The sequence below is a fragment of the Drosophila subpulchrella genome, chromosome 3L, assembly GCF_014743375.2.
Source record: "Drosophila subpulchrella strain 33 F10 #4 breed RU33 chromosome 3L, RU_Dsub_v1.1 Primary Assembly, whole genome shotgun sequence".
In the NCBI taxonomy this organism is placed as follows: Eukaryota; Metazoa; Arthropoda; class Insecta; order Diptera; family Drosophilidae; genus Drosophila; species Drosophila subpulchrella.
In genome coordinates, this window is record NC_050612.1 from 12,350,694 (window position 1) to 12,901,080 (window position 550,387).

Sequence of the window (550,387 nt, forward strand, 5' to 3'; positions counted from 1 at the left end):
CAGCAACCCAAAACCTAGGCAAAAAGGTTATCAATATCCCAAGATCTTTTGTAAAAGTTGGCAAATTTCACTCGTAATGCAATCGCACGCAATGTGTCCACCTCTCCAAATTGCAAATACCTAAGAAAAATTTGAGTGCTTGGCCAAAGGGAAAGCCAAATGCTGAGATGATTTCGAATCTTTAATTATACCGACGAGTGTGTGGGGAGCATAAATCATATTGACACTTGGTCTTAATTAAAGGCAACCTACAAAAGCCAAGTTCTAGTTGGGGTTTAAGTTTTATTTTTTCTGCATTTTTGTAGAAAAATCATAAATCAATGCGGGGCGCAAGCAAACTAATAAAATTCAATTTGTAATCAGAAACCTCTGCAACGCCCTGCGAAACGAGCTGGCAGACGGGTCTTCACTTCAATCAGCAACAGTTAGAACCCACAGAACTGAGAGAGCCATAGAACCATAGAGGGGTCTGCGTCTCGCTTTTGACTTCCAAGAATGCAGCTGTTCTACGGCCGAGACTCCTCCATCTCCATCACCATCGCCAAGACCCATAAAAATGAACATGCCAGGCTGTCAGAAAGCCAATGCCGCTGCTCCTCAGACGGCTACTCACCAAATCCGAATCCGAATCGGAAAACAACTATAAACACGATGAGAACAACGCGAACGGGCTGAGTGTTGGCTCTTTGGAGTGACGTTTTGGGCCTGGCTGTGGCAGACAGAAGAACAAAGTCGGCGCCGAAGTGCCCATGGGCCTAGAGACGGTCGAAACCGGAGCGTGAGAGCTATGCTTATGTATGATCTCGTCTCGTGATTTTTGGCTTGGATCCCGAAAAGCACTTGTGGCTGCCAGAAGTGATCGTTCTGGGTCAGTCGCAGTCGAAGGGGGCCAAAAGTAGGGCCAAAAGTAGGTGAATGCCAAACTGAAATTGATATATTTAGACAATAAAATTTGGCTCGGACTTTAAGGGTTCCTGGAATTTTAAAATATTCTAACTTCAGTAAAGGTCCCCTCAAATAAGCGTATTGATAAATCCAGATGATTGTGAAATTTATAAAAAATTTAGGTAAACCTTAGTTAGTAAAAGTAGAACAGATTTGGTATAAATAAGTTAATAAGTATAGTAGGTAATTATATTTCTAGGATTCACATCTGCGAGTTATTGTAATCAGTAGTTAGCATTATAGATCTTAAATATATATATTCATATATTTATAGATTTTAATAGAGCTTTTTATAGGTTATGTAGGACTGCAGAATAAATATTGTATCGTTTATAAAGATTAAAGATGTGTAACATAACACATGACATAGTGACTATTTCTATGATTATAAAACTGAACCGATCTTGACCGATATTTGAGCTTTGTAGACCCGGTTCCGCTTCCAACTTGTTGGATTGATTCCCATCCGAATCCGAATCCGGAGCTTGTCAGTCGGCCATCTCTAGCCGCTGGCTTTTGGGGCCCATGACGGGCTTCATTCCATTTCATTTCGGCCGGTTCCATTTGGCTGTTTGGCCCGCTTTGTTTGCGCCGTTAACCTTGGGGGCACAGCAGCCGACCGCGACCGTCAAGAAGAGCAAAACGTAAAAAAGCAGGCGCAAAAAATTGGCTAAGAAATGAAATACCTGGCGTAAAGAAGAGGATTTGCATGCCACCTGAGTGGGTGGCTGAGGGGAGGTGATGGTGGAGTGCCACAATGATTGACACGACTCAAGTTGAGTTTTCTTTTTCAATTTGCCAAAGCGAACCGCAGTGCTATTTTGTGGGTCAGGGTCAGGATGGCAAATGTCAAAGCGACCGCAGATGCACACATGGCCCAAACATTTCCCCACCTTTCGACCATATATAATTGCTTACGCACGCGACCATCGAACGCGTTGGATTGCCATTGCCGTGTCCACAGCCACAGCCACATCCACATCCATATCCACTTTCTTTACAATTTATTTTGGTTTATGTGTTTATCGCTTCTCGCTAATCTCGCAATGCGGCAGCCACCGGCAATCAGCGACGGTGACAGTTGGGGCAACTCCCACAAAAAGCCAAGCCCAAGGAGCAAAAAAGCAACATAAAAAGCTAAAAACTCAGAGCTATATGGCCACAAAAGTCGCCTTGCGTTCCGTCGCATGATTTATGGCGCGTAATTTGCGTGCGCATGCGCAAATTGCGCCAAAACCTTTTGCTTTTGCTTTTGCAGCACAAGCGTTGCTTTCCTCGATTCCAGCAGCTTCCTGCTGACAAATGAGCCGCCTCCCAATAAGTTTAACCCACTAAAAATCGGTTCTTGCGGATGCGAAAGAAAGTTCTGTCCAGAACTCTAAAATATATGACTTTTTGGGTCTTAAAGAAGCTGAAAATTCTGCGGAAAACGGGGTTGCATATTGGAATTTTGACCTAGTTGGATAAACCACAGTACAACTGTTTTAAACAAAGAAAAACATTACCTGTCTGTTAATGCTTAACACAAATGTGCTTTGTAAATAAAATAGTTTTGCTATGATGGATAGAATTTTTTACAAATGTTCAAGAAAAGAGAAAATCTTTAAAGCAACCCTAAAGGGCCTTACTTTATTTTTAAATGTGCAAAGAATTCTCTTAGAGAAAAAAATAACATTAAGAAGCAAGACAAAGTGGTTTTAAAAATATTATATAACCCTTCATATCTAGACGCATTTTGTAGATTAAGTATATGAACCATTTGATAAATTCTTTAGAAATTATAAATAAAAACACTTGATCTTTCTCAATGATAGAAATAATTAGGATAATGTACTTATTTTATTAAATTACCGATATTCCCAATGTTATAAAAGCCCTGAATGAACTCCGAATTTTATGAATTTTCTTAGACTATCCTGTAAAATGTTTAAAATCTCCATTAAATTTTACACATTTGTGTGTCAATGGGTTAATGGAGCCGCAGTGAGAGAGATGAAAAGTGTGTCACTTGCATTCTTTCGGGCTTGTCTTGAATTACTCGACTTGCAACCACCAGCCATCGATAACCGAAATCGAGGGACTGGGAATGGGGATTGGGGTCTGGGGATTCCGGAATCGGGTGGACGGGAATCGACCGACTGATTTATAATTTCATTGAACTATTACCAGAGCGACAGTGTTCGGGGGACAGCGCTCGCCAAATTGATTAACAATCAAAATAAATCAATACACAGCCTCGGAGCGAGAAACGTCAAAAATCGCAACGAGCAAATTGCAATTGCAACACTTTCGCTGCAGATTTTGTTTTTCACACTTGATTTACATTTTAAATTGAAAAGGCTAACCAAAACCGAAACCCAAAACCGAGCCGAAAAACGATCGCTGAAAACTGAAAACTGAAACCCAAGGCGAGGAGTATAAAAAAAGGAAAAATAAAGAAAAAATAAGAAATACGAAATTTCCAGCCGGCGGGCATGAAAAGTGCAAGACGAATTGGGCGACATTGTCAGGCGGGCAGAGTTGAGATTGTTGCCTGGATTTGGGGCATGTGCAGCACTAACGCCCGTCTGAAATCCAAAATCCGAAATCCCAAATCCCGTCCCAGACGAAGAGGTAGACCCCCAAAGCCCCGAGGTCTGGACTGTGAGGACCCGAGACCACCTGATACCACCATGATAAAGAGATCAATGGCAGAGACGACCACTTCGCACAGGTGAAATGTCAATTTGGCACACAGCACACGGCACACAACCCCGAACCACGTAACTCAAGTCTTAATCGTCCACGCCATAATGCTGTTAAGCCGTCTAATTGAAGTTTCACTTTTCCCTGACTGCCTGACCTCTGTGCAGATACATTAATTATCTGTAATGAACGTTTACACTTATTTATTGGCATTAAATCATCGTTTAACGCGCTTTAAGCATGCACTCTTCGCCGGTCCAGAGGTCCGTTCATCCGTTTTTCCTCGAACGGCCTTCGGATGCGTCTGCCCGTCTGCGATCCAGAGATATATATACTTTTTACATATATATAGAGAGAGATATATATAATGCCATCTCCGGCTGGATATGCATGCCAAGTGGCTGCAAATTACAGACCAGGACGCTTCCGTTTTCTTTGTGCCGGCTGGGTTTCTAAGCGGAATGGAACTGAGAGACCCGTTGATAAAGCCGAACCGGAGTTCGTTGGCATTTTGTGCCACATAACAAACGCCAGGCACTTAGTAATGAGTTATGAGCCACCCGGCAGCCAGTCAGCCATTCAGCCTGTCTGTTAGTCAGCTAGTGAACACTGGATCAACGCCGATTGAGTGGGCATTAACCTGCTTGGGAATCGATGGGTTGTGCTGAGTGCAGGGCTGGGCTCAATTATTGGGAACTTCTAAGGAATTAGATTACACATCCTTAAGTAAAAGGGAAGCGTAACATTACAGCTCGTTTTGGAGTGATTTGGTTGGTTTTCTGGAACCAAGAAGGTGATAGGTGATAGCAAATAAAAAGGTTCAGGGTGAAGATATATACTTAAGTCAAATAAATTTATTTAATTTGTTCTAAAATCTTTTTGGATGACCTTTTTTTGTAAAAAAAATTATTTGGTTTAAAATATGATATTACTTGAATGGAAAGAAATATATTTTTTTCCTTATGCTTTTTAAACTCCACTTAAGGAAACATGAAACATGGTAAAAATCAAAATCTTATAAACTTGTTGTGATGTTATAAATTGTATAATATACATTTTATAATGCATTTTAACTGAAACTTGTTCGAAATGTAAGCGTTACCACTTCCCTTGATATAATTGGCAAGTATGAAGCTTATATGCTATAATGCTATGCGATGCTTTACATCTAGGCACTTTAGTTACGCCATTTGGTATGGTAAAACATGGCTAGTTTTCTGCGTGACTTAATTGATTTATCATCATTGGCCACTATGATACCATTACTTGGATTCACTTTTTCCTGATCTTTTAGGGGTAATAAGGAAGCAATCCAATCAAGTATTTTTCCGTATAGCCCATCGTATCCGGGGCCACTGTGCAGAGTTTTCGAGAGCTTATCGGGCTAATCAGCCAACTCCCCGAATTGTCGATGTCATCTTGAGCGGGCCTCGTTATGAGGTTGGCCATGTTTTATGTATGTGCCTGGTGTAAATCAAATATTTAATGGTTAATTAATTGAGGCAGGTGGAAATCGGCGAATTCTATTATGATGTTGATCGAAGATCGGCCCCTGCGATGTGGGAGTGGGGCCATGGCCGTGTCAAATGGCCAAATGAAATGCAGTTTCTGAGCACATTTGTTTCTCTTGGCCACGTTACTTGGCACTGGCTAATTGCAGACTCTGTGGCATCGGCATCGGCACCGGCATCCCATAAAAGCTTAGCGCTCCGATGCATAAATGTGTTTGTGCGGCAGTGCCGAGGAAAAACAGTGGTAAAAAGTCAAATGGTGCATGTTGAACACCCACAAAGCATAAATAAAAACAGCAATGGCTCGAACCGCGAAAAACCAAGCCACCAAAATCAGAGACCCTCTCGCCTCCCCCGAATAAAAAAACCGAAAAAAAAGACTTGACTTCGTGGCGAAGGTGAAAGTGTTTTTGTTGGCCCGTTGCAATTATATTGTAAATGATTTTATTATTTATTTGCTGAATTAATTTTGGCCAGGCTGTGGTGGCAAGTGTCTGCTGCCTGCGATGCGATGTGAAATATTCCATATAAATATTTATGTTTTAATTAAAAAGGCCACAAGGAAATTGAAATTGCATAAATCTCGCATTTAATTTGTAACGCGGCTAGAGGAAACCGCTTGCTTTTCATTTGGATTTTATAGGGTGCAATTTATGATTGCCATTAAGGTAAATTAAGTTGTATGTTGTTGTTTGATTTTTAATGGGGAATTATTTAAGCAAATTTGGCTAACTTAATTTGCGGATTTCCCTCTTGATGATGGTTAATGCGGATTTATTCGATTTTATATTTATTCGAGCCAGTTTATTTATGGTGCGATTCTACGGGGAATTAGTGAGGCAGTTTGCCAGTTAGATTTACTTACTCCTAAATCAAGTCCAAATTGGTTTCGCTAGATGTCTGGTACCCCTTTTAATGGGTATGAATGAAGTGCAGTTCTGGCTTCTGGGGTACTCCAGATTAATGGCACTGCCATATCATTACTTAGCCGCACTTGGCAGGCCATTTCTCAGAGGCCAGTTCATATTTCAGGCCGTATTTATGACTGAACACACATTCTGTGACACTGGCGACCTTCAGCCTGTCAGCCTCCGCAGGAGACATCCTCATCCTTCGCAGCATCTGCCGGCGATTTGCAATGATTTTTGGTGCAGCAACTGGTTTTTTGCACAATTTTCGAACATTTTCCCCCCAATTTTACGTGTTCATTATCATATGGTGCTGCTGCTGGGAGCAGATGTAGCTTGTACAACGTAGTTTTTGGACACAAACGAAAGTGAACTTTTTAAAGCCTGGCCAAAAGTATTTTTTGTATTATTTCTTTTTTTTTGATTTTTTGATTTTCTCGCTGGATGCTGGCGAAACGTGTTGGACTTGGTCTTGGGTCCCGGCGTTTTGTTGGTTATTTATCGTCGCTTTTTTGTGATTTAACATATGTACGTGCTGCTGTCGCGCAAAAACAAAGCGCATACGCACCCAAAACATGATTATATATTAATTTCATTAATAATAAATAATTTCACTTTTCATTTCACTCACTCACTGGCCGAAAAGAATGCGAAACTTTCGTTGCGGGTGAGGTGAGGCTGCTGTTGGCTTTTGGCCATCTTCCCATCCAGCTGCCACTGGATGTCAGGGAGGCCAAATGTGGCTTTAAAGCCAACACACAGCGCCGACGAAATCGATGGCCAAATTAATTGCTTCGACTGGGCCGCGCATGCGTATACGTAATTTTTGATTATTAACTGTTAATTACATGCAATTTTTCTTCATCTGCGCGGATTATTCAAGTTTGCCGCCCCATGGTGTGGGTTTATCTGCGATCGGGGCAGCATGTTAATTGCTCCAGAAAATTGAGTTATTTTCAGTTATTTTGATTGCTGCCGCTGACCTTTTTTATTTGTCGGTCCCGGTCGCCAATCTACGGCCCACACCCACGAAAATGTCAGCTAGTTCTGGGCCTGGGATCGGATCTGGCCAAGATCTGCCACTGGCAGCGGGCATGAGTCGTGCCCGCCGATGTTTATCGCCAGTCGCATTCATATATTGCTGCGAATTCTTGCCAAATAAAATTAAAATTGTAGATTTATATCGATCTCAGTCGTTCTGGGCAAATACTTGAAAGAGCTGGCAGGCACTGCGATACCCTCGGTGGATAAAGGAGAACTTTGCTCTTTTCGAAGACTTTAGTGGCTTCAGAACTTTGATTTTAGTTAATTGATTTGTTTAGACTTTAATTGGGCCTAGTTAACTTAGATCTTTTAGAATGATTAGTAACATTTTATTTTTAGACCTCGTCATATGTTATAAAATGTTAGTTGGTTTTAAGTAATGTGAAGAACACCGTTCCTTTACTGTACAGTAAAATAGAAAAACTTAAAGACACCCAAACCTTGTATTTTATTTTATTTTGCTTTATTTGCATAAATTAAGGGCATTTAAATATCGTTTAGCTCCCTTGTCGCCAGCTTCTGTTGTTACCAATTCGGCCGTCATTGTCAATGGGTTTCCCATTTATTTGGAGCCTGAGAAAATTAATCATTAAAATTGCCATCGGGGGCGGTGAACTATGTAAATTTTTGATTTTTGTGCACGCCGGAATCGAGCCTTAATTTTCATGGGAGTTTTCCATTTGGCACCTCGGCTGCCTGCGATGAAATAACACAAGAAGAGGCAGCACCTGCGTTGCGGAGGCTTCAATAAAAATGTAATTACGCCCTCTAATGCGGTAGTGCGAGGCCTCATCAGCCGTTGGTGTCTATCAAAATGGGCAACTTGCAATCTGCAGACGGCAACTTGCAATCCGCAACCTGCAACCTGCAACTTGCCACTTGCGATCTGCAACCAATGCCCCTGACACTGTGTGGCAGCCATTAGCGATACCTGGCCAAGATCTGGGTGGATGAGGAATGGAGATGGAGCTGGAGCTGGAGATGGGGAAGGGGCAGCACTCCTGACTTGGCCTCCGCGATGGCCAGTTGATTGATTACACATTCGCCGCGTGGGCCGCGTTAATGCTGATGTTGCCACGTCGCCAAGCGGGGGGCAATTGCCATGCTGCAGATCATAATGATCCGAGAGATATACAGTATGTATATGAATGCAACTCCAGGTGATGTCATCGGAAAAACAAGCGCGCATTAAACGATTATAAAATAAATTGCCTTGCCTATTTGGACCTTGAGAGACCCCAAGATCGATGGACGATGATGATTTTCCGCGGCTGCCACAAACGAGTTCAACGGAAAGTTGGGCTGCCAAATACTTTCCTTTTCGGTTGCCACATTCTCGTAATTCTCGTCACCAGTAGCCTGGATTACCTCAGTCGCGAAAATTTCGCTTTCTACGCCAAAACTTTGACAGCGTGCGGCTGAAATGTTGCACGTTTGACCAAATTTGGTCACAGCGTTTTGTGGCTAAGACTTTTTATTTTGTTGGGATTTGTTTTTTTCTTGAGCCTGGTCCACCGCTGTGGCCGTGACGCTGACGATGGGGCGACCTCCTCCTGGCCAAAAGGCGCTGGATGGAGCACGCTCTGGTAGCTTCTTGTCGCCGTATGTCATGCGCTTTATCTTGATGACGCTGGGAGTCATGAGCCCCAACCTGGTCTTGAGTCTTGAGTCCTCAGGCTTCAGTCTTCAGTCTTCAGTCTTGGCCCGAGCCTGATTTCGCTGTTTAACATAGTTAGCTGGGCCGTGGGCCACCTCTGGCACTTAGAGAAAAAGATGGCATTAGGATCTCGATGCCATCTGCAGTACACCCTTGAAAATCCAATGGAAATAAATCTCTATCTATATCTCTACATTCATAAGAATATTATTACTAGGACTCACTGAACGAAATTTTAAGTATACTAAAATCAGATCTCAAGCATTCTTAAAATAACTTTTTTTCGAAATAATAAATTCTTCCGAATACTTTTTAGCAAATTTCAAAATCACTTTTAATTCTCCAAATAAAATAGCTACTATAAAATTTATTTTAATTTATTACAACTACATAAGATATTGAGGAGCTCTGTAAAAATGAATATAAATATTATAAATAGTATAAACATAAATTATTATATATAATATTGGTTATTAAATGAGCATTTGGTAAACAATAAAATAATAATCTAAGGACAGGTCCCACTGTGGATAATAAGGTACCACGTTTCTTGTATTTTTTTAGAGTTTTCAATATGTAATATTAATGCTTTTAATATTTCTCCCAGTGCCCTGCTAATCCAACTGAAACTGCGAGGGATTTTCACCGCAATTCGGTAGCCGGCAAGTAGCTGGCCGCAGTACGTAGGTTGCGGCAGGTCAGTGCTCCCTGGCCATGTGATTAAAACGCTAAAACGCAGACAATCATAAATATCAAATGCGCCATATTTTAGGGTCTCTGCGGTCTCAGAGGTGGCTTTGTTATTGTGGCTGTTGTTGCCATATCCCACCGATAAAGAGGGGGGCAGTAGGGACCAGAACGGTTTCACTTTTGTTTGAGCGACACCTGGCTGCGAGCGGATCGGCCCATGACTCACAGAGTTATAGTTATCCAAGTTATACCAAGTGGAGACGGAGTCGGAGACCCCAGCCCAGAGTCTCAAAAAGTGCATCATAAATTATTTCGCCTCGGCCCAACTTTTATTTTTCTTCTAAGCATTTTCATTTGCCAAAGTAGTCACACGGTCAGCTTGGTTAAAGGGGGATCTGCAGATCAGGGGATCTGGGGAGCGGACCACATTTGTCGCCAGCCCAAGCGAAATCGAAATTGAAATTGAAATCCTGGTTCAGCCCCGGCCAACGATTCGGCGATCCAAACGGATCGGCAGCCGCACTTTGGTCACGAATGTCGGTCAAACGTGTTTGGTTTGCTATTTTACAACTTTAAATATGCCAACAATGGCCAAAAGCCACTAAGGCCCAGTGTCTCCTCCCCTGAAATGAAAAAAAAACCACATCCTACCTGGGCCACATGCATGCCTAATTTGTGTGCATATTTCTCGGGGGATTATCACTGTCACACTCCCGCCACCAAGTCTCGAATCAGCCACGATCTCTGGCTCTTTTCAGGGGTCCAATTGCGATCCGATGCGGTTGTAGCTTTGGCATAAGGAAATTCTAGTTGTTGGGTTTTAACCGGGCACCTTATAAGCAGTAGAATGACTGGAATTCTAAGGGTTTTTTGGAGATACCCAAAGGAGAAAGTGGTAAACTCTATAGAGTATAGGTAAAGTCAATAGGATTCTAAAAAAAGATTTATAATTATAGATATTGTAGAGAGAGTCCATTCATCATCATCAGGAATTGTTTAATCGTATATCAAAAAGATTAAAAATATAGGTAATCTGAGGTCCGATTTGTAAATCTATAAGGTATATAGTTTATTCCCAACAGAGATTTTGGCTGTTGCAGTAAAGTCAACAAGTTATTTCTTTTTTTGTTGTCTTTTTCATATTAAATTACAAGAGGGACAGCCAAAACGTCGTTTGTCGGCAATTTCCCTTTCACCAATTTAAGCGCTTCCTCTCATTAATATTTTGCAATGTTTTCTTGGCAGTTGGCTTATTAAAATCAAGTTATATTTTCACAGACTGTTGGCTGTTACACTTGTAAGCAATTAGCCGAGTTTTTCATGGGAAAAGAGAAAATTGCGCCACACTTGGGCAGGAAAATTGATAAGCAATTAGGTTATAAGCATCTTAAAAAGGGAAAAATCGCTTGAGAATTCCTTTAATGGAGTGATCTTTTGGAAGACTCAATGTTTATTAGTCTCGCCTATCGCGATTTCATCTCTGGCAATAGGCACTTCCTTCTCGTCCCATTACCCATACGCCGTGTTGCGCCATCAGGAAAGTGTGGCGGCAGAAATCAGTGAAGTATTTAGCCCACAAACAAATTTCTCACATAATTCACAAAACGCCGTAATACGGAAGCCGTTCCTAGTTGCAAATTTCACCCGGCTGATAAGTCGCCAGGCAAATTTGCAGCACTCAAATTTGAATTTCATGTCCCTTTTATCGGTGCGACTATCTAACGCTTAGCGGTTCAGTTCAGTTCGGCTTGGGTTGGTTTTTCTGTTTTTCTGTCTCTCTGGGTTTCTATTTTTTTTGGTGATTTTTGGCTTTGGTTTTGGCATGTCTGTTGGCCCGGCTAGAAGTGGCTATTGTTGGTAGGGGATTTGTGTTTTTTTGGCAAATTTGCCTGGCCATAATAACGGTTCGTGCTGGGGGGTTTTCGCCTTATTGGGCGGTCGCGGTTTAACGGATTGATGTGCCTCTGTGTGAACAGCCGAGTTTTCCCACCTCCCCCTGGTATTTTTGTTGTATTTTTGCTTGCTATTTTGGCCACCGCAAAGTTATAAAATATAGAAAATTATGCGCATCGGCTACTGTGGCTGCCATCAAAAGCGGCGCCGAAAGTCGGAGTCGTAGTCTCGGATCGGTTTGGGCTGTTGCCTGGCACTTAACACCTTTTTGACACACAGCCAGCGACGTCAAATGCAAATGAAGATAAATCGCTGCCTCTGATCTTTTTAGCACCTTTTTGCATACATATCCCCCCGATCCCAGCGAAAATGAAAACCCAAAGCCTCCCAGAGCTCCGGTGACAGCGCCACGAACATGCAACATTTTGTCGCCAGTTGTACAACTCCTGAATGCCGCCGAATGCCGAATGCCAAATGCTGCCGATGTTGCACGGTGTTGGCCACTGCCTACGACTTTTTGGCTCTGGCGATTATGATGGCAACCCAGCCCGAGTTGCGATTCAGCGGCTGTAATACCCTCTAAGGGGATTATGAGATTTTAACACCTACCTCGCTGCTATCAATCATCAAAGATGTACTCTGGTGTCTGGAAAAAGTGGTGAGCATTTTCCAAGGAGATAAGATTATGTTTATTAATTGATTTCACTTTTGTTTCAAAGCTGTGCTTTTGGACATAAAATTTATTATAAAGATTTTTACTTTCAATTAATGCAACTTGGAAAAGATTCAGATTTTAAAATTACAATTTTATCAAGAGAAGAAAAGTTATTAGTATTGAACATATACGTATTAATATCATCGAATTCTTGAATGGTGCCTTAAAAGATGGATACAGCTTAAGGTACTGTATACAACTAGCGTACAACTTTTATACGAAGACGTGTTTAGAAATACTTCATAAAAAGCACTCGATTATTTTTTAAACAAGGAAATATCATTAAAACTAAAGTATTTAAATATTATGTTATTGATTTCCCTTAACAAACATTATTTCTTATAACTTTTTGTGATCTATATTTATATTGCATAGTTGCAGTTAATTAGTACTATAAGTTTCCTTGTTAGTTTTAGGTCTGTAAAAAACAAAAACATCATAAATGTTAAATAAAATAAATAAATACTCGTTTTTATGTTCGAAACTTTTAAAACAAATTAGTAAATATTTACATTACAATTTCAAACAATGGAAAATAGGTACCCAGCGTATCTAATCTTCGGCTTGTCAACATAACCTTATGTTTTCGGGGTTGCCAATAAGGTCAAGGGGGGAGTTGTGGGTGGAGGAGGTGTTGGTTAGGAAAAAAACAAAGTTTTTTACTGCAACACAGATACTCACATGTGCACAATTGGCAATCAGAAAACTATCAGACTGCCCCACTGTTGTTTTTGTGGCTCTTTTTTTTTGGTTGCCAGAGTGGGGCTGTTGTCATTGTTGTTTTGGTGGAGCTGCCTCGCGGACTTCAGACGGATGAGGAAGTTTTTTGGACTGGGCTGCATTTGTGGCATGCTACCAACTACCAACTATCGGCTGGCGACTATCGGCAGCTTGTCGCGTTTTTCTCTTATTTAAATTACGAAATGCTTTGTCAACAATTTGTCCACTGATTTATTGGCTTTTGTGGCGCTGCAAGCTACTTGCAACATGGGCAACATGGCAACAGTGGGCACAATAGCCGCGGCTAATCGGAATTGCCAGTTATCAGCTGGCTGAGTGACAGGTGCATAAATTGCATTTAAAATCGAAAGTTGGGCAGACGCCCAGAATGAAAGTGAGCGACGTGCATCCATTAAATGTGTGCCACTCATGTGGCACCACCACCACCACCACCGCCACAACCTGAGCCACCAGCAAAATCGCGGTGGTGCATTGACTCGCTGCTCTGTACTGTGCACTCTGCACCACGGCAGTCGCAGACTCAGTCTCAGTCGCATTCGCAGCTGTCCATCAGAGAACTTTCGATTTCGATTGCGTAGTGCGTCAACTCGAAGACTTTCCATTGTGGCGTTTGTTGAACCGATCTCGGGTACATTGAGAAAAAGACTCAATAAATTGGTCATTATTGGGGTATTAACCAAAGTACTTCTGAAACATTCTTAAATTTTTGTATTGAACATAAATTTTTACTTGCTCTCGATTAGACATTTTGGAATCTTCATCATGTATCTATGATTTATTAAAAAAAAAAACTAAAAAACTTCAGATTCTTATATTAAATCCTTATATTTTTTAGGTTAAAATTAAAGATATTGCTTATTTTTCTAGGTCTAATGATCCCCATCATTTTAAGCAAAATTTATTTTTTGACCTATTTTTTTTTTTTGTAAGGGTACATCATTTTTTTGCGAAAAATGGCAAAAATTAAAAGTTTTTAGATAATAATGCCAATAGATTGGAAATTAAGCGACGAACACAACGAGGTATGACATTCGAGGTATGAGCACTATGGCAGTCAAAACAGTGATTTTTTAGGGCTTAAAAAACGGATTCAGATTTTAGTCAAAGCTCTCTTATTTTTTGGCAGTTTTTTATTCAGACACGGGGATAAAGATATATAAAAAGGGGTGCTTATATATAGAAAGAAAGGGTTGGGATTTCCTGAAATAGAATGATTGTTTAGCAAATAGATAGACGACTTTATTTTTCTCTCTGTGCTAGCTAAGATCACAGACGTGAGGAGGGTCAGGAACTGGGACTGGGACTCGGACAACAACTGCCACAGATCGCACAAGAAACACATATTTCGTAGCCTTTTCGTTCGGGTTTGAAGTCTCTGTGAGTGACACACAATTGCGTTTTTTGCGCATAGTTCCGTATTTGGTCAAAGATAATGATGTGAAATGCAGCAACAACAGGCCACGGCATATCCCCAAAACAACGGCGACGAAGGCGAAACGACAGCGACAACGAGGCAATCACCCACTCAAAAATCGTTGAGGAAAAATTGCCAGGCCGACGCGAATCGTCCATGTAAATGAGTGAAAATGTTTCAACTTAATTCTGTTTATGTGCGTTCACGAGCGGCAGGGTTTTCCGTTGCCAGGTTGCGAGAGAAACTCCATTCGGGCCTTAACTTTTCTACGAAAAAGTATAGTTAAGACTTTGTTAAAGCCTAACAATAAATTTTTGTTATTTTAATAGTGTTCACCTTGAACGTGTAAAGATAAAAAGTGCATTATTTATGTAGGTGTTTTATTTAGAAAGTATAGGTAACCAAAATAGATAATAATTATTTCAATAAGATGGATCATGTGTTTATCCATACTATAACTCATTGTTAATACTATGTTTAATTATGGGGAATTCTTTCATTACATACCCCACTTTACAAAATGAAATTACCAACCGAAACAGAATGAAAATGAAGATAAACAGGAAACAGACCGAATAGATTCCTGCGCATGCTCCCGGATTGCCATGACAGAATTCAAGTTTCCCAGTTGTCAGTGGAGAGAAAACAGAAAAACAAACTAATCGGACGGAACTATTTGAGGGGAATCTCATAGAAAAATCCACTGACCATGTCGAACGCGGAAATCGATCCACCGAGCAAAATGGACTTGGAGGGTGACCCCGAGGGTCTGCCCGGGGAACTGGAGGTGGCGGATGCCATGGCCGCGGCTCCCTTATCAGCCAGGCGCAACAAGCCCTACTTCAAGAAGTTCAAGGAACCTGATTCCGATGAGGAAGTGGGGGATCCGCGCAACCTCTTCAATATCCAGGAGTCCTGGCGAACGCTCATGTCCCTTTCCAGTTGCCAAAAGGTCATGGTGTCGTAAGTTAAGATAATGGTAAAAGAATAACTCACCTTCTATATACGCCTCATCCCATCTATACAGCGATAAAGTACAGAAGATCTTGAAGATCGAGGTGGGCATCAATGTGACTCAGGAGTTCCCATGGAAGCAGGTGCAGTTCAAGGATCTGCGAGACGTACTTTTCGACGAACTGGAGAATTCAGCCGAGCTGATGAAGAAGTTCAAGAACTTTAATCCGGACCACTACGTTCTCATGGGTTTCTGTCCTCTGCTGACCGAACAGGACGATGATCCACCCGAGGGCGACCCTTTCATCTTTTACTCGAGCATCAAGGAGTCCAAAATGGCTTTGAGTATTATCCAGAATATGGAGCACTTTGACCGTTGGCGGATGCAGCGGCGCCTCAGGAAGAAGCCACGTCGCTGGGTGAGCCAAGGGACCGATGAGGAGATGACCATCATGGTGGAGCGCTTCAAGGACGAGCCCATCGACGTGGAGATCCAGAGCGTATACCCCATTCAGATGCCGCGGCACGTGGCCTTCGACTACCGGATGACCCGAGATGTACGGGATGGAGTGATCGAACTTTTGCCCAACGAGAATATCAAATGGGACAATGTGACCAAGAAGCGGGTCAATGTGTCGGTCCAATCGGCTCCCCCCAAAATCGACAGGGAACAGCAAACCAATCCCACTTTTCCCTCGAACGCCTGGTCGCAGTATCTCTATGAGATCGATGATGAAGGTGTGTGTTTGGTTTCATTTTTCTTAAGATATTATAATCTTGACTTTATTTAAAGACCTGGAGCTGGACGAAACGGATGTGGACGAGGAGGAGGAGAAGAAGAAGGCCCAAGCCAAGCCGGGAACTTATGTGGAGCCTGTGAAGCCACCGCCCGAAATGTCCGCCCAGATCGAAATGCTGCTCAATACCCTGGATTTCAATCAGATCGATAGTTATCGGTGGGTTATCGTCATTATATTTGGAAAGCATTTATCATACTTTAGAGCCCCTATCTATATTTTTCCACAGCGACGACTATACTTTGATATCCTCGCGACAGGTTGTTCAGTATACGAACCCCTACCTGCAGGAGTTCCTTTGTTTTGCGAATATCTCGAAGAGCAACAAGCGCTTTGTGGCTGGTTACGACTGGTATCCAAAGTTATCGGGACTTATTGCGGTGTCCTATGCCTTCAGTACTCCAGCTACCATAAACGAGGCCAGCAATCGCGTGGACTACGTACAGAGAGCTGTTCTAGAGCCCAATCCCGTACTCCTGTGGAGCTTTTCGGATAACCTGAACTACAAGTTGGAGTTTGAGGCTCCCATTGAGAATACAGCCCTGACCTTTTGCCCTTTCAATGGGGACATCCTGCTGGGTGGGAGCAAGAATGGTCAGGTGGTGTTATGGGATCTACAGGGAAGATGCGAGAAGCTGGACGAGGAGGAGTACTTGACGGCCGCCCAGGCCAAGTACCGGGTGATGATTGGCGAGTTCCTTAACTGGACCATTGACATCGAGGACAATGTCATAGCTCCGGCCACCATTTCCTCGTTGGACTGCTCACCGAAAGGTGCCATCACGGGATTCTATTGGCTGGGTCGTTCGATATATCTAAGTCAGTTCGGAAAGGTTTATAATGACACGGATAACCGGAACCACCACAAGTTCTTTGTCACCTGCGCCTTCGATGGCACCATTAGCTTCTGGGATCTCGATGGTAAGGGAGCGAAGGGTGGGAAGGAAAAGATGCGCAACCGTATGCTACCCAAGCAATTGACCCAAAGCGAGTCCGTCTACAAGTCGCTGGCCATTAAGCCCACCTATAACCTTTATTTCCCGGAACCGCTCACGGGAATTATAGCAGATACCTCGTGTTTTTCGTGTCTAACGCCAGTTGCCCGGTTGATTCACGCCAATCCTTCGAATTATCCTATTAAGACGATTGCGAAGGATCCGCCCACTATGCGCCAGAGCATGATAGTGTCCACATTTTATGGTCATGTCAGCCGGATCGATTGGCAGGGCACCTATACGGAAGGAGAACCCACGGAGCTGATCAATAGTTCGACTCCCTTTGCCATGGTCCACGATGGGCCTGTGGTGATGGTGAAAAAGAATCCCTTCTACCCAGAGTTATTTGCCTCCATTGGGCGCACTATTTTGGCCATTTGGAAAGAGGACTATAACTATTCACCCATCTTCTGGAGGCAGAGGGCCTGCGACCTCACAGCCGTTGCCTGGAGTGAAACCCGTCCGGCTGTTTTGTATCTAACCAGGATCGATGGTATTCTAGAGGCATGGGATATACTGGGTAACTTAACTTTAGTGAAGACAATCTCAATGTTTTTAATGTGTTTCTAAACAAAGCTCGCGATGATGACGCCTGTCTGACTGAGATCCTCGGCGGTGGTATTATAACTGGGATTACAGAACACAGACCCTCACTTCCCTATAAGATCTTGGGCATTGGCGACTATAATAGTAGCATTCGGATGGTTAAACTGCCCCACTCCTTCGATGTGCCACTGCCCAATGAACTCCAGCAACTGATGAATTACGTCCTGAAGGAGGAGCGCCGTAAGGTGGGCATCCAGGCGTGGGAACAGAAGTACTACGAGCTCAATAAGGACATCATAGAGGCGAAGAGGGAGGCGGAGGCAGAGACCCGCAAGGAAATGGAGAGGCTGGAAAGGGAGGAGCAGTTGGCCACCAGGAAAAAGGGACACAAGTCCGCTGAGGAAGGTGGTGGAGGAGGCGAGGAGCATAAGTGAGTAAGGATATTATGTCTAGGTACAGGTATTATTACCCATTTGTATCACCCAGAAAAAAGCCCTATAGCGGCCTTAACTACAACGAGAAAATGGCCGTGATGTGGGACGAGCTGAATCTGAACCGGATGATGACCATCCTGATGTCGCGCAAACAGATGGATCCCGAGAAGTTGGCCCGAGAAACGGCGCTGGAGAAGGAGCGGCATGCCTATGAGGCGGCCAAGAAGAAGTCCCACTCGGATGTCCTGGCCAGGGTGGAAAATGATATTGCTTCCATCCGGGCGAGGATCCTTCCAGCGGAGATCCCTGACATGCAGCGCAGCGAGATGATCACGGAACGGGTGAAACGAGAGGTGGAGAATGCCGACTCCTATGAGCAGGTGTGCGAAGATTCCTTCGAGATTCTAAGCAAGTTCAACGAGTTCAAGTCGATCGATTATATTGAGTTCCTTGAGCGGGGTCGCCAGAGGCGACGGTTATTGGATCAGTCTCTGGGTGGGAATACAGATCGACTTTTGTGGTACGAGGAGAGGGTGCGACTGGGGGAACTGGGCGAGTGCCAGTTCGGCTATGAATCCGTTAGTGGAACTCAGGCGGAGGAGTCGAGTCAATCCGATTATACGGCCACCAAGTTTATGTTGCCCGGATCGGCCAGCGATATTGTTGTGGATCCTATAGTGGAACAGTCTGAAGGCTAATCGTTTCGATTCTTCCTTGCAGTTGGTGAATTTCAGCGAATTAAATATTTCTCAAATATCAAACTGTTTTATCTAGAGCTTTATCCAATGAAGTATCACCTTTTACGATGAGTTTGAAAAAGTATTATAAAGTGTAGCTTATTATAATCGTATCTTAAAGCACTTGATCTCCCAGTTTTTATTAAATGAAAACAATTTAAATTCCTTTAGGATATTAAATATACTTTTCATAACAATGAAATGTATATGCTGGCATACCACTTTTAATGATTCAAAAATGCATTATAAGCAGAAAGAAAGTTAAAGCTCCATAAAAATAAAATCCAGCATAAGACGATGATAAAATAAATTTGAATGTGTTGGCTTTGGCTGCTTTTTAATGCCTTTTTTATGCTTTATTTAGATTAACAATAGCGAATTTCAGATGGTGTTTTCGTTTTCCCCCTATTTTTACTACACTGTTGGCCGTTTAAAGTGACCCACCCACCGTGCTAAACGGTTGACTGCCCCTGGCTGTTTGCCAAATAAAATTCGGCTCTCAATTAGGGGCCCGTTGAACCTTGAAGAGCCGCTTCCGCTCGACGGCCAGCTGGCTGGCGGGTTCAAGTTTATGACATTTCTAGGCATTTGTGTGCACAAATGAAGTCATCCCGTCGAAAAGGCGTGTCCGGGGTTTAATGAACCTGCCCCCATAATGGTGAAAAGCCCGCGATCTCCGCAAGTCGCGAGTCGATCTAGGGGAATTCCCACGGCCATACGCTGGTCACTCCACTCCAAAGTACTCCAAGTAAACTCCAGGTAAACTCCATTCAGCCATTCAGCTGGGGTAAATGCAAACCGACAGCGGCAGTCCATCATTTTCGCAAGCAGATAATGATATACATTTCGGAAGCAATGCATCTGAACTTTACCATAATTTCGAGTGCATTATTATTGGCCCGCTCTGGGCAGTTGAATGCAAAATCGGAGCTGGATTTTCGTTGCATCATCATCGTCATCATCGTCGTCGTCACCGGTAGTTGTCGACCACCTGTTGTCCTTAAAGCGATAAGTATTAAGTGATTTCGGGACAGCCGCACTCGAGTTTTCTTCTTATTTATTAATACAAATTTCGTGCGCTTGCGTGCGTCTGCAACTGAGGCAAATGCATTTACATAACAATTGGCCTTTGAATTCAAATTGGCAGCGCGCTTTGGCCCGTCCAACGAATCGGGCTATCCCGGCGAGACTGCATTAAAATCTCTTTGCCGCCATTTAAAATAATTTACGATCTTATGCAAATCGCCGCTTTCGTTGCACTAGCCCCCAAAGTTGCCACCGTGACTCGACATAATGCTCGACGGCCAGAAATTAAACGCACACATCGATTATTCACGCCCATTGTGCGGCGGTGAACAATAACTCAAAAGTGGAGTCCCGCCACAGGTGTCGCACCCATATGCCAAGTTTACACTGGCTGGATATGGGTTAAGCTCTTGTTGGATCCTTCAAGGATTACAAAAACTATTTGCTATGGGAAATAAATACATGGTGTTGCTAGTAATACTTAGTAGCTTAATATGTTTTTATGCGCTTAACTGATTTTCATTCCATGAGTAGGAATAAGACTCATTTAACAATTTTATTCCATTATATATCTTGCCTCCAATTCCAATAAAAACTCATAAATAATTTAGAGGGACTGAAAGAAATAATTTATATGGCCTTAAGAGTCGCCACAGAAAGTGTAGATGAGTCGTGTAAACACAGCATTAAATATTTTATGGTTAGGTGGCAACAGGTTCATGGCACGGTGGATTTTCAAAGCTGCTGCACACGCCTTTGACCCACTGATGAAATTTGTGTGAGCACGTGACCAATACTTGTATGCATCATCCTAGTCCGTTTCGGAGTACTTGCCGAACCCCTCGAGACGTTTGACCAACTGCTTGCAGGACTCCCGCTCGCCAGAGCCACCCGACTTGGCCAACTCGCTTACCAAGTCCAGGATGCTGGCCATGAAGTTGTCGAACTCCTCTTCGTACTCGAAGATGGCCTGCTCGAGTTCCCCGGAAGTTCCATCTGGCGGGGATTCCACAAAGCCACAAAAGTTGAGGCACACCTGGCCCAGGGTAAATAGGGATTTCACAAAGCTGTTGGCAGAGGGTAGCAGACCAAATCGCAGGCACTCATCCACGGTGATCTCAAGCGTATTAAGCACCTCATCGATATTCCTGGCCTTGTCCACGGTTAGGGTCAATGATTGCCATCGGGGCTCTGCGATGTCCATAATAATATGGTGCTCCAGATTCAGCATACACATGAGCATCCGCTGGCGGAGATTTCCAGATCGTTTGGTCACCTTGAGGCCCATGCCCTCGGAAGGAGTTTGCCACAGGACAGTCAGGTGGCGTTTCACATAGTGCAGGAAAAGAAGGACCCGCTGCAAGATTTGCATTTGCTCCAGGATCTCCGGGTAGAGGACAAAGCTTAGAGGCCATTTGGCTTCGTAGCGAAGAGCCAATGATTCGTAGCCATAGAGATTGAGGACTGCCGGTGTCTCCTCCTCGCTGGAGCTCTCCCTTTCCCGACTTTCACCCATAGACTTTCCCAACCTATGCCGCCTGCCCAATTGAGTGCCCACATCGCAATCCTTGAGTTGACAGCGCAGCATATCCTTGAAAAAATCATTGGACTTTTGCAGGGTCTCCGTCAGCAGGGTCTGCAGTTTCTCGGGCACCAACCGGTCCACATTGCACTGCAGTTGCTCCTGGCATTTCTCCAACAGAGTCTCCACGAATCCCTCCTCCTGCAGCAGGAAATAGCACCTCAAGTTGCGAATATGTAAGGCCAGATTGTGTTCCTTTGCTAAAACATCGAAAAGTTTTCTCGCCGGCAAATCGTAGCTATTCTTGATGATCATCTCATGTCCTGCCTCTCCAGGATTATAGGCGAGTGGCAGCTGCAGCAGCTTCATGGTCACATTGCACTGGCGCAGGATATTCAGGTACTTCCCGGCCAGAAACACCTCATCCGCCTGGGGAAGCAGAAAGGCGGGCAAACGATCTGGGAGAAGACGATACCGCTGGGCCCAGTAGGCGTGACAACATTTCTCCGGCGCCAAAAGCGTACTACTCATTGCATTCGAACGTTCCGTGTCCTCCACAAAGAACTCACGCTGTGTATCGTATAAAACACCCTTTTGCATCCACAACTGAACGATTTTCATGTAGACATGAGTTACAGCGGACATGATCTTGGTCACCCTCTCCTTAAGATCCGGTTCAGAAGTCTTCTGATCCCGGTAGAACTGATCCAACAGTGTTAGCAACTGAGCGCTGGTCAACTTACCCCGGGAGCTGCTGGCCATAGAGGAAAGAACCTTCAAGATAGACAACCATGGACGCACTTGACGCACCAGATCCTTGAGATTCAACTTCTTTTCCTGCAAGTCAGTCTCCAACTTGGATTGGAGATCGTAGTAGTCCTGCATTTGGTCGCCCAAAGCGGTGGCCAAGGCCAATCGTGTTCTTCCACAATTCGGCGACATGTTGGTCTCCTCTATAAAGCTCTGCACACTAATATAGTAACCTATCAGGGGCAATACTTCGTTGGCCAAGGCCTTGAAGGCCGCATTGAAGACATCATCCAAACGGAAACGAACCTTGGCTATATCCACGGCACTCATTTCAGAGATCTGATCGAGCTGGATATCGGGCTTAACATGGGAAGTGGGTACCCCCGAAAAGGCGTAGATGAGATCCCTCATCAGCAGTTGTTCCTGACGAGGCAGCGGCATCTTGGATAGGTCTTCATTGGGAAGATAGTAGCCCCCAACGCTCTCGAAGATCCATGACTCCAGCTGTGGCACATCATTCGACGAATTCGGGCTGTTTCCGCTGCCTGAAGGCTGGCTCTGAGCATCACCACGTTCGTGAATTTTTCGCATCTGTCGCTCCAACTCATCCCTACTCAGGTGAAAGCGAACCTTGTCCGCAAAATCATTACCCACATTGGGAGGATCCATGGTGAAGTGCGAATTAGAAAATATATCAAGAACAGAACTCTGATTTCAAAGCTCAAAATTCTGTTGGGATTGTAAACAACAATGAATGTCAACTAAATGAGACGTTTTTCAAAGGTATCTAAACCGATAGTTATGTATTTGAAAAGATATATGACAAGGGTTTTGAACAGCAATTTAAGAAAAGGTTTTAAGTATTCCACAGAACTAAACCTTATTGTTATGGCAATAGTTCGTGGTGTGGAGCATCACATTCCTGCAGGTTCCGATTGCCAGCTATTTTAATTTTTTAACTTTAATCATAGCAAACCGTGCCAGGCGGTTGCTATCTCCGATTTCAAACTCAATCGATAAATGAGCATCGCAATTTATTAAGCGATATCACCTGGGTTTGGTTTTTGGATCCCCATAGACCATCGTACCCAGCGGTGCACCATCGGTTCTGCTTTCGCGGAGGCACAGGTTCATTTGAAAAACATACTTCAAAGATCGTAAGTTTTGCTGGGTGATCGGACGCCCAGCTGTCTATCAAAAAGAGCAGGAGAATCAGCTGACGAACGTGCTGAGAATTTTCCATAAATTTCTCCGCGATGGGAACTCCGAACTTTCTATTCAAAATGTAAACACACAATGAAAAAAAACCTTAGGTATTTGATAGATGTGTTCCTAAAAAATCGTGATATTAATTTTTTTTGTATATAATATCTAACAGAATTTTGTATAATGGTTACTGGCAATATATTTCATCTTTATTGCTCTTATAATATTTTACAGAAAGTTAACAATTTTCCCTCTGTACTTCAGATACTCAAAAATATCGCACAGGCGACGAGATAGGCATGAGAACACTTTATTTATGGGCTTTTGTCGCGTGAGTGCCACTTGTGTTCTTGTTGCTACTGTTGCAGCTTGTAGGTTGTTGTAATCGTTGTTGTATCTCTTGGCTTTGCCCCCTTTTTTTGTTGGCTGGGCTCGTTTTCTCGCTGTTCTCATTCTAAACAATGCAAATGCAGCGTCAGCGGCTCTGCCAACCACATTAGCATAAATAAATAAATAACCGTACTAGCAACGAGCGAATAAATAACAAAATAACAACACGACCAGCAACATTAATCTGCGGTCCAAAAGCTTTCCGATGGACGTTCCCTGTTCCATGGGCTTTTGTCTTCCCCGCCCTCAGTAGCAGACACCCAAAACACTTGTTTGCCTTCGTCGCCTAGCGGCACTTGCACTTCGACGAGGTTCGGTGCAAGGGAATTGCCTAGAAACGCCCACACACGAACTGGCCAAGAACAGTGGTTCTAGAAGGTGGGAAACAGGTATAAAAAATGGCTTACTAGTTCTTATGTTACCCCATTTAGCGACATACATTATCAGGATAACTCATCCCACAAGGATAACTCATCTCAGGTTATCAAATCTAGAAGTGCAGTTTTGGGTTGCCATTCTGAAAGCCCTTGGATTTACGGAAAAATCGAACATGAAATCGAACATAAAAGTTCAACCCTCCTTTAAAAACAATATTTAAATGCAGAATATTAGATATGCCACGTTTAAATCGGCATTCAACAACTCAAGTTATCGAGTTTAGAAGTGTAGTTTTGGGTTCCCATTCTGAAAGCCCTTGGGTTTACGGAAAAATCAAACATGAAAATGTGTTAAAAATTTGACCCTCCTTTAAAAACAATATGTTAATGCAAAATATAAGAGAATTCAACCACAAACTTATAGAGGCATCCCACTCTTATATCGGTATGCAAAAACTCAAGTTATGGAGTTTGGAAGTGCAGTTTTGGAAGTACTGAAAATCAAACATGAAAATGTTTACCGTCGTTTAAAATAACAGGGAAAATTAGCAGAAGATTGGAAGTTCTGGAGGTGATCCAATGGAGAAGAACAATGAGAAGAAGCGTGCCAAGAGGGAAGTTGGTACCAGAGTAAAAAAAATTTTTTTGTTACGTTGCAATATGTTTTTATCAAAACCACCAGAAACATTCCAGCTGTAAGTTCTCGGTACTGGGTCTTTGAAAACTTTGGTGACCCTACAAAGAATTAGCTTTTGTGACTAGAGAAATTGTTTTTCGACCTGAGTACTGGGCATATAAGAAACGTTCTGTCTGCCTTGCCTGAGTTCATAATGAAACCATTATTGTGAGTGGATATTTTGATATATCTTTGCTATTTAGTACCTCCACCCACTGTGCCTAGGCCGAGCATTACAACAGCAACACCTTCGCCTTCACCGTACAATGGGCCTCCCCTGCGTGTTCGTGCTCACATGTCGCTTGACTCTGGGTTGTGCAGCCGCTTCTGCCGGCAATCAAATTGAGTGCAAAGCTCGGTTAAAAGCCGAGTATTCGGACAGCGGGCGAGGTGTGATGTGAGTGCGATACAAATGCAGAAACGGTTTCGATTTTTTTTTTCAATTTTTTCCGCCTTCTGTTTTTGTTTCGTTTCGCTGGGGCCCCCAACTTATTGCATTATTTATGCGCGAGTAGTACGTTTTTCTGGGTTTCTCAGTAAGCCACACGCACGCGGGCCGCTCCACAAAATTGTATAAACAAAACGCGAAAAGCCACAAAAAGAAGAAGAAAGGAATAGAAAAGTGAGTATCACCGGTGACAATCGCAAGTGCAGGGCTCTCTCCGTCTCATGTCTCAAGTCCCCAACGGGTCTCTCTCTCCTGCTCACACTCACCCAGTGTTTCGCCCAGCCGGGGAAACAAACTCGGCGGCATTCTCAGTCAAACAACAAACCCAACTGAAGTAACAACGAGTCCGTAGTCCGCAGTCCGTAACGCGTACCGCCCCCCAAAACAAAAGTGAAATTCTATAAGATCCCGGGTCTTTGGCCCTACCACCCAGGAATATCACCGCGATTAACCAGAAATCAACCAAATTCAAGCGAATAATACGCCGAAAGTAATGGTATTTAGTTCCGAGGAAAGTCGGTCTTGAGTGCAGTGCTTAATGTTCCAGCTGCGAAGGGAGGTGAGCGAGCGGTTCGGAGTCTGGGTGCAGCGCCTCCTCGTCGTCGTCCTGCACCTGTGGCACCGCTCCAGCATGTCCTTCGCCCGCCGCCGCCAGGAGGCGTTCAAGTGGATTAAGCGCCGCCTGGCCAGGAGGCAAAGTCACGTGAGTGCACCGGAAGAAATTGGGGATAGCCAATTAAAAAAGAATACAACAAATCATAATCTAACTACATATGTTATTCCGTTGTTATTATAAGGCTACTCTAGATATTTTCAGCTTTGTAACATCTATAAACAGCTGTTTTAAGACTGCAAATATGTTAGTTAGGGTTCCTTTTTGGGAGATAGTAGCATACCCTATATTAAATCCTCTTCGAAGTTTTTTAAAATGTAAGTTTTAAACATAATACGAGAGTTTTCCAGTTCCAATGATGACAAATTGTTTACATGAGCCTTAAAAATGAGATCACTGATTATTTATATCACTGTGTATCATAACGAAGTCATTTTAAAAATGTGATAAATACAGGGTATTCACTACATTTAGAATAGTCAACCATTTAAAAGACCACATTTCACTATATAACAAAAAATCCTAAACTAAATTGGTTTTTGCTTTGTTATTATGAGACTATTTAAGTTATTTTCGGATTTGTAACACTTGTAAACAGCTGTTTTAAAGCTGCCAACAACTTTATAGTGAGGGTTTCTATTAGGGTAAGCTTAACAGCCTGACAATATAAAATAGATACAAATATGCAAAAATTATTAATTAAAATTATTTTACTTTGTGCAAAATTTCGTAAGCAAAAAAATAGACAGCAATTTAAGGAACTCCCTTAATCTACAGAAAAGCATCTCACGTCATTAATATTAATGGCAAATAGTTACTAAAATGACATTCCAGATTTTTTCCATTACTTTAATGTTTAGCACTTTTTTAGAGTCAATAAAGTCAGCACTCTATTACTTTTTGTACAAGTATATAAGGTTGTTTTCTTAGTTCAGTTTTTATATTACCATAATAATAATTAAAATACAGCTCGATATATATGTATGTGCATACCATTTGCTTGGTGTGTAGAGACTTTCCAATTAGGCTAATATTTTTCCCCTGTGCAGCTCATCCTGCGTTAGATCCCAAGTGGGTCATCACTCCACCTCACAACCCTTAGATTTTAGCTGGAATTCAATTAAAACTTATTCAGCCTGGCTGCAAATTCAATTAAATACCATCATTTCGGGCTTTCGGTGCAGTTTTTAGCTAATTCTGGTTTTCCTGTGAATCGGGGCACAGCCGGCTGAAGAAGGGTTAGAAAAGTTTCGCACTCGCGTGACTGGCTATAATTTCTCCATCACAGTTTGTAGCTTGGAGTGGTCTGAGGTGAAGGTGCCCACTGTCTGAGGCTTTGTTCCGTTTCCGCTTTCTGCCGGTTTTGCCGGGTGGGTGTGTCCATCGACCTGCCGGAGACATAGGCTTGGTTCTACACAAAACCATGCTTCAACCCCTGGCCCCCAAAAGCTCCCCAAAAAAAACACCCCAACTTCTCCATCCTGGCAAACAGTTGGCGTTGAGCGATTATGGCTGTCAGCCTGAAAGGCACTTCCAGCCTGTTATCAATTCAAACAAACGCCAAAATGCCACAAATGTGAAAACCAACCGACCGTCGAGGAGCCGTTAAGAGGCCCCCAAATTGTGCAAATCAAATTGAATGCCGTTTTATGAAAGTTGACTTTGCCGGTGATTTTTGGCAATTATTTGTAGTTGGCATTTGTGCGATTTCGAAATTTTTGTGTTTGTAACAATGCGGATCTCAAACAGAGCACGTAGGGGTTAAGTTGAACGCCCCAGGCATATTAAAAAGTTTTCTAATATTTGGGCGGCCACTGATATGAGCCAATGGACTGCAAAATAGGTGTTTTATTTTAATGGCATTAGGCGGGGCGATTGATTTTACAAAATAGATGGGCTTACTGATAATGTTTCTACTATAAAGGGCTGCACTTCAATTGCCTGAATGCACGAAGTTAATTTCTATTATTTTATATAATTTAATATTATTTGCAAAGGGCAGATGAACTCATATACCTAGTCATAAAACCGGAATCAAATCACGAACTAGTGATTCACAATTAAGATTGGAGATTAATTGACTTAAGTTGATTGCGGAAATATTGATACTCTTACTCACAACCCAATTCGCGATGAAACTTTATTCTAATGATCGTTCGCATTACAAATGAAAATATGGCAGACCCGCCGGGAAGAGCACTTAATACTTATATTTATGGCCCTCGGTGCGGCCTGCAAATATATTGTTTATCCCGCCGCCAAATGTTTATTCTCACCACTCGAAGTTTCAGCGACTGCCCAGATTTTAGGAAACTGAAGCGGAGTAAACACTCATCGCGTGTTCCGATTAACGAAATCGCATGGGGATCTCGGGCCCTGGAACCAAAGGAACCCTGGAACCCCAGCTCGTTAGCATTACCAGCTTGTGTTTTCAGGAAAACCTGCGACTGGCATCGTAAACAAATGCCTGTCAAAAGGCATGAGCTAAAGACCGACAAAGTAGCAAACAAAATATATATGGACAGCCCCTATATACATGCCTCTATTTTGTATATGAGAACTTGCCAAGTTCAAGGCAGGAGTTAAAGATGTCTATATGATGCTTTGTATTCACAATTATGACAGAGGGATGGGCCCATAACAGGGGTGGGGGCTATAGAGCGGGGCAAACAATAACATTGTGCTTAAAACAGACCCCAGTACCAAGCCTGAAATACTGACTAAATGGAAGTGAACGAAACTTTGGATTTGGCAAGACGAACTTTAAGATACTCTTTAGAATGGAAATTTTTATTATGGAACTAGCTATCTGACGTAACCTGAGATCTTTTCGTTTGTAAATATAATAAACGGATTTATGAAGGATATGTTTATCAAGCCTTAATAAATGATAATTTCTTAATGGAATGAAGCTTTATAACATTTCCGGTTAAGAGTTAAGATTGTAAAATATATATATATTATTTGAACCCATATAATACAATTCCTTCTTAAAGCCTGTTATAATTGGACATTGTTCTCCTAGCTGACTTAAATTTTGTATATTTTTTGGGTTGTCGAAAATTTTAACAATGAAATGGAACAACATGGTTCTTTGAAATATATGTAAAAATATTCATTCCCTGATTGTATTCTAATGCAACCGGTGACCAAGCGCCTGTCAAAGCTGAGATATCCTAGGCTGTATCACCATAAATCACCGATAATTGTGGGTGTGTTGTGTTTATTGTTGCTGCTGCCATTGATGTTCCCCGAGCGTTTTTCTGCCGGCCATTCAATCAGGCGATTCAGTTGAGTCAGCTGAGCTGGGCTCGAACAGAGCACAAATAGCGAAAAGCCCAGTCCAAATTCAAATAGGCGTTCGCACGCATGGAAAATCATTGAAGCCTGCAGTGGAAAACGACTGAGTATCTGTGAGATACACCCTCGATTCGACGGGGCTTTTCCATAGCTTTTCGCGCTCCGCTCATTTCAATTTAGTTGGTGCAAAGCGGCCGCCGCAAACGCTTTGAACTCGTTTCCCGGACAGACGGACAACTCTTATGGGTCTTGAGGTTTTTCCTCAATATTGATCTCCTCGACCGATTCGAAAAAAAAATCCGAGAAAAATAATAACGCCCAGCGAACCGAAATTTGTGCGCGTTTTGATTTTTTGGCGCGTTTTTCATTTGTTTTGATTTCGCGTCTGTGAACCTTTCTGGCTTTTTGCCTGGCTTTAACGGCGGCTCCTTCCTTTAGGCCACACAACTATGTATTGATAAATTGCCAGCCGACGATTTCCGTCGTGACCCGCGCGTTATGCAAAATGCTCAAAATGTAAATAAATATTAAAATAATACACAAGATCACGAGAAGGGGGAGCCGAGAGTCTGCCACACTGCCTTCCTTTTGTATGCGCCCAGCCTTTTGCCTTTGTTGGTTTCGGATCGGTTATTTCACTTCTTTTTTTTTCAATTTTTGCGCTTGTGCTGTGAAAAATGAAGTGAATCTGTCTGCTGGCCGGCCGATCGCCAAGTGAATCGCCATTGCAACAATAATAATAAGGAATAATAATAATAATGCAAGCCGACAAATTTCGGAGTGCCTTTTCTTTATTTATGAAAACAATAAACGCAACACAACAAACTACGCATTAAGCCGGGGCTACGAAAAATCGCAGTCCTGGTCCGAACCCGAATCTGGATTGGATGGGAAGTGCCGGCGGTTTCCTGGCACGCATATAATTTGCATGTGGATATCGATCTTTATGACCGGAGACGCTTCGACGATGGCTTATGCAATCTGGAAAATATTCATGAAGCAATATGCCCGCCTGCGCTACGATCCGCAGCCCCTCAGTCCGAAGTTGATCTGGCACTCGTACGCGGCCATTCAGACGACGACGGTGGGTCACCCTCTAGCCCCTGCACCTCTATTCGGGGTCACCACGTGCACTCTTTGGCTCTGTGGCCCGTTTCCCTGCCCTTTATTGATTTAAATTGAGTCATTTTTCGCGGTTTTGGCCATCGGCCATCGGGGCATACAAAGTAATTGTAGATTAATGTGGGCTAGCTTTAGCTTTAAGTGAGCGCTCAAGACGAGAGCTCATATTTTTGGGTTTTTGGGGGCGTGAAAGTTGATTTGTGATTAAACGGCCGCCAGTTCGTTAAGGGAAGTTGGCGAAAGTTTTAACATTTCATGGAGTTTTGGGAACTTTTTGCGAGCAACAGGTTTTTTCGGGATGTGTGAGAGGCTGGGAAAAATTTGAGCAAGGCATTTTGATTTGATTATTTATACCCATACAAAATAGGGTTATTACATTACTTTAATATAAAATGAGGAATAGGTTTTCCCAGAACTCGCATATATTAAAAAACCTATCTGTTTTAAATGTACTTCCCAACAAGAACTGGTATAGATCTCTTTTTATCTATTGCTGCTTATCTATTTACTGCCACATAAATCCTTTTCCTAACACCCGATCAACTTCATTTCTTGACCAGCCAAAGGAACAACTTTACGAGTTTTTTCCTAGGCTTAGGATTGGCAATTTCCGACACTGAACTAGTTCGATCACACCTCGATTGGCGTTATTCAATCAGCGACCAGGGCAATCTACTTACGGCGGTGTTTTCCTTGACATTCGAGTGCGGCGACAGTTGCATTTCCCGCCCATTAACGAAATACGATAGTGCAAATGCAAAGGAAATAGCCGAGATTTGGCCGGATCTGAAAAGCAGGAGCCAAAATAAGCTAGACAAAGTAAAAAGTGGTTGCGGCGGCATTGATGGGTCCCAAGCCACGGCTCCTTGGGACCCAAGACCACCGAACTAGCTAAACGGACTGTCTGCCCCCATTGATAATAACAATCGGGAAAAGTAAGAGATGCAATAATTCAACGTAAAGTGTTAAAATGTCGATATTAATTGCAGACTGGCAGCAGCAGCAGTAGCCGCACTTGTGGTAGGACTACAATTCGAGTAGTGGCCAATAGTCCCATCCCCAAGCCCCGCTGCCCCCTGTTGCATTTAAATAAATTGCGATTATGCCGCAAATGTGGCAGCCAGTGCGCCGATCTATGCACTGGGGAAAATTAGAGACAGATTTTATGCTGCATTCTAATAATAATTTGAAAACAGTTTAATTTTAATATTAGTTATAAAAATATATCCCATTAATTGTTCGTGGGTAAGAAAAGGATTCATAAATACACGTTTAATAAAATATTAAAATCTTGTAATAATTGAGGATAAGAAGCCTATGCTTCAAAACTATGAGAGGTTTTTACTTTTCGGAAGCTCAGAACCAAGAAGTATTTGAAATATCAGTTAAACTCGAATGTAAGATGATAATATCTTAATACAAATATCTCCAACTGCTATAATATATTGTGGGTGAGAATACAATAGAATGATGACAATAAATTTTGTAAATATAAAAACTTTTTAAACATTAAAAATAAGATCAAGAAGATACTATAACAAATACAATAATTTATTAATAATTAATAATTTTCGAATGCTTGGGACGGAAAAAAGATATGAAACATCAGCATGTCTGATGACTATTTCCTATTAAGAAAATCCCAAATCAGTATCAAATTTTTTCCAGTGTGCTCTGGGTGCAGGTCCTGGTCTTGCACTTGGTTTTCGGTGGATTCGGTGGTGCAACTGCGACTGGCCGTGCGCTAATAATATTTATCAGTGGCTCATTTGTTGGCCGGACAGAAGGACAGGTGGACAGGTGGTCGGGGAGCAGTGCATTCAATGGCCAATAAACCAAAAAAGCAAATAAAAAATGCAACTAGCAGGCAGCGGTGGCTAATTGCGCCGCCTGTTTGGTGGTTTTGCCGCTGTTAACTTGGCTCGCCGGCCAATTCCGAATAGCTGGATGGGATGGTATGGGATCGAATCGTATCGAATGGGATAGATGGGGGCTGTGCATCCGCTGCTCGTCAGTTTAAGTTTTGGCTTTCGGTTGCCTTTTTCCACATTGTTCGCTGCAGCGCGTTCGAAGCCATGCATATTTATTTATCGCAGCCAGAGTTTTGCATTTTAACTAGAAATCATGCAAAAACGCCGCGACATGCGATGCCAACAAAAAATCGGCGACGACGAACGGCTTTCAAATCGAATCTCCAAAGCTGTTAAATGCGGTTGAGAGCGATTTTCCCTATGTTTTCCTCAGACAGAGACGGCAACAGAGACATGGAAATCTGTTTAATATTTTCCCGCGCACTCACGCACGACGTGGGAATTTTTTCATCCCGCGACTTGGGGTTCGTCTTCGTCTTTGACTGTGAAATGCAACTCAAAACTGAAAACTGAAAACTGAAAACCAAAAACTCAAAACTGCAACGCATTTGCCATGTCTGATGTCTGATGTCTGCGAGGAGGCCGAAACATTGAACCTTTCATAAACCTCCCACAATTGGCAGGGGCTGTTATTCAACGCACGAGATGCAAATTTGATATAGGAAATGTGTTTTGTAATCGAATGAGCCGATCTGACCTATAAGTGGAAGGAAGTGCAATGGCTTAGTTGGTCTTGGGTCGGCTTTAAATGCGGGACTGTTGAGTAACAATTTGGCTAATATTTTAAAGTTATGACAGCTCAGTTGGTGGAAATTAAACAATGCATTTAAAGCAGCGGTCTACAGCCTCTCGTTAAAAGGGAAAAAGCTCTGATCGATCTCTGCCGAAACACGTAAAGTATGCTTTCACACACAAATGAAAAACAAAATGTTATTGTATTGTGTGCCGACCACTGATCTTAAGGCATTGTATTGAACCTTTTTTGGAACCTTTTTTTTAGCTTCAATTTTGTATAAAAAAATATGCTTTCGCCAAAAAATTTATTAAAACTGAAAAGACTTTCCTTTTAAAAAAAATTGCCAATTTAATTGCTCAAGATTGGCTTAACATTTAATGAAGTGTTTTATACGGTCGCCAAAATTAACTTTATATCATGTTTAATGTACATGGTAATTTATGAGTCATATATTCCATTAAAAAAGCTTAAAAATAACCAATAATAAGGAATCCCGTCATCGACAACCAAACCCTGCCATCAAATACGATTATTACTTTTACATTTGCCACTTTTCAGTCAGACTCCCATGCAAATGAATTTTCCTATTGGCCACCCCCGCTGTTTACCTGTTTACCTGCTTTCCTGTCCAGTTTTCAGTTTCTCTTTCTTTAACCTTAGTCCGGGGTTAGGACAGCCCATTAACGACACGCATTCGCAGTCATTTTCAATTTCTTGGGGCTGTCACTTTAATTTGGGAGCAGTGGCAGTTGCAGCCCACGCATTTTCACACAGATACACACGCACACTCTCTCTTTGCCTCCGAAACTTGCAATTTTCACCACCCACACACTCTTTTTAAATGCCTACATAAAACATAAATTCGGTTATCAGCTGTTAACACAAAAATAAATAAAATTATAAACATAGTATGTTTACAAATTGTAAGATCGCCATTCTTCTTTCTTTGATTTCATCAATAAAATTAAATCTAAAAATATTATTTTTTAAATTAAATTATTTTTTTTAAATTGAAGCTTACAATTTATCAATTTAAATAATGGCATACCAATTTTTTCTGGGATTTCTATACTACTACAAGCTAATCCCAAGTGAGGCGCCCCGTTACAATCTCCAACGAGCATTCAGTCAGCTAACAAATTAGTTACTGACGCAATATTTCTGTGTATCTCTGCGCTATCAAAATCACACGCAATAAATTTAATTTGTTTTGTGGGCAGAGGCAGTGCGTCCAAATGGCAATGGCAATGACAGTTCCAGCTTTTCGGCTCTTAGGCACCGGCTCCTCCGCAGGTGTTTAGATTGCCGGAGTAGGTTGTTCAATTAATAAAAAAGAAACGCAGAAAACGCAGTCATAATGTTTTGATTAACACAAATGTGACAAGAGATGCATAAAAATTAATTTCCAATCTTGTCTTGAGTCCACTAAATCATAGGGGAGTGGATTGTGGATGCCCGATTCCCGATTTGGGTCACAGCGGCGTTAGGTGAAACCGTAGATGCGTGAGAGAGTGCTGGTTCGGATCGGAGATCGTCGAGTTTTAGATACACGGCATGGCCCCAAGGTTGTGCTGTCGGTGCAGTGAGGCGACCTTCCTTTAATGGCTTGTCCAGCCAACTAGTGCAACATTTTCGATTTCCTTTTGACGCGCGGCCATAATTTGAACAGCGGGCTAGCAGCTCAGCCACCGACTACCACAGCGACCCACTGCCCAAGACTCACGCACCGTCGACAAAACCCACCGAAACCCACTGAAAACCCACCGACAAAACGCCCCCGGCCGGGCCGAACCCATTCCAAACCGAAACCACAGCCAAAGCCAAACCAAACCGAAAACCAGACCAGCCGGGGCAATTAATTGATGAGCAGTGCCCAGCACTTGGTCAAGAGTTGGCATGACAGCAAATTGCATTTGCCTCTGATTCTGCCTTTTCTCAGATCGTGCGTGCCACTGCCATGGCCACTGGGCAGTGATCTTTAAGCGGTGGTCAACCGCCGGAATGCAGCGCCAGAATCATGCACTGAAAAACAGGGGAAAGAACATTTTTTGAAAATTTATTAGACAATTTTTACCCAATTTTGAAACAGTTAGACCATTTACAATGATTAAATTTCATAAATGGTTATCACTACTATCAATATATAATTTATTTCTAATTTTTAAGTAGGTCATCTGACTAGATGGTCAAAATCAAAGGAAGGGCCATCCACATTTGAAAATATTTTAAGTCCCAATACTAATTATTAATTTATATTCAAGAGGACTCTTATTATTTTGTGTGCATATTTTTAAAAAACATTTGATTACTGAGTACCTTTAAATTTTTAGAAAGATGAAATCAGTAGGTATTGGACCCTGAACATTTATTTAGCACATTTGTGCTTACTTATTTACTTAAAAAAAATAATTTTGTTTTAATTTTTTCTTATTCTTTATTAGATGTAAATGTTTTTGAACTTAAAAATATTTTTAAGGCCCTCACCTTGACAATGTTTTCTCTCAGTGCCTGGCCCAAAAAGAAAATATTGATGATATATTTATTGGTATTTATTGGCGTCGCTTCGGCCGCACTTCAAAAAGCCCGGCCTGAACAAATTGTGGAAATTTATAAGCTTCGACAACAGAAATCTGTGTCTCTGTGGGACCGTACTACCAATAAATGGTGGGTTGGGGGCCCGAGTTCGAGTTCGGGTCTGCGAACCATTCATTGAGCATGCGCAGGCGCCGAGGGCGACATCTGGCGGCCATCGCTGGCGCTCCAGACCCCGCCTCGAAGGACCAAAAGCTGCCGGCCAGGCAGGACTTGCAGAGCTAGCCACATTCCTTGGCCAAGTTAGTTGCTAAAATCGTTTGGGCGTGGAAAGGCGAGTGAGTGGATAATGGGAAAATAAATGGAAAAGCGCCGGCATCGCACAATGTCACATTGTTGGCCGCAGACCAAAAGTATTTCGGTTCGGCAACCGAAAAACCTAACATGCCAGGCTTTTGTTATGTGTGTTATGGTCAAAGTTTGGCTATTTGCTAGGCCGCATCACCATCCCCATCCCATCCGCATCCCCAAACCCAAAACCACATCCACTTTCACTGGAAATTTGTGTGTGCTCGTATCTGAAAGAAAGTGAATTCTACTGTGCTACACTTGACCTATGACAACGACAACTGAGGCAGCGGCAAAAACAACAACCCCACTAACTACTAAAACTAACTGGAAACGAACGTTTGACGTTTCATTTGATTGTCATGCAACGGGGCCCCTCGCACTCCCTTTCCCTAGTCTTGTCTCTCGGATCAATGCTGTCCCCAATTGATTTCTGTTTAACTTTTAACATGCAACAAGGCGGACGGGGCCGCTTACCCCCCTCCCATATTGTATAGTAAGGTATGGTATGGGAAAGTGGATCGAAACTTGGAATTCGCAGCCTGATTTCTATAACTTTGACATCTACGGCTCTAACTATAGTATCTACTCCCATGATACTTCGGTACCTTAAATAACTTTTTTCATCAGAACTGTATTTATCAAGGCTTTCGGTATTAATTGGATTAATCAAAGGAATACCCTTATACTTGCTCACAGTGTCAAATTCAGACCAAGGAAATTATCGATTGAAATAGTTCCTCGTAGTATTCTGCAGAATTCTGTACATTCTTACGCCCATTTCGTATTTTTAATGTAGTTTTGATATAAACATTTATAAATTTTCACTGATCTGAAATTATTTTTAATGCCATCCTAGAGTAAATTCTTAAGTTAATGATTAGAAACAAAGTTTTAGAAGTTCTCAAAAAAATTAATTTCTGGGTTTAAGGCTCAACATAGGCTTGACTTAATTTTGATACCTTGGTATATAACATTTTTATTTAAAAAACCACTATTAGAAATTTCTAAAAATGAGCAGTGGATATACTGATATGCCCCACTGTTAACCCATGTTGCCGGTGGCAACCGAACTAACTAAGTTTAATGCGGCTCTTTGCATTGGCCATTGCTATTGCCTTTGCCTCTGCATGTGCATGTGCCGAGCCAAAGAACTTTGGCCCATTTGAAATGCGGCAATTGTGTATCTGGCGGATACACAAGCGCACTCTGAACTCCACACGTGTCTGAGGTCTTTTTCTCTGTGTTTTCCTCTGCATTTCCAGGCTGACACGAACATCGAGGCAGGGCGAGCAGAAGCAGCTGTTTCTGGTTCAGGAGCAGGAGCGGAATTAGCCGAGATCTTGGTGCCGAGTGACACGCAAATCGATGTTCCAGGCGGAGGGAATCCAGGAGGGCAGATCCAGAGCCTAGAGACCACTGACAGGGACATGAAAGAGGCCAGAGCAGCGCCCATAGCCCGCGACGATGAGGATCAGGAGGCGGAGGATCCGGAGGAGGAGGAGGAGCCCCCAGAGGTGGAGCAGCTGTCCGCGAATGCTAATTACGTGTGCTGTCGATACCCGGGAACAGCCTCCACCTCCACCTCTGCAGCAGCCACTTTGAACCGCAGCAAGTCGCGGGTTCAAAAGTACCTCAAGAAATGCAAGCAGCGGCTAACGGGTCAGCCAAAGATTCCAGCTAGCAGTGCCACCACCACGACCACGATAACCCTGATCAGGAATGAGCCAGCACCCACGACAATCGAGGAGAGGGAATCCGAGGAGGAGCAGGGGGAACTGGAGGAGCAGGAGCAGGAGCAGGAGGAGGAGGAGGACCTGGCGGAGGGCAGCACCGGGTCCTATACGGATGCCCTGCCCATCGAATGCAGTTTGAGTGCCAGCATTGCCGAGGAACAACAGCAGGCGGTCGACGAGCTGGAGCCGCAAAAGGAGGAAGTCCAAGTCGCACTGGAGATAAAGGTAAGTTACACTGGGAAAAAAGTAAACATTATAATTCAAGGTATTTAGAAAATATTATAAGGAAATAAAGGAGTAATTTCATGTTGTTCTTAATTAATCAGAGATAGTTATCAGTTGTCATTTGAAGATCATTTTTAAAAGCAATTCTAAATAAAGGTTTTAATATACTTTTTTTAAATTTCATACTCAAAATAGTACAATATAATATATATTTTCATATGTTATATATTGTTTCATGATGAGGTAGATTACCAAATGGAACCAGTCTGGTTATTTAATTAAAGTTAAGGAATCAACAATTCCAATGACTCTCGAAAAAGTTTTTGAAGTGTATTTTGCAAGGTCATTTGATCCTAACTTAAAACCAAATATTCTTAATCTTAGACTTCTAACTTTTAACTTTAAGTTATAGATATTTATTCAGTGTTTGGGCAATCGTAGCAACTTTATTTTTTTTTTTGTAGTGTAATAGTTTATTTAATGGATATTTTTAGGGTCATTTGAGAAGATCTCTTGTTTTTGTTCTTTTGATGTTACATTTTATTGCAAGATTTTCTTTCTGTGTTGTCCTCAGTTGACGGAACCTTCCTCAACACCTCCTCCGCAGAGCAGCCCCGGAGGAATCCCGATGCCAGCGCGACTTCCCGCCGACGTGGACGCCACGCTGGCCCGGCTGATTGACAGCCATCTGTCGCACATTTATCCCGTCTACTGGGCACGCACGCGTGCGATTTTAATCCAGCAGGCACGTGAGCGACTCGTGTGCGGATTCGACGGCAGCTTGGCCCGCTTCGAGCAGCGATTCCTATGCAAATTTGCGCAAATTGCCACGGCTCTCCGCACTGCCCATCAAATTGGCGAGGTATGTTGCACTGTATGTCCTATAAAGAACCCAGCGAAGAAATCCGAGCGAAAGATATATCATTTACAAGGCAGTTACTCGCAGCAGGCGAAATTAGCCGCAATTTGTTCGACTCTCCTCGAATGAAGTTCTTTAATCGCAGCTAAATAGTTTGCTTTGGTCTGTCCGCCAGGGAGAAATTGTTGGGTAACTGCGTCGAGAAATCGCTGCGGAAATTGGGGAATCATCGGGAGGCGATCATCAGGCGATAAGTGCTCTGCGGAGCAAATAGATGAGAAAAACGCAGGGTGGAGCTGTTCGTGGCTTACCAATTCGCTAAAGGGTATTGCTAATGGGGCTCTCAATAAATACTTTAATTAGAACAATCATTGCTGTTTGGACAAAGTTGTTCCCCCCTGGGAACTTACTTACCATTGTAAGGAAAAAGAAAGATTTACCATCTTAACTAATGAATTGTTTACTTTGAGTGGTATTAAATAACATTCATAAGTTACGCAGACTTGCACTTAATATATTGTAATTAATTACAACGATAATCCAACATAACAACACAATATTGAACTTCATTGTGGTCACATTCCTCGCCAAAGTAATTAATCTTTCAAGATTATATCACCTACAGCTCGCCAGAGGTTTTTCCTTATCAACAAGTCAAAGTCAGCAGAGAATCCTCTTTCGCAATGTTTCATTTCCTCTTGTTAAGCAGACAGCATCTGGCTAGCAGAAAAAATATTTACAAAATAATAATTAAAAATTATTGCGTATTTATTCTGACTTTTAGTTTTTTTTAAATTATACGTACAAATACATACATGTTTTAATAAACAGCCTTATGTTTTATTATTAATAAAACTAAGAAGTTGAAAGTTGGTTAGATGAATTATCTGTGTCTTTATCAATTTTATATATTATTTGTGCTAATTGTATATCATTTTTTTCAAAACATCAAAGCTCCTTATAAAAATCTTTTTAAATTTTTTCCACTGAATAATTTTTAAATATTACTATTTGAGGACTCGGAAACTTATTGCTGACAAGAAATAATAATTCTCATAGTTTTTTTACAAAGTATTGTAATTATTTTGTTAGCTCATGAGAACAATACATTTATTCAATTTCCCCCAACGAGTGTAACATTACAGCTGCTGCTTGTGCAGCCCTGGCGTCTAACAGCCGCTGTTAAAATTGGTATAAACTAACAGCGCACTAGCAGCTGGTAAGCTTGTGGCATGTCGAAGCTCTGTTAAGAAGTCTGTTATCTATCGCTCTCCGCTCTCTGAGAGTCTGTTAAGTTTGATTAAAATGATTAAGCTTAAGTTTAATTAAACTTATGTTTTGGTTGGATTCTAAAGATTCTAAAATTAGAAGTTCTTTAATGAAAGGTCAAAAGTAGCCCCTTTTTATTAGTTTATAGGGAATTTGAATTTGTAATTGGAAATGTGTTTTGATGAAACTCCAGAGAGCGCGACGCGCAGCTGCTTAGCTTGTGGCAGCATAAGCTATGTTAACGGGTCTGTTAACGGCTCTGTTAGCGGCTCTGTTAACGGGTCTGTGCCTCGGACTTCTGGAGTCAGTTGAATATTCGAATTTTTGAACTCGCGGCGCGCAGTCTTGTGAGCGGCAAAAAGCGACTGACTACCCCTCAGATAAAAAGCGACTCGAAGACGAATATATAGAGTAGCTGAGAAAAGTGACCGAGTGCAATCAAGTGCCACTGGCGTATAAATTCGTAGTTTCGGAGTCTCGTATTTTTGGAGTCTTGGGGTCCAACGCAGAGTGTGCCGAAAGAAATGTGCAAAGTATCGCCGAATTAGCATGCAAATAAATCGAAATCGCCACAGAGTGATGCCCGAATAGTGCCTGCAAATACGTTATAAAAGTGCCTTAATGTGTGATCTTTTTACAATCTGCAAGAAATAATCGTTAAAGTGCGAATCAGCTTCGTATATACGTTGAAAATACTCCCAACCCATACCAAGTGCCACATATATCTCTTCGCCTAGAAGTTAACGCCTTATAGCCGTCACATCAGCGTAAATCAGTGGATTTCCTCGCCAAATAGTTTGAGGTAATTTCTGGTCTCACATTTTATTAGCTATTCAGGCGGGCCTGAAGTTCATTATCATTTATGGCCAATAATTGTCGAGTGTTTTTTTGTGCTGCAGTGTTTTGTAGTGTGTTATGTGTAGTGTGTAGTGTTTGTTTCCGACCCTGACCTCAGGGTTCATTAAAAATCAATTGTTTTCCACTCGAATTCGCACTGGCAATTTGCATACTTATTACACACGGTCAAAGACAAAAGTCATGAAAAATAAAAGACAGCCACGGAAGCGTCCTTCGGGTCAGCCTACGCTTTTCATACTTGTTAGAATCGTTTCGTGGCTTAAGTCGCAGTGAGGTCTTTGTATTATATTTTTTACATTTTTTTTAACCATTTCAATGACAAAGTGGTGGCAAGTGTGGGTTGCCCGTGCTCTGTGCCCCTTCTAAATCGAATTGTCAGAGGTTCTGGGTCCACTTATCAGTTCCCCAGCTCCGTTGGCAGTGTAATTTATAATCATTTTCGTAACGCATACGCACTGTGGAGCATGTGGTGCCTCTGTCCGTGGGAGGCAGCTAAAAAAAAATTACTAAAAAAGGCTGTAAAGTGCTCGGCGTGACCCACTTAAGCCCGGCCACATAAACTTATTTGAATCAATCAGCTAGGCGCACATTTGCCGCTGATTTGGAGTCGTAAACTTGCGGGCATCTGGTTGACCTGTGGCCACTCGATTCGCAGTTGCAGTTGCAGCTGCCTCGGCCTCTCTGCATGTTAATTGCTATTTAATTTGTGTGCTGTGCCGCCTGGAAAACTCAATGGAAGTTGCGTCGAGTTGCTGGCACTGTTTATTCCCGATTTTATATTCCCCAGGCAGCCGGGCACGTTCTGTAATTTAAATCGCCTTTGTGCGCAGACGCAGCAGCGTTCTCATCTGAAGAGTCGCACTGCCGAGCAGCAAGTACTTTATAGGGTTTTGTTTTGTTCGGTTTGGTTTCATTCTGATTTTCCCCCAGTTCCCGATCCGCAAGCGGAAATTGTGTATTAAGTGTTCCCGAGCAAAGGGAGCAATGGGGTAAAGCCGTACAGTCTGCTAAACAGATTCCAGCTAAACTCGAAATATCCAGTCTGCAGACACAAAAAACATATGCATGTAGGTTCTTAAATTGATATTATTACAAACAAATGGTTTACTCTGGAAAATATGATTTTTAGGATATGCAAAAATAAATGGATATTATAAAGGCTTAAGTATGAAAGATTTAAATAAGTTTACTCCTTTAAATATTATAATAATTAATAAATATTTAATTTTATTTGATCTTATGATTTGAATTTTGAAACGACATTCCTTAGCTTTAAAAAAATCGTCCATTCTTAAAAAAGGTGCATACAGATATTATCAGTTCCAAGATCAAAGCTCATTTGCAACCAGGAATATTAAGTATAGTAGTACCTATATCAGGATATAATTATTAATTGGGCGTTTGTAAGACATTTTACAATTTAGTTTTAATAATTATGAAAAATTAAGTTTTTTATACAGAATTTTTTGTTTATCTAAGATTTTTCTTATAAAACAGAAACTCTATAAAAGTTTTTATTATATCAACAATTATAGTAAATTCCCGCACGTTTTATTTTTTGAGTAAAGTTATTTATTTATTAAGCATTCTCAGTGCTAACGATTTTCTAGTAGCCATTCTCAGTTCTTTTCCTGCATTCACTTAATCCAGCTGCCTTCATTAAATCAGAACATTTCTTGCCGTGTAATTGAGAATCTCGGAACACGGCATATCACTTAGCCGAACAGCAATTACGATTAGGAGAGCAGCGCCAAGAGTAAAAAGTCGGGGTAGAAAGAGCCTATGAAGTGAGTGGCTGTGCTTCCGAGTTGCATTTGAAACGGGCCATCAATCCAGCGGCAGATCTGTGCAATAATTTGCAGAAAAGTGCTTTGAACTGTGTTGAACACAACATGATCGGCATTTGTTAGCGATAATGAATTGAACATTTCTGAAAACATGTTTGTACATAATTTGTATGCAGGCTCTGGGGGCCGCCACTCATGGACTTCAACTTTGGAGTCCGTAGTCCATGGTGTACCATGGAGTTCCATGGTCCGTAGTCCGAAGACCGAAGACCATGGCGTCTGCCATGTGTCTGGGTGTCTGAATGTCTGAATGGCTGGATATAGTATTTGTGTTGGTCTAACTAAGAGCATCTGGCCAAGGCATTTGCGGTTTGTTTTTGCCCGCCCAGCGAAAGACAAACGGGGAATTAGACGACCGCGGAGTGGAGTTACGGGGGAAATGTGCAAAGTGTAAAGTGCATATTTATGGCTTGCATAAAATAACTTGTAAAATTCACTCACTCCGCCTGTTTGTCTCTCTGTATTTGCCTTCATGTGAGTGCATTCGCCATTCGAACACGTGTTGTTCGAACCGACTGTCTATATATATATGTATAAACATATAGGCACACGATCGCCGAGGAAGTCGCTGTTCAGGATATGGATGATATGTGACTGGACTCGCCAATGAGCAAACATTCGAAATAAAATGCCCGCTATGGGTTCATTAATATGCAGCAAAATGTGCACAGTTTTCCCATTATTTTGACAGAAATATGTGGCATGGCGTAAAGATAACGCTTGATGGGTCAATGAGCCCAAGACCCGGGAGTTAGAGAACCGATTCTGGGTAGAGCTCTATTATAAAGATAAGTTTATTATGGGCACAGTATTATTAAATGACCAGATAAGTCAGAAGAAACAAATAATGGAACATCCATGGGGTAAATTTGTAATAAGTTAGATAATTATTTTTAGGAAGAGCCCCATTTGACTTTGATACTCATAGCTATACTCATAAAAGTACTGATTTCCGTAAGTGCTATTTGAAATTCTCAAAGGGAATGCAAATACGTTGCTGTGTTTACAGGATTGTTTTAATAAATTTAGTTGGTGAAAGTAATGTTCTTTCTAAGAATTAAGGGTAATCGATATAGTGATATTTTGTTTCACTTTAGGAGTCTTTAAAGCTGTTGTATGTTTATTTTACAACCCCTTAATTACTTAGTTATTGTGAGCCCTGCCCAGAAACTTAACTTTATAAAGCTGTCATAAGATCCCCTCTGGGTGGTACTTACAAACAAAGATAGTTTTTCGCCATAGATACCAAGGTGTATATGAATTCCACGGTATGTCTGGCCATCCATATTCCCCCTGCTCAGGCGAAAAAAATGCAAGCAATCTGCAGTGTAATGTTAACAATTATTTAGCCGGACAACTCCGCAGCTACACATTTGCCACTTCATTATAAAATACTTAGTCATAAATGCTGTCGCCCCGAACAAAACAAAGCCAGATGCCTTGCCCCTGCAATTTCCCCCCACTGGCAAACCAGCAGATTGAGTTACAAGACGCGTGTTCATTGCGATCCACAGGTCTTCAGATGGGGTTTGGACTCCTCTAGATGAACACAAACAAAAATGTTTAAAATTTGTACTTTTATTAGTACTTATTAAAGTTTGAATTAATTTGGGAAATTATATTTTATTTCTTTTTCGCGTTCCTAAGAGCTTTATAAATAATATTTGAAAAATCAGAAAGACTTCTTAGTTTATAGTACATACTTATACTGATATATTTTTGTAATATTTTTAAAACACTTGTGGGGTGAATGATACGCATATCTGTTTTATTAAGAACCTTGAATCAAAAAATTTGTTCTGTGCATCGCCAGGCTTTTGTATCTGGGCGCAGCTGGCAATAGATACGAATGCATCCAGAAGATAGCCTTGAATAATTCAAGCGCGTGTGACTCGCTTAGTAATTAACCCAGCACAAAAGCCGCAGGCCAGCGATGAGTCGCGGTTTGGCTTGGCTTGTCTTGGTTTTGCTGGGGATTGGGATCTGAGCAGGGATAGGGATTGGGATTGGAACCATATAGGGGCGGGGAATGGGGCTGGGGATGGGTATGGGGCAGGCACGTCAAGTGGCAGACACCGAATCCGAATCCGCGGCGCTCACAGAAACACTCATGCATATATGGATACTTTTGTTCCTTTATTTTTTGTGTATCGCTGTCTTCTGTCTGCTGTTTGCTTATTTGTTTGCTTTTAGCTTTGTCTTTTGTGTCATCATCGCCATCGTGATTATCCTCATTATGAGCATGTCTCTATTGCTGTGTGCGTGGAGGTGAACGCTTCCTGCAATGCCAACAGGTAGACCAAGACAAAGGCGTCCCATCCAGTACCCAATCCCAGTCCCAGTCCCAGTCCCAATCCCAGTCCCATTCCCACTACCATCCCCATACCCATTCCCACTCCCAATCCCCCGTAGTCGGTGGGAATCGGCTGCTTCAAATGCCAGAAACGCTCCGGGCAAAGCAAATAGTTACCTATAAATTGTGCAGCGAACAAACGAAGCCGTCAAATCATCCCATGAATGACTGACAAGCCCTAGCGACAATTGTGCGGACTTGGCCACAAAATGCTCCAACTGCAATGGCCATACGGCCAAAGAGCCAAAGAGCCACGACCACGACAACGACACGCTCTAATAAATGGTTCAATAATAAATTACCTCCCGGTTCAGGTTCACCTCCAGGATTTGTTTCGGCATCACGTTATTTGGGCATTTGTCAAGTTCAAGCGTAACTCTCTGTTTACACTAGTCAGCTGGTTTCTGGTAACTCAACAATCTTCACAATGAATCATTATAAGATAGCCATCCGGGAGTTTTTATATCTCAGAAAGTTATATCAACTTCATATAAGGAGGTTCCTGGATGTTAACATAATATGCAAAATACTATCTGTTTCAACCCAATTCTTTCTCAAGAAGACCAATTGATAATTTTTGACTATTATAAAGACATTGCTGAAATAGTATTTTTAGCTTTAAACTTTTCTAACAGAACAAACAAGTAAACAAAAATGTCCATTTATATATTAAAATTAACTACACGAATTTTAAACGGTACAAGTTTTTTTGTAAGCCCTGTACAGCCATTTTAGAAAGCTTTATTTTTTCTAGTTATCTGCCTAACCCTTTGCCCATACTTTAAACTCCTTTTTCCGATATGCCACATATGGCTACAAAAATTGCTGCGGAAATACTCCAACTTTATTACTATTTTTTATGGCTCCCTTGTTCCGAGCAGGAGCTGGGATAATCCCCTCGTTGGTTACATAGTGTTAGCGACACCTTGCCTGAGGGCCTCCGTTGTGAGTAGGATGTCAGATCGCGCCACCTTCGTGATTTGTGGCTTTAGGGCACATGTGCAACAACGGCAACAGCAACTGCAACAAGCAACAAGCAACCAGCAACTAGCAACAGCGACAGCAGCAACATCAACTCGGTGGTCCCCCAAACTCCTGGTCAAAAGTCCGCTTGTCCATTTGTCCATTTGTCCATCGTCTGGCTTTTGGCCGCCGGATTAGCATTGAAATTGACTTCGTGCTGTGCTCATTAAAATTTTACGTGCATAAAGTTTATTTCGATTTGCCTCGCCGTGTTGTTGTCGCTGCAGTTGTCCTTAGTTCGTTGAGTTTTTCTTTTGCGCGGCTTCCAAGGAATTACGCTTCGTGGTCGCAACTTAGAATATTTCCCAGAATTTTCCCCTGAAAAACAATCAGCGGGAAAAGCAAATATTTGTGCTACTCGTTTCCCGTACTTCCTTATTGGCCAATACAATCTGTTCGAGAGCAGAATATCGAGGCCCTTCGATAGCGATTCCTATCGTTCACTACGCTTCGGTTATTGGTGTTTTAATGCGTTTTCGGGCCGGCTGGGTTGCATTAACAAGTTTACGGCCGTTTTGGAATTGATGTGGCTAACAACTTTTTCAATTACCCAGTCCAAGTCCAAGTCCCAGTCGAAGTCGAAGTCCCAGTCCGAGCTGGAAAAACGGTTGAGCAAACACAGACAGCAGATCAGATCGTCATCATTGTTGTGGAGCTGAGCTGGGGCCTTAACTTCTTCCCCGGTCGTTTGGTTATTATGCCATAAAAACTCGTTTTCAGCTGATTTAGCCGAAGTTCATGATCAGCTGTGAACTGAAAGTGGTTGATTGGAGCAGCGAGCCCCAGAAGAACCTCTGCCTGCTCGTACCGGTTTTTGCTGTTACTTGTTACTCGTGCCCCGCCAATTGCACTCGTAATTGAGAGAGTCTTGTGCTGATGTAACAGCACAACTTGGCGGACCAGCAACTTGCAACAGTTTTGTGCCTGCCTCAACAGTTTGCCTCTGAAGTTGCCACCAAATCGAAACGGGCTTTGTTATCTCAAGCCCTCCGTATGGAACCATAACTGCGACAGCAGCCTGTGCATCCGATCCCATTCGATCCCCATCCATTGGAGATTCAGATTCGGATTCAGATTTCCATTCCCGATGCCATTTCAACACCCCATCGAGGGCCAATGTAAGCAGCAACTTCCTGCATCCACAGACGAAATAATTCGCTGCCCCGATCGTTGCACCGAAATGCAAACAACAATTTGCAGAATACACTCAGTGGGGCAATGTGGGGCTTCCAAGAACACTGCTGCCGTGGCATTCCGACCGTGCAGCTACCATGACAGCCTAGACCTGATCTATTTTCGTCTCACTCCCGGTGCCACATCTCCCGGCATTGCGAAAAATCTGCCCCACACAAGCGGTGCATATATGGAGCACTGGAAAGAAAAGTCAATCTTCCATAACTACAGAGATCTCCAGGGAACTCGAGGTAGAACGGTATATGATAAACTAAGTTCTATACTAACGTATTACAAAATCCGAAAAGAATTTAGAACAATTAAATATATTTGAAGTAAATATACTATTACATTATTTATTCATTCTGAGGTTTACAGCTTATCTTTTTATCATCAACAATTTGGTATGTGATCATCGTTTGTACAAATATATGATATCACTTATAAATATCTTGTTCTATCCTTAAACTTGCAATTCATAACTTTGATGTTATCATAAAACTTAGTTTGATATTATCTTTGAAATATGTACCCATTCACTTATTTGATATTCTCATAAGATTCAGTTTAATCTGAAGTAATAGAACATTTTTCTCCGTGTATTTTATATATTTAAAAGTATATAGCGGTTCTCCTCCGCCCCCGCGTCACACATGCACACACTATGGGGGAGCACAAACAATTTGTAGGTGTGGCCGGAGTGATCCGAATCAAATGTGGCATCTACAGGGACGTGGTCATGGATGTGTTCATGGATATGGATGTGATGTTGTTGTTGTTGCTGGGATGGTGGTGCATTGTGGATCCCACTGCAAATGTCGGTGGTGCCAATGACGTTCTGTTGATGGCCATTCCGCGCCAGATCAAGCGGAAATGTGACGTTGACGGCAATAAATATAAAGTGAATCGCTTTGTTGATGCAAGAGTTCAAAGCTTGCAGAAAAATTTTGAAAGAAAAAAAATGCTTGGTGGGAGGGAGTGCAAAATAACACGCCTATTAATAGACAATCGAGAATATTGGGCATGGTAATTGATGCACGGGAAACATGTGGAGCAGGAAATCAATTGGAGCAGCCAAATAGGAAGTGGCAAAAATAGCCAGCTATTCTATTCAAAAAAGTAAAAGACCAGTGAATTTTATGGTCCCAATTTTAGGGCAGCAAAGCGATAAACTTCTATAGTAAACAATTAGAGCTATAGAGATTATTTCTGGTTGGGGGAATCTTTTGTTTCATGATTGTATCCAAAGAATTCAGTTAAATAATAAAGCACCTTGGCACATTAAATTATAAAAAGCGAAACAAAGTGTTATTATAAATTAATATTTTATTAACAACAATTGACAACTTTACTGCCCATATTAATGGCTCTACATCAACTTTTCAAAACGATCGTATAAATAATTCGAAAACTAATAAGCACTCAAATTAAATTTTTAACAGCTTTACCAGATGATTTATGGCCTATTTATTTCCTCGCTGAATGTTTATTTATCAACTCAGATAACCGCAAAGAAAGTTTATTTATCGCCATAAACATATCAAATTGCTCAGGGGCTTTACATAATCTTCTGCAAAGTTCCTCCCGTCAAAGCCATTTTTCGCTCACTAATGAAATACCGCCTCTTTGCTCAACCCACAGCGGCAAATTAAAAATTAAATAACAAAATGCCGAATATCAATTGTTGGCCATCACACACAATTTGGCCAAAAGTAACGGAATCGCCAGCAAAAAATCATAGACACCCAAAATTAAATGGGAAATAAAAAAGGCCGAGGCCGCCGCTTACACATCATAATTATCCATGGCTGGCGGCGCTTTTGACCAGGTGTGGCCCTTTTTGGCCAACAAATTAATTAAGGCTCGAGCTGAGAAATTAGGAGAAATATGTGAAGCCAAAAATTGGCAATACCCCGAAATCTGAGCCCCAGCAGCGCACATTTTTACCCCACAATTTGTTGAGAAAACAAGCCAAGTGCATGTGAACGTGTCGATGAGTGTGTCGCTCGCTTTATTTTATTTTACTTCGTTTTATATTATTTTATTTTTGTGCAACGCCCTGTGCATGCGTAATTTCGCTGGCATCGAAGGTGGTCCCTGGTTCTTCGGATATCCAGAGATACAACAAACCCCCGGCGGAGTCCAAAATCCAAATCCGTGTACGACTGCACCCGCATTGAATAATTGCCATAGGCTGGGCGCCACACGCCGGGACATGGCCATTCATACTTGGTTTCTTTGGCCACACACCATCCATCCACATATACTATATATGAACATTGTACACATATCCAGATACAGATATGTTTATATCTGCATATATGCTAATGCCGGGCATGTCGGCTTGATTACTCATATATACGGTCTGTCGATCCGCTGACTTTGCCGCCTGTTGATGGGTTTTTGTTTCATTTCGCTTCGTTTTGCGGCTGCCGGTCGGTAATTTAGTTTTCAACATCAAAGGCGTGGGAATGGCCAAAAAATACGAAAAAAACTAAACACACACAAACAATGATGGAATGATATATGCTCGAATCCGGGGCCAGGATTCAGACAAATCCTCGACAAAATCTGCCCGCAGATTTATGGCCAGGCACTCGAAAGCCGAAAGCCGCCAATGGAACGGAAATTTGTCGCCCCGCAACAAATTGAAAACAACCCAAGACCCAGAACAAAAAGATACTTTCGCATCTTTGTGGTGAAATACCCTTGGTTTCATCTTTTTGTGTCTATAGTTCTGAGAAGGAACAGGGCCGCTAAATTTCTGAAATGTTTTTATAGAAAAGACTTTGATTATAGCCCAAATACTTGTTGGTATATTTAGAAGTATTTATAACCAGCCATTCCTAAGACTTTAGATTTTAAACGGTCACTTAAAGTGTTATACAAAATGATTCAACATTTAAAAAGACAACATACATTACTTTGTATAAAAGTTGATGGATGTGGTGATTTAAGAATTTAGAATTACGACAGACTTACGTTACTCCTTCAAAGTTGTTCTTTGCATAAGAATTTCAATGGTTCAACTTGTCTTTGGACATAAAATCAAACATTATATGACAGTGCCGCCGCGAAGAGAGGGTTGGTTCAATGTTCAGTGTTCAGTGTAGGCGACACCATCAAAAACAAAACCAAAACCAACTAAAAAACTAAAACTACAATACAACAACATAGATGACAATGACAGCGGCGTCCGAGCGACGCGCGCATTTGGGTCAATGACGACGAAACTGAAACGCTTCCAATGATTTAGAACCCCCTCGGATGGTATTGGATTGGTTTGGATCCGATCGGAACAGATCGGATCAGCGATGGAGATGGAGAAGGCACCGGCACCGCCAATGGAACATGGAACTTGGAACTTAGCATGGAGCCGGGGCTGCGAGCAACCATGCAGAAAATGTTACGAAAATCATTATTTTAGCATGTGGCGACAGGGGCTTATACAACAATACCTCCCTGAATCACACAGGAAAAAACAACATAACATTAAATCAAATAAAAAATATTTAAATATTATAACTCCCTTCCTAAAGTCTTCTGAAAAATCTTTATAAAATCTGAATCACTTATTTGACAAAACCTATATTGAATAATTATACTAAATCCGTAACGCTTTATGATCTTACTTATTTTTCTAAAATATAAACATTTTTGAAACAAAAGCCATAAAGATTTTAAGCATTTACCTTGTATCTTGAACACAGAAGTTCGAAATCATCAAATCATATATATGTATAGGCAAATGGTACTATAGATTATATTTAAGTAACTTTTTGAAATATTAGTTGTTCCTAACATAGCTGGATACCTTTAAGATGACAATTTAAGGACCTAAGGTGAGGTTAAGGGCTTATAGATATAAAATATTTACATTTTTTTTAGTGCAGGTCCGAAATATCAGACAGAGTCAAGCGGCAAGAGGGGGGAAAGAGATGGCTTTAGAGCGGAGGAAGTGGTTGCGTTGTTGTCGTTGTGTGGTTCGGTTGATCGGCGATGATCATTTTGTTCAATCGATTGTAAACGATGCGTTGCGATCGTTGCTGCGGCTTTGATCAAATGACAAAATTGATCATTTTCTGTTTGAATGGATTGCGATCGGCGGCCGTCTTCAGCCCCTGGAACCCCTTGAAGCCCCTGGAAGGCCGCCGAAAAACCCGTAACCCCCCATTGAATGCCTCCTCTAGAGCGACAACAATTGATTTATGTTCGCGTCTCTCTCTTTTTCCCCCTCTGTTGCTCTCTCTTTCTCTCCTGGCTGGGTGGCATGTGCAATAAAATAAAAACAACAACAGCGATCGCTTTGTTACCAATAAAATATCCAAGTTTTTGTGTTGAGTCAAAAGGCGCTATAAATCAAGCCAGTGCGCACCTTTTTTTCCCTGTCTGATTTTCCAAAAGAGCGAAACGAAAACAAAGCGAAAATCAAATGCTTCAAAAATCTGAGCAACTGGCAAATTAGCAACAATGTGAAGAAACATTTTCGCATTGCAACAATTAATAGCTGACCAAAGGATCGGGCCTTAACTCGGATCTCTAGGAGCTCTCTCTTTGGCTTGATTTTTTATTTTTGGGATTTTGCAGTCACGGGACTCAAATTCGATTTCACATTCCCGTAGGGGTGAAATCTGCGTTGGGCTTTCTGCTTTTCAGTCTTTTCAGTTTGGCACAAACGCTGAGGGTAATAACCAAAAATTAGCAAAAATTGCCAAAAGTTTGACTTGCATGATTTATCTATAATTTTCCATCGCCATCGCCAGGCGGTGCCGTTTTCCGTTTTTTTTCTGGACTTTTTGGGTATACACACGAAAAAAATATATAAAAATATGTATGTCAATCTAAGAACTTATACCATCTAGGAGATAAATGCAAAAAAGTATGTAAAATGGTATAACGTTTCAGAATTGCAAAACTGATTATATTAAACTTGACATTTAAATACCAAACTTAACAAATTCTGAGCTTCAGGTTTGGTAAAATATAATATGATTTGTCAATTTACTATAATTAATTTATTTGTCTAGTGCTTTTTGAGAAGTTTATATTTTAAATAGGTAATATACCAAAAAATAAATGCAATTTTCTTTAAAATCAATGCTTAGACGCACAGAATTTCTATGAGTTCAAGCCAATGTTTAAAAGGTTAAACTAGACATCCACCCAATCTTTTTCCTGTGCACTTGGGGTACTGGGGCGGCCAAAAAGTTGCCACACTCGCCATCTCCGATATGGCCAACTGGCGGACAAACATGGGGGAGACCTCGAACATTCAGGCCTCCAAATATCCAAATATCCCGGCTCTCTGACGTCTGACGTCGGACAGTCTGGGCCATTTTTAATGCGCTTTCCAGGCATAGTGAGCCTAGGTTTTTCGGTTTTGGTTTTGGTTTTAGTCGAGGCTTTGGTTACTTTATCGTTTTCGGTTTTGGCATCGGTTTCGGTTTCCTTTCCGCAGCTTAACACTTGCGGGTGTTGTGGCCTGCACAATTTCTGGCCGAACATGTAATCGCTGTAATAATAAAAATTTGCAAATGATTTCGTTACTCAATCTGCAATCGGGCACTTATACTTACACCCATTCCGCTTATCGTCTTGCAGTCCTGGTTATGGCATCCCGGCTGGCCTTTGGCAACATCCAATGGAGCGCTGGTCTTGCAGCTGAGCGACGCTGAGATCGCGCACGCACTTCGCCCGGCGGAGCTGTATCTCTGCATCAAATTGGGTAAGTGGGTCGACCGGGATCGGGGGGATCTGGTCTGGTCGGGTCTGGCATGGCCCTTCCTATGACTATGATTATGGCAGGGAGGCACACGAGCACAGCACTACCCCTTAATCAAAATAATCGATCACTTACGGCCGTCTAGGGCAGGCTGGATCAATTTAAATGGGTCTAGAATGGAATGGTGGGGATACAAGGCTTTCTAGGTATTTATCTTGATACAGATTACCAAGTCTTGCCAAGACTTATTTAAGTTCATTGCACAATATACACAGATACTTTAATACATTCGATTCTAATGATTTAATTAAATATTATCAATTTTGATTTAGTTACGTTAGTTGGTATTGCTTTTGTAAGAACATCTTAAGTATTTTATAGTACCTGAGTTTTCCCCCCTAAATAAACTGGCTAAAAACGTATGCGTAATAAATCCCAATATTTGAATGCGTATAACTTTTTATTGGCATTACAAACCTAATATGTTTATGGGTAATAACTTTTTTATGGGTGACCTCAGTCGTAAAATGAAAATGCAAGCCAATTGACCTTTCGTTTTATTGATTAAGATACCCCCATTGGAATTTAATCAAATATGAAATGAGTAGGAATTTATTGCTATTGCGAAGGTTAGTTTAATTAGTATTTCTGCAATAACTATTTGTGTTTAGATTATTGATAGTTAAAGCATCCTCACTGATCCCTCCTTTCCTTTTAGAATCTTCTGCAGAAGGCGACGCGGACTGCACACCGCGCCTCTATGCTGTTTGGCGCTCGTCCCGCAAGGAGGAGAGCGTCCAGAGCCACTGCATCGACCACGAGAATCCCGGCCAGTTGCCCCTGAGCGTGCTCCAGCTGGAAATGTCCACGGCAGCGGCGGCACTGATGGCTTCGGATTGCGGCGAGTTGCCGCAACTGCTGCAGAATCTGCTGGTTAGTGTGGAGCGTAGCATCGAGCGCGTTTCGCTGAACGAGCTGCAGATGCCGATGCATCATCATCATGGATCCGGGGAGGATGCCCTCGATGAGGCCAACAATAATAACCACAGCCTGGTGGGATTGGGATCACCCAAATGCGCATTGCGACGCAGCGATTTGATTACCAAAAACAAACTGTTCAACAGCCGCTACATGCTGAGGCGTCTGACCAACCGGCAGGACAGCATGAACTCCACCTCCTCTGGGAACAGCAATGTGAGCGACAGGAGCAGCAGCTCCAGTTCCAGCTCCAACTCGAGTGCCGGCGAGGAGCTGCTGACCAGCAACTCGGAGGCGGCCAAGAAGAGGAGCCAAGGCGGTGGCAACGAGGCGAGTGGTGCCTCCACCTCGCCGGCCCTGCCCCTCTTTTGCCTGGGCAACTCATTTCCGCACATCGACAGCGATGAGGAGCCCAGCGATAGCATCGGACCGGGGAAACACCACAGTCTGGGTAAGCCACGCAGCGTATACGTAATATCGCATTACGCATGCGCACCGATAGCCGCAGGATGCAGAAATTGCTCCTGATATCGGTCGGTATTTTGTTGCGCTATTAATACACAGAGAAAATTGGGATAGTGGAAATCAAGTAAAGGATTTTTATGGAAGTTAATTATATAATAATTTGGAAGTCTTGGGAAATTCAGAAGATATTTGTTGGTTTGCTATGAGTGTCTTAGAAAATGCGTAGAAATCCCTAAAACGTTGTTCAGTAATCAACCATATTCCTATTTAAACCAATCAATTCGGTTGTTTTTTCTATATATCAACTAGAAAGAGTTATTCGCCTTTCGTAAAATATTCATCTACATTTTTCCAAGTGTACCTTGCAACAGTTGCAACAGAGCGACCAGTTCGTGGCTTGCTTATCGCAATTTCTGGGCGTGATTTGTCTTATTTGTTTTAGCTCCGTGGCCTGCATCGTATGCAAATCTGTGAGCCCCAACTATTCAATTAAACGCCCCGCAGCCAAAAGTCGGTTAAACCCAAACTGGAGTCAAATTTGCGTTCATTTCGAACGGCGCTTTGAAGTCGATGTTTTTCTGGGGGGTGGGGTTTTTAATGGAACGCTTTGATAGTGCTCAGCTTTGGCGCTAATTTGATATATTTGCTGTTCATAAACGCTGGCCAACATTTAAATCAATTAATCGCCATAGATTGCCCGGAGATAAACGCAGTTTATTTGCCCTGAATTCTAGCGAAAGTATGAGAGAGTGAAATTTTGACTTATTTCTTTGCTATCTGGATGATATTTCGTTTTGATCTAAGGCATTCCATCCGGCTTAGATTCGTCTTTGGAATGTTTTCAAGAGGATGTCATGTCATTTTCGCTTATGCCACATGATTAATTAACAGTTTACCGAAAACGTAATGCCATGACAACACAATCCATTAAATGCCAAAAGCATACTCAATTAAGTTGGCAATGCTCGAAAATTGCCGGTTCTATCTGTACCCATTTATTTGTGAGAAATCTTAAAAGCCGTTCTTTATTGGCGGCTGAAAATGCCCCTTCGAAATGCTCCATTGAGAGGAGGAGGTCCGCAGGCAGCAGTGGTTTTGGCCATTAGCCATTAACATCGACAACCCACGGCATCCGGCGAGACGTGGTTAGCCGCAAAATATCGTTGTCTCTGTGGCAGCCACAACGGTGCAAATGCCTTTTAATTTGTCAAAGCCTAAAATATGAAAATTAAATGAGAAACCAAAGCAATGCCGGTGTAAGGCCACAGTGGTTCGAAATGGCAACCAGAAGTGAGGGAAACTATTTTGATTTAATTTTTTATATATATAGGAGCTCTTTTAATGACTCAATTAATAGTGTCTATATAGTAGGTACACCATTTGATTATACTACATTCTTTGGTTTTACATTGGCTGTCGGTGACCTAAAACACCGAGTCATAAAACTTAAAGTTTTATGAGCCTTGCTAATACTTGACTAACTGACTGGATTTTTTTAAAGAAATCTTAGCAATCAAGAGAAAAATGGGTCTTACCTTAACCACATTTGATTTAAAGTGTTTACTTTAAAATTTAAGATGCCATGACTATTTACGAAGCTTTAACACTTATAGCTCATCGAAAATTAAACCAATCAATATTTTGATGTATTTCAGATTTTGAATTTTTACCTTTAAAAAAGTCCTATGACTTACGTTTTAATCAAAAAGTACGCAAAAAATCTGTCTTATTATATTTCTTTGTATGTTTTGTGTCTGTATTTAAGTTTAACAAATTATTTTGAATATATACCCTAAATATTCCCCAAAAACGGAGATGAACCGTTGGTAAACCATAGTAAGAGAACCCCTTTTGGAGTCACTTTTCCGCAACATCTTGCCACTGTTTCCTGGAATGCGTTCAACTGCGATCTGGGCTGGGTGTGGGTGCAATTTGCAAGCGGGCATAAATCAGCTGGCAAGTGCGGGGGCTATTGTGGTCGGGCTATTGAATTACAATGCAGCGGGTCGCATTCGTTTTTGGCTCTCTGCCATTGGAGCCACTGGAACCATTGGAAAAGCGGCAACAGGTGGCCGGAGTTCACTGCGACGAGTGCAGAATTTCCCGAGACGCTGAAATGTGTCGCATTTATCATTGGGAAATATTTGTCGCATGCGAAAGTCCCCGGGGCAGGCGAACAATTTATGACGAACTAGTTTTTGGGGCACCGTAGCCAAGGCGGCGACTACCACGCCCCTTCCCAGAGATAGAGAGCTGGTGTGGGCCGTTCGGCAGCTCGAAATTAATCAAATGACATTATTATGCAAACGGTACAGATCCTGGACCAGTTTTCAAGGTTCCGTCCAGCGTTTAAAATACAATTAACCCATATTTGTAGCCCCCCTCTATGTGCACTTTATTTTCGTGTGAGTTTTCGCAAGTATTTTCTGGTAACTAATTCAACACTTGGAAAAATGTCAATAGCTTAAATTTATGAAGGCATTATTTTGATATATTAATTTAAATGTAGTGGGTTGTTTAAAAAATCTGTAGATATTTAATGCACAAACTTATCTAATTTTCAAAAGATTAAAAAAGGTTTAATAAAGATTTAAAAACGCAACCCTATTGGGTTTTTATCATAAAAATGGTCAGGATTAGGATAACATATTTTCCTTATTTAAAACATCAATTAAACCTCTTATAACCGAACATAAAATAACTCAATATATCTTAAATGTTTAGATTAGTTGATTATTTTGTAGTTTAACTACTTCTTATTTAATATTTTCTAATATCACCTCGATTTTTTCTCTCTGCAGAGACCTGCGAGACGGAACTACTGCCGCCCAGCTCGATTGGCGAGCTGCCTGAGAAACTGCTGACCAGCGGCGTCTATTTACCAGGTGAGCATCCATCAGTGGTGGACATAGGTGACAAACTTTCCATTTTTGCCGCGCCCCAGGCCCGATCTCATCTAATTCTAGACTTTCACTGAACCGAAATCCGAAAAAATTTGCTTATAAATTGGAATCGCTTTTGTCGCTTTGCCCCGCCAGGCAATTTGCCGCTGGCAATTTTCCTGGTGTTTGGCGAAAAGCGGTTGGGGAAATGCATAAAGTTGGCGCTTTTCAATTAATGTGCACACGCTTTTTCGCACATTATCGAAGGCGAAGTGGCCACCCAGGGCGCACCAATTGAGACCGCGTCGCAGTGCGATTTCCCACATCTCGAGATCTTTTATAACCCATCTGCTAACCATGATCTCCTTCTCCAACTCCTTTTCCAGGCACACGCACCCTCCAAGGCGACCCACTTGTGAGCGTGGACGCGGCCTGTGTGGCGTCCGCCGGCCTCAATTGCTACGAGCTGGCCACGCTGCTCCTCTACTACAGCACAATTCCCGAGCGAAGGTGAGTGGGGGATCTGCTGGGCTGCACTGAGAACAAATACGACAGAAATCGGTCAGGAATTGGGTGTTTTTCCAAAGCAAAATAGGTCAAATTGGTGGTATACTACATTTACGCATGTGGTAATCCCTTTGAAGCTAAGATATCCGAAAACAGTTTTGATAAGAACAGACTAAGTAAAATTTAAAGACAACCTCATATAGGTTACTGTTGGATACTGTTCCTAACTGAACTGATAAGGTCTTTCATTTTGTCGGTACTCCTAAATATCCCAAACCAATAGAATGGTATATATTTGTGATATCATAAATTACGGACATAACTAAAATTTTAAAAGGGTCACACATATGTATATACATTACAGACTTATCATATAAGAAACTATAGGAAAAAATATACGTACTTTGATGCTATGTAGTACAGAACTTTTTCCCCGTGTGCATATCTCAATTTCCATATCTGAATCAGAATTAGAATCAGCCTCATCGGTTTAGTGTCAAAGTAACGCATGGGAATGGGCTCAACGAGCAGCTGTAGGCAATCGCAGAGCCAGAACCAAAACCAGTACGAGTACTATTACCCCCAGTTCCCCCAGAATCCCCAGAATCAGCATCTGCAGCCGAATCAGGCATTTCAATTTGTCTGGCAATAAGTTCATAGACTCGCAGACCCGGGAGACCCGTCGGCCCATCCATATTTACGAGCCGATATGCAAATGCGCCAGCCAGTCAGCCATTCAGCCAAATGGCGCTGGGAACGATGCGGAGCTGCATTTAAGCCTTTAAGTCGGGGCCCCCAATACCACTTCCCCGCCCCCGACTGTTTCGCTTCGTTTCGTTTTGGCCCGAATGCACGTCAGTCAATTTGCCACTTTGGCTAAAAGGAAACATGCAGCAGCAGCAGAATAGAACAGAAGAAACAACGGCAACATCGAACAGCACTTGCATTGTGAGCCGGGAACTTTGCCTTAGAAAATAGAACAAAAGTCTGGGCTAAAAGTCGATAAACACTGTCCAGCAGGGTTGGCTATCTGCCCTAGATCTTCGGGTGAATGGGGGTTTTATTGAGTAAACAAATAAGTTGGGGGAATTCGGCAAGCTCGAGTGAGTGTTTGTACAATAGGGTCAAGTGTAAGGGGGGTTATCACAGGATATTAGTCTAGATTTAATGTGATAGAGAGACAATATAATAATAATAAGGAAATTCCCATTTAAGAGTTTTTATCAAGATCCCATACTGATCCAAAACAGAATTATCAGATGAGAACTTTATGAACTGTGTGAGGAAAGACCATTCATAAAAGTCTAAAAATAAATTGTAGCCACACCGTGCTTTAAAAGGGTATTAACGAGCTCCCCACTTAGCGGTCCATCCCAAAGGTCATGGGAAAAGGTCTGTAAAACCCCAATAAACTCCGCCAAACAGGCCATTTGCCCTGCTGCTTAGTGTAAATTAGAATTCCACTCAGGCTGGCTGCCAATGTTTGTGGGGCTGGCTTTTGCGGGCACGTCTTTCGAGGGACTGTGTGCGGCTTCCCTTTGAGGAGGGAGTGAGAGGGAGCGATAACTGCAGGCATATGAATGATTTTTTTCCAGACAGATTCGTGACACTTTAAAATTTATGATGTGAACTTTTATTTTTCCGCAATGGTTGTTGCTGTTCTCCGCAAAAGGTACCAGGTTCCAGGTTCCAAGTTCCAACTGCCACACGATTCCTGGAAATATCAGAGATCTGTGAAATCTAAATCGACAGAGGGGAACACTCGTATCTCGTATCTGGCGGCCACTTAGAGTTCTAAGCGATGGCAGTGCGATTCCCGTTCCAGTTTTGGCCAGAGAGTCGGTTGGAAATCCAGCTGCATGCTGATGTTAATTGCTTCAATGCCAATTGGTAAAAACGCGGCCAGATCGTGTAGAAAAGTCTTTGACAAACATTGGCAGTGCCAGCAGCTGAAAACTGGCACATCTGCTGTAGCCGCCTCATCATCATCATCATTATCAGCATCCCATCTACTCGACTCATCCGAATCCGAATCCATCCAGTCCAGTGCTTTTCTTTTTTTTTTTTCTTCTTTTCTTTTTTGACCTGACTCATGACGAGCTGGATCTGCCAGACCATTGACATTATTTGCGTTTGTTTGCCGACATGTGTAAGGTATTCATTAGCTGCCCGTCCAATTCGGAATGTCAGCCAGATGGATGGCAAATATTAGATGTTGGCTGGCTCTTCGCTCAGTTTTCACCACTGCGTCAGTGTCAACATGGCCACTTGGCTTATCCGCAGCTTACATCATTTGTCTGGGCCAGAGGTCTGACCTCGGACTCCAACTCCAACTCCGACTCCCTGACTCCCTGACTCCCTGACTATCTGACTCCGAAAAAAGCCACAGCTCAAAGCCCATCTACGATGCCAATCCACAACTCCCTCCATCGTGTGTGTGACAGCTTGCAATTAAATTTGTTTTTATGGACACTGTTTGGCGGGCTGCACTTCTCGGAATCTTCGGCTGCGAAAGGTACCCACTTCGGGTATAAATATGCATGCCCGCGCATAATACGGATATAAAAGAAAAGCTCGGGTTACACACGCTCGACCTAGGATTGTGCTCATATTTTAATGCGTCTTGCCCTACAAAATCGACGGAGAGAGCATGCGCGACTGTCCCCGAAACCGAAATGCATTTGAAATCATCCAAGGTTTTTAATTATAATTGCCCGTGCTTGGGTTTAAACGGGGTTAAAGTCTCTCAGGTGAACCACTAAATGGGCTCGCGAAAATGTGTCGAAAATTAGGTATGGGTGTTTTATTTTGAGTTGATAATGTCAAACCCTAAAATAAAACACTATAGTGCAAGTTTTTTTGTGAAATATACCTTTTACAATCCATCAAGTTATTACTTTTATTAGTAGGTATACTGAAATAAAATCATATATAAGGTGTTGTATATATATTGGAATATATTTTATGCCGAAATATTTCTATTTTAGATATTACTTTCTGATTAAATTGAACTTTTGGGAATACTTAAAGTAGACGAAACTTTAATAACTCCAGAATTATATCTTTGTTGTCCAAGGTATAGATGATATAAACGTTTCAAGACAAGAATGTAGTTATCATAATATCCAACCAGTTTAGGTTAGGGTACTTTCCACCTCGACGTGACAAAATTCCAAAGATCAGCTGGCGGCTGCCTTTTCCGAGCGTGTATATAGGCTACCGCGGAATTGAAATGCCAGGCGTTCTTTATAGCCTGTGCGCACTGTGCGGCATCATTAGGCCGCGGTCTTGGACCCAAAGACTCCGCAGAAACACGCCACATCAGCGGATCTCGGCCCCGTGAGCATTGCGTGCATTTTGCAACTGCAACGCGAAGAGCAACTGCATCTGGAAAACAACCTGGGGGTGGACTTGTGGCTCAGACTGCCAATTGAGAAGCATGTGAGAATCGAGAACTTAAGAACCGAGAACCCGGCCTGGCATGCGTTTACAGTTAGCCTCACTTGGCCGCCCAAGAATTTCCAAGCGGCTGCGCAAACTTTGGCCAAAGTGTTAGGACACGGCACTTGGCTTCTGTTAATGCCCACCAGCTGCCATTAGCAGCAATTTTCAATTTTATTTACGCTGATTAAAAGTGGCTACCAACTTGTCATAGTTACGTGATTTCTCCCCGCTGAGTTACCGAAAGGTAAAGTGCTTCATCTGGTTGAGAGCCGAGTCCAAGTGCAGAGGCCGCTTATTGCCAATTAAAGTGAACTTGTTTTGGGCGTAGCCAAGTCGGTGTGTTCTGCTCCCCAAACGGACACCACCACCCAATCCGCCCAAGCACTATGTGTTTTTTATCTTTTTATTTCTCGGAGCTGGGCGGCCCACATGCGAACCAGTTCACATGGAAGCCTGGGAATCTGCGGAAGAAAAGAGCGATTATTTCGCTGGCAGAATCAGGCGGGATATGCTCGGCGAGATTATAATGATTTATTGGAAAATTATAGCCTGAGGCTACATGAAACTTAACAATTCTAATAAGGTGTTCTGTTTTAGGGGGAAATTATAAATGAAGAGAACTTGGGAAGTGCAAAGAAAAGTCTGTTTAAAAGATAATTACATGATTAGATGCTGAATTGAGTGATTAAACCAAGTAATTAAAGCTTGATAGTATTCCCAATGAAATATAAATGACTTCCTGAGTTGAATGTTTGCTTTTGTGTAATTCTTTAAGAAAAACTACGTTTGTAACATTACACATTTTCTAAAAATATGTACCCATCTTAAAATTATTTGTTTTAAAATATAAAAAAAATATTGACGTTTCTTTTACTATTAATTTTTTTATTTAATTTGAAGCGACCTAAAATACACCTAAATTGCATTTCAAGATATAGATTTTTTTGACACAAACGAGATATTATTTTCCTTAAATAGTATTGAACTAGTTCCCCGATCGATGGGGTTTGCCCACCTCTGATCGACAGCCAGCAAACACTTTTGATGTTATTTATGCGACTTGACCGTGCACCTTCTCGGCCACTTTGGACCACAACTCATGGCTCGTTTTCCATTGCTCTTGCAGCTCCTGCCCCTTCTCCACCCTGGCAACACCCGGAACGACGGCCACAATCAATGGCCATAAAAGCACCGAGCAGCAGCAGCAGAAACACCAGAAACAACAACCCGCCCAACAGACATTTACCATTTTAATTGCCATCGAGAAGTCTCAACATTTATGCGTAATCGACTTAATTTGCCAAAGTCTCCGGCTCTTGGCCAAGCAAATTGGCAATTGTGAAATTTTGGCCGTTTGTTCCGATTCGAGTCTGCTGCAATTGTGCAACGAGCAGCAGCAACAGAAGCAGCGGCAGCAGAACAATAACAGTGATCACCCGGTGAGTTTTGAGTTTAAAGTTTAGACAGTCTGACCTTTCAGGTTGCACAAAGGAAGCACACAGAAAAAATTAAGAAAACCCTTTTAAAATTGGATAAATTATATTAAAAATTGTATTTGGGGGATACGATCCAAGGCCAAAGAAAATTAAGTTTTGTGGGTTAACTTGGATTTTAAACCCGTATGTTATGAATCATTCCTAATTAGTTCAAATATTTCAACATTTTTTTTCAATACTTTATAGTTACCCATAAAAAAAAATATAAATGAAATTAACATACAAAATAACTTACTTTACTAGTTCATATGATTTTAAAATTTGATAAACATGTACTTTAGATCATTTTCCAAAATACTTGTCTTTCAATGCAGTTGCTGATGATTTGTAAACTTTAAAATTTATGATAAAAGTATCTTAAAACGTAAAAAAAAAATCGGTTGATAATTTTTGGTCCATGATTAAAAAACAGTAATACAATACAGTACAATACCACAGGTTTCTTAATGCCCGTATAGAATAAATTACTCAGATGGTACTTATTTTAAAATCCAAATATTAATAGCAAATAGTAAACATTTTTCTCTGTGCCTCTGTCAGAGGGTGGGATCGAAAGGCCAGGCAGCGGGCTAACGCCCCGGCCCGATCTCCCGCGACTCTGATCCCCAGCCAATTAACCCGCCCCGACATGACCGGCCGGGCTTTAAAAGCAGAACTTGTCCACTAATGACAACGAATCCGCTGTTTCTCTCTGCTCTGACTCTGACCCCAAAAAAAAAAAAACAGGAGCCGCCGTCGTCGTCGCCATCGCCATCGTCATCACCATCGCCATCGCCATCGCCAGTGGATTTGGTTAAATTCATTAGCGTGGACCAAGTCACGACAAGTGTTGCGCCATCGCAGCTGCCCGCTGGACTGCTGCCCTCCGTGCCCGCCCTGGCCGCGCTGGCCGGGATTGGCCAGCGGCATCACGATGCCACCAAGTGGCGGGAGTTTTTCGCCCAACTGGAGGCCTTCCAGCGCCAGTGCTCGACGGCCGGCGGTCGCCTGGTGAGTGCCCTCAGCGAAATACGCGCCGCCGATCTCCAGGGATTGCCCACGCGCCGCCAGCTTTATGGCCAGCATCGCGCCCTCAGTCGTGCGCTGATGGACTCCCAGCTCCACAGTCTCCGCAAGATGGGTGCTGGCCAATTGGCCAGGCTTCAGGACTTGGCCAGGGCCATCACCTCTGCCCCCACCCCGCCAGCATCGCCGCGGATGACGTCATCGGCCCAATCGGGGGCATTCCTCAACGTGGATGCCGCCTGCAAGCTGCGCAAGGTGACGCTCCTCTTCAACGAGGTGGACCGGGCGGCCCAGCGATTGGAACAGCTGACGGAGCAGCGCAGGGAGCGACTCAGGCAACTGACCAGGCAGCGGGCCCTCGAGGATGAGATCAGTGAGGTAAGTCTTCTATTATAAAATGAAATACTATATATAATTGGGAAACTGGGAACTGGGGTGGGTAAATTTTATAGGAAATGTCATATTATGATTGAGAAAATTGGATAGAATCTTGGGGAAAATGAGAAGGGGATGTGTCTTACATAGATTTAATAATACAATTCAGGATATGGTAAGGATTTCCTTAATTGCTTTAAAATATATGTACATCAGAGCTCTCCCAAGTGGAGGATTTTTACATCTTTATGAGGACAAAATCTTAAAATAACAGTAATTCTTTAAAAATAATTTAAACTCCTCTGAAAACATTTCAAGTCGAGGGCCTATAACCAACAGAAATGAACTAAGTGATTAGTATAAAATAGAGTTCTCCAAACTGAAAGATTTGTATAAACACTTTTTGTGACGAAGGTAAACCAAAATCTCAGTAGTCGGTTAAAAATAAGTCTCATCTCCCCCGAAAACATTTCAAGATCCGATCAGTCGAGTCCCGATAAGCAATCCCTTCGCAACAGAAACAAACTTAGTGATTGGTATAAAATTCGGTTAAACAGAAATGGCTCGCGAAAAAGAAGGCAACGGTTCGGAAAAGTCCGCGGCTCCAAGGGCCAATAGAAAGACGAAGGTTACGCAGTCGAAGCGCGCTGGTCTCCAGTTCCCCGTGGGTCGCATCCACCGTTACCTTAAGAAACGGAACACATCCCACATGCGGATCGGAGCCACTGCATCCGTGGTCACCGCCGCCGTTTTGGAGTACCTGAACGCCGAGATCCTGGAGTTGGCCGGCTACGTCGCGGCGGACTGCAAAGTGAAATGCATCACGCCGCGCCACTTGCAGATCGCCATTCGCAGAGATATGGAGTTGGACATCCTGGTCAGTGGCACCATTGCCGGCGGCGGAGTCGTCCCCTACATACACAAAGCCCTGATCGGAAATAAGGATGAAAAGGTGAAGGATCCACAGGGAACGAGCGGAAACACCCAGTCGCAGACCTACTAAAAAGGGACAGCAAATGATTATTAAAATATTGGAAACAAAAACGCGCAAGTCTATAACATTCAAGAACACTGAAGTATGAAACTAAAACTAAACCAAAGAATTAACACAAGAAACATTATCTCTGTCGAACAAATATGGAGTCTTCAGCTTGTCTCCAAGTTAATTTATGTTTTAAATTGTTTGTTTAATTTTGTTAAATGTTAAAAAATATAAAGAACATAAGGAAAAAACCCAAATATTTTTTGTTAAATTATACTTACAGTGGTCGGCATAAGTATTTTGACAAAATAAAAGTTAAGTATACTCATAACTTGAATATACTTCTTGTAAACTATAGGCATCAATGGAAAGGTAATTTCAATGCCGTTTGAATGATACAATACATTTCTTTACCCATTCAGTACTTATTGAAAAGGACGAATTTGTGTAAATCAACTTTGAAATTTTTTTTTAAAACTTTTTTCCTCGACTTGAAAACTTAAATTTTTTGATGCAAAAAGTTTCTTCAAACAAAAAAAATAGTAACTGCAAAAAGAATTTTTCAAAAATCATTTTTCTTATATTTTTTATGAATTTTTGAAAATGCTTAAAAACAGGCATTTGAGCCATATTTTTGTCTTTTTCATACAAATTTTTTCCGACATTGTCACCTTCAAAAAATCATAAAAAATATAAGAAAAATGATTTTTGAAAAATTCTTTTTGCAGTTAATATTTTTTTTGTTTGAAGAAACTTTTTGCATCAAAAAATTTAAGTTTTCAAGTCGAGGAAAAAAGTTTTAAAAAAAAATTTCAAAGTTGATTTACACAAATTCGTCCTTTTCAATAAGTACTGAATGGGTAAAGAAATGTATTGTATCATTCAAACGGCATTGAAATTACCTTTCCATTGATGCCTATAGTTTACAAGAAGTATATTCAAGTTATGAGTATACTTAACTTTTATTTTGTCAAAATACATATGCCGACCAGTGTATATATGTATATATATATATTAGAAGAAAATTCGGGATTCGTGCCTTGGACATTTTAAATTGTAACATAAGTGAAAGTAAAAATTTAGGACGGCTTATACTAGGCCACTAAAAAAAAAACAATACAGTAGACAAAAATGGAATACTCCTAAAAAGTTACAAAAATGCTTAATTTATTCAAAGAGTTCTAAACACTTAAAACCCACAAAAGCTAGGATCTTATAAAATATTTATCTGCTAGATACAGTTCCATCTGTTGATGGCTCTATTCCCTAGGTTCGCCGAACGATTTACAATATCCATAAAATTGGTTTCTCCCGGCAACTTTGTAGCCTCGCAGCTATAATGAGCTGCGGCCTCAGATTTGTTTTCTTTTTTTTTTTGCTGACAGGAAATGCGGCAGGCGCAGCGAAATGCAGCGAATGTGACTGCAAATGCCGAATGCTGAATGCCAAATGTATCTGCAAGATACGCGGCGCACTGACATTGTTAATTGAATATGCATTGCGCTTAATGCGGGCTTTATTAATTTATTACGCGCATCCGCTTAGTGTCCGCTCCTCGGAGCGCTTTCGCATTAGTTTCAGGATCGGTCGGCAGATTGGGATTGAGAGATGAAGCTGCCAGTCAGCGGCCAAATGGAGTCGTTAGATAAGCGTAGGTAACCCATCCAGGTGGATGGCAGTGGAGGAGCATCTGCCATCGGCCACTTCCTGGCCTTTTAATTGACTTGTTAATGAGTTTTTGGCCTGGGTTTGGGTTCGAGGAAAGGGATCTCCCATATACTCGCATGTTTCATATTGCATGCCCTGGGCTACCGTGCGCGCCATGCGCATAATTGCACGCGCACGCACCCACAACTCGTCTTCGTATCTTCCACTGGGAATCTCGCTTAATCAGCGACTGTGACAGTTGGAGTTACGCCCATTGGGGCGACTCCTTTTGGCCCGGCTAATGCAATTCCGCTGATTAATCGCAATCATTTGTTGCGGGATTAGCTGCAGTTTACATATTCGTCATACTTTCGCGCCACTATTAAGTTTTGCCATTATTATTATGATTGTTGATGCTGCGGCAAGATGCTGCCTTTGCTTTTGCTTTTCCATTTGCTACTGCTGCAGTTGCAGTTGCTGGTTAACAAAAGTATGTCAAATTGCAAATGCACAACACGCAGCTAATACACAGAGAAAAAAGGGTTTCTATTTAATTATAATAATAATTCAAGTGCAGTTCTGAATAACTATTGTGAGGATAAACCTTTCGATCCAGGAAATTTCATCGGAGTGTTTTTTTAATATTTATTTTTTATAAATATTTAGGTATTGGCTTTAAAGATAAAATGGGTGTTGAACATTTTTTAAAGGATTTAAAAACCATCGAAACCCATTTTTCTTCGAAAGAACAAAAGCTTAAAATATTATAGTATCCATATATATATAAAACTACTTAAAACCAAATTCCGGAACTATTAATATTTACTTGAAATAAAATTAAAATTTATTAAAACTCCGAAGGATGATAAATGAATACCCTATTTTCCTCTCTGTACCACACACCATATAAGGCCCCACGGCCGATTGAATTCCCCATATCCAAAGATGTATAGATAGCCGTGCGGAATCCTCAATTTCATTTAATAATTTGCGGAAATTGGCATTTAAAAATTTGCCGAGCCTTGTTAACGTTTCGTATGCGGCGTCTTGGCCTTTTTCACACGCTCCCGCGCACTCCGCTCCGTTTTGAGTTTTGAGAAATGTGCGGCCATTTATCTGACTCGATTTTTGAGCAAAAATTGAATTTTAATTGCCAACGAAAAGTTAATGAGAAAAGTGAAAGCAAGGTTAAAGAAATTAAACGCAAACTTTATTTTTCCCTCCCAGTCTCTGGTACGCTGTTTGTTTTTGTGTGTGATTTTTCAATCGATTTGTCGACGGTTTGGGGCGCCCATTGATTCGCATTCGCATTCGATTGGATTCGTTGACTCTGCTCATTTCATTTCAATTCATACAATTTGATTTCATTCATTTCCATTCCAAAAGTAGTTCACCGATAAGCCGAAGCCGTCTGTCCATTCAGCTGTCTTTGTGCCCGCTCGAGAGTCCGTCCGTCCGTCGGAGTTGTCCCGCTTGTCATATCGCGATCGGCGCAAAAATCATACTAAGAGATACTTACGAGTATTTAACACCAACACGCTTTCAATTAAAAAGGCGTTGACAGCTACCAATTTTGTGCAGATCGTTGTTGTTTTTAGCGTTTGTCTGTAGTTTTCACATGCTCTTATAAAGAGGTTCACACGGTTTTCTTGCTTATTTCAATATATTTTTGTAGGTAAATATTTTGAAACCTATTTTATGCTATATATATTTAATATATTCCTTACTTGCAGGCTTAAAAAAATTCTTTAAGAACTAATTATTTTGATTTGTTGATATTTTAACTATAATAAAAAAGTATTTTCAATTAATTACCCAACATGTTAGATGTAGATATGTAGGTAAAAATCTTTCTGCGCCTATGTTATTAAGTATTTATGTTTTTATAAGTATTTTAGGAAAGTGTAAACTGTAAAGGCTTATGTTTCTTTCACCTCCTTTTCATGGTTATACAAATCAATCTAAAATTGATTGATTTTTGTAATTTAAGCTCGAGTTTATTTGTGAGAAGGTTGGTTGTAAAATAATTTAGATGCGTGGGAAAGGTGTTAGATCTGCACTCCCAGCCCTTCGCAAGTATTAGCATACTTCTTAATGGTTTCTCCATATCTATCTAAAATATCTCCAAGATCTACAGATAGTGTATCCACCGCTGGCCGTGTCAATGAATTGCGCATTCATCGTGTTTCTTTTTAATTAAATATATTTAATCTGCGATGCCAAAACAAGCCGAACACACGAAACTGGACCACAAAAAGCGTCTCCAGCCGGCCGGCAAACTAATGTTGCTGTCGTCCATTAGGCGCGAGCATTCAAACAAGGTGCGAAAAAAGATGCCGCCGTGCTTGATGTTGCTGCCGTACCTGCAACTGTTGCTGCCGCAGTTGCAACAGTTGCTGCTGCTGCTGTGGTGTCGCCATTTTGCTGGCCAAGAGGATGACGACGACGACATTATGATGCGATATGCGATATTGTATCTAAATTGTTGATCGGCTGCATTAGCTGGGAGCTCGGTGGCTTTGGTAGCTTGGTCTCTTGGTCTCTGGGAGATCGGGGTCCCCGAGATGAAGGTGGATTGCTCCACAAATATGGCCATGATGGGTGTTTGCCGCGCTGACCGGAGAAAGAGGTAAATGCAGCTGCGGCGACAGATAAATAAACATTGCTGACGGTGAAATTGGATTTGCTTAGCGCGCTTTCTTTGAGACGATTGCTCTTTTTTATTTATTTCTGTATTTTTGTTTTTGCACAAATTAATTTGCGCAATGTCGGCGTCTTTGTGCAATGAAAACTATGTTTAATTGTTTCGCGCCTTGAATTGCAATGGCCATAAGGAGCACTTGGGATTTCGATGTGGATTTGGCTTCTGCGGAGGCTGCCCAGAGGAGCATCTGTGTCGCGGAAGCCAGCTTATTTATGGCCCCTGACATTTGACCGGCTGTCTTTTGGGCCAGGAATGCGGTGGCAGTACCCCCATCTCCTTTCTCCCCCCTTTTTTTTTTGTTTTTTTACCTCTAGCTTGCATAACCGCACTGCCAGCTGCTTTTGGCCAAGAACTGGCTGCATAGAATTCGGTCAGGCGAGAGCCATGAAAAATGAAGGCTTATTTACTGTCGACATGCCCAGGCGAACCCCCTGGAAACCCCGGCAACCTCGAACCACGGGACCCCATCCACAGGGGCATTAATAATAACCGCATGTATTAGCCCTCGCGGGCATAATACGTTTTTCGACCCAATAGAGATGGACAACAGTTTATTTCGTAATTAACTCAAGTTATTCTGAATTTCTCCGCTCATCCACCTGTTTGTTGGTTTTACAGACCCCATTACATAAAACCATCATTAATTTCCCCCACCGGTTAACGGTTAACGAAAAATAATAAAACGGGTTGCAATACTGGAAAATAAGATTACCCTTAATTGCAATTAGTCGGCGGAAAATTAGTTTTTGATTTCGGGTTTTATTCATTTTCCACTCGACGCATTTATCTGTCTTTCAATTGCTTAGCCAACTGTCGATTAGCCGTTGACATTTGGATAAATGCTAGCCAGCAACCGAGAATTGAAAAAAAGCTCATAGGCACTTTGCCAGATTGACAAATCCTAAGTGGACCATACACAAAAACTTGACAAACAAGAAGCTCAAGGGGCTTTAAAGGATTTGAAGTCGAGATCAAATGGTGATTAAAGTTATGGCCTCTTTAAAAAAAACTTTATGCTAATTCATTTAAAATTGAATTTAATTCTTCCTTTCAAGAATTGATAATTTAAGAACATTATTGCCTGTTCCGATAAAAACGTTATTACATTAAACATATTTTCAGATTTCTACATCCAATACTCAGAAAAAACTGTTCCCAATACCGTTCTCTTAATTTCGAAAGTCAGCCAAGATCTATTTAATCACAAATTCTCAGTATTGAGACTCCTTTCATCTCTATTTCAAAAAGAAAAACAAACTTGAGAGCAATTTCCTCTTGAATTTAAGAACGATTCTTCTCAAATAACTAAGACGACGAATTTAAAAATTAGTAACAGATCCCTGATTTTTTGGGCCTTTATTTTTAATAAATAATTGAGATTACCGATTATAAGACGGTGCTCCCTGGCTGTCTTGAATCCTAAAACCTCCTCGTGCGTGATGATATGTAGCACCCGTGTCCGCTGTCATCTCTACCGAAAAGCTACCAAGACACGAGTGCTCCAGCGAAATGAACACATGCTTGCCGCAAGTGCCGCCAATCCCAACCGGTTGAGATTGTTGCATGCAAATGTTCCACGCAAACAAACAATGCAGATGTAGCTGCGGCTCCTCCACATGCACATATATATATAAAGTCGTTCCTCCTCCATGACTCCTTGGTTCCATGTTGGCTGTGTCATCAAAACGGACGTTAATCATACGCTTAGCAAGCCGGCCATCGCCGATGGCCATCGTCGCTTTGGTCAGAATGTCCAGGTTATTGAATTAACACGGGTTGGGGTCCTGGTCTTAGAGTCCCGGTATCGGTCTCGGTCTCAAAACCAGCATTATATATATGTATATAAATTGCTCTTGGCGGGCAGACAAAGTGTAATTGTTGTCATGTCAAAACGTAACTGTCACATTGGGTTTGACATGTTTTTTAACACTAATTTTACACGCATTTTTAGAAATCGTCAACTTCATCAACAGCTGTCATCATTTTTTGAGCGTCGTCACGTCCGCTCCCCAATGCAGTTGAAATGGAGTTATAGTTAAGAGTTGGGGCTGGAGTTTGAATTGGAGTTGGACAGTGTCGCCGTCGCCTGATCGGCGATAAGCTGCCACGCCCCCAGGCCCCGGCCCGCCCCTCTTTTCGAAAGATATGTGTATGATGCACTTGCTGTGCCAAAGCAGGCGGCAAAGCTGCTTTTCCCCCAGCACAGCAGCAACACCAAGGTGCCCAAGTCGGTTGCATGCAATATTGTCACCACATTAACGTCTTGGCCTTTTGTGGCCACTATTTATGACTTTGTGCGTGTCGCACAATCTGGAGACCTGGGCCATGGGACTCGGACGGGAGATTGCCGCTGGGTTGGCTTTGGCTTTGGCTTTGGCTTTAACATTGGCTGGTTTGGAAAGTGAAAAATAAGTAAAATAGTAATCGCCTTTTGCCGTAAAATAGTCAAACGAAATTGCTTTATTACTTTCGGGAATGAGTGCAGCCATGCGTGCCAAGAGTTTTCCATACATAAACCCCTTACTGGCCCAGTGGGGTATCGAAAGTAGGTATGTGGGCCCAAAGGGATCTTAGGCTTGGTTGGCAGGGCAATAAAATTCCAAATAAATCACGTTTAGTGGTTGGAAAATGTGGTAGAGAGAGAAATTACGATCAGTTTGGTTTGTTTCTTAACGTATATCCTGTAAAAGTTACTATAAACTTAGACATTGACAACATTATAAAAAACAAAAATGACCACCATTACAAATTTAGAGCCTCCTTTGTTAATGATCTTACATCAGAACCAGTTTATAAATATTATTATTTTAAAATGGAAAAAGTAGTTATTATTTTTAATAACTTTTTTTGTTTATCTTATTTATGAATTGTTAGAATTTCTCTTGGTGTATAGCTAGGTGCCAAGAAAAATTGAAGATCCAATTGGTTTTTCCCTCTCCATTAATAGTCGGCTTTCATGTTTAATGTCTCACTTGGCGCACTCGCATTCCGAAGGCCATTCCTCTGATCTCCTAGCCAGTTATCGCTGCCATAAGTTCTAACGTGCTGCCATAAATTCAAATGCAAAACAGCCAGACAAGAGCTGAAATACTTAAAAGCCCGCGATAAGCCGGCTGCGATATGCTTGAGGAACCAAAGAGACACATCACCATCAACAACAGCCGAACATAGAGAACAAATTAGCCAACAAGAAATGAGACAGCCAAATGGCAAAAGCATATCATTTAAGAGGTACTTCAAATAAATTACCCAATACCAGAAATAGAAGCAGAATCCACAGAAACCCAGTCGGAACTCCTTAACTCCGGCAAAAAGCTGAGGAAACTAAATGTAATCCAAGACAAACCGAATTCCGAATATTCTTTCAAATGAAATGAACACCCACTGTTAGTATAAGGTAAACAAAAAATGACTATATCACACTATTATCAGGGATTATAGGTTTTATATTGGAAATGTTTTGGGAACTTCACACTTGCTTAGTTTCAAAAAATTGTTTTTATGATGAACTATCTCAGAAGTGTATATATTACAAAATAAATAACTGAACTTAACAGTCAACATATGATATAGATTATACTAAATATCTATTGAAAAGCGGAAACCATGACCAAGGGAGAACTTCCACAGGAAACTATTAGTTCAGATGATAGACATAGACTCAACTTGCGACTTTAAAACGAATCGACAACATGTGCTGGCTATGACAAAGACTAATGATCCAAAGAGTACTCCAAATCCCCCAAGAAAATCGAATTACCCTATTGAAGGGTAAGCCAAATGCCAATAGTTGTTGTTTTTGGTTGTCTATGATAGGCTGCTGCAACAACAACTGCAAGAACAACTGCAACATTGGCGACAACTTTGTAAAGTGTCAAAATAAATTCGATATTGTGGCTTAAAAAATGTTTATGGCCATGAGATAAATGCGCGACATTTGTGTAAATTACACGACAGCAGCGGGAGTAAGGAGCAGGGAGCTGGGGTCTGGGAGCTGGGATCAGGAGGCAGGAGGAGGGAGTGGCCACCACTGGAAGCCACGCATGCTCACAACTAGCCGCCGTTGTTGTTGTAGGTGTTGCATGTGTTTTATGGCGCATGCGATCAACTTGTTAAACTGTCACGTTAAATTTGCGTTTTATGTCAGGCGGCAGCAGCAACAGCTCCTAAGATCATCCCGTCGAGAACAGAGTGCAGTCAACTCGAATGCAGTGGCTTATCAGCGGAGAGTTCCACATCCGCCATAGATGGACGCGTTCTTATCGCCGCAGAAGCCACTTCTGCCACCGAAGACGAAGTCGCAGGCGGATGGTTGACATTTGCCTATTTACTTAGATGCACTGGAAAAAAATAGTCCGAAAGAACTTTTAGATCATAAAATATTACAGCTTGGGACCGATTTCTCAATGTCATGTCAAGGTTCAGAAAGAGTTTACATGAGGATAAATTGTTTGGAAAAACTTAAAAGATCGTTTGGGATCGTATATTTTATAAAAATGTATTATCTCCATCGCTTGAACTCTATGTTAGTATCTCCATATTATTGATTAAAACTCAGCTGGTCGTTTGTTACTTAAAGATAAGGTTTCATTTTGTACAAAATTCTGATAGGCTCAATTATATATGCCAGAGTCTTAATCTAAGAATTAAAATGATTTTCTCAAAAATAAAATAGAACTCCATTTAGATAAAAAGTTATAACAAAAATGAAAAAGCTATATCTGAAATCTCGGATCCTAAGCTTCTTTCTGTGTGCATATCAGATAGTCTCACTTATATTATTCAGAATTTTAATCTAAAGATCAAATTGATTATTTCAAAAATAATACGAAACACCATTTTAAAGAAAATATATAACCCAAATCAATAAAACATATCTTAAGTTATGTTTATAATATAACCTTTGTATATATTATAATCTTCGATCCTTTGCTTCTTTCTGTGTAAGCAAATGCAAGAAACCACTCCGCCGATATTGGCGACATCGTCATCGGTTCGTCGTGGGTGCCGGGGCTCCCTGTCTAACCCATTTTTTGTTCTTCGCCTTTTTTTGTTTACGCTGCTAATTGTTTTGATTTTATTGAATTTCATTGAGTGCCGCCTGCCAGCGACGAGGACGGAAAACCGAAATGAAATTGAAAATGGCTCATTATGTGCCGAACCGAGTACTTGGGTATATACGTGTGTTTATATAGAAGATCGTGGGCCTGGGTGACGCGACGCGGAGCAGTTGCCTCGGCTTTTCCACATCCAGTCGCGATTCTGAGCTGCCTGTGGCATGTTGCTGCAGTTTCTGTCGCGTTTGGCGGACTTCGTTACCAATAATCGCGCCATGATTCCCTGGCCAAAATCGGAAGACCCAAGCGCCGGCAAATTGGCAGCCGAAATGGCCAACTATGTGAGTCAGCCGCCGACTTATCGGGCAGTCGGTACGCGAATTGATACAGCGATCGAGTCAGCTATTAATAGTTCACAGTTCAGTGATCAGCCCACGTCTTATCGCCATCGGTTAGCAGTGAAAATGCACTTGGGGCCGGGTTTTACTAAATCAATTAATTAATTTATGGCCAGCCTGTGCGGGGCAATCGTTGAGAAGCAATCTGCCGATCGGCCCCACAGAGCCAAATAGGCAAAACTTCCCCCGCCCATCGATCGCTTTCAATGTAAACAATTTCAGCAAGCCGGCTCAGTCGATCTTCGGAATACAGGGTGTCATCGGCTCTGCATAGTATGTGTGATCCATTATGATAGAGCATCATCTGTGACCCATTCAAATCGATCATAAAGAGTGCTTTTGACCCAATCCAATTGTTTTGACATACTTTAATGACATCATCGATCTGTGCACAATGTTCTGTTTTATGTGATTGGAAATAGTTGAGCCACTATATTGAGAAATTCAAGGTCCGATTTCAGTGTACGGCTTAATTATTTTTCGTGTGTGTTTTCACTGCTAATAAACACACTACTGTGGTAATTAAATATTTAAAGAGTGTATTTATAGTCTTTTGTTTGTTCTGTTGGCTTTGCAATGGAAAAACTGTGATTCACTAAAGTTCTTCCTGTTGTTGTTGAGATTAAACCTTTTTACCTTCGTGTGAGTCAACGATTTCTTCTTGTTTAAACTAGGTGTTCTCTAATTCAATATATGTATGTACCAGGTACATTGTACCTATTATATTATTTACAAAACCAATTCTTGTTTATTCAAATAAGTATTTAATAACTAATAGTTACGGGATTGCATACAAATTGTATCTTTAATATTAAATTTTATTAATACTTAAGGCACCACCATAAAAATTTTTTTTTGCCAGTTTCTGGCATTTCTTAAAAAGCTACCATCAATTCTTTAAAGTATCTCTTGAGACACTCATAAAAACCGTTGGTGTGTGGACCACTCAGGCCAATTATCAATCCGCCATGCTCAATCTAATGGGCCAAAGCGCTCTGCTCCAAAATTAGATTAATTAAAGAACGAAGTCAATTAAGAAATCAAGCCGATTGCCTCACCCTGTACATGGCTTAGATGTATATATACGAATAAACAACGCCGCTAAAACCCGTGCCTGCCATATCTGATGAGCATAAAGAGTCAGCGTCTCTGACAGCCGATTGTGCTGCGACTGTGAAACTGGAGCAGCTGTTTAGAGCCCCTGCCCCAAATCCCCCCATAAGACAGCCTCCCCAACTCCCACTTCCCAGCCCCTAGAGATGTTATTTTCATTCATTGGGTGCGATGCAGACGTGGACATGCCCCAAAAGAGCTTCGAGATAGTGGATCGCGCAAGCTAGAGATTGCCACTCGGAGAAAAAGTAGATCATTTTTCACTTTATATAAACAAATACATATTTTGTAGTTGTTTTCTAGATAAAGATATCATCAAAAAAGAACGATTTTAATATTTTATGTCAGGAGTTTAAGATTAACATAACAAAAATGAGATAGATCATAACCATAAGAATAAAGATAGGAATGGGTTCCTATCATAATTCGTATGTTAATGATGAACCCATATCAATCCTAATTCTTATGTTAATGATGTATTTCTTCAGAGAGCGCTATTTACATTCTTATTATACATATCAAAAAATATCCCAAAAATATCTTTCGGATTGGAATTTTACTCAAAACTATGAGCAGACATTTCTTTCGGTGCACAACTAGAGCTGAGACAGAACCCAAAAACGGAAAGTGAATGCGCCGGTGCACGCGTCTCGACCTGGGAATTGGGAATTTGGAGTTGGAGTCGGTGGATGGGCTCTTTCTGGGATGGGATGGTTTGGGAGCTGGTTAGCTCGGTTCCGTAGCAGCAGCATCATCATCATCATCGGCGGCGTCGTCGATTGTATCATTTCAATTGGACGCAGCAGGTGATTAAAAATTGGTTAGAGCCACAAAATTATCAATGTGAGATCGTTGATTGCCCGTGGCTGTTGTTTTTTCCTCTTTTTTTTGGATGCCATGTCTACCTGTGTGGTTGGCTTATATTGTGGTTTCCAATACCTTTGGGAGGCTCAGTTGCCTCCAAAACACCCATAGTTGAGTCGTTTTATTTGATTTGTGTTCGATTGGATTTTAATTTGTAAAGTGGAGGCTAATTAGAGCGTCGATCATTTCTATGAGTTTCACTTTTCAGCGCTGTGAATGGGGAATTGGAAATTGGGAGGAGACGATGATGATGATGAAGTGGAACATGGCAATGGGGAACCTTGGCCTGGCGCGTGGGCTTGTTTACAGAGAGTTGAAGGTTTCCCACTGATTTTTGTTTTCGTGTCCCATATTTTAAGGTCACCTCTTGGCTGGGCAGCGATGGAGCGGAGAATCTGCAAAAGTTTTCCCAGTTGCAATGGGACAACGAATCACAGCTGAGGACCCAGGAGCAGGAGTTTGAGAAGTACTACTTTATAGCGATGGTGAGTAGGGAAATATAATATGTTCCAATAACTTCCGCTTAAACTTTTCATTTTCTTGTAATACCCTAGAAACATTTGGCCAAAGGACGGGATCTGCATGCCGCTGCATTGAAAGTCTCTGTCCTAAGTGAAAGCGCCAACAACCTGAAGTCTGCCCTGGATCAATTTGGCCAGAAACTAGAGGTTGCCCACGAGCGTTTCGAGGCTGCCGGCCGTCTGCTGCACTTGCTCACCCAACATCAGCGGGAATCCGCTGCCAGGGAGGAGCTGCAGCGCCTGGCGGAGCAACTGGGCGCCACCTCGTTGCTGGAGAAGCACGGCTGGCCGGCGATGAGGAAGAGCCACTCGCTGCCGGTGGCCAGTAGCACTCCTGCTCCAACCGCCGGAAAGAGGGTGAGCTATCGCTGCAGTTCGGCCAGCGGCAGCTCCTTCGAGGGCGGTCCTTCGAGCAGCAGCTGCAGTTGCTGGCGGGAAAGTCGCAACCTGGAGGACATGGACCAGATGGAGGAGGAGGAGGAGCAGGATCACGACTGTGACGGTGGCGACGGAGAGGAGCAGCAGTCCAAGATTGCCGACTCGGGAGTGGGCGTCTGCGATAATTGCGAGCGCAATCCCAAGCTGGCCAGAATCTGCTCCTGCCAAAGCCTCAACGAAAAGAGGTTGGTAACTGGCAATCTTAAATCGTGTACAATAGCTAATCCCAATCCCTTCCAGTCACGACGAGCTGCTCGAGGACGAGTGCTTCGATCGACCCTCGAAGAGGTACATGGACATGCACTCGCCCATGGAGGCGAATGCCCATCTGCAGTGCCATGGCTCCAGTCTGGAGCTGCCCAAGCTGGAGGAGCTCAGCTGCCTGGATCCCAAGATACAAAAGTGAGTATTATAGCCAGTATTGAAAAGCAACCCCCTTATTAATGATATTAAAACCCCCCAGAACGCTTCTATTGATCATGCGCGAGATGATTGGTACCGAACGCGACTATGTGCGCTCCCTGTACTACGTGATCGAGAACTACATAGACGAACTGCTGCGCGAGGATATCCCACAGCCTCTGAGGGGCCAGCGGAATGTGATCTTCGGCAACATCGAGAAGATCTTCGAGTTCCACAACTCGCACTTTCTGGGCGAACTGGAGCGCTACGAGCGGAATCCCCTCAAAGTGGGAGCTGCCTTCCTGGAAATGGAGTCCAAATTCTACCTATATGCGCTCTACAATAAGAACAAGCCCAAGAGCGATACTTTGCTCAGCGAATATGGGAGCTCTTTCTTCAAGCCGAAGCAAATGCAACTGCAGGATAAATTGGATCTGGCCTCATATCTTCTGAAACCAGTTCAGAGGATGGGAAAGTACGCCCTGCTCCTGCAGCAGTTGGTCAAGGCCTGCAAGGGAGTCGAGGGAGCAGCTCTTCAAGAAATCGCCGCGGATGTGGAGGAACTGCAGCGCGCGGAGGAGATGGTCAAGTTTCAGCTGCGCCATGGAAATGACCTGCTGGCCATGGACTCCCTGCGCGACTGCGATGTAAATGTCAAGGAGCAGGGACGACTCCTGCGCCAAAACGAGTTCCTCGTCTGGCAGGGACGCGGTGGCAAGAAGACACTGCGACAGGTGTTCCTCTTCGAAGAACTGGTGCTCTTCAGCAAGGCCCGTCGTTTTCCAGATCACAAGGTAGGATCAAGATAGGAAAATGCTGGGTTTTCTTTATATGTTTAGGGGAATGTTTGGTATAAGGTTATAAGTATTAGAAACGTTCATTCAAGATAGCAGATTCAAACCATAGAATGGGGGATGTAATTTCATTTTATTTATATTACTTACTTACTTTTTGTAAGCCGAAACACTATATTTTAAGTATCATAGCATTTAATAAAATAAAAGTTGATATATTTATTATTTTTATGCGTCAAAAGGCAGCATTTGAAAGACTTAAGGTACCACGTAAAATTTTTCCAAAAATTAAGAACTACTCATAAACTTCCTTATATGTAACCCAACAGAACCTGGACATCTACATCTACAAGAACAGCATAAAAACTTCAGATATTGGCCTCACAGCGCACACGGGCGATTCGGCCACTAAGTTCGAGATTTGGTTCCGGAAAAGAAAACCTGATGATACCTGGATGCTGCAGTGCATGTCGGAGGATATTAAAAATGCCTGGACCGAGGAGATCTCCAAGCTGCTCTGGAAGCAGGCGAAACGAAACCGAGGTTTGTGGGGCTAAATCAGAAATTTGAGTGTAATATTTGACAAGCGATAACAAATACCTTTCCCTTTGCAGAAGTTCGTCTGGCGGAGATGTCCTCTATGGGTATTGGCAGTAAACCCTGTCTGGATATTCGACCGAGCAACAACCAGATCAGCGATCGCTCGATTCCACTGGCACAGCTGAACAAGAGTAAGTTTGGTTAAACAACTTCCAGTTCCTGGTCAAAAACTCCATCGTAATCCCATCTATAGCTCCCAAGCTGCGTCACTCAGAGCCGGGAAAGGGCAGCATGCGGCGGCCCAACTCGCTGATCTCGGAGAGCTCCTTGTCCAGCGGCACCAGCACCACCAGTGGCTCCTCCATCAGCGGAGGCTCCTCGTCGGGTCACCACGATGGCGGTGGCAGGCACAGCCTGCACTTTGGCAAGTTGCCCGGTCCACATAGCACCAGTTCCACCAACTGCAGTGCCACCCTGGAGCTGATCAACGAAACACAGGCCCTGAAGTTGGGCAAATCCCAGAGCGGAGGAGGAATCAAGGGGACGGAAAACGCTGCCGAGGGAGGCAGCACTTCCGGAAACGGAAACGTCAGCGGAAGCGGAAACGGACTCGGGAGCAGCAAACGACACCACAAACGATCGACAACCATTGTCAGCCAGCTGTCCATGGGTATAGAGCTTGAACTGTGCTACTTCTTCTAGACGCACCCCGTAGCTAGTAGTTGATCCCTGTACATAATCTCGCAGAACCCCCCAGTATTACTGTATATAATCCCCACCAAGTCCAACACCAAATCCTAACCCGTAATCCGTGCCTGTCGAGTGCTGCATGTTTGTTGTTCTATGTTCTATGTTGTTGTTGCCGCCTTAGTGTCCTGTTCTCATCCGAAATATAATATGTCCAATATGTGTAAATATCGCCCATTCAGAGAGCGGCATTGTCTCCGACATGTGCGTAACCCCGGATCAGGAACAGTCGGCGGCGGAGAGCAGCCGGAGCAGTTGGTCCACATCGACGACTACGGCATCCGGAGCTTCGACGACCAGCGCCTCCACGGTGATCCTGCGGCGATACCGATCCTACGCCCATGCGGCGGAGTCCGCCAGTCCGGACAGCGGCAAATAGGAGCTCCTGGAGCATCGAATCTAGATATATATATAGGAATCCCCATTTATAGCTTTAGCAGAACGGTTTCATCGGATCCATATTCTATCATTACGTTCGATCCCTAATTTTAATTCATTATTTTTGTTATTTATTATTTATTACATTTTTAGTTCTCGTTAATTTGTCATAGTCGCTGCTTTTGGTTTGGCCTCGTTTGTTTTTCGGAAACTCAATTGAAATTATTGAATTCAGCGTGTCAATGTCGAAGCATATTTCACATATAGTTCTTAGTCCACCCAATCGAAAGATCCGCACCACACACACACAGAGATCGATGGGAGCCATGAGCACCACCCGGAAAGGGGCGTGGCCGATGCCCAACATATCTGAATCGAAGTTCATTACGTACAGTTAGTTGATATGTAACCTAAGTGCCTACATCTAGAATAATCGTAAACGAACATAAAAAAATATATCTATACATTATATTAAATCGAGAAATAGGTATAAGCGAAAATTTAAAATCAATAAATGTTGCTTCAATGTAAAACTATCGTTCTCACCTAAATTCAAATAACCCGCCAAAAGAGAGTCGATGTGTTCTATTTATAGCCACCTTACGATTCCCAAGTGCTTTTTCGTCGATGTGTTCGTATAAATAGTGAAATCTCGCTGACTTACAATCTCTGAATGATATGATGAAAACTTTACTACCCGAACCTTCGTGTGGGCCTTTGCCGATTCGGTAAAGGGACGTAATTCTGATTCAGCTTAAAACTGTTTTTGCTTTTTTCGGTTACAGTTTAATGGATCGTATAAAAATAACTTTTCGCTTAGGACTAACTAACTTTGGAGAACTCCATTAACCGCCGTGCAGAGTGGATATAAAGAGCACATTGTCATTCGGCTGCAGCTCGTAGTCCAGTTCACCCTGGAAATGTATTTATATAGAAAAATATTCTTTAGATTTCCTGATTTTAACTAACCAGGAGTTCCCAGTCTGTGTCATTTATAAGAACCAAAATTCCAGGTCGTCTGCAAAGAACAATTGTGATCAAGTAATTGAAAACGGTAATGATTTTAAACTTACACGGTGTCTCCTTGAAGAAAGAGTTCTGGTCGTTCTGTTAAAATATTGGCATGCATCCATTTCAGCAGGTTGGCAATGGTCCCTTAAAAAAAAATATAATTGAATTAAATCTTATTAAAATAACCCAGAACTATTTGAGAACTTACATTTTTGATTACCATCTAAGGCCAGTTGACGTCGTTTGATGTTACCAAAAAGTAGCTCCGCTCCAGCGCTATTTAATAAGCTCATATAGGCTAAAATTAAAATACAAGTAGGTATTTCCTTACCTAAATTCCAATATTATTTTTAATTCCGGCGTGCCCATCATATGTTTTGATACAAATAAAAGTATGACCGCTCCTGAACCACCCGAAAAACACTGCTTCCCAAATAATACCAAATCGAAAATCCGAAAACTCCAAGCAGTCCGGCAACTACAAACTCAGAACTTCCAAAGAAGTACAAAGGATTTTCGGGGAATTTACCTGTAACATTTAAAACAGGAAGATAACGGCCCGTTAAAAAATAATTAATAAACGTAGTTCTTAATTTTGTTAAGTGTTTCAAAAAGAATTTAAACTTTTATAATCAACTTAAAACAACATACTTAAACTTACTTCCCACTTTATTAAAAGTAAGTAATGATGGAAAGTTCCAATGAAAATCCTCTTACCTTCGGTGCGGGCATCGAATTCGTGCTCGATATGATCTCCATTGATGCCGAGGACCGACAAACTTTCAAGGAAGATGCCCAGCAAATCGAAAATGAGTTCATCCGGGCGATTTCCCGCAGAGATCATTTCTTCGCCTCGGCCTTCCGTGGACTGTACTTGACGGGCAGTAATCTGGATAATGTCAAGATCAATCTGCCCGATGAGTTCGATATGCTGACCACTATCCAGTTTCCATGTAAAGTAGAGCCTGTGCGGCTGATCGGCCAACCCAACTATGTGTTATTGCGGGTCAAAGGGGATGATGTTCCTTATCACTTGGTAAATCATCAAGGAGAAGATTACTATATAAGCCGACGGAAGATCCAGGCCTGGTTCCGAGACAACGTCAGCGAAGTAATTCCGGAAATAAAGTTTATACACTGCAAAGGTGGGCGTACCTACGAGCTGAAACACATAAGTGGTGGGCATGTAGCCCACACCATTAAGGCTGTATGCTTATCCAATCCCAGTCGGAAGATCTGCTTCGACTTTGTGCCAGCTTTTAAATTTTTGGCATCGGAGTGGCTCCGTGCTTTTCCCCAACACCCGAATGAGGATCGCAGCTGGTACGCCGTGCCCTGTAAAATCCGAACTCCCAATGTTCCGGATGATCCACTTTCTTTCACCGTCTGTGCTCCTCACTGGGAGCGAATGGTCTTGAACAAGAAGCAGAACCTCAAGGACGGGTTGCGGCTAATGAAAGCTTTACGGGATGCCAATGATATGCCCATGATCTTTAGTTACACAATCAAAAGTCTCTTCTTGAACGCGACCGCAAAAAGAATGATAAGATATAATCAATCGCCAGGACAAATTCTAATTCGAGTAAGTGCTCTAGACTACTAAAGTTTAACTTTTATATTTATGCTTTTAAATCAGGCGGTTCTCCTTATGGCAAAGTTCCTTCGGAGGGGATTTCTTCCGTTTTACTTGGTGCCGGATGCTAGCGTTTTGGAACACATTGACAAGGAACAAAGAAGGGATTATGTTCGAAAACTCTACCGAATCGTAAGGCGACTCATCAAGTGTCGGGATAGGAAATGCATGAGTCCAGATGATATGCAGTTCATTTTTGGAATGCAGTACTGATAACGAAGTTTGTAATATTTCCATATCCAGTTTGTATGCTAAGAAACCAGAAGATATTTCAAATGTAGTTCTAAAGTTATCATCGAATACTTTCAATTCTAGCTCTCAGAAGCCATATATATTTAACTTTTTCTATGTACAAGAGTTTTCCTTATAAGGGTTTAAGTGTCAGTAAATCTTCTTTATTGCTGTTCCTTTGCTTTTGACTGCTTTTCAGGGAGTGAGCTCAGATCCAGTTTGAAATCAATGGGTTTGTCGTATCCCATGATTTTAACATAGTGCTCAGGATCGTCGAAAAGGGCGGGATCCACAAAGAGCGGTCGTTTGTTGACCAGAAAAGAGGTGAACATGCCCGGAACCTCTGGAACAACCACATCGTTGGGTCGGAATTTCGTCTGGAGAAGAAATGCCATATTAGCTGGAGATGTAAGCCATTACCACCCTTGTACCCACCTTGATCTTTTGCAGAAGTAGGGATATTGTGGTGGCTGTGTACTCCTCCGTTTGGGGATTATAGTGCAGTTCCGTCACGTATTTCTTGGTGATGAAGTGCAGCAGCAGTGGGGTGACAAAGGTGAAGAACCCACCGATGGTGCACAGGAATACGGCCATTCCAGTTCCTCCGATTTTCATTCCCTGTTCGAGGAGAATGGGCTGGGCGGCCAAGCCGGCTAGGCTGGTGCTGAGCGAAAAGAACTTAACCACCTTCATTCGGGGAGCCAGGGTTCCATAGTAAATCCGCTGCAGTGCCTCCTCGGAATCGGTTTTCGTGGACTTCACCGAAAGGCACCTGTATTGCTCGAGTTTTTGTGGTTGCAATTGCAGGGGTTTTGCGAAACTGAAGCCGGCAATGCATCTGCTGTTCTGTGGGAGGGAAATCTGACGGGTGGCATTTCCCAGGGCCAAGGCAAATTGCCTCCCTCTTGGCAGCGCCGCTCGTAAACTTAGCATGGTGTATTTTTCTAGTTTTAATTGAAATAAACAGATGTTTTTTTGAACGTTGAATAACACGAGCTGCTGTGGGTAATGTACTAAAAAATCCCTAGCACGAGTGAGAACTCTTTCAAAATATACTAGCTTGAGTTAAATACCAAAGAGGGTAGGTCGGTCACATTGTTCTCGTAACGGAAATTTGAATGCGAAAATAGCTAAAAGTCTTTCTGGTTCTATTAAGTACCACATTTTTGTACTAAAAGGTTTCAGAATGTCCTCTATCACGGAAAATGTCACAAATTAATAGCAAGTTCTCTTTTTGTTTATTGATTTACTTTCATTTATCTTTTGGGAGTCTCTTGATACAACAGCAGGCTAATCTTAGTGCATCGTTTGCATAAACCACTGTGAAACAAAAGTACATGGTAAATAAAAAATAATAGAAATTAGTAAATAGGTATTTAAATGTTGATGTAGTTGGATAAAGTAGGTAGAAGTTGAGTTAAATGATCTGCCATACCTTTCTTTCTAAAAATCCCTTTAACACACCAAGATTTGGATAAAAGTAGACCCTAAAAGTATGTCAGTTAGTTTCAGAACTGAAGAGGTTTTCGTAATACCACTTATAATGGTATCTGACCCATTTTAAAGCTTTTTTGCCTAAGTTCATTTTTCACCAATGATATTCCAACAATAGAGCTAATAATTTGGCAAAGGTCGAGTGCGTACTGGAGATTGTAATTGATTAACAATGAGCGGGGGCGGGGGCGGGGCCACGCCCGTTTGCGGTGTTATCCGAAAACCAAAAACACACAGAAAACTGGCATGTGGAATCGAATTAATATGCTCGAATTAATGGCAACTGATGCGGGGGCATGGCAGCTGGGGCTCTAGTTACCACTGCTACATGCAATTTGTCGCTGTTGGCGGTGACCGGCGCCTGACCACATTTTTAATTTATGTTGCTTTAATTGTTTAAATGGAATGGCACACACGCCGAGGTTATGGTTACACACAGAGCACTCCGCCATGGTTGTATTTTATTTTTTAGCCCCATCAATTGTTGGACTAGTGTGCCAAGTGCACGCCCGACTGAGCTGCACTTTCAGAGCCATGTCCAGTTGGCCAGACCATCCCATCCCATCCCCTCTGAAACCCATTCCCATCGCCCACTTCCCAAGGACTCCCCTTTGGAGTCCGGCAGTTGAGTGACAGGCGGGCGGAGATCTTGAAATTGCTTTAATGCAGCGGCCTCCGGTTTCATTGGGCTGCATTCAGGCGTCACTAATCAACAATTTTCAAAGTGACCAAAAATCACATTTGATTTTGAATTGCCCCAGTCATGTGGCTCCGTATCTCCCTCTCTATCCATCATCCCTGAATCCAGCAATCCTTTTGTTATCCGTGCCTTTTGTTGTCATTTCATTATTGTTATTTCATGCATCATATTCATTCCACGACTATGGTTGCACCGAAAAAAATCAAGCCACTGGGTGAAGCCAAGAATTTGGATAGAGAGAGAATTTTGGTATGGAACAATATTCATATTCGACAGTTATATACAAATATCTAGAGGTATCATGTCCTTTTCAAATAATTTTAATTGATAATTTTCTTTCTATGTTAATTTGGCTAAGTGCACTTGCTGCTTTGCAATTGTTTGGCAAAAATTTCACATGCAGCGGACAAAATAATTCATGGCAAAAAAGCAGCGCTGATATATGAACGAGTGGCAGGGCAGGAAAAATAGCAGGAAGACCATATTGCTCATTCAAATTCGCTGTGATATCAATTTATTTTTATGCTTTGGTGGCGACCTTTTTTACGCCCCCATTCCCCGGGGTCCGCCCACTCTGGCCACCCCACCCATCGGGTCTATCTGGTCCATAAATATGCCTCCTTACCATCGAGGCCCTACTGCCTGATCGATGTGATTTTCGATTGCAGCTGGCAATTTGCTTAATTTGTTTAATTTACCTTTTTGGTCACCCCGCGCGGCGTCCTTTTTGTTTTAATGGCCTTATTTATTTATCAAATTATGCAACATAATTAATAATTATCGTGAACCGCTTACAAACCGCTCGAAAAAGTCACTCGAACACCCCGCTTTTTAAATTTTGCACTCATTTCTGCAAAGTTCGAAGCTCATTTTGGCAAAGTTCGACGCCCAACCGCGTATTAAGTTGGAGTTGCGGGTTTGAAAAGGATTCAAACCTGGTTTGTATGAGGATTTTATTTAGGTTTGATTCACCTCGCCGACCCGATAAGATCCACATTCCATTTTTACTCAAAATTAAACTCTATACCCCTGTATAAGTTGGAAATACTCCCTCGCCGTATTTGAGTGATATACAGAAACCTGTATAAGTTGGATATAGTCCTTCACCGTAATTGAGTAGTATATCCTACCCCTTTATAAGTTTGAAACTGACTTATACAAAAATTAAGTAGTTCATTTTTGATAACAAAAATCCTAAACAAAGCCTTTTATATTAAAAACCAAAGCCAAAACAAATTTAAGTATTTTAAAAATTATCTTTAAATTGTTTTTTCTAACTTTACAAGGATGTGCGACCATTTTCTTCACCTTGACCTAGAGGGCGTATTAAAACCAGTGCAATATACTGATAACAAGTTAATATAGGTACCTCTAGTAATATAATAATATATCTACAGCACTAAACTTAATGTTTCAAGCCCGAGACATAAAACCTGGACTCATTTTTGCAGCTAAAATGCAATTAGGACACGCTTGCTTTACAATTAACATGCTAACGAGACCAGAAGAAAAAGCCGGAAAATCGTCTGAGAAAAATGGAGGGAGAAGTAAGGTCAGGGAAAATGGGACGAATGTAGGGGGATGCGAGGGTCGTGCCCTGTAATTGTAGAATTTGTAGTATCAGTGGTCTGGTTAGATGTGCAATAAATCATTTCAAATTCACTTTAACACGCGCATGCAGCGAACTCGAGTTTTTCCAGGGGGCGGGGGTCCTGGGAGGAAAATGCACACCATTTCCATGGCAATTTCAGGGGGGCTGGAGTGGGGGCGGCGAGGGCGTGGCTTAATGTTAAACTAAATGTTGGAATAATTACAAGCTTAAACTATGCGCATATTCAGAGTGAAAAGTTCAGGGAATTTATACATATCGGTGAATAAAAGAGTGGGGAAAACTCAATGGCTCGCACAGGTGTTCCCCCCGGGAAACCCACTCCCCCTCACCAGGCCATCTAATGCCAAGTACCCCCAATTCACCCATGGAACCCGTTCGGGGTTCTCGTAATTCATGTTCACGCTCACCCGGAGCCATTATTATGTTTCGTTCCGTTGTTCTCCGCAAATTGGTAGTTCATTTCGAGCACATTTTGTGCCTGGCTGGTTATTAAATTGGTTTATAATTTATACGCTCGTGAACTCGTAATTTTGCGCATTTAATAAAGACAAATGTGAAGCAAGTGGGTCAATTTAGCCAGAGGGCCTGCGATCTCTGAGTTATGAGTGGTGCAGCAGGAGGAGTGCATCCGATCGGGAGAGTTCTTATCCCCAGTCCCATCCCAAGGACCCTCTGGCATTTCCCTGACAACGACAAAGGAAAAGTTGCGCCATCTGCGCTGAAATAATTACTGACAAAGCCTTAAATATTAAATTACACACTTATTTATTTTGGCCAGCTCCGTTCGGTTCGGTTGAGCTGGCCCGAAGGACATCGAAGCATCGCCATCGCCATCGCAGTGTCCTGTTCTCACGTACAATGTCCTTGTCCGTGGCTGCAACTGTGTGCGAGAGCACGCAATGTCTTCGCCGGCTATTCAAATAGACGTTCTCCTCCCCCAACTCCCGTACTCCCAATCAGCCACTCAGGAACTGAGGAACTCCGGACTTTGGACGCAGGACGAAGGACGCAGGACTACAGACCACGGACCACCGACTTCGGACTGCGCCACTCTGGTGTTTACTTTGTGGTTATTTTGAGGCTACAAGTTGCAACTTTTACATTTACGAGAACGAGAGCAAACAGCAATAGCAACAGCAGCTATTGCCAGCCGGGAGACGTCTGGAAAGTCCCTATACCAATTGCATTGGGACACTGACAAAAAACAGCCTTAAAAAACTAAGAGACCGGTTCCGACATCTTAAAATGTTTATTAGTCCATCATCCAAAAAAGTCATAGCAAATGAAAACAATTAAAACAATTTGTAATACATTTTAATTCCTCTTGATAAAATTCTACTAATGTTTTTATAAGAAATTGTATACATTTTCCAAACTTGATATATTTCTTTGTATTTCTCATATCTAAATTACAGACTTACAAATTTGTAATAATATATATTAGATTATAATACAATTGTTTAAAATTTTCAATAAACTCTGTTGAATTTTTAAAAGAAAGAGGTAATATTAAAGTTTGTTTAAAACGTTAAAGTTTCTTTAATTTTATATGATCATTTATTTGTTTAGATAGAGCTAGATATTCTAGCCTTGAACTTCCCGATACCCAAACCATCTTTCTTTAACTCTGTTCTTTTTGTAATATACAAATTTGATTGACATTACAGACCATGTAAATTTTTCTCGGTTTATCGAACACCCCCTCAATCTTCGACAGTCCACCCACTCAAATGCTTACCTTAATCTAATGAAAATTAAATGGCTGACAAGGAGCATCGATTGGTAAGAGGCGCAGCTGCCTTAAAGTGTCCTTTCATTAGCCCAGTTCCGCCTGCTGCACGGCACCGCCCCCAAAAACCCCCGAAACCACCCAGGCCTCCCCAAAAGTGCAACTTAAATTTCAATAAAGCCCAGAAGAGGGGAAACTTGCTGCAGAGTCGAGCCGAAAACTGCCATGTCCGAGTGAACGGGCATGTCTGTGCTTCCGGTTCAGCACGCAGCGGGCTTCAAGCTGTCTGCCAGCGTTTAAATCAAAATTAAACCCCGAAAATAAGCTGCAGTGTGAAGTTGGGTAGTTGGGTAGTTGGGTAGCTGGGAAGTTTGGAAGTTGGGGGTGCCAAACAGCTGCCACTGGGACTGGAACCAAACTGGACTGCAGCAATCAAGGCTCTAAAGTCATTCGCCCTTCTGGTTGCCATCGCCACACACTTACCCACTGCATTTTCAAGGATCCTGCCATATTCTCTCAAGTAGTTCTCAAAGAAATTACTCAAAGTTCTATTGTACACGCTTATCAATGGGAATTTTTGCAGAGCGCTTCACCTGTAATTGCAACATTTATCGTATATCTTTTTACTTTATGTCCAGCAGTTAGAGTTTATTAAAAGTTAGCAAAAAAAAGTTACTGACTCAATACTGAAGATAAACACATGTTTTATGTTCCATTTAATCTATTTTACTCAAATATAAATGCAATGAGAAACTGTTGATGATGTCCTTTGTGCTGCGTATACGTAATAAATAATTTTTTGGTTTAAATAAGGTTCCCAACCATATAAGCTTGTGAAAATTTTAAATAAATGTTCTTGTATCTTTCAAAGAAATGCAAATAATTTTAATTAATATCGGTTAAAATTTATTTCCTTTTAGACAAGACAATATAAATAAATTTAAAAGTATATTGGCTTCGTCTTCAAAAGAATTCATTCAAATTAAAACAGAACTCCCAAAACTGTGAATAATTTGCTGGCTGCCAATAAATAATATTTTTGATGATGCCTTATGACCCCATAGACCTCACCATTGTGCTGGCCCACGCTGCGTATACGTAACGTCTAGCTGGCGATGCAGAAAAGTGTGTGTGCATCCGAGGCGATTTAATAAAAATAGATGAGTAAACTGGCATTAGACAGGACCCCCCCACACTCACACTCTCCGTTGGCGTTGAGCCCGTCGCCTCACTTCGAGCGTTACAAATTCAACTTTAAGCGTTTTGACGCTAAGTAGTTGATGGCACCACCAAACACCCAACCAACCCATCCTAACCCTTTGCCTTTCCCTTAAAAATAGCACTGGCAACCACGATTGAGTGCACTCCCACAATATTTCCCCAGCATATATCAAAAGTTATAGTTAAAGAGTTGCCCCTATATCGTAGGTTCCCCCAGTGCACTTCCTTCCGGCACTTTGACTGGCTGTCCTGCTGGTTGATTTTTGTCTGCCTTTCGGGATCGACTCGGCTTCGGATCCTGGCAACTGGATACTGGATACTGTATACTGGATACTGGGTACTGGTTACTGGTTACTGGATCCTGTCCCCAGCCATGCCACACGCATCCTTGAAGCCGAAAATTGAAGTGTTTGCGGGAAGCCCAAGTGCCCAAAATGTGCATGAAAACAGCTTACGGCAGCATGAAAATTTCCGACAAGATGTCAGCAGGAGAAGAAGTCTACTTTTTTGGACAGCAAAACTAGCAGAGGCCAAAAGACGATGATGACGACGATGAGGTTGCCGTTACGCACTTCGTTTGGCCTTTATAAGGCATCATATTGTATGTATACTTCTCATTTCATATTAAAAACAGTGCGGCGAACAAAAGTGCAGCGTCAGAAAAGCTAAAGTGTGCACAAAGGATTGCAGTTTCTGATTTATAATATAGTGTAAAAGAATATAAATGGCTGGATTTTAAATATGATAGTGCAATATGGCAACTTCTGTAATTTATAAAAGCTTGTTTATAGGCTAATAAAAGCTGGCCATTAAATGGGTCTAAAAACAATACATCAATTTTAATTTTATGTTCAAGTGCAGAATGCTTTTATAAATTTTGCTTTTAATTCCAAAATACATTGTTCTATAGTGCAAAATAAAATTGTCAAACACATATTTTCACTGATTTAGAAAGAAATAATTAGTAAAAATAAATAACTCCTAAAATCAAAATTAAATTGAAATCACTAAGTTTTACACAAACCCAAACAAAAATCACTTTAAAATCACTAAATCATATCCAGAAATGTTTTAATTTGTCTTTAAATCTTTTATTCATTAAATTCTTCCTTAAAAATTTGCTTTATAGCTAAAACAGCTTTGATAACACCAGTTTACAAAAAAAAATTGATGAAATACGCACTTCAGGAAACCTTTGTTTTCCGGTAAGATACATCTCCCTGATTAAGAAAAGGGCATTTAAAATTTTTTCTATGGTACCAATTTTTTTTAAAGTGTAAAAAACGTTTTTCGCACTTTTTTATTTTTTAACTCGAGTTGTGATAAACCGAATTCGGTCATTAAAGACTCATTTTACAGGTAATGGAATGCCCTTTAACTTTCTTGTACACATCGTTGAGTTCCATTCATTAGTTTAGAAGCTACACTTCGTCAAAGTTGAAAAAGTTGGAAAAAATGCAAAAACGCTGGCATAAATTGCTTCTTTAAAAATACACGCCTAAAAACCGAAATTAGTTTTATGTTGTTTTCTTAAAGGCTGAACTTTAACGGAGAATATAAGCCATTGATCACGACAATCCGTTGGTAAATCGATTTTTTACAGATTTTTAAACGTATATACCCAAGTTCAGTGTTCGGGAGCAGCGGCCGTTAAACATTATTTTAAATTTTCAGTGTTGGGGAACGTAAGATTTTGGTGCAAGTTGTAGTGCATAACGTCAGTTTCCTTGCTAATTTCTTGCTAAAAATATATGAAAATGATTTCCTTGTAACTGCAATCGCATCCTTTTTAGCTTGCCCAGCACTAATAGCAAAGAAACTGACGTTATGCATAACTACTTGCACCAAAATCTTACGTTCCCCAACACTGAAAATTTAAAATAATGTTTAACGGCCGCTGCTCCCGAACACTGAACTTGGGTATATACGTTTAAAAATCTGTAAAAAATCGATTTACCAACGGATTGTCGTGATCAATGGCTTATATTCTCCGTTAAAGTTCAGCCTTTAAGAAAACAACATAAAACTAATTTCGGTTTTTAGGCGTGTATTTTTAAAGAAGCAATTTATGCCAGCGTTTTTGCATTTTTTCCAACTTTTTCAACTTTGACGAAGTGTAGCTTCTAAACTAATGAATGGAACTCAACGATGTGTACAAGAAAGTTAAAGGGCATTCCATTACCTGTAAAATGAGTCTTTAATGACCGAATTCGGTTTATCACAACTCGAGTTAAAAAATAAAAAAGTGCGAAAAACGTTTTTTACACTTTAAAAAAAATTGGTACCATAGAAAAAATTTTAAATGCCCTTTTCTTAATCAGGGAGATGTATCTTACCGGAAAACAAAGGTTTCCTGAAGTGCGTATTTCATCAATTTTTTTTTGTAAACTGGTGTAATTTATGACTGCAGATAAATAGGCGGTATAATGTGGGTATGGAACCAAGACTGCAATATGTTTTAGTTTTCTGTTAAATAGAAGAATGCAAAATGTGTTAGGGGACTCAAAGTTATAAAATCCTGCAGACTTCATCCCCCACTTAATAAAGCTAATTACCTTGGATTTAGATGTTTGAAATTCGGTCATTGTGTGACAGCAAAACCTCCGGAAACTTTAAGGCGGTGAGGAGGTGCCGAAACCGAACTCCTGGCGTGCATATTCATAGCCCAGAGAACTTTATTCATTAGCGAATAAGATCAGGACACAAGTTGCGCGACTCGTAAACGAAATAAGTTTTCCCTTTTCTGCTCGAGTTCTTGTTATGGAATTTAAGCAAGTTGTCATAAAAATGTCGCCCCCATTGACACGCCCCTTTCCCCCCTCCCCCCTCCCCCCTCGATTTGGATTGCGGGGGCGGAAGAATGCAAAAGGAGGTGTCAATCCGCACTGCAAAGTTCCCCGAAATCCAAATCCGCACTGTGGTTTGCAGTTGCAGGCAACTTTTGCTCTTTCCTGTTCCGAGGAAAAGCCTCGGGGGGCGGTGTGGAAATGGGGGGCGTGGCAGGCAGCAGATGTTGCTGAATTGCGTGCAAATTGTTGCTGCATGCAGCAACAGCAACACAGTTGTTGTTAGCCACAACTTTCCGGGTTTTGCACGATTGACACCTTTTGGGATCCTGCGACAGCTTTAACGGAGCCTGCAGTTCAATTTGTATGCTGTCCAGAGGTTGAAAGCCTACTCTTCATCTTGCAACCTCATCATCGAGTTTTCCACCAAGTTTTTCCCAGCAATTTAAGACAGATAGTGCTAACAACACAACGGAAAATGGAAAACGGAGAGGGAAAACGAATGCGGAAAACTAAACGTGCCCAATGCGAGATTCTGCGCGAATTCGCATAAAAACTTTCGCCCTAAACTTGTGCAAGTTCTTTTAATTTTAATTAAACGGATGAGCAGCAATTAGCGAAATAAATCTGACAATTTTGCAAATGAGCCAGCATGGCGCCGTCGCCGAAAATTGCAGATTAAATTGAGGCTGGAGCTTTAGCAAAAAAAATATGTTTTTCTCACTGGGGATATTTTAGAAATCGAATAACCATACAACAAGCTATTTTAGGGGTCCCCAGAACACACTTAAACTCAAGTCAACAGCCACGGACAAGAGTTTTTCCCGCTACCAGCTGGCTTTTCCAGCCGCGCATAGTTTTGGCCTCGGTTTTCGGTTTTGGCCCGGCTTTTTGGCTTGCTGGCTGTTGCGGCTTTGCCCGCCTCCTTTTTTCCATCGCACTTTATATTCATTTTGGCTTTTAATTGAGGGCGCTTACTTGCATTTTCGTTGTCACTTTGCGACTTCACTTCCTCATCAGGCCCTTTTTCGGGCATAATGGCCTGCACTCCGCATTGTTTTTTGCGTTTTTGCATTTAATTGCAAAAGTTTTTTAATTAAATCACTGCCTAGAACATCTGTGTCAAGTTGAGGCTTTTCGGGGCTCGTATGAACGAGATGACATTATGTATCTGTATCGAGGGGTTTAATGAAATTGGGAGGGTTCGAAGGTCCGGCGAATCCCCTTTTAATCACGTGTGCTTCGAATTGTGGCTTACAAGCTCAACCTAATTTATCATCAATATTTTATTCGTGATCTCTGTATAGCTTATTTTTTGTACAAAACCGAAATCTTAATTGTGTCCAATTAAATATATTTTTTATAAAGTTGATATCAATAACTTCACTCAACCATCGCTTCCAGGACTTTTCGTTTTCAAGCTATATAAAAACATAAAATTTTTTTTTTACAAACTTCATAAATTTTTGCATGATTTATAAATTTATTAACATCATAAAAATATAAATAAGAAATTTGATTCGCTTGTAGTCATGTTCTCTCATGAAATTGACTCACTTATTGAAAATTGGTATAAATGGGTGTGAATATATAAAAAATAGGATCAATTAAAATACCTGTAAAATAACATTTTAAATAAGGAAATGAATAGAGCATAATTAATACAAATATATTTATTACAAGAAAACCTTCATTCTCTGAAAATGAAATGTAGTGTAATAAAAGTGAAGAGAACAAAATATTTTAAAAATTATCAAGGAAGTATTTAAAAATAAACCAGTAAAGTAATCACCCGTGTTTCTTCTATACCCTGAAGCAAAAATAATGCCTTTAAAATCCCGACTTAAACTGACGACATAGAAATTAAAATGGGTTGCTTTAACAACATGTCCATTACTTATAAAAATATTCTAGTCGTACATGAAAGATAAAGTTTTATTTTGATCATAAATACTACTCAAACTACAACTTCACCACAGAAATGAAATCATCACCTTCGAGCAAGGTAATACATTTTTTTCTCTAATTATAATATGTGGGTATATAAAATGAGGGAATCCGTTTTCTAACCAAAACCCCCTCTACTTATATACTGCTTGGGGTTTCACCCACTTACTTACCCACCTCTAAGTGTTCTATAAAACATATCTACAAAATCTAATGGTGTTTCTTAAAATCATAGTATCAGAGTAGATAATAGAACAGTCTTCTTCCCATTCTCAAGCATTGCCAAGAAAAATCCCCCCATCTAGTGTACATACATTCGTACTTGTATGGGGTCTAAAAGGCCACACGCCTTATCAGCGTCAATAAGTGCCGCACAAATCCGAGATCTGAACTCAGTCAGACGACGGACCCGAAGGTGGAATGACTTGGATCGCTTTGCTCGTCGTTTGCCTCGCGGCAATTGCTGTCCAGGGGGAAGTACCCATAGTGACGAGGGCCGAATGGAACGCCCGACCTCCGAGTGGGCCCATGGACAGCATGGAGCCTCCCTTGCCCCGAGCTGTGATCGCCCATACAGCCGGCGGGGGTTGTGCGGATGATGTCGCCTGTTCCCAGCAAATGCGCAATCTGCAAAACTTCCAGATGTCCAGGCAGAAGTTCTCCGATATAGGGTATCACTACCTGATCGGTGGTAATGGCAAGGTGTACGAGGGCAGGAGTCCAAGCCAAAGGGGAGCTTTCGCTGGACCCAACAATGATGGATCGTTGGGCATTGCTTTCATTGGTAACTTTGAGGAACAGGCGCCCAGTCAGGAGGCCTTGAATGCCGCCAGGGAGCTCCTCGAACACGCTGTGAAACAGGCTCAGCTGGTGGAGAACTTCAAGCTATTGGGACATCGCCAAGTCAGTGCCACCCGGAGTCCCGGAGAAGCACTCTACACCCTCATTCAACAATGGCCCAACTGGTCTGAACAAAAATAACATATACAATGCATTCCGTAAGGTTTCGACACGTAAAGACCATTCCTTACACATTTATTTGTAAATATAATTATGTATAATTTGTTTTTTTGCTTAAATACGAATACTAAAATTTTAATTTTGTTGATCTGTTTCCGATGTACTTCGTCGACTTCGCACATTTTGTCAGCTGCCGCCTTTTTGCCGGCCCAATTAAGGGGCCTGCTCCCCGGGAGCAGTGCACTGGGCCACAATAGAGATTTGAGACATCACATAGCATCATTCACCGAACCGGAACTTCCGCAAGAAACTAAGCTAACTATACAGAACCCTAGATGAAGCACGGAACGCAGATGGAACGAACGTGAACGTAATCGTAATGGTATGCAGAGAAGAATGCGCCAAACGAGAGGTAAACAAGAGTCGGCAACGTGGCAACAGATGCTGTTACAGATTACAGATTTAGAAAATATAAAACAAGGAACTATACAAAATTCGTAAAGTACTTAGGTAAATTGCACTAATATAAACTCCCGTTTGAGCTGCCGCTCGCACTGTCTGTACTGCCGCCCAGTCCGCCGTTTCCGCTCATGTTGCCGTTGCCAATTCCGATGCCAATACCCATGCCGCTTCCATTGCCGCCCTGCTGGCCAAAGTCCAGCTGAAGCAGCCAGTCCCGCTTGGCCAGACCTTCGGGCGTCTCGCCGCGCTGCGTGCACAGCGGCTGAAAGCAGGTGGTCAGTCCGACGCTAGGCGTGAACTCCGCCCGCTCGCGCAGCTCCTCCTCGGTGGCCAGCATGATGCAATCGTCGTCGATCTCATCACTATCGACGCTGTAGGCCGCCGCCAGTTGCTGCTGCTCTGCCCTTTGCTGCACAATGCTGTCGCTGGTGCGCCGAAAGGAGTCGTCCGTCTTGCGCAGGAAATTGTACAGCGCCACACAGCCGAGCACCACTTCGCGGATGTGCTTGTCACTGATGCGCAGCGGCTGCGCCAGAATGGGGAACATGTTGCAGAGTATCCGCATCGTTTGGTCCGCATGGGCGTTGACCTGCTCCAGGGCCTCCAGCACAGCCCGATCCTTGGGTAGGTTGCGTGTGGTCACCAGATACGAGGTGGCTGGCAGTACTGAGTCGCCAGCGAAGTAATAGCCTTGTCGGTCCATCTCCGCCGACTGTTGTTCCTCCAAAGCATGCATCTTGTGCTTGATCAGCTCGACGGCAGTGGTCTGGTTATAGATGTCGTTGGGCCGGCTGCTGGCCGCCCGTTCCACCTTTGCGTACTGGAAATTGTTGTCGGCATCGACGATGCCCGTGAAGATGACGGTCGCCCGCTTGCGATCGTCGCCAGCGGCGGAACCGCTGCTCGCCGCCCCGGAATTCGAACCGGAACCCGAGCCGGAGCCCTGGAGCTGGATGCTGCGCATGAACAGGTTGCCCACACAGTGGGGCAGGTTGTGCTTGCGCTCCATCTCCTCGGCGGCGATGCGCCACTGATCGTCAGTCTTTGGTAGTGTCACGTATTGGTCCTTGAGGTGCTCGTAGAAGCCCAGACAGATATTGGCAATCATTTCGTTTATCACAAATTTCGAGGCACGGAAGCAGTAGTTTCGACAAGAATGTACTTCACCTAAATAGGGGTTATAAGTATATTTGTGGGCTATATATTATAGGGCGTGTAATACTCACCCGTTGCCAAATACTTGAGCGTTATGGCCAGCCGCTCCTCGGCGCTGAAGGACTTCTTCTTGCGCTGCGGCGCATACTGGCTTATGATGGGCTCCAGCTTTTGCACCAGATACCGAAACTGGCTCTCTGTTATGGCTAGGAAGTAATTCAAGTGGTAGCACTCATCCTTCCGCGACTGCAGCTCACTTAGTAGGTTCTCCTTGCTGAGGAACTCGGCCTGGTTCTTGCGCAGCCACTCCTTGGTCCACTCGAGTCGTCTCCGTGTGTTGAGTATGCCGGCCAGGTCGAGAGCGCTGATCTTGGAGGTCTGGGGTCTGGACAGAACCGATGTTCTAGCGGCTCCACCAACTCCCCCCGACGGACCAGCTCCGCCCGTTGCCGGGGCTTCCATCGATGTTACTCCAACGCCAGGGGCGTTGCCTTCGTTGCTATTATCCTGCGTGACCCCAATCGGGGGCTGGGCCACGCCCACCGCTACCGTGCCGGCCAGTTGATGGCCTGTGGCGGCCGTCACTCCGCCAGATCCTCCAGCAGTTGTTCCCAATCCACCGGAGCCACTACGATTGCCACCATCGCGTTCACGCAGCACGCCAATAACCTTTAACTTGATTTTGTCCATGGAGCAGCCTGCGAAGAAAAACGGATCGCCAGATTGTACTATAATCCCAGGTCGACCTAGAATCTATAGCTATATGGCCATATAGCCGCACCCCACTTTTCGGCCCCCGATTTTCGCCCACTCGTCGTGTGTTTTGTGCAACAAATCGATTTTACTCACCCTCCCAACCACCCGTTCCTTGCGATGGTGTGTATAACCAGTTTCGGATGTTCGGGGGAATACGTTTTTACCACCGCCTGGGTTGTATAATTAGAAATATCCGTCGGACCAATGCGTATCTGCCTCTGCTGCTCTTCCTTAGCTGGTTTTTAGGGCGTTTATCGGTTCCGGACTGGCACGTACACCTCATATGTGCGTCGAAGAGTACCCAAGAAAAATCCGATGCCAATACGAAAATGCAGCCATCAGCAGCAGCGACGACAACAACAACAACAACAACGGCAGCAGCAGCCGAACGTCGACAAGTTTCGGGGGGCCAGGAATCTGGTGGAGCCCAGCCAAGGAGTTTTCCGGCCAGTGGCGCTTTTCCGAATCCGTTTTTCCTCGGCCCAGCTCACCTGCGATGCGGTCATTTAACGCCTTTAATCCTAATTCGCCAAAAACCACATTTTCCCCAAGTCTTTCTTTTTCCAATTTTTTCCCCCAGTGTGCCCGCGTAGTTTTATACCATTTTAGTCGTTCAAATATACCAAAAATACCATTTTTATTAGATCGTCGACACGTAAGTCGGCAAAACGTAAGTCAGTAAAAAAGGGAGATAGCCTCAGCGTAAGTGTCAGTGAAAGAGGGAGATGGAAGATGCGAACGTAAGTGTCGGCAAAACGTAAGGCAACGTAAGTGTCAGTAAAAAAGCGAGATGCAAGATGGAGAATGGAAACCAGCCAACAAACAAAAACTTCTCTCCTGAAGGTGTGACCAGGTCGCGCGAGGAATGCCATGGAATTCGCAGAATTCGCACTTGATCAAAAACCACGTTTTGCCCAATTCTTTCTTTTTCCAATTTTTCCTTTTTGGCCTCGCGTAGTTCTGTGCCCGCGTAGTTCTATACAATTTTAGTCGTTCAAATATACCAAAAATACCATTTTTATTAGATGTACCATACGTAGCGGAGACACGATCCCGTTATTTTGGGGTGACCGCTTGAAATATTCATATTCAAATTTGTAGGGGAGTTATGGTATGGTGAAAATCGACTCGTTTTTTGAATCTCACTTTCCCAAAAATAAATATTTTGTTACGTTGTCACGTTTTTCTGCAAAAATAAAAAGTTTTCAGGTCCTAATGCCCATAGATTGGTAATTAAGCTACGAACTCAACGAGGTATGACATTCCTCGATCTGACCTTTATGAGCATTGTGGCACCCAAAACAGTGATTTTCTACGGCGAAAAAAAACAGATTCAAATTTCAGCCAAAACTACACATTTTTTTGAGGTTTTTCAATCATAGTAAAGCCAAATCGAGGCGCACCGACTGTTTTGAGCAGCTTACAACCCATGTTAACTAACCCCGTCATTTAAGATCAAATTTATTTTTTGACCAAATTTTTCATTTTTCATCATCACGTTTTTTAGCGAAAAATGGCAAAAATAAAAAGTTTTCATTTTTTAATGCAAATTGATTGGAAATTAAGCGACGAGCTCAACGAGGTATGACATTCCTTGAAAACAGTGATTTTCTACGAAGAAAAAAACGGATTCCGGTTTCAGCCAAAACTACACTTTTTTTTAAGGGTCTTCAATCATAGTAAAGACAAATCGAGAAGCACAGCTAAAATACCATCTGTTTTGAGCAGCTTACAGCCCATGCTGACGATCCCCGTCAATTTTTCGTAAGGGCTTACATTCTAAACCCCAAACGATCCCTTGATTCCGCAAATGTTAAAATTCCAAACGGCAAATTTTATTAAGCATTTTATTTGGTTATTCATACGCGTGTGGGTTTACAATACAATAATATTACTTTTTTTTAAATATTTCTTGTATGTTTTTAACACAAATATTATTTTTATTCATATTCCATTACAGTGGTGATGCTAAAACGTTTAAATCCTTTCAATAAGTAAGTTCTTGACGAATACTCGTTCACGTAAGATGTGCTTTACGAAAATTAGCAATACACTTCATGGCTGTTTGTGGTATTTCTATGTGAATTAATTTCATATCTGTTAGTATATGTTTTAAATTTGATCTATGCATTTCTTTTCAGGTTGTATATTTATGTATATTTCACTGTTAAAAATGCAAGCGAAAAAATTTGCTTGGTTCTTGTAAAAAATGAGACTTTAAAAGCATTTCACTTGCCAGGCATCGGCTATTTCATTACGTCCCCTTTCCACATGCGTTTGTATAATTGCTTAAATTAAACTACAATAATAAGCGATTCATTTAATAATAAGTATCCTTCGTACATGTACATATATAATAACTACATCAAATTAAAAGCAAAGGATTATTTCATTACAACGCTCTAGCACAAAAGATTTCGGTTTCTGTTTTAGTATTAATAAATTTTTAAACATTAAAGCCAATAAGAAAATGCGTTGAACGGCCTATGCTTGCCATATTCATATTCGTATTCATGTTTGCGATTTTATAGTTTTTATAAATATATAAAATATATATATTTGCCTTTTAAAACTCGTGTATGCACTTCAATATCTTTAAAAATGTGTGTGTGTGTGTAGATGGAGAATGTCAAATTTGCTAATTAATAAATCCCTCTGGCTGTTCGATTTGAAATCGGTGATGTTCAGAGCCGGTGAAGATGCGTTCTCCGGCCACAGGTTAATCCATTAGTGCCGCGCCTAGAAGAGCGCCTTGTCTGGAAAAATAACAAGAGAAAAGTCTTATTGAGAAAAGTCATGTTAAGATTTAAGTGGGGCGGCGAGTATTACTTTTCTCTGTCAAAGTTGAGCTCTGCTTCTAAGTCGAAGACCAAGTAAAGACACAAAACAAAAGTAAAACGAAAAGCCGCGCAGCCTTGCCGTGTGATGCTTACCTAGCCGAATATTCTATGTCACCGTTCAAGCCCCATTTTCATATAGGATTACGTGTGATTTCTTTTATATCTCTCTCTGTCTCTCCCTCTCTCTCTCTCTCTCTCTCTCAATCCCCTGTGGCGTTTACTGGCCTTGGTGCGGCTTCTTCGCAGGATCGTGTCCTTCGTCCTCGACCACCGTGGACTCATCGTGGGACCAAAAACTGGCCGACATTTGCGACGAAGACATGCCACCCACACCAGGGAACGAATCCTCCATTAGAGTGCTGGAGGCACAGCTCGTAACGCTCCCGGACATCTGGGAGTTACCAGCACTGGTCTGGTAGGTAGCCGTTGTGCCAGCCGAACTGGTCGTTTGTTCCATGCAGAGGTTCAGGGAATCCACCGAGACGTCCTTTGACATTCCGGACTCATCCATCGGGAGCTCCTGAATGCCACCGCCCACGGTCGTTGTTGTGGTAATCACCCTGGTCTCCGTGTGCTCATGTCCATCGGCATCCGTGCTGGTGGTGGTGGTGGTTGTGGTCGTGGTCAGACCATCACCAAGTGTTACTCCTCCGCTGCTGACGAACTTGCTCATCAGATCCAATTGCTCATCACCAAAGGACTCTATGCTCTCCTGTCGCGAGTGCCGCTTGTCGATCTCCAGGGAGTCAATGTCAGATCTCGTGGTGGCATCCTTGGAAATATCAAAGCTCTCTATGCTGCTAGTCATCATATCGTGGCTCTTGCTAATCTCCATGCTATCGATGCTGTCCTTCTCCGAATCCTGGCTGTCGATCTTCGACTTGGGCTCCAACTCCGTGGTGCTCACGTCGGTTACTTTCACTTGGGCGGATCCCTCATCGCGCTCCAACTTGTGCTTGAGCAGGGCTTCGATGTTCTCCGCCTGACTGGAGGGCACCACTTCGGTGCGGGTTACGGTTCGCGTGACCTTGGTTACCACCACATTACCCGTGGCTCCTTTGTCACTGCCATTCGATTTGTTGGACTCGTCAGAGCGTGAAAGCAGCGCGGCTTCTTCCCTGGCCTTGATCTCTATCAGGTGGGCTTCAATGCAGGCATTCTCGAGACCCTCGAAATCCTTGAGACTGGAGACCGATACATCGTCACCCGGGGCAGCTCCACTGGCACTGTGACGAACCACATACCGGCGGGTGAAACTTCCATTGCTCGAGTCCGTGGAGCCTTGGTGAGTGCGATTACGATTCTCTAGGGAAATGGCCTGCTCCAGAGATTCGAACTCCTGCAGACTACTCATCGAGACATCGTCGTGCTCGCCACGGGAATGATAACGACGAGCTGCCACATCGTACTCCGGCGTGCTGGAGAAGGAGTCCTTGAAACTGCTGATGCGACTGCTGCCCACCTCGAACTCGCCGTCTTCCTCCTTAATGTCCTCCAGTACGGCTCCGGCTAGATCGTAAGGGTACCGCAGCTGGTTGTCTGTCAACTGCATCTCAACCCAGCGCTTGTTGGCTGCTGCAGTTTCGCTGGAGTCACTCTCCTCTTGCTGCTCGCTACTGCTGCTGGCTGCCGTCGGTGGACTTTCCTCAAACTCGAAGTTCAAATCGTCCTTGTAGAGTTGTGAACCTAGCTTGGGATCTGCTGGCGCTGACTTAATGATGATCTTTTCAACATCTTCATCGTGCTTCTGCTCGTACTTCGTTGGCTTAATTTTGATGCTCTGACCTCCAAGGTCCACCTCGTTGGCCTCCTTCGCCACTTCCTCAATGATCACAAACTCATCCGAAATATCGGGTTGTTCAACCATTTCGAAGGAGTCTGGCGAGTCGGGAGCCTTGAGATCATCGTATTCGGCTCCAACCTCAGCCCGCTTTAGCTCTTCGAGCTTTTGGCGATACTGTTCCTGTACTCTTCTTTGAAAGTCCTGCTCCTTCTCCTCGGCCTTGGCCTTCTGGTACACCGAGGTATCGCTGGCCTTGTGCAACTCCTCCTCGGTGCGCACCTTGTAGAGAATCTTTTCGGGGAACTCGTCGGTCTCCTCCTCCAAGATGGGTGACTTGATATCCTCAGTGACCATTATGTCCGGTATGTTTGAGTAGTCTTGCATGTTCTGTGAAGGTCGACGCTCTTCGATCATAGCTGCCTCTGCCTCCAGCTCCTCTGTGGCACTATCCTCCACGATTACCTCGGCCACCAGCTGGGAAGGGGTAAACGGACGCTTCTCCAGTTCGCCACTGTGATCCATTTCGGCTGCAGCCTGCTTCTTCTTTTTGCTCTTTCGTTCTTTGGGAGAACGGAACTGGCGAGCGTATTCCGACTCGTAGGGATCCGTGTCGGACTCGCTTTCTGATTCCTTGCCTTCTCCCAGTAGGGCCACCTCCTTGTCTAAGTTCTTCAACGCATCTCCCGAGATGCTCTCATTTCTCTTATGACCACGACGTTTTGATTCTCCTCCTGGTGGTGTACTGGCATTAGAATCCTGCGGCGAATGCTCCTTGCTGTCCATTTCCAGCATAAATGTGGCATCTTCGGGTACTGAGGCAGATGGAATCGACTCATCATGGCCATACTGGAAACCTTCGATGCCGGTCAGCGAGGAAGATCCCGCCGATCCAATAATATCATCAAAGTTCTCTACAACAGTATCAATGTTGGATGTGCTGGACATGCTAACCGAAAGAATGCTGCCTTCGTCTAAGCTGGAGGCTAATTTGGACTCGTCGATGGACCGACGTGGGTCTCCGTGATACAATAGGATGTCCTCGCCCTTTTCGCTTTCCCGCGGGCTATCTGCCTTGCTATCTTCTAGAGGATAGGCTAAGCCCCACGTGCGTTCGGCCTCTTTGGGCTTAGGATATTCCTCGATTTGCACAACCTCAACAGGCAGTGGCTCTTCCTCCTCAGCCTTGGGCTTGAAAATCATTTCCTGGGAGCGTTTCATCAGACTCTGCTGCTCGCTGGTTGGATAAGCAGTTCCAGGCAGTTCGATGCTCTCATCACTGTCCTCGTCATCATCCCGAAGATCATGAAGCCGTGACATCTCATCAGCTTCAAATGCCTCTGCTTCAGCGGAGGAGGCAACCAGTGTTTCCGACAGTTCGGAAACATCAATGCTGGCAAAGTTGGCCGAAGTCTCTGAATGAGAGTCTAAACTACTACTGCCAAGGGTACTGACTGCACTAATATATTCGGTTCCCTCTGTGCGACCAGTGGTGCTGAATTCCCGGGCAGTTTGATACTCACTTGATGTACCAGTACCTGTGCCAGTGGCTGTCATTAGGTTTTCCATATCTGAGGACAGAGGTCGACTCTGGGTCTTGTCGAAGCTCTTGTGGAAGCTCTCGCTGGAGCTTGAGGTATCTACGTCCGGAATAGACCAACGGTTGATGGAATCCGGCGATGACTCGGTCTTAAGACGATGTACCACCACATCGATTGGTTTCATGGATTGATCCGAAGAGAGCTCCTCAAATGTGCTGGTGGTGATTGACTTGTCGGTAGCAACTTCATCTGCTACCACACTGGCAATGGCCAATTTTTCGGAGAAGTAATCTTCCATAGAGCTGAAGTCTTCTGCGGTTTCAGTGGAAACGAAGCCCAGAGAGGCCTGCTCCTCCTTTGCCATGTGTTCTTCCATGGAGCTTAACTCTTCAGCTGTACCGGTGGAAATGAAACCTAGGGAACCGTGATCATCGCGTCTCTCCCCTCTGCCAAAAACATCCTGGGAATAGTGGGCCATTGCTGCTTGCTTATTGAGGGTCTCCTTGATTGTGGTATCGAACAGACCTTCGGGAGGCTGTGTACTATCTAATGTTGATGTTTGCATGCTTCCCTCGGGTATGCCAATAAATGATGATATATCCTCGGTCTCAGTAGTGGTTGTAAATCCTTGCGGCATGGTACTGAATCCAAAATCTGATGTTGTCTTCTCGAATGAATCTTCGGTGTCCATCGAGCTCTTGTACTCACTCCTCTGCGATTCCCCAAATTCCTGCTCTTCGGCAAAAACTTCACCTACAAGAGACTTGTCCATTGTACTCTTTGTGTCTGTTTCTTGGGGCTGCTGTGGCGAATGAACTACTTTTGGCTTTCCCGCTGTTGGAATTTCCTTCTCTGATGTTTCCCACTCACTCTTTTCCAAAGGCAATTCAAACCGATCGGTGGAAGCCGTCTTTTCGGAGATTGTATTTACTATTTCCGGAATCTCCTTGCTGGACTCATCGGGATCTTCGCTGCTAGAAGGTGCAATTTCAATAATGGCACGACCGCTGGATCCGGTGGACGTGGTTAAGCTTTCCTCAGTGGTCACCTTGGAAAGTTTCGGTTCACCTGTCTTGTCCTTATCGGCATTCTCAAATTCGAGTATATCATTTCTAGTTTCCGAACCTTGTCTGGTTATCTTGCTGTCCACTGCAGCAGCATCGTCTGGTTTCATTGTGACATACTCCTTGAAAACATCGTTTGCCTCATCAGAATCAACGGATACCTCCTTCATTAAAGAAATGTCCTTGGCGTCAATACCAATTTCGCTCTGGGCTTCTTCTTCTTGCGGTGTCACACTTGCGGATCTTGTCGAGGTCTTGATGATAACGTTACGGCTAGATTCCCCAATATAGAAGCTAGTGGTCTTTTCGGCGCCTTCCGACTTTTCAGTGTCGGCATCATCGACGGAAATCTCACTTGTTGGCTCAAAGCTTTCGGTGTGATCCTCTGAAGCAGTCGTCGTGGTTGTGACTATGTCACGAAGTTGGGATCGGATGGAGAGCTCTGTGGAGGGCTCGTCCGTCTTGGAAATATCCTCGGTAAATTCAAAGCTCCTCAGGCTAATGCTATCGGACTGCTCAGCTAAGGCAGCTAGGTTTTCAAAGGGTTCCGTGTGCTTGATGGGAGCACGTGGCTTCGGAACCGGTGCGGCGGCATCAAAACTAAGATCAATCGGTATTTCGGGTTTCGGCACTGGGCCAGGAATGGTAGTGCTATCGGTGCCTTCAGAGACTGGGGAGCTTGCTTTGAGTACTCGTGGTTTTGGTGTGGGTGTATCATGGCTGGTGGTAGTGAATGCATTGGATTCTACCGTCGGCTCAGTTTCGGTTTTGGTTTCCGATTCTTTCGACGGTGGTACGGGAGTGGTTTCGGTTTCACTTGAGTTTGGTAAATCGCCGCCTGTTTCTACAAAACAATAGGTGTGAAAACGAAAGCAATTTTAAAAGTGTTGTGAAAGTCGAGAACAAAAGATGAGGAAGAGTAAACACGATTACAGGATAGAAAAGGGAAAAAGAACAGGTGAGAGAAGGGTTAATGCATTCGAGTACATGGTTAGCATAGGAAACATAAGTATATAGAGATAGATAGATAGGTAGGTAGTATAGGATGGCATGCATATTTCATATGAGTTAATATGAGTACAAACTGAATTAGAAAATTTAAATGCAATTAGAGCTCAACTTGAACAAACAAAAAGTTAGTATTGGCCACCGTTTTCGATCTGCCATAGCACTAAGACAACATAAATCAAACAGAATACTGCACATACATCTAGAGTGAGTCTTTACGCTCTGTCAACGGCATTAAACTAGGCAACGAAATATGAAATCATAGTTAAGTTTTAGGCGCTTCGGTTTTGCTCGTGGTACCTGCGATGAGATCTTGAACATCGTTATCGGGGGTTATTTGGTTCTGGGCCATATCGGCCATGGTATTGGTTGTTGGGGACACGCTGTCATCCCAGCTAAGTTTTGAAAAGTCTCCCTGAAGAGCACTAATCTCGTCCTCGGGCACCGACATCTCAAAGGCCTCATCGAACTTAGCGCTCACATCGTCCATGTCCGTGGATAGTTTCTCGATCCTCCGATCGATGCGTCTCGCTCGCGTCTCACTCTCTTCTTCAGCCTGTTCTCGACTACTCTCTAAGGGTTCGGGTACAGGTTCTGCTAGGGATTCGAGTACTGGTACTGGATCTGGATGGTACATGACACATGGCAAGGGCGGGATGGGAGCAAAAAGCAAACGATACAGGAGTGTGGTTATAGCCAACGGACTAAGCAAGTATGGACTATGGAGTCTAATTCGCCTCGAGCAACTATCCTAACTTCTAGGCTAGCGTAGGACTACCTCAAAGCTTGACTCTATATGGTATGTTACCTTTTGCCGCTGATGTGCTTGTGGCAGCAGCCTGGGCAATGGCTTGGGGCAGCTGCACCTGGGACTGCTGCTGTTGGAACTGAGTGGTAATTGTCGTTGTCATGGTGGTGGTCGTGTTCTGGGCATGCAAGGGTAAATGTATGTGCTCGTCGGTGAAGCTCATGTTGTCGTCAAACGACTTGCCCGACATGGACTCAATGGTGGGCGATTTGATAACATCGACGCCGCCGATATCGTCGCATGTAATGGCATAGTTCTCACTTTCTGAGTTGTAATCCAGCTTAGCGATCTCGTGGCCATTGGCCTGATGGCCGTGACTCTCAATGATCTCGACACTCTCTTCAATCACGCGATCCACCAGAATATTGGCTTCCTCGCGAATACGTGCCACAAGATCTTCGCCATCGCCATCACCATCATCATCACCACCACCAACTTTAACATCACCTGGAAGACAATTGCACAGTTCATTGGTAGATAGAAATTGGACAGATTGAAAATGAGAGAAAGAAAGAGAGAGAAAGTAAGGCGAGCTTTGAAATCATGTTCATATAGCATGAGAAGCGATAAGTTTTGTGCAAGTTAAGGTGTGATAGCTGATGGCGGTGAGATTGATTGGTGATGTGGACGAAATCTGACGCACTGAGTCAAAAGTTTATATCAAACGAATGGCCATTAAAATTATTTTGTCAATGAGCTTTAATTGCATTTGGGAAACAAATACGGTCTACTGATTAATTTGGCATACTAATGAAGCATTATGCAACACAACAAATATGAAAAGCTAAAGTTCAATATTTTTAACTGAAACTTACCAATTTCTTGTGAGATCTTTGCTGTATCCAGAATGGACAGGTCTACTTTCTTTTCCTGAAGGGTTTCTGCAATAAACAAAACCAATATTAGAAAAGATTTAATTGTGTGCGAACAAACATAAAAGTGACCTAGGACTACATTATATTACTCTACAAACGAAATGATAATGAATGATTTACAGACAATCGAAACAAGAACAAACGAAACGAAGACCAAATAACATTTTTGTTAGCATCAAGTACGATTAGGATTAACAATATAGAGTGAATGTTAGTACAACGACGCCTAGGTGACGTTTAGAAATCTGTTAGTATGGCACGGGCACAGAGGTTAGGCGTATGGGGGCGATGCGAGTAGATTTTAGGCTTTTTGCTGCTTTGATTGTGGTAAGAACTTTAACGAAAATGCTTGGTAATTGTTGGCTTTACTTACAAAATGCTTGAATGTGTGTGTTGGGTTTTTCGTATCTATGAACACTTATTAACTATTGTTGAGATTTATTTTGGCAACAGCTTGGGATCGAATCGAGTCGGATTGGATGAGGACACGGGAAGCAGGCTAGTTGCCTCCCCTGGCGGCTGACTCGTCGGACTCAACATACTCTACGTCGGTATTGGCATCTCGGATCATGCCTTTTGTATGCAGCTTCTCGGCCTCGCTGTTGAAACTGCGACCACTCTTCTCGTGCACCACCGTGTAGCTCTCGTTCAGCATATCATTCAGCTCTTTACTATTGCTATTCGCAACTGGCACGGCCGGTGGTTCCAAAGCGTCCTCCGCTTCCGATGGCAACTGAACGTCCTCAACATCGGTGAGCTGTTGGTTTACTATATCATCTTTAAGCAGACGAAAGTGAAGCGGTTGTGACTTTGTCTTGCCGCTGGTTTTGTCACCCGTCGATGGTGGTAGAGCATCAGAGACATCTGAGATATCGGATACATCATCCGTGGATACGTCCTCGGAATCAGAGAACTTGTCCGCATTCGAGCCCTTAGCCTGTTGTTTCAGCTGCTCCACGCGCTTCACTCCTGGAGGTAAGCCACATTCGCTAAGGTCCATGTCCTCGACATCTGTTACTCCCTCCTCTTTGCCCTTCACGGCTTCAAGTAGTTTATTCTTGCCTTTGCTCAGAGTGCGGGTCTTTAGCTTCTTGCGGCGATTTGTTCCGGCCACGAAAATCTCCTCAACATCTGTTACGGACTCAGCGTTGCTCTGAACCTCAAGGCGCTTGTTCTGCTGCTGCTTTAAAAGTTCATTTGACACTATAACTTCGTTTTCGATAAGACTTGGTCCTCCCATCGCAGCGTCCTCGGCAACTGAATGTTGAAGGCTCCACTCATCGGCGCACGAATAGTCTTCGGAATCAGTATGGATCATGTCCTTCAGGTGGTTATAAATGCCAAATTCGTAGTTACTGTCCATGGGCATGACATTGGTAATAGTGTCCCCGTTTTTGTCCTCCTTAAGCACCACTACCTCGCGATGTGGCACTGGTAGGGCCCCCAAACAGATTGATCGCACTTCAGGCTCGGCGCTAGTGGACAGCGATGTGTCGTCACAGAACATGTCTTCTACATCAGTAAGGCATGTACCATCATCACCGGACGCAAGGATAATGGCACGTGGTATAGGCTGCTCGTCCTCCTCCTCATTGTCAAAGCTATCTTCTTCGGCTGCTGAGTCGTCGATGCCTTCAACGTCTGTTAGAACCTCTTCGTGTTTTAAAGCAAGCTGAAGAAAATTCTTCTGTCCTTGCATGGACATACTGGACTTGGAGTTTCGTCTCGGCTGACCACTGGCACTAACAAAGGCCACATCAATTTGTGGAAAACTGGTATCACCTTCACTCCGACTCCATGCTGCGGCCCCTTCCGACTCTGAATCGGATCCCGAACAGGCAATTTGGCAAACCTCTTCATGACCACTCTCGGATACCTCCAACACCTCATCTTCGGACATTCCACGCACCCCTATGCCGGTGCAATCGGACATGGCCGAGGCTAGATCGCTTATGTCACTGATCACAGACACATCTTCGTACTGATCGGAGTCGTCCTGGTTCTTCTCGCCATCGGCTATATTAACTCGTCCCTGATCGCCCATGGCATGATCCAGATCAACGCAAACGGATTTCTCGCAGCCATAGCCCACTTCGGAATCCGTGTCGTAGTCCTCGCAATCAGTAAGATAGTCTGTCATACCATTTAGGTTTTGTGCTTGCACGAAATCTCCGGCTTTTATTTCACAGCTCTCCTTAGCATCATTATCAACTGCTTCTTGGTTTTGAAGTCCCTGTTGGAGAAACTCCCTCAGCGACAGCTTTAGTTCTGGGTAGGCTGTGCTCTTCTCATCATCGTCCGATTCTGTGTCGTAGTCCTCCACATCAGTTACATCATTGTCGCCCGTATTCGCTTTAGGATGGGCTTTGGGCTTCAGGGATGCATTATAGGAGTTTCGACGGGAGCTTGGCTTAAGTACCTCAACCTGACTGTCAAAATCTTCGACATCAGTAACGCCCCCGGCGCCATTGCGCCCATAGTCCATGTCATTGCTATCTGTGTCATGGGATGACGATGAGGAGGATAAATCGGAGTGGGTGGACCGCTTGTCGGCAGTTACGGATATAGTTGGTAGTTTCTTGGACATTGTGTTGGGTTTAGTTTGGTGGGTTTGTAGTAGTGTGTATAATGGTTTTAGTTTGACGGCTTTAGTTATTTATGTTTGCTATTTGTGGAGAATAAGTTAAAAATGGGTTAAGTAAAAGCATTTCATATATAAGCATATCAATAAGAAAAGTTGCATTTGTAATCTAAGCCCTAGATATGATGGGTATCGTAGCTAAGCTTATCTTAAGTATCAATGTGCATTAGACCTAACGAATATCTTAAATATTATTACCATATTTACCTCTTGAAGTGCTGCTCTTCTCCATCTCTACCTCCGCCTCCCGTTGACTCTCTCCAAAAGCCACTTGCATCGGCAGAGAAGGATCAAGGGCAGCAGCACCACCGGGTGTAACAACGCTACTGTGGTGGTGGTGCTGATGATGGTGGTGGTGCTGTTGCTGGCGGCGCAGGGTCTCCTCTATGAGGGCAAGGGGGCTGCGGGTCGGCTTGGGTGAACCGGGACTGGCGGCCAACAGACGCTCCGGATCGCCGGAGCCGAACATGGGCAAGGCAACGGAGTCGGAGAGACTGGAGTCGGTGGTGTCGATGAAGCTGACATCGAACTCGTTGATGCAACGCTGCTGATCGCTGCTAGTGGTGGAGGGCGGACGCACGGACATAATGGTGTGGTGTTCTACATCAAACTCGGGCTGTCGGTAGACCACCTCGAGCGGCCTGTCGGGGCCAAAGGTTTTAGTGAATACCTCGCTGGTTAGCACCTTGCGACTGTTGCTGCCGCTACCGGAGGATGATGAGGTAGAACTTTTTGTACTATCGCTTGATTTAATGGAACGTATGGTTATCACCTCACAGTCGTCATCAACGAGCACTGTGCTAACAGCGCCGGTGGTTGCAGTTGGTTCCCGATGCACCCGTACGGTCGATGTTGATGTCGCGGCGACAGCACCTGCTGCCCGCCGAATGTTTGTCAGGTCCTTGTCCGTTTTGCGGCTAACTGTGCTAACGGATCGCACACTTCGCCGCGTACTGTTCGAGGAGCCACTGGCACTGGTGGTGCCGCTACCGGAGTTCGAACTGGACTCGTTCATTGTGTCCTTCATCTTCTTTTGCAGCTTCGGCTCCATGGAGCTCTGCACGGTTCTGGTTGTTTTGGTGGTGGTGGCCGAAGTGCCCCCACCTTCACTTGTCTTGCTTATCGATCGTTTTACTGTTTTCTTATTGTCTACCTGAGGTCTCTTGTCGGTGTCATCACTCTTGCTTAGCTTTGCTACAGTCCTTGCACTGGAAGACACGCTAATCGGAACTTTGGTGCGCTGTATAGTGGCTGTGTTTTTCTTCTGAATCTTGCTTTCGGTCTCTATGGAAGTTCTGTAGGCAAGTGTCTTGGCTGAATTAGCTGATTGTGTCGTCATGCTTTTGGTTGCTTGGCTCTTGGAGCCTATCACGTTTGTTTGCTTGTTTTCTTTGGATGTTTGTCGTTTGTATAGGCGGTCGGTGCTTTTCTTCAGGGACTCCTTGCTATCACTCTGTGAGCCTCTCTTAATCTGGGAACGTGGTTGTGTTGGTTTCTTCTCGGCAATCGTGTTCTTTTGCCTTGTTATCTGGGATGTGGACTTGGTCAAGGCACTTGTTATAGAAGGTGTTCGTTGAGTCGTTTTGGTTTTGGCCGGAGCCGGCGATTTGGGTGGCGCTGGGGACTTTGGCGGTGCTGGCGAGACACTCTGCCCAACGTCCCCATCGCCACTTAGTCCGTATCGCATGCTGTGGGCCAGGGTGGGCTGCATGTATCTGTGGGTGGCAGACGGTGTAGGGGTTTTCCTTTTCTCAACGTGCTCTTGGCTGCCGATTCTCTCAGTCTTCTTTGAACTCTTCTCTGTAAGCTCTTTGGTAGATCGAGGGGCAGTAGTTTTACTTTGTTTCAAAGTTTTCTTGTCTGACTTTGTGGTTTTTGGTTGGGGGCTGTATGATCGAATTGAAGTATTGTAGGGTATTTGTGTGACGTCAGTCTTCACCCTAGGTCTGGGAGTAGTAGAGCGGCTGCCTTCACCTTGCGGATGACTCTCGTAGAAAATGGAACTCGACGCAGGGCTTGCAGACCGCTCGAAATGTATTTCGCTTATAACGCGACTCGTAGCGGAGGCTGAACTTGTGGTAGTCGAAGTTGAGCTTGTTACTGAACGTCTTGACTCAGTTTTGTTTGATAGTTTCGTTTTGTCAGTAGCTATTGCTTTCCTAATTGGTGTTTGCTTAACAGTGGGTGTCTTTCCTTTAGCTGGCAAAACAGGTGTTGTTTTAACATCTTTCTTAGGTTTTTCTTTAACCCCGACTGATCGTTTGCTAATGGTGGTTTTAATCGTCGATTTTATGCTGGCATCCCTTTCTATTTTCCCAGAATCTAACTTAGTTACTTTTTTCGGTTGAGCTTTGACAACTTGTTTCTTAGCGGGAGTTACCGAATTCTGTGCATCGTCCAAATTTACAAAGTATGCAACCGGGCGAACTTCTTTTGCATCCGTTTTATTTGTATTAGTGGAACACGGTTTATCTTCCCTACAAATATCAACGTTTAACTTTGCACTCTTAAGTGTTTCTTCGACAATTGTTTCAACCGATCTTTCTTCATCTACAACCTGATCCATAAAATTGCACAAGTTTTTAGAATGTTGAATACTCTTAAGTGTTTCGTCCACAATTTTTTGTACCTCAGCATCACCAGCTCTAATGGTATCCTCCACAATCTGTTGAACTGACCTATTTTCTTCGCGATAAGGAGTGCAGTCTGATATAGTATCAGTAGTCTCATGAATCTCGTGTTTCTTTGGAATAGAAATCATCGGATCCTGTGGGAAAAGCTTGGTAGGGGGTGCCTTCGGCTTTACGTCACCTTTAAAAGGGATTTCTGAAGCTATGGTCAAAGGAATAGTGCTAGCGGTAGGACTTGATTCACCAACAGGTTTTTCTTGAGTCCTAGGAATATTAAACTCTTTATCGCTTTCATCGTCAAACTCAATTGGGGACTTGGGCTTGTATTCTAGATTAGTTGGGACCCTTTCGTCTTTTTGCTCAAGAGACTTAAGCATAACATCATGGTGAAGTGGTGATTTATCTGCCCCACTGATTAACGGAGCTGTCAAAGGAGTTGGCTGGGTAGCAGGCTTGTTTTGGGGCTTAGAAATTCTAAACTCTTCGTCACTTTCATCGTCCGAATACTCTTTTGGAATGGGCTTTACTTTCGCAATGGGGGACTTGGGTTTGTCGTCCAGTGAAGTTGGGATCTTATCGTCTTTCAAGATTGCAAAAGGATCTAAAGGTTTGCTAATCGTGCTATATACCGTTTCAACAATAGTACCTGCAGATTTTATGCCGGATTGAAATGTGGTTAAAGTTTCTTCGACCTTAAAAGTGGTAACGTCAGCTTGAAGAAGGTTTTTATCTGAAGCACTAGTGAAAGGAGTTACCGAAGAAGTTGGTTCGCTAACAGGTTTGCTTTGAGCCTTCGGAATTTTAATCTCTTCACCACTTTCATCGTCAGAAGAATCTTTTGCACTAGGCTTTACTGACTCAGACGGTGACTTGGGCTTGTCTTCTAGATTAATTGGGACCTTTTCGTCTTTTTGCTCATGAGACGTTGGCTTGTCATCAGGTTGAAGAGGTGATTTATCTGCTCCACTGATTAACGGAGCTATGGAAGGAGTTGGCTGGGTAATAGCCTTGTCTTGGGGCCTAGGAATTCCAAACACTTCGTCACTTTCATCGTCCGAATACCCTTTTGGAATGGTCTTAACTGAATCAATGGGGGACTTGGGCTTGTCATCTAATGAAGTTGGGATCTTATCATCTTTCAATATTGCAAAAGGATCGAAAGGTTTGCTGATCTTGCTGTCTACCGATTCAACAATAGTGCTAGCGGATATAATGCTGGATTGTATTGTTCTTAAAGTTTCTTCGGCCTTGAAAGTGGTCACTTCCTTGGGCTTTGGGTCATCTTTAAGAAGGGCTTTGTCTGAAGCGCTAGTGAAAGGAGTTACCGAAGGAGTTAGTTCACTAAGAGGTTTGTCTTGGGGCCTAGGAACTGTGAACTTCTCATCACTTTCATCGTCAGAATACTCTTTTCTACTAGGCTTTACTGATGCAATCGGTGACTTAACCTTGTCTTTTAGATTAAATGGGACCTTTTCGTCTTTTTGCTCAAGAGAATTTGGTTTGTCATCGGGTTGAAGCGGTGACTTATCTGCCCCACTGATTAACGGAGCTATCGAAGGAGTTGGCTGGGTAATTGCCTTGTCTTGGGGCCTAGGAATTCCGAACTCTTCGTCACTTTCATGGTCTGAAAACTCTTTTGGAATGGTCTTAACTGTCTCAATGGGGGACTTGGGCTTGTCATCTAATGATGTTGAGATCTTATCATCTTTCAATATTGCAAAAGGATCTAAAGATTTGCTGATCTTGCTGTCTACCGATTCAACAATAGTGCTGGCGGACTTAATGCTGGATTGAATTGCGCTTAAAGTTTCCTCGGCCTTGAAAGTGGTATCTTCCTTGGCCTTGAGGTCATCTTTAAGAAGGATTTTATCTGAAGCGCTAGTGAAAGCAGTTACCGAAGGAGTTGGTTCACTAACAGGTTTGTCTTGGGGAATAGGAATTGTGAACTCTTCATCACTTTCATCGTCAGAATACTCTTTTGGACTAAGCTTTACTGATTGAATCGGTGATTTGGGCTTGTCTTCTAGATTAGTTGGGACCTGTTTGTCTCTTTGCTCAAGAGACTTTGGCTTGTCATCAGGTTGAAGAGGTGATTTATCTGTCCCACTAATTAACGGTGCTATCGAAGGAGTTGGCTCGGTAATAGCCTTGTCTTGGGGCCTAAGAATTCCGAACACTTCGTCACTTTCATCGTCCGAATACTCTTTTGGAATGGTCTTAACTGTCTCAATGGGGGACTTGGGCTTGTCACCTAATGAAGTTGGGATCTTATCATCTTTCAATATTGCAAAAGGATCAAAAGGTTTGCTGATCTTGCTGTCTACCGATTCAACAATAGTGCTTGCGGACTTAATGCTGGATTGAATTGTTCTTAAAGTTTCTTCGGCCTTGAAAGTGGAAACTTCCTTGGGCTTTAGGTCATCTTTAAGAAGGATTTCGTCTGAAGCGCTAGTGAAAGGAGTTACCGAAGGAGTTGGATCACTAACAGGTTTGTCTTGGGGCCTAGGAATTGTGAACTCTTCATCACTTTCGTCGTCAGAATACTCTTTTGGACTAGGCTTTACTGATTCAATCGGTGATTTGGGCTTGTCTTCTAGATTAGTTGGGACCTGTTTGTCTTTTTGCTCAACAGACTTTGGCTTGTCATCAGGTTGAAGAGGTGATTTATCTGCCCCACTGATTAACGGTGCTATCGAAGGAGTTGGCTGGGTAATAGCCTTGTCTTGGGGCCAAGGAATTCCGAGCTCTTCGTCACTTTTATCGTCCGAATACGCTTTTGGAATGGTCTTAAGTGTCTCAATGGGGGACTTGGGCTTGTCATCTAATAAAGTTGGGATCTTATCATCTTTCAATATTGCAAAAGGATCAAAAGGTTTGCTGATCTTGCTGTCTATCGGTTCAACAGAAGTGCTTGCGGACTTAATGCTGGATTGAATTGTGCTTAAAGTTTCTTCGACCTTGAAAGTGGTATCCTTCTTGGCCTTGAGGTCATCTTTAAGAAGGATTTTATCTGAAGCGGTAGTAAAAGGAGTTACCGAAGGAGTTGGTTCACTAACAGATTTGTCTTGGGGCCTAGGAACTGTGAACTCTTCATCACTTTCGTCGTCAGAATACTCTTTTGGACTAGGCTTTACTGATTCAATCGGTGATTTGCGCTTGTCTTCTAGATTAAATGGGACCTTTTCGTCTTTTTGGTCAAGAGACTTTTGTTTGTCATCGGGTTGAAGCGGCTGGGTAACGGGCTTGCCTTGGGGCCTAGAAATTCCGAACTCTTCGTCACTTTCATCGTCCGAATACTCTTTTGGAATGGTCTTAACTGTCTCAATGGGGGACTTGGGCTTGTCATCTAATGAAGTTGGGATCTTATCATTTTTCAATATTGCAAAGGGATCAAAAGGTTTGCTGATCTTGCTATCTACCGATTGAACAATAGTGCTTGCGGACTTAATGCTGGATTGAATTGTGCTTAAAGTTTCTTCGGCCTTGAAAGTGGTATCTTCCTTGGCCTTGAGGTCATCTTTAAGAAGGATTTTATCTGAAGCGCTAGTAAACGGAGTTACCGAAGGAGTTGGTTCACTTACAGGTTTGTTTTGGGGCCTAGGAACTGTGAACTCTTTATCACTTTCGTCGTCAGAATACACTTTTGGACTAGGCTTTACTGATTCAATCGGGGATTTGGGCTTGCCTTCTAGATTAGTTGGGACCTGTTTGTCTTTTTGCTCAACAGACTTTGGCTTGTCATCAGGTTGAAGAGGTGATTTATCTGCCCCACTGATTAACGGTGCTATCGAAGGAGTTGGCTGGGTAATAGCCTTGTCTTGGGGCCTAGGAATTCCGAACTCTTCGTCACTTTCATCGTCCGAATACTCTTTTGTAATGGTCTTAACTGTCTCAATGGGGGACTTGGGCTTGTCATCTATTGAAGTTGGGATCTTATCATCTTTCAATATTGCAAAAGGATCTAAAGGTTTGCTGATCTTGCTGTCTACCGATTCAAAAATAGTGCTTGCGGACTTAATGCTGGATTGAATTGTGCTTAAAGTTTCTTCGGCCTTGAAAGTGGTAACTTCCTTGGGCTTGAGGTCATCTTTAAGAACGATTTTATCTGAACCGCTAGTGAAAGGAGTTACCGAAGCAGTTGGTTCACTAACAGGTTTTTCTTGGGGCCTAGGAATTGTGAACTCTTCATCACTTTCGTCGTCAGAATACTCTTTTGGACTAGGCTTTACTGATTCAATCGGTGATGTGGGCTTGTCTTCTAGATTAGTTGGGACCTGTTTGTCTTTTTGCTCAACAGACTTTGGCTTGTCATCAGGTTGAAGAGGTGATTTATCTGCCCCACTGATTAACGGTGCTATCGAAGGAGTTGGCTGGGTAATAGCCTTGTCTTGGGGCCTAGGAATTCCGAACTCTTCGTCACTTTCATCGTCCGAATACTCTTTTGTAATGGTCTTAACTGTCTCAATGGGGGACTTGGGCTTGTCATCTATTGAAGTTGGGATCTTATCATCTTTCAATATTGCAAAAGGATCTAAAGGTTTGCTGATCTTGCTGTCTACCGATTCAAAAATAGTGCTTGCGGACTTAATGCTGGATTGAATTGTGCTTAAAGTTTCTTCGGCCTTGAAAGTGGTAACTTCCTTGGGCTTGAGGTCATCTTTAAGAACGATTTTATCTGAACCGCTAGTGAAAGGAGTTACCGAAGCAGTTGGTTCACTAACAGGTTTTTCTTGGGGCCTAGGAATTGTGAACTCTTCATCACTTTTGTCGTCAGAATACTCTTTTGGACTAGGCTTTACTGATTCAATCGGTGATTTGGGCTTGTCTTCTAGATTAGTTGGGACCAGTTTGTCTTTTTGCTCAACAGACTTTGGCTTGTCATCAGGTTGAAGAGGTGATTTATCTGCCCCACTGATTAACGGTGCTATCGAAGGAGTTGGCTGGGTAATAGCCTTGTCTTGGGGCCTAGGAATTCCGAACTCTTCGTCACTTTCATCGTCCGAATACTCTTTTGTAATGGTCTTAACTGTCTCAATGGGGGACTTGGGCTTGTCATCTATTGAAGTTGGGATCTTATCATCTTTCAATATTGCAAAAGGATCTAAAGGTTTGCTGATCTTGCTGTCTACCGATTCAAAAATAGTGCTTGCGGACTTAATGCTGGATTGAATTGTGCTTAAAGTTTCTTCGGCCTTGAAAGTGGTAACTTCCTTGGGCTTGAGGTCATCTTTAAGAACGATTTTATCTGAACCGCTAGTGAAAGGAGTTACCGAAGCAGTTGGTTCACTAACAGGTTTTTCTTGGGGCCTTGGAATTGTGAACTCTTCATCACTTTCGTCGTCAGAATACTCTTTTGGACTAGGCTTTACTGATTCAATCGGTGATGTGGGCTTGTCTTCTAGATTAGTTGGGACCTGTTTGTCTTTTTGCTCAACAGACTTTGGCTTGTCATCAGGTTGAAGAGGTGATTTATCTGCCCCACTGATTAACGGTGCTATCGAAGGAGTTGGCTGGGTAATAGCCTTGTCTTGGGGCCTAGGAATTCCGAACTCTTCGTCACTTTCATCGTCCGAATACTCTTTTGTAATGGTCTTAACTGTCTCAATGGGGGACTTGGGCTTGTCATCTAATGAAGTTGGGATCTTATCATCTTTCAACATTGCAAAAGGATCAAAAGGTTTGCTGATCTTGCTATCTACCGATTCAACAATAGTGCTTGCGGTCTTAATGCTGGATTGAATTGTGCTTAAAGTTTCTTCGGCCTTGAAAGTGGTATCTTCCTTGGCCTTGAGGTCATCTTTAAGAAGGATTTTATCTGAAGCGCTAGTAAAAGGAGTTACCGAAGGAGTTGGTTCACTAACAGGTTTGTCTTGGGGCCTAGGAACTGTGAACTCTTCATCACTTTCGTCGTCAGAATACTCTTTTGGACTAGGCTTTACTGATTCAATCGGTGATTTGGGCTTGTCTTCTAGATTAGTTGGGACCTGTTTGTCTCTTTGCTCAACAGACTTTGGCTTGTCATCAGGTTGAAGAGGTGATTTATCTGCCCCACTGATTAACGGTGCTATCGAAGGAGTTGGCTGGGTTATAGCCTTGTCTTGGGGCCTAGGAATTCCGAACTCTTCGTCACTTTCATCGTCCGAATACTCTTTTGTAATGGTCTTAACTGTCTCAATGGGGGACTTGGGCTTGTCATCTAATGAAGTTGGGATCTTATCATCTTTCAATATTGCAAAAGGATCAAAAGGTTTGCTGATCTTGCTATCTACCGATTCAACAATAGTGCTTGCGGACTTAATGCTGGATTGAATTGTGCTTAAAGTTTCTTCGGCCTTGAAAGTGGTAACTTCCTTGGGCTTGAGGTCATCTTTAAGAACGATTTTATCTGAACCGCTAGTGAAAGGAGTTACCGAAGCAGTTGGTTTAGTAACAGGTTTTTCTTGGGGCCTAGGAATTGTGAACTCTTCCTCAATTTCGTCGTCAGAATACTCTTTTGGACTAGGCTTTACTGATTCAATCGGTGATTTGGGCTTGTCTTCTAGATTAGTTGGGACCAGTTTTTCTTTTTGCTCAACAGACTTTGGCTTGTCATCAGGTTGAAGAGGTGATTTATCTGCCCCACTGATTAACGGTGCTATCGAAGGAGTTGGCTGGGTAATAGCCTTGTCTTGGGGCCTAGGAATTCCGAACTCTTCGTCACTTTCATCGTCCGAATACTCTTTTGTAATGGTCTTAACTGTCTCAATGGGGGACTTGGGCTTGTCATCTAATGAAGTTGGGATCTTATCATCTTTCAATATTGCAAAAGGATCTAAAGGTTTGCTGATCTTGCTGTCTACCGATTCAAAAATAGTGCTTGCGGACTTAATGCTGGATTGAATTGTGCTTAAAGTTTCTGCGGCCTTGAAAGTGGTATCTTCCTTGGCCTTGAGGTCATCTTTAAGAAGGATTTTATCTGAAGCGCTAGTAAAAGGAGTTACCGAAGGAGTTGGTTCACTAACAGGTTTGTCTTGGGGCCTAGGAACTGTGAACTCTTCATCACTTTCGTCGTCAGAATACTCTTTTGGACTAGGCTTTACTGATTCAATCGGTGATTTGGGCTTGTCTTCTAGATTAGTTGGGACCGGTTTGTCTCTTTGCTCAACAGACTTTGGCTTGTCATCAGGTTGAAGAGGTGATTTATCTGCCCCACTGATTAACGGTGCTATCGAAGGAGTTGGCTGGGTAATAGCCTTGTCTTGGGGCCTAGGAATTCCGAACTCTTCGTCACTTTCATCGTCCGAATACTCTTTTGGAATGGTCTTAACAGCCTCAATGGGGGACTTGGGCTTTTCATCTAATGAAGTTGGGATCTTATCATCTTTCAATATTGCAAAAGGATCTAAAGGTTTGCTGATCTTGCTGTCTACCGATTCAACAATAGTGCTTGCGGACTTAATGCTGGATTGAATTGTGCTTAAAGTTTCTTCGGCCTTGAAAGTGGTAACTTCCTTGGGCTTGAGGTCATCTTTAAGAACGATTTTATCTGAACCGCTAGTGAAAGGAGTTACCGAAGCAGTTGGTTCACTAACAGGTTTTTCTTCTGGCCTAGGAATTGTGAACTCTTCATCACTTTCATCGTCAGAATACTCTTTTGGACTAGGCTTTTCTGATTCAATCGCTGATTTGGGCTTGTCTTCTAGACGAGTTGGGACCTGTTTGTCTTTTTGCTCAACAGACTTTGGCTTGTCATCAGGTTGAAGAGGTGATTTATCTGCCCCACTGATTAACGGTGCTATCGAAGGAGTTGGCTGGGTAATAGCCTTGTCTTGGGGCCTAGGAATTCCGAACTCTTCGTCACTTTCATCGTCCGAATACTCTTTTGTAATGGTCTTAACTGTCTCAATGGGGGACTTGGGCTTGTCATCTAATGAAGTTGGGATCTTATCATCTTTCAATATTGCAAAAGGATCAAAAGGTTTGCTGATCTTGCTATCTACCGATTCAACAATAGTGCTTGCGGACTTAATGCTGGATTGAATTGTGCTTAAAGTTTCTTCGGCCTTGAAAGTGGTAACTTCCTTGGGCTTGAGGTCATCTTTAAGAACGATTTTATCTGAACCGCTAGTGAAAGGAGTTACCGAAGCAGTTGGTTTAGTAACAGGTTTTTCTTGGGGCCTAGGAATTGTGAACTCTTCATCACTTTCGTCGTCAGAATACTCTTTTGGACTAGGCTTTACTGATTCAATCGGTGATTTGGGCTTGTCTTCTAGATTAAATGGGAACTTTTCGTCTTTTTTCTCAAGAGACTTTGGTTTGTCATCGGGTTGAAGCGGTAATTGATCTGCCTTGCTGATTAAAGGAGCTATTGAAGGAGTTGGCTGGGTAACGAGCTTGCCTTGTGGCCTAGGAATTCCGAACTCTTCGTCACTTTCATCGTCCGAATACTCTTTTGTAATGGTCTTAACTGTCTCAATGGGGGACTTGGGCTTGTCATCTAATGAAGTTGGGATCTTATCATCTTTCAATATTGCAAAAGGATCTAAAGGTTTGCTGATCTTGCTGTCTACCGATTCAAAAATAGTGCTTGCGGACTTAATGCTGGATTGAATTGTGCTTAAAGTTTCTTCGGCCTTGAAAGTGGTATCTTCCTTGGCCTTGAGGTCATATTTAAGAAGGATTTTATCTGAAGCGCTAGTAAAAGGAGTTACCGAAGGAGTTGGTTCACTAACAGGTTTGTCTTGGGGCCTAGGAACTGTGAACTCTTCATCACTTTCGTCGTCAGAATACTCTTTTGGACTAGGCTTTACTGATTCAATCGGTGATTTGGGCTTGTCTTCTAGATTAGTTGGGACCGGTTTGTCTCTTTGCTCAACAGACTTTGGCTTGTCATCAGGTTGAAGAGGTGATTTATCTGCCCCACTGATTAACGGTGCTATCGAAGGAGTTGGCTGGGTAATAGCCTTGTCTTGGGGCCTAGGAATTCCGAACTCTTCGTCACTTTCATCGTCCGAATACTCTTTTGTAATGGTCTTAACTGTCTCAATGGGGGACTTGGGCTTGTCATCTATTGAAGTTGGGATCTTATCATATTTCAATATTGCAAAAGGATCTAAAGGTTTGCTGATCTTGCTGTCTACCGATTCAAAAATAGTGCTTGCGGACTTAATGCTGGATTGAATTGTGCTTAAAGTTTCTTCGGCCTTGAAAGTGGTAACTTCCTTGGGCTTGAGGTCATCTTTAAGAACGATTTTATCTGAACCGCTAGTGAAAGGAGTTACCGAAGCAGTTGGTTCACTAACAGGTTTTTCTTGGGGCCTAGGAATTGTGAACTCTTCATCACTTTCGTCGTCAGAATACTCTTTTGGACTAGGCTTTACTGATTCAATCGGTGATTTGGGCTTGTCTTCTAGACGAGTTGGGACCTGTTTGTCTTTTTGCTCAACAGACTTTGGCTTGTCATCAGGTTGAAGAGGTGATTTATCTGCCCCACTGATTAACGGTGCTATCGAAGGAGTTGGCTGGGTAATAGCCTTGTCTTGGGGCCTAGGAATTCCGAACTCTTCGTCACTTTCATCGTCCGAATACTCTTTTGTAATGGTCTTAACTGTCTCAATGGGGGACTTGGGCTTGTCATCTAATGAAGTTGGGATCTTATCATCTTTCAATATTGCAAAAGGATCAAAAGGTTTGCTGGTCTTGCTATCTACCGATTCAACAATAGTGCTTGCGGTCTTAATGCTGGATTGAATTGTGCTTAAAGTTTCTTCGGTCTTGAAAGTGGTATCTTCCTTGGCCTTGAGGTCATCTTTAAGAAGGATTTTATCTGAAGCGCTAGTAAAAAGAGTTACCGAAGGAGTTGGTTCACTAACAGGTTTGTCTTGGGGCCTAGTAACTCTGAACTCTTCATCACTTTCGTCGTCAGAATACTCTTTTGGACTAGGCTTTAATGATTCAATCGGTGATTTGGGCCTGTCTTCTAGATTAGTTGGGACCAGTTTGTCTTTTTGCTCAACAGTTTTTGGCTTGTCATCAGGTTGAAGAGGTGATTTATCTGCCCCACTGATTAACGGTGCTATCGAAGGAGTTGGCTGGGTAATAGCCTTGTCTTGGGGCCTAGGAATTCCGAACTCTTCGTCACTTTCATCGTCCGAATACTCTTTTGTAATGGTCTTAACTGTCTCAATGGGGGACTTGGGCTTGTCATCTAATGAAGTTGGGATCTTATCATCTTTCAATATTGCAAAAGGATCAAAAGGTTTGCTGATCTTGCTATCTACCGATTCAACAATAGTGCTTGCGGACTTAATGCTGGATTGAATTGTGCTTAAAGTTTCTTCGGCCTTGAAAGTGGTAACTTCCTTGGGCTTGAGGTCATCTTTAAGAACGATTTTATCTGAACCGCTAGTGAAAGGAGTTACCGAAGCAGTTGGTTCACTAACAGGTTTTTCTTGGGGCCTAGGAATTGTGAACTCTTCATCACTTTCGTCGTCAGAATACTCTTTTGGACTAGGCTTTACTGATTCAATCGGTGATTTGGGCTTGTCTTCTAGATTAGTTGGGACCAGTTTGTCTTTTTGCTCAACAGACTTTGGCTTGTCATCAGGTTGAAGAGGTGATTTATCTGCCCCACTGATTAACGGTGCTATCGAAGGAGTTGGCTGGGTAATAGCCTTGTCTTGGGGCCTAGGAATTCCGAACTCTTCGTCACTTTCATCGTCCGAATACTCTTTTGTAATGGTCTTAACTGTCTCAATGGGGGACTTGGGCTTGTCATCTAATGAAGTTGGGATCTTATCATCTTTCAATATTGCAAAAGGATCTAAAGGTTTGCTGATCTTGCTGTCTACCGATTCAAAAATAGTGCTTGCGGACTTAATGCTGGATTGAATTGTGCTTAAAGTTTCTTCGGCCTTGAAAGTGGTATTATCCTTGGCCTTGAGGTCATCTTTAAGAAGGATTTTATCTGAATCGCTAGTAAAAGGAGTTACCGAAGGAGTTGGTTCACTAACAGGTTTGTCTTGGGGCCTAGGAACTGTGAACTCTTCATCACTTTCGTCGTCAGAATACTCTTTTGGACTAGGCTTTACTGATTCAATCGGTGATTTGGGCTTGTCTTCTAGATTAGTTGGGACCGGTTTGTCTCTTTGCTCAACAGACTTTGGCTTGTCATCAGGTTGAAGAGGTGATTTATCTGCCCTACTGATTAACGGTGCTATCGAAGGAGTTGGCTGGGTAATAGCCTTGTCTTGGGGCCTAGGAATTCCGAACTCTTCGTCACTTTCATCGTCCGAATACTCTTTTGTAATGGTCTTAACTGTCTCAATGGGGGACTTGGGCTTGTCATCTAATGAAGTTGGGATCTTTTCATCTTTCAATATTGCAAAAGGATCAAAAGGTTTGCTGATCTTGCTATCTACCGATTCAACAATAGTGCTTGCGGACTTAATGCTGGATTGAATTGTGCTTAAAGTTTCTTCGGCCTTGAAAGTGGTAACTTCCTTGGGCTTGAGGTCATCTTTAAGAACGATTTTATCTGAACCGCTAGTGAAAGGAGTTACCGAAGCAGTTGGTTCACTAACAGGTTTTTTTTGGGGCCTAGGAATTGTCAACTCTTCATCACTTTCGTCGTCAGAATACTCTTTTGGACTAGGCTTTACTGATTCAATCGGTGATTTGGGCTTGTCTTCTATATTAAATGGGAACTTTTCGTCTTTTTTCTCAAGAGACTTTGGTTTGTCATCGGGTTGAAGCGGTAATTGATCTGCCTCGCTGATTAAAGGAGCTATTGAAGGAGTTGGCTGGGTAACGAGCTTGCCTTGTGGCCTAGGAATTCCGAACTCTTCGTCACTTTCATCGTCCGAATACTCTTTTGTAATGGTCTTAACTGTCTCAATGGGGGACTTGGGCTTGTCATCTATTGAAGTTGGGATCTTATCATCTTTCAATATTGCAAAAGGATCTAAAGGTTTGCTGATCTTGCTGTCTACCGATTCAAAAATAGTGCTTGCGGACTTAATGCTGGATTGAATTGTGCTTAAAGTTTCTTCGGCCTTGAAAGTGGTAACTTCCTTGGGCTTGAGGTCATCTTTAAGAACGATTTTATCTGAACCGCTAGTGAAAGGAGTTACCGAAGCAGTTGGTTCACTAACAGGTTTTTCTTGGGGCCTAGGAATTGTGAACTCTTCATCACTTTCGTCGTCAGAATACTCTTTTGGACTAGGCTTTACTGATTCAATCGGTGATTTCGGCTTGTCTTCTAGACGAGTTGGGACCTGTTTGTCTTTTTGCTCAACAGACTTTGGCTTGTCATCAGGTTGAAGAGGTGATTTATCTGCCCCACTGATTAACGCTGCTATCGAAGGAGTTGGCTGGGTAATAGCCTTGTCTTGGGGCCTAGGAATTCCGAACTCTTCGTCACTTTCATCTTCCGAATACTCTTTTGTAATGGTCTTAACTGTCTCAATGGGGGACTTGGGCTTGTCATCTAATGAAGTTGGGATCTTATTATCTTTCAATATTGCAAAAGGATCAAAAGGTTTGCTGGTCTTGCTATCTACCGATTCAACAATAGTGCTTGCGGTCTTAATGCTGGATTGAATTGTGCTTAAAGTTTCTTCGGCCTTGAAAGTGGTATCTTCCTTGGCCTTGAGGTCATCTTTAAGAAGGATTTTATCTGAAGCGCTAGTAAAAAGAGTTACCGAAGGAATTGGTTCACTAACAGGTTTGTCTTGGGGCCTAGGAACTCTGAACTCTTCATCACTTTCGTCGTCAGAATACTCTTTTGGACTAGGCTTTAATGATTCAATCGGTGATTTGGGCTTGTCTTCTAGATTAGTTGGGATCAGTTTGTCTTTTTGCTCAACAGACTTTGGCTTGTCATCAGGTTGAAGAGGTGATTTATCTGCCCCACTGATTAACGGTGCTATCGAAGGAGTTGGCTGGGTAATAGCCTTGTCTTGGGGCCTAGGAATTCCGAACTCTTCGTCACTTTCATCGTCCGAATACTCTTTTGTAATGGTCTTAACTGTCTCAATGGGGGTCTTGGGCTTGTCATCTAATGAAGTTGGGATCTTATCATCTTTCAATATTGCAAAAGGATCAAAAGGTTTGCTGATCTTGCTATCTACCGATTCAACAATAGTGCTTGCGGACTTAATGCTGGATTGAATTGTGCTTAAAGTTTCTTCGGCCTTGAAAGTGGTAACTTCCTTGGGCTTGAGGTCATCTTTAAGAACGATTTTATCTGAACCGCTAGTGAAAGGAGTTACCGAAGCAGTTGGTTCACTAACAGGTTTTTCTTGGGGCCTAGGAATTGTGAACTCTTCATCACTTTCGTCGTCAGAATACTCTTTTGGACTAGGCTTTACTGATTCAATCGGTGATTTGGCCTTGTCTTCTAGATTAGTTGGGACCAGTTTGTCTTTTTGCTCAACAGACTTTGGCTTGTCATCAGGTTGAAGAGGTGATTTATCTGCCCCACTGATTAACGGTGCTATCGATGGAGTTGGCTGAGTAATAGCCTTGTCTTGGGGCCTAGGAATTCCGAACTCTTCGTCACTTTCATCGTCCGAATACTCTTTTGTAATGGTCTTAACTGTCTCAATGGGGGACTTGGGCTTGTCATCTAATGAAGTTGGGATCTTATCATCTTTCAATATTGCAAAAGGATCTAAAGGTTTGCTGATCTTGCTGTCTACCGATTCAAAAATAGTGCTTGCGGACTTAATGCTGGATTGAATTGTGCTTAAAGTTTCTTCGGCCTTGAAAGTGGTATCTTCCTTGGCCTTGAGGTCATCTTTAAGAAGGATTTTATCTGAAGCGCTAGTAAAAGGAGTTACCGAAGGAGTTGGTTCACTAACAGGTTTGTCTTGGGGCCTAGGAACTGTGAACTCTTCATCACTTTCGTCGTCAGAATACTCTTTTGGACTAGGCTTTACTGATTCAATCGGTGATTTGGGCTTGTCTTCTAGATTAGTTGGGACCGGTTTGTCTCTTTGCTCAACAGACTTTGGCTTGTCATCAGGTTGAAGAGGTGATTTATCTGCCCCACTGATTAACGGTGCTATCGAAGGAGTTGGCTGGGTAATAGCCTTGTCTTGGGGCCTAGGAATTCCGAACTCTTCGTCACTTTCATCGTCCGAATACTCTTTTGGAATGGTCTTAACAGCCTCAATGGGGGACTTGGGCTTTTCATCTAATGAAGTTGGGATCTTATCATCTTTCAATATTGCAAAAGGATCTAAAAATTTGCTGATCTTGCTGTCTACCGATTCAACAATAGTGCTTGCGGACTTAATGCTGGATTGAATTGTGCTTAAAGTTTCTTCGGCCTTGAAAGTGGTAACTTCCTTGGGCTTGAGGTCATCTTTAAGAACGATTTTATCTGAACCGCTAGTGAAAGGAGTTACCGAAGCAGTTGGTTCACTAACAGGTTTTTCTTGGGGCCTAGGAATTGTGAACTCTTCATCACTTTCGTCGTCAGAATACTCTTTTGGACTAGGCTTTACTGATTCAATCGGTGATTTCGGCTTGTCTTCTAGACGAGTTGGGACCTGTTTGTCTTTTTGCTCAACAGACTTTGGCTTGTCATCAGGTTGAAGAGGTGATTTATCTGCCCCACTGATTAACGCTGCTATCGAAGGAGTTGGCTGGGTAATAGCCTTGTCTTGGGGCCTAGGAATTCCGAACTCTTCGTCACTTTCATCGTCCGAATACTCTTTTGTAATGGTCTTAACTGTCTCAATGGGGGACTTGGGCTTGTCATCTAATGAAGTTGGGATCTTATCATCTTTCAATATTGCAAAAGGATCAAAAGGTTTGCTGGTCTTGCTATCTACCGATTCAACAATAGTGCTTGCGGTCTTAATGCTGGATTGAATTATGCTTAAAGTTTCTTCGGCCTTGAAAGTGGTATCTTCCTTGGCCTTGAGGTCATCTTTAAGAAGGATTTTATCTGAAGCGCTAGTAAACGGAGTTACCGAAGGAGTTGGTTCACTAACAGGTTTGTCTTGGGGCCTAGGAACTCTGAACTCTTCATCACTTTCGTCGTCAGAATACTCTTTTGGACTAGGCTTTACTAATTCAATCGGTGATTTGGGCTTGTCTTCTAGATTAGTTGGGACCAGTTTGTCTTTTTGCTCAACAGACTTTGGCTTGTCATCAGGTTGAAGAGGTGATTTATCTGCCCCACTGATTAACGGTGCTATCGAAGGAGTTGGCTGGGTAATAGCCTTGTCTTGGGGCCTAGGAATTCCGAACTCTTCGTCACTTTCATCGTCCGAATACTCTTTTGTAATGGTCTTAACTGTCTCAATGGGGGACTTGGGCTTGTCATCTAATGAAGTTGGGATCTTATCATCTTTCAATATTGCAAAAGGATCAAAAGATTTGCTGATCTTGCTATCTACCGATTCAACAATAGTGCTTGCGGACTTAATGCTGGATTGAATTGTGCTTAAAGTTTCTTCGGCCTTGAAAGTGGTAACTTCCTTGGGCTTGAGGTCATCTTTAAGAACGATTTTATCTGAACCGCTAGTGAAAGGAGTTACCGAAGCAGTTGGTTCACTAACAGGTTTTTCTTGGGGCCTAGGAATTGTGAACTCTTCATCACTTTCGTCGTCAGAATACTCTTTTGGACTAGGCTTTACTGATTCAATCGGTGATTTGGCCTTGTCTTCTAGATTAGTTGGGACCAGTTTGTCTTTTTGCTCAACAGACTTTGGCTTGTCATCAGGTTGAAGAGGTGATTTATCTGCCCCACTGATTAACGGTGCTATCGAAGGAGTTGGCTGGGTAATAGCCTTGTCTTGGGGCCTAGGAATTCCGAACTCTTCGTCACTTTCATCGTCCGAATACTCTTTTGTAATGGTCTTAACTGTCTCAATGGGGGACTTGGGCTTGTCATCTAATGAAGTTGGGATCTTATCATCTTTCAATATTGCAGAAGGATCTAAAGGTTTGCTGATCTTGCTGTCTACCGATTCAAAAATAGTGCTTGCGGACTTAATGCTGGATTGAATTGTGCTTAAAGTTTCTTCGGCCTTGAAAGTGGTATCTTCCTTGGCCTTGAGGTCATCTTTAAGAAGGATTTTATCTGAAGCGCTAGTAAAAGGAGTTACCGAAGGAGTTGGTTCACTAACAGGTTTGTCTTGGGGCCTAGGAACTTTGAACTCTTCGTCACTTTCATCGTCCGAATACTCTTTTGGAATGGTCTTAACAGCCTCAATGGGGGACTTGGGCTTTTCATCTAATGAAGTTGGGATCTTATCATCTTTCAATATTGCAAAAGGATCTAAAGGTTTGCTGATCTTGCTGTCTACCGATTCAACAATAGTGCTTGCGGACTTAATGCTGGATTGAATTGTGCTTAAAGTTTCTTCGGCCTTGAAAGTGGTAACTTCCTTGGGCTTGAGGTCATCTTTAAGAACGATTTTATCTGAACCGCTAGTGAAAGGAGTTACCGAAGCAGTTGGTTCACTAACAGGTTTTTCTTGGGGCCTAGGAATTGTGAACTCTTCATCACTTTCGTCGTCAGAATACTCTTTTGGACTAGGCTTTACTGATTCAATCGGTGATTTCGGCTTGTCTTCTAGACGAGTTGGGACCTGTTTGTCTTTTTGCTCAACAGACTTTGGCTTGTCATCAGGTTGAAGAGGTGATTTATCTGCCCCACTGATTAACGCTGCTATCGAAGGAGTTGGCTGGGTAATAGCCTTGTCTTGGGGCCTAGGAATTCCGAACTCTTCGTCACTTTCATCGTCCGAATACTCTTTTGTAATGGTCTTAACTGTCTCAATGGGGGACTTGGGCTTGTCATCTAATGAAGTTGGGATCTTATCATCTTTCAATATTGCAAAAGGATCAAAAGGTTTGCTGGTCTTGCTATCTACCGATTCAACAATAGTGCTTGCGGTCTTAATGCTGGATTGAATTATGCTTAAAGTTTCTTCGGCCTTGAAAGTGGTATCTTCCTTGGCCTTGAGGTCATCTTTAAGAAGGATTTTATCTGAAGCGCTAGTAAACGGAGTTACCGAAGGAGTTGGTTCACTAACAGGTTTGTCTTGGGGCCTAGGAACTCTGAACTCTTCATCACTTTCGTCGTCAGAATACTCTTTTGGACTAGGCTTTACTGATTCAATCGGTGATTTGGGCTTGTCTTCTAGATTAGTTGGGACCAGTTTGTCTTTTTGCTCAACAGACTTTGGCTTGTCATCAGGTTGAAGAGGTGATTTATCTGCCCCACTGATTAACGGTGCTATCGAAGGAGTTGGCTGGGTAATAGCCTTGTCTTGGGGCCTAGGAATTCCGAACTCTTCGTCACTTTCATCGTCCGAATACTCTTTTGTAATGGTCTTAACTGTCTCAATGGGGGACTTGGGCTTGTCATCTAATGAAGTTGGGATCTTATCATCTTTCAATATTGCAAAAGGATCAAAAGGTTTGCTGATCTTGCTATCTACCGATTCAACAATAGTGCTTGCGGACTTAATGCTGGATTGAATTGTGCTTAAAGTTTCTTCGGCCTTGAAAGTGGTAACTTCCTTGGGCTTGAGGTCATCTTTAAGAACGATTTTATCTGAACCGCTAGTGAAAGGAGTTACCGAAGCAGTTGGTTCACTAACAGGTTTTTCTTGGGGCCTAGGAACTGTGAACTCTTCATCACTTTCGTCGTCAGAATACTCTTTTGGACTAGGCTTTACTGATTCAATCGGTGATTTGGGCTTGTCTTCTAGATTAGTTGGGACCGGTTTGTCTCTTTGCTCAACAGACTTTGGCTTGTCATCAGGTTGAAGAGGTGATTTATCTGCCCCACTGATTAACGGTGCTATCGAAGGAGTTGGCTGGGTAATAGCCTTGTCTTGGGGCCTAGGAATTCCGAACTCTTCGTCACTTTCATCGTCCGAATACTCTTTTGGAATGGTCTTAACAGCCTCAATGGGGGACTTGGGCTTTTCATCTAATGAAGTTGGGATCTTATCATCTTTTAATATTGCAAAAGGATCTAAAGGTTTGCTGATCTTGCTGTCTACCGATTCAACAATAGTGCTTGCGGACTTAATGCTGGATTTAATTGTGCTTAAAGTTTCTTCGGCCTTGAAAGTGGTAACTTCCTTGGGCTTGAGGTCATCTTTAAGAACGATTTTATCTGAACCGCTAGTGAAAGGAGTTACCGAAGCAGTTGGTTCACTAACAGGTTTTTCTTGGGGCCTAGGAATTGTGAACTCTTCATCACTTTCGTCGTCAGAATACTCTTTTGGACTAGGCTTTACTGATTCAAACGGTGATTTGGGCTTGTCTTCTAGATTAGTTGGGACCTGTTTGTCTTTTTGCTCAACAGACTTTGGCTTGTCATCAGGTTGAAGAGGTGATTTATCTGCCCCACTGATTAACGGTGCTATCGAAGGAGTTGGCTGGGTAATAGCCTTGTCTTGGGGCCTAGGAATTCCGAACTCTTCGTCACTTTCATCGTCCGAATACTCTTTTGTAATGGTCTTAACTGTCTCAATGGGGGACTTGGGCTTGTCATCTAATGAAGTTGGGATCTTATCATCTTTCAATATTGCAAAAGGATCAAAAGGTTTGCTGATCTTGCTATCTACCGATTCAACAATAGTGCTTGCGGACTTAATGCTGGATTGAATTGTGCTTAAAGTCTCTTCGGCCTTGAAAGTGGTATCTTCCTTGGCCTTGAGGTCATCTTTAAGAAGGATTTTATCTGAAGCGCTAGTAAAAGGATTTACCGAAGGAGTTGGTTCACTAACAGGTTTGTCTTGGGGCCTAGGAACTGTGAACTCTTCATCACTTTCGTCGTCAGAATACTCTTTTGGACTAGGCTTTACTGATTCAATCGGTGATTTGGGCTTGTCTTCTAGATTAGTTGGGACCTGTTTGTCTCTTTGCTCAACAGACTTTGGCTTGTCATCAGGTTGAAGAGGTGATTTATCTGCCCCACTGATTAACGGTGCTATCGAAGGAGTTGGCTGGGTTATAGCCTTGTCTTGGGGCCTAGGAATTCCAAACTCTTCGTCACTTTCATCGTCCGAATACTCTTTTGGAATGGTCTTAACAGCCTCAATGGGGGACTTGGGCTTGTCATCTAATGAAGTTGGGATCTTATCATCTTTCAATATTGCAAAAGGATCTAAAGGTTTGCTGATCTTGCTGTCTACCGATTCAACAATAGTGCTTGCGGACTTAATGCTGGATTGAATTGTGCTTAAAGTTTCTTCGGCCTTGAAAGTGGTAACTTCCCTGGGCTTGAGGTCATTTTTAAGAACGATTTTATCTGAACCGCTAGTGAAAGGAGTTACCGAAGCAGTTGGTTCACTAACAGGTTTTTCTTGCGGCCTAGGAATTGTGAACTCTTCATCACTTTCGTCGTCAGAATACTCTTTTGGACTAGGCTTTACTGATTCAATCGGTGATTTGGGCTTGTCTACTAGATTAGTTGGGACCTGTTTGTCTTTTTGCTCAACAGACTTTGGCTTGTCATCAGGTTGGAGAGGTGATTTATCTGCCCCACTGATTAACGGTGCTATCGAAGGAGTTGGCTGGGTAATAGCCTTGTCTTGGTGCCTAGGTATTTCGAACTCTTCGTCACTTTCATCGTCCGAATACTCTTTTGTAATGGTCTTAACTGTCTCAATGGGGGACTTGGGCTTGTCATCTATTGAAGTTGGGATCTTATCATCTTTCAATATTGCAAAAGGATCTAAAGGTTTGCTGATCTTGCTGTCTACCGATTCAAAAATAGTGCTTGCGGACTTAATGCTGGATTGAATTGTGCTTAAAGTTTCTTCGGCCTTGAAAGTGGTATCTTCCTTGGCCTTGAGGTCATCTTTAAGAAGGATTTTATCTGAAGCGCTAGTAAAAGGAGTTACCGAAGGAGTTGGTTCACTAACAGGTTTGTCTTGGGGCCTAGGAACTGTGAACTCTTCATCACTTTCGTCGTCAGAATACTCTTTTGGACTAGGCTTTACTGATTCAAACGGTGATTTGGGCTTGTCTTCTAGATTAGTTGGGACCTGTTTGTCTTTTTGCTCAACAGACTTAGGCTTGTCATCAGGTTGAAGAGGTGATTTATCTGCCCCACTAATTAACGGTGCTATCGAAGGAGTTGGCTGGGAAATAGCCTTGTCTTGGGGCCTAGGAATTTCGAACTCTTCGTCACTTTCATCGTCCGAACACTCTTTTGGAATGGTCTTAACAGCCTCAATGGGGGACTTGGGCTTGTCATCTAATGAAGTTGGGATCTTATCATCTTTCAATATTGCAAAAGGATCTAAAGGTTTGCTGATCTTGCTATCTACCGATTCAACAATAATGCTTGCGGACTTAATGCTGGATTGAATTGTGCTTAAAGTTTCTTGGGCCTTGAAAGTGGTAACTTCCTTGCGCTTTAGGTCATCTTTAAGAAGAATTTTATCTGAAGCGCTAGTAAAAGGAGTTACCGAAGGAGTTGGTTCACTAACAGGTTTTTCTTGGGGCCTAAGAATAGCGAATTCTTCATCACTTTCTTCGTCAGAATACTCTTTTGGACTAGGCTTTACTGATTCAATCGGTGATTTGGGCTTGTCTTCTAGATTAGTTGGGACCTGTTTGTCTTTTTGCTCAACAGACTTTGGCTTGTCATCAGGTTGAAGAGGTGATTTATCTGCCCCACTGATTAACGGTGCTATCGAAGGAGTTGGCTGTGTAATAGCCTTGTCTTGGGGCCTAGGAATTTCGAGCTCTTCGTAACTTTCCTCGTTCGAATACTCTGTTGGAATGGTCTTAACTGTCTCAATGGGCTTGTCATCTAATGAAGTTGGGATCTTATCATCTTTCAATATTGCAAAAGGCTCTAAAGGTTTGCTGATCTTGCTATCTACCGATTCAACAATAATGCTTGCGGACTTAATGCTGGATTGAATTGTGCTTAAAGTTTCTTCGGCCTTGAAAGTGGTATATTCCTTGGCCTTGAGGTCATCTTTAAGAAGGATTTTATCTGAAGTGCTAGTGAAAGGAGTTACCGAAGGAGTTGGTTCACTTACAGGTTTGTCTTGGGGCCTAGGAACTGTGAACTCTTCATCACTTTCGTCGTGAGAATACTCTTTTGGACTAGGCTTTACTGATTCAATCGGAGATTTGGGCTTGTCTTCTAGATTAGTTGGGACCTGTTTGTCTTTTTGCGCAACAGACTTTGGCTTGTCATCAGGTTGAAGAGGTGATTTATCTGCTCCACTGATTAACGGTGCTATCGATGGAGTTGGCTGGGTAATAGCCTTGTCTTGGGGCCTAGGAATTTCGAACTCTTCGTCACTTTCATCGTCCGAACACTCTTTTGGAATGGTCTTAACAGCCTCAATGGGGGACTTGGGCTTGTCATCTAATGAAGTTGGGATCTTATCATCTTTCAATATTGCAAAAGGATCAAAAGGTTTGCTGATCTTGCTGTCTACCGATTCAACAATAGTGCTTGCGGACTTAATGCTGGATTGAATTGTGCTTAAAGCTTCTTCGGCCTTGAAAGTGGTAACTTCCTTGCGCTTTAGGTCATCTTTAAGAAGAATTTTATCTGAACCGCTAGTGAAAGGAGTTACTGAAGCAGTTGGTTCACTAACAGGTTTTTCTTGGGGCCTAGGAATTGTGAACTCTTCATCACTTTTGTCGTCAGAATACTCTTTTGGACTAGGCTTTACTGATTCAATCGGTGATTTGGGCTTGTCTTCTAGATTAGTTGGGACCTGTTTGTCTTTTTGCTCAACAGACTTAGGCTTGTCATCAGGTTGAAGAGGTGATTTATCTGCCCCACTAATTAACGGTGCTATCGAAGGAGTTGGCTGGGTAATAGCCTTGTCTTGGGGCCTAGGAATTCCGAACTCTTCGTCACTTTCATCGTCCGAATACTCTTTTGTAATGGTCTTAACTGTCTCAATGGGGGACTTGGGCTTGTCATCTAATGAAGTTGGGATCTTATCATCTTTCAATATTGCAAAAGGATCAAAAGGTTTGCTGATCTTGCTATCTACCGATTGAACAATAGTGCTTGCGGACTTAATGCTGGATTGAATTGTGCTTAAAGTTTCTTCGGCCTTGAAAGTGGTATCTTCCTTGGCCTTGAGGTCATCTTTAAGAAGGATTTTATCTGAAGCGCTAGTAAAAGGAGTTACCGAAGGAGTTGGTTCACTTACAGGTTTGTTTTGGGGCCTAGGAACTGTGAACTCTTTATCACTTTCGTCGTCAGAATACACTTTTGGACTAGGCTTTACTGATTCAATCGGGGATTTGGGCTTGTCTTCTAGATTAGTTGGGACCTGTTTGTCTTTTTGCTCAACAGACTTTGGCTTGTCATCAGGTTGAAGAGGTGATTTATCTGCCCCACTGATTAACGGTGCTATCGAAGGAGTTGGCTGGGTAATAGCCTTGTCTTGGGGCCTAGGAATTCCGAACTCTTCGTCACTTTCATCGTCCGAATACTCTTTTGTAATGGTCTTAACTGTCTCAATGGGGGACTTGGGCTTGTCATCTAATGAAGTTGGGATCTTACCATCTTTCAATATTGCAAAAGGATCAAAAGGTTTGCTGATCTTGCTATCTACCGATTCAACAATAGTGCTTGCGGACTTAATGCTGGATTGAATTGTGCTTAAAGTTTCTTCGGCCTTGAAAGTGGTATCTTCCTTGGCCTTGAGGTCATCTTTAAGAACGATTTTATCTGAAGCGCTAGTGAAAGGAGTTACCGAAGGAGTTGATTCACTAACAGGTTTGTCTTGGGGCCTAAGAATAGCGAATTCTTCATCACTTTCGTCGTCAGAATACTCTTCTGGACTAGGCTTTACTGATTCAATCGGTGATTTGGGCTTGTCTTCTAGATTAGTTGCGACCTGTTTGTCCTTTAGCTCAAGAGTCTTGGGCTTGTCATCAGGTTGAAGAGGTGATTTATCTGCCCCACTGATTAACGGTGCTATCGAAGGAGTTGGCTGGGTAATAGCCTTGTCTTGGGGCCTAGGAATTCCGAACTCTTCGTCACTTTCATCGTCCGAATACTCTTTTGTAATGGTCTTAACTGTCTCAATGGGGGACTTGGGCTTGTCATCTAATGAAGTTGGGATCTTATCATTTTTCAATATTGCAAAAGGATCAAAAGGTTTGCTGATCTTGCTATCTACCGATTCAACAATAGTGCTTGCGGACTTAATGCTGGATTGAATTGTGCTTAAAGTTTCTTCGGCCTTGAAAGTGGTATCTTCCTTGGCCTTGAGGACATCTTTAAGAACGATTTTATCTGAAGCGCTAGTGAAAGGAGTTACCGAAGGAGTTGATTCACTAACAAGATTGTCTTGGGGCCTAAGAATAGCGAATTCTTCATCACTTTCGTCGTCAGAATACTCTTTTGGACTAGGCTTTACTGATTCAATCGGTGATTTGGGCTTGTCTTCTAGATTAGTTGCGACCTGTTTGTCCTTTAGCTCAAGAGTCTTGGGCTTGTCATCAGGTTGAAGAGGTGATTTATCTGCCCCACTGATTAACGGTGCTATCGAAGGAGTTGGCTGGGTAATAGCCTTGTCTTGGGGCCTAGGAATTCCGAACTCTTCGTCACTTTCATCGTCCGAATACTCTTTTGTAATGGTCTTAACTGTCTCTATGGGGGACTTGGGCTTGTCATCTAATGAAGTTGGGATCTTATCATTTTTCAATATTGCAAAAGGATCAAAAGGTTTGCTGATCTTGCTATCTACCGATTGAACAATAGTGCTTGCGGACTTAATGCTGGATTGAATTGTGCTTAAAGTTTCTTCGGCCTTGAAAGTGGTATCTTCCTTGGCCTTGAGGTCATCTTTAAGAAGGATTTTATCTGAAGCGCTAGTAAAAGGAGTTACCGAAGGAGTTGGTTCACTTACAGGTTTGTTTTGGGGCGTAGGAACTGTGAACTCTTTATCACTTTCGTCGTCAGAATACACTTTTGGACTAGGCTTTACTGATTCAATCGGGGATTTGGGCTTGTCTTCTAGATTAGTTGGGACCTGTTTGTCTTTTTGCTCAACAGACTTTGGCTTGTCATCAGGTTGAAGAGGTGATTTATCTGCCCCACTGATTAACGGTGCTATCGAAGGAGTTGGCTGGGTAATAGCCTTGTCTTGGGGCCTAGGAATTCCGAACTCTTCGTCACTTTTATCGTCCGAATACTCTTTTGGAATGGTCTTAACTGTCTCAATGGGGGACTTGGGCTTGTCATCTAATGAAGTTGGGATCTTATCATTTTTCAATATTGCAAAAGGATCAAAAGGTTTGCTGATCTTGCTATCTACCGATTGAACAATAGTGCTTGCGGACTTAATGCTGGATTGAATTGTGCTTAAAGTTTCTTCGGCCTTGAAAGTGGTATCTTCCTTGGCCTTGAGGTCATCTTTAAGAAGGATTTTATCTGAAGCGCTAGTAAAAGGAGTTACCGAAGGAGTTGGTTCACTTACAGGTTTGTTTTGGGGCGTAGGAACTGTGAACTCTTTATCACTTTCGTCGTCAGAATACACTTTTGGACTAGGCTTTACTGATTCAATCGGGGATTTGGGCTTGTCTTCTAGATTAGTTGCGACCTGTTTGTCCTTTAGCTCAAGAGTCTTGGGCTTGTCATCAGGTTGAAGAGGTGATTTATCTGCCCCACTGATTAACGGTGCTATCGAAGGAGTTGGCTGGGTAATAGCCTTGTCTTGGGGCCTAGGAATTCCGAACTCTTCGTCACTTTCATCGTCCGAATACTCTTTTGTAATGGTCTTAACTGTCTCTATGGGGGACTTGGGCTTGTCATCTAATGAAGTTGGGATCTTATCATTTTTCAATATTGCAAAAGGATCAAAAGGTTTGCTGATCTTGCTATCTACCGATTGAACAATAGTGCTTGCGGACTTAATGCTGGATTGAATTGTGCTTAAAGTTTCTTCGGCCTTGAAAGTGGTATCTTCCTTGGCCTTGAAGTCATCTTTAAGAAGGATTTTATCTGAAGCGCTAGTGAAAGGAGTTACCGAAGGAGTTGATTCACTAACAGGTTTGTCTTGGGGCCTAGGAATAGCGAATTCTTCATCACTTTCGTCGTCAGAATACTCTTTTGGACTAGGCTTTACTGATTCAATCGGTGATTTGGGCTTGTCTTCTAGATTAGTTGGGACCTGTTTGTCTTTTAGCTCAAGAGACTTGGGCTTTTCATCAGGTTGAAGAGGTGATTTATCTGCCCCACTGATTAACGGTGCTATCGAAGGAGTTGGCTGGGTAATAGCCTTGTCTTGGGGCCTAGGAATTCCGAACTCTTCGTCACTTTTATCGTCCGAATACTCTTTTGGAATGGTCTTAACTGTCTCAATGGGGGACTTGGGCTTGTCATCTAATGAAGTTGGGATCTTATCATCTTTCAATATTGCAAAAGGATCAAAAGGTTTGCTGATCTTGCTGTCTACCGATTCAACAATAGTGCTTGTGGACTTAATGCTGGATTGAATTGTGCTTAAAGTTTCTTCGGCCTTGTAAGTGGTAACTTCCTTGGGCTTTAGGTCATCTTTAAGAAGGATTTTATCTGAAGCGCTAGTGAAAGGAGTTACCGAAGGAGTTGGTTTACTAACAGGTTTGTCTTGGTGCCCAGGAATTGTGAACTCTTCATCACTTTCGTCGTCAGAATACTCTTTTGGACTAGGCTTTACTGATTCAATCGGTGATTTGGGCTTGTCTTCTAGATTAGTTGGGACCTGTTTGTCTCTTTGCTCAACACACTTTAGCTTGTCATCATGTTGAAGAGGTGATTTATCTGCCCCACTGATTAACGGTGCTATCGACGGAGTTGGCTGGGTAATAGCCTTGTCTTGGGGCCTAGGAATTCCGAACTCTTCGTCACTTTCATCGTCCGAATACTCTTTTGTAATGGTCTTAACTGTCTCAATGGGGGACTTGGGCTTGTCATCTAATGAAGTTGGGATCTTATCATCTTTCAATTTTGCAAAAGGATCAAAAGGTTTGCTGATCTTGCTGTCTACCGATTCAACAATAGTGCTTGCGGACTTAATGCTGGATTGAATTGTGCTTAAAGTTTCTTCGGCCTTGAAAGTGGTAACTTCCTTGGCCTTGAGGTCATCTTTAAGAACGATTTTATCTGAACCGCTAGTGAAAGGAGTTACCGAAGGAGTTGGTTCACTAACAGGTTTGTCTTGGGGCCTAGGAATTGTGAACTCTTCATCACTTTCGTCGTCAGAATACTCATTTGGACTAGGCTTTACTGATTCAATCGGTGATTTGAGCTTGTCTTCTAGATTAGTTGGGACCTGTTTGTCTTTTTGCTCAACAGACTTTGGCTTGTCATCAGGTTGAAGAGGTGATTTATCTGCCCCACTGATTAACGGGGCTATCGAAGGAGTTGGCTGGGTAATAGCCTTGTCTTGGGGCCTAGGAATTCCGAACTCTTCGTCACTTTCATCGTCCGAATACTCTTTTGGAATGGACTTAACTGTCTTAAAGGGGGACTTGGGCTTGTCATCTAATGAAGTTGGGATCTTATCATCTTTCAATTTTGCAAAAGGATGGAAAGGTTTGCTGATCTTGCTGTCTACCGATTCAACAATAGTGCTTGCGGACTTAATGCTGGATTGAATTGTGGTGAAAGTTTCCTCGGCCTTGAAACTGGTAACTTCCTTGGCCTTGAGGTCATCTTTAAGAACGATTTTATCTGAACCGCTAGTGAAAGGAGTTACCGAAGGAGATGGTACACTAACAGGTTTGTCTTGGGGCCTAGGAATTGTGACCTCTTCATCACTTTCATCGTCAGAATACTCTTTTGGACTAGGCTTTACTGATTGAATCGGTGATTTGGGCTTGTCTTCTAGATTAGTTGGGACCTGTTTGTCTTTTTGCTCAACAGACTTTGGCTTGTCATCAGGTTGAAGAGGTGATTTATCTGCCCCACTGATTAACGGTGCTATCGAAGGAGTTGGCTGGGTAATAGCCTTGTCTTGGGGCCTAGGAATTCCGAGCTCTTCGTCACTTTCATCGTCCGAATACTCTTTTGGAATGGTCTTAACTGTCTCAACGGGGGACTTGGGCTTGTCATCTAATGAAGTTGGTATCTTATCATCTTTCAATTTTGCAAAAGGATCGAAAGGTTTGCTGATCTTGCTGTCTACCGATTCAACAATAGTGCTTGCGGACTTAATGCTGGATTGAATTGTGCTTAAAGTTTCCTCGGCCTTGAAACTGGTAACTTCCTTGGCCTTGAGGTCATCTTTAAGAACGATTTTATCTGAACCGCTAGTGAAAGGAGTTACCGAAGGAGATGGTTCACTAACAGGATTGTCTTGGGGCCTAGAAATTGTGAACTCTTCATCACTTTCGTCGTCAGAATACTCTTTTGGACTAGGCTTTACTGATTGAATCGGTGATTTGGGCTTGTCTTCTAGATTAGTTGGGACCTGTTTGTCTTTTTGCTCAACAGACTTTGGCTTGTCATCAGGTTGAAGAGGTGATTTATCTGCCCCACTGATTAACGGTGCTATCGAAGGAGTTGGCTGGGTAATAGCCTTGTCTTGGGGCCTAGGAATTCCGAGCTCTTCGTCACTTTCATCGTCCGAATACTCTTTTGGAATGGTCTTAACTGTCTCAAAGGGGGACTTGGGCTTGTCATCTAATGAAGTTGGGATCTTATCATCTTTCAGTATTGCAAAAGGATCAACAGGTTTGCTGATCTTGCTGTCTACCGATTCAAAAATAGTGCTTGCGGACTTAATGCTGGATTGAATTGTGCTTAAAGTTTCTTCGGCCTTGAAAGTGGTAACTTCCTTGGGCTTAAGGACATCTTTAAGAAGGATTTTATCTGAAGCGCTAGTAAAAGGAGTTACCGAAGGAGTTGGTTCACTAACAGGTTTGTCTTGGTGCCTAGGAATTGTGAACTCTTCATCACTTTCGTCGTCAGAATACTCTTTTGGACTAGGCTTTACTGATTCAATCGGTGATTTGGGCTTGTCTTCTAGATTAGTTGGGACCTGTTTGTCTCTTTGCTCAACAGACTTTGGCTTGTCATCAGGTTGAAGAGGTGATTTATCTGCCCCACTGATTAACGGTGCTATCGAAGGAGTTGGCTGGGTAATAGCCTTGTCTTGGGGCCTAGGAATTCCGAGCTCTTCGTCACTTTCATCGTCCGAATACTCTTTTGGAATGGTCTTAACTGTCTCAACGGGGGACTTGGGTTTGTCATCTAATGAAGTTGGGATCTTATCATCTTTCAATTTTGCAAAAGGATCGAAAGGTTTGCTGATCTTGCTGTCTACCGGGTCAACAATAGTGCTTGCGGACTTAATGCTGGATTGAATTGTGCTTAAAGTTTCCTCGGCCTTGAAAGTGGTAACTTCCTTGGCCTTGAGGTCATCTTTAAGAACGATCTTATCTGAACCGCTAGTGAAAGGAGTTACCGAAGGAGATGATTCACTAACAGGTTTGTCTTGGGGCCTAGAAATTGTGAACTCTTCATCACTTTCGTCTTCAGAACACTCTTTTGGACTAGGCTTTACTGATTGAATCGGTGATTTTAGCTTGTCTTCTAGATTAGTTGGGACCTGTTTGTCTTTTTGCTCAACAGACTTTGGCTTGTCATCAGGTTGAAGAGGTGATTTATCTGCCCCACTGATTAACGGTGCTATCGAAGGAGTTGGCTGGGTAATAGCCTTGTCTTGGGGCCTAGGAATTCCGAACTCTTCGTCACTTTCATCGTCCGAATACTCTTTTAGAATGGTCTTAACTGTCTCAATGGGGGACTTGGGCTTGTCATCTAATGAAGTTGGGATCTTATCATCTTTCAATATTGCAAAAGGATCAAAAGGTTTGCTGATCTTGCTGTCTACCGATTCAACAATAGTGCTTGCGGACTTGATGCTGGATTGAATTGTGCTTAAAGTTTCTTCGGCCTTGAAAGTGGTAACTTCCTTGGCCTTGAGGTCATCTTTAAGAACGATTTTATCTGAACCGCTAGTGAAAGGAGTTACCGAAGGAGTTGGTTCACTAACAGGTTTGTCTTGGGACCTAGGAATTGTGACCTCATCATCACTTTCATCGTCAGAATACTCTTCTGGACTCGGCTTTACTGATTGAATCGGTGATTTGGGCTTGTCTTCTAGATTAGTTGGGACCTTTTCGTCTTTTTTCTCAAGAGACTTTGGTTTGTCATCGGGTTGAAGAGGTGATTTATCTGCCACACTGATTAACGGTGCTATCGAAGGAATTGGCTGGGTAATAGCCTTGTCTTGGGGCCTAGGAATTCCGAACTCTTCTTTCTTTTCATCGTGCGAATACTCTTTTGGAATTGTCTTAACCGTCTCAATGGGGGACTTGGGCTTGTCATCTAATGAAGTTGGGATCTTATCATCTTTCAAGATTGCAAAAGGATCTAAAGGTTTGCTGCTCTTGCTTTCTACCGATTCAACAATAGTGCTTGCGGACTTAATGCTGGATTGAATTGTGGTTAAAGTTTCCTCGGCCTTGAAAGTGGTAACTTCCTTGGGCTTTAGGTCATCTTCAAAAAGTATTTTATCTAAAGCGCTAGTGGAAGGAGTTACCGAAGGAATTGGATCGCTAACAGGTTTGTCTTGGAGCCTAGGAATTATGAACTTATCATCACTTTCATCGTCAGAATACTCTTTTGGACTAGGCTTTACTGATTCAATCGGTGATTTGAGCTTGTCATCTAGATTAGTTGGGACCTTTTCGTCTTTTTGCTCAAGAGACTTTGGTTTATCATCATGTTGAAGAGGTGATTTTTCCGCATCACTGATAAAAGGGGTTCCCATAGCTATTGGCTGTGTAACATTCTTGATTTGATGTTTAGAAATAACAAGCTCTTCCCCACTTTCATTCTTGGCATATTCCTTTGGATTAGTTATTACGAAAACATTTGACTTGCAGTCAAATATATCGTTTGCTGTCGGAAACTTGGTTATCTTTTTATTATGAGTAGTTTCGACTATCCTAGATGAGTCTATAATAGATACGTGCTCAATTTTCGACAAATGTTGTAGTTTGTTTTTTGTTCTTAGATTGTCTAGCTCTTCGTCACTATCACTTTCAATTGGTTGGTTATCTAAATAGGTTTTCACATCAGATGGAAACTTATTCTGCGTGTTGTCAGTCATTGTGGCCAGTTCAGAGTTCTTGGAGGCCAAGTACTGGTGTGTCTGAAGCTCGTCTGATTTTTCGTGTGTTGGAAACTTGACACTAACATCCATATCAAGGTTTTGATTACCTTTTTGTGCTATTAGTTGTTCACTCTGGTAAACGAGTTTATCCATTTTCTCTTCATGCTCTTTAGCTACGTGGGCAAACTCCTTTGTATCCTGGACGTCAGATTTGGAAATGGAATGTAATCGTTCAAGGGTGTGAGCAATTTTTGGAAATTCTACGAGTTTAGTATCCTTAATTGATTCTAATGGAAATTCTTGTTTATCACATTCTGTTAAAAACCTTATTTGACTTTCTGCGATCTCCGTTAGTCCTTCATGTAAAATACTCTTGGCCTCGAACTCTTTAATACTTTCCGTTATATCGAATACTACGGACTCATGCTCTAGGAACTTGGCCGTAGTCGACTTGACATTTTTAATTGTTGGTAAAATTTCTGCGTCTCCTTGCCTTTCAAAGACCTTTGCCATATCTGAAATTGTGCGCTTTGAGCACTTCTTTTCACACACGTCTTCGAGGTTTTCAGTACTGGTGCTCGTCTTTTCCGTGGAAAAAACGGGCGTTTGCACTTTTTGCTCTGGTATGTGCTTAGAGCCCAAACCATCTAAAATCAAATCGGCTTCGCTTAAAATCTGTTGGTCTATGGACGAAACATCAGCTTTACGGTCTTGGGTCGAGCGTTTTCGAGGACTAAAAGGCTTTGCCTCTAGACTCGCAGTGGGGTACCTACGTTCAATGTCCTGCACGACTTCCCTAACCTTTGGTAAAACTTCTCTGACATCCGTATCTTCTAAGTCTAAGTGCTCCTCAATAGCTTCAGTTAAAATCTTTGCAGGTACCTGTTCTACTTCCCTATTTAAATCTATTACCTGTTCTGTTAAAGTCTTTTCCGTTTCACATAAGTCTTCAGCTACCACAAAGGACTTGCGCTTCTCACAAACTTTTTCACAAACTTCTTCATCAATATCTTTAAGACCAATAGCCATGGCCTCTATAGGTGAAATCTTTACCACCTCAGCGGGTGGCTCACACCTGGTCAACTTTTCCAGGGCCAAATCAGCTGGCGTAAGTATTTGCCTTTCTAGCTCTACTACATCTGGTTCTTTATCATCTTCATGAGGCTGCCGTTTCTGCACTGTAAACGGAATAGCCGACACCACTGTGCCGCAGATCTTATCCTCAATGCTCTGCACCACCTCTCGCACCACTGGCACATTATCACCTATGTATTTGGGAGTGACAGCGGTTTGCTTGCCAATTGAATCCACTGATTCTGTGCTGCCACTGCTTTCCAAACGCATTATCTTGCGTCTGACATCACCACAGCCCATAATGTGCTCTAAGTACTCCCTATCACTGGCAGTTATCTCTGCTTCTGCATCTACTTCTACTGCGGGCTGATCCTTCAGCTCCTTCTTCAGCTGATCTTTTTCTGGAATAGTCAAGTCTACTTTGGTGCGATCTATTTGTGCTGTCAGGGTCGTCGTTGTTGTCATCTTCGGGGTTTGACTACTTGTACTCATTTCTGTAAATGAGGTAGTGTCTTGTGAGTACAATTTTGGAATATCGGGGAGAGCTACCACACTATGAAGCAGCTTATCAGGTTCATCTGTTCTTGTAAAGGTTTCGGTTTTTACATTATGAACACTGAAGTGCTCTGTTTGAGGCATTCCGGGGATGGCAAAAGAGGGTTTGGTTAGAAGTAGAGTGGAGTAGAAAACATGGCAATATAAACACAGTTAACACCAATTTAAAATCATACCATAGGCTCTTTATGGTGGGTTAGTCTATGTACACAGTGCAATTGAGCTGCCAACATACATACATACGTACTTACAGGTCGGTACATACATATGCATATATTCTTTCTACAAGCTTTACGCCAAAAACCCAGCAGCAGGCACAAACATGCACTTAATGCTTATTTTGTAGTATTTAGTTGAAAAGCGAAATCAAAATATCTGTTTCGCATTTAACAGATGCCAGATGGAGCTTAGCTAAACCGATAGGGATAGGTAAAGCTGAGCTTCATTCAGATACATAGGTACAGATGCTGCATATGAGGTCGTGGATTATTGGGCCCGATTCTGCTTGCTTGGATGCTGCACAAAACTTTATGCTTCGAGTAAAATTCATGAGCTGAGCTGATTACGTTTGCATATTTTTGTTTCGCAAATACTTAAGCAATGTTTATGTTGATATTAAAATCAAAAGTCAAAATAAGCTAGTATTGCAAGTTTAAGAACAAACCACGACATCATATGTCACATACTCGTACGACATTTAAAGTGATCTATAAGCAACCAATTACTTTAAAAAGCACGCTGGGCTGGTGGGTCTGGGTGCAAACAAATCATTTGTTGATTATACAGTGAGGCTAATATAATTGTGGCTGTTGGTTGTAAATTCGCAAATAATGACAAATAGTACGAATACGATTTTGATATGCTATATACTATATAGAGATGCTACAGTGAGATCTGGATGTGGATCGACTTAACATTCAGTTATAGTACACTATTATTCTAATATATATAGTAAGAATATGCTTTTTCGTTAAGGATTGATAAAGTTACGAAAAGCAACAGAACACATAATTATTTGCGAAAAACAAATCAAACATAAACATTGCAAACTGAAGGCCATGGTTGTTCATTGGAGTGTTCTTCGATGAATCATTGAATTTCATATGGAGATCGAAAGACGGCTGGTGGTCGCCCAGCTCCTTGCTGATCCCAATATGGGTGAGGTTTCAAATTGGTTTTGTTCAATTTCGGAAATCCAAAAGTATGCCAAAAGTGTTTATCTTAATGAAAAAAATCTTAGTAATTGCTAAACGAATGTTAATATAAGTAGTATTGTAGATTATATGCGTTGGCTTATCCATAGATAACATCTATAGGCCGATTGAGTACGAGTATAGTAAACAAGGTAATTACATAGGTTAAACACAAATCGAATTATTTAAATTGTAGCTTGCAGTAGTTCAATGAAAAACATAAACTCAATTGCTTAAATATTTGTTTAAAATTGCAAACGTAATTGGTAGACCATGAGTTGAGAGGACAACAATGAGAGAGACCTATCAGAAAACGATACCCATCATAGATGTATAAACATAGGTCCTAAAACTGTGGCAACTTTTCAAATTGATTGTTTTTATACATGAGAACTTACCATTAAAATACAATAGACTTAAAGTTACTTTAGTGTTTGGTTAAGTTTATTTTAAATAGTTTATTCCGTTGCGCATTGATTGAACCAAAATCACAAATCAACACCAAGGTGCTTCTGAAAAGTTACTCCTCCTGCTCGTGAATAATTTCTTTGTAACACAAAATAACACAGATAAACTAGTAGTCGCTACTTTGGCCAAAGAGACGTGGCTCTGTCTAAATTCCGAGTCGCGCGTACTTGGGAAATTCAAATTCGTGACTAAATCTGCCCGAAAAATGCGGCTATTGCTGTACTGCAAGAATGCCAGAAGCAAATTAAATTAGGTATATGCCACCGCTCGGCTTTCGCTAGCTTTTTGCCCCCTGGCCCTATGACATAACTGCGCAGGGGTCGGGTTTTTCACCACCCTGCGGTGGATTGAACAGCCGTAAATTATATAAAGAGCCCCCGGGAAATGCTATTAACTGTGCATATCTTCCGAGGGCTAACGGACTAATAGGCTTTCTCCGGTCATCAAGAAAGAATATGCGAGCGGAGAGCGTTTCGAGAACAAGTTAAAGTTAGTAACGAAAAATCGATTGGAGGTTCGATCTATCGATTGGCTGGCCCACTGACATTGACACCTCCGAATGTTATGCATACACTGCGCAGAACGGCGCCAGACAGACAATTAGCCATGTTTCTACGACCTTTCGTCAGTGTTAACGTAATTAGATTATCTGGAAACTTAGCGACATTCGCTTCGGTACAAGTGAATATATGCGTGATTTCGTGGTCGTATTCATTCAATGCGCTTCAGTTTGGCGTTTGTTATCTGAGGATTGGGAAATCCCCTGTTACTTTCGATTTATGGCACGTTTGCTGCCGCACTTACAGACTTTTTTGATTAAGATACACACAGTAGCAGTTTGCCGTTCGTTTTTATAAATACATTTAGCTAACTAATAGTTCTTAGATCGCAATCGTTTAATGGTTGAATGGTACTTTGCATACAAAAAGCCTTTAGACTTAAATAAAGACGAAATGTAGAGGAACATAGAATAGTGGGAGTAACGGAATGGGTTAAAACTGAAAGATAGTTCAAGAAACACTACGGATTGTGGCAAAAAACAACTGAAAATATTCAAGTTAAATGAAGGGGTGTACAAAAATAAGGTTACAGATTTATATTCTTTTACCGAAAAAGGCAAAAATAGGAAAATATATAAAGTAAGTTTACATAACAATTACAAATTGCATAGAAATTGAGCATAGAGGCAGCCACCCATTTCAGGATTCGCACTTACCAATTTTGGTAATGGCAGAGACGCGTTCAAGGGTCGACTCTGTGGTTGTGTGCAGAGTGGTTACCGTGTCAGCCAGGTAATCTGTGTTTAAATGGCTTGTATATTCAACAGATTTATGATGCATTTTTAGTATAACAACTTACCACGTTCTAAGCTGATCAGTTCTGGCTCCTCGTTCTGCTTATCGGTCTTTGTGTCACTTGGGGTAGGTGGTGGAGTCTGGGAGTGCGGGATTTCGCTCTCTGAAGAAGTGTGAAATTAAAGGTAATGTAAGGTAAGACAAGGTGGTCATAGGTTTTGGATAACTCACCCATTTTCTTGAGCTCGTCGGATATTTCAATCACTCCCACGCTCATCTTCTTGGTAATAGTTTCACCAACCGATTTGCAGAACTCGGCATCGGTCAGTGACTTTCTTGGCTCCACGGATATTGGAGCAGTTAGCCCCTCCTCTTTGATAGACTCTCTCAGTGGAACGGTGGCCCGCTTGCCGAAGGTGTCACTATCATATTCAGTCGCCAGATGCTGTGGCTCCTGGGTCGCCACACTGGTAGTCACCTTTGAAGTGTGGAATGGTGATGCAATATCCCCTACTGGAGCCGCTGACTCAATGCCATCGATCAGTTTATCTGTGGTCTTGGCCTCACTGCTGATGAGCTTTGACGGCAGTAGTGTCTGCTGTTCCATGATCAGGAAATCCTCTGTAAGCTGACGTTCAGTAAGTGTCTTCTGCTGCTTGGGCTGCTCCACAATTTGCTCGGCGGCCTTCGTCACCTCCTCGACTAGCGTTTTGGCGGGCTCGGAAAACAGTTGCGTTTGCTGCTCCATGCTTAAGAAATCAACGGTAAGCTGTCGCTCATTCAGAGGTTTCTTTTCTGTCGCCTTAACAGGCTCAGGTTGGATCAAAGGCTTTGGAGTTTCCTCGATAATGGACTTTCTGGGCTCCACCACTGGTATCTTACTGGCTGGCGGTGAAGCTTTCACTGTAATGATTGATTCCGGTTCCGATGCACTCGTGGATGTCAGACTGGATTCAATGGGTTTCTCAGGGGCTTGTGGCATGCTCGGCAATTGGGTTTGCTGTTCCATGCTAAGGAAATCGTGGGTTAGCTTGCGAGCTTCGGCGGTGGTGATCTGCTCCTCGATCTTGTGGAATGTTTCAACAACCTCGGCCACCTTTTCAGCCACCTTATCCTCTTTGGGTTGAACTTGCACTAGCGGTTTGTCTTCGACCTTGACTAAGTCCTCCACTTTGCTCGAAACTTCCGAGGTCTTCTCAGACTTTACCACCTTCTCCTCGATCTTGTGGAATGTGTCAAGCAGCTCGGTTACCTTTTCGGTGACAGTCTCGGCCTTAGCGATAATCTCAGACTGTTCGATGGGTTTCTCTTTGAGCTTTTCGTCCCCCAGACCTGCGCTCATAATGGTAGCCGTAGAGGCCACAATATCATCAAGGATCTTTGACTCCCGGTCGACCTGCTTCTCCACTGACTTTCTTGGCTCCACCTTGGGAATCTTGCTGGCAGCTGGAGTTGCCTTGGGTTCGGCAGCTAGTTTCTCGCCCTGCAAGAAGTCTTGAGTGATCTTTCGTGCATCCACTTCGCCAACCTTCTGAGCTTCGGCAGTAATTGTCTTTACTGGAATCTTTGAGATTGGTTTCTCTGACTTAGCCTCGATAACTGAATCAATCTCGGATTCAACTGTAGCACGTGGCGCTGCTGTGGGCTTCATTGAGTCATCGCTGGGCTTACGAGTGAACTTCGGAATCTGGGTTTTGGGCTCACCGCCATGGAAGTCGTATTTAACCTTTTTGGCTTCGAACTCCGCAATCGTTTCCTCAATACTTGAGCTCTCGATGACTTGGACATGCTTCACTTGCTCCTGAGTCACGGTCTTGGCCTCCTCCAGGTTTTTAATGGTCTCGCTGACCTTTGATGATTCGACACTGGACTGAGTTGGCAGGATAGCACTAGCCTCTGCAGGTTTGGTACTTTCAAAGGAGCTAATAATGTTCTCAACCTTCTTGCTAGCAATTTCGGTCACCTCGCTTATGACTTGCTGGACCTCTTTGACGGTTTCCTGTGGTACTGAGGCCAGAGGGCTGGTCTTCTCCTTGACCTCCTCCACGAACTTCTCGTGAACTGTTGCTGTGGTGGAAGTTACTGGAAGTTGGCTGCGTTTCTCGAACTCCAGGAAGTCCTCGGTGATGTCACGGGCTTCTTGACGGGTAATCGTCGTCACCCGACTGAAGGTCACGCAATCCTTCTCCTTCTTCTCGGCGGCACTGATGTCCTGCACAATTTTGTCAGTCTGGTCTGGGGATGATGGCTGGTCTTCCTCCTCTGAGCTGCGCCCGGATGTCTTAAACTTGTGCGTCAGTTCCTTGTCGAACTCGCTCTTGCTCACTTCGGTTGAGTCCATCTTGCCCATCTTCATCTTGATGACTTGTTCGGGTACAGTGCTTGTCTTGATGATTACGTTATCAGCAGGCAATTGCATCAGTATCTCGGATTCGTGGTGTGCCTTCTTGTCCTCGATAAGACTTTTCCGCTTGATTTCGGTTATTTCGCGTGTGATCTCTCTCTTCTGGGTTGAGGCAGGAATGGATCGCTCCACTGACAGACGCTTGACAATCTTCTCACGCCGTTCGGCAACCGTTCGCTTGGCAGCTTCCTCATCGGACTCGGATTCCTCGACTTCCTTCTCCTCGGCAGAGTACTTGACTTCCTCGCGTTCGTTGATTTGCTGGATTCGCTTGCCTGAGGGGAGAGCTTAAAAGGGTTATTCAATGGGAAGATGTTCCAAATGAGTTAGCCATTTATGGTTACAAAGATCCAAAACCTAGTTAGATCTGCATAACTGACTGGCAAGATTGTATTGTGAGGGGTTCCGCACTAATACTTACTTTCTCTGCGAACCAGCTCCTCCACGGACTCCGAGTTCTTCATGATGTCCGTTTCATCGAACTCGCGCGAATGGGATAGTCGTCCACTCTTGCACTTCTTCATAATGTCGTCCCGTCCAATGTTTTTGAGAGCGGTTTCCAACAAAAGGATATCGTAGTTGGGTTTGTCCTTATAAAGGCGGATCATGCTCTGTGCCTGCCTGGCAATGCTATCGGTGTTTTGGTTAATGATCTCATCAATTTCCTCTGCATTGATGCCAATCTCTGGGGCCAGCTGAATCCAATCCTTACCCAAAAGGTTGGACAGATCAACTATGCGAATGTCGCCAATGTAATGGTCATTTTGATGCTTGCTCAAACTGAACATCGAGGTCCTGTAGGCAGAGGTGACTCGGTCCGAGAAGGCGGTAGTGGAGTCGGGTATAACGGCCTCCGGAAGTACGATGTTTAGGATGCAGATGGGCTGTTGTGGAGGCTCACCCTTGGCTACCTTCGGTTCTTTCATGAACAAGGTGCGACCAACAATGTCAGCATGCTGATCCTTAACCCGAACTGTGAAGGGCAGTCGGTTCTCGCGGAAGGCCTTGAACTGCAACTGCAGCTGGTCGCCCGATTTGGTCACGGGCACCAAGTTTCCGGCCATCTCGATGTACTGAGGCTTACCCTCGAGCACCTCAACATCACGGCTCTTGGCCACTTCTGTGTAGAGCTCATGTTTCTCCAGGGTCTTATCCTCACGATCGTCGGTCATGCAGAAGACTCGAAGTCTTGCCTCAAAGGGTTCGATCTTCTTGGCGAACACCACAAACTTGGCAATGAACGGTACATGAATAACTTCCCTGGGTTCAGAAAACAATGCAATTTAATAAGGAGCTTTAAAAAAAAAGGATAGAAAACCACTCACTTGTACAGCTCGGTGGCCATTTTGGTGGCATCCGATATATTGCGGCAATCCATCAGCCAGAATCGAGCTGACACAGTGGTCGTAAAGGAGACACAGTCGTTGACAAATGTCAGGGGCGTGGAACCGGTGACATCCTCCCATTGAGCTCGGGACGGTCCGCCTAGCGATGGATTAGTCAGATGGGAGACGGAAAACAGAAACGTTCAATTGCGGGTCTCATGTCTCGGACAATGGGGTTTACGCATAGACTACATATATGTATGTAAAAACTCTTGAAAATCTCTACTGTTGTCTCATTAGCAGATAAGTATTGAATTCAATTCCAAAATTGTTGAACTAATTTCACAAACGAAACCATAAACTCAACACAAAAACTTGTTCAGAGAGAATTACGATTGTGTGTGTTAATTACAAAGCAATTAGATGGAATAGGAGTAGTATTGAAAAGTATTATTGTATACAGTTTATGGTATAGTATTAAAATCGTATTTAGCGATAAGTATTAGAAATATTTAGTATCTTGTTGTTATCTATGGCATGGCATGAATGTGAGGATGTAGATGGGGTCTGTTGAATGTTCAAAGTGGTGTGTATTGTGGGTTGTGTGTGTGGGTTGATGAGGCACTTTGATTTCAAGCATATATTTGGTTATTTTGGTAGGGCTGTAGCATTTACAGAGGTACAAGTACTAGGGTACTTGTCACGCTTACTTTGAAGCCGTTTCGAAACAACATGCTTAATATTTTGGAAAAACAAATTTTTGGTTTATCTTGAATGGAAAATAAGTGAGCGTGTCACGTGTTTCTTGTTGTAAATGTGTTCAAATCAACAAAAGTCCCAACAGAACAGAACCAAGAAACAAAGAAACAAATAATACGAACCTAAACATAATTGAACAGGAATGTATTAAAGAATCGTCAACTTGTTGAGAAATTTATATGTTTATATTTGTATGGTACATTATCAAACACTGTTTGTAATATGATATTATTGAGCTTGCCACAGCATTCGCTTGACTTTAGTTTTCCTCAATTTTTGACATTTATTCGGTTTCAGAAAAGTTCTCTTTGGTGCCACAAACAGTCGAAATTCTAAATTGATCATTCATATTTTGTTTACTTTTTTGGAAAAACAATATATATAGATAATTGTTCTGCTTTGTTTTAAATGAAATAATAGCAATCAACTCAAAGATTTAACGCTCAATAAACAACAGATAAACAAACTACAATCAGGTGCACGGCATTCCAACCGAAAATGTTAATTAAAAATTAAACTTAAAGCTTTAGAGCCTTAACAAGTATGATACGTAAGTATGGAATAAGAATAAGATTCGAATCGGTAACTGAACAACTAATCAAATCAATGTAATCTGGCACAATCTTGGCCTTGCTTTTATTACGGTTTCAATGGCCCAAAGAGCAACTTTAGTTGGCGTTTAGTTTAGCTTACAAAACCTACAAACTCTTTAATGAAATTGTGCAGTTTAGTTATATATTTGGCAATAAACCGCGTGCAGTCAGAAAGTCGCTTAGGTAATTCATATTGTTGTATGTTAGAGGGAGAGAGGTTAGACAGAGAGAAAGAGAAGGCGGCAAAGACGTTTGCATGACAAGCTTAAGGTTCGTAAAAGTAAATTGGAAAGTTTGCTTACTTCAAAAACTAAGCTGCTTTGAGCTGGAAGCGGAATCTTGGCTTAGAGAACATTGCCAATTGAGTGGGGTCTTGAGCAGGCCCCACCAAACAGAAAGTTAACCCTGAGCATCTGGTTAGTTAACCCAAAGACGCAGCGCAACCCGAATTAAAGCAAAGAATTAAACGAAACTTAGAAAATTAAAGGGGCAACTTAGGAACAAACAACTCAAGAAAACTGATTAATAACCAAGGATTTAAGGCATAGAAGTTGAAAAATAAATTGTTTGAAATATTTGCAATAGTTTCTTAACAAGAGAATTTATCATAAGTAAAATATGCAGAATTTTCAAATTTTTTTTGTCAAATTTTCTTCTTGGATTTGCTTGCTGCCTCATTTTGCAACACAATAATATTGTTATTCTTAATATTTTTTTTTTGGTTTTTGTTTGGCATAGAACGAAACAACTAAATATGAACAAATAACGATTTTATTTTGTAAACAGTTTCAATTTGAAACTTCATACATGTTTGTGAATTTCTGAATTTTTGTATTATTTATTTTAGTATTTGTGACGTTTGAGTCAGTTTTAGTTACCTTTTAGAGACCTTTTCCGAAACACACCTTCAATGGATTGAGAAAACAGAACGGAATGCGTGCACACGTATGCAATGACGCATTAGTACGAAATTATAGAACAATTAAATAGGTTTTCAATCAAGAATTGAATTGAAGTTTGTTTTGTTTGGGTTTGTTTTTGCTCAACACGAAATCGAAATCGAAATCATCGAAAATTATCAGAACGAACTCAAGCGGTAAGGAACTGAAATCGAACAAAGGGTAACGGAACGAACACCGTTTGGCACAATGAAGAGACACACTGAACATGACACTGATCTGGGTTGGGATCGAGCTGAAGTACGAGATATAGGTGTGGAGTATCTGTATCTGTGGCTGTATCTTTTTCTGTATCTGTGTAGTGGTGAGGGTGTCTGGGATGTATGAACGTATCGGAGGTGATGGTGACGAATGCTCTACAACTGTCTAGATTCCAAAAGAGTTACGATAGGATACGATACGATACGATGCGGGCTACTGCCGGAACAACGCGTTCGAATCACTTATGTTTACGCATCTACTACACAGACACAAGCACTATGTTTCAGTTCGGATCGGATGGGACCTACAATCGAATTTTTCTCAATTCAATCTCAATCTCATTATCATTACAATTTCAATTTATAGTAAGGGAGTTCTCCCCAGAGTTTTTTCTTTAGATTTGGGCAATTTCCACTGTACAGGTTTGGATAAATTATATATGGCATGTATGGTATATATATAGTACTACGTTTTAGCACATGAGATACTTGTATTCTAAATGTTATAGACAACCAAAACGAACAAAGGAAGCACGAACCAAACTCAACTCAACGAAAGCATATATAGTTACACTTAAGAAATCATATATAGGAATGAAGTAAATGAAGGCCTGAGACAGATTTATATAGAGATAGATAGAGAGAGAGAGGATGAGGAAGTATGGGTATCAAGGAGGATCAGTAATACTCAAAAACATCAACTAACGTAATGGAAATGTAAGTGGATATACTTCGTAATAGTCATAATGGTAATTGGTAATTGGTAATTGGTAATAATAACTGCTTGGATCACATCGTACAAACAACACAAAAGACCGGCTCTTAGCTGGCGGATCGGTAATGGATCGGCTTGGACTTACCTGTTATGGAGCATAGCAGTCGCAGGGTGGGCGTGTTGCCCGAGTACTGATTGATCATCCCCTGGCTGTGAGCCTTGGGGGCGGGCATGCTGAGGGTGATGGCCTTGTGGAATTTACGGCGCCGCGGCTCGACCGTAACAATCGGCGATACGGCCACGCCGCGACCCAAAAGCTTGGCGGTGAGATCGGGATCGACCGGCTGGGCCTAGAACGAGTGTAACGGATTTCGATTGGCACTATAGACAAAAATCGATTTTTACCGGCCACGCTTATACGCAATACACACAGTCATGAGATGAACGAAAGAAACGGAAACTTAACTAAAATTTATAAAACAAAAGTTTATGTACGAAATATGCGCTTCTTGTCTGTCATAAGGAAACGAGAAAAACAAATAAAATGAAATGAGTCTTTTGGGCTAAATGGTGAACATTATCGATTCGATTACACTTAGTTTTTCAGTTTTAGTGCTTTTGTACAATGCTTATAAGTCGGATGTTTATGCATATCGTTTTCATGGTTGTTGTATTGAGCAATTGCAGTTAAGTTGTTTCAGTTAAATTACAGCATAAGTTAACTACAAACGATAACAATGTTCGAGCCCATTTATGTCCCAATAAATTTAGTTATCAAAAAAACTCTGTCTACAACTGAAGAGCTAGTAAGGTAACGCAAAATTTTATATAGAATGTACAGAACTCAGATAAGGAAAGTAAAATTATTGAAAATGTAGAAATTTACAGATATCAGTTAAATGCAAATAAAACGTGGGAAAATTTTTTACTCATGAGTGGGGCCATTATAAAATCGTTTTTTGCTTACGGCATGGCTAAAATGTTACAACTTCGTTAGGCACTCCAAACCGGACCCAATTGTAACTCTCTAAGTATTTTCACCTCTTCTCTTTTCTTTTTTGAAAAAGCAATTGAATGAAAAGTAATCAAATGAAAAGTAATTAAAACAGTTTCATTGGCATAAAGTTTTTGTCGAACTAAATTTATTGGGTAGTACTGCATTTCAGAGAACTTGTAAGTATAATCTTATGCATAAGTAGATAATAATCATAAATAATGTATGAATAGTTAAGAGTAGTTAGCATATAGGTAAATGTATCATAATATTCGATATAAGTATTTCATATGTCTTTTCAAGTTGGACAATTTGTTTTGCTCTCGCTGTTTATAAGCTTGCCGAAAATCTGCGATCTGACAGACTTGGCTTGATCCATGATCAAATTCAATCGGTTCATATAATTGTATTATTGTATGTCACTGTTTTGCATAGCATTCGTGATTAGGTTAGCATGAGGATACCGATTCCACAATGGCTCCATAAGCAAAGTGCCGTAAAGTTATTAAGTGTGTCTCAATATAATCAAACAAAGTGCACATATTTCATACGAGTAATAACATTTGGAAAAGTCAGCTCCGAAGATCGTTTACAATGGTTTTAGTTAGGTATATTAGTTCCATTCGGACTACTGTAAACGAACTTCAGGCAGTTGGATCTACCATATTTCACTACACAGGATTTAGGGGCGGGTTAACATAGACGGTTATTAGTTACTGGTTATAGGAGTACTGGTTATAAATGCTCATTTTCATTTTGGAAAACATCTTTTGCATTCTTTTTTGATATTCTTTGGGGAAGTTGTAGATTAAATGCTCGAGTATATATGCCGACCGATAACGTATTTGTTTTGGATTTCTTTTTTTCGTATTCTCAGTTTAAGATTAGATATAATTGCCCTGGTTGATTTACCAGATGAGCGAGAAGCGCTTCTTCTTGGGCACATGATTAACGCTTATTTTGCGCAACTTCTCAGGCGCAACGCCCTTGCGCGGTTTAAAGAGGTTTACCTGTAAGCCGACTTTGATCTTCTTGGTGAGGGCTCCCTGTGGGAAGACGGCCTGCACCTGTGGCACCACGGTGCTGGACACCATACCGCCCTCCGGTCCAATGGCGTGGACCTCCTGGCGGATGCGCGACACGACGGCGAAGTACTGGGGGAAGTCGTAGGTGACGAAGCGGCAGACATGGTTGCCAGCCTGCTCCTCCAGTTGGGCAATCTCTGCGGCGAAGAGTTCCAGTTATAGACCAGGGAGGGCTACGATAATACTACATTCTCACTCACCCTCTGGCTCGAAGCACTGCTGCAGGACATCGTGTATGATCTCCTCGGAGTTGTCGATGGTGTGCTCCCGCCATGTTTCCCCGTTGTCCGAGCGCAAGATTATGATCTCGCGCTCCTTGCCGCGCAGCGAGGCAAAGTGCGGCACCTCCATTATCACCGGTCCAATGAACTTGGTGGAGCAAGGACCCAGTTCCAGGACACGACTGGCCAGGGCCTCACCCTCCATCAACTGGGGCGGATGCATGGTGCGCTGCGGCTTCACATAGCGACAGGTGACCCTGGTCGGCTGACAGGTGGACCTCGAGGGGATGATCATGCGGACGCCACTGTGCCGACAGCCTCGCATGGCTCCTCCACGGGCATCGACCAGGAAGGACACCAGGAAGCTCTTCCAGCTCAGCTTGCGGCTGCAAAGGAACCGGAAATTAGTTTAAAAATCAAAATGGACAATGATATGATCAAGATATTATATTCTACAAATTGATATGCCTCTCTATGATAAGCAACATATCAATCCAATAACATTTTCTAAGATAAAATAGCTAAAATTGAACTAAGTTAAGATAGTTTCATCTTTACTTAAATAAATCATAATAAATTTAAGACAAGATTAAACTAAGTACGACAATTTAAAACTGGGTTCAGTAAGTCAAATTTAATTAGGTACTTTAAAAGGATTACTCCCTAAATCTAAGAATGACTTGAATACATAATCATTTTATCAAAAAAAAAAAAAACCAATATTAATTCATTAGGATCCCAGCCCATAAACTCACCCCACATGCGGCGGCTCATCATGACCAGATCCATTGGCAATGTACACCCCATCCACAGTGGCCTTGGGCGAGCTGCCGTACACCTGGGTCTTGTGGGGACTGATCACCTCCTCGCCGATGGTGGGCGGAACTCCAGAGGCATACTCGGTGCTCTGGGTCATCCGGTTGGAGTCCATGCGCTCGTCTCGGGTCACATCGATCGGTAGCGAGTCGTCGCCTAGGGATTTCATTTCGTCAACGGTCAAATAGCGGTATGGTTGATCTGATAGCATATTGTCTTCGCCTAGAGTTTTGATTCGATTTCGATGCGATTCGAGGGCATTCCGCAGCATTTGCATTTTGTTTAAGCACAAGACAGTCCAATTGGCCATATAGCGTTGTAGTTGTTGTTGATATTATTATTGTTGTTTGGTGTTGTTGGTTGTTAAAGTGTTGGAATTGTTGTTGATTGGTTGGTTTTTGTTGAGTTGCAGATGAGAGCGCAGTGCATTGAAAATAGAAGAATGCAAATGAGTTTGATTTTAGTTACAAAATTTCGTAAGTTGTACATGCTTCATTTTATAATCGTTATAATAAATATATATATATAGGGGTGATATAAAGCTAGCATGACCATTAAATAGGAGCATATTACATGGATACGTTAACAGTGGTGGTATAGATACAGACACAGAAGAGTACATTTTTCATGCCGCGGTTTCAAGCAAATTCGGTTTTAATTTTCTTTTGCCTGAATCTGACAGCCCAGTCAAAAGAGTCTAGGTTGTATCCTATCAAGTCAGATTTTTGTCTATAATTATTTTGAAGTTTGGGTTTTGATGTTGATGAGTAATAAAAGTACATTAGTACTAGTGGTATTTTTGTAGATCAAGTCAAACCTTCAAAATAAAGATATTTTTTTGAGTTTTAAAATTTATAAATTTGTATCTTCAGTCAAAATTTGGTTCTTTAGATTAGAGAAAGATATATATTCCCTGATACTTTCTTTTCCTTTCTATTTGGTCATATAATTTTTGAGAATATATTAGATAAAATATATATTTATAGAAAAGCAAGGAGTGAGTTGAAAGGTTTTACTCCATTGCCCAATTACAACGTCAAGAAATAGTTTACATTTATACATCGTAGCCCCATATAAAGTGCCATGAGTACGCCAAACTTTGGTGGCCAATTCAGCAAGCCAATCACGATCCAATCACAGCCAATTAGTGCACTTTATAACGGCCAGCACTTAAGATAGGAATACGAATACGAGTATACGGTTACGGATACGGATAGGGTTTTCCAAGTGGCCCTGGGCACTTACTGGAGACACACAGTTTGTCGCCCTGGTAGTACGGCAGATAGACCGGGCCAAAGCCGTACTCGTAGCCAGCGTCCAGTTGCCAGTTAGTGTCGCCTGACACACACATGAAAGAGCGGGGATTCACTTAAGACTATCGTAAACTATGTAAACTATGTAAACTATGTAAACTATGGGTAGTGCTCAGTGTCTGTGTGCTGGCTGACTAGCTGGGCGGTGATCTTGTGATCTTGTGGCTTATGGTTAGGGTTTAAGTGGACTATTGGGGAATACGTACCGCCCTCTTCCTCGGAGTCGGACATGAAGGACTCGTGCATGGCCTCGGGAGCCACCACGCGGTACTTCTCCTCGGCCTGGGCAGGAGCAGCGGCTGCCTCGTCCTCCTTGGTGATGGTCTTCAACGAGTCCAGGACACTTATGTAGCCCAACTTGCGGGCAATGTGCAGGGGCGTCTGTCCGTTGACCGTCTGGGCATTGGCATTGGCCTTGTGCTCCAGGAGGAGGTTGACAATATGGCAATGGCCCTGCTGGGCGGTCTGATGCAGTGGAGTGTATCCAATCGAGGTGGCCGCATCCACATTGGCGCCATTCTGCAGCAGGAAACGCACCATGTTGGCCTGTCCAAAGTGAGAGGCGACATGCAGGGGTGTGTAACCCGCCTTGGTGGCCATGTCGATGTTGGCTCCATTCTTCTCCAGAATCTCGGCCACATTCACATTATCCTCCTGGGCACACAGGTGCATGGGTGTCAGGCCATTCTTGGCCGGGTGATTGACGGCGGCCTTGTGCTCGATCAGCAGATTGGAGATCTCGGCATGACCCTCCTGGCTGCTCAAGTGCAGCGGGGTGAATCCGGCCTTGCTCTCGGCATTGGCCAAGGCCCCGTACTCCAGCAGGGTAGTGGCTATATCCATCTGATTCTTCCGCGCCGCAATGTGGAGCGGGGTGTGTCCATTCTTGGCCGTGGCATGTGGACTGGCTCCCTTCTCCAGGAGCAGCAGGGCAACCGCCTGGTTGTTATAGTGGCATGCCACATGCAATGGAGTGACTCCATTCTTGCCCTGCGCATCCACATCCGCCTCCTTTTGGAGCAGCAGCTGGGCCACCTTGATGTGTCCATACTTGGCCGTCAAATGAAGTGGCGTGAATCCCTTCTTGGTGGCGGAGTCCAAGGCGGCGCCGTTCTCAATCAGCACAGCGGCCACCTAAAGAAAGTTACAAAGAAGTTACATAAATAAGATTACCAGGTAATCTCACAGCAATACGTGCCAAAAATCAAATTACCAAAATTTCTCACAAAAAATCATAATACCAAAATACTTAATAAAAAAAGAGTTGCAACATTTATTCGAAAACAAAACGCCAAAAAGAGACAACAACACAAGAGTCAAATAAACAACTCATAATAATAATACCGATACAAGTACAAAACCAAGAGGCTGGATAAAAACTTAAAATCAAATGAAAAACTCCCGATGGCGTATCCAAAAAAGCTGCATCAGGTAAACGGTGTCGATGTGGTCGGCGATCTTTTTCGCGATCAGGTCTTTTACCTCATCCTGGCCCTCCTTGGCGGCGATGTGCAGTGCCGTGTACATGTCCTTGGTGGTGGCGTCCACCTGGGCGCCGTGCTGGAGGAGGAGCATCACTATGTCCACGTTTCCAAGCCGCGAGGCGATATGCAGTGGCGTCTGCTGTTCCCGGGCACGGGCGTCCACCTGGGCGCCATTGCGCAGCAGGATGCGAATGATGTCGGTCTGGAATGGGTCAGGTGGAATAGCAAAGAGCGTTATATATGTATCTACAGATGTGGCAATTCTTAACTTTTATAGGTGTATTTTAGTTACAGATTGACTACTAATATACGTAGTCAAGTCTTCTTTGAAAATACTAAATTAGCAACGTAACAAATTGGATAGTAGTGATTTTTAGGATTTCGTTATATAAGAATGTAGGAATGGATTTTAATGGAAATGGATTTTAATTTCCTTATTAAAAAGATGATAATTCTATATCGATATATGGGGCTCATAACTTGTATAGTTCTAAAAAAATATAATAGCAAATAAAGAAATATTAAAAAATGAGAAATAGTTGTCACTCTCCTGTGTTAAGAATGTTACTAATCAAGCTTTATCATCAAAAAATCGATTAATGTACTAAATGGGATAACAAGAATGTAAATCATTAAACCATAAACCAATTAAAGGAGCCCTATTTAAGCCTCGACAATAATAACTTCCCTAGTTTTATTAGATTACTCAGATCAAGTATCGTCAGAATAGATATGTTTTAAAGTTTTTTAATAGTTTTTTAATATTTATCCCAAAATAATTAATTTTTATAACCATTTTTTTTCTAAACTCCAAACCTTCCCCTAACTCACCTGGTTAGCCCTGGCGGCCAAGTGCAGTGGAGTCTCGCCGCGCACAGTGGGCACATCGGGACTGGCATCGTGCTGCAGCAGATAGATGACGATGTTCATGCAGCCCATGAAGGCGGCCACATGGAGCGGAGTGAGTCCGCTCTCCGTGGTGGCACTGATGCTGGCCCCATGTCGCAGGAGCAGCTCCACCACCTTCAAGCGATTCTTCTTGCAGGCAATGTGCAACGGGGTGAACCCATTCAAGGCCCTTGCATTGGCATCTGCATTTCGGTCTAGTAGAAGCTTAGCTACCCTCACATGACCACAGTGGGCGGCCACATGGAGGGCGGTCAGATAGTCGACGGTCACCTCGTCGACGGGAGCACGATGGTACAACAGGATGCGGGCGGCATCCACGTGCTCACCCTGGGCGGCCATATGGAGGGGTGCCAAGCCGTTCTTGGTCTTGGCAGAGATGGGAGCTCCCCTTTCGAGCAGCATGTCCACCACTTGCTCGTGTCCCGAGCGAGCGGCACAATGGAGCGGAGTGAGTCCGTCCCGGGTCTTGGCCTCGATGTTGCCACCCTTCTCCAAGAGCAGCGATACCATGTTGGTCTTGCCCCACTTGGCGGCCACGTGGAGCGGACTGATGTTATGCTTGGCCGAGTAGTTGACATCGGCGCCCTTCTGGATGAGCAAGTTGGCGATGTTCTGGTTGCCATAGTGCGAGGCAATGTGGAGAGGTGTGAAGCCCGACTTCGAGGTCACGTCCGGATTGTGGTCATTCTGGAAGAAGGGGATTAGATTCAAGTCAGTCGTTGTTTTTTAAGTAAAGGTGGGGAAAGTGGTAGGAAGTGCAATCTTTAATTGGAACTTACATCTAGCAGCAGGGTTGCTGCCTTGACATCGTCTTTTTTGGCGGCAATGTGCAGCGCTGGAAGCCTGACCTTGCCCCGGGTGTCGCTCTCGAGGAGCACGGCGACCACCTTGTCGTGACCCTGCTGCATGGCCACCGCCAGCGGGGTGAAGCCATCCTCGGTGGCCAAACTCTGGTTGGCCCCGTTGGACAAAAGGAGACGCACCACCGCATCGTGGTTCTCCTGGGCGGCCATGTAGAGGGGAGTGAATCCATTCTGAGATTGCACATTCACGGAGGCGTTGTGCTCCAGCAGCAGCTTCACCACCTCCTCCTGCCCAGCCAGCGAGGCGATGTGGAGGGCGGTGTTGCCCTTCTTGGTGGCACTGTCCACAATCGCACCCCGACGAAGCAGTTCCGAGACGACGTGGATGTGGCCATCCTTGGAAGCCAGGTGCAGGGCATTTAAGCCATTCTGAGGGGAATTCATTGAGTCAGTAATCTACATTAGGGTTTAAATAGTATGCTAACTCACCGCATTGCTGGTGTTGATGTCAATGTTGTTCTTCAAATGCTCGAGCACTCGCTCCAAGTTTCCAGCGCGAGCGGCACGCAGGAAGGAAGTGTTTCCATCGCCCTAAAAAGTGCAGAAAAGAACTTTCAGTTAGTTGAGTGTCTTTAAAAACTTTTAGTTAATTACGTTATCAGTGGTTTATTCAAGTTCGTCACATTTTTTTTTACAAATGTAGCTTAACAGGAAGTTAAAAATTATTTCTCCAATTATTTTGTTGTTTTTTCTCAATGTCATGTTACCGTTTGCCGATTTCTGAGTTGAGTTTGGTCCGATTTCTCAATGTCATGTTAACTTTAGTCGTTGATTAAAATTATTCTTTCGGATACATTTATCTGACTGAAAACTCTTAACAAGAGGTCATGTTCCAGTTTAAATTTTATGATAGACAAAACGAAAATTTCAAAGAAAAGTTCGCCAGCTCTTCCCTTTCAGATTTGGCAGACCGAATTAAACACTGAATTCTTTAAAGATTTGTGATTCGCAAATTAACATCACATTGATACAAAACGAATCTTTCTTTCCGAGCAACTTAACTTCATGTTAACTTTTTCTGACAAATAACCTATAGCCTTTTATTGATATTGAGTAATCGGCCCCTAGTTTATCTGATAAACTGTAATTAGTAATTACCCTATAAATAGTCGGTTTTAAAAATGCAAAAGGCAAACTTCAAGGCTGTAAATAATTGGCTTTGGGCCGAATTTGCGTTTATTTTTGCACAGGTATCAAATGAGGCAAAGGTCAACAAAAAGTAATTGCCAGGCTTATCAACAGAAGTGCAATATATCTTTGCCATGTTGCCCCGGAAACTTAACATCTACTTTTCAGTTAGTTGCGTGTCGGTTGCGTATTCATCACCTGCCGAGTGGGTGGCAATAAAAGGGGGACTCGGAGTTTTATAGAACGTTGCTAGGTTGCGCAACTCGAAGTTTGGTGTCCCGTCAGGCAGTACAATAGTTACATATTGCTATTATGCACCTGCTCGTTTCCTCAAGTTCAATCCACGATGCGGCGGTCAAGGCGAGGGGTCACCACTCGCTTTTCCGGCTCTAGGCGCAGGTGTACGGGTAATTCGGTCTAATGGCCAACGCCCACCCACCGAAGCGAAAAACCAACCACCCACCCACCAACTCAGCGGAGCCCAGCTGTCGATGGTGGTTTTGTTTATATTTTTCTCCCCCAATTCTCTCCAGGATTTTCGATATCGAAAATGACGTCATGTCGCCGCGTTTTCAAACTGCAACTGGAAGTCGGCAAATCGGAAATTTTGCGCACTGGAAGTGAGCGAAAAGTCGCTGGAGAGTGACCGCAGCTCAGACACCCGGTAGACCCGCTTCCTGGGCGTTAAGTCCCCTTCATATCCGCCCAATCCAATGCACTGCCCACGCATTCAACCACCCACCCACCAATCCACCCACCGCCCTTTGGCAAACAAGGAAGTGTGTGAAGGATATACTAAACACAAGCGGCCCAAAAGGAAAACTCATTTCACATGCCCTGGGCATACATATGAATTCTAAAGAACTTGTTTGCCCCGTCTACTTCCTGAACTCTGTTTGCTTGGCTGCACAGGGAAAATATGTAGTATCACTAGAAATGGTTATTTTCTCGTTTACCATATGAATGGTATAATTACAAAGGGAGATGAATGAGATATAAGAAGTACACTTTAAGCGATTGTAAGTCATACAAATTATAATATGTTCATTTCAAGGATATCTGGAAGACTACTTAAAAATGTAAGAAAAAATTTTTGAAAAAGCTAGGTTTTTTGAAAATCTATTATATTATAGTATATTATATTATGGGAAAAAGTGTGATGTTGAAAATAAATAAATAAAAAAACCCAATTATGTGATTATTCCTGCTTATATCTTTATACTAAATTCAATATCAAAATATTTAAACTCATTTCTTAACCAATGGAAAATAATATTGTTTTAGCATTTCATTCTTTTACTTGACGTATGTAATTCTAGTTTCATTTTGATATTCTTGATAATCTTTTCTCTGCCTGTAGTGCTAGGTGCCTCCCAGACGTGCTCCCAAAGTTCAAAGGTTCTTGGGCTCGGCCTCGCTCCCCGTTTTCGTCATTGTATAACTAACGAGGGGCAAATTGGGTGCTCGACTAAAGGAGTTTCGCCTTGAAGTGGATTTGCTTTGAACTTGTGTGGCCAACTTGGTACTTGGCAACCAGCTTAACGCCCAATCGAAGTCCGAGTGGCTGTCCTTAGCAGGAGCAACAAACAATCGCTTAATGCAGCAGCGAGAGCTGGGATGAAAAAGTGAGTCATGTAATATGGATTTTTCCCCATCTTGGCACCAGTGTCGCATGTCATCATTAGGTTTAACCTAAATCTCGATTACCTTACACTGACTGCCAACAATACACGCACGCACCACACCCAGTTCCGATTAAAGAGGACAGTGGTGCGGTAATGGTGGTGCCAGTGGTTTCTGGGAGCCACCACCTGGCTCCAGTTGCCGTTGGTTAGTACAGCAATTATTTTTAGACCATTGTTCAGGCTTAAATGAGAATCGCCTGCAACACCCATTAACTAAAAGGGGTATTTGAGTGGAGTGAAAAATCAATAAACTTCGTTGACAATGAAAAAAGGGTTACTACCCTAAAAATCATAGTTCTATCTGTTCAAACTCCCTTGTGAAAACCCCTTTTCACCAGATTTTTCCCAATTTCGTTGCACTTTTTCAGCCAGACAACGAAAAATCGATAATCCGCAAAATGGACGCCAACATGGCTGCCCCCCAGAATCTCCACTGTGGCCCCGAAAAGTACACCCCACATTGTGAAAATCAAGATGAAAATTTCATTTTACCTGAGCTCCATTTTCGGTGACCATTTTTCAACGATTGCCAATGGGAAAATGTCCGTCTCGAGTTTATTTCTTCGATTAATTGGGTGTAGAGAAATTGTGTAAGCGGTGTATGTCGTCACTGCAGATTAGTCATATTTTTCACGGGGGCCTGGGACTTTTCTTCGCCGTTAGGTAAAGCGGAAAATTCACACTACACGGAGATTTTCGCTCGAGACCTTTTGCCGTTCTTTTATACGCTGAATTTTTAATGCACTCCTATCGATTTTTCCTTAGACTTTATGTAAGCAATATGTACACGAGTGCATGTGGGTGTGTGTGCGAGAGGGTGTGTTCGTACAGGCGACCGATTCGGTTGTGTGCGTGTCAGTGTCGGTGTATGGGTGTGAATGTCTTTGGGTGTATGTGTGTGTCTGATTGGATTCCTGGCTGCTCTCACACAGTCCCTTCTGAATTCACGGTTTTCGAGGAGCAGTTTTCGTTTTTGCTGCCGTTTTCTTCGATGTTCAACTCCAGACTGGATGCGACAAGTCCTGGCCCGAGTGGTTGAAACTTCAACTGGCAGGACTTCGAAGGACCTGCGCACTCGCCCGTTCCAATTGGAACGTCCACCCCCAAAGTTTCGGGGGTAGTTCGCCGCCTGGAACCGGGACTTCGAATGGAAGTGCCAGCGGAAGCCAGAAAAAGAGGCAGGGCCCTGAACCGACCCATCACACACGTGCCCTTTGTTATTGTTGACGTTTTTATAGACGCCAGCACGTGCTTTAAAGGGAAAAATAAACCGTTTAGGGGTCTATCGATAAGTTGAATATATGGCTTTAAATTATTTAAAGATACCATTTCAGAGATTCAGTGGGGTGGTTTTGCATAGGTATATATATTTCAAACTTGATTGCATTGTTTTAAAGAAATTCGAGAATCTTGGTGCATGACAAACCAAGATGTATTGCTTTTGCTTGCAAAAAAACGTAGTCATGAAAATATTATCCTTTCGGAAAATCTATGTAATTGCTTTTTTAAGGGAGTGTTTTTTCTTGCAATACAAAACCCTTATAAAGTTGCTACAATTTCAGAAGCTTTAAAGTAAGATATTTTAAAAACCACACCACCCTATTTTTCAGACTTCAAAACCTGTTTCGAAGAAGGTTAGTCCTAACGTCATTACATAAAACGCAATAAATAACGTGTTAATGTTAAATGTTTTTAAACCACAAATTATAGCCTTTATAAAGACAACAATAATTTTGAACTAGATTATATTTTAAAAATTGTATCCCATTTATCCCTTTAATCTCTATTATCTTTTCGGAACACCCTCAGAAGACCCTCTTATTTGCTTTGCAACCCAATAAGAATCCCATCATTTATACCCCCGCTCATAAAGCAAACATTTTCCCCAGTTGCAACTATCCCATGCAGTAACTATAACAATAACTATCCTAACAAGACCCACATTAATCTTCCCGTCAGTGCTCGCACCATGAATCCGAGGCATTAAATTCCACCGACAGTTTCAGTTAGCACATTAGACTAATTAGCTAAGTACACAGAAAAAATTCATTTAGAAGACATGGAAATGGCCCAGTGGTCCTACCCCTAGATAATCTCCTGGCCCGAAACTCTGTTGACCGAGAGTAAATAAGGGCCGGGCCCAGTGCACACAATCCACAGTTGGTTGACGGCTGATGGATGACTGTTGGGTTTCCTTCCAGCTGGGGATTAACTTCTGCGCAGACGCACCGCTCCACTGGATGTTGTTTACTTCCCGTTTCGAACTGGGGTTCGGTATTCGCGCTGTTCGAAAATCACACTCACACCCCGGAACCCACCCCCTTTGGCACCACATTCAAAGGTCGAAAATCCCAATCGGATGCGTGTGCATTCCCGGTCACGTTGTGCCAAGTAAGGCAAAGCCAGTGCCATTAATTCGGGTTCTTAGGATCGGGAAACCCACCCCTCTGAGAAGGAAGTGGAAGCCAAATCCACCCCTTCGAGCGGTTGCATAAAATTGCATTTCAAATTGCATCGTGACCGGGACAAATTGTGCAGTAAATAAAGGAATGGGTGTGTGTGTGAATCACGTTGCAGGTAATTAAATGGGCTAAAAGGGGTGGCAAACCGGCCTGCAAGGTGGCAGCCACATTTTGAATTTAATTAAAGAGAAGCCCTTTATCCCTTGCCCAAACATTGGCCCTGTTTATTTTGTTTTTGACCAGTCGAAAAGGGTCTTTCCGTTCGCACTTTAAAGCCAAAAGCCCATCGAGTTGGCCTTTATTTTGGTGGCAGGGTGGGCCCAAGAACCAAATGGCCTATTCGCATGCTACCAGGCACTTCAGCAATGTTTATACTCTCTCAATGCCTTCGGCTATTGTCATTTGTGTATGGCTCAATTAATAATTCAAAGGGTTCTTCTGTTTTCGTTCACATGCAATTGATAGGTTTTTAATTACATTTTCTTTCCTTGGGCTGCTTAGAGAAGCAATGAGCCCAAGGGAAAAGTCGTACGAGTTTGACAATTCAGTTTAGTTTGCTGTATTTCCAGTAGAACATGTGTCACAGGAATCTTAGATGAAACTAAAACGTTACTTGTTTTAACATTTCTATTGAATTCGTTGCTTAACTTTAAATTCATCGCGGATTATCTTATATCATATAATAATTGCCCGTACATAAAATATTTCTGAGAAAACTTCAGTAAACAAGGCATTCTTTACCCATATTTTTTAAAAATCCATTCTTTGTCACTTCTTATTAATGTTTTCTAAGGAAACCACCCAGAAAAGTATCCATAATTCAGTGTTGGGCAAAAGTTATTTAAGCCTCCCTGTGTTTAAGTTAATATTTGTGTTAGCATCGCTGTCGCGGTGGCCTGTCGCCAGCAATATGATATTTCAATGACCCTCCCCGGAGCCCCTTAAAAAACAGCGTGGCAGGAATGCTTTGGGGCAATGCCTTAAGTAAATTACCAGCTAGATGAGCTGATTGCCCATAATTCTGACGACCCCAAAAAACGCAACGCAAATTGAGCACGGCAAAATCGCCATATCGTGGGTAATTCCTGGGAAATGGGAGCAGAAAATGGAAACATTTTCACCGTGTTCAGTTCACTGCACCCGAGGGGACGCAAAGTATGGCACACGCACAAAATTATGAAAAATGTAAAAAATTCACCGCACGATTCGCTGGCCAATTTGGTTGTATTTATAGGGCAAACCAAAACAGATGCCTGGGGTTTTTTTGTTTTGCTTTTCGGGAACGCATTACATAAATTCAAGTCCAAGGTGTCGCGAAACTTACGCCCAAACTCTGCAGCGATGGGAAGCGTTTCTTCAGCGTCTCCATTTGCCCAGATTACCCCCGGTTATTCAAACTTGTCGGGGCCAATAAATTGAAATATATACGCGTATATATCTAAATATTGTCTAGAGGGCCTCGCGCGCCAGCCGCACCGAGCGATTTGAGTCGTTTTCTGAATTATTTTCGAATGCGCCTCGTCGAACTAGAGAACCAGAGCCCCCAGAACAGATGGCAATATAATAGACCCGAGAACAGAGACCTCAACCGCACATCATCGTACTATGCCAATGTAAAGAGTGCCGCAAAGAGAACGTTTAGCTAAAACATTTAGCCAAGTTGGCTATTTATAAAGCCCAAACAAACCGAGAAGAAGATTGCGAAAAAGAGCTTTCTGCTCAGGACTTCCCTCGCCATAGGAGCCCCAAGATTTGATGCCCGGCGCCAGCAGGAGTTGTTAATGCCCCCGCAAGGACAACGGAAGCGCACTGCCGATGACTCACTTGGCATTGGACACAGTCGGTCCAAGGATTACAATTGCGTCATCGCTGGGATGGATTGTGATGAGATGAGATGAGATGGGCTTTACTTTCGCTCCAAGATGTGACCGCGATGATGCCCCGAAAAGTTGTGATTCATGGTTACTTTCAAGGATGATTGATGTCAGCTTAGATGCGATAGTTACTTTCTGGGGGAAGATTGGAGATATTATCAATGCGCAATTGATTAAGAGGTGACCTCAGGAAAGGAATTTATTATTCATTTCCAAATTTTACGATATTTCTCCTTTTACTACTTTATGATTGGGTCTTATAGCATCATAAGTAAATATTAACTCATAAAACTATTCGGCTTCCATAAAGTGTCCTAACTCTCATAGAATGTAAAAATGGTTTGGGCTGATTTGGTCCTTTAGTTAAGGGAAGCCATCATTTATATCATTTTGGTTATGACCTCCAAATGTACTGTATCATATGAACTTTAAGAAGACGATAGAGAATATAGTACAAGGCTTATAAAACATACAAGCTAATTGACATTTTATGACCTCTAGGACCCTTTTAACACAAAGTGGATAAAAAAGGATATAGTGAAAATATGAAAACTTATAAAAGTCACTCTAACTTTAACGACGTCAACCCTTTCCCACTCCCCTAGGCAAGTGGGTGTGACCTCTAATTTCGTCCCCTTGGAGTTCTGATCACGTGACGACTATCTATATTAAGGGGGATTAACCCATTCCCAACTGCCCGATCCAATGATGTAATCCCCGACAGAACTACTCACAGCACTCTGGTGTCCTGTGGGGCAGTGCTCGTGCTTGTTGGGATGGTGATGGTGGTGCTGCTGCTGCTTGTGGTGGGCACCACCGTTGGCTCCTTCGTGATGAAAGATCTGTTCGTGCTGATGCTGGAAGTACTCGTAGTGGCCCACATGCTCCGGGTGGTGCTCCGTCGGCGGTGAGTGGATCCTCGAGGGCGGGCTGTGGTGCGGAGCCTTGGAGGCGTGGCCGGTGGTGGGGTGGTGCGACTGCTTCTGCGAGTGACCACCTGCTCCTCCATGATGACCACCTCCACTGGTGGTGTGGTGACCATGTCCATGGCCATGGTGGTGATTGTGGGTGGGCGGCGAGGGCATGTTGTGACCGCTGTGGGGCAGATGCGACGAGTGCTGCACACCCACCTGGTGTCCGTGATGGTGGGGCACATGACCTTGGGACGCCTCCATCAGCGTGGGCTGGATGTGGGTCACAAACTGGGCCATCCTGCCGCAACCTTTAACTACTGTTCCCTGTTTCTTGTTGTTTGTTTGCCTGGTTTGGGCTTAGGTAACACCTATTTAATTTTTCACTTCCTCTACGAGGTGGCACTTTTATATGTATCCCAGATGTGGGAGTGGGTAGCACAAGAAACACACACACACTATGGCTGGCTTGCGAACGCGATGAGGACGACGGAGGATCTGGGGCTCGGAGCGTGGACAACCTTCTCGCAGGAGCAATGTCAAATGACTGACTAGGAGCAGCTACGGCTATCCCAGTTGGGCCTTAGATGCCACAGGACTCTCCACCCGCCGTCGCACCACCACCCGAGCCACTTCGGCTCCCGGTCGGGTGTGTGTTCGTCGTCGTCCTGTCGGAGGAGCTTTAACCGGACCCAGTTTTATGCGCCTGGCTGATAAGAGATGCCCCGCTCCAGCGGCTGATTGCGATTTTGGTTGGCTGAGGATGCTGATTTAATGATGCCTTCGTGCCTGGCCACGTAGTGCTCTGTTTTTAATATATCTCACCGTCAACTGTGTCACGGACTCCCAATTCGTTTCGCTGGAGATTTTTTCGGCTTGGAGGCGGGGCGGCACTCTGCGTGTATCACTCTGTTATTTTTAACACAGCCAGAGGAACACGGTTCATCTATTTGTGTCAAGCGCAAAAGTATGCTCCAATTTCCAAGGGCCTACAGGTGGCAGGCGAGGCTTTCGACTAGGACTTATCCTGTGACTTTTAAGGCCAGGCTGGAAGAGTAAATTAAAAATATATTCTTAGCCGCGACATAAGAAGAGTCTTAAGAAAGAATGCTTTTTATTTGTATTACAGGTTTTAATATAGCTAATAATCTTGGCAAATTTTTTACCGATCATAGAACACTTAATTTAAAAAATGTGATCTTTTAAAATGCTTTCAAAAATATTAATCTACACAATAATAATGTTCAAGATATAACATTTATTCATGTTTAAGATAAATAAAAATAAACACAAGATGTAATGATTACTGTAATAGGTATTTTCTAGGTCGTATATATATATGGATTTAAGCTAACTTATATATTTGTAAGCCCAATATACCCAATTATTCACTTTATACCTATTGCCAAAAAAGAATACGTTACGTTTTGAACGAAAAGCTTTTCCTTACGTAGTTTTCTAAAGATACGTAGACCTCACGTTACGTTTTGTTAAGCTTTATCAGTAGGGTATTTTTGAGAGTACATTGATTTATTAAAAAAGGGGGTGTGTCTCCTGTCATTCTTAATATTGATAATAAAAAAACGGTAGCTTGTATAGGTTAATATAAAAAAACATATTTACAATTTATAATGTTGTATCCTTGGGCATTTTAAACGGGCTTTAAATAATATTAAGTTCTTTAAAAATATGTCCCCAAAGAAAATCTTGAATGTGTCACATCAACAATGATATCTTATCTATTTTGGAACGAAAACCGTATTTGATTTTTAATTTAGATACTTATTAAAAATGCTTTAAGCTTAATCAAAGTAAACACTTATTAAAAACTTTCCATCGACAGCGCATTCGAATGTCGAGGGCATCTTCCCTTATCTCAACCGCCTGCATATTGTATATTGTAGGTACATATGTTTATGTTTGTGGTTCGTTCGTCATCGCGGTTCTGTAGCTTTCGCGACTGCCAGCGCAGCGCAACACAGAGTCCAATGTCCAAGCGGCGCTGCTCTATCGCCCATGTACATATGTACATATCATCGCTATACCGGCGCATCGGCAACTAGTTTGGATCATTTCGCTGCGAGCCACCGACGAGTTAAGGCGATCTACAAAATCCATCATAAAACCACAATAACCGACGAGTTAAGGCGACCTAGTTAAAACTTAGAAAAATACGAAAATAAACCCGTAACCCAATGGCGTTCCTCAACAAGGTGAGCAAATCTTTTAGTTTATACCGCGGAGAAAGTGAAAAACACATCAGAAATGCATATATTATTTACGGAGGTTCAAAGTTCTCTCAGATTCATGACGACAGCAACTGTTGATCGTCTGCGATTTGGGTTCATACAAACAAACATATAATCGAGTGGGTTCCGTTTCGTAAACACATTTGTTGTTGCCTATCTGCGAGCAATCATCTGTACTTTGCCCCCCTCGAAAAATTATTATTAGCGGCGTCTAATGGCGGCTTGTTTTTCCATTCGATTTAATTTAGAATGCAAACTTTATTGGCAGGCCTGATAGGAGATTTATAACATTTCTCTTTGTTTGCGATGTTATAATAAAGGGTGGGTTTAGGATCACAGAGAACCGGAACCCCACATAAAAATATAAAAAGGTTATGATGTTGATCCGTACATCATGTATGGATTTAATCTGACGGTCGGTTATATCATGTTCAACTTGTTTGTTTGTTGCTAGAATTTATTACTAGTACTGCTTGATCCACATACATGTTTTAATTTTATTCAGACTAGACAAAGTGTAAAAAACAATATACCAAGCGTAATATTAAAAACAATTTAACGTTGATATATAAAATAGGATCTAGGAATTGTTTGAATATTTTTAAAAATGTATTCTTATTCTTATTATGGTTTTAATTTCATTTAAAATCAACATAGCTCCATTTTATTACTTTTTATAATTTACGAAAAGTATAGAACAAATCCTTGAATGATCCTAACACCGAAATCGACCTAACTGACTTCCTTTTCTCTAACAAATCTAGCTTGCTGCGCCTGCTCTGCGCCAGTTGGTGTCTCAAAGTCGCGCCTACGCCGCCGTGTCCCACGTTTCCCCCAATGGCACCTCCTTCGCACTCACCGAGGATCAGCTGCAGCTGCAGGAACTGGCCCGCAAGTTCACCCGCGAGGAGATCATCCCAGTGGCCGCCCAGTACGACAAGAGCGGCGAGTACCCGTGGCCCATCATCAAGAAGGCCTGGGAGCTGGGCCTGATGAACAACCACATTCCCGCTGACATTGGTGGTCTGGATCTCGATGTGTTCACCACCTGCCTGTCGGCCGAGGAGCTGGCCTACGGTTGCACCGGCATCATGACCGCTTTGGAGGCCAGTGGTCTGGGCGTAAGTTACTCGTTTGGCATCCGTTCACAAGAAGGTGTTCTAAATCCATTCACTATCCTCAGCAAACTCCTGTGATCCTGTCCGGTAACAAGGAACAGAAGAAGAAGTACCTGGGTCGTCTCCTCGAGGAGCCGCTGGTCGCCGCCTACGGAGTCACAGAGCCCGGAGCAGGATCCGATGTTTCCGGCATCAAGACGCGCGCCGAGAAGAAGGGCGATGAGTACATCCTTAACGGCCAGAAGATGTGGATCACCAACGGCGGTGTGGCCAACTGGTACTTTGTGCTAGCCCGCACCAATCCTGATCCCAAATGCCCGCCCAGCAAGGCATTCACCGGGTTCATTGTGGAGCGCGATTCTCCCGGCCTGACGCCCGGTCGCAAGGAGTTGAACATGGGACAGCGCGCCTCCGACACTCGTGGCATCACCTTCGAGGATGTGCGTGTGCCCAAGGAGAATGTGCTGATTGGCGAGGGAGCCGGCTTCAAGATCGCCATGGGCACCTTTGACAAGACGCGTCCTCCAGTGGCCGCAGGAGCTGTGGGTTTGGCACAGCGTTGTCTGGATGAGGCTCTTAAGTACGCGCTGGAACGCAAGACTTTTGGCGTACCCATCGCTCACCATCAGGCTGTGCAGTTCATGCTGGCCGATATGGCCATTGGTGTGGAAACATCTCGTCTGGCGTGGCGTCTGTCCGCCTGGGAAATCGACCAGGGACGTCGCAACAGCTACTACGCCTCTATTGCCAAGTGCCATGCCGCCGATGTGGCCAACAAGATCGCCTCCGATGCCGTCCAGATCTTTGGAGGCAACGGCTTTAACAGCGAGTATCCCGTGGAGAAGCTGATGCGTGATGCCAAGATCTACCAGATCTACGAAGGCACTTCCCAGATCCAGCGTCTCATCATCTCGCGAAACATGTACGAGGTTGCCAAGGGCAACGCCTAAGCCGGTGCTAACCAGGATTCCTCATCATCATTCACCTCAGTCGCCGTCATGCTCATTGTCGACACATTCACAAAGCCGATTAATAAAGTATAATAAGTAATAGTTACAAGAAATATAAATAAGTGTCTATCATTAATCTATTTAAGGACCAGTGTTATCTACTTGGTCAGTTGGAATGCATTACAAACACAAGAAGTTTCGAAAAGGCCTGAAGAATTAAGTAAACAACAGTCAAGTTTACTATCAAATTCTTCTTAACTTCTCGACTTTCAATGCTTTTTGCCTCACTTACCCCCAGAAGTCTATAGTTTAGATCATTTCGCCAGCTATCATCCGCCGATAAGATAAGCCCAGTGGGGGCTGAGTGCTTGTCCTACTTAGACTTAACTTTTTGGCGTACTGTTATCAAGAATGCGATTAGGGGTACACTCAGATTTGCTATATAATTGTCAAACAATAAAATAATACTCTGGGACAAACAACACAATGAAAATGATTTTACATGATGAGACTTCACAATTCCGCATCGTTTCCATCAGCCAACAGCTTAAGGAGACCTTTGTACCGCCTGCTACTTTTCCGTCTGTTCGATGCGGTCAGCATCTTGGCCTTGTCTCCGAACTGCAGCTGCCAAATGGACTGAAGTGTCTCCAAAACACCGGGCATGGAGAACACCTTTTCATCAATCGTTAAGTCCAAGCGCCTGGGCACCTGCTGTTGTTGCTCAAGTTTGTGGAGACGAGTGTCATCCAGAAGATTTGTGCAATTGGTGGCCAACAGGGAGTGCAGTTGGGGTAGTTCATCTAGTATGTATCCCAGGGCAGCTCCACTAAGTCGGACATTGTCGCTGATATCCAGCCAGTGGAGTTGCTTGGCCTTGGCCAGATGCTGACTAATCTGGTACAGGTGCGCATCGTTCAAACCACAGCCAGCGAGCTCCACTCGGATAAATCGTTCGCAGGTGCCACCCTCTAGCAGAGAAACTAGTCGCTCTCCCAAAGAAAAAGCACTGGCCTTGTCCAAGGGCCAGCGCACATAGCTGAGATTCAATTGCTCCAGGCGGCAACTATTCAGCTGCTCCGTTAACCGGCGCACACTCTGCTGGGACAGTTGGTTAAAGCTGATATCAAATCGTTTCAACTGGTTGAATCCCAGATCAAAGTCCTGAAGCTCCGTCAGCTCACATTGAGCAATATAAAAGGAAGTCAGAGCTCGAGCAGCAGGACTGGCGCAAAACCTACTGAGTATTCTCAGGCTGGCATTACCCAACGGATTCTGACTTAAATTGAGCTCTTCCAACAGCTCAAGTTTATCCATGCCTTGACCGCATAGCAGGGCCTCCAATCCTTGGGAGCCAATCGCATTGCATTGCAGACGCAGGGCTTTAAGTTGGAGCAATGTGGGCAGAGACTTGGCCAACTGCTGGCAACCTTCATTGCCAATAAAGTTGCGGGAGAGATCCAAGACCGTGAGACGCGCTTGATGGAGAAGTGCTTTAAATATGGGTTCCGTTTGCTGAGCCCGCATCCACAAGCCGGAGAGCTCTAGCATCTGAGTGTTTTGCGAACGCTCCAGTAGAAGCTTCACCTTGTTATCCACGGCTAAAAATCAGGAACATTTCCGTGAGTACATAATAAGGTAAAGGGCCTTTGAAATATATTCTTACTTTTCTGCACTTGATGGCACATTTCCTCGTATCGCTGCGAGAGAGGTGATATTTTCCAATCCAGAATGGTGGCCATCAGCATATTTTGCTCTAGGGCTACACTAACCGCATCTGTTTCCTCGTAAGCGAAGCCATCGGCTGTCTTGAGTCGTAGGAGAGGTGTTAGTCCAGTCAACCTAGTAATATAATTAGGATTAGCTTTAATTATACTTTGTATGAGCTTTTCTTACTTATTATAACGCCTCCCCGCTTCTTCAGCCAACCACCGAATGTTAATATCCTGCAGTTTTTTTCGCTCAATGGGAACCAGTAACAGTTCGTCCTGCACTTTGACTTTGAAGGACACAGTGGTGGCCAGAACGGGAGTAGTTTGTACCTTGATAGGCGACGTTTTGGACGGAGAGATGAGCAGCTGAATAGTGCTCGTGGTGGAATCAGGTTCAATAGTACGCAGGCTAATTACCGAAGCAGCGCCATCCTGTGAGGACTCACTGCCCAGGGGACTTTCGCTTCGAAATCTACTGAATCCACTGTCCATAAGTGTGGCCTGATGCTTTTTCCGACTAGGAGCGGCTGAACTGCTATGGTTGCTACTCATACTGGAGGAGCGGGAGAGGGTAAGTTTCCGCATTTGCTTTTGACGTTGCGAATATTCTGTATCCGGAGTGCTTTGGAGCAAGTCATTCTCCCAGTTTGCCGGCAGGGACAAAGCAGAGTCTTGAAAATTCTCTTTAGAGAGACGGCTATTAAAATCTCCGGAGTTGATGCGTTTGCGTTTTCGCTCCGGACCCACATCATCGATCAGCCAGCTATCCGCATCCACCTCACTATCGTCAAGGAAGGCATTGCGTTTCTGCTTGCTGATAGTGCTGGTGCTGGGGGGATCATCGCTGAGGCGATTGGGTCTTTTTAACTGCGCCATAACACTTCGGTATTCCTTGCTGGCACTAGGTTGAGTTGAGCTCCCGGATTTCTTGGGACCATATTCACTTCCCGAACGGTTGTGGCTAAGGGATCTTCTATTACTCTCCTGTAGGGCCTCCTCTTCATCCTCTTCCTCTGATAAGCATCCCCGCTCATCCCTACTTGCCCTTTTTACATTGGCATTGGTTAGAGGACGGGCATTACGGTCGCTGCAGATGCCCACCTTGGAAAGCGTCCGGAGGAGTCGCTCTCGCAATTGAGCATACTGTGCCTGCTCTCCATCCACCAGCTGCGCTCCCTGGCGCCACTTGTCCAGCCCAGCGATACAGGTCTCGTTGTAGTCCGTTCGCACAGTAGCATCCGCTCCTCGGTCCAGCAGGAGTTCGGCCACATCAAGGAAACCATTTGAGCAGGCATCAAATAGAGGAGTTATACCATCGCAACTAGTGCCCCCTTTGTCGTTGATGGCAGATGCGGCTCCCTTGTCCAGCAGCAGCTCTACAATATCCCGAAAACCATGATTAGAGGCCTCGTGCAATGGCAGCCATCCTGCGTGATCTCGCACATTGACCGTGTGGCCCTGGTCAATGAGGCGTCTGACCAGCTCCAGATTGCCAGATATACACGCCTGATGCAGTTGCGTCTCGCCCTTATTGTTCTTCTTAATGACCAGAGACCTGCTTCCTCGTGTGGTTCTCTGCGGACGCAGTTTCTCGCTCTCATCCAGATCACTAGCATCCGAGTCAGTGAGAGTGGTCAGGTCGAAGTCGTCGTCCCAATCGGGAGTGTTTTGCTGCAAGGCAGTCCCACCGGCTTCGGCATCTTCATCATCGTCGCCCATGCTTTCCTCCTGGTCCAAATCAATGCCTTTGGCTGTAGCTTCCGCCTCCAGATTTTCAACTAAAACTTGCATATTATGCTTAAGCATCAGACGCCGCAATCTTACCATAGCAATCTTCTCGAGCTTGTCAGCGGAGGTGCCAGCCTTCTCGGCTTGCCGGAGAGCCTTTTGGTAAACGTCGTGGACGGTCCAAAAAGGGTGAGACTGCTGTTCGCATATCTCTGCAATGGTGCAGAGGGTGGTGAACGCCTCCGAGGGAACATCCTGGTTCAGCTCAAACTCTTTCCACAGGTACTCCAAGGCCTTGTCAAACTGCCCGTTGTCTCGATAAGTCTGATAGAGACTCACATAGATCGGCACTAGGCTCTTTCCAGCCTCCTGATTCAGTTCAGCGTTCTCCAACATCTTTTGGTAATATGTTAAAGCTTTCTCGTAGTTCATCAGATGACAGCAACCGTCGCCCAGTTTCTCGTACAGGCTCTTCAGCTTGCCGTAGTCCACTGAACTGGTCAGGACCAGTTCATCCAGGGTCTGGCAGATCTTCACCACGATCCTCAGCTGCTTTTCAATGCTCCCCCGATCGTTCTCATCCGGTGTGTTCTTCTTGTACGCCTTGGTGAGTATATGCTTTGCGCTGGCAAAGTCGCCCGCCTTGATCAGGATCTCCGCTTTGGTAATCAGAGTCTCGCAGATCTTCTTCACCTTATTGGGTAACCGCTTGGCCACCTCCAAAGCCATATTGCAGTAGCGGAGCGCCGACGTTGCGTCGTTTTTTTTGCAATTGTAGAGCAAGCTCATCGAAATGTAACACAAGTGGGTCAGGTCCCACAGATCGTGCGTTTTGCTGATCTTTATGGCTTTATCGATGTACTCGATGGACTCTTGGAAAGCCTCCATGTGTTCTTTCACCACGCCAATGTTCAGGTAGCAGCGGGCTTGCATATCGAGTTGCTCCAGTTTCGAAATCTGACCTGAAAGTCTTTAAAATAGGGACTTATTAAAAAGTGTAAAAGCTTTATCAGGGATTTCCAAAAAATTTGATTGTATGTATCCTGCGTTTCCTATTCTTTATCATTTATATTGTATAACATTTATAGAATAAATAGGACTTGAAACAACGATGCGTAGTAAAGATATAGTTATTAGTAAGGTCTCTAAAATTTAAATCCTTTTGAGAGAACCGATCTCTAGACAGTACTCTGACATCTAAGCAGGAATTTCTAAAGTTTCTACGAGGAAAACCTACTCCTTGATCAGCAGGAGGCTGCGTAGGAAACTCTTCTCCGCCAGTTTTAGTTGCTCCATGGCTCCGGAGGCGGAGCTGTCCGCCAGACCCTGTCCATGTAGAAGATGCACGCGACCCAAAGTGGCATATGCCCGCTGCTCCTCCACCTGGTTCTTCAATCGCTTGGCAATCTCTGGGGAAGGAATACATGGGTTATAAGGGATAATCCTCATTTACGAGGTGCTCCAACAAACTCACTCAGGTAATCGCCGATGTGATCCTTGGCCGCATCGTAGTCGCACAGCAGGGTGTACATCTCGCCCACCATCCTCTTGGCCTTGGCCGTCTCCAGCTCCTTGCCCATGGAGGCGTATATCTGGGCCTCCTGGACATATTCCCTGACCGCATCGTTGTATTTGCCCTGCTGATTGTAGAAGTCGCCCAGCTGGTTGCAACTGACCGCCACCTGATCTCGGTTGCCGTCGCTGCGCGCCTTCTCCTTGCGCTTCAGGTAGCGCTTCTCATCCATTAAACAGACACGCAGAACGGACTTAGATAATACAAAACAAAACAATTAAGTAACTAACACAAATTATTTAATTTTTAATCGTTTTCGACCATTTGTTGTTCTTAGCGATCGGCGGGAATTAGAGATGGGACAAACGTCGATTTTTACTCGATGCTATCGATCCTACCAAAAATTGGCCAACATCGATAGTTTCTCGGTTCATCTAGAAATATCGATAGATATACAAATAGTTTTAGAAATTTAGCACACAACACATTTCAGCCGGAGCCTATTTATGGGCTCATCACAGATGGTCGGCACTTCCGTTCTGATATACATATAAAGTTAATCGCTTTTATATTTTCAATTTAATAAAGTGCCTCGAGAAATATGATTATCCGAGGGCTGGTCTCACTTTACTTTCTTTTTTAAATGTAGCGGTCCTTGAGTTCTTGTGAAGTGCGAAATTGTATCCTTTCTCAAAGCTAAACTTTGTAGTCTTCTAAAACTATACAGTGCAGGTAAGGATGCCCATCAAAAACTATTTATAGAAGGTTTTAGCACTGTACTCAAATTAATTAAATTAAGGTTTAACTAATTCAATTGGCCTTTGATCTTATATGGCGACGATCGTGGGCCTTCATTATACCCCTGCAGAGTGTATATTGATTTCAGTCAGAAGTTTGCAACGCAGTGAAGGAGACGTTTCCGACCCCATAAAGTATATATATTCTTGATCAGCCATGTCCGTCCGTTTCTACGCAACTAGTCTTTCAGTTTTAAAGCTATCGGGCTGAAATTGTTCCAAAAGTCTTATATCTTTTGCAGGTATCGGATCGACCAGCCGGATCGGACAACTATATCTTATAGCTCCCATAGGAATAGTCGGAAAAAAAATTAAAAAATTATATCTTTGGTGTTTTTTAACATATAACCTCCTAAGCTTGGAAATCAAATTTTTTGATTAATTTTGAATTTTGAATTAAATTTTATCAAAATCGGACGACTATATCATATAGCTCCCATAGGAACGATCGGAAAATTGGTGGGAAAATAATAGGAAACATAGTATAGGTTCGGTGGTTTTTGACATATTATCTTGTACTATTGGGAATATCATTTTTTTGTATTTTTAAATTTAATAATTATAACTGCAAGGGTATACAAGGGTATACTTCAGCAAGCCGAAGTTAACTTCCTTTCTTGTTTTCTTATCTTTTGCAATCTTTTTTGCTTGGTCAGATGTTCATACATTAGGATGGACCTAAAAAAGGTTAGTTAACAATCTTTAAGACCTGCCCTTGTATGTTTCTGTTTGAAAAACAAAAAATATATCCTATACTAATTTTGTGTGCCCAAGGTTTACGAATTCAATAATCATAAGTGAAATTACTTCGTCCACAAATATTAAGCTTCCTAAAAAACGGTTATTAAATTGTTAGACATTTTTTTGGTCAAGTAATAGACCACACTTAAGTACATTCATACATATACATATATACATACCACATTTTTATCAGCAAATTTGGTGATTAAATAATTAAAACATCTTTAAAATTGCGTGCAGTTGTTTTATTCATTTTTTTCTTCGAGGCCTTAAATTTTTATTTTGAAAATAATTGAAGTGTTTCGTGTTTTTAACCCGTTACTCGTAGAGTAAAAATTGTATTCGGGGAAAAGTATGTAACAGGTAGAAAGAAGCGTCTGCGACCCCATAAAGTATATATGTACATATATTCTTGATCCCATATATCCGATACCTTACTCGTGAGTGTTTATTTATTTTGAGGTTGGTTAGCTGAGTCGGGAATACAGCGTTCTCTCCTTGTTATGTTTAGCTTTAGGAGTTCTGAAAAGAATATTCCGGTATATCATTTTTATACCCTTGCAGAGGGTATATTGATTTCAGTCAGAAGTCTGCAACGCAGTGAAGGAGACGTTTCCGACCCCGTAAAGTATATATATTCTTGATCAGCATGACTAGACGAGTCGATCTAGCCATGTCCGTCTGTCCGTCTGTCCGTCCGTTTCTACGCAAACTTGTCTCTCAGTTTTAAAGCTATCGGGCTGAAACTTTCCAAAATGTCTTATATCTTTTGCAGGTAGTACATAAGTCGGACCCAGCCGGATCGGACAACTATATCTAATAGCTCCCATAGGAATAATCGGGAAAAAATTACGTCTTTGGTGTTTTTTAACATATAACCTCCTAAGCTTGGAAATTACATTTTTTAATTAATTTTGAATTAAATTTTATCAAAATCGGACTATTATATCAAAAAGCTGCCATAGGAACGATCGGAAAATTGGTGGAAAAATAATATGAAACAAAAGTATAGCTTCGGTGTTTTTTGACATATTATCTTATACTATTGGGAATATCATTTTTTGTATTTTTAAATTTAATAATTTTAACTGCAAGGGTTTATAAGCTTTGGCTTGCCGAAGTTAACTTTCTTTCTTGTTTTTTAGTGAGTTATTAAATTGGCCTTAGCCGTTTAAACTTAACTTGCTTGGGCGAATTAAATTGGTTAGGCCTGGATGACACAAAATTATTTCAAGAATCAATTAATTGAAAAGATTTTTCTCCATTTTTGCTTTAAATTCGGCGTTTCGCCGAAAGCATATTAATGCTATAGCAATTGAATCCCCATCCCAGTCGTTAATTTAACAAGCACGAAACCCAGTGAAGCGGAAATCAACACTAAAATATACAGTAAACAGTGACTCAAAAGCAAATTTTTTGCTTTATAAATTGTAAGTAACACTCAATGTACCAAAAAAAAATATTTTTTATTTGTAATTATATTTTTTAAATTAAAAAGGTATTCATTTTATTGTGACGAACTACGTAGGAGAAGATGGAAATTAGAAATTACTTGGTTTTTTTTTTAAATTTGTATTTTCGATTTTTGTTAAGGCTCTTATAGAAAATTTATTTAAATTTTAATTTCATATATTTCAATGTACTGGGGTAGAACAATTATATCACGCATTAGATCACGGTCGTTAATTAGTGATATGGGCAGCCAGTATACACTAGTGGACATAAGTATTTTAACAAAACCTTAAGTTAAATTTACTTGATGTACAATCAATCAATGAAAAGGTCATATCAATTCAGTTAAAATGATACAATAGTGTTCTCAGCCCATTAACCACTTATTGACAATATCTATTGAAAGTCTACTTTTTGTATCTGTTACTCGTAGAGTAAAAGAGTAAACTAGATTCGTTGGAAAGTATGTAACTGGTAGAACGGATGCACAGGATTTCTCCCGGGACTTAATTACGACTTTAATTTTCACGGAACTCAAAAATCAATGCCCTGTTGGGTTGGTTGGCAATTTAAGTAAGATTCCCGCTGAAATGCGACTTCAGGTCGGGACTCAAAGTCTGCCTTGTCTGCTCTAGAAATTCACTAATAAAATATACAAATTTAGGCTCAAGAGCAAGACTATAACCATAAGTACTGAAATATGTCAAAATTATGTAGCCTACTTTTGGACCGAAATCTAAGTTTTTAGCCAAGCTACCTAACATTATATTCACAAAAAAACATGAAAAATGTAAAGTTCAAACTGACAAAAATTAAATTATTCTTTAAAAGTAATTACAATTGTAAATGAAAATGTAAAAAAACAGTGAGAGTAGGTAAGAGGAAAGAATTTGAAATGTTCACAGCATATATTATTCACCTTTAATTGTGGCTTATTTTTTTAGTATTTCGCGTATCTGAAATATTAGATCACCTACACATATCATTTTTTTAACTTTTTAAATCATACATTATTTATTAGTGGGACTCATTCCCAGAAAGGAATATAATTATACATGATAATACAAAAATCGCTCAAGTTTGGAACTAAAAAAAACTCTGATTTTTCATTTCTGCCGTATATGCCTTTAATAACCTTATTCTAAAAATGTACGATGTTTTTCGTGTTTTTATGTTTAGTTATAGGAGTTTTAAGGGAAATTCCTGGCTTAAAGTAGCATTTTGGTAAGTACTCAAGACAACCAATGTTTAATTGTGCTTGCCCCTTAGACTGAGGCTGGGATGACACGTTCAATTTGATATGGTCGTGGGTGACATCAATTTAATACTTGGAATCAATTTAAAAAACAACTTTTCCCGTTTTGGATAAACGAGGCAAATTTATATTCGCCTGCGGCAGATAAAATGATACTTTTTTTTTCTTCGTATTCAATACTGATTTATCTGCTCACCAGTAAGGAGCTACTTACCGTATAGTTTTACAGTAAACTAGCAATTAAAAAGTGAAGAGAATAGTGTAATTCAAGTTGGTCATACACTTCGGATTTAGTAACGTAAGTAGCTCAAAAAAAATTTAATAAATAATTCTAAAATCATTGTTGTGATTGAAAAATAATTTAAGAATTAAACGTTTCCAAGTCTTCCTCCTAAATGAAAATTTGTAGAAAAGGGACTGTTTTGGTTACAGTGATATAAATTCGTCGTGTGCGTCGACAGTAAGTTAATACCAACAATTGAAATTAAATTGTTAAATTTTCCCAGCCTCAAGCTGTGAGGGGTAATAGACAATAAAATATGCAGTGCGCACGTACGTGAATAAAAAACTAAATTTTTTGGTCATAAAATTTGCAACGTACCAAAAAACATGTGTATAGCATTTTAAAATAAAAATGTAAAACTAAAAAAAGCGTTAGGCTGAACACTTACTACACTGACTAGGGAGAACGCTATAGGAACCACAGTTTTGGGCGGTTTGTGGGCACTCGAATCTTTCCGTGAAAACATTTTATTAAATCAATCGATGGTAATATTATTCAGTCAAAAATTTGCTTCTGCACTTAAAAAAAAAAATCAAGTATTTCGTGCTTGAATCAAGTATTTTCGGTGTCAAATCTTTGCCAAGCATTGAAAATACAGAACCCAAAAACAAAATGCAGCTTTCAAGCACAAATTTTCAAGACCGAAAATACTTCATTTCAGAACCTTTCGGCCAACAATCAAATATGAATAATTCTAAATCTAACGATTCAATAATAAAATAAGAATGTTGCAGGCATGAACTAAGTCCGATTAATTATTAAATCAATATACATATATTATACATTTAAATTGGTTTTTAATTATATGCTAGATAGAGAAATATGTATTCGAAACTGAAACGAACGAGATATATCTAAATAATATTAATATTCAAATGAAAAGCATGAAATCGTTCTTAAATAAAGGCTGTAGACGGCTAACATGGTTGTTGTCATGGCTACATATACTCGTCTGGTGATTCTGATAAAGAATATATATGCATTACGGAGTCGGAAACGCTTTCATTATACATACTTTTCCCCAAATTCAAAATACTCTTTTGCTCTACGAGTAACGGGTATAAATAAATGAACTTGTATAATTAAAAGCATTGTTGGTGGCTGCCAATGGCACAGAAGGTGCTTCGCAGGCCTTTACATTAAGAATACAAATTGATAAGTTGCTGAAATCAAAGAACATTATTGGGGGACCCAATCGAAATTCAAAACAAATTATCTCTGCAGTTCTTTGGCCCGCTTTGTCTTTGTCGCCGTGCTCGGTTTTTATGTTAACAAGAGTCGGCCAAGAACGGGTTAACGAAATTAATCACTGCCCCTGCTTAAAGCCACGATCCAATCGCACTTGGCGACGCTTGGCGCGTTGTCAGCTTTGCCCGCCAACCAGTCTCTGAAGTTGAATTAATTTTCTAACATTTCGCATTCGCATGGTTTTTATTTTTATTTTATTATCTAAATCCTATTTATAAGGCTTACGGATTAATAATGCATGAGTATTTTGCCATTATGCTAAACTAGTGGTATTACATCGATCAAAAACGCATATTTACAAGTCTCAAGAGTGTCAAGCTAATGGTTACCAGCCAAATTTTGGTTCCAATTTAGGTAAACATCAAAGGCACTTTTTGGCCTCGTTGTATTTCTGTTTTGGCCAATCTCATAGGAAAGAATTGTTTTAGCTCCTGTTTTGATCTTGGTCTCTTCATATTTAGCATGATAAGGACTGATGGTAGTTTGATTTTTATTAGCTGTGGTCGCTTTTTGATTTTGCACTTGAGTTGTTGATCCTTTCTCAAACTTTGCATTGAATTTCTGGAAAAACGGATGATCAAAGGGATTCTTAGTGGTGGCACTCTTTTTCGTTGTTGAGGTAAATAAATATGGCCTTGGTGTGGTGCTTCCTTGACGAGTGATTGGTGCCGTTATCGTTGAGTAACGAGTGGTGGTTCTCGTTGTCGAAGGTTGGTGAGTTGTTGGTGAGTAACGGTTGGTGGTTCTCGTTGTCGAAGGTTGCTGAGTTGTTGGTGAGTATCGAATTGTGGTTAAACGAGTAGGTGCAGTTGGTCGTGTGGTGGGTTTATTAACAGATATATAGTGGTTCTGGAACTTGGTTGTTGGACGAGTAGTAGTGGTAGAACGAGTTGTAGTTTTTGTTGTTGAATTTGGACGATAGGTTGGTGAATATAGGGCAGCAGATCGATTTGTGGTCTTGGTTATAAAAGATTGGTGAGTGGTTGTAATTGGCCGAATAGTTGTAATAGGTCGAGTGGTGGGTTTGCTTACTGTTTTTGGTGCTGTGCTGGGTTTATTTACAGATATATATTGGTATTGAGAATTGGTTGTTGGGCGAGAAGTAGTGGTATAACGGGTTGTAGTTTTTGTTGTTAAGTTTGGAGAATGGGATGGTGAATATAAGGCAGAATATCGATTTGTTGTCTTGGTTGTTGTAGATTTCTGAGTGGTTGTAATTGGTCGAACAGTTGATATGGGCCGAGTGTTGGCTTTGCTTACTGTTATTGGTCTCGATGTTGTTGATTGGAGTTTTTGAGTTGTTGAAACTGGACTTCGCGTTGGAGTAGTAGTTAATCGTGTTGTTGAACGAGTAGTTGGGTTAGTGTTTAAGTATAAATTTGGACGAGCTGTTGTGCGGATTGAGCCATAAGTTGAATGAGCCGTGGCCCGAGTAGTTGCTCTAGTAACCGCCCCAATAGTTGGACGAGTAGTGGGCCCATTGGTTATCACCGATCGAGTGGTTGTTGGATATGCTGATGCTTTCGTTGTGGCCGTAAAGCGATTACCACTTTCTGTTATAGTGGGCTTAGCGGTCGTAGAAGTTTGCCATGACCATAACGGCAAGCTAGTTGTTTTGGCCGCAGTTGAGACTGGTTTTCTTGTGGTCGCTGTCAAAGGTTTCCGTGTGGTTGTTGTTACAGATTGCTTTGTAACGCTGGAAGTTGTTGCTGCTGCCGCAGAGGTGGCCGTAAATTTAATCACCTCATTGCGGAAGCTGTCGCTGCTGACATAGGGTCTGTTGACCAGCTGAGTGGGCTTAGATGGACTATGACTTGGGCTCGAGGGCTTGGGCTGGGGCTTGGACTTGATGGGTGCTTGAGCGGGTACAATTGGTTTGCCTAGTAGACTGAGGAATGGATTCTGGGCATAGGATAAACTGACATGGGGCTTGACTTCTCCTGAAGTGTGTAAAGTAAGGGCAGTGGGTGTAATTAACATTGGGGCTTTCAGGAAGGGATTGCGTTCATAGTTGGGTTTTTGGGATGCCAGGTTAGGTTTGTTCTGTAGTTGGTTGTTGAAAAATGGATTGGATGCATAGAGTTTATTGCTTTGTGGCTCCTTGGGAGCTGATATATTATTCGTAATTTTATTTTTAACTTTTGTGGGTTGCTTAGCTGCTTGTAGGAAGGGATTTCCCACATAATTTTGATTGGCTGCTTTCTTTTGCTGTGGGCTCTCGAGCAACAACTGATGAGGCTTCACTTGTGGCCTCTCTCCATAAGGGCTGATCTTATCCGCCTCTGCAATCTCATTTCCTTCGAAGCAGTCGCTCAACTGGGCCAAGTTCTGATTTCTGCAATGTCCATTGTAGACAGTCCAGGCATTAAAGCCATCTCCGGAGAGTCGTGTGTGTTCTTCGTGGATTGTTCGTATGCACTGAACGTCATCGGATATATCTGAATCCAGCAAACGATCGCATTCAATGTGGCAGGCCTTGCCACTTGTCTGGTCATGGGAACACCAGTAGATATCGCTGATCTGGAACAGACCATGATCCTCACTGCCATCTGAATTCAGTTTTCCCACAGCTGCTGTATTGAAAGAGGACTCATGTTGTGCTATGCAAACCCAGGTGGGAATCTCCTTCATGGGTAACTTATGCTTGTGGTACAGTTCTTTGGCCAGCTCACAGCGGTTGTAGATTTTTCCCTTCGAATGTGGAGATGCCTTCTTGACCAGCTCGTTTCCCCTAGGTGGTTTCGCCACTTCCCCGGGCAGATCTTTACCCTCGAAACAGCCGGCGATATCAGCTCTAGTCTTCTGCCTGCAGTGTCCATTGTAGACAGTCCAGGCGGTGAAACCATCCCCCGAAATCCTAGTGTGCTCCTCGTAGATGGTCCTCACACACCTGACATCATCCGTGATATCCGAGTCCAGCAGGCGATTGCAGTCGATGTGACAGCCCTTGCCGCCTCCATCGCCATGTGTGCACCAGTAAAGATCGCTGATCTGGAAGAGCCCGTGATCCGCACTCCCATCCGCATTCAGGCGACCCACAGCTGCCGTTTTAAAGGAGGACTCATGCTCGGCGATGCACACCCAGGTGGCCAATTCCTGCATGGGAAACTTGTGTGAGAAATACAACTCTTGGGCTAACTCGCAGCGATTGTAAACTTTACCCGTGCGTTGATAGTGTGTTTGAAAGTGTGTCTGATAGTGTGGTTGATACTGTACTGCCTGTTTGTGGCTATAGAATGGGTTAGCGGGGGATTGGTTCTTAAGGGGTGCACCAATGGCATTGGGATGCTGTCTGGGGGGACTAGGGGGTCGTGGTCGCAGGAAGGGATTGCTCGAATAGGCAGCCCCATAGGATGGGTAACTCAAAACGGGCGCCGCTGGCCGATAATATTGGTTCACAGCCGGGCTCTGATGCACTTGGACTTGGCCATATTGATAGGCGTAGCTAACCTTGGGCTTCACAGGACCTCCTCCTCCCCCAATGGCATTGGGGTGCTGGTGAGTCGGAGGCTTGGCAAAACAGGCTGCCACCTGTTCGTAGTGCTGATTGAGGCAGTTCCTCTGGTACACGGTCCAGGCATTGAAGCCATCTCCCGAGATCTGAGTGTGCTCCTGATGGATCCTCCGGATGCACTGCACATCGTCGGCAATGCTGGTGTCCAGGAACTGATTGCAGGTGGCATGGCATCCCTTTCCAGCCCTCTGATCGTGGGTGCACCAGAAGAGGTCGCTGATCTGGAAGAGACCATGATCCGCACTGCCATCAGCATTCAGGCGACCCACGGCAGCTGTGTTGAAGGAGGACTCATGCTGGGCAATGCACACCCAGGTGGGAATCTGCGGCATGGGCAGCTTGTGCTGGTAAAACAGTTCTTGGGCCAGCTCGCAACGGCTGTAGATTTTACCCTGCGGCTGGACTTGAGCCACCTGGTGGTAGTATTGAGTCACAGGATAGCTGTGAACCTGAACTTGCTGGGGTTTCTGGTAGGAGGCGGCCACCGCGAGAGCTGTGCTGCCAGGACCTCCACATCCTGCCACATAGGAGGCTGCATCATGGCTGCAGTAGGCTCCATAAGCCTGCCAGGCGGTGAAACCATCTCCGCTGATCCTCTGGTGCTCTGCATAGATCTTCCTTACGCACAGGACATCGTCGGCGATGTCATCGTCCCGCAAACTGGAGCAACTCAGCCCGCAACCCTTTCCCTGACCCGGTGGCGAGCACCAGTAGACATCACTGATCTGGAAGAGACCATGGGAACCACCGCCCAGTCCTGCTCCTCCGCCAAAGGCAGCCGTATTAAAGTCACTCGAGTGCTGGGCTATGCACACCAAGGTGGCCACCTGGGCGGCAGGAAGGCCAAAACGGTGCTGCAGCAAATTGGCCAACTCACAGCGATCGAAAAACTTGGCCGTGGCCAAAAGCGGGAGCAGTAGGCAAACCACTGGCCACCTCAGCATCTTGATCTGTTCTGACACTCGAACCCGCAGCTATCACTCTTTTATAGGGAACACAGAAAGCACACAAAAAACTGGAGCAAGATCCTTAGGTCATTTGAAATTCAAATTTTACAGCGATTTCGAGAACTCGTGGGTATCGGTTTTTGTCTCCGCGTTTTTTAGTTAAATATTTTTTTTATTTTTCGATTTCCAGCTGGCTGTGTGCGTTTGCGCGTTTCGTTGACGACTGAAATCTGCGGCGGTCGCATCTTCATCCCAAAGTCAATTTGAATATGACGACGTCGACTGCCGAGCGAGACAAACTGGTTGTGGCTATTGCATAATTACTGCGGCGGTCCGAGCTGACAAAAGGTTCTCGGCCACTCAAGAACCCAAAAGATTGGAAGCGCGAAAAGACTATCACATTATCGAATCAGCCGTAAAAAATTAGTTAGTTAGAAAGTTCTGCAGTCGCTGGGCCCATTAGCTGCCCATTTGCCAAATGGAATTAATTCGAAATACTCGTATTTATGGGACAGACGACTGGCGAGTCGCGAGCGCTCTTCACGCGGTTATAATCGCCTCGTAAGTCTCAATCAAGTAATCGACAGGCGCGATTTGCGGCTGTCAATCAATTCCCGAGACTGAGACGGGGACCCCACCCCACAGATAGTGTCTCAATCGCATTGTAATGCAAACAAACACCTTGGAGCCGCTTTGTTTATCTGCCGAGCGAAATATTTTGTTTGCATCTCCGATTGACCAAGTCGTTTTTATTTTCGCCTCCGTTGCCTAAGTTTTTTGGTGTTTCTCCGATAGCCAATTTGATGCAATATAAACTGTGTTTTAATTGCCGCTTTTTTGTGCAAATTGGTGGGCCGAAAAACTGTTGCTGATTGATTAATACCCGGGTTCCCTCATTAACTGGTCTTGAACTTGAGTCATTGCCAAGAAGAAGGGAGGCGGATCGTTCGAGGTTTTGGCCAAGCAAAATGATTTTTGTGGTTGGCATTGTCTTAGAAGTTTGAAAGTAACTTAATTAAATGTTTAAACATTTTTTGAAATTTAGTTTCCTTGGAAACCACACATTTTTTGACTGGGAATTTATAAGAACTTCCCCATTAAAGCCACAAGTAAGGCCCTAAATTCTCTTTCTAAGAAATATAAATCAGCAGTTATATGTTTAGATTAGACCGTTGAAAGAATTTCCTAATTAAATCCAAGTAAATAGCATTTCTCAGAACTAAAATGCTTAAACTCATAACCAATTTTTGGAATTAAAGCAATCTATAAAATTTTAAGCTTGGACTTCTAATACTTCTTTTTGGGGAGTCACCATTAGGGCTCTGTAAGTTTTAAATGAAAACAACATTTTGGTTAATTCGTAGTAGTTTTTCTTGTTTTTTTTAGTAAACGCTAAATCACAATATAATAGAATCACATTTAAAAAATAAATTATATACAAATTCGTAGACAAAAACAGCATGTTTTACATCCATAATTATCATAATAATATAACAAATACATTTTACATAACACGCAATAACAAATACGGATTTATGATTAATATCTTACTTCACGGGTGGCTCCTCGACACGCCCCTTCTGATAGACATAGTATATCAGGCAGATAACCGCCACACCAATGCCTCCACACAAGGTCGCCCAGTGGACAATATTGAGGGTTTTTAGTGTGTTGATCAATTTCTTTTTGAAGAAGGCCACCATTTCGCCATTGAGTTGGATGCCCTAGCGGAAAATTGTACAGAAATATTTTTATAGCATATCGAAGGTTTAAGTGATTTTAGATATAACTAACCTCTTCTACCCAAATTGCGGGCATTAAAACTGTGGGTAGATTTTCGGTGATCCCTATTCGATTAATGCTCTTGAGGAACATATTAAACTGAACCCTTTTACCACCTTGCAAGGGCGTGCCCGTCAGCTAATGGAGTAAATATAGCTGTAGGATTTCTGTAGATCGAGCAAATATATATATATCTTACCGACTGCACATCCACAAAAGTCTGATGCTTTTTGGCATCTGGTTTTAAGCCTCTTATCATTTTTCGGTACTCATTCGAGGCGCCCAGCATATGAGGCAATGTCAAAATCACAGGGGCATCTACAAAGAGATAGTAATTAAAATGTATATTTCTTAAGAGATACATTATAAGCAGACTCCTTGATTTGCATAACCTGCTCCTTCGACGTCTCACTGCATTCCATTTTAATTATTCTGTTTACATTGTTGATGTTATTTCGAAAAACAGGATTATGTGACCTCAACAAAAGCAGCTACTTAAATTTAATTTAATTAAAGTAATTGCAAGATCTTTCTCAAGTTGCGGAAGCTTCTTAGTCCCTCATCACGTTTTCGTGGAGCAACATTTATTTATTTACTTAACTACTTGTGATGTCTGAACCAATTTGTAAGAATTTCCTCATCAGACGAAGTATTTCAAATGCTCATTACTGAAACTGTTAACTCACGTTTCGACAATTAAACAAAAAAATACGACGAAAGGAAGGCATCACCAAAAGAATCTCAAGTTTGAAACGTGCGCGATCGGCAAACACCCAAACAAAAAAGTTTTGAAAAAAATAGAATAAAAATCAAAGTTAATGCTTCAATTTGTAGAGCGTTCACAGCACTTGAGAACATCATTATGAAGAGCGGCTCATTATATCCCCTAGTTCAATGGGGGCAACACTTTTGATTTCAGATGCGCATTGCCTTGGGCGAATTTAGTGGAGAATGCGAAGCAAAACGTTTTTGGTTCCACGAATCTCAAGTGTTAATTAAGAAATTAAACAATCGAAGAAGATCAAAGCAGCCCACACAGACTCGATATTAAAATCGGAATCTGAATCTATGCGCAAATCAAAGTCGAAACGAAAAGCGTTTGCAATTTGTCTGTTCGAAGTTAGCGCGTGTTTATTGAGATCTTTCCAGATTTTTATATCTGTTTAGCTTATGATATCAATTTTATTAGCCGTGTTTCTTGATGCCTTCGCTTTGCACTTCTCAAGCAGATGATTTGCATATAAAACGCATTAAAACTCAAACTAGAACTGGCACCAACTCTGATACCATGATTACCATATGATTTATAAGTGGCGGCCATATAATTACTGAGGTAATCGACCATAACCTGATGACAGAGCCGAGTGCTTCAAGAGGTGTCTTCTGGGTAGTTCTCCTCACCAGTTAATCGCCATAAAACAAACACAAAATCTGCATAAAAAGGTTCATTTGCATAACAAAATACGAAGAGCAGAAATTGTCATATCATATTCCACATATTTCCGGTTTCCCTCTGCTTTGTATCACACAAATTCAGCTAAACGGAAAGTTCATTGTTTGAGTCTTTCGTTTATTTTAAGTGGTGACCATATGGCAGTCAGACTCGCAATGCTCCAATTAACGATAAAGTTTATATTAAACTGATCAAACAATCATTAAAATTTAAGTTAATTGCCCACAAAATATAAGATCACAAAAAAACTGTCAAATACCTGAACTATCAACATAAATAAAATGCTAATTAAATTAAGTCAGTATTATTAAAAAAAAAACTGTTGAATCAAATTATCAATACTCTCTAACCGATATCTATGGAAAAAATCGATATCTATGGAACCAACGTTTATTTGTTTGAATCATTCTTTCATATAAAGGGAATCCCCTTGTTTTATGAAATTTAATATCATTCCCTATCATTTGTATTTTGTGTTCAAATTTTAATCATTTAAGCAATTTCCTGATACCCTTGTTATTGAATTTACCACATATACGTATGAAGGAGACAAAGATTAAGATAAAGCCAAAATATTTTGGAATTTCGTATTTAAAAGTAGATTGGCAACACATAAGTCTTTGATGATGGAATTTTTTGGTATGCCTATTTTGTTTATATTGTGAACAAAATTAGGAACTACAAATAAGCGGAAGATAACATAACTGAAGTCAATATAAATATATTCTATAAAAAATATGCGACATATTTAACTGTGGATATATAAATGATTTCATGACGGTGGTATTATTATAAAAACAAATACGGAAATGATATTATCAGATCATCTTGATATTATCATCTTTTAACATATAATTTGCATTAAGTTTTTAATTTGTTATATTGAATAAATAATTTGGGATTCATAATAATCAGGTCTCAGAAGTAATATAGAAACTCACCTAAACAGGTGGTCAAGTCCAAGGCCCCCGCGTATAGACATCCATTTTTCCTCTTTATCACATTCGCCAACTTGTCAACGCAGAAACACTCGTTATCATGTTCCGGACCAATGTCGTTGATAAAGTTTTCGCCGATGGAGTACCGGTATCCGGGGATACCCTGGTACTGAATATCCGTTTGGTAGAAGAGCTCCACTGATCTACAAATATCCGCGCTGAAGATATACATGGAATCCCCTCGCTGGCGAAATGGTGGATAGGCCGATGCATCGGTTCCATTGATCTGATTGCAGACCGAAGTTTCGCCCTCTGCGCTGGCATTTAACCACACCTGCAGATTATGCGAGTCATCCAGCTTTTGGATCTCCAACACCCTCATGGGATCTCCTTTTCCGGTATGTACTTCGTAGACTTCGTGTCCAGAACCATTTTTCTTTGGGAAGTAATATGAACATATGTAGGTTTCAGTATGGGTTTTCTTTGGATTCTTTTATTAATTTAAAAGTGTACTCACGTGTCCAAAGAAAGAGAATGCCAGGCTTCCATCGCTTTGCTCCCTAATAGTTTTCGATCCACTCTCCTTGATCTGATTGCAAATAGCCTTGGCGATTCCCTGGGGATTGATGCAGAAGCGCACTCCATCGAAGAGGTATTCCCGCACAGAAGTGCTGACAAACATGGATCTTGGATCATTGAAGACTGCCTTCAGATTGGCATTTAAGTGAACCAGCAGCAAAGCCAAACCAGGATCATTCTCAGAAATTTGCAGGACAGACTGGAATAATGATAGATTTCGAAAAACACATAGCGTTAATTGAGGAACATGCATTCAGTAATCACCAAAGCTAAAGGGCAAGGCAAAAAATGTTTAGTATTTAAAAGTATTTGAAAAGCATTAGCAGCAGGCGGGGCGGTTAGCTATAAATTAGTAGCAAAGCACAAGCTCAAATTTGTTATTATTAATTATGTTTTTGCGTTGAATGTGTGTGAAAATTGACGTTTCCAATCATACGGTTTTCAGCTGCCGTTTCCATTGATTTCTCCTCGCCAGTCGTTAGATCGAGTCGACAATTTATCAAAATATTTACATAGACGAGAGAAACCCAAGGTGAATGCCAATCAAAATTTTGCTGTTCTACGTCTGATGTGGATGATCTTGACTTTGGCAGCTTGAAGTTTTTAGTTTTGAGTTGAAGATGCTCCGAATTGCAATTAATATAATTAAATAGTTGCGAAGCTGTCAGAGCATCTGAAAAGCTGGTCAACTTACTTTGACACCATCGACAATGCTGATCATGATGCCATGTACCCAGCTGAAGGGCGCTATATAAGTTTAAAGGTCATTAAATCGATTCATTGGTATCTTTGTCATAATATCATATTTAATCGAAATCTTAATTTGAGAAGATGTCAATTTAAACAATAAGTTATTTATTATTGGCATATTTTATACGACTTTAACCAATTTATTGGAGCATCAGTGCATTTTCTCATATTACAAAGCGTAAGATTTCGAATTTGTATAAGTCTTAGTTAGGATTGGGTTCACAGATTAAACGAATTTCTCAAATTAAGGAAGACTTCCTAAGAATAAATTGCTTTTTAACTAATAATAATAATATTTTCTATATTAAGTGTTAAAAAGTTTCTCCATGTGTTAAACATAGTTCTGAATTTGATTACATCCATAAAACCTGAGACAAGCCCGACCTATCCCACTCCAATCAAAGTTAAGTCGACACAATCGGCGCAATAAATCAGTAATAAAAAATATCATTAGCTTAATGGGTTATAAGCAGTCAGTCCATAAGATCCCTCAATATCCAATGACGCACGTCTGGGGTAAAATCATAATTAATAAACAATGAACTGTAAACGGCAAAAAAAGAGAATAATAAATCGGTTCGAACCGCTGGTCTGGTCCTAAAGCAGAACAAAGACAAACAGAGCCGGGCGATGGTATCGTCCATCGGAGAACCGTGAAAAACCATTACCATTAAATTAAAAATACCAAGGCATGCTACTGAGTAAATCTTTGCATACAGTATCTATATAGGCAAAGCCGTGTTTGTTGCGGCTCTATTGAAAAATAGACCATCACCAGTTGCGAGGGTTTTACACTCGATTAAATTAGTAGTGGATAAAATTACTTTACGTTTCCCTCGAATACGTTCCATCAATCGTTTCAGGACTCGTACTCCTGGTGTCTGATTCAATCGAGAATTTAGCCTATTGGCAAATCCCTGAAAGATATCTGTGATTTCTCTTTCGAATACTTGTAAGAATGCCTGTAAATTTATTATAAAAATTGTAATATCTTGGGGGGTATTTTGATGTTTAAGTTAATATTTTTTTGTTTTTGTATTTACACCTACATTCATGTGCATATTCAGAGCCACTATGCGATCATCTTGGGTGTATGGGGCTGAGGCATCTGCATCGAAATCAAAGTGCACATTTTGCACATAGGAGATTTTCGATCCATCCCTCGAAAAGTGTTTTACCTTCTTCTGACGGAACTGCCTAGAAATATCATATGATATATATTGAATACTCTTTGCATCTAATTGATTGAACTCACCTGTACACATAGGGTCCTATTTCCTCTACAATTGGTATGGCACCTTGTTGAATCCTATCCGGATTGGTCACATTAAATATGTAGACTTTGAAGTTCAATGGCTGGGGCAGTTTCACAAAACGTTTATATTGTTCCGAGCCATCTGCTATAATGACGCTCTGCAAAGATAATAAATAGTCAACCAAATTAATAATTTTATTTTTCATAAATATTTATGTTTATGATAATAAAATCACATGAATTCTGATGAGTGTTTAAAACACGACCTTAAGCTTTGAAAATATATTCTGTATGCTTAAAATGGTTCTAACTAGTTTAATGGTCTTAATCTTAAAATAAATTCTGGTAAAAATTATTGATCAAATATTATCCATTAAATATTATAATTGATTTGGCTTGGCTAGTCTTAAATTTTTTTTAAATATTTAATAGCCTACGCTCAGTTATAACAATCTTTATCAGAGCACACTTAAAGGTTGTTTATCACGCGACTAAGCCTTTTTTTATGACTTAATGACGTCGTAGCAGCAATAAAAACGCAATCAAAAATATCGGCATCAATATCAAACTGAAGCTTAGCTGAACCTGTTTTCGCTTCAAGAAAATATTTTTCTCCACAAACCAATTCCTATTGTTATTTTGCATTGTGTTAATTATAATTTATAATTATTGACAGACAGAGAAGATCATTGACCACGTGACTTATTTGCCTTAATTTCACATTTTATCAAAACAATACAATTAATTAAGGTGCGTCTCTGTGCTTTTCCCAAAAAAATCTTCCCATGCTACAACACCTTTTGCTGTTAACCTTCCATTTTAATTTTTACAACCCAGTAGGCAGAAAAATATTTACAATTCACAGAAAAAAAATTGGCAAAACATAAAAAGGTCTACCAGAAAACATAAATAAAAGTCAAAAACAAGTTCAAAACATGACCAGCAATATAATTTTACGGTCTGCCCCTCGCACTTGTTACAATTGAAGAATTGTCAAAAAAGCTAAACCCAGATTTGGGTATATATTTATATGACTAAGGCAGATCTCAAGGTCAATGCACACGCAGTTTGGTTCAGTTCGGTATATCGAAGAGCATACAAAACGTTTGATTAACCTCAAGAGCCAAAGAGGGGTTCAGGCATTCGGCTGACAATGGCCCAAAATTCATTCAGAAAAACTACAACAAATTGTTGCGAAATAGAGTGGTTTTGGCAAAGCGACAGGCCAAATTGATACGTGTTTACCATTTAAATTTTGCTTAAGATTGAATTTGGGACAAGAATGTGCTGGGTCAAAGTGACGTATGCGTAATTTTCGGAAGGTGTAAAATTAAGAAGGGCTTGGCTAAATTGGAACAATACAAAATTTGGTATACTCTTAAATATTAATCAAAATGTTTTTAAAATTAATAATTAATAATTAATAATGGAACAAACATTAAAAAATTTTATTACGTGGGCTAACTTTATTTTGAATTTGTCAATTTGTATATTTTGTAAACAATTGTGATTAAATCATTTGCGTTTCAATAAATAAAATTATTACTAGAAATAGTAAAGGACTATCAATTTAACTCTAAACATAATTTTACTAGGCCTAACAAGACAAGGCTATTTAATAAAATAATATTAACTATTAAGCCAATCTTAATGTAAAATATATCATAAAAAATTTAAAATTCAATTTAATTTTAAAAAGTCACGAATTTTCTCTACAACGAAATCATAAATAATACAGAAAACAATATTTTATTGATTTCATAAATTAAAGTAGCCAAAATATGGGTCAGAAGGATGGTAAGAAATGGTAAACGTCCGACATAAATGCCTACAGAGCGATACTTTTGTTTGGCATTGCTTGCAGGCCAAATTGCACAACAGTGTTTGTTTTGACCATCGAAAAGACTTCAATTGCTTTGAATTTCAATTTCGATTCATGACTCGTTTGTTTTGGCCAGTTGCTTTTTGTCTCTGGCGCCTGCATTTGAATCCCAAATAGAAATGGTTAATGTGCAAGGGACGGACCACCTTCAAGTTGAAGGCCCTCCGATTTGGAGGGTATTTCGGCCATTCTAGATCGGATCTCGAACGCGTACACACGGAAGTTCATTGCTAACGATGGCTCGTAAGCAGAGTTTTGCGGCCCAACAACATTATGGGTGGCAAGCCAAGTTCCAGGGGCAGACCCACATAAAAAGCCAATTAACTTGGCTTGGCTACAACAATTAAAAAAGAGCAAACACAGCCACTACAACAAAGCGGCGACTAAAAAGATAAAACTTTGTGTTTGCATTCTAATTACAATAAAAAACAAGCCCTCGGCTCAAAGTCAAGCCAAGTACTTCTAGTTGCCTTGGCAATGAGCGCAGAAGATGTCACGTTTGATTCAGTGAGCTATGGGAAACAAGCTTGGTAAAAATATTATAAATAATAAAGTCTTCATAAAAAAATATACTTAAACTTGTCATATTACAAGCTAACCAAAGATATTATAATTGAAAAAACCTTTGAAGAACAAAATATCAAGTATAGTTTGTAAATGGTTTTTTATTCAACGTTACGAGAAAAAGCAAAAAACTTTTTATAAATAACATGTTTTATGAATATTAAACAACTTTGCACAACCTTTTATGATATTTTTCAAGAACTCTTGGTTAACCCGGAGTCACATCATTGTGTTTTTTAGGGCAACCCCAATGCCACGCATTTAAACTTGGTCATAAATAAAATGCGTGGAAGGACAAGAACATGCATCGTAATTGAAGTGTTTGTTTTTGGCTCTAATGGCTTGGAAAATCCAATAATAATAAAGTGCATTTGACTAACAAATTAATTCGCATTGCTCATGGCATTTCAATTGCATTTGGCATTCGTTTAGAGCGTGACCCAAGGGATCGGTTTTCTGGTTCTATGCGACTATGTAATTATTTCGTGTCAAATTCGGATATATTTAAGGGAAATGAGATTCTATTGCACTTGTTGGCCCAGCAATTACACTTGTTACGATGGGCTTGGAACCGACAGCCGTTGGTTTATTTTGGTAGCGATGTCATTACGGATAAGTTAGTTAATGTTTGCTTTTCGTGCCATTACCTAGGCCCGACTTTATAGATCAGTAACGCCCGATTTGGTATCCCATGAACAATAAAGTCCAGCAGTTGATCTGATGGCCAGCCACCCCATGTAATTAAGAAAATTACAAAGAACATATCTTTGAGTTTTATCAAAGCTCTTTGTAAACTTGCAAATTGAAAAAAACCTGTTTTATATTGTAGGCGTAAATTATTAAATCTATTATTCATTGCTTCGAACTTTGAACTTTCTTTGAGTCATAGCTAGTCTAACTATAATTCTCTGTAACTCATTCAATAATCACTGTTCAGCTTTCGTTTTGCCACTTGTCAGCCAGCAAAAGTCAACAATAGAATCATTTTTTCGCCATTGTTTGGTTTGTGAGAGTAAATATCTGTGTGAACTTTGAAATCTAAATATTTGGCTTAGAAACGTTGTCAAGCTTCTAATGAAAGGCTGGGCTTGTTAGTTTGGTAGAGAATAACGACTTTGACTTTGGAAGATTTTTTAAGTAAAGTTCTGTGATCTTGAGTATTTGGGATTTTTTGTGCGAGTGACTAATAATAAATAGTAAATGGTAATAATAATAATATATAGTCATTTAAACAACCTCAAATATTGAACCTATACAAAAAATCGAACATAGCTATAAAGACTTAAAAATATGAAATCTTTCTAGAAAACATATGTATCGAAGCCTGTTTGGCTAGTTTATTTTTTTAAGTGCACGTAAGCACATATTTCCTCCGGAGAATTAAAGCCAAGGCCGCTTGTATTTCGTTTTTCCCATTAATGTTCTTCGTATTTTGTGTAATTCTTCTTAACCTTTTGGGGAACTTACCTGTTCGACCTTATTGTGCACCATATTGGGGAAAAGAATCCAGCCGCAGTAGCCGCCCAAGCCGGCCACGCAGACGCCCAGGGCACTAACTATCAGGGACCAGTGGAGCATTTTCTCGGATGGATTGGAGTCTACGGAGATGGGTCGAGACCCATTTATCGGGTTCGCTCTCTTTCCTCGATCAAAACGCCGGCAACAGGTATTCGAATTTTTTCTTGTTTCTTTTTTTTGGTTTTTTGATTGAGCGGAGCTTTGGCCTGACCTACGTCAAGTGAGAGCCACTGTTGTTGGGGTGTCGATCTTGTTGTTGTGTGCCGAAACAAAGCGCACTATTTATAAGATACCCGTTTTGGGGCTCTTTTTTTTTGGTGTTTGTTATATATAATTTTGAAATAAACAAGTTGCCGAATGCGATGCGATGCGGCCGCTTTACTATATCGTATTATATGTCCCTTATAGTAAGAGCAACAACAGTATTCGTATACGTAGTATATGTGCTGGTTTTTTAAGTACGAAAACGGGTTTGGCTGTGGTGTTGCAGTGAAAGCTTTTTTCCGCCATCAGCTGGTATAATTAAAATATTTTTGTTAATTATATTTGCGTTTTTGCCTAATTGGGTCGAGTCACAACTTCACACGCGCCAAAGGAGTAGCTTTTTTCTGGTCTTCCCCATCGAAGAATCGCCGGCCAAATGACATCGGTGGTTAATGGTGGCACATATTTATTTGATTCTCGGTTAACGTAACTTGCTAAGCGAACTTGGCCGGAAAATGGTGGGCGGCTTTCGGTCGCGATAAAAATCAGGTGCACATTTAAATTAATGGCCGCACGCGAAGGGAAAATGGGGAAAACTTCCGCCACAAAGCGAAGTGAATCAGCAGAATAACACAACAATTTCCAGCGTACTTTTGTAATTGAGTGTCGGTCCTAAGTGAGATTTTATTGAGATTTTCTTGGTGGCGGGTTAGTGTGCTTTTTCGAGATTTTTTTAGCCGGAGATCCAACCGCTCGGAACAACCGTTGACGACTGGCAGAGTTCAGGCCAAGCTGCGATGACAATGCTGTGACTTATGGCTTTCGGCGGCCAGCAGTAGATTGTAGGTCTTTTGGCCAAAAGCCCTAAGCCAAGCGATCGCAGAGAGGCCAAAATTAAAGAGCGCATGCGCAACGCTCCTCGAAACTTTTGTCGAGGGCTTTTCATTAAGTTTTTGGTCTGCTGATGAGCAACAAGTTTGAAGTTAGTTGCTCGACTTTTTTCTCTGCTTTGGTAATATTTCAATACATTTTTATTTCACTTAAATTATGGATGAGCCGCTCATTAGCAAATTAGTGCAAGTTTTTGCTTTGCCACTTTTTAGCCATATTTGTTTTGGCCAAATTGGGATTTCGATTTTGCTAGTTTATCTTAGGGGGTGGTAGAAAATGACCTTGAAATATAATAAGGGGTGTGATTTATCTGCTGAATTCGGTTAGAATTTAAATTAATATAGAACGTGAGAATTCCGCCTGAATTTAGGGCTGAGTCATTTCTATGCCATTCCCATTGGAATATATTGCCCTGTATTATCTGACATCAAAAGGTTCTAATGATACACTTTCTCTAATTAAACTATAGATTTAGAGTGAGGCTATTACGCAGCGGCCTTTCATTAATTTGGTTAAGTCTCAAATAAGTAATTTTGTATGCAATCCTTTTTGACATATTAGGTAATTCATCATGACTAGTTCAAAAAGGAAAAATAATTAATCCAAAAAAGTTCAAGATAAATATATATTTTTTTCAACTATGTAGACTTGAAATTTTTCTAACAATTTTACTTTTATTTACTTTTAAGCTTGGGAATGTGATGGATCAAAGTATTTTCAGTAGAAGTTTCTAAGTTCATCAAAGTGTGTACTTATAATATTTATTTTCGGTATTTAAATGGTTTACAAAACAGTACCAATAAAGGGATATATTTTACAAAAGAACAAAACAAGTCATTTTCTTGTTTAACTATTGCTAGTTATAGAGCTTTAAGATCTTTATTTAAGTTTATAATCTGGATACGTTATAAGCTAGCCCTTCGAGGGACTGAAATCTGGATTAATCTTATTTATACTCTTTTCTCTGGCTCTTCCCTTGCGGAGCCTCTCTTTTTCCCTTCTCTTTTGAAGTTGGCGTGGGTGCAAGACCCCTCCTTCTGGTATCCAATATTTTTTTGGACAAACGCATTAACAGGTTTTCGCTTCGGCTGTGCGTGCCGCGAAATTTATATGTTAAAACTTGTAAGACAAAAACAATAGCGATTGGACTCGGATTCGACTGCGGGTGAAGCTTTTGTTGAACTTGACACGATTGTTGCCCATTCATTTTTCGATGTGGTTTTTGTTTTTGCCATTACTTTTTGTTGCTGTTGTTCTGCGCATAAATTTGTTGAATGTTGTGCAAAAAAGTAAAGCTTTAAATATTAAACGGATGCCAAAATATAAACAACTTTAGAGCGATTGAGGAGCGCTAGAGAATAGAGACGTGGCCAAAATTAATTGGCATGAAATGGTAAGTATTATCCAAAGCATATTTTTGTTCAAAAAGTATGTCAATGGTCCTTAAAAGGTAAATGGCAATAAATACATGTTTTATATTTTTACTAAGGGTGCTTCACAAAAATATGAAAAAACACTTAAGAACTCAATCAATCTTCTTTTTAAGTCCCCCATAACACCCTTGTGAACTGAAACTATTCACTTGCCAATTCCTTAACATTTTATGTGACTCCCACACTCGACACTCATTTCAATTTCTCTGCAACATTTCTTTTAATTATTTTGTAGTGCGATCCACATTTAGCCTAGTTTTTCGAGAAGTCTCCCCATCCCGGCGGAAAAGCCCCTTGTGAATACGTTCTCCATTTGCGTGCAGCATGTGGATATAGTAATTTAAATATTTATTGCATTTTTTTATGCAGGCAACACTTGAGGCACAAACAACCTCCTCGGCCCAAAACTCTTTGCCTTTGTCTGACCTCAAAATTAAATTCAAATCTCGGGCAAATGGCAAGACTTGGCAGCAGGCAGTTTTACATTCTTTTTTCTCCTGTTTTGGGTATTTTTCTTGTTTATTTTCTCATTGGAAATTGATTGCACTAGTGTGTGAGTACATGTTGTACGCAGTGATGGGATGGAAAATGTTTATTTATTCTAAAGTACAGAATATTAAATGGTTCAAAATTGTGCAAATAGCCATAAATATTTTATCAAATATTTAGAGCTGTGAGACTTTAATAAATAACCGTTTATAGAAAAGGGAACATAGAGAAATACTTGGCACCCTTTTAGATATAATAAAGGTACTAATATTAATCAAATTAATTATTCCAGTATAGTTAAATTAATTTAAAATTCAAGAAAGTCTCGTGTTTGTGTACCTAAGTATACCTTAGAAAACTATTCTATTTACTTGGGTACAACCACCCATGGAATCGCCATCACTGGCTATCCGTGCATGTGTTCAATGGAGTGATATGAAAAACTTCACACGACAATGTAAGGCAAAAAGGAACAATCAGCGAACACGAACTGGATTTATCCACACCCAGCCCCTCCTCCATTTCCGCCTGAGGATATTCCCTTGCATTGATGGCGTGCCTAGGCAATCGCAATTTATAGATAATTTGATACGAAACGTCAGACAGTCGCTCAGTCGGAAGAGTTGGATTGAAAGTGGCACAAGGACAAGTCGGGTGGCTTGGTTTGTGTGTTTGGTTTCTGGGTGGCTCTCGGAATGCATTTCTAACGAATTTTCATTAGCCACCAAATTGCAAATGAATATTTGAATGCTTCGATGGATGGGTTACTGGGGCGTATGCGTAATTCGTTCTCACGTTCCACATACGACCCGTGTGCACTGGAATGCCCAAGAACAAAGGCCCAAAGGCTTAACTGCTGCAGCAGAAAGTACGAAAAAATGCAATTAAATGGATTAAGCGAGGAAAAAGGCTAGAGTCAAATGAGGCCAACGTGGAGAAGGTTCTGCTGATTCTCTTGGCACTCTCTCTCCCCCCTTTCACCGCTTTCTCCTCGTCTTTCGCTCGTCAGTGTTTGTTTGGCCAACAACAAACCAAAGGCAGTCACAACATTCGAGGACTCAGCAATGGGGGAAAAAAGAGGTACAGAGCACACAAGGATTCAGCCACTCGACCGCTTATCGTCAACTGTCATCGTCTGCCAGGCTCTGAACCCCTGTGCACTGAAAGAAAAATGATTAAAGCCTTGCAAGTACAAGTGTACTACAAAAAATTGCATTTTTAAATTATATAAAAATGTTTTTCGGTATAGCAAAGCTGGTAAAACAAAAAGGATTTAAACTACTTCTTATTAAAACCTCTTAAACCTGGGGTAAATTAGATAACATAGATTCAGGCTTGTTTAAAAATTACAAAAGAAATATTATAACAATTAATTCAATATAAATTACAGAATATTTGTATGTATTTGGAATACTTTCTATTTTCGCCCCTATTTTCCTCCGTGTACTTCCTCTCCAAGGTGCACGGACATCACTCTGCATTGTTGCAAATGTGAGCGACCGATTGATGAGCATGTGACGTTCCGTCCTGGCCCTTGGACCGTCTGTCTATATGCCTCTCCGGCCATACATATGTCCGCCCGTCTTTCCGTCCGCTTTCCGGCCTGAAAGTGTGTCAAATAAAGTGCTAAAAGATTTATGCCCTGCACCTCCTTTTCCAGCTGGGCCTCTCGTTCGTTCTCTCGCCGTCTATTGCTCTCAATAAGTGGCACAAAGGACGAACGACGGGCGCTCACCGCAGGCTTAAGTGTCTCTAACTGGCAGACAGGACACCCAACTGGATATCTGCACCTGCCCATGTATACCCACCCTTTGTGTGTGTGTGTTGTGCTGCAGTTTTCACTGGGTTTTCCCGCTCCTGGGCTGCTGTGATGTCCTTTCGGCCCAGGCCAATTTAGAGCTCGAATATCCTGCTTTCCGTTTCATATCTCGATTTCTTTCAGTTGACTGTGCTCATGAATAAAGCAGGGGCTAGTATGAAGTCATATGAAGTACGGATAATCCAGTCCATTGCTGAACTTGAGGTCTAGTAATAAAAGGAAATTGAGTTGGAAAACGATTGTCACAGCTTAGGTCGCTTTATTAGGACAAGTAATGTTTTATCAAAGTATTTTAAATCGACTGTATTGTATTGAACATACAGAATATATAAATATGTTTACTTAAAATAACAAAATAATTTTTTGTGTTTGAATGAAATATTTGATGGGCTTAACTTTCTATGATTTATTTTTTGAAGTGTAAGCCCTTACCTGGAAGCTGCCAGAAATTTCTTGTTCATTAAAACAGCACCTAGTTCTTCGCTTTATTGCCTCTACTAAGTGAGCATTTAACGAGCAAAAATTGAATTGATTTAGCTGGCGATTTCCAAACACGCAGCCTTCGCAGCTCACAGTTGTGCCAGCAAATGAATTACTGCGCACTAAGATTTCGCCAGCCCCCCCTCCCCACTGTCACACAGATACACACACACTCCTATACACGCCCACAAAAGGGCTGCAGGGCCGCAGGACATCACCCCCTACCTCTTTAACCTCCCCACTTTTCGTTGTCCTTCGCTCTGCAATCCAGGGACGCGCTTGAAAAGGCATGAAAAACGTGAATAACGTGAAATCCAAAACGCTGCAGAGACGCTGGAGGCCAAAAACTAAATCAGGCGCTTGGCGATGGCCAGAGCCTCCAACTAATGACAATAAGGCGCGAACTGGGAAAACCCCTTCACCCACCCAGCGAACCACCCACCGAATATCACGCATACGCCTCCTTGCCTCGGGTGCCTAACAAAAATATCACGCATACGCCGCGTTGCAGCAGCGAAATCAAAACATAAACCCAAATCCAGTGACTGCATCGGGTTTTCCTCAGCGCGTGACCAAAACAGAGAGAGAGAGAGTGTGTAGGGAAAATAGAGAGCGCCGAGAGAAAGGCTTTCTCTCACTCACGACGGAGTTTCCCCATCATCATCATCATCATGATGACGATGAACATAAATGCGACGTCGTGTGCCAGTTGGAAATTGCATTTTCCTTCAGTTCTGTTTCAGTTTCGAGTCCGTGCAGTCGTGTTGGCCGGAGTGAAAAGCGTCGAGGAAAACTTGCAAAACAAAAAAAATAAACAGAACAGAGCAGAGAAAATAGATATACAAATAGAAATAGAAATAGAGAAAAGTAAATAAGCAAACAAGTGCAGTTTCGCTGGGAGAGTGTCGAGGAAAAGGGAGATTAATCCCCCGGATCTAGCATAGATATACCTAGATACCTACATTTTGGTGGTCCCAACACAAAAAGCACGGAGTGCTGAAAAAGCTGAGCAGCCACAACCCGAAGTAGCCACAACCATGTCGACGTTGCCCTTCCTGCTGAGCGTCGCCGACGAGCTGGACAACATACACTCGCAGTCCTACATGGACGACTTTGGCCTGGGCTTCCATCCGCACCGGCAGTACTACCGCACTCCGACCATCCAGCTGTCCCTACCCGCCAGCACCGACTGGACGGGATCGGGCAGGGATTGGTCGGGCCATGCGGCTGTGGGCAATCGGCACAGTCGCTATCGCAGCTACAAGTTCTACGATGACTCACAGAACAATCTGGAGGAGGAGGAGCAGCCGGCGGAGGAGCCAATGCAGCAGTTGCCCATGGAGCAGGTGGAGTTGCCACAGCAGCTGGTCCAGCAGGACAACCAGACGATATCGCAGGGCCAGCAGCCATCGAGTGGATCGGCCACATCCGCTCCAGCTCGCCAGGGACTGGGCATGGTCAACTCGCATTCCCACGATGTGGGCGTGGGCGGAATGGGTCTGAATCTGAAGGCTGGCGAGGAGGAGGACGACGAGAACATCGATCGCACGGTGCGCATGTATAATTTGTCCAAGAAGTGCTGCAAGAACTACTATCGCCACGCCCTGGAGACCGGACCCGGCGCCAGTGGCAAGATGAAGTGCAGCAATCTGCGCTCCGAGAGCCACAAGTCCAGCTCCAGCTCGGAGGAGAGCCTCCAGAAGATACCCTCGCCCATTGAGTTCCTCACCTGCTTCCTGGTGAAGAAGTCGCGCACCCCCAAGGCCAGTGTGCCCGTGGGCCAGCCGCTGAAGAAGACATAGAACTCGGCCCGGCTGCTGCCAGCAGCGATGTCCGCCAGGACCAGCGTCACCATCAGCTCCACGGCCACCACCAGTGGAGCCGTGACCAATGCCACCATGGACTCGGACACGACCACATCGAAGCGGCGGAGCAACTGCTTCTGAATGTTGGCCGGAGTCGGAGTCGTCTGTGGCCAGGCCTGGAGTTGGCTCCAGCGGTGCGGGGAGCTGCCCAGCTCGGAGCCCGCCTCCTTGCCGGCGACGCGCCTGGGCAGGATCACCTACTAGGCCCTCGCCTCGTCGTCCGACTCCGATTCGCTGTCAGGGGTGCATGTTTGGTATATGTATATGATTTGGCACTGGTACAACCTCTGGCTTGAGTGTTGAAGTTAATGGATTTTATCGAAAAGGATTTTGAAAGGTTAGCGATATCGATTTGCACTGAAACGGGGCTTTCCATTCGCAATTATAATTACATTTTAAATTACCTACACGTAAATTAAATCTAAATAAAGCCCTAGAGGCTTTTAGGGACTTTACCTTTCCAGCAAAGTGACTCTTACATTTTGTATTCAACCTTGAAACCAAAAATTGCATTTAACGCGAATATATATCTATAGGTATGTAAATCAATTAATTTGGAATGCGTTTTTGTGCAATATCTATCAATGCTCTCATTATTTTGTTCCAAGAATATTTCCAAAATATACCGAGCTTTCTGTTTATTAAACACGATTCCATTGAAAACCCCGTGTAAGCGATTTCTCAGTGCAAACATTCCCTAACCACAATTTGCAAGCAACTACAGGCCAAAGCAAATCGAAGCTTATAACAACAAATAATAATATTAACAAGAACTATACTTACAAGTATAGGAAATTTAAAGTATGAAATATAAATAAAAATAAACTATTCAACCAACACCGAAAAAACTTTTTTGCAAACCAAATACACAAAATTTTTAAAGCCAGATTTATACCAAAATAAGAAGATACCAATAATTTGTTAAGCAAACATTTTTTATACGATTTTTTGATACCAAGGAAAAGATATAACTTATACATGGATATTATATTAATACTGGGAAGTTTAATTAAATCAAGGAAGGGAAATTCAAGCTGAACCAATACTTTGGGCAATACCTATGGTTCCATTTTAGTTTTTGGTATTGTTTAACAAAAGAGGTATAATACTTTCAGGGAAACTTTTATAAACACCTATTGCCATTTTAATCATTTATTTCCTAACGAAATTTGTCCCAATTTGTATCTCCCTACAGGTATTGGTTGAGTTTGGAATTCCTCACAATTTTATAAAAGCTGTTAGCTGTTTTAAGCCAAATAAATTGCGGGCTAATTCAATAGGTCTTCTGACACACACACACACACAAAACACAAATAATAACCCAATAGCAATGTTTCATTTTCACACAAAGACAGGAAAGTTTTGTTTTTTTCTATTTCTCCCAGCTAACTGAAAAATGTTGGCGAAAAAGGAAATTTTTAGTAAAGCTGGGGGAACTTTTGCACAATGTGGGCAAGTGTTTGGGCCAAAAGGGTGGTGGGTGGTTTGGTGGGCGATAGTGGGTCCTATGAAAAGTGAAACATGTTTTCAATTTCCTTTTTTCGGGGGACTGTAAACAAGTCAATAGCGAACTACGGCTAAGGACAAACACACAGAAGACCTTGGTCCCAATTTCAAATTAGTAGAAAAGCAAAACAGAAAAAAAAGGAAACGCTAAGAAAGATTTTGTAGCAGAATTGTAAACGGAAAACTTTGGCGGGGCTTGCGTCTAGTTAAAAGCTGGAAAACAGATATAACAGAATAAATATATATTTATAGTTTTGTAGTCAGATATTCTCTTGCGTGTTCTAAATGTATTCTAAATGTTGAACAAGAAAATATTTCAAATGTATTTACAACTAATCAAGAAGAACATTTTATATATATGTATATGTATACTATATGTGTAGTCACACTGTTTGCACTTTTCAGAGTTTAGAATCAAGGCATAAAGTATAAATACGAAAAATATATCTATATAATATAGTATATATATCACAACACTCATAGCTTTACCGCAACAAAAACGAAATAAATTCAAAACTCAGCATCATATCTTTCGGATAAATGTAATATCTAAGAGCTCCCAACAGATACCATAAATATGCCACAATGAAAATGTTAATGAAAATTACCTAGCTGTAGTTTGGACTAACGATTTTTGCCAGTAGCTCTTGCAAAACTTATATCTAGATGGAAAAGCATTTTAACATTGGCCAACTCGGTCGTCACTCATCTAACCGATATACTCGAAATCAAAGTAATTTAGACGTTCCTCAAAACTTGATCACTTGCATGGCAAAGGAAAACCTCTCGTAACTACATACTTTATCAACGAAGAACACACTCAACGCATATCATTCCAATACAATAGATTTCAGCTAAATCGTATTCAACTTGAGATTCAATAAATAAATATGGGAAAATATATATGATATATGTTTTATTTGTGCGGAGCTTGAAGATAAAAATGTTGTAAGAAAATTATTAACCGATAAGCTTTTTAATATTTTAAAGGGGAAAATAATAATAAAATATTTTGTGGAATATTTTTTTCATTTTTATGTTGCTTGCTACCTTTTCAGTTCTAGTAAATTATTCGAACTTAGATATTATAGTTTATCATACCACAACATACCACTGTAAGGTATTTTTTTAAATACTTAAAGTACTACAACTTCCTTAATATATTTTTGTGTATGATATAGTTTAGCAGGCACAAGTACCCAATTTGACATAAATTAAGAAACCGTTTTCATTGCCAACAAAACTCCTCTGTTATTTTGGCCCTGACAGGCGGACATGCAAGGTCATAATGCGTCCTTCACACAACACTTGTCACTTGCATTAATTTTACTGTCTTGCCGCTTTTTTCGCCGACTGACACTCAAAACTGTCCGTCGGCATTTACAAATTTTCAAGTGCAAGTATGCGAGTTTTTGTATTGTATAGTAAGTGCTGACCTTTGGTGACTCATGAGGACGAGAATGTGCTGGTATAAAGTGTCCTAAGGCCGTGTGCATCTTGCCCAAGGATGTGTCGTCATAAAGTTCGTCTTGGAATTTTAAATTAACTGCAGTGGGCGAGTCGCTCTGCCAGGGTGAAATAAAAAAAGGAAGCATTTGCCAAGCCACCGTGTGCACTTTCCATTTCGGTGTTTGGCGTTGTTTAGCCATCACGTCTATTGGGTTCAATAGCACAAAACAAAAATAGAATAATAGGCCGGGCCAAGCGTTGTTTGTCCGCCTTCTGGCCACCACCTCCTCAAACGCCAATCCTCAATCCTCGAACCTAGAACCTCCTGAGTCCTGCCCGCACCGCTATAAATAAATCCCTCATTCGTATGCAAACAAGTGCAGCGACAGGACGAAGGGGCCTTCGGTGGGCGTGACTGGCGGCATAATGGGCGAGTTTGGAAATGTAGTTGCAGCTCTGGATTTGTTGAAGGTTGCCTCTGGGTATGATAACTATCTGGAAGCATGTGGGGAAATTTTCAGCAGACCGTATACATTTTACATGCCTTTCCACAGCAAACAAATGTGTTAATACTTTCTTATTTTGGGGTGATTTATAAAATATTTATTTATTCAAATACTTAAAAAAGGTTAGATATTTTTAATAAATGAATAGATTGAATAGCTTCTAAGAAATATTAAAAAAAATTACATTATTGTTTTTATCACAATTAAAATTGCTATCAATGCATATTTATTACACCCATTTTTGATTTTCACTTTACATATGCATGTACTTTGAGTTGTTTTTTTTCTGTAACGTTTATTGATTTCCAGTTCGTTGGTTTAATGCAATGTGATATTTATTTATTTATTTCAGATTAATATGAAAACATATTTTCTACCTGACTGAACTTAATTAAATATTCTGTTGATTTAAGGATATGTGGCAGTAAAGTGGCGTTTACACCTTAAAGAGGACAAGGATTATTTGCAATCTGATGGGAATTTTATTATTTATAACTATTTTAATTTATCGAATAACAATGGAGAACTGAGATAATAATAATAAATAATCCTTTTATCTCCTTGAAGGCTTTCCACGCCCCAAGAGTATATCAGGATCGACTTTGGGTGCCTTTGCTGGCCCTTTTCTTCTGGCTTTCTCTGGAAAAACTTTGCCAGTTTGTTGGTTTTGTTGTGGTTGTGGCAACTATTATTGTGGCTGCCTTTTGGGGGCTCATTCTTTTGGGGCTGGAACCTGCAACCTCCAGCCTGCAACCTGCGACCTGCGACCTGCAGTGCTCACTTCGCATGGCCAATTACGGTTTTAAGTCCTGCCGACTCCTCGCCGTCCTGTCTTTTTCTTCGACTTGAACTTTTGCTTTCGTTTCGGGCGCGCTATGTGCTTTCTCCGCCCGAAATTTCCCTTTTTCCCTTGGCAGGCGTCGCATTGCAGTGGCCTATTGGCCAGGTCGACTGCACCTGCTTGTTGCCCTTTTGCGGCTGAATGTTTAGTGTCTCGGCGGCCATTTATTGTTACACTCGACTTCACCGCCCGGCGACTCTACTTCATTTGCCCCGTGAGCGGTGCACCTTATTGATTTCCCAGACTTAATTTGCTGTCCATTTTGCTGGCCACTGTTAACCACAGTATTACGCATACGACACGTTTGCCGTGTTTGTCTCAAACTTTTTGTAGCACACTCTTAGGCTGAATGCGGGAAATGGTTTTATTAGCTGTAGCTTAACACTTTGCTGATTCGTTTGTGGTACGGGCTAAGAGAAATTAGCCATATGTCTTTGTAAGTAATTCATAACAGTCCTAACATTGCTTGTATTTTATTTAAAATACAAATAATATATGTGGAGGTATTTACAATTCGTAGCCTATCTCATTATTTCCTCTTAGCATATTTTAAGGCTGTATTGTTAATTCTTGCCTTTTCCCTACATTAAAATTTTTTCGGTTGGAAAATATCATTTAGTCCATTGCATGACTAATTCAAAAAATGGTTTTTGAATGGCATTTTGCCTAAATATATATGCCATGAAGAGTGTTTGTCGGTTTATTTTTCGCTTGCTATGACCAAGAGGATTTAAATCTTAAAATAAGAAAAGAACAAGAAAGGAAGTTAGCTTCGGCATGCCGAAATTTGTATACCCTTGCAGTTATAATTATTTAATTTAAAAATACAAAAAATGATATTCCCATTAGTATAAGATAATATGTCAAAAAACACCGAAGCTATAATTTGTTTCATATTATTTTCCCACCAATTTTCGGATCGTTCCAATGGCAGGTATATGATATAGTCGTCCGATTTTGATAAAATAAAATTCGAAATTCAGAACTAATTAAAAAATGTTATTTTCAAGCGAAGGGGGTTATAGTTAAAAAACACCGAAGCTATAATTTGTTTCATATTATTTTCCCACCAATTTTACGATCGTTCCTATGGCAGCTATATGATATTCCTATGGGATCTACTTTATGGGGTCGGAAACGTCTCCTTCACTGCGTTGCAAACTGACTGTATAAGAACGATAAAATTCTGGTGAAAAATGTTTCGATATTGGTGAATCAATCCCCTTATTTCAATTTTATAATGAAATTTTTTTGTTTTTGTGGAGGTAGGAATATTCTTATTTCCCGTCCCGTGGATTCGCGCCTGGATGTCTAGGTGGGTGTGAGAGCATCCCACTATGCTAATGAGATCTACGATTATAGAAAGCCATCTCTTAGATAATGCCCAACACACAAGCGGTCCCAAAGAAAGTTGTGCACAACCCACACCCCGGGGAAATTGATTCTGATTTTCATTTGATTTTGCCATAAAATCAAGCAAATTAGTAGATTGCTTTGTTTAGCGTTAATTGCAAATGAATTGTTGTTGCGCCAGCTGCGGCACTTCGATTGATTTTCAAACGAGAAATTCTCTTTAGTTACACTAAATAGCGAATGTTATTTTTTATACACAGAGAAAAATTTCTATATGTTATCATCGCTTTATTTATTGTATATCAATGAAGAGAAAATTGAACCAAATATTTATTTTGATCACAAATAATTTTGAAATAATTAAAGGTAACAAATTTAGAAATTGGCAAAATGGTGTGTAACAAGCTCCTGGTAGTGAATTTAAAAATCCAAGCGAATTTATTTATGTTCCTTATATCCAAAATCCAACACGTAGGTATAATTTATTTTTTAAAAAATGTTGTTGATAATGGCATGAAGGCCCCAATCCTGGTTGTATTCATATGTCACCGAGTGTTTTCCAGATTGACTAAGCTTCATCGCATACCTATTGAACTCGGCCTGTTGCAAATGACTTTATGTACACATACAAGCTTAAATGGCATCTAAATTGCTGCGAAGCTTGTTATAATTATTATAAAATACACGCAAAATCTACTGCGACAACAGCAATAACAACACCAACGACTGGGACAACAAATTACAATTACAATCGGGGTGGGCCAACCCCAATCCGAATCGATGATTGTGTTTCGCTATGGGCACGGGCTTTATAAAGAGGGGTAGGCAGGTCAGGCCCATAAATGTTCCGCTCATGTCGGGACATTTCAGTGCATGTTCATAGGTGTTTTTGTTATCGACTAATCTGCTCTGCAAAATCGTCCAAAAAATTCACAAATTGCCCTTTTGTCATGGCAAACGCAATCCCCCTTTTATGTATCTGTCTCTATAGATTGTGTATCTGTAATCCGTGAATCTCTGTTGATTTGTATCTTCTAGTGCTGAAACTGAAAAAAAAACAGCACAGACACAAAATTGAATCCATATTGGGTCAAAAAGAGAAAATAATTATCTGATGTTCGTACTTCCGCCAAAGAAATGTCTATGCTTTTATTTGGGTCTGCTTTGTTTTTGTTGTTTTGAATCTTTTAATTTTCAAGCGGAAACGCGGTGTAATTAATTAGTGATGCTACGCAAACTTTTTTGGCATGTTCCCACTGTTTTTAAGGCGTTGGCGATGTGGGGGAGTGGTTTGTTTAATGAAAGCGAAAAACGTAAACAAATAAGGAAGGTCAGTGGTCTAAGCGAACGATACTAAAAGAAAGCAAAAGCAAATGTTTGAAGAACGAAAGATTTTCCGACTATTCAAAAGTGTAGTGACGTTATGCCAAAGATATTTGTATAGTTGAAGATTTGTTGGGGAAATATCGATTTTTTGAATTCAAAGAATATTTCAAAAGGTTTTTCTAGATTCCAAAACTTTGTCAGTAACGTATTTTAAGGATATACTAGTTTTTGAGGGTTTCTAGTTAGGCTTTTAGTTTAATTAAGGTAGGTATAGGTATAATACTTACCTTGGCTAGTACTACCAATACAACCGCTCTACGGAAACAGTTTTGCGATGCAACCCACCCAACATAAGATCGCAAAGCGCCTCAAGGAAATGACATTCAGATCGAAGCATTTCCATTGACGGCAAAGATACATGTTCGACCCACAGCCCCCTTTCTGAATAAAAAACAGCGAAAACACAGCCAATGCGCTAAGATAAACAATCGAAAACATCGCCCAGCTTCTATCGCAACTGCAACTAATAACGCTACAGTGAGGAAAAAATATCGTAGAAAATATATGATCCATAAAAAAAGATGTTACAAAATTGTAAAAATCAAATCAAAATCAGCATAGATCAGCAAAGATATATCATTCAACTAACTTTTTATAGCGCTTAAAAATTATTAAATTTTTTCTAATAATATATTTGTATGCCATGTTCCATGATACATGTATTTCTGTTACGCTAACTGGAATTTTGATTTTATAGTTATGCTGAGACTTATAGAATTCAGTACTCAGATTTATAGAAACTCAGCTCAAGGCTATTCCTTGATAAGCAAGGGTTCCCTTACCATAAGTTATTATTTTCCGAGTATTACTAAAATTCCAGGTACCAATTTTTTTTTACGTGTGCTTGCTACGTCACAACTGTCATTGGCTCTAGACTAGAACCTCGTTGAGCTGAGCTGATCCCAATGGGCGAAGCTTATGGCTATAAAAGCGACGGCTACTGTCGATGGCAAGTTTAATTTGCTCAGAGCAGAAATCGCGTGTGGACGTCTATCAGAAAACGCGATAAGTGAAAAGTAAATACGACCTTGCGTTGCTGTTCGTCCTGTTTTTGAAGAATTAAATAGAGGCTACTGAAATGGCTCTGGTGCCGGCTACAAATAATACGGATTGGGATTACTGGGATTATCGTCGTCGGCTGTGGAGGGATTGGGACTTAAACGACTGGGACCTGCCCTACTGGAAGCGGTCGTTGTCTCGTGTTGGATCCGCACCCGATCTGAGTCGGGTTATCGTCGGCAAGGATGGCTTCGAGGCCAATGTAGATGTGCACCTGTTCAAGCCATACGAGATCAGCGTGAAAACCTCGGGGGACACGGTCGTGGTGGAGGCCAAGCACGAGAAGCGACGGGATGGCGATACCTTCGTGGGTCGCCACATTGTCAAGCGGTTCGTCCTGCCCCGAGGATACTATCCCAACGATGTGCGATCGGAACTGTCCTCCGATGGCATACTCACCGTCAAGTGCCCGCCGTATTTGACCAACGAGCGGACCGTGTACGTCCGCCAAGTGGGTCCCTCGTATCTAAGCATCAAGAATTAACCCAAGTCTATAGCATCGTAATTCCGCGTTTTGTTCTTAGTTCTTTTTCTGTTGGAGCGAAAATTGAGAGACGAATGTTATGCACATAATTCTAAGACTAGAATTGGACTCTTTTTGTAATTAACAAGGCAACATTTGTTTAGTTAAATAAAATAAAAGTTTAATTTATTAATAATGAATGCAGACTGTCTTATTTGGAAGTGGTTTTTTTACTTCTCTCAAGCGCCAGCGGATGTGCTCAACTCAACTCAGCTCAAAGCTAAAACAATGCCCAGGCAAATGTCAACATAAATTAACTCAAGTAGGAAAAAAAACCTAACTACTGACCACACAAAGTATCCGCTCATATATAGTATTTCTCTTCCGAGATTATCTGTTCTTTATAGCACGTTTTTCCCAGAAACTTATGTGTGGACACCACGCCCTCGAGCCATTTCCGCAATTTGCCAACTAAGGTTAGACTGAAATGTAAATGGGCCAATAAACGAGAATCGCTTTGAGCATAAGCCTACACGGAAAAAATGTCATAGAAGTCGCCAGAAATTAGAACTGTAGATCAACTGACCATAACGAGTAAAGAGCATCGAGTGAGGGGGGCTTTACAAGGTTTGTCAAATTAAAAATGTAGTTTCTTAATGGATTCTTGATTGATTGTATGCTATGGGCTTCAAAACATAAATTTGTTTGTTCTTCCTCATCCTTTTGTACCAATTACCAAAGAAGAAACTTTAGAATGCCCTAATTTTGGCCAGTCTTGCATGAATTCTAAATTGCATAGCGATTTTACATCTTCTTGGCGAATTTTACATGTATTTTCCTAGAGTCTACAGACATCGCTCCAATCCGATGAGTCTCTCTTTAAATTCCATTTTAATGACAGTGATAGTCCCTTGTCGTAGTCTTCAAAATCGTGTGGAATATTTTCATCATCTTCTTTGCTAGATATAACTTTGCAACGTCTGTTCTTATACTTAGAATATAATTTTCCACTGGAAAATATGAAATATATGAAATTTTTTGTTAGCTAATATTACATATTTTGTTTTCGGAAAAAGTTAATTTGAATAAGATGATATTACCTGTTTCAGCACATTATTGGTGCTTTCATATACAAATTCAGTCGCTACTTCTTCCTTAACTGGAACTGCGTTTGGCACTTGAGACTGTAAGATTATTTTAAAGAGAAAAATTTAACTTAAAATATCTAAATTGTCAAAACAGAACAGATACGAGCGCGATTATTCTTAAATATATCATCACTTTTGTGGAACAAAATGTATTAAGTTTTGAAGTTCTTTCTAATTTCTAGGTCAACCAAGGGAAAAAGTTGTCATATTAATTTGTAATATTGTTAAGATATCTGAAATAAACAACATGGCATCCTTACTTGTTTTGTTTGTATTTTAATTAAGGAGTTATTGTTAACTAGAGTATTCCTTAATTCCTGAAGCAGGTCCTCCAATTTTTGCTCGTCTTCGTTGTCACTCATTACACTGTTAAGCCGCACAGTTTCACCATATAGGCGCCGCTTATTTCGATAACTTCGATAACGGTAACTTCAAGAGAGGAGTTTGGAGGAAGGTTCATCTATTTACTTTCAGATAGTGTCAACTGCCAAACGGTTGGATTATTGCACTCTGAGATATTGGCTCTTTAATACAATCAAATAAAAAATCTCATGAACGATTATTTTGAAAAGTATTATAGTATTACAAAAAAAAAATTATTTTTAAGAGCTTGTGTAATTGGTAAAATAAAAAAAATTGTGAAGAGATTTGTAACAAAGTATATAACTTTAAATATCAAATTTTTTATCCATAATAAGTATAAATATCACCATGTAAATAAATAAAAAAAAAAATTCTAAGAAACCAAAAATGTGGTGGTGGTCATAGCTCACCAACTGAATTTATGTTTAATTTTTCCAAGGGGTTTTTTTTATTATATATATTTTTTGTAAACAGTGTACCTGTTTTTTTGTGACGCTAAGCAAGCCAAGTATGACTTATAGCAGCTTAACGGGATCATAATTTTTTATAGCTGAGTTGTATACATTTTTTTATAGCCAGCAATTTTTGCGCTAAGCGTGGATTGAATTTTAAGCTCACTCCCGTCTTAGAAGTTGAAGTGTTCAGAAGCTTAATCTTCAGTTGTGTTTCTAAGCGCAGAAACAAATTTTCTTGCAGTTTCTGTAGTCGTAGAGGTAATTCATTAAAAGGTGTGTACTGCACAAACTTACAAAAGACAATAATAATTTAATAGAAAAAATCGAAACTACTAATATAAAGTTAAATTAAACCAAGGAAGAACGCTGTAGTCGAGTACCTCGATTTTCAGATACCCGTTACTCAGCTAAAGGGACCTAAGGTGGTGAGGGTTTTTAACAGAATTTAAAAACAATCCACAGACTTTGTGTGTCACGTGTGATTATGCGATAATACATCCGTTAGTACATACACGCACTGACGTCCCACATTTTTTTCTAAGAAGGGTATGATATTTTCATATTTTTGTTTTCTAGGGCACAATCTGTGTTGATAAGCGCAACACTTACTTTTTTAATAGCTTGTGTGATGTTAGAAATAAAAGTTAAAGAATTTAATTTCTTTCCAAAACGCAAAGACATTTTTTTTTTATTTTTAACAGTGAAGTAATTTTGTTTTACGTTTTAGGTAGCAGATTTTTTTTTGGCTTGAAAGGTAAAACGAAAAAAAAAACCTATTATATTTTTGGCAAGCTTCTGATGTTTTAACAGATGTTTGATTGATGACCATATGTCTCTCTTCCAAGAAATTTTTGAAATTTGCAATTGAAGGCCTTCAACTACAAGATACCCGTTCTTTGCTTTTAAATATAATTAAATTGTTTTTTTATTTGTTAAGTAACTAGGAAAATTTAATTTTAAGCCATTAATAACATGTTATTGAAACCGGACATTTGCACTAATCAAACTTTTATCAGATAAAAGTTTTAAATTATATTTACTTTCGGCACGATGCTGATTTTTCGAATATAACTTATTGACTTATTGGGTTTGACCAATTGTTTAAAAAATAAATACAAAAAAAGCACATGCTTAAAAAATGATTTCGACTGTCAACTTCAGAAACGAAAGTTCAGTTTTCATTATTTCTAAGTAAAATTTACGTTTTTCGTTTAATTTCGTTGGGATAAGGGAAATTACCTACGGTGCATTGTTTTTAAGGTAACAAATTTCCTAAAAATAAGAATTGCTTATCGTTGAGTTTAATGGAAAAGGTGAGTCAAGACGGCGACATTTTTTCAAACATTTTTATCAATTTTCATCGTCATTTTTTTGGCATGATTACTAGGTACACTAGGTAGTATCATATCTTATCAGATAATTAAAAAGTTTCCGGAGACCTCGACCTCGCAACAGCTTTCTTTGCACTCTATTGTACTGCTTACCTCAGCCAAAACAGTTGTGTCGTCTTGTAGGTAAAAAGTGAAATGAATCTGAAACTTCCTACAAATGAGGGAGAATGTTCTGGAGAGGTTTTGTAAAGATTCTGGAAAAACAAATTACGGAGTTAGTATTCAAAGCAATGTGAGTATGTTGCATGTTTAATGTGTAATACGTGTAATAGGACAAAAGCTAACTTAAAAAATGCCTTACTTGTAATTAAATTATTGCATTAACACTCCCACGAGAGATCGACTTAAATCGTTTTAATTACCCAATTTAGAGTGACCAAAGTCGCGCCCAATTGTCTGTCAATCCGCGAGTCAGTTATGTGTAACCTTAGAATGTTTTTAGTTGCTTTGTTAATTTGTCAATCAAATTGTGATCTATCGAATTGAAAATATCGGACAATGAGGGGATCGGGTCGTAACCTAGCGAATATGGGAAGCAAACAGCTTGGCTGAGATACTGGACTACATATATAGAATAACATGTTTGATCGGCTAGCCAAATACGTCGAAGAGTACACACCCACGCGATTTCTGTACTGAATTTAATTTTGTTTAATTAAAAACAGTTTACAATTTGGAGAGCAGTTGCAGCGGCGCATTTGATTTGGGATGATTGAGCGTTATATTTATGTAATGTCAGTTTATATTAATGTGGAATTTTTATTTGTATCAAAATATGGTAAAATAAAATGTGTGCATCAATGTAAATTGATCATCTTTCCATTCCATTCAACTTCGTTACTAAACATAAACTTCTTCAAAATATCTATTTATCTTGATGTACCGAAAGGACTTTGAATAGTATTCATACCTCGTTTTCCTCCAAGAAAGTGGTATATGAACATTCTAAGGTATTTGAATCCCACAGATTATATTGGCGCGTATGGGCGTGTATTGTGTATTTTTAGGTTTATGAGCAGAACAATATCATTCACGTCAGTCTTGTATTAGCTTTCGAACACCACGGTGTGCTGTTAAAAAAAATTTTAAACTCTTCTGCCAAGTAAAATTCTTAATTAAAGTGTTTTTCGGTTTTTTAAAAGTTGTAAATTCACTAAAAAACATTGCGCTCAAATTGCTAAATGCGTTAAAGTTAAAAATTTGTTTCCTTCAATTAATTGCTTTTAAACATAGGTAAAATACGTTCAGTATGTTCTAATTTTAAAGACGCGATAATCCCATAAATAGCCTATATCGCTCTCCGTTTTATTATAAATTTAACTTTTTAGTAAATGGTTCGATTTGAATAGTTTTTGGAATGTATTAAAAATCAGAACAAAATCTCATCTCAGACGGACATTGCTAGATCTACTCGGCTTGTGCTTCCAATCAAGAATACATTTACTTTATGGGGTCGGAAACGCTTCCTTCCACCGGATACATTTTTTTCGACGAATCTTGTATATCCTTTTAGTCTACGAGTAACGGGTATAATAATAAGTAAATTCAATAGAGTGCAAATCGCCTGTTTACGAGACTTTACTAGCACGCCACATACCGTGAAACCTAGGTGGCGTTTTAAACGAATAGAAATAAAAGATAGGTGGCGCTTTTGTGTTGTGCGCAATCTCGCACACTCTTTAGCTGAATAACGGGTAAGTGATGGTCAAGGTCGTCGAGAATAGCGTTCTCTCTTGATTTATATTATGGATGCATAAATAGAACAGATTACGATTAATAATAAGATAATACCTTTATACATACATACATATAACACATTTGCTTATGATATAGATAAGAAATATAGTAAGAAACGAAAATAAATATATTTGATCAATGTCTTCTCATTTAATAAATTTCATTAGAGAAATCCACTGAAGAGGTTGCAGAATGGCGACAGCGGAGCTGGTAATATTCACCCTAACATACGTTTCATTTTCAACAGGTAATTTTGCATAGAGACCGACTAAATTTAAAACTAGAATAAAATACCTAATTAAACAACATAAGAAAAACGACGAACACAATAAATTCCAGTAGACATAAATTCGGTTTATATGTGGGCGGCTTATTTAGTATATATCAAAAAATAAATAATTTAGACTTGCATTGCAATTCGCAAGTTCAAATAAGTTAAGTTATAAACAAAACCGAATTGTTGAACCAATATTTACTTTTTAAACACCTTTTTGCTTAATATTTCAAGTACTTAGCACAACAAATTTTAATTACATTCATCACGAAATAATAAAAAAATAGCTGCAGTCTTTTGGCCAGCTCAAGAATTAGTGCCTTCTAAATTATTTTCTTCCCCAACGTTTCTCTTCTTATCGATTTATTTATTAATTGTTGATATTATTAATTCATTTACAGCTTATTTAAATACCAATATCAATGTAATTTTGGGAAGCGATTTGGATACAACTTGTCATGACGTAGATCCTCCGAAAATAAGAAATGGTTATTTCTCCCTCAAAACCAAATGGAGCGGCCTAAATTACTATCAGGCGGCTATTTATCACTGCAGTTACAATTATGAACTAATGTTTGACGGAGACAGAGATATGCTCTGCTCAAAAGGATCTTGGATTGGTAATGTTCCTGAATGCATTTGGTCGGGCGATGTCGAAGATAAAGTATAAATTCTCTAAAAATGGATATGTTTAGCCAACAAGATATTTATAACCTACCTACCTTCCAGGACTGCCGTACTTATGATGGTTGTTCCCACAGATGTAACGAGCTCACTAAAAGGTGCGAATGCTATGAGGGTTACACCCTAAACACCACCGATTTCACGAGCTGTGTAGGTTGGTAAAAAGCTGTTTTTTACTTATATATGTACCAGCTTTCCCCTTCGCGACTTTGTCCGCGTCTAAGAAACTGTTTTTAACGGAGGTCGCAGAGAAGTAAACCCCTTTTTTCTCACCAAAAAATTATTTTAAAATGTCAAAATGGTAAAAAAAATAATATAAATTAATTTGCACTTCAAAATCGGAATCCAATGACTCAGTTATGGAATCTAGAAGTGCAGCTTTGGGGTCCCATTCTGAAAGCCCTTGGATTTACGGAAAAATCGAACATGAAAATGAGTTAAAAATTTGAACCCCCTTTAAAAACAATATCTTAATGCAGAATATTAGAGAATTGAACCACAAACTCATAGAGGTATCCCACGTTTAAATCGGTATCCAAAAACTCAAGTTATGGAGTTTAAAAGCGCAGTTTTGGGTAACCATTCTGAAAGCTCTTGGATTTACGGAAAAATCGAACATGAAAATGGTTAAAAATTTGACCCTCCTTTAAAAGCAATATTTTAATGCAGAATATTAGAGAATTCAACCACAAACTCATAGAGGTATCCCACGTTTGAATCGGTATCCAACAACTCAAGTTATGGAGTTTAAAAGTGGAGTTTTGGGTAACCATTCTGAAAGCCCTTGGATTTACGGAAAAATCGAACATGAAAATGGTTAAAAATTTGAACCTCTTTTAAAAACAATATTTTAATGCAGAATATTAGAGAATTCAACCACAAACTCATAGAGGTATCCCAAGTTTGAATCGGTATCCAACAACTCAAGTTATCGAGTTTAGAAGTGCAGTTTTGGGTTCCCATTCTAAAAGCTATTGGATTTACGGAAAAATCGAATATGAAAAACGGTTAAAAATTTGACTCTTGTTTAAAAGTAATATTTTAATGTTAAATGCTAGAGAATTCAACCACATGCTCGTAGAGGTATCCCACGACAAAATCGGACTACAATAACCCAAGTTATAAAATCTAGAAGTCCTGTTTTGGGTTCCCATTCTGAAAGCCATTTGAAGTACTCAAAAATCAAACTTGAAAATGGAAATAAAATTTGATCCTCGTTTAAAGTTAAAAATTTAATGAAGAATATTAGAGAATTCGACCACAAACTCATCGAGGAATTGGTGGGATTCCTCACTTAGTCAATAACCCAAGTTATGGAATCTAGAAGGGCAGTTTTAGGTTCCATTTTTGAAATATGGGAAAATTGGACATAAAAGTGGGTAAAACTTCGACCCTCGTTAGAAATTAAAATTGCAAAGTAGAATATTAGAGAATTCAACTACAAATTCCCACGTCTAAGTCGGGATAACTTGAGTTATTGGAAATCAGGCTATGGAATCTAGAAGTCAAGTTTTGGGTTCCCGTCCTGAAAGCCATTTGAAGTACGCAAAAGTCGAACATAAACTTAAAATCAAAAAATATAAATATTTTCAACTTAAAATGCTATCTTTTAAACTATCTTTTAGTTTAAAAATAGGATAATATAAAAACAAAGGAGCTTCGGGTCCTTCAAAAATGTTTATTTGGATCCTTTAATTTATTTTTAGAGCTGTTTAGGGTCGCTAGTAGGACATATCGGATCTTAGGGCCCCCTGTGAAATGTCAATTAAAATGTTTGCTGCCTCTGCTTGTTTGGCTTGGGCTGTGCGCTGATACCCTTAATTGTTGCTGTTTTTTTATATACCCTGAGCTATGAAGATCCCATAGTAATAATATCTTTTTGCAGATATCGACGAATGCAAGGAATCGAATGGCGGTTGCTCTCATAATTGCATGAACTTGCCTGGAGAACACTTATGCTTATGTAATGATGGTTATACAACAGATCCAGCAGATGGACGAACTTGTGTGGGTATGTAATACAATAATATGAATGTATGATAATGAAACTCTAATTTTTGTATAATAAATTGTTTACCCCTCTCAGACATTGATGAGTGCGCCGATCCTGATCTATCTCCGGACTGCCAAGCTGGCTGTGACAACCTGGACGGATCCTATAAATGTCGTCCGACAATGGTGGGCAGAGTTGAACCCAGCGATCCCATCGGTTTTCCCAGAGATGGAATATTGTGCAAGCCAGGCTTTAATCTCTCCTCGGATGGTAGCGAGTGTCAGGACATCAACGAGTGCGAATTGGTAGATCACGACCCGAATACCGGGCGAGTATCCCCCCGTTACTGTAAGCACAAGTGCGAGAATACAGTAGGTTCCTACATTTGCCACTGCCCTGAGGGATATCACCTACTCGAAGACCACCAGAGTTGTGCCCTGAATGGCAGAAACCGCCCGGCCATCATTATCCCGAAGGCCAAAGAATGTCCATCCGGATTTCAGCCGTCTGCTGATGGTACCAAGTGTCAGGACATCAACGAGTGCGAATTGGTAGATCACGACCCGAATACTGGGCGAGAATCCCCCCGTTACTGTAAGCACAAGTGCCAGAACACAGTAGGTTCCTACATTTGCCACTGCCCTGAGGGATATCACCTACTCGAAGATCATAAGAGTTGTGCCCTGAATGTCAGAAACCGCCCGGCCATCATTATCCCGAAGGCCAAAGAATGTCCATCCGGATTTGGGCCGTCTGCTGATGGTACCAAGTGTCAGGACATCAACGAGTGCGAATTGGTAGATCACGACCCGAATACTGGGCGAGTATCCCCCCGTTACTGTAAGCACAAGTGCGAGAACACAGTAGGTTCCTACATTTGCCACTGCCCTGAGGGATATCACCTACTCAAAGATCATAAGAGTTGTGCCCTGAATGTCAGAAACCGCCCGGCCATTATTATCCCGAAGGCCAAAGAATTGGATCCATGTCCTTCAGGCTTAGAAAGATCCGCGGATGGAATTAGATGTCAGGTCACTACCTATACTTCTTGGAATTTATGTAGTGGCATGCAGGATCCCCGTAACGGGAAGGCCTATTGTTATGGACCTGCAGATGGGTTCTTTCAAAGTCATTGCATTTTTATTTGCGATGAGGGATATGCCTTAACAGACTCTAAAACTCGTACTTGTGATTCTTCAGGAACTTGGAGTGATTCAGAGCCTAAATGCGTTCGTAAGTAATAAATTAATTAATTAAGTTTGGGTCGAGAAAATTTTGTAGGATTTTGTAAGCTCTGCTTAATAATTTATAAATTTTCACTAGCTATTAACCTGGTTCCAACCTGGCATTACAGCCACAAAATTTTACCAAAATGGAATGTCTACCATAATACAAGGCGAAACAATTGGAATGAGCGTGACTATTCAGTATCATCACATACAAGTTATTCAGCTAGAGGCAGGGTAAGTATTAAATAATTAAAAAATCTTATTATCAGTCTATCCCAAAATTAAAACAAATTTTAAATTGTATTATTTTAAAATAAGTAGCCTGTTTCCTGCAAAAAATGTAGATGAAATTATTTTTAAGAACCATTATCCACATAAATTCGATATTCTCTAAACTGCTGTAATGATTTTTGTATGCTTTTTTTTCTATAGCGGGATTCGATGCGGCAGATAAGTGCATCTTATGACCAGGTCGGGATACCGTTGAGTTGACGTTGTGCAATTTGTAAGTTTGACTTCCTTTGTGCTTGTCCAGCCAGAGATTCGAATGTAATAAGATCTAGCCTCTGAAGACCACGCCTTTTATAAGCTCGATTAAATAAATAATCCATGACTCATATATTTGTATCTGATTTTGTAGGTCATCCTGCCTGAGTACTGCATTTGGAAGACCGTCCATTTGTGCACCAAACTCAACTAAGCATTTATTTATTAGCCCGATCTTCACCATAACTATTAAGAATCGAAATATTAAAAGCAAATTAATGAATTCTAATTTTAAGGAAATCGAATAAATAAATAAATTGAACTAAAACAAATTAAAATGTTTGTTACGGTCTTTATAAAATGTTTCTTTAGAAACACGAAAATATTTCGCATCAAAAGACATTTTTGTCGAGAATCTAAGCAAGTTGTACTAAACGAAGTTTTTAAATTCAACAATTATACTCCCGTGTAGAAAAATGAGTGATGGTGGTTCTTTTTTTGACTTTTGTAAACTTTTATAAAATTACATCAGCTTAAATTTCGGGTTTATCAGCTAGTGTGTCACAAGCCGACTGAACTCTGAACATAAAAGGGTAAAAGAAAAACAATTGTGGCATTTTCAAAGAAAAATAAAGCGACAAATGGGTTCCACAGATTACTACATCTACTTCTGGGCTTTAACTATATAACAGATTTAGGAGCAACTTATGATAATTAATTCAACAGCAGTGTTAGAAAAAATCAGGTGAGTGAACTGATTGAAATAATTTACTCCAATCAAGCTGATGTGGATCGTAAGTTAAAAACAACAGAAGCAGCGCGTGCCAGGCCCACTTGGAGCTATTCACTACTGAAATAATTGCCCTGAAATGCCGTTGAACTCGTTTGGTTAGAACCTGTCGTTAGGAAAACAAAGTTCAGATTATACAGTTTTATTTTTTGCAAAAACAACGATTTCTAAAACTAGCTGAAATAATATCTTGTTAATATGGACCCCAGCAGAGCCACGACAAAACAGTGAAACCTACAAAAAGCAAAAATAATGTTTTCCAAATTACTTTATTTTGAACATATCAAAACAACTTTTCTTTTGAATGGTTTTTGATTCCGGGTGGTACTAAAAACTAGTTTAAATATTTTTTATATATCTAGTTCTTATACAAAATTTGAAATTTAAGAGTATGACAAACCTATAGAATATAGAACATAGAGTTAGATACTCATAATTTATAATTTAAAAAGAGGTTTCAATACATTTCGACAAAAATAAAGTGTCATTTTTGGGAATTGGGACTACAGAAGATCGACTGTATCTATGTTTCAATATTTCGATTTTACCGTCTAGCCGATCGGCGGCTTCTGTAATGAGATGGAATGGGATTTTAGCCCCATAGAGACGGGGCACTGATAACCCCGCAAAGTTAGTGCTGCGATTGGACCGCATGTGGATGCCGTTCCAAGATCATTCACTCGCCCGATCGCCCGCGATATTATTTTTATTATTTACTGGTTTCAGCTCGGATTGGTTTTTGTTTTCGTTTTGGCTCAGCTATGGTGCCTACCAGAAAGTCTATTTAAGCGCGCGATTAACTGAGAATTCAAATCAGTTTGAAATCGTGTGCTGAGCGGATCGTTCGTCCTCGGTTTGTTGTTTCAGTGAAGATACTCGAGAATCTTGTGAGAATGTACCAGCGCCAGGTCTCCTTTGATAAGGTTTGTTGGGTCAAAAAGTCCTCTGTGCACATCATACAGAAAGTGAACCGAAAAGTAGCTATTAAATTAAAAACAATAACAAGTTTATTATTTTGCCGTCTCATCATGAGCTTTTTCCAACCTTGAAAAAGAAAAACAATATATATACTATAAATATACACATTAATAAATTTCATTTAAATGACAAAGCGGATCCACAATCAATTCAGCTTGTCATGGAATTGGGTTAGTTCGTAATAGTTATAAACAAAGAAATACAGAGTGTTTTTCTGGATTGACTGGAATTTTTATTTTGGTATCAAAAGAAATTCATTGTCATCATGATTGTGCATAAGATCATCAAAATTAAAGTTTTATATTTCTTTATTTATGATAAACTAGAATTGAAGCCCGAACTAAAAAGTTGGCCGTATAATTTTGTTGGGGTAACGGGATGTTTTTTTTTTCTAGGCAATAAAGATACTAAAATTGGATTAATTTAAAATTGAAACCCTATGGAGATATTTTAAGGAAATATGTTGGAAATATATTAAAGATTTAAATATGTTTGACTGTCAATATCTTAAACTTTTTGTGCTCTTTTTAAAATATTGTTTTTTAATCTGAGACAGTTTGCCTTCATTGTACACCCTTGGTATTTTTCAAGATCTCGCAAAGCTAACCGCCCTACTGACCTTCTCAGAGACATAGCACACCAAGTTCTAGGTCGTATCCTTGGCAATATACACACACTGGTTGCCAATGCGGTCAGACCTAAACCTTCGATATGGTGGTTCCCACAGAATAAAGCAATCACAATGATGTTAATCTTAAGCAAGTACTACAATTACAGTTCGATGGCACATATAAGGCTTCGGTTAAATAATTAAGCGATTTTGGCCTTAGGTAATTCAAAGTCATAATAGTGAGGTGTTAATGGCAAACATCAGATTACCAGTGTTATATGGACTTGGGTTAAACCCAGGTCATTTAGTGTCAGTCTCTCAAGTTTCGGATGATGCTGGTTATACCCAAGGCATATAGTGATAGTCCGCTGATCCATTTATTTTATTTCGCACTTATTATAGCCAACGCGCGCTGAGGATTCGGCTTATATAGCCGAGGGTGTGGATATTCAGGAGGCCAGGAACACCTGTCTGCTGTTCTCGCCCAAGGACTCCTCGTTGTCCAGCGGAGCTTTGGCCAACATTTTGTCCATTTTCAAGCAGCATGATATCAACCTGGTGCACATTGAATCGCGATCTTCGCTTCGTGTTCCCGGCTACGAGTTTTTCGTGGAGGCCGATGGAAAGTCTGGAGCTTTGGGAAGAGCTATCGATGATGTGAAGGAGCAATGCAGCTATTTCAACATTATTTCGCGGGACTACAAGGATAATGCCACGGCTGTGCCCTGGTTCCCACGGCGTATACGCGACCTGGATCGTTTCGCCAATCAGATTCTGAGCTACGGCTCTGAACTGGATTCCGATCATCCTGGCTTTACCGATCCGGAGTACCGCAAACGTCGCAAGTACTTTGCCGACATTGCCTATAACTACAAGCATGGCGAGCCCTTGCCCCATGTGGACTATACCAAGGAGGAGATCGAGACCTGGGGCATTATCTTCAGGAACCTTACGAAACTATACAAAACCCACGCCTGTCGGGAGTACAATCACGTCTTCCCGCTGCTGGTGGACAACTGTGGCTTCCGGGAGGATAATATTCCCCAGCTGGAGGATGTCTCCAACTTTTTGAGGGGTGCGTATCTGGCATGCCCATTGAATTGATTTTATTTTAATTTCTTACATTTTATTTTCTTAGATTGTACTGGTTTCACTCTGCGTCCTGTGGCCGGACTACTAAGCTCTCGGGACTTCCTGGCTGGCCTGGCCTTCCGCGTCTTCCACTCCACCCAGTACATCAGGCATCCCAGCAAGCCCATGTACACCCCGGAACCGGATGTCTGCCACGAGCTGATGGGCCACGTGCCACTCTTTGCAGATCCTGCCTTTGCCCAGTTCAGCCAGGAGATAGGATTGGCCTCCTTGGGAGCACCCGATGATTATATTGAGAAACTGTCCACTGTGAGATGCCCTCTTGATCCAACTCATTAGGTATACACCTTCAATCGCTGATCTCCATTTCAGATCTTCTGGTTCACTGTTGAGTATGGGTTGTGTCGCCAGGAGGGTGAGTTGAAGGCCTACGGAGCTGGTCTACTTTCCTCATACGGAGAACTAGAGTATTGCCTCACGGATAAGCCCCAGCTGAAGGACTTTGAGCCGGAGGTCACTGGCATCACCAAGTATCCCATTACGCAGTTCCAACCCCTCTACTATGTGTCCGACAGTTTTGAGACTGCCAAGGAGAAGACCATGTAAGAAACGTATTATATAACTAGTTACAGATTAATCTAAGATTATAATTATATTTTTAGTAAATTTGCCAACTCGATTCCGCGTCCCTTTGGCGTGCGCTATAATGCCTATACCCAGAGTATTGAGGTTCTCGACTCCAAGCCCCAGATTTCGAACCTGATGGACAACATCAACACCGAGTTCCAGATTCTCCAGAATGCCATTACCAAGCTGCGCGTTTGATTCAAATCAATATACTTTATATATACTCCCACTCTTTATATATCATGATAAGAACGAATTGAATAATAAATTCCATCCAATTAAATCGTATTTTTTTGCTTTATTACCACTCTGTTGGGTTCGATGAAGTTTTTTTTTTCGATTTGATTAGGTTGTTCATTTCTCTTGATAGGATGTTTTGAAAAACATAAAAACATTTAGTTATGTACAAAATAGGTTTATATTATCATCGCCTTCGATTTCGTATTTACAGGCTTAATCAAGTTCTACCGACTTGTCCTATAGGTATGTACAGAGCTTAAACACAGAGTTAACTAGAATTATTAAGGTAGTTTTAGTTGAGTTTAAGATAGTTTGTTTCCACATTTACAAGTTCTAAGTTTAAAGCATTTGGCTCTTTATCAGCTGAAGATCGAAGCATATTCGAACGAATTTTTCCGACAGCAAAATGGTAATACAGGGAAAGCGGGAATAACGATTGAACTAATGGTATTTCGACTGTCGGAAAAGATCGGGCCTGGAGAAAACTTATGGGAATATGTTCACAGCAAAATAAATGTCAGTTGCAATCTCAACCTGAGTTTTGAATTACACATATATGTACGTATCCTATGTGCATACAGAATAAACACTAACTCGTATGATTAATATCTTGTTTGACCTCGATGGCGAAGCCCAGTCTTGAAAATAATATGGAATTGGATTAGCATTGCTCAACTCGTTCGCTAGCTAATCGCTTCTCGGTGTATTTTTAAATACAAGTAACTTAGGATAGGGCTTAAAGGTTCGATTACGTATCAGAGATCCCTGTTTGCGCCCCAATGGCACTTACTGGATAAGGCTAACTAATGGAAACGATGGGCTCTTGCTATCAACTAACCGTAATATTAGTGTTTAAAATCTACTTACAGCGGAATGTTTTGAGAACTCTACTACGCCTAGTTTTATATACAACACGCGAATCGGGGGATAGGACAATACTCAGTCTGTTGAGATCTACAACTAGCTCTGGATTTTCCAATGGGAGGCGGTTCGATAAAGAGAGCCAGAGGCCAAACTTGATAATACACGGATGAACGGGGTGTTTTCGGGGGTGGAGTGCTTACAATCGACCCTATCGCTAAAGAGAGTTATATACATTGGGGACCTGCTATTGACTACTGCCCGGGGCTGTGTGTGGTGAGTTGAATAGATTCTGCGATTGCTCTTGGGACATCTGGTAGGGCAATATCTCCAGATCGTTGGGCAACTGATTTTGGTTCTGGCTCTGGTTGGTGAGAAAGGGATTCGCACTGAAGAAGTTGTTTGACTGCTGCTGATGTTGCTGCAGCATTTGCTGTTGCTGATGTTGCTGCAACTGATTGCCGCTGGAAGTATGCATCATTTTGTTATCCTCGCTCTGCGTCTCGGAACCATCATCGCTGATGCCCATGTGGAAGTTGATCGAAGGACTCGATTCGGTGGCCATTTGCATGTAGGACAACAGTGAGTCCTCGTTGTTATTTTGCGGAGGATTCGAGCTGCGATTGTTGTTGCTCTGGTTGCCGTTGTTCATTGGTCCATTATTGTAGCTCTGATTGTTGTTATTGCTGCTGGAGTTGAAGGGATTGATGGTGGACTGGGAGCCCAGGGATTGCAGGGGTGAGAGGTTGAGAAAGGCATCTATATCGTCGATATCCTCGCGCAGTAAAATATCATTTTGCTGCTGCAGTTGCAACTGTTGCTGCTGCTGTTGTTGCTGCTGCTGTTGCTGCTGCTGTTGCTGCTGCTGCTGCTGTTGCTGGTTGAGTTGCTGCAGTTGCGTGTGATTATGATGCTGCTGCTGCAAGTTGTGCTGGTGCTGCGTATGCAGATTCTGCTGCTGCTGCATCATCATCTGCTGATCCTGCTGGTTCAGCATCTGCTCCGAGTTCAAGGCGAAACCATACTGATTAAACTGCGGCTGGACGGCATTGCTGCCGGTGAAGTTCAGTCCCCGCTGACCACCAGCCCCCATATTTCCCACCGTCGCGGCTGTCATATTCCCCGGTGCAAATCCCATCGACATCATGGGCTGCAGGTAGGTGTAGCGGGACAGGAGCAGCTGCTCCGAGACGATCCTCAGCTCGTTCTGCTGCTGCAGGATCAGCTTCTGCAGCTCGTCGTGCTTCCGCTGCAGCTGGTCCTGCAGCTGGCTCTGCGTGGGCGTCATCACCACGGTGTCGGGCAGCAAATCCGGCTGAGCCTGGACCGGAATGGGCGACAGGACGGGCGCCACCGGAAACGGTGCGATCACAGGTTGCATGGGAATGGCGGTGAGGTATTGCGGTGGCTCCAGGAAGGTGGGTGCCACCAGTTGGGAGCTGGTCAGCGGATAGGCGGGCTGGGGGAACTGGCACCCGTTGCTGGCCATTATCTGCGTGGGTGCAATCGGCAGCAGGGGTACCAGTTTCGGAGTGCCCACTGTATGCTGCAATTGCTGTTGCAGCTGCAGATGCTGCTGATGTTGCTGCTGCTGCTGCTGTTGTTGCTGTTGCTGCTGGCTCTGATGTTGCTGGTTCTGATGCTGTTGCTGCTGCTGCTGCTGCAGGTGGTGATGTGACTGACTGTGGTGATGCTCTCGATGGTGGTCTCGGTGATGCGATCGCTGTCGTTGGCTTTGCTAAGGAAATTACAGGAGGTTAGTTAGAAGGATTGATTTTGGGGAATTGCTCGATGATCGAAGAAGTAAAAAGTGTATACCCAAAAATTTGAATGTCTTTTTTTATTGTTCTAAAACTATATTTTCAAAGGAATCACGATTTAATGGCGGGCGGTAGTGAATCCAAGCCCCGAAGGTGGCAAGTGTCAGGACATCAAGGAGATACCAATTGTCACTCGCTGATGTCCTGACACCTGACCTTCAGGTGGACCGCATTTCCTAGCTCTTTTTCACGATTGAAGAACGTTATGATTAGATTGAATCACTTGAAATCACCTTTGTTCACTGGTTAAATATTTTTTCCATAATGAATTAAATAGTTATAGTTTAATAGAACAAGATTCGCATGTAAACCGATGGTCAATAAATAATTTCACATAAAATCTTGTGTCGAGTCATGATATACGTAAACAGCAATGCCGTTAAACATTTTTTAAACAATACATATAGTGTTTTCCTAACCTTCAATCCGATTTTTAATTTTTAGGCACTAGGAACTCAGGATATAAGGATGTCTTCCAATATTTACTCTTTCGATCTTTTTTCGTATATTGTTTGCTATACCCACCGTACTGACGTGCGTCATCATGGACTGCCGACTGGTGACCGAGTCCGCCGAAATGGACGTAGAATCAGAGTCGTTTCCCCGGTTATTGTAGAAGTAACACTTTCGCTTGGCCTTCGGGGATATGCCCGTGGAACTGATGTTCCCATAGCTGGAGGCGGGTCGCGAGGTCTTCAGAGGATTGAGTTGACAGGAACCCGACGGTTGGACAGCCGATGCAGACCACATGGGGGAGGAGTCAACTGCGGGTGAGGTGGTAGTAGTTTCATTGCCCAAACTGGCCAGGCTATTCCCCAGCAATGTGGTATCCAGATTTTGGCTGCTCAGCTCGAAATCCCTCAGAGTTGTGGTGGCAGATGCGGATTTGCTGCTGTTCGCCGTGGAGGCTATGACCTTACTGCTGCCACTGTTGTTGTTACTGCTGCTATTTCCGGATTTTTCACCCTCCGACTTTCGACTCTCCTTGAGAACCTCCGCATAGCTAACAACCTTGTGGGTGCAGACCACGTAGTCCGGCTTGGAATTGAACTGATGGTAGCTCACATAGTAGTCCGTTTGCAGCCAGATCCATTGTTGACCTTTGGTGAGGAATCGGTAGTAGCAGGATTTTCCCTCCCCCGTCTGTCGTACTATAAATAGGAATTTTAATATTATCAAAGACAAGATTCGAATCAAACCTACGCTCTTCATGGCATGCCACAATGCTGTCCAGATCGTCAAAATGGTAATAGTCATAGCCCGAAGTGCCCAGAACCTCGAAGGGCATATAGCCAATGATAGGGGGCGCCCGGTGATCCAGAAACAGAAACTTCCACTCCATGCTGTGCTTCGAGGTGAATTCGTTACTAGTCGGATCGATGATGCTCATTTCCCGGATCAATTGAGGATTTTGAACGCGTCCGGTGCCCACAAAAACCAGCTTTTTGTCCACCTCCGCACTGGGATTCTGCTGGAAGATTCGGGGCAGCACTGCGGGTTGTCCATTTGAGCCATTCGATGCCTCCGAACTGGAGCCCGTGGAGGTATTGGTATCGTTACCTAAGGGATAAGCATCAGTGGAGGTGACCGAAACTCGCTGCACGGCTACCTACGAAAGTAACCCACAAATTTGACCAGCTCGTAGGCATTGGCATCCACTTTCTCCATCCCGCCACGCCGCAAATGGGTGTAGAATGTGATCTGGTTGCTGGAACTTATGTCCGTTTGTCGGGGCTCGATAACGGGAGTGGGATTCATAAAGATGTTTAGCAATGCCTCGTGGTCCATCTCGTAAGCCAGGTCATATATGGTCATGTTGTACAGGTCTTGCTGGAAGACGACCAAGTTAGGTAAGAACCGAGTTTGAATATTGACAATTGTCCATTTATAATCTTGCAAATATTTAATCTTACCCAAAACAATTCAATAATTTCTTAAATTCCAAAATTTTCTTTTGATATAACATTATTAAATCCCGCAAAACTTAATTTCCATAAATTCGTTGAATAAAGATAATAACAAAACTATAAGCCAATCAGATAAACAATGCATTTGCAAAATAACTAATAATTTTGAAAAGCTTTTCAATAAGATTCAATTGGTGTTTCGGCTGTCCACCTTATCGGCGTAAATAATCTTAAAAACCTTCTCAGAAAAGGGTCTTAGTTTGGGGTCAGCCACTTTGCTTCTCTGACAAAGATTTTTAATGTTTCTTAGTTTGTTGAAGTAGAAGTCTCGTTCATGTTCCATAACCGGAATAAATTCAGAGTACTCATCGAACTCCTTGGAAAGTGTCGAATATTGCTGTTTAAGTGCTTCATTTTCTTTGTTTGTTATGGCCTTTTTCGGAGTTTGCTTAGTGGAGGGCCTTTCCGAAGTATCACTACGAGGAGTGGAACTAGGCGATTGTTTCGGAAATTTAGGGTTGATGGGACCAGAGCCTAAGCCCATGGCAACACCACTGCGGGCCATCAGGGGATCATAGGCCCGGCCACTGTAGTTGGCCTCAAAGAACTTGCGAAACCACTGGAGGAACTCCAGGTTGTCTTGAAAGCGTCCCTTGATCAGTCTATCGATGGGTATCACCTTGTCCACGGACACTTTATTGAAACTTGCCTGTAAGAGCTTAAAGTTCTGCAAGTGCTCATGCTCTAGGTTTGAGCGAAACTTGATTCGCTTGACCGGAATCGAGCTGGGGAACATCATGTCCATGAACTGACAGTAAGCCGCTCCGCTGCACAACTCCTCGACCTTGGAGAACTGGGCCTGCAGCATCTGGTTGACCCAGGCTAGCATTTCGTAACGCGAAGGATTGTCCGAGGTCACGTTGGTGGAATACACGTTCACAGCCATTTTAAATTTTGGAGACATCACTTTTAAAATTAATTTGTGTTTTGTATTACTCTGACTTGTTTAAGAATCAACTGACTGATTCACTGAAGGTTTGAACTGATTTATATATCGTGGCCTGCTATAAAGGATTAGTTAAACTCTTCACAGAGAGGTGATATAAGTATTTCTTTTTATATAAACTGAATTTAAATTTTAAGTGTAGGGTTTTTTGAAAGGCCTAAAGACCTTCTAAAAAAGTTTCATTAGATTGCTACCCGAAGAAATCCTTTCTTCTTTTAATATCATATTTCCCAAGCGATTCCGCTTAAAAATGTAACATTCCTAAGAACTTTAAGTGGAGGACATGATATCTTAAGTAGTTGTCTCACCGGTAGATACCCCAGCTGGGAGGTAATACTTTCCGAGGCGTAGAATATGGAGCCCATGCTGCTGAACACAATCATGAAGCCATCCAGAGACTCCAGCATCAGGTGGGTGTACTCATCGTTGCTCAGAAACGTGGGCTTCCAGTCCTGTTGTATCTCGAAAACCTTCGAGCGGTCGGTGGCCTCTGATATGATACGTTCTTGAGTTTAAGGATATAACACATAGAGTGCGGAGAGCATACCATTGTGGTTCTTCAGGAAGGCTATCGTGGACTTCAGGACCGTGGACTTGTCCATCTTTCTGCTGGATGTGGATATCAGGGCGCTCAGGTCGTTGACCAGCGAGTTGAACTGATCCCGCCGCTTCTTCTCGCTGAGATTACGCGATTTTCTGCAAAGGAAGCTACGAGTTAAAAATAATCAATGGGTGGCATTTACGGATAGCAACGTCAGACGCTCGCTGCATGAGAGTATTTCATAATAAACGGGATGGCCACCCCCAGGTGAGTGGGCTTGTGACCCACGTGTGCCGCCCCCATTGAGGCATTGTCTGGCGTTGATTAGCCACATATGCCCATATGCTATCACCATCCCGGATTTTCCCAAGGACCCGGAGGGTTGTGTGCCCTTTGTCACTTTCAATTTTCTGCGCTAGAGTTAACTTTTTCTATCCTGCCATTGGCATTTGCATGTCACTAACTGCTGGATGAGCGCAGTTTTAGGACTATTGTTATTGTCAGTATATTTGGGTATGATATGGTAGTGGATGAGCGGTTATCTTGGGTTCTCGCAGTATTTTTAGAGTTAATTGAAGGGCAATGAGTTGAATATATTTTTCAAGGAATCAAGGAGGGAGTCTAACTCACAAGAAGTCCTCGCATTACGTCGAGCACATAATTGGGTTTGTTTTTTAAGAACTTGAGCTTTCTATAACAATTTCATTGGTTTAAATATATTGGTGTTTTCTTACTATAATTATTCCACTGTACATTCATACTATAAACATTCCACTGTTTAAAATCATTGCTTGAAATTATTTTACACACTAAAAACCTACTTTTGCAGATACCACAAATGTGCATTTTAAAATATTCTTAGTATATACTTTTCATTATATGAGAATAGCCCATTATAAACGTATCTTTCTCGTTTAATAAAAATATGTAGCTAAATTAAATTAAGATAATTTAACTAAAATTCGACTTTTTAGATACATTTTAATTGCATTTCAATTTCATTGGTTTAAATATATTGGTGTTTTCTTACTATAATTATTCCACTGTATATTCATACTATAAACATTCCACTGTTTAAAATCATTGCTTGAAATTATTTTACACACTAAAAACCTACTTTTGCAGATACCACAAATGTGCATTTTAAAATATTCTTAGTATATACTTTTCATTATATGAGAATAGCCCATTATAAACGTATCTTTCTCGTTTAATAAAAATATGTAGCTAAATTAAATTAAGATAATTTAACTAAAATTCGACTTTTTAGATACATTTTAATTGCATTTTAAGTGATATATGTCAACGCGAAATGAAATTTGTTTAAATATTACTGACCGGTTCAATTGTGCGATTATTGTTTTATACAAAAATGAATGAACATTTATACTTATTGATGGTTGAGTCAATGACAATTAAATTAGACATTTAACCAAAACCCATAGATTAAGTTATAAAACCCAGATAAACTTGAAGCCAATTCATCATCAAGCTTTTTAACCAAAATAGTTCTTAAGCCGATATAATAAACCAATGTTAAGCTCCTGAAATGCCTACCGATTTCAGTCTTAAGCATTCTTTTTTAATCTTGTTGATGTAATTTCTGGTATTCGTAATTATGTGATAAACGCCAAGAGGCCAGGTGAAATTAATTATGACACGAGCTAATCGAATTTGCACTCGGATTACAACTCATTGAAGCTGGCCGCTGCAAGAACGGATCAAGGAATTGAGTTACCACGACTTAGTTTTCATTGATTGATTCAGGGGGTGTGAATGGGCCAAATGGTCTGGGGCTACCTGCAATTTTATGACGACAGCGGCGGTTTCTTAATACAGTTATTCATGAGAAAAATAATAGTCAAGGGGGGACATTCCACTTTCACCCTGTGGAAAATTTATCAAAAACGCCATATACACGTCTTTTCTTTCACTTCTTGTCAACTGTCACTTGCAGATTAGAATTTGTGCTATCTATTTATGAATAGCCAGGGATATATGAGTATGGGTGCTTAATGTGTAGTCAATTTACCTTTTCGTATCATCCTTGTCATCGCTTTCATCGTCCATTTTCGGGTCTGTTGGATAATCCACTTCGAACCGCACAATTTTTAAACTATTGCCGAAAGGAGAAGGAACCGAAGAAAGTGCAAAACTTTCAACTTCTTTTGAAGACTTGCTCACGAATGCCACAAATAATTTTCACGCTCACATAATTTTGTTCATATGTGCTTCTTTCTTTCGGCTCAAAAGTTCAGGTAATGTTCACGCAACAATTGATTTCCATATGCTCAATATGCCACATTTTGAATGACTGCAATTGTGGATTATTATCTTTAATTCGTTGAGTTAGGTTAGGTATAAGGGTATATTATTTTTCCCGTCGCGTTTTCGATGCGAAACGTATCGCCAAATGCCGCGCTCTGTCAGCAACAAGTGCAGTTGTGGTTCTGTTTCGGTTTCGCCAACTGGCAGCATCCTTTTCCGAATCGGTTCTGGTTCTGGTTCTGGCCAGGTTATGTAATACAATAAGCTGCGCCTGCGCAGGCTCCCCAATCGGAGGCCCCGTGGCCAATTTGCCAGTTGGCCGTGCCAATCAATGTTGCACATTTGCAACCCCTGAAATGTATGCTACGCTATTTTGTCATGTTACAAAATGCGTTCAGCGAATGCCATAACAACCACTCGGTGGTTGGAGTGAGTGGGTGGTTGGGTGGCTGGATATCTGGGTGGTTGGGTGGTTGGCCTGGCCCGGCTTAAGAGTGTGAGTGGGGCAGCTGCTAACCAATTGCCTGACTGCAGCCGCAATTCGGCTGCGGATGCTGCCCCTTTTTTTCCCATCTATAAATAAGCCCAGCTCGATTGCATAACTCTATGTTTTCATTTGAATTTCCATCGATTTCACTTTACTCTAATAATTCTCAATCATTGCCTGCACCTAAAGTCATTTTCTTTAACACCCGCAAAATTATTCCCTGTTAATTGAAGGCAAAGCATTTAAGGGGCTTCGGCGGAAAGCAATTTCTTGCCAAACAACAACTTGAAAACTTTTGAGCAAATGTCAATGGTTTTGCAAGCCTGTTAAATGCATTTGCTCCTTGGGGAATGGGTTAAAAACTTGATTCCCGGAAAGCCAGTGACGTGGGAGCTGAAAACCCCTTTAAAGCCGGTACATTGACGAAAAATCAGTGTTTAATTAAAATGTGCAAAGCAGCTTAAAATTACCCAGCTTTCCATCTGCCGTGCCAGTTGTAATTAATCCCTTTTGGCTCCGTTTGACCAAGGACCCAAAGCGTAGCTCATAATTTCCCATATGAACGCACGTGGGAGGGCATTTTAAATACACATCAAAGGCGGCAAACTGGCCGTTCCTTGGCCAAGTGTTGCTGGTTAACCGTAAGTAGCTGTTGGCCCAAACCCAGACTTGAAATGTTGCCAGATAATTGCCAGTGACTCGCTCAATGGCTCGTGTTGCAATTAGTGCGGTTGGTTTGGCTGGTCGCAAAGTGAAAAAAAGCATAGAAAGGGGTTAAGATAGAGACATATAGAGAGGGTGTCAGGTATTATTATTGAATGCGTTAGCTTTGCCCCGAGGAATGCGGTCCAATTACAACTTGGCTATCTCACTTATAAACTCTAGCATTATTGGGTCACAGACTTCAAATAAATTCAAACCAGCTTTAAACTGTTTTTATAAGAAAACCTGCATTATCACTATCAGTATAGCTCTTGTAACTATAATTCAATTACGGGTTAAGTACAGATTTAGAATAGTTAAACCAAAGCTCATTGACTTCGAGTAGCAAGACTATCAATCACTTTCTAAAATGAAATATTAATTAATCTTAATCCAAAATGTCTAGAAGGGTGATCTTTAGATTGTTTGTTTATGAATTATGAATACCCACTCTTCTTTATAAACATAGCATAAGTGATTTAAATATAGAGTATTGCTATTGTGAACACAAAAATTATGTTACTTTTAAGAAACCATGGTAAATGTATGATAGATATACAAATTTGAATTTGGATTTGGATTTTAATATTTACTTATATATTTGTTGCCCTTTTATTTAAAACTAAGGAGCTCATTAGCTATAAGTGTCTAGTTCTCAAATTTTAAAATGTTGGGACAATCACAAATAGGATTATTTTTTTACAAAACATAATGTAAGTTTATATGGTTCTGTAAAAAGAAATATATTTAATAATATATATAATAATAATATATACTACAAAGTAATTTTATCCAGAGTTCTGAACTGTTAGCACCAACGGTTTTTGTAATATTGATAGTGTTATGATATTCCCAAGTAAATTAACTGTTTTAATCGTGCTATTATTCCCCTCGCATTTACCTATTACTTTTTGGCCTTCACCCCATAAAACAAGTTAAAAGGCATTACAAAATGATATACTTCATAGCAGCCTAATGAAACCGCTTTAGACCCATCATCTATCACAGATAGAAGCTGGTATATTAAACATTTGGCATTGACAACATTGTTGCCGATATGTGTTTTATGGCAGATTTATGTATTTTTGCAATGCGGAAGCAAGTTGGTCGGAATAAAAGCATGCTATACGGAATATGGAATATGGAATTCCGAATAGAGGAAGGCCCAGAAAGCCGGTTGGAGAGGCAGGTTTACTCAACCCAGGAGAAGATCGTTGACTGACCTACTCTCGAGCGTCGGGAGATATGGTGGCTATATCTCTGGCTCTCTCTGTCGACCCTGGTCGTCCCGTCCCGCTCACTTGCACTCTCTACCGCTCGCTGTCTCGCTCGGGCACACGGCAAAGCGGGAAACTAACGTCATTTGATTGCATTTGTAAAGCTTCGCTCAGTTACAGAAATTATCGCATACTACCCATGTGTGGGTTACCTATGTGTATATATATTCCGCACTTGTGTGTCTCTGCCTCTCTCTCTCTTGATTTCTTTGTCAGTGAACTTGAGCTTTTGCTAATTGCATTGCGATTACAGCATAGTGTCCGTGTGTGAGTGATAATACCGAACACTCATACGACCCGTTGTACAGCTTTTTTTTTTTTTTTCCTCGCCGCTTTACCCTTCTATTTCTCTTTCCGCAAAACTTGTAATACTTTTCGTCTCTCTTTTAAACTTGACTTAATTCAATTTTTCACTATTATTTTATTTTTATCTTTTGCGTTCATTGATTTATTTATGCCGCGTTCGTTCCCCCTAATTTTCCCTTAAAGCGACTTAAGTATAGTTTATTTCCAAACTGATTTCATGACTTATAGGGTTAAAGGCCTCTATATTTAACCGGTTTCCACTTGGGAGTTACAGTATTCTGAATTGAATGTTTTTACTAAACGGATCTTGGTTTGCCTTTCCCTAAACGGTTGACAATCTAATAATAAATCAACAGATGTGATGAGCACTTAATCATTAGCATCCCGCCTGCTCAATATCATCAGTTCATCATCACATCTCGTCATGATTTAGTGGGTTCAATTAAGTCTGGGATTCTCTGAGGAAATACTCTAAAATTGGAGGGGTGGAATAATGGGTTATGCGAAGGGATTTACAAACTACTGCATTTAGTTGTAATTTAAGAGGAATTTCAAATTCCAAGTGAGAAATATTTTTATAGAACCTGAAAAGAGAAGCGGCAAGTGGAAATACTTAACGACTTTGTTGGAAGACTTTGTTCTAAGAAATTTGTAATAATGTTTATTGTATTTGAGGAAACATTTGAATTAAATAGATATAAGGGTAAACAATTAATCTATATAATATATTTTACGCAACATATTTATTTATTTTTGCAGTACTTCTGAATTGTAATCATAAAGAAGGACATCTCCATTTGAACTGGGAACTTGAGTAGAAATTAGTCATTAGATACTTCAGTGCCCTACTAAATAATTACCGCCAACTTAAAAAACAATCAGAAGCTTTCTTTAAGTTATCTCTCTTTGTTTTCGACTAGCTAAATTTTGCGCAAAAAACCTAGAGCAGTTGTCAATCAGTTGCTTATCTCACCGTATCACCAAGAACCTATTTACTCAAACTGAAAATGAAGTATACGCTCTGCAAGCCCAAGCGAAAATGCCTAGAAAGTGCAGCTGACTGCAGCAATTATTTAGTAACATTTCGTAATTGGCCCACATTTTATTCGAGCAGATACAAGGGAGAAACAACAGAGTTGAATCGCTAATGTTTAAGGCCTCTTTTGCATGTGTTTATAGTTTTTTAGTTGTCAATTGAAATAACTTTTACTAAGAGCGTGTGCGGCTACCGCATGATCGCACACCACTGCACAAAATGCACACGCGCACTCACACCGCCGCAGGCGCACTGGCACAGAGGCAGACTGGCACACACAGATACTCAGGGCAGTCAAACGCTGACGATGACGTTTCAAAAATTCAAAAAGACGCCAGATCCGAGACCCGAGACTTGTCAGTCAACAATGAAAAATACAAAAAAATTAAAATAAAACAAATGGAAAAGGGTAGGGTTGAAAAAACGACTGGGGAAATACCTAGCTAGTTGCGGGCATGAAAATTCTTTCGAGGAAATCTAAGCTAATATACAAATCTTTGTAGATTTGTATGGGTTTTGGCGGAAAAGTAAGCCATATTAAAATATTTTTTTTTGTTTAAGTTAAACAGATGTTAAAATACTCTTAAAAGGTTGTGGTTTTGTTTATACTAACATTACATATGTTAAGATACAATAGTTTTGAAATGTACTAGTTGTAATCTAAAATTTATAAAATTTTTTGGGAAATTTCTTAAAATGGGATTGTACCTTAAAGGTAGCTTTTCCTTACAATAAAAGTTATACGATCAACAGATTTATCTTTTATCTAAAATTAACCGACCCTTAAGGTCGTATAAGATATAATAGTTCTATAACCTGATAATAGCTAACACAAACACTATATACCCGCATTGACAATTGAAAAATGCTACAACACAAGTGCAACAAACAATACACCCTAAAGATACCTTTCGTATATATTTAAATTTTATAATAATGTATTATTTATAACATTTATAATTCGGGTATCAGTTAGTCAAAACCTTACTAAACTGAATTATAAGTTTGGAGAAAATTCTCCCGGCCATATAATTTGTTTGTAGCTTTTGGTTGAATGCACTTTGGTGTTTCGCGAGAAATCTATCTTCTCTTTTTTCCCGTATCTTTGCCTTGGTTTTTGCCTTATCTTTTTGTTGCCGCATATTTCTAATAGTATTTTTGTCACTGCGGATGTTTTTCCAAATGCACTTTTCATTTGTTTCACTTTATTTTTATGGGGTACACTTCACAATTTGGTAGCAGCTGATTTAAAAGGTTCAAGCTTTCTGATCTGGCGCACAACTTTGGTAATTAGTAGTAAAATTAGTTAATATATTCAGGTGCTTTAAAAGAACTTTTTCCTTGATTTGAGCTTACAGACATTATAAAATGGAAATTTTATTTTTATGAGATCGTTGAGACTTTGTATTTTCTTTACAGACAACTTTACTAAGCTTCAATCCCGCATTTCTATTTTATTACAACATCAGTCACATTTTTTTATAACTACACTCTTTTAATTGGCTTATAAAAAACGCCCAGAATTATTTATATTATTTATCTCCATCCATATATTCCTGTTCGGCGGCTTATCTACTTGTGTTTCCTTCAGTTTTGCACTTTAATTCTTTAAGAATTTCACTTTTTTCTGTTATTATAGCGCGTGTGTGCAAAACATTTTGAAAGGTTACATAATAACTTTTCCCGTTCTGCTTTGCTCATTTTTTTGTACTTCTCACCGGCTTGCACTTGGTGACATATATGCAAATACAAAAAAACAGATATCCAATAACAAAAATAAAACATTTTGGTATTTTCTGCCAACGTCTTAATTCATTGTTGTGTTGAAAGGTAAAAAAACGGTTTTTATTTTTTGGGCACTATCAGCAGTAAAAGAAAGCTGAAATTCTTGAGAAGCGCGAAGAAGGCAGTGACAAACAAAATTCGAAATCCAAACCAAACCAAAAACCGAAACAGAATCCAACAAGCGAAAAGTGTGTAATTTGCGATCGGGTTACAGTCAGAGACAATATCGACGACAGACGGCTTGACTTTGCTTTGGATCGGCTAAATACTTGTAATATAAAAAACTGCACGCTCAAAAAAACGGGAGAAAATACGAGTAAATCGAAAACCCGATTCGGAAATAAAAAGAGAGAGATCCGCTCGTTGACGCTGCGCGTGCTGGACTCAAACTGAATAAATGCACGAGAACTGAAAATTCTAAGCTCGCGAAAAACTACAGACGCAAAAAGCCCGTGGATAAACGAAAAACCGCGAAATGCATCAGGAGCGTTCTCACAGATACAAAGATAGTGCGATGGTATCGGTTGCGAGAGAGTGGGTCTACAAGTCAGTTTCGATGCCTTTTGCCGGCCGGGGCGTATACGCGATATGTGCAAGCATTCCGAGTGCTACCTGACTGACTGACTGATTGAGCCCGGCCACTCGGCTGTTATTTAATACGTACTCTCCACTCAGAACCCCACGTATCACTCAATTGCACCGATCGCCAGCCTGAGTCGAGTCTTTATCTACCGCTCTATCAAACTATCAGCACACACAGGCGCCTTCTATGAGTAGGTCGCTCTCACAGCGGATAGTATCATGGGTTTCTACAGTGTTCTTTCAACCTTTTTGTTTGTTGTCCATATTCCGCGTGTTTCTGGTATTCCGTCTGGAGATTACAGATATAAGGGTCTCTCTTCTGGCCGCCCAGGTGTCGAGTCAGCGGGTTCTGTTGGTCTGCGATTAAAGTTCAAGGTCTGACCCAGGGGGAGGTTTCTACTATTGGTCGACATAGATTGGCTATGGCGAAGGTTTTCCCCATGAACATAAAGAAGGTGTATAAAGCTTTAACTTGAACAAGCTACAAAAACTATTTTCAAATCCTTGTTATTATAAATTTTATTCAAGAATATCACTTTAAAAAGAAAATTGTAAATATTTTATTTATATATAATATTTATTTTAATATTTATTTTATTTACAATTTTTTAATATTCCCCTAAGTTTGTTGAATAATTAAACAGAGTATTATCAAGTTTTTTTTTTTTTAATTTCAAATTAACTTGCAAAAAGTAAGCGAATTTGTTAACTGATCAAAAATAAATGGATCTTTTCCAAAATACATACATACACGATTTTAAATGCTAAATAAATTATTAATTAATAGTTTCAAGATTGAGATCATTTGAAATGTTTGATTTGTGTTTTATAGAAGTTTGAGCAAAAATTAGATATCATTTTGTATTCTATAAAAATTAGCTCGTCAATAAATATACTAGATTCAATTAATTCTAGTCAAAGAATATTGAAGTTACACAAAAATTGAAATTTTAATCAAACGAATAAAAATAATTTTAATTATATTTATATTTGTAAAACCTTTTCCCATAAAAATTCTAAAGCACTAGCTCGATTGTTTCTAAATTTCAAATACCCAGGGCCACTTTTTCGTTTCCTTTCAATACGTATGCAAATTTCTATGAATATTTCATAAGTATAAAGAAAGTTTAGTGTGGTCAAGTCTGGTCTGGCCTTACCTTTCTCACCTCTTTGGTCCTCCGCCTTCGCAACTCCCCCAGATCGTTTCGAAAAGAATTCAACTCTGAATCGAGCACTACGACCTCACTTTTTGAAAATGCAGCATATAAACTTATAATTCCAATTCTTATTCCTTAGTTGCCTAATCGCGAACCGCTAGCACTAGAAATTCGTATTTATTAGATGCTTACGTAACATTTCAGCGCGCTATTTGCAATTTACAAGTTTTCTCGATTTGATTTGAAAGTTTTATAGGTTTATGCAACACACAGGATATATATGTGTTTCTTCAGCGACCCAGTGGTGTAGTCAGTTGTATTTTTGGATCAACCTGAAACTGCATTTGAGCAGAAATAGTTTCAATTCAATTTTTGGAATTGAAACAAAGCGATTTAGAGTCTTTAAAAAATAAACCAACCATCCCCAAAAAGAAATACCATAATTATGTTTCACATTTATTTTATATTTCAATTGTTTTCCTCTTTATTTTACATCATTATTAAATTAAGAAGTACAAGTAAAAAATGATTAGCACAAAAAAACGCAGAGAAAAAATGTTGCTGATTTTGTTCTTAAGAATTTAAGAAATTTCAAATATATTTTCATATTGATTTACATTATAACTTCTCCATATAAAGTAGACACAAAAAATGATGTCAAATTTTGGGTTGGTTTGTGTTTAGTTGCTAAACTTAAATACAAAATGATTTAATTTAGACGTATGTGTATATTTTGTATAAAATTACATAAATATTTAGTTGACAAAAATTGTTGATTTATTTGTTTATTTTGTGTTGAGCTGAAAATTAAATTCGTGTTCTATAGCTAACGTAGAAGATATACATATAATTTAAGGATTATGCGATAAAAGATATTTACAAAGATAAAGATGTGCCGACTGATAAAGCAAATTGTTGTTTCTAAAATTGATTTGCTTTATAGGGAGAGCTCGAAAGATTAGAAAAGAATAAACAAAATGAGCGTGAGGCTTAGAAGTAGAAGTAGAAATCAAAGACAAAGAAGATCTAGCTAAGGTTCTCAGAGTTATATCAAAGTTATCTCTTCAATAGGAATGCGGGCTGAAGATACAGATACGAATACAGAAACAAGCATTAAGCATATAGCGTTGTATATTTAGGTATATATAGGTGAGCATATTATTTAGTTAGCCTAGGCATAATCAAGAGAGAGTAGGGTGTTATAGAGAGGGGTCAGAGGTTAGAGTGAGTTCGTAGTGAAGGGTTGTTAATCAACAAAAAGGCAATTTGAAATTTCTTTACACATTGGTTCTCCCATTCACTTCCTTCATAACTAGTTGCTAGTTCAGTTTTCATCTAATTACTTCTTGTATATATAGTTTTTAGTTTCGTTTAGGTATATCAAAAAAATATTGCAGATTGTCTTAGAGTTCCAGCCGCCTTATACAAAGTAAACGAAAAGAAGTTGAACTTTTTTTAAGAGTTTGTTTCCTTGGCTCTTTCCCAACCGATTGGTTTGCTTTTTGTTTTTGTTCTCTAGGTGTATGTTTGTTGGCCTTTGACTTGGTATTTTCTTAGTAATTTTAAAATTGTTTTATGTTCAAAAATTTGTGTATCTTGTTTGTAGAAACCATGAGTTTTGTTTGTTAGAGTTTATCATTTATTTATTCTGGCTTATTTCCTTTCCTTTGCTCCTTTTGCTATGGCAAACGTGATTTCAAGACTTGTGGAATGTGGTTGTATCGATCGAGGGAAATAAAGTTAGCATTTATGGGTATTTTGGGTAAGGGCTTGAGCCAAAAGCAAGTTTTTGATTGTTTTGGGTACATTTTCTTCTTTTTTTTATATGTTGCTCCTAAACAAATATCTCTGGTTTGCTCTCTAGTTGTTTTTTTTACACACACAATATACATTTACAATATACAGTACACACACAAAGTTTTAGGCTAGAGCTAAAGATTATGTTGCTGATCTAGTGATAATTTTGGTTCTGCTAAAGTTGCTTCGCTTTCGGTTTTGGCCCCTAGGATTAACATGTAACGTTCGATTACGAAACGAAATGGCTTAGACACAGAATTTACATAGAAAAGTGTGTGTGTGTGTTTTATCTTCACGCGGATGTATCTGACTTATAATTTCTCTCTTTTTGTTTCGGTTTACGCATAGGAGGAACGTCTTTAGAGGAGCAGCTCCTCATCCGTGTGCGGCTCGTTTCCGGTTTCCGCAAAGAGGCAGCACTCATCCGCACCGGAAGCGGCGGCCTCCTGCTCCTCGCAGTCGAGATCGAGATGATGGGCCTGCTGCGGCGACTGTGGTGCCTGTGGGTGGTGGTTCAGCGGGTGGTGCGTGGGCTGCTGTGGGTGGCTCAGGTCGTGCAGCCAGTCCAGCGTCTTGTCGATGGCACGCAGCCGCTTCTCCAGCGAGGTGGTGGCCAGGATGTCCACCTAAGATGGTTATTTTATGGTTAATAAGTTGCAAAAAATATTTAAATATATTTAACCCACCTTCAGCTGCTGGGAGAGGGGCAGCAGGGCTATGACCCACCACGCCCACGCCGGTCCATCGCTGATCAGCTCCCAGTTGGGCTCCAGTGGTGGCATCTGGCCATAGCTCTGCAGGATCTCGTGCTTCTGCTCCGTGCTCAGGCTCTCGAACCAGCCACTGGCCTTGGCCAAAACCACACCCTGCATGCCAGCCAGGATCTTCACCTGCTCATCGGCAATGGGCTCGTCGCAGATGTACTCCACCTTGGCCGTCTCATAGCCATCCTTCTCGTTGCGCGCCAGGATCTTGAAGCGTTTGCAGCCAATCGTACTCAGGATGGAGCAGCCATCGCCCAGCTGTACACAATCCCGGATGTCCAGGATGGTGCCCACGTCATAGTACCGCGATTTTCCGCCATTTGGCTGCACAATGCCAAAGGTCTTGTCTCCTGATTCCACGGCCCGGCGGACCATCAGGCGGTAGCGGGGTTCGCACACAAAGAGCGGACACGGGACCGCTGGGAAGGCCGCCGTGCAAATGAACACCGGCACCGAGGGCTCCTGGTCGATCTCCTGACGGAAACGCGCCTCGTAGTGGTCTGGAATGAATCGTTTCATTGCGGCTTCTAGGAACTTCGTCACTGGCCGCTTGGCCAGCGCGAATGGAACTGGCGAGGATGAGCCCGGATGCAGGTGGTTCTGATTTGGATTCGGATTCTGGTTCGGATTCTGACTGGCACTCGAACTGGCACTCGAACTGGCATTGACATTGAACTCCACAAGTGGCGACATGCACAATGGACACGGGGAGTTGTAATCCATGCAACGATCCAAGCATACCAGGCAGTACGTGTGTCCGCAGGGGGTCACCACCGGCTTCCAGAGGGTCCGGCTGCACACCACGCAGTCGAAGTCGCTGGCGTCGATCAGCTGCCCGGCCACCGAGCTCACCGCCAGCGATGGAGCCGATCCGTCCAGTTCTGGAAGGAAGGAATATATTGAGTAAAAGTTTGTCAAAGGAGAATTGTTATAGAGCATTTTTGAGCCCCAAAAAGGAATTACGGAAACCGGATTAATCATATTCCTTTATCAAAATTAATTTTAATTTGGTATCTAAAGTTTGTGGTCTAATTTTGTAGTCTATAATAACATTTTTCAATTTTTATAAAAATATTTATGATCTGAACAAAGCTGACTAGTGATTTGCCCACATTAAAGACTTTCCAGAATATTTCCAAAGCTGGACTTAAATATCTATAAAATATTTTAAGTAAGATACATATATTGAAAATGTTGTATAAATTATTTTAAATATAATTTATATTAAATGTAGGATTTCAAATAGTAAATGTTTGGCAAAGAAGATATTTTTAAAAGAAACCCATAAGAGAGATTACAATTTTAAAATGGCATTCTTATAAGGAAAGAAAGATAAAGAAAGAAATCGAAAAATTATGATTTTACAGTTAGGTTTAGGTGCATACATGGAAGTATTTTCCTTAAAATTGTTACATTTTGAAAAGCCTTTTCCTAAAATGCATATTTATGAAAAGTCCTATAATAATTATTAAAATCTTTATAATACATCTTCGAAACTGGCTTTAAAAATCTAACCAATATTCTATTTATTTAAGCTTTAAATATATATATTTATATATTATAATGGCATTAAATTCCCTAATAAATCTGAATTTTAGATACCCATTTTAATTCCCCTTTCTTTATCCAAAAAAACTCACTTCTCAGTCGCTGCAGCTCCTGCTGCGTCCGCTCCAGAACGCCGGCGAACAGCCGACTGCACCGCTGACTGTCGCCAGCGGCCTCCGCCTGGTCCACATCCTCCTCCTCGACGACCTTGCCGCCCAGCGGATCCACCACCGCCGACCATTTCCGCTTGCAGTGCTTCCGGTTGGCATGGCGACGCGGCTGCAGGTCGAACTGCTTCTGCTCGAAGACGTGCCGCTGATGGCGATGGTGATCCATGAAGTCCAGGGCGCTTGGAAAAAGGAAGTCTCCGTCCAAGTGCAGGGAGCCCGGCTCCCCGCCGTCCACCTCCACTTCCACCTCCTCCTCCATGTCATCGCCGGCCATTATGTAGTTATCATAGTGCCCGAACTCGTCCTCCACGTCGTCCAGGTGGACATGGTGATGGTGGTGATGGTGATGGTGGTGGTGGGGATGGTGGTGCTGCTGTTTCCTGCGCCTACGCACCTGCTCCCAAAGGAGGGGATACGGGGCGCGGGAGGTGGCAAAGCTGCGGTGCTGCTGCTGGAAAACAGGGGGCGTGGCGCCACTGATCGAGGAACGATTCTTCGGCATTTGGGCCAGGAGACGTTGGAGAATCTGTGGGAAAAGTACATAAAAGTAAGTATATTTTGCCATTTTTAACAGGTTGTAATAGAGAATATAAAATATACATTTGTTAATAAATATATATTTTTAATTTAAATGAATACCAAATTCATCAACAAAAGTCTAGCAGTTATTCAAGATTTTGCACAGAATATTTACAAGAATAAAGTAATTATGTTTGAATCATTATTTAAGAAAGGCGGGATATAACATCACCAAGCCTTAAAAATAGTATTTAATTTCATTTGTTAGATTATAATTGAAATTTATTTAGCTATGAATTTTTTAATTTGAATTTCTGGTGCCTATAAGTACTTTAATGATGTCTAGACCTCTATAAGAAATGTACCCATTTGAACAAACATTTGTCGTAAATGCATTGCATTTTAATTTATTAGCTTTGCCTACCTTGGCGAGATCATGTTGAAATATTTCCGAGTTGCTGAGATTTGTTTTCTTATCGAGGCAAATGGCCAAAAAGCCGTTGTACAAAGCCTCCTCCAATCGGCCAAGACCGCTCAAAGCCAAAGCCCTCAGATAGTGGGCCTGAAAAATCAAATACAATTTAGATAAAAATATTTTTAGTTGATAAACTATAAAACTCACTTTGGGCGAAGTGCAGCGCGTTCTCAAGGCATTCTCGATGTCTGCTAGAGAACTTTGAAAATGGCTCAATTTTAGAAGAACTTCGGCACGCAGGCAGAGACTCTTGAAATTTGCAGGCGCTGGAAAATATGAAAGAAATAGTAAACATTTTAGTTAGTTTTTACGTCGACAAATGAGCGGTGTAAATCAAGAATATCCCCAAATGAATGTCATCTTCCGACTTAAATAAAATGTCAAGACTTGGCAGTATGGAAATTTTTCGGCGTGCGGCCAAGGCAATTACGTCTGCCAATATTCTAGATCTAAAATGTAACGATATAGACGTGTAAACAGAAAATATATGGATTTGGCTTGGGCAAATGTTCAACACGAGCGAACATTGCTCAATTAGATTTTCCCGTTCTGTGTATTTTTTAAATTGTCTATTAAAAAAGGGATGTGTGTGTTTATTTTGACAGATGCTAACAGAGGCGCCTCTTAACATTTAAATTAATTGGATACATTTATAAAAATATTATACATATGTTAATTTAATTTAACATTGAGCATATATAGGGTGTTGCGATTATTTAATTTTTTAAAGATTTTAGCTATCTGCAATAACTCTGCGTTATAAAATTCTCAATATTTTAAATCATTTCCAATACTTAAGCACCCCTAGATTTTATTGAGTCATCGCCCGAGTGATAAGGTCAATTAATGATTACGGAGCACCGATTTAAAAGTCATTATTGCAACAAAGTAAATAATATATATTTGTCCTGATTACAATCATTTTCTTTGAAGCCATTGTTACATAAATTTTAATAATCTTTATTAATAGAAAAAGAACACGTAATAATACTGAAAAAATAGAATTCACTAATAGTTAAAAAAATATATTAGAACATTCTTACAAATTCAAAATTTGTGAAATACAAAAAATTTAAGTTCATTTAATAGGTTAAAAAAAATCATTTTTTTTAAATATGTTATTCTCCTTTATAATTCTCTTTATTAATTTAAAAAATAATTATTTCCCTTGAACATATACATATTAATAAATTATTTAAATGATTGCATTGTTTGATTATTATTTTTAGAAAAGGCTTCTTTACTGAAGGATTTATTGTTTGCAGAAACATTTCAAAACATTGTTGTTTATTTATAATAACTGCCTAAAAACGCGAAATGCGACCATCGGTAAATGCAATGTGAAAGTGAAATCAAGGTAAGCAGCAACGGCAGAGCGCGAAACACCTAGAATAGAAAGTCATTGCAGTGGCTAGGTCATGTATTTCCCAGGCCACCCCTTACCACCCCCTTTGCCACCCCCTCTGCCGCACATTTTGATCACCCCCGCTACGTCACGTAGGCCACTTGTAGGCAATGTTGCCAAGCCGCCAGCAACATGCATTATGGCAACATCCAAAGAGAACTTAAGAGTATGTTTTGAGATATTAACAGTCCAGATTTCTGTTGAATTTTCCTCTTAGCATGTTAATCACTGTTTCTCTTACTCCTAACTTACTCTTTTGCTGTTAAATGCAAAGAGCTGAGGAATGTTAAAAAGACGCGCGCAGCTGCTGTTAAGACAGAAAACGCGATTATGTAGCCTAACATTACGCAACATTAAAAGGCGCAACAACAACAACAAAAAACGACAGTAGCAGCGGCAACAACAACAAAAACAGCAACAACAGTAGCTAAATAAAATTAAGTACGAGGCCCTATAACCGCTTGTTGTTGTAATGGCAATTGTTACACAAATTGGTGAAAAATGATTACATGCCCGGTGCAAAAAGCTCATCGCGATTCCCTTCACTTCGCCAATTTCCCAAGCGAGATATTCATTTACATTTTTCCATATTTGTCGCAACATCCGATTACATTTAAATTATTAAGTTAAATTATATAAAAGCCTTTTAAGTTTAAGCAAGTAATATTTTTAATACATATTGTTTCGTTTTATTGGATATACTATTTTAAAATATATCACTTATATTATTTTTGTATGTTATTCTGATATTTTTATAAAGGAATCTTTAAATACTTATTATATTAATAACTTGGTTATATGATATTAATAATTTTTTTAGTAATATATTTAATAATGTATGTATTTAATAAAACCTCTTATTTTTACTTTATTCATAAGTTAGTTATGAGTTCTACGTCAATCCATCTGAATAACGTAGAACTCATAACAGACTTATGAATTAAGCAAAATTAAAGGTCGTATTAAATATATTATAATTTACTTCTTAGTTTCCTAGTTTTGATTATTTCCTCTATTGTATCTTGTTGACTATTCCCTTATTATATATTGTGCATTTATTGTTTACTTCTTATGACTATTTTATGGGTGTGAAATGAATTCCGAAAACAAAATGCCTGTGATAGGGGTTTGTTTGCCTGATAACGCTTATGGGATTGGATTTACGCCTAAGCGTTATGTGAATGGAGGTGCCAAAGCATAACGACACTCCACTGCGCCTGCCAGATAAGGGAAGAATGTTATTTAACTGTTTGTTCCTTAAACGCTTTCTGAACTGTCTTTGTATTTCAGATAAGAAGGTTTCATTTTCCTTATACCTTGACAGATTGCCGATATCTCACAGTAAACAATATATACATATATGAAGAATATTCGTTTAAAAGAAACGTACCTTAAAGGATTTTTAAATACAAGGTTGTTAGAATACATTATAACAATGAAATAAAATTAGATTTTAAATTGACTTAAGAGCTAAGAATATTATTTTGCTTTGATGCACAACTGACAGTCCCACTGCTACAACTTTTCCCTTACGTTTTCCCCTTCTAACTGTGATTTCCCTGTTTGTTATGCAATAATATCACTCGATCTCCAGCCATTTTCTTCCCACATCCCCCCGCCAACCGAGTCCAGAGCCATAACCGTATGTATTATGCATACTAATTATATTTATTTCTACATTATATCACCCTGAAGGCGACCACGTTCTCGGCAACCAGCTACTTCCCGTTCGATCTGCGACTATATGTGTGCGTATCCATCAGATACTTCTACTTACAGCCAGCCAACGAGTGGGCAAAAATACATATATACTTATATAAAAAAAATAATACTCAAATTCAATTAAAATGCAAAGCCAAACGCTGACGGCCTGCTGTTTGTTTTTTGTCTTTGCCTTTGCCACTGCTAACAATTTGCACTTATTAGAGAATTTTACGCTCTACGAACACCCCCGCCACGCCCCCTTTTCCGGCCCGCCCCCCAAAGATATGGCAACATCTTCCACGCGGGCCAAGTTTCCGTTACGCTGCAGACAATTTAAGCTCAACTGTTGATAAATTGCATTTGGCTTCAGATATGACTAAGCTCATATGTGTGCAATTTATATATCTTTTTCGAGTGCACTTGGAAAAAATTTGATTGCATTGAGCAGGAAGAAATAGCTTAGACTTTGCTTTTGAATTGTAGAACACTTAACAAATATCTGGAAAATCCTTTTATATTTCAAATATTAAAGCACGCCCCTTCAAACAAAATGTAAATATATCTAACAGATTAACCAAAATATACACTGTAAAAATGGTAATTAAAAATATAAAGAGAACCCCCAAAATTGTGTTAAAAATGTTTTCTGTAATACAATTTAAAAGAAACCATTGAATATTTCTCACAGCAATTTATTTTAAAATGTTCTTTAATTTATAGTAAGTTTATAATACCAAAAATACTATTTTTCTTTCCCTGTATATATCTATTTCATGCCAAAGTGTGGCGATTTTGGCAAGTGTGTGTGCACTCAAAATCAGATTTCGTCACGTACATTAAAAATCGCTTGCAAAATTCCCACCGTCAACAGAAAAAAAAACCAAAAAGAAAAAATCGCAATGAATATTGAGGAGAGAAGCGAATTTTTTCCTTGGCGGTTGACAGACGGCATTGGCATGGATTGCATAATGAAATCAAAAATCCTAGAATTTTGATTTCCGCCTAAAGACAACATGAGAGCGACATAAAGTATAAAGACAAAGGCATTTTGCAGAGCAAGCCCGTTCAATAGGTGAATCATTTGATTTATTTATTTTTAAATGCCAGGCAACAAAGTAGCGAACAAAGAATGCTTGTCCCCTCTAATTTTTCAATTCAATTGTGCTTAAATCGTCGTTAAACAATTTGCTAAAAATAAACGCGTTGCGTATACGCCGCATGGTCCGAGCTTTGATTGTTGGATTATTATGTAAAAGGAAAATGGAGAAATTGTGGGGTGGGGGAGGGGGGCACAAGGCTGAAGGGGTGGCGAAAAACTGACCTAAATACTAAATGAATGCCCATAAAACTGCGCCAAGTGAGACGGGAAACGAGCGGCCATAAACGAGCGGCAAAAAGATGGCAAACTTTATGGTTCCCCCTTCTCAGTTCCCAGTTTCGAGATCCCAGTTCTCATCGCCATTGCCGAATCCGAACCCGAATCCGAATAGAAACCAAAAACCCGTAGGGAAATTGACCGTTTTTGATGTCTATGATGGGGAATAACTGGAGCGGAGCAAATAAATGCCAAGAGCCCAGACCAAGACCCCCTTGGCTAACACTCTATTCACTCGCATAAAATATGACCATTATGCAGATGAAGCTAATTGTGCGGAGTTGAGTTTATGACCCTCGTAAAGTGCCCTCGCCCGATGTAAGGGCGAAATAAATATGCGAATTTAGGGAAATGTCAGCAGTGAAATGGACAAAGAATCCCATATACAATTCAGACAGAAATGAAAGGAAATATCCGTAGTTAAGGTTAAATATTTCCTTCCCTTAAGAGATTTATTTGATTAAATGGAACTCGACTGAATATCATGTTTTCCGAGTAATATGGTATATCATGGGGCTAATTTCACATATTAATTTCAAGATAATGTCTTTCATAACTCTTTGTTAATCCACATCTAAGCTAATTTCGCCTAAACCCACCTACACCCATTATTTCCCATAGAAATCCCCCTTTGGTTTCCTTGTTAAAGTCAAATTTGTCGAGATCTTCGCATTTCTAGACAGATTTATTGCTATAAAACTCATCTACCATTTCCCTGCTTAATTTGCCTTTTTAATTGTCTTCATGAATGAACGCTCACTTGGCCACTTTTGATGCTGTTGACGGAAATGTGCAGTGCCCGAGTATAATATAAGCCAAATAATAATTATTCACTTTCAGGAAGTGCAGGCAGTCGCATTGTTTTCACCATTTAGCATTTTTCCTTCGGCTATTCGGCGTTAAATCTGCGACAGAAATTCTCGGTAAAGAATTCTATAAAATCTCATTTTTATATTTATGATAAATGTTTACGAGGCCATATGACAGACAATTGTTGTGTAAATTATTCCAATATGCTGGTGTGCATATATTAATTTTGTTTCTTTGTTCAAAACCATATGTTGAGTTTTGCACTATATGATTGTGTTGGTTTCGGGTAAAACATATTTTATTTCGTCGGATTATTGAGTTAATAAATATTGATTATTTTTAAAAGGGATGAAAACCGTTCTTTTTTGACTAAATTAATTAAAGTAAATGGTTTTTAAAATCCCTAAACAAGTTTTCCCATTTTCCATTGCGTCATGTGGGCGTTATCAACTCAGTCTGTAAAATGTCAACGCCATGAAAAACCTTCCAAAATTGCTGGAATTTTGTTTGCAGTTTGTTTTCTGTTCTTGCTCTATTTTCCTCTTTTTCCGGTGAAACCCAACCGACTGTGAAGATTTTTGTGGCCGCTGTTGCGCGGGTTACATCTGGGAAATATCGCTATGCGTTGTCGCATAAATTTTTGGCACTGGAAAACAAGAAGCAAAAAAATCCAAAAACAAGAAAAAAGACGACTACGCAAACATCAAATGTCGAAGTTCAGACTGAGCCAAGGACGAAATCCCCCAGTGGTGACAATTATTTTGAGATTCAAGCTAAAAGGTCGTGGAAATGGTAAGAGAATTTTGGGTTAAGCAGGAGGCATAAATTCCAAGGGTGGTTGAACCCCAATTTATACGAAACTGCATCTCAAATTTATATATTTTTAGGTGTTACATTTGGGCTACCATTTTTTATGTTCATCACTGATTCCCCTGCTAAACTTCACTTTAAAAATAATTCAAGGTAAAGCAGCGGGAGAATGAGAGATTCAGCGAAGTGAACTTCATTTCCAAGACTTATATAAGCTTGCCTACTTTGTTTATTTTTTTATTTTCACTCAACCAAGCGCAACCTTCAGGCAATGTGGAGCAAAAACACAAAAAACAACACAATTTACCCCGAAAAATGCTGTTCAAATCGCAAGCACGCAAATAAAATCAAATACAAATTTCATTCGGGCAAGACAAAACAAAAAACATTCCTTCGATAATGTGTGAAGCGCAAAATATTTATATATTGTTGTTTTGCAGTTTCTCTTGTAATGCCAAGGCATTCAGGGGTTTTACGAACCGCACAAATAATATTCGAAAATGTTTCACCGAAACGGCAGCAACAATTCCAAACGCTTCAATGAGCAGCAACTCGTCGAGTGGGCCGAAGGTCAACTGGTGACCAAGATTGGTGGCAGGCGGGGCGAATTCTGGTCGTTATGGGGGCCAAACAAGTGCGGAAGTCTCGCATTATGTGGGGCGTAAGATATAAAGAAGTTTTTCCATATACAAGTATTTTTTATATATTTTTTTAGGGCCCCTTTCATGGCGGGTTCTGTTGATTGTCTGCTAAGTCGGCCAGCTTATGCAATGAAAAGAGGGTTGGACTTAAATATAATAAAAACACGAAACGGAAGGCCGACTACTTCAAAGAATATTTGTATATTTTCCTTTGTAGTAACATTCAAAATGGATGGGAGAAAATAAACAAATAAATTGGTAATTCCTCTATGCCCTAATTGATTAGAAAGATTTGGGCAGAGGCTTTGTTTATTATCATAAATTCTGGAGAGTTAGGTGGCTTTTTTCTTATTTTTTAAAGAATTACTAAATATGTTAGGCAATGGTGATAATATTTTATTTTAAATTTGGTATTGATATGATATTAAATTTTATTTTTGTAGCAAAACTAAGGATATAATTATGGTATTAACTACCAAAGAAGTTACGAGCAATACGTTCATATATACTCCCTAAAAGTCAACAAAACCCCTAAGTTCTTTGAAGTGGACACAATTAGAACCTATTAAAGCTAAGGCTTGCGATGTGATGGGGATTTGCCACCAGTCGGCTAATGACTTCACCCATTTACAAGGCCCCTTCTCCCACTCCCACCGTTTTCCCACCATATGTTGGCTCTGAAAGTGTCCGCCCTGTTGGGCCATATGTTGTCCCCTGCCCAGATGTCATTTGATAAATGCTCACCCACATCCACATCCATGTCCCCATCCACATCCACATCCACTTCCGTTGCCACACGCGCTTCTGACGCGCAGTTAATTGATTTCCCAGACAGAAGGGCAGGTCGGAAAAAACTCAACTCTCGGCTGACCTGACCAAAGCAAAACTGCGACTAAGCCTAAAACAGAGCGGTTGGAACCGAAAACCAAAAACCATCAAAATGCATTACGTTATGAGGCGGCTGAGTACTGGGGTGTTGACAACGTATGGCAATAATCCACTTAAAAGTCATTCTGGGGTGGCCAATCGACTGAGGAAAATCGGGAATATTTTTAAGGTTTAAGATATTTAAAAATATATACACAAAGATAATTTATTTTTAACACATTAAGTGGTTTTTTACTTTAAATATAATGAAAACGTTTTGGAATTTCTTATAAAAAACCTAAAAACAAATATAAAATACATATATTGTCTAAATATATTCCCAATATCAATATTTAGTGTTAACTAATTTTACACATCTAAAACCATTGTTATAAATACCAATTTTATCTAAGAAAGTTTCCTTTAGTATTTTAATATACCTACATATGTTCAGTATACATTAAACTACTTTTTTTTTTTTTTAAATCAAAATATTTTGCATTTTTCATTTCCTCCTGCAACCATTTTATTACATATCATCAATCAAAATATGTTTAGAAATGCAAACTGAAATATGATTTCCTTTTGCAACCATTTTTTTTAATTTCATAACCAATTCTATTTTTCCTATAAAATAAAAGAAAAATCATTTTGAAGGCCTATCAATTACATCAAAGTTTTCCCCCATGTTTTTCCCCCATTCTCCAGATCTATTTTCGAATATTCTCCCCCTATCCCACGGCTATTTCGGTCCGCTTTTCACTTATGTAATCGCCGCAGACGCCAATCAGCCCCTAAACGCAGTTCGATAAGCAGACAGAGCTGAAAAAATATAACCAACGTAACCGGCTTTTTTTATGCAAAGCTGCCAAAAATATGAGTAAAGTCATGTAAGTTGGCGGGGGGGGCAGTAGAGGGGGGTTTTGGCCATGGCTTAAGCATTGCGTGAGCTGAGACTTGTGCAATCCGCAGAAAATAAGAGAGAAATGTGAGGGGAGAAAGAGCCAAAGAGGCAAAAGGCCAACGAGCAACAGTTTTTTCTTTTTAACTTGGCCCAAAGAGGCACTGAAGAGGGCTAAGAGCGAGAGCAAGCTTGGCTTGCGACAACATTTTGACAGATGCTCTTTCTCCGGGACTTGGGCACTTTGGCGCTTTTGGCCAACTCTCCCACTCTCTTTGGGCCATATTGGTTACCATCTGCAAAGTCGAAAAGTATGTCAAAGTCAAATGCGCGACGTCGACGTCGACGTCACTTTTATTATGTTTGTTTGGAAAGTGGAGCTCTTTTTTTTCTCGCTTTTTTGGTATTTTTTGTGTTATTTTTCTTATTTTTTTTTGGGTTATGTAAGGCCCAGCGGCCAACTGTTGTTGGTTACGTTGAGCCACAGGCCCAAGATTTGCCTCAGTTTCCCCCTGTTTTCTCGTGTTTGTCGTGGTCGCCTTGGTCTTTTGTCTTTTTCACGCTTAGTCTGCCGCCCCGCCCCGCCATCTGGGGCCTCCCCGCCCCCAAAACCCATTGTTGCTCATTTGTTTGTTGCCAATTTCAACGCTTTTCGGCTTGTTGTTGCCGTGTGGAAATTAAATCGTGATTTGTAAATGCTCTCAAATTTTCGTCTCGCTTTTAATTTTTTTTTTGGGTTTATTTTGCTTGCCACAACAGAGGATTTTGCAATTTTGTAATAACTTTTTTCTTCTCTCCTTTGGGCGATTAAATAATCAACGGTGTGTGGCAACTATTACAATAGGAGGTTTTTGAAAGTGCTTGGCGGGGATCTGGGTCATTCTGGGCTACCAGTAAATGTCATTATTACTTATAACTTATTTCTAAAATTATATAATGAAATCAAGCATTTTATAAATATTTTTAAACATACTTAAATTAAAATATGGAATATTTGTTAGCAATGGATCTTTAAAGGATCTAAGTATATAAAAGGAAAATAAAAGAAATGTTTTAGGGATTCTTTATTCTATTCCTTATTTTATTATATCACTGAAGCTTAAAATAAATACACCCAATCAATATTTATGACCCACATGTTAATACTTTAAGCTTGACGCTGAAGTAGAAAAACAAAATGAAATTCCACAGATAATTGTCTTGGTAACTATTGTTTACAACAGCTTTACTAATCTGTCAAATTGCCTTAGATAATATCGGCCATAATTCTAGGAGTAAATAAATATAGGGGTAACAAATTACGTTACGTAATTACTGTTGCATCACGACACTTTCTTTGATCATTTGTTTATAGTTGCCATTCACACCTGGCCAGAACAAATTGTCGCACAAAGAATACGATAATTCGAAAAGTTTCGCTTGCCTTTTTTTTGGGAAGAAAACTTTTATTTGCCAAGAGGGAAAAGAAAAGTGGAATGGTGTAAATAAATTTTAGTTTCACTTGGGCTTGTTAATAAAAAAAGTTCCAAGTGCTCCTGACAGCCTGACCCAAATAACCAAATTGAATGCTAGCCGTGTTGGCCAAGTGGAAAAGTTGGCGATTTATCATTTAGTGTTAACAGCTCTTGCTGGTTAAATGCTAATTGAAATCCTTTTTGCGGGCTAATCAAATCCAAAACAATTATGTCATCGTGCTGAACTTTGCTTTTAAAATTCCATTCTGCCTTCGTTCCGTCAATTAGGCAACACTCCCCTTAACTTGATGACGATGTGGCCCGGTAATTGTTGCATAACTGCACTGGGGGAAAATGTTCAATCACTGCTTAAGCAGTTTAAATCAAAAAGGGATGGCTGATTAAACTGAAAAACTAAAAGCTTCACCAAACAAAAGCACTTAAATATTTATTTTTAAATTATTTTATATTTTTTTGAGTTCACTTTAATATCATATTTTTTCTCTGTGCTGTTTTGTATTTATCCTAAAGCAAATCTTAATGCCTGACTTGGCTTTTTGATAGTATAAATAGGTTATATGACAAATTACAGACATAAATTTAAGTGCAATATTATTTCTTGTTATTCCAGAATAACTAGTATATTTATTAAACGTGCCACCAATTTTCTGTCTGTGTGCCTGGCTTTAAAAATCTTCGCAAATCTCTGTGTACTTTGAGTTGTCTTTCGGCGCAGTCACGCCCCGTGGAAATTGTTTTGTGGATTTTACTCGCTGTGCGGAAAATGTCAGGCTGATGTAATTTTCAATAGATTGATTGGGATAAAAAGGTTAAGGGTGCGAGGGCGAGAATGGCTGGATGCAATAAAAGTTACCTGGCGAGTGGAGTGGAATGATGTCTGGGACCGTGTCTATTACTCAATAGACTTACAAATTATTGCTAGCAGTTTTGCAGTTTGCTGATTGCTGATTGTGGGCAGCTATTGTTGTTGGGCAATGCGATAAAGCGCAACACGAGCGACAACAGCAGCAGCAGCAACAACTACGGCAGCAACAACTACCCGGCAGCAACACAAACAACCCAGCGGCAACAACTTTGCCTACGTTCTATGACATAACTGTAATTCAAACGAGTCAGAGAGCAACCGCGCCAGCCGAAAGAGACGGCAACAGGCCATTAGAAAGAGACAGCACTGCTTGTATAAGTGAGCGGGCGACTTACTTTTGATTTTGCTATAGCTTTAGCTATATCTATCGCCATATAGACGTAGCTCTTGCCGTTGCCGCAGTCAATTGAGTAATCTCCCAGTTGATTTGTTCGCCAATGTTGAAAGTGAATTTTGCGAATCGTAATTCACAGTTTACAATAGAATATTACTTAATAGACAACAATCTGGACGAAGCGTTTGTTTTTATGACTCACGTTTGCACTTTTTTTGTTTCGTTCGCCTCTGTTGCAACTGCAGTTGGCCTCATTATGCAATTACGGCGGCAAGAAAATAACGAACGACAGGAGCAACAGCTTAATTTTTTTGTAAGCTATTTTTTGCATATATTTTTCCATTTTTTTTTTTGCCCGAGTGAGAGGGCGAATATCTCAATTAGGAATATGTCTCAATGTTTTTTTATTTTTTCTTGGAACCCGAGCCGAGCGTTTTCGCTTGTGAGCTGATTATTACATCATTCTGCTTGTTTTGACAGAATTTGTGGGTTCCCGAAATGGGAAAAGCGCGAGAAGGGGAAAAGCCTTGGCTGCACTTCAGTTTTCCCTGCCTTGTTGCGCTTTTATGGAGTGGCATTATTACAAAACAATGAATAATTGATAGAGTTATTCAATACAATAAGTTCCATGCGGTTATGAAAGGGTTTACTTATTGTTTTGCCTAGCAGAATGCTTCTCAAGTGTCAAAAGTCATTCGCATGGATGTGCATGTCAGCATTTCATAACCAAATAAATAAATGGGAATACGTTTACAGGGCACTATTATGTCACACATCGAAAGTTGGGAAATTAAAATGCAACCTATTTAATTTCGGGTGATATTAGGTAATATCTTAATATGAGACACTTATTAGATAACAATTTAATTGCAGATAGAAATTCCTAAATAATAAAATTGTATTATTTTTTAAAGTCTGCTAAAGATTGCTTGATAAAATTTTTAAAATTCATTCAAGTTTCTAAGTACAATAATCTGTTAACTGATTTCTTCCAAGTTTGCCAACCGCACCAACACCGATACACAGATTCCACTTGGTTAACCCCGCCTACACCTCAAAACTTGTTCTGGGTCTTCGACTTCAAAGAGAACCCACGTAGAGCCCACAAGGCAAACAGCACCCACTTCGCCCGATGGGTGAACTGAATTCCAGAAGTAAATACCGAAAACTTGACTTGAAATGGGAAAAGTTTGCATTTACTCGACCCAAACATTTTGCAGGCCCAAAGCAAATGAATATTTGAGGCGAAAGCACAAACAATTCCTTTCGGGTTAGAATTCTCATTTGAAAGTAAATTGTAAATTCTTATTTTTTTCTAGTTTTTTTTTACGTAGTGAAATGTGCGATGGCATTTTAGCAATGTGCGCCAGACTTGTCGAGGGGTGGGGTTATGTGTAGCGACGAGCATGCCAAAAAGTATCTATCAGATACGTGAGCACGGGGAATGCCGGCTATGCAACGCATGGCGTCTGCGAAAAAATCAGGGGCGGGGGTGGAGAAAGCACACGCAGCAAGAAATAAATCAAATCGCACATACTTAATAATATCGCAAAAAGAAAGCACATAGCACTGCCGAAAATTAACACAATCTCGACAATATTCTAAAGCAAATCTGCATCTGTATCTGTATCTGCTTCTGTATCTGTATCTGTGACGGGCATTGGCAACTGGCTTTCCCAAGGCCAGTTGAATTTTGTGGTCGTTAAACTCTCTCCCACTTTCTTCCCCACACCCCCCTGCTCCTCCTGCGGGTTCTCTTTGTTCACTTTCACGGAAAGAACTCAACGACCTCAAAATGCGCAATAAATTTTTGGCTGCCTGCACTTTGAATACACTAGAAAACAAGAAAGAACGCTATAGTCGAGTGCCTTGACTATCAGATACCCGTTACTCAGCTAAAGGGACCAAAGGGAAATGGAAATAAGCAAGCAGCAAAGCAAGACTGAAATGCGCCACCTACCGGCGGTAGACAGATTTAAGCGTTATGGGCGTTAGGGTGGGCGTGGCAAATTTTTTTTTGGTCAATCGATAGGTATTGACGAGACCGATACAGTTCAGTTAAAATTTTGTATCTAGCATGAAAATTGTGGGCGCCACAGGCTTGGGCGGTTTGTGGGCGTTAGAGTGGGCGTGGCATATTCGAGTATCAAAATTGCGCTGCGTACAAAGCTACGGAATCTAAATCTGAAATCCTGATTCTATATCTTTGATAGTTTCCGAGATATCCACGTTCATATTTACGATTTTTTGAAGTTTGGGGGCGGTTTGTGGGCGATAAAGTGGGCGTGGCAAACTTTTTTTTAAGTCAATCGATAGGTATTGATGAGAACAATACATTTCAGTTAAAATTTTTATTCTAGCATCAAAGCTGTAGGAGCCACAGTTTTGGGCGGTTTGTGGGCGTAAAAGTGGGCGTGGCACTCTACTGAAACAAACTTGCGCTGCGTAAGAAGCTCAGGAATCTGCACGCCAAATCTCCATAGCCTAGCTCTCATAGTTTCCAAGATCTCAGCGTTCATCCGGACAGACAGACGGACAGACGGACAGACGGACAGACGGACAGACGGACATGGCTAGATCGACTCGGCTAGTGATCCTGATCAAGAATATATATACTTTATGGGGTCGGAAACGCTTCCTTCTGCCTGTTACATACTTTCCGACGAATCTAGTATACCCTTTTACTCTACGAGTAACGGGTATAAATAGTACTAGGTATGTGGCAATCAATTTAACGTGTTTAATTTTTTTTGGGTCTTACGATATATTTATAAATTAAATGTAAACAATTTTGTTTATCACAAGTACAAGTCAGAAACAATATGAAGCACATCTATTTGGCTTTTGTCTTAAGAACTTGTTTTTTTTTTTAATAAAGCTAAACGAAAATAATATTTATAATATTGAAAACAGAATATCCACATTACCAACAATAAATTTCAGCTACTACAGCTAAAATACCGTCGACTAAATTTTTCTCCGTGTGCACAAAAAAATCAGGAGCACTGTTTCCAGCTCTTGTTTGGCTAATTAAAAAATGTTAGCTGCCACAAAAAAAAGGCAGAAATCAAAAGCACAGTCTGAAATGGCTAGAAACAAATGTTAATGAGTGCAGTCACTCTGAATGATTGCAAAAGGCGACGGAACGGGCAGGGACTTTGGGTTCTTTTTAAAAATAGGGGAATGACGACAATGAAGGCGGGCAAATGTTTATGGCACGGGTACTCAACCTCGGGCAAAACAAAGCTAACAAGATCAAGGCGCTCTTCAAACAATTAACACAAATCGTGCACATATAAATACTCGTATATAATATTAATGGACTGGCTTTATCAGGTGAATTGGGTGAGCGGGCACCGTGGTGCGATAAGCGTCACGTCTTAATCACATGAATGGATATATAATTCACTCAATTTGCTACCTCATCATCGCCATATCGAATCGGACATGTCCGAACAAAGAAAAAGTTTAGTTGTGCGGAGTTCAAGGTTCCACCCTTGATGGGGGTTCTAGAAATCGCATTCGGCTTACCATGGGAAAGTGCAATTCTTATCAACAAAACAACAATGATATTTACCTTATGTTGATGTGTATGGGTTCCTTTGTTTATAACAAGAAGGTTCAGTTAATATGAGACATTCAGGTAAACCCATGTTAACTTTTTTGGATCTTCTTTTGAACTATCATTGCAATCATGTTAAAAATATTTTATCTAAACTATTTAATCTACATAATACCATTAAAGCCATTCCATAAAGCCAGTTCCGAACTGGAATCAAAAAAAAATATGACACACTAATTAAGCTCCCCGACTAAATCGCATTCCTTGGAATTTCTCTGCGATGAAATTTCTTAGAAGTCAACGCCTTGAGTTGCCACCTCCAAGTTATTGCCAAGAAATTACAATTTAATTAAACGAAGAAATTGAAATAACTTCGACAAGAAGACGCCGTGCTCGTTAGTCCGAATTAGAGTTCCACGAACTACTAAAAAAATGATTTGAAGCGAAAAAGAAAATTCAGCGGGCCATAAAAGCTAATGGAAAGCGGTGGAAACAAGGGCAGAAAAGCCACGTGTCGAAAAAAAATACCCAAATTAATTGCATGTTTAGTGCTAAATTCTTTCATTCCAGCAAAAAACCACCAACTCGAAAAGGGAACATTAAATGCAGTCGACTGGGCAGCCCGAAAACACGCTATATAATTATACGATCGACCATATAATGTAAGCCGTATACATTTAATGCAAACACATATACGTGTATTAACGTATTAAATTAGAACCGGCCAAAGGAAAAAAGCCTTGCATGACATAAAGGCATTTTCAATGCAATATTTCTAATGGAACCCCCACCTTTTCCCTGTTTTTTATTGTATTTTTTTTTTCTTACCGCCTTGCTAACCAAATATGTATTCAGGCCAAGTCCTTGCGGCTCATTTAACAACTCTTTCCACTCAGCCAGCTTCGTATTACTTTTTTGTTAATTATTTTCTGTGTGCCTGGCAAAAAAAAAGGAAAACAGGGCGAAATGCCTGATGAGGTCAACGACTATATTACCAGCCGCAGGTCGTTAGAAGATATACGTACAAGCAGCATACGTATACGTAAATTAAATTGTGCATGTCTGGCTCGTTTCAGCAGGACATTAAATCCCAGCCGGGGGATGAGTGTCTGTGCGGAATACCAGAGTGCTGACACTTTGTCCTGACATCTTCATTGTCAAGTGGGGCACTTGGCTTTGTAACACCCGGCGTATGTGTGATATGCTGACGGCTTTCGAGCTTGTCTTCGACGAATCGCAGCTAAAACGCTTTGTATGCTCACTTTATTGCCTACGATTTGCATTTGCGTTGAATTCTTTTTATAACCATGACTAGACAGTTTGTTTATCAAAAGTCTTTTTATTTTTTAACTTTGCTACTGCCCCCAAAAAAAAATTCTGTGGGATTTTTTCTTTCATTTTTATCAGCAAGAGTCAATAACTGATTGTGGCGTTCGAAGAAATAAACGAAAAGACAAAAATGAAATAGAACAAATACCCAGGATTCTTATAAATAGACCGACTGGAATTACTTCAGGTTGTTTACGTGTCAGCTGTAACGTTGCTGCTATTTCAATCCACCATATAGACCCCCCTCTCTTAATAATTCCGCCAGGGGGTAAACAAAGTCGTACGATGGATGCGTCAGCACACAATTTGGCTAATCACAAACACGCTGACAAAGTATCTACACCTTGATAATGACAATTATGAAAGTAACACCGCTCTTCAGCTGACCCACCCACCTACTATGTGTGTATTTCAGGTGAAAAATCCAACGCCCACGTGCCGACAGTAAGCCAAGTTAATACCCCTAGAAATGCCAGACACATTGATGCATTATATCCCCCGGTGAAAGGGAATGGGGAGCGTAAACACTTTAATTCACCCGGGAGAGAAAGAGAATTTCTTTATAAGGGGTGGGGAGAACAGAACAAACTCAAGACCCCATCTAATTTTGTATTCCATGAGTAAACAGCGAAACATAAAAGCGGAAAATCGACCAAAGAGAAACCAAAATTGATTGGTAAACACCAAATAGGTGCAATTACGTTGACCAAAACAGTCGATTAAATAGAATCGTTGATAAAACAAATATCACGAATTTGTTATTTGTAGGTATTTCATAGAGATCAACAAAAAATGATACAAAACCATTAAAATAGAGTCGTCAACCTAAATAATTTATGCGTTACTAAGGTAAAAACCAAATAAACACTGACTTGCTTATTGTATAAAATAAAATTCCGTTAGCCCACAAAAAGTATTGGAAAACCCCAAAGTCATTCAAAGAATGGTCGAAAATATTAATTGCCAGCCAAAAAAGTTTTCCGATCTCAGATCTGGTTAATTTTAGCTATGGCTTTCCGTTTTCTCACCCCATTTCCACCTAATTCTGTCTATCATATCCATTGTTTTGCTCAAGAAAAGAAAAAATAGCTCTTGACGAGTCAAGTGTTTCTCGTCTGATGCCTTCTGTCTTTTGTTAATTTTTTCCCCGCCGTTCTGGTACTCAAAGCATTTTGTTTGATGGATTTCTAAGTGCGTAAATCGTTGTGATTTAGTTGCTCTTTACTTTTCGTTAGGAAACCGCGAGGGCAACAACAAAATTGTCGCTGGGAAAATGGAAATGATTAATTGGCTGTTCTTAGTTTCAATTTTTCTTCTGTGTGTTCCCCCCAAATGAAGGGGAAAATCCTCTTGAGCTCAAATGACTGACTCAGCGCCTCAATATATCATTAAAAAAGTGAGAGATTTCTGAGAATATCATTTCGGGTGCGGAAAGAGTTTAGCTAACAACGCGTGCCGCAGCTCACATATCCATCAGATACAATTTGGTCGCTTATTTACTTTGAATTTGCTCTATAAATATTGGATTAAGTGGTCCCTGGCCCGCCTATGGCAGAGCCATTTGGCGCGCTAAACACACACAATTAGAGTAACAAGTTGACATTCGTGGGAGAAAATTGAAGTGGGAGTGGAAAGTGGAAGTAGCGAAGAAAATACGCATACGCCGCATGGGCTCCAGTGGGTTAAGTGTGGGCGTTTTGGCTGGGCGAGACTTGTTGCGCCACCACTGGGTTCCCTCGACTCGCCTGACGTCAGCAAATGGAGTCTATTGAGCCTTGCCATTTTCGGCCCTGCCCTCTATTGATTTTTCAATTCCCCACCAGTGCAGTCGAATCGAAAAGGATTGCTGCTGCACTGGCAGAAATTTCAAGGCAAAAGCAAGCCGCTTTCACAAAAAATTATAAGATTGTGGGGAGAAATATAGAATATCTAAGATTTTTGAACTATATACCAAAAATTTAAATTTTGGTCTAAGGAAAGACATTTATTTTCAATTAAATATGAACATTTTAAGAGCAATTTTCAAGAAATTAAAAAGATAAGTAAGAACAACGTATGTTTCTTTAGATGATGAACATTTCTTTTATGATAAAAGTGTTTAATCTAATTTTATATATATTTATAGTCTTGTAAATAACTACTTTTTATAAATAATATTGGAAATAGTTGAGAAAAATGATCAAAATTATAAAAAAATTAAAAACTATGCTTGGAAAACTTTGAAATGAAATATTTTTGTATGTTTAAATTCAAGCTCATTCGAAAATGGACCAAAATTTAAAACAAATAAAGTCTTTTAAAATCGATAATTTTTTTGGTTTAAAGGGTGTTAATGGACTGGAATGATCATTTTAATGTTTGTTAATATGAACAGTATTTTTAAGGATACTTTCTAGCCTCATAGTTTTATTAAATACTCCCCCAGTATTCCTTGAAAAATATTTTCAAAGACAACTCACCTTTCTCCAGGCTGGCATTGCAGAACTTGAGGGCGTCGTCGAGCAGATTGAGGTGCATGCAGCTGCTGGCCTTCTCGCTGATCTTCTTGGCCTGCAGATCGGGTCCCCACCACTTCTCCACCAGGCGGCGGACGAGGACGTCGGGCATGAACTTCATGGCGGCGGAGCCACTGGCTCCCCGATGGGCGGGCAGATAGCCATTCAGCTCCAGGCTGGCTGCCGCCGAAGTGGACGCCATGGTGGTGGTGGCCGTGGCCGTGGTGGAGGCCACAGTGGTGGTGGTCACTGTCATGGGTGGTGCGGCCAAACGGTGGACACTGGACGCCAGCTGAACGCCATAACCCCCGGGAAAGCTCATCAGGCTGAGGCTCGCATTGGCAGAGGGTGAGGTGGCTGGGAAAAAGCTGGATACCGCACCACTCGCCGTGGTGGTGGTCAGGGCACAGACCGGTGCTCCTGGTGGTCCTGTCGCCGAGTCTTGGACGCGGGGAAATCGCACCTGGCAGATGTTGCACTGTGTGATCGTCTCGCAGCACTGGCGGCAAAAGGTGTGCCCACAATTGGTGGTCACCGGGCAGCGCAGGATGTCGCAGCAGAGGGGGCACAGCAGCGGATCGTAGTCCTCCATGGGACTGGGCACTCTTAGTTCTCGCGTGGGCGAGTGCAGATCCAGCGGGGATTCACTGGGTGACTCACCCATGGATGCACCACCACCACCCATTCCCCCCAGGAATTCCAACTGCTCGGCCTGATTGTGTTTGGCCTGTTGATGGTGATACCTCGACCAGGGCATTGTGTCTAGTCTTTCCGACATTCTGGGGCTCTTGGTGGTGGGCGTGGTGCTGGTGGTGGTGGTAATCCCACCCATTTGCCTAATCTGCGAGGTCAATGCACTGGCCAGAGAGTTCAGCTTGTCCAGGGGCACATGGCCATCGAACTGCCGGCTGGCTATCAGCTCATAGACATCGAAGGCCTGGGCCAGACTGCCCACCTTGACGAAGGATTCGGCCAGCAGGTAGTGCAGCGAGCTCTGGTTTTCGCCATGTGAGAGGTAACACTGTAGTGGGCGGCTGCTGGGTGAAAGGTGGTGACCCCGATCTTGGTCCTGCTGCATCTGCTGCTGTTGCTGCTCCTGGCGGAGCACCTTCATCGCCCGCAGCGAGGGCTTAAGGCAATAGCCCTGCGACAGAGGCATCACTGTATCGCTATCCGATGGAATTCCCCTTGATTTGGTATTATTATTATTATTATTATTATTTTCGTAGCTGCCTGCAGTCACGTATGCAACAGATTGCGGGGTAAAATCTATCTTTCAGATACAATATCTATATCTCACATCTCACTAAGCACTTCACTTTTTTCGTTCACTGGCACTTCCACACATACATACACATATATACATGCATATATATTCTATAAATTTAATTTAATTTATTTCTCCACTTCATACGCCATGAATTAATCTTTTGCGTGCTCTGCTTTTGGCTGTTTTAGTTGAACTGAAGAAGAAGTTTTGACAACAGCAGCAGCAAGGCATCTGAAAAACAGAGAGAACAAAGAGAATATGAGTTGGATTTTGATTTCGATTCCGTTCCGGGAGAAGTACACACACACACACCCATATATATACCTATAGAGGGATAAAGAGAGCCAGCCAGAGATAGGGGAGAATGTGAAGTAAGCGGAACAAGAAGAAGATAGGGGCTTTACGTAACGCTCAAAAAAAAAAACACTATGGCAAAAATAAAGCAGGCAGCCAAAGAAATGAAATGAATTGAAATGACTGATTCTCAGAGGCAGCTTTTGATTCTGTTTTATAATTCCAAACCCACACAGGCATGCCAGAGAAAAGAGAGAGAACCTCTGCTCTCTGGCGCTCTTCGACTGCTGGATGGCCAGGCGCGAAGAGGAAGAACTGTATCTATTACTTAACCACTGGAGAATGTCGGATATCTCGCCTTCGAAGTGCATTTCTCGCACCGCCAGTCCGAAAAACCGATGACGTGACTTGCGTCGCCTTAGCACAAAGCTAATTGTTCTTATATAAAATGAAAGGGGTTCATTGAACTTTCGCGAAGCTGGAAAGGAACCCCTGGTGAGCCAAGCCAAGTCCATTAAATCGTTGGAAACTAACCTCTACATATAGTTGCGGTTAGGGCATAGAATATAAATCGCAACCAGACGGCGGCACATGCTATTACATAATATTATGAAAATTAACACTGAATCACATAGAGCAAACTGACGGGGACGCTGGCTAAAGTAACGAAATCAAAATCATCGGCACACAGATACTTCGGTACCAATACCTGCACACATTTGCCCGCTCTTAGGCCTTCTCTTAGGTTCTCTTCGCCGAGAACTCTTGCTTAATGTATTTGTGAGATACAAAAAGCCAGAGAAAGAGAGTCTGTTTTTGTTTTTGTTTGATTTTTGGCTTGTTTCGGTACTTTTTTTTTCCTATTTTTTTTTTGATTGTGCGCACGTTTTGCTTTTGACGTCGTTCGTACTGTATCTTTAAGATAAACAATGCCGGCATAACACACAGATACAAATACACCCGCACTCACACACAAACAACAAAACCATTTGGAGTTCGGTTTTGTCTTTGCCTTTGCATTCTGGTTTTGTTATGTAAACAATTTTTTTGGTTGTCGTCCGCCCGGCATCAAGATCTCAACTATTCCTTGCCTATTTTTATTTTTTGGGCTATAATTTGTTTACATTTGCAAAGGCAATCAAAGTGTGCCGAAATAAAATGAAACTACAAAACTGCGTGCAAATGAAATTTTTAGTTTTTCCTCATCGGCCAGAGATATAAAAACGAACACACACACACGTTCGAGCATTTTTATATCAGACGATTTCTGCTTTTGCATAAATCTCGTTGTTAAGTAATGCTGAAATATCTTATAAGTTGGTAGTTAGCCAAGAAAATGAATTTATCAAGGGTGTGTTTATATGTCTGCAGATATACGATCTACATGAGACTTTCTGATCGAGTCGGCGACCCAAAAAATATAATGAAACACGCATTTTATATTCGGAATAGAATTTCGGCTGCAGGTTACATAAGATCTGGGGGAAGTTTTTTGGGTTAGTTTTGACAGTTCTTGAATTTGTATGGGGATATGATGGAAGTTATGGATTGTTGGGAGCTTTAAATAGGTAAATTTTAAGAAGGTAGTTTTACTTTGTTATAGAAATAATATTTTCTTATTTTTTTTTAAATATAATAACTAGTTTTTATGATCATTCATCTTAACTGACGGAAGTATATCATTTTTTTGCCTTATTCTAAAGTACTTAGTATTACAAAATAAACTTCCTATGAATTTCCCTTTCAAAAGCTATTTGCTGATATCGACCTTCAAGCACTAGAGAAAATCCACTTTTAGATTGGTTTAAGCAGAACTTTACACAAGCTGAGACTGGGTTCGGGAACCATATAAGTATATATAGAAATAGAGAGGTGGCCAAGGCGATTGAGATAGGGGCCCCCGGCTGCTATATCAGTTGGCATTGTGAAACATTGTGGAACATTGTGCGAGGGAAAAGTTGGTAAACAAGCTCCCAGGCACTCGATTCTAATTGTTCCTGTTGTCGTTGATAGTTTTGGCTTGGCTTTGCGTAAGTCGAAATTATGTATACGACTCATATAACTGCACGTGTATCCAACTGCAATCGTGGCTATAGTCGCATTGCATAATCCGATTGCCGATAAACGTTCCTAGGCGAACTGCAAATATGTGGAGCCAACACGCCCTCAAAGCAATATAGCTCGTAGATTGCTTTAGATTTGACCATATTATGCAATGTCAATCCTAAACAACGAACGACTGCCTTTTTATCAACGTCGTCCAACGTTTAGTCAGACAAAATGGCAACGGTGACAATGCGATGACATATAATATCCCCATAACTATAGTTATAACAGCCTTTGATGGTATTCTAAGTCAACTGAATGCAGGCATTGTTTGCCTTAAATACGATAAGTGATTGTAGGCAAACGTTGATTGAAGTCGATAAAGGAACTGGCCATTCGTTAGGTTGTAAAGTACTGATTGAAAACGACAGTTGTTCTGTATCTACTATTTAATTAGTATTTTTGAGGTACAAACAGGAAACTACTTACTCCAGGGTTCTTGAAAAATTAAAAATTGTTTTAAGTTAAGAACTAAATTCCTATAAACGTTTTGAACCAATAACCAATTTTTATAAATCCCCCTGGTCTTCTGATAAAGTTCTTTAATCACATACCAATCAGCACACCATCAAATTGCATAATAATGTGCGCTATAAATTGATTATGTTCCGCCGGTAATTTTCCCGGTAATTATGAAATCATACTCGTAGTTATGAAATCACATAAATTTTCATTGCCTTGATGTTCGCTTTCGTATATTTTGATTTCTTCTTTGATATTTGTTTTATTGGTTTCTCATTTGTTTTGTCGTTTTTTGCTTGGCTCACACGTTTTATGACATTGTATTCGGAGGGACGACAATGACGACGATGATAAACGCTCGTATAAATAGCCCAAGAAACTACAACAGAAACCTGGGTGAAGAATTTATTGAGGCAAGCCAATTAGCCACCAAAATATCTAGTTTTGATTTCACACTGATTACACAAGAACCCACTCGCCCGATGACTAATTGGGCCCAGTCCCTTTTGGCCTTACATAATGCCAGCCTGGTGTTTGATTTTGTTTATATAACAGCGATCTGCTGTTTGGAGTCTGGCTTCCTCGATATTCGACTCTGACTCATGACGAACCTTTTCGCTGGATGACGTATGCAAATAGGTTTTTCCTCTTTCCAAGCCAGCCATTTTTTTTTTTTGTGTTTAAACCCCTTGGCGCTTTTCGTTTTGGGCCAAGTGGGCGAACTGACTGAATGGCTCGTTCATTGGCAGCAAACGTCGCATAATACTCGTAGTACATTGCGTGTCGTAACGCTAAACGCGAGAGCGAGAGGGGTAGATACGGAAGAGAGGGATAGAGGGGTAAAGGAGCCAGTCTGGAGGCTGACGAGTAATGGGTGGTGACCCCGACAAATAGGCAAATTTTTAGTAGATTATCTGGGACTGTCAACTTTAAACCGGAAAGTTGCGAAACCGCTAAGTGAGTCACAGATATTCGGGCAAAAAAATATAAGTTTGTTTAGTACATTCTGTTAAATAACAAAAATATAAAGTCCTTACCCCAAGGTTCTAAAGAACTATTTAAATAATATACTAAATTAAAAATAAAAAACCATTAGAATATGTATAAGCTGGATTTGGTTTCATAAAATAATTATTGTATTATTGTATTATCTTGTGACTTGAACTATTGATTTTAAAACAAGTTTTTCTACATTTATACTTTTGTAATCTATTAGATAAGAGCTAAGCTTATAAACGCTTTAATATTGACAACCAATTTAATTATTATTAATCTCTATTATAAAATGAATAACTTCAGTTTAATGGGGTTTTAGACAATGAAGTTTTTTCAGCTGATTTATAAAACTCAAAAAATATAAAAATGTTTTTAGAACTTATTTTTTATAAAATAATTTGTAAAACAAAAGTAATTTGTAAATGAACAATATAATTTGTTATTGAAAAGCTAAAAAAAAGGAATTTCCCAAATCCACAATGCCAAATCATTGTTTGATTGTCTGTTTATCAGGGCTAGTTTATCACGAAATCGGTGATATATACTTTTCCGCGAAAGTTTTATCACACATTAAACAGAAATGACTATCAAGTGCAGGCCGAATTCAATTGGCCACAGAGGCAGAACGTCAACAAAGCGGCGCAGAAAAAACGCTTAGTAATGCCTTTAAAAATATGGCAACACGTAAGAGCCGCCCGCCTCATTTTCCCCCTCTCCCCTCCCCCTGCAGCAGCACATTTTGTTTTCACAATCGGCAGATAGCAAATGAAAAACAGTTTTTCCCCCGCCAAAGAGAGCGCGAGCAGGCAAGTTAAGAGAGAGACTTGAATGTGCCAATCTTTGAAAAATGCAACTTTGTTGAGCGTTCATTCACATTGCACACACACACACAGGGCCAGAAAAGCACGCACACATAGGGCGAGCATGTGGTTCGATGTCGTAACACGCACAAAGAGAGGTTAAAGAGAGCGAAAGAGAGTGTGAAAGAGAGTGGCAAATGGAATTACCTGTCGCTGTTGAACCGCGCCTCCTTGTTTTTCCCCAAAAAAGGGGCGGTTTTTCGCGGGGGGTGCGGTGGTGGGCTGTTGCTCGAGAATCACTCACACACACACTCACAAACACGAAATTCTCCCTCTTCTTCTTGCAATTTATTTAAATTTTTTTTGTGTATTTTTTGTTGTTTGCCAAAAATTTATAGCCACACGCGTGCGAAAAAAAGGAATTGGGAAATATATTTGCTGGTGTTATGTGTGGTTTTTTCCTAATTTTTAATTTTTTTTTTTTGTTTTGTAAGAACTTGGAACGGCGCTTGTCCGTCGGCTTTACGTAACCCCGCCGCACACACGGGTTAATTTTTTATTTTTTTTATTTGTGTGTTGGTGGTGCGCGGCAACTTGGGTGGGGGGGGTGCACTTGAAACCCCGCTCAATATTTTGTGACTAATTTATTTATTTTATTTATTTACACTGCCAAACACGCGAGCGAGCGCCTTTATTTTATTTATTTCTTTTGGTTACGTTGGCGTTTGTTTTGTAATACGCTTACGTTACGCGACGAGAAAGAGCGTGAGAGAGAGAGGGCGAGCAGGGGGGCGAAAGAGACAGCAGCACGGCGGCAACGTGTTCAAGTTTTCTCGGCGTTGATTTGCTTACGGGGTGCGCTCCACTTTGTTGCTTTTTATTTGCCTTTTTTATTATTCATCATTTTTTGATAATTTTTTTTCTTATTGTTTGGCCTTTTGTATTTTCTCGGCCTGTTTTGCTGAACGTCTCTCTGCTGTCTGAACTTGCCACGGCCGCTGTTCAACAGCGAATGAATGGTGTGAACAGCCAGTCGTTTGCTTGGAGCGCCAAAAGGGGGGCTCTCTCTTTGGGTCTTAAAGAGCGGGCCATATACTCGAATATTATGTCACTTGGGGGTTGGCTCTCTTACGCCTCTGTTGCGTCATCAATTGCACTGGGGCTGGCGGTTTCTCTTCGGGCGCCTGCTCTCTTTTTTTCGACTGTTTTTTTGAGAAAAATTTGCCGGCAAAACGTCAACTGTCAAAACAGGCGACGCCAAGCAAAATGATGGGCAGCCGGGGGTTAAGGGGGTTGCTTGGAAAAAACTATGGGGTGCGGGGGTGGTTAAGGGGTGGTGCTGGCTCTGCTAGTTTGCCAGTGGGCGTCATTTATCGTATGATGCGCATTTCCGGCGCCATTCAACAGACAACAGCAGTACAAACACCCAGCAACATCAATAATGACAACAACTACAGTCGATCTTCTGTAACTCCAACTTTCTGATGTGGAAAGTTTTGAAACACTCATAAAAAATAATTCCTAGAACTTGTGTAAACTTTACCAAACGTAAAAAGAACTGGATCTGTTCAAAGATATAATATTACACAACTGAAACTATTATAATAGCAAGAACCAAGATCTCAAAAATTTTTTAAAATTGAATTACAAAATAGTACAAAATGTTAATGATATTTCGTTTTTATTTTTAGTTCGTTTCTAAAATTACAATAGATTTTATGAAGAACTGGATCTGTTCAAAGATATAATATTACACAAATGAAACTATTATAATAGCAAAAACTAAAATCTCAAAAATTTTTTAAAATTGAATTACAAAATAGTACAACATTTATATGATACTAAGTTTTTATTTTTAGTTCGTTTCTAAAATTACAATAGATTTTATGAAGAACTGGATCTGTTCAAAGATACAATATTACACAACTGAAACTATAATAATAGAAAAAATTAAGATCTTAAATATTTTTTAAAATTGAATTACAAAATAGTACAAAATGTTAATGGTATTTCGTTTTTATTTTTAGTTGTTTCAAAAATTACAATAGATTTTATAAAGATCACGACTATCTAAAAATTAAAATTATATATATTTTTAGACCTTTCAAAAAGAGGTTTTATTATTATGTTCAACATATTTAAAGTGTTTCCCACTCACCATCGTAACCCTAAATTCCGATGCCAAAATAGTTTGAAATTGCAGATGTTCGCCTGTAATCGAATTTCTGCGTTTCATAAGTGTTGAGTGGCTCTTACATATTGTTTTGTCATTTAACGCAAATTACGTATACGCCGCGTTGACCTCATTTGGGTTGATCAACAAATGCAGTTGTCGACAAACTTGGCTCAAACTAACCGCAGTCTCTTTCGCTCCCCCCTTTCCCCACTCTCTCCCCCCGTCTTTCTCTTTTGGCTTCGCTCGGCTTGTATTTCAAGCTCAAGTTCAACGTTGTCTGTTAGCGGTTGCCTGCATACTACCAGTTTCCACGCCGCTGCTGGCTGGCCATTAACATTTTGAGTGGCCGTTGTTGTTAACTCATTTTTCGCTTTCGTAAGTGTTGGCCGGCACAAAAATATGCGCGGCGGGCGAGAGGAAGCAGCATATGTTTGAGCATTGCTCGCATTTATTGCCACATTTCCCCACAGGGAAGTAATCGAATTGCTGAGCCTCAGGTCTGGGTCTGGTTTAAATTGTGCAGTCAAAAAAAAAATATAAAAATAATAATTATACAGATCTTAAGTAGTTTTTATTTCACATCTATATAAAATTTTAAAAAATATTTTAAAAATATTTCAGATATATATTCTTTTTAAAATATTTCAGATAGATATTCTCCAAAAAATATTCCAGATAGATATTTTTCAAATAATATTTCAGATTGATACTTTGCAAAAAAATATTCCAGATAGATATTTTCCAAAAAAAATTCAAGATGCATATATTTTATATTAAATAATAATAATACAAATCTTAAGTAGTTTTTATTTCATATTTATACCAATTTTTAAAAAAATATTCCAGATATATATTTTTCAAATAATATTCCTAATATATATTTTCAAAAAAAAATTTCCAGATATATATTTATTATTATTAATAATATGCGATTATACAAAAATCTTAAATATTATTTTGAGGTTAACAAAATAAAAGTTTAAACATTTTTTTCTGATATGTCAATATCAATATGATTTTTTTCAATGTGTACTGGTTATGCAGCTCCCATATCTCAAATAGTTGCTGTTGCTTTTGTTGTTAATCAACGGAAATTAGCTGCGAGTTTCATGTTTGAGATGTTTATTTTGTAAGCAATATATGAGGAAATAAGCTTGAAGTTTTTTTCTTTCGTTGGTTTGTTATGTTTTTTGCATAATAGAGGTGTATGGCCTTTTCGGGTTTTAGGTTCGGCTGGCAAACAAATCATTTTACCATTTTTCATTTCGTTGGTGGAATAATGGAAATGAATGTAAATTGAAATCGAGCGAGTTTCATTTGTGATCGACGGGGAGCGGAAATTGATACGCTTTGAATAAACTTTTGAAAGTTTTTGTAAATGAAATTTGCAGATTAACAAAACCAACAGTTTCTTTTTTCATAATTTAAATTTGAACAATTTTAAATACTCTATTTCTTTTGTTGTGCAGTAGCTTACGTTCTTGGATTTCTGGCAGCTTTATTTATACACCTTGTCACTTACAGCCAACTGTTTCACAGCTCATATCATATCCAGTTTCCATTATTATATCCTCTTTCCACTCACCAATTATGCAATCAACTTGACCTCCAGTTCCTCAAATATAAGTATCCAGCTGCGTTGAAGGCCAACAACTTAAATAACCAGACGCAGCCAAAAAATAGGCTATACGAACTTACAAAACCAACTTACCTTTGAGTATACCATACAAAAGCCAATGAAATGAAAACGATATTTATTAATTTTTTGCATTTATCGTTTCAAAATTTGTATCTAAACCTTTATTGTTTGTTCTTTTTTGCAGTTTCTCATAAAACATAATTTTTTTGCCACGCCTAAATCTCACTTCCTATCTCTTGAAGTTCCTACGCATTAATTTCAGTTTTTTTGAAATTATAGCCCATAACAGAAACATAACTTTCTCATTCAGTTAACAAAATCTACAAAAACTTATATTGAATGTTTTCGGAACTTAAGCTTAATTAAGTTGAGTGTAAAATAATTAACAAATGACTTCAGTTAGTTAATAAATTATAGCTAATATCTGCAGCATCTCGAGCACTTGTGTTGGAATTTCCTTAGGTTTTCTCTTTTGGTTTTTTCGTAGTTTTATTTTGGTTTTGTATATATATCTAGGTACATGTTAGTGTCCTTGCTTAGGCTTTCATCTTTAAGTTTTAGTTTAATTTTGGTTTCCATTCGTGTTTATTTTGTGTTTTGCATGCTGCCAACAACAATTAGGCTGAGTTTTTTGTGGATTTCATTTAGCATTGCTCTAATGCCTTAAGCTGATTTTTTTCTAAGATTTTTTCTTTAAGTACCAAATGAAGTTTTTCTTTTCTCTTTGTAGGCTTGAATTTAAGCTTTGATCTAGCTTTCGTTTAAGCCTCAACTTAAGCTATGGTAGCCTTGTGTTATTTATGAATTTACCTTCAGCTTTCTTTTGCATTTCGTTTATAAAATTATTTGCATTTCGTTTCATTTTGCAAAATTCTCAAAATATAAGTAAAGGCTCTAAAACGCTTTTTTAAGTTCTTTTTTTAGTTTGGTTTTATTCAATTAATTTAGCTTGATTTTTTGCAACAACTAACAAGTTTTTGGTTTTTGTCCATTTTTTTTTATTCTTACTACATTTAAATATTTTTATTTGTGGATTTTTTTCGGGGCTTTTTATTGATTTTAAAATTCAACAACATTTTCGTCTTTAATAATATGTAAGAATATATTTTTATGTATATATATGTATATATAAGTTATGTATATGTGTATAATATTATGTATGTATATAATAGCATTTAATATGTTTCGCATTGCCATTCGATTCGCGCCGCCACTTCCGTTTCCGCTACGCCGCCATTTTGTTTTTAAACTCTTAACCCCTAAAAACACTCAGCTCTTGCCCGTTACTTACTTACTTAAATTATCGCTTTGCTAATTTCTCGTTTTTGTTTGTTTTCTGCTTTGCACTGCAACAATTTGTGTCTTTAGTTACTATTTTTAACCCTGCCTAACGATCGCCTTCCCTTGCCCGTTTGCTATTTAGTTGAGTGTACTATTTGCATACAACTAATATCTGTATAAGGTAGATATAAAAATCATCAACTACGAATTTATCTACAAAAGTTACTCGCTTGTTTGTCTTGTAGCATGCGTAATTCATTTAACTAATCCGTTTTGTATATAATAAATATATATTTTAATGTTTATTGTATATTAAACATAATTTCGTTAGTTCTCATATTTGTTTGTTAAACGTTTCATACTTTTCAGTTTTATCGTCTTCTGTTGTTGCTACAAAGTCTACATTTTGTTACGGAACATTCTTATTCGAAAATCTGGGTTTTCTTTTTTGAAACTTAAGGAAAATGTTTGAAACGAAAATACTACTTTCTGCTCTGAATAAATTTCCTTGCCCTGGAAAAGTTTGCTTGCTTTTGGCCTGGGAAAATCCATGCCCGAAAGTAGGCTACAGAATTCGCAACCTCCCCCTTTAAATTGCGTGAGTATGGGTGTGGTGTATCTTTGTATGTCAGCCCAACTAATTTCGAACTATCTAAATTAAGATTCGAATTTTTATTCTCGTTTTTTTTATTCAACAATGCTCTACATTAACCAAAAATTGTCTACAAAAATTCAACTACAAACTACGGAAAACAATAGTTGTTAAAAATATACAAAACTACGCTTAACTAAGGGTTGTGTTGGGGGGAGGTCTACGCTCTTTTCAACTGAAGCCCAGGTCAAGTAAATAAGCAAAATATCGCCTTAATTTGTTTTCACCTCTACGCGCAATTTTATGTTACTTAGGTATAAATATTTTTATATAAATATAACATGATTTTGGTTTTACTTCTGGTTTTGTCGTACAAATATGTAGCAATTGCTTGAATCTGCTTAGTCGTATAGTCCGCTATTTTGAGTTATCCATAAGTGTTAAGTTTATCGTATATACTTGTGTGAATTCATTCAACAACCGAAGCTCAAAAATTTTCATCTTGCAAAATGACACCCAACATTTTTTTAAGTTTTATTTTTACTTGGTTTACTTGTGGGGTTCTTTCTTCATCTTTAACGTTATTTTGTGGTTGTTTTCTCTAGGTGGTCTCATAGCAGTGCAAAAGGCTTTTAGGTTAGGTTTGTTTTGTTTGGGGGTTCTGTTAAGGGAACCAAAAGAAAAGTATGGGGGGATGGCTAATATCTATATTGCTATATAATGCTAAGTAGATTACTATTTTATTTGTGTAGTTCTTGCATCTATCGTTAGGGTTAGTTTCGATTTCGATTTCGGTTGCGGTTACGGCTGTAGGTTTATTTCTTTAACTCTGTCTTGAGATCCTTGTATGGTTTTTTATTAGTTATTTACTAACAATGAGCTATGTGGCGAGGGGGCGGGGCTGCCGAGAAGGCGGTGTGGGTAGATAGACAGAAAATAAACGAGTTTTCAATAGTTAAAAGCAACGCTTAGACTTTTATTATTACACACAATTTTTTTGTTGTTTGCTTTCTCACTTTTTCGTTACGCTCATTCTCTCCTTTATCGATCTTTGCTTTTGTGGTTTCTTTCTGCTTTTTTGTTGGTTTTTGCACATTTTTCCATAGAATAAATAAGACTTATCGAAACTTGTTAAGAAGAAGTGCTTAATGAACTTAATTAACTCTTGCTTTAGCTTCGATTTCGTTTGCTGAATATAAAAAATTTAAATTTGCTCTCGGTCGGTCGTTTTTTCTGTAGTTTCATATATTTTCTTAAGTTTCTAGATAATTGTATGCAGGTAAATGTAACTCAAATGTATAACAAATAATAATAACTAATAAAACTTAACTAACGAAAATAGTTGTTGTTTAAAGTAACATAATTGTACGGTATTATGTAAAATGTTTTGTTTTTTTTTTTAAATTGTTTGTTTTAAGATCTTGCAAATCACACCAAAAGAAATAGTTTTTCTTGTAATAAAAGATATACGAATAAAATTTTTACAACTAAAAGAAAAATGTGAAAATATGTGGGGGGATAGAGCGGTTTGAAGGGGGGTTTTTCCGGGGAAATGGTCTGTGTGTGGTTCTGTTAGTAGGTAGTACGAAAAGTAGTTCTCTCGCTTTAACCAGCTGACTATGTCTGGGTTAGTTTTGGGTTGGTTATTTTAGTATCAACAAATCAACAACGAAAACTATTTCACTTCTAGTTTTGCATTTTCGTCTGTCCACCGTCTGTCGCTGTCCGTCTGTTTGGTTTTATAATTTTTTTGGGGTTTTCTGATATTTTTTTTCATTAGGTTTATATAAAAATCATAGCTCACTTAAACTAACCAGCTGCCAAGTGCCCGGCAACTGAGGAGGGAAGTTCTTTGCTCATTCTAAATGGTTTTCTCTTAGCGTTTCTTTAATTTTCTCTTTTTTTTTGTGGGTTTTCATTTTGCAATTTTTTATACAAGTTTTCTTATGCTTTTTATGGTAATTCTTCTCCCGAGTTAATTTGAAAAAAAGGCAACGAAATTATTTACAATATGATTTTTTGTGTGTGTGTGTGGTTCTCCTTTCACTAATGGCTAAAGCAAAACTTAACCGAAAAACTAATTACAAAAAGTAATAGAAATTAAAAGAGTTAGGAGTGGGGGAAAAGTAGCAATAGAAGGCGAAGAAGGGGGAGGTTATCGTAAAACTAGGCTAGACAACTATTAAACAATTTAAAAGATAACAATTCTAGGTCTGTGTGTGTTTTTCTATTTTTAGGATTCCCATTGCGCTCGGAAGTATGCTACTTTAAAGGCAAAAAGCTTCGGCTGCAGAGCTTTACTTTCTTTTTTGGCTACTCTAAAAAATGTTTAGTTTCCATTCGGTTTCGGTTTTCTCCTCCTTTGTGTTTAGTTAATTTGCTTTTAGTTTTTAAGCATAAAATAAATATTTAAGCGGAGCACGACGCCGTGAGGGATTTGTTGTGTGTGTGTGTGTATGCTGTGTGTGTGTTTGCTTAATAATTATATTTTTGCATATACATATTTTTAGATACAATATGTATTTTATAGTGTAGGTTTCATGTCTGCTGTACTAAACATTATTAGTAGTTTTTATCATAGTTATGATTATTGTTATTTTTTTATCAATAGTTATTATTATTTAATTGTTGTGGTGTCCTCAGGCCAAGTCACAAAATTGTATTTATCATTACACATCTTGGAATTTCGATAGACGTGCACGCAAGTCCATGTTCTCCTGTTTCAACTGTTCCACCTCCTGATGTAATGTTGCATTCTGAGTGGGCGGGATAAGTTTGGGATTAGTTTTGGATGGTTTAAGGATCGGTATTCCCCTAGTACTCACTTCCTTCTCCAAGTAGCGTGCCCGCATCGCAATCTGGTTCTCCTTCTGGCGCCGGGCATCGCGGGATCGCTTGGCGGCGATGTTGTTCTTCCGGCGACGGGCCCAGTACTTATCGTCCTTGAGCTCATCTGGAACGAATTGCTTGCGTGACTTTTTGATCATCGGCTGCGGCTTGAGCTCCTCGTCGGAGAAGGCTCGAGTTCGCGGATCAAAGTCACGGCCCGAGGAGGCGAACGAAAATGCTGGAATATCAAATACTAAATGTTAACAATGGTTCACAGACTGTTTCGTGCTAAATTAAACATCATAAAAATCAACCTCAGAACGGTAAACTCAAACAAGGTAAAATGGATGGTAAACTCATGGAAAATTATATTTTGAATTTGAAATTGAATTAAATTGAAATTTAAGGTTTTGCACAAATTGGAATGGGAATCATTGAGTGAAGGTCCTGGGTGGGACCTTCGGTTCGTGTCTCTTTAACATTTAGCATTTGATATGACATTTGTAGGTAACTTAAATTAATTTATATAATTCAGTTATAATTTAAGTTAGAAGCAATGTCCATTCCATTTGTGTTTTTATATAATTTCATTTATAAAAGTCAATAAAAGTTGTTGATTAAAGTCATAGGATCGTTTATACGTGTGTTTTTTAAAAATGTCGCTTTTGATTTGATAAAGCAGTTGATAAGAATTTTCATTTGATAACAAAATGTTATCGTTTAAGAGTATGATTACATTGTATAACAGATATATATTTTTAAGTTAAATATCTTTTCAAACATATTAATACCAATTTGTTTTAATAAATTAAGTTAAAATTTAAGAATAATTAGAGCTGCAAATTTTTATCGATATTTCGGGGTTTTTTAATATATTTTACTTTATATTGACATTATACTTTATAATTGTTAAGTTGTTTTCAAAATTTAGTTAACGATCTCAATAGATATTGCATTTTCCGCTTCGCTTTTTACATTATTTGATTGTGATTTATTTACGATCTCAATTGACAGTTTATCGATGCACCGATAGACCGATAGTTCGCTATACTCACTTGACTCGGCCGGCGATGGCGGATTTAGCGTGTCCGGACTGATGCAGTCGGATGGCGAGGGCGACCGCTCCCGCTTTGTGGTTATGTGGCCCAGGCCCAGCGACAGACCCGCTGCGTGACCCAGGGAATCGGACCGGTGACCCAGGCCACTCGAGTGACCCAGATGCGTGCCGGGCAGGCCATCAGGTATGTTGTTCTCCGACAGGAACTCGTCTAGGTCGGCATACTAAAATGTTAAATGCGAAATATGCGATGAGCAACTGGACACGGATGGTATTTCCTCGGTGTTAGTCACACGATCTGAGCTCGGATGATGAGAATACAATTCTCGCACTAAGTAAGCAATCGATAACATTCAAGTTAACTGTTTCGCCGTGTGTTTTGTCATGACTGTACTTGTGTTTTTGTGTGTTTTAGGCTGTTTCCACTAGATGAATTGGTTCTCATTCGAGTTTATAGTTATGGAAGTGATTGTTGCCTTGGAATAAAGGTTTTTAAGTTATTTTCCATAGAATAATTCAAATTTTTAATTAAATGCTTGCAATTAATCTAGTGAAATCAGCCTTTTTCGTGTAAAATTTTGAGCTTGTGTGTAATTTAGACCTTTGGACATTGTATAAAAAGACGCAGCCACTACGCAGCGATGACAGAAATGATACTAACTTGTGTTACCTTGAGGTCGGCATCGTAGGGCAGGGTCTTGTCCCACAGATTTGGGCCCAGAAACGCCGTTTGCGCCTCGACATTCCAGATGTCGCCCTCCTCCTTGTACTTGTCATCTGGGCAGATGATTTCTTTGCTATTCGATGTGGATTTGCCTGCAAAAAGAAAATGGGTGGACAGTTAGTCAGGGCCATATAACCATGATTAGATAGTGGTCCATAAATATGGCAAGTTAAGGGCTTGATATCTTATCCCCATACTTGGAAGTGGGTCAAGTGCTCTTCATTTCTCTATTATATAAACCATTCAAATTCTTTGGAAATTCGAATTCGTATGGGAACCACACGCATATGGCTGAAAAACAATTTCCGCGAATTTCCGCATGCAGCTTTTGGCCATCCAAAAAAAACGGGTTACAGGCAAACAAAACGAAACAAAGACAGACAACCAAAAACCAACAAACAAACAAATCACACACACACAAAGCAAACAACGGCAAGAGGAAGCAGCCGACAGAAAACATACGAAAAGCGAAAGTGAAATTTTTACTACAGCTTTCAAACTGATTTTTATCGCTTCCAGCTGAGAAAAAAAAAATGTGTAAAATAAACTCAAGCGCTCAAAGATGGTCAAAAAGCTCGCAGCCCTATTGTAGTCAAGTTGAGTGTTTATTTTTTTTGTGGCTTTAGTCGAAGCTTTATTTTGACGCTGCGCATGCGCAGCTGAGCATGATCTTTCTCTGCTTTTGGCTTCTTTTCTTTGATTTCTTTCACAAAACCCGTTTTCTGGCCACAGACAGTAACAGAAACCAGTTGCCGTCTTTGGTTTCTTTGGCTCGCAATAGTTTCCGCTTTCTTATTCACTCTCACTTTCATTTGCGAATGCTTTTTTCTTGTATTCCTCATTTTTTATTTCGTTTTTTTTGCTTTTTTCTGCATTTACAGTTGTTGCTACTGCCGCTTTTTGCATTACAGACTATTGCGAAATTTTATGCCATTTTGCGGCCTGCCTCTTTCTTTCCCCGACTTCTTCGGCGCCAAACACACACATTTCTGGTCTGTGCCATGAAGTAATATCTTTTCTTTTCGATGTGCTCACCAAAGCGTAAGTGAAATGCTCAAGTGTCTGTGAAGTAATATCTGGTGCTTGGTGAAAATTAGGACTTGCAGATCGGCGAATGCATTGGCCCACGGGGCGTATGGGTAATGCATTCATGAACTTTTTGACCAGCGTCTTTGGCTCTTTAACCATTTACTTTTATTATTTTGTAGCCAATTTAGGAGAAAAATGTATATGGGCAATTAAAAATGTAATTAAATGTTGTACAAAAATGTTAATAAGAAAAGTTTAGTCAACAAAATATGTAAAAAGATAGTTATCGAAAAAAAAAAGAAAAAGTATAGGTCCTTAAAAAGTTTAAACCTTTAAATTGTTAATAATAAATGTTGACTGGAAGCTTTAAAAAACTATTTAATAGATTTAAGCCGGAAACTGTATTTTATGATTTCGATTTTGTTTAACTATTTTGAATAAAGAAAAAATTTAATTTATCAAGCTTTCTTTAACACTTAAAATTAATCTCAACAGTGAAACCGATTTTAGCAATTAAAAAAGTAGCTTTAGGATAGGTTGTTAAATTAACGCAATATAATGTTCCACAATTATAGTAAAATTAAATACAGAACAGTAGCAAAAAAACACAATATATGTAGTCTAAAAACTCAATAAAGTACAAAACACAAGAGCCCACAAAACTTATTAAAAAAGTGGTGGCAAAAGACTTTCGCATGGCAATTAAATAAAACACAAGCAAAAGACACAAAAACTACAAAAAACATTATAAAGATATAACAAACTAATAACGAAAAAAAGACAAAAACCAAATTACCGTTTGCTTTGCAAATGAAACCCAAAAATGGAGATTTCCTGCCTGTAAAACAGAAGAAACGGAAAAGATAGATAGTAGAAAAGAAATACAATATTGAATCTTTCACAAAAGAAAACAATTAAAAGAAGCAAGAACAAATACAGGGAAGACAGAAAAGATATGGTAATAAAAGCAAAAAGCATGCAAATGTGATGATATATTTACAATAAGAAACCGAAAAGGATGTGGACTTCACTCCTTCATGAATATGGCAAAAGGTACTTTTACTTTTATTTTATTGTCTTCGATCTGAATTTATTTCTTTTCCAGTTCACTTTCACTGTCATCAACATTGTTGATTTGTGTGTTAAGCAGCAGGAATCTTGTCTTTCGGTTTATTTTTAGAAACGAACCCAAAACAGGAATTCAACTTAATCTTCTCTTGTTTCTGCCTCAGTTTCGGTTTCAGTTTCAGTTTCTCTTGCCATTTTAAGTGGGTCAGCGAATTTTTTTCTGTGTCATCTTTGGGAGCCCTCGCACCTTTTATTTTATTTTACCTTCTTCGCTTGGGGATTTTTACCATCTTTATGTCGACCAACGAGATTTCTCATTTTTGGTAATTAAAATAATTTGCATAATTTCTGTGCGTTTTTGGTCAGTATTTCACTTTCATTAGAAAGGGTTAGGCAAAGAGATCTCGTTCTCTCTTCCCGGGCCTACGACAACAAATTTATTGTTTCTCTGGTGAAACTTGGATTTTTTTTATGGTCCTAATAATATTATTATGCTTATTACTGGTATATTATTTTTCTGTAAATTGTTGGCTCTGTGGTCTTTGTTGTGTTAATGGTTTGGCCACAATTTTTAGTGGACCATGGTCCGTAGGTTTTTCAGATATGTATATAGTTTTTTTTTTGGGGGGGGGATTAAACTTTCACTTTTTGTTTCGTTTTTTCGGGTTTTAGTATGAAACAGCGTAAATTTTGGTTGGTTGGCGGTTTTAGTGACTGTGATTTTGATGAAGTGCAAGTCGGCTGAAGAGGAAGTTGAGGAAATAAAGATTAAGTTAAAGGAAGTGGGTAACATGAAAACATTTATTACCAATTTTTCATTGAAAAGACTTTTTATGGGGTTTTAATGATTAACAAAAAATGTTATTAGTGTTTACAAAACGTAGTACTATTATTTTAAGCTATTATTTTAAAACTAGCTGTAGACAGCTTTTCTAATTTATGAGTTTATACATTTTTCTCAATAAAACTTCAACCAAAATCCCGTTTTTAATCCTTTGATCTTTAAATCAAAATTGTTTATCCAATAATTTCTTGTTTAAGTGCATTTTTATCCGCCTTTTCCGTTAATCGGAATATCCATTAAACCAATTAAAATTTGATTCCCAGCCACATCCGTCTCAACTGCCCGAAAACTCCATTCCCCCGACCACCCCCTCGATAAGCGAAATGAAAGTGAGAGTGCAGGAAAAAACGAGTCTCAAGCTCCCAAAAAACTATCCCCAAAAAAGCGATCGAAGAAACCAGTTTAAAATACGCAAACGCAGATCGTTTTAACTTCTGAGGGGAGAATTAAATCGGCGACGATGCTATGACGCGATATACGAACGACATTGGGGATTATTTATGAAAATTAATACCACGCGAAAGTTTTTTTTTGGGGACCTAGTTTAAGATCACCTGAATTATCATAATAATAATAAAATCGATTGGAGATATTTGAGAAAAAATGCAGTATTATAGAAAAAAGCTTTTGCAATATTATGCAACTTTTTGCATTATTTCCATTTTTTCAAGTCGACCCACACCGACACATACAACAACAACTGTCCGCCCCTTTCACCTGTCTTCTGGCCATCTCTCTTGCTCTTTCCCCATCTCTCTCACACTCTCTGTACTTTTAGTCATACGCTGCGCATGCGCAACGATGGCGCAACTGAGACGGGTTTTTTGTTGCTGTTTTTCATGGCGTTGTTGGGGCTTAGTGATTTTTCAGTTGTTGTTGCGCCTGAGTGCCTCGTTGTATTACATCGATTTATAAACTACATCGCACTCTTCTTTTATGGTTTGTTGCCATTGTTGTTGGGGGAAGTTTGAGTTGTTGTAGCTGTTGTCGTTGTTGCTTTTGGTGAAGTGCAGAAAGTGTAACACTTTCGATTGTTTGTCGTTGTTGCTTTTGCTTTTGCCGCTGCGGCTTTTGTATGCACTGCATTCATTCCGTATTTGCGCTCATTTGCATTGCTTTTTTATTCCTTTTTTATACTTTTTTTTCTTTTTTTTACTGCTTTCTGTGTGTTTGTTTTATATCTTTCTACCGCTCTTTTTTTGTGAAATTAATTATTTGTGGGAAAATGTGATAGGCTTTGGATTTCCGGGTTGTTGCTAGGTGAGGCGAATAGGCAACGTTCAGTTGGAAGGCATAGATGTTCTCCCAGTTAAGTTTTATAAAAATATCACTATTAACTTTTATATAAGATATTATTTTAAAATTTATATTTTTACTACAGTTTATAATAATGAGTAATTTAAGTATCTAAAATGTATACAAATTATCCACTTTTATTAAAAACGTACCTATAATTTCATAAATATTTATTTTAAGCTTCTAAATTATTGGCAACCAAGTTGATTTTATTTATGATTTAAAAACTCAATTTTACTATAAATATAACTATTAACTTTTATCTTTGATTTTATTTTATAATTTATATTTGCACTAAAGTTAAAAATTATCCACTTGTATTCAAATTGTACGCATAATTTCAAAATTAATTATTTTTTGCTTCCAAATTATTGGCAAACCAGACTGGATTTTTTATGTATTAAAAACTCAGCTTTACTCTACTTTCCAAGTGGCCCTCTACATGTTTAAGAATACTTTCTTATATTTAGTAAGGAGTTTACAATTATTTTCAACGATTATAAAGCCCGTCAGTAAATAATATAAAAACAAACTCGAATACCTCAAAAAAAAAAAGGATTTGGAACTAAAACTGATTTTATTTTTTAGTCATCATTGCAAAGATTCGATCAGAGATTTGCGAAAGGCTTTCCACAATTTGTCAAGTCTTTTAAACTGTGCAATTTAATTTTTCCATCTCCCTCAATGTAATTTAAGCAGACCAGCAACCATAACCGCGATTTCCCTAACGGCAGACCGCTTTCTTTGCGATTACGAAATTAATAGAAAATTATGAAAGACAACCGCACCGAGCGGCGGAATATTTTGCAACAGTTTAATTGCCCGAGACTCGGGCGGCGAAAGTGAAAATCCGCAGACAGCGACACAATTTGCCACATAGTTTTCCTTACCCCCAACCCATTAGCCCAATTTCAGTTCGAAAGAAAGCCACGGTGGCAGCAGCCGAAGCAGTTAATTAGCAGAAATAAGGAAGCGAAACCGATAATCATACATATCGTGTTGGCTCTATCAAATTATAGACTCATGCCATAAAGCGGCTGAAACACGAACGACCAGAGACATCGAAACCCAAATAAAATTGCTTGAAATATGCAGAGCACGCTGGCTGAAAGAAAATAGGAGGCGTGGCTGTGGCTGAAACGTAATCAAAACACACAGTAAATTCAATCAAAAGTGCTTCTGGTCTTTTTTTTTGCATTTTTTTCATTTTCGCCCAGAGAGTGACGACGTGTGAACAGATTGCTCATACGCCTCGTGGTGCAGAAGGCAAAAGTTATGGCCAAAGCCTCTCTTTCGGCCACTTTCACTGATTCAAGTTTCTCACCTGGCGGCAGCGTAGCTGCAATTCGCACGTTTTACCGTTGTGCGATTGCGCAACACATTTGCGCTGCCGAGTGAGTGTGTCGGCCAAACAAAAACAATTAATTGGCAACAATCTGGCGTTTGGCCAAGACGAGTAGCTGGGTAGCTGGGTAGCTGGGTAGCTTTGATTGAAATAACTGTAATACGTTGCATTTTGGCAGGCCGCCTATCTGGGTGAGTGTGTGACGCCTCGGGGGTTTCTAGGCCCCCATTAACCCCCTCCGATTTTCGCCTTTTGGCATGTTTCAGGGGCACACTTCGAGCTCTCAACGCTTCCCGCGGTGATAAACCAAACGAAAGGAAGTCATGAATGGCCAGATTGAGGCGCACCGAACGGTTCGAGTCAATTGAAATTGGAGTTCCTCACGGTCATGCCATTGATAGAACCGTAGAAACCCAAGAAGGTGCCAAAAGATATAAACCAATAATAGCAGAACCATAACTTTAAAAAAAAACGAGAATTGTAGAAAAAAGATTAACTGAATTACAAATTCTAAGCAAATAAATTTGAATATCTTTATTTATATTTTAATAGTTTCTGTATGTTGTATTTTCTGAATATGCTTTCAAACTAAGATATAAGAAAGTTCTATAAACATTAAAATATTTTGACTTGGAAAACAATTGTTTTTAAAATGAACTGCCTAATTCAAAATCATTTCAATATTATTATTATTTTTTATTTAGATTTTTTCAAATGCAAATATAATTTAATAATTTAAAAATAATAATATTTATTTTAATATTTTTAAACTATTATATTTTCATTTATTATTTTCCCAAGGCAAGTAGAGTTTAATAACTCTTTTCCCACGATAAAATTTAAAATCACATTCCCCACTATCTAGATAATGCTAAATATTAAACAAAAAAACCCCGCGTCATTTATCTCCACATTGTTTTTGGCAACTTTCGAAATTGTATATTTTTTGATTAAGATAAAATCATATTTATTTCCCACTCTTTAGAGCTAAACTGGAACCCTTCAACTTTTTTCCGTCTTTTCTTCTTTTTTTTTTTGGCCTGTCTGTCTCTCTGTTTTATTTCAAGAAGAGCCAACAAAGTCAACATGGAGCAGGCCACCAAAAAAATATCAAAAAAACTACCAAAAGGCAAAGAAAGAAATGAATTTAAAAACTGCCGAAAAAGTGAAAGTTAATTTTGGTGATGTTGCTAAGCCGGCAGAGCAGCTGACTGGCTGTTGTAGTTGTTGCTGCTGGTTCAACGAAAGTAAAAACGCATTTTTCGGCAGCTAAAGAGCCGCTTATGAATTTGATATTGTTCGTTTGCCTCCCTGGCCCTGGACACACATATAAATTATGCCGCGCAATGTCAAACAGAAACAAAGATAAAAAATTGCCCTTTTGTTGCCGCTTTATTTTTTGGCAGATCAACTTTAGGTGATAACAACAAAAGGCCAAAGACGAGAGAGCCAAAAGGCCGGACCAGTCGGCTTTTAAATACATCATAATAAAAACTTGGAATATTTATATATACCCACGAAATATATACATATATATATATATAGTATATAGTATGCATGGAAAGCACCCAAAAGTCAGAAACGAAAGTTGTCTGAAAATGTCGCGCTCAACAACTTGTTGCTGTATTTTGTATTTTGGCCCTTGCCGAGAGCATGGCCCAAAGTCGAAAGCAAAAGTGATTGTGAAATGCCAGACTCGCAGTCAGAGTCAGAGTCGCAGAGTCCGAAAGGTTTGAAAGTTAGGATACTCGAGCCAACCTACCCCACGCGGAAATGTCAGAGTCGCCGCAGAGTGAACCCATAGAGCAGCCCCCTGAAAGCAAAAATCCCCTCCTGTCAGTCGTCATAAGCCAGCCGGTCCTCCGCAATTGGACGGACCCCAGATGAAAAGCCACAGCCAAGCCTTGTCAATCGATTTAAGCTGATTTGACACCACATCAGGGTCGCTTTGAGGGGTTGGGGCTGGTTGTCGCTTTGGGGTGAGAAAAATTAGCCAGGCATACAATCAATTTGGGAAAATGCAGCGACCGCGACAAGGAAATAAACTCAGAACACGAAGGTCAAGAGCTGCAACATCAGCAATTCTCTAGTGGAAGAAAGATTACAATGTTAGGGAACTGAAAAAATTCCTTACAAAAATTCCTTGTCAAGGGTGTATACCAAATAATAAAATACTATCCACCATATTTCGTAGAAATAAAATACCAAAATATATAATATTAATGCATTTCATTGATATTTTTCTAAAATTGCTTTAGAAATTGGTATTGAAATAATAGTATTCACAATATTCTGTAGAAACACAATACACAAGAATATAATATCAAAGGTTTATACGACATAATGAAATACTGTCCACCATATTCTGCTGCAATACAATCCCAAAGAATATAATATTGATAAATATTATTGAGACTTTTTTTCCTAACAGCATAAGAAATTAGAACTGAAATATTATTATCCCCAGTATTCCGTAGAAATACAATATCCAAGAACATAATATAAAGATAATTGCAAAAACTCCTTACATAGGCTTTATACGAAATCATAAAATACTATCCACCTTATTCCACAGCAATACTATCCCAAAGACTATATTATTGATCAATTTCATTAAGACTTTTTTCTTAATTCCGAAAATTTCGTAGAAATACAATCCTCTAGAATATAATATTAAGAGTTTTTCTAAGTGGCAACTAGCAATGTTAGTTCCCAAATATGTAATTATTTTCGGGCCTTGTTTAGCCCGTTATTTTAAGTACCATGTTGTATGTTGAATTTAATTATTAATTGCTGATCCATACCATTTAAGTAGTTGGCGTGTTGCTTCCACAATTGTTGCACCTGGAATTGTGTCCATCGATTGTTGTCATCGCCACCTCCTGTATTATTATTACTGTTGTTGTTGCTATTGTTGTTTGTATTATTATTATTGTTGTTGCTGTTGTTGATAACACCCACTAGGCTATTGACCAAACTATTCTCGTGCGCCTGTTGTTGTTGCGCCACCGCGGAGGCGGTATTAACCGTGGGCGTGGCATTGTTGCTGGCCGCCAGATTGGCATTTGGTGTGGCTGGATTGTTGTTGTTGTTGTTATTATTATTGTTGTTGTTGTTGAGGGAGGCATGGTTATTTATAATGATATTGAGATTGTTGTGATTGAGTATGTTATTATTATTGTTATTATTGCTGTTGTTGTTGCTGCCAGGACTTGCGCCCGTGCTGTTGTTGCTGTTGGCATGTTGCTGCTGCAGGTTGTTGGCTGCCACGGCCACCACAGCAGCGGCTGCATTGACATTCACATGGGCCAGGTGTTGCAGATGATGCTGCAACAATTGCGTGGGCGGCGGCAATGTGCCATTGGCAACATTATTGCCATTGCTGAGATTGTTGAGCAGCTGTTGCTGCTGCTGCTGTTGCTGTTGCTGCTGCTGCTGCTGTTGGTGTTGCATGTTGCTGCGTAGCAGATTGTTGTTGCAGGCCACATTGAGATTCGAATTGCTGGTGTTGCTGTTGGCATTGCCCGTGTTGCTGCCGGCCAGCAAATGCGGCAGATTGTGCACCACTTGCAGTGGCAAGCTGCTCAGCGGTGGCAAGGCCGCCGTCTGCGACATGTTGCCCAGCAACTGTTGCTGCTGGTGTTGCTGCTGCTGCTGCTGCTGTTGCTGCTGTTGCTGTTGCACATTCTGCAGCAATTGCAGTTGCTGCTGCTGCTGATGTTGCAGACCATGTTGCTGCTGCTGCTGTAGCGCCAATGCTGGCGGTGGCATTTGATAGTCCATTCTCATTGCTGAGATCACAATTTGTTAAATTCCTTGCTCGATTCAGAGTTATTTATTGCCTGTATCACTTAGCTGGCCATGTGTGGCCCAAACATGTTGCTGCTGCGGCACTGGCTGTTGACTTAATTAACAACAAATTGGAATTTAAAACCGAAAAAGCTTTTTATCGCACGTTGTTGCTGCTGCTGTTGCTGCTGCTGCCGCTTCTAATTGCTCGTGGCGATCGCCCGCACAGCAGCAACATCCAACCGAGAGCTAGCTGGCTTTTCTACACTCAGAATGCTCAGAATGGCCCGGGCTTTGGCTCAGTTTTTGTATCCGTTTTTTTGCATTCGCAATTTTTTTTCTCTATTGTTTGTTTTGTTTGCCTTTTTCTATTATTATTCGTTGTCAACTATTCCGCGTACTGAGCGTTGTTTTATTTAACTTTTTTCTTTTTTTTTTATCTGTTTGTGGGGCTGGGCCTGTTTGCTGTGGGGTTCTGCCCGCCGCTTTTGAATGAGAAAAGTTTGACCTTGAGGCGGCAATACGAAAAAAACACCCAGCAAAATGTTTTTGCCGTGCGTTTTTGCTATTTTTCAGACTGATCGTCTCACTTATTTTCTGTGGGTTGACGCTCAGGCGAATTTTTTTTATAGTATTGATTCTTTTTTTTGTAAGTCAGTGTTTGGCTTGTCAATAAAAAAAATTTGATTTATTTTCTTTTGTTATTTATTGACAGTTTCTATTATTACTTGAAATTTTAAGTACTGTTTTAGTTATTTTAAAGTGGGAATCTTATAGTTTCCTCTTCAATTACATTTATTTTAAAGAGGGTGAAATATAATATTTTCTTTTTTTTAGTTTTTTTCCATGTACTTCTATTGTTTTACGGAAATTACAGGTGTTTTCTGTCATAAGACTTGTATTCGGGAAGTTGTTAAAATGTCAGGCAATGTTTTTAACTTTTTTATGACTGAAAAGAGTTTATTACTCTGTTACTATTAACTGCTTTATGACATATGTACATAAAATATATACAAAATATATGTAGTTACAAATGCCTTATTTATAATTTTATTTTTTATTTCATTTATAAACACCTTTGATTTATTCCTTTTAATTTATATTATATTATATTTTTATATGTTTTAGCTTATATATGCCTATGTTTTATACGTATGGTATTCTTCTATATAAATTCTTTATGCTTTCAATTGAGGAATTTCACTTTAATGATCTTGTGATCACAAATTTCTTATGTTTGGGCGGGGGAGATCATATAATTTCGAGCACTGCACAATACATTTTAATCCAAGATAGTCTGCTGCTGCTCCTAGAGGATAGATCCTCGCCAAAAAACCGTTTTGGGTGGGGGGTGGAAGATAAAGGAAACGAAAGTTCACAAGTTCGCACGAATTCGAAAGCGCCGTGCTAAAGACGAAGACACGCGTCGTATACGTATTATTTTATGGTTTTTTTTTTGCTCTTTACTTTTGGGGCGGCTTTTGTGTTGGTGAGTGGGTTTTGAGTTTTCGGAATTGGATGGTTGGCTATATGGTATTGGAATTGGCTTTTTTAGGTTTTTGGTTTTTTGGTAGAGAGCCGTGAACCGAACCGGTGCCGCCGGACTGCGAACGCTGAGTGAACGCGCGCGTCGCCAAAGCGATGAAACGCAGCTTCGCAGCCGAGCAGAGGCGCGGCAGAGGCACGGCAGAGGTCCCCGGCAGAGAGGCGGTGAAAAGCTGGAGAAGCGAGGAAAGACACACAGCACGAGCAGACAAATAAAAGCCAAACTTGAAACCGAAAGCATGAAAGCCCTCTTACTCTCTTTCTCCCACCATTCGCTTTTTTTTTGCGCATTCCGCCTGTTTACTTTCTTTCGCGCAGCCTGCCAAAGTTCGCCTCTGCCGGCGTCGCTGTCGCCACGCTTGGCGGGAGCTGCGCTGCCAACGCCGACGCCGACGCCGGCTTCAATGCGGAAGCAGATTTTCCGCTGCCCGCAGAGGCAGCAGCTTTGTTTTGAGTCAGTCGCAAAAGCTCTGCGCTCGTCTAATTGAGTGCAATTTTCTAAGCTCAAGTTGCATTTTTTGTTCAATTTTTAAAACAAAAATTAACAATTAAAAAATAAGAAAGTGATATACACTAATATTATATTTTTAAAAACCATACATTATAGTTTTATCTATTTTAATAAAGTCTTAGAAGCGGTAAAACTACATTTAGAAATTTTAAAAGTATTTCTTAAGTACCAAAATATAATACTGTAGATACTTTTGAATTAACCATGATATAATCTGCACTATCTTTAATCCTAACTAATTATTGGTAGAAATATTTACTTTATTTGTGTTTCGTTAACAATAAATATTCGTTTCATTTGATTTATATGCCTAACTATTTATAATAATTATTATAATCTTGTAATATATATTATAATAATAATTATTATCCATTATCATAACCTTTAAAATCATATTTTCCCTTCTTCATTCTTATTAAAAACATAATATCTCTTTAAATGATGTATGTTAGTCGATGAAACAAGACAAAAGCTTACCAACCAAATTTATAGCCAAACACATTTTGATTTACAAATAAGGCATTCCAAAATATCGTCTTTCGATGCTTACCTGTAAAGAAAACAAAAAAATACATTTGATTAAAATAAAATTCATAAAATAAATTTAAATAACACATTACAAAAAAATGTATTTATTTTACTACCCAATAAAGTAAGTGAGAATTTATTGAGAGATATTTGGCTTTGGCAAGGGTGGCGTATATTTCCCAAGCAAGGGGTGCCCACCCACAGCGACAGCCGACATTTATCCATTTTAGCTTTCCCCGCTCTTCCCACACACATAAAAACAAAATTCATACAAATTACTATACATTCTGCCTTTAAAAGGTCATTTCCAGTATATTCAATAGCGAAAAATTTCACCGGCCCCCAGCAAAAAAACAAACAATCGAGAGGGAGATGTGGAAGAACACCCACATTTCATTTGCCATATGCATTTCCATATCATCTGCCATAAAAATCTCATCAGCCTAATTCCAAAATCTAATCAAACCAAATGCATTTTCTCAACGGTGACCAACTGAGGTCAGTTCAAAAAAAAGGGAAATGGGAAAAAACAAGGATATTGGTGGCAGCTTAGTCGCGATTTTCAAAAGGATTTGTGCCAAATGCATTGACAAAGTAGATCAAAAAGGGTGAAAGGATGTGCCAAAAAGGTAACTAAAACCATTCAGCATTGAAAAACCTTTTAGTGTGGCCTAAAGCAAACCAAATGCCAACCATGTGTTTCGGTTTAATTTATATTTAATGGAAAATTTAACGGCATATGAAATAATTTTCCAGTTTTAATTACCATACAAAATAAGAATTCCCGGAGGAAATGTAAGACGAAAGCTATTAACTGATAAGATATATATAAATATAGTTATTAAGTTTCGTTTTTTACTGCAACGCAGTTTGGCCTAGGTCACAAAAATAAATGTTTCCTTTATCTATTATAAAAGCAAATTGATAAATTAATGATATTTCCCTTGTGGTAGGCTGCAAACCGATAAACTTGGCGATCCCTCAGTGCAAAGATACATTTGCAAATATATCTACATTTTCAATTCCATTTCCTATTCAATTCGAACAGTCGACGTCAGTGAGCTCGGTACAAATGGGCTATATTGCTGGGGCTATATAAACACATATATATATATACATATATATAGTATACTATATAGGAGCCCAGCTGAGCTCACGTGTACGCGACAAGCTTTCTTGACTTTTGCGCTTTAGAAGCTCGCAATGCGCAAAGTTCTCGGCCGCTGACGTCGGATGATATCAGACCCCGGGATGCAGATAGACGTTCTACAGACATTTCGCAAAGGGCTGCCATCTATCAAGACTCTACAACGGAATACTCATTTTCTAATTCAAGACAAGCTTTGAAAAAATGAAAAATCACCGAACTAGTCATGCATTTTATCAGTTGTTTTCGGTTGCCATTGTTTTTAATGCATTTTTTTGCATTTACAAAGCCAATTAGTGGTTCAGAAAACTATATTCACTAAAGTTACAACACACAAATACAACTTTAAAGGAGCAATAGAAAGAAATACAAATGAATATCAGAAAAAAAATGTTTAAGTCAGAAAGGCATTGTAATAAAAGATGTTAGCTAGTAAAAATATATTGTGTTCGAGTACACTTCATTCTAAATCTTTTTTATTATCTTGTGCCTTTTTATTTGTTACTAAGAACTACTCATCAGTATATTCAAGTAATGTTTTCTTCTTTATTCATGGGGAAATAAAATGTATAATCATCTAATTTAAGATGAATCTTATAATGAACATAACATTTATAGAAATTTATAATTTTCCCTTTTGTCATTTTATTTTCCCTATTGTATCCAAATAAAACGTTAATTTTCCTACTGATTTTCCCTCTTTTCAGGATATTTCACCTCACCTGAGCTGGCTGGCTGAAAGCGGGATTTCAAGCTGTTCAAATGGTTCTGATGCTCGTTGGCGATCACAGCTGCTGCGACGGCATTTGCCACATGTTGCACGGAGGATACATTGTTGTTACTGCTGCTGTTGTTGTTGTTGTTGTTGCTGTTGCTACTGTTGTTGGTGCTGTCATTATTCTGGCCAGGATTTCCATTTCCACTTCCAGTTCCTGAAGCAGCGGGATTATTGTTGCCACTGGCATTACCATTCGATCCCTGGTTGCCACTTGCAACTGCAGCGCCTGATGCCGCATTGCTCTGGGGATCCATGAAGGAGTTGCGCTGGTAATGGGGGTTCTCCTGGTAAATCCGCTGGTACGTCAGCGTGGGCAGGGTCCACGAGTTGTTGGTCTTGTAGTGGAAGTTGCCGGTGCCGAAAATGGAGTGGGTGTTGGTGTTGCCATTGGTGTTGCCGGCAGCAGCTGCAACGGCGGCCGAAGAAAGTGTGTGGGCCAGCTGGGCGGCATGATGTTGCTGCTGGTGTTGCTGCTGCTGCTGCTGTTGCTGTTGCTGGTGTGTATGATGCGGGTGCAGCGGATGGCCATGATGTTGCTGCTGGGCGTGATGTTGGGAGTGCTGTTGCTGCTGCTGTTGCTGCTGCAGAACGGCGGCAACATGCTGCTGGTGTGCTTGATGCTGCTGCTGTATGTGCTGCTGGTGTTGCTGCTGATGCTGCTGATGTTGTTGCTGCTGCTGCTGCTGCTGTTGTTGTTGCTGGTGGTGCAGGGCTGTCTGCTGTTGCTGCTGCAAGGCCCAGGCATTCACGTTGTTGTTGCTCGTGCCACCTGCCCCACCGCCACCGCCTGCACTGCTTTTTCCCGAATCATTGCTGCTAACACTGCTGCGATGGTTGTCCATGGTTCCCGAGGATCCCGTCATGCTGCCATCATTACCGCTGTCGCTATTGCCGCTGCTGCTGTTGTTGCTGTTATTGTTGTTGCTGCTGCTGTTGTTGTTGCCACCGCTGTTTACCGCCGCTGCAGCAGCAACTTGCGAGTTGAGCTGCTGGAAATACTGCGACAATGTGGCATTGGCATGCTCCTGGGCAAAGAAACTGGTACACGAATTCGTATCCGACGACATGATCACTGGTTCTATCACTGGTTCTAGAACTGGTTCTATAACTGGTTCTATAACTGCTTCCGATCTTCACTGGTAAATCCTTCACTGGTTAAGTATCTTGATTGTTTTGGTGATCCTAACTGATCCTAAGTGATCACCTCCTTGTGCTGAACGTGGTTGAACTTGCTGGTCAGCAGTATAAACTTTGGGCCACGGCCGAAAGTTGTGCGCATTGTCTTTACACTTGATTCACTTTAGTTGTTCTTTTTTTTTGTTTTTCTTATAGCATAAACGCTTGTGACTGTGTTATCTGAAAATATTTAGCTTTCGTTTTGAAAAACCCAGATTAGTGTGAAGCACTTTTTCGTTGCAGTTATTTTCCTTGTTTTCTTCTTTTTTTTGTCAGCCAATTGATAGCCAATTCGTTGTTGCTAATGAACAGGTGATAGTGGGTTAAAAAATGTTGGCAGTGAATCAGTGTTTAGGGAAGCGATTTTGATAGTGGCTGATAATGAGGCTCGCTTGTTTTCGTGTGGTCAGGGAATGAACTTTGTTTGCGTCTATTTTTGTATGATTTTTATTTAGTCTCCATTAATTTTTAGTGATGATCATGATGATAAGGAATAAGAAAAGGCATTGTATATAGTTGTATAGTTTGCGCTTCCTTTCAGTTCAATTAATTTTGTATAATAAGTTTTTTGTGACGCTATAGAAATTTGTAACTGGAATCGACCGGTACAAAGGGCTTCCGTGTTCTTTTTTTTTTTTTTAAGAATTTTGCAATGGAAATTTTCACTGGCATTTAAGAGATATGGTTTTTGTTTTACATTTGAATGAAAACAAACATGTTATTATGTACCGAATCAAAATGTTAATCGAATTAGCCTAAGACAAAGGCTTTACGTGTATTTCGAAATATTGTTACAAGAAGAATTTGGAATATTTTCTATATATAAATCAAAACAAATACATTATTATGTGCCAAATCAATTGAATTATCCTTTTTCCTGATGAATAACTCGTTTCTTCCTTTCAGCCTTTTGTTTAATACCTTTTCTTATTCTCAGAATTGGTTGCTGCTTAGAAATGAGATCGTTTTTTTTTGCATTGGGTTTTGCTGTTTCGTATTTTTCTTTCTTAGGTTTGTTGTTTTGTAGAAAAATAAAAATAAATTAAACTGTTTGAAATTGGATCCGTAACTTTGGCGCCGCTGGACAGAGATACTCGAGAGATCTCCGGACCTCTCGCTCTTTCTCCCTCTGCCTGGTACTATCTCTCTCTCTCTTTCTTTATTTCTGCGTATGTATTTTCTTTTAATAATAGTTATTATTTGTATGACACACACACACACACACTTTGGATTGATTTCACAATGGTTGCACTTGACATTTGTTTAAACAAAAAATATATTTGCTTGAGTTATAGCTCTCTTCTAGAACTATTTTGCGAAAAATCAATTTCAATTAATTTATTTTGTTGACGGTAGGAATATTTTTGTTTTTTTCCCGCTCGAGTGGCGAAAAACACGGAACGAAACGAGCTGCGACGATTTTCACATGAGAACGCGATGCGACAGAATGCCGGCCGAGTAATTTTCTCGGTCTCAATGTCCGTCTCTGGTTTTCCTCTGCCGCCGCCGCAGTCGGCGTCGCAGTCGCCGCTACCGCTACCGCTCTCTCTCAGCCAGCTAAAATTGCAATTTTCTGCAAGTAAGGCGGCTTACGTAAAGGGCGGAGGTCCGAAAACAGCTCTCCCGCTCCCACTTTGATAATTGTTTTTCAGGTTTTTTTTGTTCCAACAAATGTTAGTACCGCAAAGTATTTGTATTTTTACTAAAGAATATTTTTACATACAGCAGGGTTCAGAAAAATAGTAGTGGGTTATGAAAAGCCTCAGCTATGTTTTTAAAACAGCTTACAAGCCAATGAAAACTATTCCATTAATTAGTGCTAAGATATTTTCTTTCCGTCACTAAACAATTTAAATCAAAAACAAGCATTTAAAATAAAGTGTTTTTAATTTTTTGGTGACTGTATTAATAACAAAAAGATAAGTATCATATTCTAAAATGCATTTCATTTTAATAATAACTACTTTACTTCATTTTTGTTCTCAGGACTATAAAGAAATATCTTACAAATAGCTGTACATTTCTTAAATCATTTTTAAGATAGTATAGCTGTAAGATGTAATATATTTAAAAACTAATTTTTAAAATAAATTTTTTACCTATTTTCGCTTACAATATTTGCACAGAAACCGGAAAACAGTGCTATTATTTTGAGCACAGCTGTATTTGTTTGTATATACTCGGGGGGCTGGGGCAGAAACATCGACATCGACATCGACCGAGGCAGCGCTGCTGCGGCCAAGTCACGCGGATTTCAATATGACCCAAAGCCCACTGTCTAGCACAGTTCTAAGCACGTGTTGCGGACACACCGGCCACACACACAGGCGCAAATTAATTGGGAGAGCGAGAGCGGTGCACGTTGAACGGCAAGCGCACTCGAAGATACAGATAGGCGGGCACAGATACACATGTAGATACGTTGGCAGATAGAGATATGAATGCAGCTCAAAAGTTTCCAGTCGCTTCGCAATAGAGGGCTATATCATACCCCCTGTAACTGGTACATATATGGCCAGTATACTGTGTATGCCAGCTGGAGTGCGTGGCCAATAGTCGAGCCAATATTCGGCTAATTCGTCACTGATGCGTCTGCAACACGTGACGTATGCGTAATGTGCTTCACAGGATTGCCTCTGTGCCACCAACTAATTAACGCTGCGTCATTTCAAGTAAGCAGATCTCTGAGGGGCTTGGAGTGGGGGTCTGGGACGGGGTGCTTCACCCTCTGGGTAAACCCAAATGCACGACGCAGTAGCTGCAACGGAGCGAATACTTAATCTGCGTTCACTCGAAAGCATTAAACTATTGCCGTAGGTCGCAGCACTTTCCTGGAAGTTTTGAAAAATATTCAAACTATTCGAGGGTTTATTCAGGTTTCTTAATAACTATAATAATCGTCTGCTGTTGGCATAGGTCCTTTACATTTCCATGGAAGTTTTGTATAATATTCCTGATATTTCCAAGCCTTCATAACATTTAAACTTTGAAGTATTATTAAACATTAGACGGTTTTTAAACTATGAATCAGGTTTTTCAAAAAAGTTTTAGCCCTATTAAATTAAATCTAAGATTATGTTCGATTTATTTGAGTTCTTTTCTAAAAGTACTGAACTTTCAACTTAAAAATTAATTTAATTTATAGAAATTGATTTTAAAAACTTAAATTTCTTAAACTTATTCGTAAAGTAATATGGTTTGAATAAAACATATTTAATTCAAGTGCAATTTTTAATAAAACAACTAAATTTTTAAAAAAAATTTATTAATTCTATACGTTAGTTACATTAACTAATAACGTAATTCATCTTTAAGAGTTTTCCCCTTTTATTAAACCAATTCAAAGAACTTCCAAGAATATCCTGGCAATTTTTCCACCCCAAAAACTTTTCTATTCCCACCTGTTTTTCAACCTTGTGCTATTCTTCGGTCAAACAAAACCCTTTTGAGTAACCCAATCACCCCTGAAAACCCATCATAGGTAAGGGCCATGTGGGGAAAGTGTGCTGCAGTCACCTGTTTTCCCAGGCGAGACATTTCAGGGAATATCGAGTATACGCCCCGTGGAGCAGAGTGACTATTTTAGGAGCCGCGAAAGCAACAAGTCAACTGAAACTTCGTGAAAGATGGGAAATACGAACTGAACTTCGGGCTCCAATGGCAGAAGGATGTGCGGCAGAGGTTCGCCATTGGCCGGGCTTATATGCCGGAAAAGCCGAGAAAAGGGAACCAATCCGGGAAATTCTGCCAGCGGCGGCAGAGCCAGAGGCAGAGAGAATGACGTCGACGGCGACGCTGGCAGAGGCGGCGGCGTTGTCAGGTTTTCTGTTTGTTTTGTTGCCAGTTGTTGTATTTTGTGTTATCACGTTTCGCTACCACGTGCACCGGCCTCCCTCTGCTGGTGTGTGTGTGCCTGTGTGTGCCTGTGTGTGAGTGTACGAGTGGCTCACTCACACACACTCGCTCACTCAATCACACAGATACGCCGTGGCGCTTCGACGGATGAATGAGCCCTGAGAGCGGGAGAATTCGCTAAACAAAACCCAACTGAGGCCAAGACGAAGCTGTTGCTGGTTTATAAATAGCAATTTAAAGCATCGCACACACATCTATTCATCGAATCAATGAGTCACACACACTCTCAAGCCATTTATTTTGCATCTAAGAACAAAAAACGAAAATAAAGGCGAGAAAACACACTGCATAGATGTGCAAATAAAGCAAATTGTGCAGAATAAATATCGGAAGCGGAAGCAGAGAACACAGAAAACAGAAACAGAAAGTAAACAAAATAATTGTTGCAATTTTTGAGCAGGCACTCGAGGCAAAATTTCTCATTTTTTATAAACAATAATAGGCATATGTCAACTAAAAAACAGCAAATGACATATAAATTTACATAGCTTACTAAAATAAACATATTATAATTGTGAATAACAATCTTTTATAAGGTTAAATATTAATTTAAAATATTATTTGTTAAATGAACTTTTCATATTCTTTATAGAATTGCTTAAACAAAAAGGTTCAAGTTTTAAGATTGTACTAAAAAATGTTTTGAAGTAAAGAACAAGTACTTTTCTCTCGGTGTTCTGTTCACATTAAAACAATTAAAATCTATTTGTTTGTCATATTTTTTAAGGAAATGTTCTTTATTAGCTTAGAGCTTATTAGTAGTTAGATATTGTTCTAGTTGGTGGAACTGAAGTTATCATATCAAACCAAATAAATTGCAAAGAGATTATAAAAATACAAATAAATATTTTTCGTTTTTTTTTCCTGTAATATTTTGTTTCCGTGTGACTTCTTAGTACTTGCGAATCGTGGAAATTTTTTGTGCATTATTTCAATCAAATGTCGCCGCAGAATTGAGCCACCAACACAAAGACAGGGCGCAGCAAATCAAACCCTAATTAAACACCCTGCGATTTGCTGTGTTTGCATGGAAACCGTCTGGGGTTCTGGTTCCATATATGTAGGGGTACTATGGATCCGCTGGAGAGCGGGGTGCTTGGTCTGGCACTGCGACGTTCGAGTCATTATACACGTGTTTAGTGCAGCAGGTCGTAAATTAACATTTGCTAAATAATTATTTAGAAATGCTGAAATGCTTAAACGTTTTTACGATAGCACAACTGGCTTATTAAGGGCCTGCAATCAGTTGACCCAGATAGCGTTGCCACAATGAGTTTTAGGGGTAAATAGGATAATACATTTGGAATAGGCTAGTTAGACTAAATCAGAGCAACAACCCAGTTTTTGTAATTTTTTTATTTATCTGTAAGCTTAAAGTAAAGTGTTTTTGTAATTATTAGTTGAAAAGCAAACTAATGACTAAAGCAAAAATGCAATCATTTGATTCTTAGTAGCAATAATAAAGTCATAAACAAAAGTAGACAATTATTAAATGTGAAATCATTTTATTACTTAGCTTTTCAAATGTGGCGGACTTTACTTTTCTACATAAGTGAAATTCTCATTTCATTAAAAATAATTAACAGCAAATAACTCTTCGTACGTGAGCAATTAAGAGATCACTTGGAAATAATTAAACAGAAATACCCTTAAAGATAGATTGATCCACTACATAGTTTAATAAATATTTTCAGACTGATTGATTGATCTTGAAGTTCAACAATTATAATTATTATTTATACAAGTAAGTTGGTCGTATATTATTCCAGACCATATCTAGATAATACTATTGCCATTATTACTCATGGCTTTAAACACGCCATATATTAATCAACTTAGACTTCTTATAATCCGAAAGTATCTCTGTAGTTTTTTATCTAAACTTTCATTCATTGGCAGGAAATTCCGAAGGCAAAACATGCGCCGATATTTGACGGCTTTATAGAACAAGTTAACAGAAAATAAAAATTATATTGCGGGCGGCTTATCAGTACGAAACTTGGCCAACAGGTTGGTTTGGCTCGCCGCTGACCAGACAATAAACTGAAATTTCATATCTACGAGCAGACAGTTTTTGGCGAGGGAATCAGGTGCAAAGTTGAAGTTCAGCAGTCGGAAATTGATTTACGTAATTAAAGTCTGGGGGGATTGAAGTGTGGGGAAAGGCCGCCCCTTCCCTTTTGGCCTTATCACCTGGCCCGACTTTGGACTGGAAATTCGAGTAGCCCAAGAAGCGAAGAAATGGCAACGCAGCTGAGGTCGTCGCCTGGCGAAACATGTGACCCCGCGGGGAGGAAAAGTGGGGCCGTGAAAAGCAAAACAACAAACGAAGAGGACGTCAGCAAAAATGGCCTCTTCATTTCGATATTCATTGTTGTCGTAGGGTAAGACTAATGTAAGAAAAAAGTCTAATTAATCGCCAACGCGTCGTATGCGCGATATTCAAAGGGAATTTTCAGGGGGCGGCGGAAATGTATCGTTTAATATAAACGATTCGCCCTGCGCACGTGTTTCAGCCAACGGTTTTGCGTCCGCTGATGAGTTCCAATGTTTGAGCAGTCTGCCGGGTGGGCGGATGGGCGGAAATGGGGGCGGTGGGTGGTGGGCGGCCAGACAAGCTGCCTTCAGCAAAAAACAAAACGAGAAGAAGCTCTCCTCCGCTCCAAAGAGAGCGAAAGCAAGAGCGGAATTCCAAAGCTTTCGACAGCTTTCCATTTCGGTTTCACCAAAACAGCCAACAGGGGGCGCAAAAGCTTTTGTCGCACAGTGGGGCAAGTGGTTGGATTTTTCTGCTTTAATATTACAAAGTAAAAAGCTTAAAAACAAATATTTTAAACAAGGAATCGTAAAAAGGGTAAAATGTGATTTCGATTAAATTTTTAAACATATTTCTAGGACCCAAAAATATAAATAATTACCCTGCACCTTAAATACCAATAAATATTTAATATTAACCATGTTTAAAGCCCCCTCTGTGCTTGAATCATTTGAAATATGTTTCTGTTTAGATAAAGCTGATTTATAAAGTTAATAACTTTTCTTGAACTCATTAAAAAAAGGTTCCGAGAAAAATGTAGGGTAAAATATAATATATTAAACTTTAATTTCTATTATTTTAAACATTTTTTCCCGGGAAATAAAGCTGTACAATTAGCACTGACGCATACAATAATTATTTATTGCCTGATGACTTCGTTAATAACACCAATTTATTCACAAATTAACATAATTATACAAATAAATAACACACACTCCATATATACTCACAGTTTGATTAAAAATAAAGTGCCTACAAAGCCAAAAGAACTAGAGTGAAAACATTTTTTCGATAGCTGAATTAAAATGGTTTTTTCGTGCCCAAAAAAAGTGCCTCTCTCGCCTTTGTTTATTTATAACTTTATTCATTCAGAAAATGTCAATGGTTGACAGTTGCCAGTTGCCTGCGATAGATGGCGCCACAGCAGCCTAACATGAAATTACATTTCGAAGAAAATTGGGAAATGTGGTCTGCAACAGAAAATGTAAGCAGCTGCTCCAAATGCTTAAAACTCAATATTTTAACTAACAACAAGATTTTGGTCAGCAGACACATCCACACATTTATATTTATTCCTGTATTCAGTTTCCATTTCATTTGGCTTTTTGTGCTCGCAAGAATTTCTAGACACTTTGTCATTTGACAGTTCTAAATGTGTAAAACATTGCTTAGAACCAAAATAAAATCAAAGGCATTCTCCACGCGTGTTTCCCTTTGCTCAACTTACGCCGCCCAATAACTAAAATTATATATAGTTTTCATTTTTAAATATACATTTTGGTACTTTTTCAATGATATATTTTTTGGATTTGAAAAAAAACTTACTCAATGACAATTTCCTGCGTTTCGCTCTCAATAAGCTCGTAATGGAAATTAACCCTTTGTTGTCAGAAATGATGCAACCGGGTTTTCAAATTGTCGTTCACATGAAAACTACTTCGAACTAGTAAAAAAATTTTGTTTGCATGCACAACTCATCTGCCGCTTAACCCCCCTCTGCCCCTCGATTTTGGCCCATGAGTGGCGTTAATTGAGCTCTTTATTGTTGTTGTCGTTTCAGCTTGTTTTTTTATTTTTTTGTAATTGCCGACGAGTGTTAATTAACTAAGCTGTCGGTTAGCATATATAAAGTTGAAAGTGGAAATGAAATGGTTGGGAATTTATTGGGGCGGCATTGGATCTTTAGATTAGGAAATTTATATTATATATATATATATATATATATAGTAATCACTAAAATTATATAGGCTTTTAGCACATTTGGTACAGAATTTTAAATTTATTCATCTACTTAAACCTTATTTGTGGCAATTTTTTGCGCACTACTTGTTATAATATATTATAATCACTTTAAAGTTCCTTTTATTACCCCGTAATCGTTTTTTCTATTTCTACTCACCATTTTCTTGTATTCAAATAATTATAATTTTTGATAGAGCTCACTCACCTGCAAAGAAAGCGAAAAATATAAACAATTTTAATTAAAATCACAATTTGATGTAAAACCATTAATAGATATGTTCGGTCATTTTGGGTAATTAGAGAAAGGAAAATAAAGACATTTTGGCATTTGGGAAAACAATTAATTTCTAAAATTTGTTCACCCAGAAAGGAAATAGAAAAGTGCCTCGATTTAATCAACGAAAAACATGTTTGCTCTCATGTTTAAAAGGGAAAACTAAGAAAGACTAAGAAAAAGAGTAAAAGAAAATGGCAAGGAAAATTTTCAGAGTGTTTAAAGCAACTAGCAATCAATGGAAACATTAAATGCATTTGTCAAAAATGTCGAGACATTTTCTCGATTTATTAACTTGCTGCACTTGAATTTTTGTCTGCATTTTTGACAATTTTCCAAGTAATTAACAAAATCAGCCAGCACAATAGTTGGCAATTGAGAAACCACTTAAGAGAGAGGAAAATATGTGAATAATATTTTTTATTGATTTAGCTGTGGGAAAATTTGTTGCGCACTTTTGTTGGCTCATTAAGTGAGCAAACATATTTTCGCATTTCGCATTTCGCATTTGGTGGCCATTTGGCAGATGATTAGACGAATGCACATACCTCATACGCCCTGTTCGCCATATGCAACATTTCATAGTAATAAATCTGCCCCACTTTCCCGACCGGCGGCAAATGCAATTTCATCTTTGATCAAAGGCCAAATTGAATTTTCTATTCCATTTCCCACAAGTCGAGGCAGGAATTTAGGAATTTCGGAAAATTCTAAAACATATTCGTCCACATTTATCAGTCAGTTCTGCCACCTTAAAGTTTTTATTTCCGAAAATTTTGTTTTTCGTTAACTTGGGGGCGCAGGTGTATTGTATTTACTATGAGTGGGTGGCTTGCCATTTGGCCAGCGGCAAATTTGTATTTCCTTCAATACTTATATTTGCTTGGTGGCCCATAAATCCCGGGGGCAATCTTTGAATGAATTGGCTAGCTAGGAAATTAATTGGGCGGCAAATTGGTTAAAATCTGTATGGTTATATCGGCCATTTAGCTCAGTTCACTCGTAGTTTACTATTTTATATATATATTTATTTACCCTTCCCTCGTTGCAATTTCCTTCGCCAACTGAGAATCGCCTGTACTTTTTGCTTCCAACACTTTCCACCGACCACAGGCATTTTCCCCATTCTTTTTAATCGTAAAGCCAACAACTGCTTTGATTTTCCTGCCATTTTCCGGCCAAACAAGCCGCAACTTAATTGAAATGAAAACCAAATTTTAATGAAGCAAACCATGAAGCGACACCGGGCAGTCTGATGGAAAGGACCCCACTGGGGTTGGAATTTTCATTTTACAGTTTTCCTTTTGTTTTTCTTTCCCCCACAACCCCCTTTTATTCTGGGTCCTACATTGTCGCTGTTCTCGTTGCTACTTTAAGTGTTTTTTGTTTGCAGTTTTCCGTCTGTCAGTATTTCCTTTTTTTGTACTTTCTTTTTGTTTTTTATTTTTTGTCTTTCAATGAATTGAGTGGGGCACACACTACTTACACACACACACCCCCGGTCGCCCATTTCCGCCCCCCGTGGGCAGCCATGAATCGACTTTCATCAAATGCAAACCGTTTCACAGTCTCTTATGCAAATTTTCTTTCATTTTTTTGAAGCTCTTTCAATTTGCGATTTCGTCTTCCTTTTTTTGCAGTGGCCACTTGCCGAATGCGTTTGCATCTCACATTTTGATATACTGTAGCCGAGGGCAGCAGAACTTTGCCCAGAAGTCTCCCTCTTCTAGAAAACCTGGCACTTAGTCAATGTCCGGACTTTTGGCTATCCGTCCGGAAGAGTGCTTAAAGCATTAGCTGCATTTTCTGTAATTTAGTTTAAATATCTCACACATTTTAGCTCAAGAAGAATCCTTAAAGTTTGGAATTATAAAGGCTAATTATAAAAATTAATTAAAAATCCTTCTATTTTTTTATGTATCTGGCAGATACTGTCTGCTTTTTAAAATATTTTATAGGGGTACTCAAACTTGTTAGCCCTGCTATTTGCATTTTTTTATATTCCCATTTCAACTTTTAAGTGCCAAACATCAAGTTTTAACATCATGGCAATTACAATTTTTTTTGGCTTGCCCAGAAAAAAAGTAAAAGTTTCTTCTTATTTGTTGAGCTAATTAACGGAATATGTAGATTGCTATTTGATTAGAACCCTCCCAAGCCCCCCACCCACTTAACCCCTTTCCACCACCCCCTTTTTGGCTGCTCGTGATGTGGATTTTCTTCTTATTTTTTCCCATCCTCTCTTTGTTTGCTCAACAAATTAAGTCAATTTTTTGGCAGCTGCCTCAGCTCGTTTTGTTGCTGCTGTTGTTGGCTTAAATTAATGCATGTCTCTCAGTTGGCCTCTTCTCGGCGTGTTAATTGAATAAAAAGCATGTGTGGCAATGGCCAGAGGGGCGGCGGTTCGGCTTTTTCCCAGGGGGGGGGCGGTACTGGGTCTAAGAAAACAGCAGTGAAATAGTTGAGCACGCCTAGCTGCTCTCAAGTGCCGAGGTTCGCGTCCCCACATACATATAAGTCCGCCAGCTGCGACCCAAGCCATCGACACCTTGCCTTGCCTCACCTGGTCAACACAGAGAGAAAACTCCAAAACTAGTTCTTACTTAAAAATAATTTATATTCAATATACAATTTGCAAAATAAAACATTTTACTTTCAATTTTAAGGCGAGAATATGTTGTTAAAGCCCAATCCTAAACAGTTTAGAATTAGTAACCTTGGTCAAATAATATTTCCCTGATCAGTACCTCATGTTTTCTTATTCAGTATTATGTTTTTACCACTACCAAACAAATATCCAAAAAATTGGCAGTCCTTAATATTTCTGAGCGATAATATTTCTTAAAAAGTAAATCTGATATTATTTTGTATGTAACATATTTTGTTGAAAACTTTAAAATACCAATAGATATGGTACTGAATATCTTAAAAAATCGCTTCCTTTTGTATTTTCTAAAAATCATAATTTTTTGAAAATTAATTAATAAGGCTATTTACTATGTACTCAAGAAAGAATATCTTTTAGGAACTTAAGATCAATAAGTTTAATGGAAAGAAATTAAGATCAATAAGTATAATAGGTATAATATTTCCCTTTTTTATTATTATCTTTTTTTAACCAATACATATTTTTTTTCATACTTAAAATATTATTTTTCCCCTATATTTCTCCCTGTGCATTGGGGTTGTGAGCCCCTCTCTCAACCACCTGACCCACCAGGTATCCATAGCTCAGGCCTCGCTTTCTGCCGTGTGCATCTAATAAACGCAAATTGACAACGAGAACCCAGGGAGATGAGAGGCCAAAGGAGATGAAAGATGATGATGACTGGGTAAGGTATAGGTATAGCTATAGGTACAGGGAAGTAGAGGGCAGAACGGAGCGGCGAACATAGTGGAACACTCGTGACACTTTAATCTGGCGGATAGGGTAAATAGACAAAGTAGTCGTCAAGTCGGGTTGAATTCCCCGGGCGTCGGGCACACAATGAGATAAGCAGACGGGCCTGACTGGGCAAATATTACATATATCGAGGTGTCAAAACCGACAGGCCACTATTATAAGAACAATGTAAGTCAAGCTCGATGATGATGTAAAGTCAAAGGCGGGGTGTCATTCCGATGATCTAAAGCCGTATTTCCCCAAGAAATTAGCGATGTGATATAGCTGACTATTTAAAAAATACAGAAATAAATTCATGATGAGGAATTTGATTTATTAAACCGATCTAATGACTAATTGAGATAAGGCTAAAAAAAAGTCTGAATGATAAAAAAATAAATGGTTTTTATACATTAACATAACAATTTGTTTTTTGTTATATTTTTTGCTTTACTGCTTAATCCAATCCAGCCGTAAATTAGACTTCTGATTATGTCCAAATCCCTATACATCACTTTAATTATATATGACCCACATAAAATATGCTTTATAACAGCGACCATAAAAAACCAATTGAATAGCATGGTTAAACTTAAAAATCGAAAACTGATAGCTGATAAGGTGAAACCAGACGAGACGCCACAACTATGGGCACTCGAATGGAGCTTTATTTATGATCCCTATACCGTAGCCATATCCCATGGATAAGGTGCTGTTGGCAGACCCCACGAATCCTATAAATTACGGCGAAACCTTGTTGTGCAAAGTGATTATCTTTCTGAAAATTGATTGGCCATAAATTTGTCGGTAAAAATATCTTCGGCCAGGGAACATTTTGGATTAAAATCAGTCTAATAATTCTCTTTGTCATTGCTGCCACTTTCTATAGAGTGCAACACCTCGTTCGCAGATCAACCTTTATTGTTCATCTCATCTCCGGCCGTTTATTGTTCATTTTCATTTTCCCGGCCCAATTTATTGGCCCCATGCCAGGTGGCGGCATTCTCCTGGTATTGTATAATGTCCATATCGCTATATCTATATCTATAACCGTAGCCACATCCACACAAACGCATATACCGTGTTTTTATATGGTGTAATCAGCTTGTGTGTCTGCCTTCTGCTGATGACTGTAATCAAGACAATCAAACAACAAATTCTCACACTTTATTGCAGTTTGGAGATTTTTGTTCTAAAATTTATTCGGATTTATTTACCTAATATTTGTTTTGGAATTTTTATTATTTAATTTTGAATATGCATAATATTTTGTGGCTTTTTTATATATTTTGTGGAATTTATTTGGGGTCTGGTTGACATATATTTTTGATGGCGGATTAGGTTGGAATATAGATATATTAGTCAGGGACATTTTCCGCTCGAACTGCGTCACCAGTGATTTATGAAACGAGCTGGCAAAGTTCTAGTTCAATGATTTCTATGATTCTAGAGAATGTAAAACTATAATATCTCAACACAATTAGCTTAAAGACATGTATTTGCCGTACAGAATGCTATACAATTTTTACTTCTGACGTTGCCGCCCCCAAAAGCATTTATATTTCCTACTAAATGTGATTTATGATGATCTCACAATGTTGTAGTTCAATGAGTCAAATATTTAAATTTATGTTTCCTTTGGCTTGCTAAGTTTTTATATCTTAAAGTGCACTTGCTTAGAAAAATTACCGATATTAAAACGAATTTAATCGGTTCTTATGCAAGTACTACAATGTTAAATTGATGTACGTCAGAAATTTTTGTGTTAAATGTCTTAGAAATCTTAGTTTTAGGCATTTCCCATAAACATTTATAATTCCCATTTATAAACTTATTTTTTCCTGGCTGGGAAAGCTCATAAACTAAGTATATTTTTAGGGGCCAGAACAATGTCTCAACTTCCGCTGGTCGTTCAATCTTATCAAACGTCCTTGGGTGTCGCAGTCAAAAAAGTTTTATGACCACCAACCGAAAAATTTTAGGGGTTCCTCAGTAGGGAAAATATTTTTCTTTGACAATAGCCATAAAAAAAAAGAAAACTACGCAAGTAGTAGGTATTTAACTTGTTTAAATGGCGGTGGAAAAATACCAACCTATATAGACAAAAAGAAACACCGAAAAGTCAAAGCAAAGCGCACGAAAAATTATGAGAAATGAATGACGTCTACATTTTGTTGAAGGTTAAGACAAATGGCACATGTTGTCGCCCATTTTCATGGGGGGGTTGACAAAAGTCTTAAGAGCCCTCCCCTCTTACCACTTTCGGTTCGATGAAAAATTGCGCCAAGATAAATAATTCCAAAAAGGAAAACAAATCAGTTAACAAAAGCCAAGAAAAAGAAATCAAATGGAAATGGAAATGGATATAAAGCGAATGACTCATCTGGATTTTTATTTTTTGTGAAAGGCAGGAGGTACGGAAAATTTCGTTGAAACTTTGATGGGCTAAAATTTCATTCTGATAATTGCGTTGAACATTTGACTCTTTAGGAATAACAAAACTCCCCCAAGGTGTTCTCCTATGTCCCTTGATTTTAGCCTAGGTAAAATGCTGTAGTTTTGTGTGCACTTCTGGCCAAGAGCCAAGGCGTCTGCCATCTTGATAAAGTGTTGGCCAAAAAACGTACGCCACATTAGTGGCAGACTATGTACAGGAAAGGGGGGGGTCAGCGGACCGGGGTATTCCCCCTGGCAACACACGTCTATATGGGATGGCTATCGGGGTATAGGTATACGACTGCCGGCTATGTATGAGTTACTAGAAGAAATAGAAATGTCATTTGACAAAAGCGAATGCACGAGATATGGCCGAGAGTGGAAGGCACAGATCGAAGGGGTGTACGATATAAGTGGTGCTATGGGCCAGGCAAAATGTCAAGCGAATGCAAGCCAAACTAATTGCAGAGCAGGCCAACAAAGAGGACCATTGCGATAGAAAACTAATATAATGACTCGCATACCCTCAGTTTGATTTGGGGAAATGATTGGGGGCGGTGCGCTGTCAGTGATGGTAGGGATACTGATTTTATCACCTGGCAAAGGTGCCAAATAAATGCCATAAAAGTTTTTCTTAAAGAAAATGTTATCAAAAAAAGCAGTCAGTATGGAAAGTTGCTTTAAAACTATTGAATAAATAAAAGGTTCCCTAAAATATCAGATACTTTTAATAATAAATGCAATCGGAATATGAAATCAGGTTTATAAATTTACTATTCAAAGTTAATAATTAAAAGCAACATAGGTTTAATAGCTATTTAATATTAAAAATTCATTTTTACCCTTGTACAAATTATTTATTTATTATATTCCGTGGCTAGTAGTTGGTAATTATCAAAGTCATCCACTTACTTTCCCTTACCGTGTACTATATATGGGTTGCACTTTTAATATTTAATCGAAAGCCCCCTAACTAATGTCCCGACTTGCTTTCCCTGTGCAATCTTTAGCTTAATGGCCAACAAATTGTTGCTTTGACCTGACTCAGCTTGACCATATTTACCACCCCCCACCCCCTTCCCCTTTTGGCGGCCCACATGATGACCTTATATACAATGTATACACTACAATCGCAACTTTAGTCACGCACATAGGGCCGAGTTACTCGGGCCCACTCAAAACAAATTAAAGCTCAATTTGCCTTCGTTATAAACTAATCAATTTTTTACAACCCCCTCGTTCCCGCACACGTTTTTTATTGAAAACTTGATGGAAGGATCTAAAGTAGAGCAATTCAGCAATAATTGAGATTGGATACGCATTTGTAAGGAGCTTTGGTTAGGGATGCGTGTTCAGTCCAAGAAACTGACAGGGGTTCTTAGAAGCATTAAAGTTTATAGTGTTTTGACATTGTGGAAAGATGACAAAAAAAAGGGAGGGTAGTAAATGGATAAATAAGTAACAGAAACCACCAAGGAAACATATCGATTGAAATAATATTTTTAGAACTTCCTTAAGCGATAACATAGCCCCCTTTAATTCCAATAAATCCCTTGTTTATAGAAACTTATTATACACATACCCCTAAATGGAAAAATAAACTGCAAGCTGAAAGCCAAGTTATTTATAATATCTTTTAACCCGCCCCAAAATGTCTGTGAAATTAGCTTGATATCGGTCTTGTCTGATATAAATTGCAACTTCTGCGATCTGACTTATCGTAAACATTTATTGATAAAGTACATATATCTACAGACTGTCAGTATCCAAGGGACTTTAAATTGTTTGTGCAACAAAAGCCGCTGACAAAAGAAGTCTCTATGACAAATGAGCCAAGAAAACAAATAAAATTTCAATTCCAGCCAGTGAGATTATTAAGATCGATGTGCGTATGTTTTTATAAAAGGAAAGATAAGCGTTAAGGAGGGGGAAAATTATATCAGACCAATAAATATCAAATAATTGAATCTATCATAATTTTCAGGAAGTTTCAGTCATATCAAGATTGGGGTTATCTAGGAATTTCCAAGGCACGACCAGGTTATTTGCTATAAATATATATATACAAATATAAAGAACTCTTAAGTAATTCTTAGAAGATTCTAAGCCATATCAACAGTGCCAGTCATAAAAGAGCCAATAAAAATGCAATTCCTAGGCGAAAATGATAAGAAACATTGAATGCTAACTCCTTTGATCCGCCAGTTAACCGTAATATAAGCCATAACAAAAGTGAAAGAAATAATAACCTTGATATCGATCAATTTCCCGTCTTTAAAGTTTGTTTTTCGGCTTTGTTCTGCGCAAATTAAGGTCAAGCCTTATCACAGTTGCCTAGAACAGAATGGCTAAAAATATTTTAAGTAGCTAAATGTTCGAAAAACTTCAACAAATAAAAGAAAATGTAATTATAGTTATCTGGAAACAATTGATAATTGCGTCAGCAGGCGCCCCCAAAGCGAAAGACTAATTGAAAGAGCAACCCAACTAGAAAAAGCACACACATTCTATGTGGCAAGGCGAATTTTCCAAAAATATGTTTGTGCAATTAAAAATAAAACGAACGAATGGCAAAAGATATGCAGAGAATGAAAACAATTTTAAAAGGTAAATTAAGCTAATGGATGTTTTTTTTCGGGGGGCGGAGCAGCTGGGGCTGTCTGCCAAGAAGCTCCAAATTGCAATTACTTGTTGCAGCAATTTTCATTTATTTCGCTGGCTAAATTTAGTTTCTCTGTTGTTTTTTTTGGATTTTCCTATTTTCAAAAGCAAATCATTTTGGGCACTGAGAAATATAAAAATGTTTACTATTTTCCCTCAGTTGAGAATGTTTATTTGAAATCATTTTTCACGCTTTCCTTTGCAGATTCTATCTTTCGTTCTTTTCCTAGATTTTTTTCCGCTTTTGTGCTCATCGTTCAGCACATGATCAACGGTCTAAACTACGTCAGCAAGGCGAGAAAAAAACTGATTATGCTAGGGGAAAAGCTAAGGTAAATGTGTGATTTTTGTTGACCCGCGAGAAAACTGATTAGGAAAAAGTGCTTGGAAAAATCGGAATAAAGTGCCTTTGATAGTGGGGTGTGTATTTATACATTTAAATAATCTCCTCGGGGGTAATTTGTCAAATGTCAAGATCTGGGTGACAAACCCCCTATATAAATAACCTTGAAAGGGGGGCGAATTTAAAGGGTGTAGTTATCTTTATCGTTATTTTTGTTTATTACAATACTCTTCTAAGCATTACCACTACTGATAATTTTATTTTTAGTTTTAATTACCTTTACTTTTTATCACTTTCTAAGCCTTAATTTCATATTACGCATACGCCCCGTGTGCCCATACATCTTGGCTGCAATTTCATCACAGCGCTGATATACTGCCTCGTGTCTCACTTTATTAAACGCTAAATGGCCAACTTTGCTTGCCCAATATTTTATTTTACTTTTTGTTGGTTGTTAAACTGAAACTCGTGATTGAGTTCAACTAATCGAAGAGCCAGTCTTAACAATTTAGGCACGCTTTCGGCCAGGGGCAAAAATAAATAAAATAAAGCAAGGGGCCTTAGGCAAAGCTCTCTTGTTTTCTTAGTGTTAGTTAAAACAGCAGTGCGCTAACGTGGCTTAAGATGCTTTAGTTTGGCTTATGTTTTCTGGGTAACTGAGAGGGGGGGGGAGGGGGTCTTACAAAAAAAACTAGGGGGAAAAAGAGAGCAAGCCTAGCATTACCGGCTCATAAAAGACAATAACAATTTCAGGCCAAAATGAAAACAAAAACGTAAGTGAATCTCAGAGAGACATACTCACAGATACAATGCGCATGTCATGGGCTTTTTGGAGACTTATCTCCAGCGATTTTCCTCTCCCATTGAGTCTCTCTGTATTTTCCACCCACCGAGTGTGTGTGTGGGCGTCGTATTTCGAACATGTCCTTCGAATTTCCGGGTTTTGCTACTTTGACATTTGCAACATGCTACGCCTGGCTAAAAGCAAGAAGCCGAACCAGTCGGGAAATATCGTTAGGGGGGCTTAGAAAGGGGCGTCCGTTAGGGGGGGCGGGGTCATAAAGGGGGATCTTTTGGGGGTTATATGTGGGTATATTCGCCCTGGCTGAGTGGCAAAACATTCTTCGTATACGAGTATTTTTGAGGCCCCAGCTGCTTCGGCTTCTGCCGCTGCTGCTTCCTGTTTACAACCAACACATGTTCAATTCATGGGTGTGCACAGGGGGAGTGAAATGCTAGGGGGGGGCAGGACGACAGGACATTCCACAGTAAAAATCTGTGCAATGCTGGGGGGTATCACAAAACTCTATATAGGTCTGTGTGTCTTTTGTGTGCCGCCAAGGAGGGTTACTTCCCTTTTTTGTATTTTGTCGATTTTTCGGCATTTCGCGAACTTTTATTTCTGTTGCCATTTCTATTTCCTCCCCTTTATTTCTCGTCTTTTTTTTTGTCCCTTTTGACGTCATCGCGGGGGCAAACAAATGAAGTCAACATTATTTCATTTATGGATTTTGTTATTAATGTTGCACGAACTGTGAATGTTTTAGTGCCTCTTGTCGGTGTGTTGCTGTTGCTATTGTTATTTTTAGTGCTCAATTTTGCTGCCTGGCTTTCGTGACTGTTTTCCAACTTCCTGGCAGTTTGTTTTGTGTGCCACTCTGGTTCTTCTCGTTGTTGTTGTTGTTGTTGTTGTCCATCATTTTGCCAACAGAAATTCCGGTGGCAACGCCTACAAGCAACTTAAAGAGCACATCAAAAAAATTGTTTACTCAAGGCTCGCTTTATTAAATACATTTTTAAGGATAAAAGGTTTTGGGCGAAATGAAAAATACATTATTAAAATCAAGAGCATACTTCTGAGCACCGGGAAAAAATATTTACACTATCAAAAACATGGTTGATATTATAAATTTTGAATAGAAATTGTCAAACAGCTTTTTAAAACATTTTTATTGTATACATAAATCCTATTAAAATTCTATTTGTTATCTGTTGAAATGACAAAAACATTTGTCAAATCATCATATATTTTTTCCCAGTGCACCTGAACCTCAACCAAACTGAAGCCGAAGTCGGCGGGCGGCAAATGCCAAAAAGTGTTGCCTGCTTTCAGGCGCCGCCAAGAGGATACGTATACGTCTAGTTATCCGTGTGTTAGTTTCGGATTTAAGTTGCCCCACCACACGAATGTGTGTGTGTGAGTGTTCGCTCGCTTTGTGGTATTTAACCTTAATTTGATTCCTTTTTTCAGCCATTTTCCTTCTCTTTTTTCCCTTATTTTTCCCCATTTTTTTGAATGGCTGCCTTCGCCAGGTACAAAAAGTTGCCGACGTCCTTGCTGCGGATGATACAGAAAGGTTGGCATGGCCAAATGCCAGCGAATAATTTCCTACTTTACTTTTTTAAATGGCGAAGTCAGCGAAAAAATTGATTAAACATTTTGCACTCACACTTTAAGCTGAAGATATATATTTATATACGGATAATGCTGAAGATATGCGCTTTTGATATGCATCGCGATCTTCTAAAATAGACATGGCAAACATATTGTTTGACCGCAATTTTGCGGGAACAACGAAAAAATTACCACCAGCTGCCTGGCATGACAAATTCACACGCCAGCATTTTTCCCTGCTCAGTTTAGTTTTTCCTCAGCTGCAGCTGAATATAAATATATATTTATGAAAATATTTTTCACACTTTGTAGCCACTTTTGTTTGATATTTCTACTATGTGCTTTTCACACATTTCGCTTAATTAAAATGGCAAAAAAACACACACGGTTGGTTTTTTTATAGTATGTTATCTTGAGATTCGCCGCCATTCAAGGCGGGTTTTTCAATTAAAAGTTTTAATTGCATAAAGCCAAGTGAATGAATCAATGAGTTTGGTAGAACTTTTCATAGGGACAAAGCCGGATTTCCATGCTAAACTTTGATGCATTTTAATCGCCATCTTTACAGGTGGTGACAGGCATGAAAAATGCAACCCAAATGCATAGGTAATCAAGGTGATTACATAAACATTGATTCACTTTGGCGATTATCAATTGACGACACACACTGTGTGCCTTTTGGAGATTATGTCATTGAAAAATATTCTAGATTAATGATTAGCTGCTAATTTGCAATCAATATTGATGGGTAGGCAAAATCGAACAAAAAATGAGATAGTCAATCCCTGCCACTTGTTTACTCGGTCAAACAACAATTAGAGCTGTCATTTATTTATGCCAATTGCCGGCGCTTCGTTTTATGCAACATTGACATGCAAATCGAATAAAATATAATTGCACATCAGGCCGAACAAAGACAGCGTGGTTATGGAACCAGACGGAGCCACATGGCGTTTGCAGATAGCATTTTAAATTCCACTTGAAATAATGCATTCGTTTGCTTTCATAATTCAATTGGACGGCATAAAGGTGATGGCAAGCAATTATGTTTCACTTTAAAGTTTGTTTAACTGGGGGGGAAATGAATGAGAAAATGGATTGGTTAAATATTTAGCAGGCAAGTGATTGTGCTCGGCCATTTAAAATGTCCTGATGGCATTTCAAGATGTTTTCTATTTACTCTGAAACGTGGAGAGACTTTTAATGTTTTTAAAAGGATATTAAAGACTGATTTATTGGCACTAAACAATTAAAAGCATTTTTGAGACTCTAGAATTTTTAGTCAATGATTTATAATAATGGACTGAGAAAGATTGTAGTTTAGCTACAATAACAACCTAAATTATTGGTCGTCCAAACGTTAAATGCTATGACCTTAATCTACTTATATTCACCATCAACCTCCTATTGGAAATTCTTAAATATCTCTTGAGACACTTACCCCTCCGTTATTTGATTAACTAAATAATGCCCATAAATCTGAATAAGAATCTGAATAATAACTAGCTCATTGAGGTTCTTAGGCATTTGACTTGGATACAACTGGAATCGGGCGAATAAAACCCCCTAAAACCGACGACTCATCCGACTTTGAATTGGATCACCAGCTCATCAGCTAGATACAAATCAAATGCCTTTGCTTATCAGAGGAACTAAACCAACTTTTGAGCTTTGTACTCGACGGCGGCACACGCAGCTGTTGGCTTTTTGCTTTTATTGTCTTACACTCGAAGAATTTATGTGGGCCGGCGAATGATTTGTGCCAGACGAACGACTCCGTTTCCTTGCAACTAAGTACGGCAATCTTATCTACCCCTTTGCTAGTTGGTTGATGTAAGATTTTGTAGTTTAGTGCAGCTTATCGCTCACTTGATTATACCCGGCGTCCCTCTGAATTTGGTTTGTTGCACTGGTAAAAATAGGGTGCCTATTAGGTCATATAAATACAAGTGATTAGCGATTGTTGGTCAAAACAAATTTAAAAAAATAATGTACATTTACAGAAGTTCTTTTTCAATTTTATTTATAGTATTTTTTAGTTAATATTTTAACTTCAAGATTACCTATTTTTATTCCTTGGTCATAATAACAAATAGGTTTTTTGTATGAAAATCTTTTACCAATCCTATGAAAACCTATCTTTTAACCTTGTAGTAGAGATACTTTTAAATCTATTTAAAATAGTTGCTGTGTACCCAACGCTCTTCACACTTGCCCCTTGGCTATCTGCAGCTTATCAGCCTGTTTCACCCTCTTTTCCGATGTTTATTTTGCCGTATTTAACTAGTGTGTTTTATAAAGCGTATTTTTCCTTTTTTTTAATGCGGTAATCAAATGCTTGTTAACACACGACAACGCTTGGACGATAAGAATTACGGACAAAATTAAAACAGAAAAAAGATCAAAACTAAAAAGAATAGAGGACAGCCTCAAAACCTATGCTACAATAATGTTAAAAATAAAATACAAAACTTTTGGCCAGACGGAGAAGGTTTCCCACAAGTGAGTGCTCGGGTTTCCGCTTATTGATTTATGGAAACAACTTGAGAGCCAAATGAAAGGGGAGACTTGGGCCTGCTTTTCATTATGCTGACCGATTATGACACTTTTTAATGGAATTTTCTCGTTCTGCTTTTATGCTATTGATTTCTGGTTACGTTGCCGCCAGCCAAGTGGGCGTTCCCCGGTGGGCGGGGCAGATGTGGGGCCAGCAAAAAATAAAAAAAAAATGCAACAGCACACAAAAATGGCAAAAATAAGAGAATTAAAATGCTTTCTGAATCGAATTCTTTGCCACAGATGGGTTTTTTATTTTTTGTTCGAAGCCATATGCTGGTCAAGACCAATTCCTTTCTTATGCAAATGTCTTGGAACAGATTTAAACGGGTTAAAATGTGTGTGGGTGAAAAGATAGTGCAGCAAAATTGCTGTGTAATTGTTTGGAAAAAGAAATTGCAATTGAAATGCAATGAAAAGTGGATAACTATTGCAGAAAAGTAAGATAAACGACGGCCTTGAGATGATAAATAAATGGTACCAGCAGAAATCGAAGGACTTCTTAATGGATTTAATGTCCTTTGCAATAGTAAAAGTATCTTTAATTCAAAAACAATTTAAGCTATTGATTAAATTGTAGGAAAAACAGGTGTATCTCTAAAAAATAAAAATGTTTAATAATTACAACACACTCCGAATGCAATCTAGTTGGTAATACAAAACCACAATCTCCCCAAAAAATTCCATGGAAAAGCAACCGAAATGTCAACCACTTAACCCAAAAATATTCCTACAGACACTAAAAGCTAATTATTAACAATAATTCGATGGGCGACCCAGATTGCTCAATGGGTTAAGGCGTTGATAACAACGTCTCGGTGTCCGGCAGTTGTGGAGGGGGTTAATCGAGGCGAATCTGGGCGGGGTCAGCCCACGTTCAATGTACTTCAATGACCCCAAACAACCACGAGTGCTACATGCGACACTCGGTTGACTTGACCATGTTCCGCACTCAGTACACTTTAACCTTGCGACAACCCTCAGCTCGTTTTCTCCCCAATCGCCCTATACTTGCGGGTTAATAGCCTTATCAATTTTGATTTCAAGCGTACTTCGACATGAACCGATAGATAGATAGATAGAAAGATACTTGCATTACTGCCCTAATGAAAAGCTCTGGAAATGGCTTCTCAAATGGGTCATCTTTTGCCAAGGCAACCACCCCGGAATAAATTCCACTCCCAACGCCATCAAATTGATTTATGTTTGGGAAGACATGAAAAATGTTTCGGCTTTATTTTAAACATTATTTTGCCATTAATTTGGATTTGGGTTATACGAAACGTGTCTAAATCTTCTGCCTGCCACCCCAAAAAGAGCCTCCCATATTCCCCCCCATTATTTTGCATATTTCCGGACGTGCGATGACCCAATCACAGAATAATTCGTATTTTATGACTTTGCCTTTTTTTGAGGTCTGAGTTCTGTTTTTTTGGGTGGTTCTCAAGTGGTAACAGATTGCCAGCACTTGCGGGTAATGCTTTTTTTTAGTACATACTATTTTTGGTGTGTTTCAATTGCAGAACATTATGCTCAAGTATTCTTTACCCTTTGATTTTGCGCTCTCTACTCACCATTAATGCCGCTGATCAGTGGATAGTTACCATCGCGGCCGCCAATTAAGTTTTTTAAACCAGTTTCGATCAGTGTTGGGGACGATCGCTCCCTGTCGCTCATTTTTTCATAAAAATTTCCGAAATTTTGTGATTATACACGAACAGAAAAATGTCTCGTTGCGGGTTTTATACTGGCCTGCAGTTTGCTGTTGCCTTTTCTAGTTATGTTTCTTTGTTTTTTGTTTTTATTTTTATTTTTGCAACAATAATAGTGATAATGATGTCAATCTCACAACAATAACAATTAATCAATTATTTAATTTATAACGAACGAAATTTGTATCTCACTTTGAGGGTTATTTTGATTTGGTTGCTTAGTTTAGTTATATGTTGTTTTGTTTTTTGGATCACAATCGAAATTAATTTAATTAAACCTTTGAAAATATTGCACGTTTCCCGTTACGTTTTATTGCTTCGTCTATATATAATATACGATCTTTCTCTATAGACTTTTACATAGATACTTTGTTATATATATAGAGATGTATATAGATATATTTGTATATTATTACTTTTCTGTTGGATTTTTGTTATGCTGGCTATAAATAAAGGCACCGCGAATTCATTCAACAATATTTTTATGTTTTAACAACAACTTTTGCGAGTACAACAAGAAATGTTGGGTGATTTGTTTTCTGTTTTTTTTTTTGTTTTATTTCGTTAAAAACTAATTCATGTGGCTGTTAAAAAGTACGTTTCGCTGACTTTTTGGTTACTTTATGTTAGGTTTATTTTTGTGTAATTGAATTTGTTGTTTCATTGGCTAATTAAGCTATTTTTATAGCGCTTTTCCTGCTGCAAATGCCGAATGCGTTTGGTTTTCTCTGGTTGCAGTATTTTATTTTGCTGTGGCTTTCCTCTTTTGTTTTTCCTCGGTGTGTGTATTTTTTTTTGTTGACAGTTTTCAGTTTGAAAAACGTTTAACGCAGAAATTTGTTGTTAGGCTTTTTCGCTTTTTTATTTTTATTTTTGTGGCGGCACTAAAAATAAAATCAATTGCTTTTTGGTTAGAGTTCTGCTATATATATATTCTGTATTCTATATACATATGTATGTATGTACGTTGTAGGTATGTGATATCTTATTGTACAGTTATAAAGCACTAATATGGCATTTGCAATAGTTGGTCGCCCGGCGTGCGACAGAGATGGCAGATTTGGTGAAGAAGAAGAAGCTGCAGCAGCTTTGATTTTTTTTTGAGTTCCTTATTTTTTTTTTGAGAACTTTAGGTATAGTTATGGGTGAGTGGGTGGCGGCGAGAGAGAGAGAGACGGCGAGAGAGTAGGCGAAAAACGACGAGCGCCCGACAGGGAAAATCGATGAAAAATGTTGACAACAGAAACGCGAACAACAACACCAAAACACACACAAACGCACCGAGTTTTAAGGACTTTTAGTTAAATTTTTTATATATTAGGATATATGTTTTTTAATTGTTGATTTAATTTAATTTTTTAGGTATGTGTTTTATCCTTATTCTTTTGGGTGTTTTTTTTTTCTGGTTGGTTAGAGGAAAGAATTTTCTTTTTTAGTTGTACCGTTTATGCGGTGCGTTTTTCTGGTATCCGCGTATCCGTGCGTTTGGCGTTTGTATCTCAACGAACGACCGCTCGACGTGTGAGTATCTGAGTATCTCAACGTGCTGCTGTTTTTACTGTAAAAAAACGCTTCGGCTGCGCTCGGCTCGCCTCGTGTGCCTATTGTGGGTGTAGTTGTGGCCGCTCTGCCGGCGTCGCCGTCGACGCAGAGCGCATGTGACAAGCGCCTACGAAAAACCGAAATTCGAAGTTCGAAAGGTCGCCGAAAAAAAACGGTGAAAGAGCGAAAGAGGCGGCCGCGGAAAGAGGATGCGGAAGTGGGGCCAACTCTACACTATACAACGGCGGAGATGCATTTCCCGTGACCGAGAGAGAGTGAGAGAGTGAAAGGTGGAGAGACGGAGAGTAAGAGATTTCGAGCGCGGGAGAGAGTGCGCGCAAGTCAGCTGATTGTTGTTTCTGTTTGTTTTACAATGCTTTTTGCACTATGAACATTACACTCACATTTCCCACAAAATATATACAGATGTACATAGATATATATCCAAGCAGACAAACTTACAAACACGCGCTTGTTTTTTGGTTTTTAAAATACACATCAATTGGTTTTAAACTGTACACTTATTTTTTTAACTGCCTGACAGTGACACGTGCTTTTGGCTTACAATCTTTAGGGTTTCAGCTAATTTTAAAGCTTTCATTATAGTTTAAATTTGATTCGGTCACGATTTTTTTTAGCAATTTTTTCGGTTAAAAATTTTTGAATTAATTCGAATTTTTGTTTTTAATTTAGTATGTTTTTAGTGTGGCTTTTGTGGCGCTGAATGTTCAACTAACTTCTGACTGGCACACGCGCTCGTTTCATTGCAAAGTGTAAAAGTGTAGAAACACGCCGCCTGAAACGAGAGAGAGAGATACAGTACGGAGAGCGGCTAAGGGCAAACTCACAGATACAGATACGAGTATGCTCGAATACAGATACAATATGCTTGGGCTTAGAATAACGCTCTCGCTCTGTGCGATTTCTCTCTCTTTTCTGGCCGCGTGTTTTGGCTTTTTTATTTTTGGCAAACTTTTTCGTTCAGCGCGCGCAACTTAAAAAAAATAAAAGCCAAATATTCATTGATATTAATGTAATTTATAACTAAAACAGAGAGATATTAAGCTCGGGTTTAAGCTTTGTTTTAGTTACTCTTTTCGTTGTCGTTCCGCCTAAAGCTCAGTTTCTACACTGAGGCAAAATTAATATAATTTTTTAAATTGTTCAATTAAAATTTTGATTGTCTTAGGAAAAAAACACAGGTCATCAATGATTTTTTTGGTGACAATTTTGTGGTGCTTTACATAATCGAATTAAAAGTATTCAACAAACATTAAGTTCTTTAAAAAATACAAACGTATCAAATTCATTTGATATTTTTTAAATATATTTATGAGCGTTTCCCTACTCTTTTCTCAGTGTAATGCTTCTAATTGCCTTCTAATCATTTGGCCGCTCACTCACACGCGTGCAAAACTTTTGGCATTTTCCACTGCGTCTCAAAGTTCACTTTTTTTGATATTGCGGCTCTCTTGCGACTCTCGCAAAAGTATCTCGCGGATTGCCGGAGTATCTGAGAGATCGCTGGCTAGCCGGCCTGTGTGCCTCTGGCTGAATTTTTATTTATTTTGTTTCATTTCAATTTACTCATGCAAAAGTGTTGATTTTTTGTTCAGCTCTGCCCGGCTATTACGTCAATGGAACAAAAACACTGACGCTTGTAGTTGTACGAATACGAGTATCTCTATCTGTATCTGTATCTTTGGCCGCAGCTGTAGATGTAGATGTATCTGTATCTTTGGCACTGCGGCAACTACAGTGTTCATTTCAATGTTTTTAGGTTCTGTTCTTCTCTTTCTCTCACTCTCTGATTTATCTGCCATTCGCGAGTTTCTTTATTTTTCACTATTTCGGTTGTATTTCTTTTTTTGCGATTTATTTTTTTGTTATTATTTCTAACATGTATTTTGCGGCGACGTCGACGCCAGCAGCGCTCACGTGAGTTGATTTCATAGCTATGAAAACCTTTTTAATGTGTGGAAATTTTTGTTTGTTTGTTGTAGTTGTTATTTCCCCTCCCCCTGTTTCTTCGCTGTAATTTGTATAAATAAACACGAAATTGTAGAAACGAGAATAGAGAGAGGAGAACCCCGCGAAAACCGAGAATATTTTGCACATTAACAATTTATGAAGGAGCTGGGGCAATTAGAACGCCTTGAAATTGGACTTTTCAAAGGGGTGGGAATGAAGGTTAGCATCTTCCCCAGGTGTAAAAAAAAAAAGTAGTATTTAAAGGAACTCAATATTCTTCGATTAGAACGAAGCGAAAAGTATCTCTGCTGATAAGAGCTCACACTCAATTAATTGCCTGGCGTAAACAAAATAATTAAAATACGAAAAGCGCTCCTCGAACCTATTTTAATAGTTTTAATTGACATCATTTTGTAAATTCATTCAGTTGCTGTGCGTTCTATTAAGTCTAAGTGCATCGTTTATAATCATTATTTTGCTAAGAGAAAATCCTCACTAGGATCTGGGTTTCATAAAAATGGAATGTACTTTAAATATGGAAACAAGGAATGAAATAAATTAAAATGTCATTAACCTAATGGCAAAACTATGGGTACATATGTACATTAAAATGTGGCCAATAAACTTTCCAAATATTTAAATGGCTTTTATTGGCATTCTAACGAACATATTACGATTGAGCACGTTCTACAATTTAAGTATGGAAATATGTGTGAACTTATTCAAATGCGACCATATATATTTATAACAATAAAGTGGTGAAGATACATTTTTTAATTTAATTCACATGTTTATGTTAACTTCAACTACTTTAACTTTAATTTATAAAAATCTTTAGAAATGTATAGTTTAATCATTAAAATTATTACTATTATTATTTTATAAAGAAAGTATATACAAATTTAGATACCATTGTTTACTTAGTGGCGCCCAATATAGCCCTTAAATAATTAACCTGTTTTATAGTTTTTTAAATATTTATTACCCGGATAGAAATTTTACACCGACCCTGATCACGACATTGCCTGACCTTTTGTCCGCCCCTATCACCCACTGATCTTCCTGGGTGCTAATGAACCAAGATAGATTTCGCCGCCAACCTTCGACGAGATCAACAACTGATCAACTACAAAGCGCTTCGAATCAAAATAGTTTAACCAAATTTGAAGGCACACTAAGCCAAGGGGATTCGTACTATTTTGGCCATTTTGGCGGTGAGTCAGGGCCCAGAAATGCCGCAGACCAGAACAGAGGGATATATACGGCAAGTACTACGAGTGGAGGGACCCAGAAACTGAATTTCTTCGAACGAAATAGAACGAAAACAGCGAATCTGTCGCCTGTCATCATGTGACATGAAGAAGAACTAGGAAGCGGTGGGCAGGAGAAAATCCGAAAGCCATAGGGAAATAACTCAGCGCACAGATATACGTATATATATGGATGGACGGTTGGATAGATAGATTCTATGGCGGAAACGTCATTCCCATTCAGAGTCCTCCACGAAACGTGTTCGAGCGTCATAAATTATACCGAGGTTGACCCCCTCATAGCCAGAGGTTTACCAATCCCCCTTTCTTTCCAAGTGCAACAAAAGAAAGACAAGGCGAAAATGTATCTTAAATTGTGGGTGAACGCATATTCGAACCAATACGAACCGAACCGAAAAAAATGGGACTTTCCTTGGTTCAAATAGTTCCAACAATGTTGCCCATCACGAGATGTCAGGCTGTCAAGGAACCGACGGCGGACGCCTCTATATATATCGCTGCATATAGGTACACCCAGTATATATCCATGTGTCTCTAAAAACTTATTTGCTTTGGCATTTCTCAAAATGTCGCAGGCAGCGAAAAATGGATTTAAGATTCGGGGTTTCGAGTGGGCCCACCTTATCGCTATACTGCACATATCACCGTGCAAACACGGCAACCAAAGTATTTCTCATTCTATATGTATAAGGTACACATACTTTTCTTATCAAAACCACCATCGTTGATCGGCCTTGGACATCCACCACAAGAAGTCAGAGAGGTAATGCCCCCGAAAATGCATCCAAGGCGAGGATAATCCAATTAAAAAATTCTTTTAATTAGTGGACATTAGCATGGAACTGTGAGCGATGATCTTCTCCTTGGAAGATCATGTTCTGGCAAAGAGCGTTCTGAAAGCGTATATTTGCTTCGCTAACACTCGGATGGAGATTACCCATTATCAGCTAACTGCATATACATACGTATATCCCTGTGTGTATATACCTACCCAGAGATCTGAACTACATTTTGCTCTATTTGAAATCTCGCACATTTATACGAAACGAAAACGAACGAAACGAAAAACGGACGACGACGCAAACGACGACAAGTTGTACAAATTAACGTACAAATGAATGACGGAATTAGTACGTGTGCTCTTTGTTGATCTAGCGAGAAGATTAGGGGAAGCTATAGGGGATATAGCTCGAGGTTTTTCGACCAAAAACAAGGGGGAAGGGGATCCTCTACTTAGGGGCCCTTTCTCTAGTCAAACGAAAATGTCTCCACGGCACAGAGAAAAGATCCAGATCCCAAAGATACTTTCGAGATACCACATGAATATATATTCTGGATACACTCTACTGCTGTGCGGCAATTCATTAGCATCACGCAAATGAATTAATAACACCAAACTACGAGAATATTTTTCAAGTTTTCCTTTTGTTAGCACTTTTTCAATGGCTGGGTATAGATATTGGCCTATGCAATGATTCTCGATTTGTTTGTACACTTTGATCTATCTGGTTGAATAGATCGCTAGATGCATGGATACACAGACTGATGAATAGAACTAATTATGGTGGAATGGGGTTTTGCCCGCAAATTGTTGTTAAGGGGTTAACGGGGAGTCAGCAAGAGCAGGTGGCATACAAATTGTTATTAAGTACATATATGCTGTATATATATTATAGTATACAGTATATTCAACATGACTAAGAAGTTTCTTAAGATGTATTTATTTTAAATCCAAAAAGGTATTATAGATAGTAAGCTGTATAGTGTAGGACCCCCTTATATAGTTCTCCTTTATATTTAGGTTCTTAAAATTGTATCTTTTAGATACTATATTTTTGTAATGTTGTGTGTCCAAAACAAATCTTTGAAACAGTTTTTTCAACCCCCTAGATCGACACTTTGAACGACATCAAAGAATCTTGCGGGTTCATCTTTCATTTGCCACATGTTGTCCTTTTCGTCGGACAGATCATTCATTTTCCTGAAATGTCAACCCTTCCACAAGAATCTCCATCAATTACATTTAAATTTTTAAGATATATGTTTTGTAGATGTCTCTAAAAAAATGAGGTAAAAATCTGCTGCGACATTTGATCCTGCCATTTAACTAAAATACAAGAAATTTCCCAGTCTTTCTCAGCTGTTTCCCCGCTTCCCAGCTCACTTGCCCGGCCCATTTAAACACTTTGCCAACGACAAACAAACCAAAGGAGAGGGGGAAATTTCATTTTCCTGCAGGGAAGTCAAACATTTTTCCAACTAACTCCGGGGCAAACAACCAGAGCAACAACAATATTGATAATTTCAACTGCAGTGGAATAACGTGAAATGCAAACAAAAAGCACACAAAAAAAATCAACAAACTCACAAAAGCTTCAATGCCAAAAAAGAAGGGAATAAGAAGAAGATACCACGTGACGGCAGCAACAAAAGCAAAGCAAACAAAGCATGCACGACTTGGGCACCCCCACCCCCTTCAGCAACCACCCACCCACTCACCACCCACCCAATGCCTCCCACCACCCAGCGACCCACTGTTAAACACTCACCCACGCATGATCATTTATAAACTGTCAGTTCGGTGCGTCTGTGTGCGAGTGTATCTATGAGTTTTTTTTAAGGGGTGGGGTGAAGAAGAGGACCTGGGGGAGGGGAAGGGGGCAGGAAATGCCCTAAGTGGCAGCTCACGCACTTGGGCCCCACGGAAAAACCTTCGAACTTAAGAGCCTTAATCCAGTTTGCGGACTACAAGATACCCGTTCATTCTAATAAATGTTTACCATGTTTGAGATTTGCATATCCATGGGCTCCTTATTAACACACACTTAAAGAAAAGAAGAAGCACATAACAGACATTTTTTAGGGGACTCTATATATATATATTTATGATATTTAGTAAACCAATTAATAGATTTCTTTATGCCTAACAACAATTTTGGGTTCAATATATCTTCTTTAAATAATCTTGATGTATTTTTAGAAGTAAAAAAAGTCAACATTTTTTTATTTACAAAAATAAAATACCGCATTATTAATCTAACTCTAATTAATTCTAATAAACCCTTAACATGTTAAATATTTTTATAACCACAACCCTTAATTAACACACACCTTTAAAAAAAGAAGAAGCACATCACAGACATCTTTTTAGGCGACTTGGTTTATATTTTTATGATATTTAGTAAACCAATAAATATATTTATTTGTGTCTATCAACAATTTTGAGTGCAATATATCTTCCTTAAAAATTCTTGATGTATTTTTAGAGGTAAGTAAAATAAAGAAAGCCCCATCATTATTTTGTTATATACAAAAATAAAATACCTCATTGTTAATCAAACTCTAGGGTACTTTTCCTCTGCAAAAGGAAAGAAAGGCATTTACCCAAATCGTCTGCAAAATAAAAAGAAAAATATAATGCTACCTGAGAAACCATTTTGATTGAGCAATTCTTTTTTATTGAACACTATTTCATTTCGCCGCCCGCCACCCCTTGACCACTTAAATGGGCAATCGTTTGCCGTTTTTATTGGCCAACTGTTAATTGAATTACTTTTTTCACCTGCCCCTCCTCCACTTTGTTATCAAACTAGCAAAACAGATAGGAATATTTCTTTATTTTCGTTTGTATTTCTGCTTCTTCGGTGTCGATGGGAATGTAAATTCAATTAAAATTTTGCGTGTGACGTTGGCAGGCAAAAGCGCGTGTGCGGGGGCGGGGCAGAGTATTGGGTATAGAGTATAGACTATAGAAGGGGTGGGGCCCGAACTATAGCCACATAAATTATTTATACACTCATATAGGCTCACCTTGAACCGAGCATTTTTCGTAAAAGTTTAATTTATTTTTGCCAGAGCCAAAGAACAAATAAATACAAGAGCAGAGAGAGATAGAAATGTAGAAAGCAAGCAAGATGGGGTACACAGTAAACATTTAGATACAAAATAAAAACATTTTGATATTATATTTACTAAACAATAAGGAGAGATTTTGTTATGATGATGATTTAGTATTTATTAAGCAAAATTAAAAATGAAATAAATTAAATGATCTTAAAAATACCTTTATAATTTTAATTTAAAATGTAAACACTCTTTAAAATATTTTTAAAATAACTAATCTTAATTATTTTTCACTGTACCTTTGCTTTCTTGATTGCTTTTTGTTGTTTGTAATTTCTTAGATATTTTACATTTGCGTTATTTCGAGAAATCTCAACAATTTTTCAATTTACTGTCAGGCAACGATGACGACGTCGACGTCGGCAGAGGCAGAGGCAGAAGCAGTGACAGCGTCAACTGTCAATTAACCAAGCATTAGAGGGGATGGATTTTCGAAGGGGGTGGATGGGGTTTGCCAGGGGCGTGGGCGGTGGCGGTGGCGAGTGTGAGTGGGGTAAGACATGGGCTTAGGTCTTGTGATTGATCTGTGCGGCAATTTCTTGGTTGGGGGCGTAAATGAGCAGCCGAAAATGACTGAACAGCACTCATGCCCTTTTCACACCCCAGACAAGTGTCACTTACAATGAGTTTTACCCCAAAGAAAAACAAAAAAATTACACGAAAAAGTATCCAATCCGTTGAACCGTCAACGTCACAACTTCACACGCTGTTCACCTTTTTTTTTAACACACAAATACCCACACTTCTGCGGGGACTAGCAATCTCTCTTGCCCTTTCGCTGTCACTGCTCCTGCCAATACATCTAACCCAATGACGACAGGAAATAGCTCAAAAAATAAGTACACTGAGCGGAAAACTATACATAAAAAATCAAAGGAAAGATCTATGTATTTCTTTTACTAAACAACTAAAGATATGGGTTCAATCACCTTGAGTTGAAAAAAAAAATTTTCAGATGTAAGAAATAGATAGATTGATAAAATTTATTTTTTATGAGATAATTAGCTTCGTTACAAAAAGGGATTTACAACATATGTACGTATTTATTAAAAAAAATTTTTGATAGAAAAAAATTTTCATTTTTAATTTTGTTTACTGTAGATTTAGACTAAGGCAGTGATAATAATTTATATAATGTATTTCTGATAGTCTCATTAAATATTTATCTTCATTATAAAAGCGGTTTTAAAAATTTTTTTTTTATTTTATAAGTATTGAACACGATTTTTTATTTATTTTTTAACCTTGTTTATTTTTTTTTAATTTTGTTGACTATTTTTTTCCCTTTACCTGAATCGCATTGGTTCGTTTTCGGTTTCATCGTCTCGGTCCTCAAGTGGCGCATTTTTCATCATCTGTTGACACTTTTGCTGCTCCAACGGCAGCAGACCGCAAAGGCAAACACAAAAAAAAAAGAAAAAACAAAAACAAAACCGGGCTCACACAGTGCAATGAAAGTGCGAGTGAGAAGGGATGAGAGCGTGAGGGAGAAGGCACTTGAGCTGCAATTTTAAAAACAAACTCGCACGAAAAACCGCTGAGAACACCACTTTGTAACAAGAAATAAAAACAATGCACTTTACTCCACCACGTGGTTATTTAACTCGGATTTTCATTTAAACTTTTTGCCGGTCGGTACATTCCATTCCCTCTCTATATATTGTACACCCATCTCATTCACTTGACACAGTGGGTTGAGATGGTGCAAATATGGGGGTACCACAATTCACAATTGATTGTTGTGGCTACTAATTAAGCCTGCGCGTGTCATTTTCTTTGGACAGTCCAATTAATTGGTTTTGATAGTCAAATTTGGGATAAGGGGATATCATCTCAATTATTACACCCGCATATCAATTTATTTTAATAACCGCCTATGATCTTATCTTTTTCAAAATTTCCATTAGTAAAGATGAAGTATTTTTTAAAATGATTTTTTGCTTAAATTCTTAATATTTTAGTGGAAAGTTAAAAAATCAACATTTTAAAATCTTGTAGAGATTGTAATCATTTTATAAAAATTAAATTAAGAAATAATTAAAAGAACAAACTTCTTTTGGTGAATTAAAAACAACAAAAAACAAAATATTTCAGACATAAATAATTCTGTAACATTATATATTTTTATATATTTTAAGAGGTGTTGAAAACTAAAAATAACTGGTTAAGCACAGAACTGGTTTTCTTTGCTTCTTAAAGTATGCTATGAAAATTACACTTTATTGGGTTAATACAATCATCACAAAAAAAAAAAACCAAATGGTAAACTTTTGGAAATCTGTAAGTCCAGTTAAAAAAAATTTAATAAATGTCGTACAATGTTATGGATTTCTTAAAACCCCTCACCACTATTTTTTGATTTACAAATCGTCACTAGGCCAAACCTGTTATTAAAGTGGCTTTTTCTATCGTTTTGAGCTTGGCCTTGCAAAAATTATGCCCCAAAAAAATCGAATTAAATTATCTCAGTCGCTTCCATTTTCTCTCGCTCCCACAATTGTAAACATATTTCGCTGAACCAAATTTTTGTGCATTTTTAAATTTAGTACAAGTTTTATGGCCCATATAAATTCAGTTTTTTTTGTGTTTATTTTCCTGCACTCGCACTCACACAGACGCACAATTAGACTGACGCGCACACACGCACACTTGTCATAAATAAAAGGCTCTCTGGCTTATTGGACATTTTCATTAAATGCTCTTCAGCTGCTGCTGCTGCTTCTTCTTCATTATAGTTTTGCGGTGTCTGCGGTGGATTTTATTGTTTTTAGTGCTTTTATTGTCGTTGTTGCAAATTGATTGCCTGCAATTTGTATGCGAAAGAGCGCAAAAAGTACCGTTGTTGTAGGTCTTTATGGCGCCGTTTAATTGAACCACACATGTGTGTGTGCGTGTGTGTTTGTGTGTTAAGCCCAGCTCTCTCTTTCCGCCTCTCACGTTCTCTTTTTTTTGCGAAATAAAATACTCTATGTAAATTGGCGCTTTTATTTAAGCGATCGTGATTTCTTTTTGTTGTTGTCGTCTTTAAACACGTGTAGATTGATATCGCTTGATAAAGCTCGGCTGTCTCTCTCGTTCTCAGTGGTTCTCTTTTGCACTAGTGTAATTTACACTGTTTCAAAATAGCACCTTACTTATGTTAGCCTATTAAAAAATTACCTCAAATAAAAAAAAAATATTTAGGTATAGTTACAATACAAAAGATATTTATGATTTTTGATAAAAATGTATATTATCTTAGTCACAGAGAAAATGATTCAGATATGCAGTGATTCAAACTATGGTTTTGGTTATACCGACAATTTAATTCTTTGGAAATTACTTATTTAAAATGTATGTATATGTCATACACGGAAAACCTGTGTTTTTTTGAGTAATACTTTTAAATGGGAAATTTTAATTAAAAAAAAAAAATTATATTACATACTTTAAATTTGTATTTAATTTTATGATAAATAATTATTATTATGAGCCATGTTTACATTGCCACTTCAAAAAAATATATATAATTCAAAAATCAACCTACTCCTAACTTCTTATTTAAAAAGTGACAGTAATTATTTCTCCCAGTGCATTGCTAATTACACACTCACACACACACAGCTTGCCCAGACTGACACACGCACACTGCGGCAGATTACACCGCAGACCGCAATACATGTGCATGACATAATATTCATTTTTGCAGTCGCCGTCGACGCGGCGACTCCCCCATTTCATTTCAAGCCTCTGTCCGTAGACCCCCTTTTCCGCCCACCTCCCCCAGGCAGCCCCCTTTCCCCACAATTCGCATTCGCAATTTGAATGGATTCCAGGGGGTGCAAGCGAGATGGCCTGCTTATTACCGCACTTGATGGCGCTGCAGTTTTGTTTAGATTTCGCTGGTTTTCGTTATTGCAAATTGACGTAATGGTCTGCGGGAAAGAGAGGGCCGAAGAATAAGGAGAGGCCAAGAAGCCGAGTTGGAATAATCAGGAGAATCATAAAGGAGCAGAGAAGTTCCCAACTTTTTGCTGACTTTATAAATATTTGATATGTACTTTTGAGCTTAAATGCGCATAATTCCTCGGAATCAAAGCTCAGGAATACTTACTAAAAGTACTCTTTGCTGACCACTGGAAATCAGAATTGAATAAAAGATGACTATCATGTTTTTTGTAAACCCTCTACAGTGACTAAAAATCATTTTTAGATAACGATTTACAAGACATACACTTATCATGGCTATATGGGGAATTTTCTGTTAAACTTATAAAAGTTACTCATAAAAATTCTATGATTGCGATAACCAAGTTTAAAGTGTTTTAAAATATTACCTCAACAAAATAATAAAGGTTTCCCAAAGCTATTAAAAATATAAAAATTATTTTTGACGCTTTAAAAAAATATTTAGAGATAGATAATTCATAAACCCTTTTTTCCATTAATGAAAACTGCCATTACCATTAAAACCTTTCGAATTTTCGTTGAAATATTTTTTTCTGTAAGTCAAATTCCAAAATTATCAAAAAATCTATTTCCATAAATATAAATTCCTCAAGGTCTTTCCTCAATTTTATAGATTGTCACGGGTTCGTCACTGTCACATTTAAGTGCATAATTTATTTACCTGTCATTGAAAATACTCCCATAAATAGCAGGTGACGAAATAAATTGAATACCAAACAGACTTGATAAACCCTTTTTAACGAATAAATGTCTGCCAGTTGGTGAATCTAATCTATGGCCAATTCTTTATGGCGCTTTGAAGACTGTACCACTCCTCGTTTGATTCAAAACAAATCGCCTGGCATCCATGCGTATACTTCATGTATACTATAGGCTTTATCATCACGCCACCGACTGTCCAGTCCACTTTCAATTCCAATACCACTTGCAAGACTGACCGACCCCAAAAAACGCCTGACTCAGATTGCTCAGAAATTTTCCAAAACTGCCCAGACGCGTTTTTTTTGTTTATAGAGGGGCGCGTGCCAAGGCTTCCATTCAGATTAGTCGCGTGTTTGGTGACCCGATTTTGGGCAACAGATTAGTGGTGTTAGACCAGATAATGGATGGTAGATCAGCCTCCCAAAATTGCGACATAAATTGTTTTGATTTTTGCAGTGAATTATTTGGTTTCTGCATAAGCAAAATTTCCACGCCCAGAAGCGTGCGTTGCGATCTTATCACACGGAGCAGAGTGAATGGAACTTGGAGGTTCTAAGACAGCCACGAATACCCCGACATGACCATGTGATCCGATCGCTAAAAAAAACCGAATCGCAGATAGGGAGAGCCAGTTTTACACGGAGAAACCGATTCTACCACTCTCGTGAGCTTTCAATGAGAGCTTTGTGGATCGGCCTGAGAAGTTACTGGAAAATAATGAATACCAGGTATACCTGCACTGCAAAAAAACGAGTTTAACAAAACACCCTATCAGAAGCTTTTCTATTAACACCATCTACTAAACATAATACACCGTTTATGAATAATATTTTGAAGGTTTCTATCAACCAATTGAAATCCTTATAATAGACAACACTTAAAATAAAATTTAATATTTAGAAGATAAACTAAAAATTTAATGTGTATTATTTGTATAGGGGATTATTAAACTATAAAATCGAGTATATGTATGTACAATTTTCCTTATTCAGTCTTAGGATAATTCCAAGTTTCTTACAACTACAGAGAGAGAAATATTCAAGTACATTGTTCTTGAATTGAGAACATTCGTTCTTAAAACCGTGTAAGTACATTTTGTTTATTCAACCACTTTGTAATAGTTTTTTTGTTAAGATAAACAATGTAAATACTGCAACTTCAACTTGATTCGAGCAAAGTGAAATCGGTTTAAACCTTAAAAATGTCATTCTATTTGTAAGAACATTTTCAACTCAGATGAAAACGTCAGAATTTTCTCTGTGTATTTTTAAAAGTCTCAGTATAAAAGAGGTCTATTTTACATGGTCTGCCTTATCAGGCCCTATTTTCTAAACGTGAGCGATGAATGGCAACTGTGTGACTTTGCCGTAAACGCTTATAATTAAACACGCCTCTGCCTCCATCCTCACCATAATCATCATAATCACCATCCACACAGCCACAACTCACTTTTTATGCGGCCCAACTATATCATGAGGGTAAATATTTATAGTCGCCTGGTAACCTCGCCTTTCCTTTCCTCCTGATAACGAAGCCGGCGACACGATGACAGTGCAATTGATTGTGATTGTGGGATTGTGGGATGGCGACAACTGGCGACGACGACTCGGTCGTTTCTATTTCACCAACTCTGGACAGCAGTCCATCATGGCAACCGAAAAATTCTAGGTGGAAATGGACTTGAGAAGTCCACGGTATTTTATCGAGTTCCCCAACATTTCAATAGTCTGATATCAAAGGCCCATAAATGCCGACGCAAGATCCAACGGGGTCACTTTTGGGGTCTATCAACGGACTGTGCATATCGATCGCAGGTGATCGGGTGGGTAAATACGGGTTTATCTCGGGGGAAGTCGTTCGGCGGAGTGGTTAAGTGGCCGGGGGCTGAGAATGGGGGTTTCCTGGGGTGGGGCTACAATATATCAATTAGACGGCATCTGGACTGTACTAATTAATGACAACATGCTGTGTAAATTCTGAATTATTCATTCGCTGGCTGTCGAGTACCGTAAGCACAACGTTTTGACTAATGGCATATCATGGTTCATTATTTTCCGCAAAGCATGATTTTGAAGTTTAAACAACTTAATTAGAAATAGTAATAATAGGTATAGTAAACAATATTAATCTAAAAGAATATTGAAAATTAAAGTCTATCGTAAAATTTTTGGTGAATATGTATATATTTGCTTATATTATTAATTGAATCCCATGAAGTTAGCTTATTTTTTTAAAAATATTTCTTGTTTAGGAGTTTTAAAAAATCTCTGGCTTCAATCACATATAAGGGTGCCAAAAAGTAAGCTGTTATTTTCGTTTGCTCGGAAATCCTATGGATAAGGGTTCTAATATGGAAGTCTGTCCTACAATGGATTGGTCAATATATATTTGCTTATATTATTAATTTAATCACATGAAGATAGCTTATTTTTTAAAAATATTTCTTGTTTAGGAGTTATAAAAAGTCTCTGGCTTCAAATCACATATAAGGGTGCCAGAAAGTATGCTACGTTATTTTCGTTTGCTCGGAAATCCTATGGATAAGGGTTCTAATATGGAAGTCTGTCCTACAATGGATTGGTTAATATATATTTGCTTACATTATTAATCACATCACATGAAGTTAGCTTATTTTTTAAAAACATTTCTCGTTTAAGAGTTTGAGAATATCTCTGTCTTCAAATCTCATATAAGGGCGCCAAAAGGTATGCTACGTTATTTTCTTTTGTTCGGAGATCCTATGGATAAAGGTTCTAAACATGTGGTAACCTTATAAATAGTTTCAAACACCTATAGTTTTTTTGTGGCACCCCCCTTTCCGGAGCTCTTAGCCAGAATTCACTGTACCCAGTGACGTTTCAATCGAAAGCCGAACGCAATGTACCGGCTCTCCCCATCTCTTTCTAATTTTGCGTGTGTGTACATTAACCGCTATTTGCCTAAGGTTCCGCCGCATGGCAAACAAAAAGTCACCATATAAATAGAAAAAAAAAGAGAATCAAAGAAACCAATTTGTAGCAATCAGAAGACAAAATCAAATAATTTGTCACATGGGGGGCTTAACCCTCGCTAAAAAAAAAGCATGCAAAAGCTTACTATCACAAACCCACCCACCCAACGCTCTTTTGCTCTCTCTTTTTCGCCCTGGAAGTGTGAGTGAGAGGCAGAGCAAACAAAACCGATTCGCACTCTCACCAATGCACGTGTTTCGAAAGAGCGGAGAGAGGGAAAGGAGTGGGGACATTGGACAGGTGCTTACTTGACCACTTACCTCGCACAGACAAATCCATGATATTCCCCTTGGGCTCGCTCATTGCACTCTCTCCCAATCTATTGCCAAATTTCGAAAACCGATTACCGTACACACGGTCCCAGCAACAACGCATAACTGAAACTATTTTCAAAAAGATTAAATCATTTCCAAGGCGGCGCGGGGGAGCATGGAACATGAATTGAAAATCAAAACAAGAGCAACCCAACTTCAAGTACTCCTCTCTCACTCTCACCACCATGCTCTCCCTCTCTGCTGCAGCCGGTGGAACGCATCACGTGGTCTTTATCTTCACTGGAGCCATGGCCATTCAGTGGGGCTGAGCGAGAGGGGGCTAGTTGGGGAGCACCGAGAGAGCGGAGCGATATACGCCCATCCCGCTCGCTCGCACGGCCCCCTTATATAAGGCTTATGTAACGGAGAGTCGCAGGGGCATGCGCACATGGCAACAGTGGATCGTGGGGCCTTAAAAATAGAAATCTATACTAAGTACCCACTATGCGACTACTCGCGATTACGATGCTGACTAATCGCTGTGGTTCTATTTTAGTGGCAAGGGGTCAAGTTGCAAAAGGATAATCAATCAATTGTATTTGGTAACTGATAATTTTTTCTTTGTGTTAAATATATTAAGTAATAGTAAGATTATATGTTTCTATGATGTTTATTTTTCAGATATGTATCTTTAATTAATAATTGTTAAAATCTATAACGTCTGACGTCTGATATTGCTTAATGTTTTGTGTCCTAAAAATCATTGGTGGGGGGTATTAACAAAGATATTATCCAAAACAAGTCTTATAATAGTTAAAATTGAAATAAATAAATCTTTCCAAAACCACAAGATAATACAAATTTAAAAATATTCAATTTGGGGTCTTGGCTTTCTGGGATCAAATAAAATCAACACTGTGCTGTTTTTACTTCTTCGATTTATGTGTCAGAGGGGGCTTGGTGTATTTCGTCAAAGGGACTTTAAGCACTTCTGTTATGATAAAAGCCGAAAATTCCTTGCCCCTAAGCTAGATAAACAGGGCCAAACATCAGCGCAGCACAATCAAATTGATTGGCAACCTGTCCCCCCAATTTAGATACCACATAAGGTATGGGAATTAGGCCGGGGATTACTTAGCTGAGGAGCGAGAGGGGTTGCCTTTGGATGTGTTCGAATGCTAATGCCTTGGAGGGGGGCCAGTGTCATAAAAAAAATCCAGCTATCTTTATGATATTATTAGTCCAATTAATTTTTGTAATGTTCCTTTTTGACTCGTAGTAAACACATTTTGTTTACCCTTACAATGCAAATATATACATATAATTTCAAGAAATGTTTGAATGTTTGCAGTCGTTCTATTTAAAATCGTGTTTGCAAATTTCACTAAATTAAATATTCTTTTTCCTTTTAGAATTCTTAATTTTTAAATACTTATATATTTAGGGTATTTTAAGTGCAAAGTTTTTTCGCAGTGAAAAAGTTTGGGACAGCGCAAATTTTTCTAGCATTTATTTTTCTACAATTTGGCATTATTTGAACCATTTTTAAAAATGAACTTAACTTATGCTTGATCCTTAAGCATTTCATTTTTAATATACACAGATAAATGTATTATTATTATTGGTTTACGTAGTTGCATTCCTTTAATATGTTAATATTTTATTTTTTAAGAATTTATAAGATCAACTTGTAAAGTCGACTTGACACTTGTATTACCTGACACACTTTTAACATATTACAATCTATTGCATACTTTTGGGTGTAGCTCAAAGCTCATACGATCCCTGCAATGTTACTAACAGTAATGCTAGCTGTTATTGTTAACATTTAGTTAACCAAATTTTATGTTATGTGGTTTGTATTCGCGAGGGAAAAATCCACTTCAAGGATTCCAACTGGATGTTCTGATCTTCACGCAACAATGGCCGGTGACCACCTGCTATCATTGGTGCGAGGATAATCCCGACCAGGAGTGCACTCTGCCCCAGAAGATAGAGTTCTGGACCATCCAAGGCATCTGGCCCACGAAGCTCCACCAAATAGGTCCCAATTTCTGCAACAATTCTGCCCGGATCGCCTGGAGACCTTTTGGCCGCGGAAACAGCGATGAATAGCTAGATGCTGCAGGAGAATTGGGAGGATTCGACTTGGGTTCCTACACCTCTTCAGTTGGTGAGTTTGAAACAGAAGTAGTCTCCGGTGCTTCGAACTTTTTTGGAGCTGAAATGTTAGGTATTTTTGAACCTCCGCGATGTTGCCAGATAGTTTTTCCTGCTGACAGCTGACTCCCGGGTATCGATAAGTACTCATGGAATCGATAAGACAATCGATCGTATAAATGTATTCGATTACATGTGGCTCCGAAATGAAACGAAGTGGGAACTACAACGGGCAGCGCAGAGCAGAGAGCATATCTTGCATATCTTTTTTACTGATACTGTTACGCTGAGGCTATCTCTCTTACATTACGGCTTACGTTTTGCTGACACTTACGTCGCAGTCGGCGATCACCGGTAATTTTGAATGCCGTCATTTCATTCTGCGGAAAAAAAGCTCACAGTTCGGACGCAAACGAAAATCGCTCCGGCTTTTCATGAATTTTGTTTGTGCTGCGCGCGCGTTAAAAAAAATCGCAGAAATTGAAATTGATTTCCATTGAATTTCTATTAAATTGTATTGGAAAACAAATTCGCTCAAGTGTTAAAAACCAATTGATTTGTGTGTGAGTGTGTGAAAGTGAGCTTATGAGTGCGTGAAAAAATGCAATAATCCAGAGGGAGAAAAACAGAAGAGGAGAACCGAAAAACAATGCCAATTTAAAACAGACAGAAAAGGAAAAATAGTGAAAATAGGTACTGCTAAAGAAAATACAAATAAAGAATTCCTGTTTTAGCTGATAGAAATGCAAAAAACAACAACTACAACAACAAATATGCAGCAGGCAACGGATCTTGACTTTGATTTCCACATGCCGTGTCGCTATTTCAAAAGTTCTTTTGCGCGTTCGCTTTCGCTGAACAACAACAACAACAATGGGAACGGCAACAACAACGCCTTGACATTGCCCAAGAAACCGCCGGCAAACGAGGCCAAACAACAACAACAACAGCAGCAACTGGAGAATCAGGAATCGCTAGAGGGAGACAGCGAACAGGATTCCCCCTGCGCCACCCCGCCCCCCGCTCTTCCAGCACGACGTCACACCGCCAACATGCTACACTTTGGCGCCGCTAATCAGCTGCTCTCCGCACCACCACCCAACCACCCCCCACCACAACCACCACACACCCCTCAGCACGCCCAACCACCGACACAATCCGCCAGGAATCTCAATCTCGTCTGGCCAATGCAACCGACACATCAGCCAGCACAGCAGCAGGTTAGTACAGTGGTCTCTGCCCTTCTGGGAATCTCGAATTCCAAAAATTAAAAGAATTCTTAAATATATTAAAAAAAGAAAATTTTCAAATATAGATCTTATGATTGAGAAGGCTATGAAGTTTAACCCAAGTAATAACCTCTTAGAAACTTTTTTAAGTGTATTGTGTTGTGTACTATAACATGACTTGGGGAATTGCCAACAAAAATTCCTGATAAACGGACTTCAATAAAATAATGAATAATGGGATTTCCATTTCTGTCACATAAATATTTCTAAAGTTCTATATGGTAATACTAGGCATATCACTGTTATAAAAATAAAACATTTTCTTTAAAAATAAATGATTACTATTTTGAATTTTTGCTTAATTCTTCAATTTTGCTTCAATTAATAGTGTAATTAATTGCCTCATACAATTGCTGTTAAAAAAATATTTCTAAAACTCTATTTGATATTACTAGAGAACTAAAATATCACTATTCACAATCCTAAAAATATCGCGACATTTCTAAAAACGTATTTTTAAATATTTACCATAAAGCAACATAACCAAGATTTTTAAATTTAGTTACTTAATTTTATTAATTAACTAATTGACTGATGCAATTGCTGTTAAATAAATATTTATTAAAGACAACAAAAATATCACTGATCACAATCCTATAAATATCCTGACATTTAAAAAAAAAATATTTTTAAATATTTACCTTAAAACAACATAAAAATTAGTTACTTATTCGTTTATATACTTTAACTTACTTACTCAAAATGCAGTTCTTTAAAGGGGGGTTGACTTTCAGGTTCCTCTCATTTTCGAGGTTCTACTGTACAGCTTTATGCTTTCATCGCTTGGAACGCGTCTCCGTTTCCCCTCTCACTCTGCTCCACATCCCCTTCTCCCTTGCACTCTGTTATGTTGCCTTGGCAAAAGAGAAAAAGTTTAGTTTCCTTTTTGGAGCAACTGGATATTTATGTCACCTTGTTGTTTGTCACGTAGCCTTGACAGCCTCCCCCTTGCCACCCCACCACCACCTCCTCTCCCTCGAATCATTTCGCCTCCTTTGGCATTGGCCAGTGGTTGTTGTTCCTGGCCATGTTATGACAAAGTTTTTGTTTCTCCGATTTAAGGTCAACATGATTTATGTGCGAAAAGCGCTTGAATCGTTGGATGTGCGTGTGTGGGTCGAGATTGGAGAGCAAACTTCATTTGGCATTGATAAGGGTGATAAGGGGGGCGGTTCGAGGGGGTATATGTAACATTTATCAAGTGTCTCAACGAGTTCAGCAGCGGACATCAAGTGGAATTGAAAGTTGCAGTAGGGTAGCTCAGATGTAATGTTGGTAATACTCTTTTCGAGATGATATATGTATACATATTTTCCTCCTTTTTGGCAAATTTTAATATACATAGTTTAATTATTACTAATTCTATGAATTTATTTTCATTGAAGTAAATAAACATTCTTTGAAAAAAAGCTAGAAAGAATATAAAACTGTCTTCAACACGTAAATATTATGTATACCAATTTAGATTCCTGCTTTATAAATAGAGCGTAATTAAATCGATTTTAAATACAATTTTCGGTGAATTTGAATAAGTGCCTACAATTTTCTCAAGTTTCTATGAATTTCTAATTTTTGATTGATTAAACTGTAATTTAAATGCCTACATAGTAACGTATATATCTGAAAAATTTAGAACCTATTCTAGGAAAATAAAGAACCATACATCATCATATATTTTTCTTAAGTTTTGAGAAATAATAATAAAACGTTTTGAGATATTTGTGGAAACAAACATTTCCTTTTCCTACATTCCCAAAGATTTCGCTTAAGTTCTTCAAACATTTTATACCTCTGTTGATGTTTCCAGTTTTGTATATTTTCCCTACCCTAAAATCAGATGTTTCCACCTCCAATTTTCACTTCCTTCGGCCTGAAGGCCTCTGCCGTCATCGGCCATCGCCACCCTCCACCTTTTGACCTTATCGAACAATCACAATATTTCCTCAATTCATTCTCAAGCAAAAATATTCCATAAGCACCCACCGATTCCGCTGAAAACTCAAGCGTAAACATCGAAAGCAAAACTTTTGTTTAAAGAAAAATGCTAGCAAGGTCTTGGCCTAAACAGTAATTAGCCAAAGAATTACAGTGTGTGTGGTGTTTCAGCTCCTTAAACGTTTAGTTTTTTTTATGGGCCTATAGTGTTCATTAGGGCGTTCGAAAAAGCGACTAACTGCGTGCAAAGGTCAGGTGGTGATTTAATGATTTGGATTGGTGTTTCGGTTTTGGCTGGCGATTTCCCAGACCAAATAGACTATTTTCGTTTTGGAATTGGCAGCCATGGCAACGGACAATCAACAAGTTTATGGCCTTTTGTCTTGGGCATGCAAAACTACTGGCAATCGGATATGGCCAAAGCACCCCCATCCCAAGCCTCATTACGAAATGTCGCCAAGATTTTGCGGCTTAAATAGCTGCCGATAAAACGTAATGAGAAAAAGTGGCAGCAACAAAGCTTATTATTTTTATTTTATATATATTTTTTTTTTCTTTTTATTTTTTCTTTCTTTTTTATTTTCTTTATGATTGTCACTTGATATCGCTGCCGGTTTTGTTGTTGCGGCCTGTTGGCCACACTTGAATGGCTCCGTTGTCGCATAATTTGAATTTTTCTAGGCAGCAGCTGCTGCTGCCTGCTTTCCCTACTCTCGACTTCAACTTGCAACTTGTGGTGTAGGAGTTGTTGCATGCTCCACAGTTTCATCCTCCCGCGGAGGAGAGTTCATTGCATCGGGTTTTCACTTTCAATTGGCTGGTAAAATATAAAATAGAAAAAAGCAACAAACCGCATTCGTTGACAGCTGACTTACCAACTACAATGGCCATCGCTGGCAGGCGTGAATAGAAGTCAAATTACGTTGACCTTATGGGGGAGGGGGATATTACCCAATCCATCTGGCATTAACCCATCGAAGTCAAGTTACGGTAACTAACTAGCCAAGAGAGTGTAACTCTTTCTACAGCCATAAATCATCATTTTTGCAATAAAGAAAAACCTTGTACTTGGCAAATAATACTTTATTATATATTTTTAACAATCCTTACTAACGAACTTGGTGAGCAAGCTGTAAAGTACTTTTCCAAAAAAAAGACATGGTACACCAATAAATTACAAAAAGCATTAAAAAAGGTTTTATTTTTTAACAAACAATATAAATCTTATGAAATATGTTTAAAATACAAATTGTTCGTCTCATTTTGCGCATGAATAATTATAATTTGCTTGACAATTGCTTCAATTGAAAAACCTAATTACACAAAGTTTGGTACTTCCTAACCTTGATTTTTTACTACTCCCTCTCTATGCATACATCATTATTTCTTGTCATTCGGTTCGTTTAGCCTAAAGATTGTAATATCGCTGAAATGTCTATATTATGCCAGTTATAAGACCATGACCACAGTAGGAGTATTGCATGGTTGTTTTTTTTTTTCTTTAGCTAATTGACGTTTAGGGTAATTGAAGGTAATTTCAGAGCATAATAAGGGATCTCATATCAAGCCACTAAGCTAAGATTGACACAAAGCGTGTAGTACGTCTGAATAAAATATTCTGCGTAGCAAACATTGTTTTATAAGGTAAAGAATTAAAAAGCTTACCTGGCTTAATAAAATTGAATCGGGGCAAAAAAGCCCATATTCAGCACTATATACTTTTTGTAAATTAAGTTAAATCAGAAATGCTTAATCTCTCCGAGCTCAGCTTTTAAGTACTATCATCATAAATTATTGAACCATAAATTAAAGAAAAAAAGAAAATATAATCGACTCGAAAATAGACCACTTGTAAATGGGGTTTTAGTATGGCGTGTGAGAGTCTAAAAATTCCAAATATGTAATGTTGTACGCCTAGAAATTCCCTTATTAAAATACATTAGTTATAAAGTTCATTGACTTGCCATAAGCTCCATAAACTAATGCAAATTTCTTCTCACATGTTCCCATTTAAAATGATGTCCATATAAATCTGCAACTTTATTTATTCCCCCGGGGTAAAAGCAAAAAAAGGAAACACCAAATTTCTTATAGCACTTCGTTGGAAATCCCAGGCCTCATCACCGCATCATCGCCTGTAGCCCCTTCACATGGGATATATGCGATATATGGGGGATATGTAAAGAGTGCTCTCGGCCATTCGGCCACAATTTCATTCCATCTGCTCGTCAATCGTCAACGCCACAGAGGTGGAGCAAGAGGGGGGTGCCCGAGTGGTGAGGGGGCGTTGCAGAAGTGCAGACGCCACTTTGCCCCAGGTTGCATTACGCAAAGAGCAAAAAAAAAAAGTAGATATATTGAAGCGTGAAGAAAAAATTTAATTTGTTGGGCACTTTGAACACCCTACTCAAAAATATCTACCTCCAAACTTAACCAAATTTTCATGAGCATGTTAAAAAATCAATTTATATGTTCCTTTTTTTAAACTCTAATCAGTCGTAGTATATCAGAGAAATGATGGTATTTCAAGGACTGAAACCTGTGGAATCTTTTTCTTTGAAAAAAATAACGTGTCTTAGTAAGACCAATTAAATCAAAAAATCGGTTGATATAACCAACCATTTCCTTTAAGCCGATGTTACTACCATTCTGGAATTTACATGCCCACCAACATTTTTGTAAAAAATCGCTAGAAAGATCTATAGTATTTTAATGTTGATACCTATATATGTACATATATATTCGTATGTAAAATTATCAGAAACGTAAAAAAAAATATTATAGAAAACTTAAAAAAAAAGTAAAATCCAAAGCACAATAAACCCCTAAAACTTTAGAAGGAAAAATTAGGTGCACTTAACTTTAGACGATGCTATAAAAAACTTTGGCCAGGTAACTTTTGGGCTAAGACTGATGGACCGGCATTAAAAGAAGTGTGTCCGGACAAAGGGATAAAATGAATGTGTCTGTTGATTTGGTGCATTTGGCGCTGGCCACAGAACGCATCGGGGAGTGGACGTGCCCCACCAGCCCACATAGCCCCCGATATTCCCGGGATAGCTCCCACATAAATCGTGAGCGAAGGAAGACGGAGAGAGAATTTCCTCGACAAGTGTGATATTTATTTATAGCGCCGGCCAACTCGTGCGAAAATTGCATGGAAAAAAGACCGAAAAAATGAAAACACAGAGAAGCCAAGAGAGATAAATGCAGAAATGGGTTAACTTGGCTTGAATGTTTTATTCATACAGCCGGCTAAGTGCAGTGAATGAAATGCATAAAGGCGAAGATGATGCGATGCTGAAGAAATCATAACAATTTCTTTTCTTTTTGACTTAGCTTCTTTTTTTTTGAGATTGAATAACCGTAACAATCGCAACTGTCAAGACAATTTGGGAAATATTTTAAAAGGAGCTTCGTGTCTGCATTGGCATTCCAATTTGGCCGGCACCCAGCTCTGTGGCCAGAGTCTCAACTTGGCCAAGTATTTTCATTTGGCAAGTCTCTTGATTGACTGACTGATTGACTGACTGACGGAGTGAGCTGGTCCGGGGCATTTTGCATTTTGGCCTGATCGTGAAATCGTCTCTCATCGCCGCAGTCTCATTAGGCATTTTCCCAAGCCGGAAACTATTTGGCCATAATATTTGGTCATCTCACCAACTTTTCCCCCTCACTTTTCTTCGCTTTTGGATTGACACATTGAAATAGTTTGCGTTTGCCTAGGACAGGTTTTAAGCCAAAGTTTGCTTTTCCATTTGTATTTTTTTTGGTCAACTCTCATTTGCGTTTAGGCAATCACTTAAAGGCCTGGAAAGTACGAGGTAAAAGAGTAAAGTAAAGTACAATTAGCTTTGTTAATTGAAAAATTGCTTCATATACAAGAGGCCGTTTAAAGTGCTTCGACTACGTATACATAAAGTTGATGAAATATACCCAAAAACATCTCAGAGTGGGCTATTCTATTTAAAGTCCTCTGAAACAAATTGAAATTTAAAGAGGAACATCTTTCCCGCACGAAATTTATTCGATTCTTTATTAACTCAATTAATCAAATGCGAACATAAATTATGTAGATATAAATTCCAGACCATTTTGGCATCCACCTAATTTATGTATTTTTCCTAAATATTCTGTTTGCCGTTTCTTGCCCACTCAGTGTAAACATAGTAATTAAAATAAATTGTTTATATTGTGTGGAAGAATATTTAAGTTGAATATTTATTTTTAAGGAAAGTAAACAAAAAGAAAAGCCAAAATATATATTATAAGTATAAGTATTATAATAATAATTAGCCCACAACCCAAACCAAACCAAATTTCCATCATTTGGAGGCAATCTCCTGCACTTCTAGACTCCATTACATGGGTTATAGGTACCCGATTTAGACGTGGGATACCTCTATGAGTTTGTGCTTGAATTCTCTAATATTCTATATAAAAATTTGTCTTTTATGCGAGGGTTAAAATTTTAAAACATTTTCATGTTGGATTTTTCCGTAGTTCCGAAGGGATTCGGAATGGAACCCCAAAACTGGACTTCTAGACTCCATAACTTGGGTTATAGAATCCCGATTTAGACGTGGAATACCTCTATGAGTTTGTGGTTGAATTCTCTAATATTCTATTTTAAAATTTGTCTCTTAAGCGAGGGTCAAAATTGTAACCCATTTTCATGTTAGATTTTTCCAAAATTCCAAAGAACTTCGGAATGGAACCCCAAAACTGCACTTCTAGACTCCATAACTTGAGTTATTGGACTCCGATTCAGACGTGGGATACTATTATGCGTTTGTGGTTGAATTCTGTGATATTCCACAATAAAATGTCAAAATCTAGTAAAATATAAAAATGATAAAATTTGTTTTTAAATGCCAAACAGTGTGTTAGCTCGTAGAATTTCTATTACCCTGAAGGCAAAAATTGTAGGCAGACAAGTTAAAAAAAAAATGTATTAGCGTGAATCTGCCAGACCGTGACTATGACTATACTATATTATAAAAGTCGGAGAGACAAGTTCTCTCCTTTTCTGGCTATCTTTCTGCATTTAAAGCGGTGGCTCATGGTGAGTTCATCAAGTGTAAAACAATAACAACGAAAACGGCCGCAAAAACAACAAAACAAAAAAACGCCCAGCAGAGCAGCAAATTTCAAAAGGCGGAATTGCGCCGATAACAAAACAACAACAAAAGCCGTAACAAGGTAAACCGAAATTAAAGTAAAACATCCACGAAAAAAAAGTTGGACCCGCAGTGAACGCGTTTCGCTGCGTTTGTCCGCGTTCCCCTTCAGCAACCACCCTCAGCGATCGAAAAAAAATACAGTCCAACATCCAAACCTTAGAGTTCCTGAAAACAATATCACAGAAATGGAGTTATCTGCAGAATTTTTTCTTATGAAATGGGTTTAAGAACCAATAAAAGTAGTAACAATACTGATTAAGTGATGGAATTACTTTCACTGCTTTAATAGTTTTTTATACTTCTCTCAAGACACAGTTTTATTTGTATTTTAATAATATAATATATTATAATACAAATTTTTGGTTGCAAATAGCAATGAAATACAAATTCTTAGTTATCACATGTTTATATACATATAGGGATTAAAATGTAGGTCGATTAATAAAACTTATTGTTTGTTTATCAAAATATTATTAAAGTTAATGTATAATTTTTTATACTTAGTAAAATGAGCTTCGTTCAGAAGTTTTTAACATTTGAAATAAATATTTAAGTCCTAGTCATATTTTCTGAACAATAATTGTTTTTACAATGTTATGTTTTTAATAGTAAATATTTTTCATTTTTTATATAAAAAAGTTTGTAAAGGTCTTGAAATCAGACAATTAAAATGTTTTTAAGAAATATGTAGGTGTCAAATTTTTTTCAACAAGTTGAGGTTGTTTCTTAAAAACTTTCGTGTAAAACATGGTTAGATCTGTTGAGGTTTTACTGTTGCACATGACGTATAGCGTTGCGCATGCGTACCTGTTGAATGCCCCCCCTTTTACCCCTTTTACCTTTCCGTCTGCTTGTCAACTTTTTGGACAGAAAAAAGGGGAGTTTTAAAGCTGGCGGAAATAATAAATTCTAGCCTCGACAACAGCAACAATTGCCGCTTCTTCTTGTTTCTTCGCTCTTTGTCTTCACTTGTTGAATTCTCCCATTACATGTCTGTAAGCTACACATGTCAAGTTGAAGACGCAATCAAAGCAGAAATTCCCCCTTTTTTCCCCCAGTGCATTTAACATTTCTTTTTTGGTGAAACCTTTTTTTTCATTTTTTTTGCCCATATATCTTTTCTTTATAAAAATGATGGTTTTATCTAGATTTGGATTTTTTGTTTGGGTGCCTCTGAAGCGTAACAACTAAATTAACAGCGTTTAGATTAAAATGTATTTTAAACAAGCTGAAAAAGAGATGAAAAAGAGGTCAACAAAGAAAGATTTTGTGGGAAAATGTGAATTTAGTTGAAAAGGGTAAAGTTCTGGTAGGGGAGAGTTGGGCTAAAATCTTAAGACAGCGTGTGAAAAGCAAGTTTTTGAAAGGAAAAAGGCAAAGGCAGTAAAGTGGAAATATTTAAATTTCCTATATGTTCCTATTAAACATTCCCATTTAGCCCCCAGAAAATCCCTCAAGCTTTTATTTGCCAAATACTCGAAACTAATTTCAGGGCTTAAGTCGTTCAGTTTCAGCTTCACTTAAAGCAGGGCCCCAAAAAAAATATAAAAGCCAGAACAAATAAGGTCAACAGCGCAGCTTATAAAGGTCATGGGGCAATAATAGGGGGTGGTTCTCGGCTGAGTGGGCGGTGGTCCATGGAAATGATGCCCCAAGTGACAGAGGAAAAAGATCTCGACTCGAGGTTGCCAATTCTTTGGGCTGGATAAACACAACAGAATGCAACAGAGGGAGAAAGAATGCCGCAGATAGAAGGAGAGCGGGCAATGAACATTGAAATAATGATAGCCCCGGGGTGTCGAGAAGGCGGGAAATGCAATGGAAAATGCGGAGGAAAAGCGAAGGCATATCTGTGGATGCTGTGGCTCAAATCAAAATGCAGCCAAAACAATGCAACCAGCAAGACAATGGAATGGGGATAGGGGATCATGGGTGGTGGGAAGGGGGATGGGGGCCAAAAGGGGAGGAAACTGCACCCCACAATGCAGCCAGACCATTAATGAAAATGGCCAACAGAGCTGCCACCAAAATGCATAGAAAACTGGCAAGAGCGGCGCACAAATGCGAGAAATAAAGATGGAAACTTGGTGCACTCTAAAAATATCCTTATAACTTGCAATTTAATTTATTTCAAATTTTAATAACTATACTGTCAGGATATAAACTAATTCTTAACTCTATATATTTTTAATATATTTACTAATATATTATTCTTAGTTCTGATAGTTAATATTTCTAAGTAAAATATAAACAGTATATACATATATGAAAAGTTAAATCAATTTAGTCTGATATTTGTATGTATTTATATTTATATGATTTTGACATATGTATGTACTTCCCCTAAATTTTCATAAAATTTTAAATATTTGGCTGTGGCTGTGGCTAATCCTATCGATATTTTAAAAAATTTAATATCTTTATTAATGTTTTGTATATAACTTTTAACGAACTTCAAAAAACTCCCTCTATAAAAATGTTGGTGAAGTGTAAGCTCATTTAAAGAAATGAACATTATGCCTAACAAAATTCGAAGTATAAACATTAATTTTAATAGCCTTTAACGAAGATAAGTTAAAACAATGCTCCTTTTTTTTGCTCTGTGGGGGGCGTTGATGGGGTTTTTGAGGTCTGCCCGCATTGTTTTCATTTGCTTCGTTTTCGCATGCTTAATTATGGCCATTGACATGCAACGTGTTGCACTAGTCCGAGCGGCAGCAACTAGCAACTAGCAACACCAGAAACGAGCAACAAAGTCAGACGGCGTTTGCATCCGAGAGATACGCAGCCAACTAATAGGCAAAACAGAGCTCAGCTGGATGCTGGTTTTTGCACTTCTCTGGAGGGCCTATCAAATTAATCATTCCGTATCACATTTCGCCAGCTATGTACATTTATAGCTCTATTTCCCCACTTTGGCTCGGAATTTATCTTTTTTGGCTGCGACATAAATTACACGCATTCGCCGGCGGAAGGGAAAATAGCTCTTTAAATTTAGTTTTGCACACCCTTTTTTGTGCCTTCCCTTTCGGTGGCTCATAAATCTCTTGGTTTACAGTTTGCCATGCACAATATTTTAATTGCCGCTACTGTTTCTGTTTTGCTTTTTGTATCTGTATCTTTACCGCTGCTCTGGCTGAAAAGTATCTCATGAATTGAGTTGCAAACACCGAGAGTATCTCGCAACTAGTCTTTATGACCAGACTTTCTCTATGGCCATTTAAAGTTCTAGTTCTAGTTGCAATTCGAGTGGAATTTATGGCACTTGTGGTGTTTAATAGGTAATATATTTCACAACAGTTGGCTTATTTTTGCAATATTTTGTTTTTCATTTGCTTGGTTATTAAACTGAAAATTTATGGGACTGACGTGCTTTTTAATAAAATAAAAATAAATGGGTATACACAATTTGAAATATTATTTTGTAAGACAATGTTTATTTCGTCTTAAAAAAAATGTATAGCCTAGCTTACAAAATAATATTTTGAAAATGCTCCTCGAAGGATGTTGGTAGTTCCTCATAAAGTTGGAACCCTATATTACAAGAAAGAAGTCAAAAATATTTTACTCGGAGAAACTAAAGAAATTTTGTATAAAAAATCTTTTAAAAAAACGTATCCTAAGGATAGTTGTTTGAATTTTTTGTGATCTATGTGTCCAACTCTACCAGGAATTATCATCATCCTTCTTGGAACATATTGGTTATAAACAAGTGTAATTAACTATTCCATTTAATTCGCTGATCTTTGTTTCTACTTAAGAAGATTTCCCACAACTGTTCTGAAACTCACTTCCTGTCTTTCCCTGCACATTAAAATTTTTCATTTTCATAAAGGTTCTTTCTCTGCGGCTGGCACGTTGGCTGGCCAAAATTAAACGCTAATGAGCCATCTCACTCTGGACACATTAAAGTAAATTGAAAAATATTATAATTTACAAACGAATTCCCGGCTTCCAGCTAAAAATATATGTTAAAAGGCCATTAAACGCAATTAGCCAATTAGCATGGGTCATCAGCGGCGCCCAAGCCTCGAAAATGGCCAAAAGTACCAACAACAAATGCCAACAACATTCGACTTCCGTTAGAATCAAAAAAACATATTTGAAATTCGTTTTGTTGTTGCTGCCGAGAGCGTGCAAATTGCTGTCCCAATTTTTCAAGCATAAAAAAGCCGAGCAAAAGAGACGGCCACATAGTGTTAGATAGAGACAGGGCAATGGAGTTGCTTAAAAAAACAATTTAAAAATATATTTTGCAAGTTGGCGGCTAAGGCAAACGAATGGACAGACACATAAAAAAAGAATTATTATGTAATTTTCGCTTTACTCTTTTCTTGCCGGCGCTTTTGTGCATAATATTTCTTGGATTTCCTCAGCTATTTTGTTTATATCTTTTTTTTTGGTTGGACAATCAGCGTTTGGCAGTGGATTATAGGGAGTGCTGGGCTTTTATATAAGGTGTGTTCGCAGTGGCAAGGCAGTTGAACTATAATTGCGGAGATATCCTGAGTGCATTAGATCTTGAGGTGATCTTGGGTTCATTGGATTTTTTTTAACGATTTTAATTACATTTACAGGGATGTGATAAAGTTTTCCCTTTTAGGGTAGGCTCATTTAAAAATCAAGTAAAAGCTAACGGTAGCTAAACAAAAATGATATTTAACAATTGATTAAAATGTTTCTTGGGTAGAAATTTTAAAAATTTAAAATATTTTTTGGTTTTAATTTTTATAGGTTTTAAGTACACCAATTTATAAGGACCAACTTTTAAATTTTCTTAAATGTTTTTAAAACCATACTTTTTTTTTTGGATGACTAGGAATACATTTTAAATTCAAAAGCAAAAAAAAAAATTTAGCTTCATTATAAGCACTTCCCAAAACTGTCACAATTAAATCTATATGTTCCACTTGGCTAAACTTTATTCGAATAGCTTTTCTCACCTCAGGCTGAACTTTGATTTACTTTTGTATTCAGTTCATTGAACCTTTTGCCAAAAAAAAGCCGCCAACCAAAAAAGTGAATTCTGCCAAACACTGAAAACCAAAAAAGAGTTTGCCGAAAGACATAAAAAAGATATACAAACGTAATGAATTGGCTGAGATGCTCACATGGAATCGCGTGCTTGATAAATAATGTAAAAAAGTTGAAGTTCGCTGCGGTCGCTTGACGACGTGAACTGAAACTTTAAGTGCAAGTTGAAAATTATGCAAAAAAAAAACACAGAAGAGGAAAAATAACAAAAATAAAAGGCAGCGAGAAATATCGTAAAATTAAATCGCAGACACTTGAAGCGTGTTGGGGCACTAAAGAGTCTCACCTGCAGGCACAACCCCCTGTTCCTATAAACCAAACCACCCACCCATCCCCAATCCAAGCGGCCTTGAAGCCAACTTGGCTTAAACAAATCCTTGACATTAGCTCGGCAAACAGTGGAAAAGAGAATGAATGAGTAGGATTCGCTGGCTCGGCCATAGAGTTTGCCCACCGAGGTGCTCCCAATTAAATTGCATTTGAGAGGAGCTGGCTGGCACCCGAGGATGTGGCCACAAATTGATGTTACCTCAGCACACACACTGAATTATGAGGCAGCCCACAAGAGGCGCATAAATAAAATCATTTTTCAGGCAGAAAGAAAAAAAAATTACGCCAGAATCGAAGACAAGAACAAAAATCGTGCTGAAACCTCCGTTCAGCTCATCAAGTATGCAGCGGGTGTTCAGACCCTAGACCCCTTTATTCCTCAAGGCCCCGAACTCCTCCCCGCCCAAAAAAAAACCCTCTTTATTCCAAAGCAGCGGTAAAATTTGCTGCACGAGTGTTGAACCTATTTGTAGTTATCAGAAAATTAAAAAGAACGTGCCAGCTGAAGTGGCTAATAAACGGGGGTATATCTCGGAGCTTAGGGGGTTTACGGGGTCTTGAGCCTACAACATAAGGAGCGGTCGTGCGAATGCGTCTAACTGTGAATTCCGGGCGCTGAGTGAATTAAATTGATGAGAACACAAAGCCTCACAAAATAAACCTAAAAGCCAATAAAAATAGCAGCTAATGGAGCAGGAAAATGTTACGGTAAAAGAAGGTAGCGTAAGGTAAGCTGAATATGCTAAGTTCCTAAATCAATTCTAAATAATCCTATTATTTTGTGAAAGTACATAAAAGAAGCCCGGCTTTTTGGGGGAAGATGCGAAAAATACCTTTAAAAAATTAAGTCAAAGAATTGGGATGCATAAGAGGTGTTATAGGTACTACTACAGAAAAGGAAAATGTGTATCATATCATATCTTTTTAAATAGTTTTTAATATTTCTTTAAGTTAATTCCAATTTTTTCATTAAACTTTCAGTTTTAATAATGTTTTAGTTATTTCGTCTCTCTTAACTCTTAAAAAGAATATCCCTTTCTTATAAAAAGTGAAATGAATAAACTTTAAGTACTGCCAAGTTTTCCAATAGTTATTAGCCAGGGCTTTGGAACCTCAGTCGTCGGTGGAGGGCAAACTTAAATGAGGAAGAGAATGCAATTACCTGCCCATTCCACGTATCGGATGAAAACAGGTAGATGGCTAGAAACATTCTGTTCTGTTCGGGCCTGGCCCAAACCATCCGTCAATAGGCAGGCACAATTTTCCAGTTCCGCTCTTTGCGCACTTTGCCTGTCGCTTTGCATTTCCGTTCTGCCCCGCCATCTTTTCCTCTGTTTTTATACCTCTCTATCTCACCTGGTCACCGAAGGCCAATGGCTTTATGGAATAATGTTTTAAAAAATATAGGTATGTTGGCTGTGGAAAACAAGTCTTTCGGCCCACGGTGAGAGGTGAACACACAACTCCCTGTAAAAAAAAGAAAAAGAGTTGCGACCAAGACTGACTGGAAAAACGTTCTCGCACTCAATCAAATCGGAAAATTAAATTTCGTGTACCCAATTTCGAACGGAGTCAACCCGTCAACCGTCAGAAAGCCGTTCGAATCTGGCCAAATTTCAGGCGTGAAGAAAAGGCTTCGCAGCCACGACGGAATCAAGAATTCTCTATTAATTCAATTGAGTTCTCTGGGGCTATTTTTTGGCTTCATTAGAACGGAAAGTTGCTCACGGACAGCGAGTTTAATCGAATTGCGAAGGGGCGTAATCAATCCATTTGCGTGATTTGCAAGAAACATTCTCGAAACGCAAAGGAAAAAACGAAAGAAACTCTCGAAAAACATTTCTCAAGTGTTTGCCCCTAGGGAGCGAAACGAATTCGCTGAAAAAATAAGAAACCTCAACCTCTCGAATTCTGCAAAAGGCAACTGCAACTTTCTGCCGCAGGCCAATTGAACCAAATTTTTTAACATACAGACAAAATTACATCAAGAGCTTAAAAATTGTAACAAAAGCTGCCAAAATTGAATTGAAAATTGATTGACAAAGAGTAAATTGAAAAATAATTTAATAGACAAGATAAACATAAACAGATGAGATTGAATAATAACGAGTAAAGTAAACAGCAAATGTTAGATAACTATTAAAGTAAACTATCATATAATATATATATATATATATATAATATATGATATTTAACCAAAATTTTTCAACATTAAACACATTAATTGTCCAGTCTGCTCCAGTTTAACCTGCATATCTCTTTAACTCTTCAAAGTGTATTCATTTAACTTTGACACGGACAGCTGAAAGGACAAACAGTCAGTTGAATATAGACAAGTTACGGGCCAAACTTACGGAGTTTAACGAAAAAGTTGGCGCTACTGCGGGGACAAACTTACGGATTCGGATTGACAGACTGTAGTAACGAGCAGATGGGCGGAATTATAGATTGACAGATTGACAAAGGAACAAATTTCGCAGATATATGTATATTTCTGCCTCTGACAGTTGGAAATATTTGTGGTGTTTCCTTTAATGTTCCTCATCAATCAAAAGTTATTTACTTTATCACTTTATTATTTAGTAAATTAAATCTTAACTATAGATAGACAGTATATTAAAAGCAATAGATATTTAAGTCCATATTTAATTTCCCATAACTATAACCTTTAGTTTCAATAGCTTTAATTAAGTAGTTTATAATATTTACAACTAACTTACCTACCTTCAATGAAAAATTCAATTACATTTTCATATTAAATTGCATTACATTTTCCACACGTTCAGTTCCATTTAAAAACAATTTCCCTTCTTACAAGCTCTGCCATCAATTTATCTTTATTTTGTAATAAATCAAGTTAAACTCATTAAACATGGCCAGTATTTTATAATGCAAAATATAACATCAATTTAATTAAATTGATTTTTACTCGCATTAAATCTATACACCATCAGCTATAGAAATTGACACTGACTGGCTCCAAAAAGGGCAAACATTGGGAGGTCAGACAATTGAAATAGATTATGCGTAAAAGGCATCAAACAAAAGGGGGCGTGGCGGCCAACGCCCACACACAAAAGGGCGGAAGGTGAAAGATTGAAAGAGGTAAATACAGGAGGTGGGGATTCTGTGCCCAGAGAGACAATGAGGAAATACAACAAAGGGCTGCGTTCGAGCCCCATTAGAGGGCCATTTAAAACACATTTAACCACCCCACGGCCCGGTTAAACCAAATCAGCTTACACAACAAGCAAACAAAAGCCAAGTCAGTCCGTCGATCGTCGACTGTCGCTGGATTGTTGGTTTTGGTTTTGGTTTTGGTTCACTGTCAATGCAATTGGCGGCGAATAGCTGGAATACTTTTACACATTTTTAAAAGCGGGAAGAGACTACTACCTAGCACTGAGAAAAAAAATAAACTTAGGTTGTCCAAACATAAAGCATTTCCTCACCTTTTAGTTTGGTTTTTAGAACTAAACTAAACTAATTAACACATTTAAATTAAACAATTAAGAAACCATACATTTAAATAAGTTACATCTGGGTAATATATTATCCAAAGATTGGTTTTTGTTGTGGTATAAAAAATGTCGTAGTATTGGGTAATTTTTTTTCTCAATATTTGCATTAAATATTTTTTAACTTGCAATATGAGGTTAACATTTGTGGGATGAAAATTTATAAAGAATTAAGCAAAAATAAATAAAATAGATTTTTGAAATAACATATTAGATCGTAGATTTTTTTGTAAGCTTTTTCAGTTTAAAACATTATTCTGAAATTGTTAAATATTGTATTTTTTATTAAAATTGTATCTTGTTATCAATAATACATTTATATATAGTTGAACAAATTTTTTTTTGGTTTTGATAAGATAATAGCTAAGATTATTTGTACTGAAACCCAAATATACGAGTATACCCGATTTTGGCCAGTGTAGGGGGAAGATGGACTGCGATAGACACTGACACATTGCAGGTAATCAGCCAAGCTTGGGCCTAATGAAGGTCAAACCCGTTGACAGATATCCACGACTCCGTCTCCATCTTCAGGCCAATCATTGCCAACTTCGAAGCAACTTTTTTGATCGAAAATAGTTCCAGCTGAGGGCACACGTCACGCAACATTCAAATGCTCGAGATCGAGTGGCGAGGAAGTCGCATTCGGATTCGACTAAAATGCTGTTTTGAAATTAACCCAATTTCCGTGCAAATGACAAAATGAAAATGAAAACGGAAAAGCAACAAAACAACAAAAAACTTTAAAAAAACCTGCGACAAAAATGCGCAGAAATTCCTTGGCAAAAGCCATCGTAATAATAAACAGCAATCAGCAAATCTTTTGGATTGCCAAAGCAAACAGCTACAAACAATTCAAGTTTGTCATTGTTTTGTGTTTGGTTTTGTCATGTGAGAAAGTCGTGCCAAATGCAGATCTTTGGCCATTACCATAATGACAATTATCCATATAGCCTGTGATGGAGCGAAATTCAAAGTTGAATTCCATTCGGGGCAGGCCAGATGCAGCACTACTAGCAGTACACAAATTGCTCAGCAAATCCATGCAATTTGCAGACCTTCTCCCCCCCAAAATTTCCACCCACTCATTACAGCTTCATCTCATTGTAATGGCATAATATTTTCAAGCTCATTTTTCTTTTCGTTTTCATTTTCCCTTTCTTTGCACTCTCTGTCTGTTTGCCTTGAAAATTATACAAAGGGGAAGCTGAATTTAAAGCCGAAAGTGTGCCAGCCATGGCTAAAAGCGAAATAATGCAAAATCTAAAGCCCTTAATCGAATTAGTGAGGGTTATGGTCTCTTGGATGAATAACATTATTTGGGTGGCAATTAGTTGGGGTTTTGCAATTTTATCATGATTTTTTTAGGGCTGTTATAGGTAATCCTTTGGAGTACAATTTTTTTGAGCTTCTTTAAGAACTTCTTTAAGATTGAACCTTATAAATCATTTTTAAATTCATCTGCATAACAATTTGTTTAAAGTATTAATTGTGTTTGTACATAAAAAATGTTTGAAATACAAGGTTAGGACTTAAATATTGTTGCTAACATCGTTGGGTATGTATTTATATACACTCGTAAGTTTTATTCTATTGTTTTTTTGACGATGATATAGGAAAAAATTGTTTTTCTTTTAAATATTTCCATTTGACAATTACCAACAATACTACATGTTAAATAAGGAATTTTTAAGATTAAAAAATTATATTGTGATATACAAAGTGTTAATTATAGTATTTAAATATTGCTCTGTTCCAATCTTGTTCCATCCTGTCTCTTGGTATAGAACCCCTTATTCTCTGCACTTCCTGTTGCAACACTTTAATTATTGCAGCCTCATTGTTTAAAAACAAATGGGTTTAGTTATTTAGTCGGAAATGTTTTTGTGATCGCAGAGCAGGCTAAATAAACCGAGTCGGATCTGGTGGAGATTGTGGGGAACTCGTCAGCGAAGCGTGAACTGCTATTTGACCCTTTTCCCCCATTTGCCACACCCACACATGCACTGCCCCATTCCGCCCACATCTCATACCCCCTAACCCCCTGAAAACATGCCGCTGCATCGGTTCTAGTGCAAAACAATTTAAATAACAACGACATCGAGTTGGTAATGGAGACGAGCCAAGTTTCATGGCAGAGCCTGGGAATTGGCCCTCTTCTTCCCTCTCTTTCTGGCCAACTAAACCCCTCTCTTTCGTGTGTGTGGAAACCCCCTTTAGCACACTTGTTGCTAACTTCCCTCCGAAATCTCCCTCAATTGCAGATTACTGGAGCATGCAATTGTTTGCTGCTTTTGCTGTTGCTGCCTATTTGAAATGCAGATTTCTTCTGCTTGTTGCGGCGGTTTTATTTCATTACATATAAATAGCACATTGATGAGCTCGGGGGCAAAGGGTGGGAAGTAACCCCATACCGGCAAGTAGTTCCATTTGAAAGTACACTGGTTTAATCACTATGAATAATGAAAATAGTATGGGAATTCTGTAGAAAGTCAAAAAAGTCTGTATAGGACGTCTCATGATAATCATTAATTACTTTAACTAATAAAATATAGGGTACAAATTCTGAAGAGACGATGCTGGTTTTTTATATTTTGAAAAATATATATTTATAATGATATGTATATAAACAACATCAAAAACTATCCATCAAGTATTCAATATAAAAACCTTTCATGATTAGTTTTGTTGTTATACATTCATAAAATATTTTTTAAGGAAATATTCATAAAGAACAACGGTTATCTTACCAAATAGGACCTTATAAATCGATAACATAACTGATGAGGTATCAATAAAATTCTGATGACGATAATTGCGTATAACTCGAAGATAAGGTGTGAGGTATTTAGATAAATATTTTGAAATTGTGGTATGATGTAGTTCCTACATAAATACTCCTCTGGGGACTAACGATTTTTTAAAATGTATTCTGAATTCCGTCGATATATCAGAACATATAACATTTCTTCAAAGTATAGACCTCTGATATAACCCACTCAAATTAAATTTTTTTTTTTTTTTTCTTAAAATCTATATTTAAGTTTTACATTATTTTGTGGTAGTGTCCACATTTATATTTAGATTAAATGTGTTTGCCAGCTATACATACTTTACATTTGTACCTTGTACACATTTAAATATATGTGCTGAAATGTAAATGTGCAAGATTCCTTAACTGGAGAATTGGAAGTGCATTTGCAACTGACATTTTGTTGCCAACCAAGAAAACAGAAAAGTTTTAGATGCCAAAGTCTTGGCTACGGAATGAGGTTATCTAGCCTCCCCCGCACTATGCATACCTAGTATATATTTCTCCTTCTCGAGAGGTTTGACTACCTCTTTTCTACCTGCTGGTTTGCCTGTGAATTGTAACGCGCATTTTAATTAGATTGTTTGGGTTCTGAACTCCACCTCATGCAAATTAGTTTGAGCCGAGAATGTGGGAGATTGCTTCACAAGAATCCAATTATGTCTGCAAAAGTCTGGAGCCAAAGTTAGAGAACTGATTACTTGAAAAGTGGATTTTTGTATGCATTATACTTTTACGTAATTGCTTTTCCGTTTAGATTGCCATGGAAATTAGCCTGTTTCGCTTGTCCAAAGATATTTTTAATTAAAACCTAATGAAAATGCATTAACATTAATTGATAAGTAATTCCGGAATGGGAAAGGAGGAAGAAACCTGGGAATATTCTCATATGCAAATTGGGTTAGGTGTAGTTGCAGAAATATGAGAATGAATTAAAGGGGGGATATGAGAAAGTAAAATTTCACATGAAATGAGTTTTTGGATCAGTAAGCCGCCGAATCTGGTTTCAGGAAATGGTGAAAAATAGTGTTCTTCCTTTAACATTTGCATTCCGGAAAAATAGTTATTAATTAATAGAGTGAAAAATAAATGGACTACAAATTATTTGCTTTATGTCCGTTCGGCCATAATTATGTATATTATATTTTAAACAAATAGCATGGATATTACCAATGCGCACGCTTAAAACTGTTTATAAACAATTATTTATTTCCTATTTCGGCCTTTGGGCCAACTAAACCCATTCATCTCCCCGCCAAATCTTGTTTGGCCGTTATGCCTATAATCAATAAATCAAAATCCAAAGCGAAACAACAACAACGCTGCAAATGCATTAATTAACAAGCGTAAAATTGCACCAAATTGAGTTTTGAGCTGACCACATTTTTGGTTTTCCCTCCAGCGATCGAAGGGGCGGCTTTGCGACCCGTGTGTGGGCGTGGCAGTCTGGAAAACCGCAAATGATAATTTACATTGTGGCAACAAAAACAACAACTACAAATAAAGCAAACATTTGCAATCGAATTTGATGAAAATTCATAATTTTTTACGTCCATGTGCCTTTTTGGTAATTTGTCTTTTGGGCCATGGGCGTGAGCGTGGGCGTGGAAAGTAGGCTAAAAGGTATTACAACATTTTAGATGGTCCAAATACTAAAGGTCGGACGTCTAGTGATTTATGAAGCAACTTGAAGAGTAATTGTCTTTGTCGGGGTTTCTCTTATTTACTTTTCACCTAATTGTGTCACTGTACCTATTGTACCCAATTAATAATGGTTTACTTCTTTATTGTTGAGAATCTTTTATAGTTTTAGCTTAAGAAAAAAAGTAATTGTCTTTGTCGGGTTTTCTTTTATTTACTTTTCGCCTAATTTTATCACTGTACCTATTGTACCCTTTTAATAATGGTTTACTTAATTAGATTAAAAATGTACCATAGAAGATTTTCAAATAATTTTGCTTAAAACTAACTAACTGAATTTATAAGGACTTTCTAGAATCTTTAATTGTTTGTGCTTTCATTTCGTAATTCTCTTTTTTCGTAACATATATCATTTAGCTCATTCCTTTTTTTTCGCACACTGTAGCTTTTTAAGCATTTCTTAATTTATCATAATATACTTCTTTATTTTTCCCCCACTTATTTCTTCGAGTTGTGGGTCAAAGTCTTTGAAAAAATGATGTTATAAAAGAAAAAGTAAACCGTGAACATTAAAAATGGTCAAAAATAAAAACAAAGTAATATGAAAACATGGTTAGCCAGAGACAAACGGGTTATGCGCTTGACCAGCTATCTCGCATCCACAGCCTTAATAAATGTGGAAAATGTTAAGTATACCAGAAATTTAGTGCCAAGCAGTGTGTAGAGTAACGTTAAAAAATATATATATGTTTATATATACAAAGGATGGGGGGTATTGTATAAATAATTTTCTCTAATTAATTGTACAACTTTGGCTAGGGGCTGGCTAGTGTTAAAGCTGCTCACCTGAGCCTTTCCGCTTTTGGTGGTATTCCTTTTTTTTGCTGTGAGCAATTTCGCATTAAAAGCGAACCAGCCACTGGGTGGTTGTCCAACACTTTGACAACATTTTTCAAATTGCAATTTTCGTTTTTTTCTCGGCTAATTTAACGCGCATTTTTCAGGCATTTTTCTTTAACTTATCCATATATGTATTTATTTGTGACAACATTTGCAGGATGCCAACATCTTGGCCGCACCCAGCCACCACATCCAGAGCCACATCTACGACTTGCCACAGCAATTGCAGCCACATCAGCACCACCACCACCACTACCAGCAGCAACAACAACAACAGCATCAGCACCACCACCAGCAACAACAACAACAACACCATCAACTAAATGTCGAGGCTGTCATATTGCAGAATCAGGTGGATACATTGCATTGGCAATTGAAACAGGTGAGTAAATGAGCCGGCGAAAGGCAGGCCAAGAAATCCGGCAAGCCAAACAAAAGACTCAAGACACAAACGTGACTTGTGATTTCTGTTCTTGAGCGAAGCAAACTATGTTAAGTGCTAAATCAGCCTAGCAACCCAACAACCCCACACCGAACCCCATCTCAATCTCGATCTGCTTTGGCCAGCGACTTCTGTTGCCCTCCTTGGATCAACCTGTTTTCCTGTCTCTAGCATTTTTTATTTAAATAGTTCTCACGCTTAATTTACTCGAATCGGAATGGAAATGGAAATGTTGGAGATGTGGGGAATGATTCCGTAACCAGACGGGGTCGCTTGCTAGGTTCGGTTCTATTACACTGAAATTTTGACTCAATATTAGATACTACTTGCAGGGTTTCCGATTTTTGATCTTAAGTAGGCATATAAAATCTTTCTTATACATAGTACAGGTAATTAACTGAACAATTCTAAAGCCAATATAATATTGGGTGATAATAAAGTTATTAAAGATCTTAATTAATTTGAGATTAGGTTATCAGATTTGTATACAGACAAATTAAAAACGTATGATTTTTCATATTTCACATATTTAATATTTTTATTGAAATTATGTCTACAAAAGAATCATGATATCGTTCTGCTTTTAAATATTAATAATATTTGGTTTCAAGAACAATATCTCATTATATGTTTTAAATAATTTATAGTATTTTTGATCAAGACCAAATATTTGTACATTGTATGTACCACACATATATCTTTTTTATCCATGTGTACCAATCGAGTCATTTCCTTTCACCATAATTCCTCACCAGTTAGGGCAAAATGTCTTGCCCCATCGCAATTAGGCGGCAGAATTCTTCTCTGACGCTTAATTATAGACTCGCAGTGTGGTCGTTGGGGCTCTTCTATATATGGCTTTGTTTTGGTCTTCGGTCTTTGGTCATCGTGTCTCTCATTGTCTTTCGACCATTTCCTTCAGCCAACAGCTGCATTAATTTTATACTTCCTCACAAAAGGTTGCTAATGGAGCTGACGGGTTTCTGCCTTCTCAAACTTCGCCGTAAAAGTGAGAAGCGCAAGATTGAATCAAACAATTCTGATTGCTATCTATATAGTGTGTAATAATAAGTTGGCCATCAATGAAATGACTTGGGCTATGAGGAAAATTCTTGAACAGGAATTCTGGAGGCACTCACATAGATTGAATTGATTAAAGTAGCTGCGAAGAATTTACAAAATTATAGGTATGCTGTTCTTGTAGGGAAGTTATGTTATGCAGGAAGCTAAAAAGGTTACGAGAGGTTGTGAGAACTTTACAAAAATAGTTTTTATATTTTTGGGGATACTACCTATTGCTACCTACAGTTTTTCCAATATATTTTGTGGCGTTCTATAATTAAATAATTATACTTGAGCCCTCTATATTGTATTTATATACCAAGGAATGTAGCCATCACCAATAAAAGTAAAATGTTATATTTTTCTTTACCGCAGCTCACTTTTCTTTTGATCCGTGACTAGATTTTCCCCATTTGTCGATGATTTTCCCCAATCGAAAACTAGACCAGTCCGCTAAGCTGATTCTGCTCCCAATTGACCGAATCGAACTTTGAACTCGATACCGATGAGATGACCTTCGGCACTCACGTCTGATATGCTGAGATCTGAGATCTGGGATCCAACCTGGTCAGTTTCTCCCCTCCAAACACTTTCAATTCGAGGCGATTCTATGCAACGCATAATCACCCAACGGATGCCGCTGAAAGAGCGAAAATATTTACGCTTTCATTTCGATTTAATGCGCTTTAAATGAGCCCCAATGAAGTTGACTTGGAAAGCCGGCGGACTCCGCCTTGGAAAATTGCAAAAGAAAACAAAGCAACCAGAAAAAATAGTAATAATAAGAAAAGATAAATATTTTCTACAGTTTGGACCGTTTCTTGTTTGGCGAACGGAAAACTGGGTTAGAAGGCAGGAAAACCGCGTGGAAAAACTTTTAGCCATTATAAAAGAAAAGTAAAAAGGCGTGGGTGGAACCCTGGCGAGATTGATTGATTGATCGAGTGGAGTCTATAGAGTCGATGGGAGGAGACCGCATTTAATTTATGCACCCGGGAGATCCCAAAACCGAACAAACCGGTGCAGCCAGGAAATGCGTTGAATGGGAAGCTGCTGCCAAGCCAAGCGAATCTCAATCTAAGTGTGAATCCGAATCCGACTAAAAAATCCTCTCAGCTCCAATTGCTGAAACACTTTGGGCATTAATGAAATTAAACAAACCATAACAAAATCGAAATCAAATACAGCAGCAGCAGCAGCAGCAGCAATGCATCGGCAAACAATTTCCACATAATTTTCAAATAAATCTCAGACACACGAAAACAATTCGTAATTCGAATGAAAACCTCTTGCTAACACGCAGTAGGAAAAACTCCGAAAACGGAAAAACGTCCAATGAAAAATTAGTAACAATTTTCCAGCGTTGCAATAGCAATAGCAATAGCAACAACTGCATCGCCAACTTACATAATCAGCCAGACACCAACTATTTTGGCATCGTGTGAAGCCCACCCCGAAAACCCGCAGATATATGTCTATATATATATATATATGTTCATATGTATACACACCACATATACCCACCCGTTTTGGCCAATTTTCAAATGGCCTGTGAGGTGGGAGGTGGGCGTGTGCCAGGTGATGGCAATCGGCAATCTTAACGCCTTTTTGAGGTCTCTGCCAATTTGGCAAGCGCCATAGACTCGAATGGCATTTGATAATTAGACAATTTGGCTCACAGAAGTTAACCAAAAGTGACATTCCCCCACTCCCCACTTGGCCAAAGATGCTGGAATGGCCCAAAGACCCACACAGCACAAAGCCATAGAGAAATGCGCAGAGTGAGAGGCGAGATAACAAATCAAGTGAAAGTTTTTATAGGCTGATGATGCTGCTGATGCCGATGCCGCTGCTCCACAAAATGTATGCTGCCCAAGCAAAATAATTTACAATTAACATAAATAATAAATTAAAGTCATCGGTTCAAATGCATTATCAAAGTGTCAAAGCAATGACCGGGCACATTGGGGCGAAGTCGCAAGAGTTGGTGGGGAAATGCGGGATGAGTTGGCCAGAAATGTATCTTTCGATAGTAATAATACTTATAAAATATAAACAATATTTGAAAAAGGAAATGATGAAAACATGAGGAGGAAAGCTGGGATAATATATAAGCAAAGGAGTTTTAGTTGATAGATATCCTCGGAAGTTTTTTTAACTTAGATATATTGTTATAGCTTTTAGGAGAAGTATAATATGTTCGCTTACATTAAAAAATAACATCCATAAACTATTATCATTTGAATTTTTAACGATTTCAAGGTGATAAAAAAAGAATACGAAAAATAAGAAAGCTCCTATGATATGCTTAATAAAAATCGCAAAAAGAAGACTTTCTTAATAGTTCAAATAACTATCATCTATCCGGGATTTAATTTTTTTAGGAACATATTATAGAGACCAGCAATTCTCGAAAATTCTAGAAACTAAGTAAACTTATGTTTCAGACCGAAACCAATTGCGAGATGTACCGAGCGGTGATGGAGGAAGTGGCCCGCTTTTTCGAGCGCTACCAGGTGCAGCAACAACTGCAGCAAACCCATCGTAATGGCGAGCATATTGCCCGCTCCAAAAGTCTCCACCATGTCCACGGGGTGGGCAACACCTCCCTGCAGAGCGATCCCCGAGATGATGACGCCTCAAGTGCCGGATCCGCTTCATATCTGCGCGCCCGGAGCAGTACCAATTTGGTGATGAATAAATCAATGCAAGCCATGAATGAGGAGCATAATTACGAAACGATTGCGCCAGCTGGCAGCTATAATGCCTTTAAGGATTTTACCTGGTGAGGAGAAATTAGAAATTATAGTGGTTCATTACTAAGAGAGTGTCCAATTTGAATAAATTAGGAATTCAAAAATAGTTGACTAACTACCTATATTGGTAATTTAAATTGGAAATTTAATATTACTTTCAGATACCAATATTTGGTGGTGGTACACAAATCACTACGGTTCTAAAAATATTTTCAAATGCTATTTTAGGTGTCTAAAAGTATGCAACAATATATTTTAATATTAGAAGTACAATGAATTAAATGAAAAAGATGACTATCCTTTATCTACTGCATACTTTTGGACACCTATTGGATTTAAAACCCTAAGTTATTTGTGTAACATCCTCTTTAATGTATATTTTATTTTTATTTAATTATAAATAAATTACCATATTCTCCCCTCAAAAATAGGCGTCGCTCCCCGAAGAAATCCGGAGGAAGTGGTGGCTGCAAGGCTCGTCTCTCAGCTCCAGAGGCAGCCGAAGAGAAGCTTAACCAGGAGGCCTTTCGTTTGGCCAGAACCATTAGGAATCTGCTGCACACCTCGGAACAGCAGCCGGATCTCACGCAGCCGCGCCACTCGCTGGCCTCCATTTCATCGCTGCCCTCGGGAAATCATCGTCTCTGCAAGGGGAAAACCAGTTCGGTGATGACGCTGTTGACGCCACCGTTGCACAATTCCACCAGCATCATGAATGCTACTCTGGAGGCTCCATCGCCGGCTGGGAAATCCAATGCGGAACTGATCTTTCTGCGGGCCAACAACATGAGGGACTCGAGGCTATCGCTGCGCAGCTCCACCGACAGTTCCGTGCATTCCACCATCTCCTCGACCGCATCCTCTTCCTCGAAAGTGGAAACGGATGAGGAGATCCAGACCCAGACCACCGCCAGCAATACAGCCATCAGCAGTAGTAATATCAAGCCCACCAGCAACAAGCAGAGCGGTTCCAGTACTGAAGATGAGAGTGGTTTCAGTTCGATTAGCTCCTTTCACGACGTGGGTTTGCCCTTGAGTTCCACCCTGATGAATGGTAACCAGAGACGGGTCTCCATGTCCTCGGATAGCAGGAACTCCACTCTAAAATCTGGATTAAATATGGTGGGGCTGCCCATGCAAACCCAGACTCAAATTCAAGTGCAGGTTCAAGCTCAGATTTCCAGCAGTCAATCGCCCTCGAAAACATATCGCAATGCGAATCGCTATCAGCGCTTCTCCACTTTATCAAACGAAGATGCAGCCGCTGTTTTGTGGGTTTAAAAAGCTGAAAAACCTATTTTCAAAAACATTTTTGAAATAAATTTATAAATCTATATCTTCGAAAATTGTTTTTGAACTAGGTTCGAACCTTTATTTAATTTTGTATACCCCGTAGCTTCTTAGTTTTGTTTTTCTCTAGTGCCTCCGCTTAGTGTTTAGTTGACCACTTTAAATGAGTGCTTAATTTTTAATCCTACATGTTATCATTTAAATTTTTTAAGAACCAAGCGCGCATTTTTATGTTAACAATATGTAAATTTCGATTGTCTTAAGTTTTGCAGTATTTATAAATGAATAAAAAATAATTTATACTACAGACCTGCATAGTATGCTGTTTACCTAACGTCAAACGATGACTGGCTGTCATTGTTAGATTTTCTTCTTTTCGATACGTTTCGTTTAGGTCTTGGAAAAATGTGCTAAAGTATTTTTGGTTAACCGTAAGCAATTCCCACTCGAATCGCAACAAAATTCGTTGAGACCCACAGCCGTTGAGGTCAACATATAAATTAAAGTAATCTGTTTGTAGCGAAAAAAAAATCATAACCAACATCATGGCCAGTGCACAAGTGCAGAGTTTCGAGTTCAAGGAACAGCAGCAGGATCAGCATCAACAGCTAGAGAATCTGCAGAGCCATCCGAACCAGGAAGGTGTGCCACCGGAGAGCAAGAGCCAAGAACTAATCGATGAAGACCTATACCATGTGGAGTACAGACATCCCTTGGAGCATGTGTGGACCTTATGGTATTTGGAGAACGATCGCTCCAAGCACTGGAAGGACATGTTGAACGAGATCACCCAGATCGACAGTGTGGAGACCTTCTGGAGCTTGTACTATACCATCAAGACCCCGTCGGAGCTGAAGATTGGATGCGACTACTCCATGTTCAAGAAGGGAATTATGTATGGGATAATGTTTGACTTCTTTATAGATGTTATAGTACTTTTTCTGCAGGCCCATGTGGGAGGATGAGGCCAACATAAAAGGGGGTCGCTGGCTGGTCACCGTGGGCAAAAGTGCCAAGCTGGAACTGGATCGCATTTGGCTGGATATTCTCCTAATGATGGTGGGCCAAACCTTCGACTATTCCGATGAAATCTGCGGCGCCGTGATCAATATACGCGCCAAGAGCAACAAGATCTGCAAGTTCCTCATATATCTTCCATCTCATTTGATTTAACAACTATTCATTACAGCTGTTTGGACTGCCAATGGCAGCAACGAAATGGCCATTCTCGAGATTGGCCAGAAACTGAAGATGCTTCTGCAATTGCAATCCCATAATCTGCAATATCAACTCCATTCCGATGCAATGTGCAAAATCAGTTCGGGCGTCAAATCGGTTTACACTCTCTGAAAGGGGAGTGACAAGGTCCTCTACGTTATTATATTTGTATTTTTATACACCAGATTCGTACGTGTGGAAGATGAGATTGGCTTAGTGTTTATGAACGATTACTTGGAAATGCCTAAACAAAATTGTTTGAATATCTAAATTAAAGCACAAAATTACATATGCTTATTACTGGCATTTCTTGGGATATCTTTCATACATTCTTTGCCTACTCTGACCCTTTTGACATTATTGCGAATAAAAAATGCATTGATTTTTAAATATTTATCTTTAATCATGATTCATATATTAACTTAAACATCATCATGCTTTGAATGCCTTACGACTTAGGGTCGTAATTGCCTACTCAAGCAAAATCGTTGAGTTTTTAATCAATATAGTAAGATAGGGTTTTTAAAAAATTTACTCAGTAAACATTCACAGCTTGTTGCGGTGTGGCGATCATCCGACCGAAACCCATTCGAATCGATCATTCGGTGCGTGCGTGAATGCGATCCCTAGTCACTGCAATGAGTAGTTGGTTACATTTAGCGACGCGACACAATTATTCGGGCACGGGAGTACACATAAATGGAGAACTATTTACAAGTTAATCATGGTCAATCGATAGTAGCTCGGCCAAACGCTTCAACATTCGCGAGCTCCACATCGATAGGTGCAACTTAACAATACACTTTAAAATCTAAACAATATTGGACGCGTGATTATTTGTTTCTGGTTGTTTTGTGAGATTACGAATTCGAAGGTTGCATCAGCACTCGGACATGGGCCACCCATGCCCAAGGAATAGCACTGCAAGCGGAGTCTCTCTCCAAAAAGAGACTTCAAAAATGGAATACACAAATTGACTGCGGAGTCATCATCATTATCATCATCAGCAGCTCTAAATGCGGCCCACAACGGCCTTGTTTTTCCGCGTGGGTTGCACGGAGAGTGGCGGCACCACTAGCATCTCGGATTGCGTTGACGGCGAACTGCTTCGCATGCTTGCACAGTCCTCATCATCCACCTCCTAAATTAATATTAAATATTAGTTGCTGTCCATTTTGTATCTCTACTTTTACACACATTTATATTCGTGCAGCTGGCCAAACGCATTTGGGCCAATTGAGAGGCGGGCGTCAGGGAGTTGGTGCTGCCAAAAGGCGATGTCATCATGGTGGAAACGGCTCGTTTAAGCTTATTGGGTGTCTTGTTGAAGGAGAAGGCACGACCCACCTGAGGACAAAGTAAATATTTGATTAAGCAAAGTTGCAAATGTTGAATTCACTTCAAGAACCCACCTTGAGTCTCGTTTTGGCCGCCAGTTTGAAGGCCTTGCTCAGCGTGCTGACATTCACATCGCTTATGTCCACCTCCAGTTCCTGGGAGGTACGACAAATCAAGAGTTTGTCCTGCAAAAAAGAATAAAAAACATAAATTACATAGTTCAAACTTATGTAGTAGTCTTCTACTAACCGCATCTGTTCGGCAGGTATGTGCTGCAATCTGGTTGCACAACTTCTTAACGTACACCGATTTGTCTGTTTCCTCGTCGCTGATCGTAAACGTATACAGTTTCTCCTTATCTCCCCTCAAGAGTAAACCAAAAGCCCTAGGACTATCCGAGATGTCGATCACCAGCCGTATCGTATTCAGCGATATCAGCTTAAGATGCTTATGCGTCTTAGCTGTGCTCGGTGATTTTGCGGTATTGAATCCTTTGGAACGTCGCTTGCACAGCTCGATGGAATCGGAGAACAGGTACAGGACCAGGCTATCACCACGACCGCTCAGGGAGTCGGAGAGCTCATTGACCTCGCATTTCAAGATGAAACTGCGGTTGGAACTCACTAAATGCGCCGGACAACCTTCGATATCGTTGAATATATCGAAGATGGCCATGCGCGATTCGGTGCGCCTCTTGTCCTCGTTGATGTGCAGTGTCACCTGCTTGATGGCCTTCAGTGCCTCCTCCAATCGACCGTGGTCCGCATTGCCGCTGCTCGTGTGCTTTAAAATGTCATTCAGCAGCAGACTGATACTGGGCAACCGCTGTACTGGCCTTATCATCAGATCCTGCAAACCCTGACGTCCGCACTCCGGTTTCGTCTGATTAATCTTGAGAAAGGCGTGGAAACGCGGATATTCCCGATCGCAGTACTGCAGTTGCTCCTTCATTTGCTCGAAGAAGTTAACGTACGGCGGATAGGCTTTGATCAGCTCGTCGCGGTGTTGGATGATGATGTCGCCAATGAGGCAATCCTCCCGCCAGTTGGCATGCAACTTGCGCAGATGCTCCAGCATACTCTGGTGAACCTCGTGGATGGGCAGAAAGTTGCCGAAAATGGTCTTGATCTCGGACTTGTTGAGCAGCGGATCATTGGTCTCGGCCAACTCCTCCAGTTTGTTTTTGAAGAGCTGCAAAGAGGGATGGAATTTATGAGTGAATTTGGTTTTCAATGGATTTTTTCAACGTACATTCAGTATGGTATCCAATATGCCCACATAGTTGGACTCTGTGGTATAGAAGTCCATGAAGTGGTTAAATCGCATCGATTTCTTGGCTGGTGTGGCATCACTAACTTCCGGCTCGGCATGCAGCAGCTTTTCCGACTCCAGTTTATCCGGACTGGAGGTACAGTCGAAAGACAGGTGACCGGCATCCGAGACGGAGGAGCGTCGCTTTCCAGAGCCCAAGGGTGTGCCCTCCAGAGCGATGCGCTGCGAGAAACGCTTGCGTTTCCGTTTGTTAAAGCTAATGGGTAACGAGTCCCGACGATCTGTATTCGGCGTATTCGTAATGCTGTCCAAATACTAAAATAATAATGAAAATAATCGAGTGTTAATTTCAACATGTAAGCAATTTTATAAGTGATCCACTTACGTCGCCAAACAGATAGTCCATCTCGTTGGCATAGCCATTCTGTATGGTATACCAGAACCAGTCTGATTTCAGGATGTGCGTGTGATTATTTTTGGGCTCCGGCTTCGTTGCAGTTGATTGCTCTTCGACCACCTGAACGGCAAGAAACAAGACGATTAATTCTGTTGATCCAGCGTTTAGTACTTAAATGAATGTGCTAGATCGCAAAAAATGTTTTGTTTGCTGCCTAATTTAGATTATATACGAAATGAAGTCAATCAAGCGTCTATATAGATGGTATATATAGAGAGATATAGGTCGGCACAGCAGCAGCAGCAGGCACAATAAATTTTTGAACACATTCATCAAATGCAAAAAGGCCAAACAAAACATTTTTAGTGCACATTTTTGGCAGCACTTTGAAACGGCAAAGATCTTGGCGAACGAAACGAGGCAAAAGTGTGAAGCTACGGAACATAAATGCAAATTGTTTTGCCCCGCGAACGAGTAACATTTGTGTAAATATTTGTAAGTCCATCAAGGTATTGTTATTATAATTCACCCAAATGCGAAGGAATCGCAATCGCTCGTACTAGATGGGTTAAGGTTTGCTCGATTCAATTCTTCTCTCCATTTTTATTATTGTTTCAATCTATTTATCTACGTTGTTTTCAAGTTTTCAAGGCATTTTTAACATTTATTCAAGCTGAACGAAAGTCTGTCTATAACCGGTGGTGTGGGTTGTGTGTTTTGTGTGTGGCAAATAAATGTTATTCCAATATTTATTGTGCTGCTGTGTTTGGTTGTATATTTTTTATAATGTGCGCTGGCCAGAAAAAAAATAGTGAATAGACCGTAGGAAACCAAAGTTATTTACAGAAGAAATTCCAGACACCGCACCAAATTAGATGTTATATGGGTTGTGACTTATACTACGGCATAACCATTAAATAACAATTAACAAAACATTTGGGACTTGGGATGGATGGTTGGTGATTGATGGAAAGCGGGGAACTGAGGATAATCGCGGCGTTCATCAACTGAAACAATGTTAAAAATGCTCGAACATAGTTTATTGAACTCAATAAAAACATGGATGAGAGGCGAATCCAATTTTTTAGAATAAAGAAATGTAGCTATGAAATATGAAACACAAAAGAAATTCACAAAACTTGAGCTGGAAATGGTGTAGAAAAATGTTAGATCATGAAAAATTATGTTATATTCGATGAATGATTAGTTCTTTTTAGAAAAAATGGATGAAAACTTGAGCATTTCTAATTGGTATACTCAATTTAAACCCCTTATTAAAGATCTTAAAAATGTTAAAATCTTGCGACTTCAAAATCTTTGCCGTTTCGAAGTCCCCCCTTCAAAAAGAAAGATCCTTTAGGGAAAACACTTATGAATTTCAAAAGTACCATTGGTATGGGTTCTTCTATGTGGGCGGGGCTGTATCGCCTCGTTGTCGACTCTTCGGGAGTCTTAATTACTAGCACCGAGCTATGTACAGCGATCGATGTCGATAATATGGGAGATGACGATGATGATGATGGTGGCATGGCAGGCGTGACGGCAGTAGCACAGAAAGCAAATGTGTGGCTAGATGTATCGTTGACATCCAAAGTGGCAGTGGAACTGGAAGGATTCGGGAAGGGATTCGGGGTGGGTGTGGTTGGGTTAGTTAGGGTCAAAGCGGAAACAACGCCGGAGACGGGGCCAAAGAGTCGCTTGGCTGTTTTAGGCGTGGCTGTGGATCTGAGCTTGGGGGCTTTGGGGGTCTTGAAACCACTATCCAATAGGGTGCCACATTCCGGAGTGCCGTCGATACCTCTATCCGTTCTGCGACTGTTGCTTCTCGTTATCCTGCCACAAAAGCTGCGCAGCTTCTCCTTAACTGGCTTTCTAATGGACTCATTGAGGGTCAAATTTATGGAGGAGGCCAGTGAGCAAAAGGAATTATCAGCTGCCTCGCTGCCAATGAAACTGGAGGCATCGGCCACGGAACTCCGACGTGGTCGTAAGGTCTTCATCAGTGGTTCGGCCACAAAACTCACGGATCGCCGAAGCGTCCTCGAAATGGATCCAGTGCGTATAAGTTTGGGTTTCTTGGTGCTCGCTGGCAGCGCAAAGGAATCCACCGACATCAGAGACACATTGTCAAAGCTATCCCTCTTGCGCTTCAAATCATTCTCCGAAGCTGGCAGATCATCTGACTCGAGGTCACACTCGTCAATAGCTTTTAGTATAGGTGAAATATTCTGGGTGGTGCTCTCAAAGTCCAGAACAATACCATCCATTTCGGGTGAACTTAGTGGAGTGGCAGCTTTTAAACTAGTTCTTATTTTACTGGTCTTTGGCGTGCTGGCCTGAACATCTTCTTCGCCCTCAGGTTCTTTTACAGCCTCCTCCACTTTGGGTTTCTGCTCCTCCTCCAAGTCTTCTTCATCCGATTCGGGCAACTGATCATCTCCAGGGTTTTCTATATCCGCCGCCTCCACAAAGAGGCGTTCGTCAAAGTGTATGTCATCCTCGTCCTCAAAGGCTTGATTTTCCTTTTGCTCATGCTCTAGATCATCCATATCCAATGCCATTCCCTTGTCCGTTTCCGTATGGGATAGTTCCTCCTTTTTGATTTCTGCCCGCTCAAGATCCTCAGCCTTCTGCTGCTCTTCGCCCTCCGCCTGCGATGAACTACTGCCTGGGATTTGGGATTCGGTTGGATTGGTTAGGGTGCTTGGGTTAGTATCTGTGCTAGTGCTAGTGCTTGTAAATACTGCGCCCGTATTGGGCATCACCTGGAAGACACACGGATTAGGTTTTTTGGTGGGTAAAGAAAATAAGCCGTTCAGGACGGCAAAAAAAGCAGAAAGTACAGCATAAATTATGTCAAGCATGCAAACTACAAACTCCAAACTACCCAAAAATTATAAAGCTTGCATCTTAGCATTTAGTAATAGAAATGGTAGACTCACGACATGTGAGCACTCCGGATCGTCGAGTTCGGCGCAAACGCCTCCGTTCTCCAAAAGTACATCCACCATGTGCTGATGTTCCTCGGCAGGGAAGCCAAAAAAGCAAATCTTTTGGCCTTCGAAGGCCTTCAGACGATGCGTCTTGGTGAAGCCCTCCTGCGTGGCGTCGAACTCCAGGGAATTGCGATCCGCCCAGGCGGCAAACACCCAAGCAGGACGAACCACGGTCAACCGAAAGGTTTTGGCGTACCTGTAAGAGAAGATTTCCAGATTAAAACCATCTGTATACTGGGTACACTTTGATTTTAGAACTCACTGGTACTTTTCGCCGCCACTGTGATTGCAAATTAAATGCGTGGTTTTTGTGTTCAGGTCCTTCTTGATGCAGCCGCCCATGGAGTGAATGAGATTAACCAGCTTGGTCTGCGGAATAAGTATTTCAATATTTTAAAAATTAGTTTTAACTTATGTAGAGGAGAGTCGACTGGTCTCCACTCCCACTCACCAGCTCATCCTTCTTGCGTATGCCCGTGAAGCAAGTGACCACGCCGCGCATCGCGTAATTGTAAATGGGCCGCGAGTTCTGGCCCAGTGTCTGTTTCATCTCGGCCGCGTACTTCAAAGCCGGCGGTCCCAGAATACTGCAAGTGATATAAAGGGAGAGGCAATTAAATATTTATGTGGCACACTTTTGAGTTATGCAAGGCAATCTGGTTTTTATGTCCCAATTGACCTTGGTAGTTGCATTCGCACTGGCCATAATTCATTCCGAAACGGTTGGGTATCGGTAACAATTTCGGTATCGGTATATTCCTTGCCCGTTCGCATTCCGAACACAAATGATTCCGCTTAATTGAACTTTGACTGGAAGAGCCAACTGATCTGACTGACTAAGGGCTCTTTTGTTTACCATTGCGGACAACGACAGCTGTTGGGATAGCCAGCCCATCCTCAATCCATTCCCTACCGATTCCAATCCGCGCATCCCAACTGGCAAAAGCCGGAAGTTCTTATAAACAAATCAATCGAGCGGAAGCTGACGCAGCCTGACATGTCGAGCATTGTTTGCCACATTTCGTATGCACTTTGTTGGCGTAGGGGGATGTATTTATGATACTTAAAATGTGTACATTTATTTATGTGGCTCATCAAGGCGTAATTATAATTATGGCCGGGAATTCGAAAACAATTCGCCATGCATGCATTGAGTAATGCTTTTGATTTTCGGCAAAAATTTATGAATGATTCTTTGGTATGGAATCTTAAGGGGGAGATATGCATGGATAGCACTCAGCTCGGCTAAAGATTTGTATTTTTAAATAACCATTCAAAACTTGTGAATAAGGCATTCTATTCTTAGGAATACATGGATTTTATACTATTTTTGTTTCAATACTTTTATTGCGAATTCCTGGGATTTAATTTATAGATTCAAGCTAAGAGGCTAAGCTAATATGGTTCTATTGTAGCTAATACTTATCATTAGTTATCTCGATTGTTTCTTTGATTGACACTCACAGTTTCCACCTTCCTTTTGCAGTTTTCTCCCCTGTTTCCATTTTCACTTGATCTTTCACTTTCTTAGACTTTTATCAGGTTGACTTCCTGTTGTTTTTTTCACTTTCACTTCTTCTATCTCTTTGAGTTGTCTACAATCATATCATTTTACATTTGCTTTTACACATTTCACCCACAATTCTGGCTGTTGGGTTCAGTTAACCTGTCCAACAAAGGAAGAATTCCATATGCTCAAATATTTGTCGCGGGCAAACGGACCGATTTTGTCTGATTCAGAGCACCAGAATATGAATAAGTTGGGACATATAGCCCGAGGAGGAACCGAGCGACAAGAGTTTATGATTCTATCCGGGCAACTAAACAAACACAACTGCCAGCCTCGTTGCTTGGGAAAATTATTGAATAAACGATGAGGCGGCAGCGAGCGAGTGGAAAATGGAAATAGAAAATGCCTGACATGCCAGGCGGTCCACCCTCTCGGCTCCTTCCCCTCTGCTCCTCGGTTTTCCCCCACTTTTCAGCTTGTTCTCTCCTCATCACTTAATGTGGCACATAAGTGGCAAATGCTATACAAGCGTGATATATTCCTATAAGAAGTGCAAACATCTCTCTCAACTGGAGAATGTGCAAATTACAGAGAAAAAGAGTCTTTGGGATGTTTTTAAATACGAAAATTTTTAAGGATCGGGAATTCTATAAAATGATTTTTTTGATCTAATATAAATATTGCTTTAAAATAATCCGATTTTGATATTTTTTCTGTGGTTCTATTGCCTTGGTAATATTTACTGAATTTTAAATATATATAATATATGCATCATTGGCTTACCATTTTTTTTAAATATATTTTTTTAATGACGACTATTTTTGGAGATATATTTAAAACCCAATTATATGAATACACATTCACCTACAAAACTTTGATCAGTAACCCATTAAAATATTTTTCTCTGTGTACAATATAAACGACTGAAAGAGAGGTGACAGTAAACAAGGAATTCAAACGGAGACAGGTGAAATGCAAAGAGAGTTGAGCCAAACAAATATTTAAGCAGCAGCAGCGAGAAAAGAAATTAAATTCCACAGAACAATTAAATATTTCTCTTTAAGATCCAAGGAAAACCCAGGGAAATTCTGCTGCTTAGTCAAAGCATAAAAATGCGCCGCGCGTGCTCGACAACCATTTTATACGAGATGATCGGATTGGAGTGGATCGGGGGATCTTGGGATCTGGGGGTTTCGGCCTCGACAATGGATGATCTGCCATCTCTAGGAACTGGCGTTTCTTTTGTAAAGTGCGCCGATCTTTGACTGAACACGGGGCACTCGAACTTTGCGAGGGTCAAAACTATAGAACAGTCAATGACATGTCGTTCGCGGACCATTTCTCGTTCTGCCTCAATTAATAAGCCATATCAAAACTTATAAATTATATACTCGCCCGCAGAAATACAATAAATATTTAAATATATGTAAGCACAGCAGAGCACACATCTTATAAATGCCTCAATAAAAACGTATAAATTCTGATCTTTTTTGCGATTTTTTATATTTTTTTATTTTTGTATGTCAAAGAATTTCCGTTTTTTTTTTCCAAATGCTGCTTTCAACACTTTCGACTTGATTTGACATCGCCCAATTTGAATATACACGAATTCCTATAGATTCTTGGCGCCAAGAGATTGCTGCAATGCCACCTCTTCAATTTGATTCAGAGGAAACTTGGCCAATGGCACCAGAGATTTAGCTTCCCAAGAGATTCACGCAAAAAAAAAATGTATGTGAAATAAATAAAAACAAAAACGATTCATTTCAATTTCTGTAGAAGAAATACTATTTGAAATTGTCATGTCAGCGTTTTATTTGTTTATATTTTTAAGTTAATTTTCATTCTCAGCTCGCTATGTCCCCAAAATAGGCAATGAAATGCTCAGAGACTTCCCCCATTATGCGAACGGATCGGTCTTATGATTCAGAATGTATATCCATGCTGGGAACAACGATTAACAAGATCTTTGGGGCATCATTTTGGGCGAGGTTAAGTGGCCGTTAAAGTGCCTTCGGTCATTCTTTCCACTTTTCTGGGATTTCTCAGAATGTCTCATTAAAATTTCTTTGGTTTCCCATTGAGTTTTGTGTACATTTAATCAGAACTGCTTTTGTGCAATAAAAGGTAGTACTTGTGCAGTAATTAAAATTTTACGTTGTATAATATTTTCCTAAAAGGAAATCTTTGGAAAATTTCTTTCTAAAAGTAATCCCATCAAAGTGTTTAATATTCTTTAGATTGTTTATTTGTCATTGATGTTTTGAAATGTCCATCCATATAAATACATATATTTGCAGATCATCTAAGGAGATTATCTTTAAATTAAAAACAAGATAATCCTGTTTGCATCTTTGTTTATTTTTAGGGATAAGCCAAGAAACAACTTTGTCAAAACAGAGAAAATCTTTTGATATGTTATATAAATTTTAATGATCAAACTAAGAGCACCTGTAATAAACAGTCACGATTTATTCCTATCAGTTGACAAAAACAAACTATGAAAGTGCATATTTGTTTAAAAAATAAACAGCCCAGGCTGCAAATAAACTTTCCACGTAGCCTTTTCTAAGTGATAAACAAATTCCAAATTTAATTCCAGTTTATGTTCTTCTATAAGCGAATATCAATTAAATTTATAGATGGAAAGCTACAATAAAAAAACTTGAAACATGAAATATAATTAGCTCAGAGGAAAAACAACTTATAGGCAACTCAGCTTTGGTTTATTTTCCGCCCATTTAGCGAGCAGAAAAAAAAGTGGTGAAAAACAAATACAAATTGCAATAACAAAACGAACCGAAACATGAATGAAAATCTATGAAATAAATAATAATTCTAAATGGGAAGAGAAGAAGCTTCTTTTTTTTGCGCGTTTTTTTCGCATTTTCCCCCTGTTTCCTTACAAGCAGAGCGTGTTGGGAAAACATGAAACGGAAAAACAGACGCCCACCGACCCCTCTAATTCATAACAACTTAAACGCACTTGGTGACCTCCAAAAAAATAAAGATCGTAAATAAACGCTAACCAAAGTATGGCAAAATTATGGCTAATCACTAATGAGACAGGGCAGAGGTGGGTCCCCAAAAAAATAAAGACAACAAAATGGGGAAGAGTTCTGGGGGTGGGACCAAAAGCGTGTATGTCATTTGAGGCTATTACTACGCAGCAGGCAAATTAATCAAGCGTGCAAAAAATCAAGAAACGAACCAAACAAAACCGGACCGAACACATATAGACCAGAAGAGCAAACATTTGCGCAAGTTTCAAATTTGACAACAATTTGTAGCAAGCGAAAAATTATTGAAAAGCTTATTGCGACGTGTCGAAGTAGGAGATACCCTTTAACTATGATTATTAGTTTTATTTTTAACATTTATTCGAAGGTTTTCTTAACTTTGAGATATAAATAAGACTTTTATGTGCACATTTTCCTACTAATTTGAATGTTTTTACAAGCAACAAAATACTGTTTACATAAAACAGGTGCAATCTTTTCGTGTTCCTTGAAAGCGCATTTCAACATAACTCTAGATTTTTTGTTTATTGTAATTGAAAACTGTTAATCTATAGATTTTCTTTATTGCTAGCATTACAACCGATTTATAAATGGCCAAAATCGATAAAGAGATTATTGAGATTAGTTTATGCATATCGAAAAGTGCAATTACCTTTTCTAGAAACCACATTTACGTCAGAATTTATAAACAAAGACAAATTGAAATATGTGTGGCTGGCGAACACCCTGTATTTATAAAGTGTTTATTCATTAGAGAAAGGGTATAGCATCGGAAGGAAGAAGGCAGAGGAGCTGCTTTGGTATATCTGGCGCATGGCTGACGCTGTCAATCTTGGAATCGGTGGGATCCTAAGGGGGAAATTGGAGAGGAGGCAGTATACCCGTGTGTGTGTCTCGATTTCAAACTCATTTTGCTGCGGCTCAGCATGATAATAATGATGGCGATGATAATGGTTCTTGACTGGGCTACCCACAGCCAAAAAGTGGGTTGACAGAAACAGAGGAGAAGGGGGCGGACAGCTGGCCACATGTGACAGATTGGTGGCCACCCGTTTTGTCTAAATTAAGCAGACTTCTTGCTCTCCTGGTTCCACTGGGTTATTATTAGTGCCTGTGACTAGTACTCACCATTCCTTCTGCTTGTGTATCGCCTCGAAGCTGGCACCCTCGAAGTCGTCGAGCACATAGAAGGTACGCCAGTCCGACTCCCCGATGGTGTCCAGACCCGTGTCCGAGGTTACGATGGGCAGGCCAAAGGATTCGGCTGCCTGCACCGTGTCCGCATCCTGGCCAACGGCCCCCACCAGGCAGATTCGAGTGGGCAGCGTTGTAATGGACATCTCTGGTGGGCGAAACAAATGGAAAAAACATTAGAAAATCAGAAAACGGGCATTGTGTGCTCTTAAAAACCAGAAATGGGCGATGGTATGGTGTTAAGTGCATGTCGGACATAAATCAAGCAAATAAATGCAGGTCGATGGGGTGGGTCGAATAGGGGATTTCCTGGGTTGCCTGACTAGGTAAAAATTATAGCCAATATAATAGATATCAGTTCAATAACTATTAAACTTTATTTCCAACCAAAAAACCAAACCTTCTTTTACTAGTTCGTTACTTTTTGTAGAGAAATGTGTATGCCTAAGTATTTCCCAACTTAAGAACCCATACACCTCCAACTAACTATTGTTTACAGGGGACTGGAAAAAAGATTTTGTTTGATTAATGGCTATTCTGTGGATTTGTTTGTTTATGCAATTGAGTGTGAGTGCCAGACAGGAAAAAAAAAGAGATCGAGGGAAAATTGTGCAAAATAAAACAAAGAAAGGCAAAGAAACATAGCAGAGCTACTAACGAAAATAGAACCCCTTGAGGATGTAGAATTGGAGGATGGTCGGCAAAATCCCCAGCAATGCGCTGTCGATCATTAAGCAGGGAAATTGCGAGCTGTTGACATCAATTTTAATTGTGCCGGTTCCTTTTGGCCGACGAAAAGAGCGACCTTCGTTCGCATACTTAGTTTTTGACACACCACGAAAGTAGGGTATGCGAAGTGAGAAGAACGCAAAATACTAGGGCTAGAAAATGTTTTCAAGTGCAAATCATTTACCCCCAATCGACATGGACACAACACATGGAAGAAGGCCACTGGCGGCGGGCGGCTTTGTTGCATTAATTTTATCCAGAATTGTGCAGCTGTAACCGATGCCAATTGCATATATGTATCTATACATCTGCGAACCAGCACTTGTATCCGTATCTGTATCTGGCGAGACATTCGCCACTTGTGCAATTGAACAAAGTCCAGGAAACTGCAGAGGAAGAACTGCAGTTCGTGTCGTATTCTCCCTCTGACGTTTCGGTATTTTCAGATAGATAGATATGCCAGATATGCATTCCCAAAACAAGCGATAAACAATGCAATTTACCTAATGGAAATCACGGGGATTTATGAACTAACAAAATGTTTATAAGGTAAGAATATCTCAAGAATGTGGTATCTAATAAAATTTTTGATAGGGAATGTGCATCCAGGGAATGCAGAATTTATGGGAAATTTATATAGCCATTAAGAAAAGTTCACACATTTTATATTTTATAGCTTCTTGTTTGATTTATGTGCTGCCGTATCATTTGATGTATTCCAAATAATAAAATTCATTATACAGCAATATTTTTAAGGATTGCTTATTATTTCCACGAACGGCAATTAAATAAATATTTTTCCAACACGACATTTAATGTTTTCCACTGAAACTAATATGTTTTTGAATTAGTGTTAATTCTCCTGTTCCTGCACCTTTTTCAAGTGTTTTTCCATGTCTGCATGATTCACGCAAGTCGGCACCCTACTTAGGTGTCCCTCTTACTATAGCAATATTATTCCTGCTGCTGTTGCCAAGCTTCAACCCTTGAAACGAGTACCTGGAGTACCTGGTTTAACTGGGACTCCCTCAATACCTGTAAAATCCTCGTACACCTGACACAGGGCAGCCTGTCTGAGCTTCGCCTGCTTGATCTCATCGTCGGCGGCATATGTGAAATAGGAGGAGGATTGTCGCTGAACCGTGACCACTTTGTTGCTCTTTTTGCCCAAGTGGCTTCCAAAGTTGAACTGAACGAGCGGTAAGTGCAACATTTTTCCCGAGGATCCTCGAGGATCGGGCTCTAAAACATAACTAAACGCATGAAGGGCTCTGAGAACCCCTGAAATCGCATTTTGCATAGCCACAGGTGGTGGCTCAGGCTGTGAGGGAGGTACATAAATAAAGTAAGGATGGTAAGCGAAATTTCCGAATGTGGGAAAAGTGCAGAAACTCACAGGTGGCGGCCACCATTTTTCGACATTCGGGAATTTCCTTCCTTTCTGCCTGAGCAAAATCTGCTGTTATTTTATCTTCTCTGCCCGTTTTCTCGCTGGCTGCCTGCCAGATACATGATGAAAAACTAATTGAGTGGCATCTGAGAAATGAAAAGTCATCGGAGAAAGAGGGCTGTATGGGTTTGTATGGGCGGTTAGCCTCCCTACACAGTAAAATAAATGTTCTTCGAAAATCATTGTAAGCTACAATGACTATAACATACCAAAAAAAGTTTTTTGATTGATATTTCTCTTGATAAATCATCACAATTTGAAAAAAAATTTTAAATCTTTATACAAATTGTAATATTATGCCCTCAGAAAAGTCTATTGTAGCATTAATTTCAATCCCCAAATTTAAATTTTAATTAAAACATTAAAATGTTGTAGTTTAAATTAAGGACATTAAATGCAGATATTTTCCGCTGTGTAGCAGATTTTGTCAAACAGCACAGACAGTCATCAAAGAAATATCTTGTCTTGTAATAAAATTACGTATCCCCCGGAAGCCTTGACGTAGAAAAAGAGCAGATCCGAAGGTCTGCGGGGCATGTAAAAGGCCATTAGCATTGAGGGACGGAAAACACGGGCTACAGACTATATAGTCATAGTTTATATAGGCATGTGCGGCCTGTCAACATGTGTAAAAGGAATACGAGGTAAGCGATCAGCGGGGTAGGTAAATCAGCCGGTAAAAACAGAGACGAAAATAAGTGGAAAGTAGGGATCAAGGATCCTGCGCAAGGAGAAGAAGATGAAGGGAGAACAGGATGGGCGGGATAATATCTACCTACCTGAGGAAAATATCAAAGCAGACAGAAAAGTATAAATAATTATCATCTGGAAATGTTCTTAAAAGTATCTAAATTTTAAAGATAAACAACATCAAAGGAGTAATTCCATGTTTTTCTGCTTATAAACCCTAACCAAATTATAAACTTTTAATTGATATTTATGCGTTATTTGCGCATACAATTCAGGCACAAAATTCATTTAATTATATTTTTATTTGTTTATTCCGCCCGGTGGAAAAATTCTATCCACACAACATATTTACACGTATTTTTAAGGCATTAACCTTTGCATTAGATATGAAATAAATGCCCTACAACAGGCATTGAAAGTTAATGATTGACTGGAAAACGGAAATGTAATAATTTGAATTACTTGTAGATAAAATTAGTCATATTTATTTTGAGTAATATTTAAAAAAACATATGTTTAATGATTTAAATTTAGAGAAATAAAATATTATTTACTTATGTCAATGTGTCATTTTAAATAAACCTAACCCGTTGGAATGTTTTTTTGGTAATTATGTTTTCAAAGATAAAACATTTTTTTCCATAAGCAAATTACGAATTTGTAGACACATATAATGTTGACAAATAATAAGTTTTCGCATTAATTTAAAATATTTATAGCTCTGATTTATTTATTTCCATCTCTAAATTATGACTCCATTCCTTAGCTAAAAAAGGCTAAGCAGGCATCACTGTTAACAGGAACTGATCACTTATGTTGTTGTTGCCCGTCCTTATTTTACTCTCACTACAGTTAGGGCGCCTCAGTCCTTGTTGTTATTGTGTTACTCGGTACAGTGCCGGCGGAGAGAGGTAGAGAGTGAGGGGTGAAAAGAGAGAGGGGCAAAAAGCAGACATTTATGCGATAAATATTTTCTACACCGAAATAAATTCCGAAAATAAGATTAAAAAATCAGCGACGCGTTGCCGTAGCTTTTTTGGTCACACGCATACATACAAATAAAAACATGTACTTATAGTCTTGATTTTTTATGAGGATCTTTTGGCCCCGAATGTGGTTTCACCCCGCCGCTCCACCCCCTTTGCGGCCACCCTACGGGCGACATTGAAAAATGAAATATTCGCGGGGTATTTGGACCTGCCACGCCCCTTCCTGCCCCCTCTTTTTGGTACTCACCGCACTTCGATTGCTCTTCAATGGTCTCCATTTCGAGGGATCTTCTTTTTTTTTAAGGCGAATAACTCTTGGAACATACACAAAAAGCAACACCAACACACTCGAACACAAAACGAACGCACAAGGAGACAAATAATTCGTTTGTACTCGATTCGTTTATTTATTTTCATTAACTGGACGCTGTTTTCGAGCATTTAGCGGGCATCTTTATGTTCTTGTTTTCAACTTTTTCAAATAACTCAATTAAAAAGCGGCGCGCAAAGTCTCAAATCCTCACGCAAACACACACACACACACACGTACGCGCAAAGGCAGCGTCGCCCTGTTCTCTTCTTCTTCTTGTTGTCCCGACACCGCGTACCTGTTTAAACAATTGAACTAACAAAATGATAAACAATCTATGCGAATTGCACTCGAAGGGCACGCGTCAACGGCTGCGCGTCGGAATTACAAATCAAAACTCAACGGCCAAGCACGTCCGGTTCGTTTTCGTTTTCGCTGTTGTGCCGCGCGGTGTGACCGCAGCGGGGGCGCCAAAAAATACCAGCGAAGGGTTGGGGGAAAATACCAAAACCAGTTGGCGGTTATATACGGTCTTACATACAGAGGTTTTAAAATTGGTCTGCTTTTATTTTATATTTAAATTAATATTTAAAAGCATTATATTTCACAGCCTCTTTCGCAAGGCACAACTTAAATTAACAAAATAAGTTCTTTAAAAATGCATACTACTATTTTAAAACCCGGCGCCTTAAAAATACTAAATAGCTTTTAAAATACCACTGACCAACTATCGATAGCATCGACCAGCGTTGCCACTGCGCCCGCACTTGTTGCTGTATCGTCACGCACACCCACACATCCTCACAGCCATTACGTCAATATGGCAAACAATCTGTCAAACGCGCAATTACAACAACAACAAACGTTCGTTCGCATTGACAGTTGGTCAATAGATCCATACAGGATTTGCAGGATTCGTTGAAGAGGCGGTGATTAGGCGGGACACTTAGCTAGCAAGGATCGGATCGGATCGGAGGTTACTCCAAAAGTGCGCGCAAAATGCTATCCCAAACGCCGCCCCATGGATTGAAGGTGATGTCGGGGGCGGAGGAGAACCGTCACTATCTGCGAGCCTTCATCCAAATGTATCGCGATCTGCCCGTGCTGTGGGACACCTCACTGCGGGACTACACCAATCGGGAGAAGCGGGCGGAGGCCTATCTACGCCTGGTGCCCATTTACCATTATCTCAAGCGGGACGCCACCGTGGAGGATGTGAAAAAGAAGATCAACACCCTGCGCACCAACTACCGCAAGGAACTCAAGGTGGTCGAAAGTGCCATGCGGTCGGGCAGTCTCCACAGTCCCCGCTGCTGGACCTTCCAGGAGCTGGACTTTCTGCGCAACTCGGAGAAATTCCTGGCCGTCAATCCCGCCTTCAAGAACGAGCCCACCTTCTCCTTCAGCGAGGGCAGCAATTGCACCAGTGCCTTTCTGGACGTCCAAGGCGGTGCACTGCACTATCCTGCTCCGCGAGCCGGAGGACAAACACCCAATATCTCGGAGATGTTTCACAAATCCTTTGGACCGCCTCCACCTCCGCCGCCGGCAGGCATCCATGTCGATTATGTGACCACCAAGCGGGCCAGACAAACGCCACCCTGTCCGGGAGGTGGAGGAGGAGGAGCTGGTTCGGCGGGTGCAGGACCAGGAGCCGCAGGCACCGCCCACAACACCGACGAGCTACTAAACATAGCCTGCGAATATCTAGCTGGCACCTATCCCGAGGAGGAGTCCATTGCCCGCACCTGGACGCATAAACTCAAGAGATTGCCCCGCGAACAGCGACTCCTGGCCGAGCGGTTCATCAACGAGATCCTGTTCGAGGCCGAGTCCAACAATCTGCATCGCGGCTCCGTGCAAATCAACAACAGCTTCGAGCCCTACGTTCGCTACGAGGAGCCGGCAAATGGCCACGAGGAGCAAGACAAATCCCAGAGTCCCAGTGTGCACACCTCCAGCGAGTCCAAGCCCAATGTGCCGGGAGCAGGTGGCAGCGGAGGCGGCGGAGGAACGCCTGGCAGCACCACAAATGCGGGCATCAGGGAGTTCTAAGTTTAGTTTAGTTACTAAGTGTTATTAAGTTTTTATTGGCCGAGGGGTAAATGGCAAATGACGATAGCCTAACAAGGAGAATCAACAATAAATAAACCTGTAAATAAGATGGAGATGGTGCTGAGTAGGATCATTCCATCCGCTGGTAGTCGACCAGGTTGCGGGTGAACCAGACGTAGGGCGAGGCGCCGGCCAGAAAAAGACAGGCGCCGATCACAGGACGATGCAGGATCCAGGCCACGGCCGCAATGGTGAGGGCCAGCGAGAAGGCGATGAGCAGGTTTCCCGTCACTGGGAACTGGGGGTCCGGAGCCAAGGCCACCAGCAGTGGAACACGAACAACTGGAGGCGGAAAAATGGGAATGTTAAGGACTGCTTCAAGCACAGACTGCGCAAACTTACACAAAAGACGCAGAATTTTAGTGTTGCACGTGACGCCGAAGAAGATTAGCAGCCAGCCGACGAAGCGCCACCACCAGGTGTGCAATACTTGTGCCCTTGCCTCCAATCGGAACACTTCCTGGACACTGAGTCCCCCGGGATAGACGAGCAGCACTGGAACTCCACGGGAGGTTATGTAGGGCACCAGTTTGTTGCCCGACAACTTGCCCACCACGCTGTACACCTCGCCCTCCATTCCCGCGAAGCTGAAGAGGAGCCGCAGGTCCCCCACTTCCGGGTTGAACACATCATTGGTGTGATAGTAGATGCCCAGATGCAGCTTTACGCTACTGTCCTCTGGCCTTATGTCCGAGGTGAGCTCCTGGTAGTTGGCGAACTTGTCCTTCACCTCAGAGTCCAGCTCGTAGCGACCAATGTAGACGGCATCCGCCACCTGGACGTGGCTTTCGATGGGGAAGTGGCTGGGATTCGTGTGCCCGTAGCGGTTGTTAAAGTTCCGCGAGTCCACGATCTTGTCCCGCCATTCCCGCGTGTAGTAATAGGTCCGGGAGTCCGATTGCGTCGATCCCACGCTCTCTCCATAGTTGTGCTCGCTGGGGGGAAAGAAATAGGATTTTAAACTAACATTTTCATAACCAATGGTATTTTAAATGTCTACGTAATCCCATAAGGATATGATAAGTATTAAATCCCGAAAACTGAGTATTAGTAACTAAAAAATTTATATCTTTTTGGTGTCCTTCTATAACCACCTTTTGATTTAAATAAATTGGTTGGCATTGTTTTTAAAATGTCTTAAAAAATGAAAAATTAGGAATATGTTATTTTAATATATATAAAATATATTTTTTGCGTTATGAAACTTCTATATATATTGAGTATTAGTTATTAGAAACTGTTTATCTGTTTGGGTTCCTTCCATAATTAAAGTTTGATTTAAAAAATATTTTACCAACCTTTTTAAAATGTCTAAAAAAAACGGAAAAATTTAGATTTTGTTATTTTAAAGTAGACTTAATATATTTTTTGCGTTATGAAACTTTTTAAATGTATGTATATGACTTATTTTAAATGTGTAAAAAAAATATTCTCAAGCATCTATTTATATTTTTGTGTTATCTTGTTAAAGGTATATAAAAATTGCCACTTTTGTAGTAGTTTTTTGGTAAAAATGTTAATTTTAAGATTAGAGTATGAACTCAAAGTTTCATTAAAAAGTATTCAAAAGACATACCAAGTAGAACTTTTTAAAAAAAAATCGTTTCCTAAGCGTTAAAGATATTTCTAAAGTTTAAACCGATGTTTTTAAAATTTTGTTAAATAAGGTAAGTTAAGTTTTCCCAAACCCAGCCTGAGGAGCACTTACACGGTCTCCTCGACCCACTGGTACATTTGGACACGGCGCCGGAGCTTGACCGCCAGCAGCTGGATGTTGTAGTCCGGTTCGGTGAGCGGCTCGCCCACAAGGATGGGGCCGGATAGGTGGACGATCCTGCCCTCCAGGCCCACCTCCTGCTCCTCCTCGGTGAAGCGGACCGAGTAGATGTCGGCATGCGCCTCGTCCAGGGCCATCATGTTGTGCACGGCGTGTCCCTCGTTCCAGTAGAGCAACGTGCTCCCGGTCACGAAGAGGATCCAGCCGAACAGGGCTATGGGCCAGTGGCTGCGGAGCGTCTCGTTCAGAGTGGCCATGGGTACGGGTGCGGATGCCCAGGATGTTCAATGTTTACCATCTGTGGAGCGCAGGCAGTGCAATATATATTGTAAATTCCAGCAACAGCTGATTCTGTGCAGTGTGACCGAGTGAAAAAACAAGGAAAGGCCCCATTAAAATACTTCATACGAATCAGTATATTTCGGGAATTCCTGGAAAGCTTAGTCTTACGATCAAGGAAATGCCTTTAATTTCCGGTCTTGTAGCCAGTTACTATCCTATCCACCTATCCACGTGCATCATTGTTGAAAATGGACCACAGAAAAATTGATTTCACTGGTCTCAGCGAAGGCATCTTGCTCCGAAAGGCAACTGTAGACCATCGTAATTATATGGAGTACGTAAAAAAGGAACGAGAACACCAAAAGGAGATGAAGTTGATGGACGAAACCTTTCAAATACGTATGAAAGAAATGGAAATTGAAGGCATGTTGAAGGCGAAGCAAATGGAGCTGGACATGAAAAAAATGGAACTGGAAATGAAAGGATTTATTGTGAACGGCGCGTCCTTCGTTCGTCCCAAACACGAAGAGTATCCAGCCGAACAGGGCGATGGACCAGACGTCTAGAAACGTACATTTCCATTAACCTTGAGTACAAAATGTCAAAATGTCAAGTGCGAACAATAAATAAACAGCTTAAATTTGTGTAAATTTGTCAATATTTTCACCTAAATTAAAATCAGTGGGGCCGTGCGGCGGAAGCTGATAAAAGGCAAGCAAGTAAATTTCTAGAATTAGGGGACTCCCCATACACGTGCATAGTGTGAGCGAGCGCTGAAGCACATTGTCAAGTGTGCCCGAAGTGATTTCTGTACCAACCCTGAATGGTCTATAAAACCTAACTGGGCTGGGTAAATTTTTGCAACTTAACAGCCTACAGATTATAACCTTATTTCCTTAGGAAAAAAAAGGTATGTATCAACAATAAAATACATTTTAAAAAAGCAGGAGCCATGTGTGGTCGTCACCTTAATTTGTTTCTTGCATTTTTCAACACTACAGTTTAGGGAACACCCAGAGTACCCAGGAAATCTGTAAAAGGTCAAATTATAATATCAAAGTGAACTATGATATATACATACGTGACCTGATGCATTTTTGTCGATATAGTTATTTACGGGGAGGAATAAACCAAAATCTATATTCAGGATCCAATTGTTAATTGTTTACTTTGTAGGTAGGTAGGTAGGTAGGTAGGAGTGGTTGGAGACTAACTATTAGTCCCCTCACTTAGGCCACAATGGGCCCCTTGTGATACCACATGATCTCTGAAAAGATCCGTTTCCCTAGCTCATGGGTTTTCTGCCTTCTCGAAGTATTCTGTTCTTCTTAAGAAGCATAGTAATTTTTGAATGCTTACGTCCTGAATGGCCGCAAGGTTCGGAAGTGTGTAGCTACCTAGGGTTTGAAAGCGCTTTAGGTTATGCGCTGGGCAGAAGCATAGGAGGTGTTCGATGCTCTCCTCTTCGTCTATCTCCTTGCAGCTGCGGCAGAAGTCGTGGTTACTTAAACCCAGCCTTATCGCATGAGTCCCTATAAGACAGTGGCCCGTGAGGGCATTTAGGAGAGTGGAGATGTCCTCCCTACTACATTGTAGGAGAGTTCTTGTTCTTTTCGTGTTATAGTTTGGCCATGTGAGTCTAGAATTGTGGCATGTTGAGATTGAGTTCCAACGGTTATTGGAAAGAGTATACAATCTCTGCCTGAGATGGAGCTTGCAGGTAGCCATGGGCATCCCTACCGTGTCCTTATCACGAAGGATATCGGCGGTTGTCCCCTGTCTTGCCAGCTCGTCTGCTATGCAGTTGCCCTCAATGTTGCGGTGCCCAGGCACCCAGATGAGGCTGATTCTCAGATGAGTGGCCATCTCGTTAAGAGATTTGCGGCATTCAGAGATTGTTTTTGAGCTCGTTGTGTAGGAGTCGAGGGCCCGGAGGGCAGCTTGACTATCCGAGAATATGAAGATATCACTGTCCTTATGTACAGACGTGTTCAGGTGGGTAGTGGCTTCCTGAATTGCCATCACTTCCGCTTGGAAAACACTACAGTGGTCTGGTAGGCGGAATGAGACTTTTATGTCTAATTCGGGGGAGAAGACTCCCCCACCTGTTTGGGAGTTAAACTTGGAGCCGTCCGTGTATATGTTGACGGCGTTTACGAATTGATGTGGGAGGTTGTCCCAGTCTGAACGGGTGGGTATATGAATTTTGTATCTTCTTTCGAAGTTGACTATGGGTGGGACGTAGTCTGTATAACGTGGTAGGGGTGAATGTTTTGATAGGATAATGGAGTGACCCGTGGAGCCCGTTGTCCATGCCGCTGCTTCACGGAGCCTCAGCGCTGTTGCAGATGCCCAGCTTTTGGCAAGTAGGTCCAGGGGTTGGAGATCGAGAATTGTGTTTAGAGCCTCAGTGGCGGTAGTGCGCAGCGCCCCACTGATGCAGAGTTCTGCGCTCCTTTGGATCTTGTGAAGGATCCGGAGGTTGCAGTTCTTATCTAGAGAAGGCCACCAAACGATGTTTCCGTAGAGGAGAATGGGCCTGACTATTGCAGTATATAGCCAGTGAACTATCATGGGGGAGAAACCCCACTTCCTCCCTATGGCTTTTTTACAAGCGAAGAGGGCTATGGCCGCTTTGCGTGTGCGATCTAGGATGTTGTCAGTCCAGAGGAGCTTTTTGTCAAGAATGACACCTAGGTACTTTGCTTGGTTGCTGAAGGTTAGGCGCGTTTGGTGTAGTTTTGGGGGAACTAGAATTGGTATCTTGTACTTCCTTGTAAAGAGGACTAGTTCGGTCTTTTCCGGGTTAACTCCCAGTCCACAGCCAGCCGTCCACCGGGAAAGGGTGGATAGGGCTGTCTCCATCAGATTACAAAGGGTTTGCGGGAATTTGCCCTGCAGTAGGATAACCACGTCATCCGCGTAGGCTACCACTTTTGTGCCCGCCTCTTCTAGAAGTGATAGCAGTTTGTTGACCACCAAAACCCATAGAAGAGGTGAGAGTACTCCCCCTTGTGGGGTTCCTCTACTGACATTCCTGGTCGAGAGGGCCGATCCCATAGTGGAGTGCACTACCCTGCTGGTTAGCATGGTGTGTATGAGTCCCACTATGGGCCGCTCAATGCCCAGTTCAGTCAGAGCACCAGTGATCGCCGTTGGGGTGACGTTGTTGAAGGCGCCTTCTATGTCTAGAAACGCTGCAAGAGAGTATTCCTTATTGTGGAAGCCTCGTTCTATACTGTACACTAGAGAGTGGAGGGCGGTATCGGTTGATCTACCCTTACGGTACGCATGCTGTGCGTCAGAGAGTAGGCTATGGTCGATGGTTAGTCTGATATGGGTGTCAATTAGCCTTTCCAGGGTCTTCAACAAGAAGGAAGAGAGACTGATCGGGCGGAAGTCCTTTGGGTTGGTGTGGGAGGGCTTGCCGGCTTTCGGTATAAAAATTACCTTAACGTCCAGCCACCTTGTTGGAATATGGTTTAGAGCAAGGCAGCCGTGGAAGATGGCTGTCAGCCAGGGAAGGGACATATCTAATGTCCGTTGTAGCTGGGCCGGGAAGAACCCATCTGGGCCAGGTGATTTGAAGGGCTTAAAAGAGTTAACAGCCCACTGAATGCGGTCAGGGTTTGAAATGTTGGCAATACTCTGGTCGTCTAGATTCTCCTCTATGTGGAGGTCCTCCACTACCTGGGTATTGTTAGGGAAGTGTGTGTCTAACAGCAGTTCAAGGGTTTCCTGACTGTTTTCCGTCCAGCCATCATCATTGGTTTTAAGATAGCCAATGGTAGCTGGAGCTTTAGCTAGAATTCTTCTGAGTCTGGATGCCTCCGCAGTAGATTCTATGCTACTGCAGAAATTAGCCCAGGCTCTTCGTTTTGATATTCTTATTTCCTTTTTGTATAGGCTTAGTTTTGAATGATATAGATTCCAGGAGGATTCGCTATTGTTATATTTAGCTTTATTGAAGTAAGTTCTACACTCTCTTTTAAGGTTCGCCAGGGTTGGGTTCCACCATGGGGGTTTGTGCTTTGTTTTGCCTGTTCTACTTGGGCAAGCCCTTTTTAAGGCCTCCCCGCAGATATCGGTAAAAGTGTTGACTAGGTTATCTAATTCTTGACGGTTGTGTATGCGTGTCGGGGGAGCGAGTAGGTTCCTGCTGAGGAGATTTTTGTAGTATCCCCAGTTGGTTAATCTTAGATTAGTGATGTTCTCGGCTGGAGGATGGTCTAGACTTATTGTAAATTCTATGTACCGGTGGTCTGAGAATGAGTGTTCGGTCCCCACCTTCCACGTTTCAAGTTGGTTAAGTAGGGGATCAGATATTAGAGTAATGTCTAGTACTTCCCTCCTATTTCTAGTGATGAAAGTTGGGTCATTACCTTTGTTGCAGATGAATAGATTTGATTGAAGGAGATAATCGTAGAGTAACTCACCCCTTTCGTTGGTGTTTGTACTTCCCCATTGTGTGTGGTGAGAGTTAGCGTCCCCACCCAGGATGAGTTCCTTAGATGAGTGCGTGTGTATGAGTTGTTGTGTAGTGGTGTTTGGTAGTGGCCCTTCGTGGTCGTGAGCCAGATAGAATGATGCTATGGTGTGATGGGTGTGTTCGCTTAGCTCCAGCCTGACCGTGGTAAGGTCGCCTTCGCTAAACTGTGGAATAAGAAATGTGTTAAAGTGTGTTTTTGTGAGAATGCAGGTTCTGGTTTTACCCTTGTCCTTGGTGTAAAAAAGCTTGTATAGGGGGGTTGATAAGCCACAGATGTTGTTACCAACAATCCATGGCTCTTGAATGAGGACTACGTCTATGTTGCCTGTTGCCAGGCGGGTGAGGAGGGCAGCGGATGCTGCCTTGCTGTGGTGCAGATTAATTTGCAGAAACTGCACCATCTTTGGGACTGGGGTCGGGCTGGGTTCCCTCCGCTTCCTCCGCTATGTCCTGGAGGACAGAGCGCCCTGGTCGGGCTGTGTCCTGGGTGCACAGCTGTTTCAGGCTCTCCGTCAGCTCCGAGTCGGTTGACACGTAGCCGGTGAGGGTGGCCTCCTCGTGATCTGGTTCGTCGTCGCTCGGGGGTTCGTACGACGCACAGGCAGCCAGGTTGTCTGCCGCTATCTTGTCTGTGTCGTAAATACGAAGCTGCACCTTATCGAACCCGTAGTTCACTCGGTGCTGCTGGGCTGCGAGGGGTTCCAAGCATGCCTGGTTCAGGAGGATGACCACGCTCATGGTGACTCGCTCGGTCTTCTCCACCTTGACCACCTTCCAACCGTCTGTTGGAAGTTTTGGGTTGAACCTGGTCAGCAGGCTGAGTATAGCCTCTGGTTCCGATGGTTCAGACGGCAGCCACACCCTCGCTCTCGGTCGAGACGGGATGTCTGCAGCCTCACAAACTGCCAGCTTGGCCCCGGGGTAGACCTCGCCGACTTTGTCAATTGCAGCCTTGTACAGTGCTGCCGATCTCTCGTCTTCGCAGGCGATCAACTTTACGTTGCCCTGGTACCACCCTGCATCAGTGCAATCGGGTGGCGGTCCTGGGTTTTCGTCCAGCACTTTCAAGGCCACTGTCGCAAGGGCCCGTCTAACCAGACCCCAATGGTTTCTTGGGATCCTTCCGCCTTCATCGCTCTGGTCGATGACTCCAATGATCTTCCGATCCTTTACCACTTCCGCAAAGGATCTCGACCATGTGCCGCGGTTGGTTACTTTGGCCTTCTTGCTCGCTGGTTGAGCTGACTCCATCGACCTCTCACGCTTGTTGCTGGTAGTCATAGCGATGTCGAAGTCTGGGATAACTGCCTTCGCCCAGGCTATGTCCTCTTGGATTTTCTGGTAATCCAATTTCGAAGTCTGATCCTCACGTATCGGATTGGTGGCCAGCCGTTTGAGGATCCTGGAAGCCTTCTTTCTTTCAAGAGGTCCAGCCTGGTTAGGTGGAACCCTCTTGAACTCCTTTGCCCTGGTACTCACCACGAGACCGGCTTTGGCGCTCCCCTCAGGTTGGAGTGACTGGTTAGCCACACCTACGCTGGTGGGAGGCTTGGGCTTGTCGCTATGGCGAGTTGGGCTTAGCCGGCTGCGTGGTTCGCTGGCCTTGGCAGGGGTAGACGTCACGTGGACTGGGGTAGTCAGAGCCGTGATCTTGCTCTTTCTTTCGTCGTTGGTTACGACTTCCGACTTTATAAGAGTGTCGGGCTCTCGTTTTGTGCAGTCTGTTTGTTTATTGTTATTTGAGTTCTCCATGTTAAATCCCACGAGCTGCGGAGAAAGGACAGGTCCACCCGGGCAGAGATCCGCCGTACCCGGGTAAGGCTGACTTAGAACAGGCGGTCGCCACTTGCCTGAGCTCACCGTTTGAGACTGAGTTATTTGATGACTCGGGCTCCCAGCCAGATTGACTCTCGGCACGGTACGAGTGACACCTTAGTCCAGCCCGGGGTGAGATGAGTTGTGTGGGTAGGGAAGAGGTAGGTTCAAAGAGTGTGGGAAGGGGGTGTGTGTGAGCTATTTGTCGGAGGCGGCAGCACAAGCGCGACGTCGGTACTGCTACGGCGCAGATACCCGCTGACTGTCCGGGGCTACTTATTTGCGCTTCATGTTGGGGGCTTGGCGGTAGCCGGGCCGTGTCCAACTTCCACGCTTATTCGTAGCTACCCTGGAGAACCAGGGCGCTCGCTATCCGCAACCTGCGACCCGTTCGGTAGCCTTCAGCTCGGCGCCCTCAGAGCCATCCCACTAGCTCTTACTTTGTAAGTTACACTAAAAAATTTTAAAAAAGCATCTCAAGGTAATGACGCAATGCTAAATTTTGCGTTTAAACATCAAACAAGATCAATGTTGGGCCATTTCTTAGTTGAATCTCTCAAATGGGATACTACAAAAAACTTCAAATGGTATGCTATTTTATGAATGTTTCGGTCTTTATTTACAGTAATTATTTGCTGATACTTTTTGGTTTATATATTTTTTATTTTTTTGTTACCATAATGTACTCTCACAAGTCAAGCCAAAGCTAATACGTTTGCATAACTTATGCAACTTTTTGTATGATACCTTTCTGCAAAACAATTATCACTCTTCTGGCGCCCTCAAAAGTCCTTTTGAAAATCGCAGCGATATACCAATGCATATCATGAATTTTGGTCAGTTTTGTTTTATTTTTAAACATAGGCTTACAAAGAAATGAATAACAATGAAAGTTAAGGTTTAAAATTTTTCAACTAAAGTTTAAAATTATTTAACAAAATAACTAAACATAAATTGCTCAATATCGCGCTTTACAATAAAATAAAAATATAGATACATGAAATTAAGATTCTACTACATATTTGGACAAAGAATCACGCAGAAATTCCCTTGAAAAGGCGCACTTTCCTATATCATGTTTAGATATATTTATATTTATATTTAAATGTAAATGTGGTGTTTTTTGTGTCTATGCAAAATACATAACTTGCTGCCAGCAGAGCGCATAAAATTTACAAATTTAAATCTTATTACACTTTATTATATATATATATCTCGAAATATTTAGCTGGCTATCACTGACAAATAACTTTGCAGGTCTTATTTTTGGTTTAATCGAAGCAATAAGAAACAATAGAGGAAGCCTCGCGGCTCAAATTTGAAAATTGTTTAACTAAATTATTTTATAGAACCCAGTTTGTCATCGTGGTAGTTTTTAAGGTAGGTTAGATAAATACTAAAATTTAAGGTAATCTTTTCGCTAGCCTGCAGTTGTGGAGTTACACATCGTATTATAAGATTATATATGTATTCATATAACTTTTATAAATATTCATTTGCACTTAAACCAAAGAATCGGTTTTAACGTTGACTAACATGCCACACAATCAAGTAACTCTTATCGCCTCGATTTTCGATCGTTTGATTTGGTTCCAGTTGAATACTGTTCTCCATGTCGTTATCGTCTGTAAAGAGTCCATTAATTTGCATTAGTTTTCACAGTTTGAAAGGGCTGTACATAAAAAATGGTATTTGAATGATGGATTAGTGCTACAGAGCAAAACTACAGGGTATCAGTAGGTTCCGACCATTTGCAGAGATTCTACAGGGCACAACACAGTTGGGAAGTCCTTAGTTGTAGGTTTTAGTAAGCGTTTTAGTGAACTGTACATAATAAAGTTAGCTTATATGATCAGTAAAATTAAAACTTAAGTACCTTTAAGTCTGTTTTAAAGCAATATAGATTTACAAAAATAAAAAAGTCGCTTAAACATATATTTTTTCAGTTTTATACAAATGTCGAACCCTGAAACCTTAATATAGTGATTACGGAAAGTGTTTAGGACAAGGGACATGGAACAGAACACCAATGGATTCAACTTTTTTCTTTAGTGGATTTTGTGCGGAAAGACAGTATTGAGTGCTTAGTCAATAAGTGAGTTTCAAATTCGAAGGACCGATTGGAAACGCACGGTTTGAGGTGGGAAAACTGGTGCCGATTGGAACAATAAAGGAAAACATTAATTAAATAATAATAGGACTTGCGTAAACCTGCTTAGCGGTCTAGTTCAGTTCAGGTCACGGCTGAGGAAATGCTGCAATCCACTTTTGGGATCCCATCCTGCTACAGATTGAACGTTCTACGGATGGGGGGCAGAAATCGCACAATTAAATCGCATCGAGGGTAAAACAAAACGAATAAAATACGGACGTTAACAAAATAAACAAAACTAAGCATTAAGCTAAATAAAGAAAATCAAAAAAGGGCAAAAGCAAAAAACGAAGAAAAATCAAAATGAAAATAAATCAAAGCTTACGTATCGACTTTCCAAACTATCAAGTGCGCTGCATTATCACTAGCATCGAACTTATCATGTCCTGCAGATGGGATGGAATATGGAATGGTTATACACGGAGCTTCAGAGCTTCGATGCCCGATCCGTTTCATCCGGCGGACCCGGTGTCCACTTACTTATGCGAAAATCGATGTAGCCCTCGCCGCCGCACATGACCAGCATATCGGGTCGCTTGTTGCTGAAGGTCAGTCCGCCGTTCATGTTCGGCTGCTGCAGCATGGGCACCGAAACGAAGAACTTGACCGCATCCCGGTGGCCGTGGAAGGAGAGTTGAGCGTTGGCCATGCAACAGAGCGGCATCTGACCATGAGGATCGGCTGCCAAGGGTATGTATGTCATTCAGAAGCTCTAATCAAGATCAGATAGTATATATTGCTCACATGACGATTTCGGTTGCACTTCGGCCAGTGGCACCGAGATAATCACGCCGTTGCTGGTGCCAATCCACAGACGGTTGCAGGACACCATCAGCGCGGTGATGCGGACGAAGCTAAAGCCCAGCTTGCCGGTGCCGAGCATCTTGGAAACATACGGCTCAATGTCCACGTCCTGCTTGTGCTCGAACGTGTGCGTGTTGTACAGCCGCAGCGTGGAGTCCAGTCTAAAAATGGAAATAGTAATCATAAAGTTACAAGAGCTCTGGTGAATGATAGAGGAACCCACCTGATGGACACCCAGACACCCGCTCCCGTGGCCGCCATCTGGCGCACCTGGCTCTCCTTGCGCGGATGCGCGTCCAGCGAGTGCACAATGTTGAGCGATACGGGGTCAACTATAAAGATCTTGTTGCGGTGCGCCGCCCAAATGCGTTCGCCGGCCACACAGAGGCAACGTATCGAATGGTTGCGATCACCGAGCGTCACCAGGTGATAGCTATTCAGATCCCATTGGCCGTCTGTTTGGCGGCGGAACACTGCTAGTTGGGCATTGGCCAGCGCCACAACGACCCTCGCCTCGACATGCACAATCGCCAGCACAGCGTCCGGCAGAAGAACCTGGTGCAGGCACTCGTGCCACCTTCCCACGCTGCTGTGCACGTACAGCATGCCATCTTGGGCGCCCAACCACATCGTGGGACCCACCGAGCTCATTGCCGGTTCATCCCGATCCTTGGTCTCCAGTATGGGATTTAGCGACTTGGTGGCAAACAAAAGATTGCTGCTCGAGTTATTGTTGTTGTTTGTCTGGTTGCCGTCCGTGGAGAGGCGCTGTGGTGCACCAGGGAGTGCCTGGCGTATTTTAATGGCCTCCACATTGCCAAGTGGCTCTTCGGCACTCACCGCCGGAAGCTGCTCGTTTGACTTTTCCGTGGCTTCCTTGGCCTCCTCCTCCTCCTGCTGCTGCTGCTTGGCATTGCTGTTTTGCTCATCCTCCGACTTGGGCTTGACCCGGACAAACTCCACTTTGCCAAGTAACTCCGCACCCTCGCCTGGTCGCTGCAACATCTCGCCCGCCTTGACCACCTCTGACTGCTCCAGGAGCGCATAGTCACTCTCCATCGCTCCTTGGACGGAGGCAATGCAAAGCAAATGCGATGCGCAGATGGGGAAAGCATCCAGAACTGTGGCCGATTGATTGGCATCCACAACACTGACCGTACTGGCCGCATGTGTGCTTGTGCAGATCCACACGAACGAACTGAGCTGCGTCTCGGGCTCCAGCGTCTCCAGGCTGACCCTGGCCATCTGTCTGTCCAACGCCTCCATGCTCTGATCAGCCGTCGGACTGGTTATCTCAGCTATCTTGAGTGTAGATTTCGGAGCATATGGTGAGTTGGCAGGTATCAGTGATTGCCCATTCTTTGTGAAGCCCCCGTGGAGATTTACGCCCGCCGCACAGAACACCTTCATGTGCGGCGAGGCCTCCGCCAGGGGATTACAGTAGACGGGAACGGGTACACCACCCGAATGACGATTGGGATTCGCCTCCTGGCTGGCCTTGTTAATCGGCAAACTCCAACCGTAGGCGTGCAGACGGCCATCCTCCTTTTGGACATGGGCGCGAAGCTGGCGGTACTGTTCCCGCCTCCTCGCACTGATCCTCTCGGAGCTGCCCTCCTCGCCGTAGTCTTTCGGCATGATGAGGGCGTTGGCAAGACCAGCGCTGGCCGGATGCACTGGCGGCTGGCCGCTGGTTAGGGCAAGGCGATTGTCGCCACCTCCACCTCCTCGGCTGGGGGATCCGTGGCTGTGGGCAGGGCTTCCTCCGCCGGTATGACGAAACATCGGCCCCCCTCCGAGACCGTCCGCAACGCGTTCCGTTGGGCGGTTGGAGGGGCTGTTCATAAGAAATTAATATTAACAATAATTTATGCAAAGTACATTGCTGGCAAACTCACGTAAAAAGATTACTAAAGTACTTCCAAATGCTCTGTTTTGACTTCCTGTCCAAATTATCTACGGTGCGTGAGGCTCGGAGTATTTCTGTGAGACGCACTGCCTCCTGCAGCTCCATCAAGCGCTCCTTGTACTGGTTACGCTCCATCAGCACCATGGCCATCTCCACGCGGGTGAATCTCTTGCGCTGGGCCAGCGGCACATCGTTCTCCTCTTGCTCGGTGTCTAAAATGGGATGGGAAACAACCAGGTTTATTTCTGGGAAACCCCTTGATAAGATTGGTATAACTCACTTTGCTGCTTGACCTGCTCCTTGGCCTTTTTTAGCTCATCCTCCAGCTCGCTGATGCGCTGCCTCAACTTGGTCCTCGATTGTTGCATGGCATTGAGCTCCTCGCGAACGATTTCAACCTCTCCAGTAAGCTCATCCACTTTCACGATTAAATCGTCCTTGACAATATTGAGCGCATTTCTGTAAAGAGTAAGAATTTGGGATAATTGATTTTCTATTCCCCTTTGGGGACACATCATTTGGGACACTCACTTGGTGGCCAGCAGCTCATTGTTTTCCATTATGAGATTTTCCACCTCCTTGCCCATGCCTGAAAAATGATTGAGAGCTTTGTAAGTAATAGGTAATTGCTTGGGGGTTTCATCGACAAAACAAGTGTAAAAGCGTTAGGAAAATGCAAGTGAAACTCAAGTGTATGTTATGTGGAATATATGGATTTCGTTTTGTTAACTGATAGATGCTTTAAATTAAATAAATGAAATCAGATAAATCTAAATAAATGTTGGTAACCTCCACAAATTGAAAACATCCAAATTGGAAGAAAATCCCAGAACCATATCAAAAATAAACTAAAAACTACCAAACTACAGAAATAATGGAAGAACTAAAACCAAATGATATGGCAGAATCAAAGTTCTAGGTCAGCCCAAACACCAAATTAAAGTAAAGAATAAGTTTTTGGATAATCTAATAGCGATGCTGGGCGATTTGGCAACTTACGATGCTACAAGGGCAATTATAATAGTTGAGGAGTTACTTTATCGATAGGAATGAGGGTGTTCGTAGCGCACTTTAGACTTACCAAAATAGTTGTCGTTAGCTTCAAAGGATACAATGCATATATAGTTGTTGTTGTTTTGTGGATTGTGTTTTAGTAATTGCAAGAGAAATTTGGTTTTTGTTTGTTGTGGGAGGAAACAAAATGTTTTGGATTTGGGCAAGTAGAATTCGGCATAAAAGAAAGAGAAATTTTATTAGAGGTCTTGTTATAAAATTTTATTTGTTTTTTCTAAATTTTTCTAAGGCTCTCTAGCAGACTGGTACACTTTCGAGCTAATAATATCCAACAGTTATCACAAGGGAAATGCACACACAATACGCAAATAGTGAAGATCCTTAAAATCTCATTGTGGTGAGACTGTTTTTAGTCGAATCGCGCATGATATTTGATGTATTTACAGGTTATATAGATGAATCCATATATGTAGTAATTATATGGTGGTTGTGGCTGAGTTTCTTGTACTTGACTTTGCTCTTGCTGCTGTGGTTGATGGTCTTGAGTGGTTGAGTGGTACCTACCTGAGGACGCATACTCTCCGGGATGAACCCAGCTGCCTGAAGGGTTGGGTTCCACAAATGTATTGCGAAGTTTTGGTTTTTTCGGGATTTAGTGCACGGGAAGGCAAAAAAAGAAGGAAGAAAAAGGATATTGGCATTGAGTACAGCTTATTTCAGTACGGTTTCAGGTGTCTAGATACAAGGATTTTAAATTTAGAGATCAGGTATTAAGATATATCCTTTTTTAAAAATCCCATACTCAGACACTTTTGATTAGCAACATTTAGGGTGCTATAGAGTGGGCCCAAAAATCATATTCCTCTCATCTCACCTGTGACAATCTCATTCTCTTCGCTCTCCTCATTATCCTGGAAGGACAACTCTTGGTAGAGATTGTTATCCGAGCGCTGCTCCTTTTTGGTGGTCGAACGACCAACTGGGATGGGGGATTTGGATTGGGTTGTTCGGAGTTTCGGTTGTGTTTTTTGTTTTGTTTAGTTGAGTTAACACAAAAATCAAAAGAAGAGAGGAAACATTAGTACGGTGAGCGGTTGAGTAGTGAGCAGAGGGATGGGATCCTTGGAATCCCTGCACCTACCATTTGTGGGCACATTTGGCACAACGGGACTGCTGTCGGGGCTCTGGGGCGAGGTGGCCTGGTGCTGCTGCTGCAGTGCATCGGTGGCAGCTCCACGTTCCACCGTTCCGCTCAGATTGTCCAGCTCATTTTGCAGCGACGGCGGCCCAGAGTCGTCGGACTGGCTACCCACACTGCAAATGGTCTCGGTGTCGAGCATCACCGAGTTCTCCAGCGAGGCGAAACCATAGGAAACGGGTCCCGAGCTGCGAGCCACGGGATTTAGCCTCGCCCGACTTACATCCATGCGATCGGAGGCGGTGCTCATTTGAGAGTGCGTCGAGCCCATCAGCATCTTGGTGCGTTCCATGTAGTCAACATGGTTCTTGAACAGCTCCGTGTAACGCTCGTGCAGTTTGTTGTACTCCTGAAGGAGGGTTTAAACGATACGTTTTAGAAAGGGAAAATCGCAATACTCTAACTGCCCACCTTCTTGAGATCCGCTTCCCGCTCTTCCAAGCGGCTGGCATGCTCCAGACTGTTTTTGTGCTTCAACTCCAGCATCCGCACAATGCTCTCCACCGACTCCAGACGCGTGGCCAGCTCCTTGTTCTCCTGCTCGGCCAGGTCCTCGGCCTCCAATAGCTATAGAAATACCATATCATATTTTTTGATGCCTCTACCATATGCCCATTTCAGTCACCTTCTGTTCGGACTGCTTGCGGGCGCTCTTTTCCCGCTCATATTGTGTCACCAGCTGCTCGTTGTCCTCGCGCAGCAGCTCCACCTCCACGTCCTGCTCCTGATTAATGCGATACGAGGCATCCAGGCACTCCAGCACGTTCACCAGCAGCGGCATCAGGTTCTTAACCACATCCTCGTCATAGCGATTGATCATCCGCTCGAACTCCTGATAAATGCTACCCGCCAGTTGTTGGACCTGCAAAATGGATGTGCATCAGTCGATTGGCTTTGATTTTGGCGAGTCAAAGGGACAATAAAGTGCAATTGATTAGTAGAAAACAGGAAGAACCTTTTTAAAACCCTTGCAAAGACATTAAAAAGTGTAAATCTATTCTAGGCTACTTTGCTAGGGTATTGAAAAGTTACCTTAGCAAATAAACTCCATATAGGTTTTCATTTACAAAACATTAAACATAATTACGCAAACGTAGAGACTAAGAAGTAAGGATAGGTAGAAACCACCCATTTAATGGCTTAATTAAATCGGTTAACATAATTGCGGTTTGTGGCCGCGGTTTTTATGAATGGAGAGCTCTTGAAAGATGATAAAAAGCCACCTGTCATGCATTTGGTTATTAAACACAGGTGGGAAACATGATTATTCCCGCTAAATAATGAAACCTAGAAAGGTTAAGGTTGACACCTTTCTGGCTTTAAGTTGTTAGTAGAAAATAATAAACAAAACAAACAATTGCAAGGCGTGAAATATGGTAGTTAGAAAACGCTTAAAACAATTAATTATCGTGCATTTAAGTATCGGAATGTGAATAACAACAAAAAGAGTATAGGAAGGAAATTAAATAGACCACAAACGAAAAATTTGGATAACTCACGATGCTGACAACCTGTTCATTCTGAAATAGAAAGAAAAGAACAAAAACAAGGTGTAAAGGACACATAAAACAAAATTTTTTAAAATTTATTAACTCAAAATTTTGAAATAAAACCCATAAGGTAAATAAGTGCTCGATGAATGGGTGAGTGCTGTGCAAATTATTTACGATAAATGTGTTAAATGAAAATTAAAATTAAAACAATGTATACCATGGTTTTCCTCATTATAAATATTACCAAGTACTTAAATCATTTTAAAAGTTGTTAAACTTTTCTATGTAATATTTTTTAGGAAGCATATGGCTATTTCTATATTATTTTATGGGGTTTTGCTGAAAGTCTTAGTTTTTAGATAGGGCTTACTAACATTTTCATTGCACTCCAACTACCTTCTCTTGAAAAACCCGTCATCCGCCCAAGGTTGGGCACACTTATAAGGCCAACTAGCTTGGTTTTCAAACATTTTTTGGCCAGACTTGTTTCACAAATAGTTTCTGCGCTTGTGGGGCCAACATACCAGTTTTCAGCGGAGTGCTTCCCGCTTGAAATCGCTGCGAACTCATTACTCAATTAACAGGTAGCTTATCAGCGACACATGTGCGCCAAGAACCAAGAATTGGGGAACCTGATGAGCTCATTTGGGAAGGGGAAGGAAATAGCACTTATATGAGTGTAAAATGTGACGGGGTGACCCCTCTTATTTAATTTGCATAGCCCGATTAAAGCTGGCGAAGCTGATAAAGTGCAAAATCAATCAGGGAATTGGGGTGAAAAATAAAAATAAACTTGACTGCAGAGGTGGGGGAGTACATATATAAAGAGGCTACACTGTCAAGAAAATAAAATTATATTGGCCTACAATGGAATCTATACAGATTGCAAAACGAACTTATATTAAATTTCTTTTTTTAGATTAAAAACCAAGCCAACTAACCCATATCTTTATTAACTTTAAGATGATTTATAGTCATTTCATTTCATTGTATCTACAAAAGAACTCCATTTAGTGTTCATAAAGTTTTCTTTCTCTGCAAAAGATTGCGTGAGGAGGTCATAAAATTTGAGGGCCGACTGACTGACTTTATTGATTTCTGGTCCCCGGCTTTTTACCCCATTTTGTTCTCTCTAACTCTCTTGCTCTACGCAATTTCTGGTTGCTATATTTCGCCAGTTTGAATGTCAATGACCAGCGACGTCAGCTGATGCATAATAAACAATTGTTGGATGCGTTTTTACATAATTAAGCGTATATGAAGAAAGAGATAGAAAAAGCGATGAGCAAAGAAACCATGTTTTTCTGCGATTGTATTTCCGCTTGGGACACTTTTATAGCCTCATTATCTCGTGTTTGTGTTTGTGTTCCTTATACGAGTAGGGCTGAATGTTGATATTAAGGAGCAGAGGCCCAAGAACAGATTAAACCTACACATTGTGCGTTATCATATTTAAGGGAGAATCAGAAACGCCCGTATGAATCAGTGAGTAGTACAAATTAGTCAATTCTCTCATTTTTCTTACTAAATGTATACTAAAACTGAATAGGTATTTCCTTAGAATTTGAAATGGAAATATGTAGTACGATAAACAATTTATAGACCAGGACCTTGAATTAGCTAAAAACCACTCAATTTATATGTATAAATCAGGTCACTAAAAACCTTCATAACAAATTATAGATCTTTTGTTTGAGATACTAAATTTGTTAGAAACTGGTCCTATAAACTTCCAGTCCCAAGTGAGAGTAAAAGTTTAAACTTATTTTCCATAAGATTATGTTTTATAAAATGTTTTTTTTTTAGTTTATGTACCTTATTAATGAAACTTTTACTGGAGTTATGGTAATTAAACTTCTTCCAAATGCATATCAGTCTAGCTAAAACCTTATGTAGATGAGTGACTTAAAAAAGGTGATATAAAAACTGATCTTATACTATCCCGTTCCAGGTGATCTAGTTATGTTTTTCTGTATAAGCAGAGTGAAATACCCATGAATGAGGGCTTTTGTGGATTGATAATCACCTTCTCCGACATGACCATGTTGTTGTCCTCGGTTCCGTAGACCGTTTCTGCCCCAGACTGTGGTCCTCCATTGTTGAGCAGGGCATCATCGTTGTCCATCATGATGAATGGGGTTTATGTGGGATCCAAAGATCTCTCTATCTCTTTATAAAGGGGGTTTCAATCTTTTGGGGAGGTTTGTGGGTGAAGGGTGGGGTGGTGCGGGGGGCGGTGCACTTGACTGCTGCTTGGGTCGTACGTCACGCGTTAACCGTTATGCAGGCAATGGCTTTTCAACCCCACCAATGCAACAACAACAAAGTATAGGGGGAGAGAGAGAGATAGAGAGAGAGAGACTCCGACACAAACACACACACTTGACTTTTCGATGATTTGTTTTGTGTCACTCGTATTTATATTTCGACCAGATCTCTAGTACATATATTTAAATAAATTGCACTTTAGCTGTTTCTGCGTGTCACTTTTTATTTGCGTTTTTCGTTTGCGCCCCTCTTCCGTCTCTTTTCCACCCATTCACAAAATTCGGTTGACTAGATTTCATCGTTTTTCGCGTCTGTTACTCGCTGCATTTTCGGCCAAGTTGCACACGAATTCCACTGCGCACGCCTCCGCGGCCATCCGGTGCGTACGATTGAGCATAAATTTTAACAATTATATGGATTTTCACAGCATTTTAGCAATAAATATTGGAACACTTTGCAGCGCAGCGACTGATGTGTGGGTGTAGTGTGACTGTGTGTGGGCAGAAATACCAGTCGTGTAACAGAGAAAATGTGGTATTTTTTATTGTTTACTTATAAGGTCACACTCACTTACTGTTTTAAAATTATTAACTTTTTCTGTTTTTCAATATTTATGCTATATTCTTAAAAGGGAGAATGGTTGTAGGATATACAAATTTGTTTAATTTATTTTCGCACAAACCCTTAAAGGATTGGTTACATTCTTTGAAGGATAACATACTTTTCCTAATGTTATCTAAGTTGTTTGTATTTAAAAAATTTTATAATTTATACAAAAGTATATTAATTTATTGTATATAGTATATTAAGCAAACGAATTAAAAACTAAAATTAAAAATTAAATAAGCCAAATTGTGATCCATTCACAGTGGACTCTCTGATATCAGCCTATCGTTATCGAAAAGTGAGTTGGTATTTTTCCCACGCACGGTCACATTGCTTCAACGTCACGCCGTCCAGTTGCTGTTGTTGTTTTTTTATTAATTTCGCCTGGATTTCCATTTATTCGAATTAAAAAATGGTTTTTGTGAAGAACTGGGAGGATTTCGAGATTGCTGCCGAAAATATGTACATGGCGAATCCCCAGAACTGTCGATACACGATGAAATACGTGCACTCCAAGGGCCACATACTGCTTAAAATGACAGACAACGTAAAGGTTTGGTCGGCTTTACCTTATCATCAAAAAACACATTTTTAATAATGGATTTTCTAAACCCACAGTGTGTGCAGTACAAAGCGGAGAATATGCCGGATCTGAAGAAAATCGAGAAGATCACCAGCAATTTGGTGGGGCACATGGCCTCCAAGGAGTAAAACCCACAGAAGCACAAACAAACTTTTTGGCCACGGCGACACTTCTGCCCACAAACAACAACAAACATTCATATACATATGTAAATCAGCCACAATTGTTGTTGCTTTGCCCGGACAGGTGTGTGCGTGTGTGTGTGCCATCAACACCCGCAATTGAATTTAGTTTTTAAGCGCCAAATAGCCGTCAATTTTGAAATTCGAATGTGGCGATCAGAGTAGCTGCTCCTCAGCCTGCTTTCAAACGACATTTCATAAATGTCTGCTCTGTACACGTTGCGAATCGTCTGCGAATGGATATTATCCTCTTGGGGTCGAAATCCAGTCCGCAGGCAGCGGCGGCGGCGCAAAATGTTTTCATAAAGTAACCATACGATTTTGTATTTATTGTAAAAGTCAATGGATCGTACACATTTCCATGAAATGATTCGCATGAAATAAACCAAGGGAATAATGTAGAACACAATGAAGCAAAGGAACCAGTTGGTGTTGTTTATTAATTTCAATTATTTGGTGACTTGTGTGTGTTTCAATTTCAGTTAAATGCAATTGTTAAGTCAAATCTCTAGAACTCATCAGGCCAGAAACCATTTTAAATCTGTTACGATCCCCAAATATCCACGAATGTTTTATAAATTTTATTTTTTCTGTTTCTAATAATACTAGTGATACAATTACTGGCAATTTGAAACTATTTACTGCATTTTAAGAAGTATTGACTTTTTGTAATTGTTTATATTAAGATCCTAAAAACGTATATTTAAAAACATTGTTAAAAACTTTCGGTAAAGATTAAACAAAGATCGTTAAATGCAAGTTTACTTCGAACTGCTGTTGCTTCCACGATTAGTTGGTGGCGATCTGATCCGAAGAAATGTTCCTACTAATTGTGCAAACATATTTAGCAGGATCTAAATGTTCTAATTTAAGTTAGCGATTTAAGTTAGTCCCAGGGACTGTTCATACAATTCGGATTCATAGATTTTCTCAGTGACTGACTTTAAAACTTGGTATAAATTTTCATAATACATGTATTGAAGCTTAAAATGTAGCTTATTTTTTAAATGACCAATTTAAATACTTTCTAAAGTGGTGTGTGGTGTGGTAATGGCGCTGTCCGTACAATACAACTGTATTATGGGAAGAATCGAAAATTAATCACTACTGCCAATTCGGAAAGTAGCAAATTTTAAATAGTTTAGTTTTGGAAATATCAAGTTTCCTTTTGAGACAATTTATTTTTCGTTAATATAAGAAATGTTCTTAGTATAGGAATTGAATTAAAATTTTTTTCGGAGCATATCAAAAGAATTTATTAAAATTTCCAACGAGAAGAGCGGGAGTAGTTGTCATTTAGAAAGGTTTTCCGAAGAACTCTTAATTGCCTAACCATTAAAGCGATTAAACAGCCCGAGCAAACAGTTAACAAGCCACCTGAAGGCAGCAGGAGGAACAGAAGAACCACCGATGGCGATGGGAACTGGAAATGGACAGCGGAATGGGATGCTGCTGGCTCACTTAATAATCCGAGAGCAAATATTGGTTATTTGCATGTGAGGCACTCGAGTTTATTTGCCGCAGGAGATTGACAGCAGCCCGCCGCGAAAGATTGATGGAACCGATGGCCACTATGGATTGGACATTGGGACATTGGGACACTGGGCTATTTGGAGATCGGTAGCCCAGAAGTGTTTGCCCAGAATGCAGAATGCACTCCGGCCGAGGTGGGATCCACCTGTTGGACGGGAGGCAACTCAGTAGCCACTTTGGATTAAGCCGGAGCGTTTGCTTGACCCACAGAGATCCGCTCGAGCGGACCTTTTGATCAGCCCTCCAGCCCTACAGTTGCAGCTCAAGCGGACTCCCCACTTGGCCATCCAGGCCGTTCGATTGAAGAAACCGTCCGTTTCCGGCAGCCATATCTCCACAGCCATAAGACAAGCTCATTTGGCTTCTGTTTGATGGAGATGGAGTTGGAGTTGGCTGGCGGAGATAGACGGATCCTCTGCCCGTCCCATCGGATGTTTGTGTTTGCCAGGCTTGTGCTTTTCGAATATGCCCCTGTGTTTTGATTTACTCGATTTTTGTTTGGCTTTGTTTGCCTTGCGCATTGCAATGCAATCACAATCACTTTAGGCGGCTCGGCTTCAACGCTTCAAGATATCGGTGGAATGGGTCTTACATTTTGGGTGGAACAGAAGAATACATAATTTATTCAGGAAATAAGTATTTCCAATACAAAATAAAAGTTTTTACTATTTAAAAAGGCAGTTTTAAATTTTAGTTAGAATAACTTACTGGATTTCTTTTAATTGATAGTAAAATGTGGTTAATATATATTTATATATATTATATAGAACATACATATGCCCAAAAGTGTTCTTATAAAAAAGAGTGTAGACCTCCATTTCAATTTCTTCAAAGTGGCTTGTGAAGTCCAATAAAATCACAATAAATTTTAAAGGGACCCCAACAAAATGCAGTTATCAAAATCAACAAATCAAAAGTCAGAAACCCTAACAAGCAATCCATTAGACTTCCATATATTCCCAGTATATATATAAGAACAACATTTTATGATATATATGGACGATTATATGGGCGCTACTGGTGTTGGAAAATGAGGGTCGTAAAAAAAGCATAGTCGCAGGAACGGTGGCAATAATTTCGATCTTTACAAGACGATAAAGCTCATGGTTTAATTAGGCCCCAGCGATTCCTGGCCGCCCACCCTTCTCAAACTGTTGCGATAAACTTGACAAATAACATAAATACCTTTTATTGCGGGTGGTTCGGATGTGGGGCCGGGTGCGGGTCTGATTGGGGGTTCGGTGTCTCCAGTCGTAAGGCCTTCTCAAATAGACCTACTAGTATTACGCGGACCAGGGCGGTACGTGCTGTTTACGACACCCACTGTGGCGTCAATTATAAAGATATTTAAGTACAGTTAGCATGCAATTAGACGGCACACACAGTTGACTCTATCGCCATGGTCAGACTGTCATGAAAATCCCACTGATTTAATATATAGAGTTTTATATGGTATCGGACCCGCTGGCCATATAACTAAGTCCGCCTGATTGCCATAACTAGTTGGTCATATGACAATTAGTTGTAAATTAAGACCACCGATTTCTTACACAATCTGGGCCGAGCGCATGTGAAGGAAAGCTTTTTACATGCGAATACTCTTTAAGACTAGAGATTCATATTTTTAAATCTAAGAGATTGATTATTGCTATTATCATAGCTTACATTTTTAATGTAGAGGTTTTAATTAAATCAAGTTATACTATACCATACCAACTCAAATGTTCTTTGACTAACTTTAATCTTTCCATCATAAATCCATCATTCTTTAGTCAGAATCTATTTAAAACGACTTTATACCGCAAATTCCCTTTGATATTAGTCACAGATTTCAGCCGCCCCATGCTATAACTCGGTCAATAGCTTGGGTCAATATAAAACTCATTAAAGGCAGGCATCATTGTCTCAGACCACCTATACCATATCATCACGCCCCGCTCTCCCCCTTTTGCACCTGGGGCACAACAAAGCGAAATTGAAACGCAAACCGACTAAAAGCCCCGGGCGAAGCTTCTTGCCACCCCTTTTCCGCCCCCTGGACCTGGACTCTATTGACTCAAAACGGTAGCCGCTCAACAGTGGCTAATGGTCATAATTAAACGTGGCTTATTTGCATAAATCAAGTGGTGAGTTATGTTCACCTGGGCAGCGCTGAGGTGAGTGGTAATGGAGGTTTTCGAGGTGTTGGAGGTGAAGGGAAAACGCTTTGAACAACTCCAAAAGAGCCGCTTCCTCTTGGCCATTTCCCCTTTTCCCCATCGATATTGTTGGAATCCATTTTGTTTTGAATTCCCCTAAAAGAGGGTATCCATACTTTGTGGAGAACTTTCGAAAGAAGTGATTGTGTTTATTAATTTCATACTTTAAGTTACTTAAAACTTATAAAATATCAATTTCCTGTACCAATTGGGATTTTTAATCTATAACTATCTGTTTTTATTTCTACATATATGTACACACATTTCAAATTTAATGTTCATAATTACGAATGGTACTATTTTTTATAGAATGTCAGGTGTCAAAACTTAAAATAAAAAAACTAATTAAATATATATGTATTTTCTATATTTTAATCAAAACTTATTTTTATGAGTTGATTGAGGAAGTAACATTTTATAACTCAATTGCAAGTTAAACCTCTCAAGTTTTCTTGGCACACTCATGCAAGTTTTTTTTAACCAGACAATTCATAATTACACTCATGATTTTATTATCAATTTAATAGGTAAATTTCTAGGTAATTGTATCTATGGGTTCCATATAACATGAGTTGTCCGAATCGTAAGAAGTTAACCTACGTCAAAGGGGTTAGTAATTCCGAATGTATCACAATCATAATCATCAAGAGGCCACAATCAATTTGAAAGGTGACACCATGTCTATAAGGAACTAAAAATTATATCATTTTCATTAAAATTGTATCAAAAAGAGTTAACCAGAAATTTCGCAATGGCCGAATCGATGACAAAATGTGAGTTTCCCTGAGATACGGAAGCAATTGCCCACTCAAGTTTTGGGGCCTGGAGATTTGTCATAGGCCTCTCCTCAAACTAACACACACTACCTATAGCTCCACCATTCCGACTTATCGGGGTGCACAAATCAAACAAATAGCAAGAGAGGGCGATTTCAAAATTGTTGATAAATGGCAATTGTTATTACTAATATACGATGGGCTTGGTAATGGCTTATTTATAAGGTTCGCTGCTAACAGGGTCTGCTTTCGGCCTGGTAAATCAACGTCTATGATTAGAGCTTAATACATCTTGATAAGGCGACCATAAAAAGGAGGTTGGATTCGAAAATTTGATAAATCAAAAATGCCACTACCTCGTCTTCAGGCTTCGTCTTCGCACCCAGCAACTTTTGATTAATCTGGAAATACAGTTGATTACTGGGCTAATCGAGAGATTTGACCAGGTTCAAGAGGCAATTTCCGTAACTCCGAACGGGTCAGGTTATCCGCGGTTTAAAACGCACTCGAAATGCGTGCGACCCATGTTTTTATGTTACCTCTGTAAATCAATTAAGTTGATTAGTTTGGTGACAGAAAGGTATGCTTAATCGATTATCGATTTCCTTTCTGGGTGGTATGATTACGTTGGGCTTTTGGAAGTGTTTAAGTTTATAAATGTGGAAATCATATCTAAAACTTTTTTTTGATTTTACTATCCTTTTTTAAGCCTTTAAAATCCTTTGGAGGATTGTCCGCGTTTTAAATCGCCCTGGAAACTTGCTGAACTCACGCCTTCAAGACTCCTCCGCAAAGTTCAAATCTCCGGCGTCTCTTTAACCGCATCTGTGTTTACCCATTAGCGTTTTTCGGGCTGGCAGCTTAAAATGTTTACCCGGCTCGCCGACGAAGACGCTGATGGTTTGTGGGGAGACCCCTGAGATTCAGGGAGAGGTATCCAAGGTATACAATCGTCTCTTTTTTTTTTGGCATTTTTGTTTGCTTTCGAATTATTTCGTTTTTGGCGAATGTTAAATACGCAATGCGTAAGTAAGGTAGTCGGGAGTGATGGGAGGGGTGTGGCAGACATCTGAAAGCTAGATGGCGCCATCATAAATTCATTGAAATTCCCTTTTAATGGAGATTAATACGTCCCCGAGGCGCCTCCTTTTGAGTTTCCACCCCGGACTCATCCCCTCTAGCCCAAATCGCCAGCGATTTATTGACTTTGCTAAATGTTTTCGAAAAACTTTTGATATTTGCTTAGTTTTCATTTTATTATTATTTGCCATTTGTCTTTGGCCAAGTGGCTAATTAAGAACGTGGGAAAGTCGTAGGGCAATAGAGGTTACGTGACATTTTGGGATGAGTGGAGTGATTGGGGATTGATGGGGAATTTCTGAATTCAAGGGATAACTAAATTTTATGATTTTTGAAAATACTGATATAGAGGGGAAAATATTTCTTAACCTTTGGTTAGGGCTAACTGACACTTTGTCCTAATCAGAAAAATAAAAAGATTTGAAATTAATAATACCCAAACTATTTAAACTAGTCTATAGAAAATGCAACTAAGAACGATAGGAGAAAGTACTGATATTATTAACCATCGGCTCAAAAGTCCCAGCCCATCCCACATATCTTTTAAATATACGAATTTTTTGTTTTTAGATTAATAACACATTATTAATTAATTATTAAGAAGTAGTCACAAATAGATAACATTAACAGTTTCCAACTTTTCCATATAACTATTCGCTTCAAGAGTTCCAGTTAAATCCAAAAGTTGAACCAGATTGTCTCAAGTTTTGCATTCTATTGCTCCAATCATACCTCTTCAGATTAGCCGAACCCTCCTGACACATTTGAATAAAATTTTCAATTGGCAGGCGGGTTTGGTATAGATGATTTACAACCCCCAAGAAGAAAACCTTTGCCCCTTGAGCTGTCATCTGACCGGATTGTTTTTTTTTTGATTACCACAAATCAACCAGACCAAATAAAACGATTAGGGAAGAGTGAAAAACGCTATAGAACAATGTGAAAGAAAGAAACTTTGATATTCTGTCAAACGTTTATGGGCAAATCAATCAATTTCAATGCAATTTCAATTAGGCCAAGATAAGCGCTAAGGAGGCGGCCAATCCAATCAAATGGGCCAACGGTCGCTATCAGCCCGATTGTGTGTGTGTGTTCAATAAACAAATTTAATATTTTTTAATTATGAAAACAAGTTGATTATATAAATTAAATCGCTGCCCCGCCAGCGATTAGATTACGACACCTCTTCCAAACTCAAAATTCTTAACTTTTCGAGTGATGTGACGACCATTTAAGCGGCTTTAAACAAATTTTTATAATTTTTCCATCTTCATAAATATTAGGGGAGCCGGGGGAGGGGAGGCCGCGACGCCTGATAAGGGATTTTGAATTAATTGGAAATTGATTATTAGCGATATATGAGCGAGCAGATAAGAAAGACCGAAATTGAAGGCAGCTGAGATAAGCGACTCCTTTTATTTTCTTCACTCTTTCATAATTGAAAATTAATCCATCATAATAGACGTCAGCGCAGAAATTAAAACTGAAGTCTGAAGGGTCTTTCAAGCCCTAAAGAAATTTACCGAGGAAAGGGAACAAATAAAATATGAAATGATAAGCGGAGATAGTAAATTATGTGGCAGCAAACAAGACCAAGAAAAGGTAAAGCAAATAGGCCGAAAATGGAGAAAAATATTTTATAAATTTTGATATCAATACAGCAGGATATAGCCGTACATATAGGCGAAAGGCAGAGGAGCCATCATTATCTGGCAATTGAATGCACTTATGCAAACAATTACAAACTGCCAGGCAAATAGGACTGCCGTGTATCTGTATCTCAACGCGAGTATCTGATCAAATACGGAGTACAAATCAAAATGCGATTTTCGTGCGTCCTTCTTATCGGAAAGAAGTGCACGTTTACCTTTCGCTTCCAATCGTCTGGCGCTTCACTATATGGGCATATATACATATAGATATATATATATATATCAGGAAGTACTACCAGCAGAGGTTAAAAAACTCCGATGTCGCAACGGCAGCTAAATGTATCTCAACTGTGTGCAAACAGAACCACACATTCCACTCACCTCACCCAGTTCGACTTGGTTGAGCTTGGGTTTGGGTTTTGGTTCTGGTTTCGGTTTTGGCTTGTGTTTTGGGACTGCAACGGCTTGGAAATTTGTTTGCGCTGTGGCTAATGAGGCAGTCAAATGCAGATACAGAAGCTATATATAAACACCGATATAGATATCGCGCTCCTCGCGTTCATATTGCTTTAAGATTGCGTGATTCCTCAGATAAACTCAAGCTTCAATCACTTCTTTGCTGGTAAATATTATTAAAACGTTTAAATTTATAAATAAAAATTAAATAATACAAAGAGACTACCTTAAAAATTGTATCTTTTTGTTTATTTTACTACTAAGTCCATAAAGTATACAGCTAGTTCCTTGCCAATTTATTTTTGTATCCCAAATTTCTCACAAAGTAGTCAACGTTCTTTCAACTTTGGCTATTAATTTGATTTATTATGACCAAAAATTATTATCAAAAAGCCCTAAAACTAAAAACGCCAATCTTTTCGAACGGAAACAAAAAAGTTTAAGCCCATTGGTCTAATCAAAATAATAATTTGCAATCGTTCAGAAAACCATTTCCTTTCTAAACCCCAAACTAAGGATTATCTTGCCTCGTGTTATCTCATTAATGACTCCCATAATTCTTACACTTTATATATACCAATTAAAAATAATATAGAAATTCGAGGAAGGGAAAAGCGAATTGAGTTTATCAGTTTTTAATAAGTTTGCTCCGTTGGCCAGCAAAAAATAAAAGCAAATCAATTCGCGCACTTAATGAAAAAAAACACAACTCAATTATAAACTTTATCAGCGGTATTCGGGGGCGGAGTTTGGAGGCGGGGTCTTTCCTGGATTCGCATACATTTAAAAGTTATTTTCTCGATGCTGAAAATCAATTAAACTTATTGTGTTAATAAATTAAATGTGCTTTATTATTGTCATATTATTAAATATTTATTTCAATTCGTTCTCCTTTTTATGTCTGTGTATTTTAGTTGATTTATGGTGAATATTTAAAGATTTATTTTTTTGTTGATAGAAGAACTAAGCTTATAAGTGTCATCATGTATAATAATGAATATTTATGAAATTGAATGTTTAATACAAATAGTTTTGATAAAACATGATTAACAATTTTTACCTAGATAAAAGAAAAATGTTTATTTTATAATATAATTTTCTAATCATATATTGAAAATAGGCTAAAATGAGTGAGCTCGCTCAAACGATTTGTATTGCAACCGAGCCCCAAATATTTGTTAAGTAGTCAAGAAATTAGTAATTAATAATCTATAAACAAGCTTATTAACTGACCTCCTTAGAATGTGTGGCAACCATTTAGTAATCATTAGGGTCAGGCAATGCTGACCCTCCCAGTTTGTTTAAAACATTGCGCAGAAAAAAAAGAAGAAAAAACAGAGGAAACCAAGAGCTGTAGGTGGGTGGTAAAAAATGCAAATAATAAATACCAAAGTGCAGTAATAATTTGCATTCACACATATAAGTAGTGAACTCTCTGTGCCCACATTTCTGTCAACATTATGAGCCAATCGAATGGCAGGCACTTTGTAGATACAACTCGGCGAAGTATCCGTATCTGTGTATCTTTGTAGCTGCTGAAATGTAAAAATTATTTATTGATAACGCAATTTAATGCCAATTATTTGCTCATCAATATTTGCTCAATTATCAATTGCAATTCAGTTGGGTGTGGTTGGTTGTTTGTGATTAATGAGCAGATTGAATGATGAAGGGTGGTGGTTTGCTTTAAATTTTGTTTTGTGGTTATTGTTTTAAAATCGTTTGGAAAACCTTTTCAAATTTGGTTTCCCTTTTTTATATATGTTGGTGTATATTTAGACAGAACACAAGTGTCAAAGTCAACTCAATCAACCCTGCCTCTTCCATCCCTTTTTTTTGCAACCTTGCAAGTTTTGTTTACTTAGCTAACTAAGGCTCTGGAAATCTGTTGAAATTTTCTGGCATTATTGTTCACTTATCGGCTGAATTAACACGACATATAGGGAGAAATCGCAGGTCCAGAAAAGGGATTACTCGTCTCTTTCTCCTCATGTGCAGCCCTCTCTTTCCGATTTATATGCTGACCGCATCAGCTAAATTGCAGCAACATATGTGACGATTTATTTTTATTGGTGATTTCTATTTCTGATATTTGCTGGCAAATTTAACGCCTGATTAGACTAATATGTCAGAAAATTCATCAATGATTTTAGAAAGGATTTATCATTTTTATTTCCAATTGAAACACTAAAAGAAATATTTATAAAAGGGGTTAAGGGGATAGTAACTATTTGTTTTATATTTCATAAACTTCGTATGATTTAATAAAAATAATTAAATATTACGTGTATTTAGACAACAAGAAATTGTAACGTACATAATGATACCGATATCAACATAAAATCCTTAATCTTAAGGCTTACAGCGCTGTCTTCAGTGTCAAGAAACCAGCTACCACATGGACACGTTTTATTTTCCATAATCGATGACCAAACTGTCCGGGTGCAACTATGACATCGCTCTTTACTTTCTAAATCTATATCCAATCTATTGAGTTTTTGGCATCCCATTTCTGGTGACCAAAAGCAGCAATACCCCATAATGGCCTCTAAAAATTGTGAAACAATTAGTTCCTGTTTTTCAAGTAAATTTTACTCTACTTACTCTGCCTTATAAAACTTATTCCGGGCAGCACGCAACGCTGCAAAAACGCTGGCATTTCTGTCGAATTTAAATTAAATTCCAACTTCTGGGCATCGAGCTCAAATTCACAACTCCATCCAGTTGTTATTATATCGCAGTCCAAGTTGATATGTGAACAATTCGCACACTGCATTTTGTCATAAAAACTATGGGCAGTGGTACTCAATGTGGCTATAAACCATATAATTTTGAGCATTTTTAAAAGGGGGCTTTGGAGTTTTTGTATAATGACTGCTACGATCTGATTTATTTATTGAATTCAGGTTTGCTTTGAGATTTTAAAATTTGTAGTACGTTATTATAAATAATTTAATAAATTTTTATCTCTCATACTAATATAGTAATACATTTTTTTTAGCATAAGATAGTTTATTAGAGTGTATTAGATTGCGCAGTTTGAAAGTATCTCTTCCAAAAAAAAGGTATGCAAAAAATTTAAATGTTTCCCTTTTTAAACATACATAAAGCTTTTTGTTAATTAATTTTTTCAACAGTGTATAAGTGAAGTTTTTAGCTTAGATACAAAAGTTGCTTTTGGTTGAGTTTTATTTTAACTTTTTAAACATCCACGGATACTTTTATGAGATACATTCATGTTTTTATGATAATATATGCATTCTAAAAATAGCTGATGCAACAAATTTTAACTCTAATTGCATATTTACGTTACCATTTCCCCAAAATCAAAACGAAATCAGGCAAAAGGCTAAGAGCAAACACAATGCGGGCCAAAAACCGAAACCCAATCCGAGTCCTCACACCTTCAACGCAAAAACTCCCAGACTATTCAAAGCCCCACAATGCCACCTCTCTTCCCCAACACTCGCTCTCCATGTTTGTGTTGTTATATAAAATAAACTATTCTGGAATAACACAAATCATACAGAGGCAGAGCAAACGAGAATGGACCGTTGCCAGGTCATGTTCCGAAGACCCCACCATCAGCACCACCCATAAATGTTAGTTAAATGCACGTGGATGAGTAGATAAATATCGTATAATGAAAATAAAATAAGAACCAGATAGAAACTTTTGAGGGGTAGGGTAGAAAGAAACAACAGCAATCAGTCGTCATTGCAGACATCGCACTAATTTTGAGTTAGTTTTTGGGAAAACATTTTCGGCTTGAGTTTGGGTTTTGGGAAAATCGGGAGTGAGTCGGGTTCCATTTTTGTACGTGGTCAAAGAAAATACACTTTGGCACGTTTCTTGTTAGCGAACCGTTTGCCCCATTCCCTCGATCTTAGAACCCTTTTCCTGTCTGGACATTGCATTATATGTACTGTATATCGTGGAATGGTTTTCATTCAGGTTCTGAGCTCTGGAGTTTTTTACTTTCTTGTCTTTGTGCCAGCTGCTTGGATCTCTGTTTACTTTGGCATTGTCCTATGGTTTAAATTTAAAGAAAGGTTTAAAACTTATATATACATACTTGTACAACAATTTAATCTGGTTTAAACTTGGGACTTTATTTATTTACCTATGTGCATGATATTCCTTTTAACCGTACTTTCTCAATAACATATAAAATATAAGTCTAATTGAAACACATTTCGGATTGTTAAAACCACCTATGTATATGTACTATAAAATTACTTAAATTTATTAATTTGATATAAACTTAAGCTAAAATCTGCGGAAGGCTAACAAATTAAGCAACTTCTAAATAATCTTTAGATAATCGATAAACATAAGGTACAATGAAAGAAATATAAGAGAAGGTAGTCGCCCTGTCCCGATGGCAAATAAATGCTGGGATATCGTTAATATAGTTAATATATTTCCTAAAATTCCATTCGATTTCATGTCCTTTGCTTCCTCATTCAATCCATTTACAACTCGATGCCTCCTAAACTCTGAACCACTTGGCAGCCATTCATGTCCACTTAGTAATCCATCAAGGGATCATTAAAATCATCTCATCTGGCTGAGCGTGGGTCGTAAAGAAAATGCATTATACGAGCATTACGGCGGTAGCGCCAAAATGCCAACCAAGTTATAAAAAGCCAATGAAACGAGACGTTTATTGTTATCGGGATTATTGATTTCGTGGGGCTTAAAGCTGCAGTGGCCGCTTGAAGTGTGTGGGCCAGTCGTCAAGTGCCTTAATTGCTGGCCTAATCATCGGCCAGACTTCCTATATATAGTCCATCCTCCCTTTAGGACCCATTAAGGACCTTTCTCCCCCCCGCACACTCAAGTTGATTATGAAGATTCTTTCGTCTTTTGCCGTTGAACTTGTTAGTTGCTCAACACTCCATAATGATGGCAATTATAGCCTCGTTTTTCCAACAATTTATATGAAATTTGCTACTCCTGCCCTCTCTTTTTAAATGCCAAGTCCCGCCCTCTCATGGACATTTTAGGCCATTTGGCCACGCCCCATGCTATGAGGCCATCTCTGTTTCGCTTCAGGGGTTACAGCCAGATACTCCATCTTGAAAGCGGGTTTTCAGAGAGCGAAAGAGTGAGAGAGAGACATAGAGAGCGGTACCGATTGTTCCGGTGGTGCTTTATACTGGTATTCCGTATCGTATCGCGTATATGATACCACGTTTGGCTTCCAACAGCGCACAGTCGTTAATGAGCGCTCGTCGAGTTCGCTTCGTAGAAAATATTTAGAGACTCGCGTGCGTACGCGTTCGAAAGAGCCGTTTTCGAAACGTGTTGGGAAAAGTGTTTGGGAGTTTGGAGTTTACAAAAAACATATATATATATAAAAGGAATAAGAACTAAACTTTGGTGACCCCAGTGAAGCATGTCCAGTGCCCAAGTGTCGCAACAGCCGCCTCCACCGCCGCTGACCGCCAGTAATAACGCCTCAATGCCGTCGCAATTGCTACTCAGCCACATCCAGCACCACAGCAGCAGTCTGCACCACCAGCCACGCAGCCACCAGCGATCCTCACCACCTGCCCAGGACTACGATCAGGGCAGCAATCACTCGACCCTGTCGCCCAGATCTCAGATAACCGCCAGTCCGCCGGCAGCGAGTCCCACCCACTCGGCGGCCACCACAGGATCACCACTTAGCGCCTACGCTCCGGCCTTGAGTCCCGGTGGTGTTCAGGATCACAGTCAAACGGATAGCAGTCAAGGCTCTCAGATGCCCCTGCTAGTGGCTCCTCTGCCAGTGGGTGCCGGTCCACCGCCGCCACCACATCCACGGGTATATGTTGAGGGCTTCCCGCCACCACATCATGTGCCCCATCCGCATCCCGCCCTGGGCGCCTATCCCCTGCCACGACTTCCGTTGATGATGACGGGCGGTGCACCTGCCCCTGGATCTGCACCACCACCACCTGGAGCAGCTGCACCACCGCCTGGATCACCGCAACCCACTGGCCATCACCTGAGCCACAGTGGAGCCGGCTTGGCCACAACCACCCTCCTGCCACCCGCCCAAAGTCAGCCCAAGAAGTCCTTCTGCATCGACGCCCTGTTGGCCAAGAGCCAGCACCAGACGGGCGAGCCGCAGCCCATAATTGTGGATGATCGCCTGGCCGCTCTGCACTATGCCCGGGATCAGGCGGAACTCAACCACGCCTTTGTGACCGCCTCCAATGCGGCGGCGGCTGCCCAGGCGGCTGCCTCGGTCGCCGGCGGGATCAGTGAACAGGAGGCACTGCAGCGCATCCGGGACTCCAGGGAGTACGATTCACCCAGTCCCGACGGCATGTCGAGGTGAGTAACAAAGTGTTAAGAACTAAATCTCTAAGATTATTATGTCAGGGGATAAGAAAGAAAGAACATATCTATAAGCAAAAGCAGTACCATATTTTGTAAGAAGAAGAACTGATCTATAAGTAAAGACAATACTACATAGGCTATATTTTGTTACCATACATAATCTACTTATGTTCAAACAGTAGGTTTTACAGCCCTTCCAAAAAAAAATCTTCTTACATATCATTAGTAACCGTTTATTACCGAATTATAAATCATTAAATATATCTCCTAAACAAGGGTATGGGAAAAGTATCTATTAACTTTAAGACCACTCAGATTTTAAAGGTTGAAAGCCATTTAAATGGTTCTTACTTTTTTTTATTTCTAATATTATTAAAAAGTCCTCAAGAGAATTAATATTAATAATCTGTTTAAACGTACTCGCTCTTTTGGTTAAAGTATAAAAATGCAAAAAACAATGAAGAGAAAATACTATATATTCAATGAACTAATTTAAACAAATAATTGTTAATAAATATAGTTATCATTGGGTATATAAATATGTGTATGTGTTTATTTTTCATAGTTCTTTGCTCTTCCGGTAATTTAATTAGTTATATTACAAAAATGTTATCAAAAACCACGAAGGCTTACAGGGAAAATCCTATTTAACATATCATAAAGTTAGGCATTCATTGCCACAATTCTTAATAATCAATGGTCGTTGATAATAATAGTTTCCATACATTCAAATATATTTTTAGTACCCACCCATTACTCATTTGCATTAGAGAATTAAAAAGCAATTCCAATAAAAACTGAAGCTCTTACCAAGAATCCCTCAACTTCTTGTGGTAATCCCTTGGCTGGCTACCAAACAAAACCGAGGCACTCGGCGAAAACCATTCCGAAAGCCAAAGCGAAGCCCCCATGAAGCCCCAAAGCAGCTTTGCTGGCACTCGAAAACATGGCAAGAAAAAAAAGCCTTCAATTGGTCAATTCCAGTTTGGTCATCAGCCACAGAGATTACGTATACGCCATGTGTCTGCCGCCTTAAGTGTGTGAGTGGCTAATTTCAAGTGCGAATTGTGTTCGAAAGCAAACAAATTAGACAAGGGGAGGGAGGCGGTAATATTAATTGTTTTCAAACCGTGTCGCGTAATTTCGATTGTCATCGATTGGTTAGATAATACACAATAGAGGGTGTCTTATAAAATTTTTGTCTTTCTATATGTACTTTTTACAGATCTGAATCGCCGAGTTCATCGCATCGCTCTAGTCCGCCCATCAGTCCCGGTTGTGAGGATCAGCAGCCCCATGGTGGAATGCATCCCCAGCACCTGTCCATGCGCATGTCCGACTTCCATGACGAGTTCAAGAAGCCCATTCCGCCGCACAGCCCCATCAGACCCCAGGATTTCCCACTCTACGCGGGCGGTCATCCATATCAACTTCTGGCGCAGGGTGGCTCCGCCTTCCACAGACCTCTGGATCCATCCGGCAAACCCATTCCTGTGAGTAATGATGTTACTATAGAATATTACCATTGAATTAAGATATATAAATAGAATAAAAACTTTAACATACTTCCGAAATCACATTACTTTACGTTAAGATCAAAATACATTTATAATATCATATCTCATCATTTTGTATTTTAATAATATTTCTGCAATGAACTAAACAAATAAGAATTATATCATCAAGAGTGTTAAATTATTTTTTTTAAATGCTTAAACACTTTAATAATGATAGTTTGATAGTTATAACGATTATAATAATCCTAAAAAAAGTTGCCCGTTATCCAAATTTAAAATTATTTTAAATCCTTAAAAAATCGTTGTTTATAAAACTGTTTTGACTGCAATATAATAATATATCTCTATTTTTTTACAGATACCTATGGGTCATAATTTCATGCCCTCGCAGCTGCAATTTGAGTTCCTGGCCCGCGCTGGAATGCTGCACCATCGCATCCCTGAACTGGCCGCCTATCCGCATCATGCGATTCTGGGCAAGACCCGGAGACCTCGAACCGCCTTCACGTCCCAGCAACTCCTGGAGCTGGAGAAGCAGTTCAAGCAGAACAAGTATCTAAGTCGTCCCAAGCGATTCGAGGTGGCCAGCGGACTGATGTTGTCCGAAACGCAGGTGAAGATCTGGTTCCAAAACCGGCGGATGAAGTGGAAGCGCTCCAAGAAGGCCCAGCAGGAGGCCAAGGAGAGGGCCAAGGCCAACCAACAGCAGCAGCAGCCGCAGCAGCAGACCCCCAGTGCAGCCAGTTAGGAGGAGCAGGGTTAAGGAGGAGCAGCTGGAGGAGTGGTCTCCAGTCTAGTCATGCCGCGATCAAACCGCCGTCCCACCATCAAGTCGAGACACCCTGTTTCCTTAGCCCCAGTTTCATTTGCGCAATCGGTTGAAATCTCTTTTGGGTTTTTTTCCCCTGATTTCGATTTGTTATTATTTTTATTTTGTGTCCCAACAACTGGGCACTGTGTGATATATGTAAACAAGAAATATAAACTAAATTCATTAGCCCCCACCCCGGCCCCTATATGTACATAAATATAAATCTAAATAGGAACACGCAAATAAATAACAAAATACACATAAATCTAAACTAAATGAGTAATGCTTAAGTAAATAAATTACATTAAATGCGATTAGTTTAGTTGGTAATTCGAAATTTGCTTGTGTAATTTGTGTAAATAATTGTAATTATGTAATTGTAGTATTTAATATTAACAAAATCAACAAAAGCCATTGAAATGCAACTACAACAATGTATGTAAAATATCGCATTGCGATCGAATTAGTTAATTGTATGGATTTTATTTTCGAAATCAAAAATGGAAAAAATAAATGATGAAAAACATTAATAGTAACTGAATTTCTGGGGCAACAACCGAAAAACAGGTAAGATGAAGAGTAAAGAAATAAATATCGAAAAATGGGTATTAAAGATAGTGATAAATATTTTCGTATTGTCTGGTTTTCCATTCCACCACTTTATAAAAAGAAATTCGAAGTATTTCATATCTTACAAATAATCAATGTTGGAACAATAAACTAATTAAGCCCGAAGGAGATCTGAAAATTGATTATGACCACCAAAATAATTTATAGAACGGAACGAAAAATTGATACAGGAAAACAAGTATAAATATACGTATAATATATATTCATGTGAATATCTAATCTGGTTGGCTTCGAGAGCTGTCTGTGGTCTCAAATTTATAAATACACGACGGCCATAAAGAAAGAGCCATTAGCCACATATACTTCCCAATCAAAATTCTACTCAATTTCTCGCCAATCCGAGGGCCCTTGCGATAAAGCTTATCGTGCAAATAAATCAAAATGCGCGCAGATAATCAAGTTAATTGCTGAGACAATAATTATGACTAAATTTATAGTATCACTTCAAAATTATTTCGCTAATTAAAATGTAGCCAACTTAAGGCGAACAACGAAAGCACTTTGAAGTTGCTTAGGTTGTTGATTTCGATTTGGTACTTTTCGATGTGCGTGTATGGCAAAATGAAAAAATCATGGTGAGCTTCAATTTCCGCCCGAAGACGACCTGTATAAAGTATTATTATCAAGCGATACAAAATAAAGAAAACAGATTGGAGAGTTCCCGGTTTTTGATAACGGCTTGAACTCAGTTCAACTTGGATCAGCTGTCTAGATCTTTCCAAAGAAGTGTGATATTTCTATGATATAATATTTAATAATCTATCTAATATTCTTTTCTATAAAGGATGGTTGTAATATATAGTGTGGGGTACTTTAATTCCAGTCGAAAGTTAATATATTAATATATCTTCCTTATGAAGACATACAGTATGTGAACCTCATTATATATAACATTATATAACAAAATCAAATAAATGATCATTTTTAATGACACTTAATTAATTACTGCATATATGGTGTGATAACAATTACCTTTATTACCATCCTCCTTCAAAGAAGATGACATAAAGTGTGAACTCATTTGGAACTGTTCTCTCCTAAGCACTTTCGATTGCATTTCCCATGCCCGAACCCATTTCCATTCTTATGAAGGGAACTCGTCCGTCCACTTTATCACGTAGTTCTCAAGTATTTCATAGACGCGCACACGGACGGACTTTACGGGTTTTATCGTTGCTGTTGGTTTGCCTTGAAGTATGCTTTATATTGTTATTATTGGTTGTTTGATCTGTTGCTGTTGTTGCCGTTATTGTTGTTATTATGCAGCAGTTTCTTGTTTTCTGATGGGCTAATAAAAATTAATTTGGCTCTTCTGGTTGCCCCTAACACGTAGCGCATTTTGTCTGAATAAATGAAAGAAGCACACATCTATATAAATGATGATATAGGGCACTGTGGGTTGAAAAGGGTACATATGTTTTGAAGGTTCACCAAAATGTTGATGAATGTGACTATTATAATGTATCAAGTAGGTACTTTGCAATTTCTTTCTATTTTAACTTACATTAAAAACTAATCATACATTTTTAAAGCTTATACTATATTTTTATAAAATTTTCTGTCTTTGTGATCTGTAATTTTTGTGAACATTTAAAAAAATTGAAATATATTTAAACAAATATTTTAAATATTTATAAAATAATTTAAGGCATATAAATACTTCTAGATTACATACAGGTCATCATCATTAAATTATTCCAGTCTTGCTTCTTCAGTTCAAACCATTATATCACTCACTGAACTCTAGGAACCTTTCTCCCCTAATCTTAACCCACTGTGCACCCTGGGCTGCGGTTGCTGATGCTGCGCTTTATTTTGATTTGCCTTGAAGTGGCCAAATGTGTTGAACCAGAACACAATGGAAAAGGGTGGGGTACCAATTTCTCCCTAATTTCAATTCATTGAGCTATTAGCGGGTAATTTGCAGCAGGAGAATTTCAATGAATGAAAAGGGTGACAAAGATCAAACCGTAGAACTGGAATTGGTTTTGGGATGGCTGGTCCTGGATGCTGTTCGAGGTCCTTCGGGATGCCTGCTGCTGATTGTCGCATCTGTTGCAAATTAAATGTGAGTTATAATTTCTATAAACACACAAGCGTTGAGTTGAGGAAGGCACACACCCAGAAAATCGGCGATTGAATTGAGGGTTCACTTCCCAGTCCCCCGGAACGGATCTCTTCCCCTCCCCGCCTGACTTTGTTGCTTTTGTTGCTGGTGTTACAATTTGGTTATCCCCTGTTGGGCAACGTCATCAGCTGCACTGAGAGAAACAAATTGGAGAGAATTTCAAATTTGACTTAAAGGCCTACAATTGAAATACCATTTATGTTAATTTCTGATAATTTGTTTCACGTTCTTAATGTATAATAATTTTTATAACCATTAATTTATTAATTTCTACTATATATATGGTACTTATGATGATAAGTGTTTAAGTAAGGAGTAATATTTGGGTCCACTTAAATACAAAATAAATCTCCTTGTTAGAAATACTTACGTTTGACAAGCAATTGAAAGTACTAATAAATGTTTTATTGTTATATATTTATCAACCATTATATTAACAACAATATTTTACTTTCCAAATATTTATTATAAATAAAAAAAATGATTTGCCTTAAAGTATTTATTATAAATATCTGTAACTTTGTTCCTGAAATATTCTTGCTTTCCCCAAGATGTTTTTTCCCAGTGCAGGACAACCCTCTTGGGTTGAACGGCGTTTATAGTTCTATTCCTGGGTTCCAATTTGATCTTCATGTCAACACAGATGATCACATTTTATGCTTAATTTTGTTATATGTGATGTTTGCTTTACTGATTTAGCGTACACCACTGCCCACCCCCAATTCGGCCCACCCCACTCATTTCTATATTCGCATTCGGTGCACTTTTACGCTAATATTCAATCGAAATTCCCTCGATTTTCGATTTTATTGTCAAATATGTGCGATTATTGTCATATGTTGGATTTTATTATTGTCAAATTTGCATTTGTCTGGGCATCGAGTTGGGGTTGGGGCTGTATAAGCGGTTATTGCTCGTTAGCCAGCTAGCTAATGGCTGTTTACTCTGTCAGCTGAGCGGGGAAATGGGAAATCGGAAAATGGGAAATGGCAGGAAGGATGCGAGGGTCAGGATGCTGTGGTGCCCTATTGATTGGCTTCGATTGATATCACAATTGATGGGCGGCATTCCGTTTTTAATTGCTGCCGCGCTGGGCAAATCCTTTCTAATTGATGGGGGAAATGCATATGCGCACATTGAGGAACTATAACTGATGGTTTTCAAAGCAAATATGGTGATTTCGGAGCGATATAGTTGTGAGCCGTCATTAGAACCATCGGATTTTGTACTTTTTTTCAATTTGTAAGCGTTTCTTCTTAGACATTTTAAATATTTTGTAGAATAGAGCAGTTCATCTCTTAAGAACTTGTAGAATATTAATCTTGCATAGCAAGTTATACAAAAATGGAATTCAGTTCAAAGTTTTGTGTTACATTAAAAACCAATAATTAAATAATATAAAAAGCAAAATATTTATGCTGCTTGATTTTAAATAATATAAAAAGCAAAATATTTATGCTGCTTGATTTAACATAATAGTGTTCTACTAGAGTAAAAAACATTTAGTACGGCGTCAGATATATTTACTTGAGGAGGCTTAATAGAACAAATACAGTCGCAAAAGATCCTTGGATTGAAGAGTTTTTATCAGTGTAAGTACTATAAGTATGGTTAGTTAATATGAGAAGAATTTTTTAATATTATCTTATTTTAAATAATTTCTTTATAGAAATCATGAACAAATATATTTTATTTTTACAATATATTTAAGTGATATATTGAAACATTTTCTCAAATATTTTGATTAGCTCCAAAATCCACTTCTTATAACCCTCTTGAAATATATATGAGGAATCAAAACTCTCTCCCCCTCCACCTGCAAGGATCTTTCTCCCCTCATTGCCCCGTTAAATTTGCTAATTAACTCAACATAAGGTTTTCTAATTTCATTTAACGCAGAGCAATAACAGCAACAGGGAGATATATATGTACGAATGTGGAAACGGAGCCCGCAGTTGGTCCAAAAACCAGACGAGCAACCCTCTCTTGGCCACCCCTTAACCCATGGCAGCCCCCCACTCTTGCAAGTTGAGTTTGGCTTCAGTCGTTTGGTATCATTAGCCTCTGGGGATGATTTGTTGTTGTTTGGCAGCACTTGATCAACGCAGCAATGAATTCAATTAGCACCAAAACACTAAAAGAGCGTTGCAGGGGTCCAAAGGGGAAGGTGGGGGTGGTTACTTAGGGGGGAGGGGGGTGAACAGCACTTGCTGCAGGCAGAGGAAAATCCAGAGACAGGGGCGTAGGAAAAGGACACACCCTCGCCATTAGAGAGGGGAGGAAATGGGAAATGTGACGGAGTCTGGTCAATTGTTTGGATTATTCTTTCTGGTGAATTATTGCGTGTTGACGCATATGGTGACAATTTTCCTTTACAAATCGTTCCATCTCGTTCTCGATTTTCCTCCCCCCAACTCCTCCGCCCATTTTTCGCCTAATGCCCCGAGCAATTAGCTTTGATAGAGGAATTGTTCGGGCTGTCGAAAAAATTTCCTAACGATTAAATCGGAATCATTTTGGCACTGCCAGGACATTGACTTTATGGCAGGACTGTTCCGATGTTCAATTTCGCCGGGAGTTTTTGCAATTTAGATTAATATTTTTATTGTAAGTAATATTTATTTGTAAAAATTTACTATTTGAATTTAAAATAGATATTTCATTCATATTGGAGCTCTAAAAAAATGACAAGTGCTTTTTAAAGACAGTCTTTTTTTATGTTCATAATTGGTATATTGGGTATTGTATTAGAACCTAATCCACTGTTTTAAATTTGAAGAAAAAATATAATTTTCATTGATTTTAAATCTGTTTTCCGTAAAAAAATATATTTTTCTGGTGTGTTAAGATTCTAATTTAAAATAGATATTGTATTCATAATGAAGCTGTACAAATTTTTGCTCTTAAAGTCAGTCCTTTTTATGTTCATAATTGTTATATATAATCTGGGGATACCTTCCCAAAATGTCTGAAAAAATTGAAATTCAGAACGCGAAAATATATTTTTTCTATCTTTTCCCTACTCCAAACGGCTCCTTTTCGCTGTCCTTTTTCCTTGTTTGTTCAGTGGACGCACGCACGGATTTTCTTTGCTTCGTTTATGGATTGATGGCAGCCAAGTTGGAAATTCCTGATTGCTCTTGGACATTTTGTGTTTGCTCCGCGACTGTCTCCCTCTCGTCACCGCCGAAAACCCCTCCTTCAGCCGACGGTCTATCTGTTTGGTTTGCTGGAATATAGCCAGATGGATTGTGTAAACATGCTGGAAATTATGGTATTAGTCGCGTATCACGAGTTCGGCATTCCATTCTCAATTGGGTTATGAATTGATTAATGAATTGATAAATTTGTCGCCAAAGGTTGAGGGTTTTGTGGGGTAGGAGATAATCATATGGTAAACTAAGGGGAGGATAGGGGATTTGGGAAAAGGAGAAGTGCTTATAAGAAACAATAAATGATTTTGATGGGAATCGGTCGTTATAGTCTCTTTTTTCCTGTATGAAGGAATAAAAAATATTAATTTAAGTCTTTTTAATGTGATTTCTCAGTTTTCCTAAGGCCTATTATATTTTATTAGGTTTTGAAAGGATATACAAAATAATAATTTTTAATAAACAATTGATAAACTTTTTGTAGATTTTACAAATCCATACCTTTCTTATAAAAATAAAAGGCCATCCTTATGTATCCTTTGCATAAAAGCTATTTCTATTTAAGCCTTATATTTACCTGTTTATATTTTAAACTTTCCTTATTTTTAACCCCTTTCAGCCCCACATCTTAAGGACCACCCATCTATCCATCAACATTTGTAACAAATTGCTGATAATTTGTAGAACTTCTTCCTGCCGTCCCTTTTCCTTTTCGCTTGTGCCACATTAATTGCTACAATTAAAATGTACAAAAAGAGTCATCAACTTTGTTGTTGTTGCCGCTGCTGTTGTCAGCGCTAATTAACCCATGTGTGCCCGCGTCTAAGCCAATCCTCTCACCTATCGGCACAAATGTCCTACCCCGTGCACAAAACTGGCAAACAAACAAATGTAGATAAACAATGTGAGAAATATTAAATTGTAATCCGCTTAAATGTGTTAAAAGGTATTAAATCTAATTTGCATAATTGCCCAGCCGACGGAACGAGCGAGAAATCAAGCGAACCCCAGGGATATGGAATGAAAGTCAGGGGCGCAAAAGTTTCGCCCTTAAACCAAACTCGATCCAATCAAAAGTGACTCAGGCGGAGAGAGATGTAGGGTATGCACCGCGAGAAATATACATTAAATTTTTATCAATTTTAAGTAAATTAAAATGTTAGGACCTCTTCAGAATAATATATTTTTTATGAACAAAAATTATTTTGAATTTCATTTTTCCAATTTATTTCTGAAAATCAAATTCTACTCTATTATTTTTCCGCAGTGCATGAATCCCCAAGAGCCGCGTCTTTTGCGCAGAGTTACAAATGCACGTGAGGACAATATTTAAAAATGTTTAGCATAATTAATGCGCATTCCAGTCCCAGTTCCAGATCCGTTCTTATCCCTACCTTTCTACCCAATTTCCCCATCCCAAGGTTTGTAATCCCGACAAGTGCAGCCGAAAGTTAACGAACATTTGCCTAATCAACCCTTGAAAACATTTGCGCTAATTCGAGGCCTCTGATGGGCCAGTATGCGGGGGTTATCCAGGGTCCCTGGGGTATATGTAGGTATATTCGGGATCCGAGGAAGGGCCGCCGGGCCACATTATTCACACATACGCTCAACTGAACCTCGGGATTCCCGCGGGTGTGTGCGCCAAATTGAATTTATTTTATTTGCCACTAATTGGCTGAAATACCTGAGGGCGTTTGGGCAAAATTTTGGGCAAGGATCCCACAACAATTGAAGGTGCGAATGGTGATTCGTATTTACTTATGAAGTTTAGCAGGAAAGGGTCCCAGCGGCAATATGAAGTTATTGTTACATTCGACATTTAGTTAAGGAAAGTTTTGCAAAATAAACAATATGAAATTGTATGGAATCCTTTTACCATCTATCTTGAACTTTAATGTATGTTTTGAATACATTTCAAATATTTTTAAAAAATCACATGTACTCCAATCAGTGTTCACATCTCTTAGCGCCCAGATATATTTATTCCCTTGATACCACATTACAACAAAACGCCTTTCTAATTCTTAAAAACCACCCAAGGCCATAAATTTAAAACATAAAATTCAAGCAAAATCCTTCCTTACCCAACTAACGAAAATCTCAAGAACTTACTACACACATTACATAACAGAACCCGAAATAATATCCTTAGCGGCAAGGAGATGAGACCGAACCCCCACAGATGATATGATAATGGCAATAAAAGATGATAATGTGCAAAAATCCTTTTTGCCCAGATTCGCAAAAAAGCAGACAGCAGCTTCAGAGCTTCATTTAAATGCCAAAACTGTAAGGAAAATTTTTAAAAATGATATAATGCGAATTTTAAATACCCTTAAAGGTGTGTCTTTTCCATATAATCAAATTTTCATATCCTTAAATTTGAAAATTATCTAAAACCCTTTTAAAAATTAATAGTATAACTTTCTAAAATAATAAATTACACTTAAGATATTTCTAAAACACGTCTATGTTTTAAGGTTGATTTAATATATTTCAAGGAATTTATAAACCCCTATTATAAAGTGTATTCCCAGCGACAGATGAAGAAAAAAAGCAACAAGACAACAACAAAAGCTTGAAGAGCAGTAAATGCTATTAACATATTAAAGCAATAAAAGAAATGGCATATAAAATGCTGGCCAGACCAACCAAAAAAGGGAAAACCCACCCAGTCACAGTAAGCAAGTGTGGACCTCCCCCCTCTTGAAAAACCCATGCCGCCGCCAGTGAACCAACCCCGCGTGGAAAATTGAGGGGGGAAGAGGGCGACCCGTACACTCCCAAATGTTTAGCTGCCAAGTGGCATTTACCCTTCGAGATCGAGATGGAAATGGTAACTCCCGGGAATCGGGGAAAATCGAGGGTTCGGGGTGGGGGAGTATATTGCTCCGATTCTGTTGGTACTCCAGTCACCACCACCCCCGCCAGCCCACTTTCCAGATAATCATACTAAATGCTGCCATTTGCCATTTGTGAGGTTTTGCCACTTGCCCTTTATGGCTCGAATGTGTTGTCTGTCTGCCGTCTCTTTCACTCGACAGCGCCCCGTCTCTTTCACTCGCTGTGTGTGTGTGGGCGTGTGCTGAATTTTGGCCCCGGGTTTTTGGCAAGCAAATTGTGAAAAGTTCGCCCGGCAAGTACTTCTAAAGCTCTGTGTAAACACCCACTAAAATCAATTTGCTGGATTTTCTACCACCAGAAAATGTGTATTTTACGGGTTAAAATGGTATGGCTTGGTATGGCTTGGCAGAGAAAGACAGCCACTGGGGAAGATATCGAGATGGTTGGGGTCCTGAGATGGGGAGATGGGATGCCGGAATGGGCGGATTGATTGTGCATTTTTCGATTTGGTAGCTGATGGTATGGGATGGGTCTATTGTAAGAGCTGTTAATGGAATAATATAAGAGATTGTAATACTTAAAAGAATTATCACTTGCTGGCTAGTTGTGGTATATGTGGCAAATAAATATTATAATTTACAGGATAGTAAGTGAGTTTTATAAAAGTAGAATTATCAACAGGTTATTTCTGAAATATATATATTTATAAAATAAATATTATAACATACAGAATAATTTAATAGATGTTTTATTTAAAAGTTGTTATAAAGAAAATTAAGGAACGTTAAAAATTCTGTTTAAAACCAATAGAAGGCTCTAGTAGTTAGTAGTCAAAAACATTCTTTAAGCAGGGATAACTTAATTTACAAGAACATGCTTAATATTTGTTATATTGCCTTAATAGTTGGCTGAAGATAGAAAAATGAAGCATATAAATTACACTTGAACTGATATAATCTGGAGCCATAAAAATAAAAGTTCCGCCAAACTTTTATTCAATTCAAACCCCTGTCATTGCTTTTTCCCACAAGTCCCCGCTCTATGTCTACATAATCTCCCATAATGTAGCTGAAATTCCTATTGAGCGCAGAGGAAAAGTGTAGAAAGAGAAACTTTTTGCCATTTGGAAACTTTTATGCAGGCAAACAAAGCTTAGAAAGCGGGTATTTTCCAGCGGGTTGGTGCTCCCCGTTCAATGGCCTTTGCTCCCTTTACTTAATCTCATCTAATAAATGGCTTCGCCTCCTGTCTCGTAAATCACTTAACAATTTGCGAACAAAAAACGTAAGTGAAATTCGTGCCAAGGTTCCCCGATTTTCCAGCTTTTTTACATGGCCACGCATAAGTGGTCCAAAATCGCATTCATATGAGGCAACCCCACCCCTGATTTCCTTCAAGGAGGGGCAACTTTTTTGTGTGACCTGCCATTTGATTTATTTATTGTTGGTTTATGCGTGATCTTGCCTCAAATTAGCATTTATCATTTCGATTGGCTCCACCCAAGCAGTCAGGAAAAGCCATTTCTCCACCAAGTACTTAGGGAAAGCAGCCATCGATGAAAATGGAAAAGCCACAAAAAGCTGAAGCTTACACGAAATTGTCTTAGCAAGTGCAGCGTGATTTTTCAAATTGTATTTCAAGTCTGGTTTACCCTCAACCCCCCCGAGTGATTGATTGCGATTATGCAAATGGGAAAAGCTTTAAAAGGAGTAATTTCGGCAATGAAGGACATCAAAGGGTACAATCAGCCATTTATTTTATTGCTATTATCACACAATAAATTTGATATGAGCTTGGGAAGCCAACCTAAATCCCAGTCTATCCACGCTTATCGGCAGATAATCCCCACCCAGGAAACAGTAGCCAGATAGAAGCCCCCTCCTTACTTCCCCTACTAATCACCTGCTCCTCCAACTGGATCCAATCAATACTCATTCCCTGGCGACGGCAATTTGGGGGTCCAATGTCACTAATTGTGTGCAAATGGCGTTTGTGCCTTGCATTTTGGGACCTGCATATAAATGACCTAAGCCTAGGTGCTGCACAGAGGCGTACAAAAAGGGGATTGACATTAAAGATTAGTATTAGATTATTAAGACTTTTCAAGATAACTTTTTTTAGAGAACGATTTGCAACCAATTCGTTAGTACTAGAAAATTATTTTGTATTTTAGATTACGATAGATTGTTAAAATATATGATAAAATGTAATTTAAAAATACATTTTGTATCTTTCTGTATTTAAAAACATTAATATACCTAAAGAAGACATGTCAACAATGTCAAAAACAAATCGTTTACCATTAGTTCTGAAACAACACTTTAAAAATCTTGAAAATGTGTTGAATCTTTTAAAAAATTTGATTTAAAAATGTAGGTATTTATTTTGAACCTGCTCTCTACGATTATATTCATTAAAAGACGTCGTTTCTTTTATATGAACGATTTCTAGCTACAATTTAAACTTTTTTCATAAAATCATAGCTAGATTTAAGCATAATCAAATTTTGACTTTTTAAAGAAAAATCACAAACAGGGATAACTAAAAATAGATTTAAAAAAAATAATTTTTTACATAAAATCCGAAGTATATTAATTAATATTTTCCCTTGAAATCCCCTGCACCCACCTGCACTGAAGGGCTAACTTATGTTTGTGGCAGTCGGGCAATAATAGTCCCCCCATAAATGATAATATCCAACAGTTCAACAGACCCAGACAATTCCTGGAGCCCACAGAGACCATAAAAAACGTGGCGACTTCCGTAGCGATTAATCGCAGAGTTAATAATATTAATAATACTTTTAGTACAATAATTTTATTTAATTTGTTTATTTATCTAGGCTAAGCGCATTCGCTGTTTTTATGACACATTCCAGCCAATAAACACATTTGTTTGGTTAATGAAGTCGATAAGACTACCGTCCCCATAAAGATACAGATACGGTAGCCCATAAATCCATAATAACCCAGAGAAGGTTGGGGAGAGTGAGTCGCCTAAGATTTACGATCATCGTTCATATCAACGACAGCTTTAATTGAAAGCAAAGCGAATAATTTTCAATCAGCCAAATCAGGAAAACCCTAAAAAAAAGTGGAAAATAAATACCAGAGAGAGAGAAGATAAGGTCTAGCTGCGATGATTGCCGGGGGAGATTGGGGGAATCAGACCTGGACCAGGCATGGATATATTTGTATTGATTTTACAATTATGCACACAAACAAGCCAAGAGGAAACAACAGCCAGGGGCACGTTCGTCATTTGACTTTCCGTCATGTTGACTCTCTGTTTAGATTTTCAATTAAATTTGTTGACTCGGAGTTCGGGAGCCAGGAGCCCCAGCCAGGCGGGTCGTATACGTAATATAAATTGATTATTTCAATTTATTTAAGGCGCAAACCGATAGCATTTAATTAAAAACTCATCTGAGCAAACAGCAGAGAGGAACCTCCGGCGACAACGACACGACTCATTACAGGCTCAAGTACCAGGGCCCGGGAATCGAGAAATGCTCCCTGCCATGCCGATAAGATGATATGTGGCCACGACTGGGCTATGTATAAATATCTACGGCTGAGGTTCGGGTCTATGCCGTGGTGCAGCTTTATCAGGCCTTTACATCTGTTTATAATTGAAAATGCAGCTACTGTGTCGCCGTTGGCACCGGGAAAATGTGACACGAAAATTGACGCCTATAGTCTGTCATTAGTGTCAACAGACTCAGAGCCTCAGTGAAACCCAAACAATTGCCTGCTTAACCCATGTGGCCATGTATCTAAAGGCCTCCTTATCAAAGTACGGAATTGGAATAAGGTTTTTAAAAATATTCTATAATCAAAACATATATATATATCGTATAAAACACGTATGCATAGCAACATATTATAAAGTCTATTTAATATTTCCGAACTCAAAATGGTTTAGAAAATGATTTTGTAGATCTATTTTAAATCCTCCTTAACAAAATATTAATATTATGAATATATAAAATATTCTATAGTCCAAATAACTTCTGAAATACTAGTTAGTTATGTTAATAAATTAATATTCATATCCCTTTGTATCAAATTATAAAGTTAAGTAAAATAAAACAATCTTTCAACGTTTCTTTTTGCCCCAATGGGTTAATTTTACCAGCAGTCTAGTCCAGTTTAAAGGTAAACACCAGTTCCCAACTTTGATAAAGGCAGAAAGAATCATTGGAAAGCCCCTCATACAACCAACCACACGACTCTATCGAGTTTAAATAGTCAATAGCAAAACAATAAATTCTTCAACTGCAGTTCAGATCGGTTATAGATGGTTAGTTCAGAGCGTGGGCAGGTAAGTGGGAGATAGAGGTTGCCATGGGGGGAAGTTTCAGGCCTCTGTTGACTTTTTCATATTTCTTAATGATGACATTTTAATTATTAGTAAAGTGCTTTCAACAGCTGATAAGATATCGGGCACTGGATATTTATGATTGACTCGCTATGACTTTGAGCCACCTTCTCTGACGTTCTGCCAAAGAACGAAGTTCAAGTTGAGTGGGATTGAGGAGAATGCGGGGAGTTGGGAGAAAGGTGATAAAGGAGCTAGTAAAGGGGTGGAATAAAGGGGAAAAAACAACAGTAGCAGTACCAGCTGTGTGGGCATTGATTGATAATAAAATGCAAGAAACAAACTTAAGGCAGTAGTTTCCAATAGAGCAGTACAAACAAAGCAATATTGTTGGTTAAACTAACAGATACATTTGTATCTAAAATGTGAGATACATTTAATCATAAAGTAATATAGTTACATAAGGTATGTACATAGTATAATCATTTATAGAAAATTAAAAGAGAAAATAATTCAATTATAGCCAATTTAACTTTTACCATATACCAAATTATAGCCTGTTTATCTATAAATTAAAATGTTTAGACATGATATTTGTTATATTCCCTGTGTCTTTTTGAGTTCTTTAATTTATTTAAGAGAACAGAGTAAAAAATCACAAGTAAATAACAAAATTCCTATCATCTAAGTCAACATAATCCACATATTAACCTTCGAGCCATCAAAACTACCAATCAAATCGTAATCTAAGCATTCCCAAGGCGATTAAACCAATATTCATCCGACTTATCAATTAAAACCCAAGTCTTGTGATAAGAAAACCCCCCAAAAGTGTCAATCTCACACCGAAGCCGGTTTCCCAATCCCCCGCATTCCGATCAATCAAGCAATTCCCAGCGATTTCATAATTCACTGGTCCAACTACTGGCAAATATTTAGACATCATTAGCTTATCTAGTCGGGGTCCAACACTTTCAGTTGAGATTAGCACACCTCCGATGTTCCCCAACTCCGAGGGAACTCAATCAATTTAATGCCTCTCAACAGGTCACTTATCATAGAACTCCAGGCCCTCTGCAAACATGCCTGCAGTTGCAATTTATTGTTTGCCCATCGGAGAACATCAAATACTCGATATTCCAAGACCAAGTCACGTACTTTCTCGTTTTCCCGAGGCTGGAGAAAGGCGGTGAGAGTTCCCCTCTCGTATCAGAGTCACAATTAGAATTATGAAGTCAACTCCTAGTTAGCTGGTGATTAAAAGACAACAAATGCAACGACGCCAACTGACTCACAAGTCGACCGCAAAATCTGGGAGTCCAAACGCTGCTAGAAGTCCTTACACTGCAAAAATAACAATTGTTAGATTTAACCAATTTTAATAACATACAACTTTGTTACCAAAGACTCTCCTAATTTATAAAACTAAAACTTAAAATTAATGTTTAAAAAAAAAATTTAACTTAAGGGTACACAAAGAGAAATACTCAAATACATAGTTCTTGAATTGAGAACTTTTGTTCTTAAAAACCGTGTAAGTACATTTTGATATCAGTGTTCTTAATATTATAACAAAATGGTGAGAAGAGAAAAGTTAAACTGAGCTTATCTAACAACTTTTTTATAAGTATACACTACTGACTGGACTAATAGTTTATTTGTTGAGATATACAATGTAAATACCGCCAATTCAACTTGGTTCGAGCAAAATGAAAACATTTTCAACCTCAAAAATGTTGTTCTATTTTTAAGAACGTTCTCAACTCAGATGTTACTTGATTTTAATTAATAGGAAATAATTGTTAGGCCCAGAAAAAGAGTTTTTAAACTTTGAGATACCGAAGAAAATATTTTAAAAGTCATATTTGGGATTTTGTAAGATTTAAAACAGACAAATAAAAGCATATGATTTTCGTTGCCCTAACTTAAGATTTCAAACCTTGTTAGCTTTTATAGGAAATATTAGGTATTATATAAAGGTAAGTACTTACTTTTCTGAGTGCATCTCTATCATCCCACTGTTTTCGCATCCAACCTCAGGGTGAATTGCAATTTATCCGCACGCAAATTTGCCAAAACTGAGAAGGACTGAGAGTGCGAAGAGTCAAGTTGGTCTGTTGCTGTTTGGCTGGGCAAACAATTTGGTGTCATAGCTGCCATGATCTTGGCATTTTCGGGGCTCAGCTCTGATTCTGATTCGGAATCTGATTTGCGTCCCCAGCCTTGTTAGCCTGGCCATATGTGTAGGAATGGGAAATGGGTAACGGGGAATGGAAAATGGAAAATGCCATTCGTGCATGAAGTTTTCGGCTTGGCTTTGGTTATGAAATTTCAAATTTTCTTGACATTTGTTGGCTACAATTTGCGTATGTGTTTAACGAAGCATATATTTCTCAGAGACAATCGTGGGGGTAGAATTTCCACCGCAAATTTGTGTATGATTTTTGCTACCCACAAGCAATAAGGAAAATCGTACCAATTGCAGCCGAAAAGTGTTGCCCGCTTTTAGGGGCTGCGAGTGTCCTGCAAATATTTATACAAATAAAAGACACGAAAGCAATTTCAACATGGAAATCCAGCAAATAAATACAAATTGCCTCTGGGGGCTGGCCACGCCCCCACTCTGGGACTGACTTATGGAACTTTTATAAATGGCCAAACGGCCACAAAGCCACTGAACTGGAAATTTGTTCAATTTTTGTTTACACAGTCCAAGGAGAAAGCCTGCAAAAGCCAGAAATAAAAAACAATAAACATGGATATATAACAAAACTGCCAAGATATATATAGAGAGATTTCTATGTAGATACTTTTGCAGCCGGCTTTCCATTGTTTCATTTAATTTTTGGTTATTTGGCAATTTTTCACTTCATTAAACTTTTGGCTCCTAAGGATTTGTCATATCAATTTACTCAACCCTAAGAAAAAAAGGGTTAGGCGAAGAAAGTTGTTGTTAAATCTTTGAACTCAGAGGGTTGATTGAGGCAAGGGGATTAAAGGTACACGGAAAAAATTATACCAATATAAGGCCAGTTTTAAGAACCATCCTAACAAACCATAAAAATAATCTTATTTCTATCGTGCTAAAATTTGTATGTTTTAAAAAAGGTTTCTAAAACTATAAGAAAATATATTTTATTTTGTATTTACATGGTAAAAAATGGCCTATTTCCTGCAGAATTCTAAATAATTCAATTAGATTTATTGTTGAGCCAATATTTTTTCCTTGTGCAGCTAAAGGCCAAAAAAAAACAAATAGATTTGTAATGCTCTGGGTTAAGAATTCGGGGTTCAGGGTTCATGTCAAATCAATGTCAGAGCCTCCTTACGCAATTTGCTTACATGATGTCAGCAATTTCTTGGGCCCCACAATAAACATCTTGGGATATATATTTTAAGTGGGAATGTTTATTTGCATACGCACCCATCTTACACACACACTTGACAAATTCTAACAAATCTGTACAAATTTGTCTGATGTCAAGTTGAAAAATAAGGACACACTCGTAGACATGGTTAGCATACTTAAAGGATAGGGGGTATGTGTTATATCATGGGCTCGTTAAGCGCCAAGCAAAACAAATCATAATCTCCGAGTCCTTCAAAGTGTTCTTTTTTTTTTTTGTTTCTGGTTCTTGAAATATGACAACGCGTGCCATTTCACTGTTTGCACACATTCCGAATTGCCTCCTTGTGGTCGTAAGGATACTTTTCTTTATAGCTCCCATTCTAAGTTCCAAGAACCAACCCCACCATTTCTCATCGTCTTATGTGAAGCTGCTCCCTGGAGCATATAAAACGGAATCCTTACGCATGTGTGGGGCTGCGATTTGCTTGTTTGAACAACTTCTTGGGTCCTGACAAATCTACATTAATATTTTGACATAAGCTGGAAAAGTCCTTGTTTCGTTTTATTTCTTGAAATTGTATTAGAGAGATTCACAAAATGTTATAACCCACTAATTAAGCTTAAAAAACATTTTTAAAGGTATTTCAAAAATCTTATAATTGATTATATTAGTTTATTACCACTTATCATCTCTGCCAACTTGCTAAATCTATGAATATATTTGCTATTCTAAACATATCCCCAATCATCCATAATTTGATCACGTTTGCGGCTGACAGGGATATTTATACATATTCCATGTAAATCAATTCATCCTCCATTTTTTCCATATCCTCCGAAACACGCACCGCAAATTTTTGTATTGTTGGTCGTTGGGGCTTATTGATGTGTAATAAACCCAATTGCATTTGTTTTGAATATATAAATAAATCATAAAAAAGAACAAAGGTTACGCCATTTTTTGTTAGATGATTGGTTTGTTGGTCTCTCTTCCGTTTCCGCTTTGTTGCTGCTTTTATTTCGTTTCCGTTCGTTTTCCTTTTTTTTTGCGTTCAAGAACGTGCGTGGCATACTAATATGGACTAAATGTCCGGAGGGATAGGGAGAAAATAAGGGGCTGAGGGAAAATAGATACGAGTCCTATCTGAAAATCCTGCCCCTTGGCTTCGCATACATTTGATTAATCAAACAAAAAGTGTTGAAAATGTTATTTTGCCAGCCTTGCAAATGGCGCATTTGGATTTTTATGTGCCACACTGATTTTTACGATATACACACACATACTCGTCACAAAAAGCCACAAATTGGGCCCTTTTTGGCCGTCTCGACCAAAATGTAGCCATAAACTTCTCGAGACAAACATTTACAAATCATAAAATCTTCCCCGAGCCCAAAATTCATTCGTTCAATCAGCCATAAAATGTTGTATTATTTTCGGGACCCATTTTGATCCTTGAGATCAAGTCAAAGTGGACTGAAAGTGTCGGCGCAATTGCTCATTAAGCATGCCAAGTGCACACTACGCGTCATAAATCTATATACCAGTCCGAGCAATTAGTCAAGAGATGGGCTGGGATGGGAGACAAATTACAGAAGCGGCAAACGGAAAAGCCTCTTACTTGCAGGGAAATTATAAAAAAAAGGACCGGGGTAAACTGAAAGGAAAAGCTCCCAAACCGCTTTCCCAGCAGCTTCATTAAGGCACTTGTATGTAAGTAATCTTTCACTGGAGAAAAAAGTTCTTTTTTTAAAAATCAATTTTCAATTTACATTTTAGAATTTATTTTATTGTTATCTGTGACGAATACAGGTTAGTTGTGGGGAGTCATAAAAAAAATGTTGTTCTGCAGAAATAACAAATTTAAAATAAAATACATATTTTAATTGTAACCCCTTTTAGTATTTTTTTGTTTTTACTTTATATCCCAAGTGGTGGGACTTATCCCCATATCCCCCTTCCCCCCATGGGAATCCACGCATGGTTGTCATAAAAGAATTTATTTATTTTAGAATACCTTTTTTATATTTATTTACATATATCAAAGCATCTATAATTGTTAGCTTAATAAACAAAATATATTTATTTCTTTTTTCAGTCCAAAATATATTAAACAATTTTTTTGTTTTATTACGGAATGGAAGATAAGAGGATAAAAAGAAGAGCGGTATTTTCCCAAGTTTATTTTTTTTCCTTAATTTCTATTATATTATTATTGTTATAATGAGAATTAACTAACGTTATTCTTAATTGATTGTATGATAATGTGATTCCTTTTGTTTTCTGTGTACATATGGATAAATAATAAAAAATACATATAGCTTATGAAGATGCTGTATTTTCTAAAGTATGTATACTCTTTAATAATTTCCCCAATCTCTAATATATTATTTTAGATGCACTTACTAATGAGTATTAACTAAAGTTATTATTTAGTGATTTATTTGTATTATGATAACCTGCGATACCCTTTATTTTCTGTGTAAATGAGAATGAGTGGATCGGTAGCCGGGGCCATAACGACGACTCCGCTGGCAGTTTGTCATTTAACATTTGGCAAACGTATTAAAACACCCCATCATTGCCTTAATTAAGAGCCATAAAAGCACATTTACTTATTGTTCGACTCGGTTTCTGTCTCTGTCTCTGTCTCTTTCTCTGTTTGCCATCCCACTCTCGGCAGCTTTTTCCACGTCTCGTGGCACGTCTTTGTGCTTATTTATCCCGGGTATCCCTTCAGTATCCCGGGTATCCCCCATACCACCCACTACTTTACTGGGAAAAAGGCAACCCACTTCACCACCCACTTTACCATCCTCTTAGCGTCCATTTGTCGTGCTTAATTCATGGCTAAAGTTGGAATTAAGTGAATTTTACGTTCATTAACGTGCGAGGGTTGTGCTCTACGTGTGTGCGTGAGTGGGTGAATGGGTGGATGGGTGAGTGGGTGGTTGGGTGGTTTTGGGAGCCATGTTTTATGGCCGATGGGATGGATGTGGTTCGGGGGTTGGGGTGGTGCTGAAATGGGCGCCATTCAAATGGTAAATGGTGGTGGACTGTTGCTGATGGCGACTGCAGAATAGGTGGCTAGGTGGATAGGTGGAGGTTAAGCGGGCTTTTTGCGCCTCAGACAGTGTTGATAATTAGCCGAGCGTCTAATGCAGCACTAATAACGTAAATTTGTGGTCCAGTTACGGGCGGGGATAGTAGGGGTTGCGACGAAGGTAAAACTGTACGATTCGAGGTGGCAAATCAATGTCTAGTTTAGCTCGCCACAATTCAGCGGACAGTCGTTTAACTAGCCATCGATTTATTACTTTAATTGGATTAATGGTTCCGTACTTAATAATAAAATAAAATGTAATATAAGTAACATTTATTGTCAGTTTGGCTTTTTTTCTACACAGTATAGCTTACTAACATTTTTGAGGCTTAGTAAATATGTATTTATAAGGAGACAAGAGGCAAAGTAACCAGAACTTCAAGTTGAAATACTTTTCCTAGAAATTTTATCATAATAAATTGAAGTTCCCAAAAATTCTGGTTACCTATGTATTATAAAATTATATTCTATACATTTTATTCTAGATAAGTATTGCAAAAAAAAAATCCCAAAAAATACGGCGTATAATGTAACCTCAGGACTAAAACATTTTCTTTGAAATTATATCACATTAAATTAAAGTTCTCAAAAAATCTGGATGTGTATTAAAAAATTAAAATCTATCAATGAAAATAGATATATTAGATGAGTATTGCATATATGTACTTACAATTTTTTCCAGAAGTGGGGTGTACAATGTAACCCCAGGATTAAATCATTTTCTTAGAAATTATATCACATTAAATTAAAGTTCACATAAATTCTGGATGTGTTTTAGAATACTATTTTCTATAAATGGGATTATTTAAAATACTTAAATTTGTATTATATCTACATTATATATAAACAATCAACAGAGATAATACAGCAGCAAAACGATATTAGATCTTAAAATAAAACTTTTTGCTCCACATACGACTACAACTAATTGGACACATCCAAATTGCGACTACCTAACTACACATGCGAAAAGTTTGCAAATGTCCCCGAAAACTTTCAAGTCCAGAGCTATCACAACCGACTAACTAGCCCGAAATGTTGACCACTCTCACACACAAAAAAAGTGGAAATCTTTTGCCGAAAAAGAGTGAAATGTGCCGCAATGCTGCGAATTGCCTGTTAATTAGTCTCACTTAGAAAATAAACTGCAGTAATTAAGCGAGACAGAGGCAGACAAATAAAAAACGGCAGTGGAAAAATTTCCACTGGCAGCCAACGCCCCGAAAAACTAGTTGAAGTTTTCCACCGACAGTTCCCATTTCCCTTATTTCTACCCCCAGCGGAGTGAGCATTTTAATTTCAACGCTAGAATTCTAATTAACAAACAAATCCGGCAGAATACACAGCAGTCGAGAGTAAAAAATCCCCCCTGAGGAAATGGGGGAGTTGGAAAAGCTACAGAGATGACAGCAAAAAAGTATGCTACATAAAAAACGGGAGAGGAAAGGAGGAAAATGGGAGGGAAAACCCTGTGAGCCATGATCTCCCAATTTAATATTATAATTGCTACAATTATCATTCTCATGCCATTTACACAGCAATTGCACAAAAACAACCAGCGAAGGAAGCCGGAAAAAGAGAAGTGAAAAATGAAGGGGAGGGTGAAAAGCGGATCCGGATATGTACGCCAAATTGAAGCAATTACCGGGAGTCCCCGTCGGAAAACCCTATATAAAGCCAAGACTAGACTCCTCCCACAAAAGTGCTGCTCTCTTTCCCGCTTGCGCAGGCGCTAAAAGAAAGGAGAAAGGGCGCAGTGAAAAGTGGAAAGCACTAAGAAAGAGAGAGAGAAAAAATGAGATGGCTTCTTCCAAAAAAAAAATATGTCTTAAGGGGAATTCCCCCCAATGCTGCCAACGCTGATGATGATAATAGCGTTGATTGTATAGAAAAAAATGGTAGAAATAGACAAAAAAGGGACGGAAGTGAGAAGATATTTTAAAATTTGTTATCCTCCCCAGAAAGAAAGTTATTTCAAATGAAAGAGAAAACAATTTTCCAGCACCGAAGGCCAAATCTTATTAAACCCACGGTCTCTATCTAAAAAACAACATTAATTGATTGTACATCGAGGATAATTGTTAAGTTTTCGGGGGGTGGCAGAAATTGATTACAAAATGTTTTTGCAGCTGTTATTATTAAATTAATTTGTCATCAAACAAAAGTCCCCACTCACAAATCTGCATAAAAGCTCGCTATCCAAGTTCTGGCTTACAAAAACATGACACGAAAATAATCACAAATGTTGTTGATAAAATCCCCAGACATGAGCGGGAATTTGTTTGAATATGCTGCACGAAAAGCGACGGAATGGGGGTTATTAGATTAGAAGTTGGTTCGTCATGTAAATGACTTTTATCGCACCGAATCTAACTAATTGAATTTGATAAAGTGATGGAATATGGGGGATATACCAGTTGGTTAAAGGTAGTACTCTATACAATTACCCTGTGTGAAATTTTGATTAAATCTATATGATAATATATATATAGTATAATAATATACCATATAACATTTTAATATTTAAATAGCCTTGATTATGATTATAAAAAATAATAGGAAAATGGATACTTTAGAAAAAAAACTGTATTTGTAGTACTTATATAATGATATTTTAAGCTGGATCTCCAAACTCCTTTCAAATAGCATATACCTTCCTAAGCCCATTACACCCCTTACAATTATGGAGCATTAAGTGTGACAGCTTACCCCACTTATCCAGAATTTCGACAGCTGGCCACTCAACCACCCACCACATCATAAGTTCCACTTCCCCCAAAAATAAACCCACCCAAAACTAGGGGCGATCATCAAAAGTACAAAGTACAGTTAAGCAATAATCAATTGCTAAGCAATTGTTGTCACCATTCGTTGTTGCTGTGCGATTCGAAGTTGTCATTTGATTTGTTGCTGCTGTTGTAGGTGTAGTCATTGGGTTTTCAACAGAAGTCAACACCAGAACAGATAAAAGACAACAGCAACATTGCAATGTGTAATTATCGTTGTCACTAATTAAAGTTGGATGACTAAAAAAGAAAACAGAACCACACAATTCGGAATCTTATCATGGGTGGCCAGGGGATTTTCAAGACCCAGACTCGATGGAAAGCCAAAGCAGACAACCTGGCGAAGTATATTTCACAAATCCTAATCAGCCAAAACAATTATTATTTCTATTTTTTTGTATTTTAGCTAGCGATAAGTGTTGGAAATTTATAAACCAACTTTGGTCTCGTTTTGGTTCGGGTGCCATAAAGTTATTAGAAGTCTAAAATTAATGTCTTTTATGGGACCACACCTGGAAACATTTGACCTTAATTGCATGAGGTTGTTGCAAAGTCATTTACTTTTGAAGTTTAAATACCTGGCGCCTATTCGATAATTATTCCTTCTTAAAGTGCTCGGTAAACTATATGTGATCTTAAGGGATTCTTTAAAAAAGTTTTTAGGAATAGTTCATTAAATATTTTTGCAACTTAACTCAAAAAACCCTGTCCTAAAAATATTATAGAATCTAACAAAGTTTTACAATTTATTTTTCATTTAAAAATATGCAAACTTAATTTTTATTATTATTAATGTTTAACGATGCTATTACTGTAATTTTTGTTACAATTTATAATTTTAATTTTAAAAAGTGCAAAAGTATTAAAATCCACCACATTTGAATTGATATTTTGAATTTCAATGCCAGGGCTGCCGAAACCATCGGTACGTGGAAGTGTGACCATACGCCGTAAAATTGAACATGGTCACATTGCGACGATACTCATCTCTAACGTTTTTGCAGCGCAGTTATTATTATTATTATTTTACAACAAAATGCGAAGCCAGCGGTTTCTATTTGTGGCCATTTTGGCCTGCTTTCTGGTGACCATAAAATCCACGCCCATAAGGTGAGTTTAAGGGAAGGAAACTGAAGACCTTTTGAGGTTTTATTGGTACCTTTCTGGACTCCTGCCAACCAACCAAAATTTTACATATTTGTACCCTAATCACGGAGACATATTCAAGTTCAAGGCTGACCCAGTAATCCACTTCTAACAATAAACCAAAGCCCCTTCAAAATCCGAACAATTACTCATGGTTTCAAGTTTCCCTTTGTAGCGACATATCGGATTCGGATGAATCAACTTCGGTGGATGAGAAACCACAGAAAAATCTAGACGATGACAGTGAATTCGAGGGGTTCCCCTTCAAGGACGACGATGAATCCCTGCAGGATTCCTCCAAGGAGATGGCTATGCAGGATCACGACTGGGATGTCCTGATATTCACGCAACAATGGCCGGTGACCACCTGCTATCATTGGCGCGAGGATAATCCCAACCAGGAGTGCACTCTGCCCCAAAAGAAAGAGTTCTGGACCATCCACGGCATCTGGCCCACGAAGCTCCACCAATTAGGTCCCAATTTCTGCAACAATTCCGCCAGCTTCAGCCCGGACAAACTCAATCCCATTGAGGATCGCCTGGAGACTTTTTGGCCGGATTTGAAGGGGGTCGATTCAACGGAATGGCTGTGGAAACACGAGTGGCAGAAGCACGGAACCTGTGCCATGCTTATCGAGGAACTGGACAACGAACTCAAGTACTTCGAGCAAGGACTCACCTGGCGGGAGGAGTATATCATGTCGAGGATCCTGGACGCCTCCGACATACATCCCGATTCGAATAACACGGTGGCAGCCATCAATAATGCCATAGTCAAGGCGCTGGGCAAGAATCCTTCGATCCATTGCCTTTACGATGGCAAACACGGCATCAGCTATCTCTCGGAGATTCGCATTTGCTTCAGCAAATCCCTGGAGCTCATCGATTGCGATGGTGTCAAACAGGGCGATGCCGTGCCCGTTGGCGTTCCCGGTGGCACCATCATCACCAATTGCCATATCGGTAGCCTGGTTCACTATCCCAGCTTGGTGCCACCGCTGCAAAGGAAAAGCAATTGGAAGTTACCCCTCGTAAATGTCTACAAATTGCTGCAGTTCCTCATGTGGTTCACCCTGTAAACAGGTGGCAACTTTTCACAACCCAATTATATTGAGGCGCGCCTTAAGAGGTCTCCACTATTGTTTGATTCTTCCACTGACTTGGTGTACTGGAGATTCGGAGCTTAACAATCATAAGCAAAACAACATACGTTTTTAATTAGCTACAAATCTAGTAAATTTAAAAAAAGGGGTCATATTTTATATTATTATTGCCTAAAAATGTCTACCAATTTACCTACTCCTAATTCGATGGTATTATTTGAATTGTACAAAATTGGATACAAAAACCATTTGAAACTAAGCTGTATCACCCGATATCACACTTATTACTTTATAAGTTCACCTTTGTTTGCATCAACTGTTTTTTCCTTTCATTGTTTTAACAAAGTTGGCCACTTCTCTATTTAAAGGTTATAGGATCGCACTTCGATAAAAAAAAAGACAAGATATGTACTTGGAAATACATATGAATGTACTGTGAATTTAATTAAATGAGTTATCAAAATGTAAATCTTTTAATCATTTTTTTGCAGTTAATATTGTACATTTTATTTTGATAAGCAGAAATTATTTGTTTGACAAGTGTGAAATACAATTTGAATTGAATCTGCTTCACTAAAAGAGTGACTTTCGGCTGTCCTATCTTTTTGTGTCACTTACTAGTTACTAAGCTCACATTTGTTTGATTAAAACACATCGAATATATTTTGTGGAATATTAAGTTGATATAATTAAATTTAGCATAACAGGTTATTGTATAGGTATATATCTAGAGACTGCTGGATAAGGAAAGTGGTGTCCTATTGCTGCTGCGTCGAGTTCCCATTGTATGTGGCCTTGTCCTTTTCTTTGTCGTCCTTCTTTGTATCCTGCAGTCGTCGAATGTTCGCATCTCCATATTTGGGCGGCTGATATCCACCCGGTCGCTGTTGGAATTGCTGCGACTGGGAACCGGAAGCCTGGCTCTGGCTGGCGTTATGAGCCGGCGGAGTACTTCCCGGTCCCGGTTGCGTTTGTGGAGTGGGTCTGTCCGCTGCTCCGCCTCCAGGAGTCGTCGTGGGCCTTGCCGTCTGTGACGTCGATGGCTCATCGTAGTCGTAGCCTGGTGCTGGTGTGGGTCGCAGGGAGAACATGTCCATGTTGCGACGGGCGGCACTGAAAAATCCCGAGGTTTGAAAATAGCGCTAGCCTTAAGTACCGAAGAAGTACTTACGCATCGCCCTGGAGAATTTCCGCGTTGGCCTGTTGTCCTGGCCACCGGATGTTGGCCATCAGCACGGTCAACTTCTGGGTAAGCGGGCGCAGTCCCATTTTGTGGATGTAGTCGAACGCCTTGGCCGCCGGCGTGATCATGGCCCAAATGACTGTGGCCAGCATGGTCATCAGAGAGCCACCACTGCGCACCACACGATTCACTTGGTCCTTGGTCAGCACCAGCACCACCGCATTGGGCACTAGATTCAGCTCGCTCAGCGTCTTGACCTCGTCCTCCGTTTGGAACTCCCTTCTGGGATAACTGGTGGCCAGGGTAAAATCACGCGCATCGCTGGCTGCCAACAGCTCATTTCGCACATAGACACGAACGGTGGCCAGCACCTCGCCGGCTGGAAAGGATTTGGTGCGTTGTATGCCACCAGGCAGACGGATCTGTAGTCTCGTCTCGTCCACGGAACTCACCGAGGACTCTGTAGTGATGGCGCTAGAGGCAGCAGTGGCTGCAGCCGAGTTGGTCGAGCTGTTCATATCCGAAGAATTGAAACGTTGCGCCTGCTCCGCCCGATCGGCGGCGATCTGGGCACGGATGCGCTCTCTGGTCATCTGCTCCTCCTGACGCTCGCGACGAATCTGTTCCTATAAAGGTAAAAAACTAAGACTCAGAAAGTTTTCTTAATATATGTGCTGAAGATTTTCTCACCTGCATGTTCTTGAGCTCCTGTTCCTTGGTCCTGGCCTGCTGGGTCTGTGACTCCCGTCCCTCCCTGCGCCGTCGCAGCTCGCTCTCCTTCTCGCGGCGCTTCTCCTCCTCCACACGCTCCCTACGCTTTTGCTCCAAAAGGTTCCGAACCTCCGCCATCCTTTCCTCAGATTCGGTGATTCCTTGGCCTTCTGCCGGTAGCTGCACCGAAGCTGGAACAACAGGTGTGATCCCTTGGCCTTCTGCCGGTAGCTGCATCGAAGCTGGAACAGCAGGTGTGAGCAATGGTACTGCCGGTATGAGATTAGCGGTGGCAAAGTTTCGGGCAGCTGCTCCAGATGTGGACGCTGAAGCCTCTACTTTGGTGGCTGCTGCTCTCTTTTCTGCTGCCAAAGCGGCAGGCGAAACAGCGGCGTTCTCTGCCTCTGAACCGGATTTCCCTTCCAAGCTGGAGGATGATAGTTGAGCAGGAATCGAGGAATAACTGGATGCTGCAGGAGAATTGGGAGGATTCGACTTGGGTTCCTCTACCTCTTCAGTGGGCGAGTTTGAAACTGAAGTAGTCTCGGGTGCTTCGAACTTTTCTGGAGCTGAAATGTTAAATGTAAATATACATTTATACCATTCAAATTTGAAATTGAAATTCCAATTGACAACCTTCAACCGATTGGCTTTCTGCGTTGCTCAAACTGCTCGAGTCATCTGCTCCCGCAAAGCTCCTGACCGGATTGGGCTCCAGTGCACCCACAATCGAAGAGGTGCTGGCGGCTACCTCGGTCTCCGTTCGCTTCCCCGCCAGGATCAGCACCTTGTCGATCTTCTCCGAGAGTTCCTCCACGCTGGCCGTGATACCAGTGGCTATTTCCAGGGGAGTGCCCGACTTGCCAATGAAAAAGAGCGAGGGAACGGGCACGACTTTGTCTGCGAAACCAAATGATACCATTGCAGATCTGGGATCAATTACCATCCGAAGAGTTACTCACATAGCGACATGAACTGTCCGTAGGCAGAGCTATTTCCCTGCACTTTGATGGCCACGAAATCGGAGGTCTCCAGGCGAGATCGTACCCGGCTATCGTCCACGAACCGCTCCAGCTTTCTGGACATCTCATCCTGCCCTGAAATGGCGATATTCCGCAACAATGACGTGGTGAAAATTGGCAATGCAAATGCGCTACTAATTACCCTCTATGAAGACCACGAAGACGGCGTCCTTGGCCTTTGATTCCGCCACGGCCTCCGCGATGTTGCCCGTGTGCCAGTTCATGTTTCGGATCGGATTTTCGACTCGATTCGGATACGGGTAATTTGGCCTGTTTTTGTTTTCCAGAAAGTTTTTTCTGCTGACAGCTGACTCCCGGGTATCGATATATTTAAGAATCGATAAGTACTCATGGAATCGATTTTTTAAATGTAAAAATGTAATAGCTACAGTTCGATATCATCATTCGATTACAGCCCTTATGCCGCTAATTTTAAATCCAAATTTTAAAATTGTATTGAGAATTCAACAAAAATTTTCAAAATCCGCTTGCTTAAAAAATAGTACACAAAAACTATTTTTTTCGTAATTACAATAACAAAACATTAAAAACCAGCCAAGTCTGGTTCAGTCAAAAATATTTGACAATACCAGAAGAAAAAGATAAATATTTTGAGTGGTGGATCGAAAGTATGATGAAAAGATAAGAAAGTAAGATAAGATAAGAAACGACGTTATTCATGAATAAATTGTTTGATTATTAATTCATGTTAGTGACTAAACATAGCTGCATAAAACAGTTTGATGAAGAATATAGTATTCGAATAAAAATGGCTGAAGATACCAGTTTGGTTAAGTAATGTAAGTTTTACATTAAAACTAAATAATAAAACAAAATAGAAATTGCGTTGACGAATTTTATTTAATGAATCGAGTCTCATTAGCACAAGCGAGGGTGCTCTTCGTTCACATATTTTATGGTAAAATAATCGTCAAGAAGTAATGCTTTTGTATTATTACATTAAGTAAAATTAATGACTTCTTCCGGTTAGTAGGAGTATGATTACTGGATGCGTTTATTGATCTTATAGTTAACCAGATAGGAGAAACCAATATATCTTAGAATAGGATGGGCGATGATTAGGACCTTTCATAGTTTGCTTCTATTCGCTGGAGTTACCTGCAAGGAAATCAAGTGTTAGAAGGATTGTTTCGGGGGGCTTCAGTCGGTCCCCTAGACAATTTCGCAAGACCTTTTCGCTTACCCTCGTCGATATCGGAGTTCATTATGGAACTGGCCGGGGTTACGGATATCTCGCTGCGCTCTACGTCCGGAAGCCGGGCCACGCGGACAATGCACCTTTTGGGCTTCGGTTTCAAAGGGAAAGGTCGAGAATTCGGGGTGCTCGACGATTTTATGCGCTCCAGATTCACGCGACACTTTCGCACCTGGTACTCTACCTCGCGCTCCACGCTACGCTCGCCCTGCACGTTGAAGTACGGGTGGCGTGGGATCTTAATGACCATTTTCTTTGTCTTAGGCGACATGGTTTGGCTGAGAAATCGGAAAAACTCTATTTCAAAGAGGCAAAAAGAAAATGCAGCAATTTCGTAGACGCCAAATGTGCAGTGTTGGTAAACGTTGCCGGCGATGCCGAATTATCGATAGCGGGCACTGTTCAAAAATGCCAGCTGATCTAGCTATTTTCCAGCTAAATCGCAAATTTATCGTTAGAAATCTTTAACTGCAGTAAATAAATAAATAGATATAATGATACATTAATATTGGGTAAATACTTAATTGTTTTTGCCCTTATTATCAAATCCATCGGGGCTTCAAAATAGCTAGCTATGGGAGACCACATTAATAGCTAGCTAGCCCTGATCTATTCTGTTGGTATCGATAGCTTGCTATCGCCTAGCTTTGTTTTTGTGTGTCATTGTACATTTTCTTTTCATAAATACGCGAAACGAATCTATACGAATATAAACTCCTGTAAAACATTTAACTACCGCCATGAGTGAAGTACAGACCCTGATGGATATGGGTTTCCCCCGGGATCGTGTGTAAGTGCCAGGGACATGGCCGATTGCCACCGGCAAAAGAAGTTACTCTGCGAAAATTGACATTGTTATTTCCTGGTTTTGATTTTTTCCACAGGGAATATGCCTTGCAGGTGACCAGCAACAAGGTAGAACCAGCAATGGAATGGCTGCTAGCCCATGTGGATGACCCGCTGCCGACCCGTCAAAATGCCGGGGAGTCCCCGAGTTCGGCGATTCCCCCCACTGCCGCAGTGGATTCCTCCGCCGGAGCAGCCTCCAGTAGCACAAGTGGTGCCGGTGAAACCTCTGCAGATTCCCCGGTGGCGAAGTCCCTGAAATGCGACGATTGCGGCAAGGTTCTTAAGGACCACACTGAAGTGGAGTACCATGCAGCCAAGACCGGACACAGCAACTTTTCCGAATCGACGGAGGAGAAAAAGGCCCTCACCGAGGATGAGAAGAAGGCGCAGCTTGCCCTCATCGAAGAGAAGCTCAAGCAGAAGCGCATCGAACGGGAGGAGCGCGAGAAAACCGAAGCTCTGCAGCGGGAGAAGAATCGCATAAAGTCCGGCAAGGACATGACCGAGGCCAAGCGTCGCATGGAGGAGCTCGAGATGAAGAAGATCGTGGAGCAGCGCAAGCGCGAAAAGGACGAGGAGAAGGCAGCCCGCGATCGGGTGAGGGCTCAAATCGAAGCGGACAAGGCGGCACGCAAGGCTAGGTAAGGTCTATCCCATATAACTGCAGTGGTATCTAAGCATCGACTTGCTGATGTTGTCTTTAATCAATCTACCCGCAGGGAACAAAAGGAATTGGGCAATCCAGAGCCAGCTCCATCAGTGAGTTCTACCACAGTGTCGTCACCACCTGCAGGTGTTAAGTCTCCGCCGCGCGACTATACCGAAACCCGCATCCAAGTGCGCCTACAGGACGGCTCCACACTCCAGGAGACCTTCAACGTAAAGGAGCAGTTGTCCGCTGTGCGTGTGTTCATCCAGATGAAGACCGGCATCGAGTCGCCCTTTTCACTGATGACCACTTTTCCGCGCAAACTGTTCGCCGAGGACGATTACGAGAAGCCGCTGGAAGTGCTCGGCTTGGTTCCATCCGCCGTCATCACCATGACCAAGACGGCCGCATAAATCTGACATTTTCAACTGGGAAATTGGTAAATCTGGGAATCTCTCCCGCAACGAAACAAAATGTCTAGAAACTATAAAAAGGAAAACGCGGCGCGATATTCCCAAAAAAAACATTAATGTACGGTTTTATATAATATATTAAACAAGAAAAACTAAACCCTCTGACGGTTTAAACGAAATTTTTTTTGTAAAGGATCTTTCAAGGATATTCTTAAAATACACCTACAAGCACATTCAAATAAACTGATTTTGCTGAAATGTCAAATGTATATGTATAAATGCCCAAAAAAAAATGTTAAAACTGAGTTTCTTCTCAAAAATTCGATTTAGTTTGTTTAATATTAAAGTAACCATAGGATTCCGTTTCTTAGGCTAATTAGTTTTGGTCTTATAGTTTCTACATGAAAGGCTCCACAAAGTTCTTGATTTTTTTAACGCTTCTCTCGGCTGGTCGAATATTAAGGTGTTTTCCAAATATGGTAAACTGCATGTTGCCCACTTTCATTCCAAAGACGCACTCGCTCTTGGGGATTGTCCTCAGCCGGTGGTCCTTGCCGAGGAGCTTCAGCACATTCTTGGTGTCCATTACGCAGATACCAGCTAAGTCCTCCAGGGTGCGGCACTTGGATTGGACGACCCTAAGCTTTGCGCCGTGTAGATCTAGTTTTACCAGCTGCCGGCTGAACTCCTCGTAACGAGGATCGTGGACTTCGGGCACCTCGGCTCCCTCTCTAAGTTCCAGGTGCTCGCGGACATATCCTTTCCAGAGATTGTGAAGTGGCAGGGCTTCCTCGTACTTCATCTGCTTGGTCGGAAGGGTATTTAGTCCAAGCTTCGCGTATTCCTTGCGACTGAGAACCCCAGATTTGTGAGCGCGGCGCTTGCGGGAATGCTGTTTCTTGATCTTCGTTCCCTCCAGCATGGTGATGTGATCCGGATTAATGTTCACATTCATCCGCTGGTGCGGAATGACCAGATCGGTGACAAACTCCTTGTAATCATTCGTCGTGGGGTCCATTATTTAAATTTTTTTTATTATCACATGGATGATCCGGCTGCTGATCACAACAAACGAAATTAGAGATGGAAGAGGAGGCGCTATAATTATCGATACTAGTTATCGGCAGGTGGTCTGTTCTGGACACCACTTCGGCGGAGTTGCCAGATCATTTGCAAAAGCGATGGTTCGCATAAAAAACAGGTAAATATTTACCAAAATATTTCAAATTTTTGGAAATTAACCTGCCAAAAACAGATATATAGCAGTGCAGATTGTGCCCTTCACGCCCACACAATCACTGCGTCTCAATGACAACAGCCTGGCCAAAATTCTGTTGCAAAATGTGGAGAAATACTATGGGGTCTACGGCCTAGGAATGATCGAGCAGGGATTCCGAGTGAAGTACATCAATGATCGCACCAAAATAGCAATCATACGGTGTCTGCATCGTGGTCAACGCTTTGTGTCCAGCATTTTACCATTAATTACTCTGGTAGCCCTTAGTTATATACCTTTGAACCAGCATTAAATGTATATTTTTTTTAGATCGGAGATGTACGGGCCAAGTTTAGGACCCTCTATATCGGTGCCACCATTATCCAATGCAACAAGTTCATAGTCAAGCACCAGAAAAAGTTCCTGGACCGCGCCATGGGTCAGATAACATCCGCCAAGGAGCGACAGGATCTCTTCAAGCGAGTAATGGAGCTCGACATGGATAGATAACATATAGAGGTTGTTTAGCGTATAATTAAGTAATTATAGTATACGATTTTCTTGTAGAAAACCAATCTCCCAATTCGACTAAACCGTTTATCATGTTTTTGGTATTAAACTTCGATGAGGAATTTGCGACTCGGCGAGCGTGCGACCTTGGCGCCGAGCTGCTTTAATCTCTGCCGGATGTCGGCTAGCGTTAGCTTGTTCTTCTTGCTGTAGACATTGAGATATATGCCGAGAACAACAATAAGTCCGGACCACAGATATCTGTCAATGAGATAATTGAGTTGAACAATAGATTTAAGGGGTATAGTTTAAGATGTACTGACTGTATGGTAAACGGCTTGCTGAAGAGCACAAAGGAAAAGGCTATGGTCACTGCCTTGCGTGCGGTGGTCACTGTGGCAGCTATGGGAGCGCCACTACTCCGTACGAGAGCCAGTACAAATTGTATGCCCAGGTAGCCCGACAAACTAAACAGAAAGCCATAACCAAACGTCTCCAAGGGATGCTAAAAGGGATACAATTTAGATGTGATACATCAAAGAAGTTATCTTTCACCCACCTCCAAACAGAAGGCGAAGCCGCTGAAGAAGTTGCCGGTCACCAGCATGATCACAAATAGGTACACGAAACCCAAGCCGTAGGAGTAGAAGACCACCTCGCTGCTGGGCGCCTTGTGCTCCCGCATGGCCTTCTCCTGGACATTTCCAATGGCCGCATCGCAGAGCAGTGCTCCGGAAATCATGGCCACGCCCAGCAGATTGAAGTTGGGCGTCATCTGCGAGTCGGCCAGCGTAAACCAGGCCAATCCGATGCACATGCAGGTGGCTGCCGCAAAGTCTAGCAGTCCGTAGCGTTTGCCCTGGATGAGGATGCTGCCCACCAGGACGGGAATGAGTTTGCAGCACTTAAAGATCACCTGGGTGGGATAGTTCAGGTAGCCCAGACTAGAGTTGGACAGGCCCATGGTGCCCAAGGTGAGGGCGGCCAAAACTAGGTATGTTTTCATGGGAATGCAACGTGGCTCCGGCTCAATGTTCCAGAAGGAACCACCGCTTATCCGATAACCCTCAAGCCGCCGTTCCACCAGGCCAAAGCCAATGTAGTAGCCGAACTGGACGAGGGTTAGGAACCATCCATACGGCTTGAATCCTTCTACGGTAAATATGAGCTCTTGCAGATAGCCGTACAGGATGTACAGGATGAAGACGCCGGCACAGCTAAGCAGAAACTGGGTGGTACGATTGTAGAAGGTGAGGTCGAAGCAGAGGATTCGTAGTTCCGGCGGAGCTTCCGACGAGGAGGACTTCCGCTGCGAGGGCGGCGAACTTCCCGCCGATTGGCCATTATTGATGGTGATAACGCTCCCAGTATTATCAGCCATTCTGCTCCCCATCGGCCTGTGAGCGTGAGCGTGTCTATATACACACTATATGGTACTCAAACCCTATCTGATGATAATGTGGCGAGGAAGAGGACCGTGTAATTCAATGCCACGCTATCCGCGGAGTTGTCGGCTTAAAGTATAGATTTGTCATGCCTCCTCGGATGCTGCATTAACTACAGTCAGGCGTGTTGATTTCTTTTCAGTACGAATCGCGGCGTCTACAAATATAAACTAGATTTGTTTACCACAAATTATTTTTCCCAGAACTAGAGGTGTGCGTGTTGCGTTATTAGTTTTCGATATTAATCGGAGCGCAAAATACCCCGGTGAAAGCTGTTGACAGGGTGGCAACTCTGCGGTTACCGGCATTTCGCATTTTCAACTAAAATATAATTTCTTTTACTGATTATCGGTTGGAATTGCTTTTTATATATTTTAAGCTGGAGTTTTAATAGGGTAAGCCCTCTTGGAAACAAAAGAAAAACTTAAAAACCAAACACAATTCTATTCCAGATTTCAGTGTGACCCTAAACCAACTCCGTATATGGGTAGAGTTAAGAGACGGTCACACTATAAGGAAAAAGAAGAAGAAGCAGTGAAAAGTGCCGCTGAAAAATTGTAAAAAGTGATGCATTTAGGAATTTAACCAGGATTAAAAGTTTAAAACAACCTCAAAATGGACGTGCAGCCGCCACGTGGTAAGTACTTGAAATCAAACGAGCTTTAATGCCGTTCTGAAAGAGCACGTTCCGTGCCCAGTTAGACTAACCCGCACACACACACACAGACGCACAGCACAACCTTTGATATGCTCAGAATTTATGCAAAAAAAATGTTTTTCTTGCAGACGCCAGTTTACGCAATATTATAGACAAACTGGCCGAGTTTGTGGCCAGAAATGGACCGGAATTCGAGGCCATAACCAAGCAGAAGCAGCAGAATAACCCAAAGTTCGAGTTCCTGTACGGCGGGGAGTTTGCCAGCTACTACCAATTTAGGGTGGCAGCGGAACAGGCGCGTAAGTGGGGTCTTAAACAAACAAAAATGGCTCCTAGTAACCCCTATTTATATTACCAATACAGTGCTGAAGCAGCAGGGCATTAACCAACAACTGCCACCGGGTGGCCAATCCGGCCACTACATGCAACAGCCGCCGCCAATGCAGCAATCCCAGCCACCTGGCCACTATGCGCCACCCAATCAGCAGCCACAGCACCCGCCAGAAAACGCACAAGATAGCATGCAACAGCAATCGCAGCACCAGTGGCCCCTAAACGCCGGCAACGGAGGCCCGCCAAATATTCAGCAGCCCAATGGCAATGCCATGGCCATGAATCTTACCTCCCAACTGGACGCCATCAAGATGCAGCAGAAGACGCTGCGGGAACAGATCAAGCAATCCGAATCGAATCTCTCCGCACAGCACACGGTAATTTGAAGTTGACAACGACTGGGGTATCTCTATGTTCTATGCAAGCATATTTTTGGGAGATTAGAGCAGCTCAAGTGATCGAAGGAAAGATTACCACGTATTTGTTACCCTTTTACTTGATCTTGACTGTCGGCAACTTTGTTTTTTCCCCATTTAAATCCTTATCTGAGAAATGCTTTTGAACGACCCATTCCAAAGGATAAGTTGCAGTACTAATTCTTTTTGCAAGTATTACGAATTTAATTTATATTACTTCAAACTTGCCCAAGAACTGTGATGCATTGTAATATTTGCAATTGCATATGTTTTAACAAACGATTTCAACGTATTTGTCCCTCTTTTAACATATACTTCTCCTGGCGAAGAGTAGAAGGAGCTAGCAATGGTTTTTTTTGTTTTGTTTTATGAATGTTTACCTAAATTCGTTCCTCAAAGAAGTCTTCCCTAAACGATACGCACTTTTTGGTTGACTATTTTACTTAATTCATAGTATTAACCAAAACTGAAATCCCTATAAGACCCTATTAGTTTTAAACATCTTAACTATAAGCCTGACTTTAACAGATATGAAAATACTCTTTAATCTTCTTGTGGAAACCACAAACTACCATCCGAATCCCAAGAAAAAAAATTAATCTTGCTCTGGCCCTTCCCCTGATTAATTCTCAATCGATCTACTCAGTCCCTGATCTGCAAATGCGGATAAGATAAAGTTAAATGTGTACTTTCAGCATTACCAAACTACAAACTCTATTTGCTATTATTTTAACTATTGAATTAACAATTTACAATGCTACATTAAATTTTTGCTTTATTGTATTTTTTGAAACATAAACCAAAAAAAAAATTACCAAATCAAACCACTCTTCATACCAACTGACAAAAACTGTATAAAACCAAAAAAAAAAACAAATCCCAAAATCAAATTTGTTTGAAACGCTTGTCGACTTGAATACGAAATCGCGAAATGCGAATATGAATGTGAAAATACCTTTGTGTGCCCAATGACCAAACTGATCCGATCCGAACGCATCCAACGCACCGCCAACCAACCAACCAAACGAAACCCACCTGTAGGCCCTGATGAACCAGAAGACGAAGCAGATCGAGGAGGCCATTTCGGCGGCGCAGACGACGCAGCAGGAGCAGATGGCCGGCGAGCAGGGCATTGTGCTGAGGGACTTCGATGGCGTCCTGCAGCCGATCATCGAGTCCTGCACCAAGGACAGCATCTCTGCAGGTAAATATGAGTTCGGCGACCCGGCTGGATTCCATTATTGCTTGTTTGTAGTCTCGTAATCAGTCATATGTTAGCTAAAGCAGCATTGTTGCAAACAAAAAACACACACTAAATGAATCCATACTACCTTTTGATTACTCCTTAATCCTAATTTAATTTCGCCAGTGACAATGACAATATGAGTAACCCGTTTGATATTGCAATTTTAGGCAAGAACTGGATTTTACAGCATTCAACCGACAGCGCAAAAATCAATGTCGTTTTACAATATCTTTTAAAGAAGTATGCCTCAGTTTTATAATTAATGACCTTCAACATGTATTAATTAAATTGTGTTTCTTTCTTTCAACGAGTGAAATACTAACCAAACATACAAAAACGAAATATCGAAAAACAAGCGAGAGATGATCGATTGAGCGATTGAGCGTTTGAGGCTCCCCCAGAGAGGCTCGAGATTGATTCGTTGATTCGTTTTCGAAAGATGTTATGATCATGAGTAGAGTTCCCAGATCCGGAAGACTTATAGCTAGGGCCACACACCTAAACACATCATTTTACCTAATAAGTTTAACCATATAAACACGCACAACAACACACCAACACTGAGCAGTAAAAAAGAAAACCATCGGACAAAACAAAAAAAAAATCAAAAAGAAAGAAGACCAACTAACAAAAATCATTATACTTGCACAACAAGTACTTTTGGCAATGTTGTTGTGCATTCAGAAAACTAGAAAAATATGTTTTTCGTTTGTTAATTTATTTTTAGGGCTTTGGTCAATGGTTCAACGTTTCAGCAAAAATTGCATCTTATATATTTAGTTAATGATATACTACACCACTGGTAAGTTTGCCCAGTCAATCACTAGCATAGTATAGTATTAAAAAACCACAAACCCCCTAAGACTAACCCACCGAGCAGTAACCCAGCTTAGTTGGTTAGTTTAGGTCATACTACTCGGACAGAACTAGACGAAACTGAACCACCTGACCTCGGACATGGGACAGAAGACGTTAGATTAGCCAGTTGGTGAGTGCTAAGTGCAACGATGTATTTACAGCATGCGCAAGAACATCAATGACTTGAAGAACAGCCTCGAGAACGTCGTCATTCCGATGTTCTGCAGCGCCGACTTGAGTATGTATTTCCCCTTTCGAACCTTTGGTCTCGGATATTTAATGTTATTATATGCTCACCCACAGTTGCCAGCAACGACCAGCGCCAAAAGTTGGCCAAGCTGCTGTCGCTATGGGAGTCCAAGGCCAAGTTCTTCGATGCCTGCGTCATCTCGAAGCTGCAGTCACCGGACTCGTCTATGCAGGAGTACAAAACTAATCTGCAGAACACGTATCATGACATAACAGCCAAGTTCACGCAGAACACAAAGGTCACACTAGATAAGTAGGTAACCTGAAGTTTTAAGTCTCTGGACTTGGATTAACGTTATAACTTCGTTCCGTAGCTACCAAAAACAGCATCAGATATTTATCCAGCATGCAAGCCAGCAAATTGCCCAGCTCGAGAAGCAGGCACAGCATCTGGAGCAGCAGATAATGGTGGCCCAGAAGTCCCAGCAGCAGCAGCAGCACATGCTGCAACACCAAGGTCCTGGCGGTCCTCAGCAAAAGAACATACCATCGCTGATGTCCCACCGGATAGCAATGCCAGGAGACCGCGAACACATGAATAACCAGGGGCCGCATGATCAGCAGCATCCTCAGGCGGGTAACAATATGTATCCAGGTGGTAACTTCCATCAGCAGCAGCAGCAGCAACAACAGCAGCAGCAGCCTTCGGGGAATCCCTTTGCGGATCCACGGGGACCGAACTTCTTCATTCCGGACATGTCAAAACCACCGCCAGGCTTTGCCGGGCCCATGCATCATCATAATCAGGGACCACCAATGGGCGGCCATCAGCAGCAGCAGCAGCAACAACAACAACAACAAAATCCGCCGGGACAGTTTCCTCCAATGCAGGGACAGGGAACCGGCAATGAACCACCTGTTGACCTGGGCGTTCTCAGTGCAGCAATTCAGGCCTGCTTGCAGATGCAGCAGCAACACCATCCCGACGACCCACAGCAGCAAGGACAGCAGCACCAACTTCAGCAGCAGCAGCAGCAGCAACAGCAACCACCAATGGCTGCCTATCCCCAGAGTCTGGTCAGACCCGGGCAGCCAGCCAGTGTTGATCAGGAACTGGACCTGGATGTGCTGAATGCGGCCATTCGAGCGGTTATATCCAATAAGCCCGAGGAGGGTCCATTGGAGGATGGTCAACAGCCACTGCAGTCCGTCGAGGGAGAAACTGGAGAACCTGTTGTGATCGGAGAGCCGCAAATACCTACAGCGCCTTATTACGACTTGCCTGCGGGGCTAATGGTGCCGCTAATTCGCCTGGAGGATTACAACTACAAATCCCTCGACCCCGCGGATATACGACTGCCAGCTCCAGCGCCACAAAGCGAGCGACTGACGAATGCATTGAATGCCTTCTATTCCGCACCCTCCCACGATCGTCCCAGGGATACGTAAGTGGCTAAATCGAATGTTTTTGGACGTGACTATATTATTGAATTACCTTGCAGTGAGGGTTGGGAGAAGCTTGGTCTCTATGAGTACTACAAGGTGAAGAATGCGGCGCGAAAGCAAAAGGAGGAGGAAATCAAGGACGGCCTTCGGGAAAAGTCGCGCTCGCCCAGTCCCATTGTGCTTGAGAAGCCCCTACCAAAAAAGAGCAACAAGCGTGTTTATCGGTGGGTTTTTGATTTTGCTTGATATAAATAGTTAATTTCTTGCTTTCTATAAGAGACCATTATTAAAAGACACCTCTATTTCCTATTTAAGATCCAAGAGTCGCAGTCGCTCCCGCTCAATTACGCCGCCCCATCGAGAAAGATCGCCCTCACGTTCGAGGTCACGGTCGCGGTCCTTGGAGCGCTCCTCAACGCCGCCACCGATGAACCGCAGCAGGGTGGCCGGCGCAGGCTTAGGAGGAAGCGGTGGCAGCAGTCGCAAGGGACGCAACCGATCGCCGCGCAACGATCGGGACAACAATAGCAGTAACAATCGTGAGAACCGTGTAGAGCGCAGCAATTCCAATAGCAGCAACAATGGCAACAGCACCAACCTAAGACGCGTGGAGCGCGATAGATCTCCAACCCCTCCGAGTTTTTTGTAAGTGAAGAGATAAGAAACCCTTTGACCTTTGACAAAAAATCAAAAAGCGCTTATAATAGCCAACTGTTTAAGATCAATAGTTAAATGCTCCCATCTAGGGGGCTAATATTTATAGATATTCCAACTAATTGTTCATATTTCCTATTCCCAGGGGAAGCACCTTCGCCAAGCCCCAAGAATTCATTGAGGAATCAAACAAGGGCCACCAAATGCTCATGAAAATGGGCTGGGCGGGCACTGGCACTGGACTGGGCTCAAAGAACCAAGGCATAGACACGCCGATTTCGGGTGGTGAGGTGCGCGATCGTCGCGAAATGTACAAGGTAGGGTGGCATGCTGCACACACCAGAAAAGCATAATCTAATCACCCTTATCCACAGGGAGTGGGTGCCAATATGCATGATCCCTTCGAGAGCTTCCGCAAAAACAAGGGCGCAGCCTTTGCACATCGCATGCGTTCGCGTGACGACAAGAGTTAGGATCTGCCGCAGGCTAATAACTCCAAAGTTTTTTGTTTCCTTTAGACGAGAAAATATACATTTTTATAAAAGCAAACTGAATATTTATATGTACAAAGTTAGGCTATAACATTTATGCTGGATTGAGCGGCCTTGGCGTTCACCTTCTCCAGGACCTGGACGAGTCCCTTGCCAGGACCGCATTCGAAGGTGCGTGGAAAGTCGACGCCCTGCTTGCGCTCGTACATCTCGTGGAGTGTCTGTTCCCATTTGACTGGTCGCACGATTTGCTTGGGCAGCTGGGTGAGGATGTGCTTGGCATGGCGATAGGGCTTGCCATCCACATTGGAGTAAACCCTGATGACGGGATCCTGCAGGCGCACTGATTTCAGGGCTTTGGTAAACGGCTCCACGGCGCTTTGCATCAGCGGTGTGTGGAAGGCGCCGCTCACAGCCAATCTCTTCATCCGCCGAATCTTGAGGGCTTTGGCGTTCTGTTCCAGGAACTCGAGGGCCTCCACGTTGCCGGCCACCACCTTGCAGTGCGGGTACATGTAGTTGGCGACGCCGCAGTAGGGCGACTCCACTCCCTTATCCAGGCACCACTGCTGCGCCCGGGCACAGGCCTCGCCCAGATTGGTGTCCGGTCCGTAGATCGTCATGGCCATGGCTCCGGCTGCCTGATCGCACGCCGCCTGCATGGCGGTGGCCCGAACTTGCACCAGTCGCAGAGCCTTGTCAAAGGGCAGGGCATCTGCATACACCAAGGCCGTAATCTCGCCCAGACTAAAGCCGGCGGCGGCCACACACGTTTCGATGGCCTTGGGCCGCTCCTCGCGCAACTGCTCCAGTGCCGCCAGCGAGGACACCATCACAGCCAGCTGAGCGTGCTCCGTGCGGTTGAGCTTCTCCCGCGGTCCCTCCAGGCAGATCTTGAGGAGATCGTACTTCAGCACCTCGTTGGCCAGCTCGAAGATGCGTCGGGCGCCGGGGAACCGAAGCAGCTCCTTGCCCATGCCCACGTACTGAGTGCCCTGGCCAGGGAAAAGCATAACACTTGTTTCCTTGGGGTCGATGGTCGGCCGGCTTGGCTGATCCAATGGCTCTGCCAGCTCGTTGAGCAGCTGCTGCCGCTTTTCCAAGCTCTCCGCCAGAACGGTAGCTTCTGTGGTTGCTTTGGCGGCATCGCTGCTCCAGCGGGACCAGCTCAAAGTGCCGGAAATCCGTGGCTCTCGTAGTAATCTGCGGGCGGCCAACATTTCTCTACAGGATTATTGCGGCATAACATAACCGTAAAACATCTGATTGGAGATGAGATGGTCAAACACCGATGGGATTATCGATTACTATGTGCTAAAAATTATCGATTGTTTTAGACGGTAAACTAAATTTAGTACATTTTACAATTTAAATTTTGGCGGTTCGTATTCTGAAACGAAACTAGGGGAACACACTTTGCGGAAAGTTGCATTTAAGACTATTCAAAATTCTTCAAAACTTTACAAGAACTCTTACTCCTTGATGTAATTTTCATTCCCAATCACCATGAATCAATAAATAAATCATTTATAAGTTATTGAAAGGCTTCTTGGAACTTCGGAGATGATGTGCCCGATGAGCACTGATCATAGAAAAGATTACCACTACTGGGAATTTCACCTGTCATCTTACTCACTGACCGTCGTTTCTTTAATTAATAGTATTTGGGGGCCGTTTTCTTTTGGCACTGTTTATAGCCAAACTCGATTTATGTTGCTAGGCTATTAGTTGGTCATTGACAGTCATGACGGAATAATAATGGTGTTTTTATGAGTCATTATGACGGCTCTGTATGTGGAGTATGATGCCTAGCCACAGCTTCATTCGTGATCGAAAATTAATGAGGTTTTTTCGCATGGGAGATTCAAACTAAACATTATTTATATACAAACCCTTTTTTTGGTATTAAGGGCATGAGAAATTAAGACGTTAATAATTTTACCCTAATAAAAAATAGCATTAGGGGCCGTGTCAAAAAAAGATGAAATTTAAGGATTAAGATTAAGTAAATCATTCAGGTGGCAAGCAGATCTCTCGGATGGAAAAATTTGTTAAACCAATTGATGTCGACAGTGGCGTAGGCAGGATTTGGCTAAGGGGGTGAACAAATATTGTATAGCATACTTTTTAGCCCAAAGGTTTGCATAGGACTTAATCTATAAACCTTAAATTTATAAGCTAAGTATGACAAAAATAGGATGCAACTTTCTGACTTCAATAAAATCATCAAATGAAAAAGAACATGTTCTTATGGATATAAAAAAAATGCATGGAAAATTGAAAAACGTTTACTATCTTTAAAGATCAATGCCTAAAGATTTTCTAAACTTTGATTATCAACCTACTTAGCCCTTTATATTTCCCCTTTAAGATATTCAAGATCCCCTGCCAAAACGAATGGGTATTCTTTTGTGCCATGTGCCACTCGGAACCACCAAAAAAAGAATTTCTAATTTGAAATGCGATCCCAGCGAGGCGGTTGCAGAGTTTTTTGAACCCAGGTCGAAAGAGTTACCCTTCGGCATGCCAAAGGAGCTGGCAGAGGACCTGGATGAGGACGAGGACGAGGATTGGCAAAGGTGAACGACAAAGCCGCCGGCAAAGTCAGACACCGGAGATGACGTGACGCACCACTTTCGCCCTCAGTTCAAGGAACAGGAGATCGGAGATCTGGGCATCAAAACAAAAACACTAGCTCACACGCTCTGCCAGCGGTCCATCGATGTCCCTTGTCCCTTGGTCCATTGGTCCAATGGACCCCGCCTGCACCTCATCCCCTCTGATCCCGCCCAAACTTAAAGATCCGATCTTCTCAGAAGATCGAGCGACATTCCCTGCTCTTTTCTTGTTGCCATGGAAAGGACCCATATGCGAAATGCTCTCGTCTAGACTGCACGAATATCAGATCGTCGATGGACCGGCGATTCTATTAGAACCCAAAAACCTGTTTGCGTTTCATGCTACGTTGGTTTTTTTTTTGTATTTCGGCTCTTTTTTTTGTTATTTTTTGTGTTTGATAATGAGTTGTGAATTTTATGCCCAGGTAGGAGCATTCGGCGGAGATCGTTGACATGGCGCAAGTGGCGCGATTCCTCAAAATCAGGTTGTGAAATTGTATTTATGAATGAGAGCCCGTGGCGAACCAATTAGAAGCGGCATACCAAAAAAGAGTTTTACCCACAAAGCACACATTCCGAACCAATATCGAGGTTCCCAGAACGTGCCCGTTACCGTTATTTGGGAGGGGGGTTTACTGAAGATTGGATTGGAATGGGATCGACGAGCAGGGGAATGCACATTCCGAAGGATACGTGAGAAATTGCGGGGGAAGTGCAACTGCGTCGTAGTATTGCGCATACGCCCCGGGGGCTGGTTAGCATTTCCGCGTTTAATGCGATGCGAAAATGCAACGAAGGCGATAACGAATACAACAAAACCAAAAATCTGAACCCATTAAAAGTCGGCCGAAAGTGTGCAATGACCGAGAGAGCGGTTAAAAATATCCCAAAAGAACGTAACACAAATGATACGATCTGTTAAAAAAAGAACAAACGATGATGACGCCCGATGCAGAACAACCGTTAAGCGGCAACTGCTCACCTGTGAGCGAAAGGGAAAGCGGTCCAGAAAGAGAGATAGAGGGAGAAAGAGAGAGCAGCGCACGAGGAAAGCCGAATGAAAACGAGAGTGAAAGTTCTTTACTTTCGCTTTTCAGAACCATTTTACAACTTCAGCTTACCAGAAATTACAGGATTTATAGGAATGCCTTCCCGTAATCAATCGAAATATTATTATACCTCTTTATATATCCTTTAAAAAGGTAATATCTGGATTTTACTTCAAATATAAAAAAATATATCGGAATATATAGTTGTACAGCAGTATTTTTGCGTAATAATGGTTAATGTTTACTGTTATATGCTTTTTCATTTTATTTCGTTCTAGAACCAGTTTTTAAATTCTATATAAACAATTTATTCTTTATCTAATGTATAAGCTTTCAATTGCTTAATATATTGTTATTACTTTTTATCAATGAATATACAGGTAAAACTGCTTTCAATATGTTCAGTTTCATTTAATGAAGTGGTGCATTTCCAGTTTTTCCAAAATCTTCTATAACAAAAGGTAGATATTTATTAAATTTTATGTTCCTATGAGCTACACAGACAAAAAGTAGGGTCATGTCTATCACAAATTAAATACCATTTGTTTTTAAAAACATCAACATATGTACTTGATATTCTCACATTGTATGAAGTTAATGTTTTTGTTATTGAATCAAATTTTTTAAGGTATTATTTGTGGGTGTAGAGATATGAAAGACTGAAGAAAAAAACCAATCAAATTGGATTTGCCCATTCAATTTCACAATGCATTTTTGTGTTGATAAAAGTTCTAAGGGGCATTTGTTAATCTCTCGAACGTCGACATCTAACAGGAAACATTTTAATGTTTTTGTGGGTCTAATAAATGTGATTATATGTTCCGTTTTCAATTAAATCAAATAATTAGATGTGGGTGAAGTGTCATGATTATCAGAAGGTGCGTTGCCCTGGTAGGAAAACCCCCTGGCAACAAGGTCCAAGTGGAACTTTCACTGCCACCGTCGACCGTCACAACAAACTATTACTACCTTATTACATTACCAAGGTGTTTTGATAAGACTCTAAAATACTACCAGTATTTGGCATATCTTTATCAAGAGCAACACAGCATGAGGCGCGATGACTCAGAGAGGCCAAAACAATTATGTTGAAATTCGTGGAGATTTGAAGGCGGCGCCATGAAACTATAAAAGCCAAATCTTAAGGTCTGACGTACGTCGTCCGTTCCGCAGTCCATTGATAAAAAATATATATGTTTCTGAATTCCCGGCACGCCTTGGCCGCTTACGCAAAACTCCTGCGAACGGATCCCATCCCGATCCCCAGCCCAAAAATCAAAAAATTCCGAGCCGCTCTCTCACCCCCTATTCGAAATAAAGAGCGAAGCGCCGATTCTCGACTTTTGAAGCGCGTATAAAAGCTTGGGGACCTCGGTTGAGCTTTCATTGTGCGCTCGCCACTCGTGATTATCAGGTAACGCCGATCTGACGGGTTTACATTCAGCAAGTTTTCGATTTGCCCGCCAAAAAAACACGTATACGTAGTGTTGCAGCCAGAAATAGTGGTCAACGCACCATAGTGATCTTACAGGAATTGTGATCCTAGAAAGGAATTAAAATGAGTTCAAAGGTGAGTTGTCTAAAATTATGTTTATAAATATATAAAGCATAGCAGTAGTAGTAGTCAAAGATTAATTTTTAAGGTTTCTAAAAACAGATTAGACATGGTACTCACAAAAAAAAACTATTCCAAAACTAGTATTATTTAAAAGGATTTCTTCTCATAACAGTGGATTTAATTAGCATTTATTTTATAAAACTAGCTTAAAAATCATTTTTCAATTTTTTATGAAATATCGAGGTATTATTTTCCAGATTATCTAAATTTATTCCATACCAAAACTTTCCAAAATCAATAACAGTCTTCTAAGAAAACCTCACTTTAATTACTTAAATTAGCCTCGATGAAAAAGTGGGTGTGTACAATTAACAGGCTGTCGGCTAAAAATATCAATATAAACAAATGCGCTTTTGTTCGCCACTGGCAAAAGCATAATGACCGGACCGATTCCGACTCGGATTTATATGGGAGCGAGTGCTAAACAGATTGTCACCGCAAAGTGCGAAATGCAAAATGCGGAAATGCCTACCTGCGAGGCGCATTACATAATTTCCACACCAGCTCTCTGTAATGTCGGGGAAGTTTCGGTCATTAAAGGCGGCAATTAAATTTAACCATTTGGTCGCGTCGACTTGCAAATGCGCTCCAGTTTATGTTTCGATCTTGACACGATATTGACCCAGTTAATGGGCCGCATAATCCGGTGCGTGGGAGTCGGCAACGTCATTCCCACATCCCAATATCCCGGTTGTCGTCATCCAAAGTGGTTAATCCAGATTCGATGTCCATTTCCCGCGAAGCGAACCAGATTCAGATTGAAAAACCAAGGCAGAGCAGAGTGCAGCCGGTTAGAGGATCGTTGTAACACATATGCGATAAATTCTGAGCGTCAGCGATTTATAATTAGGCGCCGGAGGCCGGTTGGGTGTTTTTATTTTGGAAATACTCATACTCACAGATGTCTTGTTTTTTTCGCTCCTCCCTTACAGTTTAATGTGTGCCGCTGGATGCTGCTGATCCTCGGAATATTCTGCCTGCTCGACAGCTCATCGGGCTACTGCTCCCTGGAGCGGATGAAGAAGTTCGCGATGGAGGCCTGCGAACACTTGTTCCAGCAGGACGAAGGTGCCCGTCGAGAACGGAGGTCCGTTGAGAACCATCACCATCTAAATCGAATCGGACGTAAGTATCCACTACATTTTTATGGTGATGATCTTTAGTCATGTTTTTGGAGCATAGATATTCATCTAGGAATAGAGAAAATACTATAAATATTAAATTTTTCTATTAACAAAAATACTTTACCTTATAATATCATATTAAATTGATCTAACAAAAACATAAGTTCGTAAAGTAAAGACTTACAAATACCTAAAGACTTACAAATTTAACTTGTAGGACCTTGTAGTCCTACTTTTGCATTTTTATATCAAGATATAATCACAATTATCTTAAAATTTCTTTGCCCATAAAAGATAAAAATTTTGAATTATTTCTGCCACATACACAATATCCACTGTAATCTGTAAGGAAAAGAAGAAAATATATGATTAGCGACTTAATAAGGTCAGAGTGTCAGTCAACCCGACAATTGCATTCGGAACTGCATGTCGAAAACACGTTTTTAAAGTGTGTAGATTGCAATTAATACGCGCATTACACCGGCATTTGCATAAAGCAGTTCCGATGCAAAAGTTAACCGATCTCAAGGCGCAGGTTCAAGATCAATTAGCTCACTCGCAACGTTTCCCCCTTTTTTCCACCGACTATTTCAGACGGTAAAACGCACAACAAGCACCATCACATCCGGCGGAGCAGCTATCCAATGGGTGGATATTTAAAGGTGACTCTGGAGCACTTCAACCGCCTCAGCGGAATGGACATCTTCCCACGCTACAAGCCCAATAATCTGCACCACGAGAAGAAGCAGCGATTCAAGCGGGATCACTCGAGCAGGAGCTACAACAACATCCCCTACTGTTGCTTCAACCAGTGCGAGGAGGAGTTCTTCTGCTAAGAGACCTCCAGTTCCGTGCTCCACGTCGGTGCCATCTGGTCAGCATTTACTGACTCCGTCCATAGTCATAGTTAGGCTAAAGATGTACATTTTACAAGTCGCGCTCACTCTTATAGAGTACCTTTTTGTGCCCCCAGCAAGGGGCCCGAATCCATTTACACTATTTATACTGTTAGATCTAAGTTGAATAAACAATCGAATACAATTGATTCTCCTGATTGAAATAAAATTAGTTTTTATAAAGGTTAGAGGGGCAATTAAATACAAATATTATGCAGAGAATCTCACAGCACATAAGCCTTAAAACAAATAAAAGTATTTTATGGATAGGCCTAAATTATAATGAGATCATAACTATCATAATATAGAGCTTGCAATGTGGTTGACATATAGTTGCTCGATCAATGATTATTCACAAAATTTTAAGCTTAGTAACAGACAATTTCGAGGGGTGAGGAACTAAGCACTTGAAAAAATAATATCTAGCATACTTTGGGAATACAAATACAATAGGGTCTTTGAATTAAACACCTCTTAAATCAGAAAGGTATCCTATATGGAACTTATATAATAAGCGCCTTTGCAAACGGAGCATTTGTACTTGCGGCAGTTCTTCTCGCCAACCGTCTCCAGAGACCGAAAATACTTGGACACCACCAGCAGGATATCCTCGCGGCGGCTCCGCAAGAAATCCTCTGCAAAATTATCAAAGGTGTTGACGCAGTGCATTAGAATGCGAAAGAGCACAGCCTCCGTGGACACGAACGTGTTCAGCGTGCGATCAATAGAGTCTACGTTCTCCTCCACAAAAGTGCGGGTCATCTGCATAAGGAGCTGCACTGCCTGATCCGTAAAGTATCTAGCCATGGCCTCTAGAACGTCAGCAAAACTGGACAGATTTCCAATGTGCTGGGCAAACTTGCCGCCGAACTTTTGAGCCAACATTTCCAGATTGACGAGCACCTGACCGCCACTGCCCAGACTCAGAATTTGGGGTAGCAATGTTGTGGCCACTGTGAGTCCCTGACTCAGATGCGAGTTGATGTTATGGAGGCTGAGGAGTGCCTCCTTGAAGGGAATTTCGTTAAGCGTGCGCACAATATCAAACTGGCCAGATTCATTGTGCAACTTAACTGACTCCTGGGAGATGCGATCAATCACTTTTCTGTTAAAATATAAATTGATTAAAGTAAGTTATGGATGGAATGGAGGGATTGGCCAACCTGGTTTGATTGCGAAGCGCTTTCCTTAAGGAAGAGCCATTGGTGGCCTTGGAAGCTATGCGCATATTGTTAATGGAATGAGTGAAAATGACCAGGTGGGAGGCCATTTGCAGCATATCCAAACTGTTAATGGCTTGATCATCGCCAATTTTCTGGGGGAGAGAAAGAATTGAATGAAACAGAAGTCTTATTTTATGAAGCAAACTTACCAAATACAAATCGTAAACACCATTGACCACGCCGGTTCCCGCGATTACCGCTGAGGCACCATTTATGCCCCTCACAGCCAACTGGGCAGCGGGGTTTACTTTGTAGCCTGCACCGGCAGCCGTGGCCAGGGCCTTAGTGGCCCCGGTGGCGCCCAGACCCACAACACCACCTGCCACACCCAGCCAGGAGCAACGAGCGTCACCATCTGTAATCCACGTGGACTGACCGTGCCGTCGGCGGTCAATGAGATGGGAGGCCGAGCGCAGAGTGCTGTAGACACCGGTGGCTACGCCCACAGCGGTGGCGGCAATCACCAGGGGAGCGGCCAGAGGCACCGCCAGAGCAGCTGCAGCCGGAACACTGGCCACCAGCCCACCCACAGTGGCAACTTTATCGCCGGCATTGAGTAATCTATACCGTCCTCGTGTCGCGGGCGTGGGATGGACCATCAATTGGACGCCGGGCTCCTCGCCATCGCTGAAGGTGTAGACTCCTTGGCTGGGGGCAATCATCAGGCCCTTGGGCAGGGTGTTTCGGAAGACAAACTGCTCCCAATTGGAGTACACCCGGGCATTTTCGTCCACAAAGATCATGCAACAGGCGGCGCTGTTCTCGCCTTTCATGCAGCGCCGAGTGCGGAAAACCGGATGACAGCTGTAATTGGTGGATTCCAGGGCCGATTCCGGGTCCGTATCTGGCGTGACCAGCACGTAGATGATGGCGGATAGTAGCGTGCCATTGGTGTAGCGACGCTGCTGCCAAATATTCCGGAAAAGCTGATCCCGCCTTCGTTGTATTGCCTTGGCATTCCGGGCGTCGTCCTCGCGAATGAGGTTCTCTATCTTCTGCTTAAGCACATCCCCTTGATCAGGGGCTAAGCTAAAGAAATTAATAGATATTAACTAGGCAAGATTATTCAGTTAATTGCATAACTTACGAATCCCAAATAATTTCGGAACGCAGCCCACTGCTGAAGCCAAAATCTCTTTGCACTTCGTAGACCGTGCGAGAGATTGGCGTTTCCTCTGCTTCCTCCATGATCCAGAGTTCCTAACTCGAGGATAGACTTATGCTAATCATATATGAGTCCGGCACTATTAATTTAGTTAAGGAGCTGTAGTTTAACGGGAAATTCTTTCGTTTCCATGACAACAAAGCTGGCGCCAAATCAGAGATGTGCACTGCTCGATATTTTAGCTACCGAGGGCACTTTTCAAAGTTATCAAGCTTAATTAATCGGAACCGCGTAATTTAAATGTTAAAAAGGTCTTAGTTATTAATCCATAACTAACTATAATGCGAAGAAATTGTTCATTGCTGAAATAGTTTTGTAAAATGTACCTATATTGGTAAAATCTTAACTTCTCTGATTCCTATAATAACATAGGCATTTATGGTTCCTAACAATTAAGCTTTAATAAGGGCTTCTCAAAAATCATTCCATTTAAAAACCCTAAAAAACATTGAAACAATTCATTGTAATATGGTAAGCCTTTATTTATTTATTGTACACTTAAAAGTTAGTCATACAAAAACATTGCTAAGGCCACGGTTAAGTCTGTTTTAGAGTTGGTAGGCAAAAGGGCCATTGGCAAGCGATTTTCGTGGTTAAAAATCATCAACAAGATTAGTTAACAACGAATTAAAAGGTAAAATGAACGTAAATACAAGTATTGCATTGAAGTTGTGAGTCTATCAGTTGGTTAACAATAAAAACATTTGCTTATCCTTACAAAATTCGAACTGAAACTGGCTGCCATTAAAAACGAGTTACAACGGGCCCTAGGACCAACCGCCTGTGAGCTTGTGGAAGAGCTCCTCGTTGAGGGTCTGGTTGTTGTCCTTCGACCGCATCGACATGAAAATGTAGCCACCGATGAACTCGTGCACCACCTTGCAGTCGGCAGAGTGGCAGGAGAACACCACGTTCTCGTCCTCGAACTGGATCATCATGCACTTGATGTTCCAGTTGACATTCCAGGCCTTCATGGTGTTATAACGCCAGGTCTTGATGTGATCTCCTGAACTTAGATCCATGCGCATGATGCGGTTGTGGGCCACGCCCAGCAACTCCTCCTTCCGATGCCCGTCGAACTTGATGATGAACAAGGTGACTCCAAAGTCTGGCAGTGATCGCCATGCCTGGATGTACTTCATCTTCGAGTCCAGAGGATTCAAGTCCCTAACGTTGGCGTGTGCTTCGAGGATCCGCTGCACTGCCTTGTTCGATAGTTTGCGATGTATCTTGGGCGACAGGTAGTCAACAGCTTCCACGGAGCGGGGATCAATGTTCACATGTATTCCGTGCACGGGTCGCTGCATCTGCAGTAGCGAAAGTATGCCATCCACTTCACTCTCGTACGAGCTGTCCGCCAGGGATCTTCCCTTGGCTGCCAATCGGCAGGCGGCCATCCACTTTGCGTACTGCTGCTCGTTCTCGCAGCGCACCCACACCTCGCTGTTGGTGCCGTGACCTCCGTTCGAAGGAACCTCCAGCCGAATGGCGTACTTGCCCTGCGCGAGGTTAACATCGGGGGTGACCTCGCAGCCCTTCAGATTGATGCTAATAACGGGGGCAACGCGTCGCGACTCCTCTGCGTTCTTGAACAGGTGCAAGTGCAGATCACGGTAAGTGAAGTAGTATCGCTTGTAGCCGCGCAGCGTAAATCTCTGCGGCTTCAGATACCGCAGATAGTCGGAGAGTTCGGGTATGCGTGTGATGTTCCGCGAATCCCCGCCAAAATCCGGTCCCTCCAGCGTGATCTGAAGCTCCTTGAGAGCCGAATCAATCTCGTCTTCGTTGTCATTCTCCTGACTGGATGTCTCGATGCCAGAGTCCACCGCTCCACCTTGGGGCGTGGGATCCACGTGATGGTTGACCTGGAACTGAAGGGCAGCAAACATAAGGCTCTCCTCCTCGGTGCAGTCCAGCTCTTCGTTTAACACACTCCACTTGGCCTGCTCGTACAGCTGATTGATGCGCACCTGGTCGCACCTGGGATTCAGGTCAAAGAAGGTGAAGTACTTGAAGCGTAGGCACAGCGTGTCGTACTCCCGAATGCCCTGTTCCATGATGGACAGCGACGAGTCCAGCCAGCCCACATTCAGGCGGGCCTTCTCCACCAGTGACTTGGGGCGCAGCTGAAGGGCCCGCACATCGGAGCAGGGAGTGGGCGGTGAGCTGGCCAGATTCTCCTGGAAGTCGCCGAGACTCGAGGAGCTTGAATCGTAGGTGGCATACCCCAGTTGACTTTGCTTCCAGGTGCCGGGGGAAGGTGAGGCCGTGGCCAAGGGCGAGCGAGCTCGGTGATTGTGCGGCGACAGAGGAGCGCAGAAAAAGGATCCCGGCGCCGAGGGCTTGTCCAGACTGCCAGTGCTCCCGCCATCGCCATGAAACGAAGTGCTGATTGGCACAAAGGAGTTGGTGTCTGCAGCCGGCTGTAGGTAAGTGGTGCCATCCGGTTCGGCGATGGGCACTCTCTTCTGGTGCGGCACCTGAGCGAAGTTGCGCTTCAGGTGCTCCGCCTCGAGTGGTTTGCACAGGGAGAGCTCCTCCGGATAGCGGATGTCCAGCTGCTTGCACAGATTAACCACCGCCGAGAAGGTCTTCACAGAGTAGTCCACGCGACAGTCGAGATACCTTAAGTCCGGCAGCTGCACCCGCAGTATCTTGTGCATGGGCGTGAAGTGCAGCAGACTGTCCGCCTGGACACCGCACTGATCCAGTGTTAGTCTCGTCCTGCTGAGCCACACATTCCTGGCGGGCCACCAAAGCGCATGATCCGACCAGTCCTTGGGATTTTCCGGATCCACCAGCTGCAGCATGATGCCCCCAATGTGCTGGTCACCGCGCACGCGCATCGTCTTCTCCAGCGCCAGGTCCGTGATGAAGATCCGCAGATTCCACGAGTTCTCGCCGACGTGGATCATGGTGATCTATGGTGATGTCACCTGTCCTACTTTCCGTGGGGCTTCTGGGGCGTTTCTAGGTCGTCCTTGGTGGGGCGCCCACTGTAAAATCAAGAGTTTTACACCGATCGCCGCACAGATGGTCGCCTTTTTGGCATTTCCCGCACTGTGACGCAATCCACGGGTCGCAAATACCTTGCGATTGCGTTGCCTAGGGCGCAATGTTTCCGGATCCGGGCAATTGCATCGATTCTCGTTCTCGGAAAGAAATTCTCGGAGGAAATAACCCGTCGTTCGAATTGGGGCGATTTTGAAAGACTACTCGGCTTGCTTGTTTTTAAAAACGTAAGAAAACGTAAGTGTCGGGCCAACGTAAGTGTCAGTGAAAAAGGGAGACAGCCTCAGCGTAAGTGTCAGTAAAAAAGGGAGACAGCCTCAGCGTAAGTGTCAGTAAAAAAGGGAGATGCAAGATCGCTCTCTGCTCTCCGGCTCTCCGAGAGAAACCGAGATTAAAGAAAATTCAGTCCGTTGAAAAAGAAAGCGCCGAAACGAAGAAGAGGTGGAGAAACATCGATATTGCCAACAGTGATATCGATATTCAAACATCGGTAGCTTCTATTTTTGGCTTGGACTATCGATATTACTTTTTAAATATTAATATTAGGCATTCATATGCAGGGAACTTAAATAAAATATATTATTTTAATAAATTAGGCAACTCCAACAAACATACATTTTCTGAAGCATCATTTACGGTTCATTGGCCATCCTTCAAATTACGATATATTTCTTACACCTCTAATTATTATATTTTGGGGAATTCCCTATTTTTGTGGGTTCCAAAATGTGAAGCCTACCAAAGGAACACCAAAAAAAATTTTTTCAATGATTTTCGCAAAAACCAATGGCGGATACAAATTTTAAAATTTAATGGTATTGGAAAATTTTAGGTATAACTCTTATTGAAACAAATTACAGACGTTTAAAACCCCCAATACCTTTTTTGGACCTTAACAGGCACTCAAGAAACCAAGAAATAATACATGACCATTTTTTTTTAAATACCTTTTTTTAAATATACGTACATATGTACATATGTATTTTTCTTACTTAAAATATTGTTGTTTTTTTTTGTTTTTAAAATAATATTGAAATTTTTATTTTACAATGCTGTCTTACCAATTTAATGGGTATCTCATTTTATAATTTAATTTAAGTTTCTCATCATGCATGCAAATTAATTAGCTTTAAACCAGACTCAAAAATTGTATGACCCAGAACCCGGGCTTAAATAAATTCCGTTAGAAAAAATTCCGTAACCGCTTTTGCTTGATGCACGATGGGCTTAGGGTAATCAAAATGAATTCACTTAATTTGAGTTCAATTGGTAAGTGGTCAAATTGGATGGAGACACGCACGGTGATCCCAACAGGTAGCCCCCTATAAAAGACGGGGTTGCTGATATGATTGACAGCATACGATCGATACGAAATGGGACGTTCCAGTTTCCGCCTAGCCATGTGGCACACCTCGTTGGTGGTTGCCCTGATGTGCACCACCAGTTTCCGAGTGAACGGACTGCCCCATCCACCGGCCACCTCAGCGGCACCCATGATGGAGAGGATGGTGGAAAGGGCCTATGACGACAAGTTCGACAATGTGGACCTGGACGAGATTCTCAATCAGGAGCGCCTGTTGATCAACTACATCAAGTGCCTGGAGGGCACAGGTCCTTGCACTCCCGATGCCAAGATGCTAAAGGGTGAGTCCAAGTCCCGGTAAAAAACTATTAGTAACTCCCACCATCCCTTGCAGAAATCCTACCCGACGCAATCCAAACCGATTGCACCAAATGCACGGAGAAGCAGCGGTATGGTGCTGAGAAGGTGACCCGTCACCTCATCGACAACCGACCCACTGACTGGGAGCGCCTGGAGAAGATCTACGATCCCGAGGGTCTATACCGCATTAAATATGAGGAGATGAAGGCAAAAGCCAATGAGGAGTCTTAACTTAACTCCGTTGTAGGTGTTCACTTTAGTGTTTATTTAGCTTAAACTACCAAATATACTGCAGAGAAGCTTCAACCTTTGACCTTTTTCAAAATTGGGTTGAGATGGGCTGAGAATGTGGCAATTATTCTTAAAAAAGAAAAATGGAAAACATTATTTTTTTAAATAATAAATATTTTAGAAGACTTTTTAAAACTAGATTTTGATTAAAAGCTATATTTTCATCAGTTAATATATTTAAATATTTTAAAATTAATCAATCAGGCTTATAGCAATATATCATGGCTAAAATTCCGCTGAACATGCTGAATGTTTAAAGAAAAATATCAATTCATCGATGGTTAGAAAAGCCCTTGCTTAAGGAAGGACCCAAGTCCTGAGTCGCGATTCCCCATCGATAGGCTGGCTATCGGGGGCGCCATGGCAACCAGTTCCTGGGACCCCCGATTCCGGAATTATCCCCAACAACGCAGCAGTCGGCGGAGCAAACAATAAACAAACATCAAACATCAGTCGTAACCACAGCAGCAGGCACTTGGTTTTCAGTTATATTTGGACATCGCCTCGCACCGGCTCTCCATCCATCTTTCCAACTACACTAAACATCCGAATCGGCCTCTGAAAAATTATTAGCTTTTTCGAGCTAACCCAGTGATATCCTCCGGAGCAGCGGCAGGATCTTAGATGGTATCGCCGCGCAAGCCGGCATCGTCCTACGGCCCAAGAGCACCCCGCTTGGAAGCGAACAATCTGATGGCGTGGGTAGAGTCCACATTTCCGGGGGTATCCCCATTAAAAACCCTTTCCCTCTCCCTTTGAATCCCCTTTTCAGAGCGTCGGCAAAGAGCTGCGAGAGCCTATTCTCGGCCAGCTCCCGGGAATCGGCCAGTTTGATCTACCAGAGGAGCAAACCTGCCCAACAACGTGGCGGCATGAAGGGCTCCTCCGGCACCAGCCACCCGACGATGTCCTCCCAGAATCACAGCGAGATCCATCAGCGGGTCATGTCCGCGAGGAATCTGCGCGCCAAGACCTTCCAGAATCAGCTGGCCGATGCCCAGGCGGAGATCGCCAACCTGGCGCACGAGAACCGCATGCTGCGCACCCTCCACAAGCGCCAGTCCTCGGCGCTGAACAAGTACGAGTCCAACAACGCCGAGCTGCCGCAGTTGCTCCACTCCCATGCCGAGGAGCTGCGCGTGTGGCAGACCAAGTACAGGAACCTCCAGGCCGCCAACAAGGACCTCGAGCTGAAGCTCAAGCAGAAGGAGGCCATCATCCTGTCGCTGAGCGATCAGAACAAGCACTACAGCCAGCTCAACAAGGATAAGTATGTGATTACATGAACAAGAGATCACAGAGTAAGGTTTAATCATGGTACACTTAAATTAGAAGCATAATTTTGGATTAGCATGGGTCGAGATAAAATTAAAAGCCCTTTTTAAATCAATATGATTTCAGTTTTGGAACACATCTATAAGGTTTACTTCTGTATTGCACGTCGCTTGAAAAACTATTCCATTACAAAAGCATTTTTCGGATACAAGTCATTAATATTTGTCAGAATTTATTATTTAGTAGGGTACTTTATATAGATGGAACATAACTTTCATCTTTAATGATTTCATTCTTACAAGAAATGCGAAAAGTGTCCATATGTAATTTACGGAACTATATTCCATTTAGCGATATGAATTAGTTGAAATATCACATTTTTAATATTTCAAAAATATAACTTTTAATCTCTAAATAACGTAAATGTTTTATGTAGATATCAACCAACTCGAAACGATATCTAATTTTTTTTTTAAGAAAATGTTTACTTCTACATTTATTAGACCCACCTTTACATAAAGTTCATTCCACCTTTATATAAAGATCATTCCCTAATATCCCTTATTTTATTCAGAAACCTCGACGAGCGCCAGAAGCTCCAGGAGAAGCTGAAGTCCCTGGAGCAGCGTCTGGAGGACAAGGATAACGACATGAAGCTGATGGCCCGCAAGGTACAGCTGGAGTCGAAGAACTTCCGCCAGCAGCTGCTCAACGAGCAGAAGAAGGGCAAGGAGGTGATGCTGAAGCTGGAGAAGGCCAGGCTGGAGATCAGTGGCTACCGCAAGCTGGAGGAGTACACTGTGAGTGTAACCATGAGGTATACCAGACCATATTACATTTTATCGTATCCAGCTCGGCACCGAGAAGGTGAATCCCCTTTCCTCTGGACGGCGCACTAAGCTGAGCGGAGTCACCGAGGAGCCGGACAAGATCGACAAGCTGGAGAAATCATTGGATATGCTGGACAAGGCCATCGAGAAGAACAACCAGAGCGAGTTCAACGCCCTGACGGACGTCATGGAATCGGAATCGTTCTATGACTTCGAAAAGGACAGTGCGGAAGACAAGAGTGGGCCGAGCACTCCGCCTGGCCAGCCGGAGCGACAGACGGCAGGAGGACGTGGCGGCAAGCTCGTACTGCCGCCGGCCACCAACCACACCAAGATGGGTCAGAACGCGAGCCGTTCCACTCTCAGCCAAGTGCTGTCGGCCCAGGGAAGGATCCCAGTGTCCTCCGCAAAGGCTGCTAGATCCAGAATTGGCGTGGCAGCTCCCAAGGCGGGAAGTGTCCAGGCCAGCAAACGTCGTGAACCGGAAGTCCTGTCCAGAATGACATCCGCTGAGGTCAAGTCCAAGCAGCAATCCCTGAAATCCCTGGAGTACGAGTACGAGGATGACTATGAGCAGGCGGGCGAGGATGATGAGGATGACGCCTACGCCATGATGGGCAAGATGTGCGAGGAGGGCGAGGAACCAGAGGACAACAGCGAAGAGAATGCCAACGAGGCCAGTCTCGTGAAGTATGCCGCCTACCTGGACGCCAAGAGCAGCGAGGGCGATCCTCTGGAGGAGTCGCTTGAGGATGACGACGAGGGAACGGATGGCCAGCAAACGCAGCGCAGTGATGACGAGGTATTCACCACTCCATTATTATTCCTTTCTAGCTTTAATCCCCATTGTTGTTCCCAGTCCCAGGACAACAGTGTTCGTGCTCCGCGTCTGAAGGAAAACATGTCCAGCCTGCGCAAGCAGATTTCGGATGACTACAAGGAGCGCGAGAGCTTCCTGAAGACGTTCTGCCGCCAGGCGAGCAACAGCAACATGCGCGACGATCCGGCGCCCAAGAAGAGGAACAGCATCGCCGGCGGAGCGGCGGCCAGTAGCCACATGACCGGCAGCCGCAAGCACGCCCTCCTGGCCGCCCTGAAGACGATCGACGACAACAAGAGCCAGGACTAGAGTACACCACGTTAGTTCCACCCATGTCCAGTTCAAGTTAGTCCCTAAGCGGTGTTGAGTTATATATATATTTTTCAAGCTGAGACCGGTGCTTCCGGCCCAGTTGGAGCAGCTGCATCAGTGGCTGGCCCAGGAGTATCCAATTCAACCACTGCTGCAGTTGCTCCAGCGCCGGCAGCGCGGACGTTGAGTAAATTTTAATAGAAATATATAATAGTTTGGTTTTTAGTAAGGGGAACTAGGCTTTAAAAGGATCATAGAAACATTTTATTTATTACCTATATTTTATACAGCGAAATTTCTAGCTTAGGCCGACTGCTTTCCCCGCATCTTGCTAATGGCCCGCGACACCTTCTTGCGCAGCTCTTTCTGGCGCCTCTCCTTGGAGGCCATCTTCTCCCGCTTCTTCTCGCGGTAGTTCTTGATTCGCTTCTTCGTCTCCAGGCGTTCGCGATGACGCTTGTCCTTGTAGTTCGTCTCGATCATCTTCATCATCTTGGCCACCTTCTGTTCGTACGGCGAGTTGACGACAGCCACACGTTCCAACGCCTCCTTGGGATTTTCTGGTCCCAGCTTGGGCTTGTCCTTGTACGGCAGCGCCCTTTGAAGTGCTTTGGGGATGGTTAGTGGCCGGAAGATCTTCTCCTTGCGCACGATCGACGTGTACATGCTGTCCGGCTGGGCTGCATTCTGCACTGCCCGCTCACGCTTGAGCTGGCCCAGCGTCTTCATGCCCTGCCACTGGCTCTTCTGCTCTAGCGGCAGCAGGAGTGAGGTCACCGGAGCGTAGAATCGGGGTACTTCCACACGGAACCAGGTGCGGCAAAAGACAATGTCGCTCAGTAGGATCTTGTCCTCGAATGTCGCACGATAGGAACCTTCGGGTGTGTGGTGAGCCTTCTTGATCTGCCCTCTTATACCAGAGACCGTTTTGATCTTGGCCCCCTCGAACTTTGCCACTTCCAGCGAGGACGTAAACATATCCTTCACAAATGCCGTTTTCTTGTAGATCTTAAAGGGATGACCCACCAGTTTGAGCTTCTTCATGATCTGTGAGGATTTGTCCAGCTCCGTGACGCAGCCAGTAACCGCTATCCGGAAGCCCAGCCGACGCATCTCCTCCTGATCCTGCCGCACAGTTTGCAATGCTAGGAAGCCAGTATTTTGAGGCGTAATCGGACCCCAGAAGGTCATGCTGCAGGTGACGTGGTTGGGCGTGTACTTGAGGTAGCGCTGGCGGAAGTTGTCCTCCACCTTGGCATAGATGGCCACCGTTTGGAAACGCCGCCAACCCATCGAGATGATCAACGGATCTCCAGTCTTGAGGATCTTCTTGTACCAGCGATGCTTCTTCACCTTGCAGTTGACATATCCCACGTTCTCCTCGGTCAGATTTAGGGCACCGACCAGTACGGGATAGCTGGCATCGAAATTCTCCACAAACTCGGCGGGCAGCTGCTTGAATCCCAGGCGCACGTAAAGACCGGGTCGATAGCCTTCGATCTGAATGCGGAATTCGTTGTCCAGGTGAGCGAACTCGCTTTTGTTCAGCTCGCTCTGTCGCTGAGCCTCCGCCTTGAGGTCCTCGTAGAAGGAGTGATCGCCGGTGATGCGACCAGTGTCCTCCTCGCCCTTTCCCTCGCCACTGTTGTCGTACTCCGCATCGAACTTGGCCTTTAGCTTTAGTTTTTTGGCCATAAGCTCGGCCTTGGTAAGGTTCTCCTCCTCAACGCGCGTCAGTTTGCGCTTGGCTGCAGCGGATTCCGCAGCTTTCGAACCCTCTTCGTCCGATTCTGCACCATCAGCCGTCTTGGGTTTTCCGCTATGCTGCTCACCCGTCTCCAGATCCTCAAAGTCCCCGTAGACCTCGCTTTCGGCATCACTCATGTCGTCCATCTTCAGCAGGTTCTCTGCATCCTCGCTGGCCTTCCACTTGCCGGTAACGAAGCAGTTCTTAATCAGCTCTTTATTGTCCTCCGCCAACCAATCGCGAGTGGCATCTGTGCATAAAGAGGGGTAGGTTCATCATTTCTTTAGTTCTTAAAGATAATTATCCAGCTAAAGTACTTACCACCCTGATACTCGAAGAAACACCGCTCGTCCTTATCCCTAATGTCCTTGTCAGACTGCTGTTGGGTCTGTTTCTTAGCCGCCACCCGGAACAGACCACCTAGCTCCTCCTCGGAGTCTTCATTTTTATCTTCCTCGGCCTCCTGACGGCTGCGTTCACTCTGATTATAAACACCGTAGACGATGCGCATCAGGTTCTTGGACTCCGAATGACGTTGCAGAAAAGCATCACGAGCCTTCTGCGCCAGGTTTGTCTTCCAGCTCATGTTGCTGGCCAAAACGCGGGCCTCCTCATCGTCCGAATCGGATTCCTTGGCCGTTTTCACATTTCCCAGGCTTTGATACTCCTCATCGCCAGAAGAAGCATCCTCATCCTCAGCATCCTCCACCTCGCTGTTCTCGCCACGCCAATCGTCCGCACCAAACTCATCCTGTTCCTCCTCACTCTCAGCATCATCCAGACCAGAATCCTCCCCATCTTCATCCTCATCCTCGCTGCTTTCCTCGTTCTCCTCATCTTCGTTGTCTTCATCATTTCGGAAGTCCTTGGACTTGATGGGCTTGGCATCGGAGAAGAGACGGAACTCCTGCTGCCCCATCTGTTCATCGATGGTGGTCTTCTTGTCGATCAGCTTGCTGACCAGTTCCGCCTGCTCGGCCGCCTCGGCGGTCTGCTCCTGTTCCTTGTGCGAGTGGGAGCCCTGCAGTTCGATGTACACCGCATCCTTGTCGTAGACAATGCCACCCACTCCGGACATGGGGGCGTAAAGCAAGCGCTCCTTCTCCAGCAGACTGCGCTTCTTTTCTGTCCCAGGCAGAGGACATGGATCGGGTATGGCGCTCAGCTCATCGATGCGAGCGTCACCCAGTCCAGCAATGTGCACCATGTGCTCCTGCTTAAGCGGGACTCCCCGGACATAGCCATAGAGTACCACCTCGCGATCGCACTTGGGATCTCGACGCACTCGATCAGTGTTGGTGACATCCTCCAGGCGATCCACCAGCAGATAACTATGTGCTCCGCGCCACTGCAGCGGTCGGAACTTCATGACCGAAATGAAGCGTCCCAGGTTCTTGACCTCGTTGCGCAGGTACTCGCCATGGAGCAGACCCGACAGGTAGAAGAGCTTGGCGCCATCGTAGACCTCCGTCCAGAAGCGGTGTTTCAGCTCCTTCTTGCGCTTCCTTAGCTGCTTGGGATTCTTGATCATGTCCAGGTGGGTGAGCACACCCATGATCTTGGGCATGCCGTGCACCTGGCAGATGTTCAGAAACTCGAAAATCTCCATCTCGAAGCCATAGCTCGCGTCGCAGAGCAGCAGGACCAGATCGGCACACTTGGCCACATCAATCATGGAGTTGACATCGTTGTTGCACTCCAGCAGGGTGATGCGGCGCTTCTTGGAGGTCACAATGGTGATGGGTCCCTTGATATCGGTGACATTCGTGCGGGTGAAGCTCTTGATCAGGTTCTTGATCAGCGTCGTCTTGCCCACTTTGGGCGGGCCCACCACGGCAATTAGTACGGGTGGCGGTACGTCCGGGGTTTGGTCCACAACCGGAATGTGCTGCTTCTTGGCCGTGAGATCCTCCTTGCGCCGGAAGTTCCTCTCCGCCCGCTGGGCCGAGTTGATGGCGAACGCCTTGGGATTCCTCTGCCTGGCGGTCAGTTCGGGATCCTTTTGGTTGGAGTCCTTCTTGGCCTTCAGCTTCTTCTTGCCCGCACTCACGCCGGACTGGCGGGCGCGGTGCTGCTTCCGCTTGTCCTGGCCAGCATCTTCGGCCATGGTTAAAGCGATTTAATAACTCGAATTATCAAAATATTCGCTGTTTACGCGCTGCACGTGGAGGTTGGTTAAATACTACTGTTAAAATACCAGATCTCGTCTTTAGAAAAATACTAAAAATGTGATTGGAAAATACAAGATGAATAAAATTCTTTTGAATTTAAGAAAACATTTTTATTCAATAAGTTAACGTATTTATTATTATAATTATTAGAAATATTTTATTTTTAACAAACTAAACTAAATTTTTATAACGTATTTTTACTTTTTTTTTCTGGGTTTTTCTCGTTGTATCAAACAGCAATACTTCCTACAAGTTTCCTGAGTTACCTGGAACACAACTGTCAGCACATTTTATATTTTTGAGAATTATTATTTATTTTTTACAATACTTGGAAAACGATAATTGCTTCTTGAGCGTGACTACCATCTCCTTTGCTATTTTACAAAGTACCATCACCAGCGGCGTTTTGAGGTGAGCGCTTTTTCGGTATTTCGCGCCATATACGGTCACACTTTCGCACTGTGGATTTTTCGCAATTTGATATTAATTTTATTCGAAATGTTTTGCACACATATCGGCAGGCCCTAAGCCCTTCAAGTCGAACTCAATTCCGTTTGCACCTGCAACCGCTCACCTGCACAGGTGAGAAGCAAGGAAAGTGAGGCAAAGCCATCCGAGCCCTGGTGAAACAGAGGCGGCGAAGGAGTGACGAAGAAGGGGGAGGAGCAGAGGCGGCGGAAGGCAAAAGTCTTTTAAGGCGAACCAACACAAAAGCCAGGTAACTAAAGGTAAAATCTGGGAAAAGCCGAGATTTTCAGCCGGTGAAAAAAAGGGGGTTACTTTCCGGTGGACGTGGTAGGAGGTCGCAGGACTATGGGTGGTGTTGCCCCCTTTGCAAACTCTTCGGCCGCCGACCTTGCCCTTCTATCGATTTCCGAAAAATTGCATCAAGCCAGATGCACAGAAAATCACAGCTGAAGGTTAAACTTTTCTATCGGATCAGGGCCAAAACCAAACACCACCACCGACCGATTTCTATATTCTTTGTTCTTCACGAGGCGTAGAAAAAGTCAAGAATAAAGAACAGCCAGCCCCTCATATATAAATGTATATATATATATATGCAAGTACATACATATGTATTTACATAGCTAAAAAGCGACGGGCATACATTATTTCTTGTAATATATGCTAAAAAATAAAAAAAAACACCCCGTGGCACAGGGCCATTTACCTTTAATTTTGCAGGCATGGAGAGTCCTTGTGAATCGGAGAGTTCGCTGGATGGCGGCACCATGCTGCCACCGAGTCCAGTTTCCCGGGAGCAGCTCCAGAAGAGGATTGAATCGCTGACTCAGCAGAACAAGTAAGTCAATCCCTTCGTCTAGGCAGTCCCATTTTCCCAGAATTCATACGATTCCACGCTTCTAGGGTGCTGAAAGCCGAGCTGGACACCTTCAAGACCAAGTGCAAGGTGGTGCAGGAGGAGAATCGATGCCTTAAACAGGCCTCTGTCATCATTGTTAGTATACCTTTACCTATACCTGATATCTATAGATTGACAAAGGTTTACTTCATGTAAACGGCTAAACACGTATAATATTTCAGACAGAATTGTTTATTAGCTTTCTATAAAGCAGTAAATTACTTAAGAAAAATGATACCATTGTAATGTTTTTCATCAACCCCCAGCAAGCCAAAGCCGAGCAGGAGGAGGAGTACATCTCCAACACGCTACTGAAGAAGATCCAGGCCCTCAAGAAGGAGAAGGAGACACTGGCGCATCACTACGAGCGCGAGGAGGAGTGCCTGACCAACGATCTCTCCCGCAAGCTCGACCAGCTGCGCCAGGAGAAGTGCAAGCTGGAGCAGACGCTCGAGCAGGAGCAAGAATGCCTCGTCAACAAGCTGATGCGCAAGATCGAGAAGCTCCAGGCCGAAACGGACAACAAGCAGACGAACCTCGAGCAGCTGCGCCGCGAAATGGTCGAGCTGGAGAACACACTCGAGCAGGAGCAGGAGGCTCTCGTAAACAAGCTGTGGAAGCGCATGGACAAGCTGGAGACCGAAAAGCGTTCGCTGCAGATCAAGTTGGATCAGCCCGTCTCCGATCCGACCACGCCACGTGACATCACAAACAATGCCCATGCCAACGGCGGCGATACGGCCACCAGTTTGAGTGCCCACATCCAGACTCTGCGTTCCGAAGTGCTTCGCTATCGCTCCGATCTGGCCGCTGCCCAGAAGGAGGCCACCATCAAGACTCAGCAGTATGCGCAGGAGGAGAAGTCCATACGCGAGGAGAACGCCCGTTTGCAGCGCAAACTGAAGCAGGAGGTGGAGCGCCGTGAGGCCCTGTGCCGCCACCTCTCCGAGTCGGAATCCTCGCTGGAGATGGACGAGGAGCGATTCTACAATGAGAACCTGATGGCGGGTGGTTCCTTTGCGGCGGCAGCGGCGGCCGCAGCCTCGGCGGTCAGTGCCCAGCGTCAGCGAACCATCAGCAGTCCCGTCTCCCACAGTCCCTCGAGCAGCCGGCCCCTTAGTCCGGGCACGGCGGTCCAAAACCGCTGCTACGCCTGCGGCCAGCTAGTGGTGAGTCCGGCGTATACTATTGCTTACTCCTATATTTCAAATATTTGATTTCTTTATCCAGAATCGTCGCGCCAGCGAGCGCTTCATCAAGCCAGCACTGCCAACGCCCATGCTGGGCCTGAACACTTCCGCACCCAACGTGCTGACCTCCACGAACCCGCTGCTCGGCATTCTGGGCACCGGCAGCTCCTCCTCGTCTGCGTCCGTGTCAGCCGGGAATGCCGCTGGCGGCTTTCTCTCGAATCTAGGCGGCGATCGTCTGAGCCTGGGTTCGATGTCCTCGGCAGGCGGCAGTGCCACCTTTTTGGCTGGCGGTGGGGGTGGAGGCCTGCTGGCCCACCTGACCGGCAACTCCAGTGCCTCGTCGTCGTCGTCCAACCTGATGAACATCAGCCTGAACAACTCGTCCAGCGGCAACCTGGTCAACAGCAGCAGCAACTCCTCACTGTCGGCATTCACGCCAACCAATCCGCCCAGCTCGGCGGCCACGGCCTTCATCCAGCCGGCCAGTCCCATGGACACGTCCACCTGCAAGGATTAGGCGGATGCAGTTGCTCTCCTACGGGGATACAGAAAACAAAATCATGACTTATTTACACTTTCACACACTACACGAAAACACACTCTATTCATAAACACGCACGCATGCAAGCAACCAGTTTAACGACCCTAAAAACATAAGAAAACACACAGAAACAAGAGATGAGAATGTAACTATCGTAAGCTTCTCCAAGGCGCGACTCAAAGTCGCTTCATTTATATATGGTTAATATGTATATGTATGTTCTATTTGATCAAAATCTCTTAAAACCTTTCAATATCGGAATTCCTAGGCGAACGAATATTTAACGCTAATGTATAAGATTTGAATGTTTTCTACTTTCGCTCGGTTCCAGTTAAAGATAAGTGAAACACGGCAGATAATGAGGATATGGAGGATTCGGAGCGTGTAGAGGAGGAGAATGGACAGCGCAGGCTAACCAGATCGTATGAATTTATAAAAAGCGGTGAATTCTATTCATGTCGAAACCATTTTCCCACAATTCCTTCGCATGTGGGCCTAAAATTTTGAAGTATGTTTATGTAAGCCAACAAAAATAAAGTTCAACAATTTAAAATTAAGCTACATGGATTTTATTTTTAATAATTAAATTGCAAGTTATAGAAATGTAAGAACAAGTCTTGTTTCAATAATAATAATAGACTAATAAACTATATATTTTCAAGTTTTTGATTTGAATATTCGTTACACAAACTGCAACTGGTGTGGCAACACTTGAAATAATCCCTAAAAATGCCACTAGTGTGCACACACTGGCGCGCAGCTGCAGCCAACTTCGCGTTGCAAAATGCTCTTGTTAGTGTTGTTGTTCTTGTGTTTGTGATTGTAAATAAAGGCCAAACAGACCAACCTTTGGGCCTGGCCAGAATGTAACACCTCTCGAGGGAGAGCAAACAGTGACCGTAAGCGTAAAGTGCTCAATTAAACCAAGTGACTTCACCTCGATCCGCGCAGCGAAAGAGAGACGGTGAACAGGAAAATGTGGGCAGGAAGTGGGAAGTGCGATGAATGACAAAAAAAGTGTGTATTGGCCAAAAGAAGCTCGCATTGGTAGCAACCAAACCATTCTCACACACACGGCGCTCTTTGAACGCTGCCGCTCTCTCTTTCTCTCTCTCTCTCTCTATCTTTTTCTCACACTTACACACATTTAAACGACTGCGACGCGTCTCTTGCAAACTTTTTAAAGCGGACGCCAGCGATATTCGGTTCTCATTTCGAAGTGGAACGGTAAAGAACCTGTGTCGCTTCCGCCGCGATTCGCAAAAACAACACAAAAATAGCCCATTATATTTTTTGCTCAATCAAATAAAAGCCACTTCAAGTGTGCGAGTGTGTGTTTGTGGTGTGTGTACAGGAAGAGATCAGATAGATCAGAAGCAGTGCAAGAAGGAAAAGTGCAAAGCGAAAGTTTTGATTGTGCAGCATCCGTCATCTCGCTCTGGCAGGCGCGCGTATAACGGTAATCGCCTCTCGCGCCTCTCTCCCCGCCCCACTAACAACAAAAAAATCAGCGACACATTCCAAGGAAAGCGAAAAGTTCGCGCTTCAGTGTGTGTGTGTGTGTGTTAAAAACAACAATTTTCAATATTCAATCTTCGATTTTCGATTTCGATTGGCCAGATGTGTTTATTAAATGATTGCGCACACTGTGTGTTATTATGGCCCTACTGAATAAGCTCTTCTTTCCGTCGCCAACACCAACAACACCCGCGAATTTAGCGACAGCGCCCACGCTGACCGCAGCAGCAGCGCTAATTAATAGCCAAACAGCACTACCAACAACTACAGGAACCGCGGCAACAACAACAACAGCAACGACAACAACATTGCCGGCGCGTACAACTCACGCCTCTGCCGGCGTCGCTGCCTCTGCCGGCAATAGTTCGTCGTCCGCAAAAGCTACAAAACAAACTTCGCGAAATTATCTAAGGTAAGTGTTTATCTGTTTGGCAACAACAACAGCAAAAAAAACTAACACCCGGTATTAGTAGTGTATCGATAAAATGCGCGCACAACAAAAGGAAAATAGAGGTGCAGCTGCAAAAACTCACATATGTATGTACATGCGAAAAGGCGTTCTCATGATGCGTTTCGCACTCACCTATGCCCCGCCCCCTCCCCCTCCCCCTACTCTCTTTTGCATTACCTGCGCTTCCTCTTCCTCTTACTCTTGCCTTTGTTCGTACGCAAATTGGCAAAGCGTAAATCGAGGACGATAACCCAGCGCACAAATTCGACATGCACTACTCTGCGTCACGTACGCCGCCTGCCTTTTTCGATATGATCTTAAAATACATATATCAATGGCCAAAAACCATTGAATGCTAAATCTTGAGGGATTACAAAGATGCAGATGCCATTGCAGCTGTCTCGAAAACGTCACAAAGAAGGCGCATTATCATGGTTCCTTTTCGTTGTGTTTTTAGAACTACAGTGAGCTCTGCTTAGGGGGCACCCTGGTTACCTGAAATTTGCGGATTTGCAGATCCTCTTCTTTGTAAATTACATGCTCTACATTTAAATCCGCAAGGGATTTGCTAGGAATTTCATTTCCAAGTGCTCTGTGGTAGTACGAAAAATGGTTGTAGAGCTGTTTGAAGTATAGACTAGTTTAATACCAAGCATTGAAAAATATTTTGAAGTCGTGTTGGCAAGTTTTTTTTTTATTGTAGGTTTATACTTGGTTTACCCTCTTAAGGTGTAGTTTTTGGCAGCTATTTTGGCAAAACACTTAAGGGAAAAAAATTAAAGATATAACTTGCGTTTTTGTTTAATAGTTTTTGATTATTTTTGGGATTACTTTTTAATTGATTTATCGCAGACCAATTATTTGGCCTTGCCTTTGCTTAGCCACTCATAGCCCTGCTCCACTGTGTATCGATAACGATAGCCTGCTTAGCTCCAAGAACAACAACAAGCCCTAAATCACCCAACACCCCCAGCAGTGCATATTGGGTAGTCACGGTGGTTGCATGTGTGCGAGGAGGTGCGTTGTTGTTTGGCTGTTGCCGTTTCTTTCGCTCGCATGGCTCCGCACCCATCGATTGAGCTGCGCGCGCAAATAACTGTGCCCCACTATGCTCTGCCTTTCCCCACGCTCTTCGTGCATCTCTCTCTCCCCCCCCAAAAATCGATCGTTTCGTTTTCGTTCTCGGCTCACTTCGCTATCGCTTCGTGTCTGCTTCGAGCTACCCCTCTCGCTCGCACTCCCATAGACGTAGGCGTACGATCGTGGACCGTTGCGGGGTGATGGTGGGGGGAGGCGGCGGCAACGTCAGGCGCAAATGTAAATAAAAGCGAATCACATGACTTGCTAATCGGCGGTCGCGGCCTGCTCTCGTGATTATTATGTCATACACATTTTGTTGTTGGCGCAGCGCATTGTTTTTGTTGCTTCTCGCTTAATTCATTTCATTATTATTTATTACACTATTTACTTATGCTGCTGCATACGATTTACAATGTTGATTTTTGACACTTTACGCGACTTGTGCGTGGGTTCTGATTGTTGTTTGGGTTCCTGTTGTTGTGACTGCGAGTGTGACTGTGACCAGTGACTGTGATTGCGGGGCAGAAGCAGCGGGATGCTCTGCTAACGGTTAACTGGGGGACACACCCACGTCCGCTTTTCTAGGAATCCCATGTTTTGTGGCACCCTTAAAAGTTTTCTATATTTTTGCGAAATCAAGGCGGATAAGATTACAGTTCTCCGAAAAGCTACATATTTGTTTGTTTAGCTTTTATGAAGGTTTCGATGTGCATAAAGTTGGCAGAACAAATTTATGTACATTTTAAAGGTTGTTGGAAATTCTCTGTTGTTTATTTACTTAACATTTTTGTAAGAAAATCTATTGTACTTTATTTTTATATTTCCATTGCACTTAGCTAGCTTCTCTAAAGATTTTAGAGAAATACAATACGCTTTTAAAATGTCATATATTTTGTTTTATGTTTTTGTTCTATCGTAAAAGTTCTAATGATAACAATCAAATCCCACATTCTAGCCACTCACGGTGATTATCTATAGATAACAAACGCTTTCGATATGCAAAAAACCTAATTGATGACAAGCTTTGGTGGTATTTGTTGACTGTGTCCATAAAACATTTTCATAGTTTTTCCCCATTTATTTTTGGGGCCCGTAATCTGAGGGCCCCCATCGCCTGGCTAACTCGATTAGCGCCTCGTCCGCGCTGTCAATCGGCCAGGTTGCCTTATCGGTCAGATGCCAAGCTGGCATTTAAAATATATATCGCGCAATGGTGAAATTGTCAGATTCGAGTGTGTATTGACCAATATTCGGGGCTGTATATACATTTATGGCCGCGCTTGTCGCCAACATTCGCCATTGCCATCACGTGATAGAAACTTTTCACTCTGCTAATTAAGCGTCGCCAGCTTTTGGGGTTTTTGCACTTTGCCCACAAACAGACGCTCTCACACTTGGAGAATATAACTAATAATAATAAAAATACAACAACAAAAAAACTTGTAAAGTGTAGACAGCCGGGCCCGACTAACTTCCCCTCCCAAAAGGCCACCGAAACACCCCCACTTTTCGACGCTATCTTTGTGCTAGGTCAGTTTTTTTCGGATTCGCTGTAAACTAAACAAACGTTTACACTAATAGCAGTTAAAAACTCCACTCGCGCCAAATAAATTTATTTGTTTATTTGCTTAATTTAGTTGGGTGACGGCAATAAATTACGGCAGCAGCAGCACGCTTGGGTAAATTTCCACGACAGACTCTGAACCTCCACTTATCGTTCATATTTCCAACGGGCCCAAAAGAAATGATTTAAAAATACTTTCGTTCTGTGATAGGCCGAGAGCTAAGAATAAAAAAGAGCTGGCGAAAAACAAACGCCTATATAGAAATGGTGAAATGCTGGAAATCAAGGTCTGGAAACCCGAAGTGAATCAACCCATAGAAGCGAGGGGAGGGTGAATCATTTTCTTTGGACCCCGTCGTGACCAAGTTTAGACATTTGCTAGCCAGTTGGTCACATGACAGTTTGCTTATTTTTTTTGCTAAATTTTGCCTCGATATATGCATGATATAAAAGCAAAAAAAAATCCAAAACCAGACGCCTGGCATCATGTGCCTTTGGAGGCACGCATTCCTTAACCCAATTCGCAAGTCATTCTCCCGATATCCAACGCATATGGCGTCCCAAAATATACATATAGCCATTTATTAGCGAGCTGGTATTAATTCCCAAATCAAGGGAATTAGCACCTTTTGTGGAAAACTTTGGACCAACAAAGTCCCATTATGATCCGTGAACATGGGGGCTTCAGGCACGTGTGAAACACAATAAAATACGCGTTCGATTGGCGATCAAACAAAGCCACACATATCAATCTTGCACAAACAAAAATATCAAAATCACCGCTCTGAATGGCAGCATTATGGATGATTTCACTTAGAGCCTTAGGCAAATGAGTCGTAAATTGGTAGGGAATGGGAATTCATTAATAGTTTTTGATAACTGCCCGCCAATTTAATGGCCAAACAGTTGGCCAGCCGGCCAGACATCAATCAATGTGTTGGCTGGCAGCACAGGTGTGAACTTATTATTACATGGGCCGTAGCGTTACGATGCGACGGGCCGTAAGGCAATAGAGTAGTATAGTAGTATAGTAATAGACCAGGTGCCAGGGTGTCTGGCTCTAGTTTTTCTGGCTGTGGGCCACATGTCAAGTGGGGTGTTATACCCATCACACCCGAGAACCCCCCCGAACCCCGTGTTCCGATTCCCTTGCCATTATTGTTATTATCATCATCAGTGCAATTAAATATGTACGCGTATGACTGCGGAGAAGTCGGCAAACACACACTTTAGTTATGTGCAAACAGAAATCAGCACATTTAAATGGCAGCGTTTCGAGTGGAAAGGGGGCGGGGCGGGGCTGGGTGGCGAAGGGGCGGTGGTGTGCTTCATGTGCGAAGTCGCGTGGTCTGCCAAGTCATATGAGTAGTGAATCGTCGGCGACGACGACGCGTATCCAGTTTTTGTTGTTGCCTCGGGACCCGTTCCGATAGCGAGTGCACTGGGAAAAACTACTATGCGTTTGTTTCGTAAAACAAATATTCCGAATAACATTTTTGCAACCTACCTACCTGTATTACTACCCATCCTACATACTTCTTTAATGATCTAATATTTTGTTAAAAAATTAACAGAATTTAATGCATTATACCATATAATTATTATAATAATAATAATTTAGCTGATAGTTTAAGTAACTATAATTTAATTATCAACAAAAGAACTGTATTACACATAGAGGAAGTATTTCAAAAAATAAAAATAAAAAGCACAGCTGACATGGTCATATTTATCTTTCTTTTTCTTCTCATAGATTTGAAGTCCTTTTTTTGGTAAATACATATTATAAATCAAGTTTTTAAAAGCCCGAGTGCTTAATATCTTAATCGGATTAGCATTGAACTTCAACAATTTGAACTTGAATTAATAAATAAAACAAAATAATTCTATTATTGAGCCATCAATGCCATTGATTGTTAGAAAAGGCCGAATATATACACCTAACTAACCATGATGTTTGCAACAATCACTGTTTGTACTCCTCTTCTTTGCCAGTGTAGACGCCAGCGCTTCGCTGTCTGTGGACTGGCCCTGTTGTCACCCATTATCAGTTGACAAAACGCTTTTATTTTCCACTGCTTGCCGCCGCCTCATATCAATTGGCAAGGCAAACAAAATAAGATCCCAAAGTGCCTAAGCCGAGAGCTCCATTAACAGAAGCTCAATGAGACACCTTATGGGTGAACCATTCGGGGAGCGGTATTTCCGAATAGTTTCCAATGGCCCATATGCATGTGGCTCTATTTAAATTAAGTTTACCAGCCAGGGCCACTGTTTACAATTGTCTTAGGCCTAATCCAAACGCTCATCGAATCATAGGGGTATTATAACGAACAACACCTGGGATTACTTCTCGAATTTATGGAAATATTATGCGAACCGAGCACACAGAAGTGTGAATAATGAGAATGGGTGTATATCTTTTTATTACCCTTTCGCCGAACCATAACTTTCAAGCCGTTAAAGTCCAGCTCGACGGTTGAAAATAATGAGGGCTGATAGTGATTTAGAAGTATTCAACTTAAGTTTGCAACTACAGATCAATTTTAATGATCATTTCTGATTTATGTGTGGTCTTAAGATAACTACTCTATAAATCATACTGAGATATATAGTTGTGGTTTATACATAACACTTATTGTATTGTATTATGAATGTGAAAAAAAGACTAAAGTTCCCTAGTTCCAAAGGGAACTACGTTATAAATAAGTAATCACTAAAAGGAATTTTTTTCGAAAGGCTAACCACATGATTCTAGGTTGTAAAATTGTTTATATGGTAGCTTACAAAGAACTTGGTTGTTCTGCCTTATCTGCAAGGTCTGGTTATTGTTTTCCCTTTGCTCGCGCTTGTTTATGTAAATGTTTTCCATTAATCTCTGACCCCTGATCGCTGAATGAGACCATTTTAATTGATTCCTGGTTCCTACAATATTATTGCCATATTTTGCTTGTCACATGACGGAAGTTTCGCTTTTAAATTTGATCACCAATCCACCGGATTCCGTCATCTTTTTGCGACTGTGACTCTTGGGCCTGTTGACATTCTGGCCATGATCTCACCTGGGCACAAGTTGGCCGTATTCCCGGGGCTGCCCGACCTGAGTCACGTTGTGTTTGCCAGGTGGAAACAAGTGCCCAATGTTAGCACTTGTTGTGGGTGAGGAATGGGGAGGATCTGGTTACTCGGGAACGTTCATTGATTGATTGCGCCCGCAAGTGCTCACCTGTCCCTGCCTCTCCTCACCTGACAGACCCCCTTTTCCGGGTCTGTTTACATTGGTCTCAAGTGACAATGAAAATCACTCGATATTTTTGTCGTCATTTGCTCATTAGTATTGTGAGCAACGACGACGGACGGCGACGACGACGACGACTCTTGTTTGTATTTATTTTTTTGTTTGCCCGCCTGCCTGATAAATTTCTTATGTTCCAAAGAGTGTACGAGTGGCACTTTTTTGGGGGTATTGCCAATTCGTTTTGAACTTGACATTCGATTTTTGCGCCCAAAAGGACGGGGTGAAGGTCGTTTGATTGTACGGATGCACCGTGTGTGCCCACTGGATTTATTTGTGTGTGCATAACTGCTTATAATGGGGCCCAATGATAATGGTAGTCAATTTGCTGGGCGCAGCTGCCGTTATACTATATAGCCCGTCTATATATACATTATATATACCCATTGTCGTAGCCAAACGCCAACGTCTCCATCGCCATCATCGTTGTTGGTCGGTCGGTTGGTCGGTTGGTTGGTTGGGTTGGTTGGGTCATGTGACTTGTTGTACGGATGGAGCAACTGGTTGTTGTTTCGCTCTTGCCGCCGCCTTGCCTGCCCACCTGGCCTTTGTGGGATTGCCTGGGTTGTCGTCGCTTTGGAAATCTGTGTTTATTCGCCACGCTCTCTTTCACTCACTCACACGAAAAGACAAACACTGGGGGAAAAAGTATCATCTAGTGACAAGGAATCCATGCTCCAAGGCTAAGTTCTGTCTATAGCTGTAAGATCTAAAGCAGAAAGCATCCTAAAAAGATCCGAAACTGTCAAAGGGGTTTATAGTTGAACAACAGAATATAACTGGTAGTAGTTTGTAAGGTATTTTATAGGTAATTGCACTAAAGAATATAATTTCCTGAAATATGATCATTATAGAATTTAATGCAGTTTGTTGAGTTGAGTTCAAGATACACAATTTTAATGTCAAGTAGATAAAACCCGGATATCATTCTGAAGGTGATAGAAAATGATTACAATGTAGATGGTTAGGTCTATAAAGGTGTTCACATGTTTATGGGTCTCCTTGATTAAGAAATAAACCATCTTATAGGAAACTAGTGTTTCAATTTTGGTATAGTAACTAGTAAAACCTTAATTTCATTACATATTAGAACATTTTGCATATAATGTACAAGGATCTTGAGTTATAATCCTTTGGGCTATCCCTATATCTTCTTAATGGTTCTATAAAGCATATTGAAAAGTAAAATTGTATAAAAATGTAGTAGTTTATATATTCCATTATATAAAAATAATACCTATCCTTTCTTATGAAACTATAAAAACCTATAATGATTAGGGTTTAGGTTTCTCCCAGTGCAAATACCGCAGACAGGGAGAGTCAGACGGCCAGACACGCTCTGTAAAGTCATTAACAGATGCTGATTTGATTACAATTGTGCCCCTTTACTCTCTGTTTATCACCCTGGCTTTCGTTTGTTTGTCCGTCTGTGAATTTGTGGCTGTGCCAAAGCTAAAACCAAATGTCTGGGACTGGGGACATATCAATTGCGGACGATTTCCCATATCAATCAGTGGCGCGCAGTGCTGGAGTATCCAAGGGCTAATCGAAACATAATCCAGGCAAAGCCCGATAACGCCCGTCACCACTCGAGTGGCCACTCCGCCTTACATCCCCCATAAGTACACCTGGCCATATCAATCAAAATATATGGTGAAGACCCTGCTATATTATAAATGGGGGTGGTAAGGGAGGGGTGCTGGGAGGAGCGTGGGTTCTTCTTGTCTTTGTTCATTATGCATGCCTGCCCGCCTGTATTTATGTATGTACGTATTTATTTGCTTAATATTGTTTGGCTGTGGCTCGCTTTTGTTTTGCTTGCGTAGCTGAAAAAGCATGTGATCCCGGCAAGTGCCCCGCCCCCAGCCCCTGCTCCCCTTGCGTGCCCCTCACAAATAATGAAAATAAAAGCTAAAGCAAAAAATATCTGAATAAACAACGCTGCTGCTGCCTTCTTCGACCGATAAGTCAACTTAGCGGCCTTTCGATAATTGTTTTCGCGATGATCTCGCCCGTATTTCGTCTTGGCCAGGTCAGCAGCCCAGCCTAGGGCGCCTTGTACCTTCTGGCTTTCAGCCTCTGACTTTCTGGCCACCTTTATGCATAAGCTCACTTAGTCGTAGTCGCAGTTCCCCAGCGATCAGGGCTGCTGACAAAGTCCATTTGGGCGGGCAAACGTTTGCGCACCCTACACAAACAATAGCGGGGTGTTTTGATAACTTTATCAACACGAAAATGTTTTACGTTTATGATACTCAAAATATATTTATTATAAAAAAATCTTTCTTTTGCATGAAAGGTATTTTAATAAAATCTTATATCCTAAATATTATCATATAGTATTTAAAATTAAAATAAAAAGTAAAATATCATCTTGTATTTTAATATTATAAAATATTAAAAATGGGGATAAATAGAAAATATTATCTTGCATCTTAATATCATTATAAAATATTTTTTTTAGTTTCCTAATATATATTTTCATGTCTTAAGTTCCCTTAAGTCTATGCTTTAAATAGTGTTTATAGAAACCAAAGATGGCCAAATAAAAGCCTGAAAAAAACCTGTGTAATTGCCTTCCCTAGGGCATTTAGCCTTCGACCGAAAACCCTCTGAAGAATGTCTTTAATGTCGTTATTAAATTTTGGCCATATGTCTTTCAACTAATCCATCAAACAATCATTCATCGTTGTCTCTTGACTTTTGCCCAAAAAATTTTTTCCTTTCTCTTTTTGATTTTTATTTTGGTTTTTTTTTTTTAATTTTTAAACAACATATTAACACATCAGTCTATGACAAGCAACAAATGGTGGCCACATGATGCTCGTCCGACTTTTGGATTCCACTTGGGGTTCGGTTCGGCTTTGGTTCGGTTATGTTCGGTTTTTGGGTGCGCAGCTGGACGAACGAATGGATGGATCCGAGAAATCATGTGAGCGACGCTCCAATTTGGATGCCCCATGTCGCGGCCCCGAAGTCGCCTCGTTGAGGATCGTTGCTTGTATTATCTGCATGAGTGTTCCAACGTACTGCCCTCGTATATATGTACCTATATCGATTGGCCAGGCGGGCCTTATTATAATGCATATGCGAGTGAGCTCGCCGCTCGTCTCGCTCTGACGGGTGGGCACGGGACCTGGGCTTTTCAGTCCCCGTTCCCAGTTCCGTTCCCCAGGTTCCCAGTTCTCGGGTTCTCGAGTTCCCAGTCGATCGCCAGCGCCTTGAACTTCATTAGCTGCCTAGCATCGCGTCCATATAGATATCGTCGCGTCGTCGGTCCGCGTTAATCGGGGGTCCAACGGTAAATGTTACAGTTCAACTTCTCTAAACTCCAATAGATCTTAAAAAAATAAAATGTAAATTCAATTTTTTAGATCAACTCCTTAATTTAAAATGTATAATGTATTTCATACCCCAAAATGGACATTAAAAAAGCTTTTCGTATACAGAAATAAAATTAGAAAAAAAAGTAATACAAATAAACATATCATACACTTGCTTAAAGAGAGGTGTAGTAATTCTTCCATCTCCGTAATTCAATTCGTGACTTCTTTGTTAGTAAATAAAGAAATTGTTTACACTTTTGTTTGCGAATAAATCAATAAATATGGGATGCTAACTTGGTTATCAATTTGATCTTGCTATGGAGAGCTACAAAAATAAATATTTATTTAATGGACATTAAGCTTTAATAAATATAAGTGCTTTTTTCGGAGAACTTTAAAATAAATTTGATTTGTTATTATTATATCATGTGCTAGCAAACCAAGTTCTTTTTTTTGTTTTCAACTTGGGCGACTTAAGATCTTACTATAGACTACATTTTTTCTGTTGTGAAATTATAGATAGGCAAGGTCGTGTTCGAGAAGTACCGTAACCGTAACTAAGGAAATTGCCGGCGAGACAGTTGGCGCTATCGCGAAGCTGCAGGTGGAATTACCCTTTGTCGCATGCATACGCCGCCCTTCAAATCCAAGTAAGCACGGCCAATAAACTGGCCCCGGGGACAACAAAGGGACCGCCCACCGGTCAAGTCTGGTCGACTGGTCAGTTGTGCCTGCGTACATATATACTATATGTACTATATATCCACTATATCAGTGGTCCCTCGTGACCGACCGGCCCAAAACCAAAAAAACACCTTCGTAATCGCTGTGCGTGCGGGCTCCCCCCTTCTTATCGCGGGGCTGTAAAGCATTTATTAAGCTCTTAAACTAGATCGCCCACTCCCCCTCCCATCTAAAAACCCAAACCCCACCCCCCAAAAACACCAAACGACTATCATCAGTTGGGCTAATTGTTAATTATAGCGCTAATTTCACGAAAGGCGCCTTCTCAAAGTTAGCGCTACTTAGACAAGCCATTTATAAAGCCACTAAAAATAAATTAGCTCAAATCTGTTGGACGAGCTTTAAATCGAGTACGCGGCGACTGCCGATTTGTCTGGCATGTGGAGTGGATTTCGAATGGGTTTTTGGCCATTGGCGGGGGCAGAACATCATAGGCGTTGACAGGATCTGTCAACAAATAATCTACTAAGTACTATTTATTACGTTGTATTTTACTCGCTAACTTACTGCAGTTCTATCTATCATATCATTTTGAGGATGACTTTTTATTAAATCTTTACTGGAATCTAGCAAAAAATTAGTTTTTAAATGTGCGTAGGTATAATATTATTAAGAATAAAGAACATTTTTTATATAGAATATAGAACAGATGCCCTACAAATTCATTGAAAACTTTCTGCTGAGATATACGTATACCTCATTTGCTAGCGCTACTTAGATCATCCAATTATAGAACCGCCAAAAATAAATTGGTTTAATTTAACATTCAAGATTGCCGTCATGTGACTAGTGACACCTTCACTCCCTCTCCTAAATTCAGAGAGTTCAAAGTTCAGCATTGGTACGCTTTAGACGGCCTTATCTTTCGACATTTCGGTTCTGGGTGTAAAAGATTTGCCGAGAGTACTAAACGTACCCGCTCTTTTATGGGGACGGGGCATGAGTAATCGTCACGTGCCAAATGTGGGGTCGCTATATATAGAGCATAGCATTTGCCATTTTATCGACGACAATGAACAGCACTGAATACGAGAGCTGCTCGAGATGTGCGCATTATAATGAATCTCGTCTGCTATGGGAAACTGTGGGTGGCATTTTGACGACCTTCGAGGGGAACTCTAGTATCTTAATTTTAGGCGGTATCGAATAGCAATTAAGGTGTGGTGAATAGTAGGTAAATTACGATTTATAAAGGGGACTTATGACATGTACAATGTAAAATTTCCTATTCTTAAAATTTTGCACCTTGTGATTTCTTGAAAAAACCAAATATGTCATTAGGAAATCTTCTTGACGTATAATTAAATTTGCTACCTCAAGTAGGAACTGTCTTTTGCTTACTCATATTACCCATATTACGTGATATTGTGTTAATAGAAGTAACCTCTTTATTTTTTACCCTTTCCCTTTGCAGTCAATTCCCCTTCGAGGGCAGCCAGGTGCGAGTTCTGCTCTACAAAGAGGATGACAGCCGGCGACTGCTCTTCGACTCGAATGCCCTGCAGAAGGTGACGCACAGGGACCCATCCGGCACATCCGCATCCGTATCATCCTCATTATCCTCAACGAGTGGCGGTGGAAAGTTCCTCAAAAATGAAAAGTACACCTCGCTGCAGAATGGCAAGATTCAGTCCAAGGCACATTCCAGCAATGGCAGCAACTTCATCGAGGTGTGCGCGGAGTATGGCTATAAGGTGAGTGTTCTGTTGTTTAATCTATTATAACTTCTGGGCGGATGTACAAGTTATTAAGAATTATCACGAGTGATCTATATTAATTTCGACTATTTTATCTATTTCGGTGAAATATTTTCTTAAGACATTTCAATGAGCATTCATAAGTAACACTAAGTAACACAACCAATTTAATATAAAAACAAATTAACAAGATTGCTGTAATCTGTTGATCTCAGTATGAATCATATAGCTTGTATGATGATTAATGGAATGTTAAAAAATTGCAAAGTATAGGGAAATACATGATGCAGTCTGTTTTGTAATATAAGTTTAGTTTGAAGAGGCTGAAAAACTACTTGATTTCCATCGTTTAGGACTGTACCGAACCCAAATAATTTGTTTTGGTCTAATGTTTGTGTTGTTTCTTATCAGCATAATCGACCCTCTGGAGCGGACATCACACCGCTGGGCGAGATGGTGTTTGGCTCGCTACCGATGTCCTTTTGCGGAACGGCCCTGAAGGTGCACTGGCTGCCGGAACCGGCGAGGATCCTGTGCTCCCAAGTCTACCTGACGCCCACGAGCAATGGAGGATCTGGATCCGGTCACTCTCCCTACTCCACGCTCTCCACGAACAGTCTGGCGACGCCGCGCACCTCGATATGCAGCGAACACGGCTCCATGGATGGTCTCTCGATGAACTCCTTCTCCATGCCGTTCAGCGTGTGCGTGGGCCGGCAGATGAGCCTGACGCCACCGTTGGATGTTCCGGCGGCGCCGGCAGATCAGCAGTCACTGTCCATACACTCGATAGACTCCAGCGGACCGCGATTCTCCTCCACATATAGCACGGCCACGGATTCGGGCTATTCGGCCAGTGGGAGTGGCAGTGCAGCTGGCGGGGATCAGTGGTCCTATCAGTACTCATCGACGCGCAGCAGTCTGGGCAGCGTCCTCTCCGATCAGTCGGATGCGATGCGCAAGTTGAGCATGGACTCGGCCTGCTACACGGGATCCTCTCCGTACCTGGACGGATTCGCCAGCGATGGCTGCCTGCAGCGAAGAATCTCGCGCAATTTGCGCACCTCCTTTGAGAATGAGCATTCCAAGAACGATTTTATCGGCTTCCTCAGCGACAACTACGCATTCAATGGCCCGGTGGTGGCGTCAGGGGGAGCAGGCGGACCTGGAGGTGGCAGCGAGGGTGGCGGGATGGCTCCGCCGCAATACAGGAGAGCCAGCTACTGTGCGAACGAGTCGCGAAGTAATCCGGAAATGGGCAGAAGGCAGGCCAACCTGCGACGGCGGGCGAAGCTTGGGTTGGCCGTGTGCATCTCGATGAGCGAATCCTTCGAGGAGGAGATGGAACTGTTCTGCAGCGAGCACATCGCATTGCTGGAATCCATGCTTAGTCGGCTGCGGGCCAGCACGGAGAATGCGTACATCAATCACAAGAACTTTCTGCAGGTAAGGAACACACATACAACTCCTGTCGCTCAAGTAATCAGGAATTTTTGTGTGAGCCTCAGATCATGTTCCAGGCCTGGCAGGATACGCAGCAGTGGTTCAGCGATCTCTTCACCGCCCCGCGCATCAAGACGCCCGTCTGGCTGAGCATCACCACCAGCGGCAGCAAGTACTCAAAGAATGTTGCGGAGCGATTCATAAAGGAACTGTGCGATTTGCTCTCATTCGCTGACACCAAGGACTCCAATTTGTAAGTTGGGTTCACTGGAAAGATCTTAATAATATGAAAATAATTGGAACTTATTTATTATTTTACAGCTTTATCAGCACCATGCTTACGGGGATTCTCACCCACCACCTAGGCTGGGTGGCCACTGTGTCGGCCTTCAATAGCGCCGGCCTTCGGCGATCGGAGTCCTCCGCCTCGGCGGCGGCCATCGAGCAGCGGGCCAAGCTGCTCCAAGTGGCCCAGAAGCATCCGTACAATGCCCTGTGGGCCCAGCTGGGCGACCTTTATGGAGCCATCGGCATGCCGCCCAAACTGGCTCGCACCATTGTCTGTGGAGCGGAGAAACTGTGGGTGGAGAAGCTGCTGAACGTGCTCACCTACTTCATCCGCTGCAGCGAGGTACGGCGAGCGGCGAAGCGGGAGGACTTCAACAAGCAGCTGATCAACGACCTGGTCGCCCAGAGCCAGGCCCAAAACCAGGCGGGCAACCAAGAGCGGCACAAGAGTCCACCGACGCAAATGCGCGGATTGAGCAGGACGGCCACCTGCAAGCAGAATCTAAATTCCATTGTCGATGATGCAGACGATGAGAATGGCGAACTCAATGGCTACGGCGGGGAGGACGAGAATGGTGAGCGCGACGAGATGGACTCTGGATCCCTGGATGCGAGCGATGGGATGCAGACACTGAAGAAGAACGAAATTCCCACGGTGTTGGCCTTTAGGGACTCGCACTTTGTGCAGCAGGAGCTGCGTATCGGTAACTATCTAATGGACACGGGAATTGACAAGAAGACACTGCTGGCGCGACAGGCGCAGCAGTATTTTCGCACTGGCAAGGACGGCCGGATCCGTTTGACAGTGACCACGCCGGACAACGTAGAGCTGTGCATGGAGGAAGAGCAGTCGAGCGGCACTGGCTCTGTGAGCACTGGTTCCGTGGACGATGGCGCCATCGAGGCCATCGACTACGAAGACAACGTGGAGGCGCCGCCGAAGAAGAACTTCTTTTGGAACATGGTGCCGGTGGCGGGCGTCAAGGAGGGGCTGAGTCTTACCGATTTGGCCAAGCTGCAGCAGGGAATTCGGATCATTAATAGGAAGCTAGAGCGACGCTGTAGCAGCTACTCAGTTGAGGGTAATCCCGAACAGCAGCTGAGCAAGACGGGTGGAGGCACAGGAACGGGTGACTTTGAGCCCCTTAGCCACGAGAGGCGCGCTTCGCATTTGTCCCTCTCGGATCTGATCACGCAGAACAGCATGGGCAAAAGCGATCGCATGACCTGGGGTATCGAGCCCATAAAGGAAAATGTGAGCCTGGAGGAGCAGATCCACTTCGATCAATGCCACAAACTAATCGAGCGAGAGCACGGCATCTGCCGACAAACATCGGCGGATAATGGCAACGGCGTTGTTTTCGTCCTCGGCGACAATGAGCCGCTGATCAACCTGAAGAAGAGCAGCGAGGATCTGAGCGGAGATCAAGACGCCAAGCCCGCCCTGATGCTGTGCGCCCAGCATCAGCGCACCCACGACAGGAGTAAACACTCTGGCATGAAGTTCAACTTTGAGCAGTATCCGCAGATTGCAACCAACTACATGAAGAGCAAAAATCTGCTGATGTCCAACTATGATCTGCTAATGGACAAGGCCACCAAGCTGGAGGCCAGCGAGGCAGCTGCTCTCAAGGGGAGCGATAGCACGGCAACGCTGGCGGCTAGCAGTAGCTCCACGGCTGCCATGCCTCCGCCTGCAACTCCGGTGGCTGCGAATAGCGACCGTTGTGTGGTGTGCAGCAGTGGCGTTGGTATTAGCGCCTCGGCAACCTGGAACCAAACACCTTCCAACGCCACCGAGCTGGAGTTTGAGACCGATGAGGTGCATTGCTATAATCAGAGTGGGATCGGCAATGGATCCAGCTCCAGGGTCCTGCAGGCTGTAAGCTCGGCCGCCTCCATAGACACCCTTAAGTCGGCGGTTGCTGTCGAGCCACTTAGTCCACCGATCCCAACGCATATGCAGACCACCTACATGCGAAAACAGCAGCCCAAGCGGGTGCCGTCAGGACGCAGTTCCGTTTCCTCGGTGGCAGCAAAGTGTGCGGCTGTCAATGTGTCCCAGCAACTGCTAAGACTGCCTGTTCCGGGCGTCAAGGAGCTTCCACAGGACGACGACTCCCCGGGCGATCAGCTGCGGGCCGGCTTCATTCCCTCGCTGCTGCTGAGCGTCAGCGATCACTACGTCTCCGATATGGTACTCCAGGTGGGTGTCTTAATCATTTAAGAGTGTTTTTTTTTAAATTGAACCAATATTTATTAAATTGTTTTGTACCCACTTCCATAGGGCACTTGTGCTCCACCCAATAAATGGGAGATGCATCTGCGCGAGGATCTAGCGCTGGCCGCGCGCTCAGCTTCGTTCATCTCGCAGCCGGCGGAGAACATTGCTATTGTGGCCGACATGGACAAGTGGGATGTACGGCTCATCTCGTCGCAGACGCAGCAATTTCCGTACGCCGGTGGCCAGAGCTCTCCTGTGGGCATGTCGCAGCTCGTGTCCAGCATGCTGGAAACCGTCCAGGCCATGCATGCAGGTGGAATTCCCGCCTACGAGGTAGGTACTCTGAAATGATGTTTACTATTCAGTTTTTGCTAATTTGGGATTCTTATTTTTCAGTGTTTGTCGTTCCTTGAGTCAAAGCTGCAGGAAATCTATCTGCAATCGGAAACATTGGCAGCGTTCCTGCTGGAAACGGACCCTTGCCGCCTGAGCGACATTACAAATCCTCTGCAGCTCTCCGAGAATGATGTGCCGCTGTTGCTATCCATCGCATATATACACACGCCCAAGATCAGCCGCAAGTGCGGTATCAGCTTCAGGTGACAGGCCGCCGCCGTCGCCGTTTGCTGAGCCAGGACATTGCCAAACATTCTACCACAATCCACCCTTCAGCGAGCTCTTCTCATGCATCATCCAAAGCGATACAAGCAAATACTCCAGCGAATTTTATTTTCACTGATTTTGTGATATATTTATACGTGTATGAATCTAGCGCTTTAAAGCAGGATACGTTAGTGAGCCATAGCTTAGCCTTAGCCCCTCGAACGGAACCAATCCGATCCAAACAGAAACGGTTGGTTTCATACTAATTTAATCGCCCGGTGTAAACGGGTCGTTCATCGATATTTACCACATCCACTCATCGCGGTCACATGAAGAAGTATTGTAAATTATCTGGGTTAGAATTAGCCGGGCCAGATTGCGTTGGCGATGACGGTGACGATGATGATGACGACTCCGGCTTAGCAGCACTCGAAAAGCCCTGCTATCGGATCGATCGATCGCCAGAACATATCTTGCCCCGCCCCACACTTTTGTAGTGCTTGATTTAGATTTAATAATTTATGACAGCAGTAATATAATCGTAGAAATAATTGTATAAGTTTACAATACCCTAGGGATGCAGTGCAGCTACTAAACTAATATGTGTATAATGCATTCAAGAAAACAACTAAAACAACAAATAAATCAAAACAAAATATGTATATATTTTTGAAGGAAGGAATATACAACAATTTTAAAATGAACCAATTGTGAGTTTTATTTTATTATTAGAAAATTATGGAATAGACTGGCATGTCAATATATATGGGAACCTTCGTATAACATTTCCCAGGATTTATAAGAAATCCTTTCAACAGCGTTTCAGTTTCCTTTTTGTTATTTTTCTAGAGACAAAAAATATTAAGGACATTCAAATATATTGCTGCAACGATTAAGAACCTGACTTTATCGGCACCTCGGCAACCCTAATTTATCGATTGACCGTTTGACATTTATCAGGACACATTTAGTTTCCAAAAACGATTTTGCATTAAAATAGAAGCAATATGTCGAGTTTAATTTGTGAGAAATTCTCTATGGATTTGAATTCCGTAGCATCATGTCTGATGCGCCCGCCAAAAGATGAAATTTGGGACGAGCTTTTTACAATGCAACATAAGGTTATGGAAAAACTGATTTCTGCTGGCAGGTGTGACGGGACATTGTTCACCTTTGGCGTAATGGGTAAGCTCAAAGGAGACTGCGGCAGGTCAAGAAATACTTATTGCCTAAATTCCAGGAAATTCTTCGGAAGCCATAACAAAAATACATGATGGAAAATATGAGTTCCAGGTTAACGTGAAATTTCCCTTTGAACTTAACCCCATTCGGGACGAAAGTCGTCCTGGCTTTGTGATGCTCCAAGCTGGAGATCTTGTAGAACATCCAGCCGTTTTAAACGGGTTTCTCCAACGCGATGCCCTTGCTCGCTGGTTTTTTTTCCTTATAAATAAGGATGAGACAATCATCCAGAAATTTTCATTGGACGGTGATGAGTTTATCATGAGTTTCCCCCTGATTAATAATCGGTCCTCTGTGCAACTGATCTGTAAGCCAGTGCTCCAGTTTGACTTCTCGAAGTGGCCGCTGCCATATCCGGAGGATCCCGATGGTGGTCTGAGTTTTTGCAACCGTCCCTGGTACGCGGTACCCAGGGCGACTGTACCTTTGGACAAGCGGAGCTTTATGGTCTGGGCTCCGGACTGGGAACGCTTTCTGATGGAATGGAACTGCCATGCGAGCAAGGTGCTGCTTTTGATGCGAGAAATAATGAAACAGTTTGGGATATACCTTCCCTTAGATGTGGTCAAATCGATTATACTGCGTAACATTCAGATCCTTCCATTCGACCTGGGCAATTGCTTCCTAGCCGTTTTCGAGGCTTTTGTCAACGATTTGCAGGAGGGCAAAGTGACTCCATTCCTTGTGGACAGTGTGAACATGCTTCAAATAGGATCGAATTATGAGGCCACGATTGAAATGTACCATTACACAGCCTCAAATCTTTTGATTACATTTAAAAATGTTAAGTCTCTAGCTCTGGCCGATCAAGTCGTGACCGGTGGTGACAACCAATCCTCAGGTTCCGATGACGGGATCATAATTCTCCTTGATTTATTTGGCTTAAATGAATAAAATCAATATTTTTATATTAATGCGAAGAAAATCTTGTTCCTCAGCTGTCTTTTAATTTTATTCTAAGAACTATCTCACTTTCTAAGCTTATAATCTTTTTTTTAGCTCTTGCAGTCATCTCACCAAACCCTGTAATTTCTTTGATGCTAAGCAATTTATTTATTTTTTTTGTTAGTTAGTTAAATATACGGGAATTTTACCAATAAATCGGATAAGGACTTGGATGTGTATATAATCAACTTTCAAACCAAACCTTAGAAAATCTAAGCGATAATAAATAGATCGTAACTGTTGTAAGCTGTACAAAACAGACGGTCTCGATTTGTCTAAACTACGGTTGAAAAATGGCTAAAAAATGAGTAGTTTTGACTAAAATCTGAATCCGCCCTAAAAATCACTGTTTTGGCTGTCATATTGCTCATAAAGGACAGAATGAGGAATTTTATACGACGCTGAGTTTGTTGCTTAATTTCCAAACTATTGGCATTAAAACCTAATGCATTAAGGCATTAATACATAATGTCCGTTCTCAATTTTTTAAGTTGTTTAATTTTATTTTCTTGTTTTATTACTCGTACATATCACTAAACGGTTATACATACATAAATACAAGTACTTGCTACTGCTTACACGATAGGGAAAGACATTGTTTTAAGATTCCCGATTAATCAACATACACATCGAATTAAATAATTATCACATTTCCTAAAGTGTTGGATATAATGGTAGTTCACTTATAGTTGGTTTGCGGACTATGGGGTTGGCGTTGGTTGCGTGCTCAGCTCATTTCTCGACCTCCAAATGAACCCCGTGGTCACTTGCCCTTCTGCGACTCCAGGTAGGTGGCCGTGAAGGTGAGCAGACGGTGCCGTTGCTTCAGGTTACGGGCACGGACATGGGCCGAGTTCAGCTCCTCGGTGTAGGTTCCCGGAAACCAGCCGACGGCGCCATCCCGGATCCTTTCGCCCTGGTACCAGCCTTCAAGAAGAGAACAAAATGATTAAATATACTATTGTTGCAGCATTTTGCAGCCACTCACCGTCGGGCAGCTTGCGGGAAACATTGACCACATCGCCCCGTTCCAGCTGGAGGACGTCCGGCTCATCGGACTCGTAGCTGTGCTTGGCCACCACCTGCGGACAGTCCCAGGACTCGTAGAGCTTCTCGCCGGGCGTCTCCGCCTCCGGCGGTCTCATTGCCTGCAGCCAGCGCTGTTGGTCGGACACCGAAGGGCAGGACAGAATCTTCAGGATGGGAAAGTAAATTAGTGCTGCTAATGGGAAGGGAACAGGAGGAGAACTAGGTTAAACGCACCAGCTCAACGGTCTTGCGGTCGCTGTTCTCGAGCAGCGTCATCACGATGAGGTTCTTGCCGGCCTGGTCCTTGAGGTCCTTGGTGGGCAGCTGGGGCAGCGAGTCGCCGGCGGCGAGGGTGAGCATGCTCCGGGGGCAATAGTCGAAGACCGTGAAAGTAGACTCGCCACGACGCTTGCAGAGCAGCAGGAGATCCGAGAAGAGAAAGGCGTAGATGCTGACCTTCGACAGGCGCTTGCCGAAGGTCAACTTGGCATCGTCGCCACGCCACATCAGGTGGGTCAGCTCGCCCCGTTTGACCAGGTAACGTGGCTTGGAACCCGCCCTGGGCACGCCCACCGGCGCAATGGCCAGGGCACGCACATGGCTGGGGAACTCCAGCTGGCGTGCAATCCGTTCCAGCTCGAAGGCCTGCTCCCAGCGATTGGCCGCCTCATTGCACTGGCCCACCAGTTTCTGGACGAGGGCCAGCGTAAGCTTCCAGCCCTCGTACTCCTCGCGATTCAGCGGCGACTCCTTGCTGAACACCGCGTCGATTAGGAGCGGCAGCCGGGTGATCCTCTGCATGGGCAGCATCAGGAACGAGTGCAGATTGAGACCACAGCAGCTGGGACTGGCCTCCAGACGCTCTAGGTGCTGCTGGAAGGCCAGCGAGTCCTTGGACTCCTTTAACCGGCGCAGCGTCCTGTCCATCCTGCCCTGATGCTCGCAGAAGGCCACGTAGACATGGAAGTGCCGCTCGGCGATCTCGTAGATGCAGCGACTCAGTCCGAGCAGCATGATGTTGTCCTGCCAGCAGGCCTCCAGTTCCGTGAGCAGCCGCTCCGAGCACTCGTGGACGGGCACGATGTAGGAGAAGAGCGCCTTCCGGTCCCTGGAACTCAGCACAGACGTGTCCACGAAGGCGTTGTGGTTCATGAAGTGCCGTCGCAGCAGGTTCAGGGACTTCAGGTAACTGGCCTCCGACGTGATGATCTCAAACTTGGCCTCCTGCAGACTGCGCTCCCGACTGGTTAAGGTGGCTGGAATGAAAAGGTCAGGAGCTAAGTAAGTTGGAGGTTCTAAATTGCAAATTTGGGGGCCAAGGTCAACAAAGAACCAAAGTTAAAACTTAGAAAGCAACAAAAATTTGTGTTATTTATGTCCTGTTACCTCCGTACGCACATATTTAATAATGTATAATACATTATACATTTTTACATTAAGCTCCGTTTTTATTTAAAGTATGTAGGCTTTAAATCTAGAATCGTTAATTACACATATATAATTTACTAGTGGTGAAGTGGGAGAAACAGGAAATCAAATCTTCTTGAATCGTTAAACTTTTTATTTTAGTAGGTAACGTGTTTTTAAAAGTTCAATTTTCCAGCACATTTAAATTAATTTTCAATTTTTTAGAACTCTAATGAATTTTTACGATAAAAACGAATAGATATCGATAAATATCCATTACTGAAGTGCACCCCTGGTGCTTATAGAACCATTTCAAAGCCCTCGTGTGGTATAGAAAAAACCAAGGAAAGAAACTAGTTCCTTGAGTTTTCAAGTTCTAAGAATTATATTGATCTACCGATTCCCAGCAATAATTTCTAAGAATTGTATTTTACTTGGGCAACTCTACTATAAAGTCTTGAAGTTCATTGTTAAAGTGCATCACCTGGCTTAGATAAAACCATTTTTAAGCCTACGTGGGAAAAAATCCAAGATATAAAATAAAAGATGTGTAACGTTTTCTCGAACACTCTTAATATGTTGGTGTCAGAATTAATCCAATCAGGCGCCCTACCGACAATTCCCAAGGAAATCAAGGATTTGCAGAAGTTGATTATGACGATACTGTCATCCTTGAGAGGTAGTGAGAAGTTCAGTTATGGAATATTGGGTATGTACATCCATACGTTAATTGACGTCCCTTTTTCGAACTATTAACAACAAAAAAATGATAATTTCAGGCAGTTGCACTGAGGTGATCCGCCAAATTCGGAAAAATGAGTTTGAGTTCCACCTTAAAGTGCGTTTCGGGTTTAAGGTAACGCGAATCATAGATGATATGCGTATGGGATATGTGATGATTAAAGTTACCGACGGTGAAGTACATCCGGCTCTGGAGGGCGTCTACGTGGCGCGTGAGGCCCTCGACAAATGGTTGATCAAAATTATTACCAATGATCCGGAATATAAAAAATGTGGTTTCAATTTTGTGGAGAACTTCACGTTCATTCATCGCAGCATGAAGTATAAGCTGACGTGTGTGCCAGTACTGGAATTCGAGTGTTCCCAGTGGCCACTTCCATTTTTACTTCCGCTCCTTACGGAAAGCGGATTGAGCGTGAAGGCCCATCCCTGGTATGCGGTGTCAAGACCAACCAGACCCCTGGACCAGCGGAGCTTCATGGTTTCCGCACCGGACTGGGAAAGCTGCCTGATGGAAGCGCACCACCATTCCCATCGGGTTGTGCTGTTGCTTACACGTCTTTGCGATATATATGTGCCGGATCCTCCGAGCTTTGAGGAAGTTATCCGGACTGTTGTTTTGCTGAAGGTATTCAACTTATCGAGTGACCTGGGAAACTACCTGATCGAGGCTCTGGAGGCCATGGTGGACAGCCTTAAAGCAGGAATTCTGAAGCGATTTCTGGTGGATAACGACAATGTGCTCCAAACATGGAAGGAGGTCCAGTTAAAGACCGTTTATGAGAAGTTAAGTGATGCCCTGAGACGATTGCAGGAGATCAAAAGACAGGCCGAGGATAGCGTTAACGAGGGGCAAAGCGACTGGAAAACAAGGCTATGGGACATGTTTATGTAAACACAGCATTTCCTAGAACACTTTTTAAAGTTTATAATTTTTCACATTTTTCGAAGGGAAGTTACAGATCATTTAGGTAGTGATGGGTTCAGTTTAAACTTTTTATTTTTTTGTAAATGCTTATGCGGTTTTCGTTACTTTTTTTTTATTACTTTCTCTATTGAAAACTTAATACCTTGAAATAATTCTAGATTATTTAAGACTCTATTTCAAAAAGAACCACAAATATGAAAGGCAATAATATTTTAAAGAAGGTTATTAAAACATCAACAAAGAACGAATCCTGTCGTATTCTCCATTAAATACTTTATGCCTTGAAGAAATTAAAGCTTATTAAGATAGTGATAAGTTCAGTTTAATTTTTCCGATTCTTTGGCTTGGAGCCATGTGTTAAACTCAATCTTAGAAAGAACCACCAATATGGAAGACAATTATTTTTAAAAGAAGCCTTTTTGAACATTCACCGCAAGAACGAAGTGAATTATGTAAATGCCTTATGGCTTATTTTAAGTTTTGGAGTCATGTGAATAAACCAACGATCTACTTACGCAGTATGCAAGAGTGTATGACCTCGGGGATCTCGCACCACAAGGTGCGCGAGGGTCCGTTCTTGGGCTCCACCAGCTGGAGGGCAGTGGGTCGTGGTTTGGCCAGTGGCTCTTGCTTCGCCTTGGCATGCTGGCCAATCTCCTCGTAACCATCGGAGGATCCATGCGCCTCTAGGTCTCGGGTGATCGACTTTAACGATTGATAGGGATACATATAATGGATAGATGTAAGTTTAGTGTTAGATCCACTCACCTCCAGCTTGGCGGCACTGTACATCTGGTATAGTGGCTCGTTGGAGAACAGGCTGTGCGGCTCCGACGAGAGCTCGTCGCCCAGGCCCGCCTCGTTGCCGGTGGAGACCCCCGAGCTGCCGCTGGAACTGGCCACGGATATGCCGCTGGTCTGATACAGACCCGACTCCGCGTACCAGGAGCTAACGCCTCCGTGACCACTGGGCGTAGGCGTGACCGGTTCATCGCCCCTAGGAGAAACTGCAGCATTGTTGGCCTGCTTGAAGACGCCGCATTCGGCATACCAGGAGGTGGTCTGTCCAGGATCCTGCTCTCGCTCCGGATCCATGGGCGATTTGTTGCCGCCCATTGGCGGTGGTGGTGGCGGAGGATCGTGGGGCCGCAGTCCGATGGTGGTGCGTCTTCTGCTGGCCTTCGCCTCCTTCTTGGCCTTGCGAGCCACCGTGGAGAACTTCTGCGACTCCGCCGACGGCGTGCAATTCTTCTCGGAGAAGCCCGAGTCCAGTTCCCCGTAACCATGGATCTCCGGCTCCAGTGGCAGGGCTGGCAGTGATCCCTCCGGGTCCTCCACGTAGAAGGTGCTCCGTGTGGCCGCCAGCGAGGAGAGCTGTTTGGTATCGAAGCTGGAGCCCACCAGGCTCTTGCGCAGACGGGAGCGCAGGCTCTTGCCGTTCTTCTGCTTGTCCCTCAGCACTGGAGCCTGTTGCTTCTGGTGGACCTTGGCTGCCGGATTCCGATCCGGACCGTAACCTGTGCTTTCGTACAACTCCTCCGTCCGTTTGGCGCTCTCCACGTAGAACTGCGTGGCCGCAGGCGTATTCTCGTAGAGCTTCTGCTGACTGCCCTTCGGGGATTTCTTGCTGGAGATGAAATCCTTGAATTTGCGCACGAATTCGTACACCTGGTTTTGCGGAGGAGGTGGCTTCGGCAGGCGATGGTTGCGCATGTCCACGCCGCTGTCGTTGTGCTGGATTGGCAAATGGGATAGTTACTTTGGGTCAATCTATGGGCTCCATGTGGGCACTTACGTTTCGTAGCCGCTGGTCGGGCTCTTCATCGCCGTGATCGTCGCTGTCCGTCTCGAAGGAGTCGTAGTCATCCGAGATGACCACGTGCTCGCCCAGCGTGTGGGCGGATGCCGAGTGGCCCTTGCTGCGGCGGTGCGAGGAGCGCACCCCACAGCTCCGGCTCCCTTCCTGGCTGTGGCGCACCAGCTGCGTCGAATGGCGTTTGTTTCCGAGTGGCGACAGGGTCTCGTAGTAGTGGTCTGAGTCATCTAAGAGGGGGTGCAAAGGTAACCGTTTAGTACTTGTTTCCTGGTTTGGGGTTGGGGGTTTATAAATGTGTATACGGTATACATTTATATCCAACGATTACAATCATAGGAATGATTAGGTTAGGGCGATGATATGTCATAAAAAACTCATAATATAGATACGTATGATATCACCATATATTTTCTACATAAAAGGTAAATATAACGTTTAACTTTATGAAACTTTCCTAGTATCTATAAACATTATTATTACAATTTTAGAATTTTTAAAATTTTTTTAAGTTCTTTTAAAACAATAATCTAAAAGAGTTTTTTTGTTGTAAATTTAGGACAGATAGCTTTGATACTACATTAATAATTCTCCACTAAAAGGGTTGATGGAAAATAAATCTTTTATTGGAATAACATGGCACAAATAAAAGTATTAATTATAAAAAATAACATGTGTGTTTTATGAAGAAAATAAATATTATTTTGATCCTTAAAAGCTTGCACTATTTCGAAGATTTTTTTAAAGGTGAAATTCGTTATTAAAGATGAGAATGTTAGAATATTTTAATAGGACTTTTTAAAACCTATGTAAAGTAATTTTAGATGATTGTAATAATATGCTTTCTTTTTTTAATAAATGGTAAATAATGTTAGTCGTTTAACATTGTAAATAGAATATAAGCATATTTTTGGAACCAGAACGAACCTACGAAAGTGCTCAATGTCATGGAGACCTTTGCGGTATTGCCACCCCTCTCATCGTGGGTCACCACCATCGAGGTCAGCAGCTGGGCCCGCTGGTGGGCGTGGCTGCGGCGTTGGCTAATGGCTGCCGCCTCGTTTTGGTAAATGGGTTCGGGAGCGGGACGCATGGGTTCGGCGGACACGGGTCCGTTCAGATAGACGCTGCTGGTGTTGCCCTGACAGGTGACCCCAACCTCGCCGGCTGCCCGGGGCCGCCGTTTGCGGGGCAAGGTCACCGGGTCGGCGGGATGACCGCTGCTGCTTAGACTGCCGGAACAGCTGAGGCGCTGGCCGTTGCTGCGATTCAACGCCGACATCTTGTCACATCTTTGGGGTCAGAAGGCTGTCAACGGATTGAATGAACAAACTCCTGCACTCAAAAACTAATTCGTTTCGAATTCGGAAAATTCCCTCAAAAATAAATTCCTTTTTGATGATAACATACATCAGAACGTTTTTATAATTTAATTATGGTTCTCTTTAATGACGAATTTATAAAACAATGGAGGAAATCGTCTGATTCGTTTTCGAATGAGGAGTTTATTTATGCTGCTCTAAATTTTAGAAATTTTGTTCATTTTTTTATTATGTACTTATACAATAAATTGATTTCTTTTTTTCGAGTGTGGAGCTTCATCTGTGGTATTCAGAACTCTGTTCTTAGGAAACTGCACTCAATTGAGAGCAATTAAAGCTGCTGCAGCAATTGTCTGCCCTTTTTTGATTGACCAATTCGGCCCACTGTCCGATATGCTAATTAAACCGACTTTTCAAGAGTCACAACAATAAAGCTGGCCATATAAAGCGAATGGCCTGCAAACCCGTATGTGGCGCGGTCTGAGCTAAACTAAACTAAAGTTAACTCAAATAAAGGCAAACACCCAAAGCCAGGGCATGCAAAATAGCGCAAATTATAATGGAATCATGGTTGAATGCAGACAGTCGCTGTGGATACAATGTCGAGTGATTAACAGACATGGTGGAAAAATCAAACACCATGATGTGGCAGGTGCCGCACATCAAATACTCTGAAACCTAACGAGTTTAGCTATTTTCAAACGAGTTTTAGGCACTTTTTCATGGCGTAGAACACCGTTATTCTAGCCGGATTCAGGCACAAAGCGCTTAGACTAGATACTATCTGTTCGCATATTACGTATACGTAATACGTAGACCAAGAGGCAGGCAAGCGCTGCGAATGCCAACCGGTTCGAGAGCGCCAATAAAACCAGGCAGCGAAGACCCAGCTCTGAAAGCTGAACATGAATATGAGATTTTATAAAGATATGCGGCTTACGAACATGAACCCACAAGTGGAGTCAAAAAAATAGCACCAAAAACGTCTGGGAATCTCAGAAAAATAATATGATGTTTATAAATCCTAATTAGGTAGGTAAGCATTTCAAATATCTTCTTTACTTCTATAAGATCTGTACTATTTCGCAGTATTATTTTTACAATTATTAGAACTATACTGAAAATAATGAATTGGATATATAAATTAAGATCAATACCAAATAAACTATTTACAAATTTAGTTTTTATACTTCTCAAATCCTAATATAGTTTGAATAAGGCATTAAGAGTTGGCAATACTTAATAGTTTATACTTCTCGAATCCTAATCTAGTTTGACTAAAAGCATTACGAGTTGACTATACCAACTTTAACCATTATATTTTATAATATTTTAAGCGCTATAGGTCTGCCTGCAACTGTTTGTATCTACGTATACATGTCTTGAACGAAACGAGATTCTTTTTGAAGGCGACACTTGTTGCGCGTGGGTTTTTGGAAATATTGGAGCTCTGGCCCGCGAAACAAGGAGCTGCTGAGATTCTGGCCAGCAGTGCCATGATACCAAAGTTACCGGTTTCAGGTTATTGCTTACGGCATCGAGTGTGTATTCTCTGGTGAAATTCTTCGAATTTAGGCTTTTGTTGGTGCGTGTAAAGTGAATGTTCATATCGTTCGTACCGCAACGTTGCCAATACGGAAATGGTTTATTTCATTAGTCGCCTCAACGCCTCTTGGCGTGAGACCCAAACAAAGAAACTGAACCGAGGAAAAAGATGGTCTAGCAATGCGATCCATTCGTAAGCAAGCAAATGCCCAGACTTGGGATCATACAATACATATGTGGTATATGTACTACATAACGATGTGTGTATACGAAGATGATCTTTTGTTTATTGGAATGCAGCAAGTGCAAGGCCGACAGTTTGACGATCTGCTGAGGTTGCTGCGTCCGTTTCTATCCGCTCTTCACGCATAAACAATTAACAATTAACACTGCAATGCAGCTGGAAAAAATCCAGTTGATCAACGGATCGAACGGTTGATTGATCGCCTGACGCATTAAGGTTAAGATTATTAAGTGCCAAACGATGTCATTGTCTACCACTCGGCTCTTGGTCACGTAGGAAAACCATAATAGCTGATAGCAACGACGATCAGAGTCAGAAAATTGTTTTTACAGATATGTTTTACAGTATGTTTGGATTGCTTCATACTTTAAATGACTTCATCTCTGGTGGTATTTTTCTTCACTTCATTGTAAATACTTTTTATGGGCATTTTGTTCTTGAAGACTACTTTTTTGGGGCATTTATTATGGCACATGTCACCACATCTAATAGGTTAGTTTCCTTCGTAGAATTATTTTTAGAAATATTTTGTGCTAGTTGTCTATCATCACTCTGGAACTTTTGTAAGCAGAAATAGTTTCAATTCGATTGGAAAGAAAACTGTCTAGGTATTTTAGCAAACATTTCTTAAGCATATACAGCCCATTTAATGATATAACAATTTCTGAGAGACCCCTGTAAAACCACAAGTCATCTAATTCAGTTTAAAGATCAAGCAATTGAGTCATACCTTTTTAAAGTATGCAAGGTATAAAAGCAATTTATTGGTAAATTGGTGCTTTAATTTTACACATCTAAAAAACTAGCTAGTCATCTAATAAATAAATATGGCTATCTCTAAAGTCCACAAGTGGTTAAGTTTTAAAAATCCTGGTTGTATATCCCTTATCGAGAGAGCCCTGTACACCGACTACTCGTCAGCTAATTGAAAAAGTGCATCGAATTCGGAGATCCCCAATTAAGTGTCATCTTCCTGCATGCGACAAGCTCATAAATTTTCATAGCCCGAAACGACTGTGACTTTGGGTCGGAATTTCCACGACACTTTCGCCGCGGGCGTTGCGTGTTGGCCAAAGTTAACGAGCCAAAGTTGAACGTGCCGCGGGTAAAAGTTAAAAGCCAAGCTGAGAATTTCCATTTAGCCGACTTGGGCTTGGGCCTAAGCATTGCCGGTTTGCGGGTTTCGGTTTCACCCATGAAACATGAAACAATTACAAGATATTTTCCAATTGCCAAGTGGAGTTGCGTTCGCTGAACTCTCTTTTTGGAAGAGGGGTACGCCAAAAGCGATAATTGCACTTTTACGCAAAGCCTTTTCTGTAGGATTACGTGTAGCACTGAACAAATTTGAATAAAAAAATGTGGTAAAATACAAATTGGCTTTTAAATTAATTGTTTTAGAAAAATTCAATATTTCAAAGGAAAATCAAATGATATTGTTAAATTTCTAATAAATTTCTAATAAAATATGGATACTATATTATGACCATGTCGAAGGACCATTCAGAAACATTATAATAAAGATCGTGACTAAATTAAAAAAAATATTTTAAGCTATTGTGCAAAGTTAGGATCCTTTACTTCAAATATTTCTAATAAAATATGGATACTATACTATGACCATGTCGAAGAACCATTCAGAAACACTATAATTATGATCATGACTAATTTCCAAAAATATTTTAGACTTTTATAGGAAAGTTAGGATCTTTTAGGGAACTACTATTTTGATTGTTTTTTTGCCTCTGTACAAGAGCATGCTCAGTGGATTTCGAATTCGAATTCGCACTCTAGTTCGCATTGCACATTGCACACCGCCTTTTTGCAATAGTTGCCTCATTATGACATGTTTTTTAATGCAAAAGTCATCGCCGTATTTGGGGAATGGCGATTCCTTTGGCCAATAGTTTGTTGAACGGATATCTTGCGATGATTTTTTCCCTCGCTTCGCTTTGTGTTTCTTTAAGACTTCTTCAAGGTTGCCTTTGGGTTGGCTTGTGTTTTATACACATTTCTAGACTGGTTTTCGTTTTCGCTAAACAATTTCGTCATCGCCCAGCAAAGGCAGCAACAAATAATGGCAAGAAAAACAACAAATTAAAGGTGGATTATCAAAGGGGGCGGGGGTGGGTGAGGGCAAAAACAACAATAAAGTCGGGTTTCAGTTCGTGACGTCTCCAAAAGCAGCAACAACCACACGCACAAATAATTCAACAAAAACTTGTAATGCAAAAATGCACTAAGCTCTCTCTCTCTCCCTCTCTTGCTCTTTCACTCTCTATCTCCCTTTGTCTGTGAGAGTTTTCCTAAACTTTAGATGCATTTCATGCTTTTGCTTGTTATATTTTATTTCTCTCAGCTCGGCATTAGAGCAGCATCATTAACTATCCATTGATATTCACATTTATCACTCGAATTCTTTCGCGTTTTTGTATTCGGGAGACGGAGACCCGTTTTAGCCAGCGGACCGTCGGTGTTGAGCGCGTCGGAACGAATGAGAGGCCCCAGCCAGATGCCGTGGAGAGCAGCTATAGCTACCCCAACATCACCAACACATCGATGGCAGCCACTGCACACTGCGTCCACTCTATGGGCATCGTACACTGAGAGAAGGGTGCTAGTTGGTTCGATGTAAAGTCGGGATAAACATCCCATTTCATGAGATTAAAACAACTCACTAACAGTGTTATTTAAAAATAAAAAAAATTGTTACAGGTATAAAACAAATTTTTTTTTTTTTAATAAATTTCTTTGATCTTTGACCTCTTAAGTTCCACAAATGTAATAAAAATAACTTTAAAAATCTGAAAGCTTTTCAGACAAGGACCTAATAAATTTCCTATTGACTACTAAAACTAACTTAAAAAGTTTTTAAAAACATTTTTTTTTTAGTTATTATATTTAGAATAATTTTTTTACCTCAAATAATTAATGTACATTTGTAATTAAATAATTGATGTCGGAAAACATGTTTTCTTGACAAGTTGTGAATTACTTTAAGAAATATTTTAAAGATTTAAAATAGTGATTACTCATCCGCGACGTTGGTAATTTGTTTTTAGTTACATTAAATTTTGGTTAAATTAGTAGATTAGTGAAATTTGGAGCAGTGTGAGTTTTTTTTGTGGAACCTGTCGCCCTGTTTGCTCTCCTGCCCGTTTTTTTTTTAACTCTCACTCTCATTTGTAAAAAGGTGGCTTAATTATCCGCTTCACATTTGGCATTTGTTTTCGGGGAACTCAGACGCCGCTTGGGGCCAAGTTTAGACTGGAGCACCCAGCCACTTACATATGTATTTTCATAAAAGGCAAAATGATTAAGTGGCCTTAACTTGGGCTAATTAACCAGTTGATAATTATTGGTTTTGAGCTTGTCAATTTACAGCTGTGGACTGCATGTGTGGATGGTAAAGCTTAGTGCGGACACAAACCAAAGATCAAAATCAACCGCTGAGCTTTTATCGAAAGGAGCTTTCATGGGAATCCCCTCTATAAAAAGTTTGTATTTTAAAGAAGATATTATATATAATTTATCAAAAATTAAGAGGTTTGTTGCAAGACAATATTTTTTAAATATTTAAAAAGAGATAAAATGGGTTTTTCGAACCTATTTATAATTTCTCATATTCTACAATGAGTTTATATAGCCCACTAATTTAAAATAAATTAAAAATGAACTGTTTTGTTGATGTGTTATATGTTGTAACATAATTATAGATCGTCAAGATACCTATTAAGGCATCTTTTCTAAATTTTTAAACCCATTCTAGTAACTTGTAGAGTATGAAACATATTTCCACCGGCAACTAAATCCACTCATGTGGTAAGGTTACAAATTATGTAAGTGGGGTCAGGGACTATTCGCGATAATATGGTTTCATCCCACAGTGAGCACTTTCTTTGGTTCTGTAGTTCAAATACTTGAAGCCAAGTAACTAATTTAGTTTCTTACTCACCCTCTATGCAGCTTATCGCCTTCTTTTGATGCAGTCTTTTGTCTCTGATGCGTTTCGACCAATCCGGACTCCTCGTGCGATGCGGCTTAAACCGTTCCCGTACACTGAAAACAAAAAGGGTTTCCATTTAGTATTAACACTAATACTAATTTAATTGACTTCAAATAGTCATTGTTAATTACTTCATAATTTCACGACCGATCGATCAAACTAAACCCCTACAACTGATCGCCGTTGGGAAGATCCAACAATTGACGGGCTCGAGTACTTCAGATTGATTTTTTGGTTCTCAGCACTTCTAGAGTTCCTCTTAAGAGGCCCGCCAATCTTATCAACAGATAACAGAAGAAATTGTAGGTCAGCGTTCTAATTATTGGGGACCCCTCAAAACAGAAAGGGAATTGGACTGTGAAGTATTTTCAATCACCCGTCGAATGTTGCAACTTTAAAATTAACTCTGACAAAATGAAGCACTTTCATGTTGTTGTACTAATTAAGTGCTAACAAAAAATTCTGAGGGTGACAATTATCTGTGTATCAAAGAAACTATTAAATGATCATTAAATGGCTGTTGTATAGCTCAATTGCTTGAAATTATCGCAATGTTTGTACTTCTTTTATAGAATTAAGATAAGCTCCGGTAATTTTATTTTTAACAAACTTGCTTCTAACTAAAATGTAGTATATATATAATACGAGTATAGTCTAGTCATATATTTTCCTGACGTCGCTGCTTTGTTTACTTTTAAGCCAGATTAAGCAAATAAATGTATAACCCAGTGACTAAATAAATTCGCTTGATAAGAATTAAAATTCATATGTGCAATACAAATTTGTAAACATTACTTCCTTTCAGACTTAACCCTACTTCCCTATCTAAATCAGCGATAAAGATCTAAGTCCCCGACCGCCTTGACCTGCTTGGCAGTATATTTTTGGTGTCAGAATTTAGCTGGAAGTATATATAACAATTTTGATATGTCCATGTTGCAACCCACCATGCACCATTCATTGGAAGCAAATACAATTTTCGACCGTCGAAACCCCTGCGCTGCCTGTCTCTTATCAGCCGATTAGATAAGACCAACCCAAACAAACCGATAAGCGACCTACGCAGAATTTATACCGCCCAGCTGTATACAACAGCAGTTGCAATTCTTATCTTTTTCCGCTCCCAATCGGTTTTGCTTAACGCGGCAATGAATAAACAATAATAACATTGCGATATTGTCTCCTCGATTTGCACACAATTCATATTTATACCATTATTCATATCATCTTGACCTACAGACTGGCGGCTATTATTGAGCTTATTATTTTGTTTTTAATTTTTTGATTATACCTATCAGAAAATATATTATGTAATGTGAGTTTTTAAATTAAATTGCGTTTATCAAAGAACTAATCCCTTAGAAATGCACAAAATATATTTGTTTTTACAATGATTCGATAATAATAATATTTTACAAACAAATTCCAATGTTATGAATCATTCAAACGATATTTGGAACTAAAGTTTTTTAAAAGAACTGTAATTTTCTCTTAAAGTTAAATATATAAAACTTATTCTTTGGATACTCACACAATAAACTGGGCCTCGTTGGCCGCCGCCTCCAGCGGCGCCTGACCGATCTCGCCATCCGAAATGTCCACCCAGGCGTCGCTGTTGTCACTGGAGCCCGCTATCGAGGATCTCTTGTCGCCGGGCTTTCCGCTGTCCCTGCTGCCGGCGCTGCTGCCCAAGGACGACCTGCATCCCACACTGGAGCTGCCGTAGACCACGCATCCGGTGGCCGCCAGCGAGGATTCGTACAGGCTGTTGGTCTTGTGATCCGAGGAGATGGTCAGGGTGGAGCCGCTGCTCGAGAGCTGGATGCAACTGCCCGCGGATGCCTGACCCTGAGTTCGACCCTGATCCTGACCTGCACCCTGATCCCTTGCCCCCCGCGTCTTCCGGAAAAGCGGAATGCTCTCGTAGCAATTGGAACTCAGGGATATGGCATCGGTGGTGAGGATGACTTCGCCACTGGAGGATGAGGACGTGGCCTTGCAGTGCATGGACTCGTAGCAACCCTTGATGGTATCGTATATGTTCTCATCCTCCTCCGACTCTTTGGCCTCTGGCTTGGGTGGAGCAGGACGCAGAGGCATTGGGGATTTGTTAAGTACTCTCTTGGGTTTCGGCAGTTCCGGCAGCTCATCGCGGGTATTGCGGCCCAAAGTTCCAGTGCCCAAAGGAGTGGTGGGTGTTAGGACCACCTCCGCCTGGGCAAAGGACTCGTAGCCATCGTAACCGGAGCCAGGACAAGCAGCCTCCTGGGATCCTGCAATGGATTCGTAGCCCTCCAGCCAGTTATTCGGCTTGGCTGTCTCCTCCACCGTTTGGTATATGTCCTCCACAATCTCTGACTTCTTGGATATCTTGTAGAGGCTGGAAGTCTGGGTTTCAGTCTTGGTTTCATCGATGACAGGTGTGATGGGTTCGTAGATGGACTCGGGCTCTAAGTCCCCATCCTTCTTTTGTACTTCTTGATCCTTCACCTCCTCCTCCTCCTCCTGCTTGAGTTCCAACTCCCTGACCTTCATCAGCTGCTTCTGCTCCATGATCATCTGCTCACCCTCGATGGCATTAACCAGTGTAACATTCACCGCCTGGTTGAGCAGGATTTGATTGTTGGAGATCTGCTTTCTGGCCGCCTGGTAGACAAAGGAGTTGTTGGGCAGGATGCGCTGCTCGAAGTCATCATTGGCGGCCAGTAGGAGTTCGTGGTCACCACCTGGGGCGGTCACCTCGCTTAGGGGACTTAGGACCTTGAGCTTTTGGTCTAGGGCCTCTAGGGCATCTAGAATTTTGGCATCGGCTTCAAGGCAGGGTGATATGAGCAGGGGGTGTGAGGGATCTTCCAGATCTTCGGTTCTGGGGGTTAACTCTCTGGGAATTTCCAATTGGAAATCTTCTTTCCTGGTAACCTCTTCCTTGGGTATTTCCAGAGGAAGATCCTCCTCTCTGATGACCTTCTTCTTGGAAGCCTTTTCCTCCTCATCTATGGATATCTCCTCCCGGGATCGGCCTTTGGTGGGTGAGGGACTCGCTGATTTCCTACCTTTCGCGAAGGTGAATCGGAGCTTCTCGTATATGGAGGCATACTTGTGCTTCCGCTGCTTCTGACGCAGATCCTCCTCCTCTTCCGCCTCCGCCTCCTTCTCACCCAAAATCCCATCCAGCTCTTCACTGGGTCTGTCATCTGTATGATTCAGTTCCTCGTGATGATTGTTCTTGGGCAGTGATTCAGTTGACTTTGGTTGCTTAGCTTGCTCTTCGGCGGGTATTGTCTTTAGCTCCTCCTTGACCATGGCCAGTTCGGGAATACCCACACTTCCGGATGGCAGCTTGAGATTTCTTTTGACCCTAGGACCCCGGGGAAGATTACTGCCCCTCATCAGTTCTAGATGTTTTCGAAGCTGTTCACTTTTCAGCGGAACACTGGGTTTTTCCAGCTTCTCGAACTTCTTGATATTACGCTGTACAGTGGAGATGCGACTTTCCTCAGAGTTCGGCGATACTTTTCCCTCTGCGGATGGTTTCTCCACGATCTTGTAGACATGGGTTCCCCGGGATAGCCAGACGCCATTGTTCCGCTTCACCTGCTCCAGGATTCTCGTGTCCTTCTGGATAATCTCGTTGAACTGATGGGTTAACTAAACGACATTTAACGAATGAAATTTGAAACATTAAAAAGATTACATTAAAAACTTTTGGTTTCTTGAGTTTCTACAGTTTCTTTAAGCATTGGAAACTCATATAACCGCTCAAAATTTAATTACTCAAATAGTTTGAAGTCAATTATCATTTATAAAACTAGTTTCAATAGATGTTGCGTTAAAAATGACTTTGATATGATATGATAAGAAATGGAATGATATTTTACGAACATGTTTGGCTTGAAATGCTAACGAAGCTTTTAGAAAAAGTATCAATTTTTGACTACACTGTTTGCGATCTTTAATTTTAAAAATAAGAATATTTTAAAAATATATATTTTCGTTATTGGAGTACCTTTTAAGTTGGTAAATTTTTTTTTGAAAACCCTTTAAAACCCCTATTACCTTGGCCACCATGCTGATGCCGCCACCTGAAGTAGTGCCATGTGAGTCCATGTTGCTTAGCCTACGCGTCGGATGATGATGCTGATGATATGATCTTCCAGCATGGGTTTTAAAGCTATATTTGCGACGTCCTCCCGATCGACCCGTAGACGATGATGACGTCAGAGTGTTGTGGGTGGTGGTGGTGGAGGAGGAGGTGGTGGTTTGAAGCGATTCGCTACTGCCGCCACTTTGGGCGCTCGCCGCGCTGAGACTGGGGCCTTCGAGGCGATTGCGCTCCCGTTTGCCTCTGAGTTCCACCTCCACCTCCTCCCCATCCTCCGCTGACCCCCTGCCCACCTTGCCAACCTTATCTGCTGATAAGGTCGCCACATTATACGATTTCACTGCAGGTAAACCGCTGCTGTCGTCACGTTTTGGGCGCGTTTCGCTGACGTTTAAAAACGCCTCGTCTGCGTTGCTTCTTAACTTGGCCTGCATTTTGGCCTGCTCGGCGTTTTTGTACTTGTAGAAATTGTCCTTTTCCCGCTGCAATTGCTGGTGCTTCGTTTGCGAGTCCTGCAGGTTGTGCAAACTGGCCGCGCGTTTTGCCAGCGATTTTTCCGGCGTTGAGCAATCGCGTGAGTTGTTGAAAGCGTTGACCAGGCAACTAACGCTTTTGTTTAGCTTTTTTAGAGTGCCCAACGAGGAGGGGGCGGCGTTCGAGTGGGCGTGGCAGTGTCCCTGATCCTCGCTGGCACTTTTGATGCGTTTGCTCCACAGCAATCGCAGGGTTTGCACACCCCGGAAATCGCGAAATGCCCGCGATTCGCAGCTGCAATTTTGAGGCGGATTTGCTTGGCTATTCGGTTTTCGATTTTGATACGGATTTGGATTTGGATTTGGATTATCTTTGCCGGCCTTATCGCACGTCGGCCGATTGTTGTTGTCACTGTCACTATTCACCAGCCAATTGATAATTGTCTTTTTCGTTTTGCGCGGCGTTGTTGCTGCTGCGGTTCGTGTTGCTGTTGCTGCTGCTGCTGCTGCTGCTGTTGGTGCATTGCCATTGAGATCACGGCCAGCGGCTTTGGCAGCCGCGTCCAAGACAGGTGACATCGCCATGGTGATTTGCTCTGATCTCGGCCAGAAATCGATCACGTTCTCGGCCAACCAAGAAGCAGCCGACCAAGATGTTGCTGCTGCAGATGCTGCTGCTGCTGCTGCTGCTGATGTTGCTGTTGCCCCCGGGCCTGCAACGACAAAAACAGAGAGTGGAAGAGAAAGCTCGTGAAAATCTTGTTCATGCAAATGCAAATCGGGTGTCAGCCATTATAATTAAAGGCGTGGCTCATCTCGGCAATTATGAGTGATAAGCGGGTTTGACTTGTCGCTGCCAATTGGAATTTCAAGGAGTTCCTAATTTTATTAAGCTCCGGTTTAAGTATGAGAAGTTTTACTCGCTAGTCCTAGTCCCCTACTAAAAATATTATTAACGAAGACTTATGAATTTTAGGAACTAAAACAACTGCCTTGGTTAGTTCATTTCAATTTTGCTGGGAAAAAATTCATAATAATTATAATAACATTTTTCATAAAACAACATTTTTTAAAATTGTTTTGGACTTTAAAACAAACGATATTGCAAAGATGTTTTTTTTTAATAACTTTAAGTTCTTCAGATTTCATTTTCCATAAATTGAAAAGAAAAGAAAATTCTCACAAAATTTTAGAAATTTGCAGTTTACTTGGATTTAATTGCAAATGGTTTTAAATATTATAACATTTTTCTTTTAAATTTGCTTTAAATTAAAAACATTTTCAAGTTTTTCAAAATATATTATTTTAAGGCAATGGAAACTATTTACCAAGACCAAGGAAATGATTTCATTAAAATCTAAATGAGCCCTATTACAAAATGCCGCATTCAATTGTTTTATTTTTAAAGGCCAGTTAAAGAAACAAAACACCTGTAGTTTTTATTGAGAAATGCTCAAAAACCCACAGCCTTAAAGTCTTTGACAAAATCGTGTAATCTGCCAAAGTATTTTAAGCCTCTTTTCGAATTTTGTCTCATAACGCCAGCCCAAGTGATGAATAGACATTATTTCTTTACAATTGTCAAGGAAGCCCAAAGACAAAACAAAACTTGAGCAAGCGAGAAATCAGTGTGGTACAACATTGCGTATGCTTGATACGCCATGAATGCGCTGGCTTATCGCCATGCGATCGAAGTTGGCTGACTGTGTGGCTATAATGCTGTACATATGACGATATGACTATATGGCATTGCACAAACCCACCTGACAATTGTTTACCGCCCTGGAAACCCACCTCCCTTCCGCCCACCGCGTGTTTTTTTTTGTCACACACAAATGCCAATTATAATGAGCGATTACATAGAGTCAAAACAATTTCTTCTGCCTCACAAGCGGTATCGTAAAATAGCTTTTAAGCGGCTTTTGGTACGTTCGTTAACCGTTTTCATCTGCGTCTTCTTCTACTTTTTCTCTTCACACTTTATATTTGTCTGTTTTTTTTTCTATATCTATGTAGGTACATTATATATCCATATGTTTTTCTAGTTGTCACATTTGCCTCGCACGCGGCAAGAATAAATAAAATTAATTTTCATTTGCCATTGCAAAAAGGCTTTTAAACAAAATATTATATACGATCGAAACACACACGCACGCACCACCAATGTAAATAAAAGAGCAAAAACTGCTGATTACGCAAACGAATTTGGCCGACAATAAGTTTTTGTATTACGCCCGGCCAAAAGGAAACTGGTGGCCAAAATTGTGTTTACATAAAGTGTCTTGTTTATTCAAAATGGAATTTTATTGGCGATTATTTGTCAATTGCAAGGCGGAAAGCAAACCGGCCCCCAAAATTAAGATTTCCAGCCGAATCAATGCCAGTTTGCAGCCCTGGGTAACTCTGCACATTTTCAGGTATTTTAAATTATTAATCAATAACTACAAATATTATTTTTGAATATAATAGGTAAATATAAAAGGTTATTTTGATGAAAATCAATTTTAAAATTTTCTAGTAAATTAAACCAATAATACATTGTTTCTCAACCAAAATATTATAAATTTAATTTTTATTCGTCAAAACAATTCCAATAGAAATATTTTTTTAGTAGAACAATAAATAAGCAATATATTATTTATTGGGCATTTCCAAGAAAAATATAAATTCCAGAGTACTAAAAAGTAATAAACATATTTAAGTGTCAATTTGTTAAGAATTTGAAAGAGAATTTGGATTTGTGGTGATGATTTTTAGTGGGCGTTTCTAATATTAACACAAAAAGCCAACTATTTTTAAAGTCAGTCAAGAATGAGCCCCCAATCTATTAGAAATGAGAAAAAAACTCAGAAACGAAATTCCCCTAATAACTTTTTGTCAAAATCAATTAGCTAAGAATCCAACGAAAAATCTGAAATGAGCCATAACTCGCTTGGCTTTCGAAGTTCGCCGCCACAGAATGATAATTCCAATGCCTTCTATGTAGAGTGAACTCTAAGGCCATTCGAGCTGTGCGGCGGTCAACAGCTTTTCGGCCTGGTCAATACAAATGTTTTGCATATTAAGCAGCCTGAAACCGAAAAGGAAAATATAAACAATTGACAGCGAGACACTTGAACAATATAAAAATCAACTCATCTTGGGCAGAAGAAAAGACGGAGTGATAAAAAAGAAACTTGACGAGCTGCAGTTTTTTAGGCTAAGCTGCAGCTGCACCTGCCATACATTTATTTATATAAACGAAGATATATGGTATATATCTGTAGGTATGCAAATGGCTTTCAACGGATGCAGCGTTTTGTTTGATTTCTTTTTATTTGCTTTATCACACTGAACGGTTCATGACTTCTGAGGGCGGGACAAAGATTTTCCCAATGCATTGGGAAACCAAAATCCAAAGGTATTGACAGCTGGAGTGAAAGTGATAATGGCCAGCTGACTTTGAGCCAAGAATCTGGCGATTTGACACGCGGCCAGCCAACTAATCTTGGCTTTTACTTGCGAATGCGGAAGAAGATAACCAATGAAATGGTATAGAAATATTTTAATTTCGTGAAATTAAATCAAATGAAATTTATTGCCATTTTGCATAGAAGAAAAAGCCAAAATAAAACAAAAAACCAGCCGCCATTAGAAATGTGAAAGTTAACTTTTCCTTTTTGCTGCTCTCTGAATTTTTGTTGTTTTTGTTTCGCAGCTAATGAACTGTCTTGGCCATGATTTAGAGATGCTGTTGACGGCTGACGAGGTGTTGGGAAAAATGTGGGATAATTCTGGGCTTACTGTTTTGGTTGCACAATCGTATTGTTTTGCTATATGCTTGACCACTGGACTCAAGGACCTCAGACTGTCTGAATATTGTTGACTGGTTGTAACTAACCCTTTGTTTTTGTTTTGGCCGCGTTGCCGTGGCAAAATACCACCACCGAACAGCTCTTGCAGCCCTTAGCCAACTGAAAAGTCGGGCTAGCTGGCTAGCAGCGAGCAACCCCCGAACGTTAATACACCACTGCGTATGCTTTATGTATGGTAAACAATGCCCATGGGTCGATAGTTTGCCATATTTTCGAAGGGTAGTTCCTATTTACCACTTATGTATGTGCCCCCTTGAACGCCTGCATTATTCAAGCTTTGTTGCCTTTCTGGCTGGGTTTAAGTTAAATTTAATTTGCTAAATTGATGCACACACAAGTGACACAATTTGTATATAAACCCATAATTCCGCTTATCTGCCCACTGATTACTGTCTGAGTCATGGGTGTAGGCTTATCGAATGGGAAATTTGACTGACCAAATTTGTGGCCATTTGGGTAGTTTCCTGTACTGTACTAAATGGTAAGAGCAGAAACCCGCATGCAAACGAGCATTAACTGCATTCCAAGCTTCGTTGAACCAAAGAATCGTTGCCCAAGAACCGCAACCGTAGACTGTAGACTGGGCCTACAGATCTTGGCTATAACCGCGTAAGGCACAGAGGCGTATAATTAGCGTGCAGCATTGGCAAAGTGAAGCTAATGGAACCAAACAACACAGAAACATGGCTAACCGTAATTCCGAAACCGTAAGCGGAGAATCCGACATGACATGGAAGAAGAGGTCAGTTCGGAGGCCACTTCAACCGTGTGTGTCAATGTGCGAAAGACCCACCGACCAAGTCAGTGGAGTTAACAGTTAAGTCATGGAGCCAACTGGCCAAAAGGAATGCGTTAATATACGATTATACGATAATAACCAGTTGACAACACTTAAATGCATTCGAATATGCGGAAGAGAGACGCTAGAAAGCTTTGAAACTAAAGTGATTATAATCGTATTCAAAATTTAACCTTTTATTATTATTACTTTCTTAATAAAAATGTATGACTACATTTTAATGTCATTAATTTGCTTATTTTTATAGGAATGTTACATATTTATTAACTAGTTAAATAACTCAAAAACTATTAAAAAGAAATTTGAGTAGAGAATATCCCAACATCGATGGCTTGCATTCAATTGTATTTTATCAACACAAGTTAAGTAACCCTAAGTTAAGGTTTCAATTTATATCAAAAGATCTAATTTAAAATGGTCCTGTGTTTTGATCTGTTTCGCTATTTGTTGATCTTTTAAATATTTTCTTCGATTAAAGAAATACTAAAAGAACCAAGTTTTGGAACTCCAATTTGTTTTAATTACCATCAAAGTAGGGTTCACTCGATCTAATCCCAACGGAAATCGAAGTTTCAGCCAGGCGATGGAAGATTTGGAGCCTGTTCTTGGTGAAATTTCGCTTCCACCGATTTGGTATTTGGTATGTATGTATGTGGAATTCGCCAAGTGGTTTGGCTAGATTCTTTCAAGAGCACACTAGCACCACGCAGATTTTCTTGTGGGCGTTTCACTTTTGCCAGCTTTCATTTCACTCTGCCCTCGAAAACTAGAACCAATTTCAGCTATTGCACTGCCTTTGATTTAGCATACAATATGCCATATTGCACATTATCTAAAATATTTATATGGGCGATTCGAGCCGAAAACACAATCAAACACAGAAACACGCGCTGAGGAGTGTCGAGGCAAAAAAAGAAAGGTGCGGCAGCAACTCCAAACGTCTCCAACGACCGACGACCGCAAAGCAACTGACGAGTGTTGCTGCTGTCGTCGACGTTGCTGCTGCTGCCTGGTGTTGCTGCTGCTGTTGGTATTGCTGCTGCTGCTGCCGTCGACGTTGCTGTTGCTGTTGCTGTTGCCAACGCTGTTGATGGCTGCTGTCGATTGCCGTTGACGTCGCCGTCGCCGCCGCCGTCGCAGCTTATGTTGCTGGTGCGCCTGATGTTGCTGCTACTGATATTGCTGCTGCTGCAGCTTAAGCTATTGGTCTTACGGCACAGGAAAAAATAACAATAGCTTTTATGATTTGTTTACAACAAAAATGTATTATTACAATTTGTGTCCCGCCGTCTTAGACGCTAAAAAAAAGTCTTAAGATATAAACAAACTTTTGTGTAGGCCTACAACTATTGATTTTACTATGTGATTATAGTTAAAATTAATTTTTATTGCTGCTTTTAAAAAAGGTTAAAAGCAATCTTTACGTTAAGCAAATTTATTTCATATGTTGGTAAAAAGAAATCTTTATTTCGTGAAAAAAAAAAAAAAAAAAAAAACATACTTTACTTAACTTAATATTTAATTTTTTTATTTTTTTTCTATTAGGAAATTGTGTTAGCCCTTTTATAATAATTGTAAAAGAACCAGCTTTATTTTAAAGAATTTTTCAGTTCAATAAAAACCTATCTTGTAATATGGCACTCGCCACTTTAAATGCAATACCTATATAATCAAAAAATGTTAAGTTATGTGGAATAGCTAAGCAGTCATATCAAAATATTATGAAAATGTTATTTTTTTCCTAAGAGATATTTGATTTGTGAATATCTTTTGGTTATAGAAATGAGCTAATATATCTTTTGCGGTGAAATGCATGTCAAGATCACATTAAAGTTCTCAGTGCAACTCCAGTTGGAATCGTGGATCTTGGATCGTGGCGTTCGTCTCGCATTCTTGTGCATTGGCTTTTGGCGCTGCGTTTTGTTCTGATTCTGTGTCTGTTTCTTTTTCTGTTTTTGTATCTTTTTCTGTTTCTGCTGGCTTAACTTTTCTCCAACTGCCAATTGCATTTCTCCGCAGGCATGCGACCCACAAAGGAGGATTTCGAAGTGGGGATCGGACCCAAAGTTTCTGGCGGAGCGGCCACAAAGAATCGCTTGTGCGCCCGTTCGTTCACACTGGCTGCGGTGGCTTTTAATTAGCTAAACAAATTTTAATTAAGTCGCAGCGCCTCTAATTGATTTGGCAGCTCCATTAATTCAGGGATCAGCATGTTGGCGGAGTCTAAATCACTTCTTGATGCGTCTGGGAAGCGGAAACTGGTTTTCTAGCCTCCCAATGATTCTGCAAAGATTGCAGACCCCAAAAAAAGAAAAACATATTTCAATCAATGCCCATCAATCGGCACGAATCGGTTAAGCCGCTGTTAACGAAACCGGTTCAGGTTGGGAAATTCAATACCAGTTCTTGTCCAAGTTCAGCGGAGTGGAAAAGAGACGGCACTAAAACAGAAACACAGAAAAGCAAAGCCAAAAGAGTAAACAAAGCCAAATAAACAAAATTCAAAATAAAAGCAGCATTGCGCCGGATCCAAAACAAATCAAATATTTATCGGCTGTTACGGAGGGAGTGAGTGGGACGGCCTGCTTTCGGGTGACCATTTGTCGCTGTTAAAAGGCAGTAACATTTTAACCCATTGTTGGCTGTTTAAAATAGTGTGCTCAATTTGTCAAAGTTTTTGATTACAAACAGTCTATAAAAATCATATTTATTTAAGTTCTTGGAAATGGAAATGCGTTTTTAAAAATAAAATTCCTTTAGCCGGGTTTAAGAAAATGTGTATATATCTTTTAGAAAAACAAAATCAACTGAGCAAAATTTTTAAATTGCTTGGAATTGTATATTGAAACTTGTGTACTATTGATAAAAATTTGTACACTTACTCATTTAATGAAAAAACAAATTAGTCACTTAAAAAACATTTCTTCATTTATCAATATATGAATTAATAAAAATTATTTCCATTTAAAAAAATACATAACATTTACATTTAATTACATGAATGTATGCATAGAAAAGAAGTATAAATTTGAAATTTCCTATTGTTAAGTGGTTTTAAAAATTTGTACACTTACTTATTTGAGGAAGGACCAAATTAGTCACTTAAAAAATATTTTTTCTTAAAACTAACTATATCAGAATTCATGAAAAATATTTTCATTTATAAAATTTACACAGAAATATTTATCATTTTAATAAATATATATGTCATTATAATAACGAACCGACTGTTCTAGATTTATTAATTAAAACCAACCACTAAGAAAGGATATACAAAAACTTGGAACCACTTCCTAGCAACCCAGGTGGTATTTCAGCGGGTTAAGAAATCCAGCGAGCAAGTGGGACGGAGTTAAAAGGAATTTTAGCATTTCGCAAAGTTTCGGCGCACACGAAAAACTCTAAAATCTCAGCGACCTGCAAACCTGGTTTTCGTATTTCATTTTCCTTTTCGTTTCCATTCATTTCCATTCAATGCAATGCGAAAAGCATCAGTGAGGTACTTAAAAAAACGAGCAAATAAAAAAAAACCCAACGCCCATACATGGGCTTGTCAGCGCAACCGCTTTGTACTTGAGTGGATGGATCATCGTCATTATGTCGGATGCGATGATGATCATGTGGGGCTGTTTATGAGGCTGGGGCTGGAGCACCCGGTTATTCGGTTGCCACATGTGGCAACTTCATATGCACAACAGACACTTGTTGCCCCGCCATATCTTCGCATCTGTATCTTTGTATCTTTGTATCTGTCTCTGTAATTTGCATTAAGTGGCTGATTTTCCTTCGGCTGAATTCGTTTTCGTTTTAATTTCTGGGGTGGTTTTGGGCTGGGTTTTCTGTGGTGGGGCAACGGGGCGTATGTGAAACAATGCCCATTAATCACCGGCAGCTGCGGTAATGCGAAACTTTAATTATCGTTACCATTTCAGCTGACGAAACTGTAGAGTAAGAAAACTTCCCACTTCTTCTTGTAGTTTTTGGTCTATTTAATTTATTGTACAACTGCTGAGAGAGAGCAGAGCAGAGCAGAGAAGAAAATAAATTCAAAACACTTTCCAACTGTCAGCAAGTGTCGCCTGTTGCAGCCCATTTCTTTTGCAGCACCCTGCAAACCGAAACGGGTGGTAAATCTAATGGCCAAGTCTAGTGGAAATACGTATTTGAAGATTAAAGCCGGCTTAGTTGGCCTTGGCGGGGGTCTTCGGGTTCTGTGTCCCCATCTCAGCCCCAAAACGTGATTTGGCCAGAATTAAATCGGAACCACGTACGTACGATGGTCGCTGGTCGTGGCTGGTTGCTTGGAATCGTGTTTAATCACTAAAAACAAAGAGTCCCCATATCGGCGAGAGGTACAGAATTAACTTCAAGGGGAAAGTGAGCAAATGTGTGGGCAAATGAATCAGTTTACAGGGAAATCTGGTAGTTTTGTGCGTATAACATTAATCAGCTTTTTTTTTGAATAGAATGATGCTAGGTCTTAAAAAAAAAATAAAATAAACAATTTTGTTGGTACTCAAAATGTACAGCAAATAAATTACAAATATTATAATAGGCTAAATATAAGGGTGAATTTTATAGATTCGATTTCAAACATGCGGAAAAGTATTATCGTATGACAATAATTTCTAATAACTTGGAAGATTAATAGGTAAAAGCATACAATTTTAATCCGTATACGGAATATGAACTAACTTATAGTAAACATTTTTATCTCAGTGATCATCACAAAATTTCTTTTTAATTTATATGAAGTATGTAAATTTTGAAAGCTTATTTTGCGGTACCATCTCAATATAAGAAATGCTTTGGGAGTTCTTTCTCTCATCTGCTAACCAGTTTCGACCTCTTATTCATGGGCAGGTGATGTCTCATCGAAGTTTTAGTTCGATCAACGAACTCTCTAGGCCAAATTTGACGTTGGATCTCAGTATCAAGTTAGTGTTTACTTCAGCACCTCAAAAAAAAAATCGCCCACACTCTTAGGGTGACACAGTTTATTCAGCAATGAACTATATAGAATGGTCGACAGGGCACGAAAAAGATATTGAATGTGAAACGATTGTCTCACGACCTGCGATTGTGGCCAAATGCCGAATGCATATCAATGAGGGGAATTTCACGGGCCAAAAAATAATGGCCAGCCCCGAAAAGAACCTGCTGGTGAGGCTGACAGCTTTATTGGCATTCGCAACTTCGATCAGCGATCCATCGATTAAGTCAACATAATTTACGATGCAGTTTTCACATTGGAAATGTCACCAAGCATGTCAGCAACGACGATGACGCGTTTGTTTCTCCTATTGTTGTTTTGCTAAAATTTTAATACTTGTAATGCATTTTTTGCAACGATAACTGCTGATGCCCGAGCTACAAAGTTCAATGGCTGGCACGTCGAAATGCATTCGTAAAGCAATTGGCCCAAAGCCATTACTGCACAGGACAAAATCTGACCCAAAACTATCTATCATTTGAAGGTTTTTGTGTATAGACAAAATATTTAGAATTTATTTACAATAAGTTAAAAACATTTTAAATGTTTAAGATTTAAGAAAAGTTTTCTGTCTTATTGAATATCAGAAGACTGGTAAAAAGACTAATACGGTTAATAAATGATTGCTTATAGCTTAAATTTTACTTTAATTGTAATTGATAAGAACATATTAGCCTAACGGATATGCTCAAGGTTTGTTCAATGAAGGATTTTAAATATAAGATGTAGGACTTTAAATATTTTCAATTATTTTTATTAATATATTCACATATATTCATTAAAATATTTTATTATTATATATAATATATAGGTATTACTTTTTTCAAAATATTTATTTATTTATTTATTTGAGATGATAGTAAAGTTTACAAAACTAATACTAACATAGGGAATGTAGTGCTAGCTACGAGGCCTTCGACTACGAATTTATTTACTTAATTTAACAATTTATTTATTTACTTAATTTAACAATTTTTATATATATATTTTTTTTTTTTTTTTTTTTAACATTTAGGTTTACCTATATTTTTAATTTGAGGGATGTGAGAAGCTTTTATATGCTATGATATAATTTTATTTCTTTTAAATATGTTATTATTTTTTTGATGTTTTCTATTGATGGGTTCCTGAGGTACTGTATGGCGTTAATGTTATTGAGGATATTTAGTTTTGTATGGGCTATGGCGGGGCATGAATTAAGGATGTGGTCCATATCAATTGGGGAGTGTGTAAGGCAGATTGGGCAGTTTTGTGGAGTGGTGCGATCTAAATAATATTTATGCGTCAGGTTTGTATGTCCTAGACGCAGTCTGGTAAATTTAACTTGATCAAGGCGAGTTATTTGTTGTTGTGTTACGTTTGAGTAGAAATCTGTGTGTGTGTTGTTTGAGTTGATGTTTTGGTACCAATTATTGCATTTAAAAAGTATATTCTTTTTGGTTTCGTTGAGTTGTTGTTTTAAGAATTTGTTAATGTCTTTTGTGCATAAGTTTTGTGTGTATATTAGTGGCATATTTAGTGCTAACTTTGCTGCTTTGTCGGCCATCTCGTTTCCTTTAATGTTGCAGTGTCCTGGGGTCCATAAGATTTTGAATTTTGGATAGTGCTTTGTTAGGATTGAGCGGATTAGGGCTGGGTAAATGTTATTGTTTTGTGTGTTTTTTATGGCTTCGATGGCTCCTAGAGAGTCGGAGCATATTACGAATTTACCGTGCATTTTTTGGGTTATTTTTAGGGCTTCAAGGATGCCTAAGATTTCAGCTGACTGAATTGAAGAGTAGGGAGGTAAACTTCCGAATGCTAAGGTTTCCGTTTCTGTGGTGATTGCGAATGTTGTTATGGAGTTTTGTTGGGATCCGTCGGTGTATATGAAGTTGTGATTTTGGAAGAGTGATTTTGCTTCGTTAAAGAGTGTTTGGTATGTTTCTGGTGTTGTTTTGTTCTTGTTGTAAATGTGTAATGATGTATTGATAGTGACGCTAGGTAGTTGCCAGGCGGGTTTTAATTTGTTGATTATTTTTGGTTTGTAGGGTATGTTGTTTTTTTGGCATATTTTAATTGATCGCTGAATTGTTGAGGTCCATTTTTTCGTGTTCTTTTTTGGTTTAATTAATTTATGAATCGGGGTGTCTTTTGAGTGTAGTAAGGATTTAAAGATTTTTGCTGTTAGATAATCGCGCTTTTGTTCTATTGTTGGTGTATCTGTTTCGTATAAAAGATTGTGAATAGGTGTTGTATAGAATGCTCCCAGAGATAGCCGGATAGCGGAGTTAAATGACGTTTTTAGTTTGTTTAGAGAACTTTTTGAGGTGTGTCCATATATGTGAAGTCCGTAGTCAATTTTTGATATTAGAATTGCTTTTGTGACATTTAGCAGGGTATGTGTGTTACAATTAAATCTAGGGCTAGCTAGGCATTTTATGATGTTCAGTTTGGAGGAGAGTGCAGGGATGAGAGCATTGATGTGGGTGTTCCAGTTGTATTTTTTGTTAATCCAAAGTCCGAGGACTTTGATTGATGTTGCGTTGTTTATAATGGTGTTGTTGCAGGTGATAGTGCAGTTACAATTGTGTTTTTTACAAATGTGTAGGTGCTGGCATTTTGTTGGAGAAAGAGAGGCACCTGAGTAGTTGCCCCAATTTTCGATGTCTAGAAAGAGTGGGTTTAGGTTGTAATTTATGTTTTTGTTTTTTTTTAGGTTTATTATTATAAAAAAATCGTCTGCATATGCGCTGAAGTTAATTTGTTTGTGTCGGGAGATTATGTTTGCGAGTTTGTTAAAAGCTATTATAAATAAGACGACTGATATCGGTGAGCCTTGAGGAATGCCGTTATCAAGAGGACGTATGGTAGAGTTTTGAGTTCCTACACGGACTGTTATTTTGCGGTTGCTCATAAAATTTTTTACGTAGTTTATTATTTTTGGTCCGCATTTCCAATCGATAAGTTGGTCTATTATTGAGTGTGCACCCACTCGATCAAATGCTCTTGCAAAGTCAAGAGAGACGAGTGAGATGTGCTTTTTTGTGTTTAGTGACTTCGTTATGAGATGGTCTACAAAGAGTAGACTATCTGAAGTCGATTTTCCTTTCTTGAAGCCGAATTGGTTTGGATGTATAAGTTTGTTATTGGTTAAAAACCACCAAAGTCTTTGCGATATTATTTTGTCTAATATTTTTCCTATGCAGCAGTTAAGAGAAATGGGTCTGTAGGAGGTAATGTCTGTTTTATTCTTATTTGGTTTGAGTATGGGTATTATGAGGCTCGTTTTATATGATTGTGGGATGTATGTGTTAAAAATTTTGTTAAATTGGGATACTATTCTATCTTGTACTATTGAAGAGCTATTTTTGATCATCGGGTATGACAATCTGTTGAGTCCTGGTGTGGATCCTTTCAAGGATTGTAAGGCTATTGTAAGTTCTATTTTTGTTATGTTTTTTTCTATTTCTGTTGCGGATGTGGATGGGGTGTGGTTTATAATTATTGGTTTATATTTGTGAGATGTGAATTGTAGGTCGAAATTGTAATCTGTGGCAAGGCTAGACCAGTGTTGTGCGAATTGGTTTGCTATTTCATGTGTGTTAGTTGTGTTGTTTATGCAGTGTATTTGTTTACATTGATTTAAACCGCAGAATTGTCTAATGTTGTTCCATATTGTTGATGTCGGTGTGTTTCTTTGTATTGTAGATGTAAATGCGATGGTGGCTTCTCTTTTTCTTATTTTAATTTCTCTTTTAAGAAGTGCGTTTGCTCTACGATAGTTAATGATGTTGGCTTGCGAAATGTCTCTCTTAAGGGTTTTCCAGGTGTTTTTCTTCGTTTGATGCATTTGTGTGAGTTTTTTGTTCCACCAAGGAACTTTGTGTGGATGTAGGTTTTGTGAAGATTGTGGTATACTAAAGTGCGCGCTTTGTATTAATATTTTGTTGATGGTGGCTGCTTCTTTGTTGATGTTTGTAGTTGTGGGGTATATGTTGTTCAGGTTTGTAGTAGAGTCCGAGAATTTTTCCCAATTGGCTTCTTTGATTTTGAAGAATGGTTTGCTGTAGTTGCTTTGTGGTTCGAAAGGAAATAAGGAAGTTAGGATAGGGAAATGATCGCTTCCGCAAAGGTCATCAGAGATTGTCCAGTTTGCGACAGGAGTTAACGAGGGTGAGCAGAAAGTAAGGTCTATATGAGTGAAGGTGTTGTGTGTGGTGAAATGAGTGGGAGATTTATCATTTAGGAGTGTAAGGTGTGATTGTTCTATGAATTTTGAGATTATTTTGCCTCTTGTGTTTGTGTGTGGTGATCCCCAATTGGGATGCCATCCGTTGAAGTCTCCTGTTACGACTATTGTTTGGTTATTTGTATTTATGACGTTATTAAGGTTATTGCGTGAAAGTGGTTTATTTGGTGCTATGTATATTGAGTATATTATTATAGTTTGTTTGGATTCTATTTTGGCCGCTATTGCTTCAAAGTCTTCATTGATGATGTGTTGCGTATGTTGGATAGAATTGTGGACTAGAAGAGCTACCCCTCCGAATCTGTTAGTTGCTATGTTAGTGATTAATGTGTAGTTAATTGGTGTTGGTAAATTGTGTGTGGATTGTATATGTGTTTCTTGAAGGGATATTACATGGGGTGAGTTTTTTTTAATTATGGTGAGAAGTTCGTTGTAGTGATTAGTGTAACCTTTTATGTTCCACTGCAATATTTTCAATGACATGTCTTGGGGTTATAGTTCTTCGTCGTCGTCGTCATTTTGACTAGGTTTTGTTTTTGAGTTCTTTATGAAATCAGTTTTGTGTTGGTTTGATCTGGTGTCTTTTGATTTAAGGGTTTTTGTGAGAGTATTGTATTTATCTTTGTAGGTACTTCTAAGTACTCTGTCAGTCGCGGGTTTGTTTTGTGGCTGAAGATTTGTACAGGGTAGGGTGTCCATTGCTTCAGTGTCTGATTCGTAAGTTATGTGTGTTCTCTGTTGTTGTGATGTGGATGATGCTTGTGGTTCGGAGTGGGCTTGTTGGCTTCTTATTGTGTTGTTTTGTTTAGTTTTGTCGACATTTGTGTTAGCTGGTTTGATAGTTGATGTGTTTGAGGGTTTGGGTTGGGTGATAACCTCGCTTGGAGGTGGGTTTGCTAAGATTTGGGAGAAGGTAATTTCCTGATTATGGTTATGTCGTGAAAAATATATTGAGAGAGCTGTTTTATGGTCAACTTTTTCAGTAGTTTTAATTGCAATTAATTCTTGCTGTTTGATGTATACTGGGCATTTCTTATCAGTTGGCTTGTGGTTGTTTTTGCAGTTTATGCAATTGGGTTCTCTGTAGCATTGTTCGGTTTCAGTAGTGTGTTTGGTTTGAGAGCAATTGTTACAAATAAAGTTTTCTTGTTTGCAAATTGGTGTGGGGTGACCGTAACGAAGGCATTTGTTGCATCTGCGTGGCTTTGGGATGTATGGGCGAGTAAAGACTACTTCGTACCCTATCATTACTTTCTCGGGAAGAGTAACTGAGTTAAATGTTAGTGTAATTAGGCCCATTAATGTTTCGGTTTTGTCTGCTTCAATTTTTTTCCATTTGTATACGTCTATAACTTTTTGCGATCTTAACTCTTTAAGGATTTCTTCTTCGGATATATTTCTAAGTTGGTTGCAGTATATTACTCCTTTTGATGAATTTAGGGTTTTGTGTTCGCTAGCTGTTACTTCTATGTCTCCAATTTTATTTATTTTCAGTAGTTTTGTGGCTTGAATTGTGTGTTTTGTTTGAACTAGTAATGTTCCCGCTCTTGTTTTTTTGCATGATAGAACTTCGCCTGCACATGTAAAGTCTATTGATTTTTTAATAATAAATGGGTTAACGTTTTCGAATGATTGGTTATCTTTACGGGAAATTACTATAAATTTTTGTTCGTTCAGTAAGCTTGCGTTCATTGCAAATAGTTTGTTTTTGTCGGGTGGTATCATTTCGGTGCACTTGGGGCGAGCCCCGCGTTGTTATTGTTGCTGTGGGCTATGTGTGTTTTGTTATTGTTTTTTCGGGTTCTGCTTTAGTCACTTGTTTGTTTGTCACAATAATTTTGGGTGAGCACTTGCGTAGCAGGTGTTTAATTGTCGTAGTTACACGTCTTTACTCGGTGAGATCTGGACTGTTACTGTGTTTTTTCAAAATATATTTTCCATACTAATATAACTACAAGTAATTTCCCTGAGTGTTCCTGCTGGCCACTTGAGTAAGAGGAATTTTTGTGCAGCTCCGTCTACAGGTTTTGACCAGCATCAGCTTCGCATTTGGGGCATGAGTCACGGATTGGGTCTGCGGTTGAGGAATGCCAGGGAAAAGTCCCCCAGACTTTGGCCAATTCCGACCGGGGTTGTCAGTGGCTGTAAGCTGCACCTACATTATTATTACAATTACTAGCATCTGAGTATCTATTTGTATCTGCGCGATACAAATTCACAATTACGCCCACGCAGCACAATTTCGTGTACTGTTTGCCGTGGGCGTGGGCTCTAATTATACGACCACTACTTAGACATCAAACAATTGTTATGCAAAGAAGCTGATCTCAAGATGGTTACCCCCCTGAGATCATGTGAATAAAAATGGAAAGTGGTTAGGTTAGCCTCCTTGCCATGGCTATGTATAATCTTTGGGTATAATTTGCCGACTGCATAACTAACAGAGTTATTATGGTGATTTCTTCTTTGACGACAACCGCGAAACGGAAGCCATGACCAGGCCACTTCACTTTGCTCCACTCAATTCCACCGAACTAAACTCGGCAGACATTGCAGAATTACACTCGTCACAATCGTGTGTGTAAACTGGTATTTGCCTTGTAATGAGGCCGGAAGAAATCGTGGTAATTGTAACGGCAACTACGACTTGGAGTCGCAATGAAATGGAAACTGGTAGTGCAACAATGAAATCCGTAGGTAAGCAAAGGCTGGGCTCTGGGCTAAAAAACATGCGTAAGTTAGGTGTGAAAAAATGACTGCTGCACCGCAAAATATAAAAAATATATATTTTTTATGAATTCTATAACTCACATGTTTTTTTGATATGATATAGACAGTAATAAATCACAAAAAACAATCAACTGTAAAGGAAATAACACACGAACCATAAATCGATATGTGAGTTCCATTGGCAAATATTCTTATCAAGAGAATTAAAAGAAGGTTTTTTATCTGTGAATAAAAACTGAAAAGTGATAGGGAGGGAGAAAATAAAATACCTTTAAATTGTTATAAAAACCATATACCATTTATTGAGAAAAAAAATTTGTAGCATAGTTAGTTTGTATTAAAAATGTTTATGCATCAAACAACAAATGTGAGTAATGGATACTCAAAGAACCCAGATTCATCACGATGCTAATCAATCGTCTTTCACTTTTCTGCCCCTCCCCCCAATCCGTCGGATAAACAACTTTCAAAGAGAGTACGGCCCGACCTTTATTTGCTTTTGGCAGCTTTCTAACTGCACGGCAACCAAAGCCGTAAATTGGCAATGATGGGCGAAGAGACCCAGAAAAATCAACCAGATCGAGAAAATAAAGGGTTTACAGCTCATAAAAGAATCGTGTGATACAAATATTATTGCGTACATTGAGGAAAAAAAATAATTGTTTTTCACAGAAAACTGCCGATGAGTCCCCGCTTTTATCAGTACAAAATTCTTTATGTTATATGAGCTGTGCAATTGCATTCAGTAACTGCTTTATCACTCTTTTGTTCTAGAATACTTACATTTTGAGGCTGTTCACTGCGCTGCTTAACTAAAATCCCAATCCTATATTAGCATCCAAAGAGCTCAATTAATGGAGCTTTAAATCAATCAAATTCGGTGTTTCACTCTTTTCATTTGTATGCTAATCGCTCTATTCAATTGTTATGTAAGGAATACACTGGGCATTATCTTTCACGCTTTCATACACAAATCAGCCTTGGCGTATTATCATTTTATCTATGCTTGGCGAGTGGCGAATCTGTCGTACACTTTCCCGGGCAGAAGCCGCGGGAACTGGGAGCACCATCGGACCACTGGCCACATTTTTCACTTTTCTACTTTTCCACTTTTACTTTTCTAATTATTTATCCACTCAATTGCAGGTTGCACCATTGACAGCGATCGATCACATTACCCAGCCTCTTGGCTTCGATAACAATTGGACGTGGACGTGTGGCATGTGGAATAACCAAACCGATTTGAACCGAAGCGCGCGCTAATGGAGCTCGTAAGAGTTTGATAGCTGGACTGAGACTGATTTGGAGACCGGAGACGGAGACTGATACCGCCGGATCGCTTGGGATCGGGGGGAATGGAGTGGCACGAAGATGGAGAGCGTGCGAGAGTGCGCAGCCCCATAACAATGGGGCACAGAGCGTCGAGATCGGAAGCTTTGGGTCGGGTCGGTAGTACTCGGGTCAGGCGCCCCGAAGGCCCCACATTCAACACCGAGAATCGGAGCGGGCACAGGGTGACCCGGGCAGAGCTTTCAGGCAATGTTCCGCACTTAGCGGTATCCAACTGTCCCCATTTCCAGATTTTGTTTATTCTTCATGGAGTATTATTGTGGTTTTCACCCTTCATAAGGGTGCTTCGCTTATTCCGGTTTGTGAGCTACCTAAATTGTGACAAGTAATAATTTTTAAGCACTGCTAGGTTTTTTTAAAGATGTAAACAGGAAGAATTTTAAAAAAGGTATAACATAATATTCCAGATAATATCCATATAAAAATTCCATCATTATTTTTGGAACTAAATATTTTGAATAATAGAATATATGTATAATACGTACTTATATTTGGATAGATAGTTCACTTTTTGATATATAAAATGTCGATAATAATTTGTGAATTAATTTGAACTGGAGCTATTACTATTTTTTACTAGACTTGCTATTTATAACAACAGATCAATTCCAATTATCTATTAATTTAATAGTATTAAATATACTAAAATAATAACAAAGAGTGTTTAACCCTTCGGCACCTAAAGCTTTTTAATTATTTTCTCACTTCTTGTAGCGATATTTCTTTTGGCAGAGACAGCAATAAAAACGCA

At 40.7% G+C, this 550,387-nt stretch overlaps 51 protein-coding genes and 2 long non-coding RNA genes across 127 annotated transcripts; 26 read left to right on the plus strand and 27 right to left on the minus strand.

Moving 5' to 3' along the window:
- Nucleotides 1–14,849: 14,849 nt before the first annotated feature.
- Nucleotides 14,850–18,685, plus strand: LOC119553450 (dynein intermediate chain 3, axonemal). Its single transcript, XM_037863851.1, has 6 exons — nt 14,850–15,166; nt 15,231–15,895; nt 15,951–16,113; nt 16,184–17,469; nt 17,526–17,925; nt 17,982–18,685. Exons 1-6 carry the CDS (start codon nt 14,913–14,915, stop codon nt 18,625–18,627), a joined length of 3,414 nt encoding a protein of 1,137 aa, XP_037719779.1. The 5' UTR covers nt 14,850–14,912; the 3' UTR covers nt 18,628–18,685.
- A 1,613-nt stretch (nt 18,686–20,298) lies between these two features.
- On the minus strand, nt 20,299–22,727 carry LOC119553596 (gamma-tubulin complex component 2 homolog). Its single transcript, XM_037864050.1, has one exon. The coding sequence runs from the start codon at nt 22,631–22,633 to the stop codon at nt 20,504–20,506; it is 2,130 nt and encodes a 709-aa protein (XP_037719978.1). The 5' UTR covers nt 22,634–22,727; the 3' UTR covers nt 20,299–20,503.
- A 2,608-nt stretch (nt 22,728–25,335) lies between these two features.
- Nucleotides 25,336–80,918, plus strand: LOC119552729 (puratrophin-1). 6 transcript variants are annotated; one of them, XM_037862482.1, is made up of 18 exons: nt 25,336–25,764; nt 36,849–37,544; nt 38,119–38,406; nt 52,528–52,651; nt 53,367–54,077; nt 56,893–56,976; nt 57,360–57,483; nt 62,051–62,363; nt 63,147–63,803; nt 76,925–77,050; nt 77,120–77,709; nt 77,765–77,926; nt 77,988–78,720; nt 78,963–78,983; nt 79,050–79,263; nt 79,335–79,451; nt 79,514–79,930; nt 80,190–80,918. In XM_037862482.1, exons 1-18 carry the CDS (start codon nt 25,600–25,602, stop codon nt 80,384–80,386), a joined length of 5,739 nt encoding a protein of 1,912 aa, XP_037718410.1. In that variant the 5' UTR covers nt 25,336–25,599; the 3' UTR covers nt 80,387–80,918. The 6 variants fall into 6 exon arrangements, with proteins under 6 accessions (XP_037718410.1, XP_037718412.1, XP_037718413.1 ...); XM_037862483.1 differs by lacking the exon at nt 25,336–25,764 and adding an exon at nt 29,745–30,058; XM_037862484.1 differs by lacking the exon at nt 78,963–78,983 and having other exon boundaries at nt 25,338–25,764.
- LOC119552731 (histone H2A.Z-like) lies at nt 64,286–65,019 on the plus strand. Its single transcript, XM_037862489.1, has one exon. The coding sequence runs from the start codon at nt 64,360–64,362 to the stop codon at nt 64,801–64,803; it is 444 nt and encodes a 147-aa protein (XP_037718417.1). The 5' UTR covers nt 64,286–64,359; the 3' UTR covers nt 64,804–65,019.
- A 225-nt stretch (nt 80,919–81,143) lies between the features above and the next one.
- On the minus strand, nt 81,144–81,805 carry LOC119552732 (ubiquitin-related modifier 1 homolog). Its single transcript, XM_037862490.1, has 5 exons — nt 81,728–81,805; nt 81,605–81,672; nt 81,459–81,540; nt 81,355–81,403; nt 81,144–81,299 (listed from the first exon to the last, which is right to left on the minus strand). Exons 1-5 carry the CDS (start codon nt 81,766–81,768, stop codon nt 81,231–81,233), a joined length of 309 nt encoding a protein of 102 aa, XP_037718418.1. The 5' UTR covers nt 81,769–81,805; the 3' UTR covers nt 81,144–81,230.
- A 115-nt stretch (nt 81,806–81,920) lies between these two features.
- LOC119555110 lies at nt 81,921–83,403 on the plus strand. Its single transcript, XM_037866333.1, has 2 exons — nt 81,921–82,978; nt 83,033–83,403. The coding sequence occupies exons 1-2, from the start codon at nt 82,082–82,084 to the stop codon at nt 83,240–83,242; spliced, it is 1,107 nt and encodes a 368-aa protein (XP_037722261.1). The 5' UTR covers nt 81,921–82,081; the 3' UTR covers nt 83,243–83,403.
- LOC119555111 (transmembrane protein 70 homolog, mitochondrial) lies at nt 83,403–84,260 on the minus strand. The gene is made up of 2 exons (XM_037866334.1): nt 83,696–84,260; nt 83,403–83,637 (listed from the first exon to the last, which is right to left on the minus strand). The coding sequence occupies exons 1-2, from the start codon at nt 84,191–84,193 to the stop codon at nt 83,425–83,427; spliced, it is 711 nt and encodes a 236-aa protein (XP_037722262.1). The 5' UTR covers nt 84,194–84,260; the 3' UTR covers nt 83,403–83,424.
- A 10,862-nt stretch (nt 84,261–95,122) lies between these two features.
- LOC119553748 (peptidoglycan-recognition protein SD) lies at nt 95,123–95,848 on the plus strand. Its single transcript, XM_037864348.1, has one exon. The coding sequence runs from the start codon at nt 95,170–95,172 to the stop codon at nt 95,728–95,730; it is 561 nt and encodes a 186-aa protein (XP_037720276.1). The 5' UTR covers nt 95,123–95,169; the 3' UTR covers nt 95,731–95,848.
- On the minus strand, nt 95,735–98,673 carry LOC119553747. Its single transcript, XM_037864347.1, has 3 exons — nt 98,176–98,673; nt 97,398–98,024; nt 95,735–97,338 (listed from the first exon to the last, which is right to left on the minus strand). The coding sequence occupies exons 2-3, from the start codon at nt 98,014–98,016 to the stop codon at nt 96,230–96,232; spliced, it is 1,728 nt and encodes a 575-aa protein (XP_037720275.1). The 5' UTR covers nt 98,017–98,024; nt 98,176–98,673; the 3' UTR covers nt 95,735–96,229.
- A 1,237-nt stretch (nt 98,674–99,910) lies between these two features.
- LOC119553078 (ankyrin-3) lies at nt 99,911–171,159 on the minus strand. 17 transcript variants are annotated; one of them, XM_037863210.1, is made up of 22 exons: nt 169,213–169,395; nt 163,043–163,144; nt 162,530–162,982; nt 161,673–162,437; nt 160,840–161,043; nt 159,564–160,491; nt 159,290–159,382; nt 157,984–158,266; nt 157,208–157,614; nt 156,933–157,144; nt 155,074–155,278; nt 153,933–153,959; nt 151,703–151,862; nt 150,799–151,637; nt 148,205–150,652; nt 148,038–148,136; nt 147,895–147,975; nt 107,939–108,004; nt 107,124–107,570; nt 106,616–106,939; nt 101,016–106,151; nt 99,911–100,838 (listed from the first exon to the last, which is right to left on the minus strand). In XM_037863210.1, the coding sequence occupies exons 1-21, from the start codon at nt 169,255–169,257 to the stop codon at nt 101,140–101,142; spliced, it is 13,200 nt and encodes a 4,399-aa protein (XP_037719138.1). In that variant the 5' UTR covers nt 169,258–169,395; the 3' UTR covers nt 99,911–100,838; nt 101,016–101,139. The 17 variants fall into 17 exon arrangements, with proteins under 17 accessions (XP_037719138.1, XP_037719136.1, XP_037719139.1 ...); XM_037863208.1 differs by having other exon boundaries at nt 148,205–150,664; XM_037863211.1 differs by lacking the exon at nt 169,213–169,395 and adding an exon at nt 165,919–166,425 and having other exon boundaries at nt 148,205–150,664.
- LOC119553081 lies at nt 106,076–146,891 on the minus strand. Of its 3 annotated transcripts, none has more exons than XM_037863230.1 (4): nt 146,609–146,891; nt 108,372–110,663; nt 107,939–108,004; nt 106,076–106,151 (listed from the first exon to the last, which is right to left on the minus strand). In XM_037863230.1, exon 2 carries the CDS (start codon nt 110,583–110,585, stop codon nt 108,498–108,500), a length of 2,088 nt encoding a protein of 695 aa, XP_037719158.1. In that variant the 5' UTR covers nt 110,586–110,663; nt 146,609–146,891; the 3' UTR covers nt 106,076–106,151; nt 107,939–108,004; nt 108,372–108,497. The 3 variants fall into 3 exon arrangements, with proteins under 3 accessions (XP_037719158.1, XP_037719156.1, XP_037719157.1); XM_037863228.1 differs by lacking the exon at nt 106,076–106,151 and adding an exon at nt 107,495–107,570; XM_037863229.1 differs by lacking the exons at nt 106,076–106,151; nt 146,609–146,891 and adding exons at nt 107,495–107,570; nt 110,847–110,869.
- A 1,566-nt stretch (nt 171,160–172,725) lies between the features above and the next one.
- On the plus strand, nt 172,726–175,109 carry LOC119553082 (probable medium-chain specific acyl-CoA dehydrogenase, mitochondrial). Its single transcript, XM_037863231.1, has 3 exons — nt 172,726–172,886; nt 173,687–174,043; nt 174,106–175,109. The coding sequence occupies exons 1-3, from the start codon at nt 172,869–172,871 to the stop codon at nt 174,988–174,990; spliced, it is 1,260 nt and encodes a 419-aa protein (XP_037719159.1). The 5' UTR covers nt 172,726–172,868; the 3' UTR covers nt 174,991–175,109.
- A 305-nt stretch (nt 175,110–175,414) lies between these two features.
- Nucleotides 175,415–180,289, minus strand: LOC119553080 (tonsoku-like protein). The gene is made up of 5 exons (XM_037863227.1): nt 179,905–180,289; nt 179,668–179,839; nt 176,887–179,400; nt 176,657–176,832; nt 175,415–176,591 (listed from the first exon to the last, which is right to left on the minus strand). Exons 1-5 carry the CDS (start codon nt 180,173–180,175, stop codon nt 175,504–175,506), a joined length of 4,221 nt encoding a protein of 1,406 aa, XP_037719155.1. The 5' UTR covers nt 180,176–180,289; the 3' UTR covers nt 175,415–175,503.
- A 4,148-nt stretch (nt 180,290–184,437) lies between these two features.
- Nucleotides 184,438–226,686, plus strand: LOC119555224 (fibrillin-2). 6 transcript variants are annotated; one of them, XM_037866497.1, is made up of 10 exons: nt 220,848–221,235; nt 221,516–221,696; nt 221,907–221,986; nt 222,415–222,677; nt 222,743–222,851; nt 224,583–224,708; nt 224,784–225,923; nt 226,014–226,153; nt 226,352–226,424; nt 226,560–226,686. In XM_037866497.1, exons 3-9 carry the CDS (start codon nt 221,932–221,934, stop codon nt 226,409–226,411), a joined length of 1,893 nt encoding a protein of 630 aa, XP_037722425.1. In that variant the 5' UTR covers nt 220,848–221,235; nt 221,516–221,696; nt 221,907–221,931; the 3' UTR covers nt 226,412–226,424; nt 226,560–226,686. The 6 variants fall into 6 exon arrangements, with proteins under 6 accessions (XP_037722429.1, XP_037722431.1, XP_037722425.1 ...); XM_037866499.1 differs by having other exon boundaries at nt 220,848–221,104; XM_037866501.1 differs by lacking the exons at nt 220,848–221,235; nt 221,516–221,696 and adding an exon at nt 184,438–184,486.
- Nucleotides 185,920–190,385, minus strand: LOC119555222. 3 transcript variants are annotated; one of them, XM_037866494.1, is made up of 2 exons: nt 189,170–190,385; nt 185,920–188,815 (listed from the first exon to the last, which is right to left on the minus strand). In XM_037866494.1, exons 1-2 carry the CDS (start codon nt 190,175–190,177, stop codon nt 186,038–186,040), a joined length of 3,786 nt encoding a protein of 1,261 aa, XP_037722422.1. In that variant the 5' UTR covers nt 190,178–190,385; the 3' UTR covers nt 185,920–186,037. The 3 variants fall into 3 exon arrangements, with proteins under 3 accessions (XP_037722422.1, XP_037722423.1, XP_037722424.1); XM_037866495.1 differs by having other exon boundaries at nt 185,920–186,280; nt 186,980–190,385; XM_037866496.1 differs by having other exon boundaries at nt 188,649–188,815; nt 188,881–190,385.
- On the minus strand, nt 191,548–201,864 carry LOC119555225 (sensory neuron membrane protein 2). 4 transcript variants are annotated; one of them, XM_037866504.1, is made up of 10 exons: nt 200,851–201,864; nt 196,938–197,095; nt 196,732–196,879; nt 196,512–196,644; nt 195,627–195,679; nt 194,871–195,131; nt 194,357–194,789; nt 192,162–192,280; nt 191,975–192,100; nt 191,548–191,904 (listed from the first exon to the last, which is right to left on the minus strand). In XM_037866504.1, exons 1-10 carry the CDS (start codon nt 200,959–200,961, stop codon nt 191,728–191,730), a joined length of 1,719 nt encoding a protein of 572 aa, XP_037722432.1. In that variant the 5' UTR covers nt 200,962–201,864; the 3' UTR covers nt 191,548–191,727. The 4 variants fall into 4 exon arrangements, with proteins under 4 accessions (XP_037722432.1, XP_037722433.1, XP_037722434.1 ...); XM_037866505.1 differs by lacking the exon at nt 195,627–195,679 and having other exon boundaries at nt 196,507–196,644; XM_037866506.1 differs by lacking the exons at nt 195,627–195,679; nt 196,512–196,644.
- On the minus strand, nt 203,433–206,567 carry LOC119555228. 2 transcript variants are annotated; one of them, XR_005219873.1, is made up of 3 exons: nt 206,443–206,567; nt 205,727–205,943; nt 203,433–205,521 (listed from the first exon to the last, which is right to left on the minus strand). It is a non-coding gene; the product is annotated as an uncharacterized LOC119555228 (long non-coding RNA). The 2 variants fall into 2 exon arrangements; XR_005219872.1 differs by lacking the exon at nt 206,443–206,567 and adding an exon at nt 206,170–206,309.
- LOC119555226 lies at nt 206,966–209,434 on the plus strand. Its single transcript, XM_037866508.1, has one exon. The coding sequence runs from the start codon at nt 207,255–207,257 to the stop codon at nt 208,017–208,019; it is 765 nt and encodes a 254-aa protein (XP_037722436.1). The 5' UTR covers nt 206,966–207,254; the 3' UTR covers nt 208,020–209,434.
- LOC119555227 (heat shock protein 27) lies at nt 216,074–216,845 on the plus strand. The gene has a single exon (XM_037866509.1). It carries the CDS (start codon nt 216,202–216,204, stop codon nt 216,664–216,666), a length of 465 nt encoding a protein of 154 aa, XP_037722437.1. The 5' UTR covers nt 216,074–216,201; the 3' UTR covers nt 216,667–216,845.
- Nucleotides 226,687–227,969: 1,283 nt separating the features above from the next.
- Nucleotides 227,970–230,790, plus strand: LOC119555369 (protein henna). Its single transcript, XM_037866711.1, has 5 exons — nt 227,970–228,118; nt 229,186–229,858; nt 229,922–230,184; nt 230,248–230,477; nt 230,538–230,790. The coding sequence occupies exons 1-5, from the start codon at nt 228,089–228,091 to the stop codon at nt 230,698–230,700; spliced, it is 1,359 nt and encodes a 452-aa protein (XP_037722639.1). The 5' UTR covers nt 227,970–228,088; the 3' UTR covers nt 230,701–230,790.
- Nucleotides 230,791–230,901: 111 nt separating this feature from the next.
- On the minus strand, nt 230,902–245,137 carry LOC119555368 (circadian locomoter output cycles protein kaput). Of its 5 annotated transcripts, XM_037866707.1 has the most exons (8): nt 245,008–245,137; nt 238,910–239,191; nt 236,884–237,044; nt 236,645–236,826; nt 235,037–235,253; nt 234,627–234,983; nt 233,949–234,574; nt 230,902–233,341 (listed from the first exon to the last, which is right to left on the minus strand). In XM_037866707.1, exons 2-8 carry the CDS (start codon nt 238,945–238,947, stop codon nt 231,851–231,853), a joined length of 3,072 nt encoding a protein of 1,023 aa, XP_037722635.1. In that variant the 5' UTR covers nt 238,948–239,191; nt 245,008–245,137; the 3' UTR covers nt 230,902–231,850. The 5 variants fall into 5 exon arrangements, with proteins under 5 accessions (XP_037722635.1, XP_037722634.1, XP_037722636.1 ...); XM_037866706.1 differs by lacking the exon at nt 245,008–245,137 and having other exon boundaries at nt 238,910–239,503; XM_037866708.1 differs by lacking the exon at nt 245,008–245,137 and having other exon boundaries at nt 236,884–237,032; nt 238,910–239,502.
- On the minus strand, nt 235,449–236,385 carry LOC119555371 (microtubule-associated protein RP/EB family member 1). The gene has a single exon (XM_037866712.1). The coding sequence runs from the start codon at nt 236,292–236,294 to the stop codon at nt 235,518–235,520; it is 777 nt and encodes a 258-aa protein (XP_037722640.1). The 5' UTR covers nt 236,295–236,385; the 3' UTR covers nt 235,449–235,517.
- Nucleotides 245,138–247,246: 2,109 nt separating the features above from the next.
- LOC119552652 lies at nt 247,247–277,251 on the minus strand. Its single transcript, XM_037862349.1, has 7 exons — nt 276,459–277,251; nt 270,288–271,824; nt 251,898–252,016; nt 251,700–251,837; nt 250,679–251,282; nt 248,961–249,919; nt 247,247–248,900 (listed from the first exon to the last, which is right to left on the minus strand). The coding sequence occupies exons 2-7, from the start codon at nt 271,480–271,482 to the stop codon at nt 248,634–248,636; spliced, it is 3,282 nt and encodes a 1,093-aa protein (XP_037718277.1). The 5' UTR covers nt 271,483–271,824; nt 276,459–277,251; the 3' UTR covers nt 247,247–248,633.
- A 4,765-nt stretch (nt 277,252–282,016) lies between these two features.
- On the minus strand, nt 282,017–342,224 carry LOC119553009 (hepatic leukemia factor). Of its 13 annotated transcripts, none has more exons than XM_037863047.1 (7): nt 327,563–327,824; nt 325,421–326,442; nt 288,375–288,416; nt 286,496–286,641; nt 285,824–286,049; nt 284,765–285,006; nt 282,017–284,695 (listed from the first exon to the last, which is right to left on the minus strand). In XM_037863047.1, exons 2-7 carry the CDS (start codon nt 325,521–325,523, stop codon nt 284,609–284,611), a joined length of 846 nt encoding a protein of 281 aa, XP_037718975.1. In that variant the 5' UTR covers nt 325,524–326,442; nt 327,563–327,824; the 3' UTR covers nt 282,017–284,608. The 13 variants fall into 13 exon arrangements, with proteins under 13 accessions (XP_037718975.1, XP_037718973.1, XP_037718977.1 ...); XM_037863045.1 differs by having other exon boundaries at nt 286,487–286,641; nt 327,563–327,822; XM_037863049.1 differs by lacking the exons at nt 325,421–326,442; nt 327,563–327,824 and adding an exon at nt 342,167–342,224 and having other exon boundaries at nt 286,487–286,641.
- Nucleotides 328,612–329,853, plus strand: LOC119553011. Its single transcript, XR_005219752.1, has 2 exons — nt 328,612–329,038; nt 329,104–329,853. It is a non-coding gene; the product is annotated as an uncharacterized LOC119553011 (long non-coding RNA).
- Nucleotides 342,225–344,632: 2,408 nt separating the features above from the next.
- Nucleotides 344,633–372,778, plus strand: LOC119554921 (G-box-binding factor). The gene is made up of 4 exons (XM_037866026.1): nt 344,633–345,540; nt 367,120–367,344; nt 370,914–371,251; nt 371,654–372,778. Exons 1-4 carry the CDS (start codon nt 345,064–345,066, stop codon nt 372,501–372,503), a joined length of 1,890 nt encoding a protein of 629 aa, XP_037721954.1. The 5' UTR covers nt 344,633–345,063; the 3' UTR covers nt 372,504–372,778.
- Nucleotides 372,779–372,849: 71 nt separating this feature from the next.
- On the plus strand, nt 372,850–374,021 carry LOC119553843 (eukaryotic translation initiation factor 4E1). Of its 2 annotated transcripts, XM_037864488.1 has the most exons (4): nt 372,850–372,943; nt 373,033–373,407; nt 373,460–373,647; nt 373,702–374,021. In XM_037864488.1, exons 2-4 carry the CDS (start codon nt 373,058–373,060, stop codon nt 373,860–373,862), a joined length of 699 nt encoding a protein of 232 aa, XP_037720416.1. In that variant the 5' UTR covers nt 372,850–372,943; nt 373,033–373,057; the 3' UTR covers nt 373,863–374,021. The 2 variants fall into 2 exon arrangements, with proteins under 2 accessions (XP_037720416.1, XP_037720415.1); XM_037864487.1 differs by having other exon boundaries at nt 372,872–373,407.
- An 87-nt stretch (nt 374,022–374,108) lies between these two features.
- On the minus strand, nt 374,109–390,072 carry LOC119553632 (protein ECT2). 4 transcript variants are annotated; one of them, XM_037864103.1, is made up of 12 exons: nt 389,563–390,072; nt 385,392–385,605; nt 380,185–380,320; nt 379,996–380,102; nt 379,680–379,929; nt 378,126–379,502; nt 376,726–376,857; nt 376,320–376,655; nt 375,318–376,259; nt 375,143–375,253; nt 374,928–375,077; nt 374,109–374,871 (listed from the first exon to the last, which is right to left on the minus strand). In XM_037864103.1, the coding sequence occupies exons 1-12, from the start codon at nt 389,591–389,593 to the stop codon at nt 374,743–374,745; spliced, it is 3,915 nt and encodes a 1,304-aa protein (XP_037720031.1). In that variant the 5' UTR covers nt 389,594–390,072; the 3' UTR covers nt 374,109–374,742. The 4 variants fall into 4 exon arrangements, with proteins under 4 accessions (XP_037720031.1, XP_037720033.1, XP_037720032.1 ...); XM_037864105.1 differs by lacking the exon at nt 378,126–379,502; XM_037864104.1 differs by lacking the exons at nt 385,392–385,605; nt 389,563–390,072 and adding an exon at nt 381,198–381,557.
- A 325-nt stretch (nt 390,073–390,397) lies between these two features.
- On the plus strand, nt 390,398–391,787 carry LOC119554426. The gene has a single exon (XM_037865319.1). The coding sequence runs from the start codon at nt 390,625–390,627 to the stop codon at nt 391,678–391,680; it is 1,056 nt and encodes a 351-aa protein (XP_037721247.1). The 5' UTR covers nt 390,398–390,624; the 3' UTR covers nt 391,681–391,787.
- LOC119554425 (transmembrane protein 43 homolog) lies at nt 391,687–393,878 on the minus strand. The gene is made up of 3 exons (XM_037865318.1): nt 393,449–393,878; nt 392,083–392,675; nt 391,687–392,022 (listed from the first exon to the last, which is right to left on the minus strand). The coding sequence occupies exons 1-3, from the start codon at nt 393,772–393,774 to the stop codon at nt 391,811–391,813; spliced, it is 1,131 nt and encodes a 376-aa protein (XP_037721246.1). The 5' UTR covers nt 393,775–393,878; the 3' UTR covers nt 391,687–391,810.
- A 7,056-nt stretch (nt 393,879–400,934) lies between these two features.
- On the minus strand, nt 400,935–411,431 carry LOC119552890 (JNK-interacting protein 3). 9 transcript variants are annotated; one of them, XR_005219737.1, is made up of 17 exons: nt 410,700–411,431; nt 408,680–408,700; nt 407,806–408,042; nt 407,592–407,747; nt 407,124–407,529; nt 406,857–406,961; nt 406,547–406,582; nt 406,050–406,067; nt 405,500–405,557; nt 405,249–405,427; nt 404,958–405,180; nt 403,283–404,896; nt 403,000–403,220; nt 402,736–402,936; nt 402,581–402,641; nt 402,315–402,403; nt 400,935–401,728 (listed from the first exon to the last, which is right to left on the minus strand). XR_005219737.1 is itself a non-coding variant. In XM_037862801.1 (16 exons), the coding sequence occupies exons 1-16, from the start codon at nt 410,799–410,801 to the stop codon at nt 401,722–401,724; spliced, it is 3,645 nt and encodes a 1,214-aa protein (XP_037718729.1). In that variant the 5' UTR covers nt 410,802–411,431; the 3' UTR covers nt 400,935–401,721. The 9 variants fall into 9 exon arrangements, 6 of the variants coding, with proteins under 6 accessions (XP_037718729.1, XP_037718726.1, XP_037718725.1 ...); XR_005219738.1 differs by lacking the exon at nt 408,680–408,700; XM_037862801.1 differs by lacking the exon at nt 402,315–402,403.
- A 439-nt stretch (nt 411,432–411,870) lies between these two features.
- LOC119553267 (signal recognition particle 9 kDa protein) lies at nt 411,871–412,734 on the plus strand. The gene is made up of 2 exons (XM_037863558.1): nt 411,871–412,100; nt 412,166–412,734. Exons 1-2 carry the CDS (start codon nt 411,960–411,962, stop codon nt 412,256–412,258), a joined length of 234 nt encoding a protein of 77 aa, XP_037719486.1. The 5' UTR covers nt 411,871–411,959; the 3' UTR covers nt 412,259–412,734.
- A 9,564-nt stretch (nt 412,735–422,298) lies between these two features.
- Nucleotides 422,299–422,882, minus strand: LOC119555303. The gene is made up of 2 exons (XM_037866620.1): nt 422,612–422,882; nt 422,299–422,555 (listed from the first exon to the last, which is right to left on the minus strand). The coding sequence occupies exons 1-2, from the start codon at nt 422,844–422,846 to the stop codon at nt 422,299–422,301; spliced, it is 492 nt and encodes a 163-aa protein (XP_037722548.1). The 5' UTR covers nt 422,847–422,882.
- Nucleotides 422,883–425,241: 2,359 nt separating this feature from the next.
- LOC119553499 (trithorax group protein osa) lies at nt 425,242–429,098 on the plus strand. The gene is made up of 3 exons (XM_037863910.1): nt 425,242–426,334; nt 427,566–427,833; nt 428,216–429,098. Exons 1-3 carry the CDS (start codon nt 425,409–425,411, stop codon nt 428,603–428,605), a joined length of 1,584 nt encoding a protein of 527 aa, XP_037719838.1. The 5' UTR covers nt 425,242–425,408; the 3' UTR covers nt 428,606–429,098.
- A 22,863-nt stretch (nt 429,099–451,961) lies between these two features.
- LOC119553578 (ribonuclease Oy) lies at nt 451,962–453,699 on the plus strand. The gene is made up of 2 exons (XM_037864026.1): nt 451,962–452,091; nt 452,303–453,699. The coding sequence occupies exons 1-2, from the start codon at nt 452,018–452,020 to the stop codon at nt 453,204–453,206; spliced, it is 978 nt and encodes a 325-aa protein (XP_037719954.1). The 5' UTR covers nt 451,962–452,017; the 3' UTR covers nt 453,207–453,699.
- A 190-nt stretch (nt 453,700–453,889) lies between these two features.
- On the minus strand, nt 453,890–456,469 carry LOC119553577 (UBX domain-containing protein 4). Its single transcript, XM_037864025.1, has 6 exons — nt 456,289–456,469; nt 456,087–456,221; nt 455,761–456,024; nt 455,104–455,693; nt 454,402–455,039; nt 453,890–454,343 (listed from the first exon to the last, which is right to left on the minus strand). The coding sequence occupies exons 1-6, from the start codon at nt 456,368–456,370 to the stop codon at nt 453,989–453,991; spliced, it is 2,064 nt and encodes a 687-aa protein (XP_037719953.1). The 5' UTR covers nt 456,371–456,469; the 3' UTR covers nt 453,890–453,988.
- A 519-nt stretch (nt 456,470–456,988) lies between these two features.
- LOC119553621 lies at nt 456,989–457,732 on the minus strand. 2 transcript variants are annotated; one of them, XM_037864086.1, is made up of 2 exons: nt 457,339–457,732; nt 456,989–457,265 (listed from the first exon to the last, which is right to left on the minus strand). In XM_037864086.1, exons 1-2 carry the CDS (start codon nt 457,631–457,633, stop codon nt 457,249–457,251), a joined length of 312 nt encoding a protein of 103 aa, XP_037720014.1. In that variant the 5' UTR covers nt 457,634–457,732; the 3' UTR covers nt 456,989–457,248. The 2 variants fall into 2 exon arrangements, with proteins under 2 accessions (XP_037720014.1, XP_037720015.1); XM_037864087.1 differs by having other exon boundaries at nt 457,128–457,265; nt 457,351–457,726.
- Nucleotides 457,733–457,993: 261 nt separating this feature from the next.
- LOC119555499 (UBX domain-containing protein 1) lies at nt 457,994–459,538 on the plus strand. The gene is made up of 3 exons (XM_037866915.1): nt 457,994–458,152; nt 458,247–458,852; nt 458,931–459,538. The coding sequence occupies exons 1-3, from the start codon at nt 458,103–458,105 to the stop codon at nt 459,271–459,273; spliced, it is 999 nt and encodes a 332-aa protein (XP_037722843.1). The 5' UTR covers nt 457,994–458,102; the 3' UTR covers nt 459,274–459,538.
- A 43-nt stretch (nt 459,539–459,581) lies between these two features.
- On the minus strand, nt 459,582–460,422 carry LOC119555500 (ribonuclease P protein subunit p29). The gene has a single exon (XM_037866916.1). It carries the CDS (start codon nt 460,289–460,291, stop codon nt 459,671–459,673), a length of 621 nt encoding a protein of 206 aa, XP_037722844.1. The 5' UTR covers nt 460,292–460,422; the 3' UTR covers nt 459,582–459,670.
- LOC119555501 lies at nt 460,415–461,087 on the plus strand. The gene is made up of 3 exons (XM_037866917.1): nt 460,415–460,474; nt 460,529–460,766; nt 460,820–461,087. The coding sequence occupies exons 1-3, from the start codon at nt 460,455–460,457 to the stop codon at nt 460,997–460,999; spliced, it is 438 nt and encodes a 145-aa protein (XP_037722845.1). The 5' UTR covers nt 460,415–460,454; the 3' UTR covers nt 461,000–461,087.
- LOC119555497 (adenosine 3'-phospho 5'-phosphosulfate transporter 2) lies at nt 461,004–462,671 on the minus strand. The gene is made up of 3 exons (XM_037866913.1): nt 461,559–462,671; nt 461,323–461,504; nt 461,004–461,260 (listed from the first exon to the last, which is right to left on the minus strand). The coding sequence occupies exons 1-3, from the start codon at nt 462,390–462,392 to the stop codon at nt 461,104–461,106; spliced, it is 1,173 nt and encodes a 390-aa protein (XP_037722841.1). The 5' UTR covers nt 462,393–462,671; the 3' UTR covers nt 461,004–461,103.
- Nucleotides 462,672–462,927: 256 nt separating this feature from the next.
- LOC119555496 (calcium homeostasis endoplasmic reticulum protein) lies at nt 462,928–468,788 on the plus strand. Of its 4 annotated transcripts, XM_037866909.1 has the most exons (13): nt 462,929–463,081; nt 463,231–463,401; nt 463,466–463,812; nt 464,893–465,055; nt 465,265–465,337; nt 465,825–465,899; nt 466,117–466,193; nt 466,259–466,457; nt 466,519–467,589; nt 467,647–467,814; nt 467,906–468,235; nt 468,390–468,561; nt 468,619–468,788. In XM_037866909.1, the coding sequence occupies exons 1-13, from the start codon at nt 463,060–463,062 to the stop codon at nt 468,715–468,717; spliced, it is 2,967 nt and encodes a 988-aa protein (XP_037722837.1). In that variant the 5' UTR covers nt 462,929–463,059; the 3' UTR covers nt 468,718–468,788. The 4 variants fall into 4 exon arrangements, 3 of the variants coding, with proteins under 3 accessions (XP_037722840.1, XP_037722837.1, XP_037722838.1); XM_037866910.1 differs by lacking the exons at nt 462,929–463,081; nt 463,231–463,401; nt 463,466–463,812; nt 465,265–465,337 and having other exon boundaries at nt 463,824–465,055; nt 468,619–468,760; XR_005219890.1 differs by lacking the exons at nt 465,265–465,337; nt 466,519–467,589; nt 467,647–467,814; ... (1 more) ...; nt 468,390–468,561; nt 468,619–468,788 and having other exon boundaries at nt 462,928–463,081; nt 466,259–466,323.
- LOC119555498 (probable malonyl-CoA-acyl carrier protein transacylase, mitochondrial) lies at nt 468,778–470,002 on the minus strand. Its single transcript, XM_037866914.1, has one exon. The coding sequence runs from the start codon at nt 469,953–469,955 to the stop codon at nt 468,816–468,818; it is 1,140 nt and encodes a 379-aa protein (XP_037722842.1). The 5' UTR covers nt 469,956–470,002; the 3' UTR covers nt 468,778–468,815.
- A 3,779-nt stretch (nt 470,003–473,781) lies between these two features.
- On the plus strand, nt 473,782–476,204 carry LOC119554702. The gene is made up of 3 exons (XM_037865706.1): nt 473,782–473,972; nt 474,953–475,145; nt 475,739–476,204. Exons 1-3 carry the CDS (start codon nt 473,961–473,963, stop codon nt 475,978–475,980), a joined length of 447 nt encoding a protein of 148 aa, XP_037721634.1. The 5' UTR covers nt 473,782–473,960; the 3' UTR covers nt 475,981–476,204.
- On the minus strand, nt 476,190–478,451 carry LOC119554701. The gene is made up of 4 exons (XM_037865705.1): nt 478,351–478,451; nt 477,413–478,292; nt 477,204–477,355; nt 476,190–477,145 (listed from the first exon to the last, which is right to left on the minus strand). Exons 1-4 carry the CDS (start codon nt 478,449–478,451, stop codon nt 476,533–476,535), a joined length of 1,746 nt encoding a protein of 581 aa, XP_037721633.1. The 3' UTR covers nt 476,190–476,532.
- A 434-nt stretch (nt 478,452–478,885) lies between these two features.
- On the minus strand, nt 478,886–481,786 carry LOC119554191 (unc-112-related protein). Its single transcript, XM_037864987.1, has 2 exons — nt 481,518–481,786; nt 478,886–481,424 (listed from the first exon to the last, which is right to left on the minus strand). Exon 2 carries the CDS (start codon nt 481,341–481,343, stop codon nt 479,196–479,198), a length of 2,148 nt encoding a protein of 715 aa, XP_037720915.1. The 5' UTR covers nt 481,344–481,424; nt 481,518–481,786; the 3' UTR covers nt 478,886–479,195.
- A 1,014-nt stretch (nt 481,787–482,800) lies between these two features.
- On the plus strand, nt 482,801–483,409 carry LOC119553645 (putative odorant-binding protein A10). The gene is made up of 2 exons (XM_037864128.1): nt 482,801–483,084; nt 483,138–483,409. The coding sequence occupies exons 1-2, from the start codon at nt 482,814–482,816 to the stop codon at nt 483,332–483,334; spliced, it is 468 nt and encodes a 155-aa protein (XP_037720056.1). The 5' UTR covers nt 482,801–482,813; the 3' UTR covers nt 483,335–483,409.
- Nucleotides 483,410–483,840: 431 nt separating this feature from the next.
- On the plus strand, nt 483,841–486,839 carry LOC119553643 (myosin heavy chain, embryonic smooth muscle isoform). Of its 2 annotated transcripts, none has more exons than XM_037864121.1 (5): nt 483,841–484,092; nt 484,167–484,664; nt 485,244–485,469; nt 485,522–486,301; nt 486,356–486,839. In XM_037864121.1, exons 1-5 carry the CDS (start codon nt 484,019–484,021, stop codon nt 486,626–486,628), a joined length of 1,851 nt encoding a protein of 616 aa, XP_037720049.1. In that variant the 5' UTR covers nt 483,841–484,018; the 3' UTR covers nt 486,629–486,839. The 2 variants fall into 2 exon arrangements, with proteins under 2 accessions (XP_037720049.1, XP_037720051.1); XM_037864123.1 differs by having other exon boundaries at nt 483,843–484,092; nt 486,359–486,839.
- Nucleotides 486,840–486,872: 33 nt separating this feature from the next.
- Nucleotides 486,873–490,553, minus strand: LOC119553642 (ribosome biogenesis protein BMS1 homolog). The gene is made up of 2 exons (XM_037864120.1): nt 488,700–490,553; nt 486,873–488,628 (listed from the first exon to the last, which is right to left on the minus strand). Exons 1-2 carry the CDS (start codon nt 490,483–490,485, stop codon nt 486,935–486,937), a joined length of 3,480 nt encoding a protein of 1,159 aa, XP_037720048.1. The 5' UTR covers nt 490,486–490,553; the 3' UTR covers nt 486,873–486,934.
- A 272-nt stretch (nt 490,554–490,825) lies between these two features.
- LOC119553644 (coiled-coil domain-containing protein 6) lies at nt 490,826–493,902 on the plus strand. 4 transcript variants are annotated; one of them, XM_037864124.1, is made up of 6 exons: nt 490,826–490,960; nt 491,071–491,267; nt 491,714–491,855; nt 491,921–492,011; nt 492,182–493,084; nt 493,146–493,902. In XM_037864124.1, exons 3-6 carry the CDS (start codon nt 491,740–491,742, stop codon nt 493,623–493,625), a joined length of 1,590 nt encoding a protein of 529 aa, XP_037720052.1. In that variant the 5' UTR covers nt 490,826–490,960; nt 491,071–491,267; nt 491,714–491,739; the 3' UTR covers nt 493,626–493,902. The 4 variants fall into 4 exon arrangements, with proteins under 4 accessions (XP_037720052.1, XP_037720053.1, XP_037720055.1 ...); XM_037864125.1 differs by lacking the exon at nt 490,826–490,960 and having other exon boundaries at nt 490,986–491,277; XM_037864127.1 differs by lacking the exon at nt 490,826–490,960 and having other exon boundaries at nt 490,986–491,277; nt 491,738–491,855.
- A 631-nt stretch (nt 493,903–494,533) lies between these two features.
- LOC119553121 lies at nt 494,534–512,566 on the plus strand. Of its 2 annotated transcripts, none has more exons than XM_037863308.1 (8): nt 494,534–494,548; nt 495,270–495,579; nt 507,042–507,321; nt 507,736–508,770; nt 508,833–509,020; nt 509,089–511,261; nt 511,343–511,612; nt 511,676–512,566. In XM_037863308.1, exons 2-8 carry the CDS (start codon nt 495,308–495,310, stop codon nt 511,880–511,882), a joined length of 4,425 nt encoding a protein of 1,474 aa, XP_037719236.1. In that variant the 5' UTR covers nt 494,534–494,548; nt 495,270–495,307; the 3' UTR covers nt 511,883–512,566. The 2 variants fall into 2 exon arrangements, with proteins under 2 accessions (XP_037719236.1, XP_037719237.1); XM_037863309.1 differs by lacking the exons at nt 494,534–494,548; nt 495,270–495,579 and adding exons at nt 504,733–504,858; nt 505,403–505,533.
- Nucleotides 512,567–512,839: 273 nt separating this feature from the next.
- On the plus strand, nt 512,840–514,018 carry LOC119555304. The gene is made up of 2 exons (XM_037866621.1): nt 512,840–513,067; nt 513,123–514,018. Exons 1-2 carry the CDS (start codon nt 512,890–512,892, stop codon nt 514,016–514,018), a joined length of 1,074 nt encoding a protein of 357 aa, XP_037722549.1. The 5' UTR covers nt 512,840–512,889.
- Nucleotides 514,019–514,551: 533 nt separating this feature from the next.
- LOC119555325 (rho guanine nucleotide exchange factor 5) lies at nt 514,552–537,244 on the minus strand. 4 transcript variants are annotated; one of them, XM_037866653.1, is made up of 10 exons: nt 536,858–537,244; nt 531,161–532,392; nt 528,636–530,752; nt 527,054–527,157; nt 519,970–520,217; nt 518,943–519,908; nt 518,690–518,879; nt 515,333–516,354; nt 515,058–515,262; nt 514,552–514,996 (listed from the first exon to the last, which is right to left on the minus strand). In XM_037866653.1, exons 2-10 carry the CDS (start codon nt 532,262–532,264, stop codon nt 514,833–514,835), a joined length of 6,120 nt encoding a protein of 2,039 aa, XP_037722581.1. In that variant the 5' UTR covers nt 532,265–532,392; nt 536,858–537,244; the 3' UTR covers nt 514,552–514,832. The 4 variants fall into 4 exon arrangements, with proteins under 4 accessions (XP_037722581.1, XP_037722580.1, XP_037722582.1 ...); XM_037866652.1 differs by lacking the exon at nt 536,858–537,244 and adding an exon at nt 535,463–535,596; XM_037866654.1 differs by lacking the exons at nt 527,054–527,157; nt 528,636–530,752; nt 531,161–532,392; nt 536,858–537,244 and adding exons at nt 520,915–521,295; nt 525,501–525,610 and having other exon boundaries at nt 514,569–514,996.
- Nucleotides 537,245–550,387: the final 13,143 nt, after the last annotated feature.

Coding starts and splice junctions, on each gene's coding strand:
- LOC119553450 (XM_037863851.1), top strand. CDS start 14,913: ATGTCGAACGCGGAAATCGATCCACCGAGCAAAATGGACTTGGAGGGT. Junction 15,167..15,230: donor TGCCAAAAGGTCATGGTGTC/GTAAGTTAAGAT, acceptor CCATCTATACAG/CGATAAAGTACAGAAGATCT. Junction 17,470..17,525: donor AGAGGCATGGGATATACTGG/GTAACTTAACTT, acceptor TTCTAAACAAAG/CTCGCGATGATGACGCCTGT.
- LOC119553596 (XM_037864050.1), bottom strand. CDS start 22,633: ATGGATCCTCCCAATGTGGGTAATGATTTTGCGGACAAGGTTCGCTTT.
- LOC119552729 (XM_037862482.1), top strand. CDS start 25,600: ATGTTCCAGCTGCGAAGGGAGGTGAGCGAGCGGTTCGGAGTCTGGGTG. Junction 25,765..36,848: donor TGGCCAGGAGGCAAAGTCAC/GTGAGTGCACCG, acceptor CTGCATTTCCAG/GCTGACACGAACATCGAGGC. Junction 62,364..63,146: donor ACAATAACAGTGATCACCCG/GTGAGTTTTGAG, acceptor AAAAAAAAACAG/GAGCCGCCGTCGTCGTCGCC.
- LOC119552731 (XM_037862489.1), top strand. CDS start 64,360: ATGGCTCGCGAAAAAGAAGGCAACGGTTCGGAAAAGTCCGCGGCTCCA.
- LOC119552732 (XM_037862490.1), bottom strand. CDS start 81,768: ATGATGGGCACGCCGGAATTAAAAATAATATTGGAATTTAG. Junction 81,673..81,727: donor AAAATAATATTGGAATTTAG/GTAAGGAAATAC, acceptor CTTATTAAATAG/CGCTGGAGCGGAGCTACTTT. Junction 81,541..81,604: donor CTTAGATGGTAATCAAAAAT/GTAAGTTCTCAA, acceptor TTTTTTTTTAAG/GGACCATTGCCAACCTGCTG.
- LOC119555110 (XM_037866333.1), top strand. CDS start 82,082: ATGATGGAAAGTTCCAATGAAAATCCTCTTACCTTCGGTGCGGGCATC. Junction 82,979..83,032: donor CAGGACAAATTCTAATTCGA/GTAAGTGCTCTA, acceptor CTTTTAAATCAG/GCGGTTCTCCTTATGGCAAA.
- LOC119555111 (XM_037866334.1), bottom strand. CDS start 84,193: ATGCTAAGTTTACGAGCGGCGCTGCCAAGAGGGAGGCAATTTGCCTTG. Junction 83,638..83,695: donor TACTTCTGCAAAAGATCAAG/GTGGGTACAAGG, acceptor TTTCTTCTCCAG/ACGAAATTCCGACCCAACGA.
- LOC119553748 (XM_037864348.1), top strand. CDS start 95,170: ATGACTTGGATCGCTTTGCTCGTCGTTTGCCTCGCGGCAATTGCTGTC.
- LOC119553747 (XM_037864347.1), bottom strand. CDS start 98,016: ATGGACAAAATCAAGTTAAAGGTTATTGGCGTGCTGCGTGAACGCGAT. Junction 97,339..97,397: donor GCTCAAGTATTTGGCAACGG/GTGAGTATTACA, acceptor ACCCCTATTTAG/GTGAAGTACATTCTTGTCGA.
- LOC119553081 (XM_037863230.1), bottom strand. CDS start 110,585: ATGTCCAAGAAACTACCAACTATATCCGTAACTGCCGACAAGCGGTCC.
- LOC119553078 (XM_037863208.1), bottom strand. CDS start 169,257: ATGGAGACGCTGAAGAAACGCTTCCCATCGCTGCAGAGTTTGGGC. Junction 160,492..160,839: donor CCAAGGAGGGCCAGGATGAG/GTAAAAGACCTG, acceptor AACTTTCTTTAG/GTGGCCGCTGTGCTGATTGA. Junction 158,267..159,289: donor CGACAAACTGTGTGTCTCCA/GTAAGTGCCCAG, acceptor TCAAAACTCTAG/GCGAAGACAATATGCTATCA.
- LOC119553082 (XM_037863231.1), top strand. Junction 174,044..174,105: donor TGGAGGCCAGTGGTCTGGGC/GTAAGTTACTCG, acceptor CACTATCCTCAG/CAAACTCCTGTGATCCTGTC.
- LOC119553080 (XM_037863227.1), bottom strand. CDS start 180,175: ATGGATGAGAAGCGCTACCTGAAGCGCAAGGAGAAGGCGCGCAGCGAC. Junction 179,840..179,904: donor TCACATCGGCGATTACCTGA/GTGAGTTTGTTG, acceptor TTCCTTCCCCAG/AGATTGCCAAGCGATTGAAG. Junction 176,833..176,886: donor GCGGGGAGGCGTTATAATAA/GTAAGAAAAGCT, acceptor TTATATTACTAG/GTTGACTGGACTAACACCTC.
- LOC119555222 (XM_037866494.1), bottom strand. CDS start 190,177: ATGCTGAGGTGGCCAGTGGTTTGCCTACTGCTCCCGCTTTTGGCCACG. Junction 188,816..189,169: donor GAGGTCCTGTGAAGCCCAAG/GTTAGCTACGCC, acceptor TTTCCCATGCAG/GAATTGGCCACCTGGGTGTG.
- LOC119555225 (XM_037866504.1), bottom strand. CDS start 200,961: ATGCTCCACTGGTCCCTGATAGTTAGTGCCCTGGGCGTCTGCGTGGCC. Junction 194,790..194,870: donor CATTCTCTTTCTTTGGACAC/GTGAGTACACTT, acceptor TACTTCCCAAAG/AAAAATGGTTCTGGACACGA. Junction 192,281..194,356: donor GGACTTGACCACCTGTTTAG/GTGAGTTTCTAT, acceptor ATCTCTTTGTAG/ATGCCCCTGTGATTTTGACA.
- LOC119555226 (XM_037866508.1), top strand. CDS start 207,255: ATGTCGACGTTGCCCTTCCTGCTGAGCGTCGCCGACGAGCTGGACAAC.
- LOC119555227 (XM_037866509.1), top strand. CDS start 216,202: ATGGCTCTGGTGCCGGCTACAAATAATACGGATTGGGATTACTGGGAT.
- LOC119555224 (XM_037866501.1), top strand. CDS start 221,932: ATGGCGACAGCGGAGCTGGTAATATTCACCCTAACATACGTTTCATTT. Junction 222,852..224,582: donor CGATTTCACGAGCTGTGTAG/GTTGGTAAAAAG, acceptor ATCTTTTTGCAG/ATATCGACGAATGCAAGGAA. Junction 226,154..226,351: donor GTTATTCAGCTAGAGGCAGG/GTAAGTATTAAA, acceptor TTTTTTCTATAG/CGGGATTCGATGCGGCAGAT.
- LOC119555369 (XM_037866711.1), top strand. CDS start 228,089: ATGTACCAGCGCCAGGTCTCCTTTGATAAG. Junction 229,859..229,921: donor TGTCTCCAACTTTTTGAGGG/GTGCGTATCTGG, acceptor TTATTTTCTTAG/ATTGTACTGGTTTCACTCTG. Junction 230,185..230,247: donor ATATTGAGAAACTGTCCACT/GTGAGATGCCCT, acceptor TCTCCATTTCAG/ATCTTCTGGTTCACTGTTGA.
- LOC119555371 (XM_037866712.1), bottom strand. CDS start 236,294: ATGTCTCCAAAATTTAAAATGGCTGTGAACGTGTATTCCACCAACGTG.
- LOC119555368 (XM_037866707.1), bottom strand. CDS start 238,947: ATGGACGATGAAAGCGATGACAAGGATGATACGAAAAG. Junction 237,045..238,909: donor GACAAGGATGATACGAAAAG/GTAAATTGACTA, acceptor TTTAACTCGTAG/CTTCCTTTGCAGAAAATCGC. Junction 235,254..236,644: donor CCCAGCTGGGGTATCTACCG/GTGAGACAACTA, acceptor GTCGTCTTCCAG/CAAGACCTGTACAACATGAC.
- LOC119552652 (XM_037862349.1), bottom strand. CDS start 271,482: ATGCCTCTGTCGCAGGGCTATTGCCTTAAGCCCTCGCTGCGGGCGATG. Junction 251,283..251,699: donor TTCAACATGATCTCGCCAAG/GTAGGCAAAGCT, acceptor CTTTTCCCACAG/ATTCTCCAACGTCTCCTGGC. Junction 248,901..248,960: donor CCCTCTCCCAGCAGCTGAAG/GTGGGTTAAATA, acceptor TAACCATCTTAG/GTGGACATCCTGGCCACCAC.
- LOC119553009 (XM_037863040.1), bottom strand. CDS start 301,496: ATGTCGTCGGATACGAATTCGTGTACCAGTTTCTTTGCCCAGGAGCAT. Junction 286,642..288,374: donor TTTCATTTGCAAAGCAAACG/GTAATTTGGTTT, acceptor TTCTTTTTGCAG/GCAAATCCACATCGAATAGC. Junction 286,050..286,486: donor CCGACCTCAAGGTAACACAA/GTTAGTATCATT, acceptor TTAACATTTTAG/TATGCCGACCTAGACGAGTT.
- LOC119554921 (XM_037866026.1), top strand. CDS start 345,064: ATGCAAAAAACAACAACTACAACAACAAATATGCAGCAGGCAACGGAT. Junction 345,541..367,119: donor ATCAGCCAGCACAGCAGCAG/GTTAGTACAGTG, acceptor CAACATTTGCAG/GATGCCAACATCTTGGCCGC. Junction 367,345..370,913: donor TGCATTGGCAATTGAAACAG/GTGAGTAAATGA, acceptor CTTATGTTTCAG/ACCGAAACCAATTGCGAGAT.
- LOC119553843 (XM_037864488.1), top strand. CDS start 373,058: ATGGCCAGTGCACAAGTGCAGAGTTTCGAGTTCAAGGAACAGCAGCAG. Junction 373,408..373,459: donor ATGTTCAAGAAGGGAATTAT/GTATGGGATAAT, acceptor CTTTTTCTGCAG/GCCCATGTGGGAGGATGAGG. Junction 373,648..373,701: donor CGCCAAGAGCAACAAGATCT/GCAAGTTCCTCA, acceptor TATTCATTACAG/CTGTTTGGACTGCCAATGGC.
- LOC119553632 (XM_037864103.1), bottom strand. CDS start 389,593: ATGGAGACCATTGAAGAGCAATCGAAGTGCG. Junction 379,503..379,679: donor ATCCGGAGTGCTCACATGTC/GTGAGTCTACCA, acceptor TGTGTCTTCCAG/GTGATGCCCAATACGGGCGC. Junction 376,656..376,725: donor TGGACTATCTGTTTGGCGAC/GTAAGTGGATCA, acceptor TTATTATTTTAG/TATTTGGACAGCATTACGAA.
- LOC119554426 (XM_037865319.1), top strand. CDS start 390,625: ATGCTATCCCAAACGCCGCCCCATGGATTGAAGGTGATGTCGGGGGCG.
- LOC119554425 (XM_037865318.1), bottom strand. CDS start 393,774: ATGGCCACTCTGAACGAGACGCTCCGCAGCCACTGGCCCATAGCCCTG. Junction 392,676..393,448: donor CAGTGGGTCGAGGAGACCGT/GTAAGTGCTCCT, acceptor CTTTCCCCCCAG/CGAGCACAACTATGGAGAGA. Junction 392,023..392,082: donor TAAAATTCTGCGTCTTTTGT/GTAAGTTTGCGC, acceptor TTCCGCCTCCAG/TTGTTCGTGTTCCACTGCTG.
- LOC119552890 (XM_037862797.1), bottom strand. CDS start 410,801: ATGATGGACAACGATGATGCCCTGCTCAACAATGGAGGACCACAGTCT. Junction 407,530..407,591: donor GGGAAGCGGATCTCAAGAAG/GTGGGCAGTTAG, acceptor ACCCTCCTTCAG/GAGTACAACAAACTGCACGA. Junction 403,221..403,282: donor GGTGTCTGGGTGTCCATCAG/GTGGGTTCCTCT, acceptor TTCCATTTTTAG/ACTGGACTCCACGCTGCGGC.
- LOC119553267 (XM_037863558.1), top strand. CDS start 411,960: ATGGTTTTTGTGAAGAACTGGGAGGATTTCGAGATTGCTGCCGAAAAT. Junction 412,101..412,165: donor AAATGACAGACAACGTAAAG/GTTTGGTCGGCT, acceptor CTAAACCCACAG/TGTGTGCAGTACAAAGCGGA.
- LOC119555303 (XM_037866620.1), bottom strand. CDS start 422,846: ATGCTCAAAATTATATGGTTTATAGCCACATTGAGTACCACTGCCCAT. Junction 422,556..422,611: donor AATAAGTTTTATAAGGCAGA/GTAAGTAGAGTA, acceptor CACAATTTTTAG/AGGCCATTATGGGGTATTGC.
- LOC119553499 (XM_037863910.1), top strand. CDS start 425,409: ATGTCCAGTGCCCAAGTGTCGCAACAGCCGCCTCCACCGCCGCTGACC. Junction 426,335..427,565: donor AGTCCCGACGGCATGTCGAG/GTGAGTAACAAA, acceptor TACTTTTTACAG/ATCTGAATCGCCGAGTTCAT. Junction 427,834..428,215: donor CATCCGGCAAACCCATTCCT/GTGAGTAATGAT, acceptor ATTTTTTTACAG/ATACCTATGGGTCATAATTT.
- LOC119553578 (XM_037864026.1), top strand. CDS start 452,018: ATGCGAAGCCAGCGGTTTCTATTTGTGGCCATTTTGGCCTGCTTTCTG. Junction 452,092..452,302: donor ATAAAATCCACGCCCATAAG/GTGAGTTTAAGG, acceptor TTCCCTTTGTAG/CGACATATCGGATTCGGATG.
- LOC119553577 (XM_037864025.1), bottom strand. CDS start 456,370: ATGAACTGGCACACGGGCAACATCGCGGAGGCCGTGGCGGAATCAAAG. Junction 455,694..455,760: donor AGAAAGCCAATCGGTTGAAG/GTTGTCAATTGG, acceptor TTAACATTTCAG/CTCCAGAAAAGTTCGAAGCA. Junction 455,040..455,103: donor AGGAGCTCAAGAACATGCAG/GTGAGAAAATCT, acceptor TTACCTTTATAG/GAACAGATTCGTCGCGAGCG.
- LOC119553621 (XM_037864086.1), bottom strand. CDS start 457,633: ATGTCGCCTAAGACAAAGAAAATGGTCATTAAGATCCCACGCCACCCG.
- LOC119555499 (XM_037866915.1), top strand. CDS start 458,103: ATGAGTGAAGTACAGACCCTGATGGATATGGGTTTCCCCCGGGATCGT. Junction 458,153..458,246: donor GGTTTCCCCCGGGATCGTGT/GTAAGTGCCAGG, acceptor TTTTTTCCACAG/GGAATATGCCTTGCAGGTGA. Junction 458,853..458,930: donor AAGGCGGCACGCAAGGCTAG/GTAAGGTCTATC, acceptor ATCTACCCGCAG/GGAACAAAAGGAATTGGGCA.
- LOC119555500 (XM_037866916.1), bottom strand. CDS start 460,291: ATGGACCCCACGACGAATGATTACAAGGAGTTTGTCACCGATCTGGTC.
- LOC119555501 (XM_037866917.1), top strand. CDS start 460,455: ATGGTTCGCATAAAAAACAG. Junction 460,475..460,528: donor ATGGTTCGCATAAAAAACAG/GTAAATATTTAC, acceptor TGCCAAAAACAG/ATATATAGCAGTGCAGATTG. Junction 460,767..460,819: donor TTTTACCATTAATTACTCTG/GTAGCCCTTAGT, acceptor TATTTTTTTTAG/ATCGGAGATGTACGGGCCAA.
- LOC119555497 (XM_037866913.1), bottom strand. CDS start 462,392: ATGGGGAGCAGAATGGCTGATAATACTGGGAGCGTTATCACCATCAAT. Junction 461,505..461,558: donor GCTTCGCCTTCTGTTTGGAG/GTGGGTGAAAGA, acceptor TATCCCTTTTAG/CATCCCTTGGAGACGTTTGG. Junction 461,261..461,322: donor AGCAAGCCGTTTACCATACA/GTCAGTACATCT, acceptor TCTCATTGACAG/ATATCTGTGGTCCGGACTTA.
- LOC119555496 (XM_037866909.1), top strand. CDS start 463,060: ATGGACGTGCAGCCGCCACGTG. Junction 466,194..466,258: donor GTTCTGCAGCGCCGACTTGA/GTATGTATTTCC, acceptor GCTCACCCACAG/TTGCCAGCAACGACCAGCGC. Junction 466,458..466,518: donor ACAAAGGTCACACTAGATAA/GTAGGTAACCTG, acceptor TTCGTTCCGTAG/CTACCAAAAACAGCATCAGA.
- LOC119555498 (XM_037866914.1), bottom strand. CDS start 469,955: ATGTTGGCCGCCCGCAGATTACTACGAGAGCCACGGATTTCCGGCACT.
- LOC119554702 (XM_037865706.1), top strand. Junction 475,146..475,738: donor CCATCTAAATCGAATCGGAC/GTAAGTATCCAC, acceptor CGACTATTTCAG/ACGGTAAAACGCACAACAAG.
- LOC119554701 (XM_037865705.1), bottom strand. CDS start 478,451: ATGGAGGAAGCAGAGGAAACGCCAATCTCTCGCACGGTCTACGAAGTG. Junction 478,293..478,350: donor TCCGAAATTATTTGGGATTC/GTAAGTTATGCA, acceptor TAATTTCTTTAG/CTTAGCCCCTGATCAAGGGG. Junction 477,356..477,412: donor GTGTTTACGATTTGTATTTG/GTAAGTTTGCTT, acceptor TCTCTCCCCCAG/AAAATTGGCGATGATCAAGC.
- LOC119554191 (XM_037864987.1), bottom strand. CDS start 481,343: ATGATCCACGTCGGCGAGAACTCGTGGAATCTGCGGATCTTCATCACG.
- LOC119553645 (XM_037864128.1), top strand. CDS start 482,814: ATGGGACGTTCCAGTTTCCGCCTAGCCATGTGGCACACCTCGTTGGTG. Junction 483,085..483,137: donor CGATGCCAAGATGCTAAAGG/GTGAGTCCAAGT, acceptor CATCCCTTGCAG/AAATCCTACCCGACGCAATC.
- LOC119553643 (XM_037864121.1), top strand. CDS start 484,019: ATGGTATCGCCGCGCAAGCCGGCATCGTCCTACGGCCCAAGAGCACCC. Junction 484,665..485,243: donor AGCCAGCTCAACAAGGATAA/GTATGTGATTAC, acceptor TATTTTATTCAG/AAACCTCGACGAGCGCCAGA. Junction 486,302..486,355: donor CGCAGCGCAGTGATGACGAG/GTATTCACCACT, acceptor CATTGTTGTTCC/CAGTCCCAGGACAACAGTGT.
- LOC119553642 (XM_037864120.1), bottom strand. CDS start 490,485: ATGGCCGAAGATGCTGGCCAGGACAAGCGGAAGCAGCACCGCGCCCGC. Junction 488,629..488,699: donor TTTCTTCGAGTATCAGGGTG/GTAAGTACTTTA, acceptor CTTTATGCACAG/ATGCCACTCGCGATTGGTTG.
- LOC119553644 (XM_037864124.1), top strand. CDS start 491,740: ATGGAGAGTCCTTGTGAATCGGAGAGTTCGCTGGATGGCGGCACCATG. Junction 492,012..492,181: donor AACAGGCCTCTGTCATCATT/GTTAGTATACCT, acceptor ATCAACCCCCAG/CAAGCCAAAGCCGAGCAGGA. Junction 493,085..493,145: donor ACGCCTGCGGCCAGCTAGTG/GTGAGTCCGGCG, acceptor TTCTTTATCCAG/AATCGTCGCGCCAGCGAGCG.
- LOC119553121 (XM_037863308.1), top strand. CDS start 495,308: ATGGCCCTACTGAATAAGCTCTTCTTTCCGTCGCCAACACCAACAACA. Junction 508,771..508,832: donor ATCACAAGAACTTTCTGCAG/GTAAGGAACACA, acceptor TGTGAGCCTCAG/ATCATGTTCCAGGCCTGGCA. Junction 511,613..511,675: donor GTGGAATTCCCGCCTACGAG/GTAGGTACTCTG, acceptor CTTATTTTTCAG/TGTTTGTCGTTCCTTGAGTC.
- LOC119555304 (XM_037866621.1), top strand. CDS start 512,890: ATGTCGAGTTTAATTTGTGAGAAATTCTCTATGGATTTGAATTCCGTA. Junction 513,068..513,122: donor GTTCACCTTTGGCGTAATGG/GTAAGCTCAAAG, acceptor CCTAAATTCCAG/GAAATTCTTCGGAAGCCATA.
- LOC119555325 (XM_037866653.1), bottom strand. CDS start 532,264: ATGGCGATGTCACCTGTCTTGGACGCGGCTGCCAAAGCCGCTGGCCGT. Junction 518,880..518,942: donor ACAGTGCCGCCAAGCTGGAG/GTGAGTGGATCT, acceptor CAATCGTTAAAG/TCGATCACCCGAGACCTAGA. Junction 515,263..515,332: donor ACCGCAAGACCGTTGAGCTG/GTGCGTTTAACC, acceptor CCCATCCTGAAG/ATTCTGTCCTGCCCTTCGGT.